This window comes from Podarcis pityusensis (assembly GCF_964106645.2).
Source record: "Podarcis pityusensis genome assembly, chromosome: 2".
In the NCBI taxonomy this organism is placed as follows: Eukaryota; Metazoa; Chordata; class Lepidosauria; order Squamata; family Lacertidae; genus Podarcis; species Podarcis pityusensis.
This window is the reverse complement of record NC_138029.1, coordinates 77,854,475-78,333,710: the sequence shown is the minus strand read 5'-3', so window position 1 is coordinate 78,333,710 and position 479,236 is coordinate 77,854,475. Positions and strand designations below refer to the sequence as shown.

The 479,236-nt window shown below is 40.8% G+C and overlaps 2 protein-coding genes across 8 annotated transcripts in view; both read right to left on the bottom strand.

Moving 5' to 3' along the window:
* SLC6A11 (solute carrier family 6 member 11) overlaps positions 1 to 31,068 on the bottom strand; it is a 96,395-nt gene extending 65,327 nt beyond the window's left edge. The window contains exons 1-5 of the mRNA XM_080994196.1: positions 30,968 to 31,068; positions 30,378 to 30,610; positions 22,423 to 22,557; positions 21,480 to 21,620; positions 19,797 to 19,887 (exon numbers count right to left, since the gene is read on the bottom strand). Of these exons, the coding sequence (XP_080850322.1) occupies positions 19,797 to 19,887; positions 21,480 to 21,620; positions 22,423 to 22,557; positions 30,378 to 30,597 (587 nt within the window). The 5' untranslated portion in view covers positions 30,598 to 30,610; positions 30,968 to 31,068. The remainder of the gene's footprint in view (positions 1 to 19,796; positions 19,888 to 21,479; positions 21,621 to 22,422; positions 22,558 to 30,377; positions 30,611 to 30,967) is intronic.
* A 40,226-nt stretch (positions 31,069 to 71,294) lies between these two features.
* Positions 71,295 to 450,329, bottom strand: ATP2B2 (ATPase plasma membrane Ca2+ transporting 2). 7 transcript variants are annotated; one of them, XM_080994177.1, is made up of 27 exons: positions 450,104 to 450,329; positions 347,991 to 348,043; positions 307,991 to 308,082; positions 219,317 to 219,779; positions 172,801 to 172,998; positions 166,149 to 166,406; positions 165,250 to 165,375; positions 155,562 to 155,684; positions 153,204 to 153,236; positions 150,939 to 151,034; positions 143,583 to 143,624; positions 138,742 to 138,906; positions 137,934 to 138,148; positions 135,337 to 135,579; positions 128,408 to 128,649; positions 126,848 to 127,082; positions 116,395 to 116,574; positions 115,129 to 115,216; positions 112,444 to 112,550; positions 111,671 to 111,862; positions 106,299 to 106,512; positions 102,559 to 102,770; positions 98,531 to 98,638; positions 95,601 to 95,783; positions 87,131 to 87,217; positions 74,065 to 78,619; positions 71,295 to 72,612 (listed from the first exon to the last, which is right to left on the bottom strand). In XM_080994177.1, the coding sequence occupies exons 4-26, from the start codon at positions 219,513 to 219,515 to the stop codon at positions 78,308 to 78,310; spliced, it is 3,858 nt and encodes a 1,285-aa protein (XP_080850303.1). In that variant the 5' UTR covers positions 219,516 to 219,779; positions 307,991 to 308,082; positions 347,991 to 348,043; positions 450,104 to 450,329; the 3' UTR covers positions 71,295 to 72,612; positions 74,065 to 78,307. The 7 variants fall into 7 exon arrangements, with proteins under 7 accessions (XP_080850303.1, XP_080850297.1, XP_080850299.1 ...); XM_080994173.1 differs by lacking the exon at positions 71,295 to 72,612 and adding an exon at positions 82,518 to 82,573 and having other exon boundaries at positions 78,569 to 78,619; positions 87,046 to 87,217; XM_080994174.1 differs by lacking the exons at positions 71,295 to 72,612; positions 87,131 to 87,217 and adding an exon at positions 92,950 to 92,998 and having other exon boundaries at positions 78,569 to 78,619.
* Positions 450,330 to 479,236: the final 28,907 nt, after the last annotated feature.

Sequence of the window (479,236 nt, the reverse complement as noted above, 5' to 3'; positions counted from 1 at the left end):
TGAGTCATGGACATTTCATCTTTGCTTGCAGCTTTGATTTAGAGAGGGTGCAGCTGGGTCAAGGCAGAGTAAAGCAGAAAGGAACAACAAGTGAAGCAGAGAAAACAGAGCAGTATGAAGTTTTCCTCCAGTGCCATAATTAAGCTGCAATCAGCCATATGGACAGAAACAGTTTACTTCTGTTTTGGGGAAACAGTTACCGCACTACCTAGTTTGATCATAAAAGTAAGTTTTAAATTTGGTTTATTCTAACAAGCCAGGATCATAAAGTGGTTTAAAGTTGGCTCATTTGGCCAAATCAGTTTGTGCACAAGTCCACACTCCTTGTGCTCACACTGTAGTGGTGTGGGTGTGTACACACACACTTCATGCCTCCCACAGGGTACTCTCATATCACTGAATTATGCACTTTTAATTATTGCACTGTGCTCATTGCAAAACAGCTAGGCACATTTCACTAAAAGTTTTGGGTTAGGGTTTGGATGACCTATGTTAACCTGCTATCATGCCTAGATATACTACTGCCTGATGGCAGGGTACTTGTTAGCACATGGAATACTTGAACACTGTATGGGTTCTGTCTCTTTAATTCTGGCCTTTGTCCCCAAATACATGGTCTCCACTATTAATGCTGTCAGATTCTGCCCATTACTCCACCTGGCTCTGCTTCTCCCTCTCCTCTTGCATCCAGGCCAGGTATGACAATTTTGCTTTTCAAGAGCTGGCAATAACAGGAGGCATGGGCAGCAATATCAATGAGCAATGGCTGCAGTGTTAATAAGCAGAAGCAAATAAAATGTTTTTCTCTTAATTAGATACTTTCCTGCAGGAACCTTGCCTCTTGATTATTTGATATTTATTTTTATTTGATATTGATTATTATAAATATTTGCTACTTGCCCTTCACACACACACATATATACACACAATTCCCAAGGTATGATCTAAGAAGACTAAAAATACAATCATATCTAAAATAAAAAGCATAAAACACCAGTCCAAAGTAAAAGCAATACAGCATCAGATACAGAGAGGAAAACTCACATTCAGTCATTCTCAAAGCCTAGGTGAAAAGATGCATCATAGCATGCTGCCAAAATGTGTACAATTTAAGTGCGCATCCAGACGGAGGAAGTTACAGATCTTGGGGACCTTTATGAAGAAGGTTCTTACACCTTCAGCCACACTTTGAACCCCTGAGGATGAACAGCTTCTAACAGAGCCCCCTCCCCCCATGGACACAGCTCCCAATTGGGATGACTTGTGTAAGTGGAATGGATCTTTCAGGTATGTGAGACCCAAGTTGTTTAGGCTTCATATGCCAAAGACAAACCTTAAATGGAAGCAAACAGGCAGCCAGTGCATTCTCCCATAATAGGAATTGCATGAGATCTCCCACTCACACTTGCATGTATTCAGCTGTGTTCTGCTTCTAATTGCAGCTTCCAACCCATCTTCAAGGGAAGCACCACATACAATACATTGCAGTAATCCAGATGGAAGGTTACTAGGATACAATTGCATAGCCTTATCCTTCTGGTACAGTCCATAGCTGGTGAACCAGCTGCAACTGGAAATAGGAACTCATTGCCAAATATGGCCTCAAATGATAAAACTGGACAAAGCTACAGATGTGCCCTTTCCAGGAAAGTGTGACCCAAGTAAGACAGTCTTCCAGACTCAATAACCCAGACCACATAACCTTTCCATCTTGTCTGGATTCAGCTTCAATTTATTGACCCTCATGCAGCCCATTAATACATCCAAGCATTGGTCCAGAACCTGAACTGCCTCTCTTGATTCAGATGGAATGGAGATAGACCTGTGTATGATCAGCATGCTGATCACTCCAAATACCCTGATGACAGCTTCCTACAGCTTCATAAGGATGTTAAACTGGGTGAAAGATGGAGTATGGCAGGACAGAACAGATATATTTCCATGGTGCTGAACAGTGTCCTCCATTGTTTTGACTGGAACCAGTCCCCTAAGTAGCATAACCATGGTTCCTACCACACCCATGGCCAGCTGTATCAAAAACCAGGGAGAAGTTAAGGAGAATAAATAGGGTTGCACTCTTCCTGTCTCTCTCTTCCCCACCACAAGTCATCAACCAGTTTTGGTTCTAAATCTCAGCCTAAAGCCAAATTGAAATGAATCCAGATAATCCACTTTCTTCAAGCATGCCTACAGCTGTGTCACTGCTACCCTCTTGAGCACCTTGCCTATGGAGGGTATATTTACAACTGGGTGATATTTATTTGTTATTTAACAGTTCTGTGGCTGGTGAGATCCTCTTATGGAGGGAGCACTCTTTCAAGGCAGGTGGCAGCTCACCATCCCATAGTGAGGCATCATTAACCCAGCATGTCAATTCCCTCAGCTGGTTTTTAATATGCCACAATGATCAAGAAGAGAGGAGGTACCTGGTTAGCTGATACAAGAAGGCTGTCCACATGCATCCCACAGATACAAGCAGCATCTCCACATCATCAACAACAATTAAAAACTGATTCTCTGGAGAATAGCCTGCTGGATCAGGCCAATAGCCCATCTAGTCCAGCATCCTGTTCTCACAGTGATCAATCAGATATCTGTGAGGAACTAGGGAGCAGAACATGAGTATAAGAGCACTTTCTCCTCCCACGGTTTCCAGCAAGCATTACTGCCTCCAACTGTGGAGGTAGAGCACAGCCATCAAGGCTAGTAGCTATTGATAGCCCTCTCCTCCATGAATTTGTCTAATCTTCTTCTAAGGCCTCCAAGTTGGTGGTCATCATTGCCTCCTGGAGGAGTGAGTTCCATAGTTGCTGCATGAAGAAGTGCTTCCTTTTATCTGTCCTAAATTTTCCAACATTCAGCTTCATTGGACGTCCATGAGTTCTAGTGTTATGAGACGGGGGCGGGGGGGGCAGGTGCGCGGGATGACAACTTTTCTCTGTCACCTTCTCCATACTATGCATAATTTTATAATCTTCGATCATGTTGCCTTCATTAACCTTTTCTCTAAACTACAAAGTCCTTAATGCTGCAGCCTTTCTTTATAGGGGTGTTGCTTCATCCCGTCCATTATTTTGGTGGCCCTTTTCTGAACATTTGCCAGCTCTGCAATATCCTTTTTGAGATTAAGTGATGCGGGTGGCGCTGTGGTGCAAACCACTGAGCCTTGGGCTTGCCAATCAGAAGGTCGGCGGTTCTGTCCCAGCTCCTGCCCACCTAGCAGTTTGAAAGCACATCCAAGTGCGAGTAGATAAATAGGTACCGCTCCGGCGGGAAGGTAAAAGGCATTTCCGTGCGCTGCTCTGGTTTCGCCAGAAGCGGCTTAGTCATGCTGGCCACATGACCTGGAAAAACTGTCTGCGGACAAATGCCGACTCCCTCGGCCTGTATACGTAATCCCACCCTTGACTCCCCTCCACCACACCCCAATTTCTGTTTTATATTATGTTACATCCTTACATTGAATTTCTTATCTGAATTTCTTTCATATCTCATTTACACATCATTCTTCTTATAAATTCTACAGTCTTAATCTATACATATCAACGTATTATTTTGTGATCAGTTTATCTATATAATCTTCAAAGCATTTCCATTGTAGTCTTAACTTTTGATTTGACTGTGACCTTTTGGCTGCTGTTAATTTTGCCAAATGTATATAGTTACTCATTTTACATATTCACTCCTCTTTGGAGGGAATCAATTCACTTTTCCACTTGCTGGCTAATACTGTTCTGGTAGCTGTTGTAGCATTCAGGAAGATTACTTTCTTTTCTTGTGGAATAAAAAGGTAAAGGGACCCCTGACCATTAGGTCCAGTCGTGACCGACTCTGGGGTTGCGGCGCTCATCTCACTTTATTGGCCGAGGGAGCCGGCGTACAGCTTCCGGGTCATGTGGCCAGCATGACTAAGCCGCTTCTGGCGAACCAGAGCAGTGCACAGAAACGCCATTTACCTTCCCACCAGAGCAGTACCTATTTATCTACTTGCACTTTGACGTGCTTTCGAACTGCCAGGTTGGCAGGAGCAGGGACCGAGCAACGGGAGTTCACCCCATTGCGGAGATTCGAACCAGCGACCTTCTGATCGGCAAGTACTAGGCTCTGTGGTTTAACCCACAGCGCCACCCGCGTTCCCTTCTTGTGGAATATCTTTTTCCAAAAGACCCAATAAGTAGGCCTCGGGTTTCTTTTCTATGGGACTCCTTAACTTCTCCCCCCCTCCTTCATCATATTTTATCTTTTTGCAGCTCCACCAGATATGGTACATTGTCCCTTCCAATTCTTGACACTTCCAACCTATATTGGATTTTAATTTGTAAATTTTGGCTAGTTTCGATGGTGTCTAGTACCATCTAAAAAACATTTTCAAGAAGTTCTCTTTAATCGTATAACAGGCCTCCCTCGGCCTGTAAAGCAAGATGAGCGCCGCAACCCCAGAGTCGTTCACGACTGGACTTAACAGTCACAGGTCCTTTACCTTTACCTTTTTAGTATACACAGTTCTCCAAATGCTGTCGCACCATAGATTTGTATAAAAGCATAATGATAATGGCAGTTTTAGTTTCAATTCCCCTCCTAATGATACCCAGCATGGAATTTGCCTCTTTCATGACCGTTGCACACTGGGCCCACATCTTCATCGAGCTATCTACTATGACTGCAATTACTATCCACTATGTAATTGTACGTACAAAAATGTGAGCAATTTTATCTTCCAATTGTTTTCCCAAATTGTTACAGCAGGCTGCTGAGACCTGCAGGAATGCTCTCCTGACACTGCAAGCTGGGCATAGATTATTAACTTATTCCCCATTTGAAAAAAGCTCTTCTGTACAGCTATCTGAGGGTACAAGATTGGCATAGAAGTACTGTACACTTTGTTTGCATAACAGTTTTTTGCCTCTAGAAACTAGAAGCCCTAAAAATGTTCTCCTGGGCACCTGCAAGAGGTCAGGACATACTGACAGAAGCTTTAGCACCCAAGAACTGCAATCTTTATTTTGCTAATTGTGCAGACAGTCTGATTAGAGATTTTATCTCTTTCTTATCAAGATAAACTCACCATGATTTAACTAAATTAGGCAGGAGTGTTGTGTGTTTTTCACTTTGAGGCTGTGGCTGTATTGTTTGAGCAAGAGACCAGACAAGCCACCAGAAGAATTTCCTCTAATAAGTTACCTAATTCACAGCTGAAGCTTTTTTGCCTAGGGAATGAATACAAGGAAAATTTACATCTGAGTGTTTAGCCTTCCTGTTCAAAGATATGTGCTGCCAATCACTTTGAATTAGTGGCATATGGTATTCAAAGCTTTTCAAATAAAAGAGGGGGAGGGACTTTGCTTTGGCCTCACTACCACCCTTTGGAGGCCAATGGTAGAAAGCAAGAAACATATAATCAATCCATAAAGCACAATGTTCCATGAACACTCTATGCAAAGAATACATGTAAGAAAAGAGAAAGGAGGCTCACACAGGGTCCAACAGTGATTTTCTCACCAGGCACAACACAGCTTTGCCTAATTCCTTCCCCTCAGCTCCCCTGCTGAGACTCTGGCTGCCCAGAGTCATGCCAGAAGCCTAGCCAGTTCTATTCTTGAAAATCTAAGGCACCATGCCCAGGATGCCCATTTTCTATTTTTATTCATCCGTACATTTCTTCCTTTCCCATTTTATCAGGTGAAATATATTAGCAGAAAAGTCAGAATTTCAGCTTCCTTAGAATGCATATGAGGCTGATTATCCACTGTACCAAAACCGTGTGACTGGATGCATTTAACGGGGAAAAGTGTGACACAAAGGCCCCTTGGATAAAGGTTGCTTGGCTCTCTGAAAAATATTTTATATAAAACGAACTCAACAGGCTTAGGCATCTCATACAGAGACAGAGAGCATATCGGATTGAACCGCAAGAACATATTTTAGGTCTATAGCCACTGTGGTTGGTTGGTTGGTTGGATGGATGGATGGTGGTGGTGCTGCTGTGGAAAACAGTGATCTGCTTTCATTCTTAAAGTGTTATATATTTATATAACTAATATTGTACATTTATTCATTTAACAAAATTTATATACTGCTTGATTGTAGTAAAGCTCTAAACAGTTTAGAATAATTAAAATTAGCCTCAAACTCTGCTTATCAGCTTCATGGTGCAACTGAATGCCACTGGGGAGCCAAGATACTGTGCTAGATGGACACTTGACCTGATCCAGTCCTGTTGCATCCAGACTGGTGAGGGCTCATCATCAAACCTACCTAGTGGCAGTGAAGGCAGCAAAGAAGGCATACTTTGTTGCCTCCATTGCACCTTCATTGCAGCTTTTCTGGGAAGTGCAGGGTCTCTTACAGACTGCTTCTCCCCTTCTGAACCAACACATATCCTGTGATCATCATCTGAGACCTTTCTTCATGTGCTTCGTCCACAAGAGGTTCAGAGGGTGGCAACAGAAGAACAGTGTTTTCCTGCAGCGGCTCCCTGTTTGTGGAATGCTCCCCCCAGGGCGGCTCACCTGGCACCTTCATTACATATCTTTAGACATCAGGAGAAAACGTTACTCTATAACCAAGCCTTCTGGTGATTAACATACTATGGTCTTTTAAATGTGTTTGTGGAAAGGTGTGGGGGGGGGGTTATTGGTTGTTTTTTTTTAATGTGTACCTTATGTTCTCACTGTGTATTTTTCTGTTGTGAAACTCTCTAAAATCTTCAAAAGAAGGGTGGTATACAAATTTAATTAGTTAGTTAGTTATGATAATAATATTCAAATAGACTCTACCTGCCACTTTTAAAGAAAACATGGTTTCTTTCTGGTTTGCTGCATTTAGTTTTTTACTAACCTGTGAATACATCTCATTGATTCAAGAACCCAAGCAAACTCCACTATTCTGAAGCAGCAAGATTTTTTAAATTTCACATACTGTACTGTACAATGGCAGAAAAACAAACCATTTATTGCTGCTGTCCTTCTGACAAAAAAGACTTCCAGAGTAAATCTTAATTAATAATAAAACCTTTAAAAGTTTCTAAATCGACTACAGTGGTGCCTCTGGTTACGTACTTAATTTGTTCTGGAGGTCTGTTCTTAACCTGAAGCTGTTCTTAACCTGAAGCACCACTTTAGCTAATGGGGCCTCCCGCTGCCGCACGATTTCTGTTCTCATCCTGAAGCAAAGTTCTTAATCTGAGGTACTATTTCTGGGTTAGTGGAGTCTGTAATCTGAAGCATATGTAACCTGAAGCGTATGTAACCTGAGGTACCACTGTATCTATTTTCCACATATGCATCACTGTCTCTTTGCACAGTGTCAACACAAGTCAAACACAAACCTTAGTATGCAAAGTCTAACCCTGGTTCTGACTACACTTAGTCAAATTCTTATCTTTGTTCACACAGATCACTATAAATCACTTCCTATCACCAAACCTCCACACTTATTCTCAATTTATTATATTGCTTTTGGGGCAAGGGGTGGAGATACACAAAACATTTACTTAGCTCCTGCCTACCTAGCAGTTTGAAAGCACGTCAAAGTGCAAGTAGATAAATAGGTACCGCTCTGGCGAGAAGGTAAATGGTATTTCCGCGTGCTGCTCTGGTTTCGCCAGAAGCGGCTTAGTCATGTTGGCCACATGACCCGGAAAAATGTCTGCGGACAAACGTCGGCTCCCTCAGCCAGTAAAGCGAGATGAGTGCCGCAACCCCAGAGTCGTTCGCAACTGGACTTCACTGTCAGGGGTCCTTTACCTATTTTTTAAGGCTGTACTGTATTAATTACAGATGCACCTATTTTTCTCGGATTGGGAGAAAATAAGACAACCATTAGGAAATGGGATAAAGGGTCACTAAAGGAAATGGGAAAATGTGAACTCTTTAGGACCCAAGGATTTATATCTTCTGGTGTCAAAGCAACTCACTCATCAAGCTGACTGACTCATCTGCCTGCACATTTTGCCTCCTAACTTCATAGGTTGCCGACTGAGCTTTAAGGGTTTTTGTTTGCTTGTTTTAAAGTAAGTCAAAGCCTGGGGCCCATTGCGGGTATGGGCTCTGGTGCAATCAGCAGCTAGGCAGGGAGGCTGAACAGACTAAACAAAGCCTCACTGTGCCTCTGGTCTCTTTGGGACTTTCTTTGCCCTCACTGAAGTCCTCTTTGGGTTCTGGGAAGAGTCTCCTCATGAGCCATGAGGACTTTCCAGCTCTCTCTCACCATTTCCTGGTTTGAATCTACGGTATTTATTTATTTCCTGATGCTGTGCATATAAGTGGTCACTCATGAGTCGACTGCATGTAAGTGGGGGTATGCCTGAAAAAATTGGGCATGCCCTAATAATGTCCTCAGAAGGCTTCACAAAGCATAGAGATCAGATCTTAGACGAGCCCACTTCCAGAATGGTTCTTTCTGCCCAACACTCAGGGCTAGAATTCTGTATAGCCCACCAAAATTTTCTGCGCAACTTCCCCCCAATTAGAAATTAACATGCAACATATTCATCTGAATTCAAATGATTAGCACTTTGGAAGCCTGACAGTGTGTTTGCCTCATTTTACACAAGTGTACCCATTTTGGATGAAGTAGCTGCAGCATTACGTTTCCCATGGGCTTGGAGTACACTGAATTTTCCTGGGAAAGGGTTTCTTTAATAAAGCTTTCCAGCATGTAGGGCTGTAACACACTCCTGAATAGCAAGAGGTTTAATCACTGCCAACGTTTCATGGAAACGAATGTACCAGAGTACTTACTCCATTGTTTCATGGTTTGGAGAAGCTAAAGAACAAATTCAGTCTATTTGGGAAAGTCTTGTTGTGTCTGTTAACTATTTTAGAGCAGTATACAAGGTGTCTGTTAATCTGGGGATGAGGTCTTTAGAGTTTATTTCTCCTATTGCACCACTTGAAACAGCAATAAAAACACACACACACGTGGTAATACATGCTTTATCTGACCCAATTGGGTCCTAAAAATTTTATAGGAAGAATCTTTTTTTAATGCTTAACCTACGTTCTATCCACAGCAGCCATTGAACAAAACAGTTTCCCCCTCATATGAAAAGCTGTGACTACCAAAAATTGGGCATAGCAAGAAATAAAATCTTCATACAATATGAGTTAGGTATCAGTGGACTGCTAATAAATTTCAAACTGAAAATAAGTAAGGGATTTATAACAGTCCTCGGACTGAAATTAAGTAACCTGCTTAAAAGGAAGGGGGATAATATCCCAGCCACTTCTAGCAAAATGTTACTCTCTCCACCACCAGGAGTGCCATACGGGAGCTTGCCAGATGTTTTGAATTACAGGTCCTGGGGCTGAAGGGTGCTGTATTCCAAAATATCACCAGGTTGACGAAGTGGTCCAATATGTAAGGAGTACAGAATAACCTCTAGTTGACTAGGTTACAATTTTACCTAAAAATAACAGAATGAAATTCTTCAGTCTTACACTGGCATCAGGCCTGGCCAGGGCCTTTTCATAAGAAAAATAAAAATTAGAGACTGGTACTCATATCCTGATAAATTGTAAAACACCTATTCCTCTCCTTCTGTACTGACTTCAAAATGAACTTTCTATATAGTAATATTTATTTGAAACACCCTTGAAACTGCAAAAAAGTAGAAATCATAACCAAAGTGTGCAATTGTCATGAATAAAATGAACCAAATTCCTACATAATATGTCCTTCCTACTAAACTAGTAGAGACATATATTTGTTGAATATACTCTTTTGAAAAAATGAAAACAGCAGCTCGGGGATTTTTTCTGGTTGGCTTACCTTGACAAAGAGTATATTGAGGGAAGACAGATATGATCTGCTGATCCTCACTGAGGAGATCACACTATTATTTCTACAAACACATGCATAGTGATGTTGCTGCCTAACAACAAGGAACATTCCCCAGTTCTAGGAAAACTATTCAAGCTGGCTGCCTCACACTGTCTCTTGCACATGCACATTCAGCACAAACATGCCATCACAGTATACTATCTATATATCTATGCGTATCTCACAGCACAAATATACTTCTTCCACTCTCTCTCTCTCTGCCCAAGTGCATCTCACAGATACACACAGACTACAGACTTTCTTCCCCTTTCTCTTTCATATGCCCACCACACATACCTACAGACCTATTCGCCTACATATAACCCCTTTTGCACATACCTCATGTGCACACACACCCTCTCTTTCTCTCACATGCATGTACACACAAAGACAACACACATATGCCTTCGTTTCTCTCTTCTGCACACACAGACAGCGTATTGTGTGAACACGCATACATCCAATCAGGAAGCAACTAACAAGCAAGGCAAATGGGATGATCCCTGATCCTTTCTCCTCTGCAACTATAAAAACAGCCCCTACACAGGGAGAAGGTAACACCTGCAGCCAGCTCTACCTGACTGGCAGGCAACAACACTTGGAACCTGCAGGGACATTCCTGCCATTTTTCTCCCTGCTTTTTAAAACAAGCCCCTACATGGGGTGAAGGAAGCTCTCACAGCCAGCAAGGGACTGAGAGTTTCCTTCCTCCCCTGACCCCAAGCAGACCAGAGTTTCTAAGGAGAGATGCAGTTCTTTCTTTTTTGATAGGATGTCACTCTAAGTAAAATTAAAAAGCACCAGTATGAAGTGGCAGGACATACTGAGGGGTGGGCAGCCCTGGGCCTGTTTTTTTCAGAAGCCCTGAGCTCCTTTGGGAGGAAGGGTGGGATATTAATTTCACTAATAATTAATAAATATGGAAAGCCCATTTAGGAGCATAGAAAGGGAAAAAATAAAGGGCTCACAGATTCCATACTGCTCTGGATATCAATTCAGGTCCCTTCTCTCATAAATTAATCAAGACTTCCACTACACGTGTACTTGGAGCGAACAGAAAAGTGTTTCATGTACAAGATATCTTCCCCACAATATAAAGAAAACGCAGGCAGCTCCCATGCAAACATATTTTAAGTATGCTTCATATTTTCAGTTTCACAGTAGCCCAAGGAACCCAAACAAAGCCAGAGGAGCATAGACTGGCATGCAAATCAGGAATTCCCCTGGATTGAATCTTACCTGGGCCATAAATTCACTGAGGCTACAATTCCAAACCCACTTATCCGTAGTCCCACTCAGCACAATGGGTTTTACCCCTGACTAAACATGCACAGGATTGCCGTGTAAGTGGCCTTAGGCAAGCCATTCTCTCTCAGTACCTCATCTATAATATGGGGAATAATAATGCTGGCCAACGTTATACGGCCGTTGTAAGGATTAAAGTTTGATAATGCATGTGAAAGGCTTTAAACTCCATACATGTGTTGATTATGGTTGTTCTGGTTGTATTGTCTTAGGGATGGTATTTTATAACAATAATACTATGTGTAAAATTCAATATACAGTATTACCTACTATTCTCAGAGATCAGAGCAAAGCTGTAACTGCTCTCTTAAAATTCAATAATAAGACAGCTTAGTCTGGGCAGCTTCTTTGGGGACAGAATTCTATAACAGTGGTGTAACTACTGTAAGAGCCCAGCTCTGAGCTTCTGAACAATAAACCGTTCTCATGAATGGTACTTAAGAGCTAGGGATGAGCGGATTTCCTTCCGTTCCATTCCATTATTGTTTATCCAATTCTCTCTGCTCTGTCTTCCACTCCTCGTGAACTCCAGTTTAACTGGGAGAATCAAAATTAATTCTGCTATTGGAACAGACACTGTTTCCCACAGTTTTCAGTTCACCCAGTTTATTTTATTTCTCCACACACACATTGCTGACTTCCAGTTGATAAACAATGCATAATATTCTTCAATGCACTAATATTCTTTTGTGCAGTGTTGCTGATATACAAGTATGTACCTCATGCCAAATGGAAGTCCTTGCAAACTAAATCTTGATACAGTGGTCTACTTACTATCTAAGATTGTTTTGCGACTGAACTTGTGGTTTTTTTCCTGAAAAATTTCAAAAGAAAGAATATTGATGCAGTCATGCATACAATTACATTAAGGCCACTTTTAAAGTTTTATCATAGTGGTGCATAATGGGGAGGAGGACAGAACTGAGAGAACGTTGTGGCAAATTCTAGAGACACAGCTCTCTGTACAAAATTTAGAACCAAAAGAGAACAACCAATAATTCTTAGAACATCAGTTCCACTTCGGAGAGAAGTACATGTAATCTGGGAGACTCAGAATGAAATAACGATGAAGATGATTTCAGAAGCATCTCTGTTTAAGGGAGAGCCTCTTCCACAGATCTCACTGTTGAGAGGTGGATGGACATTCACTGAAGTATGCTAAGCCCTACTGAGGCTCTTCCCAAACAAGATTCAAAATATGGAAAAGAAAGCTATGGTGTAGATTAATCAAGACTACCAAGTAGTCTTGATCTCCAGCACTTTTTGCACACCAAGCCTCTCTTTTAAACATTTTAAAGTGATACATGCATCTTCAATAATAGCAACTGTGTGTGAATGACTTACAAGGTAAATAGTTGCTGTCAGGTCCAACCTGGATTGAGCCCTCTGACATTGGGAGTAGGGAGCTTTAGTCTTGGTAAGCAACAAGGAATTGAAAATGTGACCCCATTCAAAATGCACGAATCCTGGCTTGCAAAGTCATATTTCTGCCCCCAGAAGAAATTCTGGGCAGAATATTCCAAGTGGTTCCCAGTGGTTGATGTTAATGGGAATGAAAAGCATTGTGCTCAGTTCTGATAAATATACCACTTCATAAAGATTTCTGTGACCTTCCTTTGTCAGTTACCAGAATGTAATACTTAAAAACTGAACTACCCTCATAGCTAAGGTCACTCTCACCATATTGGATCCTACTAAGGGAAGGATTTTTTTCCTTTAAAAGACTCAAGCAATAGAATTAGTCTTTGTTTCACTGAACCCTTATTGAAGATTCATTGAATTTGCATGAGCGCAAAGTGTTTTCTGGACTCATAATTCATTAAAATTGGCATTTCGCTCACTCTGTTCTGCATCACTGGGACCCAAAGCCTAAATGCATTGGTTGTAATTATGTCTCACATATTCCAATAGTGTTTTTAGGACTACAGTCTCAAATTGCCTTGCCACTGCTGCCATAATCTGCAGTTGTTTTTCTCCAAGCCTGGAGAAATATAGTAAGAAACTTCCTTAGAGAATTTCATGAGCACAAATTTGATATTCCAAGCTCTTCTATTGTGTTTTCTTTTAAATTCAAAAGGTAAGAAAGCTATTTTTCAGGCCATTCATGTTGGCATTTGTTCAGAAGGCAGAAGCCTACTTTCATAATTTATTCTCCAAATAAAGAGAGAGATTCCTTTAGGTATAATCCTGTACCGATTATCTGCTGGTCCATCCTCCTACCAATCATCTGGTTTCATTACCTCAGGTGATTGACAGGTCAGTTGTCCCACCTACTGTGTTGGCCTGTAAAAGGGGAGGGAGATTCTTCACAAAGCAGTACCAATCTAGAAGTTACCAAGACCTGAACCACTATGTCCAAGCTATCCTTGACCAGGAATGGTCATAGCAAATACACTAGTTGAAGCTGGAAGAAAACAGTCTTAGCCTCTGTGTCTCCAGTGATGTGACAGATCTAAGAGTATTTCCAAGCTACGTATCTGCTCCTTCACGTGGAGTGCAATTTCATAAAGAATAGGCAAACTACCAGATTCTTAAATGCAGCCAGTTTAGTGCTCTGGTTTGTGAAATATTTGCCAGAAATTGCTTGAGCCATCTAATTTGAAAAAAACAGCTCCTGTCACTTTCATTAAAACGTCATCTAGTGTTGAAGTACATATTTTTCTTGGCTAGTTCCATTATGCTGTTGAGGATCTACACAGATGCATATTATTTCCCCATTTTCTTGATGACTGTGAGCACCACTGTTGCACAACACAAAGTGCTAAGCAATTCCTTTAATTATGCCATGTTTCTTAATCTTTCCTAGCTCCGTTTTGATCTTGTGATGTAAGGGAATGGACTTCTATATGAAGTGTGAATTGTGATTTTGAGTCACATCAATTATTTAAAGGAGATATTGCTCTTAACACTTCATACTGAGTTGCACTCCACAGAAAACAGGGGGAGAAAGAGTCTTTATTATAGTAACCCACTTCATTCATTTTAATAATTTAAACTTGTGCATTTTAATCAAGTATTGGTTTTTATAACAGCTAATAGCCCTAGATCTAATGCATCCTTATACAATCATTCCTGAAAGAAAAATATATCATATAAAACAGGATACAAGAAATACATGGAATAACTGCACGTAACTGAACAACAGTATCTGTTTGTATCTTAAAAATCACTACAGCATTCCTAGGCAGCACCAATAAGTAGAGTTTCTTTAAGAGTCAAAATAAGAACCACATCTCACTAGTAATTCTATTAATTAAAGTTTAATTACCCTTGAGTAAACGTTTCTACATTCAGGCACGTCAAGATTCAGCACGTATTTTTACCAATTTTTCAATAAACTAATTACTAACATCCATTAACCTATTTTGCTTTCAATGTATAATTAACTACCCAGTTGTAATTCAAAAGCATTAGGCAGCAAAAGAACAAAATAGTGTTGATAGTGATAAATGCAAATGCCACAGGCTGTCTTAGGTGCTGGTGAATTTGCCATCATTGGGCATATTTTAAGCTGAAGAAGTTTGACAGACCTCTGTAAGCAATGTGGCAGTTGCATTCTGCATTTAAGAGCCTGCATTGTGCAGGATATAGTCTCCAAAGTTCCCTCTAACTGTGATTCTATAGCACCCTTTTTGCATCATGCCAAAGTTGCCAAAATGAGATCTGACTAAAGCTGAAATCTTTACTCAAAAAACCATGGGACGCTTTTATCCTGCAACAATATCACTTGAAGGATGCTGTGTTGTGTCATAGTGTCCCTCCACAAAGGTGCCATAACAGCAAAAAAGAAAAATGGGGGGCAATGTTTTCTATACTACCAAGCATTCCAATTGTAAGTGCCTGCAAAAATTTAAGTCAATTTTTGCTACCTATTCTGAAACCATCCAAAAATGCCTCCTCATTTTTGTTACAAGATATAAAAGTAAGGAGTCACTTTTCACCATTTCCAGACAAGACACTCCGTGTCCTTGTATATAATCCCCCAAGGCACCTGCCATCATTCCGAATTACCAAACAGAAATAATGAAGAAATTCATGGTAAATGAATATTTTAAAAATCCCAAAGAAAGATGTATTCCAGGATGCATATTTTGGTTTAAATGTTGGCATTAAATGTTTTGCAAAATATTTTTTTTCTGCCATGTTTGCTCAAAGTTCTGCTTTTGCAGGTAACATAACCTCTAGGGTGCATCATAGAAATAAATGATGCAGATTCCTCAAACTATTTAAAATTTTCTGGATTGATGCCTTATTATAACTCAGAACCTTGCCTAGTATCAAAGAGAAGGTGGCTCAGCCATGTCCAGTGCTTCCAAATAAAACCAAGCGAAGCTTGTGGTTTCGAGGCAGAACCCAGAGAAAAACTTGTGTTCATCCAAATGAAAGAATGTTTTCACACGGCCTTCTGTGAACTGAACACAAACCGACGAGTCTGGCACAGCAAAATGTTCTTCAAGTTGAGCACAAAAAAGGCCCAGTCCAGAGAGGAACTGAATAAGTGTGTGGGTGCTAAGTGCACCAGAATCAGGCCCAAACTTGCTAATGACTTTTCCTAGGATTGTGGGGATTAGTAACAATGTGTCTCCTGCAGTTATTTGCAACCTGAATAAAGCAGGAAAAACTCTTTTTGACTTTCTCAAGTTTTTTTTTTAACCTTTTCCTTCTACAGAGCATAGCTCATTTTCCTTTCAGAAAATGTTTTTCTCACTGGGCTTTACTTGAAAACACGAGGGATATGCCACCTTTTCCACTGAATGACAGGCTAACAACTAGGTCTTCTTTAGCAGAGGTCTGGGTTGTTACTTGCCTAACAAAGGAGACTATTGAGGTGGAAATAACTTCACCACCGTGTCACCTCCGTTTACCCAAATCCTTTTCTAAGAAGCAGCAAGCTGTATTTCTAAACCATGGTCAAAGACTTGAACAGAGCCAGTAAGCAAAAATTACATCAATGGGTTCCCTCAGCTGCACCCTTCTCATTTGATAGAAGATGATCTTCCCTGCTAAGAATGTTTAGTTGTCAAGTAAGTCTCGTTCCCATTCTATCTAGCATGTACATTTCAACTGTTTCCAGCCTTTGGATCGATAAACCAGCATCATGGCTTAGATACATCAAGGAACTTCCACCACGATATTTATAACATAACCAACATCACACAACAGCCCTACAGCACCACAGCTTATCAGAGAGGAAGCTTCATACAGAGGCATGGGGTTATTTTTTACATTTTGTGGCCTGCAAATTCAGACTGAGCTTTGCCACTTGCTTTCATTCCCTGTGCAACTAAGGGATCCCTAAAAATATACAGTTGTACCTTGGTTTTCGAACAGCTTAGTTCTCAAACGTTTTGGCTCCCAAACTCCACAAACCTGGAAGTGACTGTTCCAGTCTGCGAACTATTTTTGGAAGCTGAACATCTGATAGGAGCTTCCTGCAGCCAATCAGAAGCTGTGCTTTGGTTTCCGAATGTTTTGGAAGTTGAATGGACTTCCGGAACTGATTCTGTTTGACTTCCAAGGTACGACTGTAGTAGGTGTCCAGTTGTGTGCCTCTCAAATTCTCACAAGACATCAATGCCTGCCCAAATATGAGTATACACACACACACACATCATGCTGGCACCAGACACTCCCACATCATCTAGATATTCTCTCCCACAAGTGCCTACAACTAAAGATCTGAGTCAGTCAATAGGTAAAAAGGACTCATACGTTCAACAACATTATTATATATTTTGCATTACAATATTCTATAAGATTATTTAAAAGCTACGGTATAGTTATAACAAAATATAGCTGCTTTGAACTGTATGAGGAAAGGTGGGTATACATATTTCAATAACTGAAAGAATAAATCCCAGCTTTGCAACTTAACATAAAATGATGCCAGTTTCACTCCATATCAAACCTGCTGCCCCATACTATGTCACTTATACCTGTACTGGCTATGTGTAAAACCAGTATTATTTGTAGTGGACGATAAGAAAAACTTTGTTGATGCAAATATAGTACTGTATATTGTGATAGTGAATTACAGTATTCCTGAATGCACAAGGGGCACATTTCTTGATTTTCAAAACTCCATACTTTGCCAAAATTTAGCATTTGCCAACAGGACCTAAAGTTCTCATTCTTCTCTTTTGGATTTGTGCATTTGTGAAACTGTAATGTGGGTAGGCATATGAACAGAAATTTGGCTGTCTGCATATCACATAGTATTTTTATTTTAAACAAAACCTGAAATCATAGTAAACACAGCATACAATGTATCCTTAGTTCTTTCTTCACACTTTCAAGCCACGTGAACAATGGGAATAAGTTCATTTGAAAAGTGTAGGTATAGAAAATATAACTCTAAGTGTTCAGTGGTATTCTTTCCTGCCATGTCAGAAAAAGCATTCCTCAGCACCCTCGGGCATCAAATATAGAAATATCATTGTGATATAAATATTATTCTGGAACTCCTAAACATGCTCCAGGGAGCAACATATTTAACTAATTAGATCTAATGCAAATATGCACTCTTTCATCCCTGATAAATTTCTAGTTCTCCTCAAACTTTTCAAAATCCACTAATGCAAGTATTAATATTCATTGCCACTGAATATGCTTCCATGCATTATCCATCAGATGTCAAGATAGTGGTGAATGTTCAGTTCAACTCAGAAAACACTCCCCAACTTAAATGAACTCTGTCCTTTATTATAGTTAGTTAAACATCAAATTATTTCTTTCTCTCTTGGTCAACGACCCGTTCAAAGAATATGTCTTAATAAGAGTAGTAGACAATATATTTATTGGAGTGGCACAGAAATTTATTAATAAATGCAATCCTAAAGAATGTTTGCAGGTGACTACTGCAGAATTTTAGTAGAAATGCAGCATTTACACTTTTAAAAGGAAAGACTCGGGTTCCTCTCTCTGATCTCTCTCAGTGTGTTTGTGCGTGCAGCTGGCCTCTGAGCACATCTATACTCTACCACATGCTACTTTGTTAATTTTGTTGCTTTGAACGCTTATGCCTACGGAGCACAGCATGACTGATGGGGTTAAAAAACACAAGAGAACCTGCTCAACATTTGCTGAAATGAAAGCTTGGATTTCTCATCAATCATTTAAAAACAAGTCTTAGCGGCTTGTGCACACAAATTATTCCTCTTCTGAGGCACAGTTCTGCATCAAACAAATGCTTCAATGATTCAGTTTTTTCACAGGATAGTTATTTTGTACAAATAAATGCCCAGATAGCAAGGAAATTGGCTTAGCATAAATTATTTTTTATTACTTAGAAATTGGTAAATTCTCATTTACCAGAATCATTGCCCACACTCCTACTTGGACTGAATGATTAATATTAGATTCTAGGAAACTCCCAGATGCATGTGGTCGTGTCCAATGATGCACAATCAGCATTCTATTATCACAACGTAACATCTCTGTTTCTGCACACCCCCAAAATCTGCTTTGGAGGGTACCTGGACCCTCTGCAGCAAGGGAGAAAAGGCAAGTTTCATTGCATAAGCAGAAGTCTGTTATGCAAATGGAGCAAGAGTGGTGGATACAATTCATGGTTAAGAGAGTTCTTATCAGGTCGCAGCTATTCAGGTGAACAATGCAACATCTCAGAAGCACCAGTGAAATCAATCCATTTTCCAGGTTCAGCCACGGATGATGTCCAGTTATGCAAGTTTTTAAAAAAATAAAATACAGGAAAAAATAGTAATTTGGGGGGAAACAATAAACTGCTTTTCCTGCCCAAAGATGACCAGGCACAAGCTCCCCGGTTATGTACAGTTATGGCAGAAAGGGATAGAGAAACTCCACTCAACACATTTGACCATGCAAATTTTGTGTCTCTGCATTTTAGATGCAATTACTCCCTACAAAATCTGTAGCAGCAGATGGTCAGAAGTATAAACACACATAAAGAGAACTCCTGTGCTTCCTTCTCCTAATGCTTAAAAATGCTGGGAAAAATTCACTAGATATTTTTGTGAACATTTTTCAGCCAGCATAGATAGCAAAGAAAAACATAACCAAAGAAAAAGTGAAGCACTGGGACCAAAACAAGCAAAGGAACACTCTCCCCCACCCCCACCAAGTAATCATCACCACAATGAGAACACAACTGGAATATAACCTTAGCCAAAAACCAAACTAAGGGCAATACATTTCCTAAACATCAGGAAATGCTCAGATAAGGTATTATGTATGATATGCCATCTCCTACGCATTGATAATATTTGGCTGAGATTAGCAGTCCCTTCCAACAGAAATCTAGGTTTCAGGGCCCTGCTCAGGAAAGTCTTGCAACAAACTCTTACAGATAATATTCCAAGGAAAACATTCCCATCCTCTCAACACACATGCATACACAAAAGACTAACCATCATGTGCAGAACAAAGTTTGATTTTAATGAGATGTGCTTTCAAGTAAATGTGTCTGGATTGCACATATTCATTCCCAAAGAAAATATATATTTTTATTTCCTATTATTATGGAAGAGTTCTTGGTGTCACCTATGTGAATTTTATGTAAAAACAGTTTGCTGCTGAAATTCTCACGTTGCCATAAGCTTACATTTAGCTATTATGGTTTGCTCCACACCTTTCATTTGAAGAGAGTAAATATTGTAATTAGTTTAGATTAAAAGTTTAGTTATACTTACTCCCAAAATTCCATGACTGGAGAAGTAGCATTCTGCAAATATTGTTGGGAACAGTTGCTCATATTAATTTTTTGAAATTCTACACAGTGTTCTGTAAAAGAATAAAAATAATAATGCTGTGGTTCACTTTGAATATGTTAAGATCATGGCCACAGAGATCTGAAAACAAGATTCAGTCACATGCTTTGATTACTAATTCATACTGGTTGTCCTCAGAAAGGTGTTCACTAGCTGCTTTTGGTTTGTCCTGTTACAACTGCAACAGCCAGACCAGTTGGAGGCAGCAGAAATAGGATAATTTCCTCTGATTGCTAGGGTGTTTAATCATGCATTGTGCTTGATTCAGTTGACCGCAGTTCAATTCCTAATGCCTATCACTGGCTCGGGAATCTCTTTCTACCAGCAGGAAGGTGGACTTAATATGGCAAGTGGCAAAGCTACCATTTGGCACACTGTTATCTCTGGCATGAGAGAAATGGTAGAAAGAGATCAAAGCAGTTCTCCATTATTGAGTTGACACTTACTATTTGGACAGCATTGAATATTGGCTAGGCTTTCCTAAACAGATGCCAAAAAGGACACTGAAGCACTATCATTTCTGATGGACTTGATGCTAGACTTTTAATTTACCTAAACATCAATAGATTCAAGTAAGAGTCCCAAGCTGTTAAAATGAATAAAAGAATGAGGATGAAAGAGTACAATTCTCAATAAAAATTATATTAGATGAGGTGAGGAATATGAAAAGAAAACCCTTACCATTTAAGAATTTATTATTTCCCTTTAAAGTGTAAGGAACTAATTCAATGTCCCCTTATACATCACCAAATAAAAGAGGTTATTGGTTTGTAGTTTATACTACATGTAAACTCATAAGAGAATTAATATTTGCCAAAGGTTAGTGTGAGGGGCTTTCCACTGGACTCAACAAAAAGAACCCACAAAAATTTCAAGAGATAAGACTGGAAGTGTAAACAGATTGGCAACCCTTCCAACACCTTTTGTTTTAATGCACACATGTAACCCTTTCTGAATCTCTGCCTCCATATTTTCACACTTGCACACACTTTTCATTACAATGTTTAATGATTCACAATAGTATGCAAATGTGTCCATCTGTTGATGGAAAGCTGTTTGATCCAGCAGATAGCTGTGTGAATCAAAAAAATGTAAACTGTTTTGTCTTCAAGTTTACAGTGAGCTCAGATGTAAGTTTTTAAAATAAATAAAATAAAATAAAATAGTAATAATAATAATAATAATATACTAAATTCCATTACATAAGAGGTAAAAAAAAAACCTACATATACCGTACTTTCTCTATGTTTAGTTTGCAAAGTTTTAATAAACAGTTAAGGAACATATTGTACCATCACTTTTCAAACCAGTATGTTTTAGAAGGGAAGATTTTCAAAAATAATACATGCTGTTTAAACCAGACTGTTTAATTCATGAAGCAAAATGATGTATGGGGGAAGATTTGAAGGCATTACTTTTATTATTGGAATAATCAACATTAATTATTGGGATTCATCCCTTTATCCCTTTGCATCATGTTTTGCAAATCTGAATTACGCTAATTTTCACCATTATCTTGTTTGGCCCCATAATCATTTACATATTAAATCACTCTGCTGCTCTTTTAACATATTCATACAGATTGTATGTTCATTGTGCCCATACCTGTATTCCATTCATGCCCACATGTTGCCCAGGGGAGCTCCGTTGTAAAGCAGTTAAACAAATAGAAGATGGCCCATGCTAAAATGATGATGTAGTAAACATTCAAATGTGCCTCAATAACCTGGGTAGCATATCCGATACCTGCAAAGTACAAATACAGGAACTTGTTTCAGCATTGTTAAAGGAACAGGGAACGAGAGTCAGAAAGCAGTTTTTGTTCAGATTCTAAGATTGTCACTTGTTACAAAGAAAATCCTGAATATATAAATGTAAGGGCTATAAGGGAAGAACTGGTCATGGGGGGAGCAGTCTTTGAATATGTGTGACAAACTGGATTGTGTAATGAAATAAGGCCAAGGCTGAGAACAGCAGGGCTATGCAATGGGTTCAAATGTAGGTAAAGCATGTTAAAGTGTTGGGGAAATGATTTTAGAGGTTCTATTTCAATGTATAGAGAAGAAGAAACATTCTAAGTTAACAACAAAGCATTTAACAACTTTTTCCTAAATTCTCCAGATATTTTGCATACATTATCTGGCTAATGGCTACCTGTAAGGTGATGTGGTATCATTAACTTTTGCGCTGTATCATTATCCCCATACTATAGACTGGGTGGGATAAAGCTAGGATTAAGAAAGTGGCTTGCCTAAGGTTATTCAATGAGTTCATGGTTAAAGTGGATTTGAACTGAGGATTCCTGAGTTTACTGGTCCTCTGATGTGCTGCACTGGTCAAGACTTGCTAACTAAGTTCCGAAAGCATCAGTAAGAAAGGTGTGTAGAATGGCGGGTGCAATGTTTTTGTTTTTGAAGGAAGCAGTAAAAAATATGTTTGCTCCATTTGTAAGATATTTCCAAAACTCATGAATGTTTTGTGTGTTCACATGCATAGATAGACGCATACATGTTTATATATGGGAAACAAGAGAGAATTTGACATGTACCTTCAAATAGTGGACAAACTTTCCTCCAACATGTAATGCCTCCTTCGCTAGTAAACTGTCCCAAGGCAGTTTCCAGGAAAAACACTGGTATTCCACAGCAAATAAAGAAAATCACATAGGGTATGAGAAAAGCACCTAAAAGCAAGGATTGGATATGTATTATTTAGTTTGATCCAGGTCCTTAAAGATAAGTAATAAGTTTAATTTCATGCACAAATTATTTATACAAGACTACCGTACATAACATCACTTTATTGTCTTATCTCAAACAACACTCTGGGCTCATCCACCCTTGAACTTGTGCCATGCCTAGAAAGTGTGGGTCTGAGTGGTTTTCCCCTTGCCCCACTCCTTCCCAATGGAAAAACCTCTCTATAGTGATAGATTGGAACAAATGGCAATCCGGGAGAAATCTTAATTAACTGCCATTTGCTTGGAGTGCTTTGAGTGCAGTTTCCTTTGGGGGAAAGGCAACAGGACAACAGGAATTATGGGTGAGCTCCTGTCTTGAATGTAGTATCGCTGATAGCAAAGGAATATTCATGCGGGTAAAGATGCATAGCTCTGGCCCCCGAGTTTTCAAAATTGATTTTTAAATGCCAACAATTTGTTATACCAACAAGCTTAATATTATCCAATACATATTTCAGGCTGATTTTTACTTACACTTGAGTCGCAGATCTAACATACTCTGGGACATGTACCCATGGTCTCTAAAAAGTTATTATAAATATGACCTATAATACGTAATTTTGTGCATGTGAGAATTAACCCACTCACAAAGCAAAGGCATTCACACCCTATGGATAAGAAACTACTATAGTATCAATATTCGCAACCAGAAATATCAATGGAACTGACAATCCCAGTTAAATGCTTAAATGTTATTGACTTGGACCTGGTGTAGAGCACACAGTGCTAATGATGCAGTTAGGCAATCATAGATCCTGGACTTGATTGGGTGGGGGAGGTTGGGGGTGACTTCTTTAGATGGCTTTCTGTCTTCCTTCACTTACTTCAAAATGCAGTAAGCCAGCCCTGCTGAGTTTGGGGGCCCTTGACTTCTGTCCCAAACCCCTGACTTGATGACACCACTGTACAACGCTTATGCCATTGGGATGTGACTCAAAATGACCTCCCTGTGGCAAGATACCTGCCAGGCCAAAGACATTTAGAAGCACTTACTGCATGGATTCTCAACCCGTCATGTGTTAAGCCTCCACAAACCCTTCAGTCATCACAAGGAATGTAGAAAGTGGGCAAGGAGACCCAAATCATTAAGGCTACAGCTCATTTCATAAGTGTTCCTATTACGGGTCAAGCATTAATCAGTCACCATAAGGACTATATCTGCTGCAGCACCCCAATGGCAAATGTAACAAGAGAAGATACTTGAACAGTAGAGAAAATGTGTAGCATGGAAAATCTAACTAGTAAATGTATAACTTTTATTGTCTGGTTACATTGTATTGCACTTTGAATTACTTCGTTTTTTGCTTTTTATGCATTGCTTTTTACTATTGCAGTCGTACCTCAGAAGTTGAACAGAATCTGTTCCGGAAGTCCGTTTGACTTCTGAAATGTTTGACTTCCAAAGCGCGGCTTCTACAGCCAATTGGAAGCCATGGAAGCCCCGTTGGAAGTTTGGCTTCCAAAAGAACAATCACTTCCAGTTTTCAATTGTTCAGGAGCCGGAATGTTCAACTCCCAAGGTGTTTGGGAGCCGAGGTATGACTGTATTTGTAAATTGCTTAGAGAAACTTGTGTAAAGGGACTAATTACCTAAACAAATGATACTAAGAATAGTTCCAATTGCATAGTTCTAAGCTATTTTAACTTTAATTTGTCTATACTTTTAAAGTAACTAAACTTAACTGGCGAAACTAACAGTTAAATATTCTTGTATTGCCTTCCATTCGTGCAGCACACCAAAGCATATACTATGCTATTACTTAGCCCTGAAAATATAGCAGGTTTCCTTAAATAAGTTTGCAAACAAAATTATTTTATTTGGGTAGTAAATATGATCACAGTAATAGACATTCACTACCCAACAGTGAAAGCTGAATATTTTTCATGTGCCATTAAGCAGTTTGGTAAGGTTTGGAAAATATTGCTGGATTGGTTCTTGAGAGCAAGTGGCATGCAGAAATTTTAAGAAACTGAATCTTCTTCCAATACAGTTTCACCTCTCTCATATACACCAGTGGACCTTAGTGACTGAAGCATTCTAATAATAATTTAATACATTAGGCAATGATATTCTAAGTACTGTACACCTACTTGAGAAAAATGCAACAGCATTTCAACAAACACTTAATTTTTCAAGTCTTCCAAGGACAGCACAATCACACATAGAAATCTTTATTCAGGAACACCTTCAATTCTTGGTTTTCTTTTTGCAAATAAATTACATTGGCCATTTGCTGAAACCTATTGTTTCAAGCCTTTTCAGAATACAGAATTCTGGTGCTTTTCTAGATGAAAAAAAAAACCTATGCAACTCCATTATTAAAGTTAAAGAGACAAATACAGTGGTACCACTGGTTACATACTTAATTCGTTCCAGAGGTCCGTTCTTAACCTGAAACTGTTCTTAACATGAAGCACCACTTTAGCAAATGGGGCCTCCCGCTGTCGCCGTGCCGCCGGGGCACAATTTCTGTTCTCATCCTGAAGCAAAGTTCTTAACCCGAGGTACTATTTCTGGGTTAGCGGAGTTTGTAACCTGAAGCGTATGTAACCTGAGGTACCACTGTAAAGGGATAGTGAGTCTAACTAACTAACTAACTAACTAACTAACTGAAGAAGAAGAAGAAGAAGAAGAAGAAGAAGAAGAAGAGTTTGGATTTGATATCCTGCCTTTCACTCCCTTTAAGGAGTCTCAAAGCGGCTAACATTCTCCTTTCCCTTCCTCCCCCACAACAAACACTCTGTGAGGTGAGTGGGGCTGAGAGACTTCAGAGAAGTGTGACTAGCCCAAGGTCACCCAGCAGCTGCATGTGGAGGAGCAGAGACGCGAACCCGGTTCCCCAGATTACGAGACTACTGCTCTTAACCACTACACCACACTGGCTCTCAACTGCTGGCAAAAGAATCCTATAAGTATAGTTCTGCTACCAGGATGTTCACACCAGCTCGAGAAGGGAGGTGACTGACTTTCACCAATCTCTCATTCTCTCTCTAACCCCTTGAAAATCTGCTCTATCTCCATTGACTGAACCATGACATTCACATACCCAGTGCTTTCCAATGCTGTCGCAGTACATAAATGTAGATCCAAAGCACAAATCCATTGTAATTTATTTTATTTTTATTTGGGTACACTGTACTCTGGGTACACTGTGGGGTTTTTTGGTGGTTTTTGTCATCAGCCTTTGTAAAAATTATGAAGATCCATGAGGATCCCTTGTGGATCAATGCTTCTGTAGTGCTAGAAAACATCAGATCTGTGATTTTAACTGTGCAGTCTACCACTGCAAGCTTTAATTTTGTGGTTGTTGAGGATGCGTAAAATCATGCAAATTCAAGGTCTGTTTTAGTTCTACTAGATCAGACTTTTGCCTAGACCCCTTATAAAAGCAAGGACTTGTGTTCATGAGTGTCTGTCTGTCGAGAAGCAAGGAAGAGAGACACTGACCTGGGGAAGTGGGGAGGAAAGCAACCAAAGTAGTGGTGTCAGAGTAATCTCTCATAATTCCAAAAGGCCAGAAAGGATGGCAACCCTTGCTGCTTACCCAGAAATAAGACCCACTGAACTCAGTACGACTTACTTTTGAGTACAGATATACAGTGGTACCTCGGGTTACATATGCTTCAGGTTACATACGTTTCAGGTTACAGACTCCGCTAACCCAGAAATAGTGCTTCAGGTTAAGAACTTTGCTTCAGGATGAGAACAGAAATTGTGCTCTGGCGGCGAGGCAGCAGCAGGAGGCCCCATTAGCTAAAGTGGTGCTTCACATTAAGAACAGTTTCAGGTTAAGTACAGACCTCCGGAACGAATTAAGTACTTAACCCGAGGTACCACTGTATAGGATTGAAGTGTTTGGCCTTTATATAAAAGAAGCAAACAAACCTGTCTCTATGTCAAAAACAAGCATCAATTCTCAAAACACCTAAGCAAAAGCTATACATTTCCTACACCACCAATCATTAATGTATCATCAATGTGCATGCTCTAATATGCATGTGAACAAGAAAAGATAGATGATACTGTTCATTTTAGCACTCAACACTCATACCACACAAATTAATGATTTATGTAGAAACTGGTTCACTGGCATCTCCTAGATAAAATCCTAAATCCTCAAACCGTATTTTGCCCACTTGATTCTGTGATTTGAACAATGATCAGTTTGTTTCTTTTAAATGTAAATGCAAATTTAACCATGGGCAGAATTCTATTGAATAGCTGTGTTAGCAGAAGTCTCACTAGCACAATCTTCCCCCCTTTCCTCCCCCTCTGCCCCCCCTCAAGTCTGGGGGTACTGGGATAATCCCTATGTCATCATGTGGGGCAAGGAAAAGGAAGATCATTCCATCTGGCAAGAAGAAATGTGTGCGCTGATGGAATGATCATAATAGTGCAATGTTGACTTTGTCCCATGGTCTCTAATACCTCAACTAAATTTAAAATGGAAGAAGTGAAGTTCTGAGTCAGTATTGCACTAACCACTGAAAAGCAGTACTTAGACCCTCAAAATAATAATAATAATAATGAACTTCTGTGTTCCTATGTAACATATTTCTTATTTTGCCCTGACAAACGTATACCTTGAAGTAGGAAATTTGCTTGATCATTTGGCATAAAAATGACACCCCCAGCTTTGTCAACATCATGTAACAAAAACAGCATGAGGAATTGACTAACACTAACCAACAAGAATCATTGTTAATACAGAAGAGCTTGTTTTTCTGCCACTGTGTAGCAACAGACGACAATAAAGAAAAGCAAGTAAACCTACACACTGTGCTTTTAAGAGACGTAGCAAACCAAATGGGCCAAATTCATGATGGTGCTTCGCAGTACAGAAACACAAAATATTTTGGCCCTGAACTGTTGGCAGAGAAACAAGAAATAAAGATTCACACTTTCCGTGCTGCTTTGTAGACAGGCTACCCAACACAGTTTCCCTCATGTTGTTTAACGAACACAATCCCCATCTCTTTTGGCAGTGTTTGAATCTTTGCAGTATACTTGTTTACAAATGTCTTAGGTCAGGATAGAACTAGGCATTGTAAGTGTACTCAATAGGTTGAGCACACATCATAGTCCCTCCCACCGCTGCCAGCACCTCTACTTTTCCACGTTTGAAGAGCATCACCTCTATGCCAAAGCATAACCTACTAGCCATATAGTATGGGAGGTTACTCTTCAATGGACAATCCAAATCTCCCCCTGACCACATGGAACTGGTTGCACAATTGCTTAGATTCTGGTCTTAAAGCTTATCTGTAGATAAATTACTCTCATATTCAACGGCCTTAGTCCCAAAAGTGTGCTTAGAATTGTAGCCTTATAACTTTAAGGGAAGTGGAACTGTGTATAGCAAACTAGTGTCCATGGACCACCAGTGATCCACAAGTTTCATTCATGTGATCCACAACATGTCTCTGAATTTGTGGATGAAGATGGAAGGTAGCATATCCATCATTTTTAATATCTATGCTGATTATTAACTGTACTTTTCTTGTTTTATTTCTTCTATTGTACTTTATTGTATTGCAATTTGAATTCTGTGAAATTACAGTTGCTAAAAGAGGCAGAAAAATCATTAGGCGGTACACCAAAAATATAAGCAATGTCCAAATGGTCCGGGGGGGGGGGGTTGGGAACCACTAGAGCAGGGGGGTCCAAAATTGAAGTTCATGGACAATCAGTAGTCCATGAACTTCATTAAGGTGATACACAGTGCCTCTGCATTAAATATTAATTTACATTTTAAACTGTATTTTATTGCTTCTTTTATATCTTATATTGTATTTATTGTACTGCAATTTCAGTTCAATGAAAATCAATCAGCATCTAGCTCAGTGCATTATAATCGCTACAACTGTCAGGAGCCTCAGCAATTTTCAAGTGGTTAATGATGGGGGCAGGGCAGGGGAGTTAGGGAACCAGTAGTCTAGAGAATGCATTTTCTTATCACTGATCATATGTGCATATAGGCATATATGTTTCTTGCATGGTATAGTTACTATTATGAATGTGATCCATAAATATATACCTAGAATAGATAATATCTAGAATATTTTGTCATTTAATAATCTAAGGATAATACCTAATCCAAATTACATTTCATCCTGCCTCACAATATCACAGTACTGTACTGAATACTGTTTAGAGTTTGCTGTAACAGTATGTCCCTTCACCCTCCACCCTCTTTTCCTTTGAAAACATTGATCATATTTGCCTCCTTGTGCTATTACAGAGCAGAAGTTCATCAAGTTTAGCATTCAGGACAGGATCCAAAGAACCATGCTACTAGCTCTACTCATCCCAAACATCCTTAACTTGTGGTTCTCAAGAATCAGTCACCTCTCCCCCAAACACACACAGAGTAATGCAACATAGCAAAATACTATTGAAACACTTTCAAAAGCAGCATTTACTGTGGCATGACTTTAAGAATTACTGTCCAAATGTTTAAAAAGCGGAAAATTCAATCGATCCTCAGATATATTAACACCTGTTTACAATGAGCAAAGCAAAATAGAACTATCCATTCCATGTTGACTGTCCCAAAAACAGCATTCAGAGGTTCTTTCTGACACAGAGAATTGATGGTCTTATAAAAGCACTTCACTGTGTGTTGAATTGTGGTTGATGGTTATATTTCTGAATACTAACATAGCTAGTAGCCAATGGCAGACCTTAAAATCACTTTTAGAAGCTATTTAAAGCTGGTGGTCATCACAGAGGTCCATGGCAATACAAATGAAGTCTACCTAATTTGTAAAAAACAAAAACTTGAGGCTGCTTTGCCAACACCATGCCAAGACAGCATTGAACTCCATCTGAATAAATATGCTTAAGGTTGCACTGTGAGCATAACTTCAGTATGCAACATAAAATCTCTATAACTGTATAGAGTATAGTATATGTGACAATATAACCGGTAATACTTTCCAAAGTTATATTAACAAAAAGTCTAGTGGCACCTTAAAGACTAGCAAATATATGTGCATGCACACACACAAACACACAAATGCAGTCAATATAACAGTTTCTTTCTTCACTGTCCGCCATGCAGTTAAAGAAGTGTGTTGCTGCCTATAAAAGATCTTGCACAATGCACATGTTATTTGGGTGCTTCTAGATGGGGGCTTAATTTGGAAATAGGCCATTGAGATTTGCAGATAGAATGTTAGCAACAAGTGTGTTGTTGTTAACATCGGATATCCCTTAGAAATTGTACATCTGGATTAAATGTGCAAAATATACAGTCTGACATTTTGAACCCAACAACATGTGAATGCTGCTAAATACCTGCATGTCTGAGGAACTCTAACCCCACAATAAACACCCATGTGGTAGCATTGTTTTGCTAGGAGACATTTAACATGGATTTTGTCTAAACTCTGTAATATTCACCAGCAACAAGCTTTAGGAAAAGAAACCTTCTGCCTGAGAACCAAAACTGATATTTGTCATTAAAGTTTTTTTAAAAAACAAAAACACCAACACTTTCAAAGGGTTCAAAGGGGTTGCATGGTGTGTTTTCAATTCAGTCTAGCCAACAAACCTGTCCTTTTATCAACATCACTCTACACAGTCACTACATTAATCTAAATTCCATACTGCAGGTGGAGCATTTTACATGCCATGCTCACACCTGCCTGAATGCTAGCATACACTGAGAAAACCTCTTTTTCCTGACATTAAGCACACAGACCTTTCGGCGATTCCCTAGGGCATGAAAGCTATGCATTTACACATGATGCCATCTTACCTCCTCCATTTTTGTAGCAGAGATACGGGAATCGCCACACGTTTCCCAGCCCAATAATCTCCCCGGCCACAGAAAGCACAAATTCAACCTTATTGTTCCAGTGGCCTCTTTCATGCACTTTCTTATCGTTGCTGTGCACCAAGTTGGTACTTGAGGCTTCGGGGTCCAGAGCATCCTCTGGCTTGCCATTAATTATAGGAATAGTCTTTTCAGCTGTCATGACTCTTTCCAGCCTGAAGGAGAAGGAGAAAAGGGAGGGGAGATAGTAAGGAAGGTTTGGGTGTTGAGACATCCCTTTCTACTTGGTCAACACACCGTTTGCTTTGCATCTCCCCTGTTTCACAAATGCCTCAAAAAAAAAAAGCGCAGGAGATGCAAAACTTTGCCAGATCCCTGCTGCTGCTGCTGCTGGGTTTATTTAGCGCGATAAATACAAACGGAGACAAGGAGCGTTGCGCTCCCTTTTCCCACAATCCCTCCCCTGACCAAATGCAGCAGCCTTGCAAACCTGCCATGCATCCCTGGGGCTGTCCTGCATCTTCCTAGGGTGAATGTAACGCGTGGGGAGGAGGCCGGATTCTTCGACTCACCCAGGACTCTGCCTGTGCTGTTGGGAGAGGGAAGAGGTCGGTGCCGGGCTCGACGCTGAACCTTCGGGCTGCGTCCCTCTTCGTCCTGTTGCGCCGTCAAACTGGGCAGAGGGGGCCCGCGGCGAGGCAGGCGTCCGCGGCGGAGGCGGCAACCGGGGCTGAGAGGGAAAGGCTCGTGATAGGCAGGGACGTCTGGTCTTCTCCCTTGCCGCTGTCGCTGCCTGGGAAAGGCTGGGGTGCTCCTGGGCTGGCCACGCTGCTGAGGGGAAATTTGCAACTGCTCGGCGGCGCTCGCGGAGGAAAACGCACAACACCCGCCCCCTCCACCCACCTCAGTCTGTCCCACCAGCTCTCCCGCCTCCCCTCCTCCTCCCCGCTTCGCTGCCAGCAGAACAGCACAAGCCCGCGCTCCACCTCCTCATAAACGACGACAAATATATATATGTCTATTCCCACCCGCCCCTCCACCTCCCATATCCTCCCTCTCGTTCCCGCCTTTAGGACATCTACGAGCTGAGGGAAGCAAGGGGCGGGGAGGCCAAGAGCTACTAGCCTTGGCCACATGGACGCGGGAAGCTGAAGCAAGCTAGCCCAGGGCGCCATGCGGCCGAGGGAGAAAACGAAGTCGTGGCCAAAATGCAGGCGAAGCTGGGCTGAGGGGCGAATGAGACCAAAAAAAAAAAAAAAAAAAAGGCGGGAGAAGAAGCCAGAGGCCACCCGCGTAAGACACTGTGTGTGAAATGTTCCATGAGATTGTAATGGCCTAAAACGAGGGGCAACAATGTCATTAGCTTCGCCTTTGGGGCATCCTCAGCATTAGCAGAGGCAACTGGTGTTTGCCAGGGATGTGCACACGGCTAGCCATAGTTTGCCGCTGAGCAGAGGTGCCAATGCACACCAGATTGAGGGGCCCCAGCATCATGCGCGTGTGTGATGTCATGTGGGCAACGCGCATGATGCGCCTGTGGTGTGACCCACACAACGTGCTCGGCCTCCGCCTGACCTGGCCCGCTGCCACACACACACACACACACACACCTGCAAGTGTGTGCAGGCTGCTTCAGCCCACTGCCTCCTGCCAACTTACCATCCTGCACTTCCAGAAGTGAAGCCCGGCTTCCTGAAGTATGTCTGCTGCAGCAGTGGACCTCAATGGAGGCCTTGAGGTGGCGGAGGCCTTGGCCTCATCGCGGTGGCGAGCCAGCAAAGGTAAGGTTTCCAACAACCAGGGTTCAGAAGCATTGTTGCCTTAAACTGTGGAAGAAGAACATAGCCGTCATGGCTGATAGCCATTGATAGTCCTCTCGTGAATTGGTCTAATCTTGTTTTAAAGCCATCCAAGTTGGTAGCCATTGATGCTTCCTCTGGAGCAAGTTCCACAGGGCTCCTCAAATATTTTATTTGGGGGAGCTGAAGACCCCTCAGCCCCTAGGAGTTGGATAATGTGATTTTTCTTCTTTTGAAATTTTAATAAATATTATCTTAAAAAAAAAAAAAGAGTTGGCTTCTATGCCAGCTAGTCAACAAGAGTTTTGAAGTGATCGCTAAGACCAGTCCTGTTGAAAGTGGCTGCTAGAATTGAACTCAGCACTTTTTGGGAGGAGCACCTTCCTGAGAAGGCAGCTCAAACCGCTTGTTGTGATCTAAGGATGCTGCTTCTTCAGATGTTACAAGATTTAGAAACCCTAGAAATACAATGATAATATAAACAAATGAGTTGTGGTGCCTTTCTTGTGACCAGGCAAGGAGGTCCAGAGTACTGCTGCGCCAGGTCCTGCTTTTCGAGAGGAGTACATGAGCAGTGGCCAAGAACAGAAACCAAAAGTGGAGATGCAATAGGGATAGTGCTTCTCTAAAACATATGTTTTTCATTGTCCTATATTAAAAGATTTTTGGCAGAAGGTAACTGAAACTAGCAACAGAACTGTATGGAACAACCTTACATTTACAGAGCAAAATATTCTTTTGAATTATATATCGAGCACATGGAACTGTACAAAAGGACAATACGAGTGGGCTCTCCATGCCCTTACCACAGCAAAAAGACTGATACTGATGAACTGGAAAAATAAAAATGGGGCTCCCTTCTATGATTGGATTGAAGACGTGTACAAACTCGTAACATATGGACAACTTGCATATAAACACAGACTTGCCATGGACAAATTCAATGATATTTGGAATCCATTCTTACAAATACTGTAATAGGTTACGATCTGGTGCAGTACAATAACAACTTTGTAAAGTACAGTGGTACCTCGGTTTTCGAATGTAATTCGTTCCGGAAGACTGTTCGAGTTCTGAAACGTTCAAAAACCGAAAACTTGATACGGAAGCCTCAATATAGAAAACTCAGTAAGGAAGCCACGTTGCACGTTTGACCTCCAAGGCTTGTTCGAAAACCAAAGCATTTACTTCCAGGTTTACGGTGTTCAAAAACCGAAATGTTCATCAACAGAGACGTTTGAAAACCGAGGTATGACTGTATACAATTTTGCCCTCCCCTTTATCTTCCCTTCTACACAGGTACTGTTTCTCTTTTTCTCTCTCTCTCTTTTATTTACGTCTCATTATGTTTAGTGCACATATAATAATGTCCTTTTTGAACTTTCAATAAACAAGGGGAGAAAAGAAGAATAGAAACCAAAAGTAACCCAGGAAATAGAAACCAAAAGTGCTGAAAAGGTCCTCAGGAAATGGGTAGCAAATATCCTGCTCTGGTGCTACTGTTTTGATTGGATGAGGGTTGAAAGAAGGCACAAGGGTTTTCTATTTATGGTTGCTAGAGAGAAAAAGCAAAGAAGGAGAGCTGTTTCTATTTCTTTAGCTATGGATAGCAGATATTTCAAAAAGCAGAAGACACCAAGTGAGCCCCAGACACATGTTGAACATACTGCTTCACTGGATATCATGCAAGTAGCACCTAAAAGAGACAGAAAATACTGAGGTACTGGTGGGGGCAGGGCATGAGAACATCCCAAATGAAAATACTGAGGCAGCTACTAGAACTGTACAACCTGAATAAGAAAAAGCTGGATATAGGGAACTACCAAAAACAAATCCTGTATCAGGTGCTTTAGAGTGGTTTTCACAAATCTAGACCCCCTACAAAAAGTTGTGGATTTAAGCATCATAGTATGGGTCCAATAGCGTTTTGCCATGCATGGCTTTCTAAATAGTCTCATTGGTTGGTATTCACTGCTGTTTTGAAAGGACCTATATGTCCAAGGGATACAGGACACATGTGTCAACTGAATAGCAAATGTGTCAATTGAACAGCAATTTAATAAGTCACATGTGAGAGCTAAATAGGAAAATAAACAGACACTGTACTGTATACAATCAACTCTTGTGTATTGTGGGTCACATAGCATTGTTCTTTAGACCATTACTTCTCTTTAGGGTAAGACCAGTCCCACAGGTAACATGACAGACCTTTTACAGTTTCATGTTGAGTAAAGGGGTGGTGTATTTCAAAAAAACCTGGAAACTTGGGTGGGCAATGCTAAGTACCCCTCTGCAAGCACACAAAGCAAGTTAATCAAGTTGTGTGGCTGAATTTCAAGAGAGGATATTGTTGTGAAGACTGATGCTTCCACAAATTTCTCAGTTTTAGCAGATGAAACAGCAAATATTTCTTGCATACAACAACTGTCTCGAGGTGTAAGATTTGTGGAAGAAAGTGAGGAGAATGCATCTGTACATGAGGAATTCATTGGGTTCATTTCAGTCTCAGGCCAAACTGCAGTAGGCATAGCTTACTGGGCAAAGATATGATGGTTGTTCCACCATAGCAGAAAAATAAGGTGGGGCTCAAGCACCAGTTAGGGCAGTCTACCTGCAGGCAACCTTTGCCCCCTACTCGGCCCATAAACTGAATTTCACTGGAAATGTACTGTATGTAAAACAGGTATCACAATTAAAGCTATGATTAAAAAAATTCTGTGAGAGTATAATAGAATTATGTCTAATACCCAGCATAGCATTGCTGTTTGAAACACAGTGGACACACAAATACAGGAAAATCAGTTTGTTTGCAGAAAATTACCTAAGTATTCTTTTGCACGTAAAGCAATGATCAGGATCTAGCAACACACAAACAAGACAACTGTTGTAGCAGTTGTGTGCATCATTGACTTTTATTATTTGTCATGTGATCATAGGCAAATATTCTTCAGCTCTAGAGCCAATCACCCAAGAGCTACAATCTATGAGATTCAGCATAACAGAAATGAAAGTGCACATACAAGAGTTGCTCGGAATAGAGGAACAACACAGGAAAGCTAGCAAAGAGATCTTTAGCACAATAACAATCATAGTTTGTTTTGCAGCATGGTAAAAGCAAACAAAAATGATTCTCCAAAGTATCAGTTATACATTTCCAACCCACAAAGAATTGAAGTTTGAAAGCAAGAGTATTGCTTGTATGTACACATATCCCACTGTCCTATCTAATGAAATCTTTGTCAGATTTGCATGTTATTTCTAAGCCTAGACAAACCTTGTTTCTAAACAAGTCAAGCCCAAACTGAGATGAGGCAAGAACAAGACCTTGGGCAAGATTTGAAGTGTGGTAGGCTCTGATTGGCTAATTAAAAGGCCTTCATGTTAATTTGTATACTTTGACTTTAGCAAGGCTGGGGAGACAGAGGTGTTGTATGGCACATGTTATCAGAGTCTAAGGATGGTGGGAGAAAGTGCTATTTTTCTAGAAAAAGACATGCCAGAACTCACCCTTGTTCTCTTATAATAGCAATGGCCACCTGAGAGGTGCCAGAACTCAAAACCCTGGTAGGAGAATTGTATTCCTGTCACAGAGCCACTAATAAGGTGTTGGTGTTTCTCCTTTCAAGGAAACAGCTGGACCTCATCATAGTCCTCTTCTGGACACGTCAAGATTCCCAGGTTATACACACTTAATATTAAATCCACAAGTGTGTATACAGTTTTTTAAAATGTTTTATTTTATGTTTTTCCTTTTCTTTTTTAATGTAATGATTTTGTTTATTGTGAAAATAAAAATATTATTTAAAAAAGATTCCCAGGTTATGACAGATTGGACAAAAGGAATACACCTGTATAATGCCTCCATCAAACTACTTCCAACTCCCTTTCAAACAATAGTCTTGTCTCCAGTCTACAACCTCAGGTGGCATTTTGAAATTACCTAGCTCTAGCCCATCAGATGAAATGGAAACAGTGGGTTCAGGGAACTAGTATGCTGCTGGCACAGATTTCCATACCCACACATTCATGTATACAGGAGAATAATAGCAGGCACGGGTGTTCAATTTGGTGTCCTAGTTTTCTAGCAATTGATGACATCTTCTTGAGCTGCCAAGCAGTGATAGCACACAATGGACAGATTTGCTGGCAACGTTTATGGCCCGAAAAGATAGGCTCCTGTTGAGTTTGGCACATGCTATTACAATATGCTTTGAGAATTGTAATGAAAATTATTTGTTGTCAAGATAATTCTCACAATTTTTTTCATCATTAAATATTTCTACAGTGTTGTTCCTGTATTGATCATAATCTACAAATAGAAACACTGGAACATGTCCATGCAGCTGGATGCCGCCATCTTGCAAAAGTTTTAAAGGTTAGCATGCAATTTGAATACATTTAATGAAATAATGACAAAATTAAAAATAATATATGACAGTGGATCTGACCAGCAAGCGGTATTCTGTATTCAACAGTGGTCTTGTAGGACTCTCATGAGCAGTATGAGTCCTATCAGAATCTGATGATCAGGGAATTTGTCTATGAAAATAGATATTTTGCACTATCGTTGCTAATATTTATATTTTGAAAGTTTCCTTGTGCCAGTTTATACAATTTGTCCATCTAGCCCAGAATTTTTAGTTTGTCTGGGAGCAGTCATCTAGGGTTCAAGGCTACAGGTTTGTTTTTATTGCTAATACATGCATGTAAATGTGGTTGGGGCGGGGCAGAATCCCAACTCAACCACAAAACTGACTGGTTGACCTTGGGCCAGTCATTGCCTCCCAGCCTAACCTATTTCACACAGGGTTGGTGTGAGGATAAAAGGGGATGGGGAACTATGAACACCTCCTTGTAGTAAAGATTAACAAGAAAGGAGATTCCAACTAAACATTCGGAAAAACGTTTTGATGGTAAGAGCTGTTCAACAGTGGAACAGACTCCCACGAGAGGTGGTGGACTCTCCTTCCTTGGAAGTTTTAAAGCAGAGGTTTGGGTGGCCTTCTGTTGTCGATGCTTTAGCTGAGATTCCTGCATTACAGGGGTTGGACTAGGTGACCCTTGGGGTCCCTTCCAACTCAAAGATTCTATGATTCCATGTAAATAATCCTTCTAACTGGAGATGCCAGGGATTGAAACAAGACCCTTATAATACAAACCACATGCTCCATGGCAATCAAGGATTTGGTTGTGGTTAAAAAGGCTGCCACAACTATCAACTATCAGACAATAAATTACATGAATCAGAGATGTAGTAAATAAAGGTAAAGGTATATATATATATAAAACCCACGTAGTAAATATGCACTGTATGAACCAGTACTTTTGTTTTTGTTCTGATCAAGACTAATATGCTCCCACTTCCATTTTTATCAAAATCATGTGAAGTTTTATTGGCTATCTACTCCTTCTTAAATGCTTCTCTAGTGAGGACCAATCTCCCTGAAATTAGATGGATATGATGCCCAGAGAATACCCCAAGTTTCTTGTTTCATTCTATTCAGCTTTAAAATGTAAATGGTAGCAGGCATTTTCAAGTGGTAGCTCTTACACAGAACACATTACAATAATTTAATCAAGATACAATTCATCTAAGGTGATGGCAAGGTCTGGCTGTACCAGGAATGGGTGCAATTGGCACATCAGCTGAAAAAGCACATCTTAACAGAGTAACAGAATTGTAAGTTGGAAAGGACCCATTTGAACATCTAGTCCAGGCATGTCCAACAGGTAGATCGTGATCTACTGGTAGATCGTGGGGTTTTTCCTGGTAGATCTTTGGTCCCTCAGTTTTTTCTCCCCCCCCCAAAAAAGGGGGTGGGGCAACTGTGGCTTCCTAAAGAAAGCTCAACAACTTTGCTTTTCCCCAAAAAGCTCAACAACTTTGGCTTCCTAAAAAAAGCTCAACTTTGGTCCATCCAACGACAGTGGGTAGATCACTGCCATCCAACGACAATGGGTAGATCACTGCTTGAATCACCAACCTTCTGGTTAACAGCCACACACACTAACCTATTGCACCACCTGGGCTAGATTGCTATAGCAAACACCACAAGGCCAGGTCCATGAGTACTCCCATGCTATCAATGTTGCTATCCTGTCCCTAGTCTGGTAGTTCCATGGTAAAAGACAGCAGCAGAGTCTTATCTGTTATTTTAGTGCTTGAACTTTGACTCAACTGATATCAGGCAACTGACAAGTGGGTAGTTCCACCCATCTGTCAGAATGGCCTATGGAGGCTGGGCAGCTCTGCATCCAGCCCTCCAGCCATATCCAATTCCTAACTCCTGCTCTGACACTTGCCAGATCAGTTTATCAACCACAACCAAGTCCTTGATTCCCAAGGTCTTATCTCTCCATCTGTAGTTAACCAGCAGCATCTTCATGTTCAAGGGATAGCAAACATGACTATCAATCTCCCCAGGACTGGAAGAAGGGACAGTCCTCAAATGGCTCACCCTTCTTTCCCAATTAACATCCAGCCCAATACGCCTGTGAACAGCAGCACCCAAATCACCCTCACCACATACCCTCCAACATGTCCCAGAGGAAAACTGGGATGTATGTCTTTTGGGGCTGCGCTCCCACATCAGTCACATGACTTGCATGAGAGCACAGCCCCCCAAAACAGGATTTCCTGATTAAATCAGGACAGTTCTTACGTATGCCATAATTCTATGACATCTGACAATGTGTACACACCATATAATTTAAAGTACACATTCCTTTAAAAATCCTGAGAACTGTAGTTCACCCCTCACAAAGCTACCCAGAACCCTTAAACTGGATTAAGCCTCATTTTATTGTTGTTGTTTAGTCGTCTTAGTTGTGTTTGACTCTCCATGACCCCATGAACCAGAGCATGCCTTGGAAATTCTCACTTTCTTCTCAAAGCTTCTCCCTTTTTATATCCATGGAGTTTTCTTGGCAAAATACTGGACTGGATTGCGAGTTCCTTCTCCAGGTGGATCACATTTAGTCTAAACTCTCGGCTATGACCTGTCTGTCTTGGGTAGCCCTGCACGGCATAGCTCATAGCTTCTTGGGGTTATTCAAGCCCCTTCGCCACAACAAGGCAGTGATCAATGAAGGGGCTCATTTTATAAGTCCATTTATAGTCTATTATAGCAACTATATACTGTAACTATTCAGAACCTATGCAGCTTGTTTGACGTTAGAAAAAAGAGAGAGGGAGGGTGGGGAAGAGCGGGATCTAGGTATTGCTTACATATTGATACCTAACTAAAAATCCACAGGCAAGCAAGCTCCCTTAGAGGTTTCATGTAGATGTTAAACAGATTGAAAGACAAGACAGAACCAAAGGACATATCCACAAGATTGGAGCCACATAACATAGTGACCTCAAATACCATTTCTGTGACCTGTTATGTTAAACACATAACCATAATTTGTTATGGTTTTCTTTCTTTGTCTCACCAGCTGCCATGTTGTATTTTATTAGTCTGGTGGAATCAATTTTGCTTTAGCACAGATGTCTGCTGCTTCTAGGAATTGGAATACCTGTGTTGTTTGCACAAAACTAGCTGTTAGCTTTTGAATTTATTTCCTCACCTGACTTAATCCCAGGCACAAACTACTTAAACACAAAATTAATGTTAAGATTTCTATATTATATAATGTTAGGTTACAGAGTAAGGAGCAAAATAAGTCTCAACACTGCCATCTATTGGGACATTATAACAATACTTTCTGTAGAGGATACATGAATTGTTTGTCCAATATGCATAAACATACACAAAATGCAGTATGTATAAAGCTGCCAAGATGTATAATCTATTGCATAAATTATTGGAAAAGCCACAATTAGCATGGAGTACTAATATTTTGAAAGAATATTTTAATTCTGTGAAAATATTGCATTATTGTGAGTACTGCATTAATGCTGGTAAAGTGTATTGTGAGAAAATAGGAATCGACAGCCTGATTCTCTCACAATAACTATTTGGTCACAATGTAAGGAGGGACTTAATACATTGACAAGCATTGCTGGGACAGATCCAGGCAGCTCCATGAACCCTTACTTTGCCGCATGTTACACAGAGTGTGGGGTGGCTTCTCACATATTCATAGCAGAAGCTATATATATATATAGAGAGAGAGAGAGCGCGCCACCAATCTGCTCTAGATTGGAATTCATTTTTAATGACACACAAGGATTAAACTCTAGGAGGAGGAGAAATGCTTCCTGATCAGGCTGTCCCTGCTTTCAAATGAATCTTATATGAACCCAAGTGCCCTCCTTGCAATGGTCTCCTTTGGCACCTATGCAGGATGCTAAAAAGCCAAAGTCTAGTCCATCTGTTGAGCTGGTTATGTACCATAGTTCACTGCACCTGACATACCATCCAACAGCGTAGCTAGCTATTTGGGTGCCTGGGGCTGCGCACATGCCCTGCACCTGGGGGTAGAGTGAGCCAGGGCAGGGCACACTGTGCAAAGCCTCTCCGCCACCTCTCCCTCAGCTGTAGGGAGGCTGAGGGAGAGGTGGTGGGCAGACGCAAGCCCCACACTGCTGTTTCAGGCAGTGCAGAGCCTGTAGGCACCCAAGCCACCATATCTTTTTTTTTTTAAAAAAAAAATTATTGCTTTTAAACCTTACAAAAAGAAGAAAAGAAAAGAAAAAAGAAAAGAAGAAGAAAAGCAAAGGAAAACACAATACAATACAATATATAAACAATACAGAACGCAACATTAACACATTAAACAAAACAAAAGCAAAAACACTTCAAAAAACACACATCATACCATCTCAATATCCTCTCTTTCATTCCCTTGTTTCATCAACCTCCTCTCACCTCCCTTTTTGTATTCCATTTCTATTAATTGTTACAGCAAATCCTTTCCATCTTTCTCTATTTTCTGTCATGTAATTATCTTAACATATTTTAACCTTATTTTCCATTAATACTATAATGCTTATTTATACTTAATTCCTTAAAATGTTTCTACTAAAGCCGTATAATTCCCTTCCAACATTTTTCTAACACTCATTAATTTTACATTATTTCCATATATAGATTTTAAACTTTTTCCAATATTCTTCCACTGTCTCTTCTCCCTGGTCTCGGGTTCTGCCAGTCATTTCCGTCAATTCCATATAGCCCATCAACCTGGTGATCTTCTGTCCGAGGCTCTTAACTCTTTTCCAGGTCCCTTCTGCAAGTCTTCTTCATGCTTATACATGCACTTTACTTTGTCTTCTCCTGATCTTGTTCTTATTTTCCTTCCTTTGATGCTGAAAAGTAGATCTCCGGGAAATTCCCATCTAGCAATGTTTTTATTCCTTCTCGGCAAGTCAGCCAAATCTCCATAGTTAGAACTGAAATTCAAAAGATATTTCCAGTCGTGTTTCAAAGTTCCTCCAAGTCTGACAGTCCCCACAACTCCAGTCTCCTCATGACCCAAGTCCAGGTCCCAAAGGTCAATAAACCCCTGCATGAGGGGATCTATCCAACTTTCTTTCTCCAGTCCAAGCGGGGCTCCAATCCTAAAAGTCTGACTTTCTCTAAATTCAGCCTTGAAAGGCATCAACTTATAATCATCAAATTGCAACTGTAAGGCTGGGGCTCTCTCCCTCTCCACTTGTGCCACTTTAGGTTCCACAGCAAAAACTTTCTCCCCCGCCTTCTTCTCAATTTGCCATGTCAAAATAGATCCCTGTATCGATTCCTGAATAATTTCTGTATTAATATTGACTTTTTGTGCCAAATTAGTCACTTTTTGTTCCAAATTATCAATTTTTAAAGTCCTCGCATCCGTCTTCCCAGATTCTCACAGTTTTATCTTGCAGGTGGAAATTCCCCCAGCTCAACTCTTATAACAATTTCAAAGGCTTCCTCTAGGGGGAAACAATTTCTATTTGTATCAATCCTTTTAAGCACAGTTCAAACAATAAAGTTAGTGTCAATTTTCAGTTACTTTTACTCCTTTAAACGCAGAAGGAGACAATGGAAACAATGTATTTCTCTTCTTTAACTTACTGTCAGCAGACGATCTATTCACATTCAATGAGCATATCCAAAACTTCAATCTTACTAGCAGCCCGTTTCCAGGTTCAGAGCGATGGTAATTTGACTTTCTTCACTCTCTCCTGCAGGCTTACGCGATCTTAAATTTCCCCCCTCTTCTCCTGCTTCCAAGGGGGGCTTGATGATTTAACCGATGGAAGTTTAATCCTTTATGAGAGACTTTCCAAGGCTTTAGCTTGCAGCCTCTTTGCTTCAATCTATTTACAAAAGGGGGAGGTGGACTTCCTGTTTGAAACCTCCCCATTTCGGTGCCAAATTAAGACGTTTAAAAATCCAATTTTCCGTTCTACTCACGGGTAGTTGTTTTAAGATCAAATTGTCCACAGGAAAAAGTCAGCGCTCTCCTGCAACAGCAATGCGGCTTCACTCCGTGAAAGAAGCAGTCGATTCGAAGCACCGCGCCACTCACCCCACGTCGCTCCGGATCCCTGAAACCGGTACAAAAGGTGCCAGCCAAATCCCACGTCCACAAGCTTCTCCCGCCTGTGGTTTTTAGTGGGTCTCCGCCTTCGCCGTGGCGGCCAGACCCTGATTTCCACGGAGCGGATTCCTCCCGATCAGAGGAATTCCGCCATTGCCAGAGGCGCTACCCCCCCCAAGCCACCATATCACTCCCAGGAGAGACATGTGGCTTGGGCACGCTGCAGGCCCCACGGTAAGTGCCGGCCCCCATGGTGTGGCGTCCAGTGCCAGCTGCGTTGCATTTGTTGGCCGAACTAAAAAGTTGCATGAGCCATATATATATATAGAGAGAGAGAGAGAGAGAGAGAGAGAGACTCATATTTTTGCTATTTTGTCACCCCCCCCCTCAGTGATGACACCCGGGGTGGACTGCACCCACCGCACCCCCCTTCCTATGCCACTGATACCATCTCTACCATGCTTCAGTTAGATTTAAAGCTTCTGTGCGGCTGCTAACTATTTGAATTGACTCTTAGACACAAAAAAGTAGTACAACAATGAACTGACTAAAAGTAAGTGCCTGCCCTTACACTTTGCTTGCTCCAGTTTCTCAAAAGTAATATGCATGAAATTGTTGTGTACACCATCACTTTTAACTGCTTGCCTTCAACAAAAACAGCTGCGTTTTGTGGTGGCACTGTTTTTTTAAGGACATAAATAATAGGAAGCAGCTTTAAACTGAGTCAGACCATTGGGTTATCTAGCTGAAGATTGTTCCCCACATTGATTGACTTCAGCTCAACAGAGTTTCACACAAGGTCTTTCTCAGTCCTACTTATTGACATCAGTGACTGAACTTGGAACTTCCGAATGCAAAGCATTTGGTCTACCACTGAGTTATGGTCCTGACCCTAATTTTCTTTTAAAGTATCTAAGTCCACTTTAGACACATGAAGTTTGATTTTTATTTGGCAGCCAATACATGGGTGTAGAAGAGAACTAGAACCTATGACAATTCTATTAAACCACAATAAGCATTCACAATAGCAGCAATGGATTACACAAACATCCTAGCATTGTAAATAAATTAACACCTATAGTGGGATAGAAATATATTCTTTATCCAAGTAGGGGTGATAGTATTTCATTTATTGGTAACCTTCATGTTGGAGTTTCCCTTGAAGTTTTCCTGCTCAAGAATGGCTACCCTTGTCCTGAACCACTGGGTACCTGGCAGCAAGTCCAAAATCAGGCCACCTCTGCAATCAGGTCACCTCTGCAGTCAATCCAGGGGTCAGGGCACCTGGATATCAGTCCCAAAGAACTCCCTGGAACATCCAAGCAAACACAGCATCTCAGCTCTGCTTTCCTTCTTATACTGTGCCTGCTGATTACAGCATCTGGGCTTGATGAGGCATGTGACCCTCACCTGTTCTGAGGAATCACACACCTCCTCCCAGAGCTGGTGAGCCCCACCTGGCCAGCTAATGAGCTTTGCTGTGGGCCCTTGTCTGCTTTAGCCTCTTAGAGCACCCCTTTCACTGCTCCCTACTCCCCAGAGCCTGCTGTGTTTGTGGAGACAGGGGCTCCTCTGGCTCTTGTGGTGGGTCCTGCTGCTCTGGTTCCTGTGCACTGACCGCTATCCCCTCATCATCCTCCACCACCCCGTGAGTACTTCCTATACCAACCTCTCCTTCCCTATCCCCAGCTTGCCCTGGTGTGTCCTAGTCCCGGCTATAACCATGGCCGGGATTCTCTCCCTCCTCCCCATTGTTCTGCCAGTTCATGACAACCTTCTGCTTAGCAACTGCATGTCCAGTGAGAGTGAAATATTCTCCCACTGGTTTTTGAATGTCAGGAATTCCTGCTCACAAGCCTGTCATGAAGGGCAGTTAGGTTGGTGGGCACAAGTGAAAGGGTTGCTACAGTGGTAGTCTCAGAGAGCACCCTCCTAAAGGATCCCTGTCTGGATCCCTACCTATCTGCTTTTAAGTGGGCATCTTTTCAAAAACTATGCATTACAGGAAGAAAAGTTGAAATATTGAAGCAGAGACAAAAAGGGGACCAGGGCAACCATAATGCACTGCAGACTTTTGGTATGATAGAAATTATAACCAGTCTATAAAAATAAAAACACTGGACCTTTATTTTCCAGTAGGGTGTACTGCATTTCCAACAAACCTTCGTTTGCGAAGCTCTGTTTGTTTTCAGACTTTACTGTATTATTCACAACCATTTAGGCCAGGGTAGGGTAGGGCAATTGGTTGTGTTCTGCATCAATAATATCATACCAAGCAGAAAGAAATATGTCCTTACCTTTTTCTCTTTTACTTCTTGATGCTCTGTTTATATTGTCATTTTTTCTAGTAGGGCTAAGTCTCATACTTTCATGTACCAGTAAGAAATGTCTGCTCAGGCTAGATCCTTCCAAAATCGGACTGTTGTGGCTCTGGCTACAGTTAGGGATAATCAGCTGATGTTTATTGAAATGGTATTGGATTTTAAACTATAGTTTCTCTCTATTTAATACCAAAATATTACTTTGTACTGGTCTGGCTGGAAATAGTTGTATGCTGCTGCTTAAGTTGAATGATTTTGAAAGATAACTTGTTTTAAATGTACTGGTATACAGTTAGTTACTATTTATATTATAGTAACTGTTTTCCATCTTGAGAAAATTCAGTTTTGTATGATGGCATATAAATCTCTAAATAAATAAATTTTGCATGGAGAGTGTCCTGTGAAAAATTCAGAAGGACATTTCTGGAAGGTAATATCTGGGGATATGCACCAAAGATAAGATCCAGCTTTCAGAAAGCAAGTTGATTTAGGCTGAGCCACTTTGGAAAGTGTGTATTTCAGTTTGGGGCCAAATAAGACTTTTGCATTGGAAAATGCAATGCTTTGTAGGTCTAGTCATTGACTTAAATTGTGAAATAAACAACTATATTGTGCACATCCCAATCTCTGAGTGGCCTACCGCTTTTCTGGAGAGTGCTATCACTTAGTTGTCACTCGGGCAGCATTGCTCACTCTTTGAGATGCTGCTCAGAGCACTTAACTGGTTAGCTAAGGCCATTACCTTACAAAGAGACTATCCTGGCCAGTTGAGGTTTCCCTTACATACACAGATTTAAAAGGGACCCATGGGTATCATCCAGACTGACTTTTCAAACATTTTGTAAGGCCTTTATCTGAGAACTTGAAGAGCCACAGACACTTGGAGTAGACAGTGTTGCATCTCCTGGGATAGCTCAGTTGGTAGAGCATGTGGTTGGGCAAAAGATTCCTGCATCGCAGCAAGTTGGGCTAGATGATCCTTGTGGTTGGTCTTTTCCAACTCTGTGATTCTACAATTAGATGGAACAGTTGAAAAAATCAGCTTCATATTTTCATAAAACAAAGGACAATACATTGTTTTACAAAACATTTCTTCCCTCACTGATACCATGTCTCAGTTTAAACTAGGGGTGAGGCTCTCCAGGTGTTGGACTCTAACTCCCATCAGCTCCATCCATCATGGCTGATAGTCAGAGATGATTGGAGTTGAAGTTCAATATCCGAAGGACCACAGGTTAACCATGCCTTTTGAAAGATATATAAAACCCTGCAGTTCCCTAGCTGTTAAGCTCTTGATTTTATGTTGTCACAGCTTGATCATCCTGGAAAATCCACTTGTATGCAAATATTTTGTTTGGTACAATTATATGTCAGACGTAACTGTTCTTTAACAGCTGTAAAAACAGATCACATCCCTTCTGTTTTGCCTTGAAAACAGTTCACTGGAATACTAAAAGCGAGAATAGAATGGTAGTAACTGCAGGAGAAATGACTAGCAACGTGCTGGTGTTTAACGTCTCCCTCACTCCCTTGTTATAGACCTTTTCATTCTCAAGCTTTTCTTCCTTTTCTACACTTGAGTGCTCACTTTATTATCTAGAAAATGGGCTTCTCAGCAGGAAAGCAATGGCAACAGAATGGGTGTTTGGCACAGCAGGCTCCTTTTGCCAGAGCCAAGTATCTAGATAGAAAAGGACTGGATATTCCTTTTAAAAAGTTCATTAACTGTTTGACCTTTCCGACTTCCGGGAAGATAAAAGTATCAGTGTAAGCTAGACAAGAAATATGGACCACCAAAGATGCTATGACATCACCATGGGAATTGCTTATAAAAATAGAAACCAACATAATATTGTGGAGCTAAATGGAATCATGTGATGTAAGCTGTGAAACTCACCCAAAGTCATTAATATTCCCTACACTTTGTGGGTAGGCACACTGCTATGCATGCAGCTTTGTGTACTGAGCTTCAGTACAGAGAGTACTCATTGCCCAACATGTACAACCTCTCCAATATTCCCAAACAGGCAGGTTTCTGCTATGATTATCACTTTGCAAGTAACAGAACTTGGAAGATGGTAAATGTGTTCTGTCGGCAGTTTGACAATAGCTGTTCCTGGGGTGTGTCACTTTACCCTGCAGTGGGAGATGCACGTGGTTAACTGCTCTGCCATAAGCAGGCCTTTTTTTCAGCCGGAACTCACCAGAACTCAGTTCCGACACCTTTTAGGTGGGCGCTATTGCCATTTTAAGAGAACAAGGGAGGCGCCCATGGTGAAGGATTTGCTGGGATGGAGGAAGAGAGTCATCTTTAATGCACTGCCATCTCAAGTCCTTTGGTGTGGATTGTCACAAGGTCTTATGAGGTTTGAGGGGGAAGTCTGTAGCTAAATAGTTGGTTGGCATCTGTCTGTCTCAGGAGGCAATGGAAGAGTGTGCCTTTGGGGCTGAAGTCAAACTGTTGGAAGGTTGCAGCACCTGCCGTGCCAATACAGGAGAGACATGTTTCCTTTCTGCTGAGGCAGATGAAGGCGTCCACAGCATTTCTTCTCTCTGTGCTCCTCCAAGCGATCATTCTTCCTCTGGTCACTGCTGTGGATACATGACCTGACTGTCTCCAAGAGCTGCAGTCATCTACTAGGGATTACCTTTGGCGGGATTGATGTTGCCAGCCTTCATGTGACATTTGCAGACACCTTTGTAATGCATAGTTGGTCTGCCAATGGGCCTGGTGTCTGAAGCCAGCTCCCTATAGAGCATGTTCTTGGAGATCCTGTCATCTACAAGCCAGTGTAGATGTTGCTGAGACAGGAGTGGGAATGTGGGCTTGGGAGAGCACATCTTTGTTTGAGACTCTGTGATGTCCAAAATCTTTCTGATGCAGTGCATGTGGAAGGCACTGAGGCAGTGATGGATTTATATATAAGCTAAACAAACTATAGCTTAGGGCCTCACTCTCTTTGGGGGCCCCCAAAAAAATTAAAGGGAAAAAAACTGGATGTACATTTCCAAAATATAAGATAAAAAACAACTAAAATAAAACCTACATACAGCAAATGGCTTTAGATACCTATTAGGTCCATAAATTACCATATAGCATATATTCAACACAAAAAACAGTGACAATTTGTTGTTGACAAAGGACAGCTGGACATATAAAGGGCCCCATTACCTTCAGTAGCTTAGGGCCTCATCAAACCTAAATCCTGCCCTGCACTGAGGTGCCACTCCTTGCAGGTGTAAATTGCCCATGTCTCACTACCATAAAGCGGCATGCTCAACATACACGCCTGATAGACATTCATCTTTGAAAATGGTAGAGCACATGGGTTGCATGTACAAGCTGCCAGGTTCAATACCTGGTGACTCCAGTACTGCTGGGAAAGACTGGTAGTGTAGACAACAGTGAGACAAACAGTAGATGGAGCCAGAAACAATGTCAGAGTCAACCAAAGGCTCATCCACACTTCCGCTTTCATAAACAAGCCTATCCAGCAGCATCGCAAGTAAAACTAAACAGCTAAAATTACCTAACACTGTGAAGTTTAGATTGTATCATATACTGTGATTTATGACCATGTCATTACCAGCAGAAGATTGATGAAGTACTTGTTGGGCAAAATTAGATGCCTGTATAGCTCAGTTGGTTAAAGTGTGGTGCTAATATCACCATGGTTGCAGGTTCAATCCCCATATGGGACAGCTGCATATCCCTGCATTGCAAGGGTTTGGACTAGATGATTCTTGGGATCTGTTCCAACTGTGATTCTATGAAATCTGCTACCTCCCCCCCCCCCCCAAGTTGGTGCTGGAACTGATGCCTGTTTATAGAAGTTCATACTTTTATTCCATTATTATCTATCTGGATGAGAATCAATACACAAACATATATTTGAATATAAACACATGTTTTCATAATGCACAGTGCTTTTCCTTTAGGAAGAGAGGGGACGAACGATGAAGGGCACTGATCTACCTTTCAACCACTTACGTTTACCAGAAGTAGGCTCTACTCTATCCAATCTGGCTTACTTGGTGGATGTGTATTGGATTGCAGCCTTAGATACTGAATTATGTACTAACTCCTGCATTTAGTCAGTGCAGTCAGGGAACACACACTGTTCTTAAAATAACCTCCTAGCTAGTTATGCAACTCATTTTATTGTTTTCCTGGTTCTCAGAGCCTTTGAGAAATGAAGAAGCATGATGGGCAGTAGAAATGGGCTGTTATCAGTCAGCGTTGAAACTATCTACTAGTAACAGTAAATTATTTTACCTATATGGAACTTGTTTAAGAAAAATAGATGCCCAACACAATGAGGAATAGGTACTGAAGAGTAGACTTGTGCTACCCTAATATCATGGGAGTTCCAAATGATAGGTATAATGCTCTATGTGCTCTTTAAACCAATGACATAGGAGGATATATGCACATTGTATGGAGATTCCATGCAGTGTTTCTTAGAGGGAAAACATGATATGTATATATTTTCCTAATTCTATGCCACTTCGTTTTAACATCATACAAAGCATTATGATATGCCCTGTTCAGAATTTTGATGGGATGCTTCCTAGCAGGACAACACAAGTCTATAGCATCTGTTTAGTATCGCGTGCTGCCAGCTGCAATGGAGCAGTCACCTTTTGTAAATCAGCAGTGCACATAAAGCATTAGTCATCTTTCCAATTTCTTTTCCTTCTTTATAATGTATGATCTACTGCCCTCAGTGCTATCAGTCCTTATATTTAATTCATTTTTTTTCTCTGAAACATTTTTCAGGCCTGTTCTCTTATGTGGCATTGGAAGCAAATAAGGGGTGTTCTACCTCTGTGTAACCTCAATTAATTGATATAAGCTTCACATGCCTGCCTCACTGACGTTACCAGAGTAACAACATGCAACAACTTCTTCTTTAGAATATATTGCTTTTTAAAAATATATTGTATACCTTGAAATTTTGCAACAATTAGCTGTAATAGTGATTCAAAAGAGAAATTCTAAAAGATGAGGCAGCCATTGCAAAACATTTTGGAGAATAATAAACTCAGGATGGATGGATAATGGGATATAAATTAGGGTACCAAAAGTTAACATGTTTCATAAAATTTCATGCAGATTTCCTGCACAAGGAGCAAAAACTGAAGCCACATATGCCTAAGTAATTTTTTGCATTAATGCACTGCTGGTTTATGAGAATAATGATTGCATGCTATATCCTGAAATCTAATAATAGAAATACACCAAAAGATATTCCCTGTCAATCATTGTCACTTAATTTTTCCCGTATGGCTGATATCTATTAACTCAAAGAGAGAGAAATCAGGTGTTATTTCGTAGGGGAAATATAAATGTAGGAAGAAAATCAGTCATCCTATCTGGAAAACTGAGTAGTAGTTAGAATGCTGAGATTAGTTGATTTCATGTTTCTCAGTGGCATGGTAGATGCTGCAGCATATCTTATTCTCCTGCCACTATTGTAAGAATTGCAAGTTCAGGGGATGAGTTGATTAAGCAGCTACTTCCAGGCTATCGTCGTCCCTCCTAAGAGATGGAGAAATTCTGGTGGGAGAAGCAATGGATTTAGCAGTTTCTCTGTCCTGCCCTCTCCCCAGCCAAGGAATGCACACATCTGATAGTTAAGTCTTTATTGCCAAAGAAGCACTTACAGCAGCTCCTACAGTGCTCCAGACACACACACACACACGCAAACTTCTAGCCTCTAGGCAGCTGTCCCCATATTTGATGGGGGTGGGCACAACCTGAAGCTATGCCTACACGGAAGCCATCACTGCTCTTTCCTATTCAAATCCCCTCTTGGTTCTAGAAGACAACAAGATGGGGGATGGTGGTAAGCCCACTTGGCCATCCCTTGCCTCAACCGTCTCTTCCTTCTCCACCACATTGTCCGTCTTGGACTGCCCTGCCCCTTCCTCCTCTCCTCCTCCTGCCCTGGATCCTGCCTTGCAGGCAACACCAAGCCCCATAAACCACTGGCTGGATCACTCTCCTGGATCACTCCCTTGGTACCCCTACCTCTGCCACACACACTTCAGAGCCCTGTCAATCCCTGACACATTCCTCCATGAATCTGAGGTTCTGTGGTCTCTTTTAAAAATCTACGATACTTTAAGCCAGCAGTCCTGAAAGTTTCTGGGTTCATAGGCAGGTCGCAAATTTAAAAAAGGGTTTGAGAACACCATTGCAAAATTACTTCTGCGGGTAGGTTTGCAAGTCACAAAACAGCTGAATCCAAGAAATGCTATTCACCTTAGAAGTTGGTGGGAAGGACACAGTTCCCTGCTCCAGACACAAGAAGCTCTGGAACAGAGGTCTGATGCAGATAAAGTATTTTTCAAGAATTTACAGGGTGGGTTTTTTTTAAATTAGACACATACTTATGCTTACAGAAATCATGACATTATGGAAAAAATAATTTGGTTTATAGCCTACAGCCTGAAGTTGTCTTGGTGTGCTTCTAACGCTAACGGCAATTTTTTGTCCCTGGTAGGTTTAATTTATCTTGATAATACAGTGGAGTAACAGAATAACTGAACTAAGCAACTAAAATATTAATGAAAAGTAACAACTTGCAAGTTTTATAACCATTAGATTAACACAGAAACACACAAGGTAACATAGATATAAGTATTCCAGGAGAAAATTCAGGAGCCAATCCATTTGGAGTTGTTGCAAAACATTCTACTTCCCCTACTATTCTAATTTGTTCTTCCCCTGTATTTGTTGACGTTTTTAATAGAGACCATTCTTTCCAGCTGAATTAAAACCAGAAAAAAGTCTTTGTAGGAAGCGATTTCTAAGAGTTTGAAAGAACAAAATGCCTCAACAATGCACTTTTAAAAGAGAGAGGAACTGGCTAGTTTCTTTAGAGGGGGGAAAAAGAGAAAAACGTAAAAGTCTGTTCAGTTGCCAGAAGAGTTTGGAGACGTTAAGACTACCGAGAAAACAGCAAATCCTGCCAAATAGCTAAAAACCATAGAGGACCAGATGAATAAGTAGTTTCAACATAAGATAAATAGCATCCTATGCTGCTCATAAGATCACAAATGTGGAGGCTTTTCCACTTGTGCTGGGATCTGACCCTTGAAACAGTGCATCAGTCACAAGCAACATTGCTGGCTACACTGGTGATCTCCCTCACCTATTCAGTGCAAAGCTGGCACTTGATGCTATACCCTAGAAGCCATTTAAGATTAGTGAATCCCGTACCACTTTTCTTTGCAAAGAAGTGCTTTGTAGTGACAGCTGGGACAGCGTTGGAGGCTTTCTCCTGTTGGCCAAATATTGGATACTGCTGCAAGATTTTGTTTTAGCACCTGCAACTTATATCACTGCCTGAAAAAACACAATTATAGGGTTATGTGGCCTGCTGGAGAACAACATGACAAGCTTATTATTTGTGCTATAGTTAAGCCAAAAGAGCTCTTGGTCTTCACAAATCCTGCTGGATTGGAAAAGAGTGAATGATATGGTGGCATTCAAGTAATTATTCTCACTGAATCTCTGTGTCCTTCATTCTGGTTGTCAGTCTAAGCCAATGCACATAAAGCCCAGCGTTGTGCTGAAGCCTGCTGGAGAAATACATATTGTTTCTAAAACTTTACTATTAAATGATACCAGGTATGTGGCACCAGAATATAGGAGACTTCAGTCAAGAAAACTTGAAATATACATAGATATTATTTGTTTATTTTACACGTTTTTCTGCTGCTTTTGGCAAAATTGACCTTGAAATGGTTGACATTTTAAGAATACTTTAAAACAGATTTGTGTTCTGATTATCACAGTAGAAATGTATCTGATATTATGTTTAAACACCTGAAGAGAATTCTGTGCTTACTAGATAGCCTCAGGCAAGTTGCTCTCTGTCAGCTGCAGTATGGTTGTCTCTTACTCATTTTATCCGCCTCAAGACAACTCTCTGATGCGGGTTAGGCTACAAGGTAGTGACTGGCTCATAGTCACCTAGTAAGCTTCATGGAGCAGCAGGGATTTAAAGTCTTTCCAGTCTGATTTTGTCTCTCTCACCACTATACCACGTTGGCCATTATTTCCCTTGATTGGCTGGCCATTATTTCCAACAGGCATGTAGACCAGAGGGAAAAGTGAATTGTCCCAAATAATCAAATACATATAAGGTAATGGTGGGTTTCCCAGCCCCCAGATAAGATGTAGCACAACTTTAGAGGTGGCAACCTGATTAATATCTCACACTTATTTATCTACCCTGTTCACATCCATCTCTTCAACTGATTTACTCCACTCATGATTAATTTGCTTTGCAGATAATCATAACCCTTCTGTTTACTTACTGCTCAAGTAATCAAAAATCTTCCCAAATTTTATCTCCTTTCCCTTGATTCTCTCTCCCTTCATCAACATCAGGACCCTTCCAAACCCATATAAATTCAGTTGACCCCCCCTTTTCCCTGGGATGGGACTGTCCAACCTCTGCCAAAAAACCCAGTAGGACTCTTTGTAAGTAGTATTTAATGATTTGGCCAATTTTCAGTAAGAGACCTTTGCTGGGAGTGCAGAGAATTAGATGATAACAACAACCCATCTTTTTGGTATAAAGGTTATTTATTTAATATGTGTATATATAGTTTAATACAGTCGTACCTCAGCTCCCAAATGCCTTGGGAGTCGAATGTTCCAGCTCCAAAACGATCTAAAACCGGAGGTGAGTGTTCTGGTTTTCGAACTTCTTTTGGAAGCCAAACGTCCGGTGCGGCTACTGCTACTGTTTCTGGCACGCCTGTGCAATCGGGAACCAATTGGAAGCTGGGCCTTGAAAATCATCCAAATTTTCAGAAGTCGAACGGAGGTACATCTGTACTTAAGAGAGTCTTTACACAGTTTACAAAATAGCAGATACAATAGGTATATAACAAACAATGGAACTAAGGAACTACACTACAATGCAATGTAATGTAATAAAAGAATAAAATCACAGAAAACAAAAATATTGTAGCACATTTCAAAACATCTCTCCTGCCAAGACACTGTTTTGTGTATATTTAAAAAAATTATACATGGGTATGTTATGATGGCCTATATTTGTAATGCCTAATAAAGGTTTGGCAAAGTAAGTCCTGTGAAGACATATCCTGATTCACAAAATACAACACATATCCCACTAATACATATACCCCACGCTCAAATTCTTCCTTATATCTACACAAATAATACAATGCCTACTACTCATTCAATGTCACTAATCCTGTTCTTCTCCTTCATCTCATACATATCCACCACTACACACAACACAGCATCCAACAGCAATCTGGCTCTTATTCAGGTTGCTATCTCTCACCCAACTCTCTTACCCAAGAATGGGTGCAATTGAATACCTTCTCCCTGGTACGCCTTTCTCTCATCAAGAACATTGATTAATTGAAATCAAATTTGCATTGTGTTAAGCCAAGAGTGGCTTTGAGATAGCAAGAAAGTGGGGATGGACAAATCTGTCAAGTTTGGTTTTCTCATTTTTCATTTTTTCCAAACTTAAATTCAATTTTCTACAATTCTACAGCAATTTATGATTTTAATTTTAAAAAATCTTTATGAAAATCCATCAGCATTTTACTGCAATTTTATATACACTTTTTGGAAGCAATTGTTCCTAATATAATGCTTGTTTGTATGCTGTTTTCACTACTGTGATTTTTTCCCCATTTCTTAAAATGCAACCAAAATTGAATTTCTCCTTATAATTTCTCCATATAACAAAGGCTTGGAAAACTCTCAACTGTAGGTTTTTGTTTGCTTTTTGTTTTGCTTTGACTTTCAGCCAATGTGTAAGATATGAACATGTGAAAAGTATTTCCTTAAGTTGTAAAAGAGAAGCAGGGGGATAGCTACTTACTTCCACTAGGAGTAGCAGTAGAAACTAAACTTGGTGATCTCATTACAGCAATTATTAAACATTTTATTTCTGGAAGACCTATCATCCCAGAGATTCAAGGGGCAATGCTATTGTAACGAGAAACAACCCTTTAAGGGGGAACAAAACTTCCAGCACTGACTCTTTCTATAGGATGTCCTCAATTTAGCACCAAGGAAGCAGCATGATTCAAGTCAACTCCAACAGAGATCTTATTCTTTGGAGAAAAACAACAAAACCAGATTGGGTCTGGGCTTGCATATCCCTATGCTGCAAGCTCCACAAAGTAGCAAGTGTCTGCGGAGGGCTGATCAGGAATTCTAGGCACACATCCACATGCAAATGGGAAGAAAGTACAGCACTACAGCCTTCAACAGAAGAATTAGCTAACCTCCTTTTAAAAAGGGGTGAGGGGGCGGGACAGGAGGGAGAAGAAAGGAAGAAAGGATATTGGGCCAACTTTAAAAAGGAAAGCTGGGAATAGTTTTTTGTAGATCCCCCCCCCTTTAAAAGATCTTTATTTTTAAGAACAAAATAAAACAAAACACCTAATGATAAGATGTAACAAGCACCAGTAGGGTTCAAAGTGACCCAAGGTCTTCTTTGTGTTCAGATTGAGGGAAGCTTCCTACAGAGATTTTTTACTGGCTAATTTTCCCCTCCCCCCTTAACGGAAGAATTTCCTTGCGTGGACATCTTGGAAAGTCTCCGTGCTGGGAGTCTGAACTTTCCCACAGCAGTGGAGTGTGAATTGTTTTGTTCTACATTAATTTAGGTTTAAGCAGCCACAATCCCAGACGCTGCCAGAGCGTTTGCCCCGTGCTTCTCGATACGATGCAAATTAAGCATTCCTTACAGCTGTAGCTGACAACAGGAAGTCTCAAAGAACCTTTAAAGCAAAGGAAGAAAAATTGGCCTTGTTTATTCATTCACTGAGCATGCTCCACTAGCAGCACACATCATGTGATTTCCAGTTTCCAAGGCAACAACTGTGATGCTAAGTACACACTGTCCTATGCCAAAACAAGAGACTTGGGGGATTGAGGGTAGCTTTTGTAAAATAAAAAAATAAATGTACAGACCTTATGTAGTATCATCATACATTTATAGAGGCTGATCTTTTCATTGCCTCCTTATTTGCAGCTGAACACAACACAGGCAGTTGTCAATAGATCTAAGCCTCTGCAGCTGTAGTAGCAAGATATTCATTAGCTGTATGGTGTGACAAAAAGAGAGTCCTGATAAATTATATCAGAACGGTATTATCTGAAACAAAGGCAGACAGCCTGTAACCTTGAGCTACTCATTTCTAATCCTTGCACATTCACAAGCATCAGTTGCTCAATAAAGTTAAACAAGCAGCTCTCAAAGTCTGAGCTGTCCCCTCCCCCTCTGCCCTCACAGTTGCCAGGAAGACTTGCACAAAGTCCTTCCTGACCCCTTTCCCACAGTCTCTTTCGACTGGGGCAAGAGGCAACGTGCAAACTCAGCCCCTCTGGAATGGTGAGTACAATGGAAATCGGGTGTTCCCTTGTGTTGGCTGCTGTGGGCAATTTAGTTCAGTTGAGCCACCCTCTATATTTAACAGGCTTTTTGTTCCCTGAGAGACTCTAAGGGACCAATAAGCATGGTTCATGAGCCACTGGGCCTTCACTTTTTTACTTTTAATACCTTCTTTCAAGAATAGCTGCAAGATCAGATCATACTCTTGCCGTTTCTCATCCCAATAATATGGATTGGCTTAAGCTGCAGTGGCAAATGTAGACTTGTGTTATTGTGCTGACGAAATGTCACCCACACCTCTCTTTCAAATTATCCATAAAAAGCCACTCAAGGGCCAGGAGGACACCCAGTCCCTCTCTATAACCACCAAGTGCCCCAGTATGTCTTAGATGGTACAGTTGTGTCCATGACAAGCAGATATTAGGAGCTGTGGGATAGCTCAATCCAATGCTTTTTTCGGGGTGTGTGTGTGCAGGGGTATGCATACCGCTAAACATTTTGTGAATCTAAGTTTGGCCTAATTGAGGGGCAGTATTTCAATATGAGTAGGAAAATGAGAGTACCCCTAAACATTTTTTAAAAGAAAAAAAGCACTGGCTCAATCAGTAGAGCATGAGACTCTTAATCTCAAGATCATGGGTTCAAGCCCCTCCCTGAGTAAAAATAAAATACAATCCTGCATTGCAGGGGGTTGGACTCGATTACATGTGTGGTCCCTTCCAATTCTACAGTTCTATGAGTCTATGATTCTAAGGAAGGAAGCCAGGCTCAGGTCCTAGGAGCTACGTTCTCAGCAGAGCATCTCATAGGCTGAGCTACTAGGTGCAGCTGAAAAGTTATTTTGAAGAGTTATGTTCCTGACACTAGAAGGCATCCTTGTCACAGCAGTCATATCAATTTGCAGATGAGAGAGTTGCTCCTTTTGGATGTGTGAGTTCTTTAATTATCTGTTATCATATCCTCCCTGGAATACAGGATGTGCTGGTGCATACAGATTCCATGTGTGCAAAGTTCTCTTCCGATGTGGTGTGTGTGGCTGGTTGTGGCTTACAAAAACTCGGTCCAAGCCTTGCAAACGGAATGGGACTTACAGCAATGGTGATAAATTTTTAAGGTGGAAAATGAAACTGTCTTCAAAGAGAAGATTGAGAAAGCTTAGCTGTCACAAAAAATTACCTTGGTGACTGTTACCTTAAAGGTGACTTAGCCCCTAGAGTTATTTTGGTTTTAGGAAAAGCACTGAAATTGGGTCACCTTCAGCATGCAGTGCAAGTCTACAGTTCCAAGGCACAAAAAGGTGCTATTCAAATGAATTCTGCCAAACCAAAATATTTCTAAAATATTCACAGAAGGACAAAGAAGCAGTGGAAATATTGTATCACTAATTTTGCCAAGTGTTTTGTTCCAGGGGTTTATACATGTTAGAATACAGCATGAAGAGCAAGAAAAACCTTGCTTTTGGAAAGGGTGTATGTAGCTTCCTAGGTTCCTTGTTGGAAGGATGCTCATACATATTATCTTTCTGTCTTAACAGTCCACTTCCACAAACACACTGTAGTGGTGATTAAGGTGGCTATGCACTTATTGTTGACCTTCAGGAACACAACCATCAGAGAGATCTGTCTCTGTAAATGAAGATAATGTACTACCCCTGGACTGGCAGAAAAGATTCCAGACACAGTAAAAATGCATTTTATAAGTCCCAAGAAGTGGTGAAGAGTCTCAGATCTACAGTGGTACCTCTGGTTACGTACTTAATTCGTTCCGGAGGTCCGTTCTTAACCTGAAACTGTTCTTAACCTGAAGCATCACTTTAGCTAATGGGGCCTCCTGCTGCCACTGCGTCGTCACTGCACGATTTCTGTTCTCATCCTAAAGCAAAGTTCTTAACCCGAGGTACTATTTCTGGGTTAGTGGAGTCTGAAACCTGAAGCGTATGTAACCTGAAGCGTATGTAACCCGAGGTACCACTGTATTAGTAAAGTGTCTCCGGAACAACCACATTCTTTTGTGATTCCAGATTCATTTGAGAGGGGGGGCCTGAGCAAGGCTAGAAGGGGTGGGGGTGGGGAGCTGATAAGACAAGAGAAGGTGGAAGTAATAACATATTAAGTTTCTGATAGCTCTAGTTCAGTATCCTGTTCTCACAGTGGCCTGGGGAGAAATGTTTCAATTTTTGAAGCTACAAAATCTGCCTTCCAAAGGCTAAATTGCTCACAAGGTTTCAGGAGGCCTTTCATGCAGTTTGTAGTAACTCAAAGGAAGCGTGATTCAGCTTGGAGAAGTCTTTAATCTGTCTAAAGATGCTCATTTCAGGGTTTGTTTGATTACACTATAAACCCCTGCTTTTGTGATAACATTTCACAGCATTCCAAAGCTCACACCTTTTAACCATTTTTGTCCTAAAGGAGAACAAAAGTGTGTGCCAATTCAGAGTAAAGGAAAGTACTGGTCCAAGAAACATTGCTGTCACTCTTAATTGGCTTCATTAGCCCTCAGTGATATTCTGACTTAGCTAAATCTGATTGGCTGTGAAGCATCATGACATGGTCACATTGACTATATCATGGGTAGGCAAACTAAGGTCTGGGGCCGAATCTGGCCCAATCGCCTTCTAAATCCAGCCCATGGATGGTCCAGGAATCAGTGTGTTTTTACATGAGTAGAATGTGTCCTTTTATTTAAAATGCATCTCTGGGTTATTTGTGGGGCATAGGAATTCATTCATTCCCCCCCCCAAAAAAATATAGTCCGGCCCCCCACAAGGTCTGAGGAACAGTGGACTGGCCCCCTGCTGAAAAAGTTTGCTGACCCCTAGACTATATGATACCTGGCTGGCAGGCATTATCCTTCTGATAGTTAGTGGAGAACCTTAAATTAGTGCAGAATGGGGATGTCAAACTTTTGATAGGTTTGAGACAACCCAATAATAAAACACCAAATCTGCTACAGATACACTGGCTGCCTATATACATCTGAACCCAATTCAAAGTGCTGTTGTTGGCCTGTAAAGCTCTTTATGGTTCAGGATCCCAATATCTTCTGGACCACCACTCTTGATATGAACCTATCTCTACCTTTAGATCTTCATCCAAGGCCTTCCTCTGAGGGAAGCTCAGCATGTGTTGGCAAGGGGGTGAGCTGTCTGTCGAAAGTTCTTCCCAGGGAGGTCTGCTTGACACATTCACTGGCATCTATTTGGTGACTAACCCTTTCCCCCAGGCTTTTGGTGGACTGAGTTGATGACAAAGCTTTCTGTAAAGGTTTTTTGGGGGGATCGGGTGGGGTAGGGTTTGTTTTGTGTATATCTATCAATAGCTATATAGATATGAATTGTATGTTCTTTGTATGAATTTGTTAATAGTATGTTGTACTTATTCTTGTTTTTAAATGTGTTGTAACTTACTTGGGAATCTTCCTTCCTGCTCATCTAGTCCCCAATACAAGAAATTAGCATCATAGGGCAATTGAATTATAGCTCTAGGAAGCAACTAAGTGAATTTTGGATAGAGGGATTGCCCAACTGTAAATCACCCCTGCCACCCAATTCCTTGGGCTCTCCCAAACAGTAAATTACGTGGGAGCCGGTTGAAGTTAAATCCTTCGAAGACAGAGGTCCTCTGGCTGGGACGGGACGATATGGGATTGAGGGGGCAACTCCCATCTCTTGCGGGGGTGCAATTAGTGCCTGCACCGTCCGTTAAGTGTTTGGGTGTAATCTTCGATACCTCCCTCTCCATGGAGGCGCAGATTGCAGCTATAACAAAGGCGGCATTTTTTCATCTCCGCCAAGCTAAGCAGTTGGCTCCTTACCTCTCTCGCCCTGACCTAGCCACTGTGATCCACGCGATGGTCACCTCCAGACTGGATTATTGTAACTCGCTCTACGTGGGGCTGCCCCTGAGACTGACCCAGAAACTCCAGCGGGTGCAGAATGCCGCAGCGAGACTCTTTACGGGGTCTTTGCTGCGGGATCACATTCATCCGGTGCTATACCAGCTGCACTGGCTCCCGGTGGAGTACAGGATCAGGTTTAAGGTGCTGGTTTTAACCTTCAAAGCCCTATACGGCCTAGGACCCTCGTATCTACGGGACCGCCTCTCCTGGTATGCCCCACAGAGGAACTTACGGTCTTCAAATAAAAACATCTTGAAGGTCCCAGGCCTCAGAGAGGTTAGGCTGGCCTCAACTAGAGCCAGGGCTTTTTCGGCTGCGGCTCCATCCTGGTGGAACGCTCTGTCACAAGAGACAAGGGCCCTCCAGGACTTGACATCTTTCCGCAGGGCCTGCAAGACAGAGCTGTTCCACCAGGCCTTTGGTCAGGGCGCAGCCTGACTCCCTCCTTTGGCAATCTTTACAATACTTTAGTTTATGGTTGCCATCAATTTTGATTTTAATTAATTCTTTGATGTTTTCATAATGTTGCACTATTTTAGTGTTGTTAGCCGCCCTGAGCCCGGCTTCGGCTGGGGAGGGCGGGATATAAATAAAATTTATTATTATTATTATTATTATTATTAAATTTCAAGTTAGAATCAGTCAAACACTGTTTCAGGAAATCTCCATTGCTTACCCTATTTTATCACACTCCATCAAGTCTTTTGCCAAAATTACAATTTAGGCTGCAGTCCTAACCCTACTTATCTGAACTTAACAGGATTTACTTCAGAGTTGACCTGGTTAGGGTTGTGCTGTTCAATATGAAGTTGAAGAGCTTCATGGGACTGCAGTATAGAAATACAAAACTGCAATGTTTACACAAGATTGGTTTAGATGGTCTAGGGTGACACTATGTGGTTAATTCAAGCACTGAAATAGCAACAGCATATACAGGTTTCAAAGATAAATGTTTTCTTTTCAAGCTGTTAGAACAAACCTTGGTTTTAAATGAATCAATCCTTCTTACAAAGCACATCATTTGTTTCATGTCCATTTTTTAAAGAGGCTGCTACCACCGTGACTTAAAATTGTTCTCATCCTAAACATGTGCAATACCCCTAGACTTGGAATGCATACTGGGAAGGTTTCTATGCATAAAATGGGGAGGTGCTTGAAATATGGATGCAAAGTAAACATCTGAGGTTCTGTTTGTTGCCTGAAAGTGTCTTAACAGATTACTGCACATTTACCAAACTAGTAAAGAGTGATCTGTTAATAACAACAAAACAAAACCAAACAAAACCCCTTTTGCTAAATTTAAAGATACTCAACCCAGAGAGACACAATTAAAATGCACAGATCAACTGTATAGTGTTCCCTCTCACAGTGGAGTAGCGAGAACACCTGTAACTTTCTACAATGGAAAGATACATGCAGATGTGTGATCAGTGTGCAGGATCTGCCCTCTGGTCTCAATCCAAAAAGAAACACTGCATACTCATTTCTTCTGATGACTGATCAGAACCTAAATATGACAACTATGATTATCTTATTATTTATACCAGGCACCCCCAAACTTGGCCCTCCAGCTGTTTTGGGACTACAGTTCCCACCATCCCTGACCGCTGGTCCTGTTAACTAGGGATGATGGGAGTTGTAGTCTCAAAACATCTGGAGGGCCGAGTTTGGGGATGCCAGATTTATACACACCACCAAGCAAGGAGACCTATTGGCTTTGGGTGGAGTGCACTGAGTTGTGCTATGGATTTATTTATTTTTAATGGTGAGTGTATGCCAACAACTATCTGTGGATCTCTATCTAAATAACTTCCTACACAATAAAGCCACTATAAATACCTGAAATGAACATGACTTTGGTGTGAATAACAGTGCTGGTCTTTAAGCAAGTTCTTTTTTAATAAAAAGGTTTTTTGGTTTTCTAGATCTCTGTGTGAGTCGTCTGCCAGATGGTGGAACTGTCAGTTTTGACACCGCCCAATCGTATTTCAAAAGGTGTGTGTCGCTGAAATGAGCCATGGGGATGGAGTGTCACACTTCTCTGGGTAAAGGGCTTTGGATCCAAGTAAGAATAGCAGGGATCCTGTTCTTCATAGTGCTGAGACCCCCTCAAAAATGCCATCCCACTTTTGCCACTTCATTATCACAGCCTTCTTCATGGACTGCAAAAGTAGGTCTGGATTTTTGGAAATATTCTCTTGGTGCAAGAGAAATTAAACAAGAATCAGGGAGCCTGATCGTAAGTGGTGGCAGAACCAACTTTGAAAATAGATCATTTCCTTAACTAGCAGCTCTTATAATACTTGCAGTGATAGAAATTCCATCAATGGCCTAGTGGACTGTCTTTTTCTTTAGTTTCATCCTTCCTCATTTTGCCTCTTGTGATGGATAGGAATGTTGGAGAATTCTGACCAAAGCAGGACTAGAAATTGCCAATATTCACTTGTTCATCCCTTGTCTGGAACAGAAATTAATCCAGTACAACTGTTGTTGTATTCAGTCCTCAAATGATATATAACAATACATAATTTATGAACCCCTGCCCCCAAATTTACATTGTGTTTTCTCTGCATTGAAATGAATGGTGTAGAATAATGTAAAGATAATATAATTATGTAATTAATTACATAAAACATCGCCATAGCAGACACCATGGCAAATAATGCTGCTTTTGTTGGAAGCAGAATGGAGACCATATGTCACAAACACAGGGAATGGAAACTGATGCCTTCTTACATCTCTAGACAGGTATTTTGAAGTGGTGTGGGGTTTCAGATGAATCTTAGATGCTCCTCTTCTGTTCAAACATTTTTATTCTGTTCAGCTTGTTTTCCTTAATCTTCGTTTCTTTTTTATAGTCTGATTTCAGTTGTAATGTGCATAGTCCTTTGCTGTGAATTCATCACTATGGACTGTTGTCTATCCTGCATCTTATTATGTTATTACTGTGGATTCAGCTAACTGGTCCAGCTAGCAAAGTCAGCCCTCCAGATGCTTTGGGACTACAACTCACATCATCCCTAGCTACAGGACCAGTGGTCAACAATGATGGCAGTTGTAGTCCCAAAACATCTGGAGGGCTGAGTTTGCCTATGCCTGAGGTAGCAGAAGCTTCTGCTCGTAAGAACTTCTGCCAGTGCAAGAGTTTTCTACACTCTCTTTCCTTGTGTGCCCCCTTTCCTTAAATTAACTGTGGGGGATTTAGAAGAATCCCCAGACAGCTCACAGGGGAGGAAAGTTCATTCCATCACACAAAGAGAAAGGTTTGCGCTGATGGAGTGAGCTCCTTAGCACCAGGTTCCTCTCACTATTTGCCCTTTAGTCACAAAAGCTGGTCTCCAGTCTGTAACCACTATCTCTCACAAATTTTATACAGTTGTGAATGGTTAACTGCAGTTCTTCACATTTTGCATCTCTCAAACTATCATTTCAGGTACAGAAATGGATCTTAATGTTAAACCCTTCTTTCAGTGTCGGTGCATATTTCCTACTTTTAGGATAACTTCTTTTGATAACCTCCTGCAAGTGTTTTAAGTGGTCGCTGCTTCACATCCACATCTAAGATTGGGGGGTGTCATATGAATTTCCAAGGGGCTCTTAACTATGGCTTGTGCTAGGAACAATAAAAAAGCATGCAACAGCAGTCATATTTCAGCACCATAAGCTGGAAGAGCACCTCCGGAAAGCAGATTTTTTTTTTACAAACATTCCTTGAGAGAGCTCATAAGGACTGAGCCGATTCCAAAATGAAGTGAGGGGAGATGATCCAGCACTAATATTAAGGCTAGTGGAATGCTTGATCTCTCTCATTCCACGCAGTGTAACTACCTCCCTGGCAGTGTTTCCCCTCTGTGTACTTGTGCAAGAAGATTTCCCCCCACCAAAATAAAAAATAAAACTCATGCCTGTTACCACTATAGGCCCATTTTGCTGGGCAGAAAAATTGCATGCAGGCCACCCACTTCATTCAGGTATATTATGATTAACCAAATGTCAATTATGTTGGAGCAAATGTGCAGCATGAAGGTATTATGGGGCACAGGTAGGCATGTCATTCCGTGTAATACGTCTGATCTGGATCACTGCTTCTCAATGGTGTTTAAAAGCTTATGTACTTGAGCCACAGAAGCAATTCATTAGCCATGCTTCATCATTGCTGCTACAGAATAAATAAAACACAAGCATTAACAAGAATACAAAGTCAGGTATTCTCAATGAAGCCTCAAGAGTCCAGTAGGCAGGAGATGAAGTGGCTGGATGAGGGGAGTTGTGCTGTGGGTGGAAGAAAGGTCCAGCATTTCCCCTCCCACTCCTTCACAGCAGATTGCCTGTTTCCCAGGATGACTGAAGAGAAGAGGTTATGTTACATGCTGTAGTGGTGTAACATGTAGTTTCACCCTCTCATAGCTTCCAGTATCATTTTTCTTTTCTTTTTGTTGAGTAGCATTTTAAGTGGCATTTCTTGAGTGCACTGTGTGTGTATTACTGATGTGTACCTCTTGGAATTTGCAGAAGAGGCACTGTGCTTTAATTGTACCATGAGAAGTGATGCAAAAGCAGTGCTTCCCTTGTTGAAAAAAGTAGCCTTGCACAGGGCCTGAGCTGGGGTGGCCAAACTCCACCAGTCACTATTTTGATTGCCTGGAACTTTGCATACTGCATCTTTGTGGACTGAAGCTGGCAATCTTTGGTGATGTTTTTCAACACTGGGAACAGAATAAGCAAATGGCATCTGTTTCTCAGCTGTAGCAGGAAAACTATTTCATTGTAATGTTCAACTGGAAATAGCTTGAGGAAAGTCAGTTTTCAAAATGGTTTATAATGGTATGCATGTAACTGTTTTCAAAGAAGATGATTTCCAGTTATACAGATTAACCTAAACTGGAATATAATTCTCTTTTTCAAAAAAAATTAAGCAAGAATGAAACACCAAACATGCATGTAGGCTAGTATTTTGAAATTCAGAATTGTCAGTGATAAGTATTGCATTGTCAAATAATGAATGCTCTTGGTATTTCCTTAGTGAAGCCTTAGAAATGAAAAAGAAAAGCTAAAATTATCATTGTAGAAGGACGGCATTTCAGTTTTGCTACCAAATCAAAGACAACTCTTTGAGATTCCCAATTAGGATTACTGGGAATGTGGGCACATGTAACTGTATTCTTTAAATATGCTCCACTCACATATGGGTCAGTCTTCTGAACCCTGTATATGCACTAAAAAGAGTACTGTCCCTTTTTTGTTTCTGCCTGCATTATTTAGACTCATCTCTTCAGCTTTATCTGACAAACTTACTTGGTGATCAGCGGCTTAACAAAAGGAGTTTGTTGCTTCAGCCTCCCACACACATCAGTTTGCAAAAGGGACATAAATTTGTTCCAGCAGCCAGATACAATTTAATATGTTGCATTTTGGCAGGAGAGAAAGAGGGGTTTTAGTTGGACTAGGATAAATGCAGCTGATAGAATCAGATAGGGCTGCAAATAAGGCTCTGGGTATCTGATACAAGATTAGCAATTGCAGTGTCTACTTTAGAAGTTGATTTGCTTCCAATATGCTTTGTTTGAAGACCTGCAAATCAGCCATGGGGAATGCTTTCTGGCCAGTGAGACAGGTTTTAATCTACTCAGTCTTGGCGGGCCAAATTTGACAGGTAGGAAGAACCTGTCAATCATCTCTTGTCATAGTGATGTCAAGTGATGCCGCACTTTGAGGTCTTGGTTGCTGGGACTTCAAAACATAGCACAGGGCTGCTTTCAAAGGGCTTTCAAAGCAGGTTTAAAGAGCAGTGTGGGGTGGTTTACAAGAGGTTTTTAAGCAGCCCCACACTGCTCTTTGAAAGCCATTTGCAAGCAGCTCCATACTGCTCCTTAAACCTCAGCAAATTGGAGGTTTATGGGCCCACACTCAAGTGTCTTATGCACAGAAACTTACTGATTCTGTTGATGTTTACATCAGTCATGAGGTGGGGTGTCTTACAGTGGCTATTAATTCCTGAGATCAAACATTGGTTGGTGGTAATATTGCCCAGATCCTAAGCTTCAGGAACAGTTCATTGAGATGCTTTCCAAGGTTTCAAAAACAACATCTGATGGTGGTCCCTGAAGCCTTTTTGTGACCTTCAGTAACATTGGACATGCCCTACCCCATCAGTCCTTATGCCACCTTCCCAAAGGTGGATGAGGTGCTGGGCTTTAGGAAGGAGGAAAGAGGGCTCTAGGACCCTGTCAGAACCCTTTTGCCTTCTTCCCAAAGGCCAGTGCTTCACTTACCCAGCTTTGGGAAGGTGGCACAAGGGCTGTGGTATGTGTGTCAAATTTTTGCCTTGCTTCCTCCCTCTGGAGGTTTCAGTGTCAAAGTGCTCTTGCAGTCCACTTGGTATGAAAAGTTGGGCCTCCCTGCTCTATAACAAAAATATTTAGCATGATGGTGTTTACGCCAGTTATCACTGCATGAATGGTCATAGAGTTGGCTGATGCTTACTTTGGCTTTCCAGTCACAGCCCCAAGTACCAGACTGATTTTTGCCATTGTTTTATATCCCATTGTGTGTTTACAAATTGTTAAGACTTCATATATCTATGGCTGTAGATGATCCAAAATCCACTCAAAGAACTTCCATATGTGGGGTTATTTTTGCCAGAACACCCAATTTTGAAAGTAATCAGGAAAAACAAGCTGGATTGACCAAAACATATCTTAGGAACACAGGTTGTGGACTTGCATGGAGGAATTCATTTCTAAGAAAGTGATTACTTAAAAATAAAAAGAGTAGCTGTATGCAACTGGACAAGTGGAGCTATAGTCATGGCAGACGGACAGCAAGAAACTAGGCAAGCAAGCAAGAGCTCTGAGAATGCACAAAATGTAGCGCTACAAACACTTATTGGCAGAATATTGATGCTTTTACTTCCAAGTTTTTAGAAAAGGCAAAAGAAGTTGCACATGATGAATGAAATCAGCATAAAAGGATTTCTCTCAAGCATTCCATGGGTGGGATAGGTGCTGTCGTCACATGCAAAATGTACCATGCAAAACAGCTGTCAGTTGTTAAAGAAGGGGATAATTAAATGCCACCTATCGTTTTAGATGTGTATGCTAAGAAGAAAAGCAACTTGAAAACTAAAATGTCAAGATTTTGTCAGTGTGCAGAAAGGGGGGAAATGAAATTGGTACATGTAACTTTGCTTTTACAAGTGGATGAACAGGCTGGCAGATGTCCAGAAATCTGAAAAGATGCTGAAAATGAAGCATGTTTAGTTTATAATGAGCTGTCAAACTGTTTCCTATTGTGCTAATTCACTCTTCCTGTCAGATTAACTACTGAATGATGAATTTTTAAATTAGTAAGCAACACATCCTGCTAATACCTATGCAAAAGGTATTTTTAAATCAAGTTGGATTTAACGCTTCCCAGCTATACCACCATTTGATTCCTTGCTCTCAGAATACTAAAGAGTGGTGGGTCTTTCGTGGCAGAGAGTGGGGAAAATTACAGGATCCTCATTTACTATGAGATCTCTGGTTACCAGGTGCTCCACTTGCCAGCTGACCAGAGGCTTGTTTGCTCCTAGAACTGGAGAACAAGGATGCATGTTTCACACCCAGAACTCAAACATGAAGAAGGACCTCCGATGATGATTGCAGGATCCAGGTCAGTTCAGACTGGGAGAAGCAGTCGGTCCTTGAGGTATTGTGGACCTAAACTGTTAAAGGCTTTATAAGTCAAAGCCAGCACTTTGAATTAGTCCAGAAACTAATTGGCAGCAAGTGCAGTTGGACCAGAATTGGTGTAATATACACAAACCGTCTTGTCCTGGTGAGCAACCTGGCCACCAAAGTCTGCACCAGCTAAAGTTTCTGAACTGTCTTCAGAGGCAGCCCTATGTATAATGTGTTGCAGTAATCTAACCTAGAGGTTACCAGAGTAGATGACAGAAGTTAGGCTATCGCTGCTTAGGTAGGCACGCAGCAGGGCCACCAGCCGAAGCTGATGGAAGACACTTCATGCCACTGAGGCCACCTGAAACTGAAGTGACAGCAAAGGATTCAGAAGTGCCCCCAAGCTCATTCCTTCAGAGGGAGTGTAACCCCATCAAGAGCAGGCGATTTCCCACCCATCAAGTCTAGGGAACCACCCACTAACAGTGCCTCAGTCTTATCTGGATTGAGTTTCAGTTTGTTGGCTTTCATCCAGTACATTACCGAAGCAAGACAAGGGTCCAGTGCATCCACTGCCTTGCCTGCAGATGTCAAGAAGTAGAGCTGTGTGTCATCAGCATATTGCTGACAACGCACTCCAAAACTCCAGAAAACCCCATTCAGTAGTTTCATGTAGATGTTAAACAACATGAGGGATAAAATTGAACCCCAGGCACCCTCCCATTGAAGGCTCCATGGGGCTGAGAAGTACTTCCCAAGCATCACCCTCTACCTCATGGATTGGGCAGGTGGCATGTTGGGATAGCCCCATGATGGCAGCCATAAAGTCCTGCGCCACTCCAGAGCCACTTGCCTTGGCATAGATGTTGAAGTCCCTCAGAACCAGCAGACTGTGAGTCCTCAACATTGCCTCTGAGACCAGCTCTGTCAGCTTAAACAGGGAGTCTGGTGGGCAGAAAGGCATGTAGTAAACCAGCAGAATGCTTAAATCTGTCCCAATTGTTCAGTGCCGGGAACACACTTTCTAGATCCCCTGCCCTGGCATACCAGACTGAGAAGCCAGGAGAGAGAGATGCTCTCTAATAGACAACAGCAGCTCCCCCTCTCCAACATTTAAGTCTGCCCTGATGCTGCACCAAACATTCAGGTGGGCACAGCTGGGTGAGACCAACTTTACCCTCACCCACCTGGTCTCAGTAATACAGTCATACCTTGGGTTGAATGTGCTTCAGGTTGAGCGCTTTCTGGTTGCGCTCTACAGCAACCTGGAAGTAACGGAGTGCAACCAGAAGTAACGGAAGCGGCAAAACTCAACCCGTGCATGCGCAGACGCGCCGTTGCATCTTACGTTCTGTTCAGGATGCAAACAGGGCTCCGGAATGGATTCTGTTCCCATCCTGAGGTACCACTGTACAGACTAGATTGGCCTCATTCATAATCAAATAACGAACAAGGGAGGTCTTACTTGGAGCGACCTGGCATTCAGCAACAGCAGCTGCAGACCTGAGCACTGACTGATAGGACCACTGCAATTCACCAGGTGAATGGTGAGGCTGGCATACAGCACAGTCCCTGCCTGCCTGTCCCATGTGCCCCTCACCCGGCCTGCCACCCTCACCACATCATACCTCCTCTTGCCCAGAAGCACTACGATTGGGGTCGCCCCTGCTCTCCCCAGCTCCCCTCTTCTCATCTTACATTCCCATTAAAACAAAAAACCAAAAACCTCAAATTTAAAAACAACCAAGTTAAAAGCAGTTTAAAACAATCTAAAACATTTTAAACAATTAGGGCAATAACAGATCCTCACAACAAAACCCCCTAAACAATACCCCAACCGAAATTATTGCCTATCAGTTACAGTATCTAATCCATGTCAAGCTGCGCATCTGATTTACACCAGTTCTCTTTTTTCCCCTTTAAAGGGGGTTTTAAATGTAATATTTTTATTATTACTAACACAATTATCCTCACTGTGCCACACTGTAAGCCTTCTCTTACAGCTATTCAAAATCTCAAAATGCAATTGCATTCTGAAAATTCCATGTACACAGCTGCAGAATGCATTGACAAAAGTGCAAGTAGATAAATAGGTACCGCTCCGGCGAGAAGGTAAAAGGTGTTTCCATGCGCTGCTCTGGTTTTGCCAAAAGCGGCTTACTCATGCTGGCTTACTCATGACCCGGAAAAACTGTCTGTGGACAAACGCCGGCTTCCTCGGCCTGTAAAGCGAGATGAGCACCACAACCCCAGAGTCGTCTGCGACTGGACATAACTGTCAGGGGTCCTTTAACTTTACCTTTTTTTAGAGAAACATAAACCTACCTCTCTGCTGAGACATTGTTTCCCCCTGTTTGAGCTTCTTGCCACAAATTTTCTTACAGAGGAAGGAGCTGCAATTGCACACGTCACACAACCCGAGAGTCCCTTTTCCTTTCAACTGCTCCCCACTTAATTGCTGGTTGGTGGGAGGGAACTCAGCAGGATTATGAAATTGAGCTGTGGTCAGCATCTGGCCCATACGCTGGGGGTTCCCAACTCCTGATCCAGAAGGATGATTCAATCCATCACCACTTCTTCCCTTCCTCTCTAACACCCACTCCCCCGAGTATGGAATCTCCTATTGACACACACATACCAGAGCAGCCAGTAAAAGACCTTCAGTTTTGCAAGCAGCAGGTCCCAGGTGGGTTCATACCCCAGCAATTCCAGGCAGAGGTGGGAGAGACGGCTGATCTGAAATCCTGGAGAGCTGCTGTGCATCACCACTGAATTAGGTAGACTGCTGTTCTGACTTGATATAAGGTTCCTTCCTATGTTCCTACACACAACCATGCTAGGAGTTGGGTTCTTGCAAAAACTATGTGCCTGCAAGTTATACACTGGATTGTGTTCTACATCTAGAAATTTATTCATTGATTTACAGGAAAACATAAAGTAGCAAATTTGTCTCAAGCAGAATCCTTAATGGCAACTTCCTGTATAGCAATTCTCTTACTTCATGTGAAATAGCCACCTCTAGAAATGTGACTTGATCAAAAATGGTTTTCTATCCTACTTTAAAAACACTGTTATATTGTAAACATTTTGCAAACTTTTATACATGAGCTTAAAATGTATAAAACTTGTGAGTTTAATTTTAAGAAACAAAAATAACTTTCCAGTTTTAAATATAAATTCTAAACGCAATATATAAAAATCAGTGGGAATTACATCAGTGGCCCTGACCCAGAAAGCCCTTGTACACATAAGTATGGCACACACACAACTAACGGGGCATTGCAGAGGCAACCCCCCCCCCCCAAAAAAAAAAACCAGAAAAGGAAAAGAAACTCTGAAACCATTTAGGGTTAGAAAAAGGCACAACTTTATTTGACGAGCTTGCAACACTCCAAATCAACCAGTGCGAGAATTAGGCACATCTCATCTTGACATCTTATTGACAGACATACTTGAACAACAGTAATCCAGAGGCCGGAAGATCCAGAGAATGCAAACCAACAGTTTAACTTCTTGACATTCTTCTTCTCTGTAGGCAATTACGTGGTTAGAGCTTGGGGAAAAATAGGTAAAATTATTAGTTTCCATTTAGGCTAAATCTCACAAGCTACAGTGTAACACATTATTACTGAATGTACTTGAGCCCACTGAAACCAATGATCTAGACTGGCCATCTCATTGTACCTGTATTAGGAATGCTTTCCTTAAATCAATCTTTCCCAATCGTGAGTCTAGATATTGTGGGGGAAAGAACCATCTCTGACCAGTGGTCATATTGGCTATGGGTGAGGGGGATTGTAGTCCAACAACATCTGAAAACACAAGGTGGGGGAAGACTGTCTTAAGGGCAAAATATCAGTATTAGGATTGCTGTGATAATCTGCTAGACTTAGTAATTGGTAGCTGGATGTGCAGACTCTTGTACCAACTAGGTGAAGAGGAGGAGCATACTATACGTGCCCCTTTGTGCAGATGTCTGTCAGCATTGCATTAATGGGACAGGAATTACAACGCACAGTCAAATGCCCATTAATTTCACAAGTACTGCAACAAGTGGTGTGTAATGTAACTCTGCAGGAGCGGAGCTGGATCAGGGTGTATATAGACATGAAGAAGCAAACTAATGATTTTGAGCCTCTGTAGCTGTTACTTTCTAGGTCAGCCCTTCCTCAAATTATTAATGTATTCATGCATTAAGGCAAGGCAGCAAAATATAAAAAGATAGAACTGTAACATAGCTTCCAATATTTCACATGCATTTGCAGATATAAAATGCCAACATACATGGGACATGTTCTGACCACTGTAACGCATAACAGTTTGCACACTGCTTTTTGACGTGGAGGTGGGTGGAGGAAAGACCCCTGCATGTGCATAAATGATTTGTAAATACAGGGATATTTGAGACACGCCACAGCATCTCCATAGATACCCAAAACACGTGTAGGCAAAGAAAACTCCACAGAAATATACAGACTCACATCATGCATCCCTAAATTAGCACTGTTTGACCCATGCACCCCCCAAAAAACCCCTGTTACAGTGATACTATCCCAATGACCCAGTTTCAAATACATACTAGCAAGCCTAATTACCTGTGTCAAGGGCCAGTGTCCAAATCCCAAGATCCTGTACTGTATACCTGCCCAAGCTGTGACAAACTGCAAAAAACAAAGGAATAATATAATATACTTCATCAACGTAAAACTTCCAGCCTAACAAAGGACCATCAGAACACACAAAATATAGGAAAAGAGACACCTTGTAACAACCGTGCCCAATCAGTGGAGGAGAGAAGCTTTCTGCAAAAGGTTGGTAAGGCAGGTAGTCCTTCCTCAAAGACAAGAACAGCTAGCAGCCTGCTTGTCCTTGAATCATGACAAAATGCACCTTCCAGGCAGTCTAAACCCCATGTCAGGTGCATTGTGTCTGCCATGCCCAAACAACCGGAGTCATCATACTGGCCAACAACTTCCTGCCATTAATCATGTGGCACAGAAACCCAAGTATGGCTTACTAGCGGGAAGGTAAACGGTGTTCCGTGTGCTGCGCTGGCTCACCAGATGCAGCTTGTCATGCTGGCCACGTGACCCGGAAGTGTCTGCGGACAGCGCTGGCTCCCGGCCTATAGAGTGAGATGAGCGCACAACCCTAGAGTCTGTCAAGACTGGCCCGTACGGGCAGGGGTACCTTTACCTTTTTAATATTACTTGATGGTTCTCATAACAGTAGAAGGTAAGTTGCTACTGAAATGGGAAACATAGGGCAATGATTTAAATATACATTTTTATATGGGCATGTGGTAACTTACATGTCAAACCTTAAAATATGTTATTCCACTGTCTCTCTAGGACAGGTTTTTATGTCAAGCTGATTATATTCTTCATGCTTTGAGAAAAAGCAAGAAGCAGGGAACCAAGTCACTTATAACCAATGCAGAAAATAGTAATAGCTGAGTTAAATTATATCCCACACTGGTTCCATCATTTCCGTCCAGCATTAACATCCCTGGCCATTGCTGCTGCTTATTAGAAACACATCAACTGTGATACCCCATTCAGAAAGCCATTAATATTTGCAAAGAATTACTTCAAAGGCATCTTCCTGACAGAGTAGTGCAACCAACCTCATACAAAACCATTGGCTTAGACTTCTTCATATATAAGTTCAGTTGCTTTCACTCTATCAGCCCCAAAATAAGATATGGGAAAATGACAACTCATACCACAGTTTTCTTTCTTTAAATGATCCATTTTAAGTTGCCGGGTAGAAAATAGAGGGTCTCTTTGTGAGCTGCTTCTAACATTTTCACTCTGGCCAAATAGTGAAACTAAAGCCTCCATACTCGCGATACAGTGCTGACAAAGTGGCCCTTCAGTTCAGAGATTATTACTGTTTTTCATGAGTCTCTGAAGCTATCTCCACTGATAGGGCTTGCTAAACATTGAAAAATAAAATGGAAAGGGAGGAGTCAGGGCTATGCACAAGCTCATTATGTACTTTAATGTTACTGCAGTGGGAACATGAAGGAATCAGAAAGCTTTTGCAACTCTGTTTAACTTGAGCATTGATGAAGGTAGCCTCCTCTGTTTTAATGATTAGAATGCACTTACCCTCTCCGGATTCTGTCTGTCAAGAAGGCTGCAGATATGGAACTATCCATGAAGGAATAACTTGCATGCTCTCTGCAGTAATACTTGGTAAGTGGTAACCAGTTTCATCTTTCTTTTTTAATAGAAAAGAAACCTCAGATGTTTTTGTATTGTCATGTGCCTCATCATTGCTTCTTCTTTTTTTAAGAGGGAGGAAGAGGCAGCCTAAATAATGAAAAGTTGCAAGTGAATGGGGAAGGGGAATAATACAGTAATAATACAACAGCTCTCATCTTGTCATGCAGTGGCAAGAATTTTACTACTCAAAGGGGTAATAAGTTTACCGCATTCTGCTTTCCGATAGTTTGTTTTTTAAAAAATAAGGTGTAGTAAAATTCTCGCCTTTGCATAGAAATATGATACAAAAGGTGATTATAGAAAGTGAATTTATCACACATCTGGATCTGTTGTGTGGTACCCTCCTTACTATTTGGCAGGATACTGGTGATGAAGCTAAATTGGTCAGATATGCTTACCAACTACAGATGTGGTATAGTTGTCTCTACTGACACACACTCTCAGGGAGAGGCTTATGACTTCCTAGCAAAGATCGCTTCTTCTTTAAGGGGGCTAGCCTTCGACTTGGTGAACCACAACTGATCAGCAAGCAGCTCCCAAGAGAACATTGCCCCCAAATCCTTCAGTGCTCCAAAATATTTATAAGAATGTAAAGAAGAGCCTGCTGGATCCGGACTTTGTCCCATCTAGTCCCGCATCCTGCTATCACAATGGCCAACCAGTTGCCTATCAGAGACCAGTAAGCGCGACCTGAGCACAGAAGTGCTCCCTTCCAGAGGTTTCCAGCAGCTGATATTCAGAAGGATAATGCCTCCAACTGCAAAGACAGAGCATAGCTATCATTTATAAGTGTCTGGTATTAAGTGCATTGAAAAATACATGTGTTGTTTCAACTGACAGTGGAAATAAAGAAGGATGTTATATTCAGACTTTTATTGTTCATGCTGCTTTGTGAATTTATTACTTTTTTTTTCAATTTCCACTTGTGCTCCTGCCAGGAGATAGCTATTAGACAGTAAGCAGCAAGAGTAAAACGTTATCATTTTGTTTCAAACTATAAAATAATTTACATCACATAATTTTACTGTTGTGTGTTTTTTTTTCATTTTTTTTTGAAACCACAAACATTCCAGCATCACACTGTAGGAATAACAATAGAAAGCATAACCTTTTGCATAGTATTAAATGAACAGAGACAGTAAGTTCTTTATTTACAATTATTGTCTAGATTTAAAAAATTCATAAAAACAGATGAATAAACATATAGGAATAATAACCCCTAGTGGGATGAATTGCCAAATGTACTGCTGTATTTTTTTCCACAAATCTCATGCTTTTAGGTACAGTACGCAGAGAGCAAGCATTTTATGTATTGCAGTGAATTTCAACATATAGACCATTTTGGTTTTTTGATCCATTCTTCCCATCATAGAGAGGCCAAGCAATTAAGAAAGGGAACAAGGTGCAAAGCTTGTAGTTGAAAGGCTGTTATCAGCTCATCTGTTTTCTCCCCCCCCCCAAGTCTGTTTATCATATACATATATATATATATATATATAAAGAGAGATCATGGTTTCTGTTGACAGAATCCGAAGTTTCCTATGCATCACAGTTAATATATATGTTATATTGTCTTTTTCTTTCTTTTTAAACTATATATGTACAGAATGAAATATTGGTTTCTTTTTAACAGTTTTTCAAGTCTCAAATAGTACCCTACTAGTTATTAAGAATCTGTATTACAATGCGCACACACAGAAAATGAAATGAAAATCAAAAAAGTATCCGATGAAAATCAAGCTTGAAATAAAAGGCAAATCATCAATATTAAGTTGTTAGGGGGCAAAATATTCCAGTGCCAACAATTTCGTAGTTTCTTCAGCCCAGAGCTACATGCTTTTCCCTGTAAATAGACTTTATTGTATTTCAAATATAGTATCCCAAGGAGATCATAGAACTTCAGTGTTACACAAAAGTTAGTTGCTGTTATTTACAATCCAGGGATAAACCCTGCCTAACTGTCAGTCAGTTTGATTTTAAGAATAAGCTGGTCAACTGGACTGTCATGCCAGCTTTGAGATTTAAGAAGCGGGTAACACTGTCTGTTGAGAAGAGGGTTGTGTAAGCCTGGGAAGGTTTGCTGTTCAGCCAGACGTTTGGATCAGAGTGAATTATGTAGAGCCAAAAGACATTAAAAGCTTCTTACGAAAGTCCAGAAGCTGGCAATTCAAGGTGGTTAGAACTTTACCTGGCAGAATAGTTCTGAAATGCCCTCAAAACATTAGTCATCTGAAACTGTAGTTGGTCAGGAATCTCATCTTGTCTGAAGAGTTTCTGGCTTGCAATAGTTCTTCCCACTACAGTTGTTCCACCTTATTAGCCAACTTTAAAACAGCAGGCAATACAACAACATATAAAGTTTTCAAGCTAATTTAAAGGGCTCTCCCCCCAACTCTTCTGGCATAATTGATTATTAATCAAAATGTCTTTTGCACTGTACAAGTTTATGGAAAAGATCATTTGCTGAAAAGTCTTGAAGCAAACCTTGTATTAAATACAAAAGTCATTTATGAAAAATCTGTGACCCACAAAGTGCTTTGCATTCAAGTGGTTGACATAGCAATTATATAAGCTTTTAAATTACCAGGGCTGTTACCATCTTGAAGAAAAAAGAAATCTCACCCAGAATATTGCAGTTGTTTACAATGGCTTTCAGTGTAGAAAGCACAATACAAGGGAAAAACAACATTAGTGGATTTGCTATAATATACTTTTGTGACTACAGGAAGACAAGCTTGGTTTAAAAATAATCACACAAAGCACATTTCAGTATACACTTCATAAAGTTTCATTCAGGTCTACATAGTGCAGAAAATGATATTATTTTTCTTTTTAAATGTCAAAGCAACAAACCATAGTGGTTCTCATCCAAAATGCCAACAGCCCATATTTTTCAAGAAATAAATGACTAAATTTCTAATGGAATAGAATCCAGCACACAGTATTTCAACATTAGTTTGATCTTCATACAAAGCCAAATATAACTTATTTTTGAACTGATATTCAGAAACTCCACTGAGGTTTATTATAATCTTTAAAAAATATATGTTTAAGAAGCCATTGCAATACACTTAAATAATGAAATGGCCTCATCATTAAGTATTGCATCAAAATAAGGTCAAATAATTCATTAAAAAAGAGAGAGCAAAAAACCTGATCATTTAAATGTGTATTTAAAACAAAGGAAGCCTTTCTGTTTCATCACCCTCTATATAGGATCACAATGCTACATCCAATATATTATATTTTGGCTTCTTTTGTTATTTGCTAGCAATATCTACATTATTTAACAAAAAAAGAAAAACCTATCAGGCAAAAATCTGATCACAGTTGTAATAAAACATCCAGGGTGCCATATTACAGAAATTTTCATTGAATTGAGCGATTTGAATATTATCTCGGCAGGAAGTGCTGTCTTAATCCTACAAATAGTTAAGGATATTATCTACAGTTCTGTAAACAAATTACATTCTTTATTTTTAGGACATAAATAAGTTAAAATATAGCAATTTGAGCAGAAAAAGGCAACATGCCAACAAAGAAACTTTATATATATCTATATCTCTATATAGATATAAATATATATATAGATATATACACATATGTAATTATATTATGTATATATTTATATATTTCTATATATAGTCTCATAAATGCTTATTTTAGGTTCCTCTGTCCAACTGGTGCAAATCTACTGTGCAAGTTAAGCTTTGCAACTTCAAAAAAATATTTAAATTAATCTATACAACTGAGTCCATGCCACACAAGCATTAAAAAAACCCCAAAAAAACTCACAGACCAGTGAATTGGATAAATAGCCTCAAAGAAGTCCTCTGCATTTCCTGCTTAAGGAATAAAAAGAAGGGAAGGTTGGAAGTGGGTAGTACATTCATGCAGGAGGGCATTTGTATTGTTTTTGTTTGTTTCTGCAGGGGGGGGGAGCAAGAGGGGAATATGTAAATCAGCCATATGTAAATCCCCCAAAACCATCATGATCAGTGGTTCGTTCTGTCCCCCCCCCCCTCTCAAAGTGAACAGGAGTTCAAACAGCTTCTCAGCCAGCATTGTTTATACATATCTCTCTATGTATATATTTATATTAATATTTTTGCAGTGACATTTTCAGCTAAAGTGATGTCTCCAGGCTATGGATCGGGCTTCCTGGACTAGAAGAGGTAGCTGATTTACTTGTATCAGTTGTAAGGTTTATTCCACTGTCGATAGCACTATTGTTCTTGTTCAGTGAAGACGGTGGACTTGGGTTTTGCTTGAGTGCAGGGTCTTCTTCTAGTTCTGTGTCGTCAATGAGAGGGATATGGGGCTGGGAATCTTCTATCCTAAATTCAGGATGAGTCATAAAGTTGTGAATGGAGGTTCTAGATTCTGGTTTTTCTAACCCTTCATAGAGAGAGCTACGGAATGCCTTCACGACGCGGATCTGAGAGGAGGGAAAAGATAGAAAAGATGTCAGTGGTAACTGCTTTTTCAAAACATCTCATTATGATTTACATTTTTTTGTTTTGGTGAAAAAAATGTGGCATATGGTTAGGGCAGAGCAGGCAGCTGTAGTCCATAGTCTCTGGATGCTAAATGCATAAACAAGTGGCTCAGTTTTGTGCATTTTAGGTGTCTGAATCAACTGCAATGTTAAAACCATATGAGATTAAAGCCATCAGAACTGTTTCCAGAACTGATGGGAAGCACTGGTTAAAGAAAGCAAACATCCACTCATGTGATATTTCCCTAGTAAAAGACAAGCCATGTTAATTCAAATGCAAATGTAGAACCATGCATGTTGATAGTTTGCAGTGAATAATTAAGAAAGCTTTTAATTTATTCTTTAAAAAGTTTCATTTATATAGACAAAAAAAAAAACCCAACACAAAACAAATTGTATGTCTCAAACGAGAAATCACAAAACATAGACACAGTTGGATGGATGGATAGGTATGAGAGACAAACATAGGAGCCAAATGTAAGAACAGAGCATAGGTTTTTGAAAAAAGCAAGATCTAAATGAAGCAGCCAAAAGCACACACACGCACGCACACACGCACACACACACACACAAAGCCAAGCGGACAAAATACTTAGGCAAAAACATGCTATACAGGAAAAAGTCACAGTAATCACATAAACACAGCTAATTGGCACACAACTACACTTGGAAGCCTGGATAATGTGAACATGTAATTGTTGATACAACTTTTATTTTTTCTTCATGCATATGTGAGGTAAACACTCGAGTATAGACCCACTGTTCTAGCCATTTGTTTTTAAAATAACTTATTAATAAACAATTAAGACTAGAAAATTATATAGTGATTATTGGGTTTCATATAATTGAATTACAAAAATCCAATTCCTTCATTTTCTGTGTCTCACTTATGAACATCATTCATAAAGTTAAGTGCATAAGGTGGTACATTTTTATGCCTCATCTGCAGTACTTGATGTCCATTTAGTTATGTCAAGATATTTTCTTGCCTTTCCATCACTAAGCCATAAGAACATGGGAAAGCCAGGTACTTAATAGAAGTAATGTTCGGATGGCCCACCAATTAATTATGCCTGCACTGAGCTGCAGGAGCAGCAGGATGCATTGCTGAGTCAGCAAAGGACAAATAGTGCTCCATGACCAGAAACAGGAGAGCATTCTAGATTCCTTCCAGAAGTGGCTTGCCGGGTGGGCCCTTGCCAAAGCAGAGGCTTCTACTATGTTATTAGTGAGAAAAGACAGGATTTCTTGAAGGAAAGAATTAGCAAGGAAAAAACAGAATGGCAAGTATGTGAATTGTTGGGAAATGTATTATGACTATAAATGAATTCTAGAGTTGTTGAGCTTTTTATTTTTCTCCTAATTATGAGTGAGGTATTAATGCTAGTCTGAATGAGGTACTAATGGCAAATGCATTGAGCAAGGGATGCTCACCTGAAAATGGGTGAAGAATTTTAAATCTCTGGGGCCTTTAGAAATGTTTGAGTGTTTTATTTGTTTTCTGACATTTGCACCCCACCGTTCTTCCATCATGAAAAAACAATCTGGCATGGATGCCTCAACCATCCATATACAAACCACCTTAGCTTTTGCAAAGCGGTAGTCTCATGTAACTTCTGACTACAGATTACACATATCCAACATGGTGCATACTTGGTTCTGAACCACAATTTATCTCCTTTTATTATTCTTTGTGCTGGAGGTCTTGTGTATTTAAATTGCATTTTATCATTCTACACTGTAAGCTGTCAATGTCATAGAGGGGGATTATATTACTACAGTAAATAAATAATGTGTGCCAGTTATGGTCCACAACAGATGGAAATGCTCGATTGACAATTCTGTGAGATCTTGCCCAAATCTTAATGGAACCCACCATTGTTGCTGCTGCTTCAAGAGCACCACTGAATACCCCAGGTAGGGAGGCTTCAGCAGTAGGGCGGCAGTGGAAGGGGGGGGGAAATACCTATCCCTTTTGCCTCAGGTGGCAAAATGAGACACACAACCCCTGTGGGTAGGAAGCCTGTTCTACCAGGTGGCTTCGGTGGCACAGAGAGCTGATTTCCAGCTCTGACTAGTTCACCAGCTCAGCCATTCCAGGATAGTGATAGTAAGGCAACAGTGATTCACTCTCTGGAACCTTCCCGTTTAGAATCTTTCATTATGGACTGTGACATGATATTCTGATATTTTATCTTTGCATGTGTCACCTACCCTGGGGGTTTGCAACAAGGAGTTGGGTATACAATTTAAAAATAAATAAAAATACAGGATTGGACCAAGCATATGTATATATCGTGCATATATAGTGTTTTATAACTGGAGAGCCACTGTGAGTCAGGGTAGACAATACTGAACTAATTGGAGCAGGGGCTGGCAACCTAAGGCCCATGGACCACAGGTGGACCACGGGGGTCATTTAAATGGACCACGAGCCACCTCAGAACTGAGCTGCCCGCTTGGTGAGTCCCCGTGCACTGTGCTAAACCAGCACAGCGTGGCGCGGGGACTCGTTTTGCGGCGCCAGAGATCGCGACGACGCACTGAAAATCGTGTCTGCACAGATGCTGGAAATCGCATTTGTGCAGATACAGATGCCAGAAATCACGAGCATGTGTGTTCACACGCTCGCAATCCGGCCCATGGAGGGAATCTCTGCTGGTGTGAACCGGCCCAGGCAAGGTAAACCTTGCCGACCCCTGAACTAGAGCAATCGCATGACTTCGTTATAAGACAATTTCCTATGTAGCCATTTACCAAAGCAGTCTTTCTCCTCAGAAGTAATATGCACTGTCTAAATATGCACTGTGATCAACAATCTCTTCAAGTAGAAGAGGCATCAGCATGAACCTAGCCTGTTTCCTAATAATTTGGGATTCTGACCTGAGATCTTTTAAAAGAAGGACACATTAGGAAAAATATTTTATGTGCTAGTGCCATACTTCTAAACTCCTTTGTGAGCTGGGTGGGATGGGGGTGGGGAGGTTTAGTGAATCTGCAGGAGTCCTTCTAAGGAAGGGTAACTCACAAAATTCTGTTGCATGCTGTTGATCATTGGCCATGCTGGCTGGGGCTTATGGTAGTTGGAAACTAACAATATCTGGAGGGTCACTTTATAATTAGGGTCTCCTGAAGTTATATTAACAAGAAGAAAATGCTATATAGTTTAGTTAGATCACTAAACTGAGAGTTGCGAGGATTAAAGATGTAGCCTTTAATATAGGCTTTATATAGGCAGGTTTTAATGACCCTCATATAAGATTGTATGTGTGCTTGCTTTCCATGTACATGTGGGGACATACCAGAAATAGATATCAACTACATGGCGATCATGTAATGGACAGTGTTCATGAAACGGACAATGTCAAGAGATGATAAACAATGATGTACAGCTCTCTTTTCTCACAGGAATGGAGACAACAGGAAAAAATGAACTGCTCTTAACAAGGGATTACGGGTGGGGTTAAGGACAACACTTCAGGACATTTTGACATGGCTTTTAAGTTTCCACTTCTTTCTTCTCTGCTGCTGTAATAAAAAGTGCTTCAATTTTGCCCCACACTGAAAGTGAGACATAGATATTTGCATCCAGCAAAGAAAAGATAAATACAATTTTTAGATACTGCAGATTTTTACCTCCACTGTAGAACAAAACACCACCCTGATAGAATATCACTCCTAAGTACAATGCCATTTAAATATGCACGACCAGTTTTCAGATGTACTACAGTAGGTAGCATATGAGCTTATACTCGAATGTTTACCTGGCTTCATATAAGCCAAGTATCTTGAGTTTGGTTCACATTCATTGTCAGGCTCAAGGTTAAAGACTCACAACCTCTTTTTATTTCACTCTCTCCTGCTGAACCCTTTTGTCCAGTGATCTCTAGCCCTCTGGGAAAACAAACACATTTAATATTCAGAAAGTAGAGAGTTGGGCACTACAAAAGCAAATATTGCAATTTTATTGAAAGGACAGTAAGGCGGTTAGTTTATAAATGTAAACATGAAGTCCGTTTTGCCAAGAGATGCCAACTCTTAGGTTTAACTGCTTCTATTTTTAGTTAAGGATGTGGTTGTGCAAAAGCAAGTCTTATGTTGACTTAACTGTAGTCAGACTTCCCTTCATTTTGAAATACGTTCAGAGCACTGAAAATATTCAGGGCCATTTCACGCTCAATGGCACATCAGCAAGAGGACTTTGAGAGTACAGTAATGTACATGGGATGTTTTCATGAAGTGGCATCACTGTGCAGGTGCTGTGTTTAAAGCTACAGCAACATTTTCAAGCCAATGCACCACAGCAATGGCATGAGCACTATATGGAAGCAGTAGTTCAGACAAGTGCCATTTGTATAGAAAAATAATCCTTCTACTCTCAACATATTTTTAAAAAAAATGAAAATACAATGCAGAATTCATAATCATTGTTTGCTAGCAACTTCATGGGAAACAATGAATTGTACATTACTTAGTGATAGAATGGGGTCCATTCACAGACTCACTAACCCAGTGTTGTTGTTTTTTACATGTAGTGGGGATCCTAAGATGTTGCACACTCACACCCACAGAATGTGGCATTGCTTGGTGTGGTAAAGGACCCCTGGACAGTTAAGTCTAGTCAAAATCAGCTATGGGGTGTGGCGCTCAACTCCGCTTTCAGGCCAAGGGAGCTGCGTTTATCTGCAGACAGCTTTCAGGGTCATGTGGCCAGCAAGTTTAAACCGCTTCTGGCATAATGGGACACTGTGACAGAAACCAGAGCACACGGTGTGTGTAAATGTACACCAATAGCATCTATGCTCAATTCCTAAACCCCTTTCCTCCCTCCTAAAAGAAATAAAGTGGGGGAGGAAAATGATACTGGGATGAGAGATACAAATTGTAGAGGGTCTGTGGGTCAGTGTCCCATAATGTTATTGTCTTTTTAATGCTAGAAGGACTATCAAGAGAAATAAAAACTCTCTCCTTTTTCTCCATAGCTGTAGATTGTTTTTAAAACAAAAACAAAAAACCCTGCATCTTAGCTAATGGAGTTCAAAATTAGCAGTATATTTGAAGTCTATCCAACCCCAAAAAGCAACATCATTGCAATGTTCAGTTTATAGTATCACACATCGGTATGACTTTGCACAACCAACAACCTAACCAAAATATTTTACAGGAAATGTGACTCCAAATCTAATTTTGAAAATGTAGCATTATAACATATATAGTGATACCTCTTAGCTAAAATTTTAAAACTAAAGCAGCAGCATGTTATCTTTTAATAAGTTAGAACAGAAGGATAAAGGAGATTAAATGACAGGTGGAAGAAAAATGTGCAATTTTTACATGCTCCGAGTCTGCAAGTAGAGTTAGCTTCCAATGCCAGCTACAGCAGGAGTATCAATTGCAATGGCATTAGTATGGAAGGATGGCATATGCAGTTCTTTGGGTTTCATATCCTATATACTGGTTCCTGCCTGCTTTTTAAAGTTACTGTAACATATGACCAGCTAGTTGCATAGAAAGGTTTGCTGATATTCAACTACAGCAGCCCACTTGCATGACAGACTTCTATTCACACAAATGGGACTTATCCTTTCTCTCCTTCTTGTCAGAGAGTTGCAGACCCCACCTCCCCAGAGAAGAATGGGGCTGGGGCTGCAGAAAAGCAGAGAAAGGAAAAGTGAAGCTGCATGTGGTAGTGTGAATTTTTTAGTGCAATCTGGTTTAAAAAACGTTAAAGGCTCTAACATGCATGCATAACTATTTCATTTTTGCCTCAAAAGTCTTTATAAATGTTTAAGTGGTTTAAACAGCCTTTAAAAAATGTAGTTAAATGCAATTGCAGAAAAATAGTAACCATGGGATAACAACTTTCATGTGACTATGCATGCAAATTTTTTACTTGTTCAGCTACCACAGATAATGTGAAAGCAATAGCTGGCAAGGGAAGCAATCTTATTGTAACTCGAATAGTTTTGTTAAAGGCACATATTTACCAAATTAATATTATCAGTGGTTGCCCACTTGTGGAAACTCTCCCAGAGAGGCACACCCTGTATAGGAAAGTCTTTTAATGTGCAATGTTTTCTTATGCTTTTATATATGTTGAAAGTCACCCAGAATGACTGGGGCAACCAAGTCAGATGGGCGGGGTACAGATGATAAAATTATTATTATCTTTCTATATATTTTAGGTGCCAGGCAAATACTTTTCTCTTTACCTGTTCTTTTGGCTTAATTTGAAATGTGGCATTGTGGCTTCCTTTAGTGGGGTGAGAGCTGTAAGTTCTGCCTGTGCAGATGTGTTTTTAGGTTTTTAATTGTTTTTAATGTATGTTGCTGAAAGTCTCTGACAGGATAAAGGTGGGTCATAAATATATAATAAAATAATAATAACAGATTTAAATAAAATAATAATGATGATGCTGTAATGGGTTTGAAGTGTTTAATTAGTGTTTATGTGTAAAGCCTTTCAGACCTTGAAAATATGATCAAGATCCATGTGTATTGGATTGTGTGTGTGAACCCACTTCTGACACCAGTGTTACATGCCACCCCAATCTCTGTTGAGCAGTAGCAAGATTCCAGGGCCCCCTGGGGGGTGACTCTGGACCGTGTTTCCGTTGGGAGTTCGGACACAGCAGAGGCTGTCGTGTTTATTTGGGTTTATTTTACACATATACGGTTTATTTTACACATATATATGGTTTATTTTACATATATATACAACATTTAGCCTTCGATGGAGGGGTGCACAGCAGCAGCACCCCAAAATGCCACCTTATCCTTATGGCAGAATCACCAGCCTCCTTTTTGATCTGCAGGCTATCTTGGTCTCCAGGGCACATGCAAGCATATTTCCTTGTCTGCTTCCTTGTACCATCTTTTAATGGTTTATGTTTTATTGTGTTTTTAATATTTTGTTGGGAGCCACCCAGAGTGACTGGGGGAACCCAGTCAGATGGGCAGAATATAAATAATGAAATTATTTATTACTATTACTATTATTATTATTTCTACTAATTTATTTGCCGCCTTACTCATTCACATTCTAATGGCTAGAACTTTTGATGTGCTGAAGTACCAATGGTTAATTCCCCCAGGCCCACCTAACAAAGGAGTTTGTTTGACTTCATCAACACTAGTTGATTGACTAGGATTAAAGGCTGGTATACACTTAGGATGTTTACCTAGGTTAATTAACTCTTCAAATGCTAATTGCTGGTGCTCAGAAGTAGGTCCACACACACATCTTTCAATACACATGAATCTTGATTACATTCTCAAGGTCTGATAGAAAGTCTTCGCACATAAAAACTAATTAAACCCCTCAAACCCCTCACATTACTCGGTTATAATACACACTGAGACTGTCTTATAACACATCCCAGTTATAACAAACAAGTTCTAATTAAATCCTAATATTTACTAAACCCAAATATTTAGCATCTATTATGTTGCTCTTCACTGATGGAATACATTTAGGGATGGTGCACACATAGGAAATTCTTAAGTTGGTTGTTGATTATTTATACTTTTTTTACAGGGTATAATGTTTGCTATTTATTTGAATAGGATTGTATCCAAAGATGGAAGCCTCTTTGATCTAACAATAGCTTTCATCCTCAGAAAGGAGAATTAAGTGTATGTTCACCCTCCTCCCTGCAGTCCCCATCACCCATAAAAATTTCCCCAGGGAGTGTGGGGAACTTTGGAACAGTGTCATTGTTTTGGCAGGGGTGTGTTGCAGGGGTGGACGGCAAAAATAGTCTCCTTCCCTGTTCCACTGATAAGAGCTTCCACTGGACCAAAGAGTCTTTCGTCAGTGGAGGCACAACACTGGATACAACCGGAAGTATACTAGGCATTCAGTAGTGAACTGCATAGATAATAGTATTAAAGAAATGGGCGTGATAATAGATTTAATAGAACAATTTACATCTCAGAGCATGTGTGAGAAGAATCCTGCTTTATGTGTTTTCAAGTGTTGTCCTACTACATAAAATCTAGTCCAATATTTTATAAAGCAAAGCAGCCTTGGAAAGATGAGGCAACAGGAGATGTAGTTTTACAATCTAAGAAGAAATGTGAACAGGTGAACTGTTCAGAGGAGATTTAACATATAGAGCTATTTTCATAAAAAAAGAAATTGGTATTCATTCCATAAGAGGTAGCTTTATAGAGGCACACCCTATTTCTGAAAATGGAGACCTGTAAGGAAGAGTGCCACTGTGGTGTGCCAATATTTCAACTATATGACTTATTCTGGAATATAAGAGGTGGGAAAGGGACATAATCTTGAATGGCCCAGTCTTGAATGACTGCTAGATAAGTTGGCATCTCTGTAATCAGATGCATTAAGAATACACACTCACGCCCAGCCGCCGCAGCAGTTGTGCTGGTAGGAGAGGAAAGAGCATTGGATAACGAAACGTGGCTAGGGCTAGAAATATTGGTTACATCCTGGTTCTGGCTTGTGACGGAGGATTGTCTCCTGAGAGCCCCCTGAAAGGAAGTGCCACTCTTGAAAGTATTGACTACTTCGATCTGTAATGGAGGAAAGAATGAGACAAGTTGCTTGACGAATGGACAGAGCTTTGCAACCCACAGGAACAATATTTTCTAGTCAAGTTCAGCTGCTCATACAAATAGTGCTTCCATTTTCAAGGTCAGAATAAAATAAGCCCCTTTTAAAATTTAGCATAGACAGGCAGGTTCTGTACAGAACAATGTGAGGCAGCACAACTGACAGTTTGCCAACTCATTTCATGGTAGTTAGAAGAGAAACTGTTATGTATACGTTTGTGTTATTATTGGGCTTTAATAATAAATTAATTTCAGACGTTACTATGGAGTTCATCTGCAGATAGTCATTACCCTTGTATCTATTACCATGTAGATTTTCTTCAAAAAGTAGGACTGGGAAGAAATTCAGACACATCCAATCTCATTTAAAAAATAAATTCTACCTATGCATGTCTATTCAGAGAAAAGCACCATTCAGTTCAATTGAGCTTAGTCCCTGATAAGTGTGTATAGCCTGAAATTGCAGCCTGAAATAATAGTACTGAATAATAAATGCCATATGAACCACTTTTCTGACCATTTTGGATTCATAATAGTCAAAAGGTAAACCTAGGACTTCATATGTACTTGAACCACATTATAATTACCTCATTTTTTTCATCATTCACCAACAATGATTCTGATTATGAAAGTTGCACAGTGAAATAGCTTTCCATTTACAAATAATTTACTAATTCATTGTACTGGGTATACCTGTACATTTTGGAGCCAAGTAGAAGATTCAAATTGCATCCACCCAGGTTGAAAATATCATTTTTTACCCAGGATCTTTCTTCTGAGGCACCTGCCACACAGGACCTAATGGCAGGGCAGAGTATGAACCAGGAAGTCTCTTGTTTTCATATCACCTCTGCCCTGAACACACTGGGTACTTTACTCAAGCCATTCCTTCTCAGCCTCAATTGCTTCATGGAGGATAACACTGACTTACCTGAAAGGTCTGTTGTAAAGATTACAACCAGATAAATAACACATTAAGCACTTTGAACATTTGAAAGTGCTATACAAATGTTAGGTGGTATTATACTGCTACACATTATGTTGCTAGGAAAACAAATATGGATATTAGATGTATTAGATATGAAAGCAAAGCTCGACAGGCTAAGTTAGGCTTCAAGAGTTCATAATGCAAACCTTGCCAAAAAAAGTAATAATCCTTGACATACTCTTCTGTTTCAATTAAAATACTTAGGGATGATATTACACAATTATATCGAAGAGGCTGCAGGGGGTGGAGAGGAAATCCACTCCCTGCAGAAGACCCCCGGGTCAAGAAACAGGCTCCTCACCACAAGCTATTTTTGCCCCACAACCTTTAAACAGGCTATACAGGGGATATACTGACTACTGGAAATGATCCTCTTACTCCAAGCCCAAGCCACAACAGCTTTTTCCCCCGGGAGGCCAGTTTAACCTCAACATCTTCTCACAGTCTGGAGAGAGCTGTCCTGGCTGTATGAAGCGGTCATTTGACAGCCAGAGATCTGGGATTCTAAGACCCATCCAAATTCAGAATGTACTGAAAACAAACAGAATCATTTCCTGATTTTAGGGGAAATGACTTAGCTTATTTCTGAATCATTACAACACAAGCCATGGGTAGGTCACCCATCCCTAGCTGATAAATTTCTTCTCATAAATATTTTGTCACAGACATTTTGGCAAATATACAATTACACACACACACTTGTGATTGCCATTAAGGGTTATGGTAGTGAAGTGGAGATTCCACTGTGCCTACTGCAAAAACATTTGTAATATAACAGAAAGCACAATACTGGTGTTTTTAGACTAGGTGTTACATCAGAACACCTTAGGATGAATATGTTTACATACATCTCAGTAAGACACAAATGGATCACAAAATACTGATCAAGGTATCACAAAGATACCTAGTATTAGTACGAATGTCACATTTGATGGGGCTGAAACATCTTTCTTTTGCACACCTGCTCAAAGCTATGTTTCTTCATCTTTGGGTTCATAGGAAATGTTAGGCTTATGGGATCAGGGCAAACAGAGCCTTGCTTTCAGAAGACTGTGCAGAGCTGTCTTTGCTCCAGTCCTCTTCATGAACATTCAAGGTATGATGTTCACCTATGTGAGCACCTTACTTGGGACATTTGTGATCGTCACTAAGAAGCAGTTAGGGAGATCCACATGTAGCAGAATGCATCTTTGTGTGCATTACTTGCTTGGAATAAAAACCACATTCGTTTAATGTGCATTAAAATGCACATAAGAACACCAAAGCTATCTATTAAAACTGGATTCCCCCTCATCCACATTCTGGAGCAACATAAATAACTTTTAAAGCACAAGTAGAGTGGGGCTGGAATATATGTACTGTGTCTGGACACGGATATATGTCCTTTAAGGTATGCCCAGTACATTTTTAAACTTCTATTCTTTCAACAGTAAATATCCATTCCCACGCCACAAACCTACTGCTTTATCCTAATCTTCTTTAAAATCTCCCTTCCATTTCAAAAGGACTTTGCCATTCAGATTTAAGTTTCAGTTCAAGAAACATAAGTCAAAGCTCCTTTGGACATGTAGCTATGTGAATTCATCCCAATATTTACTTATTCATAGGGCAGGTTGTCACATGATCTGGCACATGGTTCTGGAGAAGCCATGCTGTATTTCATTTGGTAGACCATCATGAACTGTTATATCCTGGTCATAACAATTCTATCTGGTCAAGGAAGGGACAACTGAAAGTGAATGAACCACAAATCCAAAGCCTTGATGGAGTCACACCAGCAAGCATACAGCATTGCTTAACATTTTATAAATTGCATGTTTTGATTCTTTGAAAGTCACTTTGAGACCCAGATCAGGTGAAAAGTGGAGTATGTATATTTAAAATAAATAAATAATGAAAAATTGGAGGATTCCCTGTAATATGCCTCATCTTCCCTGACACTTTGAATCCTGAAATGGTCTTCTCTTGAACATCAGGAACCGAGAAATGTAGTTATTAACCTATAATGGCAGAGTCTTTAATACGGATGCCTGGTGTCCTGAACTAATGCCATTAGCATGGGGCTACCTTGGGATGTGAAGGTATTAAACATTGTTAATTGACCTATTGATAAGATTGATAAGATTTAGGCTTACTTTTTCATGTGTTATCTTGGAGTGATAGTGTATCTTTTATTATGTGCTATAGTTTCTTCGTACCATTATGGTATTTAGACTGTTTTCTGTGAACTGCTTTGAGTACAAATGTATTTTTGGAAAATGCAGTACAAACTTACTATAGCTTTGGACCCAGATTCTTCACTACCTAACAGGCCACAGTGTCTCTTTGGCAAATTTGCCAAAGGCTCATAAATTGCTGAACAGCATTCAATAAGAATCTATTTTGACTACAATAAATTGCATTCTTAATATTAAGGGGTACTTACTTACTTACTTGACTAAATTAATCCTTTTAAGTAGAATTGAATACAAATTCTGGCTTGAAATATTCTAATGCAATCTGAAGCACTATCCAACAGGGACAATTCAACAAGCTTTCTAGAGTCCCTGTTAAGAGACTATCATCTATGTGCCATTGTGAAAATCCAGTCAATCAATTTTACACGCTCTTCAATCATATTATAAAAGAGGTCTGTACTAAGACAGAAAACCAACAAAAACCAATTTCAAGTTAAATATGGAAAGATCAGTATTTACTGTCCATAACAGCACTAAGATTTCACAGATGTATTTGTACCTAAACATCCCAACTTGCTGAATAATTAGTGGAAAACATCTGTTAGAAAGCCTAACAATGGGTATTCTGAAGGCAGAGCAAGTTTAAAGTTTGCCTTCTGTGTGAAAGCAGTAGAGATAATATAAAAAGGGATCACCTGTTCTGTGCTGAAGAAGAAAGAACTGAAGTCAAACTAGGAAACATTTTAAAGGAAACTGGATATTATATTCATTTATATTATAGTAGTAACCTGGATGAGTAGAATTTTGCTAAAAGCCCTTGTACCTCTTCAAAAGAGAAGACTTAATTTTCCCCTCCCCTTCAGCTATTGCACTAAATTCTTAAAATGCCATTCAAGACTACTTTTGTGATGAAAGTTGCAGTTTATTACTCTAACATGGCAACTTGATAAATCAATCTTGCCAAATAGACAAGAAAACTGAGTAATCTGAAGTTTTCCCCCTCCTGTCTCCTAGTTTGTGCCTTAAAATTACTAATTTGTTCCATATGTAGATACAGAAAAAGCTGGCAGAAAAGGCTGATTCTGATGCAACATGGAACTATGATTCCTCACTATATGAGCCTTGGGCTTGTGTGCTCCTCCCTTACTTCTTTTGTGTGCCAGAGGCAAAGACTGAGAGCCTCCACTTTTACTTTTAAACTAAAAGCAGTTCTATCCAAATTTGAGCAGCTATGGTTTGTAAGGACAATCCAGAATCAAACTTTGTCTTGTTCTCACTAGCCATCATTTAAACAAATCAGTTTTCTAAGCCTGATATGAAGAGGGGAAAGCACACAACCAGAGGTACTCAAGTAAAGTGTTATTTCACATTGCAGGAAAACATGGTTTCTCACTACATCTGAACTCAGTCATGATCTAATCTCTTAGCTAACAATATAGTTATTCAAATTGGAATATAACAGGCTGCTGTTTACAAAGTTTAAACAGGTGAACAAATAAAACGCAAGTGCAAGATCTGTCACAGACTTTAGCTTTAACCCACATCTCCTGTTTTTGTCTCCTCCTATTCAAAGTGTGTGTGTGTGCATGTGTGCGTGCATGAGAGAGAGAGAGAGAATTTCCTGGGAATGTGTTGAGATAAGGTGGTGGTGTTGTCATTTCAATTCCTATAATGCAAGACAGGAGGGGGGGAAAGGGTCTGAATATTGAGGTGCAGGACTCCTTTATTGTCTCTCCTGTAAGGGTACACAGAAGAGGGAGAGAACAGAGACTCCACCTTGATGTAAACCAGAGGGTTGGGGGTTTACTTCTTCAAGCTCCATCTTCCCCCATAGAGGGGGGGACAGTTGGGGGAATATGTGGCCAGTTGATACACACTAGATGCACACACTGAGTGAAAAAATCAAAGAATTGGAAAAGGTGCTCCAATCACCCTCCCCATATTTCCAGAAGTGTATAATGCATTGGAGGATTTCTATCATTCTGCCATTCACGAGGAAGCTTATCAACCTAATCTTCACAGAAATCCTTTGTTTGATTATTTCCTGTAAAATGCAGTAGAGGTGTACTAATTCATTTGGGTGTTCTGCTTATCTGAACTGGGGCATTCGGATGCACCATCCTGACAGTAACTGCCCAGCAGTAATTCTTTTACTAATCTGAACTTCCCAAACATCATGGGTACTCTCCAGTGGATATATTGGAGCCGCTTGCAAAACTCTTTCTGAATTAATGGCTTGTTGATGTCAAATGAGCACATGATGGAGGCATGGAGCGGGGCAGTCACAGACTCCAACTGGCAGGGAACGTACCAGCAAAGCCTTTCACAACACATCTACTTCTAAGCAGAAAGGAAAGTGAACAGTGTTGGTTAGCAAGAAAACATCATTATTGTTTATTTTGGTTTAAACAGTAAACAACAAGAATTTTCCATGGATCATGAAGATAAAAGTATATAGAACTAAAGGATATTTCTCAATCTACAAGAGGAACTAAGAGCAGTATTTGCTCTTTGTTGTTTACACTCACCACAACCAGAAAGACATCCTGACAGAAATGTCAACAGACAATACTCCTCCTACAGCCATCAGGAAGAAAATAATTCACATTTAGAGGATTACTTAGGGCTGATAATAGCCCCCCACTTGGGCATATAATTAAATATTTTTCTCTCTCAGAGAGTAATCCCAAATCACTACTCTAACCCAAGTGAGCAGATCTTCATTTAATTATTTACACAGTGAAAAATGTAAATTTATCCAGCTCTGTGGTCTACTCCCATTCACCCAATCCCACCGCTTCCTTTTCCATTCTTTTTTATTTCTTTACAAAACTTTACAAAAATCAAAAGGGATAATATAAATTTTTCTCTTGCACTAAAAACATTCACAGCCCCCCTAAAAATACATCATCTTCTGCTTTAGAAAATTAACTAGCATTTGCTTTAATAGAACCACATTGCTTTAAAAATCTGAATTGCTTTAAAAATAAACCTTCCAAGATGGATTAATTTTACCCCCGAAGTGCCTTGACCTTACAAAGCAGTATTTTCATTTTCTTCTACTCCATTGCATTATAGGGAGCACATCTTTTCAAAGCTTTGACTAAAATAGTCCTTCCAGAAACTGACTATTTTTAGTACTACCTTCACACTTTACTGCAGTGACAAACACCCCTATTCAGAGAGCAGAAAAAAGAAACCCACATGATTTAAACATTTTTTAGTAAACAATTTTTGTTGCAAATTTTAATAAATCTGCTTCCATCTTTTTCTTCTACTGACTTGGATATATTTATCATGCATAGCCTTTTCTTCATATTATAGTAAAACAATTAAAAAATTTTTTTACAAGCAGAAAAAGGTAGAATCCTGGCGCCATGCCCAACTTCTCTAATTAAAAATAAATGCAGTAATACAACATATGGAAAAACTTTTTTTAGCTTCTAGCTCTCAAGGTTTTGCTGACAAGATAAAGAACAAGGTTAACCCTATTTCAAGTTTATCACAGATGTGTGTGTGTGTGCAAGGTAAAGGTAAAGGGACCCCTGACCATTAGGTCCCGTCGCGGATGACTCTGGGGTTGCGGTGCTCATCTCGCTTTATTGGCCGAGGGAGCCAGCGTACAGCTTCCGGGTCATGTGGCCAGCATGACTAAGCCGCTTCTGGCAAACCAGAGCAGTGCACGGAAACGCCGTTTACCTTCCCGCCGGAGCGGTACCTATTTATCTACTTGCACTTTGACGTGCTTTCGAACTGTTAGGTTGGCAGGAGCAGGGACTGAGCAACAGGAGCTCACCCCGTCATGGGGATTCGAACTGCCAACCTTCTGATCAGCAAGCCCTAGGCTCTGTGGTTTAGACCACAGCGCTACCCGCGTCCCCTATATATATGTATATATATTCAAATATCAATTTTTGATGGTGCAAAACAAAGGATTCATTAGTTTCAAAAAGACTCATGGAAAACTCCTGGGAAATAATAGAAGATTATCCTATTTTTTTATGAATGAATACAGTAACAGAGATAGTGCAACACAGAAATGTTTGATGTATCACAGTAACTTCCAGGTGTAATGCAAAGTTACAGAGCTAAGTATGCTGTTTATATTGCAAGCTTGCATATATTTCTTTCAGATTTTGCTAGTTTACTTGTATATGACTTGTAGGTTAAGGAAACATTCTTTCTGTGCTTTATCCTTTCTATTCTCTTTCCAAGTCCAGAGACACTGGTGAAGGGGGACTGCTGCCCACACCTGAAGAGTATAGAGGCCACTAGGACAACACCAAATGAGCTGTAATCCTCCTGTTGCCTGAAGGCTGGCCAACATAATCACTACAATGGAATATTTAACTCACTTGAGGACCCAACAGAGCTCTTCTATAAAAATTTAGGCATTTTATTTCCAGAGGCAGCAAGAAGAATGCACTAACTCTGGTTCAGTAAGTTAATCAGTTAAACATTTCTTTTCTACGCTAAGGCATTAAAATTAATTTGTGGGTCATTCAGAATTAATTTTATAACTAATCAATTGCTTTTGAATAATTTACAATCCATTGAGGGAAGGCAGAATCCAAATTATCAATTAATAAATGGGGAAATTGACTTGGAATAGGTGAATAATTGATTGGGAGAGATGTTTACAGGGGAGCAATGGTCACGCCACAACAGACCGAAGAGGACTAATAGCCAAAAACACAGAGGGAAAATAAACTACAAAAGCTTTGAATACACCCACAGAAACACTAGAACAAACACAGGGACAGAGGCATACCATTCACACACTCATCCAACACTCAAGACTCACATTTCTAAACAATTAAACCAGGCCAGAAAAGCACAAGCAAGTTATAGGTCTGCTCCAGGCAAGGCAGGAAAAGGGAGTGATGTTTTCCTGCCTCCAAGCAACAGGGTTGCAGCCCACTTGATGTTGTCCTATTCAATAATACACAGAAGCTTTGATTCACCTGTGGAGGTCCACATCTCAGCACTGTGAAATCCTCCAAATATTCAGTGGTTTGAATATGCAAAGCATTCCCTGTCACAGAAATACAACAACAGTTCCTGCTCATATCAGAGCTACATAGAGCTTTGCAATATGGACTAAGGGTATATAATTATTTTGTCTAAATGTAAAGCAGCTTTGGGGAGAATATATCCCCAACCTTGTAGCACAACATACCTGGGTCTGGATTCTATTGAGCCCTCGGAACCAGAGGATTTGCCCACGCCGAAGTTCTCTTTCTGCGTGGTCAATTTCTTCTACATCTTCATTCATCTCCTCTTCGGGCGCCTCTTCTTTTAATGTAAGACCTCCTGCCTCCTTTAAAAATTTTAGCCTACTCGTTGGGATAGTTGCAATGACCTGAAAGTAAGTTTTAGAATTATGCCATTGAGCACTGTTTGTAGAGAGTATGTGAAGATCTTGTCTGTATTAGACAAACTACAAGTTTAATTGAGGACAAACAAAATATATATTGTCATTTGCCAAGGAATTCACATCAGCCCAAAGATCTTTGATGGATGAAGTACCACTCTACATCTTATGAAGCAATCTCAACAGGCAGGGAAGGAGCAGGTCCTGGGTCTACTGCCTCATCAGTAGTCCCAGGTGAACTGCAGGGGGGGCAGGCAGATAGGGGCTTTGTCTTGAGGGCTCTCCAGCATAGCCTCACCCCTCTTTCCTTCTACGTGCTCATCCTCAGGTGTCTCCTCCTCCTCCTGGTCTGAATCAAAGAGCTCAGAGGGAAACAGGACATGGGTATTTTGTATGAAATTTGTCTGGATTTTTTTTTTTTAATTAAAAATTGCAGTTTAATATGGAAACAGGATGGAACAAACCTGAATGAAAACTTGCAAAACTGGCATGGACTGGAAACAGAACTATAGAACCTTCATTCCAACCCAACTAATACGAGCCAATGGAAACTGCTCATGGCATTAGGCACTCATTCCCCTACCAGCTTTTTGGCTAGGCACAGGAGAGTCTAGAAATCTCTATGCAGAGACCTGGAGGGGTGTATAGACAGAGAAACTTTTACAGATGATCTGTCCATGAAGAAGAAGAAGAGTAGAAGAGTTTGGATTTTATATCCCGCTTTATCACTACCCTAAGGAGTCTCAAAGCGGCTCACATTCTCCTTTGTCTTCCTCCCCCACAACAAACACTCTGTGAGGTGAGTGGGGCTGAGAGACTTCAGAGAAGTGTGACTGGCCCAAGGTCACCCAGCAGCTGCATGTGGAGGAGCGGAGACGCGAACCCGGTTCCCCAGATTACGAGACTACTGCTCTTAACCACTACACCACACTGGCTCTCAAGATGTAGCTGGCATTACATCCTTATCTCATCACTTTTTCTTGGATGGTAAAACATTGGAAGAGGGAGAAATCAAATATTATTATCCACAGAAGTGGTTCTCTGAGTTGTAATGTATAACATGCCAGTGAACATTCAGCCTGAACAGGCTGTTTTGTGGGCACATGTGCTGAAGTTCTTTAAAATAAATTAGGGCTCCAGGAAATTGTGCAATCACTGTGCTGACCCACAGGGCACATCTGAAAGAAGGCCTTGGGGCATGGGAAATATGCCATCCTTGACCCTGTGTGGCCAAGCCCCCATGTCCTGCCCTCAGGGATCTGGTTGACCTCTGTGGGGAAGAGGGAGCTGGTGTAGAGAAGCCTTTGGCCTGATCCAGCAGGTCTCCTACGTTTTCAAACTTTCCAGCATGACTGCGATTCTCAATACTGGTTTCAAAGAGTAAGAGGAAAACTGCAACCATAATTTCAAGGGGGAGGGGAATTCAAAAGTGTAAGTACCTTACAAGTCACCTTGTAAGTGTGAGTTTTAGAAATATGAATTCCATTGAAAATAATGGACTTCTGCATTTGAATTCTGGCTCATTTGCTTTAAAGTGTTTTGTCTTTACTGTACATGTTCTAATTACAGGGTGAACTTTCTTGGAACTCATGTCCCTGTCAGCCTTTTCTGGTGAGGACATTTTAGGATACAGTTTAACAGCGGATAATATATGAAAGATATTAGGAAATGTTAGCTTTCCAGCACAGTTGCAAGTTTTATTCAGTATGTTAATTGTCATTTGGAAGTATTTGGGCAGAAAAGCAGCCTGGAAATAGTAATATAAATGAAGCAACTAACCTTGATTGAAATTCAGAAAATTTGAATTTCTGCCAAAACAGGGTTTTCTTACTGTTTGCTGTAGGTGATGAAAGTCCTGGGCCATTCAAGAGCCAAGGTTTTGTGGTTATTAGACTATTAGGCTTAAACTGTGGCGACATACTTCCTGATTATGTAGTTTACTGTGGGCCTGACACACACTATCAACCTCTCCTACCTCACAGGGTTGCTGTGAGGACAAAATGGGAGGAGTCTGTGTATGCTGCCCAAGCATATTTGTGGAAGGGTGGGATGAAATAATAAAATAAAATAAGGGTCCATCAACCATAGGCAGCAATGTGAATCTCACAACCACAAAGGGATTCAGAGTGCGGCCTTCATTTATATTTCAAACCCTAGAAGAATGTGAAGCATTTACATGCTTTACTGAATTTCATTTGACGTCAGTGACAATTACATTTTTTTTTAAAAATACTAGACAAGTCATTTGCAACACCCACCTTTAATATATGAATAAAATTGTTTACACCACAATCCTTCTGCATGTGTCCTCAGATGTAAGCACCACTGTCTTCAGTGGGATCAGGGCCATCTTACCCATAGGCGCTAGGGGTGGGGGCACCGGGCTCTCAGGAGCGCCAGGCCAAGAGTCCGGGGCCCAAGAGTTGAGTCTGGGGAAGAGCCCACCCATTGGTTGAAGCGCTGCGGCGGGCTCTTCTGCTGCGGGTAGCTCTGCGCTGCGAGTTTGGGGGTGACCGAGCCAGTGAGATGCTGAGGTGGCTGGCCAGCTCCACCCTCCTGCGCACCTGGGACTGGGCAACCTGGGGGGTGGGGTGCCGGGCAGATCTTTGCATCCTGGCACTGCATATGCTTAAGACAGCCCTGAGTGGGATCCCCAAGTAAGTGTAGATAGGATTGCAGCCTTACTATAAAATGTGTGATTTCCTTTGTAATTATATAAAATAAGTAGTCCTTACCTGACCCCATACAAGTTCACCTAATCCAATAAACACACACCACATCCACTGGTCAAGCTCCAAAGGGGAACAGCTAAAAGGTTTACCACCAAACTGTACAATTACTATCTGCAAAGGGAAAGCAGAAAGAAAAATAAAAGGTGCAATTACTAATCAAAGAAGGGGGGAAAGGACAGAGAGATACAAGTTTTTTGTTCTGATGCTTTTCTACAAGCTTTCTTTCCAGGTGTGAATGCTATCATTAATTATTTTACTCTCTGCTCCTTGCAAGAGGGTGACAGACGAAATATGAGTCATGAACAAATGAAACTGCCCACATATACAGGAGGGCCCTGCACGTCAGGTAAAGTTAGTCATGACTAAGACCCATTTAAAGCATCAGTGCAAGTTAGTCACAACTAATTTAAACTCCCAGAGATGCTGATGAGACTTCATCATGACTAAATTTTGCTGGATTGAGGCTAAAATGTACCTATCATCATTTTCATATATACTCTACAACTATGTGTATAACTGCTGAGGGATCTTGTCAGAATAAGTGCTATATAAAGCCCAACCATATTTACCTATTATAGCTTTTGAACATACTCCAACTATTACTAATGATAATTTATTTTCTTTAGACAGCATAAGAACTGCTATTCTGCGCTGAACACACAAATCAAATAATAGACATGGCTCAGAAAATTGAAAGCACATGCTATAAGGGCAAAATATTGATACTGGGAGATAATGGAGATTGATAAAGTTGTAAAGTGAGGATTTGGGAAGGAGAACAGGAAAGGTGGTGCAGACTTGTGAGAGTTGTCGACATGCAGAGGGCTGGGAGGCCAGCTGGCAAGCCCCAGCTCGGACGTCTCCTTCCATTGGCCCGTGCTCCAATGTAAATCAGTGACCTGGACTTGAGAAGCCAGGGCACGCTATTAGCAGAGTGTACTGTGCACACAGAATAGGCGTGAGGTTTGTGAAGTCATACTACGGCTACAGATTTATTAATCATAAATCAGAACAAAGAAACATGTCATCTCTCTCTCATGTCGTCTCAGAGATTACAGCAAAAGCAAAAGCTATACACAGGAAGTTCCCAGCATACTGTGCTGGAATGTAAACAGACATGTGACACACAACAATTCCACATGCCTGTTCCTTAAGGTGGAATGGAAATGTCAACAAGAGTATGTACAGTGATTCAATAAATTCTTTGCAGAATAAACAAGTTTGGGGAAGTTGTTCTTGACATGGAGAGTAACATGGGAAAGGGAAATGGGAGAAAAACATAAAAGTGGTTGATCAGCCTATGAAAAAGAAGAAGGGACAGGAAAATCAGCACTTAAGCTTGTTCAGATAACGGTTAAGCAAAAAGTTGCGAGGGAAGAGTAGAAAGGTGGAGAGAGCCTTAAATGAAAGGCCCAAAACTTTGATGTTCAGCAAATGTGACAGTGCCCTAATACATAGACTTAGGTAGATGATGGCATATTCAAAGCAATTAGGCTGATTCATTTTATGGAGAGATTCTGGATTGACTACTGCAGACACAGACTATCAGAACAGATATCACCAAGGAAGAATAATATGGATGATGGTATTCAATATAATGGTAGAAGAAAAGGTCACAAGAACAAACAGTGAGCAGAGTAGAAAAGTATGAATGATAACACAGCAAAGGATGAATTAGAAATATTGAATGGGAATAAGAAGAGAAAAATATGAGGGAAGTCCAGAGGAAAGAAAGTAAAGGAGATGGTATGATCAACAGTATGAAGACTCAGCAGAGAAGTGAAGAAGGAGCACGATGACAAAGAGGCCTCACAAAATCGTAGGAAGAATATTTTAAAACCCGATAACCTTCAGTGGAGTGAAAAGAGCAAAATCTAGCCTGGAAGGGGTGAAGAACAGGAGAATAAATAGCCAAGAAAGCAACTTCTTATTACAAGGGAAAGGAGAGCATGAGAGGATAGGTGGAGCTGGTCAATCTTCTTGAACAAATTAGCAAATGATTTTTTTGATAAGAAAGAGCAGAGGATAGACGGCAGAAGGGATAGAGCTATTTCACAGAAGCTAACTCAGGTTTACCACTGAGTATACTCCCAGAATGGCACCACTTCACTTTGCTAGTAGAGGGAATCTAATGTCAAGAAGGTGGCAGCAAAATAAATGAATGCAGGTTTAAAAGTAAAATGTTCCCAAGGAAGCAATGAACTGTGGGGTAAAGGGGAGTTTCAGTCAGCAGGGAGGCTTGCAGCAGTTTCTCATATGAAGGTGTGGGAACAGCACCTGGGACAAAGCTCTCAAAGTGTCCCAAGCACACCAGCCTAAGAGAAAATTGGGAAGGACAGCTGACCTCACATCACAGATGGACCAGCGGACACCTGGAGAAAAGGCAAATGGCTCTGCATTGGTAACACTAACTCTACTCTCCATAGACAGCTCTGTGGGAACTCTATCCTGGCTCCCACATCAGCTGCTGGTCAACTTCAGAGACCTGTGAACCATTCCTTATTGTGCTAATATGCAAACTTCTTTCTGGGATTGCAAGATCAGGTTACAGGTGTAGCTTGGTCCCTGCACACAGAAAACTACACATCATGGGAAAGAGCTGTAGCCTATTTGTCAGCCCAACATTAAACAGAGTTTTTATTTTTTTAATTGCAAGTGGGAGGGAACTGGGAAAACTGAGCTCCTCAACTGAATTTCAAAAACATTCATGTTGGAAGAACCAACATAGTTTGAATATTCCCACCAATCAGCTGCCTAGGGAGACCGAAACGGAAAGTGCCATGCCTGTTGCCGCCAGCGCCACCTCTCAGCCTGCCCTGCCCCCTCTGCTGCAGGCAGAGAAGCAGCACCCACATTTGGAACCAATTCCAGGTGAGATCTCACCCAATTTATACCTAACATGCCCAAATTGCATGAGCTATTGTGTGTTTGTGAGATTCCGTGTGATTTCAGCAGATACTGGCACCCCTTGTGGACCACCAGTGGGGTGCTCATGGGCTGCTGCTCCAGTTTGCCCAATGGCTGAGCCAGCCCCACTGCTACCATACAAAATATAACACTGAGCCTGAAGCTCCCCAAGGGGGGGGGGAGGAATCTCATATATGTTCTGTGATCGTTGTAACAGCAGCACTGCTTCACCAGTGTTCTAACTTCTGTTCATATTTACCTACCTAAAGTAGTTGTGACATGTTAAGTAGTTTTATTCAATATTCTCGCAAATGTTATTAATTGCTTGTTACATTTCATTCAGGTACATGCTAAGTTTCAATTGAGTTCATCTCCAGGGTCATCCCCCCCACCCCAGTCACAGCCTATCAAAACAGTTCAGCTTCCAATCCTCCTTACTCTTGTGGCAGGCAGAATCACTCCACTGACCTACGCTCGTATTTAATCCAAGGCAGGCTATTTCAGAAATACTGCTTTTGCTATCACAAGGCAGCAGAGTATCCAAGACTGGCTGTTAAATTTAAAGTGTAAGATATTTCAAAAAGATTGTGAAGAAGCATTTTCTCTACCAAATGAAGTCTGTCATCATGAGATTTATTATATTTCAAGATTACTTATTAATATACTTTGTATTGTGCTGTCTCAAAAATAACCAGACACATTTTAGTACTGCTAGGCCAATGACAAGAATTTCAAAAGGAATATAATATATTCCAGCTCCTTTGCTTCTTCTCATCTTCCTTCACATAATACGGCTCTTGGATTTTAGAAGGGGAAGAAGAGCAAAATGAATATATCTCCATAATATAAACACATGAAAGGAAAAGACATAACAGATGAAGCCTTGAAACAGAAAGCAATAAATAGGTTGCAGGATAAAAATAAGGGAGGATTGAACTGAGACAATCAGGAAAGAAACAACAGGAGAAAAATCATAACATCTATCTTAATGGTGGATAAATCAGCAGTTTATTTATACCTAACATGCCTTTGGATTTTCAAAGAATCTCGTGAGAAGAGGGTGAAGAGTTTACAGTGGAACGTGCAAACAATATTTTGCTGCGTTAACACTGTATAATGATTACCTGCACAACAAATGTGCCCAGTACAATAGTGCAAAATATAGGGTTTCTAAAGATGCCATCAAAAACATTCCTTTCACCATGGATTTTGCGTGCGTTGATTTCATTGAACAGCTGCATCATAACAAAGGTATTGAAGATGATAGTGTAGTGCTCAGAAGGCGGAGAGTGGAGTGGTGCATTCCTGCCACTGTCAATCTTGAACATTTTTTCACCTGATTATAAGGAGGAAACAAAAAAAATAAATGAACAAAATCTTTAAAAAAATTGTGGACAGTTCAGTGTACCATAGAACAATCACATCACCATGTCAGCAAGATAGCAGTCATAATAGCAGCAATGACAACAACAAAAGCAGTAAATAACCAGTCATGAAGTTTTTTATTTCTATTTGCTACTGAAGTCTGCTGAGGGTCCAAGACCTCCAAGGCTGAATATTTAGAAATGCCATCTGTTTCACACACAGAGCCAGATAGACATTCAGAGTTGAGGGGTCTCATCGGATGAATGAAATGCTGGTGTTCAAAGAAGGACTTAAATTTATTAGGTACTGGGGAACATTATGGAGCAAGCCAAGACTGTGCAAATGAGACAGGCTCCCCCCTGAACTGCAATGGAACCAAACTGCCAGTGATTTATATCAAAAAGCTTGCAAAACAGCTTTTAAACTCAATTCTGGAGGAAAGCTGAAAGGAATTGGGGAGCATCCAGTTCAAGATGATTCATTGCTCAGGAATTAAGTTGTAAATGTTCCAGATCATCTAAATGGGAATAGAATAGAACTTGGCAATAGAATACAGAAGAACATGACATCTGTTTAAAGATACTGAAGGTTCACAGGGGGAAATGTGCACAGAAAGGTCACCTGGAAAGGAATAAATGCATAGGTATTTATATGCTAATACTAGAAGCCTTCAAGCCAGAATTGGGGAGCTAGAGTGCTAATAAGATAATAACTATAATAGCCATGTTTGAATCCTGCTAGCATGAAGCAAAGCAGTATGATAAAGTAATCTCTGTATATAAACTCCATAGAAAAAACAAGCAAAGGAATATTATGTATGGTGTTGCAAGTGAGATAAAATGATTCTAATAAACTCCTCCATGGAACTCACAGAAATGAAAATACTAGGACCAAAAGTCCTGGAATTCAAGACATAATATTTATCATCCATTCAAACCAAAACACCGAGAATGACATTGAGATGGAGAAATAAATCAGAGAGACTTAAGCTACTCTCACATTGACTGGATAAATGCATATTCAAGTCCTGACAACAAGGCAAAACTTCTTGATGCAGTAAGTGAGTATGTCTTGAAATAATCAGCAATAAAACCATTTGGAAGGGAAGCAATACTGAGAGGTGTTCAGAACCTGATGTGACTGTTGATGAAGTAATTTGGAACAGTTACTTCTGTGCTACAAAAGTTAACATACACTGAAGGGGATAGTTACCTAGACTATGCAACAGGGACGCTTTAAAAGAGGAAACTTTTCAAAATGAAGGAATTCATTGAAAGGAAGTTGAAAGGGAGAACCAAAAGGGTCAATTCCCTCCAGGATGTTTGGAGGTGATTTAAAATTACAATAATAGAATCTCAGCTGGAATTTATACCACAGTCCAGGATAGTTCAGGAAAGTACCAACAAATCCAAGAAGATGTCAATGTGGTTTATGAGCAGAAGCAAAAGAGCCATATAAGGCAAGAATAACAAGTAGAAGTGTTGCCCAAATGAAGAGAACAAGAAGCACAAACTCTGACAAAATAAATGTAAGCTGATGATAAAACAATTGAAAAAAGAATCTGAGGAGCAGATTGCTAAAACCATTAAGATCAACAATAAAAAATACATACATTAGAAGCACTATAGCATTCAGCTGAATTTAGCAATGAAATGATTGCTAAATGATAATATTGCAAAGAAGCTTTACTGTGAAAAGTATTAGACTGAGGTCCACATCCGGATCACTATTTTTTGGGTAGCACCTGACTATTAACTAGATGAAATGTTATTTATTAAAATTAAACAAAACAAAAGCATTTATTAATTTTAGCTTAAAAATTAATACAAGGAAAGAACTGGATAACAGTTCATAAAATTATGCATGATGCGCAGATAATGCTAAAAGGCAAACTGCAGGGTACACTAAACATGGATTTGAATCATGGTATTGGGATCCTCTTCTTCAATTTTTATTCATTTATTTATGATCAGCAGCCACAGTGAAATTATATGAATCAGACCACAACCTGGAGAGGATTAACCCTTTCACCTTGAATATTTCCTCTCTTTCCTCATGCTCTTATTCACTCCCTAAGCTGCTATTTGCTGCTCTTAGTGGGTAAAGAGAGGGCTTGTTGGGAATGAATTTTCAGAAAAGAAAAAAAAAAGTATGGGGGAAAGGATTAATTATTTCCCTCTGCACCATGGTTCTGATCTAGAGCACCCCCTTCCTATTTGCTATTAGTTTAAAAAAGGTAGAGAAACTCAATCATGGGCTTCAATGAAATATTTAGTGACACATGTAGTTTGACCCTAAAACCTGAGGAATGAAATTAACAGGCAGAAAGTTTAAGAAATACAATGGGAAGTATTGCATCCAATGCTAGTCCTACTCAGAGTAGACCCATTAAAGTTAATAGACATTCCTAACTTAAGTTCATTTCAGTTAATTTCAAACTGAGTGAATTGGATCCAAGTTGATTGAATACAATCCATAATTTATAGAATTTACTGCTACAACTACGGAAAACCCCCCAACACACTGAGAGTATAGATTTGCTAGGGCTGCCATACGTCCATGACAACCATCGATTTGCTCATCCCACATTTTATATTTCCAGTAGTATATTTCCGGTATATTTCCAGGACATAATGCACAAGAATATTTGTGGTGGCTCAGGTCCTACTTGGACGGTCGTTCCTAGAGTGTTACTTGGGGAGTATTCTTAAGCATTGTCGGCAACAGACGTCCTTCCCACCCACCCTAATGTTTGGCAATTCCTGAAGGAAACCAGCATGAGCACAAGACTTTGCTATGGAATTATATGGTTGCCATATTCAGGGTCAGGGAGGAATTTCCCTGCAGAAAATTGGGCCTGTCTGGATATCTTGCCTATCTCATAGCAATAGCCACAGTTTGTTGGCAAAACAAACAAACAAAAAAAGGCATTGGGTTGGGTCAGTCTGGCAGAGGGGCTGAGTCAGAACCACACCTCCATCTCTTCCGTTGAAGTATCAGGGTATTGAAGTATCAGGAAGTATCAAGTGTCCAGGGGGAAGACTTCCGTCTGAATGCCCAGACAGGGGCTGCCATAACCCCCCCCCCCAGGCATACTGGATGGATTGCCCAGAATTGGTGCATGTCATTGGGTGATCCTAAACCCAGGAATAATTATAAACCTGATGGAATAATCTTCCAGCAAATAGATTGGTTGATTCAGGATACACACCCAATGCCTATGCCAGAACATACTGACATCTATAATCAATAAAGTTGCGGCCAATTTGATCCCAAAATATTGTCTTCGATGAGGTGAAGTCCTACCACATGTATACAAGCCACGAGAGTAGCTCTATGGATTGGATCGCTGAGCTAGTCTGCGTTCTTGGCAACATGTTGTGTCACATCTACAGATCAAAAAAGGCATGGAAAGCATGTCTGAAACCCAAAGCAATACAATTCTGTAGTTCTACCACAGTTTGTTAAAGTTAGCAATAAAAAGGCTAGATAATCTTACCAACAAAAAGGAGGGTAAAAATGAGAGTGAGCTGGTACACAGCATGGCCCAAAATGTTCTTCATCATAGTACGGGAGATAAGAGGCTTGTTTCGGCCATATGGTTTCCTTAGGAGCAACGACTCTGTAGGAGGTTCCGTAGCCAGAGCAAGAGAGGCAAAGGTGTCCATAATGAGATTGACCCATAGCATCTGAACAGCTTTTAAAGGAGAGTCCTTAAGAGAGAAATGATAGAGGGAAATGTCAGTATCTTTGCCATGTCAGTATATGTACTTGTTGCTCTTAAATATTTCTGCAAAACCTTTCCTTGCAAGAAGGTCATAACTACCGGTATTCTAATTTCATTTTTGTATTCTCCCAACAACTCTGTGAGATGGATTTGGCTGAGAAAGTCAAATTTTAGCAGTGAGCAGGTGTTTGAATCTTGGCCTCCAGCATCCAAAGCCCATTTTCCAAACGTTCTGTACAGACATAACCCTTATTGTACAATTGCAAGAGAAAATAAGGACTAATTTAAATGATAAACCCTTAAAATAGATATGAATAAAATACACACACACACACATGCAAACATTTCAGCAAGTGAAGTGTGAAAATCCTTCAACAATGGTGGAGTAATAGAGCCAGTAACCTTTCAGGAAGCACCATTTGAGTTATTTTACTTTTAGAAATTAATGGTAAGTCAAGATGTCACATCAGTCTGGTCAAGGATTACATGGTTTGTTAGGTATTTGTTTCCAAGACTACATAAACAACCACTAGAAGGAGCTATCTGCTCACCGAATCTAGTAGGGATATGCTTGGAGCCAAATCAGGCTTTGAAATTGCCCGTTAAAAACAAATAAACGAATTCAGATCCCCAAACCAAAATAAATTACTATTAAATAGGCTTTCTTAAATTATCTTTTGGATAATGGTTCCTTCTCAGCATCCTTCCTCACTAGAAAACTATGGATAAAGTGGCATTATAAACTCTAGTGAGGAAGAACATGTGATTTTATTTTTTAGATTAATTGACATGCTTAATTCATGTTTCTCTGAAACCTAAAACAGACTATTCTATAATGTGTTTTTTAAATTTTAAAAAAGTGAAAATTAATTTGGTTTGTGAAAAATGCATAAAAATCAATCACAATATTCAATATAATCGGATAAAGTGCCTTACAGCACTATCCTATGCATGTCTATTCAAATGCGATCATAAGGCACTATCTGACTAGTAAGTATTTATAGAATTGCAGCTGTAGAGATCAACTGTAACAATAGCCATCACTTTTAGAGTGCCTAGGAATTAACTATCTTAAAGCAATGTGCAGCTTGTTGTATTAATACTAGGCAAGAGGTCCAGTTCTGAGCTCGTCCCACTACAATGTATTTTCTGCTGCCTAGTTTTGCCCTACTAGCCAGAACAAAATGCTTCTGTAACTGCACTAGGGCAAACTATGCCATTGTTCTTCCACACTGATGTGTACGAGCTGAGCATCCCTGTGATAGCTTGCTCTGGTCACCAGAAGCAATAAATTCATTGTGCTAACTAAAAAAACTCAGAATTATGCTTGTAGCAGTAATACAGAAGCATTTTTTTGTGATGGAGCATCTGCCTAAAAGCAACACCATAACCTTATCTGAGAAACAATGCAATTTTATGATATAATGGTTATAATTTCATAAGATTTCTGTGCCGTAGATAAGTATTTGAAAAATGAAAGCTGAGATATCTGAAGAGATTATCAATTGCCTAAATAAGCTTGGAGGTCTCTATATATGCCCTGCAAGCCATTTGCCCCTCCCCTGATTGGCAAAAGGCCAAACTCATTTACTCCTTCAGTGAGCAACTTGACATGCATACAATCTTTCAAAGAGATCATATGTGCACCGAGGGGGAAAAAATCCTCTTTTTACAAATGGTGTGAAATTAAAGTGCCTGTCCCTGCATCCTGCTCTCCTATCATCTGAAGCTATATTTGTTGCTATAAAAAGGTCTCTGTTGTGCAAGTGTCAGCAGAAACCCAAGGGAACTCCAGTGTATAATGAAAAGCAAATTTCTCACTTTGATCCATCCTCTCAATTACACATGTGCAATTGGCAGCCATCACTTTTGGCAGCAGCTCATTCTCACCATTTCACAGTGCCAATCATTCCATGTTGCTAAGGTGCCTCTAATAATTATCTATCATCTACTGCGCTGCACAGTTCAGTCAAGTGTAAAAGCTTATTCTAAACCCCAGCCTAAGCATTAAACACACATTAATTTTGGCACTTGGTGGAATGAAATTTCCACTGCAGCTCTTTCTTATTTCTGATTAATTCTTTGCAAGCTAAGGGAAATGTGCATCTGAGCTCGGGTTTAGAATAATTTTAAAGATGAGTCATTCAGCTACATTGCACAAGATTTTTTTTAAAAAATATGATTTTATGCATTTCAAAGGCAGAAGCAAATGGAAATTAAAACAATTATGTGGACTTTGAATTTTTGTGGAAATGTGTTTAAGAAGTGATCCACCTAAAACAACATTTATTTCACTGGTTCTTTTCTTTGTAACCTTGGAAGGCATTAGCAAGGATCTAAATAAAAAAAGGGGAAGTTTTTGTAAAAAGATCCCAGATGTTTTACATGAAACACAAATCTGTACATCACAACTCATCATGAAATCACCCCTACATGTTTCATCACCCCTACATGTTTCATGTTGGACATATCAGGAACATTATTGTTATTTTTAAACATTCATTTATTCATTCATTCATTCATTTATATATCTTCCATATCAAAACTTTCAAGGACCATAACAACAAAGGTATGAAATTGCAAATTAAAACACATAACAGTAGGGGTTATGCACACTTAGCTAAAAATATAATTACAGTAGTAGTATAGCCACACAGAAGTGTATATATTTATAATAGTTCTTTGTATTCTACCATTTTAAATATCTTTGCAAAGTTTATTTTAGATTTTAGCTGCACAAAGAAAACCACAACCATTCTGTGACAGTCAATTTTTAATTTTCAATAAATGAATGAACGACGCACAACTATCAAGAAAAGTGTAACTCTCCTACACACAAAGCAGCAAAAGGTAATTGTGGTATGTTAACTACCCTACTGGTTTTTCCAATAAATAGATGGATGCTCTTCCTCAGAAGCACTTCCCAGACTCACAGAGAAAGGGCAAAGCTTCATAAACAAGTGATTGATTAGAAATAGGTTGAACAGAACTCTCTTTTCTGCCCATCCTGATAAGTTCCTAGCTTGCAAAGTAAATATTCCAGAGCCCTAGGGAGGAGAGTTGTCTGGGTGCATATATGGGAGGAATGCATCATCCTCCCATTTGTAGTAATGAGTGATGCACTGAGGTGCACATGCAGTCATGATTAGGGGAAAAGGAAAGAGGGCTCCATTGAGCTCCATGCTGATCCCTGCCACTGCATTCTTAGCTGCACTCATGGAGGGAAGAATTGTGTTAAAGTTTCTTAAATACTTAAAACATTTTATCAATATGCCTTAGAATTTTCAAAAGGGCAGAGGCAAGGACATGCAATCCTCTGATTTCTTTTTAATATTTCTATCCCAAGTTCTAATTAAAATGAAATGCACAAGAGGCAAACAAATTTGTTATTATATACTCCATGGTTCACTGTGCTTTCCTGATTCCACATCTCTCTTTTGTATAGGAAAAAGAAATACTAAAGAGTGGCAAAGTGACATGAGCAGTCCTCCCTCCCCTTGCTCTGACCATCCCTGCTACAGTGAACAGCAACAGCTTGAGTTTTCACTGCTCAGAGGAACCACAGGTCTGCAATTGAGCCCAAGATCCATGAAGAAATAAATAGTTATAACCTTTGAACACCTTGAAAAATTTAGAAGAGTAATTTGGGAGGAGTTTCACCTTTGTGGCATCTAATAGAGACAGCCTCGGGTTTCACTTGGCCATATCATGATGACAAGGTAAACTTATTCTTTGCCGTATACCTATGACTTATTCATGATTTTGCTCACTGAGGCTGAATTTTCCTGTTGTACCAGAGTGAACAGTATGTGCCATGTGTATATCTGCACTGTATTCACAGAGGTGCCACACTCTGTTTAATATCACCCTTCCATATTTGATTGTCTCTCTATCTATATATCTCTATATATGAAGTGCTATTTTTCCTATAAAAAGAGGTGTCGGAACTCACCATGAACTCCTCCCTTGTTCTCTTGTAATGGCAATGGCGCCCACCCAAGAGATGCTAGAACTGAATTCCGGTGAGTTCCAGCCGAAAAATAGCCCTGTATATATTACTTTTAAAAAACCATGTTGCCGTATTTCCTTAGAATTCTTATAATGTAGAAAATATGTTCAATGGGCACATGAGAACAAATAATATAAACAACTGGTGTTTTGTGATTGCTATTTTACTCACTTTTGGTGAAATAAGCAGATATGAGCACACCTTTGTACCTCTAGATTATAAGGTGCTGACGTGTTTGTTATTTTTTTTGGGGGGGGGATATTAAAGTAACTGGGTGCACTAGCAGTTCCAAAAGAGCACTGATATGTGGTTTCAACAGAAAACATAATGTTTGCTGCCTGTGAGGTACAAACTGTTCTGGACCTGGGTCCATGTTCTTAGTCCCAACAAGCAGTCAACATGGGTTACTGCCTGCCAGTAGCACAACATATAAAATTGCTGTATAAGGGTGCTTGTATGAACTTGGGTAAGAGTTCTCATGTATGACTTCATTTAAGCCATTTGTTTCTCTAAGACAGGATCAGATTTGAGTAAATGCAGTCTGGATAAATGAATGGAGTAGAATTGGGTAGAATCCATAACAGCTTACTGAATGCAGTGACTGCATCATCATTTGAAATGGAATTCCCTTTATTTACTTATATTTAATTGTTTTCAATTAACTACATTTTTAGGCTGCCCAGTGGCAAAAAAAGTTCCCTGGCAAGCTTATAATAAATGTTAAGAACTTCAAATACACCGATAAAATCATAAGACCACCACAGAATTAAACTGGCACAAAATACCGGTAGGTTTCCAGCAAAACTCTTAGTAACTTTGGAAATTCAACAAGATCTTAAAACTTCAATAAATATACGTAATCACTAAAAGTTTTTTAAGATTACTATAGTTAAACCTGGGGAAATGAAAAGATATGTACATGGTGCCAAAAAATAAACAAACAATGAAGGCACAAGGCGAGGCGAGCCTTTGTGGGGACAATATTGCATGACCATGGTGCCATCACTGAAAAGGCCCTCTTCCAAGAAGCAACCTGCAACATTCTCTTTGGCAAGGCCTCCAGACAAGTGTCTCAGATGAAGATCTTAAGATCTGGGTAGGTATACTTTAGTCATTTACTTTAATTCAACCTTACCTGGGTAATGCAAGCTCCAGTGAAAGCAACGATCACGGCCACCACATTTACTGTGAGCTGGAACTGCAGGAACTTGGAAATACTGTCATAGACATTACGACCCCACATTACAGCTTTCACAATGCTACTAAAGTTATCGTCGGTCAGGATAATATCTGAGGCTTCCTTTGCGACATCAGTTCCTGCAATACCCTGAAAATGTAGAAGACATATTAAGAATAACTTACTAGAATGAGAAACAGTGTTTCAATAAGGAATAGCACTTTCAGAAGAGAGGTAACTTAAATTGGCTGTTAATAAATAAAACGAGCCAGGAGCCAAAGAACCATTAAACTGGTTAGCCTAGTCAAAACTTTAGGAGACTTTAGACTTGTTTTCCTCAACAGCAGTTTCTATGCTGGATAGATATTGAACCAATTTGGAAATGTTTTCAATAGCAGTTCATAAAATGGCAAATCTAAAATTCAGTTAGATCTCAATACAGGAATTTGACATCACACTGTCAATGGGCATACTTAAGACAATCAATTCAGCTGAAGTAACAGCAATACATCAACTGACTGAGATTGCCTACTCCCAGGGAAATGATGGCACCAAAGCAGCAGCAGATTGGGTGTGAACAGTCTCATAAAATGGTGAATATATTTATCATTAGAGGGAGTTTCAGGGAATATTTTACCCCACCCCACTACTGAATGCACTACTTCAACCCCAAAATTGAAACTATTGAATATTCTGGGCATTCCTAAAAAGGAGCATGTTCTTAAATGTACCATTGCAAAGCCAACATCAGCTTTCTTAAGTGCCGGTCCATCATTAGTTCCATCACCAGTCACTGCTACAACCTGCCTCTGCTCCACTTGAGTGCTGTCAATAATACCTGTAAAATATTGCAATGAATTTTAAGAAACTGTGTGGTTGCATGAAAGTATGGTGGATTAAAAAAAATTATAGTCTGATGCTGTAATCTGCATGTTCATATGGGAAGAAGCATATTCACAGGTGGACAAACTTTTTACAATCCTTTAAAATTTTGTACATCAATTCACATGTTCCAGCATACCAATCTACTTGATTAAACTACATCATTCCTCTCATATAGCATCCTTTTCACACACAGCTCAGTGTGCTACCCTCTTTCTTCTTTCTCTTCCCTTATTAAGCGTTGTCTTCTCAATTCACCTTTGCTCTCTTTTCTTTCCCAGCTTCTAAGAACTGATGGCACTTATAGAACCCACTGCTGAAGCTAAATCTCATTTCTAGGGCACATACATTGCTATTGTGAGGGCAGAAGTAGTTTTCCAGAGTTATTATTTATATTGAATTGGAAACCTTTTTCAGCTGGAGCACCACATTCCCTTGTGGGCAACCTTCCAGGGTGACATGCCAGTGGCAGGCAGGTCTAGAGGCAAGCATAGGTGGAGCAATGACTGTAAATTTACATTTGTATAGTAGGCCAGTTTCTATACATGCTCACACATCATTTTCTATCTTCCATCTAGGCATGCAAGAGGCATTATCAGAGCTCGCCTCTAGCCACCAGACCTGAAGGCCCATCCCCCTCAGTTTATATACATGAAAAGCCATTGTATAACAAATGGCTGAATAAATTATTACAATTACAGAACAATGAAGGTTATATGAAAAAATGTTATTTTTTATTTTTATTTTTTTTAAAAAACCAAACAGTCCAGTCCTTAAACTCTGAGTATTAATAGGTTTCAAATGCCTCACACCACCAGCATGATTTCACAAAATGTTATGATGATGGTGTAACAAGCATTCAGAGAAAGGTGTTCATTCCTGAGGTGCTCATATCTACCACTTGTGCTTAACATTTATTGAGGGATCCATTAAGCACTCCAATGATCCAGATAATACAAAGTTCATAAAAACCTAACTGCTATTTATATGCGAACATTTAGTTGGAGGCTATATTGAGGTCAAAACTCATACAGATTTATTAGGATTTTGAGGGTGTTCAAACAAATTACAAATGTATCCATCTAACAGCAAATACTAAACACTGCTTTAAACATACTTTTGAGCCAAGATACCATTTTCAATATTTAATTAATTAAATATGGTAAGCAGACCATTTTACTCCTCAAAGAGGAATGAAAAGTTAACACCATTAATGATGAATGAAGGAGACCTTATATTATGCTAAATGTGGTGCCCCTCTGGCAACTGTGTATCATTAAATGTTCAATATATAAGAAGGGTTGCTTTGTATCTTATATTTTTTCAGCTCTAGAGTATTTCTTATGCATCAAAGCTGAGACCCTGGTTTGTCCTTCAAGCAGCAGGAAAACACACATTCAGTCAAAGCTAGTTAATGTTTCAAATAATTTCATATTAACTTTGAAGGGACTACAAAAATACAAAAGCTAAAAATCCTCCCAAGCACAGAAAAGTTCTTCTTCCACTACAGTGGCTATTTAACACACACATGACGCCCCCCTCCCCGAAAAGAAACGTTCCTTGTTCGGTGTCCTCACTGCAGCTCTAACTGTAGTTATATAGGACATTCAGGGCTGCTTTATTTCTGTCAGATTCATATCCTGCACATGTAAACAACCCTGTTATGATTCACGCATTTACAGTGCCTCAACTTTGTTGACTGTGTTTTTTCTACAGAATAATTCATTTTACTCCCAGTCTATAATATCCGAATGAGCAATCCCAGAACGTTTATTTACGTTGCTTTAGAATACATTTTGTTTTAAGCTGACTACAAGACTACCTAGTCTAATCCTGAGGGATGCTGCGGGCACAAACACTTTAATTGGATTTCTGACATTAGAATGTTTTGCTTCTAGGAACATTCATCTGCGTATCTTCACAAGGATCATTTTACAGCAGACAGCTTGCTCCCTGGTTGCACGGAGAAATGAGAAAGCCACACACTAGACTTATTATTGGTAGTGCCAGTACTATAATTATCATTAATTTATAGAACACTATCAATGTATGGTGCACTTTACAAAGCAACATAAGCAATAAGGCAGATCAGCTGTGGGAAACACAACAAAGGAAAGGAGGGAGGAATTGAGAGACATGAGGAAGAGGAAAAGAACACCAGCTATGCAGTTAACCTCCTTTACCTTCATTTTAGTTGGTGAGTAAGAGTAAAAGGTTAAAGGAAATTCTTATCAAAAGAGTTAATGTTGCATTGTGTTGTTTTAAACAAAGTGTATTGATATGTAGGAAACTGTAGTGATATATTTTACTACTACTACTACTACTACTACTACTACTACAATTTGTTACCCACCCTTCTCTTTAGGTCTTAGGGTGGGTTACAATTAAAACACAACATTAATATTGAAACATGACATTAAAACCAGTTTAAAACAACTAAATCTACAGAATTATATATGTAGACACAGAAGGGCATATATATATATATGCATGCATCAGTGGTGCTGTATGTATATGGGTAAATTTGCATTCACCTTTGACTAAAGTGTGCTTATCAGTGGGAGATGAACGAGCAAGGACACGAAGTTTTGGCCATATCTTGTCAATGCGTTCCTGTTCAATCTGAAAGAAATAAGGATGAAACATTTGTCAGTCTTTCAGAAACCTTTCCACCACCATGTACCCTTTAGAATAAATGTCACTTTAAGGTTAACTTGTTTCCTACCTGACATTGCTAATACTTAAACAACTACAAGGGCTTCCTAGGGTTTTCTGCTGCTCTCATCCTCTGCTGTGTTTCACTCTCTGAGCTATGCTAGCCTATTAAAGAATGATTTGTTCCCCAATCTAATTACTATGCTCCATATTGTTATTTTCACCTGAGTAACAGTATAATGTCACTTCATAGAAGCCATGTTGCTTTCGGTGCCTTTACAAATATGTTTCTGACTTCTATCATCTGTCTTTCCTGAACCAGCTGCTGCATCAGCTCTTTATAAAGGAAAGACACTTTTCATATTCTCACTAAATGTAAATGATTGAACACACAGTAAACAAGCACTGACATGTTTATATCACCACTTCTAAAAATATTAATGCACTTTAGGGACGTAGTGAGGATACTGGGTTATCAAGCATTTTTTGGCCAAAGTTGTTGAGCAAATCGGACATTTTAACTGATTATAGAAAATTCCACCCCGATGCTGTTTTCGACTGATGCATCCCAGATATATCTGGGAAATTCCGGACACATGGCAGCCCTAGCATATAACATATTTGAACAAGACAAAGACAGAAACATCCTGAATCCCTACAAACTGTACAGTCAGCAAAGCTGGTGCATGAAACACAGACATCAACTCAATTGGCATTCAAGGCTAATACAAACCATGAATTAGCACAAATATATAAATGTGTAGGCTGCTTTGCTCCTCCTCTGGACCTGTTGCTGCTGTGCTTCTGTGAGCTAAGACTTGGCTTAGCATGTCATCTGAAACTGGGCTCATAGCTTATTTCCTCCAAACCACGAGCTCTAAACCAAGGACAAACCTCAACTTTAGCTCATGGTTTGTCTGCAGCAAGACAAACCCGGTTTGGACGACACAGCAACACAGAAGGACTGGAGAAGGAGAAAAGTAGGCATGATCTGCTAGCTTTTTAAAGAAATACAATCTTAAAAAGAGTACCATCTCTCCAATTCAGAAAAAAGGAAGAACGTGAGGAACAGCGCACAAGACAAATATGACAGGTTTTGTAACTATTTTATAGAATATTGTATGTTTTGTCCTGACATGACTTACATCTCCTTTCTCATTTCTGATCCTTCGGTTAAACTCTTTCCCCTCAATGCAGAGGAAATCTTCTCCAGGGTGAATTATCCCACACTTTATTGCAATAGCACGAGCTGTATTGATGTTGTCCCCTGTGACCATACGGACTGTAATTCCTGCTCGCTGACACTTTCTTATGGCTTCTGGGACCTAAAACAGTGAAATGAAATGGAGGGGGAAATATCAAAAACAAGCTGATCACGATCATATTTGTATTATAGCAGCAAAAGTACTGTGAGACCAAAAGAGATTGGTTTTCTAACATCTCCAAAAGAAGCATGATGGAGATGTAGAGAACACAAGATCATTTCTTCCTACAACAACTTATACAAGAGACAAATTTGAAATCGTTATTAACTTAATGTTCCATCCAACCTGTTATGACTGCCCAAGATGTTTTCCTGATGAAATATAGCAAAATCTAATTACATGTATAGAAACTGACCAAACTGACAGTTCAATCATACTTTAATACTAATGACAGGGCAGGTCTTGAGGGCAGCAGGCTGGCTTAGGGGATGTTTGGCAGGTCACATGGCACACATAGGTTTATCCTCCCAACACTTTGCCGCTGCTCCCTGCTTATGGAATGGCCAACCCTAATAAGTTACTTCTTGCAGAATATGCTGTATTCCTGCTATTGGTTTAGGTGGTCATGCAACTCTTTTATAGGCATTAGAAACAACTAGAAACCTAATGAAAAATTCCCAAAAGGTACTGAAAGCCTCTTATGCAGCTATGATGAATTGAAAGTAAAATTCTGAAAGGTTCATAATGGTATACTATCCTAACAACACCTAACAGTAGATGTATATGTTACATCTCACAATTTTAAACCAGCAAATACAAATTCAGCACCGCCTTACCAGATTATCTGAGCTCAGCTATTCCAAGAATAGCACCAAGGAGAAAAAGTAATGGGAATGCATGCTCTCTATCTATTCAGTGGCTTAAAAAAAAAAATCCCTTGCCAATACTAAAGTCATTATGAATAAGTTATAAGCCTACAAAAGATCACTCAAGGAGAATTTATATCTGAAAATCAGCATTATGTCCTGAAAGCACAGATATATTCCTAAAGCTCAACATAATCAATAGGCGGATGGCAGACTGCTTGGAAACCCTGCGTAAGCTGTTTCAAGCTACATGAAGAAAGAGTGTACTAGAGGCATTAGAAATAAACATAAATGTAATAAATAAATAAATAAGTACCAGTGGAACAGCTTAAGGAAGTTGTGGTACTTTCACAGCATAGATGTAATGGAATGAGTGCTCACATTCTGCTACATATCCACATTCAAGAAGTGTGGATGGGAAATAATGACTGATAAAGGAAGTGCACTCTGCGCATAATCAGAGTTAGGACTGATACACTTGTGATACAATCTTGAGAAAAACCAAGTAAGAAATAGGACATTAGCATGAACTTTCACTAACATCTACTGTAGTGTGAGGCACCACACTATAGTTATTTATTATAACATTTTCACCCACGTCTAAGTCCTCAAAGTTGCTAACAACCACGGCATATGACATAACATGATATGGCTGAGGTTAGGATATTGTTACGATATCTTTTCTTTAAAAGTTAATGTATGAAAAGGTTCATAAAAAGGCAAACAAAAATGATCAAGGGGGTGGAGTGCTTCCCCTTTGAGGAAAGGCTGCAGTGTTTAGGACTTTTTATCTTAAAAGAATCCTGCCAACCTAGCAGTTCGAAAGCACGCAGTGCAAGTAGATAAATAGGTACCGCTCCAGCGGGAAGGTAAACGGCGTTTCCGTGCACTGCTCTGGTTCGCCAGAAGCGGCTTAGTCATGCTGGCCACATGACCCGGAAGCTGTACGCCAGCGAGATGAGCGCCGCAACCCCAGAGTCGTCTGCGACTGGACCTAACGTTCAGGGGTCCCTTTACCTTTACCTTTTTATCTTAAGAGAAAAGACACGTGAGTAGCAACATGATGGAAGTTTATAAAATTATACCTCATGTGGAAAAAATGGATGGAGAAAATTTTTTATTCCTCTCTCATGGGCATACAATAAAGAAGAAGAAGAAGAAGAGTTTGGATTTGATATCCCGCCTTTCACTCCCCTTCAGGAGTCTCAAAGCGGCTAACAATCTCCTTTCCCTTCCTCCCCCACAACAAACACTCTGTGAGGTGAGTGGGGCTGAGAGACTTCAAAGAAGTGTGACTGGCCCAAGGTCACCCAGCAGCTGCATGTGGAGGAGCGGAGACACGAACCCGGTTCCCCAGATTACATGACTACCGCTCTTAACCACTACACCACACTGGCTCTCGGAAATGTCGGAAGATTCAGCATAAAAGAAAGCACCTATTTACACAGCACATAAGTTAAACTATTGGACTCACTCCCACAAAAGGCAATGACGGCCACCAGCCTGGATAACTTTAAAAGACGATTAGAAAAATCCATTAAGAATAAGACTATCAACAGTCCAGTTTGCAGGCTTCCCACTGTGAGAACAGGACATTAGACTAGATGGGCCATTGGCATGATCCAGCAGGCTCATCTTAGGTTCTGCTTTAAACAAGAGAAATTAGAAGATGCTCAAGAACTAATGCAGGCCAGGCTATAAACTCCTGTGTGGTTTTTTTTAAAAAAAGTGTTCCTAATTCAGTTTGTAAAATAATATTTTATGTTGTGATAGGAATTTTATGGTCTTAGATATATGGTAATGTTCATAAGTATACCAACCAAGCACATACATAGATCAGCACAGGAAGAACAACCTGGAACCATTTTGATTCCTAAACTAAGCAAATGTTTTCTCTGCAAGGTCAAACTGGAAAAGCCCCCCCCCCCCCCATTGTCTTTTCCTTCACAAATCCTGTCTTAAGGGTATGTCTGTGTTTGAATAGGGGTGAGCCTGTGACCTGGCCCAGGAACTAAGTATTTATCACTACAAAAGAACGGCCAGGCTCCCCAGGCAACCCAATCAAGTAACCTGCCAGACAGGAGATAAACAAGGACAGGAGAAAAACAACATTCAAATTTCTGTTTTAAGACCACCTTTTTTTTTTGATGTAGGTATGATGTATCTGAGGAGTGGTCTTAGGTTACACCCCTTCTGTGATGTATGTATGATGTTTCTGGGGGTGGTCTTGATCTACAGGGTGGCAATTTCAACAGTCTTTATAAGGCCTTGCAGGCCATTTTTCTGGGTCCTCCTCCTGTCCTGCGGGTGAGGGGAGTACCCTGTTGCAACAGATCAATAAAGATCAAGCTTACTAGCTGCTTTGCTTCTCAATATTCTCTGGTTGGCCTCTGTTATATTCTCCTACCAATAGGGAACCTATGTAAGGACTCTATATGGGCTCTTGGATACCCCATAAGGGAAAAGGGCAATTTTTGTTTACAACAATGTACAAGTATACTTATCTTGTTTTGGCATTGACAGATATGGATTCCTAATTAAAGATCTAACTAAAATGATATAATTTTCTTTCCTTTGAAGAAATCATGAGGAATTTTAAACAATAAACAGGTTGCTCCATGACACACAAACTTATCTTCAAATCTCACAGCTTTCTGTTATCCAGAAACTCCTTGCTACAACTATACGAGATCAAAAACAAAAACATCTCCCAATTTTGGGCACATATTAATTGCAAGACAACATGAAGAGAAATGCCTTATAAACTGCATGCTTCCAGTTTTAACTTTCATTTTACTATGATTTTTCTAATCACTTAAACTAGCACAACCCACCAGCATCCACAACCCAGTTTAGAAACCTAAATAGCTTATATAAAACAACTGTTGATTAATTTTCCAAAAATACTTTTATGAAGTTGTAATCCAATGAGTAAACAGAGTATGCAGCAATGAGGCTTCTAACCCTCCTGCAGAATTTTGTATGTTAAGATCTCCATAGAATATTGATGACTTTTTTATATACAGTGGTGCCTCGCAAGACGAAATTAATCCGTTCCGCGAGTCTCTTCGTCTAGCGGTTTTTTCGTCTTGCGAAGCAACCCTATTAGTGGCTTAGCGGATTAGCGCTATTAGCGGTTTAGCGGCTATTAAAGGCTTAGCGGCTTAGCGGCTTAGCTGCTAAAAGGCTATTAGCGGCTTAGCGGCTTAGAAAAGGGGGGGGAGCGGAAAAAAATCTCAAGACTCGCAAGACATTTTCATCTTGCGAAGCAAGCCCATAGGGAAATTCGTCCTGCGAAGCAACTCAAAAACGGAAAACCCTTTCGTCTAGCGGGTTTTCCGTCTTGCGAGGCATTCGTCTTGCGGGGCAGCACTGTAAAAGACTGAGGAATGTAATTAACTGTGCTGAATTATCCCTCATGAAGCTTTGTTTAGGTGTTACAGCCTGAATAATACTGAAGGTGCACTAAGAACCCTTTCAAGGTACAACAGAGATCATTAGAACCACAGAACTGAACTTCTATTAGCAAAGTAGTACACTAAAACATTTAATATATGTATATAGCTTTGATGTTTGACATTCCATCAATCAATGACTACTGCGATTTAAAACCAAAGGCTCTGCAGACACAGCAGAACTCCATGCACACAGTGGTGCTCCCTCTTCCACTCCTGTCCCCTCCAGACCCCTGTGCACCCTCACATTTTGGGGGCACATGGGGAAAACAGGTGTCCCGTTGTATCAGCAGAATGCTGCTGGCACGGCACTGGATGTGATCCAAAATGTTTTCTTCTATAGTGTAACACAGAAAGCTGAGAAATTTCTCTTGATATAAATTTGAGCAATCATAATGCCATCCTGGCGTACCACACCTCTCTCAATCCTTGTACGGCTAATAACATCATGTGGGGAAGCAGCCCCAATCCTATGCACAAGAGACATACAGACATGCAGACAAAGAAGTTAAGCCCTAGGGCGGCAGGGGCCGGTGTGGCTTGTACATAAAAGTCACCAAAAGCTCTTCAGAGTATGACACTTTGCCTGCAGATTTGTTGGCTTTCTTGAGTGCAATCCTATACATGGCTACTTAAAAGCAAGCCCTACCAAGTTCAAGAAAATTGACTGCAAGGTATAGGATCGCTTTAGATGACAATGCTAGGCCCCAGAGGTGGGGTACCTCAGACCCAGGGACTGAATGCTTCCCTCCAGGCCTTTGTATCTGGTCCTCAGAGCTCCAGGCAGGACACACCTTACTCCTCAGGTCACAACTCCCCCTGCTCAGTGATTTCCTTGAGTGCTTTTACCTGCCTGAAATGTGATCTTTAACTATGATAGTGCCTCTTGCTTGCCTAGATGGAGAGGCGGGGGGGGGGGGGTTGGAATGACAGACTATGCAGAAACCTCCATCTTCTGTGTGACTGAAATATAGCCTACTGTACATATTACACCAGTGTTGAAAGGTCTGCATTGGCTCCCTATTACCTACCAAGCCCAATTCACGGTTTTGTTGTTGACATTTGAAGCCCTAAGCTACTTGGAGCCAGGATACTTTGCAGACTGCTTCTCCCAGTACATACCAATCTGTTCTTCAAGATCTCCTAAGGAGACCCTATTGGTTATTCAGTGACCAGAGGATTATTCTTGGGATGCCTTCCCTCAGGTAATTTGTGAGGCAGAGACAGTAATCACCTTTCAATAACTCTTTTAAAAAAATTACCCAAGTTTTCCTGCACTCTGATGCTTACCTTTTTACATTTGCTCTGTGCACAGCACAGTTTTATTTGTCACATAGAGTTATGTTTCTATCTTGTTTTTTAGATCATGTTTTAAAGGTAATTTTATTGAATGGTGTTTCATAGTGTAAACTTACTGTAAACTGCTTAGAGATTTTTAATATTTTAAGCACTGCCTTTTAAAAACAGATAAATAAACAATGACATCAGCTGTTCTGCCCACTTTTGCCTCTGGAACCACCCACCACTGGCATGCAGCCCCTGGAAGGCTTTCCACAGGGTAATGTGACCTTCAGGGTGAAAAAAGATTCACCACCCTTCTATATACACTTACTTGGAGGCAAATCAGTGGGGCTCACTTCTGAGTAACTCTGTATAAGATTGCACTTTTAAGTTTGCCACATTTTTAGATACTGTTGGAAATGCTGTATGGAAGACCAAAGTACATTGGCAGGATAGCTCAGTTGGTTAGACCATGGTGCTGATAATACCAAGGTTGCAGGTTCGATCCCTGTATGGACCAGCTGCATATTCCCGCATTGCAGGGGGTTGGACTAGATGATCCTCAGGGTCCCTTCCAACTCTACAGTTCTGTGATTCTGTCTTAAGAATACAGCCATTTTACCACAGGGGAAAAATGAGGCATTGTCACTTGAGGCCTGCTAGGAAAGAAACAGCCGAAGTTCTACCACACACAAAAAACGTCTACCAGAAATTCTTCTCAGCTTTCAGTTGGTCTCAGTCACTCACATAATTAATTTGACTTAGTAATGTTCCCCTGTGACTTTCTAAATATCAGCTCTGGATGCCCATGTGCAACAAACAACCATAATATTTTACTGTTTAATTTAAAAGAGATGAGAATCGCCTTCCCACTATCCAAACAAATGTGGTTACCTCTTAAGCTGTTAAGAAAGGAAATCATGCCCAGGTGTGAAATCTCCAGAAATATCCCTACTAAAATCCAAAATAGGGTTTGTTTTCTTCAGAAAGTTGCATTCTGAAACAAAATGACTACCTGCATCATTTTGCCCCTTAGGGTAAAAAGCAGCTCAGAGGGGCCATTTCTATAAGAAAAGCAGTACTACACAGAGGAAAAGAAATGTGCCCCCTTCCAGTCAGACTGCAGCATCAAGGCAATTATGGGTTGAACAAATGTTTGCTGTGGGGCATTTTTGACAGATAGGTGGTGCCACCCACCTACAAATCACCTGATGTCATTATGATGCCAAGTTGTTGTCACTGAAGGCACACTGTCACCCTCAAGCAGCTGTCAGCAAGCCCCACTTAGCAAGGAATAATCAGGAGAGCACTTTAAACTTCTGATAGTTCCTTTGCACCATGTCTTTACTTGCTCCAGGTGTGGGGAAGGTGGACATAGTTTGAGGGAAATGGCCTTGTGAGCCAATTCGGACCCCTATCTAGATCTGTGCACTAGGAGTTCCCCATTGCTGTCCTAGATTCTAGGACTTACTTAATAGCTACTTAATAAAGTAGCCCCCTGATGAAGAAGAAAGAGAATGTAGGAGGTGGCAGCACTGACATTCAGCAGCAATAAGAAATATTTTTGTTATTTTTTGTCTTATTCATGCATGTTTTCTACCAAACGTAACTGCAAGTCTTTTAACTCAGACAATTCCTACACATTTCTAATGATTTTAACCACACTGGTCCAAAAATAAATAAAACAGGCTGTGAGATTACCACAAAGTGAAAATCACCAGAGCGACATTGGGAGCTGCTTGTTAGGAGTGACCGGGCTTATGAAGTGGCTGCCACACAACTGTGTTTCATGTGACAACTAGCACATTGCTTCTTCTTCTTTTAAATGAATAAGGTATTACAACTATTTTATTTCACTATCCAAAGGACTGCTTTTGTATTCTATTGTCACAACACATAGACCCATTTCTAGAGAAACACAGGCTGTTTTTAAACACCATCTTGGCTTTCACGTTGAAGCTGCATGTATACTTTCTGAAAACTAAGCTGTACGCCTGTCTGCCTATGTCTGTTTCTAAAATCTCTAAGCAGTGTGCAAAAATACAAACACAAAAACACGAAAGTAGTGTAATAAAAATACAGATTAAAAAAAACAACCTAGTAATAACCGCACCCAACATTATGGGTCAGGGACTGATTTTTAATGCACAATTCCTAACCCTATTTAATTTCTATGCCAATTTCTCGTAGTTCCTCTTGCCCAGTCGGCCAACTTTCACTGCCACCAAATACTGAAGACGACTGCTCATTGTCTTATGAGCCAGGTTTTCCAGCAGTTACCTCTCTGGTCAGATCCAGAAGCTCCTTATTGAACTCTTCCTCACTGCTCAGTGCCCTTAGATAGCCTTTCTGTCAATCTTCAGCTTAAGCCAGTGATTCAGCTCTTTTGAGGCAGACTATACTACTAGGCTTCCTCTAGCCTCAATAAGTCTCTTGCCCATACTGCTTTTCCTTTTCCTTCTGCTCCAGACCCCAGCCTTCTTCCTTCTGCCTCCTCCTCCTTCTCAGCAGTTTCCTTCAGTCACACACTCTCCCAATACAGTAGCCTATTGATGCTCTGGTCAGCCTACACCTCAACCAATGATATTTAAGCGGCAAAAAATTGTCATTGTCCCCTCATCAGATCACTTTTCCTGTGATCAAGAATTTCTATCCATCAAGCCAATCCAAAATTCACTTTTATAATCCTCTAACCCAGTATAAAAAGAACCTAGCTTTTACCAGTCCTGTCTTATATAATTAATAGCCAATGGTCAGCTGCCAATGGATACACTGTAATTTAACCTGAACCCTTCTATTACCTTCATATAAAACAAACTTTGTCCCTATAAACAAACTGCAAAATGTGATTTCTCCACATAGGTGCTCCTCACTATGGTGGTTACCTAGGCCTCCAGTAACAAAGATGGATCTATCAGTACCTCAAAATTCAAAAGGCTTCCTTCAGAGTCAGTAAAACCCTATCCAGAACTGGTAAAATCCCATGGGGACACTCATGCACAGAGTCTCCATTTTACCAATCCGCAGCTTAGCAGTGCATCCAGGGACCAATTAAGAACAATCACAGTGTCTCCTGCTTCAGACTGTAATGGCAAGATAGAGCTGGGTGTCATTAGCATGCTGACATTAGGAGAGCAAATATTCTAACAACTGCTTCCAGCAGTTTTGTATCAATATTAAACAGCACTGGGAACAAAATAGCGCTCTGTGGCATCCCACAGCACAGCTACCAGAAGGTGGACACATAAAAACCAATGCTATTCTTTGAACCCAACGCTGTAAGTAGGAATGGAAAGACTGCAAAACAGCAACTGACAGAAATGGTCCAGGAGGATACAGTGGTAAACAGTACTGAATTAGCTTGCTGAAGTGCCCTTTGGATCACATCTTGAAGCAACTAAACTGTTGGGAGGATGAAATTAGGAGCTCCATAATTTTTTTAAAAAAGTTATCAATTTAAAAAACAATATTTTTATTTCAAACTGCCATGCAACATTTCATCCAATGAACAAGCTATTTAGTGAATGAGCCAAAACCTGTTTGGAGTGGAAGACATTTCATCTAGATATACCAGACACATAATGGAATGGAAAAACAAGTCATGTAGCCCTTTTATAACCACCTACTGTTTGTTAATACATTATCAGTAATGATATCAAAAATCATCATAGCAAGTGTACCCATTCATGTCTTGTAATAAACAAGCTCCCCAAGTGAACATACAGTGGTACCTCAGGTTAAGTACTTAATTTGTTCCAGAGGTCTGTACTTAACCTGAAACTGTTCTTAACCTGAAGCACCACTTTAGCTAATGGGGCTTCCTGCTGCCGCTGTGCCGCCGGAGCCCGATTTCTGTTCTTATCCTGAAGCAAAGTTCTTAACCTGAAGCACTATTTCTGGGTTAGCGGAGTCTGTACCTGAAGCGTATGTAACCTGAAGAGCACCACGGTATTGTTATCAGTTTAGTGTTGAGAGATGAGAGGTTTGGGGACAGGGATGTGACCTGGAGGAAGAGCAGCAAGCAGAGAGAGAGAGAGCCATCGTGGATCTCTGCTTGAATCCAAGGCTATGGCTATGGGAGAAACAAAACCCTCATGGGGTGTTAAGGCTGTGGACCCCTCCACTGTAGGCTTAGGTTGTATATGTGTGTAAAGAAACCAAATATCATTTAGACACCACAGTGTCTGCTGTGCCTCATTTCCAAAAGGAAACATGAACCCTGGGGTAGCACCTGGAACCTCTGGAATCTCGCACCACTTGGAGATTGGAGTGTCGTGCAACAATATATAAACAGTGCATCAAAGGATGAGTCTTCTGGTACTACTCTCAAACCTGCTAAAATATGTGTGTTTGTGTGTGTGTTTTAAAAAGAAACATCTCTATGTGCAGACTTGCTTGGACCTATTTCTACCTACCAATTCCTTCTTCCTCATACTAGCTGCAGTCCTCAACAGCACACTGACCATTCCACAGGGTTCCCCAGACCTCAGGAGTAAAATGGGTATGTACAATGAACGGAAGCAAAAAATAGGAGGTGGGAATGTTGCATGAATGGGCCTCTTTTGATACAACATGGTGTATTTTTGGTCACACTGCAGTACAAAGAATTGCTTTCAAAAACTGAACTGTAGGAAGTACATTTTTATAATAATAATAATAATAATAATAATAATAATAATGTGAGTGCTTTAACATTCTACACCTAAAACCTATTTGGAAAGTAGTATTATTAGTTCATGGAACTTAATTCAAATGAGAATGGTTTAGGATCGGGGCTTAAGTTTAGCATACCTCTGGTCTTACAGGGTCTTCTATCCCAACCACACAAATGCAGGTCAGGTCAGATAGAATGTCGTTTTCATCCTCCCAGTCTGGTTCAGGGCTGCTGGGGAAGTCTCGATAAGCAACACAGATAGTTCTCAATCCATCACAGGCCATAGGTTCAATCACTTTCTTTACCATCTCATCCCGATCACGAGGTCTGAAGATGCGAGGCTCGCCAGCTGCACTAAGAATCTTAGAACACCTGGAAGGAAAGGATACCAGCAGCAATTCTACAGTTCAGAAACAATTTACTAGAGACCAAGAATAAAGATTTCAACATGCCTGAGATATAGCATTAATTTTAATAAGTAGCAAATTGATTGGTACCTTCCTAAGCCAAATGGGTGATGAAATTCTAGTTAGATCTATCGGTGGAAATAACAAATTATAACATATCTTTGTTGGCAAAAAAATAATAAATGTTAGAACAAAGACAGAGAAGAAGCCTTGAATGCATAACAAAGGTAGTCTGAATAATGTGAGGGGGTTCAGTGTTTAAAAATCATTGGTCTTGAACCTAGAAGAACTGAATTTAAGTTTAACAAGCCCTGAATCAGACTTTTAGCAAGCCACTCATAGTAAGCCAATTAGTAACAGTGAGAACTATTGTCCATCTCATCCATTCATGATAAATAATACACACTTTGAAATGTGCTGCTGTTATTCTTAAAATACCGTATTTTTCGCTCCATAAGACACACTTTTCCCCTCTTAAAATCTAAGGGGAAATGTCTGTGCATGTTATGGAGTGAATTTGTGGTCCCTGGGGCTGGGGGGGGGACCCGGGCTTCCCCTGCCAGCCCCGACCTGCTCTTTGGGGCTGGCAGTGGGGGAAACCCGGGCTTCCCCCGCCAGCCCCGACAAGCTCGCAGCTCTGGGGTAGCCCACGAAGCCTCCACAGGGCAGCGAGGAGCCTTCATCCCGCTGCCCTGGGGAGGCTTCGCGCAACTATCCCTGGCTTTTGCGGGAGGTGGGGAAAGGGACAGAGCAAGGCTCTCTCACTTCCCCCACCTCCCACAAAAGCCCCCAAGAGCCGCATATTTTTTTTCTTGAATTCCCCCCCCCCCAAAAAAAAAGTAGGTGCGCCTTATGTTCAGGTGCGCCTTATGGAGCGAAAAATACGGTAATTCAATTCCATCAATTAATCTATACTTTTTCCTGGAAGCAGAAAAATAACAATTTACCTCTTTGTGGTAAATAAGATAAAATGACATGTGCCACGTCTGCCAGGAATTTCTTCTACCTCTCACTTAAATGAATGGCAGCTATGCATACACAGTAGTGCTCTTCCTTAGTTCCCATTCATTTCCATGGGACTTATTTAGGAATTACCTAATACATGGCATCTCACAGGAGAGCACTTGATAATGTAAAAACATGTTCCATTGTCCTGCTGTACATTTAAGGTCTCTGTGTGCGCATCTGTCAATCTGTGTTAGTAAGATTTAAACTAACCAAATAATGAGAACAGGATCGCGCGCATACCCAAATTTAGTGACGTGTTCAAAGCAAATATTAAGTACATACTTCTTTAGGACAATTTCAGAAGCTCCTTTGCTGTACATTCGGAAACTTTCATCTGGCATTTTGATGACAGTACTCATTGATTTTCTCACAGAGTTAAATGTGTACACTTTGTAGAGCTTCTCTTCAGGCATTTGATTCCGGGCAGGCTGGTAATCCTGCTTTAGGTCCAAGACAAACCCCAGCAATCCACACTCTGTCTTGTTGCCAACCTGGCGAGGTAGACCACCATCCTTGTCTGGTGGCTAAGGAGAAAGAAAGAATTGGGATTTCAAACTTTCCTTCATGTCCCCACAGCATAAAGATCTTACATAAAGCCACACTATGCATGTGCAGCTTTCCCTCTGATATTTCCCTTTTTTATTTTTAGTAAAGCAGCAGAAGTCTGAGATCTTGATTGGAGCACTTGTAGAGGGCCAGGTCAGCTGCCTAACCTTTCCTCTCAGGCAGACTTTCTAGTCAAAATTTTCCCGGATGCTGCTTTCCACCGTGTGGACAGGGTGTAGAAAAGAGCAGTCTGTCCCCCACTCCAGTTTTGTGCTCCCAACTGTAGGCTTCTGCAGCCCATTGAAAACGAAAAAAGGTAAGAGCAAAATATGTGTAACTTGTCATCTGCGTCTTACTCTGGAAATCTTAACTTACCACACAAATTCAAATAAATAAAGACATTTCACCGTCTCCCTTTCCTTGCATAATGCAAAGCGGCCAACAAAATAATAATAAAAATCAAATTTTAAAAAAATTGCACCAAGATATGCACATCCAGATAACATGTTAAAAATAACATGTTACTTCTATTGCAATTCTATTTAACAGTGACCCTTAATATTAACAGAATGAAAGAGAGCTTATCTACTGTGTTTGTTAAAAACATGAGCTTTGAACTGCAAGTTCTCTGTTGAAACCCTATTATAGTGATGGGTGGAGTCACTGGATTTGAGGAAAGCCATTATTTCTTGGTCTGAGCTCTCCATCTGGGGATAATAACGAGCATTAGTAAGTTTATTATTGATTCATTCATTCACCTTGCACCGTAAAGGTATCAAGGTAATTTACATCAATACAAGGAAGTAAATTGTATTCAAGAAAACGTAACAAAACCCTTGATGTGATCATCTTGGAATTTTGTACACACTGAGTACCTAGGCAACAGTCCCCCCATATTAATCGCCTTTCCTACTCTTCAGCAACTTAATAAAGGCTATAAAATTCATTCAAAATAAATGTATTTTCCTCTGATAATATGTTTTAACCATCATGACAAATAATTTCTAAAAGAATTTTAGAACTGTAACTTCTTAACAAAAGAATAAAAAGTGTGACCCCCTCAAGGCCAGTGACTCGGCTACATTACTAAAGAAAAAGCGTTTTATATGTGTTATAATATTGTGACACCAGACAGCGCTGTGGAGTTCCGTCTTTCACCAGTGTGATTTTGCACTTTGAGGTTTACAATGCGTTTTTCTGAAACACTTTTTTGATGTGTCTAGATCCAGCCCAGGTCTGACCTAACCATAATCTAAATAATTGTTTGCATCCACCGACATATTTACTCTATGCAGGCTTGTCCTCCTTCCCAATTGGGAAGGCATTTCTGCTGTGGTTTAAAGTAAGTTTTAATAAAAGATACTCATTGTTTTGAGTGTACATGAGTAAATGTAAGTATAAATAAGAAAAGACAATAATTTTCAGAAGAGGTCTTAAATTCTGTGAGACCTGCTAGAACAGCTGCAGATCCCCCAATCTCACCATGATGTAATAAAATAAAGCATACGGTGGCGAGAATTGGCAGTGACATTTCCTCTCCTGGAATGCTTCAGCACAAACCATCTGATTGCCAAGGCAGTTTCCTTGCAGACTACTGTCCGCAATCTGTAGTGAGAATGAATCTGCTTTACACTTTAAAATGAAATTATTTTAGGCTGTTTCATGTTTATTAACTCTCAAAATTAAAGCAAATAAATAAAAGAAATTTAACTCTGCTACAATGAAAGCTATTATTTTATTTCCACCTGCAGTTTCTGCTATGCTAATCATACCATAAATCTTTTCTTGCAGGCTGAGTATCAGCTGTACCAGAATGCCATGGTGGCTGACTGCCCCAGGTCTAAAGTGCACAACAATCAAAGTTTTTATTATTATTATTATTTGTATACACCATTCAAATTAAAATAGAGTCTTTGTAACCAAGTATTTGCAGATGCCAAATAAACTTAAACTAAAAAAGGAAAAGAAATATGGATCTAAACTGAGGCTGAAACATGAAACAATGTAAAAACAAAGTTACCTGGAGTTTTTGAAAATAATTGTTTAGAAAACTGTCCTAACCATAAATCCTGATCAGAAGAGTTATGTGAGACAATGAAGTTGTGCATTCAGATCAGGCTGTTGAACTCGCGATAACTGTGATAGCTTCTCTCATTTGCCTAAATATACAATAATCCACTATTCATTTTAAAAATCTTAGTTTAGTTCAATGTTGTAAAACAACTAATATTTCATATCCCTAAGTAAATATATTGCTCTCATCCTCACACATATACTCATACACACAGCTTAGTCCTACACATAATATATATATTTACTGCAAACACACACAACCCCCAAAGAATCCTGAGAACTGTAAGGCTTTATCCCCCCTCAGAGCTACAATTCCCAGCACACTTAACAAACTATACATCTCACTAGATGCCACTGATGAAGCCTAATAATAATAATAATAATAATAATAATAATTTATTTATACCCCACCCATCTGGCTGGGCTTCCCCAGCCACTGTGGGCGGCTTCAAAAAATATATTAAAATACTGTGATACATCAAACATTAAAAGCTTCCCTAAACAATCAGCTTATGCCTGCCCCAGTCACAAATCCAGCAAAGCAGGGCATTTGAAAATTCTATTTAGATCATGGGCAAATAGATGATTGGCTCTCTACATACTTGCAAGCCCAGTATAGCATGGTATCATTTTATACCCAATAGCTTAGGTTCACTCTTTGAGTAGATGTGAAAACAACACTATTTACTTTTTGTATTTGAAGCCACATGTATTTAAATGGGGGAATCTTATGTGGCCAGTGGAGACATGGGGAAAAGTCCCATTACAGTAGCAGGATTCATTGTGCTGACCTCTGGTTGTGGAACAGATTAGCTGAATTCTGCCCTTAATGTTTGCTTTATTTTTTAACTGCTTATGCATTTTATTTACAGTCAAGTGGTATGTAAATTTTGTTAAATATCACTAGAGAAACTGAAGTGGGAAATGAGCAAGCATGGAATTTACTTGGGAGGATGTTACAGATGCTTTTTGGCATCTATGGGCTGCAGTTCCTGCAGTATGCCATACTGTGACTGCTTAAGTAATATTGAAGCTTAGCCTGCCTTCTCATCCACCTCCTATGCCCGAGCAGGGGAGGAAAAGGAAGTCTGTTTGCTACTGTAAACTGGCTTGTTAGTTTCCAAGAAAAGGTGCAGAAGAGAAAGCAAGCTAAACAGGCAAAGGCCGTGTGGGAAACTGGGTTGTTCTTCCCCTTTTATCATAGTGATTTGACCTCTACCTGTAGACAAAAGGAGATGCTATTCAGATGTTTTGATTGTCTTCACCAGCACCTTGAAATAATATGATATGTTTCAATATATATGTTACACATCAGTCACTAAATAGTCTACAGCTCACATGTATATGTCTGCAGGACAAAGAAAGCAGGAGGCTATAAGAAACTCTACTACTATAGTAAGATTATAAATAGGCCTAAAATTTATTGAATTACATGGGCTTCCCAGAGGCCCAATAGTAAGTCAAAGCTACATTAAGTAGAAACAAAATAAAATATAGGCATTTCTAGCTATAATGCCTTCAAAGTTTCACAGTGCTCTTAGGATTCAGAAAACAGAAGAGTAATTTTATTTTTAAAAGTACATATATAGTAAAAACTATTAGTCTGTAGAGAAATACATGCCACTTCTCTTGTCCTTGAAAACACATACATAAAGAACAGTTATCAATGACATTGTAGTTCCTTGTGCCACAGCTTTTCTTAATTTCCAGGCTGCAATTTTAATACTACAAAGGATTTCCCCACTCCATTCTTATCAGTGACTCTTAGGGTAGAATTGGATATTATTTATGCAAATGTCACTTCCCAAATCCTGACTCAATGCAAATATAGGATCACAGAAGACATTAGTAGGGGAGAACGATGTTACCCCCTCTTGAACCCACCAGTTCTTCCATAGGCATTTTATACGTACAGAAATTTGGTCTTGAAATCTGGCTAGAGTTTTTATTTAAATGGCCAGAGGGGCATTTGTAGAAAAATGGGTAAGGAAAGGGCTAAACAGAACTCTCAAATATTTGTGAATTTGCTTAACCTCAAAGAATATGAATTTGTTTCAAGATAACTATATAATGGTGTGGAATAAAATAAGGAGAGACTTGGAAGTGTGGGAATGAATGAAATTATCACTCCTGGGTAGGATATCTGTAATTAAAATGAATGTGCTACCAAAGATGTTGTTTTTGTTTCAATCAATTCCAATATTTAAAGATTGGCGAAAGATAATTTCAAGATATATCTGGCAGGGGAAGAAACCGAGAATTAAATTTAAACTATTAACAGACTGTAAAGAAAGAGGTGGCTTTGCCTGCCAGACCTGAAGCTGTATTATGAAGCAGCCTGCCTCTGTTGGTTAAAGGAATGGATATTATTGGAAAAAATAGATTTATTAGATTTAGAAGGCCATAATAACAGATTTGGGTGGCACGTGTATTTATGGTATGAAAAAACGAAGGTACATAAAGGATTTGGAAATCACATATTCCGAAAGTCTCTCTATGAAGTATGGAATAGGTACAAAAATCTATTAGAAAGGAAAACACCCTGGTGGTTATCACCGTTAGAAGCTATGAGTGTTAGAAAATAAATATGAACAAAAATTGGGTAACATATGAAATGTTACACAAAAATGATGGCAATAAATGGAAATTAAAAGCATACAAAGAGGTGAAAGGATTTGTTAATGATTGGTTGCACTACTACCAAATTAATGAGATGTTTAAGGATGATATGAAGAAAAATGTATTTGGAAATACCAAATCAAAATTTGCCATTGAAATATTGAATAACAAATATAAAACATTGTCAAAAATGTATAAAATATTGCTGGAATGGCATCTGAAAGATGAAGAGGTAAAGTCGGTAATGATTCATTGGGCTAAAGATTTTGGTTATAATATAAAGTTAGAAGATTGGGGAAAATTATGGAAAGAAGGAATAAAATTTACAGCGTGTAATGCCTTAAGAGAAAATGTGATGAAAATTATGTAGATGGTATATTACACCGGTGAAGCTAGCCAAACTCTATAAGGTAGATAATAAATGCTGGAAATGTAAGGAAAAAGAAGGTACCTTTTATCATATGTGGTGGGAATGTAAGAAAGTGAAATGCTTCTGGGATATGATATATAATGAAATTAAGAAAATGTTGAAATACACATATACTAAAAAAACTGGAAGCTTTTCTACTGGGAATTGTAGGTACAGACATTAACATACAAGATACTAAGCTTTTCCTATATGCAACAACTGCAGCAAGAATTTTATTAGCACAGAAGTGGAAATGAGGAATTACTGACAAAAGAAGAATGGCAACTGAAGTTAATGAGGAACTGGCCAAAATGACGGGAAGAATCTGAGAACAGTGGGACCAGAAGTTCATCAAGGACTGGACTAAATTTGTAAATTATTTGAAAGACAATTGTAGTCAATCAAACACGTTGGTAGGATTGCAAGAAGCTTTTAAGGAAAGGTATAAAAATCACTGCAGAGAAGAATAAGAAAATATGATGCTCTGATGTTTTTGATTTTAAAGCAATGGTTAAGTAGTGAAAATGCAGAAATTTGAAATGAAAGATAGAAAATCACAAGGAAGGTTTGAAGGAAGTCATGGCCCTAAAAAGCCAAAATGTATAATATGAGGGGAGAGATTGTAATGGAAATCATTATTGTAAAATTAATAAACATGATATGGCAAAATAAATAAACAGAACTCTCAACTGCAGATTCTTCTTGAAACTATTCTTCTAGCCACACAACGAATAAATAGTTCCAACCGATTCCTCTTTAAGCAAAATGGAATACAAAAACAGTATGATCATTATTCATCTAGTTCAAGGGGTAGGGATCTGATGCAGGCCTGCAGTTATTCTATACAGCCCTTAGGACTCTGATTAGGCCACGCCCACCTTTCACCTGCCCCGCTCCATGCCATTGTTGAGTGCTTTTTGCCTGGCTGGATATCTGTTTCTGAACTGTGAAAATGCATCTTGCTTGTCTGGATAGACAGATTGTGTGTGTGTGTGTGTGTGTGTGTGTGTGTGTATGTGTGTGTGATCATATTTACTAGCCAGCATAAAGTAAGCCATTTTATCTTAGCTTCAATCCCCTCATGTGCAATAAGAAGGATAATAATACTGATTTAGTTGTTAGGATTACAAGTAAGTAGTGCATGCGAAGCACTTTGAACAGTAGAAAGTACTGTGCAAATGTCATCCTCATCATTATCATTATTTATTACTATATGAACCCTGACTTGCTTGAATTATGCAATAGTGATCTGTGCTGTCTACAGGGACAAAAAATGTGAAAGATAAGTTAATAGACTTTGGGGGCCTTTTGACATTCCTTATAAGTCCACTTCTTACCTAAAAATACCAACTGCATGAAAATTTGGCATGGCACATGTAAGCTACAAAACAGAATAGTTTTCGAAACATTTCTTTTAAAACCACAAAGCATATAGATGTAGATTTTTCAAGTTATTCCTACTTTCGCCAAACCTTCACACAAAAACATTTTTATTACAGTGGAAAGAGAATCGACAGAGATTCGCCAAATGTTTTTTTAGTGTCTGAAATCAAAGCCTACCTACCAGAACTTTTGAAGTGTAAGCGCTGTTGATGGCAATTGCATTAACCAGCAAATCCAGAAGTTTGGCTGGAATGGAATCTGGGTCAGGGATCTCTTTGTAATGGGTATCTCCAATGTACGCTTGTACTACTGTCATCCGGTTGGTGGTTAACGTCCCTGTTTTATCAGAGCAGATGGCTGTAGCATTACCCATCGTCTCACACGCATCTAAATGACGGACCAGATTGTTATCTTTCATCATTTTCTGAAAAAGAAGAAAAAATAAAGCCTATTTGGTAAATAGGTTGAAAATCCATTATGCTAATTAAATGCATAAGCATTTTTTAAGTAGAGCAGATGGATTAATCTTTCCCCAAAATCCCATTTGCACTTGTAAAACATAGAAACTTCAGGTACACAAAATGCATTTTTACAAAATTCCTGTAAATGAGGGATTAATGTGACTTAATATCTGCCAATGTTTTAATGGTTGGGGGGGGTTTTGTTTTTTTTAGGCACATGAGACAATCAGCAGAACAAGAACAATGTAATCTGGCTACAGTTTTCAAACATCAGTACAAAAATACTGAAATTCATTTGAAAGATACACTCACCCACCCACCCACACAAAGCATTAAACCAAAGTAGGAGTGGACATATTTCTTTCATTCCATTTTGTAATTCTACAGATGGCTCTGTCCTGTGTTCCACTCTACTTATCTTCCAATTTTACATTAAGGATTTCTATAATTAATTTTGGTAACAGTGCATGTACAGTTTGCTCTTGCTGAACTTTCCATTTCTTCCATTTCCATTATTCTTTTCCATTTAGGTGAGCTGTGTGCATGAGTGATCATGCACATTTAAAAAAACCCCAGTCATTTCTGTTTTCTTTGTTTGCTTTTCAGCATACAGTTGTCTACACCACTGCATTTACATTTCTTGGAATGGAAAGGTTCTGGTATTTTAGACTTCAGTGGAGCTCTCCACCCAAACACTGATCCTTACTTGTAATGGAAACATTTGCAGGGAGGGGGGAGGAGAAAGGCAGGAATGGAACTCAGAGAAACACACATGTTAAGCTAAACATTCTATTATGAATGTTTATGGTAGCTCTTGCTGCTCTCTATGCCTTCCTCCCATTACCAGCCTTTTTTTTTTGTTTGTCTATATGTCATTGTTGTTGAGATTGTGTTTATATAATCTAAGAACAAAACTAATACAGTATTTCAGAACTGTATTAAAAAGCCAGAATATTAAAGCTACTAAGAATGGTATTGAGCATTGTGATGGCAGGAAGGCATAGACAGCAGTCTTTACAAATTCTGGAAATCCAAGCCAGGAAAAATGGCAAAAAAACCCATTCATAGGTACAGCTCCGCAATCTAAGAAATGGGAAGCGGGAACCACTAAAACAATAACTTTGAAAGGAAATTCAGAAGCATCCTTGGGGGAAAGACTTAAGGGAATATTAAGAGACCTCAAAGCTGAATAGCAAATGATAAATAGTGTACACACCTGAGTGTTCCTTGGCCTGTGTAAGCAAATTGAGGATGAGAGGAGGAAGATGTGCATTGCACATGAACCTCTAATGCAATGACTCAGCACTCAGTTTTCTAATATAGGTACAGATATTTTGCCATGTGTAATTGATGGCTTTACCAGGCTAAAGTAATGCAAGGTGATAAGCAAGCATGTTAAGGGAGCAGATAAAGAGAGGAAGTGGTAATTTCAATTTATCGAAGAAGAAGAAGAAGAAGAAGAAGAAGAAGAAGAAGAAGAAGAAGAAGAAGAAGAAGAAGAAGTAGTTGTTTGCGGAAAAACAGGAATTATGTTACAACAATACCGGTAAGTGCCTACCAACACCCTGAAAAAACCCTCTTTGAGGAAAAAAATAGACAGTAAACTCTATTACATTTCACCACAATGAGTACCAGTCCCGTACATAACTCCATACAAACTAGCACAGGAAACCCTCATCACACAGTACAGAGATCTGCTGTCCTAAGGCAATTAAGTTCATTGTGAGTTGTATTTCAGACTCTGCTTTGGTGTTTGGGTTCCCATTCAAATGCATTTGCATTATTTACTGGATTATGTTATTCATGCATATTGAAAGCCTACCAATGTAGAATAATTTAATTATGTAGATATACCTTACTGGAAATTGAGCTATTCTAGCATAAGTGTTTTCCCCCCATAACTGCAAAATGGCTGACACAATGGCACCTGAGGTGCTTCAGTTTAAGTGGGAATCCATGTCTCTTTATCCAAGTCCAATTGCTTCATTCACTTCTTTAAAGAGATCCCCCTAAGTAAAGCCCACCCATGTTATTGTTTGAACTATTAGTTCCACAGTAGTGAGAGAAGTTGCTCTAGAGAAATATTCTACTGTGCACAATGTCAACATTTCTATTCTATTCTATTCTATTCTATTCTATTCTATTCTATTCTTCAGCTACACTTTTGATCTGAAGACATTAGCATTCTGAAAAACCTTTAAAATTACACTGACATGCAGTCCTGTTTACCTTACCAAACAGTAAACCAATTTTTAAGTAATCGATGAACAAATTAAATAACTACGCAAAAAATCTTGGTCTCAAGACTGTTGCTTACCTTTACAGAGTAAGCGAGGGAAATAGTAACAGCAAGTGGAAGTCCTTCTGGAACAGCAACTACAAGCACAGTAACACCAATTATGAAGAACTTAACAAAATACTGAACATAGATAGGTGTGCATTCAGGCAGCCATGGCTTCTTGCTGACTACGAAGTTTTCAACAGTGAAGTATAATACTAAGATGATGACAGTGATGGCAGACATCACCAAACCTGAAACAGACAAAAAAAGTTAACTTTTACTATAGCAAGTGTGGGGTGTGTGTGTGTGGAAATCTTGTGAAAAATATATTTGTATCTAAGACATCATGCTACAACATTTGTGTGTGTTAAAATCTCAGTTTAATCATTATTGTGTCTGACAGCTTAACTATGAAGCCCGGAGACATGATCCAGAATCACACATACATACAGCCCATCAAAACTACTTATGAGAATTATCTGACTCTGCGTAAGGCAGCGTCCTATGTGATATTTCGAGATCTTGAGCTCAGCTATACCTTGGGGAAATTGCACTGGACTCTTATCACTACAGAGAATGAGCAGAACCTACGGAGTCCCAGTTTGGGTTCCAAAGAAATGTGTTTAACACTACAATTGCTTTGAATGCCTTGAGTGTGGAGTGCAAACCCATAGAGTGCTAATCGGGTTCCATGTACAAAAAAAAAAAAAAAAAAAAGGTGACAAAGGGAATGGCTTTGGGAAATGGTTTTTATCTATTGTGCGCAGATCTGGCTGGCAATTAGTCTAAACTCTCTAGTACATTCCTCATAACAATAGGCTACCCCATCAAATGTACACCATACCTGCTTTCCCTATCTGGACAGCCAATTTAGTCAGCTTCCCTTGGAGGACAGATTTTTCTTTCTTATGCATGTTCGCTTTCCTCTTGTCTTTATCGTCTCCATCTCCACCTTCAGCACTCTTCAGTGGCTGCATCTCCATTGCAGCAGCACCATCCTGCTGTTTGGCTAACAGTGCAGAAGGAGGAAAATTATTTAAGAACTGTAGCATTATTTCAGATGTTTAATTTATAAAATGAGATATCTGGCCTTCAGTGTTGGCTTCTGCACCACTGCTTTCCTTAGAACAGTTGACATGCCGGGTTATTTTGATAAGATTATAAGCGTCTAACCATTTCCCAGTCTTCAATTGACAAAGCACTTTAGAAAACATACACAAAGGTCTGCTTCTGCCTCCCCTTCTCTAGAATGAAAGTCTGTTGGTTTTATAGCAGTTTTTCACTTTTAAGTTTAAAAAAGGTTTTTTCTTGCATTTATATCACACTATTATTCTGCTGTTTGACCCAAAGTGGCCTACATGGGGTCATCCCCCTTCCAAAGTACTTACCAGACTCAGACCTGTTTTACTTTAGCAAAAAGTGGTTTCATGTGCACTCACACTATATCCTGAGACCAGGATATGAATGATAGATTTATGACCTATATAATTAATTATCTAACTTTTTTTTTACATCAGAAGCCTCCTCAGAATTATATAATTAAATTGCCTCTGGATGCCAGCGTCACCTACTCCACCTCCTTTATTCAGAGGCAAGGTCTGACGATTACTTGTAAGTCTGTTTGCAGCATGCTTTACAAGTAGGGATGGGAGAAGAATTTGATTCAGTTTGCATTTAAAGCATAATTTATCAAGCTCACGCTTTCCAAAACAATATGAGAACTGAAACACAGCCATCCTTCAAAATTTGCACCTATCTGAATTTTGTGATACATTTCTCCCGCCAAATAATGCTTATAAAAACACATATATTGGGAGTGAATGAATAGATTCATGAAAAAAACATAGAAAAGGGCATTATATTAGGAGAGACTGCTTGCAAAAATGTGTACATTAGTCAAAACTGTGTACAAATTTTGTTAATTAGGGAAAAATGCACAAAAAACTGAAGGCTTTTCATGATGATCTGTTGTTTGTAAAATTCACTTGCAGAAATGTGGAAAACTGAATTTAAGATTATAAAGATGAGAACTGAAAGAACTTGGCAGATCCTTTCATCCCTACTAACAAGCCTCCCCATAATAGAGAACGCTACACTATTATCGAGAACTCTTGTATCATTATTATTATTACTATTAATAATAAAAATTTGTATCCCATCTTTTCTCCCAAAGGAGTCCAGGGCTGCAAAGACATAAGCAACAAAACAATTTAAACATCTAAAAACAATTTGAAAAAGCTGCAGACTAGGAAAGAGCTCTACTTAAAAGGTTTGTTGAAAGAGGAAAGTCTTTGTGTGCCCAGGCATAGAAACATGCAACCCAACCAGAGGCAGACCAATGAGGAATACACATGACACCGGTAGTTGGGATGAAGTAGGCCACACTTCTTACTGATTACAGATGTAAGCAGGTTTTGGCAAAGGAAGTGGGTGTGACTCTGGCGTCAACCAGTTCACCTGCTGGCTGACGAGAGGGCTGGGTTGACCCTGGGTTGAGTGTTGTTCCCACAACAGGTGTTCCCACAATGACCATGGAAGTACAATGGTTCTGGGCTGGGTAGCAGTCATGCCATGACTGCAAACCATGGCTTCCCCAGGATTTCCAGGTAAGTGGCAATTCCACAGATGCCAAAAAGAGAATACCAGTATGCTAAAGGCTGGATTCCTATATTGTGTGGAACAGACCTCCTGGTAAGATGATATCTACAGGAGGCCCTCACCTGCAGAGTGCAGTGATCAGTACAGTGGTACCTTGGGTTAAGTACTTAACTCGTTCCGGAGGGCCGTTCTTAACCTGAAACTGTTCTTAACCTGAAGCACCACTTTAGCTAATGGGGCCTCCTGCTGCTGCTGTGCCGCCGAAGCACGATTTCTGTTCTCATCCTGAAGCAAAGTTCTTAACCCGAGGTAATATTTCTGGGTTAGCGGTGTGTGTAACCTGAAGCGTATGTAACCTGAGATACCACTGTATAAGGGATGAAACCATCAGGTATGTGTATGTGTGTTGAAGCAAACAGACTTACAAGTTCACAGCATACCTTGCTACTGAATGGGGCAAGGTCAGAGCTAGAGAGGGTGGTGGTGGTAGTGCACACAGATTAAAGGTTCCACCTTCATTTTAATTTTCTAACGCTCGAAGAAGTCAAAAGTCTCACAACTGCAGTATGTTTTTACAAAGAATTCAGTATATGAAAAAGAAAAAAACCTTCTCCTATCTTCCTGCAGAGAACTTTAAATAAATCGTGTGGAGAGAAACATGTACCTTTCCTTTTTGTTAGCCTTCATTTTGCAAGGGGACACAACTGGACATCACACATTTATCCAAGCCCTAAGAGGTTCCCTCCATTTCTTTAAAGAGGAACGCAGCCTTTGGAAGTGCAATTTTGAGCAGAGAAATGAAGGGGGAAAGGGTGCTTTACTCCTTCTCCATGTACCATTTTTTACACTTGCACATGTTCCGAGGTGGTAGAGTTTGTCCATGGTAAATCTTGGAACAAAAGTTCTTGAATAGATTTAAGACACTGATTTTATATTCAGTTTACTTAGCCCAGGAGACAGCCTAGACACGACGGCAGAACTGCATGCAGAAATGTGTATACCACCGCATCCCTACAGAATGAGTGCAAGAAACCAAATTCTCCCCCTTGCCTCAGCCATCCAGCCATCTTTAAAGCCATTTTCCCCGAGAGTGATATTAAGGAGAAAAAATGCCTATTAAAAGATATTGTGCTGAGCCCTGCCTACCAATGTTGAAAACCTCTTCTCTCACACACTCAGAGAAACACAGAGACGCTATGGAAGAGGCGGTTACCTTTCTGCCACTTCCAGGGGGGTGGGTAAATTTTGCTGAAATCTTTTCGGAGGGTGACGCTTACCTAACATTATGAAGAACTAAACTTTGAAGAGGGAGAGCACTGGAAGATGTTATAGCACAACATCTTTCCATAGTTATTCGTAGGAGCACTCCAGCTAGACACTGAAGATCAGTGTGAAGATTTTCTCTTTTAGTTAAAAGGAAGCAAAGCCTCTTGCCACCTTGTAAATTTAGATAAACATCAAGTACTAAAATACCAGCTATACACAGAACATGTTAACTAGCACAACTGAGAACCTACTCAAAGTCTTTTAATGCTCTAAACCACTCTCAAAAATATATGCAATTACAACTGCATTTGAAGTAGCAACAAAAAACAATCATTTTTTTGTATAATTAAAACTGAAAACATGAAGAAATATGAGGAAAAGCAAAGGCAAGTGTTCAAATGGTTAGGAAAGCTGGTAGCTGTAAGTTGCACTATAATTTCTTCATCATCCCTGTGTGTCTGTCTCACGCTGCTTATTAAAGTTGGTGCAATAATAAAAATGCTATAGGGCACAATATATTACAGACTTCCCCTGTGCAATCCCAGCTGAAACTGAAGGGAGATGTGCAAAAGCACAACTATGGCCTTACATAAATTTAATGGTGTTGCTCAGGAGAAATTTTCCACTACTCATAGTATATTATGGTGTACACTGTTTAGAAGATCTATCAAGAATAGTTAGACATAATCAATTTAGCTTAGCACCAAGTAGGACTGTATGTGTTATTTCTGTATTTTGAAATTCCTAAGAGGAACTAAAAAATGTATTTTTATGGGCTTTATCCTCTTCGTTATTCATCTATCTTACGTAGTTTAGGAAAACAAATGTGTTCAACTGTTCTATACCAGTTATATTCATTCTGCAAAGAAAAACATGTCAAGAAACTGCTGTTAGACAAATGTAGATGGCAAATGTTATATTGGAAAAATAGATATGATATTATTTGGCAAAGACAAGACCTTTTGAGAATTCTAATTTTTAATTTACACAGGGAATATACACTTAAATAATTTGCACAGGAAATAAATATTATTTGTTGTTATTTTAAAAAGATGAAACACACTGCTTGACAACTAGCTGAAATCTTACAAGGGTTATGTGTCTAGTGTGGTGAAGAACCACATGTGCCCTGGCAGTGCTTTTGAAGTTTCTTCTGCAACCACTTTTACACAGATGCAACCTGATGTCCATCTGAAAAGTGTATTGCTCTTTAGCTATGCAGTGACTACAACCTCTGTCTGGGCGCATGCTTCCCTGTATTCACACACAGCACTGCAGGATTTCAGCCTAACTTGGTTAAAAGTCCAATACACTAATATTCTCTAAGCCGCAAGTTGCAAATCCTTCTTTTTGTACAACTTGATATTAGCACTGGCACAGAATACCTTCAAGGTGGCACGGACAGTGCTCCCTATGTGAGCATTTCACAGTAATAACCACAGAATATCACTAAGAAGAAGAGTGCAGAAGTGAAACAGCAGAAGCAGCACTAGAAAAGAGAGGTTGTGTGAGCATAGCTCCATGAAGCTTTCATGATGATGCAGTTGACTGAAGCCTTCTGGTAAGATGGATATGACAGCTCCAAGTTGTTGGAATCTATCAGCGTCCCATGGTTGGTTATTCCAACATGAAGGCTTAAAGGAGGCAAGAAAAAGGCTGGACTGTTTACAGTGTTGTTTTTGTCATAGGAATCAAAAAAATAAAAAGTTTGCTTTTGAGGTACTTTTTTTTTTTTTGCGGGGGTGATATTCCTGATACTATACTTGCAGAACTAAATTCAAGTAGATGTTTAAAATCCTCCTTAATATAAAAGAAGGTTACCTTTATTCTGGTTGTTCTCCATATTCCCATCCTGCATTTTGCCTATGTGATAAAAATTGTAACAAACAAACAAAAACAGACAGTAAACAATCAGTACGCACAGACAGAACACAAGACAAAAGGGGATTTAAATAAAAAGGGCCAAAAAAACACGTTATGAGCATGTTTAAATAAAGTTTAATGCAAATTTTTATGATGTATTTATATGCATGAATGAGCTTCCTGAACAAAAATTTACAACCAAGTTTATCATTTACCACCAAGGCCTCCTCTGTTGCAGTAATAATAGAAAGTCATAAACACTTTGGAGCAATAGTAATTGTTTTTATACTGCAAAGCCTAAAGCAATAATTTGAAATTATCTAACCCAGTGTTTTGGATTCTGCGTTCTTCTGTCAGGAAATACTTTTGACATAGACCTGCTTGATATAGAAACTTACTTATACTGTGCTGCAAAGGTTTCTGGGGCATGTTCTAAAGTTGACATTGGACACTTGGCAGGCTTGTCTGATCTGCTCACACAAATAAAAAGAGCAGTCAAGACAGACACAGCCCCACCCCTACGTTTGCACTTCTACCATTCCGGCCTGCTACCCCGTTTCCAATGGGAGAAAACGTATGGTGGGGTGGTGGTGGCAGACAATGGCTCCTCCAAAGATGGGGAAAGCCTCTACTGCTGCTCTAGTGTCTGCCAGCTTAGTGACATTGCAAATGTCTCTTTCTAGCAGGATCACAGGTCTCATGAACAAGAAGTCCCAAGGTGCTGTCATGGGACTTCTAGTTCAAACCCCTTTATTCCCAGGAGAAATAGATACTGCTAGTGGCTCTATATTGGCAGAATCTTCTGCACTTTCAATATACTCATGGGAGAAAGCAGACAGGCCCCGTGGCCTTTCTCATCTTTGAAGAAACTAACGTCATCCCCTGGTGCTCAAGGAATTTTTCTCTTGGGGGACATGGGCAGCTGCCAATAGTTCCTCTTTGAGTGTTAACACTCACGTCTCTCGTCTACACCTGGGGAACTTCAAGGTGCAGTGCAGCCTTGCATTTTCCCATCCCCAAACTTAGTATCTCTTTTCAAAAGTTTAATTAGTATGTTTAAAATATGCTATTCGTTAGCAATATGTATCATATTATAAAATAATAAAATAGGAGATCTGGAATGGAAACTGAAGACTATCTAGTACAATCTATTACACTGTAAAAATCCAATATGTACTTCTGACAAAGCAGACTGCTTAAATCAATAAGAGTCCATGGTTGCTAATATTATAACCAGAATATAGATTTGCATTCTGATTTTAAAATTTGGAAGATGAAATTATAATTTAAAAATCCTGATGAAATTAATCCTTGGAATTCCAATATCAAAGAACTAGAGACATTCAGAGTAGCTGGCATTTCCTGCAAATAAAATAAAATTCAGTTATAATCACCCCCCAAACCAGCGATCTCACCACAGAATGCTGTGTATATAGAATGTTCACCCTCTCAGAAATCATTCCCTATTTAATTTAAGGGAGGAAGTAGATCTGCACGTGCATTCATTTTCAGGTAAATATCCATTCCCTCCACTGAAATGAATGGATATGGCAAGGTGCAGATATGTACAGTTTTGATGTGCACACACAGGCCTTTCAGTTAGGGAACTGTACTGATGTTGGAAAGAATGTTCCCCAAAATGTATATGTAAAATTAATTTTGGAGAACAATCTTTCCAACATTTGTATAAATGTTACAAGCGTTAGACTGGCAATGTTTATAAACAATCCTACATGTCCCAATTGCAATTACAAATCTACTTGCTGTTATTTCCCCACCTGAAGCTAATAAATATTTGCTAAACAAAGTGACTAATTTTAGAGTAAAATAAAATAATAAATTCCTCTAATGCAGAGCAGCATGATTATTTTGAAAACAATGGTTATTTTAAATTTGCATGTAAGGTACTATTCATTTTTCTTTTATAGTGTTTCTATACATTTCTACTAGATTCGCCAAACTGCAATTTCCACATTCCATGCTCATAATAGGGAGTGCAAGAGCGCTGCAGTGTGCCAAAAAGTGGGGAGAGGATACATTTCTATCATGTTCCCCATAAAATGTGAAACCAGCAGTTCAGCAGGAAAAATGAAGGAATGAATTCAGGCTTCTACAGGCCTTCCTGAAGAGCTGGAAATGGGAATTTTAACCTTTTATAATAGAGTACTGCATGTATAGCCCCAGCTGTGAACCACATGTGCCACTTATGCACACAGTTTTTCATCCTGCTGGGAATACACACGCAGAAGCAGTGTTCTGTGTGCACAGCATCACAGGTGGGATTAGGGCAAAGGTGGCTTAGGCTAAGGTTCTTTTAAAAAAATGCATTTTTCTCCTTAAATCAATTAATAAAATAAGAAATATATTTTCATTTCTTTTCCTCTGTACTGAATGTTTTCATGTAATGTTAAAGTTACAGTACCAACTGTTCACTTTTAAAGTTTCTGTCTGGAGAAAGCTGCTGCTAGGTACAAATGGCTGCTTTAAAAAAATTCACCAAATATACACAGAGAAATGCTGAATCTGGCACAGAGAAATATTGAAGCCAGTTGACAGGTGTCTATGGGATGGGATAGCAGTTGCATATTAATATATCACAGAGATAAATAAAAGGGATGTGACAAGGAAAGTCTCAGCAATGAAGCATTCTTGGAGATCCAGAAATACTGGATAAATTGCCTCTCTTGAGAGGTAAAACTATGTATTTCCACTAGACAGTGTGATTTGTACACATATACTATATTACTAAACTGCGGAAATGACTATTAGGGAGTATGTTACTTTTTCTTCTAGCCCAATACTCCGTTGTAAAATGTATAATAAGCATATACCAAAGGATGACAGACATGACAGAATTAGACAATAACCAGGGGTCTCCAGATTTTTTGAGCTCATTTGGGGACTATGCAAACTATTGAGGCAGAATACACACATACTTACCACAACTACACATATATGTGCACACATAAACATAATGGTTATTGAAGAATGGTTACTGAAGAATGCAGTTGGAGAGAAAGTTAAACCAGCAGCAATCATCAGGAAGATCTTGCCCACTCCTGCAACAATTAGGCTTCAAAAAAGCCTTCTAAACAAATGGAAGGCTTTTCCTCAAGCCTAACTGCAGTCAGGCAGAAGAAATTTCAGATTTGCAACTGAGATAATAATATTGGTGGACTGTGGACTCAGCTGGGAGATCATCTAAAATTGGGAAGAGCTACCTCGGAAGCACAGGGAGACATGGAAGGAGCCTCGCACCAGGCCTATATTTCTAGCAGATGTTACCGGTAATATAATATTCCTGATACAATACTTAGATTTCATTAAATAATGACACATGACTATTTAGCAGTTTTTTGGAACTATAGGTAAGTTATGTCTTGTTGTTAGTCTAGGGCAGGATCCATCTAACAAGTTCCATCAGAGGAGGCCTTGCACAAGGACTTCTGCTTGTGCAACAGGGCATTCCCCAACTTACCCATGCCCTCCATGTCTCCCAAAATATCTGCTTTGATCATTTTGAAACCTATTCATTGGGAATTCAAAGGTCTTTCTTAAACCCACTACTAAAATGTCTAAGGGAGCAGACTACCCTTTAATCCAGGGTAGGGAACTTTCTCAGCCTGAGGACCCCATTTCCTTATGGCTGACCTTCCAGGGGCAATATACGAGTGGTAGGCACCTACCCACACTTTCTCATATACTCAGATGCATCCACAGATAAACACAAATATGATACACTCATTTATGCATTCACTCACTCACATACATTCCAGCCCCCAAATTAGGCAGTGGTGTAGAGAGCTGACTGTCATGTGCCCTGTGTCCATGTCCCAGCGTCACACCATGGAAGACTCAAATTCAGTTGATTCACAAGTCACCAACTCAGGGGAGAGAGCCTTCAGTACTCCTTTCTGTATCATTCTAACCCAAGGACATGGTTCTTCCAATAATTCCTTGGGAATTATTTTCCTCTAGCTTTTCCTGCTCCACAGCCACATATATGGTTCTTTAAAGATTGCAGGCAGCACTTCGGGGGTGGGGGGTGGGGTCAGAGTGGGAAAGGAAGGCCAATGGGAACAGAAGGCCTTTGTCAGCCTTCTGAAAGCTTTGGATGACTCTTCTGGTACAGCCTAGCTTGACTCAAGTAACTGCTACCACTTCCCTAGCACACACTGAGACCTTGCAGAATGCAATGCTGGCAGCACCAGCAAATGCTTCCATATTGCAAGGGGCAACTGGGTATGATCCAGGAGATCCATGAGCTGGATCATTTAGCATTCTTAATGTTAATGACAGTTGTGTTGGAGAGAGGGAATCAGTTTAGATTGGAACTGTAGCACAAAGGAAGACTTGTACTATTTCTTCCACGCTGTTTTCCTGCTTGAAATGCACCCCACCCCCCAAGCAGCTACTTGCCCTGTGGGGTGGGTGCATGTTTGGTCTTGGAGACAAAGAGTGGTTCTGGTGGGGCATTTCAATCAGCTGCTATTAACATTTCAAAAATCCATGGGAAATACTGTTCACCAAAGCCTCAAGGTTAGCTTTTTTTTTTTTAAGGAATACTTCCATAATGACAAGTAATGAAATATGTTTTAATTTATGATAACAGAAATGAAGTTCCCATCTTTCAAAACTCAGACATAAAGTAGAAGCACAAAGTTCAGTCTTGCGTACTTAATATTTTAAAGCCACAGTGTGAAGCAATAGTCATGGACTACTGCATTTAACTAGTACTGGAAAGTATACATTTCTAGACTATTTAAATGGATGGTTTGTATGGACTACTACATATATATAGTGTGGGTATTTTGGCCTGTTTGTTCATTGGGGATTATAGGATTAAGTTGGAAACCTAGCAAAGGCTCAAATATCAAGGCAGAAAAACTCCACTGCAGATGTAGAGCATCTAAAAGGGATCTGTGTTCTATATTGTTGCCTGGAAATGACAAGCTATCCTAGAATAGGTATTTTCTGACAGCAATATGCATGTCACAGTAAACAAAGAAATATTTTATATCCCACATGATTCGGTACAGGAGTTGCCAACACAGTGTGGGGCAATGACACCTATCGAAACTTTAATTGTTTCCCCTTGGGCAGGTATCCCAAACTCTGAGTTTGCATTAAAAAAAAGTAAGTCTCTAGCTCTCCTTGAAGAAATGTTATGGGGCAAAATGTACAGGTACATTCTAAGCAATTTCTGTGAAATGAGAATGAGTGAAGTGTGTCCACTTTGTATATTTTTCCTGGTTCTGAGGAATGCTTCTTGTTACTATAGACGTGTGTGTGTGTGTAAAATCAATATTATGTGATCTGCACTATCAGGACAAGCAAACTATAGCTGACTTCCCATGACAAGCGTAAGGTTCTCCAGAGAGGTTGTCTTTCTAATTTTGTATTATTCCACACAACTCATGGCCACCATGAGACAAGCCTTTCTAGATGTGTAGAATGTTTATACGTGTTCTCTCTCTCTCTAGCTACTGTTGATTTTAATTATCATTTGAATGTTTTTAAATAGCTGCTGTTAACTGTTTTTAATCAAGAATGTTAATGTTTTGTTTTATACAGTACTTCTGTAAACTGCTTAGAGGATTTGTTCCAATCAAGCAGTTTATAAATTTTGTTAAATAAAGTAAAATGCGTACATTAAATTTTAAAAGAGAGCTCAAGTACATGCCAGGCACTATAGTAGCTACCCCATTTTAAGTAATAGTTCTCTTTAAAATGTAGGACATATCAGTGCTAGGCTACCTACATATACAACAGGCCCTTTCTTAATATACTGTCAAAGCCTCCTTATGAAGGTTGAATTCATTTGTCTGTCAAGGAACTTTTGCAGATGAGCCTAACATGACGATGCTATCAATTTCAGCCTCCATCTCTCAAATGCAGTCCCATGCTGAGCTAAACAGACCAATTTGGTTGTACAGCAAGTATTCACAGCTCCCTAAGGGATGATTTGTGACTTGTGATCACATCAAGAGTGTGATTTTGCAAGTTTCAGAAGGCTTAGTTTCCAATATGATTCAGCAGCGGAAAGAATGAAATTATAGCATGTTCAAATTTATTAAGATGGTATTGGATTCATATTTTTACCAGGAACAGAACAACCATGAAATTAGTTATGATACTTGAGAGGGTCTAGACTTGTTTTCTGATAACACACTGTACTACAACTCCCATCAATCCTGACAATTTGTCATGCTAGTTGGACTGATGGGAGTTGGACTCCAACAACATCCTGAGGACCTGAAATTCCTCATTTCTGATCTTTAGGATTTCCTGCTTTCGGGGCTCCAGAAAACACATTTAACATTCATTTTTTAAACTTTCTACAGGACATGAAGTGTATCCAATTATAAATAGGATTAATAAACATTGTATAACATCCATGCTTTGGTTACTATTTAGTGGTATCATAAATAATTCATTACTACTTAGATGCTAAAAGCACAACAATGTAATCAAGCAAAGATATTATAATAAGTTTAGAGAAAAAGCAAGTGTTCTACCAAGCTTGAGATAAAATACACCCATTCATACTTACTATAAATTTATATTATTATAAAGCAGTTTATTGTATGGGCATGCTAAGAAATGGAGTCAAGAAGCTGGCCAACATCACATTCAGAATTGCAAAGGTGAAGTTGTATTTGTTGAAAGAAAGAAAGAAAATGTATGAAACCATATCCAAGCACATGCACGGTAGTACACAGCAATAGTTTGCTATCTACTATCATTGCCTGCAGTAAATGCTTAGCTCAGTGCTGAGTCAAAAGGTTGTGGGAACGCACAATAAAGCACTACAATGCTACTGGTAGTGTTTAAGCCAGATTCCTGACCCCAGCAGGATTGTTTTCCCAAAGCTATGTTGAGACTATGAATGCTTATGAGAGTGCCACACTGGAACAGTAGAATGAAAAACAAAATCATGCTCTCTTTCAAATAGACATTGGAAAGCATGGAAACAACAGCTTTGCACTGAAAACCTTGTGAGGAAATGTGGATTTGGCAGATACTTGCTGCAGTGGTTTGTTTTTAATAGTTTGAATCAGCAATAGAAGATTCCTTGATTCCTACTTGTTCACGTCCCATTGTTGCATCAGTGAGAAGCAAAGATTTTGGCTGGCTAAGACCAAGTGGGATTTTGTGGCATCTCTTATAAGCTGCGATACAATAGGAGCTCTCACAGGGTAATAATCACATGCACATACAACATCTGTGCCGTTCATAAGAGAAAGAGGGAAGCTTATAGAGTTAAGGAGAGAAATCCATCAAATAAAAACAAGCTAGGTGTTCTTAACGTACCATTGACTAAGCTGGCATTTGCATTATCTGTGGCATTTGCACCTGCTGCCCCATCTGTAGTTGAAGGAGGATGGAAGGAGGTATGGGAAGAATCTACTGAGTAATAATGCATAAAAGGAAAAAAAAGAATAAATCATAATAATATGAACAAATTCACATGACAGAAAGGATAACATTTATGGACTAATGTGGCTTCATTTCTCTCTCTCTCTCTCCAAAACAGAGTTGTTTTAAAGTAAGCAACATAATGTCTAAAAATGGATGTTATTACAAGAATGTCACAAGAGTGGGGAACAAAAACTCATACATGGAATATTATAAAAGTAAATATGAAAGACATTTAACAGAGTTAACAGAGTTGGTGAGAAACTGACTTTACATAGTACTTCTAATTCCTCTGCTCCTCCACGCAGACATTCTTAAGATGCCTCATTTTTAAAAAATAATAATAATAATAATAGGTTTTGATTTGAAGTGTAAGAAAAAAAGAAAGTATTATTTAAGCACCTGCATTTCTCAGGACAGCCATAAATAACTACAATATTACGTTTACTAGAACTAATATGCTTTATTTATCTATGCATCTAAAAGGTATTCTATTTAATTCCTTCATTTGTTTTAAAAATAATAAGGCACATTTTCCAGTGTAACATTCAAAAGAGATTTTGGGAAACTCAAGAGTACAATCACGAACCCTATTTGACTCTTTCTTTTTGTTTGTATATATATATATATACACAGTCCATTCAAGATTTGCTAAGCAATTTTATTACCAATTTTGTTTTTCATTGTGCATTGAATGACGACAGAAAATCAAATCAAGTCAATCACAGTTCTAAAATGTCAGCAGTTTCCCTTTCAAACAAGGGGTGGCAGCCGGGAGTGGGGGGGGGGGGGAATAGGTCAGGCAAGAAGTTCCTTCACATTAAGAGGAAGCAAAAGTTCCCAGCAGATTTTGCATTGATTGGAATTTAGCTGTGCTAGAGCTGAGTGAATAATCTGCAGTGAATAAATGATCTGAAACTGTACAAATGTTTCCAGCAACAATTTTGGCTTCAAATATTCAGTGGTTCATTTTCAGTGTCACATAAATAATACCTTATTTAGATAAATAAATTGTCTGATCTTAGATTTGCTTTTCTAGTACTAGATGTTTAACGTTAAGATGGTATCATGGAACTCCAGAGGTCAACGAAGTCGGGCATGTGCTAGAACACACAAGCTGGCAGGAGACTCATCATCAAGCAGAGCCCCCTAATTCCCATCTTAACATTTGGGGGGGAACGACTAGAAGTGTGGGGATGAGGCTCACTAGGAGCTAGGCTGCTTCCTTGTCTGGATGTCCCCTTGTAGGGCTTGCGGAGGTCAGCCAGCCATATCACCAAGGCTTAAGTGAGAACAAGTACTGCATCAGTGCTGTAGCTTGGGGTCATCCAATAAAGTTGATTGACAAGAGATTAAAGGCCGACAAAAGGAAGTACTTCTTCATCCAGCACAGAGTTAATTTATGGAATCCACTGCCACAGCATATGGTGGCTCAGCCACTAGCTTTAGATAGCTTTAAAATCCAAAGGGATTAACAATGGCTGCTAACCACAATGACTGTATGCAACCTCCAGGAGCAGAAACAGCATGCCTCTGAAATTATTGGGGACAACACTAGAAAGCTTTTGCCTTTTGCTCTGCTTATGGAATCTGCAGAGGAAACTGGCTGGCCACTGTGGGAAACAGGATGCCAGGCTAGATAGGCATGTGGTCTAATCCAGCAGGTCTTATTCTATGTTTATTTAGCTTTGTGTCTACCCCGCCCCTGCCCTAATAAGCCTAATGGTCCAATGAATGGAGATTCCAGGAGACAAAGTAGGCCCCAAGTTCAGTGAGGCTTCTTTGAACTCTTCAAGAGTTCCTCTGTCTGCCTAGCACTTCAGCCCGCCCACTGGAATCAGACTTCTGGTTCACCCACTAGCTGAGCCATTTTGTATTGATATGTAAGTGAAAATTTAAAAATTATGGCTTCCATTTTTAATTGAGGTTTTTAAAAGTCCATATTTTAAACGAACTTTTCTGAAGTAATTCTTTTAGGGAACAGCCACATAAAAATGGGTAAAAAGAACTCCAACTGAAATTTCATTTTAGATTCCAATCATGTAGTGAAGACAAGTTTTCTTGACTATTCACTCAGGTCTTTTCCGCACCCTCATTTTTGGGAAAGTCCCAGTTAAAAGCCTCAGCCTTTCCTCTGATATGGTAGGTTTCTTACGCTACCTGGAAGCTGATGTCCATCCTCCTGTTTCACACCTGTATGATGATTTTTACAAAATGTTAATGAGGAAGAAATGCATACATCTAGAGAAATGCAAACACATCTGATTGGTAGGCTTTCATAAAGCTGCAAGCATACATAACAATGGATGTATGTTTGAGCTTAGGAAATAGGGACATAATCTAATGAGCACTGTTGCTGTACAAACACTGCTCATTTCAGTGGGGCTCATGCCAGACTCATCCACAAGCTCTGTTTAAATAAAGAGTGTGTTCACAGGAACAGTGCTTGGAAGACTGACATTCCATGCAGCCTGATCATTACATCACTGGAGGCTTACTTCAATGACTGAAGAATGAGTCTTGAAAGCATTTTGTTAGGTGTTTTATTGGATGTGTAATGATGTTTTATGGAAGTTATATGACAAATATGACCCTCTTTTTTCACCTATCCCTCAGTTGGTGGCGTAGACTGACAGATTGTCTCTTTTAAAAAATTAAAATACAGGACAAGGAAGAATAAACACTAAATGAAGAAAGAGGAAACACTGGGGAGAATTACACAGGATCTTGTCACAGAAAAGCAGGCCCAGACTATAGACTGTGGCAGGCTATGTGAAAATTACTAGTGTGTCTTACACAATTCTTGCTTAAAATATATTAGCTATAAAGCCCTCAATCACCAGCCATTGTTTTCTGAGAAAACACATTTTAATCCCCGTTTATCATATTAGCTTTACATGTAATGTAACACTATTAGTCTACATAGAGATAGAGAGTTTAGTGTGTATTGTAAGTGTAGGGAATACAGCAAAAACTACATTGAATATTCTGTACACCAAATACAACTGCCTACACTTTCTTGGCAATTGTATTTCACTTTGTCCTAGTTTAGACTGATCTAGTCTAATACGGAACAAATGAACTCTAGAAGTACGCCTACCTTACAGACATACTGAAATCAATAGGATTTATTATCATTCCTTTCATACTAAAGCTTCTGATATACCTCTGGGGAGGGAAAAAATGCCCTTTCTGATTTAGGAGTGTAAGAAAACTGTGTTCATGAAGAAGATTGCACACATTCAATATATTTCCTTTATTTTTATTTGCACTCACGTTAAGACTCGAACATGATCTGCAATGGTGCAAAGGGTGACTGTCACAGACGTGGTCAGCTTTGCTCTGGATCATAACCACATGGACTGCAGTTTAACTAGATATAAGACCATCTGGCAAAAGTATAAGGACTCTGGGCACACATTATTTTTGTGAAAAGGTAAGTGTGTACAAGTTTATCAAAAATTTGCTCGTTAACCATTCCTATATCAATGATGCATGGTTTGATAAAAGAAAGGAAGAAATTGTTTAAATAAGGAATGCAGGAATTGAATTGAATTGAATAATCAATAATCAATCAGTTGCAGTGAATATTTATGGGGAAAAGAAACTTGAACAGATCCCTATTATTATTTTAGCTTTCATTTTCATTAAGGCTGCCTGAATCTGGAAACTGAAGAGTGATCTTCACATAACTTCCCATGAAACATAAGTGGCTTTCTTTCCAAGAAATATTCTACAAAGGAGACCATCTCAGTTCAGCCTACTTATAGGCATGGGTTGGATCAAAATACTCTGTTATGTTAATGGAATGGGCTTCCATTCATGAGAAGAGAGTTCTGCTCATGGAAGCTCCCCTTCTATAAGTGGAAACATCTTCTATCCAGAGAATAGACTGTTTAGATCCAACATTTAGATTGTGCTTAGAAAGATAAGTTCCCATCTACTACAAAAGTAGAAGGCACTATATAGATAATTGGAATGGTACCAGTTACTAAATTAACAAAAGCTGGATGAATGTTAGTTGTATGCTAACATCAAGTAAAATATGAACTGTGCACGATAAAATATGGCACAATATAAAATTCTGATGTTAAATCGAAACATAAAATCCAAGACTACAACAATTTCAATTAGATCTCAAATGTGAGGATAGAAATTATGAAAGTAGTAATTTACTTCTTTTTTAACAACAGCACTCAATTATGTTTGTTTAAATCTCTGTTTGTTATGACTTTGGGATATATAACACAAAGCTCAGCTTGAGATTGTGTGGAACGTAGGTGAGCCCGGAACTTTTTTTTTTTTACTTTTCCCGTCTCACATTTTACATACAAAATGTATGATGTTCAAAATAATACTTTGGTACACATCTAGCATGTGAAAGTTGTGAGTGTCATAGGTCCTGCCCCCCAAAATGATGGGACTGAATCAGAAATAAATGCTGTGTAGTTAGTTTGTGTATCAGTTTTATGTAATAAAAACAGACATGAAGGAAATTTGATGTGATCAAATTTGCACCTTTCTTATCTTTCTTCTCCTCGTCTTCACCAGCGCCTAGCAGAGTAAAGATGATCCCTGTTTGAGAATTAACTCCTACAGCAGTAACAACCATTCTTCCAGAACCTTCCATGACATGTGTACCTAAAAGAATTAAAATATAGATATTAATACTTTCTGCTTTGGGAGGTAATGCTGCACAATATACTATGATACTTTTTTTAAAAAAAAACCAACCTTGTCCCTGTGATATGATCAGGTTTCAATCTAAGATCACAATGCAATCCAGAATCAATTTTGTTTAAGACCAGAGAAGTCAATGAGCTTTAAACATTCTCCATTCTGTGGTGGAGTGTGACCTAAAGTTTCATCTTAAGAGCTGGTGCAGTGGCTAAAATGAACCCAGGAAGTAGCCAAGTAACAACCTCTCACCCGCAGTCCCACATTTGCAATATGAAGGTAATGATTACAGGGCTATTAGACAAATGTTATACAAGTCCAAGTAAGTCCAAGATAAAAGAGTAAATGAAAACGTAAAATATAAGATCAGCAAAACCAGAACATTTCATCTAACACTAAAGCATTGTCTTCGTAGGAGAGAAGAAGGAATCAAAGCAACTGACTGGAACTGACATCCCATGCAGCACTGTGAGGGCAGTTTTCTTGTCCCTTCAGCAAAGCGCAGGAAAGAGCATTACCAAATTGCCTTGCCCAAGCACAGATATGTTCACTGACTTGACAGAGCGTATTAGAAGACGTAATGGAATTGCCTTCACAGTGCAGTCCAGGAAGACAGGGAGCATTATCTGGTAGCCTTGACGATGAGGTGGGGGGAAGGGTGCCTCTCTTCGTGGACTTCACTGCAAGACCAGTTTTATCAGATGTCACAGCAGGGCGAGACAGAGAGGATCACCCAGACAGATGCCTTGGCAATGTTGGGAACTGTTTCCTTCCCTGGCTGTCACACAATCCGTGCTTGGGGCTTATCCATTCCCCTGGGGAACCCCAGCCTTAACGCTGAATCTGAACAAAAAGCAATCGGGTTTTCTGCAGATTGCCATTTGTTCCAATTTAGCACTGAAGAGTGGGTTTTCTGGGGGAAAGTGGCTGGACAAAGGCTTGGACCTGTGCCTAGAAAGTGTGGGACAAGCTGAAAACTGCTTAAACCCATGCTTGCTAGGCACAGGGCAAGCAGAAGTGTGGATGAGCCCATACTTTCATTGGAGTAAAAAACATTTTGCAAAAAGGGATCCTCTGTTTTCACTCAGAATTTTTTTCCTAGTCCCAAGGATCAGTATCAGCTCACATCTATATCCATCAGTTTGTGCAATTCTGGCTATAATCCACTAGACTCCCACCTAAAAGCAAATCCCTGTGAACTGAGTAAGACTTATTTCTTAGTAAATCCATTGGACCTGTCTGAGTAGTGCACATTTTCATTGCAATTTTCTACCCCTTGTTTAATTTAAGCTAATGGCAAAGCTTTTGTACTGACTCTGTTTTTCAAAAGATATTGAGATGTTTTCTGATATTATCTTCTGCCTTAAAGCATGCGTAGGTAATTTCAGATATAGTATGCAATTTAAACGGCACTAAAGTGGGCTGTACATTTTTAATGGATATAATTCATTAATATTGCATCGGGCCTGCGAATTCAATTTCTTTTACTTCTGTTCATTAAAAGCTACTCCACTGCACTGAGACATGGGATGTTGGTCTGAACCAAAGGGGTCTAATACCAAGGCTTCCTGAGGCTCCCAGCTGCTCCTTCAAACCATCCTATACTTGATTCTACAACTGAACCATCCCCCAGTGTGTTTCCACAATATACCTCCCACATGTAAAATCTGAATATTATTCTTACAAACCTTTAAAGGAATGCATAATATAAACTGTGTTCTTTACTGCAGTGGAGGACAGGGCAGACTTTTTAAAATCAAACTTTTTAAAATACAAATTTTGGTTGCACATGCAAGAGCTTAGCTTTTGTTGTATGGCACACTCTTCCTGATAGGTTCATGTGTGTTACTCAGTTCTCTCTAACTTGTCTACAATTCTTTTCTCTTTAACTTTCATACTGTCCAAAAATGTTAGGTTCTTTAGGGAATGAGCTTTCCCCCATCCGTCTGCTATTGTCATCTTGTACTTCTCACTATAAATACAGTTCTCACTTCTGTCAATTATGCATAATTTAATTGCTTCCCCTTATCATTGCTGCCCCTATCTAAAAATCACCCTTTGGGCCCTTTTCCTGGTATGTCACATTTATAATTTCATTACGAATACAAAACTCAGTGAAGAAAAAAGGGAGCTCTTTGTCTTTGCTTTCAGACATATGGTGCCATGGATACTTTTCATGATAGCTTTTTATGTCACTGTTATCATCCAATCTTAAAAAAACTGAAATGCAATCTGATTCTTCTGATAGCTTCTCTCAAACACCTGGGAAGCCATTATATCTTTGAAGCTAATACTTGCTTGAATTCATCCACACATTTTATGTATATTCATGGTGGTTTCATTGCATTAATTTATTTTATTTTCATAACTGAATAAGTATATCCTTATTTTTGTAAGCAGAAAATCTATTTTCACATGCTATGTGATTTTTTTTATTTCACCTTTTGCATTAACTATTTCTCTCTCAGTCTGTCTGTCTGTCTTCAGCCTGTGAGCCCTGATTTTCCAGTAAAGGGTCCTGATCCCAGATAAAGCACTTTCTCTAGGCTGCTGTGCATCACAAGTCTTTTTGCAATTCTTGTAGGGCATACCACCACTGACACTGGCAGAGAGAAGAAGACAGGCAGAGACTTCATCAGACATCAGCTCCTGTCTCAGCTGGACTGTCTCCTCCCAGGACCATCTAAGACCAACTGTTTTGTGTGACGACTATGTTTCACACTGTTGCACACTTCTGGTTTAGCTGGATTATTTTTATTTAAAGTTAGGCTCCTATTGGGATATAAAACTACTAAATTAAACAAAAAAAATGCCATCTCTGAGACATTTTCCTCACATTTAGCTTATAGTGAGCCTAAAAGAGAAGGGAAAACCACAATCTTCAGGGCCGGCACTAGCATTAGGTGGGATGAGGCTTCTGCCTCCAGCAGAGGAAATCCTGAGGCTGTACCCCTGCAGATGCTCCACCTGCTCTGCTGCATCCACCAGTGGCAAAAAAAGTGGCACCAACATCAGTGATGATTTCAGGTGAGATCTCAATGAATTTGGCCAAGGTCTTGCTGAAATTACCGAGACCTTACCCCAAATGCTCTCTGCCAGTGGCAGCAGCAGAGCAGGCAGTATAGATGGCAGGGCAGGAGCAGGTATGTCTGCTGCATCAGACACGGTGGCACTTCCTGTTTCGCCCCGAGTGGCAAAGCGGAAAGCGCCGCCCTGACAACCTCTATAACAAAACTCACAAAAAATGGAGAGGTTAGGAGTGTGTAAATGGAAAAAAGATAAACCTTTGTTATTCCTGTGGAACTAAAACTTGCCACGATAGTATGCAAACACAGATGTTCTACCTGCAGATATAAGCAGGTCATTGTTCAGTTATGCAAATGAAAGAAATAAGTAACCTTGTCAATGCAATGAAGCAGCTGGAAAAAAAACATTCAAAAGTGAGGACAAATTCAAGCAAACATCTGCGTGTTCAGTGAAATCAAAAGAGCACAGGGCCTCTTAGGTTGGAAGCTTGCTCTTTCTGTTTAGCAAGAAACCCGTACTGGAACATTTACTGCCAGAGAACCAAGAGTGAATTTGAGTTGTTTTTCTCCAGGCAGTGACTGACCTGATTCCTTAATATAGCTGCATTTATTTATTTATTTAGAAACTAATAAAGCACAATGACCACCAGCATTTCTTTGCTTCTCGACGAACTAATATCTATTTATTTCAGGTTTTTCAGACTCATGCTATATTCTGATGTGCTTTCACTGTATAACTCCTAAATTGTCTTAAAACAAAGTGACCAGCTTGCCATTTCTGAGACCAGAACTATGCATTTGGTTGCCAAAGCAGAAGAATGCTGGAATGGAGCAATTTGCAAGACAGAAGCAGTAGACAGGAGGTGCACGTGACCCTTATCTCTACTTGACGCTCCCCCCCCACACACACCGCAACTCCTCCCAGCTGCATGTGGCAGTTTAAAATTGATTAAATGCATCATGTGTGCATGCTTTTCGTGTCATCTGCATAGCACTGTCCTCATCCAAGTGATAAGTCACACTTCACCCCGTTTAATGTGAATTTTCCCAATGTGTGGATAATGCAGAAAAGAAAAAAAGGATCCAACATAAAATTGCCTGTCACCCCATTGCGGACATACTGAAGTGCATTTAGTGTTGGTAGTTGGGTTTTGTTGCTCCTGCTGTCGTTTATGTGTGTGGGTGCCATCTATCATCATGTCCCTACTTCCATTAGTTGGGTGGCCCTCAGTGCACTGCTGCTGGGGCCAGGAGCAACACATGTGTGTTTTTAATGTATTAACACACTGTTTTGTGGAAGTAGGGTATATCAGAAAACTTGTACCTCTCTCTTTTTTTAAAAAAAGTGGTCACATACACAGGTAAGCAAATTCCCGCGTGCATACCCACAAGGCACCTCAAGTTCCCAGAACTAAAGAGAGTGGGAAAGTACTAATTGAGGGGAAGGGATAACAACAAACAGTGAAAATGCATCCAATCAAATACCACCCACTAGCTTGGATGGAAAACATTTGAGATAGAGCTCAATTGAAAGCACTCACATGTGGAAGAACATGCACAAAAGTGCATATGGAAAAAATCAGGTCTGTGCACTTCACATGCACATTAAAGCTCTGGTGCGCACACAGCCCAAGAACCAGAAAACAAAAATGCCAAACCTAGTATTACTCAATGCTTTTGGTATTAAAAAAAGGAGAGAGGTAGCTTTAATAAACAACAGTAAATTCCCAATTTATGTTGTCTGATCAGTAAAACAGCAGTAATAGGTGCAGGCTCAAGGAAGGTCTCCCTTGGATTTTTTTGGTTTTATATAGTTTCAATTACTATTGCATTTGGATATTATATTAAAAAGGGGATGGTTAGACCAAAAGCAACCACAATATGTACCGTAATATAAAACTTTCAATGTTATAAGCATAAATTGACTACACTTGCACGCTAAACCATAGTGAAGTATGATGTGACTCCCATTCTTTCCTCTTCTCCAATGCAGTCAGAAGACGAGTTTGGAAGCTTATGCTTTTGGTTAACTTCCAGCAAAGGGGGGGGGGGCGGTGTGCACCAGTGACTTGAACTCGCAGATCCAAAAGAAGAACAAAGAAGGGAACTAACTGTCTTTCTCTCTGAAAAATCAAGCTGAAAACAATGTGCTGGAAATGGAAAATCCCAATACATTTAGCAGTACTCTGTCCTATTTGGCACTCCAAAATATGTAGCAGCCAAAACATTAATTCTAATGAGAACAGAATTACCACAAACACAAGCGGTGTGAAGGCACAGATGGCAAGCAAGCAATGCTAAATTGGAAGAAGTTACTGTGATAGTAAGACTTGCAGCCAAAGCAATGCTGTTGTAATTCAAGGAGAGCACTCCGTTCCAAAATTCAGAATTGGAAAGGTGCAGGAAAGAATTATTTAGAACAGCTAAATGCAGTATAATCAACCTGACAGGCCATAGGGTAGCCATGTGCCCTACTTTATAGGAGGAAAATACTGAGCTGTCCAGTCCAAGCCTGGTTTGAAGATTAAGAACCATAATAATGTAGAGAAGTAGCTGTGAAGTTTATTTTCTTTTTTGGTAATGCACTTCCTCTTTTTTTGCCTAAGTGTAAGTGGCTACCGTAGGACCCAAACATACTGAAAGGATGCTTGGGCCATAATTGCTGTCTGCCCAGTGTAACAAAATGGTCAGGGTACTTCTAAAATAAACTGAAACTTTCATATGGGTACATTCTACAACAAGGAATGTACTGGGCATGCATATTCAGTGGGCACTGGGAATTTAAGTATGAAAAACAGAAAATAAATCTTCAGACTGAATGGGAGGTGAAACTGAATGGCAGCTAGTTTGCTCAGGTTTTCCTATTTTCTGTTTCTGGATTGACCTCTGTGCTGGGATGCAATGCACTAAGTCAAAAGCAATGCGCAAAGATAAAAGGTGCAAAATAATTAAGCAATACTGTTAGGCCCTACAAATCTTTGCTCTGCTAGTACTCGCTATCCTACTTCTCCTGAAAAATCTCACCGTGTTTGCTTTGAGCATTGGCATTCTGTATGGCATGCTGAGCCAGTGCTCAGCATTTTAAAGTACTCCATACTTAGGGTTTTCTCTTCATCTTGTTTTAAACAAGCAGGCACTATTTACAAAGCACGCCGTTGCACCGGAGATGTCAGTGCACCACAGAAGAGGCCAAGCTGAGAGTGAATTGACAAAAGGCCATCTCCCTCATGTCACAATCACCTAAACTCATCCCAGCTTTATTTAAGCATTATGTGGGTGAAGTAAGAAGTTGATGTGCTGAAGGAGAATAAACCAGCCCAGGCAAGCAGACTCTTTCCTTGCTATTGCATACCAGTGTGAGCAATAGAACCCAGGTGCACTTGTCAGAAATTGTATGGGTCAAGGTTCATGTGGCTAAGCTCCCCCATCCCACTGTCACATCTTCCTGTTCATGGCCAGGTTTGCAAATGGACAAAGCACTCACACACCTTGTGGCCAAGAGCAGCAGATTACTGGCAGTAGCTACATAGTGTGAGGGCCAAGCAATATTAGGAAAAGAGTAGACATCCCATTCATCAAAATAAAAAGTGACTGGTGTCTTTCACCATTTCCATCAGAAGGATCATTCTTATTAAGGAACCTTAGAAGGATGTTGGATAGAAACTAAGAGCTTTTTAGCTGTGATGCTTTAAGAGATATGAAAAAAGGCTTACAATTGGGCAAAAGTTTAATGGTAAGGATTTGCTGAACTAACAAACTGAACTGGAATACAAAAAAGGGAGGTATGAGGAGGTCCGGGGAAATAAGTCTAGAGAAGATAGGTTTGGAAAATTAATGTCTTTTTAACTGTTTTATTTTGTATGTTTCTTTTTATCCTTTACTTTTTTGTTATATTTTAAAAAAATTTACTCTTTTTTCTGTATTTTGTATTTCTTCTATTTTTTGTAACTTTAATAAATATCATTTAAAAAAAAACAAAAACAGAAGGATCATTCTTTAGGATGTGCCCCAACAGGAACACATTTCCGAGGCTTACATTTAATTTTTTTTGTAGGAGGGGCACACCTTCGGAACAGTATTATGCATGTTTCATGAAGTCTGCATCCAGTTAAGAACTCGGCATGTGAAACAGTAAAAATTGCATATGCCCTCAACTGTAAGTATGTATCTCAGAGTCATCATGCCCCCATTTCTAAGGGGCAATAATGCATATTGTTACTAGGGTGTCCTATTGTTTCACTATAGAATAGCCTCAGGGTCAGCCCAATACATTTTGGCACCTGAGGCAAACCACAGAATGGTGCCCCTGGTACATGATGCTACATCAGATACAAGGGTAGAAAATCAAATCAGTCTTACCTGACAGTTGAACTAGGAATCAAGGACCATTGTGGTGAGAGCAGGGAGAGAAGGGGCTCATTCTGAATCATGCCAGCAGGGGCAGAACTCAGGAGATCCCAGAGTGCAACCCCTGTCATAGGGATAGGTGGAAAGCAGCAGCACCTCCTATTCATTGAGAGACCACTGTAGAAGCAGCATTTGTTGGGTGGGGGCTGCCAAGTAGGTGGCAGATGCTGCAGCATTCCTTGGAGGCCAGATCTGCTGCTCCTGTGTATCTTGCCACCTGAGGCAGTCGCCTCATTTTGCCTCAAGGGTGGACTGGCCCTGAATTGCCCTGTCCTTAATCTTGAACCTAATAACTATACCTAATTCCAGTTATGGTTCTGAGATAATTCCACTGACAAATTGCCATTCAATGAAGCTATGTGTTAAACAGCAATATGTAATCTCCTCCATTCTTAACTTCTTAACTGTGACATGGGGGTAAGCATAAGCAAACATGAATATTACCCCAAACATGTACCCCTTCTACCAAAAAGAAAAAAAGTTGGCTCCATTTTGAAATCTGCTCCTGTTAGTTGAAGAAGGAGGAATCACATATGATAGGTTCCGCTTGTAGGTGGGGGAAGGCCCATCAATGACATGTGATCAAAATGGTCCCCTGAATGACTCTGAGCCATGATGGGACCTGCTCCTATTAGTCGAGGGAGGGAAATTAATCACTTAGGGGGGGTCACAACCTATATTCTTCCTGGGCAGAGGACAGCAGGGCAACCCGCACTGGCCTCAAAATGACTGGGAGATTTGAAATGCATGCCTCTAGATCAGGGGTGGGGATCCTTGGCTCACAGGCAGTCTGTTTCCCCTAACCCATGCTCACCTGCCCATCATCTTATATCTCTAGTGTCATCAGCTGATGGGCGGGAGGGCAGGGTTTAATCCTGCATTGGCTGTGCTGCACTGTTCCCAACAGAGAATAGAACCATGCAGCCTAGGCAGCAGGATTTAATCTCTGCTCATCAGATGGTGAGTGAAAATTAAAGCCCTTTGCCTTTTCCTTTAAGTGGGCAGCAGGAGGTGCAGAGTTGGCAGACCACCACCATCACCACCACCCAGCCGCCACTGCTGCCGCCCACTTGCTTATAAGAAATGGCCTCCCTTCTTAAAAGGGAAGGAGAGAGCCTCACAAAGGGGTTTTCAAGCCTCCTTCCACTTCCCTATTAAATCCCTGAAATCTTAAAGGTGGCCAAGGACTTGTGCAAATCTCCTTGCGTCCCCTTTAAGACCAAAGCACTTAAAAAGGAAACAGGGAAACTTGCAAAGGCTTTTGCATGCCTCCTTCAGTTCCTTTTTCAGTCTACAAGATTGAGAGTTTAAAGGAGAAGTGGGAGGAGGCTTGCAAAAGCCTCCAAGAGTCTTCTCCCCTCTATTTAATATCTGAGCATAAGGGATTTTGACAGGAAGGTGGCATTGCCCACCTGTCAAATTTTGCCCAAGAGGCACATCCTGGAGCCAAAAAGGTTCACCACCCCTGTTACTGAACATGGGAACTAAAACCTAAAGGAGCCTCAGAAGGGCAATGGGCATGTAGAGGGTTTAAACAACACCCCAAAACAATCAATCATTGTGGGGGTGGGACTCGGGGGACTACATAAGAGTTATACCACTGGAAGAAAATTAACAGCTAGAAAAGCATGCCTTTCTTCCAAGGTGAATACTGTTCTTTCTTTCTTATGTCATCCTCAGCAACTTTGTAAAGTAGGTTAGGCTGAGAAAGAAAAAGTCACTGGTTCAATGTCATCAAGTGAACTTAATGAGAGAATGGGAATTTGAACCTGAGTCTCCCCAGTCCCAGTCCAGTACTCTAACCACTATATCATACTGATTATCTGAGTTTAAGTCATGGTTATGCCACATCATTTCACTGTAGTTTAGTAAAACAGAAATGCTAACTGTAGGTTCAGGTTCCTACTTAGTTCAGCAATAAACAAACAAACAAACAAACAAACAAACAAACGAAAAGCTTGTAGATTACTGGGAAAGGTTAAAATCCTGTATTTCCAAGTGAGGAAAAATTAATGGAGAATTTAAAACACCACCGCCACAAAAGCAATATTCCAGATTCTCAATCAGCAACAGCTCACTGAAAGTGCAAAACTCACCCGAAAGCAGCATTGGATCTTTGTCAACAGATTTGCGGACTTGATCTGATTCTCCAGTTAAAGAGCTTTCATCAATCTTAAGGTCATTTCCTTGAATATACACCCCATCAGCAGGTAGAAGGTCACCTATCAGTAAAATCAAGTTAAGGAAAAATAAAGCGGATTTAGTAAGGTTACTGTGTGAACCTTCAAAAACATTTCCGTAATCAAAATACTAATCCTCAAGTGTGTCACATTTAATCCTTTTCACACAATACATTTTTCTCTCTACAAGGGCAGTCTCTCCTGACCTTCCTTAGACATCGCTATATTGATGAGCTTCCAGTTTGGTTCTTCAGGCAGCGCACAATTTCACTATGGAATCCGCTACCACAAGATGGAGCAATGGTCAACAACTTGTACAGTTTAAAAGGGAGTGAGACAAATTTGTGGAGGACAAGACTATCATTGGCTACTAGCCATGAAAGCTGTGTACTGCCTCCAGAATCAAGAGGCAGAATGCCTCTGAACACCAGTTGTGGAGGGCACAAGCAGGGGAAGTGCTATTGTGCTTTCCATAGGTATCTGGTTCATCACTGTGAAGGCAGGTTGCTGGACGAGAAGGGCTTTGGGTCTCAGAACATGATCCACAGCCTCACTGCTCACTGGCTGCATGATGCAGCAGGAACACTGCTGCATCTGTAGACCTGCAATGGTGGAAGATCATGTTGGGAGGCAGTAGGAGGCCAGCAGAACTAGGAAGTGGGACACCTCTGTCCAATTCAACCCCTCTCAGCCTGGCACAAGGTTGGTGCTGATATGTACTGCCAGCTCCTTTGTTATTCAGCAAGTCATAAAGGAACACTGGGTACCAAGTCATATGTTTGCACATATCCAGTCACATATGCAAGGAAACTTACCATATTTTATCTGTGCAACGTCACCAACTACTATCTCTGCTACTGGGATTTGAATAACTTGTCCACCCCGGACCACAGTAAACTTCTGTTCTTGCTCAATACGACTTTGAAGCCCACGGAATTGCTTCTCTTTGCTCCAGTCATTAAAGGCAGTGACAAGTACCACACAAATAACAGAGAGCAGAATGGCAGCACCTTCGATCCAACCAGCTTCTGCCTCTCCTTCATCTTCTGCTCCTCCTGATGCAGTAGCACAGGCTTGAGAGACAAAACATAGCAAAAACAGGTCACTTCAAAAAAGAAAGAAAAGAAAAAGGAGGAGGAGGAGGAGCAGCAGCAGCAAATGGTTTCTTAATTACATTTTTAAACAAATGTGATAGATATATCACATTTAATCCATGTTTCTTTTGTAAGTTCTCACACACAAAAAATCAGAACACACATATTGGTGAAATTAGTTTGTGTACTACTGCACAAGCAAAAGCCGTTCGCATACAATTGCATAAACAAATACATGGTATTTACTTATGGGAGATACTTATACAGTAGTCCACTTTTCAACTTGTTGCTTATTTTCTGCATTTTTATTTTTTTGCAAGAGGACACAATAGGTAAAACCAAAACCCAAGATAATTTCCCCCCAAAATTAAAAATAATTATTTTTCCTCAGATGAGAATGTTGATTTTGGCAATGAAAGTTTGTATTAAATAAGGACAAATAGCTTGTGAATCACACATATTTCATGTAGAACCTGAACCAATAGATCCAAATTATAAGAAAGGAGATTCAAACTAAACATTAAGAGACTTTCGGATAGTAAGAGCTGTTCGACACTGGAATGTACTACTTTGGATGGTGGTGAACTCTCCAACATACAACCCTCTCGTGACTGGACTGTGAGCTATGCAACTTGCAGTGAGGATATTGGTATTTCCTGTCAAAATTTAACTATGAAATTTGAATCCCTTACAGATGGTTTCAACTTAAAGGGTACGTTCATAGGGTTATATATATAACTTCATGCAAGACATGGGTGTAGTGGAGCAGGAACGGGAGATTCTCAGGACTCTTTTTTCAGAGTAGGAATGGCAATGCCATCTGCTGTAGTGTCAAGATAACTGATCAACCTTCCTTGGTCTGGCAAATGAATAAAATTTAAAATTAGCAGATTAGTACAGAAGATGTGAGAGAATGAGGATAATAATCAAGCAGTTCTTGGATGCCTCTTTCTTTTCCTGGAATTCCTGTTAAAGTTAGCAGTTTAAATAGTAACACACCTTTGCAATATTACTTTGTATTCTCAGTAAATGTTAAAAGCTGTATTTCAGCTGATGAAGTTCTTTTGTCAAAACAATGTGTTTTACAACTTAAACTTATGCAGTCAGAAGTAAGCACCACTGAATTGCTGAATGGAGTTTACTCCTCCATGTAGGACTGAGGTCATGCCACATGCTTGATCCCAGGAATGTTTTGAACCTAGGCTTATACACCAACACCAACACCGCACCATACTTTGCCAGCTCATTGTTCTTTGACCAGCAGCTGATCCTAATGAACTGGTTATCATGCTATCCTGCCGCTCTTTGGAGGTGATGATAAACACTGCTGTCAGCATATATGTACTTTCCTTTGTGGCTTAGCTATGAGGGCTGTCATGATGAATTTGCATGATATTATCTGCAAGTGTTTCAACACTGATATTTTAGCAAATCCTAAATATGTTGCAAAGCAATGTTAGCATGAATGAATCAAATTGCTCAATGGTGAATATTATGCTATAATTTCAGGGGAGTTAAAGCAAGGATTAATTTCACATTGCATCTGTAAGAATTGCTTTCACGTTAGATTTCACGTTACAGGATCAGCTATGGCTATTCCACTGTGTGTGTGTGTACAAACACACCTATTAAGAATTACTTGACTTTGCCTCACAGCATGCAGAGCAAAAGCACATTCGAAACTGATAATCTACCCCCAAAAGAGGATATTCAAATAAACTGGACAATTGTTTCAAATTGGGAAATCCTTTAAGAAAAGGAAGCTGATCTTACACTCCCTTCACTGGCTTGGCTTTTAACCTGACCTGCGCTTACATGCCTAAGAATAACCGCTGGCAGAGCTCTTTCTCACAAACACTTTACCACTTGGTAATGTATCAGGTATCATTGACAAAAGTGACAAAAGAAGTAAGTAGACCACTAGTGCCTGACAAACCTAAAAAGGAATGAAAAATCTTGCTGCGACAGAAAATCAGAAGGCAGGAAGTGTCACTATATCTATTATTCTATCTCAGCAAAAGATTCCACAGCACATCTAGAATGCACAAGGAAGTCAAAATGCACAGTACACCAACATGGTACAGCAACTGAACTTCAAACATGCTGAAACGCAACCCAGTTTCTGCAGCTGCGGCTATGCCCCATCAGCAGCAACAGCACCAAAGGGAGTTACACAGAGAGTAGGAAGAGCAAATATGTGATCCCTTTTGCAAATGGGCTGCTTCAGCACAGGGACAGAACTGAATGAATATTCAAACTGCATCCACTCAGCCCTAATAAAAGCAAGGCCATTAAAACGATCGATTTTCAAAGTATCACACCTTGTGCATACAGCCTCCGCATAAAATCTCTTCTTACTGGACTCATTCTGTACCAGCAGTTACATCAAATATGCTCCGGATACACCAAGCTGGATGCTGTCCCTAATTGTGCAGTGACGTGTTACATCCAAATTTCCTCATAAGCAGAGGACAGCATTGTCATTCGTTGCAGCACAGTTAGTCTTGCATTCAGGCTTCAGCAGGCAATTGCAGTCAGTAAGGAAGAGTCTTGCTGTGGTTGGTGCATAATGGGCCACAATTTCTATTTAATCTAGGGGCAGATCAACTCAAATTGGTAAGCTAATGGGGGGGCAGGCTGTCCACTATCTGCACTTTTATCTGCTTTGCATGCCACAGTTGCCCTAGCAGCTTCCTGTTGATGGTGAAACCCTGTACTGGGGGAGTACAGTTTGGCTGCAGCAGGTCTCATACCAGGCAGTTTGTGGGCCAGTTCTACCCTTGTCCCCCTGTTTTCAGGTTCTTTTCTCACCTTGGGGAGGCTCCCTGTCCATAAGCACAGTGTATTAATCCAGGTGCTATTCTATACCCACTTACCAGGAAGTGAGCCCCATTGAACGTGCAATCAGATCCATGGGGGAACTGACAAGGTGTTGATAAATTAAAATTTGGGATAGAATTAAAAGACTGAAACTTAGCCTTCCAAACCTAAGCCATTTCCCACCAACCGGCATTGTATTCCTGTGCAAAACACAAACAAAATGCTCTCTGGCAGGACTGCTGAATTGACTGAGTACATGCATGTTGTCCCTGGATGGGGATGGAATTGAACATTAATTGCTTTAAAATATTTTTAACTGCACTAAAACTTTTGACTGGGCAGGATTAATAAACTTTATTAATTTAGCACAAGTTTTTAACTGTTTTCTGATAAAATTTCCTGGGCTGTAGCTGGATAGCACCACATATATCAGCAGGTTGTTGTGATTTCCACAAACCTATATGAGCAGCAACAGTTACACATACATACAAACAAAGCAGAAAGTAATGAACTTTTCAATGAACACAGGTCAGTTTGGGAAGAAAGATGTCTAGATACATGCTCTTCCCTGGAGAGTAGCATGTGATGTGCTAGTCATTACCTCCACAATCCCTGCAACATTAATAGTTCACTGAAAAGTGTTGCCTTAGGGGAAGGAGATGACAGAAAGGAAATGAAAGAACAATATAAATTCAGGGGTAGATTTTAAAAATAGAAATTGAAACTTAATGGGCCACCTCCAGAGATAGTTGTGTACAACATTTTTTTCCACTTGAATAGTATCATCACTATAATGAAAAAAGTGGAGGAATATGGCACATAAGGATCCACCTTCCCCAAGGCACAGCATGATGGATGATCCTTACAGACAATGTGTGGTTCCAAAATAGATTGCACTGGTCAGGCTATGCACAATTTCATATTGCATAATGCATCTGCTTTCCACCAATTGTACCTTCCTAGGAAACACCAGTTGCTGTAACTCTGCACAGAATGATCCAGTTCTGCCAACCCAAACAGTACTTCTGCTCATACAATTCCATGCACAAGCAGCACACACCTGTGACAAGCCTGTACCATGCCCAGTAACGATTAAGTGTCAGCTGCCAGCACAGGACACTAGCAGCAGGCTGGTCCCAACACTAGCGTGAATTGCACAATGTACCAGCACTCCAAATCTAGTTCCTGATCCTATGAATTCCTGCCTCAACACTATGACTCAAGGAATTGCATAGGATTGCATACAGAACAGGAAATTAAGCAATTGTTGGCATGTAATCTAGGGAAGATACTTAATGCACAGAAATGTGTGTGTGTGCATGTGGACAGCTTTCTGAGTTTGAATTCTGCATGCTAAAAAGTGCTCTGTGTGAGAGAGGGTGGAGAGGGGAGAAAGGGGAGAGAGAGAGAGAGAGAGAGAGAGAGAGAGAGAGAGAGAGAGGGAGAGAGAGAGAGAGGGAGGGAGAGGGAGAGCTCTACATATTACACTTGGAATGAATGCATGGTTCTTTTAACAGATGGCCAACATCATCAGCTTTAACTGGGCCAATCAGCTATTGCAGGCAGAAGTTATTCCAACCACTTTTATTACCATTTTATTTATTTTTTTACAGAGGATCATCCTGTTAATTCTCATCACTCTGACCATCTGTCCACTGGGATATCCCTATAGACCAAGAAAATGGGCTGTCATAAACATATCTAGATGTGATCCACCATATGTATTGCTTGATTCCCTATAAAAAGTAGATTCAAGAAAAGCAATGAAAACATTCCTAATGAGCAATGTATATGTACATGCTGTAACATAGTCTAAAGATGGACTTGTAATAGACGCTCTCTTTTGGTTTCTATACAAAACAGATATGCAAATGAGAAAGAGTAAGTTTTCTAAGGAGATTTATTGCCAACATAAACATTGCAAAGGAATAAAAGTGACAAAACTAAAGATGATCATCAATGCATCCTCATCTCAAGAACAGAAATAAAGTTAAGTGTTTTAAGACTGGGAAAGGGTAGATTTGAGATGTGTAAGGGAGGCATAGACAATGTACAGCTGGGGGGGGGTAGGAGTAAGAAAAAATTAATCACAACTAAAATATATTTGAAACACTGTTGAAACACATTGCAAAATATCCTGACTGTCTGCAAAACCTAAAAGGTTGAGATTAATATTATTGGGACCAAAGTTGATTATCACCTTGGAAGGAAAGGGGCTCGGTAAGAGATGGAAAAGAGACACTTGGTATGCCCACCCACATTTATTTGGCTTTAAAAGCCTGATCCTTAGCTTAAGGTTAGTGATCACTTAGATTAATGATTAGATTAATAATAATAATAATAATAATAATAATAATAATAATAATAAATACCACCCTATATCCGGAGGCCTTGGGGCTGTTTACAGAATAAAATCTAAACGTGTATAATGAAGGCGCCAGGTGAACTTCCCTGGAGAGAGCATTTCACAGATGGAGAGCCACTGCAAAGAAGGCCGATTCTTGTGTTGCCACCCTCTAGACCTCTCGAGGAGGAGACACACAAAGGAAGGCCCCAGAAGATGATCTTAGGGTCCTGGTAGGTTCATATGGAAAGATGCGGTCTTTGAGGAATTGCAGGCCTGAGCCGTTTAAGGCTTTGAATTGGGCCCAGAAACTAATTGGTAGCCAGTGCAGTCAGACCAGGATCGGTGTAATATGCTCAAACTGTCTTGCTCTGGTGAATAACCTGGCCGATGAATTCTGCACTTGAAGTTTCCAAACCATCTTCAGAGGCAGCCCTGCGTATAACACATTGCAGTAATCTAACCTTGAGGTTACCAGAGCATAGACAACAGTAGTTACGCTATCCCTGACCAGATAAGGGTGTAACTGGGCCACCAACCGAAGCTGATGGCACTCTGGGCCACTGAGGCCACCTGAACCTCGATCCAGGAGTACCCCCAAGCTACGAGCCTGCTCCTTCAGAAGAAGTGCAACACAGATGATCTCCCACCCATCCAGTCTAGGGAACCACCCACTTACAGTGCCTCAGTCTTATCTGGATTGAGTTTCAGTTTGTTGACTCATCTAGTCCATTACCAAGGCAAGACACTGGTCCAGCACATCTACTGCCTCACTTGCAGATGTAAATGAGGAATACAGCCGAGTGTCATCAGCATACTGCTGACAGCGCACTCTGAACCTCCAGATATCGCCACCCAGCGGTTTCATGTAGATGTTAAATAACATAGAGGATAGGATTGAACCCCACATTGAAGGTCCCATGGGGCTGAAAAGCATGATATGTGTAATAATAATACTAAGGGATACCTCTCTGTGATGTTAGATCCATAACACATCTGGGTGAGGTGACACACCACTGAACTTTATCACTGTTCCATGACATTGTCACATGACATTAGGATAGATGTTAAAAACTGAGAGAAAATTAAAGGACTGTACATACGCTAAAATCATTTTCTTCATATTAAATGTTTAGAGGAAATGGAATACAATTGGCATAATCAAAAGCAGTTAACCCAAGTGAGTATTAGTAAAGAAAATAGTTTTACCTTCATTTTCTTCTCCAGGTGGATGGTAAAATGAGAGCCCAAGAGATATGATGGCTGCTATTTCCAAAATGATAAGAGTCACATCCTGTAATGCTTCCCAGACTAACTGTAAGAAAGTTTTTGGCTTCTTTGGAGGTATAAAGTTTTTCCCAAAAATTAGCTTTCTTTTATCTAAGTCAGCAGCAGTGCCAGGCAATCCTATAAATAAATGAAACAAAATGGTTTAAAAGTGACTGCCAAGTATGTCGACACACACATAAACTGCATTTTCAAAGTACAACTTCAGATTTTCATTACAGCATTTTTGGTTTATTAGACTTCTGCTTTTACTATTCTCTTTTGGCGAGATCAGATTCTGCTAATGTATTACAGAGAGTTCTATATATTTAGAGAATTGGTTTAGGAATACAATTCCTTAGCAACTTTTTATTACACTGAAAGAGAAAATTAATTTACTAAAGGGAATTTACAGAGAAGGGTATCATTCATCTAGTGATCACACAGAATATTGGGAAGAACAGAAACAACAACAAAATAGATTAATTGAACAAATTAATGGCATGTAAATAATTCAAAAGTCCCTGTATAAGGCTCAATAGTAAAGAAGAGAAAGCCACAGAAAATAATATTGGATAAAATAACTAAACTCGAGCCACATCCAATGGTGGATTTGGGTAAGCAGGAAAAAACTTCTGCAAGGTGAGACATACATTTTTTTTTACTGACTCTCCATACCAATTGCTGCCCTCTATGCAATATCCTGTACTCAGGAACAGCTATTTGAGTAGCAGAGTAGAAATAAGGGATTGGCAAAAATTGTGTACCAAACCTTGTACAAGTGGAAATGTTTTTCACTAGTAATAGCCATCATCAGATACTAGCTCTTATTTTCTATTTAGCATTACACAACACTTTTTAAACCTGAAAAACTGTATGTACTCTCTAGTTTATTAATCCCCACTGTGATGGGACGATGAGCTGCTTGTGTGTAAAATCCTAGTCCCTCAGAGTTTGGTCAAGTTTGCAAACCTCTGTCTGTAACGGAGCCCCTTAAACATGGCTCCGTCAGTCGCTGGCAGATTCCGACAGTGGTTGCTTTCGGAATCGCTTCCAACATAAAAGCTCCTTAACGGAAACACGTCTTCTGGACTCTCTGCGTGACAGTTTCCGGCGAGGAGTGGGTGTCCCTACAGGAGGTCCTGAAACCTCCCCACTGTTTTCGCTGGAAGTGTCTCTGAGCCATCCCTCCAGCTCCCTTTCCCTCAGCTCAGCTCCTCTCCCCCTACTGGTTCCCTCTTCAGCTGCTGAGTCTCTCCCAACCTGTGTGAGCCCTTTCACTTCCCTTCCTTCCGATGGCAGTTCCCTGACATCCACCTCCCCTCCAGGGCCCCCTTCATCCCCTCTCGCCCCCTCCTCTACGGGCGGTGAGGAGGCAAAACCCCGGAATGAACTTCCTTCATCTTCCGATGTCCCGAACACTTCTCTCCACCTGTTGCGGTTCCTGGTCTCGAAGTACTCCTCCTCCTCAGAGTCCATCTCCCCTTCCCCTTCCGATTCCGAGAATCCTTCCAACTCCTCCTCCTCATCGGTGGTCCCAAAGTATTCCCTCCGGAACCTCTCCACAGGCTGAGGTTTCCTTGGGAACCTTTGATGGAACGTTTCTATCAATACCTCGTCGTTGATATCTTCTGCCATTACCCAAGTGTTTTCTGACTCCGGTTCTCCTTCCCACGCTACCAAATACTCCACCTGATCCCCCTTCCACCTGGCGTCGAGGATTTCTGCCACATGGCTGCTGCATTCCCTTTCTTCTATGACCGGTCCCCGAGTGGCCCTCCCTTCTCGTCCCCCCTCATACGGTGACAGTAACGACCTGTGAAATACTGGGTGCAGTTTCATGTGGTTGGGTAACCGGAGCCTGAAAGCCACTGGGTTGACCTGTTGAATGACCTCAAAGGGACCCAATCTCCTGGGTCTTAATTTCTTACAACCTCCTTTGAACGGCAACCCTTGGGTTGACAGCCACACCCTATCTCCCACCCTTATGGTTTCACCTTCCCTTCGGTTCTTGTCTGCCTGCCTCTTGTATTCTTCCTTCGCCCTTTCTAAGTTGAGTTGGAGCTGACGATGGATTGCTTCCATTTCTTCTACAAAATGCTCGGCTGCCGGGACACCCCATCTCTCCCCTTCTCCCCCTGGGAAAGCCCTGGGATGACACCCATAATTAGCCAAGAAGGGGCTCATCCCTGTGGACACATTCTCGGCATTGTTGTAGGCAAATTCCGCCAGCGCCAACTTTTCTACCCAGTCATTCTCTCTGTCATTGACATAACACCTCAGGTATTGCTGGAGGACCCCGTTTGCTCTTTCCGCCTGCCCGTTGGTTTCAGGGTGCCGGGCAGTCGAAAAGTTGACCTCCACCTGCAGTAAGCTCATGAGCTTCCTCCAGAACCTGGAAGTAAATTGTTTTCCTCGGTCTGAGACCACCCTCAATGGCACCCCGTGCAACCTAAAAATGTGTTCTACAAATAACTTCGCTGTCTCTTCCGCCGTGACTGCATGCGAGCAGGCTACAAAGTGGCACATCTTTGTTAGTAGGTCTACCACCACCATGATGGCTGTTTTCCCCTTGGACTTCGGCAGATCAGTCATAAAATCTATCGACACTGCCTCCCAAGGTCGTTCTGGGGTTGGTAAGGGTTCTAATAGCCCCGCCGGTGCCCGCCTCTCCCCTTTGGCTCGCTGGCATTGCTCACACCCTCTTACATACTCCCGTACATCTTCCCTCACCTTAGGCCACCAAAATTCCCTGGTGACCAACCACATGGTTTTGTGTTGTCCAAAATGCCCCGCCGTGGGGCTGTCGTGCAACTGCTTGAGTACCCTCCCCCTTAAGTCTCCTTCAGGGATATACAGTGCCCCTTTGTAATACAAAGCTCCATTTCTTTCCTCGAAACCCCCTGGTTCCTCTCCCTCACCCCTAAGACCTCTGAGCTTATTCTGGGCGTATTCATCATTCTCTGTTTCCTCTACCAGTTCTCTTTGTCCCACCAATGCCGCCCCACACACCCAGCGGTCCTCTGGAATGACATGTCTCTCTTCGGGTGCTCCCTCCCCCTCCAAATATTCAGGTTTGCGTGAGAGAGCGTCCGCCCTAATGTTCTCTGGGCCTGGCACGTAACAAATCTCAAAGTTAAATTTGGAGAACTCCTGGGCCCATCTCACTTGCCGTTGGTTGAGCACTCGTGCCGTCCTCCAATACTCTAGGTTCTTGTGGTCAGTGCACACTTGCACCTTATGTTGTGCGCCAATTAGCAGGTGCCTCCATCTCCGGAACGCCTCATGAATGGCTAGTAGTTCTCGGTCATACACCGTGTAGTTCCTCTCGGATTTGTTCAGCTTTCGCGAAAAAAAGGCACACGGTCTCCACTCTGACTCCTCCTTCCCTGGCTGCAGAAGCACCGCCCCAATCGCTCTGTCTGATGCGTCAGTTTCCACTCTCATCGGTTTTTGTAAATCCACATGCAGGAGTTGTTGTTCCGAGGCGAAGGCCCTTTTTAGTTCCTCAAATGCTCGCTCCGCCTCCTCAGTCCAAACGAACTTCTTCTTACTGCTGAGACAGTCCGTAATGGGCGCCGTCAGGTGGGCAAAGTTTCGGATGAACTTACGATAGAAGTTCCCAAATCCTAGGAACCTCTGCACATCCTTCCTTGTTTTGGGTGTTTTCCATTCCAGCACCGCCTGGACCTTGCCGGGATCCATGGCCAATCCCTTGTCTGACAGGCGATACCCCAGGAATTCCACCTCCTTGGTATGAAACTGACACTTCTCCAGTTTCACCCACAGCTGGTTGGCTTGCAGCCTGCTCAACACTTCTCTGACGTCTCTCACATGCTGCTCCTCATTCTCAGAATACACCAACACGTCGTCTAAGAAGGCCACACAATTCTTGTAAAGCAAAGGCCCCAGGACGTGGTTCATAAACGATTGAAAGCACGCGGAGCCTCCTTGTAGACCGAAGGGCATAACTAAATATTCAAATGCCCCCAAAGGGGTGAACATGGTGGTTTTCCATTCATCCCCCTTCCTTATTCGTATCAGGTTGTACGCCCCCCTTAGGTCCAGTTTAGTAAAAATCTTTCCCTTCCTGACCCTTGTCAAAATGTCGTCAATCCTGGGCATAGGGAAAGCCACTGGTTCTGACACTGCATTTAAGGCCCTGAAGTCACACACAAGCCTCGGCTTGTTCGTGTTTTTTTTTATCCACAAAAAACACTGGGCTGCCCCCCACCGCCCTGGACTCTCTGATGAACCCTCTCTTCAGGTTCTTGTCAATGAACTCTCTTAGCTCCTGCATCTCTCTGTCTGACATGGCGTACAGCTTGCCTACAGGGAGCTGTGCCCCAGGGAGTAAATTGATTTGACAGTCAAAGGGTCTATGCGGGGGTAGTTGGTCAGCTTCCCTTTCGCTGAAGACGTCGCGGAGATCTGCGTATTGTCGTGGTACCTTCACGTTCTCCGTTACTTCAGTCCCTGCTAGGGTGGCTTGGGCCCCTGCCAAACCCTTTCCCTCTTTGCAGTGTTCTAAGCAATGTGCTGAACCAAAAGAAACCACTCTCTGATGCCAGCCCACCAGCGGATCATGTAACGCTAGCCAGCTCATCCCCAATATAATGGGAGCTCCTCCCAAGGTGGCCACATTAAACGCTATCAGTTCGGTGTGCCTTGCCACCTTCATTATCATTGGGACGGTCTGCAAGCTGACTTCTCCTCCCAACAGCTCCCTGCCATCGATCGTGGTCACCTGCAGGGGGTTGCTTAAAGGGATCGTCTGTATCTGGTGTTCAGCTGCAAACTCTTTGCTCATGAAATTGCAGGAGCTGCCTGAGTCCAACAGCGCCTTTATCTTTAGAGGGTATCCGTTTGGCAGCTCTAGCGCCACTTCTATCACTAGGGCGGGTTTAGGAGGTTCTGGCGTGGGCACTTTCACTGCTCTTTGGCCTGGCTGCTGTGCCCCGACGGTGGCAGCCAGGCGTTGGCTTTTACTTGCTTCGGTATTTCTTCCTCTCTTCCCTCCACAGCTCCTACCATCCCTTGCCATTCCTTCCTCTGGGGGCAGACTCTGGCAAAGTGACCTGGCTGTTGGCAGAGATAGCATTTCCGGGCGCCTTTTCCCTCCTTCTTTCCCCCCTCACTGGGCTTTGAAACTGCGCGCGCGCGCGCTGTTCCGATTTCCATCGGCTCTGCCGGCGGGAAAGTTGGCTCTGGAATGTCTGGAATGCGGAACTCCTTCCAACGTTCCCCCTTCCCTTCCCGCCTCTCCAATGCTCTCGCCTCCTGGCGCGCTCCTATGGTCAGCGCTGATTTGGTCAGCTGGTCCATAGACTCCGCCCTGGGCGCCCGGGAAAGTTCGTCTTTCACAGCCGAAGAAAGCCCTTCTTCAAAGAGCATTTGAATGGGTTCCGCCGATAGATCCCACCCCAATTTATGGATCAACATGGTGAACTCAGTCCAGTACTCACGGACAGATCGGCTCCCCTGTTTGCAAGCCATTAACTGTCTGCGGACCACTCCCTGTTCAATATCGCTGGAAAACATCAGATCCATGGCACGAAAGAACTTCATCGTGTCCTTTAGGACGTCACTATTCGCTGCCATCAGGGGTCTAACCCAGTCTCTCGCCCCCTTTTCAAGATGCCCAATCACGAAAGCCACTCGTGATTCCTCGTCAGGGAATTCATCAAACTGCAGATTGAGGGCATATTGCATCTCTGTCCGAAAGCCATGATAGTCTTTGGGCTCCCCCCCAAACTTCTGCACCAATCCTGGTACCTTTCTCACGAGCTGGGTGTCTTTCCCCTTTTTGTCTGCATCCTGAGTCCTCCTCTCCTCAAGCCTCGCCGTCTGCAGCGCTAGCTGGACCTCCAACACCCGGTACCTTTCTTCCAGGCTTGGACCCGCTCCAGCTCCTGCTTCTCCGGTTCCGGCTGGGTTGCTCATGATGCCTTCTCCTGCACAAGCTGCTCACGGAGACTGTCGGAATGCTGTGATGGGACGATGAGCTGCTTGTGTGTAAAATCCTAGTCCCTCAGAGTTTGGTCAAGTTTGCAAACCTCTGTCTGTAACGGAGCCCCTTAAACATGGCTCCGTCAGTCGCTGGCAGATTCCGACAGTGGTTGCTTTCGGAATCGCTTCCAACATAAAAGCTCCTTAACGGAAACACGTCTTCTGGACTCTCTGCGTGACAGTTTCCGGCGAGGAGTGGGTGTCCCTACAGGAGGTCCTGAAACCTCCCCACTGTTTTCGCTGGAAGTGTCTCTGAGCCATCCCTCCAGCTCCCTTTCCCTCAGCTCAGCTCCTCTCCCCCTACTGGTTCCCTCTTCAGCTGCTGAGTCTCTCCCAACCTGTGTGAGCCCTTTCACTTCCCTTCCTTCCGATGGCAGTTCCCTGACACCCACATATTGCATATTTTAGATGTTATTATTCTTCCATTTACAGATAAGAAACTGATACATTTGCATCCAGTAAGATTCAGTTAATTCATGGCTTAATCTGAACTGGGAATCTGTCCCATAATTAACTATCTTCAGTTCCACTGGTCAGAACATCCTCAGGCTATGTGAAATGGTATGCTTACAATCTCATACAAAACTAACACTATGTGACATGGGATACTGTGAGGAGCAGAGAAAACATAAAAGGTAGAAATATGAAAGATTTGAGCAGCAATGGGTTCTTAGATGGGAAAGAGCATGTGGCAGGAAACAGGGAATAAGCTTGTATCTGGGAGGGATACATTTTAGCACCATTTTCTGTTTCTACCACTCTGTACAATATGACTAGTACTGTCGGAACATATAGTGGTACCTCGGGTTAAGAACTTAATTTGTCCTGGGAGTCTGTTCTTAACCTCAAACTGTTCTTAACCTGAAGCACCACTTTAGCTAATGGGGCCTCCTGCTGCCGCAACGGCCACACGATTTCTGTTCTCATCCTGAAGCAAAGTTCTTAACCCGAGGTACTATTTCTGAGTTAGTGGAGTCTGTAACCTGAAGCGTCTGTAACCCGAGGTACCACTGTATGAGCTTGGAGTTTTCAGAAAGACATAGCATGTTCACACATACACACACAACACATTTCACCAGGCCTTTTTCATTTTGTTTTTTGTTTACCTTCCGTATGCCCTACTCCCAGATTCCTTTGAAAACGAGGGAGAAAGAAAGCTGTCCCTTTTTTTGCCTTTTAAAAGCTGTGTGACTCTCCCTTAATCTTCTCTTATGCTTCTACCCACATACACCAGACAACCAATATTTCAATTTAAACAGCAATGGAGGGTGTGGGATAAAGGTAAGGTAAGGAGAGAGCTTTATCTTTAGGTTGCTCAACACACAAGGCAAGTGTGGAATCTATTCCAAGCACAAAATAATGCAAGAGCCCTGCTGGATAAAACCAGTGGGCCCATGGATGGATAGATAGATAGATAGATAGATAGATGCTATGTATTTAGTACCATCTGCCAAATAAAAATATAGTTTTGTGTACATTATCAGATACTCTATGTAACACACAACAGTGTTTCTATTTTCAATTATATCTATTTTTAATCTTGTATCACTCATTTGCCAAATACTTTTAAAAGGGGGGTGGTTCTTTGTACAGTGTGATATACATGCGCGCAAGTATTTTATAAAGGCTTACTAGCATCAGCACAGTTTTATTTTGCAATCTGTTTTGAAATTATGTGGGAGGATGAACTATTATGATTACTTTGAATGATTTAAACTGTTCCCTGCAGTGCTGCATAGTGTACTAAATTCACTCATGTCTTTGATGCGTAAGCCAGGGGCTTCACTGGAGCAATACATTTCAGCATTGCTCTTATTTTTTCAATCTCTCTCTCTCTGTCGCACAGAAGCAAAAGACATAATATAATTAATTATTCTGTCACTCCCTCCAGCTACTGAACAGTTTACTATACAGTGCATTTAAAAAGCCATCAGTTGAATAGTCCTTGATGCTGCATGGAAAACCTGGCATAAACAATTCCACAGCAACAGTTTGGGGTAACACAAACAGCACAATTTCATGAGATGCTAAAGTGTATACTTTAAGGAATTCTGAATTGGTCATTGACTCCTACCCCATCCAAATGGAAATACACTTACAAGACCAGCTGCTAGTAGATACAGCATGTTTAAAAAGCTGTTTAGGAAAATGCCTTCAAAATGATGTGCGTGGATTTCTTTTTCCGAAAGCATAACTGAGGAATTACTCTCTCTCTCTCTCTCTCTCTCTATATATATAAGCATCTTGAACTATCAGTCTTACACTGAAGGCAATCCAACGCAAAGCACAATGATCTCACCGATCCTACAATGCTGATGTAGTGGCCAGAAGAATTCACAGATATTTAATGCAACAACTGAATTAAAAGCCTATTAAACTGATTGCTAGGCATTAAGGTGAAATACAATATAATGGCAAGGGAAGTGGGTGGCACGGTGGTATAAACCACTGAGCCTAGGGCTTACCGATCAGAAGGTCGGCGGTTTGAATGCCCACGACGGGGTGAGCTCCCGTTGCTCAGTCCCAGCTCCTGCCAACCTAGCAATTCAACAGCACATCAAAGTGCAAGTAGATAAATAGGTACCGCTCCAGCGGGAAGGTAAATGGCGTCTCTGTGCGCTGCTCTGGTTTGCCAGAAGCAGCTTAGTCATGCTGGCCACATAACCTGGAAGCTTTCTGAGGACAAACAGCGGCTCCCTCGGCCTACAGAGTGAGATGAGCGCTGCAACCCCAGAGTTGTCCGCAACTGGACCTAATGGTCAGGGGTCCCTTTACCTTTACCTTTATAATATAATGGCAAGGGAAAGATGATGAAATCATGGTGGGATCTGAAGTGTTGCTTCATGTCGGGGGTGAGCAACATTTCTTCAAAGGGCTTCATTCCTCAGAGTAATCTATTGGGAGCTATTTGCCAACAGCAAGTGAAGCCAAAGTCAGCAGTGGGCAAGACCACAATCAAAATGTATGGGGTCAACATTTTCCCTCCTCTCCTGTCATCCTTTCTCTGCTTGTGTCTTTCTCTTTCTGTCACCTCCTTATCTGCACCCCTCTCTTTCTTTCTTTCTTTCTTTCTTTCTTTCTTTCTTTCTTTCCCTCCCTACTTGGGCTTGCCCAGTGGACTGTCAGGACAGGAACACATCTCTCTTGCTAGACATCAGAAGTAAACATCCCAGGGGTGGTCTGACCTAGGAAGAATAGAGCGGAACTACTACTTTCCTCAGTTGGGACACCATATTTCCATTGAAGCAGCATAGTGTTTGTTGCTGCTGCATCACACTGTGGACTCATATTAAGCTGGTGGTCTACTAAGACCTCTAGATCCTTGTCGTGTGTACAACTGGCATTTGTGCAGCTGGTTCCTCCTGCCTAAGTGTATAACCTTGCATTTGTCCCTAGTGTAATTCATTTTGTTAGTATGGGCCCAGTTCTCCAGTCGGTTAAGGTAATCTTGAATCCTGATTCTGTCTTCTGCGGCATTGGCTAGTTTGCTGCAAATTTGATGAGCAAACCCCCCACACCTTCATCTATGTCACTTATAAAGACGTTGAACAACAACAGGCCCTGGACAGAATCCTATGGCAACCCACTTGTAACTTGAATCCACTTGGTTTACACAAGAAAGGAGATTCTGGCTAAACATCCGGAAGAACTTTCTGACAGTAAGATCCATTTGACAGTGGAACAATCTCCCTCAGGAGGTGGTGGACCTCCTTTGGAGGTTTTTAAGAAGAGGTTGGATGGTCATCTGACATGTACGCCTCATTTTAGATTCCTTGCATTGCAGGGGACTAGATGACCCTTGGGATCCCTCTCAATACTACAATTCTAGGTATGTGCATTAGGGGTATGAAGCAACCACAAGATTTTCCTTGTTTCTGTCTGTAGGATTTGGAATCCCCCCCCCCCACCCCTTTCCTCCACATTACAGTGTTGCCTGCATGTATTGGCCAGTATCTCTTTTTCATTTCTTTGTCAAATTCGATTTTTTTGCCATATTCTTTTTCTCTCCTCCCCTTTTCTCATACGCCACACTCACTTTAGTATTGTCTGCTTTTAATAAGAAAAAACTAAAACACGCTAAACACACACACACCCCAATTAAATATGTAGCTGCAATGCAGCATTCTGTGTCGAATGCTGCTTCTGAGCTGAAGGATACAGCAACAGAGCCTCTTAACCTGAACTGCCATTATTCATTTACAGCCTCAGTGTCACTGAAGGATAAACATTTTTTTAAATTAATGCAGCCCTCTATTCTTAATTCTGCTTCATCTACAAAGAGAAAACCAACATCTGAATAATAATTCTTTCAGGAACCTTTACTGAATATTATGGATATGCCCTTGTTCCAGAGCTGGTGAATGAAGTCCCCCTGTCCACAAGACCTTCCTAGCAATTCCAACAGAAGATGGAAATCCATTATTCATATCTTCTCCAGACTGAATAGGGCAGCAATGTACACACAATAAATTCTTGTTCACCTTTGAGCCACACCGGTTTCTGGTAGTTCTTGGTATTTAATTGAACTCAATGAAGCGTGTGTGTGTGTGTGTGTGTGTGTGTGTAACCAACTGCAAGAGTGCCTACATAATCGCTACTATTAATAAACTTACAGCATCTTCAAATTTTAATTAAATCTCACCTCACATTTGGTGTGCTCTGCTTCAATAGGCAAGTCAAAGCAGCTCTGAAACTGGAAACAGGATCTTCCCACACAAGTGTACCCAGGTGTTTAAAGGTATGTGTCTACAATCACGTACGATAGTGACACATATAGTATGTTAGTGTTACCATATTTTGAAGAGCAAAAATAAAAAAGAGGGCAGATTTGCCAGGACTCATTTGTAGGTGGGCCGGGGGGGGAGGGGGGAGGAAGGAGGAAGATAAAATAGTAGTAATACTGTGGGTGCAGTAAAAGATAAAATGTGTGTGGGAATATTTAAAAATGAAAATAAAACATGGAAATGAAAGTAAAAAATAAAAATAAAAATGGGCCCCCGATATACAGGAAGAAGGGGATTCCCCGCCCCCAAGAGAAAAGGAAGAAAAGGGGGGAGGCGATGAGTAAAAATGCAAAAACAAACCGAAAAAGGAGGGGGAAGGTTTTTTAAGTTTAATTTAATTTATTAAAATAAGGATAAGGATGGTTATTGCCACATCCGGAGGTCGGAGCCATTCCTGAGGGCTAGGGGAGGATCCTAAAGGGAAGCCCTCATTGTCTCAGGCTTAGCTTCCCCTGCCATTTTCAGTCTCTTCTGCACTTGCCCACCAATAAATAATAATAATAATAGGGACGAATCCAAGCAACCCAAGGCAAAACAAATTACACATCAATAGGACTGCGGTGGGGCGTCCAATCCACAGTAACAGGCTCCTGGGGCTTAGCTGCCTGGGGATCAATGAAGCAGCTGCAGTTCTGGTGGAAGCAGCACCAGGAGCTGCCACACTCCTTCTCCTGTGCCTTGTGGGTTTTGGCTCACAGCCACAGCTTTCTGGTGGTGGGTTTGCTCTCTCCGGTGGCACAACCGCTGCTTCCCTCACCTGCCTTCACAGACTGCCAGGGGGGCCGTGGGAGGGGGGCTTGGAACCTGCTGGGGACTCCTGCCTCACTGCCCCACAAAGGAGTGTCCTAGGGCTGCAGCCAAGGCCCTAAAATTAGGATTAACCGCACCTGGTTGTTTGCACAGGAAATGAGGAAAACCAAAACCGCCAGGGTCTCACCTTGGCCTGCCACCAGCCAGGGCTTCCCCACACACCCAAGCCCCACTAGAGCATGCCAGGTCCTGGTCGAGAAAGCCCTTTCCCCCGCGCTGCTCCTGCTCCTTCATGCCCTGGTGCCAGCCACACTTCTCCAGCTGCTCGCCCTGCTCAACCTGAGCCAGGCACCACGGATGGGAGGTGCCCCAATGGCTTGGGGAGTCTTGGCGGCATGCAGAGGGAGCAGCCTCTCAAATGAGGTGCCTCGGGTGTGGACCCGGAGAGTCCAGAGGTAGACCCGTGGTGCCAGTAGAAGGTGCTGGGCAAAGGCCCCAGTGGCGGAAGAGTGGCAGGGATGCAGGGTAGGTGCCTGGAGCAGGGCTTTCAATGTGTGCCACGGAGCTGCAAAGCGCCCCGCTTGCCCAGGCATGCCCAGTGACCAACGTGCTTCTCAGTGGCAGTGTCCTCCTGTAGTGGGGCTGGCTTCCTCTGCTGGCTGAAGAAAACGAGGGCCACAAGGCTCCTGTTTCCACTGCTGAGGTTGGCCTGCTACCGAACAAAAAAACCTGGACATTTTGCCAAGTTTTAAAAAATCCCTCTGGACCCAGATTTTACCCCCCCCCAAAAAAAGAGGACATGTCTGGGAAAATCTGGACATATGGCAACCCTATTGTATGTGTTCCCCATTGCCATATTTGGACCTTTGGTATTTCGTGTGGAATGCAGCATAGTGCTGGTTGTCCCCTCACTGGAAGCAATTTTGTTTCCCGATGGAACAATCTCCCCCTACGCTGGTTTCTGCTAGTGGAACAGGTTAGTTGAATCCAGCACTAATTTTATATCGATATAACCAGATATACCTTTCAATAACAATTGTTCTTTTGGTGACATGCAAAAACTATAAAATCAGTTTAAAATCACAAGATCCACATAAGTATATCTATATATCAGCACTCCCACTAAATCATTTTAAATCACAGAAGATGTCTTAAAATCAGGACAATCAGCAATTACAGTAACACAAGCCAAACAAGTTCCACAACAACATTAAAAGATAGCATAATACTAGAGAGATTAGAAGAATAGAGTCCAAAGGCCTGCAAAAATCAGGTTGGGTTTTTTTGTTGCCGAAAAGACATTAAAGTGTGCACAGGATGAACCCCTCCAAGGAGAGGAATCTATCAAAAGGGGCTAGTGCTGAGAAGGCTATTTCTCTGTTAGGGTGTTTAGAGAAGGACCTCCATTGATCACCCAAGTATACTGGGTAGATAGGGTAGCAGAAAGAAAATAAAATTGGTGAAATGTGGCAGAAACAAAGCTACTTATTTTGAAGTGGGTGAAAAGCTGAGACATCATCAATTCAAAAAAGCCCAAGTCCATGTAGGAAGGATGTAGGATGCTGCAGCCTGAAGCCATGAAAGCTTTAGAAGTCAGAACAAGCACTTTGAATTGGTCCAGAAATTTATTGGGATTCAGTGGAGATGAATTATTATTATTATCCTTATTTCAATTTATATGCCATCCTTTTTGAAAAGATTTCAGGGTGGTGTACAACATTAGAAACACATTACAAAACATCAATGATTAAAACATAACAACTGTTTAATGCAATGCTGCTGCAGTTACAGTAGTGCAAAGCCATTTTTGTATCGTATCAGAAAGGATGCTTGTGTCTCAACTGAAAAGGATGAACAACCCCAACTTGCCAACGTGATTCTCTAGGGGAAGCACAACTTCCTCAAGAACCACTCCAATTGAATTTCTACTTTTTATTAACAGTATTCATTTTAATATGTAGAGATCTGGTCCAGAGATTCTGAGAGTAGATTTCCACCCATGGAATCTTTCTCACACACATAAGGAGGGAAAGATGATTTCTCACTTCTGCCAATTTCCCCTCCCCACTGTAGTCCTCCAGAAATCTGCTCTGAAACAGTATAGGAAGCTATATAGAAGGATGCAAGGGGAAAAGAAAATTGGTGAAAGTAATATTTTCCTTTTCCTTTCTGTAGCTTCTGTTGGATCCCCTGACTCAGTTTCAGACCCAGCATATTCCTTCTGCAAATGGAAGGATGTCCCCTCCGTTCATAGAAGGGCTACTCTGAATACTCAGCCTGCAGCTTCCTGTATATTATAAAAAAACATTTGGGGACAATTTCACAGCAGGCAGCTTTAAAAGCAAAACAGAGAAAGCTAATTTCAAAGAGCTGTATCAATCTATCTTTTACTTTTGAAACTCCTTAACGCTGAAACTGAATAGTTTTTAAATGGTCCAGGAGCTTCCTGGGGTCTTAAATTTATCAGGCACCTTCTCATGCCCTTGGTTTGTCCTTGAAAAGACTCTTTACAACCATGAGTCACCGTTTTCCAGCATTCATATGGCTCTCAGTCAACTAAGCAGAACAACACAGAATTAATCATACAGGGAAGTCTCTGCATAAACAACTTGGATGAAAATATGGAGGGGATGCTCATCAAATTTGCAGATGACACCAAACTGGGAGGGATAGCCAATATCAGAGAAGACAGAATCAGAGTTCAAGATGACCTTAACAGATTGGAGAACTGGGCCAAAACTACATAACAAAATTAATTTCAATAGGGACAAATGTAAAATTCTTTTTTAAAAAAAGAAGCTTTTTATTAGTTTTCTTACATTTTACAAATAGTTCCATTTCTTACTAACAAATTACAGGCACACACACACAAAATTTAAAAATAGGAAAATAATAAAAAAGGAAGCACATACATATGTCCATAAATCCATAAGTTCTTAAAAGAAAATGTAAAGTTCTCCACTTAGGCAGAGGTAAAGAGAAAAAGGTAAAGGGACCCCTGACCATTACATCCAGTCGAGGATGACTCTGGGGTTGCAGCACTCATCTCACTTTATTGGCTGAGGGAGCCAGCGTACAGCTTCCGGGTCATGTGGCCAACATGACTAAGCCGCTTCTGGTGAACCAGAGCAGCACACGGAAACACCTGCCAGAGCGTACCTATTTATCTACTTGCAGTTTGACATGCTTTCGAACTGCTAGGTTGGCAGGAGCAGGGACTGAGCAACGGGAGCTCACCCCGTCGCAAGGATTTGAACCACCAAGCTCCTGATCTGCAAGCCCTAGGCTCTGTGGTTTAACCCAGCTGCATAAACAGGGGTACCTGGTTTGCCAGTATTTATTGAAGGACCAACAACAGAATTTAACTGTTCCTTTTCAAAAACTGCTCCCATGGAAGCAAAAGTCATTCCTCTTACTATCAACAGCTTCATATGCGTAAGCAGTTGTAATTTCATCCATCCAAAGGAAACCATAGAAGAAGTTACATGCTAATAATGCAAAGATATATCTGTGACTATTTGTGGAGTCAAGGATAGTGTTAATTTCCACTCTAAGGGAAATTTCAGACATGCATTAAAAAAACCCAACCATCTACCTTGGCAGCCAGGGTCAAGCTGACCTGTACCACAGTCCAACACTGAGTAACATGCTCTTTCCAAAGGCATTATTTAGTATCCATCACCTTTTATGGGTATTGTTCACTTGAATAATTTCTGGGCATGTCATAGGACTCAAAAATCATATTGCCTTTCAGTGGTTCATAAAATTACAAGGGCCAGCTATAATTATAGCATGTGGGTTTTTGGTTTTAGGAAAACAGACTCTAAGAAATTACAGGCAGAACGTTGTAGGTTTTCCAACCAAATGGAAATGGACAAATTGAAAAAGAGACGTTCAGAGCTCCAAAATTTGCAGAGATAAGGAGCACTGCAAAAGGCTTTCTGGTCAAAAGCAATTTTTAAAAGTAACCAGAGCTGCACTCTGGTTCAGATCTGTTAAGCAAGGGTCACAGTAGTCATATTGCCCACCTATTAGTGGAGTTTAATGGCTCTCTCTGCTCTGTAGATATTGTGGAAGTGCTTCTAGTGTCAACAACTTTTGGATTTGAGAAACATTAAGGTATCAGTTACTCTTTTTAAAAACAACAGCAGCAATACAAAAACAACAACAAGCACTTCTTGCATATACTTCTTCCTAACACAAGATTTCAACGGATTGTGAAAGAGCATATTAAGCATAAATAAAAATACAAATGCACATAGTGATGTGCTCATGTGCATAACATATTCTCAAAATTATTGTGTGCATTATTTCAATGGCCTAGATGGGGGAAAACATGACAGGATAGAAAGCTGCAGCAAAGGTAAATTGTGCATGGGTAGCAATCTTTAAAAAGTCTAAGCTGTGTACAAACCACACATTTAAAGCTTATTACTTCCCCCAAAGAATTTTAGTAAATGTTGTTTATCCTCCACAGAGCTACAAATCCCAGCACACTTAACAACCTACAGATCTCAAGATTCTTTGGGGGAAAGCAATGTGCTTTAAATGCATTGTGTGCATGCAACCAAATAAATAAATAAATATGCAATGGTGAAGTAATTTGCATTTGGTAAAACAGAAAGGAGAATTCCCTGGATGTCTAGATCCAGGTTTGGGACAAGTACTCTTAGGTGAGAAAACCACAGCAGAGATTTAAAATCACAAAATATGCAGCAAAGCAAAGCAAAGCATGGAAATATAGGCTGTTAGACCTATAATATATCCCCTTCTAAGTTGCTTCCAAAATTACCCACTTCCCTTAGCATAGAAAGAGACCACACATTTGGTAAGTTAATTTTTTTGTTTACTTAAAGCTCTTCAAACGTCAGATTCACATGCTTTTCCATACAACAACAAGAAAAGACAGGCAGCATAACTAAGTTTCAGAATGGTGAGAGTTTCACATTACTTGTATAGAAACGCCAAGATGGCTTGCTTAAGCCACACAGTCTAAGCTTGAATCAGCTTAGACATCCTGCGCACTGTCATGCCAGAGGAGTACATGCTCTGGTTATCTCCCACTTGAACTACTGCAATGTTTTACAAGTGGGGCTGCCTTTGGAAACTACAACTAATCTAGAATGTGGCTGCCAGACTGGTGACTAGGAGCGGCCACTGGGACAGATCTACTTTGGCTCTCGGTACATTTCCAAACACAACTCAAAGTGTTGGTGTTGGCCTTTAAAGCCCTAAATGGATTTGGTCCTGTATACCTGAAGTAGGGTTGCCATATTTCAAAAAAAGCTATTTTTAATGAAATTCGCCAAAAGATAATCAACACTTATGACTTGGGTTGCCATATCTTCAGGTTTTCCTGGACATTTGCATGATTTTTGGAAATTCTGCCCAGACGCTATTTTCAATGGACAAATCCCAGATGTGTCCGGGAAAACCCAGACGTATGGCAGCCCTACCTGAAGGAGCGTCTCCACCCCCATAATTCAGCCTGTACACTGAGGTCTAGCGCCGAGGGCCTTCTGGTGGTTCCCTCATTGCGAGATGCGAAGTTACAGGGAACCAGGTAGAGGGCCTTCTCGGTAGTGGCGTCTGCCCTGTGGAATGCCCTCCCATCAGATGTCAAGGAAATAAACAACTGTCTGACTTTTAGAAGACATCTGAAGGCAGCCCTGTTTAGGGAAATTTTTAATGTTTGATGTTTTATCATGTTTTTAATATTCTATTGGGAGCAGCCCAGAGTGGCTGGGGAAACCCAGCCAAATAGGCGGGGTATGTATGTATAAATAATTGAATATAATGCATACTGGTTGGGTTCACATGGTGGAAAGAGAGAGAACAAAGAGTTTGGTAACACTTCCACCCAGTGTGAGGGTGTGTGATCTAGCTAAGCCTGGCAGGTCAGCTTACTCTATGCTTTTAACCTCTTCATGCATTCATTAGAGTTAAGCATGTTGGTTATGAGGCTGGATTTATCCCACAATTCTCTGAGCAGAAACATGTAGTTCATAACAATCCAGAGAAATTTCAAAGAAAATTAATTTTCCTCTGGTGGTCACCACTAAATAAATAAATAAATAAAATAATTTTTATTTATACCCCGCCCTGAGTCGCAAGGTGGTTAGATTGGTCTCAACTAGGGCCAGGGCCTTTTCAGTACTCGCCCCGACTTGGTGGAATGCTCTGTCACAAGAGACTAGGGCCCAGCGGGACTTGACATCTTTCTGCAGGGCCCGCAAGACAGAGCTGTTCCACCTGGCCTTTGGTTTGGACTCAGTCTGACCCTTATGTTTTCCCTCCCTTTATGGTTTTGATCCATGGGCTACTTTTAAAATGAGGCTGCATTTTAAATTGCATTTTAACCTGTATTTTAAATTGCCCCCCTTCTTTCCTCTATTATGTTTTTACTGTAATTTTACTGGTGTTAGCCGCCCTGAGCCCGGATCAGGGCAGGGTATAAATAAATAAATAAATAAAATTGATTGATTGATTGATTGATTGATTGGTGACCACCAGAGGGAAAGGGTGTCTTGAAATGCACCTTATAAAATCTACTTGAATGGCATATACATGATAGATGATGCTTCCATTTTTAAACTTTTATCTGATAATAAAAATATTATAAACTATCTTGACAGAAGGCACTGGCACTAATTGAGCCCCCGCAAGAGATGGGAGTTGCTCCCCCCCAACCCCATGTCATCCCGTCCCAGCCAGAGGACCTCTGTCTTTGAAGGATTTAACTTCAACCGGTTCCCACGCAGCCATCCAGTCACAGCTTCCAAGACATAGAACCTCTTGCCTGGTTGCAAATTAAGGGCAGCGGCTGCTATTACTGTACACACCAACTTGTCAGCTATTGCTACCTCACAGCCACCCAAGAAAGTAAACTTCGGTTGTTCTCATTTACAGAAGACACATTGGGTGACAACCAGCATCTTGCTCAAGTTTACAAAATGGCTAAGTGGAATATGAACTCAGTACTTCTAGTTTCCATTACAAATCTCTATCCTATCCGCTATACTTAGTGGGTTCCAGACCAGATGTATAATATTAACTCATGAATTTTCTGGATGAATCCAGTCTCACTGTAAATGTTTGACTTATTTTTGGAAAAATACCTTATACAATATTTAATATTTTAAATAAAATGCTGAAGTGGCATTGAGCTTAATTATTTAACTTCTGACACATACCCTGCTTTAAAAATTCAGTATCTTACTGCAGATCTAAAAGACTTCTCTATAAATAAATCATTATCTTTGAAGTAATAACAAATTTTTCAAAAAATACTCCCAAATGTTTTAAGCAGAGCACAGGATGTTCTGTTCCTCCTCAAAAAGTATGTGACTAAACAATAATAGTTATGGGATGCACATAATTTTACATAATTTGGGGCATATTAAAATTGGTACCTAATACAAAAATAGAAATATGTAGCATGATTTCATGGCATTTTTCTGCAATAAATGGAAAACTAATAATTAGATGGCAATTACATGAACACTAGGACGATTTGCTTTATCTACCACATACCTGTCACATAACTTGTATAAATCAGAGTGCATTATAATTTAATAAAATGCAGGAGAATTCATATTAATTATGAAGAGTATATAATAGGATGATGCTAGGTTAATCTTTGTAATTACAAATGCCAGCTTATTAAACTAAATGTATGGATTCAACAACCCTGATTTAAGTGGATTTGTTTTATTATATGCAGATATTTTGGCTGAACTTTTTGCTCTTCTTTCATTTAGAGTCTCAGATACACATTTAAGCCTATTGCTCCCTGGATTATTTTTCTTTCTAAAATCACATTAGCTTAGTGGGCCTTCTTTGTTCGCACCTGTTGATAAATCATGGCTCCTGGTTGAATGAAAGGATGCTGATTCACACCCAGACTTCTGTATATGCAGCGATACCTGTATTGTCTATACTGGGGAATCAGTGATTATAATGGAGACCTGTGCAGAGAGTTGCCTAATATTTAAAAGAACAGGAAAGCAAGCACAGGTGCAGAAATGAATGTGCCTAACAGGGAACCAACCAACGAAGCTTGGGATGGGGAACTTGTGGCATTCCAAGGACTTAGCTATACATCTGCAAATAAAACGATTTGAATGTGTTGTAAAGTGCAATATACAATTCTGACAATAGATGGCAACTGTGAGCTATAGCAAATTCAATGCATTTTTCAAAATGATTTTTAAAAAAAAGCATTTTCACAACCTCTGGAGGGCCACAGGCCTCTCACCTCTGTTCTAGACCATTGCCATAAGATTTGTTAGAACTGGTTCATACCTCATCTGAGCCAGGATATACACAAATAATCACACATTTTGTTGGCCTACTTATTCGAGCAGTGCAATGTCAAATAAGGCACCCATGTAAGACTGCAGAGTGGGGCATGTTTGAAAGTGGCAATCACTGGAAGGTGACATGACTTTCTATGACCACTTCCTCACACTGCTAACACAAGCTGATAATTCATCTAAGCAGTTATTTGCAGAATCCTTGCAACTCTTAGTAAATCGGGTCCTCCCTTAAAGAGGGCATGTATTGCGGTGAGACCTGGAAACCAACACCCTGTGTTGTGGGTGGGTACGTTTGGTCAGCCACAACACCCGATTGGTAGGTCCCTCGTAGCTGGGTGCAATCTGGCCAATGGGACACAGTCAAAACGGTTCGAGGGACCTATTTATACCCATGCACATGACCCAGAGCTTCCTCTTTCAGTGCATGCATTCGGAACACCCGCCCACCTCTCCCTACTTTTAGGGTTTTGCGCTGACCTTGCTATGCCGTCGTGTGTCATCTGTCGTTGGGACAGGGGCACGACAGGAATTTTCTCCGCTTGGCTGATTGGCTGGTGCCATTTGGGTTTCGCCTGCCACGTAGCAAATCGTCACAACTTGTAAGGTTGCGGATAGGCTCTGGTTCAGGTGATAGGGATGGGAGAACACTCTCGCCATCCCTATGTGAAGGGTATTCCGTTAAAGGAATCCAGGGACTTGATGGTTTGGTCAACCCCTGAGAGGGGGCTGTGCCTGTGTCTGAGTCCAGGGGGACATTTGGGTGGTGGAGATAGCCTGGAGATAGCCTGGATTTCCGCTTATCCGGGTGTTCACCCTTGGCTGACCTATGCTGGCAGGGAGCTAGTCAAACCAGAGCCTATGTAACCATTCACTTTCTGTAATCAATAAAGTTGTGGCCTAAATTCTGCCAAAAACCAAAACCAAAATTTGAGTCAAGTGTGAATTTATTTAGGGGGAAGGTTTCTGGGTCTGAACACACAAACGCCTGAGGAGAATGTCAAATTTGAATCCACAAATGCTAAGTATTATATACAACTGCCTCTTGTGTTCTTGTAATACATTGAATATTAAGGAATTCAGTGACAACCTGTAAATATTACCTTAGCTTTCAAATTTTAAACTATTATGTTACAACTTCACTATGGCAAAAATTCTAAAACATTTTGGATGCTAGCATGTTGCAGGTATTCCTGTATGATACCGATGGTCCAGATCAGTGTTTCCCCAAGTGGGTGATAACGACTCCTGGGGAACACTGGAATGATCCCGGGGGGGGGATGTTAGTCAGTTCAGATACAATTGGGGGTGGGTGAGCGCTGAATAAAAATAAGGGGGTGGTAGAAGCATAAAGAAGAGAAGAAAATTCTGAAAAACCGTTCGTACATGTTTCCTCTGTGATGTAATTATTCTGATCGCCAGGTCGGGCGCTGTTGCAGGATGGTGGCAATGCCTCCTCTGGATCCGGCAGTCATGCTGGAGGTAAGGGTTTTCCTGGTCTTGGGTGAACCCTTGTTAGCTTCACCCAGGCCTGGGAAGTGGATTACAGCTTGCTTATCTATTTGGCCAATGGCAGGCGGGCTGTGGCTCTGGCCCCGCCCCTGGAGTGGATAGGACCGAGCCCAGGGGGGCGCTGAGTTTTTCCCCCCTGAAAAGTGGGTGGTTTGGGAACCTCTGCTCTAGAAGCATTTCAGTTGGGCTTTAGACCTGGTTTTGGAACAGAAACTGTCTTTGTTTTCCTGTGAGATATCTGCCAAGAGCGACAAAGTGGGGCCCTGGTGATCTTCTTGAACCTCAGTGCCTTTTGATACCATTTGTCATGGATAGACTACCTGGGCTGAAGGCTGGAGGTACTGTGTTACAAAGCTTCCACTCCTAACTGTAAGGTCTGTTCCAGAAGACAGTGCTGGAGGATTATTGGGGAGCATAGGTGTTCTTAATCACTTACCGTAAATTTTGTATTGTATTTTATACAATAGAGTCTGCAGACCGTCCAGGGGATTCCAGTATACAGGAAATATATAAATGGCATACATAATGATTGCAACTTTCATAAATTCAGTTCTACAAACCTTTTTGTAGATTAAAGGCAGTCCTGCCATTATGGCTGCCAGATCATAGGCAGAAATGCTTTAGAAAACAGGATTTTTAAAAAATCTATGGTGTTCTCTAGATCATGAAAGAATCATTAAGTAGTGATTTGGGGTTGGGGTAGAGATGTAGCATTGGGATTTGGTTTAATTGTTTGCATTGCATGGAGCTTTTTGCTATATGGAGATTCTCTCAATTTATGGTAGGCACGCTGTTGTACATTTAGGGTAGAAAGATCCGGTGAATGGATCACCCTGCCTTCAAGGTAAGCATTGAAGCAGATGCTCTTTTGCTCCTTCCAACTTTGATTCTCTGCCATAGAGATGCTGTGGTCTAGTGCACAGCGAAGGAGATTTAGAAACAAGGAAGCTCCTTTAATATAAGGGTGTTCTGAATCTAATCCTATCCTTGTTTTCATTTAGCCTCAATTCTGCAGTACTTTACATTTGTTAACAAGATGAGAAAATTCTGTGATGGGTACTTTTTAAAAAAATGCTAGAAGGCATTTGTTTTGTCCACATTCTAACTAGCACATAAGTAGTTTCCACCCTTTTTTGAACCAAATATCCCCAGGAACACCTATGTCAACACAGCCTGAACAGGGTATTATATGCTTTTCTAAAAAACAAAACAAAAACAGCCTAAGGAAAGAGAAGCAATTAAAATAAAAATTCCAATGCTCTGAGAAAATTGCTGCAAAGGTAATCAGGCTGCTTTCTTAGCAATACAAAGGGAATCTTTGCCACTGTTCTGTCTAGATTCACAGCAGTTATAGATACATTTAGCTCTTGGGAGGATTCATCATTGCTGCACAGCTGTTTTCTCAGCAAGAGGAAAGCGTCAGCCTCCTGGAGAGTCTTAATTAAATAAAAGGCTATTCTGTAAAGTGGGAGGAGTATTGTTAAGTCATCAGCCCTGCATTAACTTCCTTTGCTATTTGATTATCTTTACAAATTACATCTTTTAATAAAGAAGGAGAAGTGAAATTTCTTAGATTAATTTGCTGCGTTCTTAACAGGGAGCTTCACTGAACAGTAAGAGCAATGCCGTGTCTTGAAATAACAACCCCAAGTGTATAAAAACGGGGGGGGGGGGATAATCTAGGATGATTTAGCCACATTCCCTTGTTTATACTTTTATGTCAATCGAAGTCGATCACCATGAGTTTCTGTGGAACAATAAGCTGTATCTGTCAAAGATAGCAGCGCTGGCTAGTTTTTGCACATTCCTTTATTCCGAGACAGCAGAGGGATGCATCAAAGCCTGCTATTTTCTTTTATTTTCTTTTTTGCAACACTGATTAGTAACTTTTGTAACCAGTCCACTACTTCTCATTAACCTCACTCATGGGATTGTTAAGATGTTAAGGGGCTGGTTACACTGAGTGCAATACCACAGCTTCTTACAGGATAAATATAAATTTGAGGAAGGGCTGTAGCTAAGCAATGGAACATCTTAAAAAGTCTCCAAGTTCAGTCTGCAGCATCTCGGGGTTGGGGTGATATATGTCCCCTTCTTGAAACTCTGGTCAGCTGCTGCCAGTCAGGTATACCAAGCTAGGCGGACCAATGGTCTGGCTCAGCATAAGGCAGCTTCCTATGTTCCTATGTAATAAATATATAAACAATTTGCTTCCATAACTGATTCACCCTTATTCGTCAACAAATCAGGGGTTTGAAAATTGTGGGCTTTCTTTATCCAGCCAGTTGTACTCAGAGTAGACACACTGGATGTAATGGACCTATATTAGTCCTCTCCATTAATTTCAGTGGCTCTACTCTGAGTAGAATTGATGTTGAATGCAATAACCCTGTTATTCCAGAAAAAAATCATATTGTAACTACCGTATTTTTCGCTCTATAGGGCGCACCGGCCCATAAGGCGCACCTAGGTTTTTTTTGGGGGGGGGAATAAAGGGGAAAAAATATTTCCCCTCCAGGCACGGGGCTGGGGCGGGGGAAGCCCGAGCTTCCCTCGACCCCAGCCCCCAGAACAGGCTGCTATCCGCATGCCTTGGGAGCCCGGCGGGAACTCCCGCGGTCTCCCCAGGCTTGCAGATATCTGCCCGAAGCCCGGGGCGCTTTGCTCAGCGCCCCAGGCTTCGGGATGCAGGCTGCTGTCCGCAAGCCTTGGGAGCCCGGCGGGAAGTCGCACCGGGCTTCCAAGGCTTGCGGAGAGCTGCCCGAAGCCCGGGGTGCGCTGCCCGGGTTTCGGGCTGCAGGCTGCTGTCCGCAAGCCTTGGGAGCCTGGTGCGACTTCCCGCCGGGCTCCCAAGGCTTGCAGATAGCTTCCTGAAGCCTGGAGAGCGAGAGGGGTCGGTGCGCACCGACCCCTCTCGCTCTCCAGGCTTCAGCGAAAGCCTGCATTCGCCCCATAGGATGCACACACATTTCCCCTTCATTTTTGGAGGGGGAAAAGTGCATCCTATAGGGTGAAATATACGGTAGATCCTTAAGAGTATGTTCATACCAACACTTATTGATCTAGAGAGCTGAAACATATCTACTTCTAAATGAATACTAAAATGTTTTAACTTGTGCTGAAAATTGCACCACTAGATAACACCCTTTCACAGGGCCAGCCCACCCATGAGGCAAGGAGAGGTCACTGCCTCAGGCAGCAGGATCTGCAGCGGCAGCAGTTCCAGCCTCCAAGGAATGCATCACCTGCTGCTGCTGCAGCAGCAGTAGCACAATCCTTGGAGGGCGGATCTGCCCCCTCTCCTCCTTTGAAATTTGCTGGAAGGTTTTGTCCCCCTCAGCATTGGAGTGAATTTTACCTGCCCCTGGTAAATCACCAAAATTTCAATGACAAACATTTCAATAGGCATTAAATTTTTAGAATGGGTTTCAGCAGAAAACTCCAACATATAAAAGTTCAGATAAAAGCAAACCACAGAAAACAAGGGGAAAGAAAGTCTTAGCTAATAAATGAGGGGGGGGGGATTATACTATATAGACCACTGAAAATCTCTACCAAGAGCTGGGTGCCCAATAGTATAAGCTTTTTCCAGCTGCCTACCAAATGATTCTAGGGTAAGACTCTGCATCCAACTACAGCCTTCTGGTACAGAATTCTATACAAATGTTGAAAATACTTAACATATCCATAGCCAAGCTAACCTGCAATTGACCTGCTGTTATAATTATTGTTTTTTAAAAAATCTAATTTCCACAATCTACATAGCAAATGGTGATCAAACTACTACTACTTTTCAGAATATTGTAGACTATCAATTTATATAAAATGTATATTAGCATAAGGCTTTACCAGCAATTTTGTGGGGCCATTTTCTACATAGGTAATTATCTTTTATTTTTAAACACCTTCTCCCCACCCAACTTAATATAATGATTAAGAAGATGTCCTTCCCTAGCAGGTATGCTATTATGGGAATCAGGAACTGAGCATTCATCAGAATGTGAAATATAAGAACACTGCTGTGTATGTGGAACTGGAGGAATAAAAACTGATGAGCAAAATGTAACGTAAAAGCCTAAAGAGCAATTTCACCTTGCCCAAGTAATTCAAAATCATAAATCATGTGCAAAAGAACAGAATCTGTAGGAAAAACAACACCGTCCATTGTTTTCCAGCATAATTCTTCACCATACCGATACAGAAGTCAAAACCAAGGTCCACGTGAATCAAAGGGCTAGTTCTCACCTTTGTCTGGTCTGTCGACTTCCAGCTGCAGGAAGAGGCACACACGACTGAATGTTTCTACATACCCAACTCAGAAAACTGTTTATCAGGGAGACGGGATGTAGCCATCAGCAGCGTGTCCTGTCTCTCCGCTTGAGGTGAAACAGGAAGTGCTGCTCTTCCCAGCTGCCGCCACTCGTGGAGAAGTGGCACCAGCATTGGTGCCAATTTCAGGCAACATCTTGGCTTATTTTGGGTGAGATCTCATGCACTGCATAAGATCTCGGGCAAGATTGGTGCAGGGCAGGCGGGGCACCGGTCTCACGCCACCTAATCACTGTGCTAGCTCTGGATGTATGTAGGAGCTTTCAGTTATTTGTTCCGCACCTGCTGTGGGATAAATACACAGTGAGAACAACTGCATAGTCCTCCATAAGATTTGGTTTAGAACAGAGACCTCAGTGAGATCCATAATTCCTTGGCTTGGAATATTAGCCCAGTCTTCAAAATGGCCTCTGAGTTTTTCTGCGGCTCACATTTAATTCCAAGCTGCAATCCCTTCCTCCTTTCCTTACATCGACACCAAATACGAACTGCTGCTTCAGCAGCAGATGTAGAGTGGGAAGCAGAAAGATCAGCACTGGTGCTAAAAGAGTTTCAAGCAGCTGCAGCAACCACCCAACAGCCACCAGGTAAAGGAATTTGGAGGATCACAGAAGGGATAGTATTGGGAAGCTTGGGGGGGGGGGGCTATGAACAAATCTCTAATCCAAATCAAGATGGGGTTTATTCACTGGTCTCTGGTTTAGACCAAGATATGAGCAGTGTCAAAGGCAAGTGGAACTGTACTGTTATAACTCTCCTTTTCATATGTAGTTTCTCTATGTTTCTATATGTGCATGGGCTTTGCAAGAAGTGAGGCTGTTGCCTGCACAGAACTAAAAAAACCCTGTTCAAGTCCTATTATTCCTTCCACCCACCCTCATCCTCAGGATAATCTAGAGAGGTGGCAAGATGGACCTGATCCACGCCACAAAGACCAAATCTTTTGCTGATTGCTCAAAGAGATGGCAAGTGTTAATGGCACTGTTGCACCGTTAGACCACCAGAAAGACCCAGCGAGGCTTGTAGGCACAAGAAGAGCCTGAAACTACAGAACTTGAAGCATATTCTAATAAACTCTCACCCTGCAATATGTAAATCATTCTGCTTAAGGGACCCCCCCCACACACACACACCAGAAATTATCTGCATTTCACTTTAGGCAGGTTATACTGTCAGTCCAACAACAAATCTTGAGTGAAAGTTTATTATTTGGCTACTCATTTTCATCACCAGCCATGCTCTATATTATGTGTAAAATAATGCTTGTCATTTTGCAACAAACAATCCCAAGTACATTCTAAAAGCTCAGATGAATGTACTGTAATGACATGATTGACACGCTTAGCTACCTCAGAGATTTTCATACTAGCAATGGGAAGAGCACATTGTGATTCTTCCCAGAAAGGCACATCAAAATAGTGACTCGGGTCAAATACTTCATTCCAGCATCAATGTAATGTGCTGTAGAATAATATAACAACAATAAAACATGAGCCTTGGGATCTAGTGAAGCTCCTCAATTCATCCGTCACCTCGCATGAACTGCACCTCTTCATAGTGGAGGAAAAGCTAGTGTGGAGTGCAGCTCCCTCATATCAGAAGAGAGTACAAAACAATGCTTGAGTATTTACACAAGAGCACTCCAGCCTCCTCTGGCGTGTGTGACTTGCAATTACCATACACTGCCTACTGCCTTTTTGACATAAAGGAAAATGCTTGCAGTATGTAGGCCAAGGCTGCCTCCCCATCCCCGTATACAGGTTTGTTAATTATTAAAGACTTCCTTTTCTCCAGGCATCCCTTTCAAAGTCTAACATCACACAGATCTGATAGCAGTCATCTCAGCCCCCTCAGGTACACTCATCTATAATTTATCACTCAGAATTTCAGTTGACTGCAGATTTGCACTGACAATGAGGAGAATTTATCAACTTCCTCTTCTTGAACAAAAGCAATGGATAGAAAATGGACCCGGATATTATACTGATAGTCAAGTTATTTCCCGACTGTTAGAAGCAAGGGAAGTGCTGGGCAGAACATTGTTTTATTTGATGGTCATCATCATCTATCATGTACGTGCATCTGCTAAACATCCTTGCTGTGAAAATGATGAACTTCTTGTCAGCAAAATTTAAAGATTGGCACTTTTAGTGAAAACTGGATTTTCCATCTTGTTTCAGAACAGAATGGGACCTTTGATTGTCACAATACTTGCAGAAAGGTAAAGGTAAAGGACCCCTGGATGGTTAAGTCCAGTCAAAGGCTTCAGGCTGCAAGAGCCAGCGTTTTGTCCACAGACAGCTTTCTGAGTGATGTGGCCAGCATGACTAAACCACTTGTGGTGCAATGGAACACTGTGACAGAAGCCAGAGCACATGGAAACACTCTTATCCTTTTTACCACAGTGGTACCTATTTATCTACTTGCACTGGCGCGCTTTCAAACTGCTATGTTGGCAGGATCTGGGACAGAGCAACTGGAGCTCACTCCGATTCAATTCAAACCACTGACCTTCTGATTGGCAAGTCCAAGAGGTTCAGTGGTTTAGACCACAGGGCCACCCACGTCCTAATACTTATAGAATGTTAGGGATCTGAAATTAACAAGAAGAAGAAGAAGAAGAAGAAGAAGAAGAAGAAGAAGAAGAAGAAGAAATTGGTGCAGCTGGTTCTTCCTGCCTAAGTGTAGAACCTTACATTTGTCCCTGTTGAAATTAATTTTGTTGGTTTGGGTCCAGTTCTCCAATCTATTAAGGTGATATTGAATCCTGATTCAGTCTTCTGTGGAACTAGCTACCCCACCCATTTTGGTGTCACCTGCAAATTTGATGAGTATCCCCTTAATTCCTTCATCCAAATCATTTATACAGATGTTGAACAACAACAGGCCTAGGACAGAACTCTGTGGCACCCCGCTTGTCTCTTTTTTCCAGGATGAGGGACCATTTGTGAGTATGCTTTGGGTTGGGTCAGTCAACCAGCTACAAATCCACCTAACAGTAACTTCACCCAGACCACATTTTATCAGCTTCTCCACAAGAATCATGGAGGACCTTGTCAAAAGCCTTGCTCAAATCAAGATGCACTACATCCACAGCATTCCCCTGAGCCACAAAACTTGTGATTTTATAGAAAACAGAAATGCGATTTGTCTGGCATCACTTGTTTTTGAGAAATCCATGCTGGGTCTTAGTAATCACAGCATCCTTTTCTAAATGCTCTCAGACTCACTGTTTATTTATCTGTTCTAGGACCTTTCCTGGTATCAATGTCAAGCTCACTGGTCAGTACATACCTGGGTCTTCTATTTTCCCTTTTTTGAATATGTGGACAACATTTGCCCACTTCCAGTCTGCAGGGACCTCATCTGTTCTCCAAGAATTCTCAAAGACTATAGACAGAGGCTGAGATTATATCCACAAACTCATTCAGTACCCTTGAGTGCATATCTTCAGACCCTGGAGTTTTGAATTCATTTAAAGTAGCTAGGTGTTCTCTGACCACCTCTTTTCTATCTTGGGCTGCAGCTCCCTCCTTGCATTGTTTATTCTGTTATCCTAAACATTTATGCTGCCACACCTAGCTACATCACTAGAGCAATGTCCTTGCAATACCAGCACATCACTGTGGTTTGTGATGATGTTCTGACCCAGGTATTCAAAATACAGTTTCCGTTGTCCCATAAATAATTTATAGTTGACACTTCTAAGTATTTGAGCGCTCTGCCATTTCTTTTCACTTCACCTATAAGGAAACTCTTCCTGAGAACAGAAGAGTTTTTCATCCATTGGTTTTTGAGAAATTGCTTGTTATCAAAACTCCTGTGTTTGAGGCATTCAAGAAGAAGCAACTGTTATCTTAGAAGGAAGCAGGTGAGGGACCAAACACACAACGAGCGTTCCAGCATAAGGCAGCTACTTCCGGTGTCAAATGCCAATGCCTGCATTAATAAACTGGAAAAAGATCAGTAAAAGCATTTCCTCCTTCACAATTTCTAGAGTTTGTAGCTACTTACTCCTTTTTCCTCTGTGCAACAGTCACACCGAGACCCTCCATTATCCTTTCTTTCCTCCATTTCTCTTCTCTAGTATTCCCAGCAGGTGCAGAAATGAGGGAAGAAAGCTGGGTTCACACAGGCACAGGTTAAGATGTTGCCAATCACCGCAAGCAGCCAGAGGTGGGTTCATTTCTCTAACAGAAGCCTGTGCTAGTACAGCATGCTATATAGTATTAAACATTTAACTCCAAATACTTTGAAGTTCAAAAGCATATGCATAGTACCATAATGAGACACTTAATTCATGAGCTGCAAGTCATCCAACTGGATGCAATGACATTTACAGGACTTCAATAAAAGCTGTATTGTTTGTACAATGTGTTGACGTGCATAACATAGAAGGGAGAAATGTTGCAGATTTATGACAACTGGCAATGTTGTGAGACTTTGCGCCATGCCTCCTCTGACAGCTGTAACCAGCTGAGCTTTGCAGAGGCTTCAGCTACTCCAACCGATCAAAAAGACCCACACAAGTTTCCAAAAAAGAAATGGAAGAGGATGCTGTTCCCCTCTCCTCCTTCACAGAACAGCGCTTTGCAGTCGTACTTGTCCCTTTCTTTGCTCCCCTCTTAAGCCTTTACACTAAAGTTGTGAAACCCTGTACCAAACCAAGAAACATGCTACCAAATCAGATAAACAATCTTTGCTATTGTTTTTGTGTTAAAAGTTGTGTACTAGAATTTAAAAGAGTCAAGTTATATTACTGGCTTTGACATAGAGTCCATGCATGCCCATAACCAGGTCACTGGGTAACTCTCCATTCTACTGAATTAAAAATACAAAGTGGGGATACTGCTACTGCTCAGCCTCACAGCTGTTGTGAAAATAGAGGCATTGCAGTAAGGACAAGAAGAATAAGAATTATTTATTTGAATACAGCCATGTAATAGCTCTTTAATTACGTAAGTGGAAGCAACACTTTTCAAAAATGGATGCTTCTCTTTGGATTGTAGGGAACCTAAAATTGTTAACATTAATTTAAAAATAGCTCAGCACTGATGTCATTTCACCTGAAGTAATATGAACCTTAACGTGAGAGTCAGATTGGGCCAAACGTCAAATTTCACATCCCTGCTCAGCCATGAAGCTGGGCATGTCATCTTTCAGCTTAACCTGGGAGTCCTTTTTTAAAATGAAGAGAGGCAGGTGTCTGTGTGAATAAAATAAGCCCAACTCACATGATTGTTGTGAAGATAAAGTAAGACAACCTGAGATCCTTAGGAAATATGTATAACACATAGCAGAAGACAGAGCAGTTGTGTTCCAGGTAGGGTTGCCGTATTTCAAAAAGAGAAAATCCAGACACAAAAGTTATTGCCATACATTTGTCTGGATTTTCCCAGGCATTTCAGTGATTACACAAATACATTATGTAAATGAACTAAAAGCACTGCTATCAACCCTTAATCAGAAAAAATCAACATGTGGGTGTTATGTTCTGCCCAGTGCTAGATAACTGCAAATCATTTGCCTACAACAAAATACTTGCTTGCTACTATTTCCCAGCTCAGCCTCAACAATAAAAATTTCAGAAAATAATGAATTCATTGTAGTTCACTTGACTTATTTATACAGATGCGAAATACATTAGATATTCCCCATTGAATGTTCTGGAGCAGTTTGCAAGCTCACTTTAATTAGCTGCTGCTTTAAAAAAAGAAAAGAAAATGTCAATTTTCTGCAGGAAGAAAGTTGAGGGCATTTTATTGAGTAGCACTGATTCTAACTATCTGAATTCATAAAATAAGATAGGCCATAGAATTTTAACTAGGGTTATTTTGAGCTGTCCACAGATTCATTGGAAAGTACATACAGGGGAAGTGGAATTGTGTCCTATATATGCACATTCAGTAATAGATGTGAAAGAGAATACATGCCCTGTGTGAGCAAATGCTCCATCCATGCCATGGAGACTATAATATCCCATAAGTTTGGGAAGGATATTAAGAAGCAGCAGGAGCCAGGATAACGTCAGTAGTTGTATTTATTCATGAACAATGGAACAGCAACTCCACATAGCAGATGGGCAAGACTAAGGTTCCAGCTAGTCCTCAGTTAACTAAGGAGGGAACCACACCCAGGGCAGGAGTTTGTTTCACAAATTAGGCATTTCTCTTATGGAGACAGGCAACATAGAGACCTTGGCTACGCAAAAGCTATTTCCTGTGTGTACAAAGACTGCAGAGTATGCACCTGAGTTATTTCATGCCTTCCACCAAATCTACATACGGGAGGTTGCAGGTAAAGAACTGTAAGCAGGCATGACCTGCTGTGAAAAGTGCTCGTGTTAGTCAATGCATATCACCCACTACAAAAGAAATGCATCTCTGGTTTTCCACAGGACATCAACCAGTTATTTTCCTTAATGTTTCACAGAAGTAACTATGCCAACATACTGACTGAGGCTCACAGGCAAGTGTTTCACAAGCCCTGCTGGATCAGACCAAAGGCTTATGTGGTTCAGCAATCCTGTTCTCATTCATAGTGGCCAACCACATGCATGTTCTCCTTGTGTTCCACCATGGGGAAAAAGGCAGGATATAAATATAATACTGTAATGCTACAGAAAATATGTATTTTGGGTAATGTGTGACCAAGTCCACAGAATAAATGATTTTTACCTGAAAAGCTAAACTGCAAAGTAGATTCTCACCAGTGGGTAGCAAGTTGTGGATGGCAAATCAAATAGTAAGTAGAGAGTGTCCACATGTCTCAGATAATCACTCTAAACTGAATTAACATCAAGATAATTCAGAACTAGAAATGAAAGGAGCACTGATAATGGTGCCCCAAGCAGAGTTTGTCCATTTCCTCCCCTCATGAGACATTTGTCAGAAGAAATGGAATCTCAATGAACACTAGTAGATTTCACATAAATGATGCATCACAGATGGTGTATTTGCCACTATGATTACTGAATTAATTGATGTCCCCTACTGATATAGCACAACCTACATTGCCATCAACCTCTTCTCATATTAATGTAGTGTGGGAAGATGAAAAAAATTCTGTAACTTTAGTAACATAACCATTTAAGTCCTGTTTTCCAATGTTGGGTTTTATAATTTAAGAATTACAATGGCATATCTAGATACTTACGAATGTAATATGGTTGTAATACACCCCTTGACAATCAGCTTGGTTTTTTTCTCACTGATAAGATGGACTATCAACAAAGTTGTCTGACTAAGTACCCCTTTCATGACAGACTTGCCCTTTAATGCCAGGTGAATGTACCTGTGGACTCCAATTCCCAACAGCCCCAGCCAAGCATGATAGGTGTTGTAGTCCAACAACATCTGAAGGGCCAAAGGTTCTCCATTCCTGTTTTACACCCATGTCTATTCATGAAAGAAGATAGTGGCAGGCAGTAGATGGCAAAATACATGAAAACTGGTGGAACAAAGAAACAATCTGTATCTAATATAAATACCAGAATCCTTAAGGGTTGTTGAAGGTTTTCAACAGAAAGTACCACATAAATCTATTAGAAACTGCAAGTGCTATCCTGCCCAACTCCCACTGATTTCAATGGGATGATTTTAATTCTGCTTAACTCTGCCAATGAAATCACTGGGACTCAAAAGAGCTGAATGTTTTGCTGGGTTGTTCCTTGTTTTCATAGGAAGTTGATACTGTTTAAATGGCTTTGCAACTAGAACTAAGCCTCATTAGTCTACCAGACTGCAAACATTTATCCCAATCTAAGTCTAACAATAAAAATGTCTATTTAAAAAAATCATCTGTGTGCATTAAAGTGACTTAATGTTGAGGAGTTCTAAACCAGCCTTTCTAGATGAATAATTTTGCCCTTTGGAAACACTTTTTTAAAAAGTTAAACTAAAAACAATTCACTCCTTAATTAGAACAAATTTTCCTTCCTATGTTTATCTATTAGGAGTCAGACAAGCACATGCAATCAGCCACATGCCTTATATGCTAAACCATTATTTGCCAAAGAACTGAAATTTGTCAAGATTCAGAGATGACAGCAAAATATTAGTCACTCTAAACTGCAGTATATAACATGGCAAACAAGCAGAGTTTTGTGCTGCATGTAAAATCAGGGTTTCCTGGATTCAAGACACTCTAGTAAGTACCTGATCAATACAGCAATTAGATCAAATTATCAGCTTTCAGTACCAAAGTTACAGGCCTCACAACTGCAAGCAAAATATCCAAAGCATGTGAGAGATGTACACAGCTATGAGGAGGTATCAGATAGTAGAACTGGACTTTTAGCCCATTGAAAAACATCTGCAGAGGCTCTAAGGAAGGCTCCAGGATCCATGCTACTCAAAGGAAAGCTGGATGAAGCTGCAGTGTACAAATTCATTAGCAATTTTTCAGCGAGAAACTGAAACCCTAGGAATGACTAGTTCCCTACAGAAAGCAATTGTCCCTCTTTAAGTGTCTGTTTGCACTATTGATCTTGCAAGGCATATTCAACACCAGGGACTGCTAGTCAGGAATGAGTCACCCTCCACACTGGCTGGATCAGACTTAGGGTTCATTAGTAATGTGACACACCTTGGCTATCTTTTGCATTGTTTGGATTTCTGGTCTCACATTGTCAAGATAGGGAAGCTTGGAATAAATATGATATATAGGTATCTTCTCTCTGTACTTAGGGTGTGTATATCTCTATCTACCCACTTAGATGAGCATTTCATGAATTTTAGAAGGTGAGTTCTGACCCTTGAAAGTTTATTTATGCCATAACAAATAAGTCGTTCACTAGCTTTTAACGCTCTACAAAAACAATACTGTTTTTGCCGAAACAGATGAACATGGCTATCCCTCCATAGCCGTAGGTGTATGTAAGTTTTAAAAACCAAGGGATTCCTGTTCTGTGTAACAGTGTCTATGGTGGATATTACCTCCTTCATGTGATCTATCCTGCAGAGTATTACAGGTGAAAGATTGTGTATCAATACGCTGCTGTTTAATAGTGCTAGAGAGCCTGTTTGACCAGATTCCACCTGCTAGCGCCTAACAATGGCAGCATGTAGCAAGAACAACATGTCGAGGCCTCTTATTACTACTACCAGAATAACATTTGTCACTCCCTTGCAGCTGCTTCCTGTGCCTTTCACTCCAGCATGCCTCACCCACAATGGGTGGCACTATTCCATAGGACAGACACAATTACAGGGCTTTGATTAAATATTTAGGGCTGCTATGTGATGGTATCCTCTGTGCAGATGTATTTGTATGCAGGATATTCTTTGTTTTTTGCTGGAACACACCAACCAGAGCCTGGTGCAAAAGGAATTCTGCGCCTAGGATTTGTTCCAGTTTTCAGAACTGAACTGATCTCATAGTCCTTCCACACACAAATCCACTCCTTATTACTTCAAGTTTTCTTAGTTTCAGATGTGTAATTTAGAGTGTTTGTGTGCGGAGGGTTATTTTGTAGCTTCTGTGAAATAACTGGGAACCATAAATCCTTGCCAATCTGCTTCAGATCATACTATCTTATGCCTTGCCCTCCTGGATGTAGAGGATATTCCTGATGAGGTGGTTTTCTCAGGGAAGTTCTTGCCTACCAGCTCTGTTAGGTGATTCATAAGGAGAGACGCTTCTGATTCTCTGAAGAGAGTACCAGAGCTTCTACATTTGGGCAAAGATAGCTCATTATAAAACTCCTTTCCTTTCTGAGGAGCTAACTTTTCCCTTTCTATAATCCTCAGAATTTCAGTGAGACACTCATGCGGAATGGGAGCACAGACTGAAGTAGCTTTCTAACCAACAATACAAAAACCCAGGAAAATATGGATCTTGAGTATGGCTTGCCCTCATTCCATTTTTTCCCCCTAATTTTGAATTGAAAGGGAAGAAGACAGGGCATTCAGAACTTAAAGAGCCTCAAACGCTTATCCTCATGTCACAATTCAGGTCAAATGCAGAAAAAGTGGTAACTATTGCCAACAAAGACTTGCCCAAAGACATTTACCAGAAGCAGGTAATTTAATAATGATATAGCCACATTTTTTAACCATTTCATTAGCAAACTATCTTTTTCTCATTAGTTCATTATTTCAACTGCAACAGCTGCTAAGCACGGAATGTATTTAAGGGAAAAAACAGCTGAAAAAGTGAAAGTACAATAAATATGTTGCTGCTATTGAACAACAAACAGAAATAGATTTGTGTTTTCAATCATTTTAAGCAGTTAATCACATTGATAGCAAAAGCAGCGGTACTTCTGGAAAACTGGGACAATGTGCAGAACTGCCAGCATCTCATGACAAAACATGCCACACGTTGATGTCACTGTTGAACAGGATTAACATCAGGAATTAAAAATAACATCGATGTTTGGAGGGGGGAAAACCTCCTACTTGCCCTTAAGAGACCTCTGTCTGTTGCTAATGCTAAAAACAGTTACCCACACTAGGAAAAGCTATTTTTAATCATTTCAGACACTTGCTGACATTACTGCATGCAAATCACTTTAAAGATTTGAGGATGAAGCTGAGAAACTGTGTGTCTCAAAAAACGGCTGTTTAATATTCATATGTCATTGGTGTTATTGCAAAGATCTGTTTGCCCCCTTTTTATTCCAGTATTAATCACAATTGTGTAAATGGAAGCCTGTGAATTGGAACTATGTGACTGCTTTGTAATCCACTAAAAGCAGGTCATTTTAATACTGGATAAGACACTTTGTGTTTTATGCTCTGCCATCTGATATTTCACAGGTAAACAGGACATTCCAGACTCATGATGAGGAAAAAGCATGAATAGATCATTCAAAGGGGGCGGGGTGGGGAAGACAGCTAATCTCTTTGTATACAGACCTATTAAAGTCAATGCACTACTCTGCCAAAATTTAATAGGGCACATTGCACATTTCCCTTAAAACAATGTCTTATCCAAATGTGATTGTACAGTATAATGGTAGGCGTGCATTTGAATAGCATTTAGTTACTTTAGCTTTGATATGTCTGGTGTGTCATTCTTTATCTACACACATATTAATAAATTCATACCGAGTAGAACAGTTCAGCAACACCTGAAGTTTCATTCATGCTCAGAGATCATCATCTCTCCTACAAAATTAAATGGGGTGGTGGTAACACAGAAGCATTGCTTTTTGGGAATATATCCATCCTTGCCAATTGTGAAATATACCAAGGACTATCTTGAACAGAGTCTTTTGTAAAAGAGAAAGTGAAACATACAAAATCTGATTTTCCTCAGTTGGGCCCATCAGCCCCTTAGTTCTTTATTTATTTTTCTATATTAATAGGTCACCCTATCACAAAGTTTTTGGGATGGCTTATAATGTGGAAACAAAACAAAATTAAATTCAGTGACAATAAAATATGTAGCAAAATATAGTGCAGCATAAAAGGCCAAGTAGCAGATAATAACGTCAAGCTAAAATATAAGGACAGGGAAAATAATAATAAAAAAGATATTCACCTAGTTCAGATTGATGAGAGATTAGGCACCAGGCACAGTGTGCCAAAGACTGTTCCTTAAGAGCTATTATCCTATTGGATGCACTGTAGCTCTTGGGAAAGGGATTGCCCTTTCTTTCAAAACACATTTACAGTGTGATCCTATACATGTCTACTTAGTAGTATTTCCCACGGTGTTTAGTGGGGTGTACTCCGAAGTAAATGAGCTTTAAGACTGCAGCCTTACTCAACAACATAATTGTTGTGTGTGCTTTAATTCTTCAGTTCAATGCTCCTTTAACTATGTAGAACGATTTTTGTCTAAGCTAGATAGCAAGGCACACTGTGCCTTCGTCAGCTTCAAATGTACATAATGAATTCAAAGAGCAGGTCAACTGTCACAGAATATGTTTGTTTTACCTGGAGAACTCGGGAAGTTAATAAACAATTAACAAAAGAACAAGGTGTCTCTGTACTCCATTGTCAATGTCCAAGGTGTGCATGGAAACCAAAGCACATGGAACAACTCACAGTATATTGTGCATAACCCTGCAACATTTCTGGGAAAACGTATGAAGGCAAATGAATGATTTCAGTGCATTGAACTGTGAAGTTTCACTCTGTCAAGTTACAAAAGAAACTTTTTATTTATGTCTGAACCTGGTTCCATGTGTTCCTTAACACACACACACACACAGAGAGAGAGAGAGAGAGAGAAAGAGAGAGAGAGAGAGAGAGAGAGAGAGAGAGAGAGAGAGGCGCTTTATGTACTAAGGAACTGAGTAAAATACCAATAAATGTGTATGGGATTGCATGGTGATTGCATGTGTTTCTCTGTGTTAAGGGTGTGCGATTGTGAGCATGACTTACCCCACACACTTTGAAGTCTGGCCCAGTCCACAAGTGGAATGCTGTACCCGACAGCCTTCCACTTGGACAATCTGGCTCTCAGTCCAAATAGGGTTCCCCACCTCTGCCACAGTACACAACAGTTAGAAGTTAAATTATCTTTCCCACATTATTTTGTTAGGATGCCACTGTGATCCACGCGACGGTCACCTCCAGACTGGATTATTGTAACTCGCTCTACGTGGGGCTGCCCTTGAGACTGACCCAGAAACTCCAGCGGGTGCAGAATGCTGCAGCGAGACTTCTTACGAGGAGTCATACACCCGGTGCTATACCAGCTGCACTGGCTCCCGGTGGAGTACAGGATCAGATTTAAGGTGCTGGTTTTAACCTTTAAAGCCCTATACGGCCTAGGACCCTCGTACCTACGGGACCGCCTCTCCTGGTATGCCCCACAGAGAAACTTACGGTCTTCAAATAAAAACATCTTGAAGGTCCCAGGCCACAGAGAAGTTAGGCTGGCCTCAACTAGAGCCAGGGCTTTTTCGGCTGTGGCTCCGATCTGGTGGAACACTCTGTCACAAGAGACCAGGGCCCTGCGGGACTTGACATCTTTCCGCAGGGCCTGCAAGACAGAGCTGTTCCACCAGGCCTTTGGCCAGGGCACAGCCTGACTCCCTCCCTCGGCAATCTTCACGGAGCTCTGGCCCAATGGTTGCCAGTGGCGTGAATTAATTAATTTTATAATGAATGATTTTAGAATGTTGTTTATGCTGTACTTTTGTGTTGTTTTATTGTTGTTAGCCGCCCTGAGCCCGGCTTCGGCTGGGGAGGGCGGGATATAAATAAAATTTATTATTATTATTATTATTATTATTATTATTATTATTTGGGCCTGTTCATAACAAAAGCAAGTGGATGATGGTTAATGGATTGAGGATGAATCCCAATAAGACAGAAGTATTGTTTCTGGGTGACAGGGGGCAGGCTAGTCCTGAATGGGGTAACTGTGCCCCTGAAGGACCAGGTGCACAGCCTGTGGGTCATTTTGCACTCACAGCTGTCCATGGAGGTGCAGGTTAATTCTTTATTCAGGGAAGCTGTCTACTAGCTTCATCTGGTATGCCAGCTGAAACCCTACCTGACTGCGCACTGTTTCACCTGAGTGGTGCTTGCTCTAGTTATCTCCTGCTTGGATTACTGCAATGCATGCTACGTGGGGCTACCTTTGAAGGTAACTTGGAAGCTACAACTAATCCAGAATGCAGAAACTAGACTGGTAACAGCCCTGTGGAACACCCTCCCATCAGATGTCAAGAAGATAATAATAATAATAATAATAATAATAATAATAATAATAATTTTTATTTATACCCCGCCCTCCCCAGCCAAGGCCGGGCTCAGAGCGGCTTACAAGCAATAATAAAAACAAGTTAAATGATTACAACTTAAAAACAAAATTAAAAAATACAACATTAAAATATTGAAACATTAAAATATTAAAATGTAGCCTCATCGCAGAAGGAGAAGGAAAAGAAAAAAGAAAGAGAGGGAGGGAATCAAATTGGCTCCAAGCCAAAGGCCAGGCAGAACAACTCTGTCTTACAGGCCCTGCGGAAAGAAATCAGATCCTGCAGGGCCCTGGTCTCGTGAGGCAGAGCATTCCACCAGACCGGAGCCAGAGTTGAAAAGGCCCTGGCTCTGGTTGAAGCCAATCTAACTTCTTTAGGGCCCGGGACCACAAGGGTGTTGCTATTTATGGACCTTGAGGCTCTCCGTGATAAATAACTATACAACTTTTAGAAGACATCCGAGGGCAGTCCTGTAAACGGAAGTTTTTAATGTTTTATGGTGTTTTTTATATTATGCTAGAAGCCACCCAAAGTGGCTGGGGTAACCTAGTCAGATGGGTGGCATGTAAATAATAACATTATTAGTTATTATTAAATTATTATAGCTGTGACCATGGCTGATTTAGCACAATACTTCTAAAACTGAAAGAGAGAGACAATAGTATTAAAGGAAAGAGATCCAAGGACTTACTTCACTGGCTGTGCTGATCCTGCTAGTTTTTTCTGAGTTGACATGGGGGTTTGTTATCTCTGTGTGGCTTGCTGGTGACATGCATTCTGAATCTTGTAACAAGACAAGGACACTTGCTAGTCTCTCCCTTTTCACATTTCAGGGTTTTTCCCTCCTGGGAACATTTCTTTCAAAAGCACATTAGTATATGACCTAATACAGCAAAAATAAAAGCTGAGCCTATATATTTTATGTTTAAATTGCCTCCAAAGTAATGTTCCATGTGCAATTTAGGGATAGTTTTACAATGTGAGCAGCTAAGAAGACCAAAGCGGAGAAAAACGGAAGTGTGACATGACAAAGATAATCACACAGTGTGTAGTTCAGTTCCAATTTTTATCATTTTTTTTTTTGCGAGGGGAGGGGATCTTATGTCTGCCCATTCATTCATATGGTGCATTCTTTAATAACTTTTGAAAGAATATTTGCATTTCAGAAAAACGAGGAACTTGCGTCAGAATGTACTTGCATCTGCCAAAAACTGTCAGAACTCACACTGGTAAGTCTTTGAATTTGTGTGCATCTACAATATGAAATGAACCATTTACTTGGACAGTAAAGAACCCTCGGGTTCTGGACTGATTCTACTCACCCAGGCTGGCCACTGGATCATCTTGGAAAAGCAGGAGTATGCAAAGATTTCCCATTCTCATTAAGCCTTGACTCAACACTATGGCCTTCCTGAGCTATGATGTGTTTCTGTATCCTTTTGTTGTTCTTTGATCCTGACTTCTGGCTTTCAGTTCCATGCCCCACTTTTGTCTCCTGCTTCCCAGGTCATCTTAAAACGCTGCCTATGACCCAACTCTGACAGCAACACAGCAAAATCTACCTCACCCCTTAGCTAGTTTGAAACAATGTCAAGCAAATCAACAAGGTCATATTGATACTTAGGAACAAGCTACTACAGAACTGTCTCTGAAGAGAGTGACAGCAGCAGCAGAAGAAGAAGAAGAAGAGGAGGAGGAGGAGGGGGAGGAGTTTGGATTTGATATCCCGCTTTATCACTATCCGAAGGAGTCTCAAAGCAGCTAACATTCTCCTTTCCCTTCCTCCCCCACAACAAACACTCTGTGAGGTGAGTGGGGCTGAGAGACGTCAAAGAAGTGTGACTAGCCCAAGGTCACCCAGCAGCTGCATGTGGAGGAGCGGAGACACGAACCCAGTTCACCAGATTACGAGTCCACCACTCTTAACCACACTGGCTCTCAGAACCAGAACACAACCTGTTGTCACCTGTAGCTCAGTTAAAACCACAACATATCATAAATGATCTATAGCTCAGTCTGGACTATGATGCCTCCCTCTCACAGACCGTTGGAGGTCTTTGCTTACAGACAGCTTCCTAACCTAAAAGAGCTGCTCAACAGCAACAACAAACAAGAGAGAAACAAACCCAGGGACTAAATCCAAGCCTGATGCCTACTCTTTCCCCATGTATGATTAGGCAAAATAATTACCTAATAATGTCGGTCACAACATTAAGGGTTCAATCACCTGCTCCTTTTATAACCTGACAATATGCTATTATCTGCCAGCAACACCTTTGGGCATTCTAAATGAAGCAAACTGGCCAGTCGCTATGCAAAAGAATAAATGGACACAAATCTGACATCAGAAAGGGCAGTATTCAGAAACCAGTGGGGGGACATTTCAGCCTCCCAGGATACTCTGGTGCTGAAAGGATCTTCAACAGCAAACTCCAGTTGAACCTGCTGAATTACGACTTATGAAGAATGCCTACAGTTGCATTTCCTTAGTGACGACCCTTGTAGGTGAAAACAGCATAGGCACAGCATTCACTCCCTGCAGTAAGGTAAGAGCGAACTTCTTTTTATGCAATCAAACTTGCATTTTTGAATTGCTAATAGATTTCACTGTCACCAGGGAACCACCGTTAGCGACATTTCAAGGTACGGTACTTGTTTTGAGGGCCCATGTATGATATTATCTCTAAAAATCACAACTAGGCTTTTCAAAGCTAACTTACTTGAAAAGTTCACACAGCAATGGTCCTTAACTTGTCTTGTCTAATTAGTTCATCAAATACTTGCGCTTCAAGGAAGCAGTAAATTGAAATGGTTCAGGAAAATAATATGACCTTCTTTAATATGTTCATTTTCACCTAGGCAGCATTCAAAACACTGATGTAAACTCATTTTCACTAGGGTACACTTTAAAGAGAAACAGAGGCTAACCCAATAATTTTTAAACAGCAGTGGGGTAAGCTTGTTATTTCCTCAGTGGGATCTTCATCCACACAACTGCAAAGGTAATCATTTAGGCAAGTAAAATATGTTTTACTTTCAAGTTGTATCAATTAGTGAAGCTGAAAGCACTTTGCCAGTGCAGTGCCAGTGTTTCTCAGTTACAGTTAAATGATTTTGCCTTTGTTAGATTTGTCAGATTTCAGTTCACACACAAATACACATAATGAATAAGCAGGGGAAACACTGTGCTTGGCCTTTTGGCAGGGCCCACCCGGTGTATCCACTCAGGATCTATCCACTTGCCTCTCTCCTGGCTCATTTTTGATGTATGGGTAGCCAAGAGCCACAAGCAGAAAGAGAGGCTACTCTATACCTCTAATCCACAGAGGGATCCCTGCATAAAAGATAAGGCTGTGTCATCAGCTCTTATCCCATAAGGTTTAATAACTGCACTCAGGATATTACTTACATGAAGATTTAGCTTGCTGCAGACACTTTATTCATAATTGTGTCTCTGTTTATCCAGTAACTTGTTTATTGTCTTTTTATGCAGTTTCTGATATCTCTTAGTTTAGTAAAGGAATCAAGGTAAAAAAAGTATCTTGAATTAGAAACCTGGAGCTGATCTCACCCTTATTTGGCTGCTCTGTCTATTGCTACTTAATTATCAGAAATGAGCAGACTCAGGTCTTCTCCTTCCCCTTTTAAATGCCATAATGCCCAGATTTAAGGTACTTAACATAGTGGTGGCAATTCTCCTTGTGTGTCTCCCAACCACTCCTATCTCACAAAGAGGGCATGAGCAAGAGGCTGTTTGTAATTATTACATTTGCATCCCATGCTTGCTCCAAGGAGATCCTGTGTTCTTCCCTTTTTATTTTGACTTCAACCATAGGACATAGACTGGACTAGACATACTGGCTGACCCACGGTCACCCAGCGAGCCTCTTCTTGTGACTTCAATGTTTTTACCACTGAAACCAGCACATTTTTTCTTGAACGAAAACCTGACCTATAGACGTGGGAACAGCTACAACTGGGTCTTCCTAATAGCATTATCAAGCCACATACTGCATTTTGGATTGTGAATCCTTCCAGTGAACTCCCATGCAGAGCACTTTGCAACAATCCAATCTGGCAGTTGCCAACTATGGAGTATAGTAGCAAAGTGATTTCTGTTGAAAATAGTTTGTACCTGGGCATAGGCACTACTAGCCACCAAGGCCACCTAAGCCTCCATTGTCAATGTTGGACCAAGGAGTACCCTTAAGCTATGGAGAGTCTCATTCCAGCGGAGGTCAACCCCATGGATGACAGTTCTTGCCTCTTCTTGTGACTTTGATGTTTTTACCACTGAAACCAGCACATTTTTTTCTTGAAAGAAAACCTGACCTTTAGATGTGGGAACAGCTACCACTGTGTCTTCCTAATAGCATTATCAAGCCACATATTGTAAAAGAATATCACTAAAACAAAAATATACCAAGTAAGAGAATTCTACTATGTTTATATTTGTTGTTTAGAGAATAAAAGTGATGGGCATTATGTATTTATTTGTTTACTTGTGAATCTCCTTCTACATTCGTTTGAAGGCAATTTACAAACATTACAGCTAAAAGTAAGGTTTTTTAAAAAATAATTTTAAAAAAGCTGAAGGTATGTTTTAAAACAGTGCAAAATGAGCACCTAAGGTAGAAACCAGCAGGAAAAACTAGTTGAAACAAGAATGTATTCAATTGTTTCCCGAAAGTACAGATAGCGGGCACCTTTTGTATCTCAACAGTTTCCACAAAACATGTCACAAGCCAAGTCAACAGATCACATGCCAAGTCTAGGGATTGCATAAACAGTTGTGGGATTTCATGCCCCCCAGTAGATTAACACAAGGAAAAATTCCAAATAATAGAGTAGGAAGAAATCACAGATAATGTAATCCAAACTTCTGTTGATTCTTTCACCCGAATCTTTCCCCATCCCATTCACATTTAAAACACATTGCTTTAAAGCTGAGTACCTTTCCCTGTTGGATCTTGCTTTTACTCTTGCTTCAACAGTCAGGGGGCAACTACTACTTGCTTGTGTTTCAACCCCTACTGTTCCGGAGGTCACACCAACATTTACTGCCCATGCCTCCTGAACTATAGAAGCAAAAATATAGCTGTTTTCCATACAATCAGATTTTTAATCTTATTGCTTGTCATATTTTCATTCTTCATTATGTGAAGCTACACTGTGTCTACGTCTGTACCTTAATACTATAAAAAATAGTGCACAATTATTAACCTTCATTCTATATAGTATTTGTCGTCTAAGCTGCACTATTCCAGCCTATTAGAAATCCTGCCAAACATATATTTCAGTATTATGTATACTTCAGCCTTTGATATGCTCTTTCCTAGTACATAGGCTAATTGACAAGATAGAAGGCATCAGCCTCTGAGGCTAAATTCTGAATCCCTTGTGGAATTGCCAGTCTTCACTCCTTTCCATCATTCATAGCACACATGGAATTTGGTACTCGTACCTTAAATACAGATTACTTTTGAACTACTTTGTATTGCAGACTAAATGGAACTGAATAGCCTGTTCTGCTAAGCAGGATTAGATTTCTCCATCGTTGCCTCTTCCGTAAATAATGCAATATAGAATCCTTCTGAAGCTAAACTATGTACTGTGATCTCAACAAGGTTATGCAACTGAAAAATTGAACTATAGATTGTACTGTACACATCCCAAGAGTTTGGGTTTAAATGTCTCAAATATATTGCTATATTTAATTGTTCTCACAGAGCATACAAAACCATGCCCAATGCACACTAAATCTACATGCCAGATACTGTACATTTCATGATATAGTACTACATATTTTCAACAGCTTAAAATAAAATGTCCAAAGAAACGTATCTTGTATATAAGGTCTATTTCCCCCTCTGCTTAGTATATTTATATTGATCTGAAGTTAAAACAAGGACCTCACTTGAAAGCGTATTAATTCATGACAATTTAATAGCTAAAAAGTTTTGTCTAGCAAGGTATTTTAAAACAGACCATGGTTTCCTACAGTACAACCAACATTTCCTCTAACCCATACTTCCTCTAATATGGGAATACGCAGAATGATAGTTACTTCAAAGTATAAGAAAAAGTATTTAAATATGTGGCCTGGTTTCTATTTTAATAAAGACTCCCATGTTTATTTCAAATAGCACATTGTTCTTATCATTACTTCAGAATGAACTACAAGCTAGGAAGCCCATAAAGCAAAATGTTTTGATTCATGCACTTTTGGCCTTGTTTCTTGGTCTGCTCCAAAAGTGTAACCTCACATATACCTATGCAGAATAAAATTTACCTAAAATTAGGGCTGAAAGTTCCCAGTCCCAACTCTTGCTAGGATAAATAGCCATTGCAAACAGTTCCACTAACCTAACATCATATAATACAATGACAGCGACAGAGACATGGACTATTAAACAAACAAAATTAGGATCAGAATCGAAATAGGGATAAATATTGGTACTTCTGCTTTCCTGATTTGTTAATCAAACTGTCTTTTACATTACTATAAGCAACCTTCCCAACACAGAAAAGGGATGTTTTGTGTAATGCACTAAAATGGGGCACAATGAATAAAGTGTCCAAAGGTGATTACAGGGGGGGAAATTTATGTGACTGTCTGACAGACTGTGGCACAGACTACAGGTCAATGTTTCAAGCATCCAAAGCAAATGCAGATACATAAACAGAGGTGGCATACATGAACAGAAGGTATAAATACTGCAGAATAGCAAGAATAATACGAAAAATAATGCCGTTCACATGGATGCACTGAGCAGGATTGCATGTATGACTTAGCAGAGAATTTAATGGAATTCTTCAAGGATTTTTCTCATGCATTTCTCTAAAAATAATTCTGCTTTAAAAATCAAGTTAGCATATTTAACAACTTTATAAGAGCAGCACTATTTTTGGACTCTCGCACAACGCAAGCTTTAACAGTGGCTATATTTGTCTCAATCTGCTCCTCTCTGAAGCATGTAAAATAAAATGTACGACAGAAACCTGCTTTGCAAAAGAAGGATTACAGCAATGCACACACAAAAAGCCCTGAACCTCTGGCTCTAGTGGGAAAAGAAAACTATATCATTGCCTACCTTCTATTGGCGATGTTTTCAAGTGTCTGCAGAGGCCCTCAGTGTCCCCATATGTCTCTTTAATTTTTACTACTGCTTCTGTTCCTCGAAGTTCCATGAGGGAGCGCAGATCCAGAAGCGTGCACCCAAATTCTCCTGCATGATTGGCCTCATTTCTTTGGTTCTTTGAATAAAAATCGCTATTTGTCATGTCACCCATTGTTGCTGATGGTATTGCTCCACACTGCGTTGTATGCAGCTCGAAAATTTGCAAGGGTGGAAACTCAAGTTCCGGCCTAAACAGTAGAACGAATCCACTTTACGCCGCCAGTAGTAACAGTTGAGAAAGCGAGGAATGACTGGTGTGTCTCTGTCCACAGAATGGCTGCTTTCAAGGTTGCAGACCAGTTCCACCCCATTCACCGTTTCCCATTATGCTGCACCCAGGCTGTTGGCATCTACATGATCATCTCTTCCTTCAGACCTTAAGAAATAAATACAGAGCACACGTTAGAAAATGGAGCATGAGGCACTGAAATTTATTCCATCACCAAACCATGAAATGGGGCTTAAAAACAGAAGCCCGTCGCACAGAAGGCTTTACAACAGCCCTGTGAAGATTTCACAAAATTACAGTATTAGCTGGCTCCACAGAACTAGCCGTGTCACCCACAAGGCTCTTTCCAGCTCCAGCAGCAATAGCGGCAGTCCTTACTTTAATCAAATCCCGAGCGCACAAGCTAAATGAGATGCCTCATGAATATTAATAAGTATGCCATTAGCCCAACAGCCTCTGGTAGGGGCTCTTGTTCACACTGCTCTGTCAAACTTTCATCTGACAAGAACACACACATACACACACCTATGAAGTAATAAAAATTAATTGAGAACTATTACTTATGCTTTCATCCATTATAGAAACTGTTTTTCAGTTCAAGGAAAGTGAAATTGAAAACAGGGCATTTTCATTTCCAATCTAGAATACATTTAAATAAATTGAGCTTTGCAGCTTCGAAGATAAACACAAACATGAGGAAGATAAAAACAACAACACTTGAGTGCTTAGACTAAACAGCAAGTCCTCTGTGTCATACAAATGGGGAAAGTTGCTCTCCTTCAGCACCACCTGTTATCTGACTCACCAGCACATTTGATACCCTTACTTAGTGAGAGCTGAATATTCCTTTGCAGAACTCCAAACAGGCAAACACACCTACCTTCAAGGGACTTTAATGTGCAATAGCCAGATACACAGAGATTATCTGTGAGAAAAAGCAGTTATTTAACATATTTTAAAATTCTCTTTCTCAGACACATATACTAATGAGCTCTGGACAAAATGCTGAAGCTAGCTCTTATACTTCGCCACGGAGAATTCAGCTAAGATTAAAGGGTTTTGTTTTCTTTAAGTGGGTTAGTGCCTGTCCATAGTTCGATAAACTCAAACCTTTGAAAAGATTTTTTGCTGTTCTGCACAGCTGCAAAAAGACATTTTCAAACCCTAATATGACACCTTTTAGAAGCCACATGCATGCATTCCTCTTATAGAAGGAATCCAAGGATGTGTGAAACACACAGGAGAATTTCTGCAGTTGTTATTACTTTCCTGGTCCGGAGCAATGGATGTCTGTGGGAGTTTCACTGGCTCAACAGAAAGTCTGTCAGACTGCGTGGGAACACAGATTGCTCATCACTTCATTAAATATATCACTTTTATCAATTATTTCATTTAATCCAGACCCAGATGTCATTGCAAAAGTGTTTTCCTCTTCTGGTTGCATTATCTCATAGTTTTTGTAATTAATATATTTCACTTCCCACTCTAACATAAAAAAGTAATCAAAACAGATGGGGAAGCACTTAAGGACTCAACTGGACATAAAGTAGGAAAGAGCCTCCAGCATTAAAAAAACCAACAAAAAACTTCAATGCAGCTAATTTGATTGGGGAAGTGTTATTGATGGGATGGGGAGCTCTCCTCTTTTTTGCCAGTTCCCCACTCCAAAGCACCCCTCACCACCAAAGCTGCTATTTGCCACAATGGGAAAATGTCAGGGATTGCCAACCATTTTAGGTGACATTTGAATTTTTCATGAGTACAGTGGATACCACCCCCTACTTGCTACTTCTTTGCCCCTTTCCTGGACCAACCCCCACACATATCAGGAGACATAAAGGGGGGGAAGCATGTACACTTGCGCACACATACACACCTCACTTTTCTAAGGGTTAAGGGGGAATGTCAGATCCAGTAGACTTCACCTGAGCCTTGGAATACATGGGCAAGAGCACGAGTCTTCCTTCAGCTATATGTAACCAAGGTAACCACCCTCACCACCTCATGACCAAGGGGCAGTGAGGAAAGGAGCTCAGAGGCTTTGCTGGCATGAATGGAAGACCTCAGTGGTGCCCTATTGCCCACAGACACAACACTGGTGACCTCTGCTATAAGTACAACAGGCAAACTGGGGGAGTGGCACAGAGGGGCAAGGGCTTGATATATCCTCCACAAATGCAGCTTCTCTGACCAAATTTGCAGCCCCATGTGATACTATCTTTTTAATGAAACAGCAACAGTGATCCTGATCCCAGATCCCCTGGATGATATTTAATTTGATCCTCAATATTTATACTTGTAGACAGGTCTGTTAGCATGAAAACTTATGTCAGACTGGATGGGATCACAAGAAGTCTCTGAGCCTAAAAAAGATTAATATCTCATGAGAATTTGACATATAACACTAAAAACACAGGAATATTTTTGAATATTCACTCGATTTGATTGATGTGTTGCATTTTCCAGGTCTAGACAAATATTTCATCTGGTATAGTCACATATTTCATATTACCACAGAAATAGAGCTGCAGCCTTAGATTCTTCCTTCACAGCATATCCCTTCAGCTTACATAGGAAAATATCCTTATATGATAGGATTTACACATCCCTAGAAAAGCGTCTGTGCAAAAGTGATGTACCACTACATTCTTTGAAGTAACTATTAGTTGAAATTTGGGTAATGAGTGCTTTATGTAAATACACCAGTTGCTTTTCCTTAATACTATTAATGTTGAATTTTCATACAGAGAATTAGAGATGTATCTACATTCCTCACAGGATGTTTTTCAACAGGATAGTGATGCGTACAGTGTGTGTTCGGTTCACACTTCCATCACCGTGTATGAATATTTGTTCCAGCTCTTGTAAATATCACTGAGTCATTTTTGTCAGCCAATGTCAGCCAATGATACTGTTTTCTCACATCCAACGAAATAATTTGCCTGTTTAATATTTTATTTGACCTTCAATTAAATATTAACCAACAAATAAGCAGCAGATAGTCTACTCGTGGGACTACATACCTCTTATTAATGTTTATCCATTGGCTAGGGGGATTCACTTAATGGCACAACCCCCTGGGAAATAGCATATCTTGTGTTTCTGGAAGGCAGGTCATAAAATGCAGAAAGCGCAGAGCATGACTACCATTATCCACTGATAATGCAGCTCTATAATCCCATGGAACAAGATATGCAACTTTCATTCGATCCTGAAATCTCTTTTATGAAAAGGCCAGGAAGTCTGCCAAGGAGCCTAGCAGTTTGCTGTAACTGAAACAAACACTGCCCTCAGACTCTTACTCAGTGATTAGCGCAATTGCTTCATAAAAGGCCGGGAATCTGAAACAAGGAATCAGAAGCTCCCAAAGACTTGGAGTAGTGACATTCTAGAAGACATTTTAAAAGTGGAAATATGAATTATCCTCCCTCAATTTACATTTCACTTGCCTAATCAAGTTTCTGTTTGGATTTGGAATGTTAGCATGTTGATGCCTGCATGTGTGGGCTGGGATCCAAAGAAAGAGCAAACTATTTGTGATTCCAAATATGTGAATAAATACATGAAGAAGTGAGGTATCACTGTCATCATTATCCTGGTCCATATCAACAAAATTGGGTTTCCTGCTTCTCTCCTTCTTCCTGTATCCAATTTAGAAGAAAGTTCTTTGACAAAAGGAGTCTGTCATTATGTATTTCCACAGTGTCAACTAAATGACCTCCAATCTCAACGGAGGCCTCTAAAGCTCTATTAGAGTACAGCAAATAATGATTTCTTATCATTATTTCTTCTTTTGGCTCAAATTGCTCTGTCACAGTTTGCAGCAGGCTTCACTTAGATGATGATGCATTTTAGAATGCAAAGAAGAAAATTAACTAGGTCCAGCAACTCTATCCTAATATTGAACTCTCAATATTTAGACAATACTGATATAAACAAGAAAGATCAGACCAATTTTAGCTTACTTCAAATATCGATATGCTGTTGAACTGGATTTTGCTTTTATAAACAAAATAGATTTTGAAAATATATAATTGCACATTGGGGAAATTTTATGGCCCTAGTCTTTATCCTGTAACCCAGCAGTCTTACCAGACTATTTTTGCCCCCCACTGCAATATATTTACCAAACTCCAACAAAGAGTTTCCTTAAGTAAAGTGGTCCAAAGTCATGACAGCCTCCATATAGGCACATATTTAGAACCTTTCACAGATGAAAATGGTAACATGTTTGTAACATTCGAAGGATCACTTTGCAATCTCCAAGCTCCATTGTTACATATTGCTGAATGCCTTCACAGCTTGGCCTTATACAGGGGTACCTCCAGTTGCGGACGGGATCCGTTCCGGAGGTCCGGCCGGATCCCGAGGTTTTAGCAACCGGAGAGACTGCTTCTGCGCACACACGCGTGGCGGTAGAGCGCTTCTGCGCATGCGCGCGGGGCAAAAACCCAGAGATATACTTCCTGGTTTGCCACTTACGTATCCCAGAGTTTGCATAACTGGAGGGATACGTAAGCGGAGGTACGACTATATTATGGTCATTTAACCTGCAACCCTAACCTGGAACAGTCACTAATATAACTTTAACACTACAACTCTTCTTTCTTGCATCATTCAAAAAATACTGGGCTGCCAATTGCCTACAAACAGTACACACTAGCAATAACTCACATCTAATTAAAATGAAGAGATTTTGGAGAGCCACTGCCAGTCAAAGCAGACAATATAGGGCTAAATATACAAATAGTCTGACGTGATAGAAGTCAGCTGTTGATGTTTTCATGCTCAACAAGCTGTTCTGAACTTCCCTTATCAAAAGAAAAAATCACCCTTGTAAGTCTGTAGATATTTCCAAGGACGTCTACAGTACATTGTCACTAGGATGAAACAAGCTTGGAAAGGACAGATAAGGCTGCCTTTTACTAATGTTGCAGAATAAGAATCATGGAAAATCTGACTCAACTCAAATGTTATTGTAGAACAACCAAAGAGCTTTTCTTTCTTCTTCTTCTTTTTTTGTACCAGTCAACAAACTATGTGTGCTTAACATCCATGAGATTTAAGTGCATGTAGCAAGTGTGAACTGGGTGTTTAGGGGCCAAATAATGAGGGGAATCAGATATTTAGGATATAGGCATAGCAAGATTACAAACAAAAACAATGCTTGTTCCATCTATATTAATGGCCATAACACAACAGTATGAACAAGGGAACAAAACATTACATACATACGCCATTTTAGCAGTGCTCAGAGAAGGAGCGAAGTAGAAGCAGAAAATACAATCAGGGACTGCAACAGCCACATGCTACCCACAAATGGAGCCAATGAACTCACTGCAATGTGGACACATCCAGCCATACCCCGCTGCATCCCCCAATTTGCAGCCTGCTTGAGTGCCCTTTATCAGCTCCTGTGGTGCAGGCAGAAATCACTCACTACTGTCAGGCCCTAGGCTTCATGACAGGCATGGGTCCAGGTCCCCTTAAGCTTCTCATATTCATGGCTTCTGAGCACTATTTCTGATCCTGTATGTGTGGGTGGAATGATAGTGTTTTAAAACACTCTGGTTTTATCTATTAATGTTGTTTCACTTTGGTAACAAAGCATTCTTTCCCCACTTGAAATCAACAGCACAGACATCCCAAAGCACAACTGAGGGATTTCTGTCACTGATGCCTTGTAATAAATTAATTAATTAATGCTAATTAGTGGGCAATCAGGATCAGTAGGTGTTCCTAGACACATTGGTACCTCGGGTTACGTATCCCTCTGGATACGTAATCTTCAGGTTGCAAACGCGGCAAATCCGGAAGTGTATACTTCTGAGTTTTGCCGCGCGTGCATGCACAGAAGCGATCTGCGCACGTGTGCAGAAGGGCACCTCCGGTTACGGACTTTTCGGGATACAGCCGGGCCTCCGGAACGGATCCCATCCGTAACCAGAGGTACCACTGTATTGGAATAAAGGTCACAGCTATTTGCTAGGGTGGAGACTGAGAAACAGCTTTACAATTTCAATCTAGCCAGAGGAACAGAAAGATTGATCCTGTGTGCATGTTCCAGTTTACTCTGCACCCAGTGCACTCTCACCTCTCACCTTTGGTTTGGGAAGCGCTGTATGTGTTACATTAGCTACAATCCGTATCTATCATGCAACTATCCTGCTGTTTCTTATAAAATGCTGCATTTTGATACATTTCCCACTCAAACCAGCATTGATCCTAATTGAGGGGGCAAATGGCCTAGCCTTTGTTATCTCTTTCTCCATGTGGACTTCAGTTTGTAAGGAGCTCAGAGCACGGCTTTAACCAGCCTCTTTTGTTTCAGACTAGAATGGAGTCTAATAGTAGCATTTTTTCCTCTCTCAATAGTTTAGAAATAGAGGAAAACAACAGAATGGGAAGAACTAGAGATCTGTTCAAGAAAATCGGAAATATGAAAGGAACATTTCGTACAAAGATTACCATAATAAAGGACAAAAGTGGTAAAGACCTAACTGAAGCAGAAGACATCAAGAAGAGATGGCAAGAATACACAGAGGAATTATACCAGAAAGATATGGATGTCTCGTACACCCCAGGTAGTGTGGTTGCTGACCTTGAGCCAGACATCCTGGAAAGTGAAGTCAAATGGGCCTTAGAAAGCACTGCAAATAACAAGGCCAGTGGAAGTGATGGTATTCCAGCTGAACTGTTTAAAATTTTAAAAGATGATGCTGTTAAGGTGCTACACTCAATATGCCAGCAAGTTTGGAAAACTCAGCAGTGGCCAGAGGATTGGAGAAGATCAGTCTACATCCCAATCCCAAAGAAAGGCAGTGCCAAAGAATGCTCCAACTACCGCACAATTTCACTCATTTCACATGCTAGCAAGGTTATGCTTAAAATTCTACAAGGAAGGCTCAAGCAGTATGTGGACCGAGAACTCCCAGAAGTGCAAGCTGGATTTAGAAGAGGCAGAGGAACCAGAGACCAAATTGCAAACATGCGCTGGATTATGGAGAAAGCTAGAGAGTTCCAGAAAGACATCTACTTCTGCTTCATTGACTATGCAAAAGCCTTTGACTGTGTCGACCACAGCAAACTATGGCAAGTTCTTAAAGAAATGGGAGTGCCTGATCACCTCATCTGTCTCCTGAGAAATATCTACGTGGGACAAGAAGCTACAGTTAGAACTGGATATGGAACAACTGATTGGTTCAAAATTGGGAAAGGAGTATGACAAGGCTGTATATTGTCTCCCTGCTTATTTAACTTATATGCAGAATTCATCATGCGAAAGGCTGGGCTGGATGAATCCCAAGCCGGAATTAAGATTGCTGGAAGAAATATCAACAACCTCAGATATGCAGATGACACAACCTTGATGGCAGAAAGTGAAGAGGAATTAAAGAACCTTTTAATGAGGGTGAAAGAGGAGAGCGCAAAATATGGTCTGAAGCTCAACATCAAAAAAACGAAGATCATGGCCACTGGGCCCATCACCTCCTGGCAAATAGAAGGGGAAGAAATGGAGGCAGTGAGAGATTTTACTTTCTTGGGCTCCATGATCACTGCAGATGGTGACAGCAGTCACGAAATTAAAAGACGCCTGCTCCTTGGGAGAAAGGCGATGGCAAACCTAGACAACATCTTAAAAAGCAGAGACATCACCTTGCCAACAAAGGTCCGTATAGTAAAAGCCATGGTTTTCCCAGTAGTGATGTATGGAAGTGAGAGCTGGACCATAAAGAAGGCTGATCGCCGAAGAATTGATGCTTTTGAATTATGGTGCTGGAGGAGACTCTTGAGAGTCCCATGGACTGCAAGAAGATCAAACCTCTCCATTCTGAAGGAAATCAGCCCTGAGTGCTCACTGGAAGGACAGATCGTGAAGCTGAGGCTCCAATACTTTGGCCACCTCATGAGAAGAGAAGACTCCCTGGAAAAGACCCTGATGTTGGGAAAGATGGAGGGCACAAGGAGAAGGGGACGACAGAGAATGAGATGGTTGGATTGTGTTCTTGAAGCTACCAGCATGAGTTTGATCAAACTGCGGGAGGCAGTGGAGGACAGAAGTGCCTGGCGTGCTCTGGTCCATGGGGTCACGAAGAGTCGGACACGACTAAACGACTAAACAACAACAAATAGTTTAGAAACATTTACCTTCTGTAACTAAGAAACATTTTGACTGCCTATGCAACTTTTCAGATTGCTGTATGGAAAAGCATGACTCTGACCTTTGAAGGGTTTTGTAAGTAAACCACTTTATGACTTGCCAAATGTACAGTCTACCTCTGTGCTAGAGAAATGGGAAAACTTGGAAGGAGCTTCTAAAACTGGACATTTGGGGAGTCCCAGGAGAGGGAACATTTTAAAGGTTTTACAGACTATATTTCCATGCTTTGCTTTGCTTTGCTTTGCTTTGCTTTGCTTTGCTTTGCTTTGCTTTGCTTTGCTTTGCTTTGCTTTGCTTTGCTTTGCTTTGCTTTGCTTTGCTTTGCTGCATGTTTTGTGATGTTAAATATCTGCTGAGGTTCTCTCAACCAAACAGTACTTGCCCCAAACTTGGGTCTTGATTCCAACAAGTAGAATATTCTGTTGGCATAGCTCCATCAGTAGAGTAATTTTGCAAGTGGAGGGGCTGAAAATGTCAGCATCAGAGATGAATCTGGGAAGGAATGGGCTTAGTCTGAAACCTAAACTTACTTAGATCTTGCTCCCATCTTCTATGGCAGTGTATAATTTAAGCTAAAAACCGATCTGAACTACTTTATAATCAAATTATACTGGTCCTACCTCAGTGTTCTGGTCCTCAACTTCCATTCATCTCAGTAAAAAAGAGCAGTGTCACAAAAATAATTGTAATTTATTCTATTTTTGTCTTTCTCCACCCAACCTGATATTAAATTTAATTTAAAGGCAAACTAAGGAAAACTGTACCAATGAACCCTTGTTGACTTCAAGATCTTAAATTGTTGTTTAAATTGGAAAGGCTGTAATTAATCCAAGCAACTAACCAGTTCACAGAAGGCAGGAATTCCTGCTGCGAAACAAATATTATTGTGTGTTTAGAAATTGACAGAAACCGCATTCATCTAAAAAGTGGAGCAAACGGCAGATAATGCAGAAGCCATAGGAGTGGATAACAATAGCCATTTGCTCTTCCTTATACTCAGTGCTTTTCTTCCAGAAAAAAAAAAACCAATGCTGGTACTGGAGACCTTTGATTAATCTCCTTGTGTGGTATAAGCAGTGGTTTTTTTTCCTGGGGGTACTCGAACAAGTGGAAAGCAATTTCCCACTGCTTTTTCAGGGTAATGGTTTCATATACCATTATAGATAAGAGAAACAATACTCCATAAAGATTCCAAAGATCCCTAGAATGCAATTTATAAAGTAATGATCAAAACAACTGGATGCCTCAAGTATCTAGGAGTGCCTACTCCTCCTGGACATGTGGCAAGATAAACTGCCAGGCATTGCAAAGAGCCAACATGCTAATTTGTATTTTGTCCAAAGGAAAGGCGCTGAGTTGGAATGATTTTTAGCGCCCTCATTCATCATTGCTTTCACTTGCATGCAGCCAATCAAATTTAGTAACAGATGATATTACTAAGTGGCATTGCATTGGCTCCAAGATTTTTTTCCTGTGCAGCGTTTTGCTGATATTCGCCCATGTGCACTGATAAAATACCATAGGTAATCTTGATTTGATTGTATCTGCAACTAAATCAAAAGCCTATTTGTTTGTTCTTTACCAATATTAAGGAGTGGACATGCACATCAGTAGAACATTGCACCAAAGGAATATTACTTACCATCACCTCAGGATTACTTCGTATCGCAGTAATTTCTTAGTCTGCATTTTGCTACTACTAACAGAAAGCTACAAATTAAATGAGAGATGTGGAAAAGCTCTACATGCTCCTGAATTGCATAAATTTTCCTAGTTCAACTAAAATCCAAGTGGAGTGGAACACCGAGCAGAATGAGCCCACAAAATGAGCAATTTTTTTTTAAAAAAGGAGAGTAATTCCTTCATCCTATTTCCTGCCAGTAAAGAGGAACATATTCTACAATATGTGTAGAATAGTTCACCCAGTGAACTATTCTACACATATTGTGAGAATGAATTATCTCAGGAGTGCAAGCCACAATATACACTTGATAATGAACTGCTTAAGCTTACTGCATTCCTTACTTCGCCTTTCGTCCACAGTTTCCTCATAATTTACAGCTTGCATTTTACCCTCACAATAATCTTGAGATGTCACTCTGTGAGTTTTATTGCTGGGGCTGGGGATTTGGGCCTTCATAGTTCTAGCCTTATATAAAAAGCACTAGGCCACATCAGCTCACATGAAATACTGCAAATATACTAGGTGTCCTTTATTTTTTCCTATAACTGAAAAGTTAACTGACAAGTTAAAGTTAAAGTAAGCAATACTATTTAAACTGTTCCCTGTTTTCCCAATCTTCTGACTATTTTGGGGTGTTCATGCCCTGTACTGACCTGGTGCCAGGCACTGAGGCCTTAGAGGATGAACCGGACACGCCACAGGTCAAGGATCCTGAGAGGCAGTCAGGGTGCCCTAGAACTGGTGATGAGGATCCCTTGGAGGGGTCCTCTCAGCAGGAGACAGGCTAAAAAGCTCTTGGAGCTGTCAAGGAGCAGGTAGAGCCGTCCCTCAGTCCTTGAGAACAACTAGCACCAAAAGGCTCAGGCCAAAGAGCAGCAGTGGAGTATGTGTGTTCACACCAAGGGTCTCCCCATGGCTCATGAATAAGGGTCTTCTCATGAGTAAACAATCCCTGGAACTCCTTTGCAGCTAGGGTTAGGGTGTAGTCTTGGAGGGTGCAATATATAAGGTCTCTCTTCTGAGCCTTCCAGGTGCTACAAACAATGCATGCCCCTGCCTCCTTGTACCTTATTTGAGGTCCCCTCTCCATTTTTGAACTATATGAACAATATATTTCAATATTTGAAAGATCACCTTCTATCCTACAGACCCACTTGTGTGGCAAAGTAGTTTTGTCACCCTCAGAGTTTTGGGGATGGAGACCCAGGAGAAGCTATTCCCTGTAGCATCCACAAAGCTGTGGAATGCCCTCCCCATGGTGGCGCACCTGCCACCTTCACCGTATAACTTGCAATAATTTGTTTGCTGAAGACACCCCTCTTTCCAATTCTTGATTGTTCTGATTTTAATACTGTATTTTTACATTGTTGTAACCCACACTGGAAGTGAGAGCTGGACCATAAAGAATAATTGATGCTTTTGAATTATGGTGTTGGAGGAGACTCTTGAGAGTCCCATGGACTGCAAGAAGATCAAACGTATCCATTCTGAAGGAAATCAGCCCTGAGTGCTCACTGGAAGGACAGATCGTGAAGCTGAGGCTCCAATACTTTGGCCACCTCAAGAGAAGAAAAGACTCCCTGGAAAAGACCCTGATGTTGGGAAAGATTGAGGGCACAAGGAGAAGGGGACGACAGAGGATGAGATGGTTGGACAGTGTTCTCGAAGCTACCAGCATGAGTTTGACCAAACTGCGGGAGGCAGTGGAAGACAGGAGTGCCTGGCGTGCTCTGGTCCATGGGGTCACAAAGAGTCGGTCACGACTAAACGACTAAACAACAACAAAAACCCACACTAGGACCCTATCATGAAAGGTATGCAAGAAATCTACTAAATAAAAAGCAAAAGCAAGCCAATGCCAATTGATATTTCCAACACACAGTTCTCAGTGACTATTTGGCAATGGGATATTGTTGTCAAATCAAAAGTTTTTGGAAATGCCTGCAGAAGTTCATCTGTATGTGGAATTATTCACATGGCTCAATGGACTATAGCTCTGGAGACTTCAAACTTTCTATAGCAAGGCAGTTCAGGTAGATAATGTTTCTCACTGGCAAACAACACTAATTGGTTTGAGAATGGTGATTTACACTGCCCTTGCCCTTGAAGGAACCAGTAAGCAACTCAATTGTGAGCACAGGGAAATCATAGCACTCAGTTGATGCCCAAGTGAGAGGAAACACTAGGCCATTACTCCTAACTCCATTTCAGTAATAAATAAATAAACATTGTTCATTGTGTTTTATTTCCTCTTAATCCATTCTGCTTGGTATCGCCTATTTTTTCAAATAGTGCTGCAGCCTGGCTCCTAATTCAAGGACACTCCACTCTCTCATTCACAGCTGATATCTCCCAAGCTGAAATATAGGCAAAGGGTCCTCCTTTGCCCAAGCCCTCCCTGCTTGTGTGCTCTCCTTATACATTTCACATGCTCACCCCTCTTTATGAATCAAGACAAAAGGAAATGGTCAGATAAGAGGATGTGAGATATAAGGTGACGGTTATGCCTGGAGATGCTGTTGATGGGAAGGAATAATAAAAGAGTCTCTTTTTTGCCTTAATTTTACATACTGAATCAACCCCATAGAAGACAACATTGCTGTCTCTTCATCCATGAGAGAATTATTCCCCCCCCATATTAAACCTTAAAGTTCAAGGTCCTCACTAAAGTTAATAGAACTCTAAGGATTCATTTTTGGAGGGACGCAGGTGGTGCTGTGGTCTAAACCACAGAGCTTAGGGCTTGCCGATCAGAAGGTCAAAGGTTTGAATCCCTGCGACGGGGTGAGCTCCCGTTGCTCGGTCCTTGCTCCTGCCAACCTAGCAGTTCAAAAGCATGTCAAAGTGCAAGTAGATAAATAGCTATCTCTCCAGCGGGAAGGTAAACGGCGTGCACTGCTCTCGCTCGCCAGAAGCGGCTTAGTCATGCTGGCCACATGACCCGGAAGCTGTCTGCGGACAAACGCCGGCTCCCTCGGCCAGTAAAGCGAGATGAGCGCCGCAACCCCAGAGTCGTCCGCGACTGGACTTAACAGTTAGGGGTCCCTTTACCTTTTAAGCATTCATTTAAACCAGAGCAGGGGGAAATGCTGGGGAAAGCTCTTTCCCTGAGGGATTAATCCACACTTACTGGTCCTGGAGGCTACTACCTTTAGATGGGAAGCATGTGGGCATCATTGCAAGCACAGCCCTTGATTGGTGGACACTGACAGCATTTCCAGGAATGTTGGAGTGTTTCTCTCATTTTTACACTGTGTTTGTGTTTTCTATACAACCCTAATCCCTCACAGGCTTAACATATACAGGTTATAGCAGATGTTTTGTTATTGTAGCTGTGGCATGTTTTCCTATCCATTTCTTGATATTTTGCTGTTGTGCATCTCCTCTTTTTTATTACTACTCAGAATTAATTTGACCCTTTTGTTTAATGCGAATGTTGCCAAAATTCAGCTTTTATTCGTTTAACCTTTTTTAAAAAATAAAAAAGAGCAATCTCTCTTTTATGTTTTTCTCCCCCAGACATAAATATTAGAACTACAAGCTTTAAACTGTAAATGAATCAACTAAAGCAGAGGTGGGGAGTTTTTCGTCCTCCAGATGTTGCTGGACTACAATTCCCATAATCCCTGGCCATTAGCCACGCTCGCTGGGGCTGATAGGAATTCGAATGCAGCAACATATGGGGGCAGGCTCCCCACCCTTGACTAAATACTTAGGCTGCAACCCTAAACACCACCACCCCTCTTAATATTGATGGTTGTGGGGAGGGGTTAGAAGCAGCATAGCTCCTGCTCACTGGCCTCCACTGGCAGACACAGTGTTGTTGATTGGTGGGGTTCCACTGTTGCAGAGCCCAATCTCTACCCAAACAGGCAGGGCCGGGGCAACATAGGGCTGACCACAGGTCTGCTGCATCTGACGTTGTTCCAGCTTCTGGAGAGGGGCCTGATTTGGAACACTGCTGGTGTGCCAGCCTGGAGCTGACTCAGCAAAAGACCAAACAGCAAATTCCAAAACACCCACCTGCCCTGATCAGAAAGAGCCAGCAGTGCTTTCAATTAAATGGTGGCTGTACAGCTCCAGTTGTCCCTGGCCCCTCATTAGGACTTCTCTGCCTGTTGATTAGATGGTACAGATCAATGCTAATTAGTGCAACCGAACCTTATGTTTGTATTTGTTTTATGAGGGGTGGGGGTTAGGAGTTTACATGGTTCTGGCACGTTACTATAAAAAAATGGAATGAAAACCAATGCAAAAGTTGCAGTCCTGTGCATGCTTACTTGGGAGTAAATATTGTTAAACTGAGTGGGACGTATTGCTGAGTAAACCTAAGACAATTCTGCAACAAACACCTTGCCATCTAAAAAATGAGAAACATGTTTTGTTTTTGTTAATTGTAAGTAGACTCTGTGTCTCAAAAAAGTCAGCTATACTGAGGCCTTTTTTATAATGGGAATTTATTTATTCAGTTGATTAAATTCAACCAACATATTGGTAAGAGGTAGGGGTTTATCAGCAGACAGCCTGAGTAAATGCTCTTGTTCATTTGATCTTATAGCACCAAACAACATGCAAATGGTTCTGCTCTACCTTCTACCCCAACAAACCCTCTAAAATTTACAGTAATAAAGTTATTTATTTGTATGACTTCTTACCGCCCTTCACCATAACATGGTGTTACAGCAACAGAAAATGAAATTATAACAACATAGTATATCCAAATGATAAGGACATCTGTGCCCTCTTTTGCAAGTGGGTCAGGAGGTGCAACCCAGAAAATTCTGTTGGCTTCCCTCCAGAGTAGTACCGATTTCAAGGACTGTCCACCATAGGAGTAGCAGCACTTTGCCAGAGGGAAGTAGAACTGAAGCTGGGCCTGCCCATAACTACTGCAGTAATTCTTACTGCTGGTGACTTTCTTGCTTGCTCTGATAATCATAAGACAGAAATAGCTGAGAATATCCCTCATTATATTTTACAGCACTACCCTCTTCAAGCTTTGTCCTTGGAGCAGCAATTCTGTGTGCTGTGCTTCTAGTTTGTTGCTCTAGCCTATAAATTGCCTTAACGTTCCCAAAATTTCCTTCAGGTACTTATTCTAATGACAGCATGTGGAAATCACTGAGACTTCAACAGAGAGGAAAATGAGGTTTCACATTCATGAAATTCCCAAGCCTGTAGAGACTTGAGAACTGAATCCTAAGGACGACGTCACTTGGACTTGGATGTGAGGTATTAAGGCAACAGCACATTCAAAGAGACTGAAACTCTCGTGCTTTTATTCCTTTAATTTTTATTTCTTTAGGTTGCAATCCTATACTCACTTACCTGAATGCAATGGGACTTGCACAAGGTTGCGGTATTAGTCTTTTTATAGGCTGGCCTCAGAGAAAGGCTCCCTGCATATAGAACAATTTAAGATAAAAATACAGTTTTTAAAAACTCCATTAAAAGCACTCAGGAACAGAATCTATTAAGATAGCTATAAAGACAACACTATAACCAGTTCTAAAACAGACTGGGAAGCTTGCACAAATATAGAAATCCTTGCTAGGTGCCAAAAACACAACAAAGTTGGCACCCACTAGGTGAGTTTACTGGAAAGGGCATACGACAATTCAGGCTGCCACACCTGAGAAGACACTCTTCCACCCCTCCCTCTCCTTCTCTCCTACCTACCTTCCTTCCTTCCTTCCCTCGCAATGCCTAACCTCAGATGTCAGGGGGCCTTGAAGCAGGCCTTCTGCTTAATCAATGTTTGAGGCAGATTCATGGGGGTGGGGGAGCAGTACTTCAAGCAGCCAGTTCCTTGACTGGCAGTTATGTACCAAGTTAGGATGTCTCTAGATACTTGTTTTCAGGGTTCAGTATTAGTGGCCTTTCCACTCTCTGCTCAGTCAGGCTCTGTGAAGTGCAAAGAAGGAAAATTGGTGCTTCTTGAACCCTTAACAGCTTATAGTATCCTGCAGGAGAGAATGGGTGGCTGGGTAGCTGAACAAGAACATTTTGTAGCAGTTCTGGCTTGGCATAGCTATTTAGGAACTCACATTCTCTAGCAACTGTTATATATAAGTAATCAACAACCTGGATTTGAATGGTCAGAATAAAACTACAAAATAGACCTGTGACTTTAAAGGTTTGAAGAAAATTAAGGTTATTTTACATTTTCATCACTCAAATCTTTCATTCCCCAAAATACTGGTTTTTAGAGTTTTTTAAACTGTGGGCTCCAATTTATTGCACTTTTTACTATTTCCATTCTTAGTTTACTATCAGAGGCATTAAATCATCAACCACTGGGTATACGGAAGTACAATATTTTGCATAATGTTGATTAATAACAAAACACACACATATAATCAAGACATTCCAACAATGCATGGTAACCCTTCTGATGTATAATTCATTCTTTAACACTAATTGAACAGAATATTTAAAAAATAGGTTCCCTCCCTTACTGGCTCAAGAGGTAAATCCAGCACTTTCTTCAGCCGGAACTTGCCGGAACTCAGTTCCAGCACCTCTCAGGTGGTGTTCCATTGCCATTCTAAGAGAAGAAGGGAGGCGCTCATGGTGAGTTCTGGCACCTCTTTTTCTAGAATAATAGCACTGGGTAAATTATTTACCTTCTTGAAAGCACTCACATAAGCACACACAACCACTAGCACCTTAAAGCAACTCAAAATGCAATTGTTCTTCCCTTTCTCTGTTGATGTTCTTTACAGTGGAAAAAGAGTTCTGGTCAGAACTCATAGGACTTTGTTAAGCATATCACCAATACTTTAGTTTCTCATGAAGCAATGAAATATGTGCATTAAGCACTGCAGAAATCAAAAAGTGAGAAGGTGGCCACCAAGTGGACCAACAAATTGCAGAAATTGGATTAAGCAGGCAAACAACATGTGAGACTATTTAAACAGTCACAACAGCATCTTACCTTCTTCCCTTAAACCTTCCAAAGGCAACAACACCATCTGTGTGATGATGAAGCAAGCCTTACTTATTTAGAAAGGGTGTGTTTGATCTCCACCCCTTCTTCAATTTTTTAACTGTACACTACCCTGGGAACAAAAGGTAGCCAGTGAAGCAATTACGCTACAAAAGAACAAAGGGGTTTCCTGATGTAATATGCATAGTGAGGAACTGACCAAGTCTGGCTGAGTTGTTTTAGTCTAACAGTAAATCTCAAAGATAAAAAAAGCAATCCTGGTCTGCCAACTCCAAACATTTCACAATTCTTTTTCCAGCGTTCAATACTTGCTTCTTTGAAGGACCCTCTGCAGGAAACAATGGACCACTCTAGGGTGCACAGTAAGCTAAATGGATTATCCAAGGAATGCAGACTCTCTACTGTGGCTGCTGGCCTCTGTGAATTCAGGCTACAAAGGTCAAAAGGCCCAGTTCTAATTCTGAAGAGTATCATGAAGTAGAAAGCAAGTTAGGAAGATTTAACAGATGCTACTTTAAGCATCTCAAAGCAGTCTAGATCCTCCTTAGGAAAAGTGCCACTGACTCCATCCTTTCATCCTCATCACATATAGCAAAAGTATTGAGTCTGCCAAGAAACCTTTTTAAAGCCTCTTAACGATGGGCGGAGTGGAATATATGTTTCACTGGTGGAGTGTAAAGTAGAAAGAGAGAGAGAGAGACCACATGATTATTTAAACAGAGCATTTTATGTAGCAAGGATTAGTATCTAGAAGACCACATGTGTGCTGTACTTTTCAAGAGGGGCTTCCTATTTTCATCCCATTGAAGCCCATGAAACCTACTTTGTAAATCTGCTAGCTCCTCTGTATTGCCATTCAGAGTAGGGCTGCAACTGACAGAGAAATCAGTTGCTTCCCCAGGCGCATGAAGTGCTTTGCATGTATGTGCCTATGTGTCTTTTTGGATATTAGACATCGTCTTGGGCCACACACACACTAACCTGCTTGTAGCACCAAAAAGCAGTTTTTCTTAATTCAGAATCCTTCATGCTCATCCTCAACATGGTACCTTCCATTTAGATTGATTCTAGGTCCTGGTGCCCACAAGGGTGGGTGTGGTAACTTGATATGCATTTGAAAACCCTGCCCTTGATTAGGTTATCTATGCTTTTTCCTCCATCCATATGTTCAGGTAATTGAAGAAAGAAGTGTCTGCAATCAGGGTATAAGTCTGTTTTTATCTGTTTTCAAATGTGTACACTTCAGGGTAATGCAGAATAAATCTGCAATGAGCTTTTATCAGAATGAAACCAGTTTCTCAAGAAGCAAAAAATATGAAATAGATCTAGACCATGTGTGGACTAGGTAGAATATACAAGTATTGGTCTCCACTGATTCTAGAATAAAATGTTTTGTATATGCAGATGCGGAACAGGCACTATATGTTATGCCCAGTACACATGGCCCATACATTTACACCCGGTGATGCACTTATGGACTGCTTGTTCAGTCCAGATATGGCAGGATTTTCACCAGGAAATTATGAAACATTAATTTGGATCAACAAAATATTTTACCAGGGCCAAAGGTTTAACAGCAAACACCACTATGCATTTCCATTATAGACAGGGAGACTCTGATTAAATATAAAAAAGCTTTCTTAGTTCTTACAGAATTGAAGGAAAACATGCTCTCTCACATACTTCCACAAACTGTTCACAAACATTCTCACACACTGACATTTATTACAAGAGAACAGCTTGGTGTTTTGGACCTCCTTAAGAGCAGGTAGAACAAATAGCCAGCACCAAAATGACAAAGAAGAGACAGTCTCAAACTGATGTTTTTAAAAATTGATATTTTTTTAAAGTGACATGTGATATGGTTAACATGTCAACATATAACCTTCCCTAAAGTGAAAATAATAATCTTGCAGTGTTTTGGTCCAATGAGGTAACCACAGGGGTGTATTCAGAGCACCAAGGCATGCTATTGGCTTATTCGGTGCAACATGAGATCAAGAATGCTTATGCAAAGGATATTTCCTCCTCCCACTGCAGCTTTCTGCAGAAGAAAGGGCTCTTTTGAGGGTCAAGGGGCCCTCAGAAAAAGCCAGGAAGTGTGGTAGCGGCAATGGAGAGAAGGGGTCAGGGAAATCAGCCAGAACTAGCTTGCACGAGTGAAGCTCCCAACTCAAAGGAAAGGCTTTTTTGGGTGCAATAAAGAAAAGTGGATGATAGTTTTCCTTGCACTTATGCTGCATTGTATATAAACCAATATATTGAATCATAGTGTGAACATCTCATATTGCAATTAAATTTTTGGAGCACCATTTTGTGGCTTTGCCTCTTTTTTGTGACTTTCTGGCTATTGGTAAACCGGTATAGGAAACACAGTGATCGAGGGCTGGGAATTGGAGTAAGAGACTAGAGAGCCACAGGCACAGCCAACATAGATCAAGGCAAGGTCTAATCCAGCTGATGAACACTACTCCTTTAGCTATGTCTCAACAATTATTTGCACTGGATGGTATTAGGTCCCTTATATCATGTGAGTTCCTAAGAAAACAATTTTACGGTCCTGTGGTCTACAAGATTTGTGTGCAGCTTTCATCAGGTGGGGCAGGGAAAAGATGCTTTTTAGAATAGCTGTGTGGTACAGTATTCCTAGTTTCTTGTCACCAGGGTGATTTGAGAATGTTATAAATAAAGATAAACAACGTTGACTTTGCTTTGCTGTTTGTATGATTTCCTGTTCAGGAATGTTACAAAGCAATTGCTTTCACTATTTCCTCAGATCAGGGTATTTGCTGTAATCATTTGTTTCCCCAAGGAGACTTATAAAATCATAGAATTGTAGAGGTGGGCGGCGGATCCTGGGAGTCATTTAGTTCAACCTCCTGCAATGCAGGAATCCTTTGCCCAATGTGGGACTCGAACCATTACTCTGGTTATTAATCACTTTCCAAAATCATATGTAATGGAAAGACTGCCTGTAAAGACAGTTTGGAAAATGAAATGAATCTACATTTGAAGCAGGCAAGCATAGCCTACTGCACCAAGATTGCACCAGATGAACTGGTTTCCAGTGTTTTCTGAGACCAATTTAAAGTGCTTCTGATTCTGCCCTTTAAAGCCCCAGATAGTTTGTGGGGAAATGATCCCATGTCAGATAAGGAAGTCCTCCATCCCTGCACACTTTCAAACAGGGCTGAAAAATCAACCCTTTTGCCACAGTTTATAGCAATTAACGGAAGGGACGCGGGTGGTGCTGTTGGTTAAACCACAGAGCCTAGGACTTGCTGATCAGAAGGTTGGCGGTTCAAATCCCCGCAACAGGGTGAGCTCCGTTGCTCGGTCCCTGCTCCTGCCAACCTAGCAGTTCGAAGGCACACCAGTGCAAGTAGATAAATAGGTACCGCTCTGGCGGGAAGGTAAACGGTGTTTCCGTGCGCTGCTCTGGTTCGCCAGAAGTGGCTTAGTCATGCTGGCCACATGACCCGGAAGCTGTACGCCGGCTCCCTCGGCCAATAAAGCGAGATGAGTGCCGCAACCCCAGAATCGGCCACGACTGGACCTAATGGTCAGGGGTCCCTTTACCTTTATCTTAGCTGTTGATATGGCATTGTGTTCTGAGTTCTGGTGGGTACATGATGTCCTGCTATGTTACATTTTGCTGGATTGTTGGTGGGTTTGCTAGTTTGAATAATGCTGGATAAAATAATGTGCGGCGATTATTAAGATTTTTAAATGTTTATTTGTTTATGTTACTGTTCATATTTTGTTTTGATTCAGCCTTACTTTCCAGACATATACATATAGCTCCGTTGGAAGGGGCAGGATGACATGGGGCAGGATCACATGGAGTTCTGGCATACTTGTGGGAGGGACATGAGAGAATTAAAAAGTGAGTGAAGAAGCAAGATATATGCAATGACAGGGTAGGCTTGTAAAAACCTTGACCTCTTAACAGAAGTGTACTTTAAAAGAAGTAGTAACTTAAAACATGCAAGGATAAGCTATTATTCATTCAATAGTAAGCTTTTTTGGAGCATTAAGGACACAGTACACATAGTTATAACCAGTGCTTTTTTCTGGGGGGATGCAGGGGTACGCATACCCCTAAACATTTTGTGAATCTTTGTACCTTTGTCCATTTGCTGTATTTATTTTCCCTGATTTGAACTCTAAAATGGTGATTTCCTTGAGTCAGAATGAGTGTATCCCTAAACATTTCTTTAGAAAAAAAGCACTGGATATAACCATAGGCTTGCTGAAATTAGTGGGCGTAACGACACTTAGCTGTGTGTTGGACCATGGTCTAGTATAGTGAGATAAGTTGTGAGTGGGAGTTGTTATTAAAAGGATGTATATCCATTACATACAAATGCCCATTGTTGCTTACAACCAATATTATGAAGCTATGGGATGACTCAGAAAAACAATGAATAACTAAAATAAAATGTGGAACATAAAAAATAAGCACCCTTGGTGAGAAACCAAGGGTGCCAACTTGAAAAAAATATGGGGGTGGGCAGAGAAGCCCCGCCCCACATAACTGATCACATGACATGGTGCATGCACACCATTTGAATAGCAATGCTTATCAACTTTGGGGGGGCCAGCCCCCTCAAATATTTTGTTGGGGGGTGAAGACCCCTCAGCCCCTAGGAGTTTTTATATCCAAAATATCATAGAATCATAGAGTTGGAAGAGACCACAAGGGCCATCGAGTCCAACCCCCTGCCAAGCAGGAAACACCATCAGAGCACTCCTGACATATGGTTGTCAAGCCTCTGCTTAAAGACCTCCAAAGAAGGAGACTCCACCACACTCCTTGGCAGCAAATTCCACTGTCAAACAGCTCTTACTGTCAGGAAGTTCTACCTAATGTTTAGGTGGAATCTTCTTTCTTGTAGTTTGGATCCATTGCTCCGTGTCCGCTTCTCTGGAGCAGCAGAAAACAACCTTTTTCCCTCCTCTATGTGACATCCTTTTATATATTTGAACATGGCTATCATATCACCCCTTAACCCCCACTTCTCCAGGCTAAACATGCCCAGCTCCCTTAGCCGTTCCTCATAAGGCATCGTTTCCAGGCCTTTGACCATTTTGGTTGCCCTCCTCTGGATACGTTCCAGTTTGTCAGTGTCCATCTTGAACTGTGGTGCCCAGAACTGGACACAGTACTCCAGGTGAGGTCTGACCAGAGCAGAATACAGTAGCACTATTACTTCCCTTGATCTAGATGCTATACTCCTATTGATGCAGCCCAGAATTGCATTGGCTTTTTTAGCTGCCGCGTCACACTGTTGGCTCATGTCAAGTTTGTGGTCAACCAAGACTCCTAGATCCTTTTCACATGTACTGCTCTCAAGCCAGGTGTCACCCATCTTGTATTTGTGCCTCTCATTTTTTTTGCCCAAGTGCAATACTTTACATTTCTCCCTGTTAAAATTCATCTTGTTTGTTTTGGCCCAGTTCTCTAATCTGTCAAGTGTGATCCTGTTTTGAAGTGTGATCCTGTCCTCTGGGGTGTTAGCCACCCCTCCCAGTTTGGTGTCATCTGCAAATTTGATCAGAATGCCCTTGAGTCCATCATCTAAGTCGTTGATAAAGATGTTGAATAAGACCGGGCCCAAGACAGAACCCTGTGGCACCCCACTAGTCACTCTTCTCCAGGATGAAGAGGAACCATTGATGAGCACCCTTTGGGTTCGGTCAGTCAGCCAGTTACAAATCCACTGAGTGGTAGCATAGTCAAGACCGCATTTTACCAGCTTCTTTACAAGAATATCATGGGGCACCTTGTCAAATGCCTTGCTGAAATCAAGGTAGGCTACATCCACTGCGTTCCCTTCATCTACCAGGCTTGTAATTCTGTCAAAAAACGAGATCAGGTTAGTCTGACATGACTTATTTTTCAGAAATCCATGCTGACTATTGGTGATCACAGCATTCCTTTCTAGGTGCTCACAGACTGTTTGCTTAATGATCTGCTCCAGAATCTTCCCTGGTATTGATGTCAGACTGACTGGGCGGTAATTATTTGGGTCCTCTCTTTTCCCCTTTTTGAAAATAGGGACAACATTTGCCCTCCTCCAGTCTGCCGGGACTTCGCCTGTTCTCCAGGAATTCTCAAAGATGACTGCCAGTGGTTCTGAGATCACATCTGCCAGTTCTTTTAATACTCTTGGATGCAGTTCATCTGGCCCTGGAGACTTGAATACATCTAAACTAGCCAAGTATTCTTGTACTATCTCCTTAGTTATTCTGGGCTGTGTTTCCTTTGCTGAATCATTTGCTCCAAATTCTTCAGGTCGGGCATTGTTTTCTTTATCGGAGAAGACTGAGGCAAAGAAGGCATTGAGGAGTTCAGCCCTTTCTGTGTCCCGTTTGCATTTCACCATCTTCTCCTCTGAGTGACCCCACTGTTTCTTTGTTCTTCCTTTTGCTACGAACATACCCATAAAAGCCTTTTTTGTTGCTTTTAACCTCTCTAGCAAGCCTGAGTTCATTCTGTGCTTTAGCTTTTCTGACTTTGTGTCTACACGTGCTGGCTATTTGTTTGAATTCCTCTTTGGTGGTTTCCCCCCCTTTTCCATTTTTTGTACACATCCTTTTTAAATCTTAACTCAGTTAAAAGTTCTTTAGATAGCCACCCTGGCTTCTTTAGGCACCTTCCATGTTTCCGTCTCATTGGTATTGCCTGACGTTGTGCTTTTAGTATCTCCCTCTTAACAAACTCCCAGCCATCATGAACTCCCTTTCCTTTTAGTATTACTGTCCATGGGATCTCACCCAGCACTTCCCTAAGTTTTATGAAGTCGGCTTTCTTAAAGTCAAGAAATTGAGTCCTAGTATGCTTGGCTGCTCCTTTCCACTGTATAGTAAACTTCAGAAGAGCATGATCACTCAAGCCTAATGATCCTTCCACTTCTACCCCACTAACCAGGTCATCAACATTGGTTAGGACCAGATCTAAAATGGCTGTTCCTCTTGTTGCTTCTCCCACTTTCTGGACAATGAAGTTGTCTGCAAGGCCAGTGAGGAATCTGTTTGACCTTATGCTCTTGGCTGAGTTTGACATCCAACAAATATCTGGGTAATTGAAGTCCCCCATTACTACTATCTCCCTTCCTTTTGCATGCTTGGCCATCTGTTCCAGGAAGGCATCATCTATGTCCTCCGTTTGGCTTGGGGATCTATAGTAAACTCCCACAGTGAGGTCACTGTTATTCTTCTCTCCCTTAATTTTGACCCAAATGCTCTCACTTTGGCTTTGAGGTTCTAAATCTTGGATCTCTTCACAGGTATACACATCCCTGACATATAACGCCACTCCTCCTCCTTTCTTGTCTGGTCTGTTTCTCTGAAATAGATTGTATCCCCCCATTATTACATTCCAATCGTGGGACTTATCCCACCAGGTTTCAGTGATGCCTATTATGTCATATTTAGTTTGCTGTACCAAGAGCTCAAGCTCATCTTGTTTATTTCCCATGCTTTGCGCATTAGTGTACAGACATTGAAGTCCATTAATCATTCCCCCGTGTCTCTTATTTAAGGATTTTTTCCTCCCACCACTAGGTCTGCGTGCTGTTTGCTCCATTTGGTCTATGACATTTGGATGATCATCTTCATCAATTGATAGACTCCTAGCTTCAGGAGCACTGTCTCCCTCCCCCACATTAGTCAGTTTAAAGCCCTCCTGATGAGGTTTCTGAGATTTTTGGCAAAAACATTTCTCCCAACCGTTGTGAGGTGCAGCCCATCGCTTGCCAGAAGTCCATCTTCAAGAAACTGCCGTGATCTAAGAATCCAAACCGTTCCTGTTTACACCATTTGCGAAGCCAGCTGTTCACTTCCACTATTTTTCCCTCTCTCCCTGGGCCACGTCGTTCAACTGGGAGGACAGATGAGATGACAATTTGTGCATTTAATTGCTTCAATTTCCTGCCCAGAGCCTCGTAGTCTCTTTTGATCTTCTGGAGGCTATTGCTTGCAGTGTCATTGGTTCCCACATGAACCAAGAGGAAGGGGTATTTGTCAGTGGGTTTTATGATTCCTTGCAGTCGTTCAGTTACATCTTGGATCTTAGCCCCGGGAAGACAGCACACTTCCCGAGACATCTTGTCAGGCCCACAGATCACTGCTTCTGTTCCCCTCAGTAGGGAATCCCCTATCACCACTACACGCCTCCTCTTAGGTTTGGTCGGGGTTCTTCCGTGAGCTGTCCGTTCCAAGGTCGCCTGCACATTCCCTGAGGACTGACTTTGCTGCTCGTCTTCATATACCTGAATATAACTCTGGTTAGCTCAAAATGCATCTAAGCTGTGGTGTAGCATGGGAGCATTTCTTCATCTAAGCTGTGGTGTAGCATGGGAGCGTTTCTTGATTGTAATTGGGGGAGGGGGGAAAGCTTGGTGGGCTCTAGTCATCCAGCAGCACTCTTGGGAGGCACAGAATGTCACTAGATCCAAAAACAGTTTAGTAACTTGGTGTGAAGACCTTCATAGCTGCTTAAACATGTGCTATTTCCACTTGGGGGGGATATTTGCATCTAACCCCCAGATTATACGTTGAATTCTGCTAAATGTAAAGAACATGTGGAAGGATTTGTGTGGGGGAAATCAGGTGTATGCATTAAACATTCACGTGACCCTTTAGGATTATGACATTCAAAAGTGAAATGGTTTCCAGGGCAGCAGTTTCATTATATTAAAATTATCCCAACAAAAGTAATTATGTTTTAATGGATTGTACTGTATTTTTCACTGTCACAGTACGAAAGCCAGCTATCAGTGAAACAAGCTATTGAATTCCACTTTAATACAGAATTTACCATCTGTACTATCGAACAGTTTTAGAAAGCTTATTAAATATAGTCACAGTTCCTATAAACATTAGTATAATTAAAACTGAGGCAGTATTTTTCTTATAAGATCCATGATTTAAGGACTCCTCAGAGGAAGAAAAAAAAATACATTTTATACATTATAATTAATTAGTAATCCAAAATTAGCATTAAAAGGTTCCTAATTGTATACATAAATTCAGGAGCTTAATGATTTAAAAATAGATCCTTATTCTTAATAGTTAATGTTATGTAAAGCAACTGACACAGGAGGCACAAAATTTGTGATGTGCTTTATTTAACAGAAGCAAGTACTTACCATGAAGCCTAACAAAAATGGGCACTATTTTTAAAACTCTTTTTAAAAATGTATTTTTTTAAAAAATGGTATCAGTTACTGAAAAGGAATTCCCTTCTTGCAATTTTGATTATCAGTTGCAGGCTATGAATTTCAATCAAAATGCTCCCTGAAAAGGTTGCAGTGGCTGTTTTAGATCAGTCAATAGGCTTTTTGGGACAGGCACTGGCAGTTGTGTCAAGTAACATAAGAATATGATATACATGGGATGCACAATTGATAGAAAACTCTAATACACAAAGCATGTATTGGAAATTAGGATAATTGATATGTGTGCATATACCCCAGAGATATGTGTGTGTGCACAATATGACAATGAAATTGAAAGGGCATCTTAAGATGGCTGTGGTGTCCCTCCCGATGTTGCTGGGTTCCAACTCCGATCACCTCCAACCTTTGGCTATGCTAATTGGAATTAATATTAATTGTATTCCAATAGCATCTGGAGGGTCAAAGGGTCCCCTTCCTGGTCTTAAGACTTTAAAACTATCTCAAGATCATCTACTTCAGCCCTACATCTTGCATTAAGCTACCCTTTGCATTATGCCATGCGATTCTCCAACATGTTATTATGCTCTGTTCTGATCGTAAGAAGACATATCAAAAGGATAGGGGTAGAAGAGTTGTCTTGCACAGTATGTGCCTGGCAACATTTCAACAGCTGGCCACTTATTCTTCCATGTGCTGCAAAACTATTCAAAGGTAAGAGGAAGAGCAGCTTCATGTGTTACTGGCAACTGCTGTAAATGTCTATTCCTTGGCATTGCAATACACAAACGATAAATGCGCAAATACAATCTAAAATATATTTGGGTCCTAGTACAAACTGAATGCCTTACCTTGATGTGCTCCAGCTTAAATAGGCTTACCGAAATGACTAAAAAGAAGCAAATAACTGGATTGACTACAGGAGGTCCAGCAATTATCAGAATATATTCCATAAAGATAAACATCTCTCAGATGTTTGTCTTCTATCTCAGTAAAAGAACCATATCCATTGACTGACACAGAAAGCGTGCATGCACATGTACCATATGTCATGGAAAACAGTCCTAAAAGGTCAAGCTTAACCAGTGAATACAGTTTGAGTTTAATCAAAGCCAAAATGGCATTGTGACCTTCAAAAGTACGCAAAGTGCAGAGTCAATTCAAACGCAAGTCCCCTGCACTTACGAACAATGAATGCTTGGGAAAACATTAAAATAGCTTGGAAAGGAAGCAAGCTAGCCTATATTTCACTCGAAAGCAAATGTACCTCACCCTCTTTATCAGATTGTCATTTTATACAATAAATGCACAGCTCTTCTGTGTGGGGAATCTAAATGAGTGAGGTAGCCAGCGTTTGTAATTACCTAATAAGGTGCATTAATTTGGTTATAAGGCTTAGCTGTATTATGAATTGGGTGCTCTTTTTCCTGAAAGTTCTTCTCTAGTTTAGAATGTTAAATGGGATAGTGTGCATGCATGGTCCACATGATCAGCATTCAGTCAGCCACATACCTGAAGGCAGCTGCTCTGCAGGTGTGCAGTTTATTTAAGGCTAAACTTTGCCCTCAATTAAACTGTGCTGAACACTGTGAGGCTATGTGGACCTTTCAAATGGATCTCCAATTTACAAAATAATACCATCCTGCTTACATAAATAAACTAATCCTTGGCCACAATTCAGTGTTTGAAAACCATAGGCATTCTTAATCATGTGATTTGCAACACACAATGCTAATACAATAATCATTTATATGTTGCTGCATGTTTGACAACATGGATTAACAATTATTGAACTATGCATGATGAAGCATAATGTATGCAGGGCACAAAGCATTACTGTTGCCAACACAACATGCCGCCTTCGCCACCCTACACAAACTACAGTTCCCAAGGTGCAGTGTGATAATAAACATGGAGAGGGCAGGCTTGCCCAAGGCATCAAGTGTCTAGAACAGGGTAGGCAACCTAAGGCCTGTGGGCCTGATCCGGCCCAATCACCTTCTCAAACCGGCCCGCGGACGGTTCGGGAATCAGCGTGTTTTTACATGAGTAGAATGTGTGCTTTTATTTAAAATGCATCTCTGGGTTATTTGTGGGGCATAGGAATTCGTTCATCCCCCCCCCCAAAAGTATAGTCTGGCCCACCACATGGTCTGAGGGATGGTGGACCGGCCCACGGCTGAAAAGGGTTGCTGACCCCGGTCTATAAGCTTAAAGATATGGGTATCAGAACTGTGAAACTGTAGTTTTCCATGTATGAATGCTTTAAGACAAAATGTCATTTAGTGGACAAAAGACGATTTGATGTAGATTTAATTAACCCAAATATGGTCAAGAGACTTTAAAGAACTTTACATCTGTAATATAATGATGGCTGACTGGGAACAGTTGTGGACCACAGGTATGAAGTTTACGGCATGTAATGCCCTAAGAGAGAATATTATGAAAATGATATACAGGTGGTACATAACCCCAGTCAAGCTTGCAAAAATCTACCATTTGCCCGATAACAAATGTTGGAAATGTAAAGAAACTGAAGGTACATTCTTTCACCTTTGGTGGACATGCCCAAGGATTAAAGTTTTCTGGGAGATGATTTATAATGAATTTAAAAAGGTATTTAAATATACCTTCTTGAAGAAACCAGAGGCCTTTCTCCTGGGCATAGTCGGCCAATCAGTGTTAAAGAAGGACAGAACTTTCTTTATGTATGCTACAACAGCAGCAAGAATACTTATTGCAAAGCATTGGAAGACACAAGATCTACCCACACTGGAGGAATGGCAGATGAAAATGATGGACTATATGGAATTGGCGGAAATGACTGGCAGAATCCGAGACCAGGGAGAAGAGTCGGTGGAAGAAGGTTGGAAGAAATTTAAAGACTACTTACAGAAATATTGTAAAATTAATGAATGTTAGAATGATGACGGATTGAAGTTAAGCGGTTTCTAGCGGTAATGGTATAAAAAAATATGGAAAAATTGGTTTTTAATATGTAAAAATTTAATGTTATAATTTATCAAGATTAAAGATCAGGATTAAAAAGGAGGGAAAGGAATTGCTGGACTAACATATTGAATTGGAATACAAAAGAGGGAGGTATGAGGAGGTCCGGGAAACAAGTAAATGTAAAAGAAGTGATGAAAAGATGGAATTGTTTTTAACTGTTTTTTCTTTTTTGTATTTTGTATTTTTCCTTTTTATTGTTAATTTTCTTATTAATGTGATTTTTTTCTTTTGAAATTTTAATAAATATTATTTTTTGAAAAAATAAAGAACTTTACATCTGCCAGATGCAGATGGGTTAAGAATCAAACTAGATGCAACATGAGAGTTTTGTAACTTCAACTCCCTTTTACAAAAAAAAATCCCTAAAGGGCCTGGATCCAGGCTGTGACCTTAGCCTTGGCAGAGAGAGGGCTTAAACCTTCTCCTTCACACTGATATTGGTAAAGGGGAGGGAGCTTTTGATTTAGGGGAGATGATATGCATGAATGCCACCATGCAAATCCTGCTAAGAAAGACCTGAACATTAATTATTACTTGAAAATAAAACTTACATTCAGGGTAAAAGCAGGTGGGTAAAGCAAATTCCTAGCACAATCCTATAATTAAGGGAGCCAGTGGAGGGTCTATAACATATGACAGAAAATCCCACTATACCACACCGCCATTGATGGTATGGATAATGAAATGTAATATTAGTGACAGAGCTGGTGCAAGCAATTTTCCTCCCCTTGAATTCAATGAAGAGTAGAAAATAAATACAAAAGGTTGTATTCAACTTTTACTCAAGGCAGACCTACTGGGTGATATTAAACTAAGTTTTACTCAGAGCAGACCCACTGAAATTAATGGACATGACTAAGTTAGGCCCATTCATTTCAGTGGGTCTATTCTGAATAAAACATATTTTAATACTACCCAATGGGTCTACCTTGAGTAAAACATAGTGCTAAGAGGGGTGTGAATGAGGTCCACATGTGCAACTGGACTTTCAATGTACCTTCCTCCCATGCACACCCTAAACCTGTTTTGGGGGTTCACCCAACCCTCCAGAGCAGATTTAAGGGGTGCAGGAGCAGAGGGGGGAAGTTCCATTGTGTGAGCAGACTCCATTCTACACATGCAGAAGCTTAGTTGAATCCTGCCCAATGGACCTAACTTAATCATGTTTATTAATTTCAGTGGGTGTACTCTGAGTAAAACTTAGTTGACTACTACCCAAAATCACATACTCTCCATGATGACAGCCCCCTGCAAAACATTCCTACAAGGTGCATAGGATAAGGCAGAGTTCTGCACCTAATCCCTGTACATAAATCACCCATGGTGAAACCCCCAGACAGCGAGCCAGTAAGTGAGATGACAGGGGACCTAGAATAGGGCTAGATCAATCTAACCTCATGCCATGCACCTAAGGGAGAACTCTGAGGATGGGAACTATGGAGAAATGGCACATTGCACAAAATAACTTGATCATGCACACCAGGGGTGGTCCATGCTATGAATATCTATGGCCACAACAGTCTCCCATGTCTCCTTCTGACTCAGTTTGTTACATGTGAATACTGTGTCTTGTGTGGTAACATTCTTCCCTCCCAACAGAAGGGAGCAGTGTCCTAAACATACATGCTAAGCACACATCCCTGCACACAGTTAGCAAAGGCCAGGCACTCCACTTCAACAGTTGCCACTGTTGAGCATTCATAAACATTTTTGCCTGGCAATATTGCAGCCTAGTTGCATGGAGCAGGACAGGTTGTCACTGGACAAAGAATTCCCTTGCAAGTGAAGAGGTAAGGAGTCTTTTCTCCCCACACCCCTCACTCAGAAGGGTATGGCAGAGGCATGAGCATTGGCAGAGCACACGGATGGCACCTCTCCTTCTCTCTCACTTCCTCACAAATACCTTCTGTGCATCCTGGTCCATATGCTCCAGCTGCTGATCATTTGCTCTGAGCTGTTTTGCAGCCAATTTCCCAAACAGAATCAAGGACATGCAAAAGGCTTGCTGTGTCCTCTCTTTCTTAGGCATGCCAACTGCTGAAGTCATATCCTATTTCTCCTGGAAGTCCGAGAAAGATTGAAAGGAGGACAAAGAATAACAGGTGCCTACACAGCAGCCTTGTGAATGACCACAACAGAGGCTCTCCGACTAAATTCATTCCTGTTTCTCAGACATAGTTGTTATTCATGGGGGTAAAGAATATGTTGTACCTGCTGAAAGCACTTTGGTCTATTATCTGCACCACAGCCAAGTTTAATGCAGAACAAAGTATTAGAAACAGCAGATTAAGGTTCACCTGGCAGGTTGAAAAAAATATATTGTCAAATGTATAATGAAAAACTGGCAAAATAATTTAGGTGGCAAAACAGGTTTGACACACATAGTTTTGGCTTTAGCCAGAATAAGTGCCCTTGTAAGTATGCTGCACTGAATTCCACCCATTGTTTTTCTTCTGGGTGTAAATCTAACTGACTCTTTTTTTGTGAGGGGTGGGGATTGTTTGGTGCAAATCAGTTTACAGGGTATAACTAGTTTCCATGCTATCAACTGCCAGTGCATGAGCTACCTTTAATTTGCAAAAGTAGCCTAGATATCCCTTTATCCACAAAGAATTCTTGCCCCAAAATACTGCAAAAGCCATGTTCACAGAGTGAGAGGCTAGCATTCACATTGTCTTGCAAGTGCTTTAGGATTTTAATCCCATTTTCAAAACTGATTTAGACATTGATTTAGGTTACAGGAACTGAAATGAGCATAATCTCATCAGTAAGTATACAGATTCAAATGCAGGACTCTTCCTTATATCTCAGCTTTAGTATAACAGTTTCTCAATCCACATTGTCCTTCAGAATCTGTGGATATGACCATTTCCCAAAGTGTATGTTAGTCATCTAGGGATGCTTCCTAGATGTGCCTAAGAGGCAATTTACCTAGCTGACAACTCTGACCAGGTGGTTTACCTTATAAAGAGGGTTGGCCAGGAATGAGCCATTTAAGCTTATTATGATATCAATGTCAAGCTCAAAGAAGAACTGCCAAAGCCCAACTAATCCTTCATGCTGAACTGAAAACATATCTTCCTAATAGGAAAACAACACATGCACCATGAAATCATATTTGCAAAAAGATGTCCCACTGACCGTTGTTATGGTTGCATTAATTGGAGGAATTGACTAAATTGCTGGAGCTATAACAGCATATTTTTAATCTTAGCATTTTACACTGACTGCTAGCATCAACATAAATTAAAGTTTTGAAAAGCAATTTATTTAGTTTATGTTGCCGTTATCAGAAAGTGGGGGGTGGGGGTTGGGACTTGGCTTTCATATGTTTGCTTTAAACTATTTAACCAGTTTAAACAATACAAAACTTCTCTAACATGCAAGCTATTTAGGATTAGGCTATGGAAGAGTACCAGTAATGAAGTAGGTGATGTTTGAAGGCTTAAATGCCTCCAGTATGCCTTTCACAGTTCATCCTCTTATATGTGACTTTTTAAACTTCTATAACACAAATTCTACCAAACTGGAACATATGCTAACCCCTTTTCCATGGGAAATATTGAAATTGAGAGTGAAACTTTACATACAATCTTTATAACGTTTCTACAGTTTGGTTATGTGTGGAGCTCTTAAAATAGCATAAGATGGCTGTGATGGGAAGATGGGCTGAGTGGTACTCATCCTCACAGATAACCCACCCAGTGAATCAATGGACAATGAGATGGAGCAGGGGAAGGCTTGATGTGGTAAGTGCAGTGAACAGACTTGGTCTCTCTCACCCCAGATAAACATGACAGATGGGTAAAAGAGGGCCAAAAGCCTGTTTGATCACATTCTGACCTGTTACCCTATTCTAGAGCACCTCCATCCAGGACCAGCAAAACAATGTGATAAAGCATTCTGTTATGTACTGAGTTGAATAGGATCCAAACTGCAGCAGTCTGATTGGTCCTAGAACAATAGGATCCAAATTGCAGCAGTCTGATTGGTCCTAGAACAATAGGATTCAGAATGCAGCAGTCTGATTGGTCCTAGAACAATGCAGCAGTATGATCGGTTGGCAGGAACCACCCAATCATGCTCCAGATATAAGTGAATCCACAACCTGATTGGCTTACCGTAGAATTCCAGAATTAGCCAATCATGTGCAGCCCATTGTGTAAATAATGTATATAAAGCAGATACTTTGAGGGGACTTTCATTCATTCCTCCTCACCACTATGAGCTGAATAAAGAGCCTGAAATCACTTTGTGACTCTGAGTATATTTCACTGGCGACGAGGATGGGATCCCGCTGAGCTGACTGCCACACACAGCACCGCAGCACCGCCACCTGCCGCACCACTGCCTTGCACCGTGTATCCAGGCTTCAGCTCCGGGACACAAGGAACTCAGAATGGCAACCGACAGCAGCTTCTCGCCGTTCAACCCAGCATCTGGAGACTGGGAAGCGTACGCCTCCCGTTTCACCTTCCTCCTAGAAGCCAAAGGGGTCACCGATGAAGAAGACGCCAAGAAGAGGGTGATATTCTTCAGCGTCTGCGGAGAGGAGACATTTGAAATTGCCTGGGCTCTCCTTGCACCTGAAGACGTCGCTACTGTTCCATACAAAACAAGAATGGAACAACTGAAGGGGCACTTTTCGCTACAGCCCTCAGTGGTGGCTCATCGAAATGCCTTCTACGCAAAGCGGCAAGCCCCTGGGGAAACCATAACTGGGTTTGTGACCTCTCTCCGCCAAGCCACCAGGTTCTGCAACTTCTCAGAGCTGGAGAACATGCTTCGTGACCGCCTCGTCGGTGGCCTGAAGGATGAGAAGCTGCAACGACGCCTCTACGCTAAGAAGGACGTAACGTTCCAGGTCGCTCTGGAGGAGGCCCTGGCAACGGAAGCTGCCAAGAGGTCGACGCAAGAGGCACGGCCGAGCCTGCCATCCCAACCGAGGGTCCACCATGAAGACCTCACCAACGACTCAGGATCTGACAGGGAGGAGGTGCACCGAGTACAGCAGCGCACTCAAGCAGCCCACATACCACAGCTGCCTCGACGAGAAGGAGGGAACTGCGCAAGCTGCGGGGAAAGTCACGAGAGGAGGACCTGCCGTTTCCGCAACGCAGAGTGCAGGCAGTGCAGAAAATCGGGACACATCGCCCGGGTGTGTCGAGCTCGGCCCACCTGACGCCAGGCATCAGATGACCAATCCAAGAGCCCCAGGTCCCGGGGCCCAACGCACCAAGGCAACTCGACGGAGCTCACGGACTTCCAGGTATACCAGTTGCCCCACCCCAACGTAGAGAAAATTTATGTAGAGGTACAGATAGAGGGGGCCCCATGCCGCATGGAGCTTGACACGGGTTCAACTCTATCCATAATCTCGGCAAGGACCTTAAGGAAACTGTGTCCTACTGGGGGTCCCAAACTCAGGCCGGCCCCATTCACCCTACGGGACTTCCAGAAACGTAAGATCCCCACAATGGGGGTGGGGACCTTCAGGGTGCAATACCGAGGGCGGACGCGGCAACTGGACTTGCTTGTGGTCAAGGGCCCCTACATTAGCTTACTGGGATTGGCATGGTTTGGACCACTGGGGCTAGCCGTCACCGGGGTGAACCACACTACCTTACAAGTGGACGTGGACGCCATATGCAAGGAATTTCCAGGGGTTTTTGATGGGAAATTGGGACAGTATACGGGGCTCCCCATTGCTCTACAGCTTGACCCCGCAGTACGACCGGTCAGGCTCAAGGCCCGCCGGATCCCGTTCGCCCTGAAACCCCGTACAGACAAGGAATTGGACCGGCTCGTGGAGCAAGGAGTGCATACCCAGTGCCAGTGGTCAGCCATGTCCTTGCCACCCTGGCTGGGTTGAAATTTTTTGGCAAGCTGGACTTGGCCCAAGCATATCAACAGCTGCCAGTAGATGAGGCCACAGCAGAGGCACAGACGATTGTGACGCACAGAGGAGCGTTCAGGGTAAAGCGGCTGCAATTCGGTGTCAGTGTGGCACCAGGCATATTCCAGAATCTAATGGACTCGCTCCTTAAAGGGATTCCTGGCGTCACCCCCTTCTTCGATGATGTGTTGATCACCGGGCCCACACCAGAGGAGTTTGAGGACGGCCTCCGCACCGTTCTGCACCGTTTCCAGATGGCGGGTCTCAAGGTGAAGCGGGAAAAATGTCTACTAGGAGTGCCTCAGGTGGACTTTCTGGGATTTATGGTGGACGCAGAAGGGGTCCACCCAACTGGGGACAAGGTACAGGCCATTTGTGATGCCCCAGCGCCCAAGAGCAAGACTGAACTTCAGGCCTTCTTGGGACTATTGAACTTTTACCATTCCTTCCTTCCCCACAAGGCGACGGTAGCGGAGCCCCTACACAGACTCCTGGACAAGCGGGCCCCTTGGGTGTGGGGCCAGCGCCAGGAGGTTGCATTCCAGGCAGTCAAGGACTTGTTTGTCTCAAACTCGGTCTTGGCACACTTCGACGAGAGGCTGCCGGTGGTGCTAGCATGCGACGCCTCACCCTATGGCATTGGCGCTGTCCTGGGACATCAACTCCTGGATGGAAGAGAGGTACCGGTAGCATACTTTTCCCAGACACTCAACGCAACCGAGCGGAACTACTCGCAAATAGACAAGGAGGGGCTGGCAATCGTGAAGGGAGTAAAAAAATTCCATGATTTCTTGTACGGGCGGCCCTTCACCGTGGTGACTGACCACAAACCGTTGCTTGGCTTGTTTGCCCCCAAAAAGCAGACCCCCCAAGTGCTGTCTCCTCGCGTCCTCAGGTGGTCAATTTTCCTTGCCAGCTACCAGTATGCACTGATTCACCGCCCGGGGAAGGCGATGGGCCATGCGGACGCCCTCAGCAGGCTACCACTACCGGAAACAGGCCCCGACCCAGCACCTGCACAAGAGGTTATGAGCCTGGAGCTGCTTCCCGACCGCCCCATTCAGGCACAAGAAGTTGCACACCCTTCCAAGAAAGATAGGGTCATCTCCCGGGTCCTGGACTGGGTGTGGAGGGGATGGCCCAGCAGCAGCCCTGGGCTAGAATTCGCTGGCTACACAACCCGCAAACATGAACTGTTGGCCCACAAGGGGTGCCTGTTATGGGGAAGCAGGGTCGTTGTTCCCCAGCCCCTCCGCAAAAGGGTCCTCACAGCCCTACACGAGACACACCCAGGGGTAGTAAGAATGAAGGCCCTTGCCAGGAGTTATGTGTGGTGGCCAGGGATCGACTGAGAGATAGAGGCCTGGGTCAAACACTGCCAGGCCTGCCAAGAATCCCGCCCAGATCCCCCAAGGGCCCCAGTCCAGTCCTGGGAGTCCGCCCGAGCACCATGGTCACGCCTGCTTGTGGACTTCGCTGGCCCCTTTCAGGGGAAAACATTCTTCATAGTGGTGGACTCCTACACCAAATGGCTGGAAGTCGCACTGGTACCGTCCACTTCTACATCCGCAGCCATCCAGGTACTACGTGCCTGTTTGCAACCCACGGGCTCCCTGACACTCTCGTCTCAGACAACGGGTCTGCATTTACGTCAGGAGAATTCCAAACCTTCACAGCGCAGAACGCCATCCGCCACATCCGTTTGGCGCCATTCCACCCTGCCACCAATGGCCAAGCAGAACGCATGGTGCGGACCACCAAGGACACCCTTCGCCGCATGACGCAAGGGGATTGGGAGTACCGCCTTGCCACATTCCTCCTAGCACAGCACAGCACCCCCAGCTCAACGACTGTCCGGAGCCCCGCTGAACTACTAATGGGTCGGCGCGTTGCAATCAGATTGGACCGCCTTCACCCCGATAGAGCTCAGGATGAGGTAGTGGTGGGGGAAGGCAGGAACCCCCGGACCTTCGAGGCCCAGGACCCAGTGTACGCAAAGAATTTTGGGGCAGGCCCAGCATGGGTACCCGCCACAGTCACCAGGGTCACTGGCCCCGTGTCGTATGAGGTGCTAACGCATGGGGGGCAATGCTGGCGCCGCCACTGCGACCAGATACGGCGACGATTCCCGGGAGAAAACCAGGAGGAGGAAAGGTCAGAGGAGTCCCAAGGGAACAGAGGGGCAGTGAGGCCCATAGAGCAGGAGGGGCCAGCAGGAGAGGCAGAATCAGTAAATACAGAGAGGACCCGCGAGGCCAAAAGGACACCAGAACCAGAACCACGACTGAGCGAGCCGGTTGCGCCAGACCAAACAGGCCCATCACAGCCAGCATCCTTGGAACACGAGCCAGAACCTGAACCCCGGACCAGGGAACACCCCAGGCCGCAACGCACACGTAGGCCGCCGGCGTACCTCGAGGACTATGAATGCGACCTCCCGGGTAGGACTGGAACTTAGAGGGGAGGGGCGTTATGTACTGAGTTGAATAGGATCCAAACTGCAGCAGTCTGATTGGTCCTAGAACAATAGGATTCAGAATGCAGCAGTCTGATTGGTCCTAGAACAATGCAGCAGTATGATCGGTTGGCAGGAACCACCCAATCATGCTCCAGATATAAGTGAATCCACAACCTGATTAGCTTACAGTCGAATTCCAGAATTAGCCAATCATGTGCAGCCCATTGTGTAAATAATGTATATAAAGCAGATACTTTGAGGGGACTTTCATTCATTCCTCCTCACCACTATGAGCTGAATAAAGAGCATGAAATCACTTTGCGACTCTGAGTATATTTCACATTCACTTGTCTGTTCCACTTGAACAGTGCTCCTGTGCAAGTGGAGGATCTCCCTGTACATGGAAAAACTGCAGATCACACATGGGAATAATTCACTGTATCTTTAAGAACTGGAGAGCAAATGGCTGGAACTTACCAAGCAAATCTTGGTAACCGAGCAAAAGGAAACAGCTCCTGAGTTTGTGGTCTACAAGTCTTCTAAGCTGATTATTTAAAAAATGAAATGCTTTATTTATAATCAGAAGTCCAACCACATTAAACAAAACAACAAATCACAGAGAAGGCTTTTAATGGAGGAGAAGTCTGTAGATAAACGGACTCTCCATGTTCGGAGAACTAATAATGGTGGAAGTCTGTTTCCTTTATGTCTTGTTGTAGTGTGTCCATACTTCTCTGAGCTCACCTCAATAAGAAATTAGTAGGGTAGCCATGGGATGGGGCTTTTCTTGGGGGTGACCCACCCAGTCCACCAAACTAAGATCTGTATGCAGTATGTTGTCCCAGGTCTTTAGGATTATGTTTTATGGTTGGTAGTTTTGGCTCCTGCATTCTTGCTAGTTGCTGTTCTGAGGTCCTGTGCTTTATGCTGCATTTTAGCTGTGATTTGTAATTGGGGTGGGATGTGCTGGCTTGGATCTTATGTCTTACTATGTTGTTGTTTGTATCTTGCTACTTGTGTCTTGTTACTTTTTAAGTATTTTATAGCATGTAGGTATTTTTAATGGGAATCTAAAGTGGAGAAAATTAATACATAAATGTGAAACAAGATGGGCACTTGGTTTCATCCAGCTGGACTCTTCTTACATTTTCTGCCAAGCTATTTCTCCCTGACATTCGGGTGTGGGTATGCTACGCGGGTGGCACTGTGGGTTAAACCACAGAGCCTAGGATTTGCCGATCAGAAGGTCAGCGGTTCGAATCCCCGCGACAGGGTGAGCTCCCGTTGCTCAGTCCCTGCTCCTGCCAACCAAGCAGTTCGAAAGCACGTCAAAGTACAAGTAGATAAATAGGTACCACTCCAGTGGGAAGGTAAATGTCGTTTCCTTGCGCTGCTCTGGTTCGCCAGAAGCGGCTTAGTCATGCTGGCCACATGACCCGGAAGCTGTATGCCGGCTCCCTCAGCCAATAAAACAAGATGAGCGTCGCAACCCCAGAGTCGGCCACAACTGGACCTAATAGGGTACAATAACATTACCCCTTCACATTCAAATAAATGGTACAGCCAACCCTGAAAATGGCCCACAATCTGAATGATATGGCTCACCTGGTAAAATATTGTCTGAATTATATTATCAAGCTGTTTGGGAGACAGAAAGGGATAAAATTTGCATGCCAGTACAACTTTTCACCATGTAACAAGACTTGGAACCACCAAAACTACAAGCACAGAGTTATTTTTTAAAGGTCATTGAACCAAAACTTGCTGCCAAATATATTTATCTTAATTCTCACAACCTCTTTCTTCTATCTACAGATTAAATTTCTATATCACCCCCAAGAAACAGAATAGTTGAACAATAGCAAACATTATTAGCTCTCCTCAGAAAACAAGGAAACAGAAAAAGGATCTCATATCACAATTCACTCCCAAAGATGAAACAAAATACTAAAATAAAATATCTGCTTGGGTACATAAAAAGTGGAGGCATGTAACTTTATATTTTAGGGCTACACTCACGGCCCTATCTCAAGAGTAAGTTGGCTGAATCACATTCCACCCCTATAATGAGGATCTGTGTGGAGGAGAGTCTATATTTTATAATTACAAAATGCTTCAATTGACTGTTCTGAAACTTAACATTGTAGACAATTATAGAATTTGTTTCCATCTGCACTGCATGTAACCAGAAGAGGTAGGAAAGGTACTGCAGGAGTGTTTTGCAGTTCTAGGAACTACATAAGGTAATACTGTTCCAGTTTCTGAGTTCAAAGCAAAGTATTATGGGACTCTGCTTGGGTACATAAAAAGTGGAGGCATACTAAAGAACACCTCAGTGGTCCCCATACCAAACCTTGGGAGGCTCCACTTTCTACATGTCTCAGAGAACTGTCCCTTTATTCCTACACTTTGCTTCCTGCAGCTAACCAATTTGGGATCCACAAGAGGGCTTCTCTCTTTTTTTTCCTTGACTGCTAAGCTTATCCTGGAGTCCTTCCTAAGGAACTTTGCCAAAAGCTTTTTAGAAGTCCAAGTACACGCTGTCAACTGGACCACCTCTATCTATATACTTGTCGACACTTTCAAAGAACTCTAATTAGGTTCATGAGATAGGACTTGCTCTTGCAGAAACCATGCAAACTCTGCTTCAGCAAGGCTTGTTCTTACAGAACGTAACCACAAGTCCCACTTTGGGCAATGCATTAAACCAAACATTGGTTTAGCAGCACAGCCAGGGAGGTGCAAATTGGCTGTGAGCTCTCCTCTGGGAGATTGTTCATTTGCATGGTCTGGCTAAGCGAAGGTATGGCTTAGCTTAGCATGTTGTGAGAATGTACTTATTAATTCACACTGTTTTGTTAAGTGATATAGCTTCTGGGAATACACAATCTCCGAGTTCCTCAGACTCAATCTAAATTAAGTGGCTCAAGTTTCTGCTACCTAGATTGTGGGCCTGTGCCTAAGGATGTGTACATTTTGTTAAAACAAAACCTAATACATTACAGGTGCTTCTAACAAATAACAAATAACAAGCATAAACAGGGTGGGCAGAGCATTGAGATGCATGGAATGACAACGCTTCCACCTATTCGAAACCCTACACAAGAATAATGAAGATTCAGTTACTTAGCTTTTCAGGTGCATACAGGTCACATGCTTGGGAGGCCAAGCTTGTTGTCAGGGCTGCCTCAAGTCTCAGCTCACAATAGACCAACGCCTTTCTTTTCTTATATACAAAAGTGTTTATTGCAGTTCATTGTTTGCTTCAGATCCGAGGCGCGCAGCCCTACGTCTGCTAGGCTTAGACCGCTGAAGTCCCTTCTGAATCTGTCCCTGCCCTGCACCAGTTTAAGAGGCTTGCGCTGCTCCACCTCTTTCTCTCTTTCCTTTTCCGCAGGGTCTTTCTGCCCGCTGGGGTTTCGCCCCTCCTGGATTCCTCCGACACGGAATCAGACTGCTCTTGCCCCCTCCTGCGGGCTTTGGGACCTGGCCCCTCCTCCGGGCTCCCTGTACTTCCGCGCGCCTCTACATTTGAACTTGGCGCGCGCCCCCAACCTCTAACTTTCCTTTTGACAGCTACGCTACTCCCTTCACTACTCCCCTCCCCTTCGGGGAGGGTGGCTTGCTCCGACCTCCCTCCTTTCTCTACTGCCGGAGCCGCCTCCCCTGATACACTGGAACCTCCACCCCCTTCGCTGCACTCTGGCGGGGAGGCTGGTCCTGACGCCCAGCTGCCACTTTGGGATCCCCCGCTGGCCCCCTGCTCCTGACAAGTCCCCCCTGGGGCTCCCCTGGCCTTGACCACCAGCGCCCCCTTCTGGGAATCCTCTGATTCGCTGGAAAGACTCATGGAATCTCTAGAGTCATTGTCATCCTCTTCCTCGCTGTCCTGGGATTCATCCCCATCGCTCTCCATCTCCTGCCTACCCTGTGCCTCTGTCCCTGAACCCCTGACACTTGTGTTTAAAAAGAAGGCTTCTCTGCTAATAACAGCATATAATCTAAGATTAAAATGTAGCACAAGAATTTACATTCGTCTTCTTCTTTTCCTACGTAGCAGTTATTATTGGAATATCAATCCTGTTCTCAGACAACTCTTTTGTTTCTTCTGTGAGCATCAGCAAGAATATACACTGCATTCTGTCAAAATGAAATTCTGACACATACAAGGCTATTTGCTCACTATCCGATTTGACTGTTAACCTTTCAGCTGCACAGACTCTTACAGCTGGTCCAATATTTGAGTGCCCATTCATCATTTAAGATTGGAGAAAGGATTCCTGTCTCAAAGAAATCTTATGGGAAAGGTCAGTGAAGAAAAAACATCAGCTATGATTCATAGCTTCTTGCTAAATCACTTCTTACTTAGCGAGCAAGAGTGGAATGGAGTATGAAGAGGAGAGGAGAGTGACACAGAGTATTGTGGGGTTACTACTGGTCTTGCCCAAAATACTGGATCCTTTACTGGATCAGCAAAATGTTACAGCATAGGCAAGGAGGAAACTTGAAAAATAAGCTGAAACAGACAACTCAGGGAGGCCCTTTAGTGGCTTTCCTCTCTAAATAAAGTGTGTATTAATTAAAAGCTGTTGCTTTTTCCAACAAGGCTGGAAGGGGGTAAGGGTAGGCGGCTGTCATTAGTCACAAGCTCAAGGAGTCGTAGGTCCTGCATAAGATAGTGGTTGTGACCAGCAGTGGTGTGGTTCACGTTGGCAGGTGTGCTTGTTTTCCTAAGACAACACATGGAGAGACAATCCTGAAGAGCAAAATGAGGAGTCCTCCCTTCCAGTATGTCAGAGTTGAGTCATGGGAAACTGGAGGGGAGCCTGGACCTGGAAATCAAGAGTCAGAAGTTGTGCCAGAGGATAAGACCTGAGAGGGTCAGACCAAGATTCAAACCAAGGAACAACGTGAAACTACCATGGACTGGTTGGGCACAGAGGAATGGTGGGAGGAACTAGCTGGGGAACCCACAAGGGAAGAAGGCTCAGAGCCTGGGGAGTGGTGGGCCAACAATGAGTGGTTGGAGGAAGAAGAGGAAGAAGATGGGGAGGAGGAGGTGTAATAAGTTTGAGAGGTAACAGGGCTTAGTGGGGAGAGTATGTTGCAGAAAGAAGTCCAGAATCAGAGGCAGAAGCTGAAGCAGGATAGGAGGGGGGCCAAGTGAAAGAGATTAATCTGGCTGGCGAAGAGGCATGGGTGTCTCCTCCTGCTGCTGAGGCAACCTGAAGCAGGTGCAGTTTCAGATTGATTGGGGGGAAACCGTGCAGCTGTGGGGAGGTGGGGACCTTTAGTCTCAGCAACTGCTTCATAGGGGCAAGACCTACCAGAGATGAGTTGGTAGGCTCATTAGGCCTGTGCAGAATCTGTTTCTGCTAATAAAGAATTAACTTCAACTTGCTCAGTGTGATTTACTGCTGACTTGCTCCTGTCCAAAACATGTTTTGGATACTCAGAGGGTGTTACTTGGAGAGTGCTTTTCAGCCCCATGCAGCTTCCAATGTGGGGTTCAGCAGGGCTCAATTCTATCCCCCATGTTGTTTAACATCTACATGAAACCGCTGAGTGGGGTTGTCCAGAGGTTCAGAGTGCGTTGTCAGCAGTATGCTGATGACACACAGCTCAACTTCTTGACATCTGCAGGTGAGGCAGTGGACGTGCTGCAGCAGTGTCTTGCCTCAGTAATGGACTGGATGAGGGCCAACAAAGTGAAGCTCAATCCAGATAAAACTGAGGCACTGTTAGTGGGTGGTACCTCAGACCAGATGGCTCGGAGGTCGCCTGCTCTTGATGGGGTTACGCTGCCCCTGAAGGAGCAGGTTTGTAACTTAGGGGTACTCCTGGATCCTTTGCTGTTGCTTGAGGCTCAGATGGTCTCAGTGGCCCGGAATGCCTTCCATCAGCTTCGGTTGGTGGCCCAGCTACACCCTTATCTGGACAGTGATATCCTAACTACTGTTGTCTATGCTCTGGTAACCTCAAGGTTAGAGTACTGCAACGCGTTATACTTAGGGCTGCCTCTGAAGACGATTTGGAAACTTCAGCTGGTGCAGAATTCAGCAGCCAGGTTGCTCACCGGAGCAGGAAGGTTTGAGCATATTACACCGATCCTGGTCCATCTGTACTGACTACCACTTAGTTTCCAGGCCCAAATCAAAGTGCTGGTTTTGACCTATAAGGCCTTAAGCAGCTCAGGACCACAATACCTCAAGGACAGCCTCTTCCCATATGAACCTACCCAGACCCTGAGATCATCTTCTGAGGCCCTCCTTCCTGTGCCACCTCCTCGAGACGTCAGGAGGGTGGCAACACGAGAACGGTCCTTCTCTGCAGTGGCTCCCCGTCTATGGAATGCTCTCCCCAGGGATGTTTGCCTGGCGCCTTCCACTACAGGGTGGTATAGAAACTAAATAAATTAATGATGATGATGATGGATGAGGAAGACAGGACCCAACAGCTAACATCAATAGACTGGGCCAGTCATAGGAACGTAAGAGTCTTACCGGATAAAACCAAAGGCCTGTCTAGGCCAGCATCCTGGTTCCCATATCAGTCTATGGGAAGCCTGCAAGCTGGACATGAGGGCAATAGTCCTCACCCACTGTTGTTACCTTATCTTCTTTTCAAAGATGCTGGAGATGTCAATGGGGTTCTTTGAAATTGTGCTGTCAGCGCCAACCAGCTAATTGGTGCTGACAGTGGACCTGATTGGTGCTGGTAATGAAGCCAGCTTGACAAGGAACAACCGAGAACAGCTTTTGAAAAGTATGCAATGCCCTCTTATCAACAAGTGGGATACAAAATGTTAAGTGAGTCCAAGGCCACAAATCAATATGCTTTTCGCTTTTACCAGACTACACTCTCAGCATAAATCCAACGGAGACCAAATTGCTTTCCATACTCGCAAGCTGTCTTTGAGTGTTCACAAATACAGACAAAACGGGGGGGGGGGGGGTGCTAAAAAGACTCCTGCACTGGCAGACATTATTGCTGCTTGTTCAAATGAAAGAATATAGAGGAAGGAGAATTAACTCAATTTTATAACATTACAATCCTGATAAAGCTTTGATGTCACTGCTGACCATTCAAGTTATTCTCTTTAAAAGGCCAAATCCTGAGAGTCTGCGTTTACATTAAAACATTGTATTGGTTGTTACCAAGAAAGGGAAAACTATACGCAGGTAGATCTATTTTAAAAAGAGTTCATATATCATGATCTTCATAGGTGTCACTGCTAGAGTAGCATCATATACCGAAGACGCAGGGGCGCCTGCTATCCTATTTTTATACATAATGAATACGTCAGTGTTAGGAACTGAAGCCACAAAGGACTTGAGCCAAGATTTATCAGGCAAGGGTAGATTTTCACATTCATCCAACACGAACAGTCTTAGTTTTCATTTCTTTGAAAGCATGACTCCTCAGTAAGAAGAGAAAAGGGCTGATCCTCAACAATTTTGCCCTTTCTGGTAACAGATTTGTGGATACCATGCCACCATGAATCAGCTACTGCTTTTTAGTGAGGTGGTGCTGTTTCACATGTATTGAAATATTGCTGCATCTGTGCCTGCCTGCAGGGTGGATAGTGGCATGACATGATCACATATAAAAAAACCAACTTTTCTGCATAATGAATAAAAAGAAAGAAAATTCACCATTAATCTCAGTAGGCCAGATAAAGGAATTATGGCAGCAAAGTTCCTGAGCTGTTGTTGATGAACCGTACCAGGTTCCTTTGTGGTGTTCAGTTGTCTGACCTGACCAAGCAAAGATCAGCTGCTTGGCAGTTTCTCAGAATATGCCTTCTTCTAAGGTGCCTTCACATGTTAGTCTTGTGAAATGACTACATGGAATTAAAGGGGCTGAAGAGTCACACTGCTGGACACATACCCTGACGCTGCATGCCTTCCCTGGCCCTGCCAACATTCATGCATGAACACTGATGTCTATAGCAAGGAAGCCTTGTAAATTTCTCCTGCTGTAGACATCCACCTTCAGTGTATGACCATCATGGATGGGAAAGTTTCTGACAGTGGAGACAGTGCCAGCAGATGTTTATTTATCTAGCTATTTTTTAATTTATGCTCTGCATCTGAAGAGACTTTCCAATGGCACGCCAAGGGGGCTCTAGTCATGTTTCCCTCCCTCGCAGCCTGTTTTGCACCTTCTGTCATCTTTTTTGACTTATGTAGATGGACAGTTTTGCTGCCCAGGGTTAATTTTCTGAGGATTATGGCAGACTCTCAAAGGACAGTAATGTTTTGCTTTCCAAGTGACAGATGTACTGATTCAGGGTACCTCTGACTTGATACCTGCAATCTATACCTTTGGGATAAGGTAGGTTTAGAATACAACACAATTTTATTCTGTTTTATACTTGAATGTGACTTTTAACAACATTGTATTGCTGTTTATGGTTGTGTTGTTCTGTACAGTATTTTTAGCTACCCTGTGCTCTAGTTAGGAGGACAGGTGGGAAATAAGTAAAAATAATAATGATAAATTATGGTTTAGTGTTATATGTAAAACTGGCAACAGTATCTTGAGAATTTCCTATCAATCCATTATCTTCTATATAAAGGTAAAGGGACCCCTGACCATTAGGTCCAGTTGTGGATGACTCTGGGGTTGTGGCGCTCATCTTGCTTTATTGGTCGAGGGAGGTGGCATACAGCTTCCGGGTCATGTGGCCAGCATGACTAAGCCGCTTCTGGCGAACCAGAGCAGCGCACGGAAACGCCATTTACCTTCCTGCCAGAGTGGTACCTATTTATCTACTTGCACTTTGACATGCTTTCGAACTGCTAGGTCAGCAGGAGCAGGGACCGAGCAACGGGAGCTACCCCGTCGCAGGGATTCGAACCTCTGACCTTCTGATGGGCAAGCCCTCAGCTCTGTGGTTTAGACCACAGCGCCACCCACATCCCTGTCTTCTATATAGTCATAGTCAATTTATTTATACACCACATTTTCTCGAAATACTTTAGTGCTCAAAGCAGTTCACAGGAAATAAGCAGCGTACAATAATAGTACATATATACTTCCACAATAGTAGATTTAAACATTTGTTTTTGCAAGTACTGAAATCATTCTCTTTTTGGTTTGAAATGACAGTGACAAACATAGAAAGTATCCTTTTGGAAACGATTCAAATAAATCTAGTTCTACTAAATCTAGCCTAAACTAGCATTTACTGTATATTATTAATTTATATAAAAACCATTTATACACCACTCACAATTCAAGAATATTCAAGTGGCTTACAACAACTAAAGCACAGATTTAAAGCAACACATTAAATAAAAATTAATGACTAATTAATAAAAAGCAGCACCCATAATTAACTGAAGTCCAAACTGCACAGCACTAATGGGTACCAAAAACCCATATATAAAACAGTTTTTAAGAAGCATAATATTCTCAGCATTTTTCAAAATAACATTGAGGGAGGGTGATGGTTATTAGCAACTCATTATTGCTTTAATAGTAAAACATGAATTTATTATTGACATGTTAATTCTTGTTAAATAGTGTATCTGTGTGCTATAAATCTATCATTTAAACACTTGTTTAAAAAAAGAGAGAGAGAAATAACAAAATGTTTAGGGAAAATTCAAAGTGCTGCCATAGCCTGGGAAGGAAGACAAGCTTTGGCAAAGGTTTCTCAGTCCACTTGATGCCATATATCTAACCCTGTCCCCAGGGAATGAGAGTTCCCACACATGCATCCCTCCTGTAGCATTTCATTTTAGAAATGCCTTTGAAGCACTTTCTCTATTCAGCAGGGATGGCTTATTACACATTTTCCTTAGGGCTGCAATTAATATTTCTCCCTGTAGAAATCCCCTACTGGGGATTCCTGCAGCATATGATCAAAAGCTTCAGAATATTCTTGTAAGCATTTTCCAGCTGTACGCCTGATCTCTAACAGGCTAAAAAGGTTTTTTGACCTTAGTCTCAAAAGTCTGCTCTTCAACTTGGCCACAAAGTTCCATAGCAAAGTCCCCTCAATTTCCTCCTTTAAAAGTATCCTGTGGCAGTTGCTCTCTTGATTTACACAGAATGGTAAGGGACGGACTAATAACTACCCAGATACTCCCAAATGTGATATCTGATAACATAACTTAAATCAACTGCCATACACTACTAAAGAGCGGTCATTAGATATAGTAGAGCACATTCTCTCATTCTTTGTATACAGAAAAATGGTGTCTGGTATCTTCAGCTAAAAGTAAATCACGTAGCAGAACTATGAAAGACCTTTGATGGAAGCCTCTGCAAATCAGAGAAGAAATCACTGGACTTTGTGGACTAATAGCTTGACACAGTATGAGCCAGCTTTTGAATTCACAGTGAAGAATACCAGGAAAATATGTGCTGGTGTGATCCGTGCTGATGTGGTGCGTGGCGTGGGGAAGATCAAGAGTGGAACCCAACATTGCACAAGCAGATTTCTACTCACATATTGGTACTTCACCTTCCTCTCCCCTGTTTAGCTCAACCTCACAGCCACAAAATCTGCTCAAGGGATAAGAGCGTGACGTCATGCAGGGGGCTTCAAGTGGAAGAAGAAAGTGGTCCCATTGTGCAAGTGGAAAGCTCTTACTTGTAAATAGGGAAAGGATCTTCACTGAGGCAGTGTAATGATACAGACTCAGCAGCAGCAAAAGAGCCATTCAGGTCCAGAGCTCTTTCAAGTTGAAAGGTTGGCTGGGATGGGCCTGCTCCAGGAAAACAGGTCAAGACGCACAAGTCTGGGGTCAGCTACAAGAAGTTCAAGACAGCATGAGAGCTGATAAGTTGTTCTAACGCTTTTTCCACAACTTTCTTGCTGCTTGAGTGGTTAGTCTGCAAGCAGATGCTGCGTTTATGTGGATGTGTCTGGTTCCTTCTCCTGAAGTGGCAACTATTCCCAGAAGAGAGCACTAAACCTGCCCTCCTCCCCCCAATCCAGCCTGGCCACCCCAGGCTCAGGCTCCATGCTCTCTTTCCATCAGGAGGGGATGGAGCTGGAAGTCCCATCTCTACACTAGAGTCAAACAGAATCTTGAAAGAGAAGAGGGAGGAAAGGACTTCCATCTATTCCAACCTCCTCCTCTGATTCCTCTTTTCCCTCTGGATTCTGCCATCTTGGGGCCAAGCCCCACAGCACCAAAGGAGTCATGACAGGCCATTCTGTTTACACATGGATAACACTGGATATAAGCATGTAACATCTTTGGGGTCTAATACAAGGCATCTGGTTCACACAGATAATTGGGAAAACTATTACTGTGATCCTTTTGGGGATTTCATAAATATTGAAGCTGAAACTATTCCTAACAACACCCCTTTCTTTGAAGTATATTATGATATTATAATTTGCTCTCCTTTAGCCAATAGGATCTTATCTTTCATTATTCTTCTGTGCATTAGTATAACTTTGTAACTTATTTATCACTTATAAACAACACTGATGGAACAAGTTATATCAATCTTTAGAAGAAGTATAAACATGGCAATCAAAATACTAACGGGGCAATTCAGTTGCTACCTCTAAATATACCTTCAGATAATCTGTTTCCTCCAAGGACATCTGAAGTTGCATGGCCACCACCATCTCAAGAAGCTTTCCCAAGAAGGAAGTATTTGTCACTGGGTAGTATATGTCACACAACTCAGGGTTATTTGTTAAACACTAAAGTTAAGGGAGCTGTTGGCAAAATATAAATTACCCCCCTTCTCTGTGTGTACACCTGTGACATCATCGAATCTCACAGGTAGCCATGAGCGTAGCCAGGGGGGGCAGGGGAGCAACTGCCCCCCAGATCAAATAAAGCAATAGAAATACTTAGCTAGCAGACCAATCATGTCAGTTCTGTCCCCCCCCTAACAAAGTCCTGCCCACCTAAAAATAATCCTGGCTATGCCCATGCAGGTAGCTACCAAATTTCTGGGGTCCTGCCCCATCCCACTGAGTGACAGCATCTGGGAGCCACTGTTTTAATTTTCCACAGTGCCCTTGATGACTCTGGAGAAATGTGGCAAATTAAAATGGCAGCTCCAACCTCCCTGGTACTGATCACACAGTGCTGCAGTTATCTCTCGCTTAAGGCCCTCTCTCAAACCTGGAGCTCGTATTGTTTCTAAGTGTCTACTGTGTACAGAGGTAACAGCAAATGCTCTGCAAGCAACAGGTCCCAGGTTCAGTCCTCAGCATCTCCAGGTAAGTCTAGGAGGGACACCTGTCTGAAATCCTAAAGATCTGATGCCCATCAGTGTACTGTAGACAATGCTTAGGTAGGTGGGCCAATGGTCTAACTCAGTATAACACAGATTTCTGTGTTCCTTTATTTTAGGGGAAGGGCAGTTGCTTAGTGATAGGCTACCTTCTTTGGATGCAGATAATCCTAGGTCCAGTCTCCCAACAGCTCCAGGTAGGACTGGGTGAAACCCCTGCCTGAAAGCCAGGGATTCGCTGCCAGTCAGTGTAAACAATAATGAGGTAGGAAGTACGGCTTAGTATGGTATGGCTCAGTATTATGGCAGTGTCCTGTGTTCTTAATATTCAGATCCTGTTACTGGTTACACACACAGGCTTGTACAAATATGTGCATTGTCTGCATCAACATTCCCTGTAACTATTTTTGACAGTTTCGTATTAAACACTTAGTAGCTTCATACGGCATTAATCCTGTTTACACAGAAGTGTCAAAGCTGTGCTTGAAAATTATCCTCGAATTTGACTGCATTCAATTGTGATCCTGCTCAACATGCAAGAGTCTAAGGATGGAGCTGCAGACTGCATAGCTCCAACATGAAAAACATGGGAAGCTGCCTACTAACCTGGTATTGTCAACACTGACTGGCAGCAGCTCTCCAGGGGTTCAGACGGGGAAGGGGCATTCCCAACCTTACCTGAAAATTGAACTGCTTGCAAAGCAGATGCTCTACCACTGAGCTTCTTCCAAGCATGAGTAAGTATGGTATTTAGGATACACTGGCTAAGGGATGCAAACTGTGAGCACCTTCCAGCCCTCTGAACAGAACAAGGTGGGCAGCTGCCAGGCTTTGGTCATTGTTGGCTGACAAAGGGAGACACGCAGCTCAGTTGGTTAGAGTGTGGTGCTGCTAACACCAAGGTTGCAGGTTTGATCCCAGCTGCATATTCCTGCATTGCAGGGGGTTGGACTAGATGATCCTCAGGGTCCCTTCCAACTCTACGATTCTACAATTCTGTAAGTCTTTTATCCAAGTTACAAAGTGTGGATCTTCCCACCATTCAGCGGAGTCACATTCTGCACGGATTCCAGCCTGATAACTGGGACTGCAAGGATAAAGCTGTGAGAAGAAAGTTGAGCTCAAACTTTATTTCGTGGAAGATCGAGATTAAATTCCAGAAAATACTGTTCACAAGCTATAACCTGCCCAATTTATTTTACTGACTTCCTCAGGCTGGATTCAGAGACCACTTTTGAAGGTGGTCTGGACATAAGGAGAAGCACCATAGCACAGTGGGTAGGGCATCTGGTTTGCATGCAGAAAGTCCTAATGTCCATCTCCAGATAGCACTGGGAATGTCCACGGTCTGAATATAAGGTCTTACAGGGTGGCATGAAAGTGCAGCAGCTGAACAAGAGCTTCCAAAATTATGCAGTGCACACAGACCTCTCTACGTGGCATGTTGTAACATCACCAATAACTATATTACCTGGGCACAAAAACATGTTTGTGAACAATGAAGAAATGTCCATCACATATCACCAGCACAGAAATACCTGAACTCTAGGAATGGGAAAGTAAAATCTCGGATACCTTTTTGGGAGTTACACTAGTTTTCTTGTTTTGTGAAAGGTGTGAATACTTTATGAAGATTGTGATATTTCTGCTGCAACACTGTTTTCATGTATAGCTGCTTATCTGTGATTTAATCTATTTGGAGGAGCTAGCTGAGAAGACTCTTATGGCTGCAAGGAAGGCTAATTTACTTTAATGCAGTAGTCCAGGTGGAAACCATTAGGAATCTAGCCAGCCAGGAAGGAAGGAAGGAAGACTGGTGAATGAGAGAGAGAGAGAGAGAACACAGAGGAACTATTAAAGACTTCTATGAGCGGTACCTGCAGCCAAAGCTGTGAAATGTTCTTCAGGATATGGTTTGGATGAGTGCTTTCCCTACTGGAAACCTATTATCTGTTTAGGGTAATTGAAATTTGGGCCTTTTCTAAGCATTATACTCCATGTTCATCTCCTCTCCTGGTCTGAACACTTATTTTGTTTAAAAGGCAATGCAGTGGAAAAAGCAGCAGCAGAAGCAGACTGCACCTCTTTACCATCTTAGAAATCAATGGCACTTAAGAATGTTGGTTTTTCCCCATCCTTGCATAGTGCTGGCAACTAAATAAATATAATAATAATAAATATAATAATAATAATTTATTTACACCCCGCCCATCTGGCTGGGTTTCCCCAGCCACTCTGGGCAGTTCCTAACAGAATATTAAAAACACGATAAAACATCAAATATTAAAAACTTCCCCAAACAGGGCTGCCTTCAGATGTATTCTAAAAGTCAGATAAGTGTTTACTTCCTTGACATCTGATGGGAGGGCGTTCCACAGGGCAGACGCCACTACCGAGAAGGCCCTCTGCCTGGTTCCCTGTAACCTCACTCCTTGCAATGAGGGAACCGCCAGAAGGCCCTCGGCGCTGGGCCTCAGTGTCCAGGCTGAACAATGGGGGTGGAGACGCTTCTTCAGGTATACTGGGCCGAGGCCATTTAGGGCTTTAAAGGTCAGCACCAACACTTTGAATTGTGCTTAGAAACGTACTGGGAGTCAATGTAGGTCTTTCAAGGACCGGTGTTATGTGGTCTCGGCGGCCACTCCCAGTCACCAATCTAGCTGCCACATCCTCTTGTCCTGCTGGCTTTCCCCCAAGCCACTCTTTCATACTCAGTTGAAGCAAACAGCTATTTAGGTTCTCTCCAGATTGACGTTTGCTCTGATTTAGCACTGAAAAATGGGTTTTCCCTTGGAAAGGAGCAGGACAAGGGGGAAATTGCTCAGACCTGTGCTTTCTAGGCATGGGACAAGCAGAAGTATGGATGACTCCTTAGTCATGCTTATAAATTTAAATGGCTCTACTCTGAGTAAAGAATAGTTGAATATCACCCTATGTTCCCAGTCTAATTTGACTCCCCATTCACTAAGTATTAAACTTTTATGTGACTAGCTGCACCTTGATACCTCAAAGGACTAAGGAAGAGATGTGTGGGAGGTAGGCTGGTAACTTTAGATGATTTGTTTACAAGACTGATATAATCCCAATATAACATTTAATACTCTCTAGCAACCTTGCTTTGGAATACATTATGACTCGTTAAAAGCAAATCTAAAAAGCCACTGTAGGATATTATCATTCAATTGTTTAATTTATCTAACTAAAAGATAACAAGAGACAGACTATTAACTCAATAAGATAGTCATAAGCATTTGGAGATGAAAATTCACTTGATCATGACTGTTTGCTTGATCAGCAATCTAAACGAATTATAGTATAGTGTTTCTTCAAAATTTCTTTTTAAAGCAATAGTTTTAATATGCCTCACTTAAAGTAAACAAATGCCAACAAATCGTCATGTCTCAGTAGGAGGGAAATAACACCATTATATAATATATATATATTAAATAAACCTGGGTATGATAAAAATTGGATAAATACAGACGTTGATGAATCAGAAGAATAGAGAATTTTCAGTACTGCACCGTGAAACAAAATAATTATTGACAAACAATTATTCTGCTTTCTTCCAGTGGCCAAAAATTGAACACCCAGAATTAAACATGTTTGGCCATTGAAACCACAAGAGTTCAACAACCTAAAATCAGTTTTAGATTGTAAAGACTGAAAATAAGGGACTGAAAGCAAGAATACAGTACTGAAGTGTATTGCCTCCATGCACATGGGAAAAAATGCTGGTCATTCCATCTCAGAAATGATGCCATGACCCTAGAAAGACTCAGAAAATGGCAACCAAAAATCTCAAGGGCTTAGAGCACCTTTTCTTCAAGGAAATGCTAAAGCACTTAGGATTTATTACTATTACTATTTTAGGATAAAGACTGCTTGTGGAGGGAAATGTTGCAGAGATTTATGAAATTGTGAATGGCGTGGGAAGCTAAGAGAAAAGTATGTTTCTTCTTCTCTAATAATTCTAGAGCTAAGGATCACCAATAAAATGGATTGTTGGGAGGTTCAGAATGAAAAAAAGATGAAAGGATGCTGCACTGTATGGAGCGGAGTCTCCAGTTTATAACACATTTCTCCTTATGTTCACATTTTGAAATTGAAGAAATGTTGAATTTCTAATCCATGCTTGGAGAGGAGCTCGCTAGGAGTCTGTGCCTGTGTTCAATGTCAAGTGCATTGAGACTGCTCCCTCCTTTCCTGGTAACTTTAAAAGCTGAGCACCGTGCCAGAGGCACAAGCCTTAGATGTGAGCGGACCAGGAATAGCTAACGAGCTTGTCTCCTCCTCAGGGCCGTCTTACCCATAGAATCTAGGGGTGCAGGGCACCCAGGCGCCGGGCTCGCAGGGGCGCCAGGCCAAGAGTCCAGGGCCTAAGAGTTGAGTCCGGGGAAGATTCCGCCCGCCAGTCAGAGCACTGTGGCGGGCTCTTCTGCTGCGCTGCGAGTTCAGGGACGACCAAGCCAGCGAGATGCTGAGGCGGCCGGCTGGCTCGGGCTTCCTGCGCGCCTGGGACTGGGCAACCTGGGGGGGCAGGCAGATCTTTGCACCCCGGTGCCGCATATGCTTAAGACAGCCCTGCTCCTCCTCTTTGCCTGTACTAGGAAGCCTTGGGCCTTTATCAGAAGATGGGATGGGGAAAAGGAGCTATATTAAATGTTCCACATGGGGAAAAGAGGTTACAGACAAGCTGGCTCTTCAAAGGAACCTATTGCCACACCCCTCCAAAAACAGCAGCATCTTCTTTCAGATATTACTGGAAAATAAGTTATTTCCATTATTGGAATTGTTTGATAATATGGATTATGTGGGGATAGAAGCAGAACAGCTGAGATTTGTCATCACCAGACTTTTATTTTATTTTTTTATTAAAGGGGCAATGCTTCTCCTTCTGTGTTCAGTACAGCTGATGAACCTTCACTATCTGAAGTTGTAAATAATCAGTGTCTCTCAAATGTGAAGTTACTAGAACATTTGTTCGGTACGTTGAGAGAGGCACAAAGCTCATTATTAAAACTGGTGGAGGAACAAATGTTTTAAGAGCAGTAGTGCTCAAACATCATGGCCCAAATTGCAATCGGCTATCTAAGAATTGTGCTGTAATGGAAATACTTCTCCTGCATCTAATGTTAAGAAAAAAATCTACAGTTTTGGAATTCACAGAACAGAGGCAAATACACCATCTGTATAGAACGCCTTAGGACAACTTGCTTTTCCCTTGCCAAGAGGACACTTGCTAGGTTGGCAAAAATAAATCACAAGCTTTGCAGCATTTTAAAACTTTGCTGGGAATCTGTGCCAGAGCTGGTAGACAAGATGTCAGAAGTATAGTTAGACTACCTGGTGTGGATCATGCACAGATTTCAGAGACCAAAGAAGCATTTATTTACTGCAACAGTGTATGTAAAAGGATCTTCAGGACAACTAACATTGGAGCATTACTAAGTACTAAGACGAAACCAAAAAAAAAGGGCCACAAAACCTGAGCAAAGGGAGAAACTCAGTCTAGACAGTATCTGTCAGCACAAAGAGTTTCACTTGCCCAACAGGACCCCACACTTTTTAGTGCTGCCAGCAGAAGAACCATAGTTCACTTTCTCCAGTAGTACTCCTACCTCTGCCATTCATGGTAGGAAATCATTCTGATGGGAGGGTGCCTGTAGGCAGCTGGTGGGAAGAGTGTCACTGCCTGGAAATTGGACATAATCCTGGAGGCTCCTGAAACTGCCTCCGAGGCAATTCCCCAGTTCCTAATGGAAGCTACCTAGAGGGAGCAGTGAAGCACGAGACTGAATAATTTAGCCCATCAGTGGAGATATGCCTTAAAAGAGCGTAAGAAAGTCATGCTTTAGTGCCACTAGGTACTCCTCCAATTAGGACACCATGTGTGGTCACCAATGGACCTTTTGTGAGGTCATATGGTCCCTGATTTCATTGTGGATATAGCACTGCAGAAAGCTCAGCAGCAAGTTGTTCATGTTCTTTTTAACCTATAGACACAAACCAGACTAGCAGAAGTGTGGAAGTCAAGCTCCACTCTTTGTGGCAATGCTGTAGTTGGGATGGGTGCAATGAAGGGAGTCACAGTCAGAGGGCCAATGGTCAACCTACATTCCAAAAAAATCTTAGAGCTAACCAAGCTAGAAGAACCCTTGAACCACTTCCTTGGGCTGTCGGTGTGTTTTCTTCATCTGAAGCATTAAGTTAACTGCACTTGGTTCCCATTAAAATCAATGGTTCTTCTCATATTGACTTTAATGGAAACTAAGTGCAGTTAATTTAAGTCTGGATCCAACCCTTGGTTACTTAAGGCTAAGTTTAGCTTACTATTAATACAATTCATTCATTGGGAGCCAGGTTGGTATTATGTTAAACTTTTGCATTCATGTTTTCATGCATTTTAACAAAAATTGAATGCCACATGTCATTTCCTACAATTCTGTATTTATTCTGACTTCCTAATTCTTTGACTCTTAACACCTTTCTGCCTTGTTAGATCATCTACAGTCACCTGCACAACACTTACGAAGAGGCACAGTGCATGCGCAATATTTGGTCTTAACAGAATGCAGCTATATTGGAAACATTTAGTGTAGACACAAGCTATGCGCACAGCATAGTAAGCTATATTTGATTGCCTTTGGCAGCGTTTATTCTAATACTTAAAGGACAGAATGTAAAACATTCTGTTTCATTGAGAATCTAATGTGCAAGCTTCAAGCACTGAAAATGTGTGCTGCCATCAGTCCATCAATAGGGATATTTTTAGAACACGCAGAATCAATCATTATAATTCTAGTGGGGGAAAGAAATGTAGTAAACATGCAGTATGAAATGAAAGCCCTCTCAAGTAAGGACAACAGCAGTGGCTTCCAAGTTTGACTTTTGTAGTTCCACAAGCTAATGCTTCCTCCCGACATTTTAGAGGATTGAACATCTTTAAATAAATTGGAATCCCTTGCTGGAAACAGTAGCTTTCTAATTCTGTATAGTGCAGGAAAAGAACTTTCTAAAAATGAAGATGGCAAGTCTCTAGCTTCAGAGCCTATGCCAAATGTAGTGAGGTGCTGAGTGAAGCCAACATTTTCTCATGTACCCTTCCTAAAAAGACGAACTTCACAAATAGCAGTGTGGATTGCCAAAATCCGGTCTGCTACAGTACCAGATCATGACTTGGACCCTGCTAAGTTTAACTCATATAAATATTATTAATTATATGCCTCTGTCTATGCCCAGCATCACACCATTACAGTTTAGAGTTAGAAACTGTATTGTGGTATAAAGGGGATGAATGAGGTAGCCAAGCTTGCAAATGACACCAAATTATTCAGGACTGTGAAAATGAGGGGGATTGCAAAACGACTTGTCCAAATAGTGTGAATGGGCAATAAAATGGCAGACTGGGAGCATTTACTATGTTTTTATATGTACTGTCAGCCACCCAGAGTGGCTAAGGAAACCCAACCAGATGGGCGGGGTATAAATAATAAAATTATTAATATTATTATTACTAATTTCATATATACCTTCAGGGAGGCCCCTTTGGTCAGCCCTATTTGCCCCCACATGGGGCAAAGTCAAAGCAGATGAAAAATCCAGTTAGGTTTCTCATTCAGTCACACACACACACACACACACACACACACACACACACCCTGCTGGCCTCAGATAGGGGAGGAAGGGCATTTACATGCTTAGTTCTCACTTCAGACACATAGGCAAAATAGTGGAGCCACCACCCTTATGAAATGAATGTGGCTAGCCACAGAGTCCATCCTCAAACCCCAACAGCTTGTGAGGCTGCTGGGCTTCACTCTGAGTCCCAGTGGCTCTCTTGAGATTGGACCTTGGAGTCTGAATCCAGAGTCATACAACCCAGGGCCCCTAAAAACGCTACCAGTGGAAGATGACAAGGGGCAGCCGCAAGAAACTGACATAGGGCCAGTACCTGGAATGGGTAGTCATGTAGCAGGGCTGATTGCAGTTGCTGAATATACTTTAAAGACAACATTAAATTGTCCAGATGCAGAGCAAAGTACCTGGCAAGGTTCTATCCAGCTGCACCTACCACACCCCACTGGTGTGACCTCAACTGAATGTGACTAACCAGGAAAGACTAAACTGGAAGAGCTCTTGGCGCCAGGGTGGGCAGTTCAATGAAAAGTGTCGTAGTGGGGAATGCAAATTCCCTCTTAGATATTATTAAGAAAGGGACTGAAAATCAGATGGCAGTTTCACAGTACCCAATGGTGCAGTCTCATTGGGAATACTATGTACAGTTCTAGCTAAGAGTGGATGTCACAAAGCTTGAAATGGGCAACTGAATGGAAGATATTGATGGCTTTTAGCCACAGTATCCTAAAATGTAGGCTTCAATGGAGTGTCCCTATTCAGAGGCAATGTTCAGGGGGGCAAACAATAAAGAGCATTGTTGCCGCTTGTGAGCGTTCAGAAGCAGGTGGCTAGCCACTGTTGGAAACAGAATACAGGCCAGATGGGACCTTGTTCTGATCCAGCAGGGCTGTTCTTACATTCTAAGGGCTTAAAATCTGAATGTAGAGCCTATATCTACCCCTTCCGGACTACAGATGTTGTTAGGTATAAATGCATGATGCAAAACAACTTTGCTCAAGCAGTTTGGAAATGTTAACCAGGGTAAATACTCACCTCTGCAGAAAAGGAGCCAGTCAAATTTCCCCATCATTGCAGTGCTTTATTATTTAATTGTTTATGCACACTTCTAGAATACATGTCGACTAGCAGACACAAAGGTTGCAATTCAACATCACCCTAACACAAACATTCCATGACCAGAGGCATTTCTGCTCTCCCCTCTCTCCCCACCCCATGCAATTCTAGAGAGCCTCCTGACCACTCCCCCTTTAAAACGGATTTGGGGACACAAGGAGAGGAGTGGGGAAATCCCACTGTGATAGCAAAGTCCCTGCACTGGCTCTTGCTAGTGCAACTACTCAGTTGAATCTGGCCCAATATGTTTCATTGGTTTCAGGGTGGCTTGTTTCAAACAAAACATTGACCACAGGTGTGTGTGTGTTTTTTGTTAAGCCGCAGTTGGCTTCTGAACTCCGTGCGGCTCTCCCAGAGGAGGGAGGGATTGTGCAAGCCCAAGACTTGCACATTGCTAATTTTTGTCATGCTAAATTATAGTTTAACAGAATATCCCAATGTGGTTAGTGAGCTTGATGGCTGAGCAGGAATTTGTTTCTGTGTCTGTGGCCTAAATACAAGACTCAAGCCACTGCACCATACCAGCTTTTTTTGAAATGCCATTACGTAAGTGCAGCCCAGAATGCTTAACAAGCATGGTTTATTCCCACACTGAAGAACACGATAGACACCTGTGCATTAATTGTTTCCTTGCAAAAGCAAAGCAAGGGACTGCATGTGTAAAGCAAGAGATTTCTGTGCCTACTGTTGAGAATATATTCTGTTTTTGCATGGTTTGTAGTACAATTTACAATCGAACTGGTAAGAATTGTTCAGAACTAGAGCATGGCAAGGATGGACAAGGGTGCAGATGGATCGTGTGTGTGTGTGTGTGTGTGTGTGTGTGTGTGTATGTGTTTGAATAGGTATGTGTGAGAGATGGGGGATACAGAGGGGGGTGGTTAACTGGCATACAGCCTCAGTAGATTCTCTATGAAAGAATGTGGTCCTCAGGCAAAAAACACATTCTCCTCCACTGTTTAAAGGTTTAACTCATGAATGTGGAATTTATTTTCTAAATAAGACTACAAAATGTTTACCCCACTGCATCCACAGAATATTTCCCTTCCTATATGCTATGGAGTACAACTTAACGTTGTACCAGGTTTTCTTAAGATAAACAGCAATTGTGAAAAGCTCAATATTCTTTCTTAAGTTCTGGGCACAATTCAATTATACATAGAACATATATAGAATTCCATTTGAATAATGAAAAAGTGACTTGATTTTACAGTACGTATTGCAAATAAGAATGTGGCATGTATATTATATATTAGGTTGTGCTGCTAAGGTCTTTCCTATTGATTACATTACACACAAAGAAAGAACCTCAGCAACAGATGCGGTAATAATTAGCAAATAGAAATTTCAGATACCCAAAATGCTTTTTAAAATATTCTCTTAGTAATCTTTACAACAGTCCTGTAGAGAAGGTTAAGTATTATCATTCCCAAATTGCAAAAAAGGGAGAGGCTGAGAGAACAGTGGCTTGCTAAGGCCACCTAGTGAATTCACAGCAGAAGTGAGACTAGAACCAGAGGCTCTTCCCCATCTCAGTTTCTTAACCACTATGCTACACCAAATGAAGACCTCACACATCATGCAACCTTGCATTCATCACCAGCACGCTATTATAGTATCAGGAATGCTGACACCCCACTTTTAAGCTATTGAAACCTAAAAGGTAGATTTTCAATCTACAGTAAGTGAGCAATGTTATGCAAATATTTATGAACTCGAGATTCCAAATTAAACATTGCATGTGTTGGACTGGGTTGCAAGTGTGTTCTTAAAAAAAAAGAGAGAGAAATCTATTACAATCTCAAAATATGCTGTCTATGACTATGTAAAGTTAAGCATAAATTTGCAAATGATCTAGAAGAATTACAGCATGACTTGCTTTTATTTAATAGTCATAGCATTGCAACCATACAAACCAATCCTTAACTATTTACTCAGAAAGAAGCCCCGGTGTGTTCAATAAGATTTGCTCCGAAGGAGACTTGTGCAGAACTGCAAGCTTGGTTTTCTGAAGTTTTCCCAAGTTTTTATTTTAAATGAATTTAATAACAAGTCTTTTTCTTTTCAGTGTCTTGGCATAGATACAGTGGCAATGAACATGTTTGCCTATTCTTAAAAGGAAATCTGAGAAGCATAGGTCCATTGCCTAAGAAGGCATTTCTTGCCAGTTGAAGATAAAAGAGGAGATTATGCAACTTTCACTGCAAGGTACCACTGTCAGTTGTCATCTTGTCTCTGAGCACTGTTAAAAGGCTAGGCATGGGCAAATGTATTTCAGATCTGGTAACATGTATCACTATCCAATTAAACGAAATGCATAAATATCAGGTCCTAGAGTTTTACTGCAGTGTAATAAGCCAACAAGGTTGGCTTGTACTTACAAGGTCATGTCTTCTTAATAATGTCCCATCAGAATTTGAAATAATTATAGCTCTACCTAGACAAAAGAGCCATGTGCAATTATAAGGACAAATCTGGCAGAAATGAGGGAAATGCTTTATCAGCTTTTGGAAAAGGACCTGGCAAAAGAGATGAGCATGACTAAAGAGGGTTTTTTATTTTTATTTGGGAGAAATAAATCCTAGCACAATTTAGCTGACAGCACATATGACGGTCTCCAGCAGTATTTAGCAGGTAACTGGGGGCGTTCAGAAATAAAATTTCTGAATGGTTTGCTAGATACATATTGAATTGTAAGATGAATGTTCTTCTAAAATCGTTTTCCTGCAAGTGTTCCAAAAAGCACAGTGTCTTTCATTTTCTTATGCTCTCCTATGCTACAGTTCTAGTGGAGGGGGAAATAAAGCCACCCTCAAATACTGCATCAATATGAACACATGGAGCCTTTTTATATGTGCATCAACTACAGAAGATGCCAACCTCCTTTTTCTCTTCATTTTTGAAGGTGGGATGGGGAGGACTGAGCATTTCTCCTGTGGAAATGTAAGTATATTTAACTGTGATGTGCTGGTCAAAATCAATTCTCCACAGGAATACAGGCACAAAGAAAATATAATGATGCTGCATTACTATGAATAACCTCCCATGAACCCCCAGGTTCTTGTGCTATTTGCAAACCCTGCTCATTTTTACCAGCACTTCAGGGCAAATATGCAACACTCTCTTTGTAGGTAGCCATTCAGAACAAACTGAAAGGCAGGTGAACAAAGTGAAAGTCAAATGTGACCAAATACCTGCTGGAAACCCAAGTCGACTAGTTATTTACAGGCAAAGTAGTTATTTACATACACTAATAATCATGCTTATGGTTGACCTTTCCCAAATGAAGCACTGGCCCCGGAAACCACCAGCAACAGAAAAATGTGATATTTCAAAGCAGAGCTATAAACTCTCTGTTTGTTACAGACAGGATGAGCCATTCTTAGATTATGCACAGTCTCTCTCTTCCTGCACTTATTCATTATTATACACATCCCTTCTAGAAGGAAAAGCAGTTTGTCTGTATACAAGTATTCCTGGTATCTTTCAGCACCCTAATCACTATAATGCTGACTTTAGCCTTTAATATCATAAGTAAGGGCATGTAATCAAAAGGTCAAATGAATATAAGCTTCAGCTGTCCTATAGTCTTTTAATTTATACATGTGCTTGCTATGCATGAAGGAATGCAGTGTTATTGCAAACACTACTTCCCACCCCCACCCCTCGGGATTTTTAAAAATTGTTTTTAAAGACAAGCTTCATTTTCTATCTTTTAGAAGGTGAAAGCATTAGCTGCTAGCTACTCAATGGTTCCAGGACCACCTAAAAGAACCATCTCATTAAGTCAAAGGTGACAATGTGCAGTGTAACACAACTGGCTAACTTTGCATAGGACATAAATCAAAGTCTACAAAAGAGATGGACTGACAACTGCCTGGTACAAATCAGACAGATGATGTGCCTCATCTTAAACTAGAGATCAGATGACTAGGATCTCTCTTTACATAATGGGGAAAAGCCTCCTGCGTTCCAGTGATGTTTGTTAAATCAATAACTGTGCCTGAAACAGGCAAAGATTTACCATGCACCATTTATGAGCGCTTTTGACTTGAGAACTGTCAGGTTATTTTGAATATTCTGAACTAATTATAGTATCAAGGCAAATAGTTTTATTCAAGAAATGTGATGTCCCACTTATTTAAAAGATGAGAAAATCTCCTGGCTTCATGGACAGCAGTGCATTCTAACTCGCAAAGATGGAATAATTGTGTAGGTCAACATTACCCTGAGTTTGAAACTATACAGCAAATGCATAATAAAGTCATTCCAGTCTTACACCGTTAAAATACATACATGTCTTTATACAATGCTGTGTTTTCACTGTTTAAAGTTATAGTTGAAAAGCTCTGTCTGGCAAATCTTCTACACTGTAAATCAAACAAGCCCCAATCTGTTTTTTACCAACAGCAACAGAATGAATATCACACACACATTTTCTTCAGACTTTGTTTAAAAACTGGCTTATACAAAATCATTACTGTTTAGACTTTTAAAAAGAAACTGCAAGTACTGTCACATCATTTCCCTCTCACTGCAGTAGTCGCTTTATGCAGTGTAGTTCCTCCCCCATTATAATATTTTATGTAGAAGTTGCATTACCTTTGCAGAGACACAAGGACATGAACTAAAATCTAATGCATCACTCAGTCCTCCAAATCTGCACACCATTTCCCCCATCAGCTTCTGCCTCCGCGGGTCGGGATGCAAATTGCCAAATAAACAATCTCAAAATAGAAAGGGGAATGCCTCCTTGAAAGGAAGAAAAAAATTAGCTAGTATGATTGGGAAGCTGCTACTTACTTGGTTAAGCTATCATCACAAATCCAAAATTATTTCAATTATACAGCGGAGTAATCACTGTTCGGCATCTGTAAGGGATTGACAAACTGAGCTACATTACAGGAGTCCCTCTGCAGACTGTACCATCCAGACCGAGCAGGTGGGGGGAAGGAGCGGATATTTCCGAGCGAGCATCTTGCTGAAGGAGAGAGCAAAGCCCAGGGAATGTTTATGGCTTGCCGTCGCAGACAGCCGGAGGAGGAGGGCAAACAGCAACGGTGGCACGGAAAGGAAGGCTTTTTCTTGCAAAGAAAATGGACTGAACCACCATGTTGTTGTTTGTGGTTTTAATGCTTCCCTTGGGATAATGACAAAAACGGAAGATGGCAAACTACCAGGAATATGCCACTTATGGGAGAAACCTTCAAGGACAAGGACTGTCAAGTTCTATCACTATCATTGGAGAAAGCGGAGGGGGGGGGGAGGGAATGCGTGTTGGTGGAGCGGAGAGGAAGGGGAGAAGCCTGTTCACTACTGCATCTCTACAGAAGGGATATCCAGACTGCAGAGACTCTTGATTTCAGTCTCTAAGGTTAACCAAGATTTGGTGTGGGTTGTTTCTTCCCCCTATTAATCATTTGCAGACCTGATCAAAATTTAATCATTTGCAGACCTGATCAAAATTTTGCATTTCAGTTGTAAACTCATTTTACTAATGGGAAAATAGGTGAAAGCATTTACAAAAGCAGCATTCTGTAAATAGAGCACCATGATTTTGCACACGCGTGTGCACAAACACACACGCACAGGTGACATGTTTCTAATCTCTGAGGCAAATGTAGCATGATTTTGTCTACAAGACATGAGTACATTAGAGTACATCATTGCTCCCCTTTCTTTTTAAAGGAAGGATTTGAAATAACGAGATGTAGGTAACCAGAACATTTTAATCAGTACATTAACCTATGAAGCAAAATAGAACACTGTCCTAGATTTAAATGTTCAGTACTAATATTTATTTCAATCCCTGTAAAGCACAGACTTTTGTGAAATGGGGAGGGAAGGAAGATGCAACACACTTTTCCAAAATGCAACTCCCCCCCCCCAATTAATTTTTTTAAATAGACACCTTTTTACTTACTGGTAAGTTATTTGTTTTACGTGCTTTTTTCTGTTGTTGTTGCAGTGCATTTCAACACAGGCATTTCAATTTACAACTAGAATTATTAAAACTGAAGAATCTGTGGGGAATGAGAGCAATGTTTTTGAGTAGGGGAAGTGGTAATTTCTTCTATGTCCAAATAGTGCAACAGTGTACTGGAATTTTACATGAACTGATGGTATAAGCAAATTCTAAAATTCTACAAATTTCTGGCAGTGGCATATTTACAAATTTAAATTTCAGATAATTTTAGGCCCCATAACATTCTTAGGGTCAGAGTCTAGGCATGAAGCCATGCATCCAAGTTTTGAAACAGGCAGATATGCAAGAAACCCTGTGCCTTTAAGCATGTAAAATATTACTATGTTTCAAGTTGGAAGCTTTTCTAGATTATCTTAGTGACAGCAGTGCTTCGTGACTGGGCTGCATCTTGGATGGAGCATGCAATTGCAACCAAGCACACCTCCCTGAGCACTAATAGGAGTAGCTGTACGGATGCTCTGTCATCCTTGCTTACTTGCTGCTCAGAATATCAATTCAGCCAGTTAAACCAAAGTCTGCACTGCAGTGCACCAAAATGGAAGCTTAAAAAAAAAAACCCTAACATCTCTGATGAAGGAATATCACACCTTTGCCAATCAGTTAGAAAATAGGGGAAAGTCTGTAAATAAAGGTTTTGTTGTTGTTGTTTTTAAAAAAGAACAAAAGCTGCATTTATAAATAGAACACTCAGGGAACACATGCTTATCATGACATCATATGCAGTGACATTGTATTACATTTTAACCATACTGTGCAGGCTATCGCCTGCTAAGAAACACCCAATTCTAACTGTGCGAGTGATAGTGCTCAGCCTGTAGATCAATGTCTAAGACTGAAATAAAATAGAGAGGATAAAGTTTGCAGAGTGAAAGGACGTCCTGAGTGGGCTCAGGAATTGCAACTGTCAGTTGCTACCTCAGCTGCTGTGCTAGGTTGCAAATGTTGTTGCACCAAAAGTCTCCTGCCAGGGTCCAATGTTTATGCTGCATCAGAGTTGCAAAATCTGTTGCATAAAAACTTTGTTGCCGGTAATTTTTCCACCTAACAATATTCTAAGGGGCATTAAAATGATACCATCCATTAAATGATGGGCATTAAATAATACCATCCATTGCTCTCTCCTAAAATGAAAAAAAGAATATGAAAAAGACCTTTTTGGGGGAGACATTTGAGATGCTCAATTTGTTTTTATTTGTTTTAACTATTTGATACTGCTATGCAGTGACAGCAACCAACTCAGCAAAGCACAGCTAGAGAGCACACACAATACAGGAAATCCATTGAGTCTTGAAATGATACACCGAACAGCATAAAAATTCTTGTAGCACTTAAATTAATTACTGAAAAGACATTCTGGGATAGCTGTTTCCACACCAGTATTCCCAGTCCTCATTTAGAGTAGGGCCTCCAATGCAACGTGCCACACAATGTGATGATCAAGCTATTAACCTTGTTGCTAGCCTCATCAGTTGGGGGGGGGGAATCTCCCAGTGCTATGTGCCACTGGCAAGTGTCTCTATTTGTTGTAATGCTGTGAGTCATCACACTGTCACCTGGGTAACAGGGGCCAGCTAACATTACCAAATGCAATCCCATCAAGGCATGTCTTCTGAGGTAAGAATCTGACATAATTTGTTGTGAAGTTCAACCATAGACTGTTTATTCCAGATGCATAGCTGCTGTTGTTTTTGCAGCAACGGAATGCTCAAGTTCACTCTGTGACTTCCTTTAAGGTTCATAACTTAAAAACTCTTCAGACACTTTTTTTGATCTGCCGCCAAAACCCAGAATGAACTGCACTGTCTGACAGTCTGCTACCCAAGGATGCAGCAATCATAAAAATTAGGAAGATTCTGTTTGCTGCAGGATAGAATGTTTAATTCCACCAGGCAAAGTCTACGAAAGTCTCCTTGAGAAAGTGGCTAAACAAAAATGCATATAAGGGCAAGACACTATAGATACCTGTCAAGCTAAGTATTGACTTCAGAGCTACAAGAAAAAAATGTAGGTTTACACTAGAATTAACATCTCATTTTGTTTCATCTTTCATTGAGCTGATGGGCACTAATCAGTAGGATTTTGGTTGGATGGACTTTAACAGGGAATCTGCCCCCGGTGTATAGTGACTTGAAAAGCTAGTTTTTTCTATGGCCACTTTACATGGATAATGTCAGGTCAAGCTACTTTCCCAAGAGAAAAAGCATCTGATTTCCCTTTTCCTTATCCCACTATCTCCTTCATCTCCATGCTTTCTAAAGCATATTGGGGATGGGATGGGATGACAGACACCTTCTCTTACTTCTCAGCTCAATAAATGGAAAAAGCAGGAGGTTAAATATCCCTGTCTCCATCTGATTTTTTCTCATCTCCCAGGATATCTCAAGCAGCTTCCTTCTATGGTGCCTGAAGGACCACAAGAGACAGTGCTGTTGTGCTCATGTTCCGCCAGCAGACTTCCCATAGCAATTGACTGCTGTGAGGCTGCTGGTCTGATTCAGCAGGGCTCTTAAAATGTTCTTCTGGGAGCATAGAAAATATGAGAAAGACGCGTGTGGGTCCCTCCTTTCCTTCTCCATGCATTTCTGTTTCTGTCTTTCCTTTTTTCCAACCATCTCAAGTCAGTTTAGGAAGCATAAAGGGAGGAATAAAAGGTTGGCAATTGTACTACTCCTTTCCTCCTCATTGCTTCTCCTCTCCAGTGTCCCACCCATCCATACTTCCTAAGTGTTTGGCACTGTTGGTCTTTCCACCTCCACCTCCACCTCCTCTTTGTCTCACTCTAAGGAAGGGAATTTCCTTACAGTGAGGCACAGAGATGGAACAAGCATTCTGGAGAGACTCAAAAGCTGGCAGGTGGTGGCAGCAGTTAAGTTGGGTGGGCCAGCCAGTGAGAAAAGCAAGGAAAGGCCAGGGCTTGGCTCTTTTGCTTAAGGACCTGGTTCATATAGCCATGACTAGTAGCCACTGACTGACTCATCCTCCATGAATTTGTCTCATCCCCTTGTAAATCCACCTAAGGCAGAGGTCATCACCACATCTTATGGCAACAAATTCCATAAATTAATTATGTGGTCTGAGAAGAAGTACTTTCCTGATTCTTCTGTTGATGCACACTAAGCCCACTATGATTCTAAGTTTTCTTACCTGGTTAGAAACCACTACCTCTAATCCTATCAGCGTATATTGGAAGTTAGGAGCTATAAAAGTACACACAGTGGAGCAAAGGATTAATCTAACTTCACAAATATACTGATAGGAACTGAAGAGCATCTCTGTACAAGCCCCTTTGGGGCCATTACTCACTGTAGCTGATATGTCAGATTGTGGTGGGACACTCTAAAAGATGCCCCTCCCTGCTTCAGTCCCCATCCATGAGAGTTAGAAAAAGCATAACTGCTGTAGACTGAACTACAGGGAAGCACAACAGTGATGATGTACGTTGCCATATCAGCTGGGTCTCAAAACTATTATGAGGAAGTGGTAAGCAGTGGCTGCAGTGCTGTGACCCAACTGCCTGATGATCTTGTAAGTCACATTGCTAATGCTGCATCTCATAGGTTTGGACTATCAGATAGAAAACCAATACGAAAGGCACTAAGGTACAAAGCAAGTCCCATTAAATGGACCAGAAATCATAAGCAGTTTGTTTGTTTACTCACATTCATTAGTTATTAATGCCTCATTAAGTCAAACTATAGAGCTGACTAAAAATAAGCAGCAAGAACACTCCGCTAAAATGGTATGAACTCATAAAATGCTAACAGCAACTTAAGATCCCAATAACTTGTAAGATGATAAACAAACAAAAATTATTTTCAAGGCTGGATTCGTTCGTGGAAGATAAGCACTCACAGTTCCATCTACAGAAGCAGGCTGGCAAATGAACAGGTAATGCAATCTTCTTGTTAAAGCAAAGTATTATTTTATCTTTTCTCTATTATCTGACACTTGTGGAAATTGGAGAAACATTCCTGGCCAGACCACTCTGCTGTCCCAGGAGCAATCTGTACTTGCATTCCAGGTGCAAACATTCATGAATAGGCAACCATGGCATTTTCTTGAGCAGATTAAAGCACAGGAGTGAGGCAAAAATCTGTACTTTCACATAACCTTGAGAGGGCCAAAGCAAACTTGTGACTACGAGGATAGGAAATGAATCCCCACCTACAAAAGCTCTTGTACTAAATTCTCTTATCAGCCACTTAAACAATATGCTACAAGGACCTAGATAACGATATGATGGATTTTGGAACATCACAACAAAATATGTACTGAATTTAAACATGGTTTGTTTATGCAATCATTTATACTGAGGCATTGGCATTTTAATTCCCTTATATTGCGATCCTCACTCAGAGTGTGTAAGTGGGTTTATTCTCCATTTGTTAACATGGACAAGGAGTTAATCAGTCTGCTACTGTTGCCACCACTGCTACCACTACCACTTCTAATACTTCTATATGGTATGGTTACATATGGGTGAATCTCAACTCACAAGCCCCAACAGGATACACTGAAGGGAGTTTCAGCTGCTCAGAGGTGAAGTGAATGTGTACAAGGTGGTAAAATCAAAATCAAGTCAGGTATCCAGAAATCCCAAAATCCCACTGCAGACAAGTGACTGCCAAAAGGGAAACGTGTAACATATAAAGAATAATGCCATTGTGGAGCAATGAGGGAAGGGAGAGCAAACACCAAAGTGGAAAGGGTGGCAGGGGAAGTATGTAATCACAGAAAAATTGTTTTACCTGGAAAGTGAATCCCTTTTAGTTCTTCCCACCTCAAAATTAACCTTAAAGGTACCTAGCACAAAGTCCCAGTGCATTTTTGTCTGAAATTTGAGATTTCTCATGTCTGGCACTTATTTCATGCTTCCAACTTTCAGACCAATTGCCCCCAAAATACTAGAAGAGACAAAGGGAGGTGGGTTGCACACCCCTAAAGTTTCATCTACGTCTAGGTTTTTCTTTTTCTTTATAATACCCATTTTAAAATTTTGCAATAGTGAAAGGGACTCAAAGCACGTGGGACCCCAAACTATCATTGCTGCACTTGCTAGAAATTTGCTTTCTGAAATTTGTCATGATTCATTTTCTCAGAAACAGTAACCTTGCCTGCAAATTTCATCCAGGAAAAAATTATAGCTGTTAGGTTGTTTAAAAAAAAATCAGTAATGACGGGGGGGGGGGGGAACAAAGCAGACTTAGATGGACCTCAAGTCAAAGCATGCCTCAGACTGAGATGGGCTGTTTTCCAAAGTACCAAACCGAGGTCTGAACTAAGTCTTGTGGTCAGTGCACACCCTTACGATATACCATTTTCCCCTAAGCACTAAAAGCGCTTCACACAGAGTGTTAAATAACAAGTGCAATAATGCTGTACCATTTTTATGGATAAGAGAATAAAATCTCTCAGTAACCAATGGCTGAGTTGACTGAATCAGGGTCTTCTATAGGCAAGCTCTAATCTTAATCAGTATCCTGCACTTATTGAGGAAAGGAAAAGAGGCCATGGCTACCATTGCTCTTGAAACACTCCTGTTTCATCTGGCATTTAGTAATCATGTAAATGCATAAGTTTAAGCAAGCACCTGTTTTCTTAGCTAGAAAAGAGGCCAGTACAGTTTGGAGTTCACTGCACAAACCCAGGGTAGATTCAAATGACCGAGCAGTCACACAATGGCCATCCAGTTTGTAGGTTTTCAGTACATGGTGGGCCTTTACAGGCAAACATGCCATCAAAAGAAGTAGCCTGAATGCAACTGCTTGTCATTTAAATGTACTCTCAGTAACCTGAGCATGACTTAACACACTGAATAAGCACCCCTTTACATCAGGTATGTCTCCCTCCCCCCAGTTCAATGAAAGGGTATGCATTGAAATAAAAGTCATATAATCCTCCCTTCCTACTCCACCATTCTATTCATTTCTTTTATTCTTTCTCTCTCTCTTTCCTCACTCCAAAACCATTTACTTGTGACACAATGACCACTGGCATAGCACTTCCAAGTGCTGTCCTACGTTTTGCTCCCTTCACAATAATTAAAACTATGAAAGCAACTGCTTGAAGCGGATAATTCACATTCTCTAAAGATCTTCTCTTCATGCCACCGCTCACCTAGCTACATTCACAGATTCTGTTAAATGGCCTTGTGTACCTGACTTACGAGGGATACGGGTGGCGCTGTGGGTTAAACCACAGAGCCTAGGACTTGCCGATCAGAAGGTCGGCAGTTCGAATCCCCATGACGGGGTGAGCTCCCGCTGCTCGGTCCCTGCTCCTGCCAACCTAGCAGTTCGAAAGCATGTCAAAGTGCAAGTAGATAAATAGGTACCGCTCCAGCGGGAAGGTAAACGGTGTTTCCGTGCGCTGCTCTGGTTCGCCAGAAGCGGCTTAGTCATGCTGGCCACATGACCCGGAAGCTGTACGCCGGCTCCCTTGGCCAATAAAGCGAGATGAGCGCCGCAACCCCAGAGTCGGTCACAACGGGACCTAATGGTCAGGGGTACCTTTACCTTTACCTGACTTACACTTACACTTCTACTCCTCCAGTTCTCTTCCTGACCCTATCCAGTGCAAACATTTTCAGTTTAAAAAAAAGTTGTACAGTGCTCAGCACCCAGAGTTTGCTCCAGTTATCCAACTTGTTTCTGAACACAGGAAGAGCAGTCAACGATGATGCAGCCGTGTATTTCTGAAAAGAACCCTACCCTAAAGCTCTTGTCAACCTTAGACCAGTCAGCAACAGTAGGCAGGGTGGGGCCGTGCTGCCTACTTGACCTTCCATCACAGCCATTGCTGTGGTGGACTGAGCACAAGCCAATCTGGCACTCCTGCTGCTGCATTTGCACCACACCAACCTCACCGCTGCCTGGCCCTTGCAGTATGCCATAGCAATGGCAATGGCCAGAGCTCAGGCAAGCAGCACTGTCTTGTCCCAGTTACTTTGTTAAAGCAATCCCTTAGTTGAGGACGCTGGTTTCCTATCCCTGCAGGTGGTTCAAGACTTTGCATGAAGGAGGAGGAGGAGGAAGAGGACTTTGGACTTGATATCCCGCCTTTCATTCCCCTTAAGGAGCCTCAAAGCGGCTAACAATCTCCTTTCCCTTCCTCCCCCACAACAAACACTCTGTGAGGTGAGTGAGGCTGAGAGACTTCAGAGAAGTGTGACTAGCCCAAGGTCACGCAGCAGCTGCATGTGGAGGAGCGGGGAAGCAAACCTGGTTCACCAGATTATGAGTCAACTGCTCTTAACCACTACACCATGCTGGCTCCCGGGGTTTGGAGGGTGCACCTCAATGGTTGGGAACCAGCATACCTAAAACAGCACCCTTATCAATCAATCTACCCATCACCTAATATTTGCAACAGAAGCCCTTCTCTGGATTCCCCCGTCATGTGAAGTCAAGAAAGCAGAGAGAGGGCATTCTCTGTTATGGCACCCCAGGCTTGGAACTCTCACCCTGTGGAAACTGGCCCAGTGCCTTCATTACCTTTTAGGTGCCTATGTTTCTGAGCTTCCAACTGAGCATATAATTTGGCCTTATAATTGACGACATTGGCTTTATTTGTTCCCCTTGATTGCCATTGCTGTCTTCCAAGCCCATGAGATATGGAAAATAAGGGTTTTCAAAAAGCTTTTACCGGCTTAATGGGTTTTAACAGACTTTATTCCAAAAGGAAAACTAAATGTCCAGCACTCTAACAAACCTCTGTGAACTGCTCAAAATTACCTTGTGGAGCTCACAGTTAGGGTTAGAGGAGCCAAGCCTCATGCTGTACTCTATTTCTGAGGCATAATTTTGTAAGTGCACTAAGACATACATGCTGTGTACCTGTTGTGTGCCAGTTACTTTAGGAAACCTGTAGTGTTTCCTAATAATATTCATATAATATTATTCATATAATATGTGTATAAAAATGTATATGTTATGCGAGAATTGTATTTTTAGTGGAACCAGCAGTGGATTTACTTATCACTGAGAGGAAGGAGTGAGAAAAGAATTAGAAATGATTCGGGTGGTTAAGGTCAATAATTTCTGAAAATGGCTTCCATCCCTACTCACAGTGATTGCCCCCGTTTTAAAAATTCCAGAGAACATTCTGAAATTAAACAATAAAAAACATGTCGGTACTCTAACATTATCATTATTATAGAATACTGCCATTCTTCACAATTATTCAATTTAAACATCTCATTAGAATTTAGGTTTTGCAAGATATTCTTAAAGTCCAGACCTCATTAGGATTTTAGTTCAATGAAATATCTGAAATGATGCTGAGGGTGGGACTCTTCCTCACTGAGAAAGTTATATTTCATGATTATATAATATTAATTGTAGAACAAGGGCTTAAATTCTGTATTGTTCAACAAACAAAAGGACATTAATAATAGTTTTTAACATAGTGGTTGGATTGCCTCATTAAGTTATTATTTTGATTAACATTTCACTATGTTTTCGTTCTGGTCGTGCCTAAAAGCTTAGTTTAGCTCTCATTGTTCTCTATACAAACATAAATAACTTGCAGATCTGATTATTTAAGGATGCAATCATATAGTCCCTGGGAGAGATTATGTCCTGGTTTTTCTTCTGGCATGTCCCAAGAGTCTTATAACATGCGTAAGTAGCCTCGAATGCTTTGATACGAAAGGCTGCAGGGTTTGGGCTGGGCAAGCAATCTGGTGGGAGCCCCAGACTAGCCTTGCCATTGCGCCCATAGGGCACCAATCTTGATACTGCTTTTCTTCATCCCTGCAAAAACATTAGCAGCCTGGTTGTAGAGCTCTGCCTCTCTACATGGTTGCTGCTGTTGTACAGAGAGTGCTCCTCTCAGAATGAATTTTGGGAGCAAAGCCTGCAACAATACTGTACCCTAGCATTCACATGCAAAGAATATCTGAAAGGGGCTATCACTGAACATTTGAAATGCTGTCCTGGCAAGGAACCAGTACAGAAGGCAGCACGCCACTAATAATGACACTATGAAATATAGCAGCTGGATCACTTGTTAATGGGAATAGAGTACAGCCCAATGTGGGGGGGTGGGGCAGCTTTCAGTACTGGATACATATAATCTATTAATGTATATTATACAGCTGACACAGCACTTAAAGGTATTGCGTAAAATAAGTATTATTGATCTCAAGTATTTTACATAAAATGCTCTCTCTTACACCTTTATTTCTTTGATATACTTTCTGTTTGGAACATACTACAAATATTGACTGCCTAAAAAACAAATCTATCTATACTGTATGTAAATAAGTGTGTAAATAGAGACTAGGGAAAGTACATGATTATTGTATGCCCAGTATATTTTATAAATTATAGTACCAGCCTGTTCTACCAATGGGCTATAGCTCTAGATCATGGGTAGGCAAACTAAGGCCCGGGGGACAGATCCGGCCCAATTGCCTTCTAAATGCAGCCCGCAGATGGTCAGGGAATCAGCATGTTTTTACATGAGTAGAATGTGTGCTTTTATTTAAAATGCATCTCTGGGTTATTTGTGGGGCATAGGAAATCGTTCATTATTTTTTTTCAAAATATAGTCCGGCCCCCCCACAAGGTCGGAGGGACAGTGGACTGGCCCTCTGCTGAAAAAGTTTGCTGACCCCTGCTTTAGAAACATTCAGAAAGATTTATAGAAGTATTAATTCTTTGTAGGTTAGTACATCTCAAACCATTAAGAAGGAACTGCCAAATGACTGTTGCTTTCTGGTTTTCATGTGTTAAGACTTGAACGTATGACATTTGTGGTACAGTGGTACCTCAGGTTACATATGCTTCAGGTTACAGACTCCGCTCAGAAATAGTGCTTCAGGTTAAGAACTTTGCTTCAGGATGAGAACAGAAATTGGGCTCTGGCGGCACAGCAGCAGCAGGAGGCCCCATTAGCTAAAGTGGTGCTTCAGGTTAAGAACAGCTTCAGGTTAAGTACGGATCTCCGGAACGAATTAAGTACTTAACCTGAGGTACCACTGTATTTCATACAGGTTGTTCTGCACCCTGTGGAGAAAGACCATGCTCTCTTGCCCTCTATTTGACCCGTGCTCTGAATGGCTGACAAAGTGCCAGCTGTCACTCAACCCTATGTGGGCAGCAAGCCAGCAACTGACCATCTATGCTGTGTTGCTCATGAAGAGATCTAGCAGAGACTAGTAAATAACTAGTGCAGGATCAGGTAGACTCCAGCTAAAGAGCACCTTTTGTTTTGGAAGTATTCTGCTCTGTCCCTTTGTTATATCCATTGCCTTCCTTATTCTTAATAAATGTTATATAATTGAGCAGTTGTGTCTCTGCATTGTTGCCAACTCACAGGATTAGTGTGAAGACACCCACCCCAAGCCTAAGCCATTTGAGACACTGGACTGAGGTTGACAGAGAAAAGCAGGTTGCTCTAATTTCTAGGAGAGACAAGGAGCCAGGTACTAGCTCTCCCTCCCAAGAAAACTGAAAGGGATCTGGCTGCCTTGGGGTACATTGGAAAGCAATTGCATTGACTTTCCAGACTTTACCCCACCAGGGGGTTGTAAAGGTTTACAGATGGTGCGGTGGAAGCAATTATTGGATAGTTTGGGGGACAACGTGACTGGTTTACCTTACCAGAAAGGGTGGAAGCAGGCCCTATTGACCTCCCCCTTCTGTTGTATACCTTTCTCTATAATGCTAAATGTGTATTATTTCCACCACCTGTCAGCTGTGGTTGAATGAGTGCCCCCCCCCCATTAAAGTTCATGGATACCAGGAGCAACGTGTCCTCCTCCATGCTTATGTCTTCAGATCAGTAGGAGAGGCCAAAACACAGGGGACTCCACCTTCTCCATTGCAGCCCCTGCTCTTTGGAACACTTTGCTAAGAGAATTTCAGTTGGTTCCCTGCTTCCCTGTATTTAGGTGTGGCACTAAATGCAGCATTTGCAACCACATTGTAATTAAGGGGGGGGGGCAATTTTTGCGGCAATTTTTTAATGGGACCGCACTGCAAGGGAAAGTTTAACTATTTCTTCTCCCACCACAATCTTGTTAAAAACACACACACACAAAAGGCATGGCAGGGTTAGGAGGTGGGGTTAGAAGCTTCAGTTGTGACAGATGGGAGTTTTTCCTAACTGCAGCACTATAGGGAGGGTATAGAATCATAGAGTTGGGAGGGACTCTGAGGGTCATACAGTCCCTCAGAGGGACTCTGAGGGTCATTTTTGTAAAGGTTGGGGGGGGGAGATAACCCCAACCTTCCTATGTGCTGCAGTCCCAGTAAAAACAATCATCCCAGCCATGCCTGTAATTAAAAGAAGGAAACCCAACAGCAGGATTGCAAGCAACACAATTATTCCCCCCTCCCCCCCAAAAAACCACTTTAAGGCTTTTGTGGTCTTGGCTGTTTTACTTGAGTATTGAGAAGATTGTTTTTAATGCTTTTGTGGTTGCTTATATTTGTTCTTGCATTGTTATTTTGTACGTATTTTGTCCTATTTTATTGCAAGCTGAATTACCTTTTTGGTTAGGAAGTGGGATATAATTGTAAGTCTCAAAGAAATATGGTACAATAAGATCATGTTTGTTAATCATGTCTATTACAGTTTTCAACAAATGATTATTTGATCATTAAGTATATCTATAAACACAGTAATTAGGTTTGAAAAATACTTCCCCCCCCCCCCCCGCAGCAGCTAGGAAAAAACCAATTCCCCTTCCTAACCAGGGTGAATAATATCAGTTGCAAACATTGCAGGTGGAGGGAATAAACCTTCTTTCATGGACGGTGACTGTGAGAGCTGTTGGTATCAAATACTGGAACCCTTTATCACAGCAGGAAGATTGTACTGCAGACCAACACATCGCCTATTGGCTTTATTTCTGTGCACTAGTTCTTTGGAACAATTCATCCCTTCAGCAATTGGTCATATTGCTGAGATTATACAGTGGCCACTAATGCATCTCTCTACATGATGCGATCAAGCGTTACACTTAAAGCTGAAGTGAGAGTAAAGTTTCACGCTGCCCTCACTAAACGGCCCTGCAATTATCTCCATTTCCAAGCACTACTTTTCAAATTAGAATTGTTCTAGTGTGGAGCACAGTACGTGGACATTGGTCACCTATTTTTCTAGCACACAACCCAGATGTGCTGGGGAAACTTCCCCATAAGCTGCTGTTTATACACTAAAGCTAGAACCAATTGTGAACCATTTCACAAACTACAAGAAAAACCCAGATATTTTTTATTGCGGTTGCCATCAGGATGAGTAATGACTTTGTTACAATGAAAAAGAACACAATTCAACCAATATTAAGCGTTGTTAAGTCCTGTTCTTATCTACTGAAGAGTTAAGCACACACTCTCATTGAAACCATTGCTTGTTTTGTTTGGATCTGATCTGCATTTGTTGCCCAGGATACAACCTTTAAATTAGGATAGTGTCCTTAATTTTTGGAGCTCAGTGCCATCAATACGGTAGTGGCTCAAGGGTTAGGGCAGCCCCAATGTTGCCACTGGCCTGCTTCATCCCAGCCCCATACTGATGAGCTACAGTGATGTCCAGGAGTGCCAACCTGAACAAAACATTAGGGAGGGAGGTATGCCCTGCCCCACATAATAGATCACATGACACAGTGCACGCACACCATTTGAATGGCAATGTCCATCAGCTTTGGGGAGGTCTGGCCCTCTCAAATATTTTATTGGGCTGGCTGTTTATTGGAGTTGGCTCCTATGGTGATGCCAGTGTTAGGGGGGGTGCTTTCCATGGCTCTGCCACACCACCCAGGCCACTACAACATGCTGAAATCAGTTCTATTTTTTTCCTGGACACTGGAATCAGGTGAGGCTGTGTGAGTTCTGGATAACAACAACAACAATTTATTATTTATACCCCACCCACCTAGCTGGGTTTCCCCTGCCACTCTGGGCAGCCTCCAACAAAATATTAAAAATACATTAAAACATCAGTCATTTAAAACTTCCCTAAACAGGGCTGCCTTCAGATGTCTTCTAAAGTGCTTGGATGCTGCGGTAGGCTGGATGAGGGACAATAAGCCGAGACTGAATCCTGACAAGACAGAGACCTTGTGGGTCTGGGAATTAGGTGTCAATCCTGGTTTTGGTCATGCATGCAATCCCTTCGGAAGAGCAGGTTCATAGTCTGTGGATGCTCAGAGATCCATCACTGTCACTGGGGGTGCAAGGTGCCTTGCTTGCCGGGAGTGCCTTTTACAAGCGTCAACTTGTTCTCAGGCTACAGTAGTTCCTGGAAAGGAATAGCCTAGCCACTACACCCATGTGTACTGGTGAACTCCCAGAAAATATTTTAATGGGCTGCCCTTGAAAATGGTCCCAAAGCTTCAGCTGCTCAGTTGTTGAGCAGTTATCAAGACCATATAACAATTGTCCTAACAGAGTTACAATGGCTGTCAAGGTGCTTCTAATAGCATATTAAGTCCTAAACAACTGGGACCTAAACAGCCCAGAGTTGAGACATGCAGGGGAGGTCCTTGTGGTAGTCATGCCATTGTGGTGACTTATAAAAGGGCCTTCTCTGCTGCAGCACCATGACTGTGGAATGCCCTCCCCTCAGATACTGTACTGAGTTTTTCTTGTCAACTGCAAATACATCTGTTTTCTCATATGGTTGGCTGCTTTATTGCTGTATTACCCTGTTATGGTTTTGTATTTCATCTATGCTGACACTTATATTGTTGGATTGTTTTATGTTTTACTGTACTCTATTGTACCCTGCCTTGGGCTTGTTATCAAGTAAGAGTAGTCTAAAAGCACATTTAAACAAACAAACAAAAGTATTTTGTTTGCTAACTAAACATATGATAAATATTATAGTACTACAATACTAAATAAATAATAGTATTGTATACTTAAATGTAACTCCAATGGCCAAAACACTCTAAGCAGGTTTTTTATTATATCCCACCCCCACCCCCACCCCCCAGATTCTGCTCTTTTGTGAATGCTAAAAAAGTGTGTAAGCTAAAATAATTTCCATCCTGTGTTTGCTGTATATGAAAGTAGTTTCTGGGTGTTATTGACAATTTTCTGTTTTGTTATTCTTGAGAAGATGCAGCACACTCCTGTTTTGTCATTTTCCATGCTGTGTTGTGAATTTTATTTTTTTAACATTTGCCTTTATAGATTTATTTCTTTGTTGGCTGTCTTCCCAAGTTGTGTGAACCCAGGAACAAAACATGCATTAAGTCCCCTCTCTCTTATGTATATTACCATATTATCCTTGAATTGGAGATACCTGCTGCACTCCAGTACCTGAGGAAATACATCACCTAGTGAAGCCAAGTTAGTATCTCTTAGTAGAATGGATGAGGTTTGGTGAGTAAAGCAACAATGTAAGTTGCTACGGAAATCTTATGGGTCATATAGGAAATATAAACAAACACAGTAGTCATTACTTCCTTGTGACTGTTATTATACTGGCAACTGAAGCACAGAAAACACAAAGCTGGTGTCACTCACAGTGTTCTTGAACAGAGAGATTTTTAAAAAGTGTATTTACTTTTCAGTTGCTTTGTCAATAAACAGATGATCTAACAAATGGTGCCAGTAGTATAATTGTCAATGTTAAAGGTCATTATTTCACTTTCAATATCCTTACTGTTGCTGTCAGATCCAGATTCTAAAGCAGCTATGGTCATTCTTTTTAGCTGGAGACACTGACAGAATCAATGGTGAGGCCCACCAAGTTTCTGCACAGCTAGAATTCACCAGCAGGTTGGGTTGGGTTTTTTTTCTTTATTTGTTACTTTGGGTCATATCATTTAAAATGGTTCCCTATCCTTTCTATGTATGTCTTCGACATTAGCCTCAACTCTATCAGTTTTGGAACAACTGCATAATGCAGTAATGTTAAATATTGCAAGCCATCCTGAGTGATATGTTTTCATAAACAGAAAACGAATATGGACTATGTTTTTGCAAATAACAGATATCAAATTTGAACTTGAAATTTTAAATCAAGGTCTTGAAAGATGAGCAAACCTTCCCCAATCAATTCATCAAGACAATACCCTAAGAAACAGAGGCAATATGTTGGCCTTTTTTCCTTGTTAGTATTAGCATCTTATTAACTCTACAGATACCCTTTAAAGGGCATCACAATTCAACAATGGAAAAGACCACTACTGCTACACTGCAGTCACTGTACAGCAACTGCAATTACTGAAGCTGCTGGGCATCAGGAACACTATCCCTGTGACCTGATATTCAAAAGCATTTGTTGGTTAATGAGGTACTAAAGAGGCAATTTGACAGGAACCTAGTAAAACATCCATTTTGCTAGGCACCAATCTAAACACAGAAAACAGGAAAGAATTGGTGTTCTTCCAGTGAGAAGAGTGAAATCGTAATATCTCACTTTCTCTGTCTCTACCTCCTTTTTTACAGCAGTCTTTTTTAACCTTCCTTTTTTTGATATCTGTAGCATACTGAAAAGCATACCAAAAGAAAAATTATTCCATTTTTTACATTTTGTAAAACACAAATAAACCACTTATGCTGATCATAACCCATTTTCTCCAGCACATACTTCACTGCTTCATAGTTCTCCTTCAGTGTACTCGACTGAGCCAGGGGTATAGAGGCAAACTGGTTGCCGTTGTGTAGCAGAACACATTTCAGTGATCGCTTGCTGCTGTCAATGAACAGTCTCCAATCTTTGGGTTCGTACTGTGGCACTCCAAGCTTGAGCAGAAGCTGCGCAATATCTGCACAGTACACCAAGTCCTTCTCTTCCGAGAAAAAACGGAGGTCTCTTGATGCCTGTTGCGGAGGAAGCTGACGCGAGCACTGTCAGAGAGGAGGTTTTTTCCTTCAATCTGGATGCCAACAGTTTGGCAGAGTCTTTTGACAAGCTGAGGTCGCGAACTAGATCATTCAACTCCTTTTGGGAAAATGAATGTGGAGCATCATCTTCAAGAACCACTTCTTCTTCTTCATGTCCTTCAACACTGGAGGCATCTTTGTCACTAATGTCAGGAAGTTCTCCGAAGATAGGCACTGGAATTTCATCACAATGAGCTACAGGACGACGTGCTGATTGAAGATCAGGATACTTCGTGGGGCGGCTGCCCCATTAACTTAGTTTTGATTCCCCCAACTTTATACTTTGCCGCACCAATTTATGGCAGATTTCGAGGTTTTATGACTTCAAACTGATCCCTTTTCGACATAATCACCCAGAACTATCGGACCTGAATACTTCTTGTCATTAAAATAATCATTTCCAATCAGAACAATTATTTGACATGGCATTTTACCCCCACCAACTTCTTCTAAAATGCTCCACACAGGCGTACATGTGAACAAAAATGTAAAAAAACGACATGTGGCCAAAGCTCAAAAACTTGACCTGATTGAGCAAAACCAATGTGATTTTTGGATTCAGCGCATCAGATTCATAGAATCATAGAATCCTAGAGTTGGAAGAGACCACAAGGGCCATCAAGTCCAACCCCCTGCCAAGTTGATTTAGGGATTCGTCCTAAATCAACTGAAAAAACGCAGACAACAAATTTGTTGTTGACCAGTGTAATCTTCCACTGCTGTGAAGGCACCTGCTGCATCCAGAAGCATGGAAAGCAACCTCCAGCAGTCTTCCTCATAGCAATAACCTGTGTAAAAGCTGTGAAGAGGGGCAGGTACAGGTAAGAAATCAGTGGCTTGGGAGATGTTGAATCCAAAGCCCCAGGGACCCCTGAGAGGCACAGCCTTTATTATTAGTTATTGGGGGCCATTCAGAATGTTTCCTTGCAAGGCCCAGCAAGTCAAGCAATTGCTAGGTAACTAGGCCAACCAAGTTCAACCAAAGCAGCGTTTTGACTACTTTTCAGATCCTGGAGGAGTAGAGAACTGGAGCTCTCCTTGATGTTGTCTACACAGGTTAAGTCTCTAGATAAGGCTTCCTCAACCTCAGCCCTCCAGATGTTTTTGGCCTACAATTCTCATGATCCCCAGCTAGCAGGACCAGTGGTCAGGGATGATGGGAATTGTAGTCTCGAAACATCTTGAGGGCCAAGGCTGCTCTAGATGGTGGCAAATGCATCTTGACTCTAGTATGGGTATAGAAATCCCAATTAACTAATCTGAATTTGGGGTAAGTGCCAGCATTGTAAGTGAAGTTAAAGGGGCATAGGTGATCAATGAGATCAAATTATAATTCTCATTCCAAACTAGCAATATGTGATGACATCTTAACACAGTTGCCTCAGCTTATTTTCCTTTATACAGATCCAAGAGCTATAGAAACACAGTTAAATAGGCAGCAGTATATAATGCGAGTATACAAACAAAAAATAAATGTGCAAAAATTAAAAGAGCAACTACATAACACAGAAAAATGTGTGCAGCAGTTGCTTCAGAAACATGTAAACAACTGCACAGCAGTAAACACAATATTGGTAAGTGTTGGATCAATATAAAAACATTCATATTAAACCTATCAAGATCTGGTCTTTTCCAGATGGAAATATTTCTTAATAGCTAATGGGATTAAAAACACCACATTTCATCTTCAGAATTATTCATTCATACTTCAGCGTCTGTCTTGCATAATTAGCACACTATTCTTTCCCCAACTGCAGAAAATAAAGAGCCAGCCTACTCTATACTAAGTGTGGCTGAATTCTTCCAACATTACTGTACTGAAAATCAGCTATACATCCTATACTGAGGAGTAGATGCTGAGCATCAGGTGATATTAGGACTGACTATGGGAGTTGGCAATAAAGCATGTCTTCAAAAGAAAATGACTGATGAAAGAAAGAAAGAAAGAAAGAAAGAAAGAAAGAAAGAAAGAAAGAAAATGCATTTATGTTTTTATTGCTCTATCCCCACACAGGGAGAACTGTTGGTTATACAGAGTACCCACAAAACAGCCATCCAATGTGGCAGAAGGAGAGCAATTAAACATAGCATATAGCACAGCCAATATTTAGAAACAGTTAATATGCCCAAATAGCTATCATAACCCTTAGAAAAGTCAAAAGAGCAACTTTTGTTCCGAGTACATAATATTTGTCTTCCTGAACCATACATGTTTCCAGGACCACAGAGTGTGTAGAAAGCACCCAATTTTGGGGCCCTAGAGTCCTAATCTTACAATTACATCTACAGAACTAGGCATATATAGGGTGAGGTCCAATTAGTCCACCACGCACTGTTGCTTCAGATGCATCCCCAAAAAAGGACTGGGGGAAGTGACTTTTGCTGATGTCCCCTTTCCCCTACACCTATCCAGAAATCTGTTCTGCATAGTTGGGGTCCCTCAAAACAGATTATTGGAGTGCTGGGGGTTGCAGGGAGGGGAATCCAGAAAAAAAAAATCTCTTTTCCTCTTCCCTTAGTTGGTGTCTCCCACTCGATCAAAATGTCTCCAGTGTCATTCCTGATTGATTTGAGGGTTTTTGTTGTTGTTGTTGTTTGCTCCATTAGTTTTAGAATAAGAATAAGAAGTCTCTCTCAAGGTGAGGCAAAGCCACTATACTAGCTAGTTTTCTGGCAGGCAGGTCACTGTTGCTAATTGAGAAGGCGGAATGGTGGGCAGGACAGCACTTAAATGCACTGCAAAATAAGGATGGATCAGTGCATTTCTGGTCCATTTCAGTTTTCACATTCCAAAATCTACTCCATACTTTTAAATAAGAAAATTGGCATGAAATTTAAATAGTATGTAAATGTGTATCTGGTATCCAGTTGAAAATATTTTGATCCAATAAGGGAAAAAATATTTGAAGAAAAGGAGGGAAAATACATATATTCTTTGCATCATTCGCAGAAGCACAATGCCATTTCAAGGGATTCTTTCACCCCATGCCACTATGTGTGCTCTACCTTTGATTGTGTTTACCTTTTAACAACACAATCAAGGGCAAAGAGAAAAGTCATTTCATATTTGACAGGGTAGCCCAAATCAAGATCTGACACATCCTTTTTACACAATGACAATTCACACTGAAAAACCACGTACTCTATTCAGAAACCACTTCCTGCACTGTATTTATATTTGCTTCTCAGGTGTGGAATCTTTTCAACACAGTATTAACATTTCCTTTAAAGTACTTCCTTGTTTTCTCCTTGAATAAGGGCATCATGAGAATATTGGCTAGCAATGAAATTTCAGTACTAGTATTTCACTTTCTTTGATAATGAAAACTTAATTGCACTGTTTTATCGCCAGGTGCTTGTATAATAAGAATAGCTTCCCTCTTTTGTAAGGCATGTTGCATCTCATATTGCTCTTCCTTGGCAAACCTTGGAGCCATAGGTGGCTCAAACTGTTTTGCTATCCCCAGCCAGAAATTAATTTTGCTTCCTTTTCAATGAGACAATAGGGTCCAAGGCAGGGAAATAATTTGGCTTTCTCCACTTAAAGGTTTTCCCAATTATGCTTTGCTTGTTTTATTTATTTCAGAAATTTACATACCGCTTAACACTGCAGTCTCTAATATGGACTTTGGAATTCTTATGGGTCAACACAGCTACCATTACTTTTTGACTGGTTGGGATACATGGGGGTCAGTAATAATAACCCTTGAATGCCTATATGTATTTCTGTACTGGCTTATATGGGCAAAGATGGAAAGATTTATTATTGTTTAATATTGGAAGAATGGTTTGTTGAAGTTATTGGAGGCAAAGTTGATATGTTTGATTAGACAAAAAACACTGCTGACATTTATTAATGGTAATAATTAAAGAATCCCTTTTGGACTTTTTGTGTGAAATGGAAAAGGAATGAATTTGAGACATTTTTGGTCTGAAAACTGGGGAAATATTGCTTGACAGAAATTAGAATATCCAAGAGTGAATGTTTTTATTAATTTCCTTTATGTAACTGACAGAAAATTGGAAGTCCTATTTATTTTTCTTCTTTCTTTTCTTTCTATTCTCTTTAATTTTTATTTGGTATCCTCTGGTCTGTTACCAGGGTCCATGGATTACACACACATGAAGGTAGTGGATGGTTGGCAGAAGGACCTTAAATGAAAAGCAGGGAAGCAAAGATCTCCCAGGGCGAGAGACTGGGAGAAGAAAAGAAAGCTCCCAGGTGAGAGCTGGGAGGATCCACCTCTTTCTGTGTGTGACAAGGGTTAAGAGCTACATTTGAGAAAGGACTCTATATTTTCTTTTTTTGTTCCATTTTGTTTCTGCTTAGACTCGTTTCTTTGATCTTATTGTATTATGAAAAAGCTTTAATAAGATCTTATGAAATAAAGGACTGCAGACTTTGGCTCGTGGTGAGCAAAAGGCAAACATGTGTACAGTACAGGTGAAAGGAGGCTCTGAATAACACTATGATTATATTGATATATTAATGCAGAAAGAAGGAAGTAGTTCTGAACCGCTTCCTTCTTTATGCTTCAGGAAATTTCATAGTGTAATAATAAGAATAAAAACAAATTAGTTGCCAACATGCAGGTGCACATTTAATACTAAGGTAGCTGCTTCCTTGGCTTGGCTCACAAGCTTTGACTTGTGTGCACAATCTCCCCACCCCCATTTCTGTCCTTTCTGCAGCACCTTGGGCAGCATCTCTGGATGGAATAGGGAGAGATGCCTCTGCCTTCTACCAGCTTGCTACCTTATTAGATGTGATTTGTTCTCTGTAACACAAAATGTGAAGGCAAATACTAAGGTGAGCAGTGCATTCGTTCTATTTGGCTGGGATATTAAGGCAAAGGGAGGCAGGAAGAAGCAAGGGAAGGAGGGCTGAGAGATGAAAGGCATGTGGACAGAAACAGCAGAGATGAGCCCATTAACTCCACCACTATACAAGATGTGCTGTTGTCCAGTAGCCCGCAGGAAGCAGCAGGATGGCTGAGGATGAACTGGGGGGGGGGGTGGAACAGCTATGTAGGGGTTCCATCTGCTTGCCTTGTTCCTCTGGTTTATGCATGTGGTGAAAGTGTTGATGCCTTAGGGGGGAAGGGTTGTTCTGTGGGACTACTGCAGAAAGTAAATGAGGATTGCTCCAATATGCTTGGGAGCCCAACTGAGGACAGAAGCTCTCATCTGGCTTATGCAATTATGGAGCAGGACTGCATCTTGTCTCCTGCCATGTAGCTCCACAGAGCTGAGGCATATGGTACTTTGTAAAAAGCGGGACAATCTCTCAGATGCAAACACAACTGAATTTCAGGCAGGTCACAGAGGCATGCTCAATCACACTACCGCAATTAGAAAAAAATAACAAGTTAAAATGAGTTGCAATATTCGGAACCTAAGACCGTAAGTAAGTGCCCTGCACAAAGTCACATCACATGATCGCAGCTAGCCAACAATTACTCCATTCTGCAATAGATGCAATTATATGCATAGCCAACGTGGTTTTAATAGACAGTGACGGGTGGGGAGTTGTAGTTAGTCGCATATACCAAGGTGTGTGTCATTGATTTTGTTTTCATTTCAGTACTAGCTCAAGACGGATTGACAGGAAAAAGCCTTTTCTGTTGTGAATCACACATCTCCTACAAGAAAGCTGCTGTTTCCCTGAGGCTTTCAGAGTAATAGCAAGGTGAACAGTTCCACAGCAATGAGGCTCAAAAAGAAAGTAAGTGACACCTAGCTGTGGTGTGAAAATGGCAATCATGTCAAAAAGATCAGATGAACAATGTGGGATGGAAGAAAAACAGACTATACAAATGCAGGCATGGACACAATCTGGAATCTGGAAGTGCTGCTGTATAGTGGTAATCCATATATTTTAATAGCTAACAAATGTGAAGTTTGATGACTTCTACCAATATTGAAATGAGATGACATGGCATAGCCTTCCCTTGGCATTATAGGCTGCCCTACCGCAAGGTTCAAATTCTGGCAACAGTTGCTGGCCCCATTAGCTTTTTTTTTACTATTTGAAAAATAATACAATGTCCTATATGAGTGAAGCACAGACATCTGGCAAATCTAATTATATTTTGCATTGCAGAGATTAGCCAAGTCTAGAGAAGGAAAATAAACATATCATTTCACAGTGCAATAATTTTTGTGCGTGAGTTTTCGGTAACTCAACGTAGCCAGCATCCTAAACAGTGGGTTTTCCCAGGGAAAGTGGTGGGACAAAAGAGAAATCTCTCTGACTTGTACCAAGAGTTTATGGTACAGAGCTCAACCAGAAGTATGAATGAACTCTGTATGTGACTATTGCAAAAATCTATAGGATCAGGATTTCAGTGTGTTTTAATCTTCCAAAGACAGGCACTTAAATGTCTGATTACTTAAGTATTAGCAAGAACTCACTTTCAAGAACACATTAAAGCATGGCTAAGGATATTTGAAAGATCACATTTTTGTCTCTCTTCAATTTACACCACACACCAAAATACAAATTAGTGTAATATTAATTGATTAATGCAGTGCAATAGGAATGATTGAGTAAGTGGCCATACTTATGATGAACTGAATTAATAATTATAATAAAATGGTTGGCACAGACCATATGAAATGCCTTCTGTTTTAAATTGATAAGATATAGGCCATTATCTAGACACATAAAATTTGGGAACTGCTACTGGCTATAGAATTTAAAAGGAACTTATGGGAGATATAAAAATGCATCATACTGTCCTCTATGCAAGTAAATATTAAACCTTAAGTGCCTCTGCAATAAAGACTATGGAGAAATAACTACCATTCTTGTGTGTCATCCATGGGAGTTCACTGTCAATGTAATACCCAGTAAGTAACACTCCTACTTATCCCACATTTTGAAAACCTGAATTCTTGAGGATCCTCTGTCATTTCAGTCAATAAGACTATATTCTTACTTTAATAGCTAAGGGCATGCAATTCAAGTAATACACTTACTCTAATGAAATATGTTTTAAATCATTGTGAGTTGGTTTGAGAATTGCAGGTAATGTGGTCATTTAGCTCATGTTGTCGAAAGTAAAAGTGCATCACCAGAACACAATACACATTTCCATGTAAAATAACATTTAGATAATCTCTGCATCTTATATGAATGAATAAGACTCAAATGCACATACAAAATACTTTGAAAATGAGCTTGATTGTGTAATGCAAATAATTTCTGTTCGGGGAGGGGGTGGAATCAGAATACCAGAAAATGATTCCTGCCATGAAGGATACTGCAGACAGATCAACTACTAATTTTATATTCCCTTGAATAATTCACTATCAATGCAATTCTAGTATCAAGTGTTAAAATGTCCTTCTTTTATAACATGGTCCTGCACATGTATATTGAAAAGTGCCACTGAGTTCATTGAAGCTTTCTTGCTGCAATCCCATGATCTGGGAGTAAGCCTCACTGAATTAAATGTGACTTTCTTATGAATTAATATGTGCTGTTAAGCTGCAAAAAATCCTATACCTACTTTTCTAGGAATAAGCCAAGGAAAGGCAAGTGACTTACTTCTGAGTAGACATGTATAGGACAGCACTATTAGTTTCTAACTTAACATCCATATAGCCCTACGGTGTCAGTCTTTTCATAATATAGAACAGAACCGCATTCTCAAAAAGAGGAAGCTTCTTAGCCGGATTCAGTCAAAAGGTCCCACTAGTGTAAACACATGCAAGGACATCCACTAGCACAAAGGGGCTTTCCCCACTCCTATCCCCATATGCCTCCTAATTGGTTTGGGGTGGGGTCCAAATAATCTCCAGAAGAGCACACAGGGTGAGAAAAAGTGGGTCACTCCATTTGGCAAGCTGAAATGCTCGTGAATCAGTCTCCCTGGGGAGGTTGCGAACTCTTCTTCCTTGGAGGTTTTTAAGCAGAGGTTGGATGGCCATCTGTCATGGATGCTTTAGCTGAAATTCCTGCATTGCAAGGGGTTGGACTAGATGGCCCTCAGGGTCTCTTCCAACTCTACAATTCTAAGTTTATGGAACAATTGCCACACTGCTGTGTTCCCTTCCTCCCAAATATTTTAAGGATTATAGTGAACCACCCATTTTCATTTGCCTGACTGGTTTCTTTTCGTTAGCAATGAAACTTGATTATTTAAGCTTGATAGATAAGCTAAAGATTGTTTAGAATGCTTTGAGAACATCATACAAAACTCACAGTGCTGAATTATCCTTAGAAATGAGTTGATAAACTGGAACTGGAGTCACATCACCAGCTTCTTCTAGGGTTAATCAATCTTGATGTCGCAACTGGGGAGAGAGGAAAACACAACAGAAAGATTCAAGATTACAAGCTATAAAGGACACAAGTGAAGTAGGAGAATACCAGCAGACTACAATACTGCGATATCAGATTGGAATTTATAAGATTCTAACAATATATGTATGGTTATAGATATAATTTCATGAAGGGTTCTCCTAATGTCTCAGTTATACCTTACATGCAAGAAAATGTTCAGTCTTGCCCATTGAACATTGTATAATCTCACTGAGCTTTTATAGCAGGTATGCTTCCTAAGACATTTAAGCCTTCTCTCTTATTAAAAAAAAAAAAAAAGAATTTCACATGTAAAAATCAGTTTTTGCTTAATCTCACCAGATGGTAATGCCATCATCTAGAATGTGCATTTGATTTCACTCCCACATTGTTTTGCATTAATATTTACACATGACATAAACAGCATGAAAAGAGGCTAAAACATTTTGGATGTTATAGGAGATGTGGGTCTTCCATCAAATAACAGTGCTGAGTCTCCTCCTGCTCTTTGCTGGTAGTGATGAGGAACATCTGACTTGATGCCACCATTTCACTGGCTCCGGTTTCAGGTCTATTTCAATCTCATATCTGAAGCATCAAACCTGCTTGCAAAGTTAGTATAGGGCATTTCACACTCCTTCTGTCCCAAGCAAAAGGATATTCAGCCTGCTGGTTCTCTTTCAGAAATCTGATAGAATTATAGAATGATCTTACGGGTGAAGATTTATAGGCCCAGTTTTCACACAACGCTTCAATAATGTGTGGCATGCAAGTAGCCACTGCTAAAATGTTTATTAGTTGCTTCGCCCCTGCTCCCTCCTTTCCCCTGCAGCAGAAGAAACAAACCAGAGGCTGGCATGCCATTGCAGCAAATCAGTACTCATGCTTTGTTTTTTCCCCACTAGCAGCTGGTGAGGCAGAACAGGTGGGGGACTCATAGCTTCCCAATGCAGTGTGCGGTGCAACAGTGCCCTACCCCATGCTGCCTCACTGGCCATCACTGTTTCTCTCCTAAATAAACCATGATGGCAAGCCAAGAACAAATGTAACAGGAAGCGAGCCACTGCCGACTTCTATGGCACACTGAAGGAGTGGGTCAGGAACACTCCAGGGACTTTTGAGCAGATGCCCCCAACATGTTGCTCATTCACTTTAAAGCATTATTTAATTCAAACTGTGACTTAAAACGATGTGTAATGTTGTTTTATTTCCTGATTTTTAAAGGCGTAATTGCCCCTTCAAAGCCGCGTATAAAATTTCAGGAGAAATCATCAGCATCCAGTTAATGCCCCCTTAAATTTCAACAGCACCAGTTAAAACTTGAGTAGTGGTTAAGAAAATGAGCAGCAATTAAGAAATAATAATAATACTCCAGATCAAAATAAATATGTTTTACTTTTTGGGCAACTACTGCTGGGGAACAGAAGCAAATTCACAAAACAGTACTGGGTTATACTCTCTGGGCCAGTGCCACGTTCTATGCAGCAGCACTCAGCATATAGCTGGCAATAAATTTTAAGTACAAACAGTAGTAGTTCCAATGGTGCATCCTCACTTAATCTAACAGGTCTGAACACAGCAAAATCCAAAATTCAATCAGGCCCCTCCATCCCTTGCAGATGGGTGTAACTTCCAGATGCTTTGGGGTGAATATTTTTTGGCTGCTGCTAATTGCCCATTAATCAGTGTCTATTTTCTCCATCAATTAGCAGATTCCACCATGCTCAAGAGACAATGGAATTTATATCATACTGCATGATACAACAGCAAAGATAACAACAAAAGAGGTAGAACACCTCTTTCCTCCCACCCAAAGCTCTCCCGTGTGATGCTGTACACTTTAATTCAGAGACATTCTAATCAAAATGTCCAACAATCTCTCTGATGAGTCTACTTTCCATCAGAAATGGAAGTGGGGAAAGGGGTGAGGACAATGACTTATCCTATCTTCAGTCCACTCTTAGAAAGTACAGCATGCAGGACACTCCTGTGCTTGGGTTGCCATTGTGTGCAGAAAGCTTTTCATTCATTTCCATTTAGTTAGCATTTTTATTTTCTAGGTTTACTTAGTCTAGCCTGATTGATCTAATCTTCATTCTCAGTGAGTCTAAGAATTTCATTTCACATTTGAAATAAGCAGCCCTGGAGCATGGCAATGACATCATCATATACCAGGGCGCTGTGTTATTCATGTTGCGAACGAAGCCCATGATAGAAACAAAGCCCCTGTTGTGTGTTCATCCAGACTGCAATTTTCCATAGATCAGTTGTTGGCTCTTTTGAGCATATGGTGGAGGGAGTAAACATTCACTAGAAAGTATAGATTTAAAATGGCCTCAAATAAACCTGGTCCCATCAACAAGGAGAAAGGATTCATTTTATTACTAGGTTTTAGTGTTTTAGTATTGTTATGAGTTTGTGGGTACAAGACGCTTCTAAATTCCTGGACCCAGTAAGTGTTAGAATTTAATCAAGCTTCCTGAACCCCTGGATCCAGCAATTGTTAAAATATAAGCCAGGCCAGCTTCCTCATGAGGTAATTGCCTGGAAGATGAGTCAACAAAGGAAAAGTAATGAGCTATTAAGAACGCCAAGAAGAGGAGACTCTGTGCCAGACAGAAAATGGGTGGGGCTCCTCCTCCAACTTGGAGATAGAAGACAAAGTCAGTTTGATTTAGAGTTTTGGGGTTGGACATGATGTGACCTGGGGGGGGGGGGAGGGGAGGCTGCAGGCAGCTAAAGGCAAAAGCTGGACAGAGGGTCAGAGAATGGTGGTTGATTTCTGTTTGAATCCAAGACTGCGGCCATGGGAGAAGCAAGACCCTCTTGGGGTGTTGATGCTGTGAACCCCTCCATTGTAGCCTCAGGTTGTATATGTGTGTAAATAAACCATATATCATAAAGGCACCACAGTCTCTGCTGTGCCTCATTCCCAAAAGAAAATACAGACCCTAGGTAAACGCATGGAACTCCTGGAAAATCATGCTGCTTGAAGACTGGGGTCAGGCAACAGTGTTTTGTTTTTTTCCAGGAAATTTTATTTAACAGAATTTTATTTACTTCTCCAAAAATACAATATGCTAAAGGCAGAACAGAGAAAACTAAATCACACTATTCATAATCAGATTGCTCAGTATGTTCCACGGACTATTCCTGTCATTTGCATATTGTCTTATAAAATGCATCAAGTTTAAAAAGGAATTTAAATCAAACTTTCATTGCCAAAGCACACCACAAGGTGGCAAGATTGTAAAAATAAAGATTAAATAAAGATTAGAAGCACATTCAAGTAATGGCATTCAGAGTGACATTTGAATTTTAAATTATTTCAACATCCTTTGCCTTTGCATTAGTTTAAGATGCATGCAGCCATCACTGCCCCCATGCTTACAGTAGATGTTCTTTTTTTTTCAAACTCATCTAACCCCACATCATAATCTAAGAATGATAACACTGACCTACTTTACAGGGCTGTAAGAATTACCAAGATAATTGTGTATAGTGTTTAAAGCACTATGCGCTGGATGCAGCTGAGCAGGGGCTCTAGAGGGAGCCAGTGCAATGAGTCCTGCTAATGCAACAGGGCTTTCCCCCTCTCCTCCCCCTGTGCACCCCAAGTCCCCCCAAATTGGCTCTGCGGGCTCTGGAGAACCCCCAAAACAATGTGTGGGGAGAAGAGAGAGGAGATCACCAATGGCTTCAAGTTACAAGAAAGGAGATTCCGACTAAACATCAGAAAGAACTTTCTGACAGTAAGAGCTGTTCGACAGTAGGACAGACTCCCTCGGGAGATTGTGGGCTCTCCTTCCTTGGAGGGTTTTATGCAGAGGTTGGCTTTAGCTGAGGTTCCTGCATTGCAGGGGGTTGGACTAGATGACCCTTGGGGGTCACTCCCAACGCTACAATTCTATGATCATTCCACTGTGCAAACTGAAATGCTTGACATGGTGGAACAACTGAAAGAGTGTGGCACTCCTTATCTATGTTTCAAAGACCTGCAACATTTATCGGTATGTATGTATGTATTTTCAACTTGCAACCTTACAACTTCTGGATAAGGATATTTGAACTAATGGAATACTGTACATAAATATGTTGCTGCAGTGGGTATCCCAAATTAAAGTGCAGAGTGGTATTGTGATTCTGTTGTGCTAGTGATTATTCCACTGTAACCACTACAGTAGAAATAATATAGTGCAACTGACTTTTGGGGTTGGTGTGTTGTGCGACAAGCACTGGCAAAGGAAGAGGAGTGCGGGGGGAGCGCACCGCCCCCGGCAGCGCAATCCCAGTGGCGTGCCATCGCGGCTGCCCCCCTGCCCGTGCTGGGCACCACGCCCCTACAGGCAGCATGCCACGCCCCCAGGACACATGCCAGCCCTGCCCCCGCCTGCTCTCCGCCCCCTGGTGCCAGAGCATGAAGCTCCGCCACTGGCGACAAGCACACAAAGTGCAATGAGATTGAGTGTTTGGGGGAGGGAGGCTTGGTTAATTTTCTTGTACACAGGTTGAACATCGACAATTATTATTACAAAGTGGTGGCGTCCCTTGCATAAAGGGCAAAAATGGGTGAAGTGGAAACTTTCTAAACAATCCTCCCGCAGGGTTTAATAGTGCCCCCACATTGTGGGGGAAAGTATGCACTGTCCGGAAAGTATGCTCCTGGTGGCCATGAATCCTCAACGCATGTAAATTATTTCTGTACAGTGCACACTTAACCTGCATCCGCAACATGGGGGCACTAGTGTTTGGAGAATTTTTTTTTTTCTTCAAAGGAGCAGAACTGAGCTGCAATTCAAAATATTCAATGTATAGAATTTTGTATTTGGGAAAATGCTGTTCTTTCCCCCAGAGAGCTCTGCCCTTGCTATTGCAAATTGCTCAGAGGGATATGATTATGTAAGTATTCAGAGAATTTGTGATGTATTGCCTCAACCCCATGTCAGAAATATTGTGTAGATTTATTGCTTTAGGGCAAGGATAGGAAGCCAATGGTGTCATTGGACTGTAGCTGCCAATCAACCCCTGTCAGAATGGCCAATGGTCTGGGAGGATGGGAGTTTTAATCCTGAAACATCTAGAGGGCCAGAGGTTCCCCAACCCTCTTTAAATGGTTGACCACCACCCATGCACTACCATTTCAGCATAGGAATGCTGAGACTACTACTGCTGTCCATGTACCAAGTGGTAACCTAAGTAGAGTTATACATGCAACTACTTTGTATTCTAGTAATCTTTATGCTCCTGCTACTGTTCAGGTATCTGGGGAAGCAGGAGAGTGGTTAAAATTATTCTCATTGCTTTGCAGAATGATACAGTTGACCAACTCACTAAATGATTATATCATTAGGAACTCTCTCCCAGGAGACTCTTGCCAGGTGCCTGCTTTAATGCCTTTTTGGCATCAAGTAAAACCCTTTTTTATTTTCCTGGCTTTTTACCATCTAATGAGTTTTTATCACGGAGTTTTATGGCCTCTATTTTCCTGCCGTTTTTATGGATTTCCCTGAAATATTCTCATTCTATTTTGACTTTTTAAAAACTCCCCTTTGTATTGAAAAGCCTGTTAAATCATAATACTGTACTAAGTCAATGGTCAGAAACAGCCATCTGTTGTATTCAACTTTCCTTTTTCTTAAAGGTTTCCCCCTCCCTATACATCAAGGCCCTGCCATTTGATTAAAAGTTTTTGTTGTTAATTTTATTTATATACTTCAGGTTAACTGTTGTCCCTACAGGACAAATAAAACCAGTACAAAAATGTCTTATATGAATGTAAGGTAAATTCACCTTTGGTATAAATAGCACATCAGGCTACACCTTGTTTGTGTATTTACTAATATTAATATCCTGGGCATCTTTACCAATCTGGAACTTGATAGTTACTTTAACCTTACCTCCAAAGCAAAGTCTTTAAATGTCTTTGCTCTTGACCTCATATACCAATGATACAGCATATCTTTGGACTACTAACGTATTTCAGAGTCAGTCCATTATTTGATCCAGTATTTCATGAGTGAAAACAGTTGTCCCTAGAGTCATGCTTCTCAATGTAACTTTCTCAAATATAGGTCACTGAGCAGTTCAAGGGAATCAACAGGGATATTTCCCTTGCCAGTATCCAGAGGAGACTTCAATAACCTGGCATCCTCCAGATGTTTTGGACTGCAACTCTCCTCAGCCCCAGCCAGCATGGCCAATCATCAGGGATGATAGGAGTTATCGTCCAATAGTATCTGGAGGCCACTGGATTGGGGAAGGCTGTTCTAGACAAATATTGTCTACCAGAATCACTAAAACAGTCTTAGTTCCATTATCAGGCTGAATGGTTGAAAAAGACAGTAACAAACGGAAAATGAAATGCATGTGGCTGCCAGAAATGAAATGAATTGTGTAAAAAGTATGTTCATATTGTTTAGTCATGACTAAGAATTGGCAGGGAAGGATTAGGAAAATTAGCACTTGAGGTGGAAGAGGGAGCTAACCATGGTTAAGCAATTGCACCTGCACAAGGCCTAATAAATATGTGTGAAATGATAGGATCCATATTAATTTCAATATTACTTACACTACAGAGAAAAAAATGTACACGGATTTAAAATGATTATAACAAGTAAAATTGGAATAAGATTGTAACAAGTAAAATTGGAATAGTCCAACTAGGAAAATGTGCACATAAGCATATTCTGAGAGAAAAAACAGTATTGAAAACTGCCCTGCCCTTGTTCCTTATTTTAGAATCATCAGTCTTCTTTCCAGTTTCCATCATAATGCACCCCTTTCTTTTCCAGGCTAGGTCTCATATTTTAATTCTGGTAAAGCAAATAAAGGTACAAGTCACTGCAGTGCTGTGTGCAATTCTTCATTATTTCAGAAAAGCTTTCGTATCACCTCAACACACTATCAATAATGTTGCTTCAACAACATATGAGAAAGTATTTTATAGTTTAATAGAAAATGAAAGAGCAGGCAAAATTAATTAAAAACGCAGCATGGTTTTCTCTTCCTATTGTTTTGATAAATATCAGTTAAATGGTGATTTATATGGTAGAAAATAAAAAATAAAGTGCTGGTACTCATGTTGATAAAATTGCCTCTGGTGCCAGAACAAAATGGTTGCCAAGGGCAGCCAAAAAAAGAAGTGATGGTACTCTGTACTAGTAAGCACTATCTCCCTCTCACACACACAACATTACAGATAATAAAAAAAAATATTCATATACTACTGGGTTAAATTTCAATTTACTGGTTGTAAATGACCAAATGTGAAACATATTTACTTCATAACCATTTTGCTGAACTAGGACAAGTATTTACTACCAAAGATTAACAAATAAATCAAAGGCTCTAGCAGCAGTTTAGCGCTTGATAACAAGCTCTTTTCCCTTAACAACTGAATAGGCCCATTATTACCGTGCCAACTCAAATCTGGTCTTCTAATGCAAACTTATCTGCAAGGGAGGGGGAAAACGAATTACAGAGAGTATTAATAGCAGTCACTAAAAGAACATTGTAGGATTCCATGAATAAGAACACTGGCTTTTCCCTCTGTGACTTCAGAAATATCATGCAAACTTGAAGGAATAAAAATAGAAAATGTACTTTTCTCTCCCAAATTAACTGAAGTCATCCAACTGAATGCTTAGTTCCTGAAGGCTTTAAAAATAACATATTTGTCCTTCTGTAGTTTACCCTGAACTGACATCAGACTGAAAAATGAGTTTTGTGCCCAAACAAACAAAAAACCACCCAAGTACTAATGTATAGGAAAGCTTTCTAAAACACTTAGCCTAGCAAGGAGAAGCCATGATGACATAGGCTATTTGCTCTTGTTTTCATGGCCCTTTAGAATAAAAGGCAAACATATAATGACAAAATCCTTAAGAGCCCAAATCACCCAATTTGGTAATTTATGATGAGAGCAGTACATCTGGCACCAGCTTGGCTGCAGGAGTTGCTGGAAGAAGGCATACAAGGCTGCTTTAGGGATACAGCCATCATAAGGACTCCACTCTGTATTTGTGTAGGGTTTATGTCCTGATCCCCTGGCCTACCTGGCAGACAGTGTGCCAAGTCCAGAAGCCAATCCACATAAGCCAAGTCCAAAGATCAGGAAATGCCGTCCAGGCTCAGTCCAAGTAAGCCAAGATAGTAGCTCAGCAGTCAGTCTCAAAGTAGAAACTTGTGAAGGTCCAAGGAGAATCCCAGGTGAGGTCCCCCAGCATGGGCAGTTGAGCAGACATAGTACATCAGCTCTGCTACCTTCTTATACTGTGCCTGCTGATTGCAGCATCTGGGCTTGATGAGGCATGTGACCCTCACCTGCTCTCAGCTTGCCCCAGCTGAGGAATCACATTCCTCCTTCCCCACCTGGCCAGCTAGTGAACTAGGCTTCAGGCTCTGGCCTGCCTCTGCTTCTGGAGTGCTCCACCCGCTATTCCCTGTGTCTTAGGACCTGCCATGTTCATGGGGACGGGAGCCTCTCTTGCTCTGGCAAAGGGTACCACTGCTCAGCTTCCATGCACTCTTCCCTGCCCCCTCATCATCCTCTGTCACCCCATGAGTGTTGTCTACAACAACCTCTCCTTCCCCATCCCCAGCTTGCTCCCGTGTGACCCACTCCCAGCTACACCCCTCACCAGGATCCTCTTCCTCCTTTTCCTCCCCCAAAACCCTGCCAGTTCATGACAGTTTGCTCCTTAGCCTTTTCTTCTGCTGAATATATCCCACAAGGCAGCAGAAGTTTAGGGTCAGAGTTTTCCTTCTCCTAGATGGGTTACCTTCCTAGGTTAACGAGCCCCACCTGCCCCTCACTTCCCTCTACAGCACGTGTAGAAATTAATTTAGCAGTGATTAATTTAGCCTATGACACACAAAAGATTGTAAGTGCGTCTGCCATGCTGAGATTTGTTGGGCGTTCTCAGAAAGGTCCTGACACTTGAGGGTAGGTGGATCTATAATCATGACATGCCTGTTTTCACCAACTGTGAAAAGATATTTTCTCTTAGTGTTGATTAGCAGATGGACTGTGAAATAGTTTGTCACTCCTAAAACTTTTATTTTAAAAGCAGGCATTAGTCTGAATTTCAGAATGGCTCTAGAGCCTTTGGACTTGGTTGATGAACAACTTAAATATATACATGTTCTTTACTGATATGTTATTCACTTCTGATAGAGAACACAAGCAGCTGCCAATCTTACACTCTGAAAGGGGACATAGGATTCAACAGTGGGTGGGCTAATTCCGGATTAATACAAAATGGAATCTCTGTGCAATCCTAGCTATGTCATAAATGTAGCAGTACAGGTTATTTCTCAGAGGCGATGTTTCGGAGATGTAAGGAATCAGTGGTCTTTAACTGGAAATTCTGACAGTAAGGAGCAAGTGCTTAACTTTCTGCACTGCCATGACCCACCTACATAATTCCTTTTGGGGAGAGCAGGAGGTTGTCCTTTTCTAACCTTGAAATAAATAAGAGGTGGCCGAGTGGTGTGAATCTTCCTTGAACACTTGCAAAACCTTTGTAGCTTCACACCAGCCTTTCTTTCTGGTGGTTATTCTAATAGACCTTACAGTCTTCTGCATTTGGCCCTACAATCTGAGGTTGTCTAGAACGCTGTCTGCAAAGTACCGAAGAGCCCTGGGTGTTTATCTTTTTTGCTGAAGCAGAACACAGGCTTTAAAAAAAACTTAAATGAAGTTTAATCCTCTGCTGTTGTGCTTATAAACAAAACAAAACAAAACAAAAAAAAAACCATCCAGAGATGTTTGGTGCTGTTAATTCAATGTTTTGGACATTCATACTTCTTGAAATATCCACGGCCATAGAGAAACATAAATACATACAGAAAAACATAGAAACAGAGCAGCACAAGACTTTGTTGGGGCCCAGATCAGACTTGGGTGGGGGAATCCTTAACTTCATGCTTTGCTTCAGGAGAGGAGAGGGAAGATAATGAGAATTAGGGAACCTTCTTGAAGGAAATGGGCTATGACATGGGGACTTAGGGAGAAGAAGGCAGCTTGAAAACACGGGGTGCTGCTGTTCCCCAGAATGAGAGTGAAGTGGTGATGGGGAGAAGCTAGGATAGATGGTATGAAAAATATGGATGCAAGGATATGGTGGTTTATTTCATGCAAATCCCTTCTCTAGTTCTTAGGTCTGAAATATTCATACTAGCAAGGTATTCAGCAAGGTGTTTCTTACAGCAGCTTATCAGATTTCCACTGCCTAACTGTCAACCATAAAATTAGAGGTAAAACTTCAGATTCAGACTTGGCTACTAGCTTTGGCAGGAAGTATGATATCCCCTTTAATTCACATCATAATTTCATGTTCAAAAACTAAGATACTAAGCACAGCTGCTGCATTGTTTGATGCATTAGCAGCTGAAGAGTGTGGTTCCTGCATCAGGCAGGTAAAATTGCAGGAAAGAGATCTTACTGTGGAAGCTTGAATTACCATTCTGAGACTTTGCTGTTAATGGGCCTGAAACTGTACACTGCCTTCTTTCCTAAATCCTCTTGTGTCACACCAAGCTATTTCTCTACTGTAGTTTAAAACTGTATGTGTAGTCCACTGAAAATCATAGGCTAAAAGAAGGAGCTGTCTCCTGGGATAGAAGCGCCTACTTTATGTAGCAGTTATGACTACTGCATTATTGCTCTGAGCATTGTTAGCAAGTACATCTCAACAACCAATATATCTTCCACTTCTTAAGGGTCTTGTAGCAGGAGTTTTAATGGGAGATGGGTGACATTCATAAAGAAAGCGCTGGTCGCAGCTGACTCATATGTAAGTCAATGAAACTGCAACTCTGCTTTCCCTGAAGTCTGAAGTATGGGCAATTTGTTATTTAAGGGGGGAGCAAAGATTTCTGATCTGGATTCTGCTTCTCTGACTCCAGATACAAAAGTTGAGACTGCTGAACAGAATATTGGGCTGGGGTATTGTTTATGGGGTTTGTTGTGGGGGGTAGGTGTTGTTTAGGGTGTTAATTTTTTGCATCTCTATTTTGGATCTTATGATTTATGTGAAAATTGTTCAATTTGGTTGTGTACATTTTGTTGTTTTTTCATTATGACTTTGTTATATTTGTATGTTTGAGCATGGTTTTAACTTTTGAAAGGCAGCATACGAATAAAACGACTGATTTTGAAAATGATTGATTAAAGTGATACTCATTTTATTAGGTTTTGTAGTTCAGTTCCCATGGATCAGCTTACCACTTTATTGTCATTTTAATTATCTTCCCTAGAGAGTGTGCATCATCTGTTTTATTTCATAATAGGCCTACATAATATGCACCTTCCTCCCTGTTGTTCCATGTGTCACTTTATTTAGCAAACACTCTAAATTATAATAGAAAATACTATTCACAATCTTTATCATGAATGTGAGTGTGTGTGTGTGTGTGCGTGTGTGCGTGTGTGTGTGTGTGTAGTCCTTCAAGTGACATTTCTGTATCACAGGTTACTAAATATACTTTAAATACATGAGCAATGCCAAACATGTCCACCTTTTCATAAAAGTCACTTTTCTCTGTAATGCTTGGTTTTCTTAATTTATTTAAAACATAAACAAAGTTTTTCAAAAATATTAAGCAAAATAAGTGGTTTCTCTCTCTCTCTCTCTCTCTCACTCACACACACACACACACACACACACAGAAAGAGAGGGGGGGGAACCATTATATTTTAACTTTGTTAAACATTAAATACCTTATCATTATTCTTAACGAAGCAGAAGGCAGAACATAGTCCTATACTTTATCATCCCACTAGATAATATCAAAATTTTATGAAAGAGTTCCCTGTGAGTTTGTATGTGATTTTCTATTGTTCTGCAACTCTTGAGACAGCATATCTTCTATTGCTCTTTACAGATATTATTCAGAGGAAGAAAATATTTAGACAGGGGAACTGAATGCCCTAGGGCAGTGGTGGCCAAACTCGGCCCTCCAGTTGTTTTGGGACTACCATCATCCCTAGCTAACAGGACCAGTGGTCAGTCATGATGGGAATTGTAGTCCCAAAAGAGATGGAAGGCCGAGTTTGGCCACCACTGCCCTAGGGCTAGGATGTCCATCCATGGAGCCAGCTTACTGTCAAAGGCCGGTTTACAGCTGTAGCACCCATTTAGTCCTCTACAGATCACTTCCATGGAGGCAGCTTCTAGAGGAACATCTACCCACTGTAAGCTGGTTCAATTTAATACATTCCCAGTCTGAGTCCAAGTGAGCTGTCACTGGCAGCACTAGTACCCCGTGGAGGTGGCTAGTGGCATAAAAAACATAAAATTTCAATCAATATTGAATCTGGACCGAACTGTCCTATATTTAGTAGTGAATGGTGAAGCAACACAGGCAGGGTGGTGTTGCTCATCTGGCTTTCAGTGCTCAGCACTGTTGCCAGTTATTGAGGAAGGAGGTGTGGGGAGCTCAGCACAGTACAGATGCAGCAGCAGAACTGATCAATATTCCCAGCACTCTGCACAAACCATGCCAAGATACCCACAGTCTTGTCCCTTCCCATCTTCCTCTTGGTATTTGACAACGCTTCTCAGCACTGAGAAGACAGGTAACCCAGAGCCACCCTACTTGTGCTGCCCTACCAACCAGTACTGCTTAATACATTATGTTACTGGAGTCTTTACAGAAAGATGATGTCCAAGAAGCTTGAATGATTGGGGAGAACAGAGCTATGTTGTACTTAAGGGTTGCCATATGTCAGCAATTTCCCGGATATAGTCGTGATTCGCTTGAATGTCCAGGAAAATCTGGACATTATGGCAACCCATGTCGGAAGCGTAGATTTTGGGCAAAACTAAAGATCAACAACTTTTGTGTTCGGATTTTCACTTTTTGAAATATGGCAGCCCTATACTAGCTGTGGTGGTTTGGGGAGCGAGATATGAGGTTTTAACATATACAGATGTACAAACTCTGTGTGTGTGTGTGTGTTGAGGTCACACTTAAGATAATTAAATTTAGTATTTTTATGACTTAAGCCTAAGGCAACATGAAGCAGTTCATCATCATACTGCATTCTCCAGCAGTACTTACAACATCAATATCACAGTATTATTTGGTGGAAATGCCTCGGGTTTAATGCATATTCCAGCTGTCAGAAGCAATTTCTCTGCTCAGTGAACTAGCACTCTTGCTTTTTTATTATTATTATTTACCACTCTATAGTGGTATCACCACAGATCAGGCAAGTCTAGGCTAGTCAGAGTTAGAGAAAGGATTCTTGTCTACAGATGCTAAGATGGGCCCCACAGAAAAGTAGATATGTTCACTACAGTTATCCCAATATCTATACAGAACAGTACAGAAATTCTACAGCTATCGGCTATGTGGTATGTTTTCATGCAGCTCAGGTGTTGAGGCATCAGCTGAGTGGGGAGTTTGCTTATATCAGCAGCTGCCTCTAGGTGGTGAAGAAGGCAAGGAACGCAAAGGAGGACTTCCCCAGCTCAAGGTCACATTTCAACAAAAGATCCTGGTTTCAAACAGGGAATTACTACTTTAACAAGCCAGCTTCATCATCAATGGTTTGATGTTGGCTTGCCATGAAACTTACCATAGTTTGTTTTAATCTAGGATCTCTGCTTCAAACATTAACACTAAATCAGGACATTTCACTCGGGCTTTTTCAGGTTTATCCATGTAGTACTAAACCTTCCTATTTTACTACATGTGAACGAGTCCAGAATCACAGTGTTGTGAACCCCCCTGAGATCTACGGTATAGGGTAGTGTACAAAATAAAAGAAATAAAAAATGCCTGTGCAACAGCTTTCAAAAATAGTGGGGAAAGTAAACCAGTGATGTAATTGATTTGCAGCTGTCTCTGAGGTCAGGGATTCTACGGCAACAGCTTTCCAGCATGCGCTACAACCAATATAGCCAGATATACAGTAGCTACATCCCAATTAAGTTTACATATTTGCACATTTACATTCACACAAAATACTTTTGAATAACAGTTGTTGGAAACCAAAGGAGGGGAGAATGCTCGTGTACTCAAATCTTGCTTGTGGGTTTACCTCAGGCATCTTTCTGATTGACCACTGTGAAAAGAGGATGCTGGACTAGGTGGGTCATTGGCCTGATCCAGCAAGCTCTTCTTACATTCTGAGGTTCAAAATCAAATTATATATTTACAAGGAATAGGCTTGGATTGTGAAATGAGCAATACTGCATGAGATATTTTGGACAGACTAGGCAAAATTTTGAATGTGGCTTTTGTGATAAGGTTTGTTTATCACAAGATACCACTAAGGAAAGTGTAAAAATAAGTGTATAATTGCATGCACAGTCATCTTTTAAATTAGGAACCACATTGACTGGAAATGTTTTACAAAATGCTATATATAGTATACACAGCGGGCCACAATCACAGAGTGAGCCTAGACATTACTTTAGCCAAAATCACCAACAAAGCCATGGCAAATTTCTAACCAATTTGGACTGCATGTTCTGGTTTTCATGCAGTGATTGTTGAAGAAACAGCCAATATGACCCATTAGCAGGCGTTGCTAACCCACAGACTACGGCCTACATACGATTCCCCGAGAGGTTTTTTGTGATCCCCATGCCTCCCCCCATTTGTCATTCAAAATCAGAGTGGTCATGTGGGAAAGACCAAAATACCACAACTTTTCATAACACTAGGGTATACTGGTGTGGCAGGAAACCACATCATTCACTCCTCTCATATAAACATTGACATGTTATATCCTCCAACATAAAAATAACAGCAAGCAGGTCACGGAAGAGTGGAAAAGCAGCCACCACACTATTCCTGAATACAAAAATGGACCCTAAACGTGTTATCAAAATCCTTGAATTTGACATAAAATTTACAACAAGGACAATACCCAAAGAAATAACTTGCTAGCAATTAAAAAAAATGTGTTACTTTGATTTGTGTATGTTTCACAAACTCCTGAAATATTGAAAAGGAATTAATTGGTTGATATAAATTCTCATTTTTTAAAGCCTCTTAATTTCTCATTAGCACAGAGCTCATTGGAATGTAAAATTGTGGCAGCTGAAATTGATATAATTCCCAGACAGGCTCTGACAGAAAGACTCACATTAATATTTAATACTTCAAAATGAAAAAAAGAAAGATGTATTTTCTTTGAACCAAGCAGGAAGGCAGAACCTTAGTATGGAGAATTAACACTGATGAAGATGGATTCTAAACACCATTAAATTAATCTAGGAAGAAATAAGCTTAAAGTTAGCTTGACTTTTCATTGAGCATATGGAAAAAGGCCCAGAAGAACTTCGATGTAATAGTCAGAGCAATCATATTCTCACATTAAGCCAGGGAAGAAAACGGAAAGCGAGAGAGCAGGTGACATATAAAAATGGCAGACATGCCCCCAGTAAATTTGGACACAATAACTGTGTCCACTGATGCCAACAATGATGCCCACATACCACATGAACACATAGGACAAGTCAATGAATTCATGCCACAGAACTCCCCCTCCCCCAAATCATCACATATACCTCATACAAAATGGGAGGTGGGTGGTGCTGTGGTCTAAACCACTGAGCCTCTTGGGTTTGCCCATCAGAAGGTCAGCGGTTCAAATCTGTGCAACAGCCAACTCCTGCCAACTTAGCAGTTCAAAAGCATACCAGTGCAAGTTGATAAATAGGTATCGCTGCAGTGGGAAGGTAAACAGTATTTCCATGCACTTTGGCACTCGTCATGGTGTCCCATTGCGGCAGAAGTGTTTTAGTCATGCTGGTCACATGACCCAGAAAGCCATCTGTGGACAAACATCAGCTCCTTCAGCCTGAAAAGTGTGATGAGCGCCAAACCCCACAGTCACCTTGGTTGTTGTTGTTTAGTCGTTTAGTCGTGTCCGACTCTTCATGACCCCATGGACCAGAGCACGCCAGGCACTCCTGTCTTCCACTGCCTCCTGCAGTTTGGTCAGACTCATGTTTGTGGCTTCGAGAACACTGTCCAACCATCTCGTCCTCTGTCGTCCCCTTCTCCTTGTGCCCTCAACCTTTCCCAACATCAGGGTCTTTTCCAGGGAGTCTTCTCTTCTCATGAGGTGGCCAAAGTATTGGAGCCTCAGCTTCACGATCTGTCCTTCCAGTGAGCACTCAGGGCTGATTTCCTTAAGAATGGATAGGTTTGATCTTCTTGCAGTTCTTGCAGTCTCCTCCAGCACCATAATTCAAAAGCATCAATTCTTCGGCGATCAGCCTTCTTGATGGTCCAGCTCTCACTTCCATACATCACTACTGGGAAAACCATGGCTTTAACTATACGGACCTTTGTTGGCAAGGTGATGTCTCTGCTTTTTAAGATGCTGTCTAGGTTTGCCATCGCCTTTCTCCCAAGGAGCAGGCGTCTCTTAATTTCGTGACTGCTGTCACCATCTGCAGTGATCATGGAGCCCAAGAAAGTAAAATCTCTCACTGCCTCCATTTCTTCCCCTTCTATTTGCCAGGAGGTGATGGGACCAGTGGCCATGATCTTCGTTTTTTTGATGTTGAGCTTCAGACCATATTTTGTGCTCTCCTCTTTCACCCTCATTAAAAGGTTCTTTAATTCCTCCTCACTTTCTGCCATCAAGGTTGTGTCATTTGCATATCTGAGGTTGTTGATATTTCTTCTGGCGATCTTAATTCCGGCTTGGGATTCATCCAGCCCAGCCTTTCGCATGATGAATTCTGCATATAAGTTAAATAAGCAGGGAGACAATATACAGCCTTGTCGTACTCCTTTCCCAATTTTGAACCAATCAGTTGTTCCATATCCCGTTCTAACTGTAGCTTCTTGTCCCACATAGAGATTTCTCAGGAGACAGATGAGGTGATCAGGCACTCCCATTTCTTTAAGAACTTGCCATAGTTTGCTGTGGTCGACACAGTCAAAGGCTTTTGCATAGTCAATGAAGCAGAAGTAGACGTCTTTCTGGTACTCTCTAGCTTTCTCCATAATCCAGCGCATGTTTGCCATTTGGTCTCTGGTTCCTCTGCCCCTTTGAAATCCAGCTTGCACTTCTGGGAGTTCTCGGTCCACATACTGCTTAAGCCTGCCTTGTAGTATTTTAAGCATAACCTTGCTAGCGTGTGAAATGAGTGCAATTGTGCGGTAGTTGGAGCATTCTTTGGCACTGCCCTTCTTTGGGATTGGGATGTACACTGATCTTCTCCAATCCTCTGGCCACTGCTGAGTTTTCCAAATTTGCTGGCATATTGAGTGTAGCACCTTAACATCATCATCTTTTAAAATTTTAAATAGTTCAGCTGGAATATCATCACTTCCACTGGCCTTGTTATTAGCAGTGCTTTCTAAGGCCCATTTGACTTCACGCTCCAGGATGTCTGGCTCAAGGTCAGCAACCACACGACCTGGGGTATACGAGACATCCATTTCTTTCTGGTATAGTTCCCCTGTGTATTCTTGCCACCTCTTCTTGATGTCTTTTGCTTCTGTTAGGTCCTTTCCACTTTCGTCTTTTATTATGGAAATCTTTGTACAAAATGTTCCTTTCATATCTCCAATTTTCTTGAACAGATCTCTGGTTTTTCCCATTCTATTGTTTTCCTCTATTTCTTTGCATTGCTCGTTTAAGAAGGCCTTCTTGTCTCTCCTTGCTATTTTTTTGGAAATCTGCATTCAATTTCCTGTATCTTTCACTATCTCCCTTGCATTTTGCTTGCCTTCTCTCCCCCGCTATTTGTAAGGCCTCGTTGGACAGCCACTTTGCTTTCTTGCATTTCATTTTCATTGGGATGGTTTTAGTTGCTGCCTCCTGTATAATGTTACAAGCCTCCATCCATAGTTCTTCAGGCACTCTGTCCACCAAATCTAAATCCTTAAACCTGTTCCTCACTTCCACTGTGTATTCATATGGGATTTGACTTAGATTGTAACTTGCCGGCCCAGTGGTTTTTCCTACTTTCTTCAGTTTAAGCTTGAATTTTGCTATAAGAAGCTGATGATCTGAGCCACAGTCAGCTCCAGGTCTTGCTTTTGCTGACTGTATAGAGCTTCTCCATCTTTGGCTGCAGAGAATATAATCAATCTGATTTCGATGCTGCCCATCTGGTGATGTCCATGTGTAGAGTCGTCTCTTGTGTTGTTGGAAAAGAGTGTTTGTGATGACCAGCTTGTTCTCTTGGCAGAACTCTATTAGCATTTGCCCTGCTTCGTTTTGAACTCCAAGGCCAAACTTACCAGTTGTTCCTTTTATCTCTTGACTCCCTACTTTAGCATTCCAATCCCCTATAATGAGAAGAACATCCTTCTTTGGTGTCATTTCTATAAGGTGTTGTAAGTCTTCATAGAATTGGTCAATTTCAGTTTCTTCAGCACCAGTGGTTGGTGCATAAACTTGGATTACTGTGATGTTAAAAGGTCTGCCTTGGATTCGTATCGAGATCATTCTATCATTTTTGAGATTGCATCCCAGTACAGCTTTTGCCACTCTTTTGTTGACTATGAGGGCCACTCCATTTCTTTTACGGGATTCTTGCCCACAGTAGTAAATGTGATGGTCATACAAACTGAATTCTCCCATTCCCGTCCATTTTAGTTCACTGATGCCCAGGATGTCAATATTTATTCTTGCCATCTCATTTTTGACCACATCCAGCTTACCAAGGTTCATGGTTCTTACATTCCAGGTTCCTATGCAATATTTTTCTTTACAGCATTGGACTTTCCTTTCGCTTCCAGGCATATCCGCAACTGAGCGTCCTTTCGGCTTTGGCCCAGCCGCTTCATCAGCTCTGAATCTACTTGTACTTGTCCTCCGCTCCTCCTCAGTAGCATGTTGGACGCCTTCCGACCTGAGGGGCTCATCTTCCAGCGTCATAACTTTTATATGCCTGTTGTCTTTGTCCATGGAGTTTTCTTGGCAGGGATACTGGAGTGGCTTGCCGGTTCCTGCTTCAGGTGGATCACGTTTGGTCAAAACTCTCCACTATGTCCTGTCCATCTTGGGTGACCCTGCACGGCATAGCTCATAGCTTCTCTGAGTTATTCAAGCCTCTTCACCACGGCAAGGCAGTGATCCATGAAGGGGACAGTCACCTTTGACTGGACTTAATTGTCCAAGGGTCCTTTACCTTTACTTTGTTTACCATACAAGATGGCACCACAGCACCACCACTCTATCAGTCCCAGTGGTCCATCCAGGAAATGACCCTATTACTGAAATTTCTCAGGCGTCCAAGAAGGATCCTTGGAAACTAGTGCTTACCACAACTAGGGTTGCCTTATCTTGAAGAGCAAAAAAGAATGACTTGTACCATTATGCACCTACAGTGTCTTATTTTATTCTTCCATTTAGCCATTCCCATTGTGGCAGAGCAAACAAAAACCACATGGAAAAATTATGAATATATTGTTTTCTATTTTTATGTATCGGCCATGTTCATTTCCAATGTGGCAAATATTACAGGAGCAAGAAAAACATCTATTTTTAGCTTTGTCCTGCAGCTCAAAACCAGACAGTAGAAAATAGAAAATCTCATTTTTATTATTTTCTGCTGGAGAAGTTCCATCCCTATTTGTGAAAAATAATCAGTTTGCTGCTGTGCTAGAAGAGTTAGAAATAGAGTAGCTAACATGGTGAGACAAACAAGTTTCCAGCAAAGAGTAGCTGATTTTAGAGCTTCTCAAAATTCTCCACCTTACTTGTGGGCAGAAAAACTGGGGGAGGGGAGAACCATTTCACCAAATTTCTGTCCAAGGGTTTCTTCAGACTAATCGATACTGGTCAATTAAAACATTAAAAATGCATTATAAAAATATGACACGAGAGGGCGCTGTAGAGCAGTGTCCGTCGTCAATGTAAAATTGCATTGACTGCTATATTATGTGTTTTTAAAGCATTTTTACAAATAAGTGTAGATCCAGCCCAGGAGTGTAAGCCTCTGCTTTAGCAGTGGCAAAGCACTTTTTCTCTCTCTCTTTTCAGTTACTGTAAGGCAGCCTGGCTCTGAATAATGGTCTGAACCTAGTGGTTTTGAATGCACTGTGAGGTGATGCAGTGGCGTAGGAAGGGGGTGCGGTCGGTGCAGGGTGCCCCAGGTGTCATCACTGAGACTGCTTATGCTCACATTGTTAAGTAAATCTTATTTTTCCTTCTTTTAATAATTTAAATGTGGGGGGGGGTGACAATAATTTTTTTGCACTGGGTACCACCTGACCTTGCTACACCACTGAGGTGATAGGGGAATCATGGCTAGCACACAAAAAGGGTGGATAATATCTGTAAAATGACCTTCTTTTGTTTCTTAGAAAAATGTATTTCAATAATTTTTGGCTCAGCTCTACCTGGTTTTGACTTCGTGTACTCTAAATGCCTAACATGCCAGCAAATCATATATAATTGTGCACTAGTAGGAATGTACTATTGGATTATGGATTTTATATACAGTACAAAATCCAGCCCAAGACCTTCCCTGTGCTCCCTCATACACCTTTTCATATGATGTTGGACATAAGATGACCCCACTTGAAATAACACAAATAAAGGTTTAGGATGAGAAAGTAATTGTTGGAAGTAATTATTAAGATCTTCTGCTGAGGCATTTCTTCAAATGCCTTCCTTATTAAAAGAGGCTGAGTTGGCCTGGGACGTTTTGCCGCCTGAGGCAATATCCCTGGTACCACTTCCCTGCTCCTCATTGCCGCCACGCGCACACAACCCAGTGCCCACCACTGGCTAGGTGATTGCCAACTCCACCTGCTTCTCTGCCACTGTGGCTGTGACTCCCTGCTGTGGCCACCCTCAGCCTTCTCTGCCATTGTACCAGGGCTTCCTCAGGCTGCCTCCAGGTAGTGGCGGGGTCATAGCATCAGGCAGGCCGTGGAAGGGGCATGGCTGTAGCATGAGATGCAGCCACAGTGGCAGAAGATCAGGAGGAGGCAGTGAGCACCTGGCAGTGGCAAACAGTGGGCATACAGCTAAGTTAAGATCTTTTTCTTTACACGGGCATTTTAATTTGTAATTGCTTGGTATTCTAATTTTTATCTGTTGTCTTTCATTATAGTTGCTAATCTTAGTGTTTGATTGTATTATATTAGGCGTTAAATAATTTATGGAACCTGCTTTGATGAAAGGCAGTGCAGAAATGTTTTATATAAAATAAGTCATCATGCCATTGTGTATCTTATTTTATCACAATGGTTTCCACCTAACATGTACCAAACTACAACTAAAATAGCAGTTACATATATGCTCATTTATGATGAGTCTCACTGTGCAGTTCCGTAGGATGGTGGTTTCAAGCTTTCTTCTTTCAAGAAATCCTTTCCACACTGATTTGTCTGTTGAGCAAGCCCTCTGGGTGAGTTGGCATCCTCTGAAGGCTGAAAACTTTAGGGCCCTTTTCCATGGGCCAGGCAAGTGTGGGAATCTTATTAGAATAAAGTTTTAAACTTGGGGGAAACCTGCCAGGCCCTTGTGGGGGAGCCCTGGCCAACGTACTCCTCAAACACCCAAGGCAAGTGTACCTGGCTGCCCCACTCACCCCACATGAGCCTGACATGGGTACACTAAAAGCCTCCTCCATATAGGGACTATTAGGTTTGTCTTCCACATATTTTGCCCCAGCCTGCAGCAGTTCTGCATCTGCATGTTGCTGGTGGTGGTTGTAGGGAGACCATTCCTCCATTTATTTCAGCAACAAGAAACTATTATTCACCACCTATGACACCTTTGGTAGCCTTCCACAGTGGCACTGTCATCTGAAGTGGCCCTTAGAGGCTTAGAACAACTGAGAAATGAAAGAAGAACAATACAGTTTAAAATTTAAACAGGTTGAAGAAGTGGACACGAGGGGCAAAAACATATGCCCCTTCTGACTGGGGGCTGTAGGGGGAGGGGGGTAGTCCTAGGACTGGAGAAAGACAGCAGCCAGGAATAAAAATGATGGGTCAGCAGGAAAGTCTGGTGCTTTCTGAGACACTCAATTACATCTGCAAATAATCAGCTACTAGTAGACTTTAGAGTAAAAAATGTTATCTGTAAAAAGGAATAGGCTGTATTGAAGGCTCAGCACTAATCCAAGGGCAGTTCGAAGCATTTCTTTGCCTCACCTTGCAAATATGCATATGGTAGATGGATTTTTTTCTGATTCAGACGTTTCTGTGGAGAAAATGTGTCAGAATGCCTCAAAATAACTCTGTTAGAAACCTTATTGTTACCAAAGTGCCATGAAGCAATCTGGAAACTGTCCTCGAGAAACATCCCTGAAATCCTGCTCCCACCCCAAGGCCACAACAATGGAGCCCTATATTTTCTTCAGAGGCATTGGATCAGATAAAACCAATAAAAAGAAACTCAACCATTTTAAAATACAATGTATAAAAAGAGCAGATGAAAAGCAGTATTAAACCAAATTTCAATAGGGATTAAACTTGTTTTAAAGGTATGGGGAAATAAAAATGAACCTCCCCAGAGGATAGAATTTCTACCCTAGAAGGCCCTGTCTAACATCAGACTCACTACTATATCACTCATTCACACCACCTGAATGAAAAAGTAAAATATGGGAAACTGTATTGTTATTCAAATTAATATACCATACAAGAAACCCTTAAGAATACCCCTTGTTTGTAACCTTGCAATGAAAAAAATTAATAATATTAATAATAATTGTACCCTGCCCATCTGACTGGGTTGCCCCAGCCCCTCTGGGGCATTATCATTCATTTTTGCTGCTTTAAATACGTAATGCATTTTTGTTCGATTTGTAGGGGGAGAGATGTACAGTGCACATGTATATGTACAGTATTGACTTTTCTCTTTCTCTTATTCTGTAAACTGTTACAAAAACTTACAAACTAAATATCAGCCTCACCAGCCATGGTGGCAGCAACCAGAATGGGGGCCTCCAAGGATGATATTAACAAATGGACAAGCGGATGTGGAGACAGGATCTCCTGTCCTAAGCTGTACAAAACTTCAAAAGTAAGCCATTACCCCCCCCCCCAAAGAAACAGATCAAGGATCAGCAGAACTGATCGGGCCCTAGCAAGATCTGATCCCAGTTCTCGGTCCCAATTAGCAAGCTAGTACCTATGTTCTGGACAAGCTCCAGGTTTCACACAGTATTCAGAGATTGCCATATATACAATCATAGGAGCCAACTCCTAGGGGCTGTGGGCTTCGGCCGTCACAATAAAATATTTGAGGGGGGCAGCCCCCCCCCAGTTGATGGGCAATGCCATTCAAATAGTGTGTGTGCACTGTGTCATGTGATCGATTATGTGGGCTGGGGCTTACCTGCCCCCTCCAATATTTTATTCAAGTTGACATCCCTGCATACAGTTACTTGAAGTAATCACCAGAGCTCATCTGTTTGTTACATGCGTCTGTCCTTTAGTCCTCAGAATTCCAGCTACAACACAGAAAGTGTGGTTAAACTCAAATATTATTATTTTTTAAAATAATAAAATGTTTGGGAATTGTACATATTGTAATTTTTTAATTGGTGCAGCTATTGAGTTAGATGTAGTAATTTAGAATTAAATTGTTTGATGGCTTTCCTTACTATAGGTTTTATATGGGTTATTTGGTAATCATGCTTACCAAAATTATATCACAACACCTGGTTCCATTGTTTTTAATCTTCATTATGATTTTAAAGTTCTGGAATGTAAAATCAAATTATTTTTGCTGCATAATAAGAAATAATATTTCAAACCCCTTAAGGCTTTGTAATTTTAATGTGATTCACTCAATTTACATTTCTGTGGAAGAATGTGTAGGAGTGTAAGCACTTATGTATTATCAAGGAATATGACATTATAATCCCATGAAGGTACTACTTTGAGAAGAAAATGTACCTATTCTTTTTTATTTCATGCTGAGTACACAATGAATATTTTCTGTTAGTCTCATACACAAAAACAGAACAATTCATATAGACATTTTTTAAATATCTAATATTGTAGGGTATAATAGCACTTTGTGCTAAATTGCAATGGATTCTTCCCAATGTGTTGATACGTGTGATCAGTTTTTGTAAACCACTTTGTGATCTGTTCTGATGAGAAGCAATACTGTATATAATAAATATTTGAAAGAATAAACAAAGAAATGATCATCACAATTGAGATGTGTGGAGATTCCATTGCCCAAAGTGGTTTGTTCCATTGTTTAAGGCTGAAATGCTATTCCTCCATTCCTGGGAGTAAGCCTCATTGTAATTTTGCTGTTAGTCTCTCATTCTCAAATGCTTTTCTTATATCCCGTATTTCCTTCCCTCCTTATTCTCAGCTACCTTCTGTATGAGCTCTATGTTCACTTTGAGCATCACACAATGGTGGAGGCATCATGGACTGCACAATAGCTGTTAGCACAATAACTATGGGTAGGATAAATTGTAAATGTAAATACATAAATAAATGTCATTGTATCAGGGCAGCCAGTGAACTGTTTGCTACTGGAAATTGCTAGTGCAATGCTGCAGAGCAATCTCTGGTGAAAGAAGAATTCTGTCCCTTACTGAGAGCAGCCAATATGCAAGAATCAGAGAGTGTGTTGGCATGATGTGTTGCAAAAGTGCATGGCTGCTGACTGCCTGACAGTAGGGGTGGTTGGCTGATCAGCTACCATGCATTCATCAAGCTCTACCCAAGCTTTCTCCTTGTTAATAGAACAATGAACATGTATAAGAGCAACATTAAAGGTAAAGGGTAAAGGGACCCCTGACCATTAGGTCCAGTCGTGGCCGACTCTGGGGTTGCGGTGCTCATCTTGCTTTATTGACAGAGGGAGCCGGTGTACAGCTTCCGGGTCATGTGGCCAGCATGACTAAGCTGCTTCTGGCGAACCAGAGCAGCGCACGGAAATGCCGTTTACCTTCCCACCGGAGCAGTAGTTATTTATCTACTTGAACATTGACGTGCTTTCGAACTGCTAGGTTGGCAGGAGCAGGGACCGAGCAACAGGAGCTCACCCCGTCGCAGGGATTTGAACCACCAACCTTCTGATCAGCAAGTCCTAGGCTCTGTGGTTTAACCCACAGCACCACCCACATCCCTTTAAGAGCAACATACCTTGGCATTATTTGGAGAGTGTGGTGCATGCTTTGTTCACTTCCCATCCTCCACCTACACAGAGTACTTTAATAATTGTCTCCTGGCATTCGGGCATTGATGCACCCTCGTCTTATTTCTCCTCTGCAGTGACCCACTTTGCTCCTGCCTGGCTTCTGTCTCTGTCCTCATTTCTGTAAAGGTAGCACTCCGTTCCATTCTGGACACATTAGTCAGAAGAATGAACAATTTACATCTAAGTATGTTAGGAAAAGAGTGGTACCTCGTGCAATGTAATTAAAATGGAAAACAGAACAGCAATCTATCGTATTCCCTTCTGTCTGAATAGAAATAATGGAACACACATTTAAAGGGGCAAAAAAATCGACTTCATTTTATTTGTTTATTAACCTGTGTGTCACAGCTAAAGATTTAAAATGATTTAATTAATTCTGTTCCTCATGCTCTTTTCTGATGCAGAGAGGCCATTATATTTTCCAAGTTGCTTAACATTAAAAGAAAAATGCCATCTATAGCAGGACAAGGAGAAACGCTCAAGTGGCTTTTCAAAGGGACAACATCCTCAGTTAACATCCAGTCTTGCAATTACATGTAGGCAAATGCTAACACAGCAAAGTGAACCGACTGCAGAGGTTTAAGTAAACGTCTGGACCAGCTCATGTGTGCAACAGCTCATGATGGTGGTCTTGACTACACAGTTATATATGAATCTAGGGCTGGTGCCAGGCGCTCAGTACAGTGACACTAATATGCTTTTGGGACCCACCTTGTTCTTGGGATTGTAACTTGTATATTCAATTTTTGTGATCCATCCTGGGGCATTAGGGTGAATGGCACCGAATTAATCATCATCATTCTCCCCATGCCAACTGCTTGCCCTGGAATCAGTGGACCCATGCCACCAACCCCTTGTCACATTACCTCCAAGAGAATGTGGCCCTCTGGAAGAATGTGGTTCCTCTTCCTTTCAGTAGACAAGTGTGAGCTAGATGAGATCAATAAATGGTTTGATATGAGTAAACTTATTGTTTGGAGAACAGCTTGGAATTCTGTGATCAGACTGAGAACTGGCTTGCCAGCAATTTGGGAATCAGTTTCTCAAACTCCATGTGCCCTCAATAGATTTTTATAGGGGGCTGATGACAGTGCTCAAGCAATACATCCTCAGAAGATGAATATGACTTTTGCAACACATTTTTTCCTATTCCAAACATCGGTATTGGTATCGTAAACAAAGAAGGACTAAGGAGGGGGAATGGATACTGTATACTGCAGAGGATATACAGCTTCATCGAACTATCCACTTGGGAAGCGCAATTCCTTCCTATGTGAGACTTCACAGCTAATTCAAAACCCATTGAGTATGAAAAGATTAAGAGAGGTGGTACTGGATGAAAAGAAGACGGTGATGGTGGTAAAGTACAAATGAGAATTATTTAGTTGATAAAAATCTCCTAGTAATGCACTGTAAAGAATGAGTTGCTGGTTTACTAAGGAACACTAAATAATGTAGTTGTGAGAAAATATTAAGCAAATGAAGTCCCTGCCCATGCTGATTTTCTTCCAACAATTCCCCATCCCAGCTAGCTTTCCAGTGTGATGCAAGATTGCCAAGTGCGGTTTGATGGGGAGGCTAAAAGAAAAGCACCATCCCTTTCACTACTGTGGGCTTCAATGGAAAGTTCTCAGAAGATTCAGAAGAGATAAAGAAAGTACTTCTTCACACAGCACATAGTTAAACAATGGATCTCATTCACACAGGAGGCAGTGATAGCCAGCAACTGAGGTAAACTCATGAAAGAGAGGGCTATTGGTGGCTACTAGCTCTGCCTCCGCACTTGAGGGCAGTAATGCTTCTGAATGCTAGTGTTTTGCTTTTTTAGGGGACTGGCCACAATATTCCAAGCCAGCACTACTTCTCCATTGCTGGGTGCAGACACTGCCATTCCTCTGCCGTCCCCACCCACCCAGAGAAGCACAGGCACTGACTCCTCCAAGCCACCATCTGCACTAGCATGGGCATGTGGGGACAGGGAAAGTAGCAATGGCAGGAGGCCAGCAATGGAATAGAGCCACTGTCAGTTGCAGCACTCTGGGCTTCCTGACTCACTTCTGCAGTCACCACCTGCCCAGTGTAACACAGACAGAAGCACTTTCCCTCCATTCATCACTTGGTCTGGTCAGTAGCATACCTAGTGCTCCTTGCACCCTTGGCAAGGAGCTGTATTGGCAACCCCTCCCCCCAAGAAGACTTTACTGCAATAGCCACATTAGAATAATAATAATACCTTTATTGTCATTGTACAACCTGTGCACAATGAAATTAAATAGCCTCCCCCCAAAAAACACACTCAGTCCCGTTGCACTCTGTGTGCCACCTCGCAAGTCAATTTCGCTGTGTTATTTTCCGTTCAACAGCATAACAGCCCACGGATAGAAGCTATTCTTTAGCATGTTGGTACAGCTGACCGTATAGAAATTGCTATATTTTATGAGACCCAAGTACTCAAAGGCAAGACAAGGAGGAAGGGTGAAAAAAATTGCACACCTTTGTCCTACAGTGCAAGGAGGACAGGACGCTGCTCCTGCATTTGTTCTCATGGAGTTGTGTCGCCACACACACATATATGTCATACACTCCATAGTCTCCACCCGTCTACCTTCATACCGCCTTTTCCATTTCTTCTACCACTCAGCTCCCAGCTCTTGTTTAAACTCATGACCTAACAGAAATAACTGGAGATTGATTTCTGGGGATATTTTTGCATGCATGCCCCGGGCCTGCTCCCTGGGGAGGGCCAGTTTCACTAACCCCTAGGTCCACCTCTGGGCTTGGTCAAGTGCAGCACTGGCATCACACTGCCATCTCCTTCCTTCTCCCAGTGCTTCTGGACCCCACTCCTAGGCATCAATTGGCAGGAAGGCCCAGAAGAATTTAGAAGAGAGAGAATGGATGTAGCTGTGACTATAGCTGCCTCACCCAGAACTTCTGTAGTGGACAGTATAATTTTTTTTGGGGGGGGGGACATTTTGCCAAATCTTTCCAGGTGCTGATGCCAGACCTGGTTTGGTTATCTGGATTTTTTGTTTTGTTTGCTATTTTTATGTTAGACTATACATTGTTTCAAAGATTTTATTACACTGTAGTTATTGTCCACTGGTGGTGGTGGTGATTATTATTTTTATTAATTTAATTTGTTGGCTGCCCTTCCCTCTAAGGTCCCAACAACAGAGCAGATGACAACAACATGAAAAACAGTTTAGAAACAAATTATGACCACAAATTTGTGGTTTATAATTTGTGTTTTAGCTGATGACCTATTATTGGAATTGTGCTTTGATTTTTGCCTACATTGTCATGTAAGGTGATTTCAAAATCTTTTAAATAAATAATGTAATTTTATCACTGTTGTTTATTAACTGTTCATTTCATCCTACTTAAATGTTATTGATCCCCTCTGTGTAAGTCACAATTATTGTTATTGTTTTTATTGAAAGCTGCTTTGAGTATTCTTTAATAGAGAAGTTGCCTGTGAATATTTTATATAAAATAAAAAGTAGGACACAGGCATAAACGTGTGCAGCTTTGATAGAATGACCAACTTCTCACTGCTGAATAAATTTTAGGGAAAAGAAACATAGAACAGGCCTATAAAACCTCAACAAGATCTCTCCATTTTCTCTGGCTCAGAGCTTTATGAATTGTAGGTCAGGGCTTTATCAACTGTAATTCCCAAGATCTTTCCCAGCAGAAGGAAATTTAAATTTAATATATCCCAGGCTCCTTTCAAATTGTTCTTATATTCCTCAGCCTTACAAGAGAACCTATAATCTTCTATATGTCAGTGTAAGATGCTTTATTCTAGGAATAGCTTTACAATGCTATGAGCCCCCGCCACAGTCTTTCACAATACTACTACAAGAAACATCGCATAGTACATTATTCTGGCCTCTGTAAGCTAAAACTTTCATATGGTAGTAGTAGTGCAGAGAGAGGCTTATAGGGAAATCCTTAATGTTTTAGGGAGCTTTGCATTTTTCAAACAAGGCTAGATAGCCCATGCATTCAAATCATTAAAATATCACCTTTCTATTCATACAAATGAAAAATGTTGTATATACATACAACTAAAGAACGAACTGTTTAGTTTAATCTATTGATTTTTATTAACAAAGAAGACAGTAAACTAATTTTGCATGCTATGAAATTGGACAGGGGGGTGTTGCTCCAAAGTTGAGGGCCCCTCTATGCTGTTTGAAGAAAGTATAGGGGGCATTCTTACCCGCTTGTACAAACCACTTGCAATGAATCCTAGAACAGCTGTACTTCTGTCCAGTTCACTTATACATACTGACTCACTGTGGCTGTAACTGAATGACTGTTATGGTAGTCATGTGTCCTACTTTATGCAGAACAGTCCTCCAACTGTGAGGCTGTCAGAGGAAAGTCTTCACTATTTGGAGGAATCTTCTGTGGGTAAAGAACTGTTCTGTTTGAAGAGAAAAAGCTATAAGAAAGGAGACCAGCGGCACTGAATGTCACTATCAGAGTTCAGTGCATGGGCAACTAAGTGCTCCAGGAGGAGAGCATGATATTTAATGCTGCTGAGAGACCAAAGAGAATTAACAGGGTTGCACTCCCCCTGCCTCTTTCCTGACAAAAGTCATTGATTAGGGGGAGCAAGGCAGTTTCAACGTCAAAACCAGGGTTTCAAGCCAGATTGAAATTGCTCCACGTTATCTATTTCCTTCAAGTATGACCACCTTTTGGACCACCTTGCAACAAAAGGTGACACTTGCAGCTGGCCTAACACTTCTGAGTCCAGAGGATCATTTCAAGGAAGGAGCATAATGCCACCTCATTTAAGGCTGCTAGCACTTCCTCAATCCCCACAACAAGGCATTACCCACACCCTGGCCTTGCCCAATCACTTCTGTTTGGCTAGCTTTTATTAGCCAAGAAGGGCAAGGGTCAAAGGTCCATGTGATATGCCAAACTCCTTCAAGCAGCATCTCCACATCCTTAGGCCACAACAATTGAAACCCAACTAGATGGTACTCTGGACACTTCCACAGAACTAGTGCTAACGGTGGGATCTAATTCCATACAGACATGAACAGTTTTATTCTTGAAGTCCTGTGGTTACAGAGGAGAGAGACCAAGCCCATGTTTGATGCATGATAAGCCAAACCTTGGCCTTGCTGCCTTGCCATACTGTTTGAAGAGCAAAGTGGGTATGAGCTGCTCTCCAGGAGCTAGCATGTTCATGCAGTTCTAGTAAGTCGTAGTTTGGTTTACTGTGACATGCAAATGACACCAGTGACCAGCCCAATAGAAGTATTGTGGCCATACAGGGCTCCTGGGAATCAAACTTAGGCTGATGTGGAAGTGTGTTTTCATTCTTTCTGAACGAGTTTATCTCCTGCCTGATATACGGCAATGGGAAAACTGTGATTACCTCGTTAAATCTCGAACTTAATCTGTTTATTTATCCTGCTTACTAAAGACAAATAGTAAAATGCTGAACTTTACCCACCTGTGTTCTAAATAAGCTCAAATGTCAATGGCTTATGAAATAATGGAATTTACTTATTATAAAACTTCACTAAGCTTTCATTAGAGTGCCATAAAAAAGTATTTGTAAACATATATCAGGCAGTGCAAAGTAGCTCCCATGAAAATCAGTGGGAGCTATGTGCACACATCAATCATCTAATCTGTCTCTCACCGCTTTATTTATTAAAGGTATTTTAGTTTTAGAATTGCCTACATATTTTGTGCTGTTTCACTGATACATGTGGTTGTTGTTTTTATGACAGCAGTAAATCAAATTAGCTATTAGCTTCTGAATATCTATTGAGTGACCTGTATAGTACGATAACATTCATTGTAATTGGCACTGTATTTGTGCAGTTGAATTGTCAATGTTACATTACAATTCAGTTGGCACATAGAAGGAAAAAGAGATTTTATGTTTATAACAGTAAAATGACCTAGAAGTACTTGAGAACAAATGACAGAGGGAGAAGACAACTGAAAACTGAATTGGATGATTTCTTACTTCATGAAAAAAAGGGCCTTAAGGCAGGATGTCAGGGAGTAAAGGGGATCATTTGCAGAGTCTGTCATATAACAGAAGTAATAACGTAGATGACACTGAACAGCTTGAGGCATGTGAAGCAAAGGTTTGTTCTGCTGACCTCAGGTGTTTCATACTGCAAACCTCACCTTTGAGATCCACTGCAACTATATGGGGCAGAGGTGTGTTGACTTAATGACTACATTACATACCACTAACACAAAAAACATCAATAGGCACACCCACAGTGGGGGAATGAAGTTGAGGCATGAGGACTGCAAATGCATCCCTCATTGTATAAGGCTCTTGTATGGATTGCATAGATCAGCACCGGGCGCTGAGTCTGGAGGGTGCTACAGGATGCCACAACTATGGCGTAGTGAATTGAGCAGAACATAAGGTGAGAGGCAGGGCCGCCAAATTTTTGTCTCCTGCCTGCAAGGCTGTGGTTGAGGAGGAAGCAAGATCTGTTGAGGTGTTAATGCTGGGGCCCTCGGTCTTAGACTCAGGTTGTATATATGTGTACATAAAAAACCATATATATTATAAACCATATATAAGACACCACAGTCCCTGCTGAACTTCATTCCAAGGAAACCAAACCCTGAGTAAGAACTAGGACCCTTGGAATCTCTAATTGCTCAGAGATGGCAGTAACAATATTATTACTGATAGTTCAAAGGATCTACAGAAAGAACTATGTTGCAATGTTCCAGACGTTGAGGGCTGAAGGCCACATCATCCTTGGGGTGCACAGAAAGTTGCCTAGGGGAGGGATAGAATTGGCAAATTTGTCTCCTTCCGTCATTGGGAACACTGTGTGAATAGTTTCAGGTTGCAAGAATTCATAATCCTAACACCATTTATTTAATTTATTTTCCAAATTGCCATCCATAAGAAATATTAAAAAATTATATAAGTAAAAAAATTGGCACAGGGAAAGAAAGACTAGGAGATAACTATTAGAAATAACTATCCCCTCATATTCTTTTAGCCAACCGGTTTGCTCAAGAAAAAGTCAGAGTTCTGTATTAGCAGACTCCCAGCAAAGTTATTTCTAAATAAATTTGTTCATCGGTCAAGTAAAGGAGAAAAAAACTTGTTCTAAAAACAGGTTAAACCCTTTTTAAGTAGATGCCTAAAGGGAATATGTGCCTTAAAAAACTCAAAGTAGACTTCTCTCTTCTCCCTGTGTTGCTTGGCCATTCTGTAGATTGTGGAGAAACTGAGACATAAGCAGTTGAGGGTCACCTCACAGACTTTTTGGCTTTCCATCTGCTCACCTGACCTTGCTTCCCTCCCACAATGTTTCTCCACGGTGTGTGGCCTGTTAAGATCCCTCTATGCTGTGAGATCTGAAGGGACCATATGGTCCTAACTATCTGGTTAACATTCTGACAAGTTGCCATTTATTTTTTAAAATAAAGTAGGTATTAATTCTATAATGCTCCAATAACTCTTTCATCTTGCTTTCATATATATTCATAATACATATGCAGCGTGTCACATTCAGAAAACTCTCTTTCTGTGCTGAATTCCTACTTTGCATATAAATAGAGCACCATTCATATTCCCATTGTGGTTGCCATAAAAGACTTTTTGATTGTTCACACTGGTTTTGACCACTTTCTTAACTTAAGAGACTAAGTAGACCATACATAGTTGTGTGAACGATTTTTTAAAAACAGAAAGCAAGCACAGAGAGCTGAACCAGAGTGTGACCGCAGCGGAAAACAAATTCAGACTGGACTCCTATGCTTGTTATTTTATTTTTAAAAATCAATTGTGTAATTGCTATTTCATGAATGGCATATCATTCCAATCAATTTCTCTGGGGCTGATAGGAAGTAGAGTCACAACACTGAGTGGGAGGTAGCACACATGATATTAAATGCAACTTTGAAACTTTAAATACAACTTTGTATTTAATACACATTTTAAAATAAATGGAAACAGTATCAGCTGGAGACAAATAATGATCACGATCACTGTAGTGGGTATGGGAAATTTTACCCTTTCCGTTCCCCTGAACATCTAGGGAAAATTTCTCTTCTAATGCTGCTATTTGCACTGGGAGGAAATCAGAAGAGCTATCCCAACCTTTACAATATCCTTTGTATGTTTAAATCAGCACAGATACACAACCATCTCTTATCGTTTACCAAAAATCAGGAAATGCATTATTAATTATTACCACAGTTATTGCCATAAGGTGTGAGGCAGCTCCCTGCATTTTGTGTGAGTGGTAGAGTGTGGTGATGTCCATATAAGTCCCAGGGACAGGTACCTCATGAAGCCTATCCTCTGCCTTGCCACAAACAGCACTGCACTGTCCAAGTGCACAGATTGCTTCTGATGAAACTACATGGATGTTGCAGCAGAAGTATGGCAATAGCTTTGTGGAAAGCTGCTAAGGAGAAGCCCAAGTTTGTCCATAGTCAGAACACTTAAAACAAAGAGTCAAACTGCTGTTGGTTGGTTTTGCTTGTGCAGTATTGACCTTTGCTTCAGTGTTTTGTTGTTCTACGTATCTGCATACAGACTGCAGAATCCAGTTGACTGGAAAGCAATCTCAAGCCTTATATTCCTGAAGCATCTTTTCCTTCAGGCCTTTGAGAGTTTAAGGTTTGCTGGAGGGCAACAACCAGTATGCTGTCACTGCTGTGCTGATACTGGTTATGACTGTACGTTATTTTATTTGAATTGTTTGGGTGGAATTCCATCAGTGCACTGCACAATCTCCCCTCCCCTCCCTCTGCACACTGTTCTCAAGGTACTCCCAACCATCCTGAGCCAATTTGGGGGGGAGTCATGGGGGAGGATGGGGGAAGCCCTGTCACACTAGCAGCGCTCGCTGTAATGGCTCCTCCTAGCACAACTATTTAGTAGACTGTCCCAATATGTTTCATTATTTGTTTTGTGATATGCTTGCTTTTATTTCATTTTATTTCATTGTTTTATAAACAAACATAGGATCTAAATAGATGAAGGGTGATTTAAATATGTAACAATAAAATTAACAACAACAATAAGATAACCCTAACAAAATAGTGGCCTGTGCAACATGTCAAGTTTTAAGCCAAGTCATGAAACAATGGCAAGCCTTAATTGTTATATTATGGAGGGAAGTATGTTTTATTGTTTTCCTACATCAGACACATAAATTGCAGTCAGTTTTTCAAGACTACACCTAATTGAAATTACATTACAGCAAATTAAAAGTAAAGGAAATGACTTCAGATAATGAGAATCTACTAATTCCATAAATCATAATTCGGAAGATGAATTATAACACCTGGTCGAGTTTGGAAAATAACAAATCTATTAAAATTAATGAGATGTTAAAATGACAACTAATACTTCTATTTCCTTTCAGAGCCGTCCAGTTTGGTATTCACAGTTGTTGCTGCTGTACACTCAGAGAACAGACTATAAACCCATAATAAAGTGGTGACTTTTATCAGAACCACCTCTCTTGCAACTGGTTTTCTACTAGGGTTTGGTAATTAATAGTACATTGCTGTATCCTGTGATAGAGAAGGGGATGTTGTTCCTGTTTGGTTTCTTTTAATGTTTGGGATTTTTGAAGGGGCAAGTAACTTTTGTTACTGGTTAAAAAAAGAAGAAGAATGATCATACAAATTTGTGTTGAACTGTATTGAAGCTCACAGCACAAATGTTGGTCATATTTAATTATAAATTAAAAAAATCCCAACATTATTGGAGGTTTTGTATTCTTTACATGAAGTACAGTGTCCAAACCACTTTAATCTGAACAATCTCAAACTAGGGTTGCTAAAGTTATAACCATGACACCCCGAAAGTTGTTAGGCTTTTTTCAATTGACTTGCCTAAGATCAGGACAAATTTTGGAAATTCCCCCCCAGATGTCAATTCCGCCTTTGAAATCCCAGTAATGTCCAAGAAATTCCGGACGTACGGCAGCCCTATCTCAAAAACATATTAGACATGAGAAAATGCTCACCAGAAGTCTTTTACTTCAACTACTTCAGTCTGGTCTCCAGAGCCCTTGAGCTTTATGTAAAACCTAGACTGGAACACATAAAACACAGACCAGAAGTATGCCCCTAATTTTGGGGATCTCACACAATTCTTGGAGGTTCTTGTTTAGTGGTATCAGTTTACCTTAATGACCTACTGCCAACCATTTAACTTTTGGTAAATATGCTCCCAGTTTTTTTAAAAAAAAATCCAAAATAACATTCTAAGTTTCTATCCACTGATTGAAAATGTTGGAAAACAAAAATTTGCTGAGTTTTCAAAAAAAACCACCACTACCCATAGTGAACAGTAAATACACACAAGTGTGGAAGATGGTTAGAATTTAAATATGCAGCCTTATGATTGGTGATTTCTAGAAGCCAATAAAGCTATACCCATGCATAGATAATTACAAGCAGCATTTCACATTGTTGAAGTATACTGCTTCGCATTTTGCAATGCAGCTTGTCTCTTCAACACTGAAGAACAGCCACAGTAGAAATTTGCAGAAAACATAGAACCTTGAGTGTGATCTGCTTCCACACCACCATGTTTTGTTGGATCTCAGCGACTGGAACTCCCCTGAAATGACTCAGTTGTGGGAGCATGTGTCCTTGGCATCATAATTTGTGAAATGTAATGAGGAGGAGAACAATGCTTTCAACTATTGTGATCTGATTATGCAGAAAACTAATTCTCTGGTTTAGAATTGCCTTTGAGCAAAATAGCGTTTTCTTTGCCAGGCACCTAATACTGCTTTTTAGTTGAATTTTTTTTTCTCCTTTTAAAAACTATTACAGACAAATTGGCAAGATAAAATGAATTATCCCTTCAGTCTCAGTCTGAATAATAGCCTAGTAAAGTTTATTTGGTTCTGCATTCCAGTCTTGGAAATGAAGAAGACAAGCATGAATTAAGCTGGCAGCATTATTGCCTCTTGCTTCTTACATCCCAAAAATGGCCTGCATAAGAAAAACATTGAGAATGCCACCATTTTTTCATAGCAAAAACTGAGTAAAACTAATTGTATCGACCTGGTTGACCTTTCACAGAGGCCTGATCAGCTAGGGCTCTCTGAATTGTTGTTGAACCACATCTAAAGGGCACCAGGTTGGAGCAGATGGTGACATGTTAACATTTTCCTCTTGTCTTTCATGAAGAATCAATTTTTTATTCCTTTCTGTTATCCTTTGTTCTCATTGCTTGCTATTTATAGCTCTTATCAGTGCTTTTTTCTGGGGGGACGCAAGGGGATGCATACCCCTAAACATTTTGTGAATCTAAATTTGGCCTCATTGAGGGGCAGTATTTCAATATGAGTAGGAAAATGAGAGTGCCCCTAAACACTTATTTTTTATTTTTTTTTTAGAAACAAAGCACTGGCTCTTATTCTGAAAACCTGTTTTTATTTCTCTCATTCTTTCTAAACTCTTTTGTGAACTGAGAGTGCCTAGCTGAACAATCATCCATCTCCTGGCTTCCCTATGAGGACTTGCTGCTTCTCCCACCTTGGTCCACTTTAGCTGGAATCTAGTCATGGAATCAACATATCAAAGAAACCCAATAAACTTCCTTTATCTCCAACAACCTAACTTTCCTTAGTATATTATTTTCTCAGAAGGCATGCACTTCCACAAATGGTTGCCTGCAGTTGGAGAGAAAAGTTGTTTCTGTCCCAGGGTAAGAACCTGTTGGTGGAACCTGTCCCTGCCAGGTGACCAACAGGAGGGAAGTAAGAAATAAGTGCGGCTTGATTTGTAGGTTGTTGTTGTTTTGTTTGTTTGTTTTCCAAAGGATTAACTGGCATTCCTAATACAAAGCTGCGTGGTTATTGGCTATTTTATGACTTTACTCATTTATATTGTTTTGATTGTTTTGTTTATTGTGCATTTAGTGCATATTTATTTTGTATTAATAAGCCTTTCATCCCTTTGGGGGCCTTTGGGACAAAAGATGGCATATAAATAAAGCATAACCTAGTGTAATATTTTTTGTTATAATATTACTGCCTCTAGCTGCTAATGGAAATGGTGTGATTCGGTGTTGTGTCTTCCTACCTAAATGGGCCAATGGAAAGTACATCAAGGAATTTCACTAAATAAGTCTATTAATTACCCTGACAGTCTCATGTGGAGTTTCCAATGGCTGACTGAACTTAAAGTGAACCAGTGAAGAAGATTAAAAGATCACGGCTGGCCTTAAAACCTTGGCCTTCCCCTTGCCCCTCCCCAATCCTAGCAATCCTTATCCTGTCATCCAGGAAAAGCTGTTTACTGTCTACAATCTTCACAGAAAGAGGTCAATGACTAGCATATATAGGGTTGCTATTCCTGGCCAGCACTCTGGCACAAATTCATCACACCAGTAAAGGAAAGAAGATGACATTGCAGCAGTCCAATTATTCAATGTAATAAAGGGCACAATATTGTTTTATTCTTAGATGCCAAAAGTCAACACACAATTTATATGGCAAATGAATTTCTGCTTGTCCACTGTGCATCTTCCAGTAAAAGCCACGGGCCAAATTCAACTAACAAGACCCATTAGTAGAAGCCCACACAAGGACTTCGACTAGCACAATGGGGCTTTCCCTTCGCACCTTCCACTGCATACCCACACTGGCCCCCCAAAAAGCCCAGAATAGCACATAAGGGGGAGGAGATGGTGAATCATTCCATCTGCCAAGCTGAAATGCTTGCATTGAATGAACAAATTGCTGACTGGAGCTGGTTACTAGAAGAACAGGTCTTTATTACAACAGCTCCACTGGCTACTGGTCCCTTTCTGGGCAGAAATCAAAGTGCTGGTTATGACATATTAAGCCTTATATGGCTCAGGTCCAGGTTATTTGAAGATTTGGGTCCAGGCTATATGAGCCTACCCAGGCTTTGAGATCTTCAGGTGGGCTTTGGCCCCACCACCTTCAAAGGCACATCTGGAGAGGACAGTGAGCATAGTGGCTGCCCCAGATTGTGGAACTCCCTTTCACAGGAAACTAAGATGACCCTTTCTCTGCTTTCCTTTTCCTAACGCAAATATTTTTTTGTTAAGGCAGGGCTTTGGCCACTAACTGGCTATTGGGGCAATCTTCAGAGGCTGGGTGTTGTACTTTGGGGGGGGGGTGCGCGCACGTGCTTTTAAATTGTTTTCAGTGCTATTTTTAAAAGGGTTACTGATTTAATTTTTACACACACACACTGACTGCATGTGTCTATATAACCTGCAATATTAAGTATAAATGTTATTTCTATTTATTGAAAAGGGCTCAGTAGCTGTTAAAAGGTGTTCAGTCTCTCCTATTCCAGTAATAAATTTAACCAGATACAGATTCATGTCATGCTCCGTTCACCCTCTGCACCCCACACCCCCAGTGTGTGCATGCCCCGGGCACTGGCTAACCACGCTACACCCTTTGGAGCCCTCTTGGTAGTTCCACCACCCTCAGAGGTTCTGGGGTAGTGACCGGGGACAGGGCATTCTCCATGGCAGCCCCTAAATTGTGGAATTCCCTCCCCACCAAAGTGCATCTCATGCCTCCATTGTACAATTTCATCATATGCTGGCTCCACACTTCTTTGCAATTGACATCTTATAAATATAATAATGATAATCATGATTCCATTCTTTTCTTCCCCATTTAATCTTTTCTTCAATTTTCTTCCCCATTTAATTCCACATGGTTTCAGTTTTTTTAGTTATTGGATTTGCACAAAAATGGTAAATTGGGATCACATTGAAAAAAAGAATACAGTGGTACCTCTGTACAGTGGTACATACGCTTCAGGTTACAGATGCTTCAGGTTACAGACTCCGCTAACCCAGAAATAGTATCTCAGGTTAAGAACTTTGCTTCAGGATGAGAACAGAAATTATGCTCCGGCGGCATGGCGGCAGCGGGAGGCCTCATTAGCTAAAGTGGTGCTTCAGGTTAAGAATAGTTTCAGGTTAAGAACAGACCTCTGGAACGAATTAAGTTCTTAACCCGAGGTACCACTGTATTGGGCATCAACATTCTTGATGAAGGTAATGTCATGTAAACACTACATGAAATTTGGATTCTACAGCAGCACTGTCCACAGTAAGCTGCCATGTGGAAGTGCCCCACCCCCGATTTCTTGTTTCCCTTAATGATCCTTTGCACTGCTTCATTGCACTCACAAAGGTGGGAGAGAGAGATAAAGCAGAGTGACCTGTGTGCAAGCATGGGGGACGGGTGGTAAACAGCTCTATTAAGCCTATGAGACTCCTTTGTGTGCATAAACTGTGTATGAAACAGATTGGTTTAGGCCCCACTCCCATGCTAAGGCAGTTTATGATATCAATATACTAATAATGCGCATTTAATATGTTTTTGAACTTGAACATTGCAGCAATACAAGAATAACTTTTTTGTTAATTAAATTGGTTGTTCAGCATTCAGCGTGAGCTAACAGGATGAAAAGAATGCAATAGAATGCAACATTCAAAGCAATTAAAACAACAAAAGGACAGAAAAACATATCCAAGGTGGCACCAGAGAAGCTCCTCTTTGGCAAAGACATTCCAAATATATGGTACTACAGCCAAAAAAAGCACCAAGATATACTTAATTGGATGTACTTAAGCTGGGAAGTATCAGTCTCAGATAGTCTTCAAGTGGTTTCGAGGGATTATTTAAATGATAAACTGCGCTCAGTGATCATAATGAGCATAATTAATGAATGTAAGCAATGACATCAAGACCATGAAACATGCTGAAGAAATAGAAAACTTACCATAAGCATGTAATCCAATGGTTGCCTGGTATTCATACAATGGTATGCGGGTCCTAAAGTAAAATATAAACAAACAGGTTGTAGTCAGTGATAATGACAAATTGCTATTTTAACACTGCAAGTTTCATAGCAAAGAAAATTCAGGAAACATATTGGAAGCAGCAGCAGTAACAAGAACAGCCTTCAGATGTATCTAGGTCAAAGATCTAGAAATATTTCTCATTTATAGAACACAGATACTGAAATCTTGAATATCATGAGCTTCCCCCAGCTCCAGTATTTGGAAAATCTGCCTCACACTGAGTTTTCCTGGATTTCACTCTGTCCCATTCTTTCTCATCTCATAAGGAACACAAGATTGAGTTAGGGGATCTTCTGGAGCAAATTTGGGAGTGCATGGGGGGAGGAGGAAGTCCCACTGTGGAAGTAAAATGCTGCTTGTGCAGCATTACCTAGAGCTGTTATACCACACTTTAAAAAGGACGTAGGTTTGCAAGAGTAACTACCTGTACAATACAATACAGCCTATTTCCAAAGCATTGGAAAGTTACTGCTATTTCAATTTATTTTCTGGTTTCAAGTAACATTTAATCTAAACTGAGTTAATCCAAAATTTTGTTGTCATTTTTAAAAAATAGCCAGTGAAAATTTGTTGTGCTTCAGTTGTTAAGATTAGACCATTTAAACCTTTGGTTGCAGACATTCAGAATGCCTTTCAGCACCTAATGACAGTTGGCAGAAAGCATGAATAATTAGGCACATGTTGGTGATCAGACACCTTGCAGGAGAAAACAAAACTTATTGATTTCCTTTTTCAGATGGTTTTGTAAAAGTAAAGTTATGGCATAACACCTAAAAGATAAACTATAAATATGATGATTTGGGCACCATCTCAAAATAGCAGCAGTGCATTGCAATATGATAGTGAGTTGCTGTAGAGACAAATGATCAGCATACAAATAGCCTGATTATGGGAGCAGAAGGAATAATCGCTGATTGGCGATTTAGAGCAGAGGAAGACTGATTATACTGAAATGGAAAACTGACAAACCAAAAACTTATTTCTACCTTCTCTGTTCAGTGTTTGGTAAAATAACAGCTCAGAGAGAGAGAGAGAACTTGTTGAAGGCTTGTTGAAAAAGGAAGGTCTTCAATAGACAGCAGAAAGGCAGTATAGATAGTGTCTGTCTGATACATAACAGAAAGGAGTTCCAAAGGGTTTGTGCCAGCACACTAAAGCCTGATTCCTACATCAAACAGAACGATGACAAGTCATGCATCCGCCAGCAGCCCTGATGAGTTGACATCTGCCAGAGGCCCTCACCTCCACAGCACTGTGAGCAGCTGGACAGATGATCAATCCTTAACACTTTAAATATTCTTCACAAATTCTTAAACAAGCAGCAGCACATATGTGAATAGTTTTCCCAGTGTTGTTTAGAATATGCAAAGTTGAGTCTCTACAAGTAAATGCGTTCTCAGCTCTGGACAGCTGTGGGGAACAAAGAACAACCTCTGCACACAAAAACACCTATTTGCTAAGAGTGTCCTGAGCCATATAAGAAGGCCATTCTGCTGGTTCTTTCCAGGCTTGTCCCATCTTGCTTCTAAGCTGAAATTTACTTCTGCCAGTTTGCCACCAAGCTTTTGCAGTCTGCTCCAGTTTTAATGGTTAGGACTGCTTTCTGCAGTTTCTGCTTTTTGCACATTTTAATTTGACCTTAGATCTTCCACTCCTCTTTTCTTTCTTTGTTGGCTTGGATGTGGGTGTCCTTGAGTTTATTGGAATAAATGCCATGTCTTCATCATTTTCAGATAGAAAAATACCTATTAAACTTATTTTAAATGTGTGTTGTTGTTGTTGTTGTTTTTAAAAAATGTTTTTGTTCTGACTGTAAAATACTAAAACGCTAAAATGAGGTGCATGGAACGTTATGAAAGCTACTTCACTTAGACCATTTTTAAAACAACTACACTTTATTCAAACATTTGCATTGCTGTGTCGGGTCATTTATTTTCAATACAAAAAGAGCCACAGTCATTAAGAACCCCTTAAACACTTTTGAATATGAGCTAGAAAATGTTTCCAATCTCAGCTTTTCAATTGCACAATCTTAAATCCTGCCATACTGATAATGCTGCTGTCTTGTTATTTCAGTTCTTTTTAGCTCTACACCCAACAGCCAAAGAAAAAAATGTGTAAGCATAAATGTACTTATAATTCCTAAAATATACTCAAGGTGCTGTTACCAAGAGAATAACTTTCTCCAATATACATAAATATCCAAATGCCAAGCTGGGGATGGGAAATAACTTGCTTTGTTTATTATCCTGCAGACATAGAAAAATACTGCTATATACACAGTCAATATTGGAACAATATTTCTGTCAGCTCTGATGTTTCAAATAGAAAATAAATTATGTTCTGAGAAAATCTTCTAAAACTCTTGAAATGAATCTGCATATACCCTTAATAAAGAAACTGAGTAATGGTTCCACACTAAGTGGAAAGGGCCTGATTTAAACACTACCTTGGTAGCAGCTCTCCCCACTGTAGAAGTGACTTTGTAAACATTCATCACACAGATTGGTAGATTTTGTGGATAATTCTGGTGATCACAGTTCCACAAGAAATACTACCTTCTCCCAAATGAAGCTTCCTATCAATTAAGATCTTAAGAGAACCATCTGCTGTTGGAAGGCTTTCTCTGTAGTGGCACCCAAGTTATGAAATCCCTACCTAAGAATGTCCAGCTAACACCCTTCTCGCCATTTTTAAGGTGCCAAGTGAAGTCCATCCTGTTCACTCAGTCTTTTAATGGCATTTTATGGTTTTTGTGATAATTGGTCTCCCCCTTTTAATTGCTGATAGCTTAATGGATGTTTAGTCATTGGCTCACTTTGTCGATCTGGTGTTTTATGTAGGGGTGGGGAGCCCCCCCCCCCCAAAGAAAATGTGTAGGGCCTGAACAGTGCAAAGTGGGTGGGGCCAAAACCCAAAGTTGGTGGGCCTCAACAAGACGTCAGTTGCATCTCTCTGCACCAGGACATAAAAAGAACCAAGTCCTGAAGCTTTCAAAGGCAAAGAAACACAGGAATGTTTCAGTGCTTCTGTTTCCATATGGGCATTGAGAAAAGGTACTATTCCCAATCTTCTCTGTTCCACAAATTAAGTAGAAATCCTGGCACTAGGCTTTCCTGCAACCAGAGTCTCCTGGGATCCTTGCTACAATCAAGGAATGGATCGTTACAATGTCCCTCACCATAAAATCTGGAAACTCTCTGATTTTTGGCTAGCTCTAGGGCCTTGCTGGTCAGGAAGCCTGGGCTATAGAAGGACACATAAAGGCTTTTGGAATTGTCCAATGCTCTAAGGATCATGAGATGCTAGGGATGTGGGTGGTGCTGTGGTCTAAACCACTGAGCCTCTTGGGCTTGTTGATCGGAAGGTTGATAGTTCGAATCCACGTGACGGGGTGAGCTCCTGTTGCTCTGTCCCAGCTTCTACCAACCTAGCAGATCAAAAACGTACCAGTGCAAGTAGATAAATAGGTACCGATGAGGCAGGAAGGTAATGACATTTCTGTATGCTCTGGCTTCTGTCATGTTCCATTGCACCAGAAGCGGTTTAGTTATGCTGGCTACATGATCCAGAAAGCTGTCTGCGGCTTCCTTGGCCTGAAAAGCGAGATGAGCGCCATACCCCATAGTCACCTTTGACTGGATTTAACCATCCAGGGGTCCTTTACCTTTTACCATGAGATGCTATGCCCTGTCTTCTCCCCCACCTTCCACCCCACTCAATCTTCATTCCAGTGGCAGTGGAAGAGCAACCTGCAAAGTGAATTCTCATTTTAATTATCAAGAATTTATTGCAGCAGGGTTTGGTTGTTGCTGCATTTTAAAAAGGCTGTACTGCTTTGTTCAGCACTGTGTGACCCTAATAGAAAATGTTTACTTCTATTCTTTTAATAAAAATGTTTAGGATTCTAGTATTAGTAATTATAGCATTATAAAACAAAGCTGACAGCTGCCATGTTACTGCAATATGTCAAAAGGGATGCCAGTAGAGGCCTCTCGGAGGCTATGGCGCATCTACTGTCACATCTCATCAGGTGATGAATTTGAAAAGCTGTAAGTGCCAAGTTTCCTCATTCTATTACATGAGTCAAGGGGGTTATTAGGAAAAACAGCTCTCTCTCTCTCTCTCTAAGAGGACATATATCCAGAAATATGAGCTGGCACTGTTGAACAAACACAAAGTAAGCAAAACGTTGGTTAGCAACAGTCTGAGTGGACAGCCTTAAGGCAAAATTCTGTGTAGGAAGCAAGGAAATCTGGCATGTTAGATAATAAGGTAATAGGTGTTAGAAATACTATATAACTCTAGGTAAATAGTCTATCCAGGGTCAAATCTCATACTTCTCATTTTTGTTCCAGAAGGCAAAAAAAGTGCTTGTGGACATGGCATAAATATATGACCTAGGTAATAAGCTAAATTGTTTATATATTGAAATCACTGAGATGATCACAAAATTCCCATCTTCATAAATAGTATTTCTTTTTTTGTTTTGTTTAAGGATATGTTTATTAGCTTTTAGAAAACAACAACATACAAATAATCAAGATAATTACTGTCTGGAGTACATAGTTACAGAAGGTTCAGTATACTTTTGCAGACATCATAATAAATGGAACATTTTGGAAGTGTGAGTCGCCTATCGGTAAGCTAGCCTTGCAACATATCACTTCTGATGTTTAAGATAGCAGTGTCAAGTTTCATGTTCATATAACAATTTCTTCTCACTAAGAGCTACTCCTAATTTAATGGAATAAGCAAGCTTTAAACAACATAATATTCACATGAGATCAGTTGTTGCCTTTTAATTAGTTTCTGGTAACTGTATGAACAGTAGCAATTAATGATAAAAGTACAACAGATTGCGAATAATATCGAATATATTATAGGTAGCCAAAAAAATAAGGGATGATGCTTAAATGAAGAATTAAGGACAAATGTTCCAGTAAAGCTGCAGGTTTTTGTAAACTTGACAATAAATAGCACCTAGAAAATAGTATTTTGAAACCGTCATTCTGTCCATTAAATTATGCTGCAGCAGTAGCCATTCACTTCTGGAAATAATCCATTGCCTGTGATCTAAAGACCTTCCTTAATATGGTGGGTTGGTTTTTCAAGGCTATCCTCTCTCTCTCTCTCTCTCTCTCTCTCTGTGTGTGTGTGTGTGTTGAGCTTCAGCAGTCAACTAACTGGAACAGTGAGATATACATGTGCTAAGTAAGTAAATAAATAAATAATGTATCATGGACACTTCTCCACCCCAATATACATGGACTATCCTTTGTGAAAAACAATGCTTATATTCCTCTTATTTTAAAAAATGGAATAACTGAAGACAAAATTGTTGTCTGCTGCACAAATAGTTCTGTGAGACTCAGAAGTTCACATAATCCCATACTCAAGAACATTGGTTTAATAAAATTATCTCATTTTCTGGGATCAACATTGCAACAAGAAAATTCTAATTATACTGGCTTTTACAAGCAAAAACTGCTATATGTGTTTAAGAATTCCCCTAAAAGTAAATACTGTTCACACGTATCAAATTCAATGGGTAATGAGCTCAAATGTTCTCCAGCTGTTTCCTAAATGCTCTGGAACAGAAGTAGAGGGTGTGGCTAATGGTCCAAGAATTGTATACGGTAATTTCATTAAACCTCAGTGTTACTTTCATAGCTGGAAAGAAACTGCAGTAAATTGTACAGAGTGGGGGGTGGGGAGAAACTGAGGATCACATTGATCTTCTCAAGGACTCCAGCCTTCTTGCAAAAATTTTGGCTGCAAAAATCAGTACCTGATGCAACACAAATCTGGATTATGACAGCTTTTAGATAGCTTTAAAAGAGGATTAGGAAAATTCATGGAAGAGAGGACCATGGAAGGCTACTGGCCCTGGTGGCTGTGCTCTGCCTCCTCAGCCAGAGGCTGTAATGCTTCTGAATTCCAGTTGCTGGAAACCACAGGAAGGGAGAGTGCTTTTGTGCTGCTTGCGGGTTTCCCACAGGCAGCTGGCTGGCCACTGTGAAAATGAGATGCTGGACCCGATGGGCTCTTGCAGGCTCTTCTTATGTTCTTATTCCCACTGGTGTTCAAACCGATGCCTGGGTGCCTGTGAGACATTCAAGACACATACTGTCCACCTAAAGACTATAGAGGTGGGGGACCTATGGGCCTCCAGATGACATTGGACTTCAACTCCAATCACCCCTGACCATTAGTCATGATGACTAGAATTGATGAGAGTTGGAGTACAACATCTGGAAGTCCATTGGTTATGGCTATGAGGTGTTGATTCTTAGTCGCTGAGTTTCTGTACTGCTGGTTTTGTTCCGGTATGGTTCACCATTATGTCACCAAGTTCAAAGTGATGAGTGATGATACTGTCAGATGACATGACTACCAGAGGTTCAGCAAATGTTCTCCAATCATGCCCATTGCATTATAGTTGAATGATAGAATCAAGAGCAGAGGTCTTCTCAAGGACTCAAACCTTTTTACAAAAACTTTGGTTGCAACAGTTGTGAGAGAGAATCCACAATAATAAAGGAAATGTTTCAGAGTGAGTTTCCCAACATGCTTTGGTTTCATGAGTATTTCCAAAGAAATAAAAGTATGACAATTCAGCAGATGAAAAGTTACTCAACACACAATTCTAAGCCATTGAATAACATTACGTCTGATGAAGCAGGCCTAAGCTAGGTGCTAAAAGTTATAGAAGACTCAGTGGAACTTAATGACTTCCTATGTAAGGCAAAGGCAAAGGACCCCTGGACGGTTAAGTCCAGTCAAAGGAGACTATGGGGTATGGCACTTGTCTCACTTCAGGCCAAGGGAGCCAGCATTTGTCCACAGACAGCTTTCCGGGTCATGTGGCCAGCATAACTAAACTGCTTCTGGTGCACGGAGGACTGTGGTGAGTGCAAGAGCACACGGAAATGCCATTTACCTTCCCTCTGCAGCGGTACCTATTTATCTACTTGCACTGGTGTGCTTTTGAACTGTTAGGTTGGCAGAAGCTGGGACAGAGCAACGGGAGCTCATTACCATCATACAGATTTGAACCAATGACCTTCTGACCGGCAAGCCCAAGAGGCTCAGTGTTTTAGACCACAGCACCATCCATGTCCCATGACCTCCTATCTGTGAGGATGCACAGATTATAGTACTGACATCACTAATGGTTTTATTCACCACTGGGAAGCAAACATATTTTCATGCTGCTATATGAGTGATTTTCCATGGACTGACCAGGAGTTGCAGATTACAGAAACAATAAATCTGGGATGAGCTACCAAGACGGCCTCAAAATGCATGGGCAAGTATGTTCATGGGCAAGTATGACATTTAAAGAAGACAGGAGTGCTTGGCATGCTCTGGTCGATGGGGTCACAAAGAGTCGGACACGATTAAAGACTAAACAACATGACATTTAAAGATATGTCCACAAGAACTTGCTGGTGGTTTTCTAGTGGTTGCAGCTATAGATAATAGTAACTTCCAGCATTATATTATAACTGAATGCAAAGGAGATGGGAAAATGAATTTAAATAATTATTTATGACTGCCATCTTGCATTTTTCACCTGACCAATTTTGCTCATTTGAGGGGGACACTCACTGTATTCTATACCCTTTAAAGGTGTCAAAAGTGCTGTTAGGTCTTTGTTCCTATTAATTAGTCATGGGATCCTACTATTCTGCCTCTATTTACCCCCAAACCGTAGTTTTATCAAAACAAAAATCAAGCTTCAGCATGTTAATGTTTCTTTTTCAGGTTTAAAAAGAAAAAGGGGAAAAAAGAACTCTAATTTCAGAATTCTGAAGCACAAGTTTCACAAAAAAACTGAAGTTCACCAGTTTGGTACCATTCATCTACATGTAAAGTCAGAAAATTCTAATGAAGGATGCTTACTTGCTTTTCAATCTGTGCTATTTTCCTTTTCAGTGCTAATACTATCCCTGCAGCAGAAGTTGCCAAGAGTATTTGCTGCATAGTCTTGGCAAGAACTTTTTTAAATCTGCACTGCTGATGTTTGTTATTCATCACAAAGTATCCAGGCATAGAAAGCACTGCAAACCAATACACAACAAAAACAGTAGTTGCACAATACCTATATGTTTGCAGACTACTAACTTTTTGTATCTTGCAGGTCAAACTTCAGAAACAAGTATTATTATTATTATTATCTGTTCATGTAAAAGGCAGGTCTAACACATCCCATCCACTGAAAGAAACTGCAAATATCTAGAACCTTCCAAACTAAGGAACAAAAAACTGAGTAAAGAGAAGCAGTTTTGCCTGCCATTTCCAATGAGATTTTGAAAAGTATTTAAAGTATTTATTTATTTTTGCTTGTTTCAGTGAACTAATCATCATACAACAGCCGCTTCTTGACTCTAACAATAAAATGGTATGACTGTTCAAATCTATGAGTAAGATTAAATTGCAGCAGGGCAGTTGTGAATTATTTCTCTCCTCTCATGCCTTGAGCTGGTTGCTGGAGCCCAGGAGACCACTGTTCCTGAGACTTTCAGACAAGAGCTCACAGAACAGCCTTCCATACCACCAGGTCTACAAAACCAGACCCAGGACCCTCTGGGTCTTGTGCCTCCCACATTACTTCACTGATACAGTGGCACAGAACATGCACCAAATGGAAGGCTATGGAATGGGGGAGGAATGCCTATCTTTAGACCAGTGGTTTGTCCCTTTAAGAATCTGAAGTTCTCAACAAGGAGGTATTGCCACTAAGGAACAGTCTATTTTATTTTTTTAAGTAACTTTTATTAGATTTTCATTAATAACAGTCCAATAGAGGCCACATTAATATAATACCTAATCATCTAAAGGCTAAAAGTACATGTATGTATGTTGCAAAAGTACAAGAAAAACAATAAAATAGAATAACATTAAGCATGACAATGGTGGATTAAAATTCAGTTTAAAATTTATTGGGAGATTCAAAATGCTTGGTTTTTTTGCTTTGTTTTTAAGAAGTATCTCTGGTGCCTAACAGATAACAAAAACAGCTCCAAGCAAACCTTCCCATGAATGGCATGACACAATTGGGGCACAACAGCTGAAAAAACCTTTCCTCATGTTCTCACCTCTGACAGGGTTGGTAGCTCAAACAGGACATCAGCCAATTTTAACACATGGGTCGATTTGGTATAAAAAGAAATGTACCTTCTAGGGTGAAGGGTGAGTAATGATGATGAGGAGGAAGATGCAATATGGTCTTCAGATGAGGCCTTCTCCAGGTTCCAACTGTAGGGGATGTGTATAATGCAGCTGTAAAGGAGAAGGCCTCCTCAGTGATAGAACCCTGCCTTTCTAATACCCATCCTAAAGGAAGTGCGACAGGCACCCACAATGCATCCTCTTCTTGTTTATTTGCCCAGTTTTTTATTTCTTAAAAAGAATGCATTGGTTGAGGTGGTTGAATAGCTTTTTAGTTTATTACTTCTCAGAACTTTTCAATGTTGTTTTTTATTGTTAGTTTTGATTTTGGATTGTTATTTGAATGTTTATGTACCCTTCTCTGGAATCCAAGAAAGATGTGAGCACAGCTTATAAATGTTTGAAATAAATAAGATAAACAGGTTAAGATAATCACAAAGGGCAATAAACTGTAGGTTGAGAAGTTTCTATACCAGAAATTCAAACAGAGTTTTCATGTAAAGTGGAGCGGGGGGAGCCACTGCTGAATTCTTACATGAAAACATTCTCTAAGATTACTGGCACATGAAGAACAAAAATTCTCACATAACCACTCTTTTTTTGTGATTATCAAACACCAAACTTTGAAGACTTGAAATGAATATCAGAACCTTTTGAAGTCTACCTATCACCATTTCCCAAGGAGTCGTAGAACACTTCTGCTTCTCAGATTTCTTTCTTCTCTGTCATTGAAATATTCACAGTGACCAACTGTCATTGATCTATTGTGTTTAATGCTCCAATTTCCAATGGCACTCTTTTTCTCTCTCTCTCTCTCTTCCCAAGTATTTATTAGCATAGTTTCTTTTTTTCACCATACTACAAATCATTTTTCTTCTATCCAAAATATAAATGTAAAAGATTATTTTAGGGGGCTTAGGAAAAATATAGCTAAGAAAATGACTTAGATGCTGTCTTCCTCTTAATTCCATGAATAGAACAGCAGCTTCCATTCATGCAAGACTTGCAGTCCAGTGAAGAATCCTACTTGTGGGAGGAAACTCCACTATTCTGAAGCTTCCCCACAACATTCCATAGCATGCAGACACAATGAAAGAGCAGTCAATAAAGGTCATATTTCCTCTGCCAGCAGGAGCTACTTGTGAATGGAACTTTACTCACATGATACCCCCACTGGTGGGTAGGCAGTCAGGATTCAAGCTACTTCCAGTTCAGGCGGCAATACACTTACTTGGAAATAGTATTTAACTCAATGGGGCTTATTTCTGAGTAGAAATTTCTGAGGAAATTTAGGCGTATTGGAATCAATGAACAAGTTAGCTGGAAATATCTGAAATCCCATTAATTTTAATAGGTCACTTGTGACAACCTTCTTTATAGTGGAGCTATTTTATTAGTTGCACTATGGCTACACTTCACAACTTCACAACTGTTTCACAGTATGTGGCTTGTGAGTTAGCATTGGCTCTGTCTTCATATAAAATGATGAAGCATCAAGTAATGTTCGTTCATCTAAAAGTCGTGGTTAACTGAAGCCATCTAGATCATAGTTGACTGACATTACTGAGCTTGGAAAAACCCCAAAGAAAGTATAAAACTATTGTCATTATTAACACATATTTAAATATGCAGAGGAAGAATTCTGACCTCGGTTGCACCTTTTCACTTCTCGCTAAAGTCTACAAGACAATCTAGTGGAAACCAGGATTGTAATTTGGCATGCTGAATATATTTTAATAAACTAAGGTTCCTCATTTCAAACTGAGCTTTGAGTTCTGCAATTACACACAAACACAGACCAATACAGACCAAAATGGGGGGGGGGGGGGTGGAATCATGTTGGCATGTAATATATTTAGTTCAGTAATGCTCAACCAAGGAACTTTAGAGAGATGGTTCCCTGTGGAGAAATCAGAAGGTGTGAAAATCTTTGCATTTATATCCTACACACATCTGGATATTGCTCAGGGAACAGTATGAGAAACCCCAAATAAGGGCATATGCAGATTTAAAAAAACTGTTCTGAACATTTCCATGTTTTATTGGCTTTCACAATTTAGTTGGATAATATAAATTTAGGAAAGATATTCTGAAGAACCATAAAATACGTTTGATCTTTTAACTTCAAATGTGGCCATTTAAAAAAAATATGTATTGAATATTTCTGGGGCAGCACTAAACTTAATGTTGTTTCTCAAGATATTTTTTGGTATGGATATGATTTTTTGAAATAACAAAAGGTCACTGAATACCTTGTGAGAACGTCTTCTCAATAATATATAGTGGAATAAATCTGGAGACAAAATAAGTACTTTTTAATGTTTATATTAAATAGTGATATAATTCCAAATTTGGGATTCTGAAACCTCCTCCTTTAATTTGTAGTTTCATTCTCTGCAAGGATATTCTTGGTGATGCTGAGCCCCAAAGGCATTTCCTAAACAATGAGTTTATCTTTTGAAAATATGATCCAGATATAAAAACCAGAAGTCCTCTCAGGATATAAATGAATCTGGGAACAGAGTTCATTTCCAGAGCATTCACCCTTCACCAAAGGGTAAGGTTCAATGACTCCCACCTATCGATATCTGAAGAAACTGCTTTTATTAATTTATTCATATTAACTGTAACTAACTGTGTTATATCTCTTGGTATTAACATACCTAGATATTTAATAGATTCGGAACATACCCAAAATTGATATTCCTTGAATGAGTGTGTAAACAAATTTTGACCTATTGGCATCAATTCTGATTTGGACCAAGTAACAGAATAACCTGATATTTTACCGAAAGCGTCTATCATTTGCATCAAGATGGGTATACTAGTCTGAGGTTCTGAAATGAACAAAAGTATAAATAAAACTAACTTATGTTCAACTGAATTGTGAACTGCTCCATGATGCTATTAGATGTTGTCTAATAGCACTAGCCAGGGGCTCTAAACAAATGTCTAAACAGACATAATACCATTCACTTTGATTCTAGATGTGGATCATTATTTTAATCTATTTTATGAACTCCAAGGGAAATCCAAATTTAATTAAAGCTAACAACATATACTGTTTATAGATTTTATCAAAGGCCTTTTCGGCATCTAATGATATGATTACAAACTGATCTTTATTTTTATTTAAATCAGCCAAATTTGCCACTAATCTAATGTTATCTGCAGCCTGTCTTGTTTTTATAAAGTCGGTCTGATCCCTCTCGATTACCACCACAATTACCTGTTGGATTCCATTTGCTAGTGTCAATGTTAAATTTTTTGTATCAACATTAATCAAGGATATAGGGTGACAATTCACACATTTTGTATGATCCTTATCTGATTTGGGAATAACTGTGATATTTGTTGTTGTTTAGTCGTGTCCGACTCTTCGTGACCCCATGGACCAGAGCACGCCAGGCACTCCTATCTTCCACTGCCTCCCACAGTTTGGTCAGACTCATGATTGTAGCTTCGAGAACACTGTCCAACCATCTCGTCCTCTGTCGGCCCCTTCTTCTTGTGCCCTCAATCCTTCCCAACATCAGGGTCCTTTCCAGGGAGTCTTCTCTTCTCATGAGGTGGCCAAAGTATTGGAGCCTCAGTTTCACGATTTGTCCTTCCAGTGAGCAACTGTGATATAAGCTTAGTTAAATGTTGTGGATAAGATACCTTTATCAAGTATCTCATCATTTTCCCCTTTTATTCTTTTATTTATTTTTATATGATGAGTATGCAATTGGGATGCAGGTGGCACTGTGGTCTAAACCACTGAGCCTAGGGCTTGCTGATCAGAAGGTCAACGGTTCGAATCCCTGCGACGGAGTGAGCTCCCACTGCTTGGTCCCTGCTCCTGCCAACCTAGCAGTTTGAAAGCACGTCAAAGTGCAAGTAGATAAATAGGTACCACTCTAGCGGGAAGGTAAACGACGTTTCTGTGCACTGCTCTGGTGTTGTCAGAAGCGGCTTAGTCATGCTGGCCACATGACCCGGGAAAACTGTCTTTGGACAGACGTCGGCTTCCTCGGCCAGTAAAACGAGATGAGCACCTCAACCCCAGAGTCATTCGCGACTGGACTTAACTGTCAGGGGTCCTTTACCTTTACTTTTTTATGCAATTATTTGACCACAAATATATGCTATATATACTTCCCATTCAAACATACAGGCAGATGAGTACTTGATCTTTTCATCAGCTGGTTTACGTCAGTGGCCCATGACTTAAGTAATTGCGTTTGAGGTGTTACAGCCTTTTGTTAGAGAAATACGGTAGTTTTAGCTTAGCACAACTGCCTTGACCCTAAAATTCCCTGCTCTTGAGGGTTGGGGGATCTTATGCAATAGCAGCAGGGATGGAGGACTGCAGCTGCTTTCTCACTGTTCTGTTTCTGGAAGCCTCTAGCTGGATCCAAGCCCCTTCTGTAAACAGAAAGGCACCAATTGATCTAACTCTGTGTGAGTCATCAAGTGAGCCTGCTGTATGCATAGAACAGAATAATTAACTTCTGGCCAGCGGTGAAGTGAGAACCCCCATAGCCATGCCCTCAAGGGGAGGCTTAAAATGCATTTAACTGTGTAGATCCATACACACTGAAAACTGCTGAAAACTCTTCTCTTCAGGCAGGCTTATGCATCCAATTAAGAATACATATTTCCGTAGCAGCTAATCTCCATATTTATATGGCTTTTATTGAACTGTTTTATATATAACTGTTGTAAACTGCTCTTATATTTTTATGACTAGCAATATATAAATATTTTTATAAATAAATAAATAATGCACATACAAAACACCAAAGAATGATAGATAATAGCATAAAGCTCAATTTATTAGGAACTGCCCACCTGCATTCCTATGCATAGTTTCCTATGTAGGAGCAAGCTCCATTAAAGCTCAATGAATTAATTGATTCTGACTGCAAAGGTTCAATTTGTAAAACACATTAAACTTTAACAAAATATCTTAAGTCCGCTGAAATGCAATGTTTAGGTATTAACAAAACCTAAATGAAAACTTAACAAAACAATCTTGAAGCGAAACACTACCATTTAAAAAAACCCATACCATTTGAAGAACCCCATCAAAAAAAGTATCCACCCTCTGCTTTATTTCTTCCGTCTCATTCTCTGACTACCTGTATACTAAACTGTCATAAGCAAGACTGAATGCCTTGTTATCACCACATTCACTTGCCAGAGCAAGATCTTGTACAAATATCATCCACACATAACTGAAAACATGAGCTCCAATCCTAAAAGTGTTTTATTAAAAGCCCCCTAATCCCAAACCAGTGTTTCCTTTCTCTTGTTTATTGTTTCTTTGTACAACTTAATATTCCCTACACTTTGTTCCTTCTGTGTCTATGAGTGTATAAAATAAACAGTTTTGGCTTCCTAGCTTGATATATTCCTGTAACAGAACTTTCAAGGTTATAAGAATCTTGGGCTTGATTAATTTATTGCTTCTTGTACTGTTGGGGGTGGGGAAAGAAACATCACATCTTACTGTATATCCAGCTATAAAGACCTATCTATTCCTAATAAAGAGGGACACGAGCCTAGGGCTTGCCAATCAGAAAGTCGGCTGTTCGAATCCCCACGATGGGGTGAGCTGCCAACCTAGCAGTTCGAAAGCACATCAAAGTGCAAGTTGATAAATAGGTATTACTCTGGTGGGAAAGTAAACAGCGTTTCTGTGTGCTGCTCTGGTTCGCCAGAAGCAGCTTAGTCATGCTGGCCACATGACCTGGAAGCTGTATGCCGGCTCCCTCGGCCAATAAACCCAGATGAGCACCGCAACCACAGAGTCGTCCGCGACTAGACCTAATGGTCAGGGGTCCCTTTACCTTTACCTTTATTCCTAATAAAAGATTCCAAGACAATTCAACTCTGTCTGCAATGTGACTTTGGAAAACATTTGTGTGAATACATAACTTTTTTACTTTTAAAGTTGCCAATGGATCTTAATGTAGAATCACCATTCTTCACACTTCACCACTGCCTCAAAATAGCCAGCTGTGAAGCTGGTGGCTCCTTGTAACATTGCAGGCTCTACCATCAGAACAGTAAAGCTTTAGGCCAAGATACTTGGATATCTAACTTGCAAAAGTAACACAGATGAACTGTGACACCAGAAGCCCTAAAACAGCTGATCAAGTTACACTGTCTTGAGGAACGTACTTGGCAACAGGAAGAGCATGTGAAAGGTACTGGAGGTCTTATGGCTACTTTTTATAGCATAGGTAAATCTTTTTTTAAAAAAAAAAAGTTCTGGAAGAAGCATACAGAATTGAACTATTAGGTTCACATTCTACATGGGAAGAGAAGCAAATGCAACAATCTTGAATGTTACTAGAAAGTTCCCTTTTCCTTGGATTTTAGAAGTTTTGTTTCTATTGAGGACATGATGGCCAAGCAGGTAGGGGTCTCGGAAGCAAGTATGAGAAGGCTATAGAGAGAGAGGGAGGGAGGGAGGGAGGGAGAGAGAGAGAGAGAATTGCAGATTCCCTCCTGAAGACTGACAAACTGCAAAAAAGAAATGACCCCGTAAGTTTTGCACTGCTGTAGGGTGATAGCAGTTGGTTAGTGCTTATAGCATCGGAAGAAATGATCGTGAGTCTTTTATAACATCCTGGCACCACGAAATTTTCTATGAATGTATTATCTTCAGTATTCCTTACAATTTATCTCATGCTTAATTCTAATGCATTCGTTGCAAAATATTTCTTTATTATTGCTATTTTACAAATGCAACACGGACGCTTGTAAGTGTATTTTGGTCATGACTACCCAGGAGTTATAAAGCTTGGCTTCCCAGATTCAGTGTTTTGTCAACTAGAGTACCACTTTGTCTTTAGGAAAAAGCAAAAAAATATATAATTGAGGACCTAGGTTTAAATAGTAATCTTTATATAATCAAAGCCTAAATTCCTGTTGCAATAATTTGGGGGCAAATTATAGCACAACACAATCCCAGCAAAGGGTTTCTTTTTCCCCTGATCGTAAATGGTTATTAACCTAGGTGAGTAGACCTTTCCAGGCAGATATGGTAACAGTGATGCATTTTGTATTGATAAAATCTCTGGCTTCTCTCTCAAGAAGGAACCAGTTTTCACTGGACTTCTACAGCAGTGTTCTACAACACTACTCTTCTACAGCAATTCAATTACTGACCTATTTGCCAAGACTAACTCTGCAGCAAATTAGTTGCATAAAGTTTGGCATGCTAAAAGCTGCCCAAGAGTAGAATCATCCTAGTGAAATATGTGCCCTTTACAGACAAATAGGGCAATAAAGTACACATTTAATGCTATATGCATGAAATTATGTCAGCAGTTCTCAAATGGTATGTCAGGACCTGAGAATGAATCACAAGCCTCTTGTGGGTGGGTTGCCAAGCTACCAACAGTGGGTGTTGGGAACATTGTGACATCAGGTGCTAAGAAGGGTAACTTCCAAATCATAAAGTGGGATTAACAGCAAATAAAAGTTCATGGGTGGGTCTGATGAGGTGGAGGGGGGGGTGGAGAGAACTGGCAATACATGAAATCCTTAGCATATAAAAATTGAAATACAAGACATATAAAAATATGCATGGTATACGGTCCCACAATATATTGTCGAGTCTTTTTTTTAAAATATAAATTGACAGATATATCTAAATTATCTTCCCAAGCAATTCAGTTGATTCAACCACAGTAATTATTTATGCATAACTCTCACTGATTCAACTGTATATAATATCATGACCCCTGAATATCACTCTAAATTGTGACTATTTTGCATGTCCAGGGATTTGAAAACCAGATTTGGTTTTTGGTTCTTGATTACTATGAGCAACTAAGAATTCTGAGAATCCACTTTGAGATTCAAGGGTTTAACTTTTATGTCCAGTATGTCGCAAGATAACAGAAACTATTACTGAGTATGTAAATGCCTGGCGTGCTCTGGTCCATGGGGTCACGAAGATTCGGACACGACTAAACGACTAAACAACAACATATAGTTGTGGAAATGCTAACTGTGGGTAAGAACTTTTTCAAAACCAACTAAAAAAACCCCCAAAACATGACACACAAGGGTCAGGAAGGAAAGAGGGGGAAAGGCAAACTCTGGTGCCAGTTCTTCGTGTTAAATAGGAACTCGTATAATAATGAGCTGGAAATAGTTTGGGGACAGGAGATGCCTGGTGGAGCTGGTCTTTCAGCAGAGCTGATGGAATCAGCCCTGCTTCTCATCTATCCCACTGAGGCTGCCTGCTAGGATAACTGCTACTAGGTGACAACTGAAATAGAGGAGGCTTGACAGAGCTGGCCTTTCAGCAAGGCTAATGGAACAAACCTGCTTCTCATCTCTTCTCCTGAGTTTTTCATTACGTTTCTTATTTTCAATTTCAAGTTTGGCTGATGAGGGAGTTGTCTGCATACCCTTCTCAAAATGTAATCAAATTCAACTGACAAAAATTATTTTGGTTTTAACAATGTTGTGTTATGGGCTGTCCATATTCGCTCAAACTCCAAAATGCTATTTAAGGGCCACACAAGTAGGATGATTGATATGGTACCCTATCCTATGTTTAGTTGCAGCCTCTCTACTACCTTGGAGTTGAATGGCTTGTAGTAGTAGAGTAGCAGACCCAAGTCTCAGATTCGTCTGTTTGCTGAAACAGACACATCAAGTCTATGCAAATGAAGATATCATGCAATTGAAGCAGCCATTCCACATTACCCAACTGACAAACAAAGCCATCCACATAGAATAATATAATTGAAAGGGCACCAGAACATTTAATGATAATTAAAAATGTACTTCCTGATTCAAAGTTTATTAAAGCGGAAAGATTTTCCATTCAGTACAATGGACTCTGAGGTAGAATAATGCTGATTCATCTTCCGGAGTAACTTTATTTTCTCCTCTATATAGTTTAATGATTCTGTGTGAATACTGTACTCCATTAAGGCTGTAATAGCTACGCATATTTACCCTTGGGTAAGTCCTTCTGAACACAATGTGATGTCTGGGGGGGGGAATGTTTAAGATTGTTTATCAGTAGTGGCTCATTGGCTGGGGTAGAGCTGAGAAACTGCCCTCTTGACAACCACCTCACTGCAGCTTACCTAGACATGGGCGGGGCCTGGATGGTGGTGAGGTCACAGCTGCACAGACACATCATTTGAGTGATTCTGGCACTTCCATCCTGATCCCGTGCAGCCCTGCCTCATCCAGGTAAATTGCAGTGGTGCCAATGTTAGTAGAGTAGTTCCATTACTTTGTCCCACCATAACTGCTGCTACTGCTGATCAGCATTTCACAAACTCTCTATAATGATTTTTAATGAGACCTGCATACATACTTGTAATGGTTCCTAAGGGGGTTGCTCGTGCGTAAGCTGGGTGCAAATTCCTGGCTGGGTGCAAACACCTGGCTGGGCTGCCAAAGTGAACCTCCTCTGTCCGGACAGCCACTCGCCCGTGGCTGACTCAATCGCTGGCAGAATCCGTGAGTGGGCGTTTCTTAAACTTTTTCCAGCAAAGAAGTTCTTTGACGCCTAGTCTCCGCCTACCCTCTCTGTGCGGAAGCCTCCTGCGCAGGGAGGGCGTGGGCAATGGAGGACCTCTAGTCTCTCCGCTGGTCCTAGGCAAGGAGTCATGGGATCGCCTCGCCACTTCCCCCACCAGCCCCCCTTCTCCACTAGTGCTATGCTGATTCTCTTCCCCAGAAGATGGGCTGCTCCTCCCGATCCCTGGACGCTCTCTGGAATCCCTCTGGCTTTTGCTCTCCCCCTCCAGTACTGATGGCAGTTCCCTGACAATACTGATGTACATGCGGGGGGGGGGGAGTGTAGAAACAAGGCTCTGTTAAGCCCTATGGGAATCTAAGTATGGGCACTAAACCCATGAGGATCATATGCCAAACAAATTACTTTAAATTACTATGTAAAACAACATAGCACACTACAGTATGCCCACATCTTATGTGCATTCGGCTTTACACGCATGGCAAAAACATTTAAAAGGAGGTGGAAAGGGGCCTGGGTTTCAGGGAAAATTACAGTGGCAATCCCACCTGCCACTGAACCCAATGGGTTTTGACTATATGCGATTTTGGCTTTAGGTGCAATACGGAGAACGTAGCCCCGGCATAGGTTTCAAGACTACTGTATATTTTTGTGAAGCATTTGCAGGCAGTTGTCATGAAATAGGCACAATGTTCCGGTAACAGTCCCTGAAAAATGAAAGCAGCTCTTTTCAAGATGAATTACATTTTGGAAGAAACTCCAGCAGAATTACTGCTCTTTTGTCAGCAAAGTGAATCTAAAAAGTTCAGCACAATGGCTCATTCAATGGCACACTATATCTACCCTCTCACAACCCCACTTCACTGTGAGGTTACGTAAGATGCTTTTTGTATTTATAACATAACATGGCCTTGTATACAAAACCAGTGGTTATAAAACACAGGTTGTGTGTTCCATCTTACCTCTATTCACTGCATCTGCAGCCGTGCATTTTGGATGATGGATATATTCCAGGAGGTGGGGAAACTGTGACCCTTCAAACGGGGCTGGACTACAACTCTCATCATCCCTGACCAATGGCCATGATGGCTGGAGCTGATGGTGGTTGGAGTCCAACAACATATGGAGTGCTACAGCAGGTTCATACTGCTGACATACTGCTGCTACACATGCTTGCTGGTGCCTTTCACTACAAATTCCTGCAATCCATCGCACTGTGGCCTTTCACCTCCGATACATTTAAAAAACTGAAGAGGGCAATGTGAGCCAGGTGGCTGCAGACAATCACACTCCCAATAATATTATAAAGAGAGTAACAGGGCTGGTTCAGAATATACAATTTTACAATGATGAATTTAGGGTTCTCCAACATTCAATTTAAATGTCCCTATTTTGAATTAAATGAGGGGCTACAATCAAAGTTCAACATAATGGCACACAATATCAGCTCCTTATGATGACTATGAAGTTAGGTATGTTTTTGTGTTTATAACATAACATGGCCTTCTGTGCAAAAATCATTAGGTATGCCCATCTTTACTTTGCTGACCTTCATGCAGTTATCTGTACTGCGGAGCAACTGGGAAAATGGGTGGCATGAAGTTGTGCAGAAACCCATCTTTTTATGGGCTGCCATCACTAAGTTGCAGAGATGGAAGAGCACTGTCTTTCCAAATGATGATACAGCTTTGGTGTGAAGATTTCCTGCCCCCTAGCTGCGGCTATTACGATCTTTCCCTCTTTTCATTTGTTTACAGAGGTGAGTCCTTTTGCAAATGACACAATCCACACACAGGAAGTACCGTAGATATCAGCAGACTCAGAAAAATCTCAAGGTTTGTTTAAGTACAAAAATAAGTAAGGGGAGAAGTTAATCCCAAAGCAATCCAGTGAAGTCAGAGCTAGCTCAGGGGGAATGGAATGCTAGCTGACTGTTGGGAGTGTGGGGAACACGCAGTGTGAGGGGGGATTGAATGGAGTATTCTGGAGAAGAGAATGAGTAGCTGACTGAATCATTAAACTGGAGCCCCTCACCACCATATTTTGTTACAGGTTCCACTTGTTGACACGCTTTTACTATTACTACCTTCTTCTTCTTCTTCTGTGATCACCACAGCAACAACAGCAAGAACCCTATGCTGCAACATTTTGTTGCAGGTTCTACTTAATGCCTGTCTGTTACCACACCAAAAACCACAGTTGTGAGTTCAACCAAAGCAGTATCATTGAGTCACATATTTTCAAACCAGACTCACCACAATTTGTATGAATAGGAATATGATTAATGATCAGCTCTTCCAAGAAGCAAACACAAAACCCAGATATGCATAAACAGTTCACTGGATGGTAAACTCATCAAATGCAATGGCCTATTCTCATTCATAGGTATTACTAATGTGTGGTGTCATTGATAGAACTCACAACTCCACCAGGGCTAGACAGGGGAAGACTTCGGTATTTCAAATTTGAACCGTGACCTGTGTGAAGCCAAATTTTGACACCCACCCCCCACCTCTCTCCTTCCTTTATGCTCAATTCACTACATCATAGTTGCAATGCCCCGCATCACGCCCTAGGCTCAGCACCCAGTGTGGCAGAACCGTCGTGCTGCTCTAAATCTGCCTCTGAGCTAGAAATAACATTTAGCCAAAACTAAATTAGCAATACTGCCTGAATACATGCAAAATGGAAATTAAACTCCTTGCAACTACAGCTACTGAGCTGCTTAGAAAGCAGTGTCTAAGAGTTATGTTTGTGGACTTTTATAGCAAGATACAGGGCACTTATCTCCTCAAATCAATTTTATTTTGAACCAACAGCAAATAACCAGCCTTATTTGTGTACATTATACAGCTAGACCATATTAACTGAAGAAGTGAGTGAGCAGCATACAAAAAAGTGTGAATTGCAAGGTGATGGGGTGGAGTGGGGGATGTAAGTACAAGAGTGCACCCCCCCACACACACACACACACATTCACTGAAATGCAAATGGAATAATACAACATCAATACAAGAGCACTCTTACATCAATAACACAGCAAAAGAACAGCTATGGATATATTTAGATTCTTAAGTGGGCACTTTGTACATCCACTAAATTTAGGTTTATGAATGACTGTTGTATTCAACATTTAAAAGCTGCTTTTGGCAGTGTATTATGTATTATGCCAAAGTCCAACTTTATACCAATATATACACAAACCAACACAAAAAAAAGCACTGTGGTTTCACCTACTGCTTTATATCATATTTTCTATTTTTCAGCTGATGACCCTTTTATAAGTTTTGCCATCAGAATGCTTAGTTGGGTTAATTTTAAACAAAACCACACAAAAACAATAGGATCACTTTCTTTCACAGCATAAAGGTAAGGCCAGTTGTTTTTAACAGAGATAGATACATTTCAAGTGGTTTGATAGAGGAAGCATTGGCCATGTGTAATTCTAGTATCCATTTTCCCCTTTTTAAAAAGAGGCTTTCTCCTGAGGCAGTTTTAACAAGCTGGGTATTACATAGCTAGTGAGGATATTACTATCAAGTGTGGTGTAGAATCACTTGCAAACAGACAGTTAACAATATGTTAAAATGGCAATAAGGGGCTTTTAATTAAGCTTTGCCCCCTCCCAATTCTCCTTGTTACCCAGTTTTTGTAGGTGAAAATTTAGCATAGCCATCCTCCAGTTTCTTATGACTTGTTAGGTGATAAGTAACTAATACCATAAACAAACAAACAAACAAACAAACAAACAAACAAACAAACAAACAAATAGCTTAAGATTTTTTTTAAAAAAAATCAGAATGAAATGAATGGGGCAAGTATTTAAATCTGCCTGGAATGTGTCTTGTGTTAATATGAATGTTTCATCTAATTATAGAGTTGGGAGGGACCCTCAGGGTCATCTAGTCCAACCCCCTGCAATGCATCTAAAGAATCCATGACAGATGACCAGCCAACCTCCGCTAAAAACCCTCCAAGGAAGGAGAGTCCACCACCTTCCGGGGGAGTTCATTCCACTGTTGAACAGCTCTTACTGTCAGAAAGTCATTCCTGGTGTTTAGTTGGAATCTCCTTTCTAATAACTTGAATTTATTGGTTCAGGTCCTGCAGGTGACAGCCCTTTAGACATCAGAAGATGCTATCATATCTTCTCTCAGACTCCTCTTATCCAGGCTAATCATACTGAACTCCCTCAACCAATCCTCATAGGACTTGGTTTCCAGACCATTGTTCATCTTGTACTCCTCTGTACGCGTGCCGACTTTTCAATATCCTCCTTAAATTGTGGTGCCCAGAACTGGACACAGTACTCCAGGTGTAGTCTGACCAAGGCAAAATAGAGCAGTACTACTACTTTCTTTGATCAGTACACAATACTTCTATTGATGCAGCCTAAAATAGCATTACAGTGGTACATCAGGTTACATACGCTTCAGGTTACATACACTTCAGGTTACAGACTCTGCTAACCCAGAAACAGTGCTTCAGGTTAAGAACTTTGCTTCAGAATGAGAACAGAAATCGTGCTCCGGTGGCGTGGCAGCAGCAGGAGGCCCCATTAGCTAAAGTGGTGCTTCAGGTTATGAACAGTTTCAGGTTAAGTACGGACCTCCGGAACAAATTAAGTACTTAACCTGAGGTACCACTGTAGCTTTTTTTGCTGCTGCATCACACCATTGACTCATGTTAAGCTTGTGGTCTAAGACCACTAGATCCTTTTCCAATGTACTACTGGCAAGCCAGGTGTCTCCCAAATTACATTTGTGCAGCAGAGTATTCCTGCATAAGTGCAGAATCTTCCAATTGTCCCTATTGAAATTCATTTTGTTTGTTTGGCCCACTTCTCCAATCTGTTATGATTTTGTTGAATCCCAATTCTGTCTTCTGTGGTATTAGTTACCCAAGAGGACATGATCACTTCCTCTCAAGGTTCCCAGTACTTCCACTTTGTCCATCAGTTCCTCCCTGTTGGTGAGGACCAGGTCCAAGACAGATGATCCCCTGTTGCTTCCTCCACCTTCTGGGAAATGAATTTGTCAATGAGGCAATGGAAGAATTTGTTGGACCAATCTGGAGTTTTCAAATTGTTTTGCTACTAGCATTATTTATCACTTAATTTGCTATATGTGTTTCCATGTGATATCTGAACTTGTCTGTCCAGTGTGTTTGATTTCAGAAATGTGTTAGCAACACAGATCCTGAAAAATTCCGTAGGTGTTAAAAAGGAAGAGCTGTTCCTGATTGCATTTCATGCCTATAGTCATTTCAAAGCTATGAAAAATGCACTTCAAAAGCACCTTCTTTTTTCTCTCCAAACCCACCAAATCTTATGCTGTCTGATCTTATGCTGTCATTATTTATTATGACATGAGAACAAAGACCCTTTTTGCGCTAGGGAAGTAGAATCTATCGTTGTTCCTTCATGTTGTTATTTTCTGAACTTGAATGTTTTCTATCGAAGCTTTGAACTGAACTCCTTACAATTATCTTCACTTAATTATTACAAATATTAGGGGTTCAGTGGCATCATACCATCCCAGACACATTTATAGCTATACAGAAACCCTATAAAATCTGAATTAACTAAGGAATTTTAAAAATATTGCTTCAGGCAAATTTTTCTGAATCTATATTATAGCTAGCAAGATGGTTGGCAGCTCAATGCTTTTGGTATTAACAATGAACTTAACCACAATATTGATCTACAAAAAGCATATGCCTTAGATGACGCATAATGCTTAATTAGCAAGATGTTTGACTATTTGGGTTCATTCTATGGCCAAAATAAAAATAAAATTGTCTATGGACAAAATAAAAATGCCTTTTTCAGATGCTAAATCTGTGGATAGCAAACATTAGCAGCAACAGTCTCAACCTCTTTCATACATACAGTGGTACCTCAGGTTACAGACACTTCAGGTTACAGACTCCGCTAACCCAGAAATAGTACCTCAGGTTAAGAACTTTGCTTCAGGATGAGAACAGAAATCGCATGACGGCAGCATGGCAGCAGCAGGAGACCCCATTAGCTAAAGTGGTACCTCAGGTTAAGAACAGTCACCGGTTAAAAACGGACCTCCAGAATGAATAAAGTTCTTAACCCGAGGTACCACTGTATTCATTTCATTGTCCTGAAATGTGCATACATGTGTAGGCATCTCTGCACAATACAAAAGCTTTAAGTAGCCTGACCCTAGCCATCTAGGGCTTTGTAGGTTATAATCAGCAGGAATGGACTGATAGCCAGTGGAGCTGTTGTAACAAGGAGTTTCTGTTCTCCTTGTATTGCTGTTGTGAATGGCCACTGTGCTCAATTTACATACATTTAAGCTTTGATTGGAATTTCATAGTCTGTAGTATTTTCAATGTCATTTGACTCTACCTATAGCTGTGTTGTCACCAATTTATTACTGATGTAAATAGTCACTTCACTGTAATTAGTTTACATGCATTTAAACTTTAATTGATTTTCAGTCTGTTCTTTTTCCATTTCATTGCTACTTGACACTAATTTTTACCATTTAGACTACTACAACAATCTAATATAGAACAATAACAGGTACCACAGTAAAAATGGCTGAATCTTAAGGACCACTGAAGCATATGCTCGCAGGGCTTGCATGCTGCTAAACTTACAGCAACTTGCAGTAAAAGCCACTTTAAATTCCATCCACAGACTAAAATACCCTATTTGATATACTGTCATGATAGTTTACAACAGAAAGCAATCCCTATAGCATCCTGGGAAGACCTTGTGGTTCTAAAAGAAGAATGTGACCAGAAAAGTTGTTGGGTCAAGCCACCCAATGTTGGAAATGCCAAGTTACTACAGAAAAAGAAATTTAATTCTGGCATGAGGGCAGCATCTTGCTGTGGGCAAAACTCCACACTTCCCTCTGACAAGATATATTTCAGTAAATGTCTTGGCATTCAAGCAATATCTGTGCAGGAAACGTTTGACTACTTTTCCTTATCTCAGACTAGACTCTACATTTGCTGAGTCCTTATATGCTCACGAGCAGTTGGCAGCAGAACTGGCGTCTGCTAGAAGTTATTACCCAGATTACAGCTATAAATAAATATGTCATAACCAGATGGTATGATGGAAAGAAATTATTTTACAGCCATGTTTAATTTCATTTGTGGTGTATGAAATTCACATTTAATGCCACACTTAAAAAAATATTTTATCGCTTTTTCCTCCAGTGCTGTATCATTAGCACTTCATGAATACAACATTACAAGGAACAACAGAAATGTTTAATGCTGGCTTCAGAGGATTTGGGGCCTTTGAAGCTACTGTCAGGCATCTCTCCCTCCTCCTCAAAAGCCCCCTCTTACCTAAAGTATGTCTTACCCCATAATCTGAAAATATAATTAAAATGATGATACACTTCTTTTCAGCTGAAGCTCTTTGACATTAAGAAAATCCAAAGTGGATCTTATACTAAGGCTGTACCCTAGGGGAAGTGGCAGTCCCCAAAGAGGATCATTCTGTATGGGCCACCATCTGACTAAGGAGTCAAACCACTGTGCATCTGGTCTGCTGCAAGGATGCATTTATTTCATGTCTGTTACTTCACAGGCCAGCTTCCATCATTTCCCAAGTTACTGTCTACAATGAGCACAGTCCTTCTGTAGGCCCCTCTCACTTGGGGTACCTGGCTGTTGGCTGCTGCATGCTTAGAAGTCTAGGACTCCTGTATCTTCCTGTGGAGGAAGGGGCTGGGCAGGTCTGGAATCCAGCTATTCTCTCTTTGGTGCCACCCAATGGAACCTAGAGAAAGAACCTGAAGATGGCCTCTGGTGGGGGAGTAAGGGTGAAGCCACCCTTCTTGGTCCAGCTTTCCCCATTGTTTGGACATACAGCACAGGAGGGAGGTTGACTTTATACCCAGCTGCAGGGCCAGTCTGATCATTAGGCAATGGGGAATAACCACCACAGGAAGAGATGTTGGGAAATGGGATAGCAGCAACAGCACCCTTCAGCCATTCCTCTTCGAGCCCTTCTGCCATTTCTCATGAACCCCCATCACACAGACCATCTGTCCCCCTGAGCTGCTGCCCCAGCTGCTGGTGGTGATGCCTGCTTGCTGCCGGATGACTGCCCCACCTAGTCATCTTTTCCCAATATGCCACAGGCAGCCACAGTATGAAGGGCCTCTGACCAAGTTATTACACACCTCAAGTTATTAAGCCATTCTGGGCAGCTGTTTCTTCCCAGAAGCATCGGCTTTGCTACCACCTGAAACAGGATACTCAATGGAACACTTGGTCTGAGCCAGCAAGGTTCTTATGTTCTTACATACTCCCTCAAATAAGATGAATGAAGCCTGCAAACCATGGGCTGGATTGTGCTGAATCGAAATATCTGTTATACATTTGTTAATTTTACACTATGTTGAGTGGCGAAATGTCATCAGCTGCTAATACTTTTATCCTGTTAATATGGCAGTTACAAACAATGGTAACAGGAAGAAATTGCAAAAGAACGTTGTGTTCCTCATTTTAAAAACTTTATTATTTCTCTTTCTTTTTTTGAAGGTCCAAATAGAACTGAAATTTTCTCATGCCCTTTTATGCAAGGTTGAAAATCTCCCACAGACCGACAGACTTTCAAAAGCATTAGTTACAGTATTCATAACCTACTGTCTGTTAAATGCTGCCTTACTTTCTAGAAAATATGTAAATGTAATGTTCTGCTCTCAATTTCTGAAAACCCAAGTAGAATCATAGAATCATAGAATTGAAGAGTTGGAAGGGACCCCGAGGATCATCTAGTCCAACCCCCTGCAATGCAGGAATATGCAGCTGTCCCATACGGGGATCAAACCTGCGACCTTGACATTATCAGCACCATACTCTATGCAATTGATTTAAGGGCATTTTCATACAGGCAGAGAGAACAAGAGAGACCAAGCAGATACGTATTGTAACGGATACAGACTACTTGGGTTCATGGCGCTCTGTAGCTGATCACCAGCTGACCCTGCTACTGAGAAAATTTCAATTAGAGAGAGGTGACCCATTTGGAACTGACATGTTCATATCCCATACATGTGGTGATTGTCACTACTTTATAAACCTGATCAAAAAGAAAGAGGTTATGGATGCTTGTAAAAACACCTGAAGTTGTACGCATATTGCTGAGAGTACGAAAGCTACTCTATTTTTACTGTTTTCTACTACATGTATTTCACATAATTCGGACGCCTTCACATTCCTGGTAATAGTAATGATTAAGAGCAAATTTGCCCTCAAAACCTGCTTTTCATTTAAGCTAGAGATGAAAGAAATCATTGCCCCAAAAAAGTAGAATTAATTTCTCACACAGAAATAGTTCAACTATTAACTTGCATGACTTTTAACTTGGGTGACTTTTGTGCTAGTTGTTTTAGTGGAATCAGCTGAGAGTTTTCTGAAAATAGCAACTTTAGGTCTTTGGGAAATATGCAACTTTTCTAAAACTCTAGTTTTGAAATGACAACTGTGAGCTGTTAATTTTCTTCAAAGCATAGTCATAAGACCTGTAATGAAGAGCTAATCTTCTGCATGGCTATAATTAAAATGAATTTGTTTGGACTTCCAGGTTTTGAGAGAATCCTGCATATAACATAGCCAGCAACTTCTAATTTATAATACCTGTGTACAAGAAACATTTGTACAAATGTCATTTGAAACGCTAAACATTAAAATGCATATTACAGCATACTTCTTCTCAAGAGATACAAGCAAGCCAGCAAAGGCTTAGCTGAACTTACTGAACTGGAACACGTACAATACTTTAACAAAATAAAATGTCCACATAGAAAACTAATAACAAGGAACATTTTAAAAGCAATCTTTTTTTAAAAAAAAATCTTGCTGTAGGGCAATGTACAAAGAATAGCTCTTCAGAAAACTGGACGTTTTTTATTTCCTTTATTTATTTATTTTATCCTGTGTTGCCGTGTATAAGGAACCCTCAATATGTAGTAGAGCTGCAACAACAAAGTAACAGTAGCTAAAACAACTCAGGATAAAGCCAACATTTTATATAGAAATACAATAAACAACTTAAATAGAGAACAAGAGTCAGTCCTTCCAAAGGCAGAAACAACATGGCCCTTTAAGAAATGTTCCAGCCAATGCACTTAAAAGCATGTATAATAATTTCCCAGAGTATGTAGAAAATCAAAATAGCAGCTATACCCATCTGGCCAAAGCTGTTCAGAGTGCTGCTGTTTCTCTTCCTGCCATTTATCACTGTCACCAAATATACCACCCTCAGACATGAAGCTGGTTCTGGCAGACCCTCCAAGAGTCCCTATTTTACAAGGCCAGTCTTGGATTTACAGAAGCCATCCCGGTTTCTGATTTGATCCCAGAATGTCCCACTTTTCCTTAGGACTGGAGAAATGTTAGAGAGTGTGGTTGGACGCCCCTATTGTTGGACGGTATGCTCTGATGACACCACAGTACTAAAGAGGAAGCAATTCCCAGTGTGCCATCACAGAAGCCAACTCCCAGATTGGGGAGGTCTTGGTGCAAAATGCTCTCAGTGGGCCTCCTTGACTTGGAAAAAAGCCTGGTTCAAACTATGAGTTCTCTCTGCCTCTGACCTTTTAATGTGCTCAGTGCAAAGTGAGAATATCAGCATTGCTGGGGCCAAGAGTGGCCAGTGGAGCCTTGTTGTGGAGAAGTGATGTTGCCACTTGTACTAGAGTTCTGCAGTTGCTGAAGGTGCGGGAGGCTGAGCACACCTCTGAGAGTACTGGATAGGCTTCATTGGGGCATGCACACTGCCTGCACCATCCTAGTAAGTGGCATTGACACTACTGTAGTAGGCCACCTCCACAGCACCAGGTGTTCCTGGTTGTGGCCATAGATTCTTTTTCAAATGCCTTGTTTCATCACCTTCTGGAGCCAGCCTTGAATGTCTTCCACAGGAAACACATAAGCTCAGATTTAGCTGATGCTTCTGGTCATGGAAGGAAAGGATATGATTTGCACTGACTCTCCTCCACTGCAAGACACTGTGCCAACTTCCTTTCTGTTTCAGAGCATATTCCAATAACCCACAGCACATTTTCAAGTGACACAGAGGTCTGCAAGGAAAATTAGTGGAAATGGTCTGGCACCCCTTCCATGAGCAGGTGTCTTCACTGAATCCAAACACCTTCTGCAAATGGATTCACTTCATAAAGTGTGAATTGCTTATATGTGCTTTATGCAAATTGCATGTCTTTCCACCTCTGCACAATGCTTCGTAACCATGAGTCACTGGGGCTCCATTATAGGTACAAAATGGATTTTAAAGATGTCTGCATGCCATACAGTTGCTGCCAAAACCACCAGGGTACCCACAGCAAAAATGTTTGTTACACAAAGTGTGGAAGTGCTGTAAATGCCTAAGGATGATTATGATGTCAGAAAGTGAAACGGACAGTGTGAAAATCCAGTAACCAGATTGTTTGACCTAATGTAGAAATCTGAACACAAGCTCGGACAGTCTGTTTCCATGTTTATTCCTGTGAAGTTCCGACATATGTTTCACTGAACAATGCCATCAAAGCAGCAGTGCTGCAGTTAAGAGCAAGTGCACAACAACATTCTAAAACAGCATTTCTAATTATTGTAATTGCTGCTGCCTTTGGCTTTTTCTTTTCTGCAGCAAAATTCTGATTCTGATACAGGCTGACATGAGTTAAGCCTATATATTTTTAGACATTTGTTTATTTTATGTTCACTCACTGCTAACAGGGAACACTGACTTCTCAAAAAACATGGAACACAAAGAAAAATGTTTAACTTATCTTGAAAGAGACTGCAAACTGACATGCATCATCACAACAGGCTTTTGAAAGTTATTGTATTGTAAAAGGAAAACGTCTCCATCAACTCTGCTAAATAAAACAAACTCCTCTCTTCAGCATGTTAATATCTGATCACCCTGGTAAGCATATAGGGCCTAGCTATAGGTGAATGACAGATCACCCATTTAGAACTTACACCCTCTACCAGTGAAACCCAAAAAATGTAGTTCTATGAGGAAGACATAACATTCTCAATACCCAGACCAAATCTCTTCAGATCTCTGGCAGGAAAGCTACCACTAAGACAAAGTGAAATCAACATTTTCCTCATAACATGACAATAATTTTAAAATTTGTTGCTTGTGGGGTTTTCCTAATGCATAATATAAATACTCATTATAAAGGTTAGATAATATATTTTCTCCCAAAGAAAACACTAAATAGAATGAGAAAACTTTTCCTTCCTCAGAAAATAGCGACCTAGAAATAAACTTGGAGGCATATTACCCATTTTGTTTCAGAAATAGTCTAGTCTAGTGGGAGAAAGAAATAGAACTATTTTGAAGCATGTGGTCTTTTAAGTGGGAAAAGATAACACACTGGCACTTGAGCAAAGTACTGCTGGGATGTAGGAGAGATACATCTAGTTACTCACAGTGGGAGAGTTGTGAATGCAGCACCTCAGGCAAAGGACAGAACATTTTTAGTGGATCAAACTTTTTGAAATGTTCCCTCAACATCAAGGAAGGGACTTTGAAATAAATGAATGCACAAATCTGTAGCCTTATCTCAACCACAAAGCTGATTTATGCATGTATGTGTGGATACATTCCTTTTTTGAAAAATGACTAATAGCTCTGTTGCTCACATGTCTGGTAGATGGTATGTAAATGTTGTATTATCAAGTCGGTTTGAGGGCAGCCTCCTACTGGTCACAAAATGCTAAAATCCTACATCACTGATGATAAGTTAATTCAAGTCACAGCTTGTAAAAATAAATTTGTTTGCTGTTTTTTGCTTTTCAATTTTTTAAAAGATTATTGAATAAAACATTAAGTATGCATGATTACAGACCTTTCCATTATTGGATATTAAAATATAGGTATGCCTTCAATAAATAGATATGTCTTGAATACAACCAAGAGTGACAACTTACTGAAAGGTTTGCTATATTTTACACCTGATGATATTTTATGTGAAGAGTGAAGGAAAAGCATAAAAGTAAATCAGTTCATTTCAGAAATACCCTGATGGACAGAATCTCTCTATTAGAAGTTAATTTTTATTAGTGTAAATAGAAACTCAAATATGGAAACAAAGACTAATAAACATTTAAAAAATATATCTAGTATGTCTTTCATTCAGTGACTTATGGGGAAGATTAAAATGTGTACTGGTAGTTTTTAAGCTTGCATTTCCATGTTGACTACTTAAAAGACTCCTGAAACCATTTAATGTTGTGCTATTCATCTTGAAGTCTACAATAAATGCAGCCATAATTATAACTTTCCTTAGAAGCCATTAACGTTGCTCTCTTGAGCTCTGAAAAGATTAGGCTTGCATTAAAAATAACTCCTCATTTTGCTTTTATATATAAGCATTTTTATTACAAAGGCATTTAGCTAATTCTCATAACTGAACTAGATATATTGCAGTTTCCTTTTATGCTGCAGCAACATATTTTTTATTATTATCCTGGTACTGTTAAGTGGCAGCTAATTACACTGCCCCAATCCTTTGCATATCATAAATCACTCATCTTTTTGACAGCTTCAGATAATCTATTTAATCTTCATACAACTAGTAATATGTACCTTGGCTTAAAAATCACACACAGTTGCTAGGTTTTGAGAGAAAAGATTTTGAAGCTAAATTTGCTATCAAATAAAGTGTTGCCTTGAAGCATGAAGAAGTATGGCAGCTTAACCAGTGTTATTCCAAAACCCTCTTTCGGAATAAAAAGTTCCACACTTCTAGCACCGCCATTTGTTTTCTGTACTCACAGATGCCACAAGATTATTTGTCAATATAAACCAATGCAAGCAAAGAAAGAAGGCTGGACAAAGTGTTTGTTTTTAATGGAAGGGCCCAGTCCCCGATACACTTCTGAAAAAGCAAGCTTTGCAAAAGCAAGCAAATCAGAGTTTGATTCGTCACTGCTTCACAAATAAAGTGGCCCATAATGTTTGACTCCGTACATGCAGATATTACAGCAATCCATTCAGTGTTCCAACCAAATGCACTGTTCGCAACACTATAATGCTCACATTTGTTAAGCTCAACAGGAAATCTATTCTTGCCAAGGTAACGGATGGGCTTTCTAATGTAACCTTCTATTCTGTATAGTACAAATTACTTTCTAAAGGCAACATGAGCAGAAGGGAGTCAATTAAAAAAAAAAATCAAAGATCTTTTTATAGTTGAGATAATGACCTAGAGTCTTTCCTCAAGTACTTGGTGATAATCAGCTCAGTGTTCAGATAGTCTCAAAATCATACATAAATTTACTTTAAAACAGAATAGTGAATTGAAATAAGGTGATTGGATTTTCTCTATAAAAGGTGAGAAGCTTGGCTTAAATCCAAGTAAAAGTCAATAGGTCTGTTTAGTTGTGACTAATTTATGACCTGCTAATGTCAATGAAGTGGGACGCGGGTGGTGCTGTGGGTAAAACCTCAGTGCCTAGGACTTGCCGATCGTGTGGTCGGCGGTTCGAATCCCCGCGGCGGGGTGAGCTCCTGTCTCTCGGTCCCAGCTCCTGCCCACCTAGCAGTTCGAAAGCACCCCTAAGTGCAAGTAGATAAATAGGTACCGCTTTATAGCGGGAAGGTAAACAGCGTTTCCGTGTGCTGCGCTGGTGCTGGCTTGCCAGAGCAGCTTTGTCACGCTGGCCACGTGACTCGGAAGTGTCTGCGGACAGCACTGGCTCCCGGCCTCTTAAGTGAGATGAGCGCACAACCCTAGAGTCGGACGCGACTGGCCCGTACAGGCAGGGGTACCTTTACCTTACCTAATGTCAATGAAACCTTTGTGTGACAAGGACTGCAGTCCTAACCCCACCAGTCTGCACTTCTGGAGGGGTTTAGCATCCAATAGATGTCCCTGTTTACTCGCAGGAAGCTTCTGCCACTGTGAAAGTCCTCACTGCAGCTGCAGAAAGCACACCAGGCAACACTACAAGTAGCAATGTTACCACCTAAGGTTGTCTGCAGAGGCACACAAAATAACGTACTTTGGGTTGGAGAAGATCTGGGCCTGCCAAAGAACCACCAGATCTAAATCCGTCCTGCTACTGAAAGACAGTCTAATCTGGGACTCTCTCATGCACCAGCCTGGAGATGGCACATATCAAAGAATAATAAGGGTGGATGTAGACATTCATTTTACCCTTTTCTGTTCCTGTACATGTGGCAAAATTCCTCTTACTTCTTGGCAAGGCAACACAGACAAAATGTTTACCAAGTGGTAATGTGTCATTAGATGTTGTTTGCATGCAATAGGGTTGCAAATAAAGTATTCAAAGTCTAACTTCTGGATATATAGATTTTAAAAATAGCCTTCACTTTAAAAGTCCAGAACACTTTGCCATATGCCATAAGCAATTACCACATGAGTCAAATAACAAGTTAGAAACCACAAACTGCTAAGCAGCAAATTAACACAGTAACTCTGGTTATCTGTCCAGCCTTTGATTTGATTTTATGAACAGATCAAAAAGGGACAAGAAACAATTATTTTCAACAGATGTTACCGGCACAAGTTCCACCACCAGACTTTTAATAAATAATAATAATAATAATTTTTTATTTATTTGTTTATACCCCGCCCTCCCCGACCAAGGGCTCAGGGCAGCTAACACCAAATATAAATACAGTAAAAAAATTAAAAAAACAAACAGTTGATTAAAATATAAGTTAGAATACAGTTTAAAATGCAGCTTAAAATGCAGCTTTGTTTTCGTGGTAGCCTATAGATCAAAGCCATAAGGGGAGAAAACGTCAAATATTCATTGGGGCCAACTATCCATGCTGGTCCTACATGGGCCAGCAAAAAGAGCCGAGGGAAAATTTATATACAAAATCCTATATAAGGGGTTCCATCAAAAAATAAATAAATGGGGGGCTTAGACTGAGTCCAGCCCAAAGGCCAGGCAGAACAGCTCCATCTTGCAGGCCCTGCGGAAAGATGTACCGTATTTTTCGTTCTATAGGACGCACATTTCCCCCTCCAAAAATTAAGGGGAAATGTGTGTGCGTCCTATAGAGCGAATGCAGGCTGCGCCGCTAAGCCCAAAGCCAGAACAGGAAGACGGAGCACTGCGGAGCGCTCCGTCTCGCTGCTCTAGCTTGGGGACGGCTGCGCGCAAACCTCTGCAGGGCAGCAGGGTGCCTTCACCCCGCTGTCCTGCAGAAGCTAGCAAGGCTGTTCCCAAGCCAGAACAGCGAGACGGAGGGCTCCGTCTCGCTACTCTAGCTTGGGGACGGCTGCGCGCAAACCTCTGCAGGGCAGCGGGGTGCCTTCATCCCGCTGTCCTGCAGAAGCTAGCAAGGCTGTTCCCAAGCCAGAACAGCGAGATGGAGGGTTCCGTCTCGCTGCTCTAGCTTGGGGACGGCTGCGCGCACAGCCTCTCCAGGGCAGTGGGGCGCTGCGCTCCAAAGGCTTCAGGGATCTTTGAGGCTGGCGGTGGGGGAAAGCAGCGCTTCCCCCCACCGCCAGCTCCACAAGCTCTGGTGAATGTACCTTGAACGCACCTTGTTTTAGAGGGGGAGAACAAGAAAAAAAAATTCCCCTGTTCTCCCCCTCCTATGGTCCAGTGCGTCCTATGGTCCGGTGCGTCCAATGAAGCGAAAAATACGGTAAAATCCCGTAGGGCCCTAGTCTCTTGTCACAGAGCGTTCCACCAGGCCGGGGCCAGAGCTGAAAAGACCCTGGCCCTGGTTGAGGCCAATCTAACCTCCTTGGAGCTCGGGACTTCCAAACTGTTGTTATTTATGGACCTTAAGGTCCTCCACGGGGCATACCAGGAGAGACGGTCCCATAGGTATGCCACCCTAAGCACATTAACTAGGTCCCATGTTCACTCCACAGCATCTAGGTAGGATTGGGAAAGACTTCTGTCTAAAACCCTGGGAGCCACTGTCGGAACTAGATAACCAACATGATATGAGACAGCTTCTCATGTTCCATGTAGATGTTATTCCACTAATGGGAACCTGCTGTAGTCTCTCTTTTTAGTGAGAGTACTGCCATAAAAGAACAAAAGCCACATGAAAGGTCAGCAGAAATAAAGAAAATAAAAAGGCTGAAGGTGTATATAAATTTATTATATAGTAAAGTAATCTGAAAGTATTTTGAACCCATACTGTGTTCTTCATTAGGGTAAGAATATGCTGTATTGTTTCATAATTCTCTGGTGGAACTAGTGATTGCACAGATTCAAGATACATTATAGAATCATAAAATTGCAGAGTTGGAACGCCTCTGCGGTCTCTTGATGTGGATATAACATAAATCTGTAATGATCCTGAAAACAAATCAGTTTAAGCTATCAAACACTTTTTAAAAAGATAAACAATGTACAGGCCAATCCTGTACAAGCAAATCCTATTGAGTTCAATGGAACCTACTCACATAAGTGGGCATAGAATTTCTCCCCTGCCATATATCTGCAATTATTATTTTTCATTTCTACAAAAAAAATCATATATGTGAAAATTGCAGTCACTCTACTTTCACTGTGACCAGTAAAGACATTTCTCCGCTTCATTCATCACTATGCATTTTCAAAGTAAAATAATTGCTTTTCTAAAAATAAACTTTTTCCCCTAAGCCTGTCAGTAGTGAAGCACAGCAGGGAAGCCAACTTAATATCAGCACTTAGTTAAGTAGTTTAAATGCTGTTAACAGTAGGATACATCTGATACTATTGAACACTAGATTCTTGTGCTTCTGAGGCTGGCAACGAGCAGTAAAAGATCCAGATTTTGAGCCATATGACAAACTGGGAATGGCAGTGGGAAGCAATCATTCAACAGTCTTAGTTTGGATTACATATTATCTGACACTGGCAGAAGGCCTAGCAAAAACTCTAGTACTCAAGCCAAGTGTGGTACATAGTCAGGCGAAAAGACTGAGTGCACTAAACTGGTTAATGAAAAGACAAAACAAAACAAAAACCCCAGTCCCTTCAGGGAATACTGTTTCATATTCTTTATGAGAGTGAAAGAGAAGAGAGCTCAAATAAAAGTACTTAAATATAGTACTGAAGAAGATATCTGCCTACAGGCTAAACTATATTTCATATTAGAAAGACCTTAACAATAATGTCTTCTGAATTTTATATAATGAAAAGAAAGAGGGGCGCCAAAGTGCTGGGCAGGATTCTAAAATTCAATATTTATCTTTTCTATATACATTTTTTCAGCATATAGAAAGCGCTTTTTGATTCTGGTCTTATTTATTCTTACAACAACAACATGTCCACAGCATCTTAATTCTCAGAATTATATCCTCTGAACACACTGGGTTCATTTAGTTTTAATGGCTAACCATGCTCAGAAATGAGGCCCACTCATGTCAATGGGAACAACCTCCAGGTTTGTGTTTAGGATTGCATTTTATATCTTCCATGAAGTTAAATCTGTCCACCCACTTGAATTGGTCTAACCCTTTAAAAGATCAAAACTCATGGCCAACACCACATTTTGTGACAGTGGATTCCATAAATTGTGCTTTGTGTGAAGAAGTACCATATTTTTCGTCCCATAGGACGCTCCGTCCCATAGGACGCACCTAGTTTTTTGGGGGGGAAATAAAGGGGGGAAAAAATTCCTTTATGTCCCCCCCAAAACCAGGTCGGGGAACAGCAGGATGGTGGCGCTGTGCCTCCCCGCTGTCCCCCGAGCTTGTGGGGCTGGCCGATGTCTGCCCGAAGCGCGGGGCGCTCTGCTTCAGGACCCCTCTCGCTCTCCAGGCTTCAGGAAGCTATCAGCAAGCCTGGGGAGCCCGCGGGAACTCCCGCAGGGCTCCCCATGCTGCGGATGTCTGCCCGGCGCGAGGGGCACTCTGCTTCAGGGCGCCCTGCGGGCTCCCCAGGCTTGCTGATAGCTTCCTGAAGCCTGGAGAGCGAGAGGGGTCAGTGCGCACCGACCCCTCTCGCTCTCCAAGCTTCAGCGAAAGCCTGTATTCGCCCCATAGGACGCACACAGATTTCCCCTTCATTTTTGGAGGGGAAAAGGTGCGTCCTATAGGGTGAAAAATACGGCACTTTCTTTCGTCTGGGTCTTACACAACTTCCTCAATTACAACCCTTAGTTAAAATATTGTAATTCTTTTGGCAGGCTCATTCCATACCCTGCAAGTGTCCCCCAAAAATGGCACATCACATTTTTTCTCATGAGAGAATGGTGGCCATTTTGGGCACCATGATCTTGCACCATGATAGCCACACACACACACACACACCAAAAAGAACACCATTTCCACAACCACAATCTTGGAAACCCAACATACATGTTTTGGGGTTCCATGCTGGAAAAGGTCCTCTTTTCAGTGGAAAATTACAACACGAAATCATGGCTCCCAAAATGGCCACCATGTTCTCACAGGCAAAAACAGGAAGATGACGTCAAGGAAGCTTGTGTCCCAGATTTTGCTGCCATAGAGTTGGAGGATATATCATTCAATAGCCAGTACAGACATATCTTGGAGATATTGCAGGTTCAGGTCCAGACCACCACAATAAAGTGAATATCGCAATAAAGCGATATTCCCAGTGCAAATAAAACTTATGTTTACACTATACTGTAGTCTATTAAGCCAGACCCCTGTGGCTGCAGGGGGGGGTGATCCTGCTCCAGCCCTAGCCAGCTCCACTCCCATGGCCAGAAAAGGGTAGTGGTTGTGGGGGCTTCCTTCCCCTGGAAGCAGCTGGGCTGCCTGCAGCTGTACCTGCATCCTCGTAAGGAGCAATATCTGTGAAATACAATTTTTAAAGTGCAATAAAATGACCTTCAGATGTGTCAAGAGCCTCACATACATTATCTCAATAATTCCTGCAATAGTAAAATAGGGCAGTATTATTAACCCATATGGCAGATCGGGGACGGGGGGTAAGGCGAGATCACACATGTGAATGAAAAATGATGGCTATTGTAAGTCTGCCAGGTAAATTTCTGATTTTCAGGTGATGAACTGAGTATTTGAACTGGGTTTAAGGTGACATAGAACTTTTCATCAACAATATAGAAGCAAAATTGTATGCATAGATGACTCTAGGTCCATCTATTCGTATGATCTTAAATCATACCCTATATATAATCCATAGCACAGAAGGGATTAATATCAGTTATGCTTTGCTAGAAATGATGTACATCGACTGAAACTTAGATATATTACAGATTTCAAAGTTTCAATAAAAGCGTAGAATGACAGGCCTTGTTCTAAATTGATATTTCACCAGGATATATTGCTTGCAAATAATCAGTGACAAAATACACACACACTGTTCTAGCTCACACACTGTGCTAAAGGAAAGAATTTGGAATCCCATCTGACAGTTTTTTATTTAATCAAGAACAACAGCTGATCTGATAGCTTATCAGCACAACTCTCTGTATATCAAAGTATCCTTGTGATTGCAGCTGTTTTGATTACCTAGGAGTGATCATACTACCTACATGCCAATCTTTTAAATGTTTTGCTATAGTTCCAGTTCAGCCAGCAGGGTGCAAATTAAACAGATACAGCCCAACCCAAAGCAAATGTTTTGCTGCTTATTAAGTGAGGCCGGGTTTTACTTGCAATGTAAATAATATAACTAGATAATGACTTCACATTAGTGAGAAGTGAGGAGCATAATGCATGCCTGTATATAGTCTACCTCACTGGTGTTCACCTGATGGGTTGGGACCCAGTCGTGGGTCATGGCCTGATCCAAGGTGGGTTGCAAAAGGAGCACTACCACCATGCAAATATGTGCTAAAAGATGTCCCCAAATGCATGAATCTGAAAAGGTTGAAAATACCTGGTCTAGCTGCTGCAGCCAAATGTAAATTCAGACCTCAGAGCAACTATAGCGTGGAAGAGGAGCATGATAAGGTACTGTGTGAAAGCAAGGAAATTAGGGATTATAACATCAAAACTTTTGAGGGATGCCAAGAATATGAACTAATAAAGAATTTGAGCACCAACCCAAATATGCATGGTGGGTACACAGGCTGAGATAAAGGCTGTGTACCCACCACACATTTAAAGCACATACCCCCAAAGAATCCTGAGAATTGTAGTTCACCCCAGAGAAAGCAGTGGTTCTCAGTACCTTAAGTACCGTTTCCAGTATTCTCTGGTAACTAAGGAGTTATATGATTGTTATAATGCTGCACTTTGTTGGCCTGCTTACTTTGTAAACAAAACAAGTCTGCTAAGAAACACTGTTTTTGTACTCATGCTTCCCTTTGACCAAAGTGAGTTCCATAGTAGCCATCCCTTTCTCTTGACACCAAGCCAGCTACTATAGGAAGTTTGGAGACAATATTGTGCCTTAAAGCTTTCTATGCCTTAGTATTGTCTTACCGGTTGTATGAATCTTTAGAAATGGCTTGCAATGTGAACTACTAATAAATAATATATTGCAGCAGAAGAGAGACGTAACGTGTGCTGAGTGAATATATCGTTATTAATGCCATAACATTTAAAATTAGTGAAATTATATAAAGCTGTGGTTCTCTTTACAGGGCATTGTCCCATGTATCTTCTCATTAATCCAAAGCATTTTGAATTGGCCTGAAATTCATCCTAGGTCACAATTGGGTGAATTATTTTAGTATTTTCCACTATCTGATAGGGGATAGTTTCAATGGGTGGGTCACAGCTGGGGAGGGGAGGAGAAGAAAGAGGGAAGAATGATAGAAAAGGAGGGAGAGAATTGTTTATTGTTGAATAGGTGTGTGTCAGAGAGATAGGGACAGGAGTAAAGGGGGTGAGAAAGAGACTGTAGTGAATGGATAAGGCATAAATGGAGTGCTGTGGGTGGTGAATGGGGGTAAAGGGGGTGAGAAAGAGAATGAATGAAGGAATGAATGAATGGTGGGATTTCTCCACCTGCGATAAGGGAATATCTAAAAATGCAATGTGTAAAGTGGGTTACAGACTACCTAGTCTGGTTTAGGGTTGGGGGGGTTAGGGGCGCTTTTTACTGAGTGGAATGAGTAATCTCTCATTCCATTGCTTTACAGTCAGATGCACCATTCTCTTTATTCTTCACAGAAGAACAATCACCATCAACACCTCTAACACCTACCCATAGCTCATTCTGTCAAAATTTAACGAAGTGATAATACTTCTACTGTCTGCTATTAACACAGAGCTCTTTCAGCATTTGGTAGCAATAAATCCTATTTCCTCCAGAAAGGTCTGCTAGAGGACACCAAAACTTTTGCGGTTTTTTCCATATATTGTTGTTAAAATGTTGGAAGTGGTTGGGCAGAAGAATCCAAAATCAATTTATAATTAAAAACAATGTTCACTCCCTCTTGGACACAAAATTGTGTCAGGATTAATATGCTCTGTTCATTCTAAAAATGAAAGCAATATTTGAGAATGAGCAGCTCTTATTTACCTTATGTAAAAGGAAACATTTAAAAGCACTAAAAAAAAGTCCGTATCACAAAGAGAATATCTCTATATTGCGTTATAAACTTCATGTATACCTCTACCTTTACTTTTCCCAATGTTGTCATGCTGCAACCAGAAACTGAAGCCTTTAATTTTGCATTCCTTTTTTTTAAAAAAATAAGGTACTAAATATATATAGCTATATAGGCAACTCCCCGTTTGTGAAGGGCTTGCATTCCGGGTCACTGCATGTGTTAGTGGAGTGAAACAGGATGTTTGCAGGTTCTTTCAATAGGTTTCAATTATTCGCAATTTCATTAACGCATGGAGTGCCTCGGAATGAAACCTTCACATAAACAGGGGGCCACCTGTAATTTATAACCCACCAATCTGAATATACAGACCATTATCAGACATGTATAGTGTCGCCATCAAAGCCTTTTGCAATTGTTGTGCTCCATTCTTTGTAAATCTTACTCAGAGTAGGCTCATTAGATTACTAGCCACTACTAATTTAGAGCAATTAATTTCAGTGGGTCTGAGTTAAACCTAGTTGAATTCAATCCCTTCTGATTTCACTGCCTCCCATGGACTACAAAATTTGCCAAACATCTGGCAAGCCCAAACAGATGAGCTAGTAGACTGCTTACATCTTGGAGACCCATGAATTGTGCATATTTCTTCTAACAAAACTTAAAGAATCCATGAATTTTCAAGCTGTAACTGCTTGAAATGCAAACATTGTGGTGAGATTACACACACACACACACACACACACACACACCCCTTAATAAAAGTTTCCTAGCTGCTGCCACCCAAATTCTGCCAGACACCCTAACCCTATCAATTCTTCTGTGCTCATTTTGGTATTGCTATATCAGCTTTTGGCTGCAGCTCTCTTTCTCCCGCTCAAGGTGACGACGATTCTTAAAACATTTTGATCTGAAGGCCAAACATTTCAAGGGCTCCCTGAAAGAAGAATCTGGGAATGAGGAGCTTCACACAAAAACATATTTAATCTAAAATCCAGGACACTCTACTGCTAAAATTATATCCCAGATCAGACTTATAATTACTCGGGGGATAATAAATGTCTGTCTTCATGTTAGATAGATAGCTCCCCGTAACGACAGTTATTTTCATTTAACACTCTATAAAGGCAAAGGGAGAGACCTGTCATGCCCACTGCTACCTCAGCTTGCTATGTTAGAGCTCAAGCAGGTGTGTTTCTCAAGTCATGATGCTTTGTCAATTCCCACTCCCCATACACTTCAGTAATGATAACATCTTTTGGATTTAACTGATGTCTGAAATCACTTCACATTCTAGGAGGTCAAATTAAAGTCAGTCATTTATACAAATCATAAAGCACAGAGAGTTGACTGAATTTTAATGAAAATGAAAGGATGTGTAGGCAGAGAGAACTGAAAACATTTTCCTTTTTGCCTTAAGTTTTTCTTCTGAACACAGAAATCAGTACACCGTGTACCCTTCCACTCCCGCCCAGAATCTAAATGCATTTTCCATATAACGAACCAAGGGATACAGGATAAAGTCTATTTCTCTTTGGCTTCAAGGGCAAGGCCTCCATTGGTTTTAATGGAGTCGAATTTCACCAATTACTCATACTCAGCATTCTTAATGTTAGCGCGTCACATTATTTTGATACCATATACTACAAGCACCATGCGTCCAATACAGTGCTACGAGTAAAACAAATTTTTACTCAAGTTCAAAATATAACTGGAAATGCACACAAAATCATAAAGTTTGGGACAAAAGCAAACAGGTAAGCTCAAAATAAAACAGCACAGCTAATAGAAGTAAAACGAGAAGGGGGGGAACCTAACATACAGGAATCTAAAAGAAAAGTGAAATTCTTTAAAATGCAAGAAGATAAAGCATATTTCAAAAAGAAACAACAGGGAGAAGCTTCTAATGATTCTGCCACCACATACAGATCACATGCTTGACTTTAACATTAATTAATCTTAAAGAACTAGCACAGCCAAGCCCGCATTCCCAAAGACTAACATATCTTAGAACCCACACATCACTCATATGCATATGTTTAAAAGGGAGGAAAATACACCATTTTACTACCTTGAGCATGATTACACAAAGGATGCTTGACATTAAGGAATTCAATCGGAAGCCACTAACCCAGTGAGGGTCTAGAGCAACATTGGCCAAACTCGGCCCTCCAGCTGTTTTGGGACTACAACACCCATCATCCCTAGTTAACAGGACCAGGGGTCAGGGATGATGGGAGTTGTAGTCCCCAAACATCGGGAGGGGGGCCAGGTTTGGCCATCCCTGGTCTAGAGAGAAGCAAGAGAAGCGGGGATGAAGGCAGAGCTCAGGACAGGGGCGAACTCTGGATGCTCTCAACGAGGCCGAAGTTTTGCTCTCCCCCACCCCCCCACCCCCGACAAGAAATATTTCTTATTTTCACAATAATTCCTTTTGGTACAGTTGCTTTTTGTGAATCTTCTTAGTAGGTACTTATCTATAGATAAGGATGACTATGATGATGCACCCCCTTGGTGCTGGCTCAGGATGTGGTTGGAGGGTCTGTTGGGGGTACCAGACACGGCATCCATTCCTGGACTTGGAGATATTGATCACAGTAGTAGTTCAGGCATTGCTTACTTCAATATTGGATTACTGCAATGCAGTCTATGAAGCACAGCCTGCATCTAATACCTGTGCTGAGAGATCTGTACTGGTTTGGTACCAGGCCAAGTTCAAGGTTAGTATATAAAGACCTTGACAGTTTGAGACCAGTTTAGTTGCAGGATCGCCTTATACCACATATGCCGATGTGATGGTTTGATTTGCAGAACTGGCACTATTACAATAAGTGTCACATAATACCCATTCTGCACTTGTAAGAAACAGATCCTTTAGTGCATCACCACGTATATTTTGGAACTCCTTGCCTATTGGCATCAGGCAGGTGCCCTTGTTGTATGATTTTTGGTGCCTGCCTGCTTAAAATACTTTTGTTTAGGCAAACCTATCCAGGCATGTAGAAGTTATGTGCATTTTATCTCTTTTAGCTACTGCTGATCTTTTGAATGGTTTTAAATAGCTGTTTGTTACTGTTTTAGTCATCGATAATTTTATTGTTTTATTTTATATAGTTATAAGCTGCCTAGAGATTTTCTTACAGTCAAGTGATATCTACATTTTGTTAAATGACTGGATGAATGAATAAAAAAAAGGTGATCAAGAATTATTTCAAGTGTTAGGTGAGTGGGGAGTTAGGGAACTAATGGCCTGTACTGTAGCAATTGATTCTGCCTCAGGCTGGTATTGTGGGTTGGTTCTGGTGATTGTTGTTGTATTCCGCTGTACTGCATTGGGTTCAATGATTTTAACAATATTGATAAATACTGTGTTAAAGTGATTCTGCTGTTTTACATTATTTTTAACTGTATTTGTATTAATATAGTCTGTAATCTGCCTTGAAAAGAATTTTCTTTTTGAAACGAAGTGTATACATTTATGAAATAATACATAAATCTAATTAACCCAAAACAAGCATGCACATGCCTGTGAGCCCTTTGAAATAGATTTTTATAATGTGAATTTCAAAGGAGTATCCATGTTAGTCTGTTGTAGCAAACCCAGGGAAGAGTCTTGTGGCACCTTAAAGACTAGCAGATTTATTGTAGCATAAGCTTTCATGGACTGGATTCCACTGATAAGGAAGGCTCTAGTCCATGAAAGTCCATGTGACAATACATCTTAGAGTCTCAAGGGTGCCTCAAGATTCTTTGCTGTTTGCACTCATAATGTGATTGCTCATCTGTGTTAGACATAGCCTTTCTTCCCTCTGTAAACTCTCATAATGAGAAGCACAACAGAATTACTCCAGGGCATCATTAAAAACCAATGTAACATTTCCCCCCATTTTACTTTGCATTGCTCAGATACACGTACAGTGCAATCCTATACATTGGTTCAACGGGACTTACTCCCAGGTGAGTGGCTATAGAATTGCAGCCTTAATCTCCTCAGATAAAATGTTAATTAGTTTTAGACTGAGCAAGAACAACATTATTATGAGCTATACGAAACAAACAAATTACATGGCAATGTTGCATTTTGAAGCCAATTTACTCAGCTCTCATTCATTGTTAAGAACTGATGTCTGTCATATGGATCCATAGGATGGTCATTTGCACATCTAAATTTTCTCTGCAGATTATCCTTCTCATTACAGGGTCCTGACATTTAGATTCCAGCTGGACTGATTTTACGTCTTCCTCTTGGAGATGTACCCAGCTGCATTTATGAGTATCTATGAAAAGCACAGGATCCAGCAAATTTATTTCCATAAATGTATGTGTTTCCTACCCCCATTTAGCTGGAACCAAATTCAGACTGAAAATGGAATGCTCACCTGTTGATGGGGAGAGAGAGAAAAGGAGTGGAGACATAGCTCCTATTCTGATGGATCCTCAACACGGAGGCAACTAATTACCCATTCAGCCTTTCTCAAGGAAACAAAGAATGCAAGTGGAGACTCAGCAAGGAGAGAGACACAGAAATCTCTATTTTATCCAGATCAAAGAGAGCTGTTTGATTCAATCTATTGTACCTCTCCTGCTATAATGAAAGTGTGATTATTTATTTATTTATTTATTTATTTATTTATTTATTTATTTATTATCTCACTCTTCTCCATAAAAGAGCCCTGTGGTGTCATGCCTATGAGTTTCTTAATATTTCATACTCAGATAGACATAGTGGCACACCAGATACTAAATACATATATTTGAAAGCCTATTGATATGAGTGGGCCTTATTTTCAAGTGTACTTAGGATGATTGTGGAAAATAATATATCTTGGTGGGGGCAAATTATAACAGAATAATATTCATTTAAGATAAAAGTACCTTGAAGGATAATTAAATTCATTACTGTGTCTAAGTGTATGGCTTAAATAGCTCGTGGATGTTTATTGAACTAGTACTGTATTTCGTTTTGAAGCTTCTAACGCCATGAACAATACTGACAGTTCATTTCATTTTTCTTATTATTTGTATAGCTATATCTTACGGCTTCTTACTATGTACAGTACTGTATTGCTTGGTTTTATGCTGTTTTATTGGAACCTGCACAGAGATCTATGGATGTTGGGTGGCACATAAATGGACTTAAATGAATAAATAAATATTAATAAAGGATTTTTTACCATTTTGCACAACAATAGTCAAATTATCTTTAGCTTTAAATTATCTTTATCTTTAACTGGGTGATTATTATAAGAAATTCACTATATAATAGGATTGCCATACATCTGGACATAGCTGGTATTTGGGCATCAGGCAGAAAATGCTGTAATGTCAATGAAAATCTGGATGTATCTGGATGTATGAAAATCTGGAAGTGTAGAATTTCCTTTAAAAAAGCTCAACAACTCTTGCATCTGGATGTTCACTTTTTGAAATATAAAATGAAATGTAAACTCATACTATCTGGTTATCAGACTTGTATTCAAATTATATGACATCCTGTGGTTAACATGGTTGCCAAGATCCATAGATAATTCGATCATATAAGAGTAAGATGCACAATGAGTTCCAAATGTGTAAGAGCAGTAATAAAATAAAATAAAAATCACCCTAAAAGTCCATTGATGTATTGCAGAATCGGCAGAAACATAATAGAGCTGAAATAACAAATATTAAGAAACTGAAAAGAGACTGTTTAAATTCCATGTAGTGTTGATTCAGTTTTGTTCCTTCTTTTTCTCAACTCTTTTCATGACGTTTTGACAATTTGGAAGACTGGAGAAGATAAAAATAATTTTCAGAATGAATAATTTTTTTTTCTATTATGTTTCTATAATTAAGCTCATGATAAAGATGCAAAACCAAAGAGATGCTAGTTCTTTACACTTAAGCAGTTTACAGCTCCAATTGTTACAATAAAAAATGAATGCAATTTGTAATCATTGTCTGAATAAACTGTACTTTTTATATACCAGAGATGATAATTCTGTGGTAAACCAAGTTCTACATAATGCATATTTCTATTTCCCCCCCCTGGAAAAAGTTATTTATTTAATATTGCAGACTGTCTCGCCAAAGTGGTTCATGCTTTAGTTATCTCCCACTTGGACTACTGCAATGTGCTCTACGTGGGGCTACCTTTGAAGGTGACCCAGAAACTGCAATTAATCCAGAATGCGGCAGCTAGACTGGTGACTGGGAGTGGCCGCCGGGACCACATAACACCGGTCCTGAGAGATCTGCATTGGCTCCGAGTACGTTTCCGAGCACAATCCAAAGTGTTTGTGCTGACCTTTAAAGCCCTAAACGGCCTCGGTCCTGTATACCTGAAGGAGCGTCTCCACCCTCATCGTTCAGCCCGGACACTAAGATCCAGCGGCGAGGGCCTTCTGGCGGTTCCCTCATTGCGAGAAGTGAGGTTACAGGGAACCAGACAGAGGGCCTTCTCAGTAGTGGCGCCCACCCTGTGGAACACCCTCCCTTCAGACGTGAAGGAAATAAGCAGCTATCTTATCTTTAAAAGACATCTGAAGGCAGCCCTGTTTAGGGAAGTTTTTAATATTTGATGTTGTACTGTTGTTAACATTTGACTGGGAGCCGCCCAGAGTGGCTGGGGAAACTCAGCCAGATGGGCAGGGTATAAATAAATTATTATTATTATTATTATTATTATTATTATTATTATTCTCCCATGGCTTCAAAACTTCCTGACAGTTTGCTAGGGGTAAATGTGGCCTTTGGGCTAAAGAGTTTAGCCATCCCTGGGATATAGGATTGCAGTCAGCAGTTGATGGAAGGTATAAAATGATGCCAATCTTTTAAAACACAGCACAGATTAAATTAAATAGAAATAAATGGAACAAAATAGACACAATCTTAGCAATACATACCTCTAAAATAATAGAAATTGCGAGATTATATTTTTAAAAAAGATTATTTATCCTTTTTGCAATTTTTCCACTGACATAGGAAACAGGAATAATTAATGGACTTGGCTGCTTCTCTCCAAGGATGAAAATAATCAATCTGTGGGAAACGAAGTCCTTTATCTAGTACAGATTTAGTTTACTGTAGGGGCAGATGGAAAAATGTTTGAGAGATCCTTTCCTTGGCTTATAGCCAGAACAGCTTATCAGCTCCCACAGCTGAATTTTCAGCAAACTCACAAGTTGATATGTAAGACACTAAGGATAATGCTAATGATCATATTTTCCTTTTTATAAAGTTGAAGTTATTTTCCTTTAGTATTATTACTGGAATTGACTTACCAAGTTGCTCTTCCTCTGGCCTCTAAGAAGCCAGAAAAGGGGACAGGGGAATAAGAATGTGTACGTGAAGTTAATTAAAATTATAATCATCTAAAAAAAGATAGCTTAAAGCATGTACATTGTTTTAATTAATTCATTTTTGAACAAGGGGTCCTCCAGATGTTGTTAGGCTCCAAATTAGCCTCACAGTCAGGGATCTAGTCAAGTAACATCTGGAGAACCTTAGGTCCCCAATCCCTGAGTTAAACCAATTTAAGGGGGTAAACAAGCATATTCATGCAAACACTTCCCTCTTGATAATTCTATGTCAATACATCACTTTACAATATTGTGTTATTTCTACCTCAGTATATTGCATATGTGGCCTGTAAATTGATACGATAGTAATAGCTATGTCCCCAGATTATATAATATTAGAATAGCCATAAATAAGACATGTTTTAACATCTTAATTATGGAGAATTAAGCAGAAACCCAACAATATTCAGAATGTTGTTCAGAAGGTGTTGAATGTTTCCCAACACCAAGTGTAGCAGCTTATTATCCTTTATATGGGGAACCCAAATGCAGGTCTCTCCATCTGGCCCTGAGGACTTCCCCCATGTCACATCTATACCTGCCCTGCTTTACAGAGAAGGGGAAGAGGAGGGGGGTAAATTTTATAATTTTTGCAGTGCATGTGTAGGGTTCGTATACGAATCAATCTGGCTTAATTGACCCAGCAAGCTGTTTCTCTGTTAAGCAATTATTTTGGCCTGGGTTCTTCTCTGAATCAACCTGACAGAATCATTGTGATTGTGTGCAGAAATTAGCCAACTGTACAAAAGTAACATTTACACTTGCTGCTTTGCCTCCTTTTGTCTCTGGCCCCACCCACTTGGTCAACGGAAGGGGATGTAGTTCCAACCCTGGTGGTTATAATTGCTTATGAAGCTAGGAGTTTGCATTATATCCTGAACTGGGGTAACAGCAACCAATGGACTTGATGAGCAAGAGCTTTGGAAAATACAGTGCAGTTGCCCAATGCAAGAGTCATATTTGGAACACAAAAATTTCAGGCATTAAAGCCTAAGAGCCATCAGTATCAGCATGTGACTTATTCAGATAAATGCCAAGGTACACCACCATATATACCTACCTGTGCACTGAACTGGGCAGACACTGTCAAGCAATTTTCCTTTGCACCCAAAAGTTGCAATGATTTCCGTCTCTGTCCAGGGTCTCCAATGTGCCCAGCAACAAAAATGCTGTCTACAGTTGCTCAGAACTCCTCTCAGTGCAATGGGGAGGATGTTGCATGCAGCATTATTCACTGGGAAAAACAGGCCCCTTTGAGAACCCAGACACAATCATTTGGTGCTAAGAGATCTGAGAAACTACAACCGGCAAGGGAGCCATCTGTTTAAATCACCCCCAATGTCCGCAACGTGAATTGCTCTGCAATGAAGTGACATTGTAGAGGGATTAAATGAATGTCTTGCTTGCTGCAGCACTTGGCACTCTTCTCATCACCTAGTGAAAGTGAGGGGGTTGGAATATTGTAAAAGGGCCCAATGCAAGCAACTGCACAAGGTGCAGTGGGTTTCTCCTTCATTGCTTGTTACAGAAAAAAGCACCAAACGGCTACAGACCAAATTAGAAGTCTATTTAATCCTTCCCTGATGTATCTGGCATAATATAATTATGGAAGGATGCTACATCAGGGGCATCAAGGGAATTAAAATAGCATCTCCTTCATGCAGCTGTTGATGCTCCTCTTTATGCCATGTGTTCCGTCACTGCTTGCTCTCTCAACCATCTCCTGTTCCACCAGGGGCATGGGTATTGGGGGGGACACCAAGTGCCTTTTGCCTGGGACACCCTGGAACCAACCTTGGACATCAGACTAGCTCAGTATCATTGGTTCCAAAGCAGCCCTCCACTTGTAAAACACCACTGCAAATTAACAGTTAGCTTAAGAAGGAAGTTAGGTAAGAAGTGGTTGTTTTTAACAGCAAGCAGGCCAGAGGTGCAAAACACTGCACCTCTTGTCTGCTGAGTGATGCCACTTTTGCTGTTGTGGTGCCAGCTTCTACTTGTGAAAAACATGAGATGCCTTTAAGAGTGCAGTGGCCATATTGACATTAGCTGATGGGGGAAATTATATTAATGTTAACCCAGGCATCCCAGGAATCTGCATTAGGTTTGGGCATTCGGGGTAGTTTTGTTCACTGGCCAGAACAAAGACATAAATACTATCATATACCGTATTTACCCAAATCTAATGTTCACCTTTTTTTGGCAAAATTAAGTTGTAAAAATTAAGGTGTGCATTAGATTCAATGGCACATTTACATTCACCAGCAAATACTTTTTTTGGTTTCAAGGTTCTGAAAATTGAGGTGCGCATTAGATTTGATGGCACATTAGGCTCGAGTAAATTCCACACGCCCACTAGAGCTCAACAGTTGGCATTAACTAGATGTCTCATGGTTTGTATTGATGACAGTCCTTCGAACAAAAGGAGCAAATAACTAATGACACCACCCAAACACAAAATTTGGCAGTTTGGTAAGGCTTGCTCTATTTAATGAAATTAGATAGAACCACATATGCCGTCTTGAGCTCCTTAGAGAAATGTGTAATATAAATGTAATAATAAATAAAATAAATCGAAGGCAAACAGTAACAGTAGCACTATCCAGTTTCTCTCATGATCAGTTCTCACTTCTTGTCTTGTCACAGGTGTTTAATAACTGTCTAGAGAATGTTGTTTCAGAATGGCCACATCCTCCTCTATTACAAATACTTGTATTTTCTATGTTTTTATGTGATTTCCTATTAATATCCTACAAATGCAAAAACAACAACAACAACAAAAAACAACAACTCACAGCCTGATCACCTGCATATTTATTTGGAAGTAAATCCCACTGAATTCAGTGAGACATTCATGCATAACTGTGCATAGGGTTGCATGGTTAATATTGAACCGAACTCTGAAATTGGAGCAGATGAGAAGGTACCTTTTAAAATTCACAGGCTGCTTTGACTTTACTCAGATTCATCCCTCAACTTCCTTAGCATGGGAGCAACAGAATGGCTTTCACCTTCTCATTCTGTCAGCCCAATAACATGAGTTCCCTAAGAATTTAGCACGGCTTTAAAATCCTGTGATTTATAATGATCTATGTAGCTTACACAACTTGGATACTTTTCTCTTAATTTATATGGACACCCAGGCTTTGTGTCTTTCCTGCCTACAGCCTCAAAAGTCTGAACTTATATAAAGTGCTGAGGAGATAATTGAACTTGTAAAGTAATGTAGGATTTAGGACATGCAGCAAGTGGAACTGGGAAGAAGGATAGGGAACAGTATAGCAGAGAACAACCTCCATAATTTCTCTGTATCAAGTAACATGCCTGCAAGAGACATTAATGGTGCAGAACCCTTGATTTAAGAAAATGTCTTGGTATTTTTAAAGATTCACTAGAACAAGAGTGACCGTCCTAGCCAGATGAAATAAAGTTATTGTCTCTTATTTCTAGAGTTACACTATATAATATAGTATATGCAGTATATATACTTACAAAATAACATGAAAATTCAAGTAATTTATGAGATGTGCTGCTTGCTTTTTATGCTTCTGTTTGGCTACATAAAATATGCCTGCTACAGTATGGTATAGGACAGCTTCAATCTTTACTCACACACTTAATCAGAGGGATTCACATTCATGTAACTGTAGCTATTTCCCCACTCTCAGAATAAAAACCCTTGAAGTTTTACTCCATGCTGTGTTTCTAAAGATTTGATAGGGGAAAACATGAAGTTTAAAAGTTGGGAGAAGGGCAAAGCTTCCATACTTTGGCTGCAAGGATGACTTGCTGTAATGTAAAGGTAGAGGACCCCTGACAGTTAAGTCCAGTCGCAAACGATTCTGGGGTTGCAGTACTCATCTTGTTTTACTGGCCGAGGGAGCCAATGTTTGTCCGCAGACAGTTTTTCCGGGTCATGTGGCCAGCATGACTAAGCCGCTTCTGGCGAAACCAGAACAGTGCATGGAAATGCCGTTTACCTTTCCACCGGAGCAGTACCTATTTATCTACTTGCACTTTGACGTGCTTTCGAACTGCTAGGTTGGCAGGAGCTGGGACTGAGCAACGGGAGCTCACCCCGTAGTGAACCGCCGACCTTCTGATCGGCAAGCCCTAGGCTCAGTGGTTTAGACCACAGCACCACCTTATGAAATGTAATGTATCTCAGTATCAGTGTTGTTTCTTTCAGCTAATATTCATCCAATAGCTATAATATTCATTTTGCTCACCAGTGCCAACCAGGCACAGCAAAATCACAACTTGGGCTAGCCATGGGCAGTTGTGGTCTGTATCACTATGATTACTACTGACTGATTATGAGTTCCTATGTTCTTTAATTATAACAGTTGGACAAAAGGAAAAGGTTTATAGTTCTATCTTGGCTTCTTTGACAGTGACTTGTCAGGGACAACTGGCAAAATATGAATGGTCAACTCACTAACCCAGGTGATGAATAACAGTGTTACATAGAGGTGATATGCCATCAATGACCTTAAACCAACTTTCATTCAGGATTCCAGGGTAGTTTAAAATAATAGTTTAAAAACTATTATTTTAAAACACAAAGTTACAATATGAATAAAATATAAGGCAAACAGCAACAAAAACAATAATAAATGACCAATATTTTTTAATAAAAAGCATTACATAGTTCAGCAGCAGTCAATAATTTCAATAATTTCAGCACTCAACCTCCTCCAAAAGTCAAGGTGAACAGTTTTGTTTTGTTTTGTTTTACATGATACCAGAAGCTTGAGATCACCCATGCCTCCATGGGGAGGGAATTCCATAGTTTGAGTATCACTAAGAGAAATCCCTATCCCATATCCAGGCTATTTTGCACCCTAGGCAAAGCTAACTACATGCTATTGCTTCAAGTTCACAACATAGATCTTCAGCATTAGTATCTTTGTTTTCATTGTGTGTCAATGATTTTTCCAAATTATTGCAGTAGTTTCTTTTTAAATACTGTATAATAATAATAATAATAATAATAATAATAATTTATTTCTACCCCACCCAGCTGGCTGGGCTTCCAACAAAAGATTAAAAATATATTAAAACATCAGTCATTAAAAACTTCCCTAAACAGGGCTGCCTTCAGATGTCTTTAAAAAGTAAGATTTCCTTGACATCTGATGGGAGGGCATTCCACAGGGTAGGCGCCACTACTGAGAAGGCCCTCTGCCTGATTCCCTGTAACTTCGCTTCTCGCAGTGAGGGAACCACTCGGTGCTGGACCTCAGTGTCTGGGCAGAACAATGGAGGTGGAGACGCCCCTTCAGGTATATTGGGCCGAGGCCATTTAGGGCTTTAAAGGTCAGCAGCAGCCCACAAGGTAATTCTTGGTTACTTGCAATTGGCATTTAGCTGAATTTGAATCAGCTTCCTTATTTTCTAATAGCTTGCTTGTAAGATTGACTTCAAAAAGGATGTTGTACCACGCAACAAGGGATGCTGCAAACTTCAAGCTAAAAATTTCATCAGCAAATGCCGTAGCTTCATTTCAGAAGTATTTCCAGATAAACCGTTTAGACTTGTGTCATCAAAAATCTCTAAGAAAGCATCATATACACCATCAATATATCCAAGTGGTTTCAAAGCATCAGTCCAACTCTCCCACCTCAATGGCTTAACGGTTATGCCTAAGTCTGATATATGGGTATTTAAAAATCGTCAATGCTCATCATTAGTGACATCATTGACTACCAAGTTTAAAGAGTGTGCATTGCAGGTGTACATGGACTCTCTTTTGTACATGATTTTCTTTGCCTTTCGTGTTACTCCCACAATCATAACCTTGACCACGAAGATTCTCAACCTGTAATTCCATTTGCTCAAGCTGTCTAATAAGGGTTTCTATCATAAAGACATCTGTAGTCTCCTTTAGTGGAACAAATCCCATGAAATGTTCTCTTATGATAACCTCAGGCTCAGACATCTCATTATCTGATGGTTTGATTGCATCAGCACAACATAGTCATTGTCATTTGTTCAATATGACTAATATCAGATGTGCAGTCCATAATAATTGAGTAGTATTTGGCTGAGTGGAGAGAGAGAGAGAGAGAGAGAGAGAGAGAGAGAGAGAGAGAGAGCACCTGCTGAGAGCTGTATAAGCTCATTTTGAATATATTTTCCTAGGTTGATCTTTAGCTCTGCATAAATGTTCATTCAGGACAGGTTAAAAAAAGGGCTAGATGTTGCTTAGTGCTTTGTCTGTAACATCAATCACTTAAACTGGGTCCAGTAACACATAGGCAACCAGTGCAGTTCTTTGAGAATTGATATCATATGCCTCCTCCTGATTACACCCAACAGAACCCTGGTGGCTACATTCTGCACAAGCTGAATACTTTATACAGGTTTACGCAAAGCACCGTACATGTTATTGGGATCATAAGAACATAAGAATAACTGCTGAATCTGGCGAAAGGCCCATCTTCCAGATGCCTACGGGAAGTTTGCAAATGGGACCTGAATACAATAGAATGTTTCCAGTGTCTGGTATCCAGAAGGAGCTGAACTCTCAATTAAAGTAGAACAATCTATACAGTGGTACCTCAGGTTACAGACGCTTCAGGTTACAGACTCCGCTAACCCAGAAATAGTACCTCGGGTTAAGAAATTTGCTTCAGGATGAGAACAGAAATTGTGTTCCGGCAGCGTGGCGGCAGCAAGAGGCCCCATTAGCTAAAGTGGTGTTTCAGGTTAAGAACAGTTTCAGGTTAAGAACGGACCTCCAGAACGAATTAAGTTCTTAACCTGAGGTACCACTATAAAGGGAAAGTTGGCAAGTTGCTTAAAGTAGAAAATTTCAGCTGCCATGTAAGAACTTTGTCAGGAACTAACAAAAGAGTTAAACTATATATCTTAATAAGGAGAAAGAAAAAGAAAGGAAGAGGACAAATTTCACAATTATATAAAATGACTACCACCTTGAAGCCTAGCAAAGATCCATATAAAATATTATAGGCGAGGGATTTAGATATTAATAAATCAGAGAGACTCTGGGAAAAGATTCATAATACAATTGTGCAGTTTTTATTATGTTCCAAGATCCTTTAAGGAAAGCTCACTATAAAATGGTGTTCCAGTGGTATATGACTCCTGTTAGATTAAAGAATAAAGATTAAAGGTGGTCTTGAAAAGTAATAATTAACAGTACAACCCTGTATTGTACTCTGAAATATAATTATTTTCAATGGCCCTTACTCCCAGGTGGGTGTGTAGAGGATTGCAGCTTAAGGCCTAGTATAGGCTTGCTTATACTTTATAATAAATTAGATGAGCTTTTGTTTTGCAATTAATAAAAAATAATGCTATTATGCAATGCTAAAAGGCAGCATTCCTAAAGGTAAACAAAAGAGGAAGAGTGAAACATTTTAGCTCATTCTCAGCCATAAAAAGAAGTTGTTCCATTTTTAACTATAATTAATTAATTACAATATTTATAAACAGTATTTTAGTCTCAAAGGGGACACTATAGGTGCATACACTAAGGGTATGTTCACATTGCCATTTAACTCCACATCTTGGTGGCTGTTCCCAGACTCTGGAGCTCTCTACCTGGCGAAGCTAATCTGTCTCCCTCCTTGTTGTCCTTCCTTTGGCAAGTGAATACCTTTTGGTTACAACAAGCTTAGGAAATTGACTGCTTTTAATGAAAGGGCAGGTGCCATTCTGTTTTTATTTTAATTATTTGTATGTTTTAAACAGATTTTATACATTTTATCATTTTAATTATATTAATTTTCCATTGTTTTTTAATTGTTGGTTTTTTATGTTTTTAGTGATTTTTTGTTTTATCTGTAAGCTGCCTTGAGTCCTGGCAAGGGAAAAGAAAGAAAGAAAGAAAGAAAGAAAGAAAGAAAGAAAGGGCTTGCATTGAAGGGACTCATTAGGTGAATGAGGTAGATAGATAGCAATTATATGTTACACCAACAGTAATCTAATAAAATATAAATTTGCTGCATAGCACAATCATAGGCAGGCTCACTTGGAAGTAAACCCATTCTGTTCTATTCAGCTTAGCTGGGCAGAAATGTGCATGGGACTGGATCCCAAGTTCTCTTTGCTTATCATCCTAATGAAAAATCTATGAGCACAGGAGAAATGACTGGATTTGAAAGTGAATTTTAATTACTAAATTAAATTTATTTCAAAACTACATGGAAAAGAACACCGCACAGCTACATGTATCCAAGTGGATTTAATGTTTATTGAATTGGTGCCATTTCACCACTAAGATTTCCTGAATGCTAGAAAGGTGGTTTTGGTCAAAGTATGTCAGGATAGGGGCTGCAGCTCAGTAGTAGGGTGGAAGCCCCAGATTCAGTATCAGCTGGTGCTGGGGAATGCCTCTGTCTGAGACTGCTGCTGCCACTGTTGTTTGTTTTATATACTGCTTCATATTTCAACAGAAACATTGAAGTGGTTTAAATATCCCAATGAAATAGAATCACTATAAGAAGTACAATGCAAATTCTACATTCAGATCAATAATCCTATGCTAAACAGACCAAAGACAGAACTCCGTATAAGGTAGCTTCATACAAAACATGGCCTGATTTCAGCCACATTTCCAAAATCAAATATGACCGGGGTGTTTATTAATTGGTATTGCATATTAAAATCATTTCAACAGAGTGCAATTAAGAATAAAAAAAGAGAAAAAGGGAAAAATGAAATTCTACAGCAAATAATGGACAACGAACAAAAATTAACTAAAAACCCCAAAAATAAGAGAATAAAAGAGAATATTAAAGTTTTACAATCTCAGTTTGCAATGTTGATAAATAGGGAAATAGAATGGAAAGTCAAAAAATTAAGACAGAGAAGCTTCGAATATGCTAATAAATCAGGAAAGCTATTAGCTTGGCAGCTTAAAAAAAGGAAGGAACAGAACACAATAAATAAAATCGAGGTGGAGGGAGAAGAGATAAATAATCCCAAGGAAATAAGGAAGGCCTTTTTGGATTTCTACAGAGGACTTTTTAAAAACAGTGAAAGGAATAATCTGAGAAAAATAGAAAGATTTCTAAAATGTAAGAATATAAAAAAGATTTCCACAGTGGAGAAAGGAAAATTGAGTGCCCTAATTGAGGTAGAAGAAATCAAAGAAGCAATAAAGGAATTAAAAAAAGGGAAAGCCCCAGGTCCAGATGGGTTTACTGGTAGCTATTATAAAGAAATGGAGTCAGTCTTGCTGACTCCATTGCAAGAAGTAATGAATAATATCCTTAAAGAAAGAGAAATACCAGAGACATGGAAGGAGGCACTAATCACACTAATCCCCAAACAGGATTCAGATTTACAACAGATTAAAAACTATAGACCGATCTCCCTATTAAACATAGATTACAAGATTTTTGCGGGAATTCTGGCAAGGAGACTAAAAAATATATTGGTAGAAAGTATACACAAAGATCAAGCGGGCTTTTTGCCGGGTAGGCAAATGAAGGACAACATAAGAAACATAGTAAATATTATAGAATATTTATCTGACAGGTGTGATAAACAAGGTTTGTTGTTGTTCGTGGATGCAGAGAAAGCATTCGATAACATAATCTGGGATTTCCTGCTGAAACAATTGGAATATATGGAGGTTGGCACTGAATTCTATAACGGGGTAAAGGCAATCTACACGGAACAAAAGGCAAAACTGATAATAAATAATGTGGAGACAGCAGAAATAAGAATAGCAAAAGGAACAAGACAGGGATGTCCACTGTCCCCATTGTTATTTATAATGGTGTTAGAAGCCCTCCTAAATTCAATAAGAGAAAATAAGGGGATAAAAGGAGTAACAGTTGGGCAGAACGAATACAAAATTAAGGCATTCGCAGACGACCTGGTTGTAACAATGGAGGATCCAATAGATTCAATAAAAGAGGTACTCGAAGAATTTGACCAATTCGGAAAAGTGGCTGGCTTCAAATTAAATAAAAGGAAAACAAAAATTATAGTAAAGAATATGAATACAGATAAAACTGAAGAATTACAAAGAGAAACGGAAATAGAGGTGGCCAGAAAGGTGAAATATTTAGGAATATGGGTAACGCCAAAAAACATAGACTTATTCAAAAATAATTACGAGACAGTATGGAAAGGAGTTAAGAAAGATATTGAAACATGGGGCAAGCTAAAACTGTCATTTTGGGGCAGAATAGCCACAATCAAGATGTGTGTGCTTCCAAAAGTGTTGTTTCTGTTCCAGAACATTCCTGTAATTAAGGGTATAAAGATATTTAAAGACTGGCAGAGGGTGATCTCAAAATTCGTCTGGCAGGGCAAGAAACCAAGAATAAAATTTAAACTGTTGACAGATGTGAAGGAAAAGGGGGGCTTTGCCCTGCCAGATTTGAAATTGTACTATGAGGCGTCATGCCTATGCTGGGTCAAAACATGGATAAAACTGGAAGATAAGGAAGTGCTAGACCTAGAGGGATTTAACAACAGATTTGGGTGGCACGCCTATCTATGGCATGGGAGGAGAAAAGTACACAGGGGCTTCGAAAATCATATTTTCAGAGGTCCACTGATTGAGGTATGGGAGAGGAACAGAGATATGTTAGAACCTAAAACACCCCATTGGCTATCGCCACTAGAAGTCATGAGCGTTAAAAAGATTAACATGAGGGACAATTGGGCTACCTATGAACAACTGTTAATGAAAGAAGAAGGAAAGTGGAAAATGAAGCCGTACGAACAGGTCAAAGAGAAAGTCTATGATTGGCTGCACTATTTCCAGATAAACGGAATGTTCAGGAAAGATATTAAAGACAAAGGATATGCTGATAAAGATTCTAGATTCCAGATTGAGATATTGAATAACAACTATAAAATTTTGTCTAAAATGTATAATCAGTTATTGCAATGGAATTTAATAGACGAGGAAGTAAAGTCGGTAATGATATATTGGGCTAGAGATATCGGTCACAATATATATTTTGAAGAATGGGAGAAACTTTGGAAAAAACATCTCAAGTTTACAGCTTGCGTGACACTAAAGGAGAATTTAATGAAAATGTTTTACCGATGGTATATGACTCCTGCAAAATTAGCCAAAATGTATGGAACTTGTAATAAATGCTGGAAGTGCAAGGAAAGGGAGGGGACCTTCTACCATATGTGGTGGGAATGCCAAAAGGTTAAAGGGTTCTGGGAGAGTGTATATAACGAAATGAAGAAAATTCTAAGATATACTTTTGTTAAAAAACCCGAGGCTTTTCTGTTGGGATTGGTAGGAAGGGAGATAAAAAAGAAAGATCACAAGCTGTTCCAGTACGCAACAACGGCAGCAAGAGTCTTATTAGCTCAAAATTGGAAATCAGAGGGCCTACCGACAATTGAGGAATGGAGAGCAAAACTATTAGATTATGCGGAGATGGATAAGATGACAGGGAAAATTAGATATTCAAAAGACCAGAGGTTCATTAAGGATTGGGAAAGTTTTACGAAATATCTGGAAAATTTAAGTGATGGACAGATAACACTAGTGGGCTTTAAAGGAGCTCTGTAAAAAGAAAAGAGTATTGTCTAAAGAGAAATGGAAGAACTAGAATGATTAATGGCATTACAAATTAAGAAATGCGAACTTTTATAAAAGATTATTACGGATGATTTGTGGAAAGGTTGAAGGAAGTCATACTTAAAAACCTGTGAAAATGAGAATCGAACTTTTATATTTTGTTTATGTATTTTGTATTATGCAAATTAATAAAAATTATGCATGAAAAAAAAAATCATTAACGCTCCCTTAGGATTTTGGTTCTGAATAACAATCTATTGAATATATCTGAGATCTGCTCTTATACCTTTTAACCTGTCAGATGTATTTATTAAAGGTAGAGGCATGGCATTGACAAAGAAATGTTAGCCTATTATAAAAATACATTTCAGCCTTTCTAGCTCTGTTCTGTGTTTTGATCAAGCGTTTGAAGTTCCTTTAAGGTTGCTTTGTCCTGAAGGTTTTATAATTTACGGTTAAAGTGCTGCATGAGCAATCTCTCTGGCTCAGCAAGCAAAGCAAGTGTATTGTTAGCTGCAGTGAATGTACAATTACAGGAGAGTTTAAAATCACACAGCTTTTCCAGTAAACCTTGGAGCTAAAAGATGTTTACATATTACAGAGAGAGGATAAGAAATTTAAATAGATGTGAATTCAAAGAACATGGGGAATGGTCAAAGACTGTTCTGCATCATAAAAACATAATCCGGCAGGCTAACGGGGTTTCAGTGGTCCAGAATCTATTAGCTCAGCTCATTTCAAGTGTTTAGATTGCCATCCTGATATCCTGGCATGACTGGCTTACAGTAGTACATCTGATTGGAGATTTGTGGCAATAAAGGATCATTATACGCTTCATACTAAGCACTTGTTGGCATAACAAAACCTAGGACTGCACCACTGGCCCCATAATATTTCTGCTTAAAACTAAGCACTTAGACTTAACCACAATTGCAGTTTATTATCTGTCAAGGTGAGACCTGACTCCAGGGAAGAAGTAACCAGGAGAAGAGCTTCTACAGGATATCATGCTTGATTCATAGAACTGTGCTTTATGAGCTGGGTAAATTCATATTCTAAACCAAGTAATTACAAACTTCGGTGACATCTTTCCACAAGATGCTGCTTTAAAATGTCTCATTTACTGTAAGCAGCAATGTTGATTACTGAGCATGTATCTCTCTCTTTACTTTATTGCATTAATAAGTCTATTTGTCGTATTTAATATCCTCTGGGAATATAAAGGGCATCCCTTCTCCTCAGTAAGTGCCACAATAAATTTGTTAGTCTTTGAGATGCCACAAGAATCGTGGTTGTTTTTGCAATGACACACACACGTTACTCAAGAAACTCTGGGCTCTAAGTTACAATGGCCTGCTGCCACTTTCCCATTCCCCACACATAATTCCCAGCCTCTACCCCTAACCAATGAGCAATGAAAACCTAGACAATAGACTTCATCTGCACACTAGCCTACGGCATTCTGCATTGATGCAAATGTTATCCCCTGTCCAAACCAGCCAATATAAGCATATGTGGGATGTAGCATCACAGGAACTTGGTATTGATCAAGGGCATTAACAACTGACTATATAGTCCTCCCCTGCTGCTTACCAGTTGCTTACCAGTTGCCACTAAGAATTGCAGCTCAGTCTGCCACACAAAACACAGTTAAAAATAAAAATAAATTCGCTCAGTCATTCCTAAAATCATACATCTGTGCAGTTTTCATGACCTGAAAATTAAACCAATATAGTCAAGTAGCAGATATATTAAAATTAGTCTTGAAAATGTAAGGTCAAGCAAAAGTGCACATAAAAAATGTTTAAATTTGTGAAACAAAATCCAATTTTAAAAAAAGTAATATTAGCTCAACATTTAGCAGCATGTTTTATATGAAAAGCCTTGAATTACATTATCTGTTGATAAGGAAAAGATGCCTGGAATTCTGGGTTTAAATCAGGAATGGATTAACCATTAAGCTAAATAAGCACACAAATTTTCCATTGCCAGATTTGCCATGGAACATATGATGCAGCTGAATCTCTCTCTCTCTCTCTCTCTCTCACTCACTCACACACACACACACACACACAGTGAAAATATACAATAATAAACATTATTTTCCTTCTTACTGTAGGTTTTGTTTCCTTTTGAAAAATAAAAAAATATTTTATGCTTTATTATTTTTTTAATTTTAAATTAGATACATATTTGGGCACCAACATATTTTAAGTGCTTATGGTTTCTAAAGGTCTTAATCTGGCCCTGGCTTGAGTCAGTGGTATGTTCTGCCTAATATACCTAGTACTGTAGTACCAAAAACATAAACTGCATATATTTATACATAGATAAGTTGGGCCATTAAAGCAGTAAGGGGATAAAAATATGTCTGTGAATGGGACCTTATTGTAGTGGCCATCCAAGACTTCAGTAGGCATAATTTGGAAATAAAGCTCAATAAAGGCATTTCTTAAGGAAACTGATGAGATTTTGGTTGATAATTAGCTGTAAAATGCTCTTTTTTCAAGAGTGGATACCAAGGGGGAAATTGGTGCTTCTCATTAGTTGTAGGCCCCTTCTGTATTCTAATCCCTAGTTGACACTTATTCAAAGTTAAAACAGAGCTCAGTTCTGGAATATAAAAATAGTCTTATTGACAAGCAGCTTTCTAGGTTTGGTTATCAACCAATTCCATATTGCACAGTTCAGGAAACTGCTCAATAGGCATAGTAGCAATTTTAAAAATATGCTCTAACCCATGGGTAGGCAAACTAAGGCCCAGGGGCCAGATCTGGCCAAATCGCCTTCTAAATCCGGCCCACTGACGGTCCGGGAATCCATGTTTTTACATGAGTAGAATGTGTCCTTTTATTTAAAATGCATCTCTGGATTATTTGTGGGGCATAGGAATTCATTCATATATGTTTTTCAAAATATAGTCCGCCCCCCACAAGGTCTGAGGGACAGTGGACTGGCCCCCTGCTGAAAAAGTTTGCTGACCCTTGCTCTAACCAAACATAGCCCACTCTTGTCTTAATTGTTGGCAACTCGGATTCTGTACCGAGAAGAGCTGTTGATATTCCTGATGGTAGAGAGCATAGTTGCAAAAAATAAAAATAAAAATAATTCTGCAGTGTTTCCAAAACTTTGATGGAGTTCAAATCAAAGCCCTGGATTTCAACACCATAGAGCATTTGTGTAATCACTTTGCTACCAAATATATTTAGGGAAGTTTCAAGAATTGTAATAGAACTTCATCAGTGCCCTTATGGTTTTCTGTGCTTTGTCTTTCACTGCCTCCATAGGACACTTCCAAGAGGTTTCACTAAAGAGTACACTTAGGCATTCAGATGAGCGAGTTTGTTCTATGGTTTGCTGACCTAAGCACCATGTCAGTAAGTTAGAGTGTGGTGCTGATAACACCAAGGTTGCAGGTTTGATCCCCATACGGGACAGCTGCATATTCCTGCATTGCAGGGGTTGGACTAGATGCTCCTCGGGGTCTCTTCCAACTCTATAATTATGTGATTCTATGATTCTATTCCTAGGACTGTGTTTGCCAAAAATCATAATGTTGTTCTTAGAGTTATTTATAAATAGGCTTTCCTGATTACAAAATGTGCCGAACACCTCCAAGAGATTTTTTTGAGGCTTTTGTTAAGTTTTCTTTGTGTTAGTGTTGCTGCCAAGTGGAATCCCTGATCTAGACCTTGTGCAGACCAGAAATGAATTTGCTGTCCACCACAAGAATGAGTTTCAAAGCTTTATGGGAAACAGTCTTAAAATAGTTACAAAATAAACATTGGCAAAAATATAACGTATCACATTTCTCTTAAACAAACTAGCAAAACTGTCCAGTCTTCTTTTTAGTCCTTAATACCATTCAATAAACTTCCCTCACTCTCTCGGCCCAGAGAGAAAGAAATCCTAAAGAAACATCTTGCTTGCTCAGGATCGCTGAGCTGAACTCCTCCTGCTGTTGGTTCCAAGGACTAACTAAGAAACTGAGTTCTTAGGTTTCCTCTTCCTGCTGTGAAAGATCACTGCTTGGGTTTCTGGGATGAGTCATCAATTAGCCTTAAACCCTCTCCTTGCCACATTTGCAAGAGACAAACCTCTCTGCATAGGATTTTAAATACATTGCATTCAAACGTAACATTTATGCACATTAAACTTTTATATCTTTAACACTTTGCTAAGTAACAAGCGTGAATAATCCCAAAGAGCACTTTCTAGAGTCACTGACCAAGCGAATGGACCCAAAGTTATTTAGCTCAGCAAGAAGTAATTGTTTGACCCTTCTGAATCACAACATACCCAGGCTCTTGCCAACCTAGCAGTTCGAAAGCACCCCTGGGTGCAAGTAGATAAATAGGGACCGCTTACCAGCGGGAAGGTAAACGGCGTTCCGTGTGCTGCGCTGGCTCGCTAGATGCAGCTTGTCACGCTGGCCACGTAACCCGGAAGTGTCTGCGGACAGCGCTGGCTCCCGGCCTATAGAGTGAGATGAGCACGCAACCCTAGAGTCTGTCAAGACTGGCCCGTACGGACAGGGGTACCTTTACCTTTAAGTAACAAGCGTGAATAATCCCAAAGAGCACTTTCTAGAGTCACTGACCAAGCGAATGGACCCAAAGTTATTTAGCTCAGCAAGAAGTAATTGTTTGACCCTTCTGAATCACTACATACCCAGGCTCTTAAGTATGAATACAGTACAGTGCAGTAGCAGGTCTCTCTCACTGATGTAAAGGGGAGCCTAGGGAGTCATTTCAGGGGGCCACTAGGGGGCGCATTGGAAGATGGCCGACAATACCATCTCTCCGACCCACACGGGGTAATTAAGAGGCTGTTATGGGAGTAGGCAGCCTCCCTTGTTGCCCCAAGGAAATGGGGAACACTGCCCTTGCCTGCTGTGCCCATAAATCACCCCCTAATTCGAAAGAAGGGGGTGAGGGCCCTAGGCAGAATGCCCCCGTGTGGACATCGGCTCTCCTGGACGCTGTCTCTGATCGCGCACTAGTTGCAGCAATTTGGAATAATTAATTACAAAAGAAGCAAATGCACATATTTCAAGTGAAGAAGGGGAGTGAAGTCTGCTAATTTAAGTGACCTCTCCAGATGACTGGCTGGAGAAACAGGAATATTTTACGATGAAGATACACCAAAGGCAGGGTATGTTGACAACGGGGCTGTATGGGGGGGGGGCCTTTTTTACTTTCCCTCTATGTGATTTACAAGAACCCCTCCTCATTAGAACCGTCGGTTGAACTGACCCAAGCAAGATGATTAAGGTCTGTTCGGAGATAAACTGTAACCAAAAGTATGCTTTATGGAGACCGAGAAGCAATAAGAGCTTTTGGGAATGGTGCAGCAATTAATTCGGAGTCGCCATCTTGCCAAAGGATTTACAGCCAGGAGGAAGAACGGATTTGTTTTCAGACTGCATTCCTAGTGAATCTCCTCGGAGGTTTTGAGAAAGGAGGCAGATTGGTGAAGATTAATGACGCTAAGACTGTTTTGATGTATGGAAGTGATGTTATATGGAAAACGTCTGGATATGGCTACTGGATAAAAAAAATAATATCCACGCAGGATTACAAACTGTTCTAACCAGCTTGCGGAGACTATCAGAGGTCACAAAGAGAAAGGAAAAATATATGAAAATAACAACAAGAGATGTGGAAAAATAATAAGAAAGGACTGGATAGTACTGTGAACATCATAAGGTTAGATTTGTGGACATTAAAACAGCAGTAAGAAGCAAGAAGTTGATTGGATCCCTTCGGAACTTGAAATATGGGTACCCCCAACAAAAATTTAAAATTCGGATGTGTAATTTGGAATTTATGTAATTTGGTTTGATTTGATGTAATTGGTCAGTTAATAAAAAATTATTCTTTAAAAAAAATGGGGAGTCATTTCAGTGTAAAGTGGCACCACAGCTCTGTAAAACTGACTGACAGGTGCTCTTGGACTCTATAAGAAATTATGACTTGTACACACACACAAACAAACAAACAATCATTCCCAAAAAGTGAAAATATTGTCTTAAGGACACAATCACAAATTACTCTTCACATGGGATTTTAGTTTATCATTTGATCTGCACCTCAATAGAAGAATGCACTGTATAAACATATACACTTTTAGACATATGCTGAAAGACCAATTAACCGGTGTGTAATTCTTCCTTTTTTATGGTGAGTGAGAGAAGTTAGATAACTTTTTTAAAAAAAGTGATCCCACACAGTTTCTTCCAAGTTTGATAATCTTATTTGAGATAAATGAATGCCTTCAAAATTGTTTTAAAGAAATAAAAATAAAATAAAATATTTACAAGGTATCTTTTCACCTCTGTGAATTTTTAATTACTGAAGAATTTAACACGTGCCTGAAAGCATTGCCTGATAAATGATCGCTCTCAACTACAAAGCCTCTCAAGTATCACATTTGTTAAAATTTCATGGAGTCACCAGCTTTCTTTCACATCTGAAAACTATATTTTAACAGCACTGACTTTAGGTGTGCATATAGGTATGATGACAGTCTGAGGAGATTCAGCAGTTTGGAAGGGCAAATAAAATGCTTCTTTGTTATTCAGTGGATGGCAAAAGCTAAGGGTCTCACTTGAGATGTTTTGTGGATAAATTCCAAACAGATAGCTACTTTACCTATCTACTGAAGAAAAATCAACAAAGAGACCTGTGGCACCTGAAAGACTTAACACATTTATCGCAGCTTTGTGGGTGGTTTTATTTCTTCCTGCTAGGATATAAGCATTATTTATTTCAGAAGAAACATGTTGATGTCTACCATCTTCTGTACACTGCATAAGCACAAACTATTTCCACAAAGAAAGCATTTTGATATAATTACATTAATACTAGGATATGGGTCCCTTGATGCAACAATGATTTGTAAGACTTTTAGCCAAAAGCATTAGCTACCAATGTGTATAATAACTACTCCTTTAAGCTTAAAAGTTATTTCTGCATAAACATGTTGAATCATACTGTAAGAGAAGAGAACAAAACTATGCAAGATAAATTTAGATATTAGTTTTCCTCATAATCTATGTCACTACGTTTAACTTTTTCCAGTGTGGTGCTAAAGGTTCGAGTGACATGGAATGCGGGACACACATCTGGCAAGATTTCCTCCCAGGAATTCACTAGCATCAGAGCAACAGTGTGCCTGAAATGTGCTTTGCCATCTGTGTAGAAGACACCGGGTTTACATACGTTTCCACCATGGGTTGGAAAGCAAGGGTGCCAACCTGCCCCCCACATTGCAGGGGTGCATCATGTGATGTGTCACATTCCACATTATTCTTAGCATTATAGCTCATGGTTTGTCTGGGAGGCCAACTATGAGCTCAGATTCAGATGGCACACTAAGCCAAACCATGGCATTGCTCGCAACAGTGCTGCAGTAACAGCAGAGGGCTGCAGCAGCCCTCATAGTCGCATGCACTAAACCATGGTATAGTTTAGTGTTACTTTCAAAGCAGCTCTACAGTTACATTTAATTGCAGAAAAACATTCTCTTCACATGCACATTGTATCTAGTTTGACCAAGAAGTGTATAGCTCTCTACATCACAGGAAATTGAACTTCTACCAAATAATTGCATGGGGATTCTACAATACAAGCCTATGCTTGCATACTGTGTAGAAAATGTCACAGGGTTCAATGCAACTTCACTCCTAAGTAATTGGGTACAGCAATCCTGCCTCATTTCTTTTTTCCAACGTTTAGTCTGTTTTTGCTGACTATTTTTATTGCTGTTCATTTTTCATTTTGCTCTGATTACTATTTTTATTTGTAAGACACCCTGAGTTTGATTCTATAACAGGAAGATAGAGTATATTTGTCAAAATAAACTAATGAATAAATTTTATTCTCTGTAATACATACCACAATACAATACAAAACAAATATTCAGATAGCAAACTAAGAGCAGCAGCAGCAGCATTTAAATCACTTTTTCAAAGGCCTTGACTAAAATGCCTGGGGACAGAAAGCAACTTTTCAGTGACCGCTTAAAAGCAGGCCGGTGTATGTAACTCCCTTGGAAGGCAGTTCCAAAATCCAAGCATTATAACCACTTTCTTTTCTTCCTCACGAGCATACATCTGTCATTAGGGAACAGTGAGAAGGGCTTCAGGTGCTCTGCAAATTTCTAGACTAGGTTAATATGGAAGCAAATGAGGTACCTTATCAACACCTAGTATTCATACTCTAGTCTAGAATGATTTGAAGTCAGGGTGACTGCTAGTACAAAACTATCGTAATATAGTAAGCCTTGATGACCCCGAACAAAATTTTGGGTACAGCATTCTGGATCAATTGAAATTTCATAGGCAGACTTGCACAGAGAACATTAGGAGGCGGGCAGGTGTGGAGGATTCCCTGGTCCTGAATGGGTAACTGTGCCCCTGAAGGACCAGGTGCGCAGCCTGGGAGTCATTTTGGACTCACAGCTGTCCATGGAGGCACAGGTCAAATCTGTGTCCAGGGCAGCTGTTTACCAGCTCCATCTGGTACATAGGCTGAGACCCTATCTGCCTGCGGACTGTCTCACCAGAGTGGTGCATGCTCTGGTTATCTCCCGCTTGGACTACTGCAATGCGCTCTACGTGGGCCTACCTTTGAAGGTGACTCGGAAACTACAACTAATCCAGAATGCGGCAGCTAGACTGGTGACTGGGAGCAGCCGCTGAGACCATATAACACCAGTCTTGAAAGACCTACATTGGCTCCCAGTACGTTTCCGAGCACAATTCAAAGTGTTGGTGCTGACCTTTAAAGCCCTAAACGGCCTCGGTCCAGTATACCTGAAGGAGCGTCTCCACCCCCATCGTTCTGCCCGGATGCTGAGGTCCAGCGCCGAGGGCCTTCTGGCGGTTCCCTCATTGCGAGAAGCAAAGCTACAGGGAACCAGGCAGAGGGCCTTCTCGGTAGTGGTTTTCGCCCTGTGGAACGCCCTTCGAGCAGATGTCAAAGCGATAAACAACTACCTGACATTCATAAGACATCTTAAGGCAGCCCTGTTCAGGGAAGTTTTTAACGTTTCTATGGAACGTTTCTATGGAAGCCACCCAGAGTGGCTGGGGAGGCCCAGCCAGATGGGTATAAATAATAAATTATTATTATTATTATTACAGTATTACAACCTGAAGGTGAAACGGTCATGAGTGTTTTCCTCAGAAAACAGTACATGCAGCAAGCCTACCAGATGAAATTTGCGAAAGTCAGTCCTGCCAGCACCACCACTGAAGTGGCCTTTCAGATACCAAAGACCTACCATATTTTTCGCTCCATAAAACACACTTTTTTACTCCTAAAAAATAAGGGGAAATGTCTGTGTGTCTTATAGAGCAAATGCATGGCCCCTGGAGCTGAATTGCCCAGGGGCAAAGAGCAGGTGTGCTTTTTTTTTTTTTTTTTTTGAAAGAGGGAAGGGGGTGTTGAAATGAAGCCACTGAGCAGCTGATCAGCAAGCGACCGGGAGGGAGATAAGGGACACTAGCAATAAAGGAGGCTGCCTGGAAGGGGGGAGGTAAAGACAATGAACTTGCAAGGAGAGGAGACAGGAATACTAAAACAAGCAATGAGGAGAGAAATTAGAAGAAAAGGAGGAACAAAAAACTGCTCCAGCTAAGGAAAAGACGCTAAGGCAAACAAGAGGGAAGGGGGTGTTGAAAGGAAGCCGCTGAGCAGCTGATCGGCAAGCGATCAGGAGGGAGATAAGGGGCGCTAGCAATAAAGGAGGCTGCCTGGGAGGGGAGAGGTAAAAGCACATGGATCCTCAGGATTTTTGCATTGGGTCACCCCAAATTTACCATCAGATCACATAGCATGTCCATGGCTATAGCCTACACCAAAAAAAATCACACCCCCACTGTTTCGTGGGGCCACAATGGCACAAAAATGTGGTTACAAAGCACAGATCCACATGGATTCTCAGAATTTTTGCATTGGGCTACCCCAAACTCACTGTCAAATCACATATCATGTCTATGGCCACAGCATGAACCACAAAAATCATACATCCACTGTTTCATTCAGAATATTTTTTTTCTTGTTTTCCTCCTCTAAAAACTAGGTGCGTCTTATGGTCAGGTGTGTCTTATGGGGCGAAAAATACGGATAAGTCATTTATGAATTTAAATGCTAATGTGAGCAGCTTGAATTGGGCCCAGAAATGAACTGGCAACTGGCAACCAGTGCAGCTGTTTTAAAACAGGGGTTAGGTGAGTTCTAAATGAAACCCCAGTCAGAAATCTGGGGCTAGGACCAGTTGAAGTAGAGCTGTTTTAGCAATTTGGAAAGGTAGATATCAGTGTTTAATTTAATCACCAAGAGGTATGAGAAAATCCAGACTGAGGGAGAAGCAAGTGTGCAAGGCAGATATCTGGAAAAGAACATTACATGGACCAGTGAAGAATTAATGGAGAAAGCTGATTCTCCATATTAAATGACAGTATGGATGGACCTTCTACTTTGAATGTACTGGACCATTTTTTTCTTGCTCCCCTTCCCAATGGTGTTAAGCACATTTGGGTGCTGATCCCTTAGTGACCGCAGTCTCCTAAGAGGGGGAAGAAGATACAATTTATTGTTCTCAAGTAGTGATACTTTAATTTATTGCTATTAAAACAAACAGGTCCAAAGATCAACTTTGCAATTCCTTTTCTTTTCCTCCTTTTAATATGTAATATTGAGGGTTGATTCATTTGTAATGGTAATACCGATACTCTGCTTTAGATCACAGCTCTTCAAAATATTTTCATCTAACCTGTATAAAACAGTCTGTTTAGTAAGATTATCTGTTGGATAGGTATACAAATTATGTTGGGTTGAACATAGATTATACATATCGATTTCTTTTTGCAGAACACAAAATGATTAGGTGACAGTTAGTAACCCCTATGGCTATTTGATTTATTAACAGATGCAAAATATCACAAGCCTTCTGTGCTGGCTGCTACATATGGCTGCAAGATTCAAATTGCTATGTGGGAAAATCCCTTGGAATTAAATATCAGTGGTCTGCATTATTAAACATTTGCATATTTCACATCTTCCAGTAACTCGATATAGCAGATAAATGAATCATACACTGTGTTTTCAAATGGCAATGATATTTTCATCATAGCCTAAACATGATTTTGTCTAGTAAAGAATGTGATTATACTCTATACACAGGGGTAGGCAATATACTCCAGGCAGTGTGGCCAATTCTTAGGGAGGATGGGAGTTATAACCCAAATTATCCTGATGCCATCGTGTTGGCTTCCCCTCCTTTATACCAACCTGATGTGTAACTATTCATAAAAGTCTCACTGACTGCTATGAAGTATGTGATGAAGCGACCAGATTTTTTGCTGGGTGAATACTCTATTTTGGTCAATTATCATGACTGTTTTCTGAAAATATTTTAAAGCACTCTATTACACCATTTTAACCCTCACTTACATACATAGAAACTTACTTAGCCTGTCATAGGTACAATGATCTCACTACGAAACCTGATTCATAAAGAGGGTAAGGAGGATGTAGTACCTCTTACAGCAAGCATACTAATGGGATAATATAAAAATTTCACAGCAGGTGAAGATAATCATGACACTGAAAAATCCAGTCAGTTCCTGGCTCATTTCTCATGGAAATAAAGGACTTACATGGCAATGATTTGCTGATAGCCGATTCTATGAGTGCTGGTTGCAAGAGGCTGGATTCCTACTGATGGACTTGACCACCAGCAGGTTGTATGGCTCTTTCCAAAACATTATGTTAATTGAATGCACAACATTAGGTCAAAAGAACAAGTTGGAGAACTAGCATGCTTTCTTGGAAGTATACTGCTGAAGTCAATGGGATTTAAACTTGGCTGTGTTGGGTTTCTATGCCATTTATTATGGCTGTAAACTACACTTGTTTTTATCTTATCTTATCTTATTTTATTAAATTTATTTATTATCTGAAAATATTAGGGCAACTCACAAGATAAAAATACAGGATAAAATGGTTTTTTTAAAAAAACAGAACAAAACAAAACATGGTAATATATGATATTTCCAGCTGAAGATAACTTATTTACCTCTTGCCAATGGTATTTACCTACAAAGAAAGTATATAACAACTATTTATCAATTTAAAGCTAGGCGTTAAGTACAGAACAATGTTTTATTCCTGAAAAATTAAATAACTGTTAGCAGAAATGACAAGATGAGCTTTGAGCTTATATATAGTATTATATTGCCAATCATCATCTTCATATCAAGGTGCATTCATGGGTCAATGCTATCTGTGAGAAGGCAGAAATGCCGCATTACTAAGCAATTTCAGTTTATCATCTGCATCTACACCAATTAACTGGTTGATCACACTTTTTAAAAAATGGATTTTTTGTTGAATATAAAGACTGCTTATTCCTAAGCAATCAGTGTTCCTCAGCAATTAATTGCCCATCCAGACTGCAAAGTTGATTATAGTCAGATAGTATCCATCATATCAACATGCTTTAGCTGCAAAAAAAACCACAGCAGCTAAAGCAGAATATTGAATCTAGAAACTGCGGAAGACCTGTTAGCAAAAGACAGATAAATAGTTTTGCCTCTTTCTCCCACAGCCATATCCTATTCGAACAGTACACCACTGCAATGCATCAAAAGCCACGAATCCTTGCTGATACAGCAATATCGAAAGCTGATGATGAACTGGAGGTGAGCCTACCTGGTAATACAACATTACCAGTTGGACTCCTGCTGTTGTGGGAGACTGTAAGAAATGATGAGGTACACAGGAACAGGCAGTTAGGCTAAAATTCATTTGTCAACAAATCAGTTTGAAACCAATGACTTTATTGGCAAGTACAGATTTTAAAGAACTGAGGAGTCAGTTTCATACTTCGTGCCTTGCTAACACAAAAAGCATGAATGTGATATACCAGACTACTTTTTTACCATTTATCTTTATTTTCAGATAATAATACAGAAAAGATGGGAGACAAAGGATATAAAACAACCTTCATTGCCCGCCCACCCCCAGCCGAAGTACCATACTGCTCATGTAAAATGCCACCAGCCCTTTCCTTTCTAATTCGACATGTGTGCATTACGTTAAATCTACATGCCGTGTCTTGTTTCCACATGAAATCTGTGTTCTGCAGAATGCAAATAAAATCAGTACTGTTAGGCTGCAATCCTATAATTTCTTACCTGGGAGTAACCCTCAACAAATTCAGCGGGAATTACTTTGGGGTAGACCTGAATAGAATTCTGCTGTTGGAGTTGTACTCCAAACCACAAAGATGCTACATTTTTATAGAATCATTGAGTTGGAAGGGATCACAAGGGTCATCTAGTCCAACCCACTGCAATGCAGGATTCCACATTTTGCCCAATGCTGGGAATTTTATGTTAATTTTTTAATTTTTTAATTTTTTAATTTTAGCTCCATCAAAATTGCAATTAAATAAATGTTGATATTTACTTGATGTCAGGGAACTGCCATCGGAAGGAAGGGAGGTGAAAGGGCTCACACAGGTTGGGAGAGACTCAGCAGCTGAAGAGGGAACCAGTAGGGGGAGAGGAGCTGAGCGGAGGGAAAGTGAGCTGGAGGGATGGCTCAGAGACACTTCCAGCGAAAACAGTGGGGAGGTTTCAGGACCTCCTGTAGGGACACCCACTCCTCGCCGGAAACTGTCACGCAGAGAGTCCAGAAGACGTGTTTCCGTTAAGGAGCTTTTATGTTGGAAGCGATTCCGAAAGCAACCACTGTCGGAATCTGCTAGTGACTAGAGGAGCCATGTCTGAGGGGCTCCGTCACAGACAGAGGTTTGTGGACTTGAACAAACTCTGAGGGGATACGATTTTACGCACAAGCAGCTCATCATCCCATCACACTTGATATAATAGAGGTGGGAAGAAACATTTCTTATTCTGTTAAAGTAGTCAACAGTTTATTCTTGACATCCCATTATTTGTTTACGTGTTCATGGTTTTTTCAGTGTTTGTTGCATTTCAGAAGGCAAAAGTTTTGTTGAACTACCAACTTGATTCTTCCCATACAACAATGAAGACATTTGTTTTGCCGCAGGAAATTCTCAACAACATCTCTGTTTAAACTACTATGGGTAAGTGAACCTCTCTGTGCTTCTCTAAGAAGGAAAACATTGCTTTAGCAGAACTTTGGAAGGGCAGTATTTAGATACAATGGTGTGGTACAGTCACAAAAGCAGAAAACTTTTACCAAAGGAGTGGGGAAATAATATAATAATTTCAATACCAAGGACAGAATTTAAAATCTTGTTGTACAAAATCTAGGATACTAAAAATGTAAATCCAATTAGTTAAATTATTCCTTTATGCAAATGCTTCTATGTGCAAAGGAGCATTTTGAGGTGAGGGAAGATGTTTGCCTTTTATAATATTCTAAAAATACGGCTTCCCTAATGAGTTCATTTGCATGACAAATTGACTCTGCATTTCCAGAAACATCTTTTAAACACTTAGAGGTATTATCCTATATGCAGATGAATAACACCCACTAAAGTTTGTGCTTATGACAGCTTCATTTCATTTTTGCTGGCATATGCTTTTAAGCAGAAGATAAGAATCTCTGCTATTCTCTGGTGTGGATTCATTCTCTCCATATTAATGAACTGAAAGCTGCAGGTTATAAAGCAGTGTATGGTAAGACGTTAATGAATGTGCTACACCTATTTCTGGGAAGATTTAGACTATGGTAGGATTAAGAGTAGCAGTTCCTAGTTTGCCATGTTATGGCCAGCTTTAAAGATCTCAGCATGAACACATAAACCATAAATAAGCAAATGGACAAAAATAAATGCACAATCGTCATAAGTTTTTAATCTATTGTACACCTGCCTTAAAATATTATGAAGTCAGATATCCTTCAGTTCATCATGATTACTGAATATTATAACTTTAATATCATTACTATTGAATACAGCAAAAGTTTGGTATATACAGTATGTATGAACAATGCTGAGGAATCACAAGTAGGTAGCAAGTAGGTAGCAAGCTTGTTTCTTCCTGCTCCATAGGGTAGGGCCCAAACCTATAGATTCAAGTTACAAGAAAGGAGATTCTGACTAAACATCAGGAACAACTTTCTGGCGGTAAGAGCCATTCAGCAGTGGAACAGACTCACTCGGGAGGTGGTGGGCTCTCCTTCCTTGGAAGATTTTAAGCAGAGGTTGCATGGGCCATCTGTCATGCATGTTTTAGCTGAGATTCCTGCATTGTAGGGTTGGACTAGATAACCCTCCTTTGCATCCTACTTGAGTGTTTCTAGCCAGGCTGGAATGTGTCCTTGAACTCTAATAATGCCTCTTGGTTGCCTGGATGAAGGATAGAGGGTTGTGAGAATGTCTGTAGAAAGTAGCCTACAGGTTTTTTTTTAAAAAAAGGTTTAAAACTGCATTTTCCCCCTGCCTACTTTTGCTTCTGGTGTTCCTCACCACCAGCATGTGGCCCCCATCAGGATGGAATGTAGCTCTCAGGCTCAAAAAGATTCCCCTGTTCTATCCCATCACAGTTCCTTTCTGTTAATTTCCTTGTTTTGCCTTTCATTTTACGTAGCATCAGAAGAATGGGAAGGGGCAGTATCTTAAAGGATAAAAATCAATGGTTGGGTTGTTGTTTTTCAATCTCTCCCCACCCACCCACCCAGCTGTATGAGAAGAAAAATTAGTAGACTACTGCCGTGTGTGTGTGTGTTTGTGTGTGTGTGTGTGTGTGTGTCCAACTAGAGGCAGAAAGTATTTACTTTCACATGCTTTTCTGAACAGCAGCTGAACTGGTCTGTTATACTTGGCTCACATCACAAAGCCTAGAACTGGTGCAGTTGCATTGCAAAGGCTAAGCTTTATGACCAATTCTGTTCCAGCCTTACATCAAACATAGATAAGAAAAATAAGTTCTTTTTACATGATCATTCAAATACAACATGATGCTTTTCAAAAGGATTTCAAAATATGAAATATAAATCTAAGAAGTATTCACATATGTCCATTCCAATGTATTCAAGTATCCAAGTATTCCAGTGTCCATTCATCACTCTCTACGTGTCTGCAGCATCAATAATTAGCTTTCATGTATGAAATGGCCACCATAGATCAAATATACATCACATTCCAAACACTACCTTTCAATGAAGTCGTTTTGTGCATCCTGCTGCTACTCATCAAGCATTGAGTCATTAAAAAAATCAAGTGATATGTATAAATGGGAATGGGAGAGGAGTTTGAAAGTGCTGTCATTTCAACATGGAAGCTGTATACATTCCAGAAGAACCTGGCCCTCTTTACTGTAGTCAAAAGAAAGGAGTGATAAAAGTTTAGGAACATTTGTTGTGAAAATTTTCAGTACTTCATCTCAGATTTCAGACTGCATTAAACTCTAATACCCCCTGGTGGCAACTACTAAGCACAGCAAAACCAAACCGAATCAAGGTTCTCTAATCCCGCCGCATCAAAAAAAAAAAAAAAAAAAAAAGCAAAACGATTTTTAAAAACCCAGTTGTTTGGATGGTAAACATTTCCATCAACCCTCCACTGACCAATAAATCCTTCCAGGATACCTTTCCTTCTGAAGGAACCCTTACATGCCTGCACAATACACAATACTGTATACAGTATCAGCTGGTGACTGTGCTCGTTGAGTTTCATATGGTAAATCAGGACCTGGTGCCTTCAAAGGACATCATAGCACAAGTAACTAAGAATAACTAAGAGTCCTGTTGCTCCTTGATACATCAGTCTCGTCTATATGCTATCTGTCTCGCTGGGCAAAAATGCAGGGACCCTAATATTTCCTCTCTCCCTTCTCCCAAAATGGGAGAAAAGGCATTTCTAACTTGCCAGCTGTCCTTCAGTTGGAACTGTGAATTAATTCTTAGGGGAACAGAAGGAAAATTCCTACTCATGGTGAATCCCACACAGTCACAGATGCTGGGCAACACACCATTTCCATCCATCTTCCCACCAAAGAGACGGACATTAGACAATGTGGCAGAATTCACTGGTTACAATGGGCAGTTCTTGCCACCATGTCAATGAGCCCCTCTACCACTTTCCCACAAAGAACAGCGCAGGTGTTCCTGTAAACTCTCCAGCATTATTTCTGGGGTCAGAAAGGTATGGATCCTACGAAACCAATCTGTGCATTTGTATTAATAAACTGGTGCTGGCACCAGGGCCAACTGTCTCATGTAAAATCAATGCTCATTCGTATCTATATTGGTTTTATGTTTTTTGCTCTTAAGAAAAAGATTTTTAAGTTGTTCGTAAATGGTCTGGCGTTAAGGATGAGCAGTGGTGAATTTCATAAATGATGCCAAATTATGTGAAGTAGGTAGAAGTGTTTTCTTTCACATACAAATTACTAGACTTCATGGTCATCCAATGAAACTGATTGGCTAGAAGTCAGGCCAGACAGTACAGCTTCATGCAACACTTGTTGTTGTTGAAATTTCTATACCACAGCAATTTCCAGGCCCTTGGTCCAACTGATGTCAGAGGGAGCAGTACAGGGTACAAAGTCATCCTAGTGCCCCAAATGCCCCTAAACCAAGAAGATGTGCTTAGATCAGCTCAGGGGCTGATCTATTTCTCTCCTGTTAAATGTTTTCAAAGAAGAAACCAGCAAAATGGACAGAGGAATGCAAGAACACCTTCATTTCTGCCTTGCCAGGATGAGCCCAACAGGGCACTGGATGCATGTTTAAACTGCCTTGGAGCTAACTGCACCCTTAAGGAATACAATATTGTAATATAATGAATATTTTGAAAATATTCTGAATATTTTGAAAAGTTGCATGAAACTGCATACAGGGGAAAGTATGCATCTGTCAAATGAGTTGCTCCTTTAAAAACACTAGAACTTTGGGGCTTCATAACCCACTTTAGAAGATAGAATTTCAACAGGTAATCATTGCATCTTCATGCCAGAAACATGCAGCTGGCAACATGCAGCTGGAAAACAGCACTGGAGGTCTGCCAGGGAAAAACCTGGCAACACTATTGGGTTGGGAATCCTTGCCTAGCTCCAACATGATGCACCCCTATGTGACTGTAAAAGATATGGAAGTTGTGGAAGGAATTTAAATAAAGGCGGTATTTTTACAAACCTGCCTCATGTCTATGCTTCCTACTTTTTTAATACTTGGTTTCTTTATTTTGTGTTTCCTATAAATTATAAAATATCATTTTAAAAAATTATTGCTAACCACAAGTAGGTGCATGTTTCTTTTGAAAGCTGATTTACATTGATTATTGTTCAGAGAGTGGTCAACAGGCATGCAACACAGAACTATATCTGAAACAGAGCAAACATGGTCCTGTAAATTGCCTGGCTGTAGACCACCTAGGAGTCATATGCAAATCCCTCTAAACTCTTCAAAACAGAAAAATGGTTATGGTTAAGTAAGCATGAGCATTCCTCAATCCATGCTGGTGTTCATTCATGTTTTTGGCTAGTACAGTGGTACCTCAAGTTACAAATGCCTCAGGTTACAAACACTTCAGGTTACAAACTAAACTAACCTAGAAGAGTTACCTCAAGTTGAGAACTTTGCCCCAGGATGAGAATGGAAATTGTGTGCAGCAGCAGCAAGAGGCCCCATTAGCGAAAGCACGCCTCTAGTTAAGAACAGTTTCAGGTTAAGAACAGACCTCCAGAACGAATTAAGTTCGTAACTAGAGTTACCACTGTATGTGTTATGGTCTGGTTGGACGGGGAGGAATAGTGGGAGGAACTAGCTGGGAAACCCCCAGGGGTAGAAGGCTGAGAGCCAGGTGATGGAACAACTTTGACTGGTCAGAGGGAGAAGAAAAAGAAGACTGAGAGGAGGAGGTATTGGAAGCTTAAGGGGTAACAGGGCTTAGGGAGCAGAGGGAGTCTGTGGTGGAGAGAAGTCCAGAATCAAAGGGAGAAACTGAAACAGAAGAGGAAGGAAGAGTCCAGCTGGTGAAGAGGCATGGGTGTTTTTGCTGCGACAAGCTCCCCTTCCCCCCTGGTGTCCCAGATCCAGGAAAGGCATGAAGAGGGTGGAGAAATTAGCTTCACACAGGCACGCCGCAGTCTCAGATTGCTGGGGGGGGGGGACCCTGGAGAAGGAACTTAGGCAGATGTGGGGAGGCAGGGTCTCAGCAACTTTATCATGGGGGCAAGACCTGCCGGACACGAGTTGCTGTGCTCACTAGGCCTGACACTCCTGTACAGATCCTGTTTTTGCCAGTAAAGTATTCACTCCAATGTGTGTGGTGTTATGTATCGGCTCCTGTCAGTTTATTCCATTCCACTGCAATTCGTTTTACACAAGTCTACTTTCCCCCCCATTTTTTTCATCCACTGAAGTGCAACTATGGCAAAAAGAATTCATGGGAAGTATCTGTGCCATGATGGGGGTTGAACAGGAAGGGAGAAGAAAATCCGACAGCACTAGTTGTGGAATAATAATGGATAGTGGGCAAAGCAGAGATATGGGAATATATTACTTGTGTGAAATAAAGTGGGGATTATTAGAGGCTACACTGAGTTGAATGTAAGTAGTGTGACTATCAGATACTGTTTTCAAGTGTCTTGGGTTAAAAAAACAACAACAGCACTGTGGTTGGCCCAGGCTTGAGTATAACCAAGGTCTTTACCATCCTAAAAACTGTAATTATATTAATGATTGCTAATTCTTGTGAAATGAGCCAAGAAGCCATGCATATTTTATAACTACACCTGCAGATTGCTTCCAGCTCTGGCACTGCATATTCTAATTTCTTGGTTCACAGCCTTATTCCCCAATGGTGTTGGAGCAGTTAATTTATTCAATAATTTATTAGCCTCAAAATATTTACAGCTATTAGATAATATGTGTAGTAGGTTCCTAAATAGTTTTTATATATATATAAATATATTTATGTATGCTATCCTAACATGAAGAACCCAGCGGATTTGAACAACTGGAAAGTTCCAATGAGGGGGTAATAATTCAGTGTAGTTTTTCAGTGCATGAAAACCGTTATCACACATTGCTGTTGGAGAGAGGATCCTGGTTTGCGTAGACCACTAATTGAATCAGGAGGCCAGTTGTTATACACTGCTTGCTTCTAACCGATTTTTTTTTTCTCTCAGAGGCAGCAAACTGTCTGAGATTATAAAATCTACATTAGCACCTTATATCAATTATTCAATCTCATGCTCCACTGACGCCTATCCAGTGAGTGGGCAGGGATTTGTGCTTTCTGGGACTGTTTACTTATTTGCTGCAGGGATCCTTCCCACAGGTTTTGGCAATGTTTTATTAAAAAATAATGCTGTTGATTTGTGCTTTTTGCATGTTTGCTGTGGTGGGAAAACTGTGTCTGTGCTGCAAGAATGCCCTGGAAAAAGAGGAAGGTCTGGAATCTCGCACCACTTGAAGTGATATGCAACAATATTTTATTTTATTACGTTTCATTTTTTTATATGTTTTTAAGTTTTAAATATGATTTTATTTTATTTCTACTCCATTGGGAGGAAGGGCAAGATATACATAAATTTGATAAATAAAGTAAATTTTGCATCAAATTTTAATTGTCTAGAAAATTCGTTGCTAAAATAGCATTGCTTTGGTAAACTTTTCAAGAGAAGCACAAGCAAATGTAACTCAATATATTTTTAGTTTGTGTATTTTAGAAGAATGTAAAAGTCACCCACTCTGGGCTTTCGAGGGTACAGCTTTTCAAAATCGTCAACATTACGAATTGTTCCATATTTATAAACAAAAGACTGGAAGTGCTTTACAAATTAGATTTCAAAATTTTTGTTTCACTGTCATTTTTTTTTTTTTTTGTAAAGGCACAGTTAAAGTTTCTCAAAAAGTTTATATTAAACAATGGCACGTTCCTATTTCTGTTAGCACAATAACAAGCAAATTTCACATACCAAGCAGAGGTCTGTGTGTGTTTTAATTCCACGCCTGGATGTAATCCTCCATCCTGAGAGGAAACAAAGTGAAGGCTGCATTCTGGAATATAATTTGTAGTTTAACACTTGCCCAGAATGAATGTGCGTAAGCCTTATTTCATATAGTGATTCGCATGTGTTAATCTTGTCCACTAGCATTGTAGTGGAGCAACTAATCATCTTAACTGAAATCCCTGGCTGAAAACATATTGAATCTGCTACGTGAACAGGTTTAGAACTACACATAAACCAGGTAAGAAACAGAATAAAACACAAATCAAGTAGAAAGGAAAGGAAAGAGAGAGAGACCTAGTTATGGAAAATAATAAACCAGACAAGTCTCTCTTTCAGGCCTTGACTTGGTTATGGGGGTGGGGGGCACACAGAGGATATGATGGAGTTGCTCCTAATTATGGTCCTGCAAATTGGGATGAACCTTTACAGGCCAATATAGACACCTCAAAAGCAGTAAGCAAAAAAGGGAAAATGTTCCCACTTCATTTCTAAAAGCCCTCTGCCTTTCTTCAAGCATTCATGTCATCACACAGTCCCCATCTGGGATTTGGGGAGAATTTTGTGGCGGTCCATTCCTTAGGACCCATTTCTTAATCCCAACCAGAGTTTAATTTTATTTATTTACTTAAAAAAAAAACAACACCCTTTTTTGCCAATCATCACAATTAATTCCACTGTGGTTTATATGGATTTAAAATGATACAGATAAAAGAATGTGGCAGATAAATGAGCTTGACCTGACACCCATAATTTATTTTCAATAGAACGAAGAGGACTGTACATGTATGAGCAGCCCTTCAATCAGCATCCAATTTCATTTAATTTGTTCATTCATTAATATATTTATTATCCACTTTTCATTACAGTAGCAATCCTGGAGCAGGTTACATAAAAAGTGAAAATACGACATATAAAACAGGAGGAATAAATATATCACAATTTGCAACCAGAAAAACGAAAATAATAACAGACAGACACAGGCACAGGCACTAATATCCAGTAAGCACCTGAGTGAAAAGGTGTGTCTTAAGCTGGCACCTAAAAGTTATAAAACTGTCTTATTTCAAATGGGAGCAAGATTTACCACTGAGGTACCATGACCAAAATCCTCCATCAGGTTGCTGCAAAGTGCATCTTAAATTGCTGCAGTGCCTCTAGAATGGCCTCCCCCATAGCTATTAATGTACAGGAATACTATGCCCTGGGGTATATAGGATTTTATAGGTTAGCATAAAAACCTTGAATTTGACTCAATATCAAATCAGAAGCCAGCACAATCCTTTCAAAATCAGTGTTACATGCTCTTTATAAACTGCACCAAATGTCATAGTCATCATGTTTTTCACATGATGAAGTTTCTGAACCAGCTCCAAGGCAGCACCACTTAACACGAATTTTCAACTACAAAATCTGAGGTTATTGTTTTGTTTTAAATATATATATATAGCATTTATTATATCCTGCATTTCTGCCAAATAGTGCTCTTGGTAACTAACAGGTATAAAATACAAATATAGTATTAAAAAAATGGCATCAAAAGAAAGAAAGCAAAACATCAATCGAAACAACCACTTAGAATCCCAGAGTAGGAGGACAGCATTTCCAAGTAGCTCTGAAGAGACTGCAGTTTGTTTGTTTTTGTTTGTTTGTTTGTTTTAAAAGTGAGCTGTAGGTTGTATGTTAGAAATACTGTTTTCTATGGTGCACAAAGACAGAAAAAAAATGTGCCTATGTTGCCTTGAAACCCTGAAAAACCTGTGAAAATAAGGTGCTCTATTATTTCTTTATTATTTTAATACCACTGTTCAATCATATTCCCAGAAACTGTTTAGAAAAACAGTGGTCAATAATGCCTCCTACAACTAAGTGAAAATATCAGACAATAACTAGTAGCTAGCATGTTTCAAATCAGCTTATTGGCCTGGTCCATATGTAACCATATTGGCATGATAAACCATGGAACAAGCCACACACCTGCAATTTCCCTTATCACCCATCCCCTTTCCTTGCATGCCCAACTTGGGCAAAACTATCCTGCTTTCTCAAACCACAGTTTAGCAGGAGCAGAAGCTTCCAGTCTCTTCCCTACAACTGCACCATACTACTGCTCATCCATAGAAACTCTCAGAAAATAAAAGTGGGAATTTCCAATAAGAAGATGAAACTGTTTGTGATTTATTATACACTTTCAACTACTTTTATATGTGCCCCTAGCAGCATATTTTTTTACATGATCATTCCTAAAGTTCTTCCCTTTTTGTGTACTTGATATATTTATGGCCTGATGCTACATGCTTTCATGAAAATGGTTATGCATTCTAAAAAAGAAAGGACAAGACTGAATCAAATTCACTTTTATCATGTTTCCATTTTAAGCTTTCCTTACCCACCCGACAATGATTACATTTTATGCACCACAAAATGCCAAGCAAACTGAACCTCTGAGCTATAAAAAATTGCTGCACTTTTTTTTTCCTCTTAAAGATTTGTTGCCAACAACAACCAAGCATCACATGAATGAAAGTCTGAATATTTTGCTCATGTGATTCTGTTTCTATGCAGGCTAAACCTCTCTTTTCTATTTTGCATGACTCCACAAGCTTTCTTGAGATTTAAGAACTAATCCTATTTCACCAAAACATTTTTGTTTGCTTCAAATCCAAACGGAGGTTCTCCCCCTCCTTAAAAAAAAAAACTTCATCAGTTAAGAGTAGCTTTGAAATTCTTTCATTCAGATTTACATGAAGACTTTTCTCATACTAATATTCCAATGTTTAAAAATCAGGCATGGTTTATTTGATAATCTTAAGCCTTTAAATCAGACAATTCTTGGTGTCTAATGAAGTTTGACTTTTCAAAAAATGTAGAGTGTGGTGTTAATGGTTACTTTTTCTATAAAGGGAAACATTTTCATTTACTAAAGCTGTCTATACTCTATGTTTGGCAATTTAGCACTCTGTACACATTCCTCTTCTTTAACGATTAAGGCTAAAATAGGCTTGTGCACATAGGTCACATCCGTGATGAAAACAAAAAACTTAGATTGCCGCTTAACAAGAGGGAAATCCTTGCGTATGGATCTCCCTCTCCTGTTTCTTGCATATGCTATATATAGGTTAGAAATGTCTCTGTTCACTCCATAAAGCTTAAAGATGCAGCACTTCATCTGGTAAAAAATTAAGAAGTATTTTACAATATATATATAGATATATATATAATTCTTAACATGAATGCTAAAATTACTTCAATTAGTCTTCGTGTTTATAAACAAACCTTCACTATTTAAAATATTGAACCTATTAACCAGAGGTTCAGTCTTGAATGTGTGTACATCATGACCCTTCAACATTCCTCAGATGAAAATAGGTACAATTCTCATTTCCCCCAACTGACCCTCCTCGACCATCTATTTTTTGTCCCCTTCTCCACCACATAACATTTCCATCACCATTACACCAACAGGGAACAGGGCACACGCACTGCACCGTCCTGAGAAAACCACTTAATTCCATTTTTATTTTACTTTATTCTTTGATAGATTTACAAAAAGAAAAACACACACCAATAAATAAATTTTAGAAAGGGGCAAGATTAGACACGGACACATAAAGCATTTTTTAAAAATATAATGGAATAAAGACTCGTTGCGCTCCACTATGCTCCCCCGTTCTTCCCGCCCAGAGCTGCCTTGCCCTCTGCCTGCAGTGAATGTAATTCCTACAACTGCAGTTAGATTGCAATGCAGAATTTCCTCACACTATTTGGGCCTGTTGCAAACTGCTCAGAGGGCAAATTCACATAACTGATTCATCATACAAAAAACAGTGCAATCTGCTACATGCAAAAAGAAGTAAATGGTGGTTACTCCATAGTAACTGTGTTAAGTTAAAGGTAAAGGGACCCCTGACCATTAGGTCCAGTCGTGGCTGACTCTGGGGTTGCAGCGCTCATCTCGCTTTATTGGCCGAGGGAGCCGGCATACAGCTTCCGGGTCATGTGGCCAGCATGACTAAGCCACTTCTGGCAAACCAGAGCAGCACACAGAAACGCCGTTTACCTTCCCGCTGGAGCGGTACCTATTTATCTACTTGCAGTTTGACATGCTTTCGAACTGCTAGATTGGCAGGAGCAAGGACCAAGCAACTGGCAGAATCGAGACCAGGGAGAAGGGTCGATGGAAGAAGATTGGAAAAAATTCAAAATATATCTTCAAAAATATTGTAATATAAAAGACTGTTAGAAAGATGTTGGAAAAAGAAAATTAGGTCGTTTTGGTAGATATGATATAAAGGATTAAGCAAAAATGAGTTGATGAAATTGATGAAACAGAGGATGATTAACTACATTATATTAAATTAAAATACGCAAATGAAAATAAGGTTAGAAGGATTTGCTGGAAATACGATCTGAACTAGAATACAAAATTGGGAGGTGAGAGGAGGTCATGGAAATAAGTAAAGGGAAAAGGTTATGTAAAGGTTTAATCTGTTTTTGTTCTATGTTAACTCAATGCATTTTTATATTTTTTGTTTCGTCTTTTTTTTTTACTCTATTTTATTGTTCAATTTTTTTCTTGTTATATTTTCGCTTTGTTATGGTTAAATTTTTCTTTGTATTCTGTGTTGTTTTTTCTTCTTTTTGTAATTTTAAACTTGGAATAAATATCACTTCAAAAAAAAAAAAAAAAAAAGGAGCAAGGACCGAGCAACGGGAGCTCACCCCGTCACGGGGATTCGAACTGCCGACCTTCTGATCGGCAAGTTCTAGGCTCTGTGGTTTAACCCATAGCACCACCCACGTCCCTTAGTAACTGTGTTACTAGGGAGTAAATTCCATTGAATTATGTGTGATTTAGTCTACATAAATATGCATTTGGCTTGCGTCAGTCCTTGCAGCATACTAGACTTCCACTCATATACCATTTCATAAGGCTTGTATCTATTTTTGTTCAATATTTGAATTTACACGGGGTAGAATGTTTGAGGAAACAGATATTCAAATGATGCACATACACAAAATCTCTAGAAACCCCAAAAGGCTTTTTTTATGACTCTGTAGTACAATGCTGTCCCAGAGGAGACTTCTGTATTTGGGGACAATAAACCACCTTTTCTAAAGAGGAACCTAATAAGGCCACGTATATTACATATACAGTGGTACCTCGGGTTAAGTACTTAATTTGTTCAGGAGGTCTGTTCTTAACCTGAAACTGTTCTTAACCTGAAGCACCACTTTAGCTAATGGGGCCTCCTGCTGCCACTGCGCCACCGGAGCACGATTTCTGTTCTCATCCTGAAGCAAAGTTCTTAACCCAAAGTACTATTTCTGAGTTAGCGGAGTGTGTAACCTGAAGCGTATGTAACCTGAGGTACCACTGTATTCTATCTCAGCAGATCTATCGTCATACTGTGGCATTATCCACACGTACTTTTGCCTTGCTCTTTTAAGGCACAGGTCCATGCTTAAAAGTGGGGGGTTTTGTCTCAGAGCTTTCCTCACAAAAATTCACTCTTAGGTGCTCAATCAGAGCAAACATCAATTCGGGTTTTCCACTGATTGCTGTTTGCTCCAAATGAACTTTAAAGAGTTGCTTTTTCATGGAAAACGTGGGGGGAGGCAGTTGGACATGGAGCTTTAAAGCACAGGTCATGTCTGAACAGAGCAGAGGAAATGTAAGTGAACAACCCCTGTTATTCACTTTCCTTTCACCAGGTGGACTGGTGGAAAAATTATTTGAGCTTATTAAAAGTATAAGTTTAGAATGTACTTGCTTCCATCCCATAATATATGAAGCTGATACAGTTAGCTTTATAATTGAATTTACACACACACACACACACACACACACCCTATACACTAAGGAGTAGTGGTCGCTCAGTTTAGGTATATGCAGTGTAATGTGATTCTCAACATTAAAACCTGCAATATTGTGTTGAATGAGCCAAGTGATGCTGATGCATAATAAGCTACATAACACCCTGTGCTGCAATCCAGTCTCAGACACCAACATATCAAGAGTACAATCTATACTCTGCTTACATCAATGCTTAGGGATGAAATCCTATGCACATTTACACGTGCAAGTACACTCCATTGTACACATTGAGACTGGCTTCTCAGTGAACATGCTCACGGTTGTGCTGAAAAGTTTTGCTTTAATGGCTTAACAATTATTAAAGAAACTTTGGGTGGGATTCACCTAACAAGCGCTGTCTTTGCACAATGGGACTCTTTCCCCCATTCCTTCCCCTGGTTGCCCTCGCCCCCCCCCCCCAAAGGCTATGGTGCAGACCAAACGTTAGTCATAGCGCCAATATTGTTTCAGCCATATTGTTTATCAGGGTGAAAGTATTGCTTTTCAGAAACCACCCCTCTCATCACCATTATTATGTATCTCTTTGTAGTTGTTCACAGCCATTGTTTCCCTCTCTATTTTTGATGAGCTGCTTTCTCCCTTCTCAGATGATCATAGCCAGTCAGGGAACACATAATGAATGTGATGGTGTCACCATAATATGTACCATCCCTGAAGGCAAACAAAGCCAAGCAAGACCATAGTTGGCATTCTTGAGGGCAGACAAAACCAATCAAGACAAACAACAATCATCATCACACTGCCCTCAACATGAATGAGTGAACACTTTTACCCACTCCTTTTGGCACAATTCCCTCCACCTCCAATGGCGAACAAAATTGGTGCTTTTCACCACTGGTGGAGCTCAGTTTTAAATTTTACATAGGTCCGCTTGATACATTATATGAACCCACATTACCTATAATTAATACTAATGTAAAACTCATCTTTACATAATTCTAAATACTGGCCCCTGGTGCAATCGACTCTTGCCTTATGAATATATAGCTTAACTAAACAGGACGCGGGTGGCGCTATGGGTTAAACCACAGAGCCTAGGGCTTGCCGATCAGAAGGTCGCGGTTCAAATCTGCACAACGGGGTGAGCTCCCATTGCTCGGTCCCTGCTCCTGCCAACCGAGCAGTTTGAAAGCACGAAGTGCAAGTAGATAAATAGGTACCGCTCCAGCAGGAAGGTAAACGGCATTTCCGTGCGCTGCTCTGGTTCGCCAGAAGTGGCTTAGTCATGCTGGCCACATGACCCGGAAGCTGTACGCTGGCTCCCTCGGCCAATAAAGCGAGATGAACGCTGCAACCCCAGAGTCGTCCGCGACTGGACCTAATAGTCAGGGGTCCCTTTACCTTAAACAGGAATCAGTTAATTGAAATGTGAAGAAAGGAATGCACGAACACAAAGCTTTTCCTCATAGAGTCAAACCATGGTTTCTTATGTCTGAACCAAGCCTATAATGCATTGTGTTCTTATTTACCATTGTATTACCAAATAAAAAGAAGCATATAGTATTGCAAATTTTTAGATATATAAATAAAACATATACCTTCTTAACTGGAGGGAGGGAAGGAAGGAAGGAAGGGGGAAGGAAGGAAGGAAGGAAGGAAGGAAGGAAGGAAGGAAGGAAAGAAAGAAAGAAAGAAAGAAAGAAAGAAAGAAAGAAAGAAAGAAAGAAAGAAAGAAAGAAAACCTTCCTTCGGAGTAAGGAACCTTCTCGGAGTAAGAGAGGATATTTTTCCTCCAAAAAGATATTCACTGGCTAGCTTTACATGAATTGCTATGGGCTATATTTAAACCAAACAATTTGACCAGATCAGTTCAATTATATTCCAGAGAAAATTGTGCTGGAGATCTGATAAAAAGGACTGCTATTAACGGATGCAAAAATTAGCTTGTGTGTAAGAGCGTTTTCTAAAAGTCTTATTTTGGGACCTTAATTATACTCAGTAGCTCGCTCAAAAGCACAGCTATCTCCTGGTAACTAAAAGGTTCTAGGGGTTTCTCAACCACTGCTTTTGCAGATCAAAAATCCAGTTTCAAGCACACATAATTCTATTTTTTTCCCTCAAATTGAAGGATTATCTCCTTCATTCATGCCAACAGTATGAAAGCAGAACATTTCACCAATATTCTGCCCCCAAACTTTAAAGTTCTCCATATTGCAATGTGGCTTGAGTTGTGTAAAACAAAAATAAAGAGGGCACACATTTCTATTAACAGTACCTGACAATGTTATACAAATATTTGCAACATATTATGCTGAGTTTTTCTGGCTAGTACTGTTAAATGGCTAAAAAATGTTATTTTGCAGGAGATGGGGCCTTATTCAGGCTCAGCTTTGTCCCCAAACTGAGCTACTGCATTTTAAAGAGAACTGCTTTCTTATTTATCTGTATACTTCTACATTTATACAAATCATATACAGTATAATGGATGAGTTTGCATAGTCATCTGAAATGACAAAGGAACTCATGAAAAATTACTATCAATTAGAAACAAAGGTCTTCTATGTTGTGGAATGCCAGGGTGTTCATTTGACCTTGACAAAAACAAGTAAATATATTTTTTGTTATGCCATACCTCTGATATTGATATCTGTTTATTGATAAGTATTGAGAATCCGGACACTATTTATTTATTTATTTATTTATTTATGAATTGTTTTTATTGCATTGGTTTACTGCTTTTACCTTGTTTTTAATAACTTTTTAATTCAAATAACAGAAAATAAAACGAGTAAATTGCAGTGAAAATAAAGCAAATAAAGAAAGTAGCTAATTAGGTCCCAGATTTTGGACTGCAACTGAATCAAGCCCTATGTGAACAGAGAAGAAATTTTATTGACCATTATCACAGTCATATTTTAATCTTAGTACATTAAAATTGTAACATTTTAAGCATATCTATAAAATAAATTTAATCCAAATATCTATTCCATTTGAACATATTGCTATAAACAAAATGGCAATTTAAATAAATGTTATCTAAGCGTTTACTGTCGAGAGGTATTTTGTTTCCAGGCAAGAATTTAGAAGCCACTAAATGGTGTTTTGACACTTTCAAAATATAGAAGTATACATCTTCTGTATTTTAAAAATAAAAAGAACAGTGAGATTGGAGTCTAATCACCAGAACAGCAGAAGAAGAATGAGTTTAGCATAACAAGCTGTCCTGATGCAGCTTGCATTGTGCAGACTTAGTCAAAGCTAATCTTTTTACGTTGCCAAAAGGCGGCAATGAAATGGCCTCAGTCAGGGCTTGCCTGCTAACGGACTGAGTTGATTTCTGTCATCCGTCTCATCAAACCAACTCCATTCATTTCATAATTGAGGGTTGCTGTCAACAGAGTAACATGTCCAAACCATGCTATATTTCTGATATTCCTAAGGTATACACATGGTTTGGTAAACGTCTCACGCTATGGTGCCTAAACAGATTTCTTTGAAAGAGATATGCACTTATGAAAATAGGAGGCACAATTCAGAAACAATGGACAAATTGCACTGGTTTGTTTAGACCCATTATGCCTTCTCCTTCTCTACTCCTAATTCTTAGCTACACTGGGAAGCACTCCAGCACTTTAGCTACTCAAGCTGTGCTTATATGGTGTAAAGCCTGAGGGTACTGCAACATATAGCCTCTCAGCAACAGCCCTTTGTATGAGATCTGTAGTGAAGAACTGACAAGGCATCTTAAGCAACAAAGAGCAGCCTAGTGTTATGTGGGGGGTGGGGGTGGGGTAGGCTATATGCTTGAGCTCTGTTCTACGGTAATTCCTGGGATTCAATTCCTGGGATTCAATTCAATTCCAGGCTAGTTTCCTGGTGAGGCATTGAATCTCTAAGTATGGGCTATTAAGTTAACAAAGGCAGTGACTCTGTGCCAGATAACAAATGACAAACTCGCTGGTAGTTAGACAGACAAACATCAGAGTTGAGTTGTCTGAGCTAGAAGGCTGGGCAGCTGGCAGACAGATTTCTTCCAGTTTTCTGCTGCAAACCAAAGCTGCAGCTATGGGGGAAACAAAAACCCTTTGGGGTGCTAATGCTGTGAACCTCTCCATCGTAGGCTGATGTTACATATATATGCAAATAAATCATATATCAAAAAGATACCACCCTCTCCGCTGTCCCTCATTCAAATGGAAACATGCGCCTAAAACCTCTGGAATCTCACACCGCTTGGAGATTAGAATGGTGTGCAACAATATACATACCACATATAAACATGGGGTGGGAGACAATTACAGCAGATTGTAAGATTATCTGTAACATATCCAGTAAAACTAGCATTACTGGTAGATTTCCTGTGCAGTTCTAATACCAATACATGTTTCTGGACTGAGGTTCTTACATATAACTTGGAGTCTTTATAAAGGCTTTTTATCAAGAATAGTAATCTTTTGTCAATGTTGGTAGCATTGAGTTTAGCCCAAAGTTTGGCTCGTGAGATCAAGTCAAAGGCCGCCTTCAGGTCAATAAAAGCTGCGTATAGAATCCCACGTGTTTTGTTGACATATTTATCAATGAGGTGTGCTAATACGAAGCAATGGTCTATTGTTGTTCTGCCCTGTCTGAAGCCGGCTTGCTCCTCTGCCAGAACTGCCTCAGTTTCCATCCAGTCAATTAGTTTGATGTGGAGGTGTTTGGCATACAATTTGCTGGGGATAGTAAGGAGGCTAATGGGTCTATAGCTCGCTGGATCTGCCATAGGACCCTTTTTGTATATTGGGATGATTACTGCCTCTGTCCAGCAACCAGGGATTATGCCTGTTGAGTCGATGTATGTAAATATTGACGCCATTATAGGCGCCCACCAACTGATATTGTTCTTCATAAGCTCTGCTGGAATGTGGTCTATGCCCGGGGCTTTGTTGTTTTTCAGTTGGGCAATTAGTTTCCCCACCTCCTCTATGGAGACAGGAGGCCAATATGGTAAGTTCTCGGAGTAGGCACTTGGATCATTGTGCTGAGCTTTGTCGTCATAGAAGAAGGTTTGAAAATATTTCATCCACTCCTGGGGTTCTACAGTACATATGGGGCCAATCCGCTCCTGGCCCAGGAGGCCCATAATGGTACGCCAGAAGGAGGTTGAGTCTTTCTCATTCGAGGCCTTCACTAAATTACACCAGGCCAATCTCTCAGCTTTTTGTTTTTTTACCTTTAATAGCTGTTTGTAGTTTCGTCTTAAATAGATATAGATATCAGTGTCGTCATCCGGATTTCTCGCTTAGGATCTTATCATTATTATCATTATGTTTTATTATTAGTATTTTATTATCTCTGCCAAGTTTTAAGTACTGAGATTATTAATTTATCTGCATCTGGTTATTATTATCTTTCTCCCTGTCCTGACCATTTATATTTATATTCTTTCAATTTGGCTGGTCTATTTACTTAACCGACCTGGAACAATCTACCAGAGAAAAGGCCGCCGCCCATGGGACAGAGGGTCATTGATGAATGATAATCCAGCTTTTACCTAGGGTTTTAACAGGCCATAAGATTATATGGTAACTATATTTATAATGTATTTTTGTCGGTGTTTATCCTTTGATGCTATGGCCTGTTAGCTACGCAAATAAAGTCCTTGTTGTTGTTGTTCCTCATGTTTCTGGAGGTGGTTAGGACAGTGGAGTAGGAGAGGGGGGGATAGGGAGAGTTGCCCCTGGCCCAAAATTGTCAGGGGCGCAAAATTCTTTACACTCATCATGATACCATAACCACACATACTAAGATGACAAGCTGTTTTATTAATACTAGTTCTGAGCACCATGAAAAGAACCTTTGAGTTCCTGGTACGGGCAGGAAACTGAAACCAAGTCAGGCATCACTAGATCTATAAGGATTTCCTCACGCAAAAGGACCCATCAAAATGATCATCTTAAAAGGGGCTTTTTCTAAGGGCCCTAGACAAATAAATTCGAGATCCGTCACCACCAAGTCTCCTGTTTCCTTTAACCATTATCTAAAACTAAAACAAAAAATGTGGATCTGTTTTGATTAAGTTCATCTGCTGGGGGAGCAGGTATTTAACCCTTCCCCCACTATCACACACAAACTATTGGAACCAAGGAAAACCTCCATTTGGCCTCTTAGGAAAAGCTTACAGGTAAACATGCTTCACTGGTATGAGAACTATAAGGGCAAGAGGCTACATATCAGTGGTAAGTATTTAAACTGTGGAGTACTTTACTGCTTAGCTAATGTGCACAGGCTTTCCATTGCCAGGTTTAAACATGGCTTTATCATTCCTGCTGGGTGATGGAGCTGGTACTTTCTTTTTATTTGTGCATCATTTTACATTGCTGCTGTAGTAGTGTGTCTCTCTCCATTTTCTGTTGTTAACATTTCTGCCTGGTTTTTTTTAATTACTTCTATTTTTGCCTTGGGAGGGAAGTCATGGGGAGGGGGTTAGAGAATGCAATATAAAAGTAAAATAAATAATACGCAAGTAGAAAGAAAGATGGGTTCCCTAGCCTCTTTTAGCTTTGTTCCAAAGTGTGGTTATCCTTTAATAAGTAAGTGGTTTTACAGGAAATATGGCTATACATTCCTCCACATGCAACACTGGTGGCAAAATGGAACAGACACAATTATTTGGATAATTGAACTGCCAGGGATGTACTATTTCTGAGTTATAATTCAGAAATAAATTCAACATCCACAGAGTAAGAATGCATTATCTAATGGTCCTTATTTCTGCTGTGAGTCAATAAAACATTTGCCACTGTTGCTGAGGCTTTGCCAAGATTAAATTGGTTTTTGATTAAATATGAGGCAATGACACTTAAAAATCAATTAAACCAGGCATTCCTAAATTTAGGGAAAGTTTTCCTGGAGAACACAGGAAGTAGTTCAGCAGTAGTAAGAACACAGTATCTTCACAGCCCTACCTGGAGATGCCAGGAATTTTGCCTGAGACATCTTGTATTCAAAGTACTGGTAAGTGTTCTGCTACTGAGCTGTTGCTCTTCCCCATCATGTATGTATGTACCAAATCAATTATCTCACATCCTCCTTTTGACTTTGCCTGACCCATCAAGCTATCCTGTAGCACCTCCCTCTAATACCTTCCATCTCCATCCATCTACAGAATTCCTTCCTGTAACAAAACCTTTTCTTGCTAGCTTTAGTATTTGTGCACCTAAAACCCAAATAAATGACAACTTATCTGACCATTAACAGTTGATTTACCTAAGCAAAACATACTGGAACAGGGTTCAAAAACCTCTAATGACCTTAAATTTTATTTTCCCCATTTTATTGGGAAATGATTTATGTGAAACTTAAAAAGATGCTTAGGGTTTACATTTCCCCCCAAAAAACCAAACAAGAGGCCTTTCCACTAGATATAATAAATGGTGACATTCGCCCTCAAATGCTATGTCTCTTCCTCTGTGCAACTACAGCACAAAGATGGAAGGAGAAAGAAATCCCAACAAAATAACAGTGGCAAAATAAGCTGATAGAGTACGCACAGTTAGCTACGATGACGGCAAAGATAAGAAATCAAGATGAGACATGAATAAGGGAGGAATGGGAACACTTTGGAGAGTATCTAAAAAGGTATAATAATAAAATAAACTATTTGATAGATAGACTTGTGAGCAGCAGTTTACAACAACTAAGATTTTATGTAGAATGAAACTGGGTGGAATAAACTGATATGCAGCCTAATAAAGATCAACTAGGATGTCATGGAGGGATGGCCTGGGAATCTTGATATAGGAGATGATTAAAAGAAAATGTAAGACGTTTATATCCAACTCTGGAAAATGTGTGTGTGTGTGTGTGTGTGTGTGTGTGTAGTCTAAAGTACAGGACGCACCTTGATTTTCGCTATGTGAAAACCACATTTAGTGGCAATTTAATTTAACTATATTGCTTTTGATTAATTTCAAAGCTTGATATCTTTCTATTAAATACTCTAGGTAACATGCAAGATTAAATACTCAAGGTGACATGCAAGACCAGTCTAAAAATCTAAACACTTTTTTTAAATGAAGGGAAAATACAATAAGGCCAGCAAATAGCAAAAGTTTACCCTCACACCCAGGACTCTTAAAATACTTGCAGAAATTTTTTTATTTTCCATTTATTGTATTTTTATACCACTCTTCTTCCAATTAGGGAGCTCAGAACAGTGCACAATATAATTAGAATCATCAACACCAAAGAGGTCCCAACACCATCACAGGCCATCTGAAAGTGAACAAGGTGATTTGGTGACTCCCCTAGAGAAAGAGTGGCACAACTGTGGCAGCATGAATGAAAAAGAACTACTCTGGACATCTTCCTGCAATTCCTCATGTCCTTAGTGATTTCTATCCAAAGCACTGCTTTGAAAAAGTATCTTCTCACATTTGTTTGGTTGGGGTTTTTTGTTTGTTTTGTTTTGTTTTGCAAATCATAGTGTGCAAGTCTTACTTGCAATACACATTTTACTGCTCACATTTTTCTGCTAACACTACCTCTTAACAGCATAAGGAAGAATAACCAATGTAAAAGCTCTTCCACTTTGTACTGGTGGGCATTGCCAGTCAATTAGTGTGCATGTGTCGTGTCATGTCATGTGATCATTGATGCAGGGCAAAGCTTACCTGGCACCCCTGTTTTATTGTAATACTGCCTTATAGTCCCCTGGAACATAACAAATTTCAAAAAATCCTGCAGCAACAAAGCCAGAAAATTTCTGAAATCGAAATGAAAATATTGAACCAACTACTGTACAATTTTTAAAAAAACATTAAATGTGAACATATTTTAAAGGTGCTGTTTAAACTGAGAGCAAGTTCCATCACAAGAGTCGAGGGAGAACAGCAAAGGAACAGTCCTTCTCTGGAAATGCTTTATGATCATTTCAGCTTGGGAGCAATAAATGTTAACAGTGAACATTCAAGGGAAATATATGAGGTGAACATTACAGGTTCAGGCAAAAATCAACAGGATACTATTTCTTTTACGGGAAATAAGCAACGCTGACAAATCCACTAACTTGGTGCCCTCAAAATCATTTTTTGCTATCTGCATCATTGGATTCATTTTTTAAATACCTTTTGAGAACTCCATCAATGGAGAAAAACCAGAGATGGCAAAGCTGTGACCCTCCAGTTGCAATTGCACTCCAACTCGCATCAGCACCAGCCAGTGTTTTTAATTTACATTTACTTTTATTATGACTGCCAACAATAGCAGTAAAGGGGAGGAATACTATTTCGTGCAGCTGATGGTATATATACAATATAATTACATTACATTGTTGGAATGTATAACAATTGTCCTATGTCATCTTTATCAAAGGATGGATGCAAGAGAGTTCAGGGGTGTTCCTAGGTATGTACTTCTGTCAGAAAAACCAGGCACCACCTCCAAGGCTGTCTCCAACACCACCTCAGAACCAATTAGCAGAGACCTCACAGGCAGGGTGCCTGGACCCCACCCACCCATAACTTCCATCTCCATCTCATCAGACTAAATCAACTGGACAGGGAACTCGGGTTGCAAAACCTCAGACTACACTGCTATACTTTTAAGACTAAGATTCCTCAGAGAGGAGGCAGAGACTAAGATGAAGGAGAAGGGCAGATAACAGGGATGTAGGAGTTCAGTCTGGCTCTGTAACTTGTGAGCTGCCCTAGGTTCTGTTGTTTTCCTCCCCATTTATATCTCGCAACCTTTCATAGAAGGCCTCCCAAATTTTTATCACTTGATGAACTGCAATTGCCTGCCTAGTTATATGCCAGGTGACTCTCAAGGGTTCTGACCTGCTAAGACTGGTCACCCCTGTCTCTTGAAATGGGGCAGGCTAAAACAGAAAAGAATCAATAAAATATTTGCAGCACTGTGGAGATGAGCACCCCAGACTCACTGAAGTATTGCTTCATGTGGCATACCACACAACATAGATACAATGGCAAGGCTTGTTCTGCTTCTTATAATTTGAAATCCCAATATAAGGTTGTGGCAATGAAGACTGCCGTATAAAAGCTAGTATGACTTTAGAATACTATGTAAATGATCCGTCTGCAGGCTTGGCCCCCTATCCATTCATTTTCTGTCCAAATATGTGCCATGCTGTTGCACTGTGCAGCTCTGGTACACTTTTTTAATGGTAGCTAACATAGCTGATAGTAGTAGCAGAGTTAAGTGACACTGTGCCAGTCAACTGAAATATATATGCAACTGCACATATGATGCTTCACCAATGCAATGTCAATATGATGTCTGAACATTTCTCAGAACTACAGAATAGAGTATTATCACTTATTGTTCATAACACCTTTAATGTGCAAAATGCTTTGCCATTTTTATTTTTCATCGAACTCTGTTGGGATTATGAGTTGGTGTTATAATTAAAAGGCATATGAATCATGCTGAGAATGAGATTCATTGCAAAATAACATCTTATTTGCAGTGAGTGAATTATGAATGTGAAATAGTCTTTGCCTTCAAATAACATATTAACATTCTGAATATCAGCTCCAGAAGAAACAACCATTTTATATCAATGCATAATAATATCAATCATAATTTCAAAGCTATGTGAATTAAATGGAAGTAAGCCTTTAAAGTTTTAATGAACAATGTTTTAATGGCCATTAAAGCACTATATACAAAAAAAAGCCTTTTTATCATTAATCGTTAGCAAAGATTCGATTCCAGTAAACACTTACAAAGCTACAGTCAGTTAAGCAGTCTCATTTGAAGGTATCCATGTTCAATATGGATCCAACCTAAGTTCTAGTTCTTGCCAATACCAAGGGTTGTATTTAACATATCACTAACTCCGGGTCCCATTAGCATAAAGATTACTACAAGCACAGCAAGACATTCCTCCCTCTCATTCCCTCCCACATGTTCCCTAAATCTGTTCTTGGGATTCCCCCAAACCTCCACAGCAGATTTTGGGAGAGTACAGGGGGAAGGAGATGCAGGAGGGGAACCTTATTACACAAGTGGTGATCCTTGTGCTAAAAGGAAAAGTTTGGTGAATACCAGCACACCTCTTGCATAAATTCAGAGAGGAAACAATTTAAAAACAAACTTCAAAGTTCTCCGCTGATTTATTCCAGTGGCAAATATTCTCCAGTTTTCAATTATTCCACACCATCATTTTCCACCTAAAGATTCCTGCAATCTAGTCCAATCTTTTTAGATAGCAGTCACCAGCAATCACATTTGAAAGAAATCTAACATGAAGCAGTAAGTTTTGGCAGTGTTTGACAGCTGGCCTAGTCACAGTTAACATTTGTCAGTATCTAATGTGTAGTTGCCAAGATTTTACACTATCTGACATATGACATGCAGTAGCAATCAATATGTGAGAGTATATGATAGATGACTTGCAAAATAATTTAGTAAATTTTCTATATGATATTTACTCATTGAACTAAGCAAAACAGGCAGATTTTGAACATTGGTGTCATTTTTTTTAATTCTGAAATTCAGGAATTGAATGTTGATGTCAACTTACAAAATCTAAATTTCAAATTTTGAAAATTCACCATAATTTGAAATGGACAGATATTTGGTGAGACTATAGATGGACTGGCTAGCCATGTAACACGATTTTCTACCATGTAAATGCTTGGTTATTGGTACTAAGATAAAGGTTAGGTGATTATTGTTATTTTTCTGCAATGCATTCTAAATTTTGGTAAAGTTTGTATGGTCTGTATTAGTGATCCATGAATAACAACACTGAAGAAGATAATAATCATCATCATCATCATCATCATTCATTATTTGTACCCCGCCCATCTGGCTGGGTTTCCCCAGCCACTCTGGGCGGCTTCCATAGAAACCAAAAATACACTAAAATATCACACATTAAAAACTTCCCTGAACAGGGCTGCCTTAAGATGTCTTCTGAATGTCAGGTAGTTGTTTAGTTGGAGATATTCCTCCAGCCTACAGAATTTCATGACTGGAAAGAAGAACATTTTAAGCAATCTTCCCTTTTTTCCATTTTTTTAAAATTTCACAATATCATGTTTTGTGTTTCTTTACACACACACACACCATTTATGAGATATTCTGGTTTTGTTACCTTTTATTTCTGTGTTAGCATATTTGGATACTAAATAACTAAATAACTGTGCACATGCAACAACTTCTGAGAGCACAACAGAACTTCCCCTTTCTCTCTTAGTCCACTCCTCTTCACAAACACACCCAAATGCAATTATTTCATTGGATACAACCCTATATTGTGATCTATGAAGTCCCATTAGTTATTCTGTTTTATAATAAGGACATGTAAATCAGTTATTAATCTTGATTTTAATATGTAATGGAATTTTCAGGGGAGGGGTTCTCTTCTTCCTCTTGTTGGAGTAGTGAGCACATGTGCATAGAAGAGGAACGACTGATAAAAAAAAATGCCTCATCCAGTTGTGCATAAGAAAGAAAACTATAAATATTGCATAAAGGAATTAGAATATGGTACATACAACATTATCAGTGGACTTTTAAGACCATAGACTTCCATTAACAGCAAAATTGAAAGTAGTGACAAAATGTATGTAATACTTTTACATCATAGCAAGAGATGAACACAAATAGTCAGAAACAATAGAAACCACAAAATAGTTCAAAATTATTAATTGTTGCCCGTACTGCTATAAATACAGTTAGGAAATGTACACACTTCTCCATATATCTGAAGTTATAAGTTGATTGTCTATGTTCAGCCCTTGTTTCAGCTCAGTGAAAGAGGGGCCAACTATCTCTAGACATCATTTTCTCCATGGCAGGATGGAGCAGGGAAGGGAGGGGACATAGCTCAGTGGTAGAGCATCTACTTTGCAAGTAGGTCAGAGATTCAATTCCTGACATCTCCAGGTAGGACTAGGAAAGACACCCCAGCTGAAATCCAGGAGCTAGTTGAGATTCCTGCATTGCAGTGGGTTGGACGAGATGACCCTATGATCCTATGTAACTGTAGAAAATACTGAGCTAGATGGACCATTGGTCTGATATAGTATAAGGCAGCTTCCTATGTTCCTGTCACCATCTTAAGCAGCCATCCTTCCTTCAAAAGGACTAGTCATTGTGTAGCTAGAGGGGAAAGGGAACTGGTAGTGCTTCCACACATAGATACCACATTCTTCCAATGGAGCCTAGAGAAGTTAGGCCAGGTTTGGTATAAAAGTACACATTTCCACAGATTATTCTTGAATGAATACTATCCTTGAAAAATGAAGCTTGGGTAGTGAGTGTTAGTTCCAGCAAGATATTTTACTAGAATTCAAAAATAATGGATAGCATAGATGTAGTCCTTTATAAACTGCATGTAAAGAGTAATTCATACAGGCCTTTAAAGTAAAACTTTTAAGTATTGATATCTATACAGTATATTTATATATTGAAAACCAAATACTGCATTAAGGAGAGGAATTCCTAAATGCAATCCACTCATTTCTCAAAATGAGAATATACATTATATGCATATAATGGATGGGAAAACAACAGTTCCAGTTCTGCAACTACTAATTAAAAAGTACGCTTTTATTACAATTTTTCTATACAAGGCAAGTATTATCACAGTTCTTTCCAAAGTGCAATATCCATTAAAAGACATTCCTTTATTGGCAGAGCAGTATTTTGAACATGGAGTCACAGAGAATAAGATGTGCCACTGGAAAAGGTGAGAAAATGTGTGGATTTCCAATTTGGTTACTGATTTGTCAATGCAAGACAATACTGTTCCATACAAATTGCTTGCAAAACCATTCCCACATCCTCCAAGTAATTCAAATTAATTTTATCCTCACAACAGCCCTTTGAGGTAGATGAGAGAAAGAGAGAGGTCACTTGAAGAGTTTTCTGGCTGGATAGAGAGATTTGAAATGAGCTCACCCTGGTCCACTGTACCACACTGAAAGGCAGCGCCAGGTTTACTTACTGCAGAAGTGAACTAAGCTGTAATGCAATACACTGTTTTGATGCCTCATAGGCCACTTTTACATTCTTCGTTTATTGCATACAGTTGCACTGAGAAACAGGGAACAGAACATTATGTTTCCATGACAAAGTTTTACTTTGTTCTTGACCTTGCGAGCAAGAGATAGTCCCAGCCTGCAATAACTGTGCGCTTCCTTCTCTTACTCCCATTGAAGAATGGCAGCCTGTAAAACTCTTAACGATTCTTTCAAAATATTTCTAAATTGTTTTGCTCTAATGCCGCTTGATCAGCTACTAAGGTTAAGCTCCTGAAATGCCTTTATTTGCCAGGCTCACAAATTGCCTTAAAGTAACAACAATCCATTCAAAAACCGGGCTGGGGAGATGTTGCCATCTGGAAATTCCCTTCCCTAGAAGAACCCTGCCATTATCAACCCAGTTGGTGCTTATAAAATTAAGGGCAGCCTTGAATTAGCTACAGCGCTGCTGGTGTATCCATCCAAAGGCATTTTCTCAAGGGGAATTGCATCCTTGTCTTTCCAGAGTTTCCACAGCGGAATATTGTTCCAGTCGCCCAATGACATGAAAGGTCCCTTACCATTTCTCCTTGTGCAACATGTTCTGAGGCGCTTGGCTTTTTCCTTTAAATACACACACACACACACACACACATTTGTTGCATAAATTTAACCACGTCTCCCCACTTCCATCCCTAGACTTCAGAGGTTTCCACCCTTCAGTCCTATTTCTGCTTATTCAGAAGCAAGCCCCACCGGTTTCTGAGGACCCCCAGCCCCAGGTCAGCATCCTGAGGAGGACAGCCTGGGTCTCCCAGAGAGCAGCTTCCCAGCAGAGCTCGGGACGTGCTGGCTGCAGGCTGGTCCAGAGCGCCCTTTCCAGGCATCTTCGCCTCCCCTCCAGCCTCCCCGGACCAAGTCCAGAGTCCTTCCCCTGTGCCCTTCACTTGGCCGGGCCACCCCGCCAGAGTCGCACTGCGAATCCCGGCCCCGCCGCCTGAAAAGCCCACCTAGCAGCTCAAGGTCACCTTACGGCAAAGCCCGGCAGGAGCACCTTTCGGGGGTTGGGGGGGGGAGGAAAAAACCTGCGGCAAAAAGAAGGCGCCATCCAGAAGCACCTGCAACAGGAGGCTAGGAGACTGGAGAAAGAGGTCCCGTTGGAGAACAACACACAAACATAATGAAAGCACACACACCATTAAAAGAAAGAAAGAAAAGAGTGCTTCACAGTGTGACGAACAGACAGAGGCAGCGCGGGAAGTTCCCTTCGTCTTACCTGAGGTGGCGACTGAGGAGAGAAAGCGCGCCTCAGAAGTCAAGCCGCCGCCGCTGCTGGCGCTGACTAGCTGAGGCGGGAGGGCGCGCGGATGCTTGCTGCTGCAGCAGCAGCTGTTGCTAAGTCACCTCAGAGAGGATAAAAGGGAGCCGCTCTTTTCCTCACAGGCAGCGGCAGCGCGCGGGGATTCCACCAACCGCGCGCGCGGCGCTTTTGCTGCTGCTCCAAGCTCTCCCCCTGCTGCCGCGCTCGTCTTCCTGCGCTCTGGCATTCCCTCCGCCAGTCTTGGGCTGTGTGGAAAAGCCGGGACGGAGGGAAGGAGGGAGGGCGGGCGGGGGGGGGAGGGGAAAGGGAACCCTGCCGCGAAACGAGCGGGCTCGCGCTCTCCTCGGGGGAAACGCCGAGGCAGCCTACTCCTCTTGTTGAGGCGGGAAGAGGCGCAGGTGCTTGGGGAAACAGAAGCAGCAAGCGAGGGCTCGTCGGAGTTTAGCACCCAGCACCCGATCCCAAGGCTTCGAGGTAGCAACAAGGGTTTCTCTGAGCATGTACAGAGAGAGCGCTATCCCCTCATGTTACGTAGGCAGCACCTGTGACTGGGAGAAGTAGTCACAGGGTGCTGCTTTAAGTTACTCCTCAGGGTACATATTAGGCCCTAGCATCCCGTGGTTTTGCATATTGCATGTCCAGGAGAAATGTCACTACTATTTGGACGCAGTAAGGCAGGTCATACATTGCTGTAACATTATTCCTAAGATTTATTTAGGAGCAGGCATTTATCTTGATACAGATCCGCAAGCATCTATCCATGTAAAAGGGGAAAGCAAGATGAAGCCTCATGATACTCCCGCATGTTGCATGTCACTGTGGGGGATGTAGTGACCCCAAGTGCCATAACATCAGCCCAAATTAGCTACTTTCTCTATTAACTAGCAATGTGAGAACCAGTCAACTGAGAGTTGGTATGTTGTCCTGGTTACAGGGTCAGTCCAGGACTGGGAAAACTCCAGTTCAGATCTGCTATGACGTTCAAGGGTGACCTTGGTCTCTGCCTAACCTACATCACAGAACTCTTGTGTAGATAACATGGAGTGGCAGTGGGAGACAAGTATTCCTAGAGCTCAGCATAGGGAAAGGGAAAGGTAAAGGGACCCCTGACCATTAGGTCCAGCCGTGGCCGACTCTGGGGTTGCGGCGCTCATCTTGCTTTACTGGCCGAGGGAGCTGGCGTACAGCTGCCGGGTCATGTGGCCAGCATAACTAAGCTGCTTCTGGCGAACCAGAGCAGCGCACAGAAACGCCGTTTACCTTCCCGCCGGAGCGGTACCTATTTATCTACTTGCACTTTGACGTGCTTTTGAACTGCTAGGTTGGCAGGAGAAGGGACCGAGCAATGGGAGTTCACCCCGTTGCGGGGATTCAAACCGCCGACCTTCTGATCAGCAAGTCCTAGGCTCTGGTTTAACCCACAGCGCCACCCGTGTCCCAGAGCTCAGCATAGTAGTCATTAAAATGTATCATTTTAAAAAATGTATTTGAGACCAAATTTTGTGACTGCTTGAAGTTAAAAGCAGGAACAAATGTTCCATAAGTTAACAATGGTGAAAGTAGGCAGGAATATATTACTTATTAGTCACAGAAAAATACCATCAGACACTGCTAAATCACACTTGGCAGCTTAACATGTGCCAGATCTTCCCAATACAGTAACAAAGCTCCTAAACTTGCTTTCTGTTGCTTGGGTGCAGCAATAATAAAGAGTAGCTTGTGCAGAGTGTTTTACTGTCAGTGCTGTGTATTTTTCACCAATTAAGGATGGCGACTTCCATGACAGGAGGAAATATTTATAGACAGCTCCAGCACAATTCATCTTAAAAATTAAGCACTAAGAGAGTGGGTTGAATGGACAGTGTCTGAGATATTTAAAGTATCTATGAATTTGATGCATTCTGTTATGTTAGCTCCATTATGATTATTTTTTTTAGAAAGTAAGAGAAGCAAAGGATTTTTGGTGTTTCAGTTTGAATTCCAGTTGTACCATCAGCTTAGGGCTAAAGTACAAGTGATGTTAAATATATATTTTGGCATTGTGTGTATCATTTTTAGAATTGTAAGCAGCAGCTGTGGTGGCAAGGGGGCCACTCAGGATCTGTACCGCAGTGCATGGAGAGGAGGAGTTTAACCCTTTTGCATGACCCACCCACACCGCGGTCCCAACAAAAAACACCACAACCCCCCAAACTCGCTTTTAGCTCCAGGAGGTAAGCCTCTATTCCAGGGCAGCTTCTGGGGGTACCATTTTGATTGGGATCATTGTGTGGTAGGAAAGAGCTAGCCCCCCTTCACGCATATCATTTGCTAGCCCTGGTCCTGATCTTCCCTTTGTAAGTGCTCTCTCTAGTTAAAATAATTATACACAGGAACAAATTATGCATGTAATGCCAAACTACATTATGTGGCTAACAATATGTGTAGTTTGTCCATTAATCTGCTTGCTTTTTGTTAAAAACATCTTCTTCCCAGAGATGTGAAATAAGAACGGTAATAAGCATCTTATGCTGAAAACAATTTTTGTTGCTGTAACTTCACCATTGTCTATTATTATCCTGGCCTGCTTGACCTAGTTACTGCTGCACATTCCATTTGCGGAGCCAGCAAGGAAAGACAGGATTGCTGGATATGAGTGTATGTCATGATTCCATAGTGAGTAGCCTGTCATTTCCTGGGAAAAGAGATGATCGCCAATATTTTTCCCCTGTCTCCACCCCCAAAACTCTCAGTTTAAATGCTAATAAGATATGTCACCTGTTGAAGGCATAATTGCATAGCTCCATGATGTCATTCATGACTGGCACAGATTTAATCTTCTTTGGTGATCACTTGTAGCCAAGTAAGATTGTTTTCCATGAACACGGTCTTAACTGTGAGTCAGTAAGTGACTGTGGAGGCCAATTCTGGATCCACACGTCCTTCCACAGTGGGGACGTAGGTTTCCGAGTGGGAGATGATCATGGTGACGGTTTGCTAAACATGCCTTCCTCTTAGGATGAAAGGGAGAAATGTGCTGACCAAGCCTCTTCGAAGTCCATGACACCTTTGGTAAAGGCTGTTCTCCAATGGGAGCACTCGCAGGCCAGTGTTTCCCAGTTGCTGGTGGTTATACTACATTTTTTAAGATTTGCCTTGAGAGAGTCTTTAAACCTCTTTTGTTGACCACCAGCATTACGCTTTTAATTTTTAAGTTCAGAATAATGTAGTTGCTTTGGAAGATGATAATCAGGCATTCAAACAAAATGATCAGACCAATGAAGTTGATGTTGAAGAATCATTGTTTCGACACTGGTGATCTTTGCTTCTTCCAGTACATGCTTCTTCCAGGCATTAGTTTGCCTGTCTTCCCAAGTGATATGCAAAAATTTTCAGAGACACCGTTAATGGAATCTTTCAAGGAGTTGGAGATGGCATTTATAAGTGGTCCATGTTCCACAAGCATACAGTAAGGTTGGTAGTACAATAGCTTTATAAAGAAGCATTTTGGTTTCCCTGAAAATGTCCCAGTCCTCAAACACTTCAGTTGGGAGAAAGCTGCACTCTCAGAGCTCAGGCGATGCTGGATTTCAGCATCAGTGTCGGCCCTTGTGGAAAGATAACTGCCCAGGTAGGAGAAGCGATTGACACTTTCCAACATTACACCATTGAATTGGATTTGTGGCGCTGCAGAGGGATTGTTTTGTGCTTGTTGGTGCATTACTTTGGGGGTTTTTTGGATGTTGAGTGATAGGCCAAGTTTTTTGTAAGCTTCTGTGAAGATATTTAGGATGGTTTGGAAGTCATACTTTGATCACAGATTTAATAGTCTATCAGGATGGCAGTGCTATCTTGTCATGCAGGTGGGACAGTGTGAATGGAAAGAAATACAGGATCTCTCGCTCGATCTCTCTCTCTCCATTCCCTGCTTCCTTGTCCCAGATTCTACCCAATGGCTGCATAGGAGGACAAGTAGAGACCAGGAGAATGAGCAAGCATGCATCCAGTGCATGTTCATTTGTGAGATCTGCATTTTCAATAGCAAAGAACTGCATCAGCCAGGTTAATACTATTTTTTTTTTCTTTTTATATTACTTTTTATTTATCTCTGTAATAAAATAACACCATTTGGTGGAGGCAGTATACAAATTTGTCACATAAACCCATTAACAAATAATCATAATAATTTGGGAACATAGGAAGCTGCCTTGTGCCAAGTCATACCACACATGCACCTAGACCAATGTCAAGCAGCTGTGAAAAGGGTGAATTCTGTGTTGGGGGTGATTAAGAAAGGGATTGAATATAAAACTGCCAATGTCATAATGTCATTATGCAAATATATGGTGAGACTGTACTTGGAATACTGTGTATAGTTCTGGTCTCCTTGCTTCAAAAGCACATTGCAAACCTGGAAAATATTTTTTAAAGGGTAACCCAAATGATCAAGGTCTGGAGTAATTTCCCTTTTAATTTAGAAAAAAAATGTAATAATAGAGATATACAGGTAACTCACATCTTACATGGGGGGTATGTTCCTGGTCATCATGTGTATAGGGAAAATAGTGTAAAGCCTGAATGAAACCTACAAAAGCCATTTTAAAACCCTACTGTACTTACTATGAGGGATGAATGTGGCTCTTAGTCTTCCTTCTCCTCTTCATCACTGGATGAAGCTTCAGGGGATGATAAGAGGTCAAGGGCGATTGACCAATAGCCAAAAGAAGTGCTTGGGTGTGCTGTGGTTCAGATCCAGAGGAAGGTTGCATGGGCACATCTGGTGCTGCTACTGGTGGCTTTTTTGTGAGAAACATGGTGATTGGCAGCTGCCGCTGTTGTCTCTTGAACTCATCAAGCATTACCTTGTATGTTCTCTCCAAACTCTTCTGCAAGTCTCTCCAGCCTCCTCTGATCACCATCTCAAACCACCTCCTCCACACTCCAACCTCCTCCAATGTCTCTCCAAACTCCTCTGCAAATCTCTCCCTCTCCAACTACCTCCAAAGTTCTCTGCTTCCTCCTCCGCTCTCTCTTCACACTCCATCCATTCCCCAACCACGCCCAAACACTCCCACAAAGACTGCTGGGATTGCTGGCCCAATTTTCCCCCGCTCTCTTGCCCCCCTTTTCCCTTGCACATGGAATTTCCACAGCATCATTATTTTAAAAAGAAATCACTTGTTTTCAGGGACACTTATATAGCTGCAATTGTGTAAGTATAAGGTGCAACTTGCCTGTATAAAAATATGCAAGGTGTAGAAAATGTCTCCCTCATAATACTAGAACTTGGGATCATTCAGTGAAGATATTAGAAGATTCAGGACAGACAAAATCAAGTATTTCATCACATAGTGCATGGTTAAACTATGGAATTTGCTACCACAAAATGCCATGATGGCAACCAAATTAGATGGTTTTAGTATGGGTTTAGACTAATGGAGGATAAGGTTTTCAGTAGCTATGTTTCAGTGTCAGAGATAGTATGTAGCTGAATATGAATTGCTGGGAAACACAAGTGGGGAGGTTGTTGTTGCACTCATGTCCTGCATGTGAGCTTCCCACAGGTATCTTCCCACAGGTATCTGTTTGGTTACTGTGAAAGCAGGATACTGGGCCTAGAAGGATCCAGCGGGGCTCCTCTTACATTTTCAATTAGCAGTTTTTACATGAGTAGAATGTGTCCTTTTATTAAAAATGCATCTCTGGGTTATTTGTGGGGCTTAGGAATTCGTTCATTTATTTATTTTTTCAAAATAAAAAAGTCTGCCCCCCCCCCAAGGTCTGAGTGACAGTGGACTGGCCCCCTGCTGAAAAAGTTTGCTGACCCCTGTGCTATAGACTCTCTTCTCTGGTGCTTTTATTACACACCACCTACATCAGAGATCCATGCAGCTCTACTATTTAAGAAAGCATTTCCTCACACCAAATTAATAGAAGTGAAAAGATAATATAAAATAAGATCATTGATCATCACAAGTAGCCAGCACTAAACACTCTGAAGCCTAGAATATATTGGTTCTAAATCCAGTTTCAGGTATATTATATTCAAATTTATTCTGGCAAAAGGTTCCTATACTGAACAATTTGGCATTAAAGTTTCCACCCTTCTTTGGTGATGGTGCACTGAACAAATTTTGACACCCCCCCCTTACTAATCATCTAGCAAATATAGCATAATTAGTAGCTTCTGTGCAGTATCTTTGAGACATATTCATAATTTGACCTGTTAATCAGTCAGGTCCACATTGTTCTTTTCTTACATTAATATTTTATTGTTGGTAGGGGTTGAGGATTGCAGTGGGAAATGAGCAGAAACTCTGTAAATATATGATTTTCACTAACCAAACGAAATCTGACTATTAGATGATTTGCTTGTATCGGGATCCTGAAAAATATTTCATAGATCTCTCTCCTCATTCTGCATCACCTCTGATTCAGCATCAAGGCAAGGCAAAGGCAATACATCTGGAGCCAACTATCACTGCAGCAAGTGTATATAAGCACACCCTGTGTGACCCTCACTGCCCTTGAAACAGAATCAGTACAACTTACAACTTACACCTGTAAGGTGGACTTTACCAGCCATCTGGTGTAACCAAAACATCAACACAATCGAAATTGTAACCTAGCTGATGACCTTGCTGGGGCAATGATCCCAGATAGAGAGATAAGAGGAACTAAAAATTACTGATTGATTTCTCTCTAAAATAAATCTGGCACCTCCTTGGCAAGCAGCCTCACGCTGAGACAATTTGTTAAACCTGACATAAAAGTTGATGATCTTGCACCAAAAAGCACTGATTCAGGAGCTGTGCAAGAATATTAAAAAAAAAAAGTTACATAGAAATGCCACACTAGGTGGAAAAGTCCAGAACAATCCTTGTTCTGATGATTTGCAACACAGAAAACTGGCACAAAATACCACTGAGCCCAAGAGAAAGGCAGTCATATTTATTTCTTTTTAAAGAAATGTACTGGACACTCATAGCTAGATTAGCTTTCTCCTTTATCCAGTTTCATGTACAAAGGAATAAATGAACACTGGGAGAAGGTTTTTATCTTTCCAGAACTGATTCACAACTCTGGGGAAGAAGGAAAAAAACCCACTATGCACAATTTATGAATGTGCACAAAGTTCATGAACAAAACCTTTGGTTTCAGGAGTATACAGCAGTAGATTTTCAAGCAGCCAAGTAAGCCTGCACTTTCTGCTAAGTGCTCCAGGGTGACTGTTCAAAGTACTAAGCAGCATGAATAAATTGTTTCTGCTTTATGGAAAAAATACTAAAGTAACTTTTATGAAATAACCAACCAAGGGAACAGGGTAAACTCTACAAAAAATCAGTAAATAGGAAGCAGGTAGAGACATTTCAGCCTGAGAGCTATATTCTCCAGCAAGAAAACTTTTGGTGGCATCAAATGCCAATGGTCAGAGGGGGAAAGGAAATCAAGAGGAGTTATCATGGTTCAAGGACACATTCCAGTCAGGCAGAGTGCAGGAGTAGTGAAAGTGTCCTGGCAGGGGCAAACTGTGGTAATATGAGTGAGGCCAAAATTTGGTGCCCCAAAATGGATCTTCTCAATTATAGATTTTTTCAATTTTGTGCCACCTCCGCTTGGTAACCCTGTGCAGGAAAACCACCCATACTGTGGCCTGGGGAGAGGTGGGGTTTACGGAGAGTCCAAGTGGCCTGATAAAGAGGCCTTGGGCAAAATGTTTTATCAACACAAGGTGTCTGCATCAAATGATAATGATAATGATATGCCACGCATCCAACTCGGTTGCCCCAGCCACTGTGGATGGTTCCCAATAAATTATTAAAAGCACAATAAAAGGTTAAAAGCTTCCCTATACAGGGCTGCCTTCAGATGTCTTCTAAAAATCATATAGTTGTTTATTTTCTTGACATATGATGGGAGGGAGTGCCACAGGGCGGGTGCCACTACCAAGAAGGCCCTCTGCCTGGTTCCCTGTAACATCAGTTCTCACAGTGAGGTCAGAACTGGATCTCCGTGTTCTTGAAAGTGTGTATAAAGGTTATAAACTAAGGCCGATTGAATTTTCCTGTATGGTCTAAGCACAGGCATCTTTGAAAACCTGAGAATCTGGCCTACACTAACTTTACTAAAGGAAACCAAAGCTGCTACGTAGTTAGCATACTTGTAAAATAATGTATTTTGAAATCAACATACCCCATCCAATTGGTCTGCAAATTAAAATACCCATGCTGTCCCCTTCTTTAAACTACTGTTAACTACCCAGATGCAGACATGCTGCTTGAGGTATAATCTGACTTCAGGAAATGGTCCATATGGGACAGAACATGTGATTCAATACACTGAAGGCACTTAAGGGTTGATCCTAGGAGAATACGTATAAATCAACACATTCTAAATGACAGTCATTTCCTTGCTTGGGACAATGTTATTTCTAGAAAGCAGCAATTAAGGAAGCAGCTGTTACCAGGTTTGACAGACATTTATAGGACAAACATCAGAACAATGAAGACAAAATCTTTGCCCCAGTAAACGTTATGTAGAAATTACAATTGCAGAGGTGATTCCCAAACTATGTGCTAAGGCATGAGTAGGCAACCTAAGGCCCAGGGCCAGATCTGGCCCAATCGCCTTCTAAATCCGGCCCATGGATGGTCCAGGAATCAGCGTGTTTTATATGAGTAGAATGTGCCCTTTTACTTAAAATGCATCTCTGGGTTATTTGTGGGGCATAGGAATTTGTTCATTCCCCCCCCCCAAAAAAATATAGTCCGCCCCCCCAAGGTCAGAGGGGCAGTGGACCAGCCCCCTGCTGAAAAAGTTTGCTGACCCCTGTGCTAAGGGATCTCTGTGTTCTGCAAGAAGAGTTGAAGCTGGCTATGCCCAGTAGAAAGAATATGGCCCCATACAATATTTGTCCTTCTTTCTGTCAATGTAAGAAAGCAACAATATCCTAAGGCAGGAAGCAAGACCACACTGGGATTCCCTGATATAACTCATACTATCACTGTAATCCTCCTTTAATCTTCAGAGAATCCCAGAAGCATCATCCATTGCCCAGAAAGCACAGACTTATTCTTGATCTCTTATTGGTTGGGCAAAGATGATGAAAGCTGATGAAAATATTAACGGGTCTACTTCACGATGGCTAAGAGGATGCCTGCACATTGTCATAGGAGGAGATTGGGAACGTCTAATGTTTTCTGGTGCAGTAGTAAGGTATGCTTCCAATTTCCATCCATACAAAACCAGGGAAATACTGGCCTGCAGCCAGGGTGAATGTAGCATCTTTGTTTCCGGGCCACTTGGCTAAGGATGACAATGCTTCAGCTTGGTATAACAATAGTTTTTCCACTCTAACTTTTCCAACTATATTGCTTTTCAAATGCAAAGTTGCTGGAGATGCTCATTTTATTTTAAACTCGCTGTTTCCTACAGAACCCCATTACACAAAAGCTCCCAATAAGCATCTCAAGAATGAATCCCTCATGTCCGAAAAAGATTAGGCAGCAACAGGGCACAGAGTACATTTCATTTCACAAAAGACTGCAAGTAAAGGAATAACCTTGGCAGAATTGTGCCAGGGGACCAAAAGAGAAGGTTAATAGGCTTCTCTGGAAGAATCTAAATCATACTGAACCAAAGTTACGCTTCAAATAAACAGCTCTGTTAATGTAATATTAGCACTCGCTTTTTCAACCTCTGACCAGGAGTGCTTTCCTTAAAAAAATATGATCTTGCAACTCATAATCAACATTTAAAAACAAGAACATTACTATTACTGAAACCCAGATTGGCTTTGGGCGAGTAAGATGTTGCTGCAGCTACTACTATGGATGCCAAATTGGTTCAAAACATCGATTTTATTGTGGAAAATGCAGACTAAAGAATTTAGTCACAATTTTCTCCCACCCTCCCTGGAGGCAACTGGAGGCTCTGTTCCCTTCCACTTCAAAGGGGCATGTTTGGGAGGTGTTTTAATCATGTTGTGGGGGCATGGCTTCTCTGGCTTTCCAATACTGTTACTTAATATTTAAAAATATATATATGCAGTAATTGTATTCATACAGTTTAGATCATATCCAGTTTGGCTCCAAGAGAGTTGGAAGTATTGCCTCGACTCAGCTGTCACTAGGGGCCCAGATAGCCCTAGTGACATGGAGCACCTTTTTCTAGCTTCAGCTAGTTCAGCAGCTATGGCCATTCTTAGAGCTTTGGCCACAGTGATCCACACCGTAATTAACTTTACATTTCCATGACTGAAATTCAACTCTGATTCTGAATTTGTAGCTGCTGTGGGCATGGGGACTGACTGCATTGGTATTTAGGGATGCAGCTAGTGGGTGCGATACCAGTCTTCCACTCATACAATCTCTGAAGATGAAATAAGGCAATTTATGGAGATCTGTGAGCTAGATGAAATCAACTATGGAGGAATGACAGGTTCATAGGCACCCATGCCTGGTCTATGGGGCTTTATGGGACTAGAATAAATGTCTATTGCAAAACAAGAATGTTTTGTTGGCAACAAGATATGCATCCCCAATACACAGTAGGAAAACATTTGAAGGATTTTTACCACCCCACCCCCTAGCAGCCAGGAGCAATGAGAGAGAAAGAAACTGAAAACTGGGAATGGTGGAAAAGTGATGAGGGACAAAGTGATAGTTTAGCATTAGGTTCCAATCAAGGATGCTCTTGGCAATCAGGGACTTTGAAAAATGTTCTCCAAGACATTAGAGAGAACTTGAAGGGCAAATGGTCTGCAGGGTTTTAAGGAGCTATTAGTTTAGTCACAGATTAAAATCTTATTTAGTCCTCTTGCTTCTCTTGATCCTTCCTGACTGATGATAGGAGAATCTTTCAGAGACAGAGAATGGAATGGGTGACTATGAGAAGTAGGGAGTAAATGTCTGAAGCAGTGGCTTTTTTTACTTGCTCAGTGGTTTTATAGGTAGCATAGATACATACATAGTGTGGACCTCATGGACTAAGAAAGTCTGTTTTCCTTATGCAGTAGGGCAATAATATGATGGTTAGAAAACGTGAGAGCGTATCATTCAGTAATAGTTTCCAAATGAAAAGGGACTGATTTTTCAAGCACCACAGTCAGGGGCATACACTTATTACACCAGCAGACCATTAGATTCTACTGAATTTTGTGGCAGTGCATCACCAATGCATGATATTTATTACTAATGGCAGAGAGGTGTCAACATTACCACCATCCTACGCCAGAGAAAGGACTCAGCTTGGATGTCTATATATCCTATAAAAGGCCTTAAGCTGAACTTATTTCAAAATCAGTAGCTTAGAACTACTGCTAGTTGTTGTAAACATGGCTCATAATATTTTGGCCCAAATTCTGATTGATTACATCTGCATGTTTTTCTGTCTCTCCCAACATAACTATCTGCACTGTATGGTTATACAGAAGACAATTGGTAAGGAATTATTGATGGCACACAGATTACATTTGTTGGTTTTCCCTATGAAATGTTTCCAGGATTGTTGAAGCAGCAGCCATCTGTCCCACGGTTTGGTATGTACTTTCTAAGCTTCAAATCTAATTTTGGATTGGAGGGGGGGGGGGAGAGAAGTTAAAAAGAAAATAATTTTCAGCATTTAATGTGAGTTTTTATAAACAAATTCTCTTGCATCAAATACAGGGATATGAGACAAGTGTTGGGGGAGCCTGTTCAGAGATAGGTAGGTAGATAAATTTTGTAAGACAGAAACAAACAGAGGAACTGAACCTACTTGTACATTCTATTATGTAAGACAAGAAAGGGAAGGAACAGACTCCAGCTGTGTAGCTCTTTGCCAGCTACCGTATTGGGGGAAACGGTTTATTTATTGCACAGGACAGCATTGTACCTATAAGGTAGAGCAGCTTCATTTTGCAAACAGAACAAAGCAACACAAATACAAATGTACTGTGAACTTTCAAAGACTGCATGTTCATATTATTTTAATGAGCTGCACCAGCATGGATTAACATAGAGTTTCTGATTAAAGTTACTCCATAATTATTGCAAAGTTCTGCAGTAATAAGGGTGTTGAAGTACATGTACTTTGTGCAGATTAATATTCTTTTTAATTATAACTGCAGTGGAATGTGAATTAGGGGAAAAAATCAAATTATACTCTGGCTGACAGCTCAAACTTACCGATTCCTCAGTATAGAGGGCATGATGTATGTGAAAACGTTGCCCTGTTTTCTCTTTAAACTTTTCGCTAATGAGATCTTCAAAACAGTGTGAAGGTGAATTCTTCACTCATAAAATGGAGACAAAGCAAACTAAAGGTGGCAGCATATTGTACAATTCACTTTTGTTGACCTTACAAAAATATCATAGGACAAGTATGGTCTGAAGGAACCGCTATTCAAATCCGGCACCATAAAACTTTATGAAACAAGGTTCTTATTATCCACCAAAGGAAGAATGGTGGCAAATATGATGTGTGTTTTTTCAGTCTGTAACAGTTTGGTTTAAAAGAACAGGTAAGAAGCCTTCATTGGACCAAAGAAAGCAACACAAGACTTACACAGTCTTGCAGTCTGACATACCTCACTGCTGAATGAGAGAATTAAATGGGTAACCCAGCGTGTGCAGTCCTGAGCTTCTTGGGAAAATAGTACAGAGGTATTACAATGAAAACAGGCTAGATTAAAAAACCTTGACTGTATTCTGCATTTTTGAAGAGACTATGAGCCCTTACTTTCTTTCTCCTAGCTGTCTTGTGCAAAAGTCTTGCAATCTCATGGAGACCATTGGTCTATTCCACATTTGGGGGGCCCCAATTTTCACACCCCAGAATTGAGTGCTATGCTCCACTTTTTCTCTCTTCACGTCCCAAAGCAAAGGTACTTAATAATTCAGAGAATCACAGCTTATAAAGACACTTGCCCTGAAAGGTTTTCTCCATCCTCAGTATTACGGGCACGACCATGGACTAAAGAGCACCAGGGGGCAGTTTAACTACACACAGTTTAAATTTTGGAAGCTGCATGGACAATTACTGGTAATTGGGAGAGTCTACAGAATGGACAGAAGAACACTTTCACTTTTACACTGAAATGGTGCTGTTAGCACTTGTGGGGACCAAACTAACAACCCAAACATCCCTTTGATACATAATTGTTTACTAAAAGAAATTGATGACTCATAATTGCCTCATCTCTACATCTAAGTTATTTAAGCTTTCAATCCAGCACATGCTTACCTCAGTCAGACTTATTTTAGCAGATAAAAAGAGGATTCTGTTGTTAATTCTCAACACCTTACGTATATCTATATGTATTTATATATTTTATAGTCCCCTTTTCCTCCTAAAGAAACCCAGGGTGGCAATACACCTAGACAGTTATAACCTTATGCGTTATTAATCAAGACCTTAAACCATCATTCACAGTGGACAGGCTTTCTAGGAAAGACAAGAAAAAAAGACAAAAGGTCCTTGACAATTAGTATTCAGTAGCTGCTATTAGAGCAAAAGTATAAAGCTGGGTTGAAGGACACTGCAATCCAATTAATCAAAGCTCAGACTTCCTAAAATGGTTGCTGTGAGCCAAACAAGCCTACTTCCCAACAGGTTTCTCACACTACATGAAGATCCAAGACCAACTGAGAGAAACGTGTAAGAGAAAATATATTGCCTCTGCTCCATCTGTACAATGCCTTTCCTCATCACACATAGAATTATGCCAATGCATTGAAGAGTGATTGGCCATGGCATGCAGCCATTATTATGGATGAGTTGGAGCATCAGGTAACAGACAAGTAATATGCTGATGAAAAGGAGCCAAATCATGTGAAATCACCTTGCCAGTGTGTTAAAAAAATAATACCACCACCACCAACTAATAAATACAACTTGCCTCAGTTCTATCTAATGCTCCCAAAGCCATGCAATTCGTTTTTCTTTTTTTAAAAGGAGTTTCTAAATGTAAACATTCTAATCTTGGAATTTTAGTTAAGAGGAGGATTTCTTCTGCCCACACAGGCAAATGCAGAAGTACATTTTGGAGGAATTGTATTGTGAATGTTACAGAACGAAACACTGTTCTGTTAAGAAGAGCCTTGCTATATCTGCCCAAAAACTTGTCTACGCCAGCTTCCTAACTCTCAGGAGCCTATGGGCACTGGCAGAGGAAGAGGAGTGCTGGGGGAGTGCAACCACCCCTGGCAGCGCAATCCCAGAGGGGTGCCATTGCGGCTGCCTCCCCCGCCCACGCTGGGTGCCACGCCCCCTCAGGCGGCACACCACGCCCCTAGGACATGTGCTAAGCCCCTGTGGGCAGCATGCCACGCCCCTGAGACGCGCACCAGCTCCACCCCAACTGCTCTCTGCCCCCCGGTGCCAGAGCATAAAGCTCTCCCACTGCCTATGGGAAGCCTCAAACTTGGACATTATATTGGTAAGACATTAGGCTTTTGCTGATCTGTTCACTGCTATATTATGAATCAGCACAGACTCCAATCCTTAAAGTAGTTTTAAGCAGTCATGGCTTCCAGAAGACAGTCCTGGTGACTGAAGTTAAGTGCACTGGGAGTTGTTAGGAGACCCATATTCCCCTCAAAGATTTACAAGTCTGAAGAGTTTCCCTAGGAAGAGGGTTTGACCATTAAACCACTCTGAAGATTGTAGGTCTCTGAAGGAAATAGGGGCTCCTAACAACTCTCAGCATCTTTAACAAATTACACTTCTTTAGGGGAAGATTTTTTATTTTTTTTATTTTATAAAAATTATCCACCACTTGATTGTAAAAAAAACCCGTTTGCAAAAAATGTAAAACAAAAACAATATCAGCAAGGAGGATTTACAACAATAATTTAAAATTTTCAAAAAGTTAAAATAACAATAAACTATGCCAACTTTCTAAAAATCTGGCTTGCCATAAGAGTACAATGAAGGCATCTACCTGATATCAATAGACTATGGCAGTTTTAAGTGGTATGATCCTGCTTTAAATGTATAGGCGCAGTTGTGGCCTATAGATTTTGTTGTTGTTCATTTATATAGCACCGTCCATCATGTGAATGGTGCTGTACAAAGAATAAGAAGACCACTCTCTCCTACAAGGGGCTGGCAATCTAAGGAACAGGAACACCAGGAAAATAAGAGAGGAAGCAGTGGGAAATGGAGTCAGGGTTAGACAGAGGAAGAGTCTTACTTCAGTTACTTCTAGTCCTTGGCTTGTTCTTTGCAGGGCACAGGGACCAGGGGACTGTAGGACCAGCCCAAGACATTTTGCTACCTGAAGCACAACCCAAATGGTGCACTCCCACCCCCATGACACACAAACTAGGCCAACCTTTCTCAATCTCGGGTCCCCATCTGTTATTGGACCACAACTGCCATCATCCCTGACCACGGATCCTGCTACCCAAGGATAATGGGAGTTGTAGTCTAGTCCAACAACATCTGGGTGCCCAAGGTTGAGAAAGACAGAGCTAGGCCAACACTTCAAAAGCTATTGGTACAAATTTCAGACTATTCCCCAACCCACAATCCTAGTGCTGCCTGGGAAAGGTCACCTCACAAGGCCAGTCCTAGATGGAGGAAAGTTGTGCAAAGACAGAGAGAGAGAGAGAGAGAGAGAGAGAGAGAAGAAATGAGAGAGAGAAGAAATGTTTTATATCACATATAACAATGCAACATTGGGGATTGAATATTACCTGTTGCTTCTCATTTATATTATCTTGTTTAGATATACCAAAACAAGCGTCCTTCATCCTATCAGATGTTCTGACGCAGCTATTAATAAAGACACATTTTGACATAACTGGTGATTTGAATATTTTTAGAGCTGTTCATGGCTATCAGCTGGTATGTCCTATTAAAGTGTAGAAAAATCTTGAACCGAACTTCTCTGTCAGAACTCTTGACCTGGCAACAGCCAGCTGCCAGCAAGGGAAGACTTGCCTTCATCATGAGCTGAGCAATTTCTATCTGCTCAGTCTCACTCCCTTGTCTCAGAAGAGTTGCTACCTAGTGGTCAAGCAGGACCAAGAACAAGGACAGGAAATGCTGTGTAACCTAGGTACTATATAGACAGCATTATTTCTGTTCCTGATGCTAACACTTGAATGTGATTGTATTGTGCAAATCTCTTGTAAGCCTCTTTGGGGTATAAAGTGGGATATAAGTATTCCAAATAATTGAACAAATTGACAAATTATTGAAGGTCCCAGTACACCAGCCATTGGTGGCCCCACAAGTAGATATGCACTCCATATCATATCAAACTCTAAAGTCTAGAAAATTATTTACATGTGTTGCTCTCTCTAGCTAGGTCAGGGTGAATTCTTATGAATATGGGGACTTGATCCAGGCTCTGCCTTTTGAAGACTTAACAGCCCTTTCTGTCTACAGAACGCTGCTAGCTGTCCCTCGAAGAGTGGGGAACAGTGGCATGCAGGGAAATTTTTCATTGGGAAACAGGGCTGTATGTAGAGTTAAGGACCCCAAGGGTCATCTAGTCCAACTGCCTGCAAGGCAGGAATCTCCACTCAAGCATCCCTGACAGATGCCAAAAAACCTTCAATGAAGGAGAGTCCATAGCCTCCCTGGACAGTCAATTTGCCAATTCCTAGCAGCTTGCAAAAATAAGAAAAGTTTGGCTTGGTTTGTTTTCTGAAAAAGACAACCTTGGGTGGAAGGGTGGATCCCTGTCCCCCGCCCCCAAAAATTAAAAAAACATTTTCAACATCCCCCCCCGCCTTTCTTCATCATCATCTCTCTCTCTATGATTCTGTTGTTATTGGTTGTTGCATGAAGCTGCTGATCCTTCAGGTTCTGGCAGATTGGGGTTGGGGGGTTATTTTATTAAAACACCATGCTTTCAACAGAGAGAGAGAGAGAGAGAGAGAGAGAGAGAGAGAGAGAGAGAGAGGGGCTGAAGGAGAGGAAGGAAGAACTGAGATATTAAGGTTGCAGGGATCTCGGTTTCCAACCCCACCCCATGGGCACTTCAGGCTTTCCGACTGCTGTTCCTAAAAAAATGAAGAAGGGGCTGCAGTTCTGCTTTAAGCAGCTGTTTCCTGCTCATGCATGTGTGTTGCTCTGCAGGCTTGTGCAGTTTTGCAGCCTTTATGGGGAGAGACAGAGAGAGAGAGAGAGAGAGAGAGAGAGAGAGAGAGAGAGAGAGGTGTGCATGCACACACATACACAGAGCCTGGAGATACTGGCTAAGCAAATACATGGAAAGGTCCTGCTGGGAACATTAAAGGAACTAGCATAGTTCCACTAGTCCATGGACTGCACATCACTGATGGAGAAGGCAACTTCTGCCAATTCTCCACTCCCCTCAACAGTCTATAGTGCCACCTCCCATGCTGTTCAAGTGGGTCCTCCACTCTGCTGGTGGGAACATCCACTCAGGATATGCTCTGACCAGTGGGAGCCCAAGTCTAGATCCAACTCAGTGTGCTGAGGAAGGAGATGCTAGTAAGAAAAACGAGCAGCAAGCTTGTGACTTCTTTGGTGCACAATAGAATCAGATCCTTAGGAAACCCTGAAGACTTATTAATAGCTGTGTCAGAACACTTGATAAGATAAAGGATGTGGTACTGGTGTATTTCAACAAGAAAATGCAAACGAGAAGTGGCAGGTAATCTTTAATCTCACTGTTACATGGCTATACAAAAATATAACAGTAGAAATCATTTATAAACAAGAGCCTCAGCTCTCAGAAAACAAATCACCATCCTATACTCAAATCACCCCCTTGTTTTTATCTGATCTTTTCTCAATATGACCCACAGAAATTTCACACATTAAATCCAGGCTATCAAAACTTGCAAAAATTAGGATTCTGTTTGCTGTTCAGATGTGTTCATGGCTACTATATCAGCTTATTTTTTGTCCTTTTTGTTTTTCATTTTTCCTCATCCCATTCACACTTGATGCTTTGTGTGACGTCTCGTCTGAGGAAAAGTTCTAGAGAGCTCAAAAGCTTGTCACACTTTTGAAACATTTTGGCTGTTCCCAATAAAGGTATTACTCAACAGTGGATTTTGGAGGTTTTTTTTTTCCTTATGGAAAAGAATAAAACTGTGATGGAGGGGAAGAGAGCTGGTAGCTGCAAATAATTTGAACGTTCTGATTAATAGAAGAGATGTACTACTTGGCTGCACTGGAAACAGGGTTAGGTATTTAAGCTGTAAATTCACAAGTTAATGTTTTAAAATGTCAGCTTAAGCAGTAATACAAGCTACTACTTGGCTTCAGAACTAAGCTTATTATTCTAGCCACTCTATCATTGATGTCACAAACACTCATAGAAACTCCCAAAGAAATTGGAAAGCTACCAATCTGGGCAGTAACCAAGTAAAACATCACTAAATCACTGTCCAACTATAATGCATAACCTTCATTGTAATTTATGTGACTGCAGCCTTCTCATCATGGTAACATGGTTAAACCAAGGGTGCATGCGCAGTTGACAATATCAAGAGACAGGGACTTTTCAGTGCCTGCACCAACACTGTGAAACACCTCATCCTGTTGTCTTTTGCTAGCTGGTGAATACATATTTAATTTGGAAGGCTTTTGCTTGCTGAGCACTGGTGTTTTTTCAAAACATGATCCTGAACCCGCAGCTCCTAACTATCTTTATATTTTAGTGTATTTTTCTTGAATGAATTATTCTATATGATACTGTAGTCTTGCTTTGTTGTAAGTTACCCTGCATAGTGCATAAGACACTGCATGGGCAGGATAGAAATGCCTATATAAAAATAAATACATTTTTGCAGTACAATAACAGCTTCTCAAGCTGGACAGACTGCCAAAATGGAATAGACACAAGCAATTTACGCAGGAGGAGCAGGTGGAACAAATAAGGAAGAGTATTAGTAAATATGCTGCACTCTCTCTCTCTGAGTCTTCATCCACAAGCAAGAAAGGAGGAAAATCTTGATTCAATTGTGTTAAACTTGAGGAAGTCTTCCTAACAAATCTTTGTTTTTAATTTGCCCTACTCTAGTTTGGTTTTGTCTTGCCTAAGCCTAATGCATTAGAAACTTGTGCAAAGGAATCATGAGTACAAATCATATTAACAAAATACAAGCATGAGCATTTGACCAAGAAGACTTTCAACCATATTGAGTGCTTGGAATGAACTAGTCCATTTCAATGAAGTGCACTGAACTAGTTAAAGAAATCTTACACCTGTAAGCAGTTCCCATAATTGCTGGGTGAACTGAAACTGAATTAAGTCCATTTGACAGTTGAACCTCCCAAAAAAAATCTAGCTCATATTTACATTCATTCCTCCCCACTTGACCCCTCCCCCATTAGAGGACCTAGACTCTTAGCTTTCATTTTAAAAAGTAAGTAAATCATACATCTGCAAAGAAAGTCACAAAGCAAAATGTGGAGGCAACATTCTAAGGCTTAATAGAGAGATACAGATATAGATACTGCTTTTGCTTTGACTGTATGGTGTGCACAAAGCCTAAGTTGCTGATGGTCCTCATACTATACATGAAGTGCTAAGAGAAGTGGCACTGCGGTCCAGCATACTCTATTTTGGTTGGGAACCGGGTTGGGAACCAGGAGCATCATATGGGAGGAGTTTGTTAAGAGGAGCAGTTGAAGAGATGCAAGTGCCTGTCACAGCAATGGCCATTTGATCCTCAGCATTATGCAATTGGTGAAAGAAAAACTAGCACTGAACAATGGAAAGATTTCTTCCCATGATAATTACCTTCTGCAGCTCTGGTCATCAACAGCAACCCGAGAGGAGGAGAAGTACTGACACTGTAACATTAGCTAGTTTTGTGAGATCACATCATACGGCGGAAAAGAAAATGGAAGCAGCAACCTTTGCGTGAGCAGTGCTTCCATCAACTGGAATTTTAAAGTAGAGTGGATCGAGGATTGTCCTCTGTCACCCTGTGTCAATCAGAAAACAGACATTGCTCTGGTGGTTTTCCACAGCGACCTAAACAATAAGCATTTTACCACCATAAAGCAACTCCCTGCTTTGTGCTGGTGCCACCACTCCTCTTCTGTCATATTGGCTTCTATGCCAGACAAGTAGACCTGTGCAGATGATCTTGTTTGCTGGTGTTAATGATATGCGTTCCAAAGACCTTTTAAATGCTAGAATGTTTAATCACACCTTAAAGGATAACAAATTTTATAATGGCATAAGTGTTGGGGGGTATATAGACAGCAAGGTGAGAACAGAGGCAGATTTAGGGGAGCACGATCGGTTGGGTCTCACTGGACACACTGCAGAGGTGCAGTAACTATGATATAGAATGGAAGGCAAGAGGCAGGGTGGGTGCCGAATTTTGGTGTTGCACAGGGTGCCACTGAAATTTGAGACCCCAAGATCTGCCACTGGGTGAGAAGGAAATTAAATGCATACAGTATTAATTGGCAATTGCATAACTAACACTGGCTGTTCACAAGGGCATTTCAGCTTTACCAATAGTTGCTTAATACAAGTTGCAGCCAGGTCCTCCTTCTCTGAAAGTGATTTCTCATTGTGTTTGATATGCAAGTTGTGGGTCTTGCAAATGATTGAAAATTATTAGCCTAAAAATGTGTACTCTATAGATACTTTTATGCAGGTGTTTGGTGGTCCTGTCCCACCAAATAGAATGAGTTATGAGTATAAGGTCTCCCAAAGCTTACTTTGTATAAGATTTTTATTGCTGTAATTTAAACCAGTGAGAAAACTGAGAAGAAAGTGAAAAACTAGGGCAAGTTTTACAGAATTCCCTGATCTCCACAACAGAGGCTTAATAGAAATAAGTATCCAGATATTATTTTATTTGATCATTAATTACACCTTCAAGGAATTTCAATTCTTATCTTCTGCAGACACCCATGACCCCTAATTAGGATCCCGGGCAGAGGAAGATTGAGATTAATTGCAACCATAGCACACTAAAATGAGATCCCCCCCCCCCCGCACTAGTTACATAAACACTGTAATTATATTGGTTATGCAAACATTTTTAATGGAGGAGAAACCTAAGATAACTGGAGGCGCACCCTCTTCAGTCACAGCACAGCTGAAGAATAAAATTAGCACTAAAGATAGATCACTATGTTAAAGTTGTTTCCTTATTTATTCGTTTTATTTTATTTTCCATTTTTCAAAAAGTGATGATTTTTTAAGAAAAAGTTTAGGAAGTTTTTTAAAAGACCATTTTTAATCCAAAGCATACAACTCGTCAAATGCCTTTTTGTCAATGTTAAGCATTAACCTATATAATAAATGACATAAATCAATGACACAAAATGAAAAGTATGTGGGTTTTCTTTCTGCTCTGCCATTGTGAAAAGTCTCTGTGTATTTCTCTCTCTCTCTCTCTCTCTCTCTCTCACACACACACACACACACACACACACCCCCCACTACCTCTTATACCAAGTAACTCTTACAAAGAAACTCAAGTGTCATTAAACATAGAACAGCAGCAAACAAAACTCAGCATAGTTGAGTTTCTTTGTAACTCATATTAATAGGTAACTTAGAGGCTGGGTGGAAGAAATCAGTCACCTAACTATACCAGCATTTTAAACACTAGTAAACATCTTGTTTGCTTTGCTCATCTGAATGTTCTCTTTCACAAATACTCAGCCTGGGCGCAGGGTGAAGAGGACTGGAATCAGAAGGTCTGACTCCTATTTGTCCACTTTGAAGATAATTTTCATGGATTTCCTACTGATTCACTCCTCAGTTTCTCTATATAGGTAAATGCATACAAAAAAAGTGGATTATTCACACACAATACCCTAGCTTTCCTATTGATCATTAGAGATTTCTGGGGAGACATTTCTTGAAAGAAAGGGAACAGACAGGGTCCAGCTCAATTTATGTTACGATTGGAGGAGAAATTCACTCCAATTCACATTTAATGGAGAATCTATCAAACTTTCACTTCCCAAAACAATATGAGAATTCAAACACAACCTTCCTTTGAAAGTCACATTTATCTTAATTTTGCAATCTTCAAGCAAAAAATGTTCACAAACGAGGAATGGCAGATGAAATTGTTGGACTACGCAGAATTGGATAAGATGACAGGGAGAATACAAAACCAGCAGGACCAGAAATTATTGAAAGATTGGAGTAAATATATGAGTTATCTGAAAGACAATTGTAACCAACTGACTATGCTTGCAGGACTACAATAAGTTTTGTAAGGAGAACTATATGAAATATTGCAGAAAATATTTATCAGAATGTATTTTAAGTTATGGATTATTAAAAGTAATAGGATAACAAATGTAAGATTAAGAGATGAGGTTTGAAAATCATTAGAGGTGGTTGATGGAAGTCTCAGGCTAAAATAGCCAAAATATTGTATAAGATGAGATGAGATGAGATATGTTCTGTTTGGAAAATATATGTAAAAACTAATAAAAATGTATATTTTTAAAAAATGTTCACAAACGTGCATATATTTAGGGAAGGTGCCCATAAAAATTAATATACTAGTGAACATAGCATACAAAAATGCATTGTTTTAGTGGAACACCCAATACGTCGGTGTTCTTCTTTTACTTGGATGGTTTGGGATGTGTCACTTTTATATTACTGCAGAGGCCTGAAGTGAGATGACCGCTGCAACAGGATTTTTAGTTAAATTTAAAACTGTATACAAAAATGTGTTTGAAGAGAAATTTGTACTAAAATGTGCAAAGGTCCTTCCGTGCTGCCCAAGCCATTTGCCTGAATCTAAGAAGAACAAGGGAGGCGAAGGTGCATTTATTTGACCGGCACCAGAACCAGAAGAGGCAGCTTGCCGTAGTTTTTTGCACCCTTGTAAACACGGTTGTAAAGGGATGCGGGTGGTGCTGTGGGTTAAACCACAAAGCCTAGGACTTGCCGATCAGAAGGTTGGTGGTTCGAATCCCGGCGACGGGGTAAGCTCCTGTTGCTCGGTCCCTGCTCCTGCCAACCTAGCAGTTCAAAAGTACGTCGAAGTGCAAGTAGATAAATAGGTACCGCTCCGGCGGGAAGGTAAACAGCGTTTCCGTGCGCTGCTCTGGTTCACCAGAAGCGGCTTAGTCATGCTGGCCACATGACCCGGAAGCTGTACACCGGCTCCCTCGGCCAGTAAAGCGAGATGAGCGCCGCAACCCCAGAGTTGGTCACGACTGGACCTAATGGTCAGGGGCCCCTTACCTTTAAACACGGTCGTTGTTAAACTGGCATCTGTTCAGAGCTGCCCCAAGTCTCTTTGTGACTTCATGGTGAGCTACAACTATCAGACCACTTAGATCAGGACTAACTTTAAAATCTGGATGCCTAAAGAGGAGGATGGAGTGGGCACACCATGTGGACCTCTCCTTTCATTGAGCCATGCCCTACCAGTCTCTTCCCCGCCCCCTGTAACAACCTCATCATCCGCGGGCCATGCTCCCACTTCTTTCCTCTTGCTGCATAATTCACAGAGGTCCAATAGCCAAAGTTATTTCATTCCTCCCTGCCCTCTCTCAGTGCCTAATGCTCTTCCGTCAGGAGCAAAGGGCTTGTTCAGCATAGTTCAGCTCTGCCAGGCTGCTGGATGCAGTTTATATTTCAATGAGATGAGAAGGATGGGATGCTGTATTATTGCATCAGTTAAAAAGTGAACAGAAAAGGTCATGGGAATGCTGCCAGAAGTGAAAGCAAAAAACGCTTACAACAACAAGGGCATGCCTGGTGCTTGAAGTATTTTCTGCAACGGGGAGAGGGGGGTGGAGAGAGAGAGAGAGAGAGAGAGAGAGAGAGAGAGAGAATCATGTCCAAAATGAAAGCGGCAACAATGGGGCAAGAGAGCTGATTCACACAACATGCACCTCTTGAGAGGAGGTTAATTGAAGCACGTAAATCCTAAAGAATCTCAGGGCAGTTCAAGTAACTATTTTCAGTTCTAATCTAGGTGAACACATGGAGGGCACTGACAAAAAATAAGAAGTAGGTTAAGTTAAGGAGAAGGGGAGGGGAGGAAAAAAGGCTTTGGCACATTTCAGGAGAACCCAGGAGATAAGATAATTGTATTCTTTCCTGGAAGGAGTGAACAGAGAAGAAAACCTAAAAATGGGAAAATAAATAAAAATGTCTAACGTAATTTACTAGTATTTCTTCTAATGTAGCTATAAGACTGCAACTTTGAAGAAATGCCAGTTCAAAATAGGTTTTACATTTTAAGTTGAAATCTTTTTTCAAAAAAATAAATAAATTATTAAAGATTTCTTGATTTACAAAAATAAGTGCATTGTCTCTTTTTTAAAGTTGTGTTTTCTGCAGATCAGTTTCATTTGCTGTGAGATCTTGATTTGTCTGTATAGGTAGAGTCTTCTCTGAGATCTCTAACCACAACAGTATATATGGGAGAATGAATTTGGACTGGAAACAAATGTCCTTACTTAGGCCACATTCACACCATACATTTAAAGTGCTATGATACACTTTAAACAGCCATGGCTTCTCCCAAAGCCACCCACCTTTAAAAAACATTTCCCTGTATCTTGGGGTTCCCCTAGGCTTGCTGATACATCTATTTTGTACATGGGTGGTGCTATTTTGGCTATGTAATGGTCCACACCATGAGTCTGCTGTTCTATATTATATAGGATTAGCTATTTGGTCTAGCAAAATGTCATTGCACTGGTTCTTAATGAGCCCCTCTCCCTCTTATAAGTTTCATGATAACACACAGAGGTTTGAAATGGATAAGCTCTCGTCTGAGTGGAAAGAAATGGTCTACATTACTTTCAGACCCAGAAGCAGCTGAACCTTGCAACAGTCGACTTGCAACACTTATCCGTGTTAATATTTTTACCCTTGCTTTGTAAAATGTTAATTGAGAAACGCAGGTAAGTGGTTGTGCCCTGCACTTGTGTGACACATGAGAAGAAAAGGCATTTCTTTGGATGACTAGCAACTAAAAAGCAGCACAAAGAGGAGAAGCTGGTTCCTTTGTTGCATCTTTCAGCATAGCAGCCCCAGACCCAAGCAGAATGGCTTCTTAAAAGGTTTCCTTTTGTAGCTGTTTGTACCTGAGAACTATGGGGTGAGTTTAGCTTAACCCACGGAGCCTCTTTCAGATTGCTAGCAGAAGATGCTTCTTGACAAGAAAGACAGCCTTTGGCTTCCTTGAAAGATGAGCCCTTGTGCAGCACTGTCACTTGAAATGAGAGCCTCTCAGCCTTGCATTGCTCTCAATTAGCATAGCAACTGAAATGAGAGGAGAAGCACCTTCCAGCTCCATCTGAAGGTTGGAACACTTGCCTCCCATACATATATAATATGAATACAAAATTCACTGCATGGAATAAGGAAACAGGTGACATTTAAAAGGTTGTAGCAAGTCAGAATACACACACACACACACACACACACACACACACACACACTATCCCCCCACCCAGAGCCATAGCTAGGTGATCTTGCACCCCTGGCAGAACCATCCAGATTGCACCCCGTAGTCACGGACAAATTAGCTCTTCTTTCCGCCTCTCCTCCAACACCCCCTCCATCCATTCAATTTATCCTCTATTTAAACCCTTTTCTTATGAGGCAATAATCAGTATTTATAGACACATTTATGTACATATTTTTAGCCGATTTTGCGCTCCCTCCTTGCCTGCGCCCCTGGCGGGGGGCCCACCTCACCACGCCCTAGCTACAGCCCTGCCCCCACCCTCACTAAAGTGAAGCATTTATGACAGAAGGGTGGGAGAGATCTTCTGGCATCCTACTCATCTTTCCTCACAATGCCTTGTCAAGTGGGCCATCAAATTTAAGTCTCTGGACATGGGTGTAAAATACCAACAGCAACAAACACTCTCTGCAAGCCATCGCAGATCTATAGCCATCAGTTCAGGACCTGGTACAGAAGTCAGCAAACTTCCAGTATTTATCTAAAAGATTTCATCTTGCCTTTCACCCATAAGATCTTCAAGGTGGCTTGCAAGCATCACATTAACTGCAAAATCTACTAGGCAAGAATCTACCGTTTTTGTTTTTAATGCCCACAAAACATCCCTGTCACGGGGGTCTTTAGGGGAGTCATAGTCCCCCATGGCTCAGAATGTATAACCCATATCTGCCAGGAGCGGATTATTATTATTACTTATATTATCACTTATTATTATGGGCCCAATTTTCTGAATCTCCTCCCATAGATGCTATGCAGGTTACACTTGGGTTATTCTGGGACAAAACAAAAAACGAATACCCTCTGGTGGGTGATTCCACATTTTTTAAAATATAACTTCCAGGAGCCTTGGGAAGGGCTTTTCCTAGTGTTACTGGGAACATGTGTGGGTTTTCTCCACATGATCATAACCAATGTATTTATATACATTGAGGAGAGTAAAATAAGCAGCAGCTTCCCATGTTTGAGGTGGCCCCAAGTGGCTCACATTGTGTATACAGGACCACGGACACTGTTGGTATTTCAATGTTAAAAGAACAGTGTTAACAGCACTCACATTTCTTTGAACACATCCCCATTCCTTGCTCCCATCTCCGGAAGGGTAGAGGCCCCACTTCAGGTCTCCTATATGCTACCACTATTTATAGTATAACACCCAGAATCTAACTGGCAAGGAATTGTTCAGCATCATCAGGTTCCTTCTATCCTAGCCTGTCCTCCAACATGTCGAAATTCAGAAATGATATTGCTTTCAAAGTAAATTAATGTTTCATATAGCATTAGCATTGTGCTTCTCACTGAAGCCATCAGAATAAAAAAACCAGTAGACACAGAGAATAAAATTAAACAGATGTTTGGGGGGTTATTTTTCATTGAAGAGCATACCAGCTACTTATCTCGGGTAAAAATCTAGGGAGCCAGTTTTGGATGTATTTTATACTGGATGTAATTTGAAGGATTTGCTCCATTTAAGGTATTCTGTTCAGCAGGGTAAAGTCTATTTTTGGCAAGTAGCAGCATCATATGTACTTTGAGTCAGTAAAGGGTTTTGTTACGGATTATCTTTTGCCGCTGGTAACCCTGGTAATTCCAAGCCAGCATTACTTTGAAGCCATATTCAATGTACAGCAGTTCTGCCTCATCTGAATAGCATGTGTATGGCTAATGGAGCTTTTTTATTAAAAAAATAAAAAACAGTGTGTAATAATTTTCTTTTAAAAAGTTAAAATGTGTCCCACACCTTATCAGTTTCATGTTCACGGGTTTATTAAATCGCAAAGTTAATAAAACGGCAGTCTATAGGCATGTAGATTTGCTGTATTTCAAAAAGTGAAAATCCTGGTCATTACAGCAAAATAGGTTTGCCATTAATCCAAGATCTAGTGTCACAGAAAAGCAGACCACCGTTGACATACTTATTTATATTAGAGAAGTTGCATGCTAAATTCTCAAAGTTTTCGGATACTTGCAAATTATTCCATGCTCCTTTTATTGACAACAATTTTTCCAAACTAGCGATCCATCTTCAATGACAAAATTAATTTCGTCCAATAGTTGCCTTAAAAAAGCCACAATTTGGCTGCTTGTGGAAGAGCCCCCTCACCAGAGTTTATCTAAGTTAAGTATATCTCCACATCATCATCCCTGAAAATAAAGAGCCTTCTCTGCAGGCTTCAACTACGCTTTCTCCCAGTTGTGGTCCCAAATGGGTAAGTCAAACAGCCTGGGCTTCTACTGCACTCGGTCTGGAGCTGCAGCTCCTTAGAACAAGGTAAACAGACTGCATAACAGGAGAGTAGTTGGCCTCTGTGGCTAAATAAGCAATAAACATACCTTCCATTTGTTGTCCTGCTGAAGCGGCCTTCCTGTTTGTTGCTGCCAGCTTCCTCTTGAAAGCCTTTGGGCTAGGCTGATCTGCAGGGGTGGATGCTGGACAGACAATGCTCCACCCAAGAAACATACTAGCTTGAGGGGAAAGAGGCCTAGGGCAAGTTTGTTGCTTCTCTCCCTGTGTTGCTTGTTGCCTGTCTGTTTTCCCCAACCGCAGCTCTCCCTATCCTTTAAATTCTCCCCACCTGCCTCCACTCCTATCCACAGCTGCAGCCCATCAGACTCATTGTGTTAGCAGACAAGACTGCAGACCCCTTGTGTCCTTTCCAACCATAGCTGCCCCATCCCACCAGCCTGCTGCAACACCCAGCAGGGCGATCTCTGTAAGGAGCCAGAGCCAGGAGTAGATCAGCAATAAAAAAGACACCAATGTTAGTGAATTCTTTATTTAAAGCAGCCCAAACAGTGCAGGCCTAGTGACTCTTCCCAGTAGGTCTTGCCCCCAATGAGGCAGCTGCAAGGACTGGAGGTCCTTGCTTTTCCACCGCTCCCTAAGGCTCCTCCCCTGGTTCCTTCCCCAACAGTCTATGGCTCTGGCACCTTGTATCTCATTGCTCCACCCTCTCCATTTCTCTGCATGTAATGGGAGACCAGGGGGAAGGTGAGCTGGTTGCAGCAGGAGGGGGATACTCCCTGGCTTCTTCAGCAGCCTGCCTCATAGCTGCCTCTTGGGTCTCCTCCTCTTCTGCTTCTGAGCCCGGACTGCTCTCTGCCCCAGCCTCTTCCTGCTCAATAAACCCTGGTGCCTCTTCAGCTTCTGGTGCCTCCTCCTCCAAGTCCGCTCCCTCTTTTCCTTCTGACCATGCATGGTCGTTCCACCATCAGTCCCCTGACTCTGAATTCACGATGCCAATCAAATTGATTTATTTTTTTTGCTCCATCTTCATAACCAAGAAATAGTCACAAAGTGAAAGCATTTTTTAAAAATCAGCAAAAGCAAAGCACACTAAATTCTATCAAACCTACCATATTTTTCGCCCTATAGGACGCACTTTTTCCCCTCCAAAAATGATGGGGAAATGTGTGTGCGTCCTATGGGGCGAATGCAGGCTTTCGCTGAAGCCTGGAGAGCGAGAGGCGTCGGTGCGCACCGACACCTCTCGCTCTCCAGGCTACAGGAAGCTATCTGCAAGCCTTGCGCACCCGGGGGGAGTTCCCCCGGGCACGCAAGGCTTGCGGGCGGCAGCCTGCAGCGCGGAGCATGGGGCGCCCTCCGGAGGATGCCCCGTGCTTCGCGCAGGTGCCCGCAAGCCTTGTGCGCCCGGGGGGAGATCCCCCCGGGCGCGCACGGCTTGCGGGCGGCAGCCTGCAGCGCGGAGCA

Excerpts from the sequence above, each read along its gene's own strand:
- ATP2B2 (XM_080994177.1), bottom strand. The coding sequence starts at position 219,515 with ATGGGTGACATGACAAATAGCGATTTTTATTCAAAGAACCAAAGAAAT. Across the intron at positions 151,035-153,203 it reads GGATGGACATCAGCTTCCAG|TAGATTCTTCCCATACCTCC; the intron begins GTAGCGTAAGAA and ends ATTATTACTCAG. Across the intron at positions 111,863-112,443 it reads CTGATGTTGGCTTTGCAATG|GGTATTGCAGGAACTGATGT; the intron begins GTACATTTAAGA and ends CTACATTTTCAG.